We start from the raw sequence: 478,735 nt of genomic DNA, 5'->3' as shown, positions 1-478,735 counted from the left end.
AATGCAATGATCACAGTAAAACACGTTATAATTTATTGTCTGTTGCCAAGTTCATTTCTCAGTTTCCTGTTTTCTTGAACCCATTTCAGGGGAAAAAGGTTGCCGGATCTCAGATGCGTGTGTAAATGTAAAAATATACCTGATAACGTCAGTCTAGCAGACAATGGTAACAAGCTATGCATTTTCAGATTGGCAGAAAGACAAACATTTTTAGGAGAAGCAATTGTCACACTTACTGGAACAGATGGTGTGCTTGACCCATTCAAACAAAATTGGGTTTAATACAGTGAAGCCCTTAAATCTGGAAGCAAATCTGCAAACAAAGAGTCTGCATGTGAAACATTTTGCTAACAGATTGAGGGCGGTGAACAATAACCGAAAGTGTGAAAGTAAGAAATGCTAACGGCATTTCTGAATGTATAAGAAGTGGAGCAAACAGAAGTTAAAAGGAAATTTGCCTCCAGTAATTATTAGAAACCATCTAGTGGGAAACTGCACATAAAGCTACTATAAATTTTGATAGAGAAGTTGAAAATGGGATAGGTTGCATGGAGATGATCAATGGTTTGAAAACGGGAGATGCCTTAAAAGGTGACTAGTTTATGAAAAACAGTTTATTATTTAGATTACAGTTTATAGGTTCCTTATAATGAGAAAACATTAAGTATTGAGTGGTGTTTTAATTTAATGGAAGAAGACATAACAAAAAGCAACGGGGAGAAATTAGAGCCGCAGTAATTTAAATCAGAAATGGAGGACAAATGTCTGATGCTGAAAGTGGTCTGCATTTATTGATTACTTCAGATCAAAACCTGATCAAGTTACTTCTGCCTTTCTTTATATGCTAGTTGTTCTACACCTGTCTCAATTTCTTCCTTTCATTTGGGCCATTTCCAGTTTGGTTTTCTTCTTTGCAAAGTGTAGTGCTAGATTTAGAACTCAACGGTGCTGAATGGAAGGAGGCACATCCCTGTTTCATCTTACAGACACTCTTTTTATATGTACCAGGACTGTATTTTGTATTTACCAAATAGCAAAGTATTGTCCGCTGCAATTTAAGCTTTGCATATCTGTCTTTCTTAATGTGTTTTTGTACTGGGTCTGGCTGGAATGTTAACTTTCCCGGCAGCAGCCCATTCAGTGCCGTACTCTGTACTTGTAGCTGGAACAGCAGTGTTATCACACCAGTGTTGTGTCTACTGCTGAGCAGCACTGGCACAGCATCGGGCCTTTCTCTAACCCTCCTAGGGGGTGGGCAAAAAAGTGAGGAGAGAAACATCACTAGGGCAGCTGACCTAAACCAATCAAAGGGATATTCCATACCATGTGGTGTCACACTCAGCAATAAAAGGTGGAAACAGGAAGAAGAGGGGAGGGGTGGGCTCTCGTTGAGAAGACGTCGGTCCTCCTCTCAAACACCGGCTGCGTGCGTTGAGGCCTTGCTTCAAGGACGTGGTCAATCATCGCTCATTTGTGGGAAGTAGAAAAAAAAAAAAAAAAAAAAAAATGGCAGCGGCGTGCTCGGCCACGGGGCCCTCGGGGGGCACGGTCAGCACCGCGCTGCCGCCGGCGGCGGCCACGTGCGTCACGTTCTGGATGGCGGTGCCGAGCCCCGGCAGCGTGAGCAGCTGGAAAGGGCTGACCACCTTAGCTGCCCAGCACGGTAAAACCACCACAGTTTTCCAGCTGAATTTCTGCATTTCCATTTGGTCTTTGGAATAATACTTCTTGGAAGATGACCTGGTTTTCTTTTCTGATTAACTGGCATTTATTCTACTTTTAATTTGACGGTATTATTTTGTACAGTGTAAAAGTATAATTAGACATCAAATGAGAATGTAGCAGAGATTGTAAACACCTGTAAGTCAGTGAGCAGGCTTACTGGTCCCAGCACCAACATACTCCAAACCCACAGGACTTCAGTTACTTTTCTTCAGTACTATGTTTTCTGCCTGAAGTTGTTTATTTTTTCAATATTTAAGCACCAGTTCGGTACACCAGTTGATTTTCAGGATGCAAGTTCATTTCTCCATTACTGGGCAGGAGTGGCAGTAGTAGAGACTTGTTTTGCTAAACAGTCACCAAATAAAATAGTTCAGTAAAACTTTTGTTGTATTTCTTCTTCGACAGCCTGTCAGCAGGAAGTGAGAAAGCTAGGAGTCTTTTCAGGTCAAAACAAAACCCGCTTCCCACCTCAATGACAGGGTTCCCATTACCTGCATTGTGGTTTTGGGGATGACTTTTCAGTTGTGTACATTGGGGAAGCTACTGGTGTCCTCAGTTATTTCCACAAGAAGCCTGCGTCAGCCTTTGTGGAAGCAAAATAAAGTGAGTACAAGGCAACCATAGGCCAGTAAGTTCTGTAAGCAGATGCCAGATTAGAGGATGTTTAAGATTTTTATGACTGCTTTCATATAAACTTGTTAGACCTGAAGACACAGCAAGTTAAAAAAGAGGTAAGTGTCCCAAAAGCATCCTGTTTTGTCTGGACTTCTGCAAAGGAGTAGCTGCTATCTTGATAAAGACATTGCATCATCCTGTCTGTCATTCAGATCATCTTACCTGAAGAGTTTAGGGATGGTGGTAGCAACAGCCAAACTTAGTGTCCCTCAAGAGTCACAAGAAGTTGGCATCATGGTCTCCCATAAGCAAGGAGAAGGCATCGTTGTGGTAGGATAAGAGATAAGAGATCTGGGAGCTAGCTGTCGTAGGGACCATAGGTCCGGGGGCTCCATGTAGGGATGGGAGATCCCCAAGTTGCCTCACAGAGGGCCCATTGGTCTGAGCCAACCACCAGCAAGAACAGACCTAAATACCAGCAGACCATGAACCTTGGGGACGTGTATGCCCAGGTGCCAGCAACCAAGGAGAGCAGGAGATCTGGAACCATCTACGGATGGGCTGAATGTCCATGGACACCTGTGTGTATACGTCTGCACAGTCTTCAACCTTGATCTGAGAGAGGAGAGGAAGAGGATGGAGCAGTTTGTACCATTCATGTTCGTGTGAGTGCTGGAGCTGGTAAGGCGCTGCTCTATGTTGATCTGTGTGGTCAGCCCTGTGTGTGTGTTGTGTGTGTTTTGGTGTGCCTTGGAAGCACGTACTCAGCCTTGCTACTGCCTGAACTTGCAGTACCCTCACATCTGCTGAGCCACTGGATTCAGCTATCTCTGACAGACATCTCCTAAACGACTCCGTTTTTATCATTGTAGAAAGAAATCTTGGCATCGGTGGAGTCAGTAGCAAAATGCTGTGTTAATTTTCCTCCAAATTTCACTCATTTTCAAATAAACATATAAAAAAAGATATTAACCCTATATTCTTATGTTCATATTATCTAAAGGTATTAGGAATTTCACTTAATTACCAAGAAGTTAGGTCATCAAATCCATTTCAAATGTAATGCCAATTTCCCCTTAACTGTCTGTCTGGTAGTTAGGCTGGTTCTCACTGTCAGTTTTCTTGCTTCTGACAGCAGGTAGATGCAAAACAGATTTTTTTCATTCTGTTTTCTGGAGATAACTTTACAGTAACAGTAGAAAATCAATCAGTCTCCTGTCGTGATTTTTTATGGTCTTGCAAATACTTTAAGCCATTCCAGAACTCCTCCGACGGGATATAGACGTGTGGCCATTTGAGCAACTCAAACAGTTTATTTGAAGCAGAGATATTGATCGGATTTGGATTTCACATCTTGAAGAAGCCAATTTAGTTTCTGTTTCTGGATTAATAGATTTATCCTATGCCTAAATTTGTCCTATGCCTCAATAATACCTTTAATTGGAGAAGTTGACACCGATGACCAAAGACTACTTATAGTCACAGAAGATCAATACAGCAAGTTGTTTTGCTGTAACAAAATGGTTTACTGTGGTTAAGTAGCTTTATCTTGACTGTTTTGCTTTTTAATGTTTTTCTTCTCAAATTGACCAAGACCCTAGCAATCCTTAAAACTCTAATTGCATTATCTGAGTTCTGCCCTGCTTTGTTCACTGCTACTTGCCCTGTAGTTTATGTAAAACTCTACTGCCATAAACTGAAATAAAAATAGCAAAAATGTTAATAATAAAAAATAGTAGTGCTAGCCTTTTTTTGTGTATTTGCTTTTGTTGTTTGTTTTTGTCAGAAAAGAAACCTTGCCATATTCTTGGTATGGAGAAAGATTCAAAGTAAAATTATTATCAGCTCCCTGTTATGGGAGCTCAGGAAAGTTGTGGAACAGCTGCAGAAAGTTGTTTTTCAATAAATTTGTGAAACAACTAAACAGTTCAATGCAAGTTAAACTCAATGAACATTTAAAACAGGCTTGGGGAAGAACTGAATGAATAGGGCTTTTTAAACTGAAGAAGGAAGGACTGAGGGAAAATGAAGTAACAGTTTTAGGAATGAAATTTTATTGTAAAGAGGAAGGGGATTTATTTGTTTGTTCTGCATGATCAGGGGAAAATTTGAAATAAAGGAGATGATTTTGCTTTGGCAGTAGGGAAAAATACTCTGAGTAATAATAAGGAAGTTGGGTGTAGATTGCCTGGTGAAGTTGTACAGTTTCTATCATTAGAGATTGTACATCAGAATAAAATAACTGCTGTTGATCCTAGTTCAACTGATGATAATCAAACATATCAAACTGATAGTCAAACAGATGACCTTTTGAGTTTTGTTCCATTTCTAGGACTCCGTCATTAGTTCCATTTACTGGAAAACAACCTGTATTTAAAGTATGAACAAATAGCTGGTTTTAATTAAAGCGAAATCTCTTTCATATAGATAATAAAAAGATTACTTCACAGTAGCCCAATTATTCATAATACTTGAGTACTTTTGGTAGCTGAATTCCCTTTAAAAATCCATTGCCATTCTTTTTTTGGGTAGGGATCTTTTAAAAATGGAATGACAAACTATCAGTTAATCTTCCAACAGTTGATAGAGCAACAAGTCTAGAAAGAAGTTCCATGAAGTTCCATGTTCAGTAATGTCTTACTAGGTTTGTCCTGGCAAATCTTTGCTCATGTCGAAAAGCCAGTTGATTATTATGTTTTAAACAAATCAGGTTTTCCTTGTTTTTGAAAAAAAAAATCATGACTATGGAAATATAATTCTTCATTATTTTCATTTTGAATAAACATTTCAGTACATAATCCCTGGTTCCTCTTTACTTTGAGTATAGCTCTGTTGACGTCCTTATCAGTGCTGTTTTTCAGTCTACTTCATCTTTTCCAAATATACCAACATAAATAACACATGACCGTCAGCGTCAATGAGAGAAGGGACAGGGCTTTGCTACCTGCATGATTACCATGCTTAGATATTACATAGGTAAAATTGCTTTAAATGATTTTTTAATGTTTGAAGTTCGTGTTTATCAACTTGTTCATGTTTAATGAATGCCCGTGTTAATTCTGAACGTGAGTTTCTTTTTATGTTACATCATAGTTTATACAAAGAAGAAAACAGGACACAAAACAGAAGTGTGACTGCTATGATTTTCTATGGCACTGTTATTTAATTCCTTGCAAAAATTCTATTTCTAGCACCACAAACTTTCTTTTTCCCACAAAAAAAATGTGGCAGACAGGAAATGTTTTGGATAGTGTAGCAAAGTTTCCTGATAAACATTGTATCTCAGCTGGATAACCATTTCCTCTTGGTAGGATTTGCTGTAACTATTCTCATTTTGTTGTCTTCCTTACTATAATTAACACACATATATGATCTGGCTAAGTGTGCTCATCCTGTCAAACAAAGGTTTCTATAAAGCAGACGTGGTTATAATGCGATGCGAGAATTTATATTGTCCATTTCCCATCATTTAAACTTTGCCTGTAACAATAAATAAAATAGCAACACACGTGGGACCTTCTGGGAACTGGGAATTCCCAGCAGGGTGGAGGTTTCTCAGTATTTCAAATAAAGCATTATTTGCTGTGGTTGCAGTAAGCTCCTAAAGCAGATTTTGATTAGAAGGTGGGACTTCATGGAGAGTCTCATAGTTCAGTGCTAACTTGGGCTTGAACTGTCCTGGAAGGGTATCAGAAGAATTTTGGCACATTCTAAGCAGCTTCAAAGCATCATCCTTGCAAACTAATATTAAAATGAGATGACATTTTAAAATGTACTCTATAAAAAAAATATTGTTTTCCATCACCAGAACCACCCTTGCCATCTTTGGAGTTACCTGGTTACTTTAGTGATAAGAGACAGGCGGTATCACTTCAATACAGCTGATTCTGATTCTCCTTCACACAAAGATCAGAAGCACATTTGGCTATGCCTGCACTAACTGGTAGGTGGCCAGGACACACACTTTGGCCCTGAAGCCTCCTGGCATAGCCTAGCTCATGTCCCCATTATTTAAGGCTGTATTTCCTTTCAGATCAGACTGACAAATTGATGTTGCGTAGCTCTTGGCTGTGGAGCTGCTCTGTGTTGTTAAACATCCTGTGGCCTTCAGATATAACACTTACTTATGTCTGGGTGTTTTTTTCTTTTTTCTTTTTTTCTTTTCAGTTCACTGTGTTTGAATGTGGCTGTTTATTAGCTTTTGTTTCAAAGTTTCGTCTACACATGATGAAAACACAACACGGGATTTCTTCTATGCAGCTTTTCAAGAAAAATAAAATTAAGGCAAGTTACTGAAAGCATGTAGTATTCGAAGGTGCAAAGCCTGCTGAGACGGTGCTGAGGTAGACTTTAGGGAGCAGAACTGGAGCAGTGCTCACCACAGAGCCCACTGGGAGCAGTGCGTGGTATGCGCTATCCCTGAACTGTGCTAGCTGGCACAGGTCAAATCTGCCAGGAAGTCAGCTAACAAAGAGTCGGGATGTTCTAAGGTCAAGTGTTCAGCTTGTGTGTCCGTGTATGATGAGTTCATGGGGTTTAACTAAGGCTTTGCCCTAGTTTTAGTTCTGTCAAAGAGGCCTGAGGAAAGAACATGGAGAAGGAGTTTTTAGACAAAGGCACATGCATAAAATTGATTTTAAAAATACATGATTATTGATCTGTTGGGGGTAGATACGTTTTGCATACACATCCTGGAGGTAACCTCCGTAAGTTATCCAAGGAAACAAAATATGAAGCAGAGAGAAAGGTGTTTCCTTATTTCTTTCTCTCTTTCTCTCTTTCTTTCTTTCTGTCTCTCTTTCTCTCTTTCTCTCTTTCTCTTTTTTTCTCTCTTTCTCTCTTTTTTTCTCTTTCTCTCTTTCTCTCTTTTTTTCTCTCTTTCTCTTTCTTTCTTTCTTTCTTTCTTTCTTTCTTTCTTTCTTTCTTTCTTTCTTTCTTTTTCTTTCTTTCTTTTTTTCTTTTCTTTCTTTCTTTCTTTCTTTCTTTCTTTCTTTCTTTCTTTCTTTTTCTTTCTTTCTCTCTCTCTCTCTTTCTTTCTTTCTCTTTCTCTCTTTCTCTCGTTCTCTCTTTTTTTCTCTTTCTCTCTTTCTCTTTCTCTCTCTCTTTCTCTCTCTCCTTCTCTCTCTCTCCTTCTCTCTCTCTTTTTCTCTCTCTTTCCCTCCCTCCCTCCCTTCCTTCCTCCCTCCCTCCCTCCCTCCCTCCCTCCCTCCCTCCCTCCCTCCCTCCCTCCCTCCCTCCCTTCCTTCCTTCCTTCCTTCCTTCCTTCCTTCCTTCCTTCCTTCCTTCCTTCCTTCCTTCCTTCCTCCTTCACTGTTTTCCTGCTTTCCTTCTTTCCTTCCTTTTTCATGTTACTCTATAAGAGATTGAATGAAGGTGTTCTTGCAAAATGTTGATCCAAGACACACAACTCAGTGCTGAATTCATAAGCATCTGGAAGAAGATGACATTGATGTAATCATGTGTCTGAGGCTGTGTGTAAAAATTTATTTATTTTTAAATTCACAGCATTAGACCTAACAATTCAAACAAAAAGATGTTTTCCTCACAAACTGCAATTCAACCCACAAAACTTCCTGTTACAAGATTCTGCAAGTGCTAAAAGTTTGCATGAAGAAGTCATGGGAGAGCAATCAACTGAGATTGCTCAACAGAGACTCAGGAAGTCTCTGAGATACAAACGTTTGAAGGCTACGACATTATTTAAGGGAAGTTTTATGTTTATTTACCCCATTCTTTTCTTATACTCTCTGCCAGGGAACAGATTTTGTCAGTGCTGGGGAGAAAACACTGGGTTTGGTAAAACTTCGGCCTGACCCCCAATGGCCCGTTTTTCATTCTCTGTCCTTATGTAGAGGATGTTTTAATTATGCTTCTAGCTTTCGAGATAACACAGATAGGCGCTTTTTTCTTCCTGTGAGGAAATGCTCAATGCTTTCTGGGATGGGGGCTTTTTGGTGTTTTGTTTTGAACGGAAGCACTGTTGCTGTTTGTTGATGTGAGGACTATTCTCAATTAAGGTCAGAGGGACTGAAGATTTTGTACGGGTCTAGGAAATGTGATGCAAGACTGGTTGGGCAGCCGGGCATGCCCAAACCGAGTCATTGAATGCGTTTCATATACACTGTGCTAAAATACACAGAAACGAATAGCTTAAAGAAGGAAGCATAACATGTATGCTGTGTAAATGCAAATTATTGTATTGCCACCAGAAATGTTACAGCATTGCACTACAGACACATTATATGGTATGTACACCATACACAGGTATTAAGACACTTCAAATGCTACACAAATCAGTGATATATCAGCTCTAAAGATGATCTATAGAGTGTCATACATAAGAGATATACATGGGCATTATTATTAATCAACAGTGTCAAAAAATAAAGTGAGAATTCAAAATGAAGGTGAATCAACAAGCCTGGGCCTACTCAGTATCCCTAAAGTATCTGTCTTTATTATCAACCTAAAAGTTGCTATTTTTCAAGTTCTTCATGGTCTTACTAACCTGCACATTGAAAACAAATGAACAGGCAAATAAAAATCTAGTAAATCTAGTAAAATACTGGATTAATTCACACAGTCCAATATCAGATGTGGCTGTTGAGTCAATGTGTCTACACAGTATTCAGCATTCTTTGTAGGAAATGTGACATAGAGATAAAATCTATTATTTACTTTTAAAGATGTGTTATATTTTCCCCAGAGTGATGTACAACCATTACTTTTTCACAGTACATGGGGAAGGGAAAGGGAAATTGGGGAAGGGAAAGGAAAATAAGGAAGTTGTTCAGGGTAAAGAGCTGGAATTACAAAACTGGAGTTCCTCAGACAAGTCGAGTTGTCAGCATCAGGTGAAGTTTTCCTGAAACCTTCAATCTTTTCCAGTGACAAGGGTCTCTGGACCACCATAAGATTTTTGATGTTCTCTTTTGTGCACCGGGGAATGGCTCATACTGCATTTCACAGCTTTTTCATATGTTTCTATAGCTACAAGTCACACTGTGTGACAGTTCATCAATCACCCTGTCAGCTTCTCTTCATGGAAAAAATGAAGATGGTTCTAAAAAGCAAGATGGAATCTGTGCCATTCAGAGGAGCATTTGCTACTGGGAGGAATTTGGAAGAATAAAGAAGCCTTGCACAAATCCTAATTTTGCCCTAATTCTAATGTCAAAATTCTCTGATTTATATATATATATATATTTAAATATATTACATTATTGATATAATTTAATATATTTAAATATAATATAATAATATATTATATAATATATTAATATTATATTATAATATAATAATATTATATATAATATTTAATATAATAATATTAAATATATATATATATATTGGAGGCAGGAAACAAATTGTGCTTTAAATTTTAGCCATGGAACAGAATAGTTCACCTGAAATTATTTGTTTACATGTAATGTGAGTTCCATCTTTTTATAATTCCACCTTTAAATAATTTTTTTTTCAGGGATGCTTTTTACTCTTTTACTACTAAATATTTTGCACATGACATGCACTTCTTTCCTTCTCTTTTCCCCAGTCCCCTTCCTCTTTCAAGTGTTGATTATTGTCCTTGAATGTCTTACAAATAGAGTGAAATTGCTTCTTGCCTGTTGTTTAGTCAGTAAGCCCCCAAAGCAGGAGCCCTGTTCTTTGTGAAGCGCTCTGACAACTCTACTTCAGTACAAAATCCACTTCTTAAAAGCATGAACTTTCCATTCTTGTCCAAAGGGACAATAGACACAGAAGTCCGGGAAGCACTTTTGGAATGTAAATCACATTCTTCAATAGAGTGCCTAACACAGACCTGTAATTAAACACCAAGGTACAGTTACTATTTCAAATATTACTCCTTTCTTGTACTTTTTCTTGGCTTGAACATCGAGTGTAAGTGTGCTGTGCAGTACAAACCTCAAGTTTGGGGCATGTTAAGTATAAATCTCAAGTTGTGGTATACATCTGAAGTTTGATCTCCTAAATGAATATCCAGGGAATATAATTAACTTCAAATTCATGCCAAAAATTCTTTGTACATCACAGCTTTCCTGGGTGTTCATGGTGTTCTCCCTTCAGTGATTTTGAGACAAGTGCAAAAAGAGACCCACCTGGTCCTGACTGTTCAAAGACCCTGGGACCACACATGTCCGAGTAGGTAGCTTATTTTCCGTCAGTGTATTAGTAGTTCTTTTTCATCTAAGGCATTTAGATAATAAAATGATGGACATCTTCACTGCAAAATATTTCCTCTCCCTTCTTTTTTAAAGCTGGTACAGACAGTATATTGCAAAATGCATTGGACAGAATAATGACAGATTTCAGATATAGCCAAGAATGTAGCGAAGTCCTCCTGAGGAAGAGTTCAATACCTGTAACACAGACTGTTCAGTCTTCCCTCTGCTTTCTGTCTTCAGAAAAGAGTTAATATCTGGTGCACTACTTAACTATGTGGGTGTTGGTTATCACAGAATCATAGAATGGTTTGGGTTGGAAGGGACCTTAAACATCACCTTGTTCCACCCCCCTGCCATGGGCAGGGACACCTCCCACCAGACCAGGTTGCCCAAAGTCCCATCCAGCCTGGCCTTAAACATTTCCAGAGATGGGGCAGCCAAATATTCTCTGTGAGCATGGTTCAATATGATTCTATATATTAATTTGTAAATGAGGCTAACAAAGTAGTACAAAATAGTTTTGGGTAATTAATCCAGTCAAATTAGCACAGAATTTCTTGAGAACTCTTACATATATGAGGTCCAAAATTTCACCTCTAGATATGCATTCCACTGACTCCATTTTCAAAGGGCAAACTTGTGTCACTGCTCCATGCCTAAACCCTTCCCATTTGTTAATCTAGTATACCACCACTGAAGGTATTCAGTTCACACGAAGGAAGACTTCTGTGACAGCACAACCGTTTAGCCCAGGCATCATTAATGGATGCACTATGGTTTTGTATTTCTTCCTGTGATAGTTCAGCTAGCCAAAAGACTAAAACAAGATGATATCAGTATTAGATGGTGAACAAAAAAATTGCTAAGATGCCACCTATTTTCTAGACAGGCTTAATGGAGTACACCAGTAAAGAGAGACTGCAACCACAGTTAGCACATTTTCAAAAATGCTTTTTTATGGTTTGGAATAGTGGTTTGTGGGGTGTTTATGTTGTGCTTTTTATCCATAAAAACCCAACAACTGCCTCTCACACCCCTTTCCAAAAAAGGCCCCCAACTGAAACAGAAAAAAAATAAAAAATAATAAAAAAGAACATGCTCTTAATGGCGAAACACAGTAGCATTGCAAGCTGAGGGTGGTATTCCTATTGTATTATAAGCTTGCAGTGGTATATTATGCAACAAGTATTGTGCACATTACAGACCCATACAAATGCTAAGTAAAAAGTATCTCTGAGTAATGAATCCAATCTATGAGGTGCTGAGTATCATCAGTCGCGGTTGTGGCACCACTGACATTTTAGGGGACCGAAGTAGAATATAGTTGAAGAAATTAGATTGGATTTAGAAGGTTAGACAAAGGACATAAATGGTGCCTAAGTGTCAAGGTTCAGGGGTACAAACCAAACCAAGGACTCTCAAAGTCTTAAAAAAACACACCCTAAAGATCTCTAAGTTTTTGCTGCAAACCTGAAGCTTAAAGCATTTCTGGGATCTCCCTCTGAACATCCACATTTCTCCCATGCCAATATAAGGTTGCTTGTGCTTCCCTTCTTCCCTGGCTGACAGCATGGTCAGCATTCTTCAAAGAAAGAACATGAATTCATGTGTCTCTTGGCCATATGATCTTGCTGAGATAGTTTAGGCACAGTAGGACTGTTTCATACAGCTGATAAAAACCTTGAGAATCATCCCAGGAAAGCAGTAGTTATGGTTTTCCCTGAACATACAAGTTAGACTGCCTCCAAAGACTCTCACAGGTTGTCACAAACAGGCAGCAAATCCAGCCCCAACTTGGGTGTAAATTCTCTCTTACAGAGTTGACTGGTGTGGTAGGATGCAGCTCCCCTCCACTCTTTTGATAATGCTCATATTGGACTCCAAAAATACCCTGCTACTTTTGTCACTCTGCATCCAACGTGTTTTATATAGTTTTAAACTACCTCAATACTTACCAGATTACAGTGTAAATGCAATTGCATAAATGTCACTGGAGTTAAATGGGAATAGGAGCAACATAACTGTGAAGAATGAGTGTACTTAGGTTGAATACTGCAGCTTCTTTTTGATGCTTTGGCTTTCAGACCATGAACAGGATTGTATAGCCTAATTGCCTGCATTTGCAAGATGATTCAGTGACTGAAGACATCCTTTAAATCTTTGTTCTGTGGACACAGGATCACCTTCAGGCATACGCATGACATGTAGGGTGGCAGTTGCTGTCATCTCTCCAGCGTAACTTACACACTGAACGCCAACACCATGGAAAGGTTGCAGCTAGCTGTAGAGAAACTGAGCGTAGCTGTCTGAAGCTCTTTCCTTTCTACCCAGATCAGTGTCTGGGGAATTTTATTTCTTCCATATGGAGCCAGCCAGGATGCTTCAGCCATGAAAAAGTAAGAGAAACCCAACAAGCAAACTGCACTGGATAAACAAAGAAAACTTTAGCTTTACTTGGAACATGTAACCTGTGTGGTAAGACATTCCTTTCCTCAGCTATGGCAAGGGTCAACAGGACAACAGGATGCTCATGTAACATGCTTTCATGGCCAAATTACACAACTAAATCTGTGATTTATCGCATAGGAGTCCTTAAACATATCGATGGACTACTCACAGATGACACAGTTGTGCTGGCCTACTCAGTTGCTCACGAATGGTCTAGACAACGTTCTCCTCAGGGACATGGATAGACTATTCACTAGATAATAGCAAACTATTCATGGACCACCAACCTTCTAGACACGCACTGGTGCTTTTGCATCAGCCGGTAGATCAGGCAGCTGACAGCAACCACCCCGTAAGAGCAGCTCCCCAGATCGAGCTCTGGGTAGCTCTTGTTGGTGGCCCAGGGGTGCTGCCTAGCGAAGGAGACATCTGATGTGTCAGAGAGTATGAGAGGTTCACAACTTCCCCCCGAGTGGCTCATCAGTGGGTGAGATTAATCATTAAAGGCATCATCCCTTGTCAATCTGATAACTGTGCTTTTCCCCTGCTCTAGTTTAACTTGTTGACATCGCATTTGGTATTCTCATTTTGAGTTGTCTGCATTTTGCTTAGTACAGTTATGTTTAAATTGGTTATATTTCACTTAAAAAATAGATGTCTGTGTAGTAAAGGTTCGCTGCTACAATACAATGACTGTAAGCTGGCATTCTGTTGGGGTTTGTTGTCCACTAGTCAAACAGCTCTTGTCCTGTGACAATCTAATACCTCCTAGCTTGCCTTTTCTCTTGTCTATGTTACAGCCTTTTTGCCAGGCCTTTTTCTAAGCACCTCTGATAAGGAAATTGTCCAAAAACCTTCAGACTAGTGCAGTTTTCTATAAACACGGAAAAGGATGAGGCATGGAGCCCAGCAGTCTTCTCTCTATAAAGTCAGCAAGCCAACCCAAGAGGATAGTCCTGATATCCCAATCCCTGGTAATCCTTATTGGTAACCATCATTTTGTGTCTGTGCTAAAGTCCCTTGTGTCCTTTCCCTTACAGAAAACACTCAGGGAGAAGAAAGTTTGCTCTCTGGTTCAGTGCCTTGGTGTTGCCAGGACAAAAGCCTGTGCAAACACATGTTAAGCTCTTTAAGGCTAAGCAGTAATTATCCAGCTTTGCCTGCTGACCGGTTGACTTGCTGCCAGGGGACTGAGGCAAGGCTTGCGACTTCTAAAAGCATTGCTTGACAAGTGACAGAGCATGCAGCGGGGCTACGGGGTCAGATTAGCACGGTTCAGTGAACAGAAAGACAAGCAAAATGTGGCGAAGGTTTTCGGGGTGTGGACAAAATGATATTTATTCATCTGGAAGCCATCTGGACTTCTGGGTGCAAGCTTCATGTTGCAAATGCTGGGATGGAGCTATTCAAAATTTAAAGAGGAGTTCCAGCTCCAATTTACCAAAGATATTTCTTTTGGGCATTTTTGTCGTCTTCAGGGGCTTCATATATAAAGAACCATTCTTCAGAAGCTCTTTCTTAGCAATAATTTTGGTTTTATTCCCTCTTAGTGGAATTTCTTTCTTTCTGAGGAGCTATGGTTGCAATTCTACCTAACCCTGTTCTTTTCTGTTCTCTGCCCAAGCCTCTGTAAAGAAAATTTTAACCTCTTTTCATTCTCCCTCCTGCTACTTTGAATCCAAATGGCTAATCAAACCCATACATTAACTGGAAAAACAAAACAAAACAAAACAAAAATCATGCATTTTTTGCTGTCTGCTCTACAGAAAGAAAACATCGCAGAGACAGCCAAAGATCACATAAGCAAATAAATATGGATAGAATTAAACCTAGATGAAGAATGCCAGCCTAGATTCAAGTCTTTTCATAATATGTGATATCAGGAGGAATCTGGTTCCATCCCCCAGAAGCAAAAGGCTTCACAGAAGTACAGGTTTCTTCCTTCTTTAATAAACCTAAAATATTCCTTCCTTCATGCTGTGAAAAGCCATGGCCTCTTAAGTGGAAACTAGAGTTTGTAGTGATGTGAACTGTGAGAAATTTCTGTGTTCCTCAGTGAGGCTGGATCCAGTCCCCACACAAGCAGACATAACGGGTGGGAGCATCTTTACTTCAGGTAGATAGGGTAGACCTGTACGATCCCTCATGCATGCCTTATGGTCAGGAGAAGATAATCATCATTTTGAGGGGTAATTTATTTTATTTTAGCTGTCTGCTTTAGGATGAGATGAATTAAATCCTGGCAATGTCCCCTCTTCTCTGCTGACTATGGAGGGGAATTAGGATTGTGACTGGCTCATGAAGCAAATTCGCCACTGGCTACTGCTCAGTCTTCACGGGCATGTGGCAGCCTACAAAGCAACAGCGTGATGTACTGAGCCCGTGGATGATTTTTTAATAATTATAATGATGTTGTCTATTCAGAGATGTGTGCAGATATACTGTAATATTGTCATGAATTAAATAGACATCAGGAAAAAAAAACACTTGTGTTTTCCATTTGATATTCATCAGAGTAAATTGCTTACATTCACACAATTCTTTTTTACTCTGATTTGTACAAAGAGTTAGAAATGTCTGTTCTCTGGCTCCATCAGGAGAAGCTGAGCACAATCTTTGAGCACTTAGGTTTAAATTTAAATCAATAGTCTTTCCAGACATTTAAATTGCAATTAAGATATTAATCAACATGAGTAAGTCAAAAAAAAGTCTTGATCTCTCTTTAGAACAGTGACATAAAAAAATAAAAAAGAAAAGACGATGGATATTATTAGTTTCAATATGTATTGGGTTACTTAAAATGCAAATTGCCTTCTGAATCTCCAAACCTGAAAGACTAATTATTGCTATCTATTCTTGTTACTGTCTAGCTCTCTCTTTTCTGGCCACGCTAAAAATAATTCCAGTGCTATTTCTCTCTGTTCCTATTTCATGGGAGTTCCTCACTGCTGACATTTTGCTGGGTTCTTACACCAGCTTTTTTAAAGAAGAAAAGATGTCCGTACAATCATGTTCTTCGCCCCTCTCTCTTCTTTTCTTCCTCTCAGCAATCAACTTTTAAACTCATTGTCCCATTTCAACCCAATTAAATGGAGGGATGAAGGTTCCCCAAATAATCGTGCTTCTACCAGATATGTTGAGACTGACAGCTAGGTGGAGGAGACTTCTGAACAAATGGGTCTACTGACGGACAAACAAGCAGACCCAGGTCATGATGCATCCACTTTGGCAGCCACTAGCTCCCCAGCATGTGATATTTTTGTGTCTTTGGGGAAACTCAGGAGAACTTGGGGGACATTTGGGTTACCGTAGGATGAGCACATGCATGCAGCTCAAAGGTTTAAGGGACCCCCCCCCCCCAAAAAAAAAAAAAAAAGTCTGATTGTCTGATTGACCTATTAGTTTAACATTCATGAAGTAATTTTTTTTTCTTTCTTCATGGTTCATTTTTCTTTGCTTTACCCTCTTTGAATGAACTGATAAGAGTTTTCTAAACTTGTCCAAATATGCAACCAGAATGAAAACAGAATCCATTTGACCTGGGTTCACTGTCTCAGGAAAAGGTTTTCATGGTCATTTTAAGAAAAGTATGGAAAATTCCAGGAAAAGTGATCTACAGTCCCGGATTTTTAATATGAACTCCTTGAACTCAGGAGCAGGGCTACTATATCTGTGGCAGATAATAACACACACTCTGTATGCACCACAATTAGTGTTATATTTATTTACATGTGGAAGTCTCAAACAGGATTGTGGCTTCTTTGGGCTTGATGTTGTACAAAAGTATATGTGTAAGAGAGAAACTAAAACACAAACTAAAAGTAAAAAAACACTAAATATAGTTTTCTATGAAAATTAGAGACAGTCAAGAACTTTTCATGTCATCAAAAACATCAATTATTTGGAATGAAAACTTCTTTTGCACAAATCCATTAGTTTAAACCAATATATATATATATATATATATATATATATATATATATATTTGTATGAGATAGGAAAAAGTTCCGGGCTTGGTCTGCCCTGTGCAGAAGCCTGTTGCTGTGTGAAGTATCAGGCACAGACACGTACACACCCAGTGTAAAAAATCTTTTTGGAGATTCAAATATTGGGTGCTGAAAATCTCCTGGTGACTCCTGAGAGCCTTATCACAACCCCTTGCTTTGGGGGATGATCTGTGTGAGCCTGGTTGGAGGAGCTGCTCAGTGAACAAAGCATGGGGTGAGCTACCCCACACCTCCTCGAACCCTCACACCCGGGGCCTTGGGATCTAACCCAAAAGGCTAGGATGGATGATGTGTTGATACATTTAAAGTCAGAGCAGAAATGGGTTTTCCCATTGGCCTGATAGGCTCTGTCTTGCACTATCTCACTTTCCATTTTCAGCACTGAGCTTTGTTCCCGGCTCCTTTCCGTAAAACCCTTCATTTTCTCAAGTGACTATCACAGTGCCTCCCTACAGGCAATGATCCAAACCCTTTGTTACTTCAGTCTTTTGAGCAAAGCCGACAAATTGTCAGGAAAATCAGGTGCAGAGCTCAGTCTCCTTGTTGGGTAAGCAATTCCCCTCTCAAAAGTAGGTAGTTTTTCTGGAAGGGGGCTGGCTGCAGCTGGACCCTCTGTGAAAGCATCAGTAATTCAGTCTTGGGTTGTGCATGAAAAGAATTTGGTCTTCTGAAAAAAATATAGCTGTGCTTTCCTGCTAGTCTGATTGGGTTCATATCAGATTCTTGTCTGTCTTTGCACTGCCTGTAATCTCATCATACCAGTGGTGAACACCACTACCAATGTTTTGGCCTCTTTCCCTGGAGAAAAATTATTAATGCTCTGCAACAGAACTGTTTTTACCCCATCTTGGCTGTGTTTTTGCTATAACACATGCAACCATGGCACTTATTTCTTACAAATTCGCAATCTGGTATTGGGGTAGACTGAGTTATTTGCTGAGTAGCATCAACATAATGTTTCAATAAATGCTGCTAAACTTTGAAGGCTAACTACATTTTTTCCTTACTGTTCTTTGTTATGAGCATGTACAGGATTTCTAAACACTTTTTTTTTCTGAATAGAAATGATTTTTATTTTTTTCCCTTTTTCCATATATTATAATTACTTCAACCATCACAGTCTTTTGTGTTTCGAGCCACAAATTGTAAGGCAGATAGTTGTGCTTGGACTGACAGAGACCCAAATCTGCAGTGAACCGAAGAAGACAGCGCATTGCATCCCTCTTGCTGGATAGGCCTCAGACCTCAAAGCTTATGTCTTCTGAAATAGAAGAGAGAGCCTAAGGCAAAATTAGAAGAAAGAGTTAGTGTGGGTTGGTGTGGTTAAATAAATCTGTTTACAATACTGAAAAGTTTTTGGAGAAAACTTCCTAATTCAACACCTTCTGTTTGTGCGGGGAGTTGGCAAAACCGTGTCCCACCCCTACAACATACAGCTGACGTGGGATTGTTACTGCAAATTAAAGCAGTCTGCAGACCACTAACTTAAAATGTGTTGAGAGTGAACATGGAAGTGCTCATGAAAGTTGAGAGTGAATTATGAAGCTGTTGTTTTCAGTTTTGTTGTGTACCTGTTCTGTCCTAGGGACATCGAGTTTGGTAGACAAGAGGATCACACTGTGTTTATTCATTTATTTGCTCACAGCATAGTACATCAGGTACATGGCATTTCACGAGGCAATCTAAAGTCACACAGCCCTTCAACCCCTCTTTTTTTTTGTGACGCTTTATAAGCACAAGTGCCCATGGCAGTGAAAAAGAGTTATAGAGACTGTTTGTAATGGGATGTATACCTAATATACTAGGCCCAGTCACTTAAAATATAATGGATATATGCTGAAAACACCCAGGACTTCTTATGCTTTATTTCCTCCCAAGGACAAAAAGTAGTCATTAACCCAGTTTAACAGTGTAATTGGGATTGGTTTCTGATGGCTATGGTTGAATGAAGGCAGCAAAGCAGACAGGGCGTATTGGTAATCTGCCCTGTGGCAGTCTACTTTCTGCCTCTGTCACCTTCCTTTATGAATATACATCAGCTCCAAATGCCCACCTACAAATCAAAGAGAAGCAGATATATGGACCTTGCAGTGCATACTATTACTGTGAGCAATTGCACTGCTGGACCCATTGCCTGCCAGAGATGCATCCATTGCACTATACCTGCCATAATGCAGGGAAAATACAGGTTGTTGGAAAGTTTTACTAGCTGCTGTTTCCATATGTTTCTCCAAAGGAAGAGACACTGTAATGTGTGAAAATATAATTAGGAACAAATGCTGACTAGTTGCAGGTTGGAGTGGGAAGGGGGAAGATTTATTTTGGCTGCCGCTGAGAACTTTCCTTTTAAAATTTTTAATTGGTCCTAAAAGTCAGAGCAGATGCATTTGCTTTGTGAAGAAAAGTGTTTGAATTGATGATGATTCTCAGAAGCTCTGAAATCAGTACTGATTCAAATTTAGCAAGGTAGGATGTAAGAACATGGAAATTATTTCTTACTGTTAAACTCTTCCAGATAATCTGAGAGGTAGTGACTTATTCCTGCAAGACAGTGACCCAACATAAAGGAAAATAAGATTGTAGGTGATGATGTGTGTATGATAAAGCTATGCTGCTAAAAAGCAGGAATGTTATTTCAGTAATAGTGCAACCTTACTACCAAATTGTAAAGTTTAAAGATTACAATCATACTGTCTTCCAGTTGTCTTGGAATTCACAGCTAATTAGTGTTTAGATAGGTGTTACCACTTAGGATTAAAAAGCACATAAAACATTTTCTGTGACCTTAACCAATGCTATATAAAATGGAATCAGATTACGGATGCTATTAATTCTGAAATGACTGAAAACAAGAGAGCAGTGCCCACACTTAGAGATACTGCGGAGGATGAAATTACTAAATTGGAGCGAAATGGATTAAAGGTTTGACTTCTGACCACAAACTACTCAATAATTAGATAGTGGAGACAAATTTTGACAGATCATGAATGGAGGTAGATTTGGAAAATATGTGAAGGAAGAAGAAAACCTTAATTTTACTAAAGCTTCAAGTGTATAATTGATTCTGTATTATATTCCATATTGTGTCTAGTTTATTACCTGTAGTTTGCAAAAGAGGCACAGTATTGATGGTGGAGAATGTCATGTGACAATTCCCATTGTGTTCCCAAAAGAGCACAAGTGAGAGCATAAGAGAGGTAGCATGAGATCACGCATGTTTGTATTTGCTTTGTGAAATGGCACTGTTTGCTATATCCATCTCTGGGTACTGCCAAGTGTCAACAGCAGTAATGTACAACTCTGTTCACTTCTGTATGACTGAGATGTAGGAAATGGGAGCAAAATTGTCTTTCCTAAAGTATCTTTTATTCCAGTGAAACTTTACCAAAATAGCTTAGTATGACATGGCTGTTGTCCTAAAATAACATTAGTAACTCAAAGATTTAACTCAAATATTCTTACTCAAGTGTGTAAATCATTACAGCAGCTAATTCCCTCAGTAGAGAGGGCTATAGGGAGAATGATGCTGTGTGCAATTCATGCCAAAGACAGGGTGATACTTACAAAATTATACTCTATAAATAACATTTCCGTATATAATTATGCATGTTCTGGATATGCTGTTATGTGTTTTTTCCACTCAGAACTGCAGGGAAAGGGAAAGATGAGGAGTGGTACTTCATCAGCAGCTCTGGCTGAAGGCATTTTGCTGAGGGGTGCTGCTGCAGGCACGACTTTTCTATGGGTCCTGGGAAAGCTCCCTCTGAAGCTGCTCTGACACCACCTTTTAGAGATGTACTCTGCATCTTCTACAGAAATAGTATGCTAAAAAAGCCTATGAATTAGGGGAGCTGTCTGTAACCTATTTTAAGCCACACACAGGAAGTATCTGGATTGCCTTTAGCACAGGTGCAGAACTGGAGGTATAGTGCTTGTTCAACCCATGTCCTTTCCTTTCATACAACCTAAAGGAAAACCAGAATCTAAACATGGTAGAGGTATTTTTATATCCACTAAAAATTCCTGTTTCCTCCAGGTATGTTTTGATAACTTGATGCTCCTTCTAAATATACTCTGAGTATTATAATGTACTGATGTATACACAAATATATATATATATATAGATAAGCATACCATGTATTAAATAAGCATTTGCATCATCTAAAACCTAACTCACAGTTTCATTGGGCATTTCTGAAGGTGAAAGAAATTCTGTATCTAACCAAAACTGAAAATGGAAACTAGAAAGGTAACCAAAAAAAAAAAAAAAAAAAAAAAAAAAAAAAAAAAGTACTATTACCATTCCTCAGTTATCATTTTGGCCAAGAAAAACTGAAGTAGTTAGATCTAGCAACAAAGTTATCCTGAATAAATGCATGCTATCTGCACATCTTGCACAGCAAGCTATGATAAAAGAGCATGAAGGCTTCGGACCCAAGTTCTCTAAAGTTAGGAAGTGCCAGAAAAAATTACACAGGCAATTTTCTTTTTCCCTTTTGCATAGGCATGTTGTGATAGCAGGCAATTTTCTTTTTCCCCTCCTAGTTTTGCTCTAAATAATTTCTACCTTAATCTCTGCAATGAGGAAAAGAGATGATTGCTCAAGAGCTGCTCCTCAGCAGCTTTGTCCTGTTTCTTTAACCTTCAGCCTTTGGCCTGGTTTAGTGTCACTGCAACGAGGGGACAGTTGTCCAAGGCTTCCTCTGGAGTCAGTGGGGAGATATTAGCACTTCCTCAGGGGCTTTCAGTTCAGTGTAAACTCTGAATTACTTCTTGGAAGTGTTTCTCTCCTTTCTGCAGGAGGGAGCCAGTGGTGAATAATTGCCTATATAATGCACTTCGAGTATTTAAAAGTAGGTGAAATAAAGCTGGCCCATAAGCCTTGTTCTGCTCCTCTTCTCAAAGCAATGATTAATTTCCATGTCAGGTTTGTCATGATACACACAGCTTCGGAGTCGGAAAGCACAACTCCAATTTGTCTCCTGAGAGCTAAGGCCCTGAGTCTGCTACTTCTGCTAAAATCTGCTGGTTTAGATTTCAAATCTAAATTTCAAATGCATTATATGTGGATTAAAAGGGAGTTGTTGTTGCCTTTGGTTGTAGCTCTGTGTAGATGTACCAGCACGCAGAGCTCAGGACAGGCCCAGGGAAACGCACCTTGTAAGTCTTGTGCAGTGCCCGGTGTAGGTGACCAGGCTGGGACCTTGCAGGATGCTCTCAGCTGGAAAGGGCAGAGTGTCCTTCTCCACAGCAGCATTCAGTCATCTTATCTGCACAGATATCTTTGCCTTCCCTAGCCTTATTCATCAGTCCAGCCTGCAATTTCCATTAGTCCAGGTGCTCCTGTCCCAGGTCTCCTTTCCTCTAGGCCCTCTTCACTTCCCTCAGTCACATCAGTCTGGATTTTCATTCCCCTGAGCCACATCAGGGACCTTCCCTTCACTTGGCTACCTCATCCCAGTGCAAGGGGCTCTTGAGAATAGCTCTTAACGAGAATCTCCATTAGGAAGACATCCTGGCAGTGAGGAACCATCTTGGCTCCTCTTTGAAGCTACATCTGCAGGGTAGCACTGCGACCACTGTGGTGGGACTCTGGTTCAGATAAATTACCTTCCACTTGCAGCAGTTTTTCTTGCAGCCTTTTGGCTTTGCTTGTAGGTTTCTCATCCAAAGAAAATCCTGACTTCATTAAAACATTGGTCCTGTGGGCTTTGTGTCATGCTGTGAGTGCTATTACTTACGCTTACCTTAGGGAAAAAAACATGCCAGCCTCCAAAGTTCAGAGGTAGAATCAAGCATGACTGCCAACTTTCCTACGCTTCAGGTTTTCCATACTGAAATCTCCACTTGAGTCTGAATGTTTTGAGAATTTAGATGCCAGAATGTCTGGTGGCCACTTTTGGATTTTAATTTAATCTCACTGCATTTAGAGTCATAGGCACAGACTTTGGTCTGATTAGACTGAGTTTATATATAGCCCCAGTAAACAGTGGTCACTTTATTTTAGCTAGGAATGGTTTGGATCATTCACCCTAAGAATGTAACACTGAAGTCATAAGCTTAGTTAAGTAGAAATCAAGAGGTAATGTTTATAATTGATAAAATGTAAAAAAATAAAAATCACAAAGAACAACTTTGGATTAACTTCCTATGTTTTTCCTGCTCACAACCTGCTTTTCTGGACAAAAGAGAAACAGCAGAAGAGGTGATGAGCTCTCCAAAAACATTGCCTTTTAGAGCCCAAATCATCTAATTTGCAGTAGATTCTGTTTTTGTGTCCCACTGGTCAAAAATCAGTTAATTCATATCTATGTCATTACAGCATTACTAGACCAAGACCTTGTAAGGTCCCAGTGATCTTACACATATCTCAACAGAGCAGCCATGCTGACTCTCAAATGCTTTATAGCAGCCTCCTAGCATCATCCAAAGCTGTGATTTCTCTCAAAACCCTTTGTGAAGTCAGCACATCACAAAGCTTACTTGCCTTTTGTCTGATAGATGACTTCCTTTGTTTCGAAGATAAATCCTTAGTATATCCCTTACAACAACTGAAATTTGTTGAAAGAGTCCAGCAGAGGGCCACAAAGATGAGACAGGGCCTGGAGCACCTTTCCTATGAGGAAAGGCTGAGAGACCTGGGTCTCAGATCTGGGAGACAGAGGGATTTGGCCAACCTATTTTCAGTGGTTTGTGGGGACAGGAGAAGGGGCAATGGCCACAAGATGGAGCCCAGGAAGTTCCGCACCAACATGAGAAAGAACTTCACGGTGAGGGTGACGGAGCACTGGGACAGGCTGCCCAGGGAGGTTGTGGAGTCTCCTTTGGAAATATTCAAAGTCCATCTGGACATCTACCTGGGCAGCCTGCTCTAGGGAACCTGCTTTGGCAGGGGGGTTAGACACGATGATCTCTTGAGATCCCTTCCAACCCCTACAATTCTGTGATTCTGTGATTCTGTGAAATAAGTTCTCAGCCACTTTGGCCTCTCGAGCTGCACGGTTTGCACCACAACAGTGACCAACTCGTGGTCACCAATATGCAGCTCAAAATGACAGCCTTATCAAGTCAGTAACTTGACCACAACAGGAGGAAGATATTTTTTTTTCATACTTTTACTCAGTTTTTCCCATATTACTGATAAAACTGACCCTGGTGGTTTTGCCACTTAACTTTGTGATCCTATACAGTGTGGCCTTATTTGAGCATCATACTTCTGCCACGAGGTTTGCTGGCTTCCCCCCATGAATCAGGCACACAGATCACAAATAAGCCCTCTATTAAATAGTCCTGTGAAAGATCTCCCTGATTAGGATCACCTTGTCTGGCTACTCAATACCGGAACCATAGATTATAAATCTTGTATTTTCTCTTCCCATTTTGGAGTTAATTTTGGTGGAATAAATCCTGTCAGAGCAATATAGACATACAGGCAGGTTTTGAGCTCAGAAATCTTGGCCTGTCTAGTCCTGTTGAAACACGCTGGAGAATTCCTACCAAAGGTATGAAATTAGTTGATTCAAGCACACAAAAGAAAAATAGTCAAAACAAGAGTCGTTTGAACCCAAGTGGATATCAGAGGTACTTGAAACCTTAGTGAAGATCTTTTCCTGAGAGAGGGCATCTGTAGACATCTCATGCCCTTGAGTAGCCCTTTTTATTGGGAGGACAGGGTAGTTCATTTACAGTGGAGCTGTGGAGGGCAGTCAGTTCTCCTGTCTAATAAAATGACACATAAAGGAGAAGAGATGATGGCAAAATTGGGGATGTGTTTGTAGAAACACAGCTCAGGTAGATATTTTCAAGACATGGCAGCCTCAGATAGGTGTTCTTGGCTAACAGTGTACCCCTTAGAGCTGATCCTCTGGTTCCTGGTGGTCAAGTTAGTCTGAGCTGTTGCTCACCAGGTCCGGTCTTTCTCCTGCATTGCTCTGTGAGCAGCCAGCACAAGTTACTTTTCAAAACACCAGCAAGACCAGTGCAGCTCTTTCACCTTTGCTTTCCCATCTGGAAATGGTTTCTCATCCTACTCAAATGGCCTATTGCATGCGGCAGAGAAATAAAAGAAATAAAATAAACAAAACCAAACGCATTGTTTTTTCGCTTCCAAAGCCTTCCCAGCAGGAAGCCACCGTCACACCCCCTGTAGTAGCTTTGGGCACTTCTGTCGTGCTGCAGTGGGACAGAGCCAGCCACCCGCAATGCCTCCTGGAGCCCTCACAGAGACAAAGGCTGAGCAACAGCTGCCCACCTCAGCCCCAAGTCCCCACTTCTTGGCAGTGCCTCATTCAGGGACAAAAAAAAAAAAAAAAAAGTTAGCTGAAAGGGATGGAAAACTGGGTCTTGATAAGTGCCTGTTTCACTGGTTTATATACAAAGCCATTAAAATAAGATTGTGAAAGCAGTATCCATGGAGAGAAAGATGTCTCAGTAACGAAATGGTGATACGAAAAAATATGAATAAAAACAGGATAAAAACACCTGTAAGTACTTTATTTTAGTATCACCGAGGCTTGGAAATGTAGAGAATCCTCCTCATTGAAATGTGGCCTTGCAATTCATAAAAATCCGGCGCATGAGTAGCAGAAGAGTCTCTTGCACTCCGCAAACCAGGCTGGGCTGCACTGTGTGCTGCCAGTTAACTCTTGCTCGGTGCATGTTCTGTTCCTCTTCTAGATGGCGCCAGTGTCTCGCTCCTGAGTTTTGCATCCCTTTCTGCTAACTTTTGACAACTGCTGTTGTTTATCGCAGACTTGGCTTCATGGCTTAGGATGTTTTCTGCAGATTTTTTTTTTTTTAATACTATTTTAAAAAAATACTTAGTTTATGCTTTATTATTGTTGGATGGAACATGCTAGCTTACATAAAATATGAAAGATTAATGATATTATTCCAACTTTTCTATAGCCTAGAGTCTTTTCTCCTCTCTGGAGCATGGCCCGATGGTAACAGACACTGTACGAGCAGAATGGAGCCTGTCTGAACCAAGGCATCCCAACTCACATCCTGGGATGAGATCAGGATGCTGCTTGGTTCACCTTCCCACAAAACAGGTTTTGGGGTGCCCTTTCACATGTAACTGATGCAGTGCAATTTATTCTTATATGCCACTGCAGTTGTTTCAAACCTCTTTACTGCCTAATGTCAGTTGCTTCTCCCTGAAGGACAGATGCCTCTGGTTAGGAACTGAAATCAGTTTTCCCATGATCCAGCTGTTTCAAGAAGAACTGATAGCTTTTAATTTCAGATGCATCATGCAAAGACCTAGCAAAAGGTGTTGTTAGCTCTAAAGGTCTATTATTTTTAATAACATTTTTAATACAAGGGTTATGTTGCTTTGTAAATTGTGGACCAACTTTTCTGTTGGACTACCTACCCTGGCTAACAGAATTATGATTATATTGCTTTGCTAGTCAAAATCTTTCCCTGTCACAAGGTTTTCTATATCATGTGTCATCCAAAAACCACTCAGTACCCTGAGTGCCCTCAGTAGAACTGGGATTTTCTGGCCTTTCAAGTGGGACTGCTGAAATAAGAAATAGGATTTTGCAGCACACCTGAAGGTTAATTATGGTTTGCATCATTCTGATTTCCTTCGGGAGCTCATTCCACATTGGCAACCCTGCGCTGAAAACATCTGTCTGTGACTCAGCGTCTTGATGCTGAGATTTGTTTCAGCAGACAGCAGCAGCCTGGGTGGCTCAGGGGAGAGGTGACATTGCTGCAGTGGGTCCCCATGCTGTAGACCTGAGGCTTTTCTGCCCCATCTCTGGGTTGGGCATTGCACCTCAATGCCTCAGCCTTGGTAATGCTGTGGGCCTGCTATTTGTATCCCTGCTGCTTGCATTTTACTCACAGCTCTGCAACCTCTTTCTGAAGCAGCCGAGGAAACACTTTCCAGAGCTTCTAAAGTAGTGTTTTTCCCTTGTTGTTCTCATGCTCTTGTCATTTTTCATGCTCTTTTCATGGCTTTGCACCTGCAAACCCAGATATTGTTGTTATGATGGGTTTTCACAGGAATCAGCCACCACTGGCGTGAGATTCACACCTTATTTCCCTCCTTTCTTACCTTTCATTCCGGAGCTTTTTAGTTTAGAGAAAACCAGGAGGATGCTCATCTGGGTCTGCTCTTCCCAGGTGGTCACTCAGAGAGGTTTCACTTTTCCCTGTGGGCTTTTTATATTATTTTAATTTTTCCTCCTAAAGTAGCTTTTATCATTAGCTGGAGACCCTGTAAATAAAACAGCAAATGTGTCTGCCTGAATATTCTTCATTCAACATGGGGAAAACAGTCTTCTGCCATTCTGCAGTCACACCTCTTATAATAAAAATGCTTGAATCAGGTGATGTATCAGGAGTCCGTGATCTCTCTTTTTACATATATTATATACAGAAAGAATATTTGTATATATAAAAGGAATTTCTGAGTTCAAACTGGACACAGCTTCATTGAAGCACATTTTCTTCCTGAAGCCACCCCAGTAAACAGAAGAGACTGGTTTAATCCAGACGACTGCAAAGTGTCATAGGAACCACTCTACAGGTAGCAACTTGCTTTCTTCCTTTATCAGGAACCAGCAGGGATTTTAGCAAAGTGTGTGCATACAAATAGAGATCAAAGAGTACTCACACCCACAGCTCACACAGAACTCTATAAATTACTGGAATGGTTAAAAAAAAATCCTTAATCAAATAGGAAATGGTAAAATTATATGACAAGTAGGCATCCAAAGAACTCATTAAGAGGTAGAGCAAGAACCAGCATGTCTGAAATTCAGCTCACCCTATTCACACAAGACCAACTCACTTTGAAAGTGGCATTGACACATCTTAGAGAAATGATTCCAAGTCATTTTTCAGGTATTTTTAGTATTTTCATAACATGATTGCTCATTTTTCCAAACACACAAGGGAAAAGGCTGACCTTTTCAAAGATGAACCGATGCTTCACTAGGAACAGGTCTCTCTAATAGAGGCTTTGCCACCCTGTGGCTCACATTACATGAAATCTGTTGAGAAAAGCTATTAAAGCCAGCGACAAGAAGGGAATGAGACATGTGGGTAACAAATTATCCAGTTTTACAGGAGGTATTTAAGCTCGTGGGTACTGTGGCTGGATGTGGAGGCATTCTGGCTGCACTTACATAAGATGCTGGTGTGGCTTCTGTAGGACAGCAATATGTGACTTTCTCAGGAGACCACCTATGAAACCCCTAGCTTTGCCCATAATCTCCACGAGCAAGGTGAGCAGAGATGTTAAGCCTGGCAGAAGAATTAGGTTTTGCTTTTAGAGGAGATAAAATTCAGGTTGCTTGATTATGTGTGTCTTGCATCTTGAATACTGATTCCCACTCCTTCCTCACACCCATGTGTAAATATCCAGGAAAAGTCCTTCTCTCTCTCCTGTAGTCTAGGAGAGTGGTCTGAAGTGTTTCTGGGTGCTCCTAAGTTGTGCTGCTTTTATCTGATGTTCATACACTCCTTCCACAGAAGAAGGCATTCAGGGCTTTACTCCATGCCAGAGGAAGTCCTCAGTATGCACTGCTGATTTGGATCTGAATTTTGTGTTATCTGCTCTTGTCCTCTCTTCTTTCAGCAAGTCACCTTGGTGAAAACAATGATCTTGTGTGCTGAGACACAATATGGACTAAGCCCTTCTCGGTACTTCCAAAATACATTAGAGACTGGAATATTACTCAGAAGCTGTACCTACCCTTTGTCAATGGTGTTAGTAGATGTTAGGCAAAAGGCATGCTTGAATTTTGGATATAGCATGGACTGCTTGGACTAAATTTACTTTCAGACATTGATATTATAAAGTTCTTCAGAGACTGCATGGTAGTAACAATCTACCCTTAGAACCAAGAAAGAAGAAATACACAATCGGTGAAAAGATGAGGGAAGTCTGTATTCTTCAAGTCAACATCTGTTTTGAGAAAAACAAAACAAAACAAAACATGTAAGAGCTGCTAGGATATAATATACATATTGATGAGGTCAGGAGAAAAAGAGTTCGCAGAACTACCTGAGTAATCCATACAAAATTGAGACTATCAGTTCAATCCACCAGAACTAAATGCAGGTAGAAATCATTTTATTTTTGGTTTCTGGATCCTGCAGAGGGTGTTAAAGTACTTCTTAATGCAGTCTGTCTGTATGTTTATTTTGCTGGTTCATAAAACTGCAGAAGACAGTAAAACACATCCCCTGAAACCATAAACCTGCCTTCAGTTCTGTGCTCAAATCAGCATGGAGACTTGGTTTTCAGAATTTAGTCCTCCATTGACATGGAGATATTCTCGAACCTGAAATGCAAGGAGCACCATATAAGCCCACTGTCCAAATTTTTGGTCCTTAAAAGTTGAACTGCTGCTACTCCAAAATCCAACTTCTTCTGAGCACTCTGGCTCTGCTGGCCTATTTTGTTCAGTGGGCTGCAGCACTCAGGCTTTTTTGACATTAGAAGTCAAAGTCTCAAAGTCTCAAAGTCTTGGTCTCAAAGACTCTGTCCCTTCTGACAGACAAGAATCTCTCACCTCTCAGATCATCCTTGACGTATAACCTCTCACCCATGATAAAATCAACAAAGCCCATTGCTCTTCATTAGCACTGGCAAGGAGAGAGTACAAACACATAACGAACCTTTGCAACATTGTCCTGAAGTCTTGTGATGGTTTGGGAGCTGACATGCTGGACGTAGAATAACAATTACTTGCAATAGAATACTGGAAGGACTATTTTAGGTGCCGTGTAATTTACCCATCAAGTTAATGACCAGAAACAAATAAATTTAAAAAGAAAATACTGCATTTAAGTATCTGTGTCTCTTTGCCTTAATTAACACTCACGTATTCTGCAGTCCTTGTCTTCCTGGACAATTCAGGTAGGAAATGCTGCTACCAGTATGAGACTGTGGGAAGGAAGCACTGTAAGTCAAAGCACTTCTAGATACTTCCCTAAATAGATGTATTTTACATTTAAAAAAAATGTTTTCCAGCCCTGATTTCTTTACCCTTATGAAGATGACCTCTTAGGAGAAGTTTTTTCCACCAGAAGACTGTAGAGGCAAAGTCTACAAAGTCTCAAATATTACTTTCTTTTGGCATATGATCATCATGAGACAAAAGCCCAAACTTATTTCAAAATTAATATCCTTACATTTTATTCACTTTCATGATTTTCTCACTAGAGAAGCCGCAGTATTCATATGTATCAGGAATGAATGCATATCAATTCACTTCAAACAGCCTCTGTTACTGCATAGGTAAGTAATTTTGCCTTGAAAAGAGACCCTTTCCTATTTGGCAATGCATGCACTAGACATCTGTAGAGTTTTTGCTTTCTGATTGCTTAGATCAAAGTCATTAAGCCATTTCCTGAAGGCTTTTTTTTTGCTTTTGCTAAGAAGTTGCTAAGGACAACCAGCCTTCAAACAAAAAAACATCCAGGTGGATTTCAGCAGATAAAGATTTGGTTTAGCATAGGTATCCCAGCTCCTCACAGTCAGATGCACTCTAAAATAAACCAGGCAGGTCCTTCAGCTCCTTTTGAGAGTTTTCCAATATTTTACGTACTTAAGAAGGTTGTACTGTAACCAGGGGGTTGTGCACATATCTTGATTAGTGAAATCTCACTTCATCCCCCGACAGAGGTGCGGTCATAAGCGAAGGACACAGAAGCGTCAGTTCAAGCCTTGCTCTGGGGTCAAAATGAAGGTTACATAAATAAAGTAGTTGGTTTTTCAGACTGGAGAGCCAAAGACAGGTGGTCTCTGAGATTGGCAATCACTTTCCTTTGTGTTTTCCTTGCTAGTGTCACTGGGATACTCTGCTCATCTCACCTCCGTAGGTTACCTTGGCTCAGGCAAATAATTCTTTAGCCTCCAAGCACCATCCTATGCCACCAGGCAAGCATTTGTGGGTCACCATGAACAAAATGTAAGCAGGCACCCTGTATATTAAGTGAAATGCTTATTATCGGTATTCTGATATGGTTTTCTCTGCTGTGATGGGATCAAATCATGGTCATAGTCCTGATGGTGTTCTCCACATGCTCATTGCACAAAGGGCAATAGGGAATATGGACTCACTGACTAATTCATTCAGTCCCATCCATTTGAAGTACAAATCAGTAATGCCTCATACAGAAGTAGCTCCTTTGGCAGTCTCTCTTTTCCCAGAAATCTCCACCTAGCTGTCCTCTCTTTTGCCTTTAGTGGGAAACACTTCAACCCCTGTCCCTGTTGAATCACGCATGCATTGCTTAAGGGAGGGTGGTTTGGTAAATTCTTGGTAATGGGCTCCTTGAGATAGATACTAAGAATTTATTCTTTATACCAAGAATAGGAATGCCTGGTTGCTTATGATTAGCACTTTGGTTTGGTAGGCAATCATTAGTATATTTTTCTGTGTCTTCCTGCCAATGACCCTTTCTCTTAATTTGGACGCCTATTTTCTCATGATGTCATTTTTTTATTTACTTGAGAAATCTGCTGTTTATCAGCAGTTCAAACCATTTAACATTGTAGACAATCTGGGAACATTTATGGTGTGTGAGAACGTCTCTCAGCATGCATTATTTCACTATTATTATGGACCATATTTCTCAGAATAACTATTTTATAGACTCTTGCTCTTCCCAGGGGTCTCTATTTTTAAATTTACCAATGGGAAGTTTTTTTCCAGTAACTATAATCTAAGGTTTAGATTCCTTTTCTATTGTAAATGCTGCTACCGTTTACTGCCTGTCTCAAATCTTAGATGTTCAGAGCCACTGGTAAATGTTGTTAGAACCTCCTTGTCCCCGTACTTGAGAAGATCCCAGGGATGGGTTTCAGGGGCACAGTACTCAGATGACCTTGCTGTCATTCTCCTGCAGTCTCAGCTGCTGAGGATATTTCTTTTTTCACTGGATTCTCCCAGTGTACCCAGCCCTGGTCAGCATTCAGCACAAGCCTTGCAGTAAACACAAAGGGACCATTTCCTCAATCCCTGATGACTCTTCCTTTGTTTTTCTCCATACTGTGCACCCTGTTTTGTTGGGGTCTTCTTTCTCTCTCTGCACAGCAGCCATCCTTCCCTTCTAGACTTTCTGCTTAGCTGCTATTTTCTTACTTCTATCTACCCGCTGTAGGCCTTCTTTGATTACCTTCCCACAGCTGAACAAAATGTAGTGACAGAACTATTCGTTACTTTGCATCTTGATTTAAGAGCTCACCAGCGATGATTTACATGCCTTGGGTCTTGTCCTACTAGCGACAGAATTTTACCGATGCTGCAATCAGATGCTCATACACAAGACAACCTTCAAAGGAACCTAATGCTTCCTCCTTCTGAATTACCCTGGGTACCAGAAGCCTCATCCTCTCTCAGGTACTATTCTGAATGCTAGCATCCAGGGTTTCACTCATAGCTGTGTTAGCAGCAGTCCATCTCTTTCTATTGCAGTCCTCAATTTATTAATCCTTTTCCAAATGTTTTCAGATATAAGTGGACATCATTGCTGTGAATAAACCATAATTCCTACAAGAGAATTCCTCAGCTCTGTCTTAGCATTGATCTATGTGCTTTGCTGTTCATCCTGTATTTACCTATTGATTACTAAGTCCACTGGAAGAGATCTCTGCCTGCCTTCTGAGCCCTTCCAGCTACAGTAAATGTACCTGAATTAATCATCCTATACTGTTTGAAAAATATCTGCCTTCTTTTCCTCTTGCATCTTCCTGAGCTTCTTGAAGACTCCTTGTAACCTTTCAGAAATCACCTCTCTTAAAATTTCCTAGTGGCTATCTGCCTTTTTCCATGGATTTTTAACCTCTCTTAGAAAAGTATTTAATTTCCAGCACAGGCCAAGTAGTCTCCTACTGCTTCAATAGGAATAGATTCTCCTGCATCAAAATCTACCTTTCAGGTTTAAATTAAACTCCATGTCTTTGAGTTAAGGAATTAAATCCTTAATTAAGTCCTTAATCAAATCCTTCAGGACTAACTTAATACTGAAATATTTCTACCTTAAGGTGGAAACCACAAGACTTTTAATCTTTTTCCAGGAGTGCCCTGGTACTGCTCTATTTCCTTTCCTAACCAGAAGGAAGTAGCTGCTCCCCTACCCTTCTCCAAACATCTCAGAATTAGGCTGCTTGCATAGAAGCCAGCCCTCCAGAGGCAGAGATACCTGTCATAGGGAGGAACAGCTGTACCAGTGGGCAGTTTGATCATCACTTATGTAAACAGGTGAGCTCATAGCAGTGACTTGCTTGCCAGGTGAACCTCAAAAGGTATCTGAATCAGCTTCTATGAAATACTGGAGGTACTTGTGACCCATGTTGAGTAGGAAGCTGGAAGCTCTCTGCCCAAAATGCTCCTGGCACCTGGTGAAAGACTAGAAAGAGGCAGGGATGTAATTCCAATAGTTGCTGGATAAAATGATAGAAAAGGGAGGCATAAAAATTCATTGACTATGAAGGATACTTCTGTAGTAAAGGGAGTGTACACCAGCCAGATGGACCTCTTATGAACCATAAAGTAATCGTGCTGTTGACACTTTGACTTAAGAAGGTCACAGATTATTATTTAAAAGGAATTGTACATGATTTGAGATGTAGTATCCACTAGTGGAAAACTCTGTAATACTGAGTAAAGGATAGGCTAGACTATTGCAATATTCAAACAGAAAATGTGGAAAAACAGTTAAAGTCTGGAAAATGGGCCAGAGAAATCGAAGTGGAAAATTAGAATGAGGGTATCAGTGTAATAGGTATATCAGAAACCTGATGATACATGATAATACTGGGCACTAAGTATCCATGAACGATGCAGACACCTGTGCTGATGGAGCTCTGCTCTGCGCTAGAGAAAACTCTACTTGTGTTAATTACATGTTCATCTATGTGGGTTGCAATTCCAGGTTTCTGACAGAAAAACACAATATTAGTGTATTGTATTATATTACCATATTGCAAATATGACTGTATTCATGTTACATTATTTTCTAGAATGTTTACTATTATATAATAGCATGTTATTATTGTAGTATTACATTATAGAATCACGGAATAGATGTAGCTGGCAGGCACCTCTGGATATTGCCTAGTGCAACCCCCCTGCTCAAAACAGGGCCAGCTGGAGCAGGTTGCACAGGACTTCGTGAAGGAACAACATTAATGTACAGTCACTGTTACCATGGAAGAGCCATTTTGTAGTAGTGACCACAAGCTGCTTGGATTTAAAACATTTGCAGGATTGACTGAAGCAAAAAAAAAGCCCAAGGAAATGAGTAAAGTTCACTTAGAGCTGTTAAATTTTACAAAGGGGGAGTACACAAAAGTAAGGATGTTTATTAAGACAGTGTTTAAAAGGGCAGAATTGAATCACTGTACACAGCGTTGGGACCACTCTAGGGTACCATACTGGAGCGACAAAGAAAATGTCTTCTGCTAATCAGAAAAGATTTGGGAAGGCGCAAAAGGAAGACAGCATAGATAAACATCATTGAAAGGAATGCAATTAAGACCAAGAAAGCTTCCTTTGAAACTCTGAAGTTGTGACCAAATAGGGTGAATGGACAGATCTGTAAGTTGTGCCTACGTGCAAAAATGCAGTAAGGCAGGCCAAAAAAACCCTTTCCTAAATCCCTCAAAAATCCAAAGAACACTGGAAATTATTTTTATATATATACAAAAAAAAAAAAAAGGCATAAAAGCTTTCAGTAAACCCTAAAATCACAGAATGCAAAGCCTCTCAGAGGATTGTTTAGAATATTGTAGAATAGAATAAAACAGAACAGAACCAAACAGGACAGTCGGAAGGGACCTCTCCTCGCAAGACGTGCCCTCCAGCCCTCTGACCAGCTTTGTTGCCCTCCTCTGGATGCTTTTGAGGACCTTAACATCCGTTTTGGATTGTGGAGCCCAGAACTGCACACAATACTGTATCCACATCACTGATAAGATGATGAACAGGACTGTCCCGAGAGCTTCAGGGCCCAGAAACCCCCTCAGACATCCCCTGGGGCCTTGTGACCCTCACACTCTCCTCAGCACGAAGCCTGCTGCCACCACTGCCATTAGGAGTGAGTTGGTGTAACTCAGTGATCGATGTGTGAAAGACGTGGGAATAAAATAGGCACAGGCAGGAAAAAACCAAAACCATATTTATTTGTACTTTTTGGATCTCTCTGCTGAGGAAAAGCCTGAATAGCTCTTCTTGCAGAGGGTTTATCAGAGGACATGCCTCAATTTGAACTAAAAATGTCATGGAACAAGCAGACAAAATTAATAAGTCTCCATTTCTTGATCATTTTTATCTGAAGAGCATCAAAGGAGCTCCAGGTAGAAATCACTAAATTTCTCACTGTTAAGTGTAGCTTTGCACTTACAGCTGTCTTAGTACCAAAGAAGTGGAAGAGGATTAATGAGAAAAATGGAACCACTAATTAGGAAACTTGATGTGTATAGTGGGCAAATTACTAGTAACTCTGTTAAAAAAACATTGAGAATTAGTGGAGCTATGCATAAACCTGTCATAGAGAGGAAGAACTTTTACAATGGGAAATTGTATCACACAATTACATTGGAGTCCTCTGAACAAAAAAATCACATGAATAAAGGAGACATGGATGCAGCATACATACCTGAATACTCAAAGAAAACAAAGAAGGTCTCCTGCCAAGGGGACCTTTTAAAGAAATTTAGCAGCTGTAGGGTAGACGAGAAGATCCTTGTGTGAATAACCAGGAGAGAAATGGTAGGAGCGAATGAACAATTATTATATTAATAACAAATATTATACAGTAGCATAACACATATTATGCTGCTGTGTAAAATCTTCCAAACATTATTATGCCACTGTGTAAATCTATAATGCACAAATGTTTTTAATATTCTGTGGTGTATTAAGTTCTTCTGCTCAGTGGGTGTTAAATTGAATGAGTTTTATGCTTAAAAATGACCAAAGTGTGCAACCCTGCTTCCATGCAAGGAATGAATGGGTAGCCTCAGGCTCTTCAGCCTGGGAAAGGGGTGATATGGGGATGTGGCAAATGTCTGCAAAACCATGGATGGCCTGGGAAGGGCAAACATTCACATCCAGTCTGGAAATAAAAGGAAAACTGTCACCTATGGTAATGTCAGAAAGCTGCATCTTCCAAATGCACCACTTTTTTCCATACAGAATTGAAGGGTCATCAGTAGAGATTAAAGGGTCATCAGTGGGAGCCAGATTCAGAATACACAAAAGGAATTGTCTTTGCTAAAATAGATGCAAGTTGGGACAACACTAAGGGGAAGTGCCAAGTTTGCCTTGTTCCTAGTCTCCTGTGTTAGCCACAGGTGGAGATAGGATGCTGGCCTAGACAGATCCTCATTCCACACCAGCCAGTCTTTTCTTCCTACATAGGAAGAAACATTTTTTCTGCTCTTTTTCGGTACAAAAAGTAGGGAGTAAAGAAAAACTCAAAAGTTCAAAAGAGATGAAATGATATGCTTTTCACTCATGTAACTCTGCTATACTTTTGTACATCTTTAGTGCACACAATCTGATTCAGCAGCGTGTGTTTTCTACGATAAGCAGTTCTGCAGAGGAACTCTTCTGTGCAAGATGTTGTGGCTGTCACAGGCTGGCATGGGCAAATTCACTGGAGAAAAAAAAACATCAAGGGTTACTGAATCTCCCACAGCAAATCCTTAAGCAAGAGGTATTGACAGCTGGAAGATTATTCTGGGGAAGCATCACTACATACTTGACTTTTTTTTTTTATTGAACTCCTCCACAGGTGCCCCTGGCTGGTTCCTGTCACAGACAGGGTACCAGGGAAAGGGAGCATTTTGTCTGATTCTCTATGACCTTTATCAGCATCATATTTTCTCTCGTCCACATCCATCATGCAAGGATGTGAAAAACGTGTGTGTACATCTGTAGGTTTTATCTTCCAAAACCCATCCTTCAGGGTAAGGCTTTTTGTCTGTTTTTTGTTTGTTTGTTTTGTTTTGTTTCTTTTGTTTGTTTTGAACAGTCAACCAACAGCAAGATAATGCCTATACTTATTTATAATGCCTATAATTTATTTATATTTTAATCTCTGACACCAGAGGACTTTTTCCCAAGCATGCAGCAATAACTAAGATTCAAGCCATTCTTATCATTCTTCCTAATTTAAATAAGGCTGATAATGCACAATGACCAAGGCAGACCCTATTGTCTAGCTATGGTCCCTCATGTTGCTGGTGAACACAAGCAGAACCTGACTGTCTCACCAAGCAGTGTGCTGATACTTACTGGCCAGCTATTCATCTTGGGATCCACTTTTTTTCTTCCATTGAATAGCTGCATGAAGGGAAGCAGAAAATTTATATTTCCACTGCTATGGCCTGCAAACCTTGTGTACTGTATCTCAAGAAAGAGTCAAAGATAAATTGGATGGTACCCTGACAGATGTGAATCTTGGCTGTGGCTAAGATTTGTTATGAAGAAGCAAGGGAAGCTTGTGTTATTGTGTTAGCTTTACTACAATTTGTCATATCAAACAGAAAAGAGACCCTTTCACCCATTTTTTTGAACCCTTGACATCATAAAATTGTCCTCTCAGCTTTTTGCTATTTTTAGCACTTGGTCTTAAAATTCTAATTCTAATATGTTTCAACAGCACCAATGATGAATCTGTGCACTAAATAGATAAAAAAATGAAAAATAGAAAAAATCTTTAAAGTGGAAGAATTTAGTTCCCACAGCCAATTTGCTTACACTTGCGTATATTTTCAGGATTGCCTGTGGAGTTTTCTAAAGGTGTATGCAGAGGATGCTGTACATAAAGCTGCTGACCCTGCTGAAGCATTTAAGCTTTGCAGAGATGCAAGCAGTGAATTCTAAGACCGAGTAAGTCTGCTTGACATAAGAAAATGGCATTGCTTTACCGATATGTGGAAACTTTTCTATTACCTTCAGAGGTTATAGTGACCATCCTTGCTTATTAAAAAAAAAAAAAGAAAGACATGATACTATTGTTAAATTAGAACATTTGGGTTATTTGCTAGAATTGCCTTTGATTAGTAGCGAAATGAAAGGTTTAAATTATCACGTAATGATGCTAAAATGATGTGAGTGCTGATACAAATTGGAGAAAAGTAATTTAGGTAGCTCCTAGGAATTATACTTACTATCTGACTGAATTCGCTTAGAAGATGCCTAGGAAATTAATGTGTAGAGTAGAGCAAATGAAGTGCAAAAGGCATATTAAAGGCAATGTTCTTTGGAGCTTTCCACAGAGTGATATTTTTTTGGAGACTGCATCATGCAGTTCTGTCAAGTCATGTTAAGATCCTAAAGGTAAATAGCTGCCGTGATTTTAAAGCATATTAACTTTGTCTTGTTTCCTCTTTACATAAGCCTATGACTTTCTGTAATAACTTCAGTGTCACAAAATAACCTGGCAAAGTTTATGGCCATCTCAATCAGAGTTGACAGGCTGTAGTCCCACTCCTGCCCTGTTCATGAATACCAGTGTTTGCAGCAACTAAGAAACGTTACATTTCTCAGCACTGAGAAATGTAAAGGATCAATCTGCTTGTCAGAGACATGCTCCAACCGACTGGAGATCAGTTACCCTGGTAGGAGCCTTCCTCTCCCCAGCACGGTGCCACATGTGCCACCTGTATGGGACAGGGGTTCCCAGCAGACCAGGACCCCTCTGGGCTTGCTGGATCTCTACCCACCACCTGCTTGGCAAGTGATGTTCTCCTCATGGGGAAACTGGTCTAACTCATGCTAGATTCTTGCAGCAGCAATGCTTGCTTCATTCATAGCAAGGTCTCATGGGAAAGTGAGGGATTTGTGTGAAAAAAAAAAAAAAAAAGCTGTGAGATTTCATCTGAATTGAAAATCTGCTGACGGCCTGCTGTGTGTTTTGCTTCTTGTCTGTCAGCCAGGAGAAGTGTTGTTAAAACCAGTCTAGCATGCGTAAAGCAAGAGCAGGGAGATCTGTGCTATTGCTCCAGGAAATCACAGCCTTTGCATGGGAATTCAGTATCAGTCTTCCTGTACAGCACAATTCCTTGGAAAACAGTTACTGGAGATGCCACCAACAGAGCAGAATGCACAGCCCCTTCCCATGGAAAACAATTCACCTGCCTGGGGATATATAGTTTTTGTACTGATGCAACGCAGATTAAAAATGTGACAGAGACAGAAGTTTTGGCCTGTGTCCCCACTTCAGAGTGGCTTCTGATTTCAAAGGCATTCAGATTCAAACCCTTGCCTCCACAGCTGGACATCCATGCCAGCCCTGTACGTCCAGTGAAGTGTGTTATCAGAGCCTGGGGAGAGAAGAGAATTCCCCTCTATCCACAAAATTCACTACTTGTGAACTTTACTAACCCTTAGTACACTCCTGGCCTGGGAATTGAACAAATTCCTTGTCTTAAAATTAGCTACACCAAAGCTTCATTTGCCTGGTTGTGAGAAGAGTCAAGCAGAGCTAATTGTGGCATAGATAGTGAATCTTACTGCAGATAACTACAGCTACAAAAAAAGTACATTTTCATTGTGTCATTCATTTTAATGAGAAGTAAAATAAGCTGATGCAGGAGATCCTGGGCAAGAGAAAGCTTTGTTATGTATAAAAACTTCTCTACTTCTTCCCCAGTCTATTATGTGAAGAATGAGTCACATTTTTGACAGTCGTGGATGAGAAAAGTTGTGGCTGCAGGACTGCGAGTACAAAGGGAAGCAGATGGATGGGTGCTGGAACATGCTGAACAAACAGCTTACTTCATTTTGTTTATTCTCTTCTAAAGCACTCGGTCGCTGGGTATTAGGAATGTTACATAAAGCTAAAACCATTGTGCTAATTTTTCTCTGGTGTCATGCTCCAGATTTAAAGAGAATTACAGCTTTGGTCTTGTAGCAACAATAACAAACCGGCAGAAACATCTCTGCCAAACAAAACTGAATTAAATCATGTATTTGCGTTTATTTTCTTTCTGCAGAAAAAGAGCAGTTAGCCTTTGCCCAGCCTGTCTTCATTGCACTGAAGACTCTAAAAGCAAAACAGCAGGCAGTTTATAAAAGACATAGTGAGCTATCTCCTGGTTTTGCTGTAAAACCCCATGCATGCTTGAGTGATGATCAACCATTCCTGTAGCCAGCCCACCTCAGGCTGCTCAAACCTTTCCAGGCTAGTCCCAAACATTAGTGGTACTGGTGAACAAGGTTAACTGGTGACAAACCACCCCAAAGATGGGTGCTGAGGTGCCCCCCAGGCTCAGTACCCAGGCACGTGGGGCAGCATCATGCCCCGGCCTTTGCTTGTCTTCTGCAAAGAAACCCAGAGTTGAGACTAAAACATTGAAGATAAAAACCAAAGATGGCATTAATCAGCTCAGTCTGGGCCGCTTTCCAGAGCACGGTGGTGTGGGATGTGTGGGTGACAGACTGCCCGTAGTGCTGAATGATTCCTGTCCTACGAGGGTGGAGGAACACGCTGCTGCAGAAACTCCCCCTGCCCTCTCCCACCCTTGCCACCATCGCCTCCAGCCTGACTCAGCCAGTCTTGTTCAGTATGTGCCAGTAAAGAGGATTTTGCTACATCATTTCACAAAAGCATGTAGTCTGTAACAGAGATGAGCTTAAATTAATTCTCATTTTTATCTGGGGAGACACTAGTTGCAAACTAATTACCAAAGAAATATATAATACAAGGCTGAAAATTTCATTTGTAAATGGACATTTTTCACAACTGATGACCAATCATATATAAACAATTAGGTATTTCCCTAAAATTCTGATTAAAAAAACTGAGACTAAAGGTAACATTATTATCTCCTTCAAAATCATATATATAGTCAATTTTCATATGGTATTTTAAAATACGGTTTAGTAAGCATCCAAAGCCCTAAACTATTTCACTGTGGGATAGAAAATGTTGCCACTGAGATCTAAAGCCTAAGTTTTACCTGAAGAAACATCATTAAAATCCAGACCCAGGACAAAAAATTAAACTTACATTTTATGTCAGGTGCAGGTGGTGTCTGAAGGAAGAACATCCTACGTGCTCCAGGGAGAAACACCTCTGGCAGAGGCATGCGGTCGATGTTGGATGGAAAGAGCAAGGGATTTGGGTCTCCCAGGAGGAGCCCCCACAGCCTCTCTGGGCAGCCTGGGCCAGTGCTCAGCCGCCCGCCCAGCACAGAAGTGCTGCCTGGTGCTCAGAGGGAGCCTCCTGCCTGCCCCTTGGTGCCCACTGCCCCTGGCCTGGCGCTGGGCACCCCTGAACAGAGCCCGGCTGCGGCCTCTTTGCCCCCTCCCTGCGGGGATTCCCAGCCCTGGGGGAGATCCCCCTGAGCCTCCTCTTCTCCAGGCTGAGCAGTCCCAGCTCTCCCGACCTCTGCTCACAGGCCAGGTGCTCCAAGTCCTTCCTCATCTTTGTGGCCCTCTGCTGGGCTCTCTCCAGTATTTCCACATCTCTCTTGTCCTGGGGGCCCAGAAATGGACCCAGCACTCCAGGTGTGGCCTCACCTTCCTTGACCTGCTGGCAGTACTTTGCGTACCGTAGTCCAGGACACCATTAACCTCCCTAGCATCATGAGCACATTGCTGGCTCACACTGAGCTTGGTGCCCACCAGGACCCCCAGGTCCTTTTCTACCCAGCTGCTTTCCAGCTGAGTTGTTCCTCTCCAGGAGCAGCACTTTGCAGTTCCTCTTGTTGAACTTCATGAGGTTAAGTATTAGCAGTGACTACACTGATATGAAAGTGGATTTCATTTTAGTTGGAGTTTATGTGGAAACAATTGCAGGCTATATTTAACAGTGGCATTTAACCAGTGGATATAAGATGCAGAGCACTAAAACCTGATCATTCTGACTTTGGAACATCACTGGTGTTTTTTATCCAGTTGTTGTGTCATGGTTATTATAAAACAGTCAGCAAAAATACATTAAAGGAAGCTTGTTTTGCGTGTGGTTTCTATATTTGTATGAAGGGAGATTTCAGCAGAATAGCACAGGATTAAAAGAACACTTAATATGAGATAAACACAGACCAAAACAAAGAGCTTTCTGAGTAGGGAACTTACTGTAACATTGTGTACATGTGCCAAGATATATAAACAACCAGTCTTTGGGAGACCATATTTTAAGATAGAGATAACTAGTCGCTGGCAAGTCCTTCAGATTCTGCACTTTCCTTATGCCATCAGTGCGTAATTCTGTAATATCTAATACACATCCACACCCACACAAAAACCAACCAGAAGTAATAGAGGTTGCAGTTGCTGACTGTACAATTATTCAAAACACACAATGCAAGCAGAAAGTCACTGCAGCATCAAGGTGACTGGTGGAGATGGCTAGCTCTTTTTTCCTTTCAAAGTTTCTGAGGCTGTCTTATGTAGGTTTTAATCAAAATCAAAACAAAACAAAATAAAACCTTCCTTTTCTTCCTGAAGACTTCAATGGGCTTTAGATGAAGGCCTTAGAAAGTGTTTGGTGTTTTGTCCTGCTCTAGTTCAGCCTTTTCAGAGTCAGAGATTAGATCGATAATTGTCCAGGAAATGTGCTAATGCTCCTGGCCACCATCAATCCACAGCTTTTGAAGACCAACAATTATTTCCAAGGCCCACAGTCACCCTTGGAGGTGTGGGCAAAGAAACATACTCAGTTTTGGTAGTTCATACCACATTTCAGAAGGACATAAAACTATTAAAGGGTGTACAAAGGAGGGCAACAAAGATGGTGAAGGGTCTAGAGGGCAAGAAATATGAGGAGGGGCTGAGGTCCCTGGGTTTGCTCAGCCCCGAGCAGAGCAGGCTGAGGGGAGGCCTCATGGCGGCCTGCAGCTCCCTCACGAGGGGAGCGGAGGGGCAGGCGCTGAGCTCTGCTCTCTGGGGACAGCGACAGGACCCGAGGGAACGGCATGGAGCTGGGACAGGGGAGGGTCAGGCTGGGAGTTAGGGAAAGGGTCTGCACCCAGAGGGTGGTCAGGCACTGGGACAGGCACCAAGCTGCCGGACTTCAAGAAGTGTTTGGACAATGCTCTCAGACCCATGCTCTGATTTTTGGGTGGTCCTGTGTGGAGCCAGGAGATGGACTTGATGACCCTTTTGGGTCCCTTCCAACTCAGTATATTCCATGATTCTGTGAAAGGACAGCTTATTTTATATAAAAACAGTATTAGGTGTCTTTTGCTATTCCAGATAAATATTAACATTCCTGTGCCCTCAATAGTATTTTAAAGAGGAACAGCAAACAGTTACAAGAAAACTACAGGCAATTAAAAAAGATGTAATTACTACTGTTGCAAAAGAAACAGCTTGGAAACCTCCTGTGTTTTTCCTTTCTGAATTATTTCTGTTAAAATTGCCCCTACTTCCCCTTTCTTCATGCAGCAGTCACTTTCATCTTCCCATCTATCAAGCCTTATGGCTGACAGCAGATGAGCTACCAGCATTTGATACTGTTTTATTCCTGGATTGCAGAGAAAATGAATGCAGGCTTTGCGATTTTAGTCTCTGGAAAGAGATATGTGTTAGTAGGCTAAACTGCTGTGCTGAAGACATGCAGTGCTAAAATCTTCGATGGAGGTAATTCCTCCTGCTTGCTTGACAGATCAATTTTTATCAAAAATCCCTTGTCATGAAGAAGTGAAACTCTGCCACTGGAAGTTTGTGCCTGCAGAAAGCAAAACATGGACTGAAGAGGAGGAATAATATACAGACTTCTTCATTTGGCTTGCTTAGGTCACTTGATAGCTGCCCCAATGCTGGAGATTGCCACACTTCACATGCATGGTTCCTGTGGCAGTGGGGCTGATGTGCAAATGCCTTTGTGCCCCTTGAGCACTGGCTGATGAACTTGCGCATCAGCTTGATAGCTGTCAGGCTATGCACACGTCAGACACACAGATTTGCCCAGGTGGGTGTCAGGCAGCTCTCAGCCCCCTTTTCTGCAGTGTGAAGCAGACAACTCCCTGCCCAGTGAGACTTGCGGGGATGAAGAGATGCACCAGGTGATGGACCATCCGCAACAGCAGCTCATGTGACTTTAGGAGACAAAACGTAGCATTCCTCTATGGGACATATTCCTCTAGGGACACTCCAACTAGCCTACAGAAAATGCTGAACAGGGGAAGGAGAATCTAAATATTTGTTTTAAACTGATCTGGAATGCTTATCTCAAGTCTGAAAGGTGAGCTTCTCTATGCAATGGCAATGCAGAGCCTGCAGCAGTGGCTTTGCTCACCACTGTGGGATGGAGGGAGCAGGGCCTTCCTCCATGGGCAATGCGCCTGTGCAAGGCTGGAGGAGAGGCAGGTCTGTATAGAAGGGGAATTAAAAAGAATGTGTCACCCAGTCCTGAAACTGGGCTTCTGTGGAGCCAGAAATGTAAAAAGAGAAGAGAAACAAAGGTAGGACAGTGTGTAACTGCAAGCCAGATGGGTGGCTTGCACTCTACTGTGTCCTGAATCCTCTGTGACTTTTGTGGAACTCGAGATGCAGAAGTAATCTGGGTTGTGAACTGTTGAGTGTGATGTGCGCACAGAGTCTTGTAATGAGTCTTTTCATGATATTCTGAGATGGCTTCTCCAGAATTGCTGAAGTTTTTATCAGTAAGAAATGTAATAAACTCTCCTCGGAAGCTGAGTCATCCACTGACTGTATATAAAAAATCCAGAGCAGTCACTCCGGATCTAGCTCGTCAGGTGCAGGGTGAGCTGGCAGCGAAACCCATCTATTCAAACTGGGGCTAAAAGCAAAAATGCAGAATTACTTTATAAAAGGAAGGGAAAAGGTCTGTCCAGAAAGCAGGATGTACTAGAACGTGAATATAGGAAGTCTTGCAGGCAATGAAGATAACCATATCATACGGTGAAAGAGTAAGTTGCAAAACACACTCGGGAAATTAACATGTGATCAATGTCTAACTTTTCTGCATGTTTCAGTCTCTGACCCTGGGTATCTACGAACAGCCCACCTATCAGTCCCAGCATGATTGTTACCATGAACCATGTGATAGAGATGCTATCAGACCGCTTCTGCACTGCCTCTGCCGCTTGCAGATAAGATACAGTTAAGATGCAGTCTCAGTGGATGGTGCATCTCGTGAGATAACTCCGAGCCCATAACTCTCCTCCAGACACGGTATTGCTGTCTTAAGCTGTTGTTCCCCATGCTCCTCTTGCTGCACATCAAAGCTTCCTCCTAAAGGGCTCTACCTCTGAAAGCTGCCCACAAGGTCATTTCCTACCCTGCTTTGGTCAGAAGAGGCTGGGTGAGCTAAAACCTCCTGTTTCAGGTATCTACAGAACCTGTCTTTATGGCCAAAGTGGGTTTGGGAGCACACAAGTGAGCCACTGCTGGCAGACCTTGGGCTGAAACAATAAGCACAGCAGCATGACCACAGCTAGAAGAAGATGCCTTCCACAATCCTTGGTGCCACAAGAGTTGGCAAGGTCTAAGATAGGCCCTAACTTAGAGTGGATCACTCTAAGTGGAGGTCCTAATTCAACCACCACACCCTGAAAGTTCACTTGCCGTTGACTTCTACCAGGGGCCTTTTAAAACTTACTTTGCAGTGTCAATGCAAATACAGGCAAATGTTCAAAGCCACCACTCATGGATGTTGAGCTCACCCCAGAGACTGAAGATGTTAGCCTAGTTCCTTGGTATGCTGTTTTTTCATGTCCTCCTTCAGGTCCATGCTAAAAGAAGCCCACAGAGCCACTTGAAAGCTATATGTACCTCCTCCCCGGGATTTGTGAGTTTTAGTGGCACTGATCCTCACAGCCACTGCACTCTGCCCACTATGACCCCACATAGGGAGCACACCCAGAAGCCTATTTCACCTGTTCCAAAATCCATGTGTACAGCCAGAGTGAAGAATCCTTGTGATAAATGAGAATCAGATGCAAGTGGCCAATGGAGGAAAGATTACAAATGGGAGTACCTAAAGCAATTTGGGATGTAAATGACTATAGATGTAGGTAGTGAGACGGTTTGTTGGGAAACTCCACACCTGCTGAGCTGTGGTAAGCAGCTCTGTGTGAATTCCTGATTGCATTTCCTGATGTTTATGAAATAAAACACAGCACCCAGAGGTGTGTCTGGCCTACCTGTGTGTGTTGATGGCACAGAAGAGGAATAAACAAGCAGCTACAAAGAATTAACAAGCTTGGTTTTAAAGTACCCCATTTCAGCATTGCAGTTGTCCAGGAGCATCCAACTGTGCAGTTACTGTAGCTCCACCGAGAAGCGGTGAAATGTTAAGGGACAGCAAGTCATTCACTCCAGTCTCTTGTTCATGGCCTAAAATAGTGATGTATTCAGTTCTTATCTACATTCAGGGAAAATTAGTCCCTCTTCTCCATAAACTTGTCTTTAGACTGTGAGCTGAATTGATTTCTCATGAACTCTTAGATGCCTGCTTATGGTTTTGCTCATTGTGACCTTTCTGCATAAGAAGCCTGAGAGATAAAGTGGGTATATGGCCTCTCCATAATTCCAAGAACTACTCTTATAATCATCCATGTGAAACATATACAGGAACATCTTCCAATACTTCAAGCAATCCTGATTTCCCAAAAGCGCATATATTTAAGAGTGGGACAAATACAGAAATCCAGAGAGCTTCCAGATACCACGTAAGCTGCAGGGCCTCTTCCATTGGGTGAAAGATATGAAACATTGCCATGTGATTGCTAGCACCACTCCTTGAGCTGAGAACATTTCTCTCTTAAGAAACCATAAGGTCCGTTCATCAGGATTTACTTCCCTTTCCTACTACCCATTGCCCTTCTGTGGCTTCTACATAAATAGCATTTCAATTTTGCTTTAAGTTTTTTTTTTTTCCTTTCCACTAACAAAACTGAAAGTTGTTAACAACAGCAAGCAGAAGAAGGAAATTCTGAGCACACCAGAAGGCACACGAGCTGAGGTAAGACAAGATTTGTCTGCTTTTTCTGATGTAGATAAAAAGGGTTGCAATAACTAAAATACAAACTACTAAAACACGACCTTTGTCTCACTTGCAGTAAACTTTGAATTTGTTAGTAGCTGTGCTTGTTAACTAAATTTCTCTATGATAACACAGGGCTTCTGGATTTTCTTTGGCAGAAACAAGGAAAAGTATAATTGTGTAACTAGGACTGTTTCCAGATGGAAGATAGCAGTCAAGTAGTGGATCTGATTAATTAAGTCTTGTCTTTTTGTTTTGTTTTGTTTTGTTTTTTTTTAACTAAATGACACATATATATTTAATTTATGGCCAGCTTTTAAAATAAAAAGAGCTAGAGGTCAGAATCTTGCATGTAGAAAGGTTAATAAAACGCCGCATGTTTTGGCAAATTGAATTCAGTGTTAATTCCAAATATTACATTCTGTTATGTTTATTCTTGGTAATGCTGCTCCTGAAACACAACGTGAATACTAGAAAGAAAGCCAACATGACTTTAAGAAATATTAGAACTTCTGTTGCTTCTATATATAGCGGCAATACCACAACTGCCTTCCTACATGTATTCAGATAATGAATATGATGAGACTACGGTGTCTGGGGTCTTCTGCAGACAAAGGGATACTGTGATAGATTCACAGAGCACTTTTTTTGCCTGTAATACAACCAGGTCTATATACCTCTTAGCATTGCAAAAATATATTTTTTGAATGAATAGTCTGAAATCCTTATTCATCATTGCATATGCAGAACATCTGACTGAAAATATGTTCTTTGGTAGTTCTCTGCATTATGGAGATCTCAGTAGTAGATCTCAAAGCAGCAGATTTTGAGCTTTTACTTGGTCTTTTTCAGTTCAGTTCCACATTTATACGTTTAGCAGTGGTCCCCTCAATCACATCTCCCCAAAGGAGCGTGTCCTTCTGTCCGGGCAACCACAGAAACTGTTTCCACTGTCAGCTGAGATGCTGGCTGACTTGTCTGTCTGCTCATGGTGCAGCCTCCCACTAGAACTGGGGAGAGCCCAGGCTGCCAGTGCTGCCTGCTCCTTGCTGCATGGAGGAACACCCTCTTCTCTCTGCTTGAAAGCAGGCTCCTAACAGCCCTGCTGAGCACCCCAAGTCCCAGTAATTCTGTGGGACCCTGTGAATAATGTTGCATTCATCCATACTATCCTCCACCTCCTCAAGTCTGCAGACCTTGGCTGTGTCCTCCTGTATGTGCTGAAGAGACCCAGATTTTTTAGTCCTCACTCTTAAAATCCTCCACAAGTCTGGTCTGACTACTGAACTCTATAGGACCGCATTGCAGATTTGTTAAGCCCTACACTTTGCTTCTTACCCTTTAGCCAGCTTCCAGTCCATCGGAGAACATACTGGCAACTTAGAAAAATTTGGTGCAGAGCTTTGTCAAAAGCTTTGACAAATCCAACTCTGTAAACGCATAAATATGCATATACAAGTATAAAATGCCCCCCTTCATCTGTCGAATTCTTGGTTCTGGACTGCTCCCCTGTCCCAGTACACTGCTGAACCAGGCTCTACTGTGATTGCTAGTACAGGGCTCCCTCCATCCAAAACTGCTTTAACTAGGACCCATGCAGCACTAAAGATCAAATGCAGAATAACATCTTGTATTGTGGATTGTGGGACTAATTATCCTAGGAACTGGGCATTTGTTGCATACAGATACCCTCTCTGTATCTTATTCTGATGCAGCATCACATCTGTACAAAGGCATCTGAAATCCCCTGCTAATACTTCCTGCTTTCAGCTTTTCTAATCTCGCTTAACATTTTCTGATGACTGTCATCATTGTGATGAGGAGCTTGGCAGTGTGGTCCTAGTACTATATTTTTATTATCATAGGATGGGATGTCTGCCCACAAGGACTTTGTAGTGCTTCTCTGTAGCAATAATATTTTTATGCTATTGCTAGTTACACAGTCCTTCCTGCACAGTGCCACTCCTCCACCTGTACATCCTACACTATCATTACCATAAAGCTGGTAGCATGGCAACATAGGCTCCCGTTGATTATCCTCTCCCCAGCAGGTCTCTGAGGTGCCTGTTGCACCAGGGCTGCTGTTTCATGCCAAACCTTCCAGCTCCCAGGCTTTGAGCTTTGGGGCAGAATTACATGTAAGGTTTGCTTTTTCTTATTCCCTCAATATAGCACGCACCAGCCTTTATGGGCAGTTGGATTTGCCTTCCCTGGTTATTGCTGTTATTGCAGCTGTGCTTTACAGATTATTTTATTTTATTTTATTTTATTTGCTTTTTCCCTCCTGGCCTTTTCAGCAGCATGCTGGATGTCAGCAGCACTGCTCTTGCAGCTCTTGTCAGTCCAGCCCACTTGCTCTCTCCCATGCCCGTCAGCTCTCCTGTTGCTTCTAATCAATTACTCCTCTGCAAACCTTTCAGTCTGCAGTGCCAGCACACTGGCTCCACTCAGGGTACGGAGCAGCCTGTCCTTTCTGTACAGCTTGCCTTTATCCGCAAAGATCCCTCATTTCCTTACATCCCAGATCTTTCCTCTCCACTGTGTCACCCATGAGCTGAAACACTCCAAGTCTGTGCAGACTGCTACCTGCATCCCCAGCTTAAAATCTGATAGTTTTGGGACTCTTTTATTAGTTTAGTATCTCCTTCAGTCAAGATTAGTCTCCTCCTTCTTTTGCTCTATCAATTCCCCACCTGGTTTGTGTATCCATATTTTTCTTGAGTCTGTTAGATTCACTTTCTTATTGCCACATAATCTTAAATCACACTCAAGCCAGGCTAAAATAAAAGGCAGCATTTTAATTAATAATGAATATATAATTTATTATGTATATAATTTATAATAAAAGGTCAATATTCCTTTATGATATCCATAATAATCAAGCTGTAAATGTTTCTAGAAGACTCCTTGGAGGAGAAGAAATTAAAAAAATAAGACTTTCCAAACTCAACATCTAATCTACATATACAGCAGTTACTTCAGAAAAGAGTTCCTTTTCCTTGATCCGTGGATGTGCTCCCTTTCCTGCCAAGGTAGAGCTTTGGGATGTGCATCAGCTCCTTCTTCTTGGTAGAAAATCGCATATAGAAAAAAATTCCCCCCAGGGAGTTTCAATCATATAATTCTTCCAGCACCACTGAAGAAAGACTCCCATTGCAGACTGTCCTTTTCTCTCCCTCTTTTTTTCATTCAGAAGGATGTTAGATTGTACCATCAATCTCCCTTTGGAAGTCTTTTTGGGGACCCTATAGTCTCTTACCTGAAACCCCTGCTGTTTGTTCCTGACCCAGGAGACAGTCTGGATGCTCTCAGTGAAAAAGTTTGTTGCCTTTTCTTAGACATGTCATTCTTTCTGTGTACCAAGGAGGCATCTCCTGGCCTTAGCTGACTGGTGAATGGCTCTTGGCTTCAAGGAGGGAATTAAAATTTTCTCCTTCTCCTCTGTGGTTGCTTGAGATAGTCCTGCGTGGAATACATCTTTCACCGCACATCTTCTGTTTGACACTGATCTGTGTGTTAAAACACAATTAATAGGATCATCTGCATATGAAAATTGCAAGGGTCATTCCTGGCCCTTTGCAGAGGGCAGGCACCATGGTGGTTAACACATTTCAGGTTACCGGTCCCCAGTCTTTTGCTCATAGGCAGCCTGTAACACCTTAAGGTTTTACTTGTGTAATTTAGAGAGGGGTCTGAGTACTGGCTCTCTTGCCAGGTGCAAGGATGCTGAGTTTCCTCAATTACACATACAGATCTGGTTTCTTGAAAGTCTTCAGATGGCAGGAGAGGTAAGGAGCACAAAATAGCTGTAATGGTAGTTGTTAGATGGATAACCTCACCTGAAGAGCTTGACCAGTGATGACTCAGGCTCTGTGCCTGTGGTGCCCATAGTGATTTCCCCAGAGCAGAGGTACCCAAGGGCTTTTCATCAACAGGACTTTCATTACTCGTGGTGCTGAGCAGGGCTTTGAATTTGACCGTACTCCAAGTTCTTCCTCATTCTACTCTTTTATCTCACAGAAGGGCCTGGTGGCCCACACAACAGGGATGCTTCTACGAGTGGCAGGTTTCTTCACTGACAGATATTCTGTTGTGTTTTGAGGTTTCTAAAGGCACAGATGCTTGAGTCATAGTAAAGTACAATCAAAAGGTCTCTTCCCTTTGCAGTACCTAGGGATGCAATGTTTCCCTGCAAGATGGGACCAGCTTCCATTAGGATAAAAGCTGGTTCCTGATCCCACACAGAAAACTTTGGTGTCAGTAAGTAACTTGTACAGAGAACCAAAATCATTCAAAACTCCTCAGACTGCGAAAGATTTGATAGGGACTGTACCTTGTCTATCCCTTCCGCTGTGGAAGAGGCTCTCAGATGAGATTTCCTCTAGGAGCACTTGTTTCCAGAAGCTTTGCTGGGCACTAATATTCAGTTTGCCCAGTTCCAGTCTTCAGTGCTCCTGACCTTCCTAGGTATTGCCTTTGTTTTCTGAAGGGACGATTGCAGGCACTCCAGGGATGGACACAAATTCACTGTGAGTCAATGTCCTCATTCCCTGAGCTGCCACCGTCCCATCTCGCCACGGCGTGGGTAAGCCCTGCTCCACAGGAGCCCAGGCTGGAGAGGTCCCATTTCCCATGCTCCATCTCACAGTGGAGCCAATAAAAGGTGACTGCTAGGGCATATCTGGTTGCTATATTAAGGGATCCAGACACAGCCCTGGAGATGTCGTGGGCTGCCCTCAATATAGCACAGGCTCCCACACCATGGGAAAAGGCTAAGGGTTCCCAAATCACCTCCCATTCACAGCAGCATTGCCAGTACTCTAGTGGGCAAGTGGCAGACAAGGGCTCCCAAGTCTAGAGCCCACTCTTCCCCCTAGGGACATTCCAAGAGTGCAAGTAATTTCATTTAAAAGCATGAAGCCTGTGAAGTCCGAATTAAAATGCAACCCACAATCATGTGCCATCAGCCCATTATCACTCCCTCTGGAGCAAATTAAAACGTCCTTCTTCATGCAGTTGGAAATCTCATGTAATTCTCTTTTTTAGGATACAAAATTCCAGAGCTTCATTTCTGGGATGTGCTGGTAGATGCCGAGAGGAGATTGCTGTCCCACTGTTAAACAAGAAACAAGGCTAGAGACTTCATTTTCAAATACTCCTAGCTGCAGGTTTGCTGAGAGAAATGAGGAGTTTAGCAAGGAAATAGCCTCTAATGAGAAATATATATTATTTAGAGTGGTTTAGTGATCAGAGATTTTGATTTGATTGAAATACAGCCTCATGGAGGGGGAAAATGTCACTCTCTATGAACACAGCCTGCTTTTTTGCAGGCCATTTTCATTAGGACTGCTAATGCAGGCAGTCCTGGAAGTGTGCATAGATGAGTGTCTGATTTAGAGGAAATGAGCACAAAAAAAGGTTGAAAAAGCAGTAAATGAAGCAAAGGCCCCACAAAAAAAGAGACCTTGGAAACCAATTAGAGGAAAGAAGAAATAAGGAGGAGGGAGTTAAAAAAGGAACCGTGCATGACTAGTACAACATTTACTCAGTGTTTCAGGTCGAAACATCCGTAATTGACACATATCGAAGTATGTCAACATGCCCTTGGTATTGCTATTCATTGGAAAGCCCAGTGACACACTTTCAACAGCAGATAACATAACAGAAAAATATGACAAATTATTGTCAAATTGGAACTAGACAAATTTTGACTTTTTGTCCTAATTTGAAGCACAAACTTACCAGCGGACAGTGATTTCTCTTTTGATGTTTCCTTGGGAGGTAACTGGAGACCCAAAACCTCCGTGCTACAAAATGGCTGGTGGTAAATTGGGTTATTTTGCATAGAGATAGAGAAGATCAGGGATTTGCCATCAGATGTGGGCATAACATTCACCTTTAAGAGCCAGCATTTTCATAGTTTGAGATAACAAACAGATGCTGTAATACTGAAACCATTTAGAGCTTACTTGGTGCTTTATATCTTGAGATCATTTACAGGAGCATCACAAGTGATTACTCATTAAGGAACCTTTATTTTCCACTGAATTTTGTAACTTCTGCCCTGTGAAACCACCCCAGCACTGAACTCCCTGCAGAGCTGCAACCCTGCACTCACTCCACTTCTTTCTACTTTGGCAGGAAGATAGAGACTACTCCGGACTATGAATATTTCCGAGATGGTGCTATACAACAACTCAGATAACAGCTCATTCAACAGTACCATTGATGCCTTCAAGCAAGCCTTTTATCCGGTCATGTACCTCTTTATCTTCTTCCTGGGTACTGTCGGAAATAGCCTCTCCATATACGTTTTCTTCCAGCCTTCCCAGAGGAAGACCTCGGTAAACATTTACATGCAGAACCTGGCTGTTTCAGATCTCATGTTTGTGAGCACTTTGCCCTTTCGGGCCTCCTATTACCTGCTGGGATCGCATTGGATATTTGGCGATATTGCCTGCAGGATTATGACTTACGCCTTGTACGTGAACATGTATTGCAGCATTTACTTTCTCACCGTGCTCAGCGTGGTTCGTTTCACTGCCATTGTCTACCCGTTCAAGCGCTGGAAAGTAACCAACATGAAGTATGCCAAGATAACCTGCGCAATGATATGGGTCTTTGTTCTGGCAGCCTCCAGCCCTCTGTTTTGCAAAAAAATCGCTGGGTACGATAAACAAGAGAAATGCTTGGACCTCCACCCTGAAAGCAGAGATATTCTCCTCATGCTGAACAGCGTTGTCCTCGTTGTGGGCTTCACCCTGCCCTTTTGCACGATTATCATCTGCTATGTCTTTGCTATCAGGGCACTGCTCAAGTCCAGGACTCCTCAGCGCAGGAGGACGGTCTCTCACAAGAAGGCACTGTCAACCATCATCATCACTCTCATCCTCTTCCTCCTGTGTTTCCTGCCCTACCACGTACTGCGGACAGTCCACCTGATGCTTGGCAGCTGGAACCAGAACAACCTGTCCGTGCACAAAGCACTGGTGGTCACGCTCTGCCTTGCTGCCATGAACAGCTGCCTCGACCCTGTGCTCTACTACTTTGCTGCTGAAAATTTCAAAGCGAGAATCAGAAGTTTATACCGCAGGTAGCTGGGGCAGAACTGCAAAATCACACACGCACATTCCTGCTGGAGCATCTAGACTGAGTCCATGCTATTAAATGAAAGAGGCTGCATGACGCTGGCCACCCTGTAGCCACGCTGCTCCATGCCAGGCCTCTCTGGACCACATGTGTCTGGGAAAGACCTCACGGGGTTGGCCAAAACCAAGGCAGGAGCTCTGCGGTGTGTCTGGTCAGAGGTTAGGTGCCTGGGCATGATCCCTCGTCCACGTCTGTTGAGCGCTGTAGATGCAGATCTAGTGTCCACTTTCCCCATGACAAGGGAAGGAAAGGAATGTGCCTTGCTACTAGAGTCCATTTATTTAATTTCATTATATCCAACCAGTGATTTAAAGGGAACACACTCACCTGAGTATCTTAGTGTCTCTTTGCTCTCCATTTCCCTGCGTGTGTAGAGGTGCCTGTCTCAGGTGCTGTGTCACCCAACAGCTTTACACTCCCCTGCAAGGTCTCTTTACAAACACTGGCCAAAGGTTTACACATACTAGAAATGTAAAGTATCACTAATACTTTCTGCTGAAGCTGACTTTGTAAATAAGGCAAAGAACCAAATGGGACCCAGTGCTGGCACAGCCTGTTTAGCAGGCATTACCACTTCCAAATTTTCCTCTCTGAGCTGGCCACTGAGGTATTTTGTTTAACATTTCACTGATTATCAAGTGAGATTACGGTTTCCAGCAAACAGTGTGGGTACTGGGATGCTATGAATTATGACTATTGGCAGTGAGGGCAAGACATGGGCTGGCATGGAGCTGGAGGGCTGCAGGTTTGGCAGCTCATCCCCATGTAGGGATCCAGAAGCAAACTAAAATTATTTAGGCAATGACGAGTTACTCCTATGCGCACTTTGGGAAATCTCATGAAATGGCTGTCTGCATTTTTAAGTCCGTGAACAATTTCTAGCACATTTCCTTTTAATCAGACCAGTTGCAATTAAGTGAAAACAGGGTCCAAACTCTGACTGCATTGAGATTTATTTTTAATTGTACCTCATTTTTAAAATAATAATTAAAACAACAACAACAACAAAAAGGTTTGTAATGGCTTGTCATGTTTCCCAGGAAAGCAACTGTCTCATGAAAACTTGCAGACAAGGCTGAAAGCCTTCTCTTCCTGTGAAATCCTCCCAAAGGAAGGTTTCTGCCAGTGAAAGTGCTTTCTCAATGCTCTAAACCTTGTTGGAGAAAGTTCTTGGTAAACTGAACATTATTACTCCCAAGCAAAAATAACTGCAACTAGCTATTTTCAGCTCTGTCTAAAATTTGCAGAAAACATGTCATTGCTGGTCAGGTGGAAAAGTACTTGACATAGCTTTAAGAAAATCTTGTTTTTCTTGGCTATCTAAGGGTTATGTTCAATTAAAGAGTCAATCTGTTTTAGTCATTTTATGCTGCCTTTGACGTAAGCACAAAGTTTTATCATGAAGTTTTCACCAATGTTCGTTTTCCAAATCCTTATTTTAATAGCTCAGATTGGCTTATGGGTCCAGTGGCACATCTTGGAGCTGACCTAATGAAGCCATATGAACTCCTGCAGTGCTGGGTCCCATGCTGTTGAAGGAATAAAGAGTAATACACAAGGTCTGCAATGCCAGTGGGATCAAGATGGTAGCCTGTGCAAAAAGATAGTGGGCAAATAATTAGAAGGAAAGAGGGCAGCCTCTTTTTTTGTGTTTTTCCCCTGTCAGGAGTAACCCTGAGCAGGGACAAGTGACAATCTTGGACTCTCTGGCAAGATACTGTACGCCTTAAATGCTACAAGGGAATGGAAAATAACTAGAGATGGTTATCTTCAGCCTAATCTCACCAATGTGTTTGTGTCTGTGTCTATCCAAATGCACCTTATTAGTGAATAGTTTTGCATCTAAAAGATAGATATATCTCACTTGTGTCAAAACCATGTTTCAATAAACTAGATTTACTGGGTGCTGAAGTTATGTTTTGTATTGATTGCACAGCTAACAAGGAGTCTCTTTGGAGTGCAGGGGGAGAAAGATGAAGACACGGAGATCGAGTTCGTGTAAGTGGGCTAACATTTCACAAGACAGAAATGTCTTCAGAGGTGTAAGAGCATCCTGTTGTCATCTTCACCAAAGAAATAGTTGGCAACATGAGTCAAAACCTGGGGTGTGGATATATTAACAAATTCTATACTATACTTAATACTATTTACTTGCAAAAGGATTGAAGATCATCCTTGTTAGAGATCCTGAAGCACAACTTTAGAAATACTTGCATAACATGCCACACTCACATCACTTTACAGCCATTCCTCTATTCGGTACCCTTGTATGTTTCTGCTCACTGAACAGACCATGTAGTAAAAGAAAAAAAGAAAAAAAAGAAAAAAAAACACACACACACACACACACAAAAAAAAAAAAAAAAAAGAAAAGAAAAAAAAAAAAAAAAAACAGCAAAAACACACACCATGTTTATTATGAAAAATAAAGCTCCTGACAGTTAAATTCCTAGTAATGCCTCTGGGTTCCTCAAGGGACCACCTACCCTTACAAAGTATTTTGGCACAGTTCCTTAATTTTCCAGGAGACAAAAATCTATAAATAGCTATGTGCCTGAAAAGTTAAACCAATGGTAAATTTTTGAGCTTGAAAGAGACATAAGTATATAAATAGAAGTCTTTAAGTGACTGGTACCCCTAAACAATTATAAATGTGTTAGCTTCATATACATGTTTTCCTGTCATTCATGGAAGCCCTGGTATTTCTAGACAAAGGCAATTTTTCAGTCCAAAGCTACACCAGGGATAAAGAGATTTTCTAATGTAAATCCTCCTACATCCTGAACCACTTGACCCTGAGCACAAGGAAATACTTGGAGCAGTGTCACAGTGCATAGGGGAGCATCATGTTGTCGTGGACTACAGACATACCTCTGCATCCTGCCTCTTCTGTTTTCCAAATGTGACCCTATGACCTCCCAAAGGATAATTCTGCTCCTTGCCATTTTATAAAAGATCTTTCTGCATGCATAAAAAAAAATAATGGAAGTGTCACAAATCAGAAGAAAAAAAAACAATGTTTGGGATAAATATTACTCTTCAACTAGCCAATGGTGAACAAAAGTCTTTCAGGGAAGATTGGTGTGAATTGGAAGAAAATTGTTGAGCAACCTGTTTTTTTTTGTTGTTGTTGTTTGGTTTGGTTTGGTTTGTTTCTAGTATGGGCTGGAGAACTTTATTATAACCAATGTACTATATATAGTAGTCTAAATTATATCATAAACATTACAAATTATGGATAGTATAATAATATATAAAAATAAATGGAATATGTATTTATTGTGTCATATTCAGTATATTTAACATACATAATGCTGCTTTTTATATAAATATATGTAATGTATTATTACAAGCAATGCATTATCTCACATAGTTTTCATTTTCATGATATATCCTCTGCCCTCCGCAACATATATACTGTTACCCAGGCTCATATTTTGCTTGAGCTAAGAGTGTCTGCAGAAAGAGGTACACACTTTGCTTCTCAGCATCCCCTTCCAAGCTTCATATTCCTCTGTGCTGTAACAGCACATTGTCTGTTGGCAGCAGACCAGATGTCAGACTTTTTCCCCTGTCTTTGAGGTGCTGCTACTTCTCTTGGTCCTTTGGGATGGTCAAGAGAGAAATGACCTGCCACCCCTCCAGCTGACAGGAGCAGAAATAAGTTCCATCCAAAACAGCCAAGTTTAGTCACAGTCAGGAAGAGTCAGATGTTACTTCATATTAGTCCAGTTGTGTACTGATATTTTTATTTCCTGCATGGTATCTGAGCCAGCTCAAATGACAGCCTCTTTCAAAGGCTGTGTTAGAATTGCAAACTCAAATTCCCTGAGAGAGCCCAGTATCTTTCAAGGTGCTGCAGCTTTCTGGACGGCACTGACCATGACCTGACACACAACATGACTGTCCCCATGTAGCTCTGTAATCCCCTATCTCTCACAACACTTAGCCGTGTATATACAGGAATCTTTCTAGACATCTGCAAATATAAGCAATAAATTTAATTGCATGCAGCTGATGTTATGTAGTTACATTTGTTTATCCACTGGTCAAAAGCTTAAGGAAGCCAAAGGAATTAAACAGCTTCCTTTGTCCCAGATTCCCTTTTGGCCTTTCAGAAAATCTGGCCTGATTTCCACCACCACTTCCCCTCCCTTTGATTTTACAGCTGAAAGCACAAAGCTGCCTAAGGCTGGGGCCAAAGCCTGGTCGTTCAAGTCACATTCCTGCTCACATGAGCAAAATTAGAGCCTTCATTTCTGAAGCTGAGAAATAAAGCTCTGCACTTTAGTGTCTACCACCTGTATCACCTTATGTAGGCCTCGAATGCTGGGGCTGGTAGTGGGCAGATTGACTCGTCGGGTTGGGTGTCCCAATTTCCAGACATGGAGCAAATATGTTTGCTGGTGTTATGCCTTCCTCTGAGCAGCCATGGCATGTGAACTGGGGAAAGTTCACTCACAGTGGAGCTATGTTTCATGGTGTACACAGTGTTTGTAAAGGAAATCCCCCGGGGTGGGGATCTGCACTTGGTGCAGATGTTTTTTTTTTTTACCTTATTGCCAGCTTTCTGCGCTGGAAGTAATTTCTGTTGACCTCCCACCGCAAGTCTCCATATCTGTTTTTGAGGGCTTTGTTTCAAATGTTGGCATATAGAAGTTGATAAACAAAGCCCACGAAGGTGGGGCTGAGCCCTGCCCATGAAAACCACTGCCGTCTCATTCATCAGCCTTCTGATGTGGTTATGGCCTGGTCATGAAATGCTTCTGGTACAAAGCATGTGGAAGCAGGGAGCCTGGCCATCCCTGGCAGGCTGGCTCCAGGCCCTGCTGAGGCTTAGCTCAACAAGCCCTCCACAGCAGAGAAAGCCTTGCTTGTGCTCAGTTTCTCTTTGCAACTAGTCCCTTGCCAGAGTTTTGGGAAAAAAATATATATTTTAAGGGTGCTTTGCTCATTGCTGAGATACTGCTTACATGCTGTGTATTAGCTTTTTTTTTTTTTTTTTTTTTTTTCTTGGCAGCTACAAGGACAAACCCAGAGAGAATGGGAAAAATGATCCAGCCCAAGAGTCATCATACATCTTCTGAAGGCCTTTATTACTCCAGTTGGAGTTGTCTCTTCTGGTGGTCCCTCACCACTAGAAGACAAGATTTAAACCCAAGTCAGAAATATGAACATGCTCTAAAAACAGTACTATCTCATTGATTTTTTTTTCTTTCTTCTTTTTCTTTTTTCCTCCTTTTTTCTTTTTTCTTTTTTTTTTTTTTTTTTCTTTTTCTCTTCTTCATTTTGAATCTCACTGAACTTTGCTGTTGAAGACGTTGAACCTAGCCAGTCTGCATGGCACTGGGTTTGGACTGATGGGAAACATGGAGAATTCCCTATATAAAATTGATAGCAGCAGAACAGGCAAACGCAGCTCCTCCAGAAGGTGGAGGTGTTGGGTGGAGAACACAGCTCAGTGCTGCTACACCAGCCTGTCACAGGTGCACACTCACTTGGGCAGCCTGTGGTCCCGGGTTTGGAGCACACACTCTGGCTGGCCATATTTGTGGACCTTTCTGTTCCAGCTGCAAATTCCTGATTACACTTAAGTAGTGATTTATGTTTGAGCTAGCTGGGCTATGGAGCTAGTTGGGCTATGCAGTATGGGAAAGCATGAGAGCAGATGGGCAGGTCCACTTGGGACTGGCATAGGAGAGCACATTGCAACATCCTCAGAGGAATGGGGCCTTCAAGCCAACACTCAAAGACAATGAAAATTAAGCACACCTGCAGACCTTCTCCAGTCTCAGGATCTCTCATTTTACCCTTTACTTTTCAGGGCCATTGCAGCTCAAATAGCAGGCTGTAGTCTCACAGGGAGAACCAATCTACAGGCTTGCAAGGAGCAGGATGAACTCAAGGTCTATGAGCATGGCCTGCGGTGCCTTTTGCTATTTTCTGACTATCTGATCTAAAGCTCTGTCTTTCAGGGGGGGTCCTGCAGACCTGACTCACAGTCAGCAAAACTCAGCACCACACAAGCACATGACATGGGCAGCCAGCCTGTCAATAGGGACAAGAAGTTCTTCTTGGGGTTGTGCTATGGGAGATGATAAATGTAAAAATGACAGGCTTTCCTCAGATACCAGTTCCACTGATGCACTTTACGCTGGTGAGAACAAAAAAGTGTTACTGTTGTCTCCCCCTAAATTATCTTGGGTGTCCCAAAGCCATGAACAAAGGGCAGCATGCTGAGGCAAAGACAGGCAGCATTTAAATGAGCCTTTCCAAACACCACTCCCCAAGTAACACCTTTTCCCCAGAACCAGCCAGCAGTAAACACCTTTAAAAAACATTGAATCTCCTCATGAAAGCCTTTACATGATCATGTTCTCTTAATACAGCTTCTGAACCAAAAGAGCACACACAGCTACTCATCTAACCAGGCAAGTGACATCAATGTAGAGACACACACCTATAAAAGGGTACTCCCAAACCAAGATACCCCCTCTCCCATGTCCTCTCTTTGGCCAGTACACCTTGCTGTTTCCACCCATACAGTTTGTATGCCATATAACCACCGAGTTGATGAGATGGCATAGCTTTGGAGATGAACCAGGACATTGGCAGAGGGTCTATACCCGGTCAGAAGAGGATGGCCATCATTCCTGTATCCCTGGGCAGCTTGTAGGGCCAAGGATACCCTGACATCTGTCTGTCTCTCCTGCCCCACCCCAAAAAATGTGCATGACACTGGCAGCCCAATGGATGGGGAACCAGAGGGAACTCTTTTAGCTAAACATAGCTAAAACTGACTTTAGGGTGCATCCAGCTTCAAGTTTCATAGGAAACCAGAGTCATGGGGCAAAGAGAAACCAACAGTAAGGGGAATGGTGCCAAAGACTTTATCAGAAAACATCAAGTAAATGCAAGGAACTTATGAAACCTCTGCCAGGAATAGCTTGTCATGGCATGGTGATATCTCCATTTCAGAAATTCATTTACTTTGAACTGATCTTCCAGGAATGAGCCTTTAAAGTCACACAGGTGACTATCCCAAGTTGCTTGGACTGTGCCTCATAGCTGAGAACTTTCTTAAATTTTCAGTACATTTAAAGATGCTTATTTTTGGTTTGTAATGGGCATTTGGTTTGTAATGGGCATTTTCGTAGCCATCACATGGTCCCATAATACACTCACCTTTGGAGCGCGTTCATATTCCTAATTTTTCAGTACACATTTATTTGGTTACTCATGCACACTCACACTCTCACATTTATTTTTTGTATATTTATATATTTAGATACTTACATACATGTCCATAGATATTAATTTGTGAAGTCAATTAATAAGTATTTGATAATCAGTGCCAAGCTTTTCAAGGTGAATGTCTTTTATAACCATATTCCATTAATATTCCAGTAACAGATTTTACCAAAATAAAAGATTCAGAACTATCCATCCCTCCCTCCTCTACCACCAAATTACAATGCAGATCTGATGTACACAAGAGTGAAACTTTGTTCATTAAATGGTGTATTGGCATTCATGGTGCACTGGTGAAACCCTTTCCTCTCTGGGGATAAAAAAAACAACAGAACCACCCTAAACTCTTTGTCCAACATTTTCCTAAATTTTGCTCAACATCCTTATTATGAGAGAATTTCTACTTCCAACTTGACTGTAAGCCCCACTTTGGCCTGAGGTGATATGTAAAACCCTCAACATGCTGTCTTCTTTTTTAAGAAGTTGACAAGCCGTCTATTTTTCACACGCATGAAAACCATGTAGAAAAGATTTCAAAAATCTCTACTGACAGCTGTGAAATAAAGAGCAGATTTGTGGCCTGACACTGGTGTAGTATTTCTTGCCCTATGGTGTGCAAACTGCTGGGATCCATGGATCCTTCCAGGAGACTACAGTATGTAAGGAAAACAAGCAAATCTGCTGTCACTCAGATTAAATGTGCTATTGGGGGGGGGATTACACATCCAGAAGGAATCAGAAAGTTGTCATGAAACATCATTACAAATGTGGACATCACAACCCAAAATGCAGATGTCTGTGTTCCCTGCATGCACCACCAGCATGAGTAAGCAAGAGCATAAAAGCAGCAAGGCTGGACATTAGATTTTGAGAAGTTTTGTGCAAGCTCCATTGGATAGTGCTGCACTCTGGCTGGGTTCCCAAGTGCTTCAACATATGCAAAGAAGAAAGGGAGATCTAGCAAAAAAAAATAAAAAAATCAAACCCTTCAAAACAGCACTGAAGAAAGTAAAGGGATTCTTTTAAAACATTTAGGACTTTTTACCTAAAACCTCCCTCTCTCTCTCCCATCAAGAGCAATGTTCCCAATTACAAATAATTTATCAATGTGGAAGGCATCAAGAGAATTCCAATTTTTAAAGTAGAATGAAGAGATGAAAATGTAATAGCCAAAAATAAAGATGAAATAAAATTATATTGAAGACTCATGAGGAATTGAAATTGATTTGAAGGCCAATATAATCTCCCTCTAGTAGAAGACAGTATTATATCTTCTTCCCATACACAAATGTGTAAGAAGCAATCAAATTTTATTGTTTCAGAAAAGATGTGCCATAAGCGGAGGTGGTAACAGAACACAGTCAGATTGTTCTGCGGCTCTGGGGACTTTTGCTCATACACTGTGGGATTGCCCAGCTGCCTCTGGCAAATGTAGAAAAATATAAAATCTGATGCAAACTGCACCGATGCTGTATTTTCAAAATCCAAGCAGGGTATTTAGGAAGTGCCTAAAAACACACAACACAGGAAAGGATGTTAATAAATATGCTGATTTCTATGGGAGGAGACAGATAAAAAAGTAAGTCTGAATAGGGGAATAAGTGAATATGAAGACCATAACTATATCAAGGTTGAATTCACGTGCATGGAGCTATGTCCCGGTGCAGCCAGGTGCTTTCCAGGCCAGGCCAGACAAAAACAAAACAAAACAAAACAAAACAAACAAAAAAAAACGAATCAGATTATTTAGACCTCAATATTTCAATATTATGCTGTGGTGTAGAATGAACTTGTGGTGGATATGGAGACAAAGCCCAAAGTTTGAACCAGAACTGTGTGGCAATAAGCAAGACGCTGACTTAACGAACAGGGATTTCCACCCCGTAAACCACAGAGTGATAGAAATCATAATGCTGCACAGTTCAAAGAAATATAAAGAGGTCACAGTGTGATGACGTGCATTTGAAGCATCCCAGGCACATCTGTCTCTGGTGAGGTACAAAACCCCGGGGTGAGATGTTCACCTCAGATAGACTCAGCTGGAGACGTGTCCCAAGCCGGGGGGCTGTGAAGAAATCCCCCCTATATTTTCTGAAAACACTGCAGTACATTAGACACGGCTTCATTTCTTCCTGTAAAATACAATAAGGCAGAAATATTTCCCCCCGCACTTGTGGTGCACTTTTGTGAGAAACCACCTCCACTTCTTTGATATTTCCCCAAATTCTTCTGTTGCAAGAACTTCCTCAAGCAAACTCTCTGCCTCCAGGTGCATTTAGCTCAGTTTTTGCAGAGGACACCTTCCCCTCCTTCCAGGTTTGCTGCCTGAAGCATGGAGGCTGCTCCGCCACCCCAGCATCCCCAGCACTATTGGGGTTTCCTGCGTGGATGTCAGCTGTGAGGGACAGATATTAGGTCAGAACTTCGTGGCTGTAGCGTCAGCCAGGACGTCTCCACCTCCTCTGTGAGTCATCCTGCGTGATGGAGGCCCAAGGGTTGTCTGTGTTTCTGGTGCTTACAAATGCTGGTGGTTTTCTAATGAGACGAGTGGTGGAAAAACAGAGGCGCTATCTCTGTTTCGCTGTAGTTCAGAGAACGTCTTCCATAAGCACCATAATGCTACCTGAAGTAGTTTCTGGGTTTCAGATGCCTGTGAGATAAATGCACAAGTCCCTCTTGGTTCCCCATATAATCAGCAGAAGGAGGTGGGCATTTTCCAGTGCTGGTTTATTCCACCCTAACACAGAGGATGTACAAGTTGACCACGTTGACTTTAATAGCAGCTCAGGGTGATTCTCTCAGCCTTTTTTTTTTTTTTTCTTCTATTTTATAGATTGGTATTCTTGAGCAAGACAAATCCCATCTTAAATCTCTCAGTTCTTGCTCATGAAAACCACAGGGACGCAGCACTGGAAGAGATCTCCTGGGAAATGGTGCTGCTCTGCTGCCAGCAACAACAACACCATATGTCCAGGTACACAAAGCAATCAGAGGCACCTGAAAAGCACTTAAACGACCAAAATAAAATGTTTTTTTGAAAGCCTTTTTCCAGATGATGGCATGAAACAGTTTTCCAGTTTCCTTTCTAAATGCAATCATAGAGGCTTTGTTCAAGCATTGACACTCTCCTGTATCTTCCACAGTTTTTTTTTTTTTTTTTAATTATTTTTTCCCACCTGGGATTTATTTGCAAGGCATATTATTGAGGGGAAACATTTTTGTTTTGGTTTATTGCTAAGATAAGCATGTCACATACTCTATGCCACATATTCATGCCATTCTTCTGTTCACCCACTTGAGGCTGAATGCCTCTTCCTGCACATACCTGTTCAGGACTGCACACAGTGTTTCAGCCCAAGCAAAATAATTTGTTGTTTCCAACAGAGGAGGGCCACATATCTGCTGTTGTTATGAACGTTTACAGCAGTGCCTATGCTGATGGATAAAAGAGGCCAAGCAGTCTGGATGAGCTCACACCCATGTTAACATTCAGAACAAGCTGGAGAGAGCCAGATGGAGCCCTCCAACATGGAGCTGGGACTGATATAACAGACTCTCTGAGAAGCAGATAATCAACTTTTTGGCTTGGCCTGGCTCCCTTTTATCTAGCACTACTCAAAGATTCAATGGTCTCACATTTTGCACTTCTGATGTTGCTCCTGTTATAGACTTCCCACAGGCTTTTCAACATGATTCCAGAGTCCTTTGCTTTTAATTTGTTACCACATGCTCACTTTTTGTGGCAGCATTGTCAATAATAAGGTAAAAGGGGATGGGTTTCAGGTCTGATTATGGAGGACCCACAATATAAAGTTCCCTAAAGCTTCCAGCTCCTTCTTCCTGAACTACCTGCTGTGATCTTTTTTTAGAGAAGGATAACTGACGTATTATCCTCATGTATGTGCATCTCTTTTTCTTCCTCTTCAATAGCAGTACTAACCAAGAGCTGGTCAGTCCGCGACCCCCAGCTTGAAGGACTTACTAAAAATGTTTGCTCTTCAGTCTGCAACACCATTTACTCTAGATTTCTCTCAGTTTGGAGAAAGAGGCTGAGTATTGTGATGCAAGGACTGGACCAGAGCAAATCACGGTTCCTATAAATGAGTCATCTCTGAATCTACTGACTATCCAAAGACTGCTGTTTTATATTAACTTGGTGAATTGCTGAAACTGTAAGAAACAATGTCATGAGAGAGAAGCAGGGAAAGGAAGCAAGACTGGGAAAACCAGTAGTAAGAAAAAGGGGAAATAGGGAAGAAATTAGAAACAGAAACTTTATTATGGGATAACTCATCGCAGCATGAGCCAGCTTTTGACGCCAATCTGAGACTTCTCCTGTGGGACAACTTTCTTTTCACATTTCTGACTGATGAGAAAGTGGAGGTCACTGATCCCACTGCTGAACACCACAGCTTGCAAATGGCCTTACCTACCATGGAAAGGGACATGGAGTTGGCCAGGCAGACCCTGGTTCTTCACGGCTACCATTGGGAGCAAAGATCCAGCCTGGGTGAGGAGGACCAGGGCAGGGTGACGTTGATAAAATTATGACCTTGGTGAGTAACATCTTTGTACGGGAATGGATGCTGAAAGCTGGATGCTCTTTCTAGGGATATGGTTATAATCGTGTTTTGGTGCTGATTGCTGGCTTCATGTATACTTCTCACTTCTCCAGTCACAGAAAACTGGGGAGAGAGCATAGATCCAAGGAATGAAGGAGGGGAACACAGTTAAGGGAAAAACAAAACAAAACAAAACAAAACAAAACAAAACACACACACACACACATACTGGAGTGGAAAAAAAAAAAGAGAGAAAGAGAAAGAGAGAGAGAAACGGGAGTTGGCAAAGTCTTGAGCACAAGGAAAGAAAGGGGACGAGAGAGAGAGAGAAAGGGAGACAGAGAAAAGAACTTATTGCTGAAATCCAGGAATCAGAGCCATGCAGTGGCAGAGAGGAAGATGCATGCTACATTTAGAGAAGCTGTATAGAAAGTTTAATTTATGTCAGTCTCACTATGACTGGCTTACACTCAAGGGGAAGTGTTGCATGTTAAAGAGGTAGAGAGGGAAGCAGAGTCCAAGAGACACTAGTCTAAAAGTTTTGCCCAAATATTAGTTCTTGTCATGATGCTTTGTTTAGAGCTGTGGGATGTTAACAATTTAAAGAGTCATCAGCACCGAGCCCGTCTGAATATTTTACCAAGGCATATTGTGCATATGACACAGTAAGACAAATGAGTAATAGCTGACAAGAAGACTGAAATGAGTGATATGAAGCAGCTCCTTCTACGGTTGATATTCTGCAGATATTAGTGGGGGTCCTGCACTGAGGTCTCAACAACCCCCTGATTTAACCCAAATGTCCAGAAGCCTCCTGTTTCTGCTTTCAGTAGGGTAAAACCTACGTGCAGCCTAGTAAAGGGAAATGCAGGTTCCAGAACGACAGAAACTGTTGTTTTTCTCCCTTGTTCTCCATCACTCAGAAATGAGTCAACAGTAGCATGTGTGATTCATGAGGAAAACTCTGAGGAAAACGCCGAGACAAAGGATCACTTTTGTCCTTTTTACAGACAGATTGCTTTTATGTTCCTAACTCTCTAGCATGGGAACCCTGCTCCTTCTCTGCTTGAGGTACAAGGAGTCATCCACTTTGCGGGTGGGGACTCCCTTATCCCAAGTATTTTCTGCTTCTCTCCCTTAAGCTAAAAAGATTTGGGGAAATCTAAGAAAAGAGGAAAATAGGCTTTGAACTTCCTGGCTTTGTCTGTTCTGACAGCTAAGGGTGGTGAGGCTGAGGACACCAGCACATTCATACTGCCAGACTGCTGCTTCCTGGCAGGTTTTCGTCCATGTTGACAATTTCAGGCAACACCCAAGTTCAGGGCACTGCATGGGCTGGCCAGGAGGGAGTTTGGCTGCAACCACATGGACTTGTAGCAGGAATCATAGAATAGATTGGGTTGGAAGGGACCTTATAGATCATCTTCTTCCAAGCCCCTGCCGTGGGCAAGGAAACCTTCCACCAGATGAGGTTGCTCAAAGCCCCATCCATCCTGGCCTTGAACATCTTCAGGGATGGGGCATCCACAGCTTCTCTGGGCAGCCTGTGCCAGGGCCTCACCACCCTCTGAATTTCTTCCTAACCTCTAACCTAAATCTCCCCTCTTTTAGTGCTTAATCACTCCTTGTGGAAGAGTGATTAAACATGAACCATGTTGCACCACTTGGTCTCAGCGTGAAGTAAGAGGTCCTGAATAGTTGTAGCCAGTGACATCTAGGGAAGGTTTGGGTTAAAGTACTGATTACAATGTAGATGTCTAAAGGAGAGGTGAGGATGCCCTGGTGTACTCTCAGCCTACTTTGGACAATCCTCGTTGCTATTCTGCGCTGTGAAAACTCTCCACCACCTCTCTTGTGCAACTCTGAGCCACAATGAATAGCTGTATTACTTACAGCAGCAGCAGTAACAGTAATAGCCACATTCTTAATCTGCTGGTGTCTTTTATTAGTCTTTGGAGGCTTCCAGCTCAAAGAAAGGTCCTGCAAGTATGAATAATTTTGCCTCGGTGCACCTATATAAACTCAGCGTAGCTCCACAGAGGTCAATGACTGCTTCAGATATTTACAGGTGGAACTGAACATGAAATATGAGAAGCTTTGCAGAATTGCAAAGAAAAATGAAGCAAATCCTGCTTCATCACTTAGGCATTTAAATAGCCTTTATACAGTTAACCACAGTATGCAGTTTGGTGTTTCTAAATATGATATTTCAATAAAGCAATGCAAGTTTTAAAATGCAGTTGTCACACAGCAGCAGACAGAGTGAGCTCATAAAAGTAAATCCCTCAGTACAGATGACATCACCGAGCTCTTTAAATGATAAACTTTCACCTCCCTGAGCCAATACAAAAGAAGCCTATCTTCTTGCTAAAAATACAGCGTACCAGCAAATCGCATACACTCAAACTGCACATTAAAATGCAGAGAGAGCCCTCTGGGATTTGTGAACAAATATGGTCCTGTGCCAGCTCTGTCTGATTTAAGGCTGTTAAAGCGATGCTCTCAAACAATTAAAACTATCTGCCAGTCTTGTCAGAAGGCTGCCGGGCTCTTGCAGCTCCTGCAGTGTTAGAGTAATTCCATGGTGATGGGATGATGTTGATGCATAGTGACATCTGAGAGTGGAGGTCTGAGCTCTTACATTTCTACTCCCTGGCACTCCAGTGAAAGGATAAGTGGAGAGGTGTTTGCTGTCAATCAGAGACAATGCAAGGCTTGGAAATGTCAATGCACCCAGAAAGATAAAGAGAAATGAAATTCACAGCAAGGACTCAAAACTCACACCACTTTTCAAGAAGGTTGGTCCGTCAGGATGACCATCAGTGTCGAGTATCACACTCTCCCGGGACAGCATTAGCAGATATTGGCCTAGCTTTATAATCGCCTTCTTTCAGAAAATTATCCCAGATAAGTTCTCAGTGAATGGGACTCTGTCCAGAGATGCCCTGAAAAAAGCTTTTGTGCAACAACAGATAGGTGGGAAGGTATGATATCAGCCAGCCAAGGTATGATATCAGTCAGAGCTTACCCTGCTGTGTCTGCCACGTGCTACAGGTTTTGGACCCAAGGTCTAAATTTCCAGCAGTGATGATTCAAGGCTCAATTTAGCCACCCCCACATGGCTCCCTAATGCCATTTAGAGGCCCTTCAACATTGGCATGAGGCCGATAGACATGGCCATGGGATACACAAGGGCATCCCAGATGTCACTAGGTATGATGGATACAAGGAGAGGCCTCCATCTGTATCGACATGGAGCTGGTTTTGGTTGTCCCTACATCCCTATCGAGTCATTCGTGGTGTCAAACTGGTGTAATTTTAAATGGTGGGGGATATTATGCCCAGTTTACCAGGATATGTGTCTATGTAATTTCTGTGTCATAGCTGCATAGGTGTCATAGTCTGCATAGGTGTTGTGGGACCAAATGGCACGAGGTAACTCCTGCACAGGGCTGTCTATGTAGAGGAGTCCTAAGCTAAATCTGGACCCCAACATAAATGTTTAAATCACAAAGAAATTTGTAAACTATGACTTCTGCCTCTCAGTTTCCAGTAGAGTTTAACAGATATCAGCAGAACCTCAAATCAACCCAGAAGACACTTGATCATGTGCTTTTTTACTTGCTTTCTTCTTAAATTGAAATCTACCAGATTGGTAAATTAAGCTATTACCCCATAAAATGAAGACCAAATGGAGTTTTGGCACCCTACTATCCATGATCTTTCCCTAGTCATTTTATAAGATGAGCATGTAACAGCAATATAGTCATAGTTTAGATACCAGTCACTGAAACAAATCACTGATATTATGTCTTTATAGGTAATTGCTTACTTTAATATTGATGAGTACAACTTATACCGCTCTGCCTGTACAAAGCTCTTTTGATGTTTACCCATATTTTGTTCCAGGTAATCAAATAAATAAATCTTAAAAATCCAAATTAATTTTTGCAATGCTAGCCCTGTCATCCTGGAGGTTGCTGCTAACTCTGCAGTATTTGTTATTAAGCCTAATATTGGCTGCACGGTAATATGTTGTTAAGGTTTTATGCCGTTAAGAGCCTTAAGCTTTGTGCTGACATTTAGTCCCAGCTCTTTGTGCTAGTTACCTTGCTCCACAATTACCGCCCAACATCTGGGATTAGTTCAGTATTTCAGCTTCTGACACATGCCCGTCGGGCATCTTTGCTCCTCTCTGTGTTCAGCACCGTCAAAATCTGGTGGGAGATCTTTATGCATACCTCAGTTCCTGGCAAAATAGCTTTTCTACAGTGACTTTCCATATGGCTGAGATACGACTGACAAGCTTACATGGCAAATCCATTCCTGTCCTGTCAGGAAGCCTGTAAGTCCTTAGGAGCCCCCAAGCACTGGAGAGACCACTTGGAACAGGCCTCAGTGGCCAAGCAAAGCTCCCTATATGTGTCTTTTATATGAGATATGACTGAAGTCTGGGGGGGGCAAGAAGTACCACAGGCTGGTTTGTGTAAGGGCAAACAAAAGCTTGCATATAGCTGCCTTTGTGACCATTCCTCAGAGCCCTTCAAAGTCCTTTGGGTGGGCTAAAGAATTAACATAGGAATTTGAAGCAGTGGGATAATTAAAATGTGTGTTTTTTTTTTTTTTTTTTTTTTTTTTTCCCTTTGGATAAATAAAGAATAAATTAAAACAATATAAAGGTTGTTTTTTATTATTTTTTTTTAATATGAACTTATATAAAATATAAGTTTAGATGTGAAAACTGGAGTTTACACTATCCTGCCACATGGACATAGAGCCATGTCACCAACCATGAGGTGACAGTGAGAATCATAGTCTCATAGAATGGCTTGGATTGGAAGGGACCTTAGAGATCACCTAACTCAAAGCCCCCTGTCATAGACAGGGATGCCACCCACTAGATCAGGTTGCCCAAGGCCCCATCCAGCCTGGCCTCGAACACCTCCAGGGATGGGGCAGCCACAGCTTCTCTGGGCAGCCTGTGCCAGGGCCTCACCACCCTCTGAATTTCTTCTTAACCTCTAACCTAAATCTCCCCTCTTATAGTTTAAGACCATTCCCCCTTGTCCTATTATTATTTAACTACCTAGAGAGTCCTTCTCCATCTTTTCTATAAGACACCTTTAAGTACTGAAAGGCCAAAATGAGGTGTCCCCAGAGCCTTCTCTTCTCCGGGCTGAACATCCCCAGCTCTCTCAGCCTTTCTTCTTAGGAAAGGTGCTCCAGCCCTCTGATCATCCTCATGACCTTCCTCTGGACCCACTCTAACAGGCCCACATCTTCCTTGTGCTGGGGGCCCTTGCAGTGATGGCTGCCCATTGCAGGCTCCAAGACGATGGCTTCCCATTGCATCTTCCTTGTCAAAAGCTGAGCTGCTTTAAAAAAGCAAACAACCATGCAGCCCACAGGAAGCAGAAATAACCAACTACCTTTTCTCACTACACAGCACAGAGGAGGATGTGGTTTTCGTTTTTCACATGGGACTTGCCACAGTTATCTTTTCCATTGCCTCCCAGTGTGTGGGTGCGATCTCATGACAATTTCTGTTAGCCCAGGATTTATCTCCATGGCTGAGTAGTACTGTTTCCCAACTGATGCCTTCACACTTGTTGCCTAAAAAGGGGCCTAATTCCTGCTGGATTGAGAGGTACATTTTAACTAGCTGTATTGTTGTTCTTGTTTGTTTGTTTGTTTATTTATTTATTGTTTTTAACTCTGGCCCTTTATTATTGTTCTTTGTTTCTCATAGCTTCCCTAGTTGAGTTACATCTCCACAGCTAAGAAACATTCAAAGTGAAGACATTGTCAAATCTTCCAAATTTCTAGTGTAGAAAAGAAAATACCACATTCTTTCTTCTCCTCCTTTAATGGCTGTACCATCCTGTCTCCACCCATGTTTACACATTTTTCTTACCTCCCGATTTCCCTCTCGTATTTTCTCCTCTCATATATTATCTAATTCTCTAGTGGCAACTATACATCATCCCAGAGTTTGAACCATAGAATCACAGAATGGTTTTGACTGGAAGGGACCTTAAAGATTACCTAGTTCCAATCCCCTGCCATGGGCAGGGACACCTCCCACTAGATCAGGTTGCTTGAACACCTCCAGGGATGAGACATCCACAGCTTCTCTGGGCAACCTGTTCCACTGCCTCACCACCCTCATGGTAAATAATTTCTTCTTTATAACTAACATAAATCTCCCCTCTTTTAGTTTAAAGCCATTCCCCCTTGTCCTATCCCTACACCCCCTGACAAAGAGTCCCTCCCCAGCTTTCCTGTAGGCCCCTTTAGGCACTGGAAGGCCACTGCAAGGTCTCCCCAGAGCCTTCTCTTCTCCAGACTGAACAACCCCAACTCCCTCAGCCTGTTTTGTAGGAGAAGTGCTCCAGCCCTCTGATCATCCTCATGGCCTTCCCCTGGACTTGCTCGAATATGTCCATGTCCTCCTTGTGCTGGGACCACCAGAGCTGATAGCAGCACTCCAGGTGGGGTCTCACAAGAGCAGAGCAGAGGGGGACAATCACCTCCCTCACCCTGCTGGCCACACTTCTTTTGATGCAGCCCAGGATATGGTTGGTTTCTGGGCTGCAGGCACACACTGTCTGCTCATGTTGAGTTTCTCATCAACCCACACCCCCAGATCCTTCTCCTCAGGGCTGCTCTCAATCATTCTCTGCCCAGCCTGTGTTTGTGTTTGGGATTGCCCCAACCAAGATGCAGGACCTTGCACTTGGCCTTGTTGAATCTCATAGGGTTCACACAGGCCCAGGTCCCTCTGGATGGCATCCCTTCCCTCCAGTGTGCCAACCGCACCACTCAGCTTGGTGTCATCAGCAACTCGGTGAGGGTACACACATGTCACCAACAAAGATGTCAACTAGTGCCAGCCCCAATACTGACCCCTGGGGAACACCACTCATCACGGCTGGACAGATGCCCAGGTGGAGATCAGAAAAAATCTGCAAGAAAAGAAAAAACAGTGATGGAGACCTCGATACCCTGAGAATCATTCCTCTGCTCCTCAGAGGACATCACTGTGGAAATGGCAATGCTGATTGCAGTTCAGAGGAAAGTAATAATTATATCCTGTGCTTTCATGCTAGCAGGTATCACAACGATGAAATGTAAGCTCATTGATTCCTGCTACACTGATGGTGTGAGATACCATCTTATCTTTTATATGCGTTAGTAAACATGGTTAAAAAACATTGTATCTTCAAAACATCCTTTCTGTCAGGTTATTATTCAGTTCCAGCAAAGCCAAGAGCAAATCATGCTAACATGACCAGATTACTAGGAGTCTTAAATCTTTCCTTTAGTGTAGCAGCTCATCCTTAGGGTATATGAGCCAGCAGCAGATCTACTGACCTGCCAGGAGTGGATTTGATCTTTTTATTTGATTAAGGATCTTCTAGCTACACTGAAATATATACATATAAAATAAAATAAATAAATATTGTACATTCTTGTATCTACCCTGTGTGTTCTTTGCAATATATTAATTGTGAGCATTTATTATTATTCAGAAGTGTCTTAACTGGGCCATATAAGATCTAGAAAGTGACCATTTCTATAACTTTTTGAGAGATTCTGACAAATGTGTGTTAAGTACTGTCATGGGGAAATTTGAAACCCCCTTTTCTCATTGCTTGGAGAATGTGCATGCCTGGTCAAAGGGACATCCCCAGCTAGAGGTTTAAACAAGATATCAGCTCTTCAATGGTTCTCATAGGTCTTCTAGATACAGCATCCTTACCTGGGTGTGAGCAACTCACCTCATCCACCTGGACTTGGGCAAAGCATTTGGTACTGTCCCACACAACATCCCTGTCTCTAAAGGGAAGAGACATGGATTGTACAGACAGACCACACAGTGGGTAAGGAATTGGCAGGATGGTCTTATATAAAGCCCTGCAGTCAACAGCTCAGTGTCCAATATTCTGGGCTGCAAGTGCACATGCAACAGAGATGCTGTTTGTCTGGCTGAGACACAAACCGAGCTCATCTTCTCCTTCTCAGCTTTGCATTTCATTACTTTGACATTGGCTTATGCATGCCATCCGCTACCCCAATGCAAGCTCTTTAAGATGAAACCCAGATCTTTTCCCTTTGGCCTTTTCTGCATCATCTATCACTGTGGACAACCCCATTTTCTTTCCTCTGCCTTGTAGTCTGGACTCTTTTCTCTCCTTCAGCCACACTAAATCTTGTCTCATTAAATCTTGTCATTTCTTCTTTAATATAATCAAGATCGGTCTTTTCATTGCTATCTTCAGTCTTAAAACCTGATTCATCTTCTGTTCTCATGGCAATAAATTCCTGCAAGAGATGGATAGCTGGAATGCCACTAGAATATTTCAATAAGGGAATAAATCCTGTTTGTCTGCATTCTTTGTTCAATCTCAATGATTTGTTGCTCCACTATAAACTGACTTCACTTCACAGACAAAGCAAAGTCCAGGTGTAGGCCTGTTCTGCGTGCTGTTAATTGTCTGGCCAGTACCACTTTTGATCCGAGCTTTTACTGACCAGAATTTCACATGGCATCTTGAACTTCCCTTGCTACTCCACTGCAGGTTCATCTGATCTGTTTTCCACTCTACAGTAATTATTTAATGCCACTCATTATAAGTGAACAAATTAATTCAGTTTATAAGTTCTGACTCTTCCCCTCTAAATACTTTCTCCAATGGACTGCTTTCAGCTTGTCTTCTTCTCTGAGCCACCAATGGGACATGCCTACACTGGATGTCATGGAGAGAAAGGTCTTCTTTCTTTAGTTACACGAAGATTTGGTGCTGGCCTCACTCAAACAGGAAAGATGGAAAATCCTCTCTGTGAGTTTTTCTTTGAATTCTTTTGTTTGCACTGCTTTCTTTCCTCTCTCTTTTTCTCATGTATTTTGTGCATTGCTAGTTTAAACCTTTACTTATCTGAAACTGTACTGCTCATGCTTGGAGCATGTGCAACCTGTTCATTAAAAGCCACCTGGAAGATGCACCAGTCATCACAAGCATCCTTACTTCTCAGTCAAATCGGTCACAAGCCAGGTCTTTAGAACCCTTCAGCTCTTAGGAACCCAAAGATATCTGAATATCATACATTTACATGCATGTGATGTTATATTCTATAGGAAACTGGTAGGGATCTTTCTCTTTAGGTGGTTTAGGTCCTCCTCATTGCAAAGAAAATTCCTTTTTAGAAGTACTGGGATGGATTTACTCTTTCGTACAGCTTGGTCATGTGGGAAATTCCAGTGTCAACAAGGATGGAAGATGCATGCTCCTGCACATAGGCATGCATAAATTATTTATATGTACGAGTATATATACACACGTTTACCATTGCCAGAGGCATCTCCATCACATGTCAGCAACACAGGACCCGTGACACAAAGCTGAATGTACGTGATTCCTCCCAGCAGAGGTCAGTGGTAACTTAGTCACCAAAACTGCTCCGTGCCTAAGGCTCAGTGTGCACACACCATGGGGAAACGCACACTGCGGAGGGTTAACTCGGGCAAGTTTCTATACCCAGAGTAGGGAAATTTCATAGTGATTTCTCAGTTTAGGGTTATAGGTACGTTGCAGATCCAGTGCTGCATTGGCTTTTTCCTGAGAGGTGTATTGGACTTCTCATTTTGATAAACAACATTAGTGGCTCACAGCAGAACTACTTCTTCTTGTTCTTTCTCTCTTTTTCTTTTTCTTTTTCTTTTTCTTTTTCTTTTTCTTTTTCTTTTTCTTTTTCTTTTTCTTTTTCTTTTTCTTTTTCTTTTTCTTTTTCTTTTTCTTTTCTTTTTCTTTTTCTTTTTCTTTTTCTTTTTCTTTTTCTTTTTCTTTTTCTTTTTCTTTTCTTTTTCTTTTTCTTTTTCTTTTTCTTTTTCTTTATCTTTTTCTTTTTCTTTTTCTTTTTCTTTTTCTTTTTCTTTTTCTTTTTCTTTTTCTTTCTTTCAGTTTCTTTTTCATTTTTTCTGTTTCTCTTTCTTTCATTTTCTTTTTCCTTTTTTTCTGTTTGTTTCTGTTTCTTTGACTTTTTGTTTTTGTTTCCGTTTCTCTTTCTTTTTTGTTTTGTTTTGTTTTTCTTTTTGTTTCCCCTTCCCTTCCCTTCCCTTCCCTTCCCTTCCCTTCCCTTCCCTTCCCTTCCCTTCCCTTCCCTTCCCTTCCCTTCCCTTCCCTTCCCTTCCCTTCCCTTCCCTTCCCTTCCCTTCCCTTCCCTTCCCTTCCCTTCCCTTCCCTTCCCTTCCCTTCCCTTCCCTTTCCTTCCTTTTTTTCCTGTTTAGTTTTGTTTCATTTTTCACCTTTGAATCTTGCTGTAAATGATACTTTGGCTATTATTTTAAAATAAAGTTAAGAATTCTCAGAACAGTTTGCCTTGCCATTTACAGTGTATAATCTATTAAAACCTAATTCACTTCATGTTTTATTTTCTCTCTTGCTGAAAATGAGAACTATGTAAAAATACACTCCCTTTCACTGTTTTTCTCCTATTTTTATGCCTCACCCCCCTTCATGCTGCCAATATGAAGCATATCTCAGATATAAGAGGCTACAGACCATGTTTAATAAATTGCACTGCAGAAAATAATTGTGTATTGTATTTTCCAGCACCTCTTCCCTAACTATAAAAAGCAATGCAAACTTTCTTTCATGATTGCTTTCAAGTCAGCCCAGCCTCCAGCTTTGCAACAGAAACAGCAAAGTACAGGTGAAGGGGAACAAACTTGTAATTAGTGCTCCACTTGCCTCCATTAATTTATTTCAGATTTACCAACCTTATGCTGCTTGATATATAGCAATGCCACTCTTGTAATTCACAGTTGCTCATCATTTAAACAACAATAAAAGAGACACGGAGCATTTCATAGAGATGAATGACCTCCTAGAGACCTGCTGACCTAAGGCCAAGGCCCGATAACCCCGATTGACCATAAATTCCCAAACTACTTTGGCCACAGTTCATCATTGCTATTGCAAGCTGAAAGGCATGGAATGAAATGCAAAATGTCTGTTGTTTCCTGACTACCAGGTTTCGTGATGTGTATGCCCTAGGTTACCCTGGAAATGCTGGGAATTGCCAGGGAACTAACTTTCTTTGTCTTAGCTCCCTGTATTCCTTTTCTATATCCTATCTTCCCTTTTCTCCTAATTTAGAGAATAAATTGCAGTCCCCTGTAAGATTATTTCATCCACAGTGGCAACATAAGTCACATGTCTTGAAATGTGCTACGATCTTAATATTATAACCAAAGAGGCTGAAGTCTATTCACATATGGGTTTTTCTTCTTTCCTTCCTGTGTATATTCATGTGGTGTCAGAGCTTCGATATATGAGCTGTCCTCCCTAAACTAGTGAGAAGGCCCAAGCCAGAGCATCCCAAGAAATATAACGCTTCCTTGTAATGGAGATGTCAATAACTCAATGGCTTTGTTTTATCAGGAATAAATCATGGAAATTATCCCAGGTCACCATTAGGACAAGGGAGCAGCACAAGCCCAGGGTTTTATTGTGGCTTGTCCCCATGTTGATTTTGGTCCCCATCAGGTCTGATTGAAAAAGGTAGAAGATCCTACCTATTGGGGCTTACACCTGAAAATGTTTCTGTGCTTGGAAGGGCCAAGAGCCTTCCAGCAGAGGTTTCAGAGAAACTGATGAAAGCAAATTCCCAGCAGCAAGACCCCTCACCTGCTGTTTATTGCACACCTCCTCTCAGTTTCTGCTGGATCCCAGGCAGAAGCAGCAACAACCCAACAGAAAGAGGCTTCCAGCACTGCGTGAAGGAACTGGAGAGATGCTGGAACTGCAGGGAGGTGGCAAAAGGTGCAAAGTCCTGATGAGGGTATTTAATGCCATTACATTTTAGTCATAATTTTGGAGGAAGTCAGCTTAAGAAATGATGCATACAGGAAGGTAGGGAAGACAGTGAAAAATGCTGCAAGAACAGACTATTTATTTATTTACTGTGATAATCAATTATTAGATATCAAGCGTTCTTGGAGTATCCCTTATTTTATTGCAACCAGACAAGCAAAAGTAAATGTGTCTCAAGCAGCAAGAAGAGATGTATCTTTAATATCTTCACAGCAAGATCTACTGAACTGTGGTGTCAACACCACATGAAGTAGTCAGTGGACAGAGTCTTATTTAAAAGCTCCTCCTTGGATATATTCATTTGCCAGACTTAGATCACTGAAGCTGCAGCTGGAAGATTTAACCAGATAATCCACCTGAGCATTAATGCAGAGATCTTCCCTCCAGTATTTGCTCACACAATATTTATCCTGATGACACAAATCCTGAGGAAAATACATCCCAAGTGATAGATCTTACCTTCAGGTTACTCTTTTCTGTCACTCAGGCCACATTTTCATCTTCTTCACTGTTACAAGCTTGAATAAAATAAAAAATCAGTAAAAATATTTGAGAACCCAACAAATTTCAGTAACAATGGAAGAGCCTAGACTGCTGGACAGAGCCATCTCCTTTCCAAACTGTATGCTTCAAGGTGGTCCAGTGGCACCAAAGGGAAGATAAGGCCACCAGCAGAATAGAGAAGAGGAACACTTCTCCAAAAAAACAGATGGGCTGAGAGAGTTGTGTTTTTTTCAGCCAAGAGAAGAGAAGACTCTGGGGAGACCTTACAGTGGCCTTCTAGTGCCTAAAGGAGGCCTTCAAGAAAGCTGGGGAGGGACTCTTTGTCAGGGAGTGGGGTGGTAGGACAAGGGGTAGCAATTTTAAACTGAAAGAGGATAGATTGAGATTAGATATAAGGAAGAGATTCTTTACTCTGAGGGTGGTGAGGCACTGCAACAGATTGCCCAGAGAAGCTGCGGATGCCCCATCCCTGGAGGTGCTCAAGGCCAGGCTGGATGGGGCTTTGGGCAACCTGGGCTGGTGGGAGGTGTCCCTGTGTATGGCAGGGGGGAGGGAACTGGATGGTCTTTAAGGTCCCTTCCAACCCAAACCATTCTGTGATTCTGTGATTCTAAGGTTCAAAAGACAATCTATATATACATCTTCCCCATATACTGAATTAGTGTCCTACACATACAAGCCTAAAAGTGGAATAGTCTTCCTGGGGAAAGTTCAGGCTCTTTCAGCTGCAGTCACCAGGCTGTAAGAGCACTGAAAAGACTACTCGTTTATTCATGGACAATAACTTTATCTTAAAGCACTTAGGTTTCTTAGCTGCATGACTTATGTTAGAAAGCTGTTGCTGAACTCTCTTCCTGTCATTTAATACACCTGCTTGGAAAAGTACACCAGATGAAAGATTTCAGCAGAAGTCCTCTCCAAGTTATTCTTTTTGACTGTTTCTTAATATTTCAGAAGGTAAACAGCAGCACCAAGACAAACTGCATTCTGTAAACTACTCAGCCAACAACAGTTTTCTACATATAGTTCTCCTATCATAAACACACTGGCAGTACAGCATAAATCAGAGAGTGATATGTTGTCAAAAAATCTAAAAATAGTGTTCTCTATTACTTAGAGTTTATTACAGTTGAAACTGTGCCCCATTTTGTTTGGCTTTTTTTTTTTTTTTTTCCTTTTCAAATATTGTTATGGGGTTTTCTACTTGTGTGGATTGGTGAGTAGTTGGATGGATCAGTAGACAGATGTCTGGAGAGGAAATTTTATTCAGGCAAATGGGAATCAGCATGTGAACAAGTATATTCATGCCAGAATTGCTTTCTCATCTGTCATGGATAGAGATAGAAATAAATATAGGTATATATGCTGTTATTGGCAGAAATGAGAGAGAAAAGTGAAGGGAGTGTCTTTCAGAAAACTAAATGACTGATAGAATTTCTCCTCTGTTGGAGGGAAAACAGCTATTTAAAAACTGGGATCCACATGCCAGGGTAACATAATAGCCTTTATTGTAGGAAAAAAAAAAAAAAAAAAGTATAAAACCAAAACAACAAACAAACCCATGATGAAAACATTGTTAAATGCTTTGATTTTCCCTAGGTTTATTTTTCAGCACTTTTTGCTTTTTCCATGGTCTGTGTCCAAAGTGGTGGTTGTAAGTGCTTGCCCAGCAAACAAAATATACATGGGGATACAGATACATCTAAAGCCATGTATTTTGTGGTAAGGGAGTTTGGATTTGCCGTGCTTAGCCATCTCCTGACCTCAAATCTAGGGAAAGCAGGCCTGGGGCTGGTCCCTACTGAAGCCGGGTACAGCCAGAGCATGCCTTAGGGATGTGGGGTGGTGGGGGCTCTGCTGCTGCTGTGGGACAGCCTGTGGGGCTGGGTGTGCCTTGGGACTACAACTACAGCCACAGCAGCTTGGCCCCATCAGCTCTTTGCTGTGGGGTTCACACCTTGATGGGATGCCCACCAGAGATGGCACCAGGGTTGATCCTGATGGAAAGACCTTGCATGTGGAGGAGCTGGTGATGCGAATAAGGATGTGCCTATGTATATGGGCTGTCTTCAGGGCTGTGCCATGCTGTACATCTCCCACAGCTTCAGGACAGCTGGGTCATTGCATCACAGGAACCTGTGAGCAGCTCCCACATGGTACCAGTGTTTGCACTATCCCTGTCACCTTGCCTTTATCTAACAGGACAGCAACAAACTCTCATGTGAACACCCTAGAAATGATGAACAGAGATGTTTTCCTGTAAGAAAATCCTCAAATAGCTTGAAAAACAGATATGGGGTAAACCTTTCTGGAAGGGGCGTGCAGGCTGATGGGAGGCCAGTTTGATGCTGCACAACTTGGGGTTTCCTTCATCTAAAGGGATGTTAGATTACCTGACATCTCTTCATGACTCATCTTTCTAGTAATCTCTCTTTCTTTACAGTATTAGGCATAATAAATAGCACTTTAAAACCAGGGCTGTGATGATTGCTTTGCCAGTGCTGGTAAGGCCTTGTCTCACTTTTTTTTTTTCTTTTTTTTTTCTCATCTGTTCCATAGGACATCCTTTCTAAATTTATTCATGGTTCACATCTGCTTCATCTCCATGGGACACCTCCTCAAGGGTTGGAGCCAGAGAGCACGTGATGCTCACTCAGCAGGGAACATGGACTGTGTTGGGAATTTCAGTCTAAGGTGCTATTCCCTTTCCCCGTTGTAATAAGCATGGTAATGATAACCACAAAAACAGCCTGAGGATTTACAGAGGGAGGGGATGCAAGCAGATCAAGGAAAGCAGATCAAGGAGATCAGGGAATTTTAGAAAAATGTAAACCTTTCCTTCACTATGTCTAGCAGACCTTTACTGCATTTCATCAAAAAATTGTGGTTTTTTTTTTTTTTTTTTTTTTTTTTTTTTTTTTTTTTTATCTCTTCAATGAATTTCTCTTAGTTTGAACCACAGCTTTATCCAGCCCCATTCCCCTATGGTAAATATTTGGCTTCAGGCATGCATCAGAAGCAATAGTGAAACAGTCAGACCTCGTCTGGCTTTTGCTGCTATTTTTTATATTGTTCTGTCATACCTTGTTGGAAATATTCTGAGATCGCTGTCTTGGCTGCACCCAGCAAAGTCCGAGACCGTCAGCGCCGCTGGGGGTGATACCAGCACATCCACCTTAACTCCATCCCTTGAAATGTTCATGGATGCAGAGTAGATAAGGATCGAAAACACATTTTGACTGTAGAGGTATACAATTGCATTATTCCCTCAGCTTCCATACACAACCTGAGCACAGTGAGGAGCTCCTCAACATACAGATTTCATGAGCAGAGACCCAACAACAAAGAAACAACTACAAAGTACAAGCGCATTGGGCCCAACTCAAAGTGCAAATGTAGCAGCGACCGTGAAGCATTTTAAACAAGTTGTTCTGGCCTGGGGGGATTCACAGCTCAGCAAAACAGGCAAATGTACAAAATCTTCAGTAAATAAGGAGAAAAGGGAGGAATGAAAGGGCACACTGCAGCTTAGGACCAGCACTTTGCCTCCGTGCTCATATACTATGAAAACACCTATTCCTACCCTTTTCCTTCTACTGGGGAATGCATTTTCACAGCAGCAAAACTGCCTGCACACTCTCAAAGCCCAGAGTGATAGTGGGGTTCAATTTTTCTCAACCTGCCAAGAGTTTTTCCTCAAACTCAGGCAGAGGCCATCCTGGACAGATAAAAGAGCAGCTGCTGATGCAGTCTCTGTCCAAGCTCATGTCAAATCTGTTTCTTTTGATCGCAGGGTTTAAACACCGTGGGTACTAGAGCAAGCCAAGATCTGAGAATTGCTGCAATTATTCTTTTTTTCTTTAACATCACATGAAGACCAGCAAGGAGACATTTCGGGTTTTGGGATCATTTGGAAAGCATACTGAGGCTAAGTGGCACAGTGTAATTATTGGTAACAATGCTGCTGGCTTTGGAGGGGGCTCTGATGGGTTTTGGAGGATACATCCAACGCTGCACATTTATTAAAAACAAACAATAACAGCAAAAAAAATGAATCCCAGGACATCTTATTCTGCATACTGATCTTAAAATTGTTCCTAAACAATACTCAGATTTGCTCACTGAGGTCTTGCACTTGCCTTGCAAGTGCATATTTCAGGTCTTTTGGGACTGCCCCATTCACAGCCTTCATGCTGGACTTGCCAGGTAAAGACGTTTGGGGTCTCTGTTGTGTTACCCTGCTAAGCCTGGAGGTGCAGCCTGGTATGGCAGTCGTAATTCCTCTAGCTCTGCTGGAAAAAAAAAAACACAACAACAACAACAACAAAACAGCTTCATAAAGCCAGCTGATGCCCACAGGGCTGTGGTTCCCAAGGTATTTGGTGCTGGGGTGTTTTGCTACACAATGCAATGCAGCACAGGAGCAGAGAGTGGGTGCTTTGCTCCAGGGAAAATAATAACACTAATTAATTTCATACAATCTTTTTGTGTCCAAGTGCCCCTTCCATATATCTCATAGTGCTTTACACATACAGGGAGACAACATCTAATAATTTCTCTGCCAGGAAAGGCCTTTTTATTCTTGTTTTACAAGCTGGGGCTCAATATGTTTGAGATGCTCCAATGAACCAGATCTACCTCTAGTTGCTGCCTTATCTGCCATCCCAAGCAAACGTCTCAGGCACTTTGGGCATTGAAAATGGGACTGGGTGTCTGTGCTTAAATACTGAGGCACTGATCTTTGGGTATCCTAAAAAGCAGAGCTCCTCAGACTGCTGATCCCAAAGGAGGCAGGGGCTATGCTGGGGCACCAGGCGATCTCCAACAGAGACAAATCTTCTCCCAAGCCATGGCAGCAAGGATATCACACCTGCCTCCCCAGGCAAGCTCACTTCATCTGCCTCCTTTGGACAGCAAAATTCAATTTTGTGCAGACGGCCACAAAGCCTGGAGCCAGCTCTGGAAGACGACCCTAGATGTACCATGTGAAGGAACAAGAGCTCACAGCAACCAGCAGCTTTTGCCTTCCATCTGCTCTGATTAAACATGGTTGTGACAAACTGGCTGCACGTTCCTCCAGGAAAAAAAAAAAAAAAAAAAAAAAAAAAAAAAAAAAAAAGTCTAGAATTGAAATAAAACCAGAAATGACTTGTCAAAGCTGTTTGAGAAGTTTTGAAGCTGGGAGTTCAAAGACCCATCTTTCTGAGGACGAAGTCCTTTTCCTCCCCAGTTTCTCCCCTCTCCCCTCTGTTACATTTTATGCGAGGGCGAAATTATCATGGGAAATGAAACTGTCCTGTTCCTTTTCAAATAGACCCAGGGTATGGTGATATTCTAATCTTTAAAGGAGTGCATTTTGATGGCAAGGCAGGCAGATCCTGCCAGAAAGGTACAAAAAGGGACAGCCATGCTGTCGCTCTGCAAGAGCTCAGGCTTATGAAGAGGAACAGCGTTACCCACGGCAAACCCTCTGAGCCTTAGGGACACCGTATATGAGGCACCAGGTAGGAAATGAACATTATCGATTGTTTCTAAACCAGGCCTCCCCTGGGAGTGCTGCTCACCCGCTGCGATATCCCAGCCCCGATGTGGCACCAGCCCACGTCCACCCCAGGGGCTGCTGGATGCCACCGGGCTTCGTTATGAGCTCCGGGCCCCCCTTTGGTGATCGAAAGCTGCCTGGAAATTGCTAGTCAAGGTCTGTGCCACGGAGGAGAGGCTGCTCCTCCAGCTTTCCTCTGTGGTTTCCAGCAGCCTCTGGTTCTGAATGTCAAATCAGCGTGTTTCACATGAAAAGAGCTAACAAAGCCTTCACGAGGGCTGTTTGTTATTCAGCTGATTTTTACAAGATTTTCTGCTGCCCTTTTGAACAGATTAAGAAGCCCTCGGATGCTGGTACCTGAGGGACAGCCCGGAGGCTCAGCCTACATGCAAATCTGGGATGTTTGTAATTCAGGCTGTGTTGATTAGGTACAGTAAATAAGTATTGATTCTGACTAGATGGTTTATGTAACTAAGCAGCGCAGCAGGAATGAAACATTACAACTATTACAGCTGCATGTGCAAATTACAGAGCCCTCATTTATTGGAATAGTCGAAACGAACCGCTCCTGCTGTGCTGATTAGTTAAATAAGCCATCAAATCAGTGAACATAGCCATGTGCCACAGCACCGTATGATCTGGAATTATGTATTGGACTGTAACATTTGTGATTCATCCCAGCTAGTCATCTGTCTCACCAACTCAAGGCAAGGAGCGATTTTTCTTATCCAAAACACATAATGTGATATTTGCTCTCCCCAAATATTTAAATGCAGCGTTAGCCTATGGTGACTGGCAAGGGCTTCCATGTGTTTGTGAGCATGAGCTGTACGGACATTAAACTTTAGCAGAGAGCACACAGGAAAGATCTGTGAGCAGGAGCCACATCTAAATTCCATGCAGAATGGACTGTGACCCTCATCAGAGCTGAGCGCCGTCTACCAGCTCATTGGCAAAGCCGCTCACATTCACCAGGTGTGGCTTGTCCCCTCGCCCAGCTGCTCCCCCAGGGGAGAATTACATTAACAACACAATATTTATATATATTTTTTTCTCTTTTCTTTCTTTCTTTTTCTTCTTTTTTTTTCAAAGGGTTTACTTTCAGCATTTTTTTCAGCTTTAGTGTTTACACCTACATGGTGGCACGTTAGAAAAATTCAGGAGTGCAATTGGCACACAGGGGAATGATGACTTGTGATTATTCTTATTTTTTTTGTTGTTGTTCTTATTTGCCTATTAAATGCAATAGGCTAGCTGTGGCCTCCAGCCAAGCTGCTTCTGCTTTTTGGAATCTGCATGAGGGCCAGGGGTGCTTTCATCCCACTCGTGTTTTACACTTTTTCCTATGTGTCAGGAGATCATTGGAAGTCCTGCTTGGATGGACCTTTGCCCTGCTATGGCTGTCTTCATTTTCTTATCTCTTGGACTATCCCCTCTTAAATCAGTCCTCCACCTCTCACAAAATGTCCAAATAAGAAAATGTGGAGAAAAGATACAGGGTGCTGTAGAGCTTTGAGTGGTCTTTTTGGGTGGAGCTGTGCTGAGGACTGTGGGCTACTTGAGGAACCAGGAATGAATGTGAGTTGATATTCTAGTGAAAGTTGATGTAAAAGAAAAAAAAAGAAGAAGAAGAAAAGAGAGAGAGAGACCTCAAGGGCTGTGCAGCAGTCCTAAGAGATGCTATGGGGTTTGAGTGGAAGTCTGGTGCACCGAAGGCTTCCAGGTGTGCTGCAGTAGGGTCTCAGCACTGTAGGTTTTTCAGCACTGACTTAGCTGTTTACATTAAAGTCTATAGAAAAACTCCCATCAATGGGCTGCCCAGGGAAGTGGTTGAGTCACCATCCCTGGAGGTCTTTAAAAGAAGTTTAGATGTAGAGCTGAGTGATATGGTTTAATGGAGGACTTGTTAGTGTTAGGTCAGGGGTTGGACTCGGTGATCTTGGAGGTCTCTTCCAACCTAGAAATTCTGTGATTCTGTGATATACACAGAGGTGGCTCACCCTCAGGAGATTTCTCTTCCTCTTCATTTTCAGTCCTTGCAGGGTGTATGTGAAGAAGGGGTGGCGATGCAGAGCTGGGTAGCACCACACAGTCAGCCCCAACAGTGAAACCAGGAGGCACCCTTTAACAGGCTGGGTCTGATTTTGCAAAATCTGCCCAGACCTTTGGCTGAAGCCTTGCAGAGGTGTGATGCGGGCTGAATATCAAGTGGAGCCAAGTTTTGTAATGTTTTACAGTGACTGGTGAGATAGATGGCCTGGAAAATGGGATTTGGCACCACTGCCTGTGATGGATGAGCGTGCTGCCACGGTGTGCAGGTATCGGGACATCACTTGGCCGGGATGGGTCCTGGCTGGGGTTTGCTCCTTCCTTACACTGATGTACCTCCAAATGTCAAAATCACCTCCTGACCGTGCTTGGGTGTTTTCCCACTTACTTTCTGTAACCATCCTCCTTGGTATCTCCCAGTGGCCTGGGGAAGGGGATGGTCTGCACCCACACCGAGTCTGTGGGTGGCTCTGAACCTGGTAGGGGGATGCGCTTCCCAGCCCCAGTGCTTCTTCGTGTCAGTAATGTTGTGCTTGCTGTGCAAAATCAGAGTTCAGGTTTTGCAAGGCAAATCACTCCTGTCCTAATTGGAAGTCCAGATTACCACAGTGTAGGTGAAGCTTTGCTTCTGAGGGTCCCTGGGCAATTCTCGCTTTTGCCTCCTGATCCAAGGAAACAAATTAATGCAGCGCTACCATGGGCCTGCATCTTGGAGCTGATGAGGATGTTACCTCCTGATTTGCACTGCCAGAAGCAGAAGCAGCATCACACTCTTGGTCAAACTTCATGGACTATGTCTGAGTAATTGTATTTATTTAGCTTTCTCTCAGATAAAACACTCGTACAATGCTTTGAAACAACACTCCAGTGCAAATACCACCTCTTGGATTAAAAACCAGAAGAACAAATAAATGACAGAAGAAACCAAGATGGGCGGAAGGGCTTGTAAAGGGCTCAGCACTTTTCTCCTTGGTAGATGTTGAAATGACAGTGAATTTCTGTTGTTTGCCCGCAGTTCACCTGAGCAACTTGAAAACGCACACAAAAATCCTAAAATGACACATTTTGCAGTACCCTTCAGAGTGAGCTTTGACATGATCCCATCTGTACAAGGAAGCTGTTACAGGAGCACGGAAAGTTGGAAGCAGACAGGCCATCATAATTAACGTGTAATTATTGCAATAAGTAAATAAATGTTACAAAAAAAAAAAAAAAGTTAAAAGTTTTCAACCTAAAAACATCCTTCATTTCCTTTTGGCTGCCAAAGTGTATTACAATCAGGAAAATAAGGATGTAAAGGAGGAAAGCCAAATTGGACCCTACGGAGAGCTCCCTCTCCTTGGGATGCTCTGTCGAGGCAACCACAGAGCCTGTTTGAGCTGAACCAAAGCCAACATTTCCCAGAAAGCGTGCACAAGGGTCCAGTCATGTTTGCTTCTAGGAAAAGATAATAAAAAAAAAGAGTGGTTTTAGGAGTGAACTCTTCACTGCAGCTAAAAGTAGAGGCAGCAGCTTGCTGAGGGGGGTTACACAAGGGCAGAGGTGCTGAGCTGGGCCAGGAGAGGCGAGGAAGACCCTTACAGCTTTCTCTGTTTTGGGGAGATTTGCACTGAACCGCTTCTTGTGCCTAGGCTGCTTCCCACTTGGGGGAGCACAGAGGGAAGACGTGACTCAGCTGCCCTCCTGTCACACGTCAGGACATCCATGTTATTCCCCAAGGATGGCCCTAGGGGACAGTAGTTTCAGAAATACATCCGGAGCAAACCCCAGCAACCTGCTTACGACTCAATGCACACCCACCCAGTACCGTGGTTCCTGCTCAGCTCTGCCAAAACATGCCACGGAGTCTCTGGGTGATGTCTACAAAAAAAGGGAGCATGAGGCTGTGGAACAGCCAGGGATGTGATGCGAGAGGAACAGGGAAAGGAAAGGGGGCTCTAGAAGCATTAAACTCTGGTCCCTATGTCCTGTTGTAACAGCGTGTTACAAGACACTGCATTTAACCCCCACAAAAAGAAAATGAAATAGAAAACTGAGCTTAATGTAAGTGCATGAATTCCTCCAGAGGAGGGTGATGATCATTTTAGCTTTACTAGCATTGGAGTCACTTGCTGGCTCTATTCAGAAAGTGGTGGGGGGTTCCCTTCCCTCCTTCGCTATTCATATTACCTGAGCATTTCCCACAGAGCAGACGCAGCTTTGCAATTTCATTTTACTTTTCATTTTTCTCCCTGAGCCCACTGGGAAATCACTGCAGAGTGCACATGGCTGCCCATGTGCACACCCCAGAGCAGATCATGGCAGAGGGTTGGTGCCAGCCCTGCCCCGGGGCTGGGGACACGAGCATCACAGCACCCAGGGCACTGCATCCCCTAATGAACCTGGGCACAGGGGTTTGCACCAGAGGCTCTGTCTTCCCCCAGAACAAAAAGGCTCAGAAGCAAATTAAATTTTAAGCCAGGATGTGTTGCTTAAGACCTCAAGCTGTGTCCAGATCTCTGTGCCTTTTGGAGGAGATTTGTGGATCATCCTCCCCAAAGAGAAGGAGGAATGGTGTCTCTTGGCTTCACAGGCCAGCTGTGATCCCCAGAAAGAGCAGCTCATCCTGGATTGTGGTATCACTCGCAGGACCATCCATCCTGCAACACGTTTTCACCTGCCCTGAGCATGGCAGTGCAGCCCAGCTTGGCCACAGCACTGTAAATCCCTGGTTCTGATGGCCTGCCTACAGCATGGCTCTGGGGAGATGAGAAGAAGGATTTGTGGGTTGCTGTGGCATCCTCTGAACGTTGGAGAGGGTCTGGAGAGCCACCAGGTAGCAGGGCAGTGAGGGCACTATCAGCAGGTCCACATCCAGCCAGGTCCCTCAGGTATTTTTCCATGGTATTTTTGGACATTACCTCCAACATTTTTGGTGGAGCACACAGTGTCCGTGTTTTCCAGCCTGACACCGTGCACACAGTTGCAAGCGAGTCTGGTTTTGCACAGCTCCATATGGACACCAAAGCCCCAAAAGCCAGGGCTGGCAGCTCCTGACAGCACCTCACACTCCAGATCCATATCTGCTGGCTTTTATTGACTCTTCCAGCACTGTTTATGGGGCCCAAGGAACAATAACCAGAAGTTGTCTGTGAGCAGACATCAGCATGTGGACCTATGAATAAAAACATTAAAAACACAGGCCAAAAATAACAAGTCCAGGATATTTCTTCCAGCATGTAGGAAGGAGCCAGATCTGTGTGGAGGCTCATGGAAATTCGTGGTGGAAACACGCAGCTGGCAGAGGTGGCCTTGCTGCAGGCAGCATTGGGTGGAACAGGGTCCCAGAGCCACCAGCACGCCTGAGGTGACTCCTCTGGTGAGGAAGGTCTGTGTGACACATGGGCAGCAGGTAACTGGGCTCAAACACTGGGGTTGCAGCCTGCAAAGGGACTTAAAGTGATGAGGGCAGGCATGGAGGAGGCAGGAGATATCCTTACTGGGGGATGACTGGATCCCCATCCCCTGGGCTGTCACCCACCAAGGCTGAGAAGCCTTAAGGAAGGAAATGAATGCAATTTTCATTCTTACCTTGGCTAGAGAGGCATTTCAGTCTTCCACCTTGCTATTTACAGCCCACTCCTTGGTTGGGAGCAGTGCGAGCAATGTCAACTTCAGTATATGTACTTTGGGGGACTTCAGGCAAAGTCTGACCCTGGTACTGTGAGGACCCAACCAGGTACATGGAGAGAAGCCAACGCTGCATGCTTGTTGTGGCTCCAGGGGTTTCTGCGGCTGTTGAACAGTCTGGGTGAAGGACATGTGGGTGGGTGGAGGAGGACAAAGCTGATGGTTTCTCCAGGGACAGCATTTTCTAACTGCTGGCAGCCATCGTGCTGGGCAAGAAGATGTGGGGGCACATTATCCCCAGCCTACACAAGTGCCCTGTGGAAGCAGGGGAGCACATCGGGCTTCCCTTGGTACCTCCAGGTGGCTCTTGAACCATGATGGACACGGCACCCATTCCAGCTGCTGGGTACTGAGGTGGCTCTTGAAAACAAAGTTAGCCCAAGTGAACCACTTTGTAGAGCCACAGTCCTTGCTCCAGTGTCATCTGTGCCCTTGCATGCAGGTACCACATTCAGGTACAAAACCACGCACCTTTGCTGCTCTGATTTTTCTTATTTATAATTAATTATAATTGCAAGTGGATGTCTAGTTAATTACTCTCATTACATGATTGCCTTTTTCCCACAGACTGCAGGACATCTACTGAGTTGCCCTCTCCCCATTCCTGCCTGCATGAAGTGATGAGATTTTCCCTCCATGCACTTTCCAGGATTTCACTGGCTTCTGGCACATGGTTTATTCTCAAGGCAAGTCTTCTTTAGGGCCATGCTGCCTTTAAGTGGGTAACTGTTACCAAAACTTTCCTTCTCCCCTTTGGTGGAAGCTGATTGCAATGCAGGGCACCCTGACTTTCAAATAATAAGGTAACTTGCATCATCACCTAATCAGTTGCCTTAGTAACAGATTTCCTAAATTTCCCTGTTGCATTTGCATGTTCATAAGTATGAAAATAAGAAATTGAAGAAGGGAAGAAAACAAAAGAAAACCCAAAGCTTTGTAGGATCTGCTCTGCGAGCATATGGCACCCGTAACAGCATTTGTTGATCAGCCTGGGCGTTGTTTGCTTACCTTTATTATTTCAGTGGCCCCCTCAGTGACACAGCAGCAGTCGTTGTGGGCTGAATGTGTGGGGGCAAGCCTGGAAAATTACTGGCATCCTCCCTGCAGGGGTTGGTAGCACAGAGAGAAATAGATCAGGGACAAATCTTTGTGTTGGTAACTGTCGGGAGAGAGCTAAGGCAGGGCTGGAAACCCAACAGATACCGAATGAAATACAAGTTTAGAGCTTTGGGAAAGTTTGGGGTAAGTTAATCATATGCAGGATGTGGGGATGCTGCTTAATCAATGATGCTGAGCAGAGGTAATTTCCCTGAAACTTGCAGCAAACTTTCCAGGTCACCTCCCTGGCCAGCCCAGATGCAGCTGGCCCCTCTTGTGCCATCAGAGGAGGCTCTGGGGGTGATGCTGTTTTTTTTTCAAGGGGTTTTCCCCTGGCAGATCCACTGCAACCTGGTAAATAGCAGCCTCAGATCTACCACCGAGCCTCAACAAGTAGCTTCAGCACTGGGTGCGCACAGCACCAGCATCCTGACCATCCATGTCCATCCTGTCACGGGGAGGGGGTGGCAGGCTTCGTCCTGACCTGGTCACCCACAGATCCTGCTGGGAAAACCCAGCAGACAGCTGGCCGGAGTGATTTGGCTGCTGTACCAGGAGTCGTGTTTTCAATTTCCATGTTCAGTCTCAGATTGAGTAATGTGCATGTGAAAATTAAAGCCCGTCTCACTAAAAGGTGAATGTTGAATACAATGAATTAAGAAAACACGGTATACAGAGAGCTCTGTAATTATACAATCAGGGAATATCATGTACACTGTGCAGCACCGTGATTCATGTTGTTGCAAGTAAATAACAGGAGATTAAAAAGTATTCTTGGGTTCTCATCTGTAACGTAGCCCAGTTTAAGGTTATACTTATCAAAATTATCAGTGGAAAAATACTGTCTTTCAGAGCTGAGTCACAGGCGGCTGTACTGAGTCAGAGAGGAGGGTCCTGCTGAGCACTGAGACCAAGAGCAAAGTTCTGGGTATTCCCAGGGACTTCCAGGGATGAAAATGTGGGGGAAAGCATTACCAGGCCTTTCAGATGCACAGGCTCGCTGTGCCCAGCTGGGAGGTACCAGTGCGTGACTGGTGTTCCTGCAAACATTAAAAGCATTCACCTCTTGCTCTCTACCATCACCAGGAGGCGAGATTATCCCCATTTTACAGATCACTTGCTTGAGAAGCAATTTGTCAAGGGAATGTTGCAAGAGAAAAGAGCCAGGCGGGGCAAATCCCCGGCCCCCTGCTCGGGGTGGCACCGTGCGATGCCTTTGGCATGGTCCCCTCTGCTTGAGAGTGCAGCCCCATCTCTCACAGCACTGCTAATCCAATGCGATTCTCTTTTTACAGCAGGCAGGAGAGAGTTTTCTGTGTGCTGTGGTGTTAAGAGAGGCTGCAGCAAACACTCAGTGTCAAGTAGCAGGAGCCGTCAGCCCCCGGAGTTGCTTTGGTAACTTGGGCTTGTGCGCGGGGAAGGCGCGTTGTGAAAGGGCAGGGGTGGGAGGCAGAGCCCTGAACCTGCTCACCTGCTTCAGCTGCCATCGCTGGAAATTGGAAGAGCTCATTTCGGTGATATAGCCACAGACTTGCCGTGTAAAAAAGGCAAAGTGCAGATGTAGGAAGCCTTGGTGGTATGGGACAGGATTTCCCTGTGTATGAAGCTGGAGGAGAAGGATGCTGTGTGTGCGGTGATTAATTTCTGAAATAAGGCCAGGAATAGATCCGAGTGTAAACAAAGGGAATATTAGTACTGGATGTTTAAAGAACTAAATGTTCATATGAATTTTCACAGCTAATTTGAGATGGAAAAAAGAAAAAAACAGATCCCTGTTGTCTTCCATTACAACAGGGCACGCTATTGAGCAGGGGAGGCAGGGAGCTGGCACACAGGTGGGCTGCTGATCTCTGGAGCACCTGCAAGGAGCCTGACGAGGAGCAGTACCAGCAGGAATACAAGTACAACTGAGCTCTTTGAAGAAATATTTACAAGGATTAGAGACCACCATGCGTGCTGTGGCACCATCCCTGTGGTCACTGCAGGGTGGCATTGCCCTACAGCAGCCATGCAGTAGGGCAGACATGGTGAAAGAGGACCTGTTTCCAGGGCTGCCAACATGCAGATTTAGACATCTGGTTAAGAGTTTTCTTACTGCCAGAGGTGCTGGCTGCCTACCAATACCCATCAGGCCATTTAATAGCACCTTTAATAAACCCAAACCCTTGTATGGATGCATGGTGCTTAGTGGCACTGCTGGGCCACTGAAGTGATCTCCCTCAGCTGCAAAGCTGGCCATGGATCGCTGGATCCCTGCCCACCTGGGCTGAGGTCTAGTGGAGGTGAACAAGAAATTCAGGAGGGTTTTGAGCAGGTCCCATCATTGCTCTTGCGAACATGAGGGGCAGATATTAAGCCAGCGAGGTGAGATGGGGAAGACGGTGCCCTTCCAGCCAGCAGGTCTGGGGCCAGGCAAGTGGGGAGGAGGGGACAAAAGCATTTTTGGTTCCTTCCAGATCTGTAGGAGGAAGTTCCCCAGTGCCACTGGCTTCGTGATCAAACAAGGATGGGGGATGCTGCTCCAGCAGCACTGGTACAGGTGCACGGCTGGGAGCACCTGGCCAGAGAGCAGAGCGGTGTGCTCTGAGGAAAACCTCCCTGCCTTCCCCCTTGCTCCCTGCTCCCACCCTCACCTACCTGTGGGATTGTGCAGGTATCAGGTATGAAGCCCAGTAAGGCCCCTGGTATTATACTGGAATCCAGGTGAGCTAATGGCATGGCACAGAGGTCAGTAGAGGTGGCTTTTAATTCAGGTTTAGCCTTCAGACACTTCTCAAAGTCTTGCTCCAGGTCTCTCTGTTGATAAGAAAGGACTCGGGGCCAGCCAGCGCTGCCAAGTGAGCTCTGAAAGACGTCGTTATTTGGCTGCTGCCAACCCGAGGCTCTGCTCCAGCTCTGTGTTATCTCACCACAACCCAGTCATGCATCTGAGGAAAATCCTACTCACCAGAAACCCACCAAATAATGCACTGAAAACATAAAAGTGTTTGTGCTTCATGCTATTGCACAGTTTGGGAAAAATCTTTTTCTTTTTTTTGGACTCAAAGCAATTCATAGTTGCTATATTAAATCTGAAAATGAAACAAGAGCTTGGTTACTGAAGTCATTTCCAAAGCCTTTTATTGTTTTATATGCAACAAAGAGATTACCATAAAACCAATGCTAATGTGGAAGCAAAACCAGAAAGGAATGTCTCCCTCTCAGTTGTTGAGGAATGGCAGGGGTGAATGGACTGTTTGGAGGTGTCCCACACCTTCACCATCACCCAGATGTGGTTTTGGGGAAGAGACACTGGGAAGTGTCATAAGTGACATATGCTCCTTGCTAGACCCCAGTAATCCAAAGTGATTTCTGGCCAATCATCCCCTGCCCCACTCCCCCCAGGCCCGTCACCAGAGCCATCAGCGGTGGCCGTCAGAGCCATCAAAGGGCCATCTCTACTCACAAAGGGAGCCCAGAGGCACCACAGCAGCTGGGGGAGCCCCAGGAACCCCTGGGAGACACCAACCCTAAAACAGCTCCCCAAGGTGAACCTCATCCCCATGGGCTAGGTGAAGGATGCCCATCATCAGCAGTCCATGGGAGAAGCTCTCTGTGTCACCCCAGGCCATGGGGCACACTGTGGGGTGCAGGGGAAGGGTGTTTGGGGACTGCATGACACTTATTTTGGGATGTTTATGGGAAGAATCAAAGGTGGGGATAGCAGGATCAAGGTCACCTGGGGAGGAACAAGCATGGGAAAATAGATGGATAAGGGGATAAAAGGGTCTGTGTGCACACAAACCAGGGCTGGTCACTATGTCTGGCCATTCCCTGCCCTGATCAGCATGAACTGTCCTATTTCTTCATTAAAAGCCATTTTTAATTATTCTCCCAGTTGATGGACCCTGTTCATGGTCCATGGATGTGTGTGCGGCGTCTGAGTGCAGCAGCTGGAGCAGGATTAGGGGCAGAGGGACGTGTCCCTGGGGTGCCACCACAGGAGGGACCCAAGCATGCAGGTCAGTGGGCAGGCTGGGACACAGGGAAACTGCAAAACAGCTTCTCAATTCCACGCCACACAGACACGAAGGGACTCTTGAGCAAAGGGTCCTTCCACTTTCCCCTGACTTTCCAGTGCTTTCTCCTCATTTTTATTACCTAAAATAAAACTCCTCTTGGGGAGGAAAACAGTGCATGTACTATGCCTCATAAACCAGGCCTCCTGTGCTGTTCTGAGCCGTGATTAAAGCTGGGCTGGGTATTTTATTCATAACAAGCACGTCAGGCTTGCTTTTTCTGCGGTGTTTGTGCTGCTCCCTCCTGAGGCCCTCCCCTCGCAGGGAACTGATGTCGGTAATGATTCCCTCCCTGCAGGAGCAGAGTTCACAGCTGGAATAAACACGCGATTTAGCCAAGGGTGAATTCATGGCTGCAATTCGTATTCTGACACGGGGGAAGCCTTTTGCTCATGGACGAACAGATCGTGTGGCTGCAATTGAAATTTAGGCAACAAAATGCTGTGCGTGGTATTTGCAGAGCAGGATCCTGATAGAAGTGGAGAAAACCTTGAAAATGAGGAGAGGGGCTCCTTCAGCAGCTGCCAGTCACTGAAGGGGTGTCTTGGGAGCACCTGGGTGGGATTACATCCTTTTGTACCTACAAAACAGTGTGTGTGATGCGGTGTGGAGAGACCTGGGAGGGAAGGAAATGCCCTGCAGGAAAGGAAATGTATCTGTGTCCTGATCATTCAGCTCATAGGTAAGGCAGCCTTGGAAGCGTTCAGAGCTGTGAGACCATGGCACGGAGCAGGTTCATGCCTGCAAAGCAGAATTTCTCATTCCTGTTACAGGCTGGGCAGCCCCAGCAGACGAACCTAAGCACACGTTTCTATTCCTGGCCAGGCTGCAGCGTTTGCCTGCGTGCTCCAGCACTGCCTCGGCAGTGTGGGAAGGTGGCCAAAGGATCAAACCATGAAATCTGAGGTTGGGACTGATCACTCAGTGCTCCTGGGCTGGTCCCCAAAGACCTTGCTGTCCTTTCATGCATGGGTAGGAGTGCGGTATACATACGGACACGCACAGCTCCGGTAGCCACATCAAACCCACGTCTGAAGCAGCTCACATCAGGAGGCAGCTAACTGGCAAAATGCCGACAAAATCCTTCACTGGGAGAGCTACCTAGGATTATGAATGCAGATGATGCTCGCTGAGCTGCAGAGCTGGAGTTTGCAGAGTTGGTTTTCCACAGAAACATCCCCTTACCATTGCATGGCAATACCCCAGCCACCCCATGTCTTTTGGGGCATTCTCTTGCAGGTGAGAGCACTTTCTGCTTCAGGTTTCACATTTCCCATGTCCCCAGGAACATCTCCATGGTGTGTGTAGGATCGCTCACCAGACTGGGCTGAAAGAGGCCAGAAAGTTTTGGGAGGAGGGACAACAAGCAGACAGGCAGCCTCATCACATCAGCCTTGTTTCTTCAGCAAAGCAAGCTAAAAATAATAACAGCAGAATTACAGACGTTTGAGAAGCTGAAAATAAGGAACAAATGTTATGTGAATCACAGGGCCTCAAAGGACGTCTGGGCTATCTCAGGCAACCACATTATTTTATTCCTTCCATGCACTGTCCTCGAGGGTGGTTTGCTCTTTCGCACCACCTCCTCAGTGGAAAGCCTGAGTTATTCTTTGTTCACCTGGTCACCAAACACCTCCTCCTAACTTCCAGCCTTGGCTTGTGTTATTTCTTAGATGACTACACTGAAACCAGAATTGAGACAGAGAGCAATGAACTTTAAGTTAAAAGCAAAAGTATGAAGTCAGGAAAAAATATGCCAGACAGAGAAGAGCTGAGACTGAAGTGGGGGAAATGCCTGATGGTCTACCTGTGTGTGAGTGATGCTCCTCGTGTTTGTGTAACACCTTTTGGGTCATGAGCTGAGAAAATCATGGCTGGACTCTCACCACCCTTTTGAACAACAGGGCTGATGTGTTAGTGCTGCATAATGGTCCCGATATCACTGTCCAGAGGAGGAATCCCCATAATAAGACCACATGCAGTGAGAAGATGCCTACTGCTGCATTTCAGATGTTCACACAGTAAGAGGAGCTCACAAGCTGCACCAGACAGTGTTTTGGTGTGCATCAAGTAAGGAACCTCTGGGCCACATGGACCTTGCTGTCCCCTTTCAGCTCAGCAGCAGCTTGCTTTGTAGCAGCCCCCAGGGTCAGCATCAGGCTGAAGTAGCTTCTGTAGAGGCTGCTTTGAAAACACAAATAAAAATAAAGTCTGTAGTGGGAAACACTCAGCAGTTAGCATGTCAGGATACTACAAATGGATGATGTATATACCAAGGAGATTGTATAGGAACAGGACCAGAGGGATAAATTTACTCTATTTAAAGCATCTGGAGGTTGGATGTCTGAGCTGGTCACCATAAATTCAACTTATAATCAATGAGGCGAAATACATCCCTCCGGAGTACAGCCTTAAGGTATGACATACAACATGTCACATTAAACACTCTCTAGACAGACCTGTTGATACCAGCCAGCTCTAAAAGGCAGACTCTCAGCTGCCTGAATTGGGTGTGATGAACTGCATCTGAGAAGCCAGACATATTAGTGGAGGGCACAGTGTGGTGGTTTTGGCCTTCTGGGATTTGGGGTGTATCACTTTTTAAACAAATGCACGAACAAAGGACCTCATGGTCCCATGACAAATTCCTGGTCTGGTGTTTAGGCCTGATGAGTAGGTGCTCTATTAGTCAAGGACTTTCCCAGGGTGGAGCAGATCCACCTGAGGAGATGAACAGAAGAGGATGTGCCATGAAGGAGAACATGGTGGGGGGAAGCATCTTGAACTCATGCCCGCATCAGCAATAAAGGACCTGCCACCTTTATATATGGCAGTGGACAAAAACCCAGATTTGTCCAAAGTCTGAAATTTTGACCTAAATTCTCTTCTAGTTAATATAGTATCCAGGACTGAAGAACAAATCCCTCCTAAACCCACAATGAGTATTTGCAGTCAGGAAGCTGCCAAGAATTTCCACACGTTTTCCAGAAATCAGTGGTCCCCATCAGAAACAAAGACACACTATTTTGTTTCAACATCTCCGAGGTGTGTGTGGGGAGCAGTGGTGGTGGCAGGAGGCTGGGCAGAGAGGGCAGCCAAGCACGGTTCCTGTGGAGAAACCCAAGAAACTTGTGACCTTTCCCAGACTGACTTTTGTTTGCATACTGGGATGGAGGCCACAGGGAGAGGCCACAGTGACGTGTGGGTTTATTGCCTCCTGGGTATGAAGGGCCCTTGGAGTGGTCAACAAGGTGCTTTGCCAGTAAAGGCAGGTTAATATCTGGGTTGAATGATGTTTTGTAGCCCATTGGCACTGTTGTCCTTCTTTTGCTAGGCAATATGCAAGGGAAAGGCTGCTTCACCCCAAATCAGCACATAACCCAATGGGCAGGACCTGGTTCTCTCCCTGAGCAAACAGGGCATAGGGTGGTCGCCTCCAGCTCTCCTGAGAGCCAGGCAGCACTTTTGGGAGGGAATGGTTCTGAAATTATTTAGCTGGTTACCTTAGGATGAGAGGACCCATGGCCTACAAGTGCATTTTTGCTGAATATGAAGGGAGCTGATGGGCAGATCCTACCCAGGGTGGGTGCAAGGATAGAGGAGGCCCCATCCGTGGGCATCAGCAGTGTCCCCTGCCACCACCCACCCTCACCACACCATCCCCAGCAGCTGTGCTGCCCCAGTGATGCCCCATGACCCCCACACTTCTTCTCCCAGATCTGCACAAACCACAAACACTTACACTCAAGGAGCCCAGAGAGCCTTCAGCTGGGATCTTTCATTTCAGCATCATCCAATTGAGGGATGGGAGCATGGAGTGACCTACGCTGCACAGTTCAGTAAGGGAAGGGGAAAAAATGTTCTCTGTGTTAGAGAGACGCCATTCTTCTGTGAACAGAAAAATGCAAACGTCTCCCAAAGGCCTTTCTTTGGTCAAAAGGCTGCCATTCCAATAAAAGTTGATACTGCAAGTTCCTGAGTTTCTCCTTTTTTTTCTATATTATTATTTTAAGACATATAGTCAGTTCACTTAGATGTAAATTGGATTTACAGAGGAGCAAGAGAAAGCTTTTTCTTTTTTTTTTTTTTTTTCTTTCTTGATGGTTCCTGCATATTTTTATGTCTCATTGTACGGATGCTTCTGCTCCAGCAGCAGCTATCAAAGGAGATGAAGCCAGAAGTACAGCAGCGTGGTGCTTTGTCAGTTCTGTAACTCTAGTTAACCTCAGACGAGAAGGACACTATTGCTGAAATATAATAACAAACCACTGGGCAACACAATCCTCTGCTTCTCAAGTGATCAAACAAATTATTCATCTTTCTAGCCTGAACGTAAACTGACAGCAACCTTTTCATTTAAAGTAAATTAAGGTCCTTAGACTATCTAACATGAATGATAATTTTTTGTTGTGTCCCCCCCTCCCTTAATTAAATGAAAGCAAGTTTTATAATTTAAACATTCCTACACTCTGTTGAAGGAATGCAAATTTTTCTCCATGATTATTCATGCGGCAGAGCAGCAGAGTGAAACCAGCAGTGTTAATTCCCTGCCGAGGTTGATTCCTTCTGAATGTATAAGGTGCAGAGGGTTACAGGAGCTCCTGGGGACCCACCAGGGAGGACCCCACTGTGGGACCTCATTGTCACACACAGAGTAATAGGAAGTGGCAGTGTTTGCTCCAGAGTTTCCACTCTAAACCTGAGGTTTAATGTGATGGAGGCTCTGGGAGTGACAAGTGTCCTTCCCCTGCAGTGTGTGCCTGGTAGCATTTGGTCACAGCCTCGGTGGACATGGCCACCTCCCAGGTAGCCCCAAGGTGTCTCCCACCTTGAGTTTACCACAATGCCACACCAGATTTTCAGATCCCAGCATTTCCGTCTCTGCCCATGCAGAAACAACCTGCTTTGTCTTTGCTTATGGCTCTGGAGCATCCCAGCCAGGGTTCCTCTGCCAGCAAGGACAGCCAGCATCTCCCTGCTCTGCCCACCAGCTCCTCTTCCCTGTGCGTTACAGGCAATGCCCAGCTCAGCCCCCAGTTGTCTTACTAATGCTGCCAGGAGCCCACTCTCCAAAGTCCATCACTGTGGGAAGCAGAGATCCCAAAACACAAGCAAAAATGCATAACTCTGCCTTCCTCAAAGGCAGGTGCCCCAAGAATGACAGTGGTAAGCAGGGAAGAGACAGGAAGAACAGCAGGTGCGGTGCATTTACAAGTGACCTTCTTGGTGCCTTCTGCTAAAAGAGGGGGACTTGGCAAGCAAGAGATTGTATCTCCAATACCTTGCTTAATGATCAGTCAGATCTAATTTGTTCAGTCTGGCTTCAATCTCCCTAGGGTTTCCACCTTCACAATTACCACAGCAACCAGTTCCAAAATTTTAAGTACTCTGTGAAAAAATAATGATAAAAATAATAATAATAATATTTTGTTTGTGCCAAACCTGCTGATTACTGGAGCTCCTCTAGCTCTTGTAATGTGAGAAATAGTGAATAACTTCTACTTTACTGACCTTCTTTATGGCACTCCAAACTCAGCAGACCCCAGTGGGATATACAGGTCTCTACAGACTTTCTACTGGCTATTTTCCTAAATGAAGACTCCTGGTCCACTTTGTTTCTCTTAGTCATTAAACCAGTTTACGCTCCTGGTTGTCCTTTCCACCCTTCTCTGTTTGTCTTCTTCCTCTGAGATGGGGGGACCATTACTCCATCCTGCATTCACAGTTACGCTACCCATTACTTAGTCACATAATGTCATTTTCTGTCCTCCTCTTGATTCATTTCCTAACATTTACCTTTAAAAATCTTAAAGACGTTTTGCAATAGCATTGCCTTATTTCTTCTCAACCAGTTTCCAACTGCATTGGCTAATATTAAACCTCTTAATCCACAAGAAACTGAGTAACCTGACTGTTCAGTGCTTCCCACAATTCCCATTGAAGTTGTTCCACTCAAATTACCCCTGAAGTGCAATCAGATAAAGATACATCCATTCCCTTATGGAATTAACCTACATATTTCTTGTGAGCAAACAAACATCTGTCTCTATTTGATTCATGCACACTCCAGAACATGCTTGACTAAACCCTGGGGATGCCCACATCTCCCCTGTGAAGGTCCTGAACACTGAGTATCACCACATTGAAGATGGAGCACTATGTTACCCCACAGACCCCTGTTGACTTCAATAAACATAATCCAGACTCTAGGAGTCCAATACATTCAAAAGCATTAATGTAATTAGATAAATGTATTGATTTATTAAGAAAAAGGTAGATGTTCAAGTAAATGCATCACAAGTTAGAAATGGGCTTAACTGTAGTTGTAACCCCAGGTGACTGACACATCTGACATCCCTGGACCCTTCAGGGCCAGAGCTTTCTGTGTCCATGTCCATCCTTGAGTGCTCTGATAAGCCTTCAGAAAAGATAAATCCTATGTTTCTCTGGACTTCAGTAGCTGAACACTTCTGATTCTTCCCTATCCAACTGCAGGAAACCTTGTTTCTGCCTTCCTGGGTAGAGAACAGAGTCACGGGGATGCACTGGAAGGCTCTTGGTGTTCTCTGGTGAAATATTTCTTTTTCAGCACTAGAAATCTTGGATCTTTCCAGTATGAGGTCAATGTCTTGTCTCTGGGAAGGGCTGTCATGGACTTCAGATGAAGGAACATGAAATTCCTTCAGGCAGTTGTGGAAATACTCCGTCTAACAGAAACGGCTCCTCCACTCCTGTTTATTTGGAGCACAAACATACCTCTTATTAAGGAACCTCAACCTTTCCAGAATGCACAAAGTCTTTATTTATCTTGTAGTCCTTGCTACTAAAACAAGATTTTCCCATTATTATGAAAAATATTGAGTCTTTTTCTGATTCATACTAAGCTTTTGACCAGGGTGATGTATTGTAATAGAAAGTTTCTAGAATAATGCAGCACAAATGTTGAAATTTGCTTTGGGGCAGAGTTTTGTACCAGGGACCTGCTTCACACAAACATTCACAGAAAGCTTATGTAAAACAACATCTAACTCTTATGCAGCACTTTCCCATAGATCTCAAAAGCATTTGCAAAGAGCATCCATCTCAATTCACTTTTCTTTAAAACTGAAGTGACTCGGTCTCCCCTCATAAATCAGGAACTTTTGGTCTTACTCCGGGGATCTATGATAACCTACGCAGTCTTCCACAAACTGGATGAAATTATGGACTGTGTGAACATATACAGAAGTCCTAATATGTCTCCAGGTCACCTTAGCACTATGCAGCCATGCTATGCATTTACAGTACCCATGTCACGTCATTGCTCATAGGTAGCATCTGTCTGTGTGGCAAAGCCCAAACGAACACTGGGCCGAGTTAGCAAGTGTCACCTGCACATCAAGGGAACTGATCACTGTCCTCTACTCAACACTTGTGGTACCACCTCTGGACCATATGCTGTGTCTGATTTTGGGTTCCCCTATACAGAAGGGCATGGGCATACTGGAGCAATCCCGGTGGAGGGCTTCCACTGTGCTCCAGGGGCTGAAGCACATCATGGACCAGGAGAAGCTGAGAAAGCTGGGCTCATTCAGCTTGGACAAGACTCATTTCTTTTCCTACAGCTCCACGATTTTGAGCACTGAAGACCCTAGGAACCGCACCAGTTCAGCAGTCGGTAAGAAACCCCTGGGGATGTGCTCTGTTTAACAGTCAGACAAACATCTGAGAAGCCTTTAAGATGAGAGTTGCAACATAAATTTAAGACAGTTATCAAGAGCTATTGAAGTCAGCTGCAATGAGAGTTTCACGATTTTCCCAGGTCCTCTCTGTTAAAGATAATAACTTCTATGCTGAACTGAGGGGCACGCAAAATACTTCATAATTTAGGCAAGGTGCCTGATGCCAGATATAGTTCATCACTTTAAAGGGAACTTGAGCCCAATCTATCTTTTATATAACCCAGCATACTAACTTGCAGCTCCCAAAAGGTGGAATAAGGCTACTAGAATCAGCTGATACTAAGTGAAAATGTGAGTAATGCTTGAATGTTTCAGAAAATATATATTTTTTTCTCCATAGTTGGCAGTGTATGAGTCATTCAGGCTCCCTAGCTACTGCACTGCATGAATGACTCAAAACTCCACAGAGAATGGAGGCACAAGCAGTTCTCTCTTTGTGCCAGATTTTCTCCTTTTAAATCACCCTTGCTGTATCTCACCCACTTCAAAAAGGAGAATCTCTTTCCCTATTACTTCCTTTTCCCCATCCCCATGCAAGCCCAGATAAGACATCGTGCGCAAGGATGGTCAGTGCTCATTGTGACTGAAAAAAGTAGAGGATATGATGCATTAAATTGAGATCAGGGAACCATTTTTTTAAAAGTGACAACGTATGTAAACTAGTTGCTTTTCTGAGTTCCTCTGAAATTCTCTGAAGAGCAAGGACACTGCACCTCTAAACAGATTGGACCACAATGCCCTCTATGGAATTTTCCTGTGCAGCAAAGGAAATTTCCTGGAAATTTTAGTCAATCATTTGTTCGGGGGAAAGTTTTGAATTGAGTTCATTGTGGATCCTGAAACATCTCAGTCCCTGGTCATCTGTATTGTACAAGCTAGTAATCCCTGCCTATCTCAAATATGATAAATCACTGCTGAGAGGATCCACGTTAATTTGTACCAGGTATCTGCATGTGAACAACTTGCACACAACCCTGTCTTGAGTGATTCCTGGCCATCTGCCTGTACCCAGGTTCCTCCTGCAGAGCTCTGAGCCACCCTTTGGAGTCCCAGGTAAATCTGTCTTTGGTGCCACATTCCCACCATCCTGTGTTATCACATATGTCACTTTCCAGGGACTGAAAGATCAAGAGGGAGAAACCATAGTCTGTATATTAGTTGTCCCTTTAAGAAAATACCCTGCATAGTCTGGCTATTGCCTAACCCCATTACCTCACCTCTAGGTGGATCACCATCCCCTTGTTCCTTGGATCTGCAGCAGCTCTGTTGCAATGACCATGGGGTATTTTGTTCATTGACCATTTCCTCATTTCAAAATCTTTCTACCATAAAAGCAATCTGGTCACATAACAGAAAAAAAGTGTACATAGTCATTAATTAGAACAGATCTCTGTAAGGCAAGCCACTGATTTCAGTTCTGCAGTTTGTTTTCTATTTATGAGAAAATTATCATGTTCAAAAGGAATTACTGTGATTTGTTTTCCTATTCCATTCTTCCCATTACATATTTTTATTCAGCTTTTTCAGAAGTTACTTGAGTTTAATTCTCTTTGATGCCACTAGTCGTCAATCATCACATACCTTGTGGTCCCTTCCTACCAAAAGCTGCTTAGTACCTCACCATAGTCCAAGGAACTTGTGTTGTCATTGGAAAAGAAAGGTCCTTAGGGTTGAAGGTGCAGCTTTCTGAGTACAACATCTGTAGATGGAAACAACAGCTGTCCAAGAGTCACGAACTTAGTGCTATTAGCACAAAGCCTCTTTCCTAGAATTTCTTTTTCAGGTTAACCACTGGCTATCTCGACTCTTTGGAACCAACCAAATGATCCAAGAGTGTGGAATTACACTAGAGACTAGGCAGAAGCCTTCCGTGCCAGACAAATCTAGTTTGAATGAATCCCTTCAGAGTGATCAAAGTTGTCTCTTCTGTTGCTACCATGAAGCATAGCATACTTCTGGGTCAGTTTTTGTTGTTGTTGTTGTTGTTGTTAATGTTTTATTTTTTACCATAGGACTTATGAAACTCTTTTTGATCAGAAGCCTCAAATTATGGACAAAGACCATCAACCTTCTCCTCTCTTTGGGTGACTTGGAATCAGAAGGATTCCCTCTCTCTTGGATGACTCAGATTCACTCCAGCTGAGTTTATACAGTGCAAGTTATGTTATAGTCAACTGAGAAAGCAAACATTCAAAAGAAGCACACAGACACAAGGGTAGTGGCAGGGAAAGCCAGATTTGTTCTGTCTGAAGAAAGGAAGACTTGGAGGATCTCACTGCTGACCACAGATACGTAATGGTAAGATGCAGAGAAGACAGCCAAACTCTTCTCAGAGGGGTATACCAATAGGACAAGAGGCTATGGACACAAATTGCAAAAATAGAAATTCCAGACAGCTTTAGGAAACATTCCTTTCACCATGAGGATGGTCAAATACTGGAACAGCTATTGGAGAGGTAGTGACATCAGGATTTCTGGAGATTCTCAAAACTCAGCTGGACAAGGCCCTGAACAACAAGCTATAATTGCATGTGCTTTGAGTGAAGAGTTGGACAAGAGGACTTCCAGAGACGCCCTTCCAACCCAAATTACCCTATGGCTCAATAGTTCTATGGTTTTTCAGGACATGTTAAATATTGACCAAGAGTCAAAACACCCTCTTATGCTGTCTTTCACTGTGTAGTTTAAGCAGATTTCACAGAATCACAGAATTGCAGAATCATCTAGGTTGGAAGAGACCTCCAAGATCATCAAGTCCAACCTCTGACCTAACACTAACAAGTCCTCCACTAAACTGCATCACTCAGCTCTACATCTAAACATCTTTTAAAGACCTCCAGGGATGGTGACTCCACCACTTCCATGGGCAGCCCATTCCAATGCCTGAAAATCCTTTCGATAAAGAAGTTTTTCCTAATATCCAACCTAAACCTCCCCTGGCACAACTTTAGCCCATTTCCCCCTTGTCCTCTCACCAGGCACATGGGAGAATAGACCAACCTCAACCTCGCTACAGCCTCCTTCAAGGTACCTTTAGAGTGTGATCAAGTCACCTTTGAGCCTCCTTTTCTTCAGGCTGAACAATCCCAGCTCCCTCATCCACTCCTCATAAGACTTGTTCTCCAGACCCCTCACAAATTTCATGATGGTAGTTTCCATAACACTAATAAGAAGTCCTTCTGTATTAATTAACTGAAGTTTAATTTTGCTTCAGGTGAGGACCTATTCAGAGTATAATAAAAGTACTTTAGTCATGACTTCAACAGAAGTCTTTTGGACATCATCTAAACCTACTAATTTCTTTATTTCTTTTTAGCTCCATTTAGTCGGTCTCATTTTTCCTTGCTCATCATTTTACCAGCTGAATTATTTCCATATATAATCTCTTCCATTCATTAACTTCTTCTTGCCTGTTGCCAGCAAAGATATTTGGCATTGAAAATTGACAGAATATATCAGCATGTGTGGCCTTTTAACGTGATTAATTAGTATATGGAAAGAACTTTGTAATCAGTCAAGGAAAAAAACTGCAAAGCTGTGAGGGTTAACAAAGAGGTCCTTTACTTTTTGCTTGATTTGTTTTATAAACAGTGATACAAGCAAATATATCAGGGCCCAAATTGGAAAGCCACTTCTCACTGTGTTGAATTAAAGGAACAGAAGACCAGTGGAATGATTTTCCTTGCTTTTTGTGAGAGACTACAGCTCTGGCTTGCTCTATACATTTGCAGGCAGCTTTGCTCTCCATCAGCCTGTATTTAGTCAGTTAAATGCTTATCTGGAAACCTTGCCCAGTAATCTTACCAAATGATGGCTTTCTCACTACTGTCGCTTTCAAAGCAAAAAACTCACACAACCTTGTTTGGCATGTTATCTCCTATCAGCTCTTATTCAATTGTGAAAAATGGCTTGAAAAACAACAGGAAACCCAAGAAAATGTGATAACAAACAGCAGTGTGTCAGGATTTAGGAAAGTGTGATTACAAGCACCATGGAGACCATTGTCAGGTCAGATCTGTCTTTTTTAATTAACTGAAATAGAGGGAAAATAGCATGCTAACAAGATTAACAAATGAAATTACAAAATTGTAGGTGTTAATACCAGTAGGTATCATACACCATGTTATCTCAGAAGATGTCAGCCCAGGAAATAATTCTCTTTTCATTTTTAATATCTATGTTTCTCACTTTGTTCCCCCCATTTCATCTCACTGAGGTTTGAAAACATTCTCTGAGAGCCTCCCGAGGACTAGACTGGAATTGGCCTTCTTGTACACTAACTCGGAGATCAAACTCTTTTGCAGGGAAGAAAAGCAGTGCTTTTGGCTATTCCCTTTTATTTCTAATGTACAAACTTAAGATGTCCATACTAATTTATTTAGGTCTCTGGAGGAAAATTCTAGGCCATGACATGAAGCTTCTCTTTTTCCTTTTGATGTTTTCAGAATCAGATCCTCAATAATTAAGTTAAGGCTAGGATTAATAAGTATGTTTGTATCCCATTGTAAAGCTCCTTAGGATCTTCCCCCAGAAAGACAGAAAAGAAACAATATTGGAGAGAGAGCACAGATGCACATTACTCTGAAAAGAGCGAGGATTCTTGCAGAATCTTTACCAGCAATTTGGAGATATCTAAAATCAATGTTGGCGAAAATCATGACTAAATCAAGCACTGACTAACAGGTAAGTAATGAGGAAGAGAAAGCTTGCCATAGAGACCAATCTGGATATGTCAGGACCATTAAAACACAGTTTGTAATACACCACAATGAAACCAAATGTAAGTGTTTATAATTCAGGAAGAAGACAGATAAATCTCTGTATACTGAAAAGTTCTTCAGTCACTACATATTAACTGGAAAATGTCATGCTTGTAATGAAAAGAAAATCTAAAAGATGCCACTTGTAACACTGTCAAAGACTTGTTCCCACTGCAGTCCTGCCAACATTTATATGAGACAGTGCTGAAACACCAAAAACCAAAGAGAAGGAAAGTCTCCTGCCCCTTTGATGTCTGTGCAGCCTCGGCCACTTCCTTCACCACATGTTTTCATGGGACTCTGTAGTCACAAGCAGCAATTCTTCTATAGTCACCCCCACCCGGCTGATTCCTTTATCCCAAATAGAAATGACTGGAAATTCATAACATCCTAGAAAACTTTGGCCATGTCCATGCAGATGTTAGTAACTGCTCCTTCCCACATACAGTCTTCTTCCAAATACTCTCCGATAAAAATTGCCTTTCCCTGCGCTTTTTATAGTGCACCTCAAGAGGGCTTATGCAAAGAAAAAGGAAACAACTACGACTATAAATCACACAATTCCCCTAAACCAAACCTCTTTTCTTCTATCTGGTTTCCTAGGACAAAGGTATGTAGCAGGCTGTTCTCAATAACAACAAGTTAAATGCCTCCCTCCATCATGCCACTCTCCCAGACCTCTGTGTAAGAGAGACCTGCCTTGTAGAGACACATGATGAATACAAATCCAGCACTCAGACCATTTCTCTTGAAGTCACTGTTAATATAGGGAGTGCATATTCCCTCCTAGTGTTCCGATATTTTTCAGAGTGCTTGCAAATGCTACAGCAACAGCAATGCCTGCCCGGTGCCAAAAGATTACAGAAGTGTTCTCGTAGCTGGAGGAGCAATAAAAGGCACCTCCTTCAGACAGATTCAGTGGCTAGCAAATGCAACTCCGAGCCTTTTCCAAGCACTAAACCTCAGCATAAACAATGTAAAACACATTTTCACACTATCTTCCGTGACACGAGTGGGCTTAGAGTAGGGTTCCCATGCCAGGAAGAAGATCCAGACGCATTCATCTTGCTGGACCAACAGAAATTAAGAAGCCTTCAGTACAATCTCAGCTTTACTCTCCATATCACATGACAACTTACGCAAACAGAGAACACCGCACACAAAGCTTCATCTCTTCCACTTCCACACATGGCTGAAATTTCTATTTACATTCCTGACAATTTACTTTTCATCCTACTTATTGTGTTTTCCTTTTTAATTCCAGCTCTGCAGCCACTTGGCATGGGAGTTCCCTCTTCATCCTTAGTTTCACAGTAAATATGAGTTGCAGATGTTCACCAGATTGCCTGGGGAGACCACATGCTCCGGGGGTAATTCAGGGCATTGGGTCCATGCCAGGGTCACTCTATACCATATGAAAGAGATATAACACAAGAAATACAAGAGCGTGGAGTGTATGGAAACTTCAGGAGCAGTGCGTACAAGTTATGTCAATAACTGTGAGTGCAGTCATCTCTTTCAGGGTACCAGCACTACAACCATGAACAAGCACACCCAGCTGGCTCCCAGGTGCTGCTGAAGGAGTTTTCCATACTGGAACTACCCAAGACATAAGAAGTTTAGGCGGGGATTCACAGAAAATCCAGGAGGGCAATGCACTCAGCTCCACACCGCCCTGCAAACCATTGGCTTGGTGCAAGGCACTTACATGTGGACACATGCAAAGCATTTGAACGAGCTGAGAAGACACTCCCAACAAAGTTTTCAAGCTCAAGCTCACAGCATCCAGGGGAATGGCAGAGGAAGAAGACGTCTCCCAGCACTCCAGCTACCCAAACAGCAAGTTGCTTTTCACATGTGCATGATTTTAAGATAGCAGATGAAGCTTGCCATTCAATTTTTTTCTAGATAAGTCTTGTCTGCTACTTAATCTGACTCTTCACAGACTCCCACAGCATCTCTGCTACAATTTGATCTATTTTGAGTTTGTCAGCAGTATGTTTTTTCTTAGTTTCAATCCATTGTCCTCATCTTCTCAGTTATTGTTGCCCTGGGACTGTCACTGGCTTAACTCTCATCCAGCGCTACAAAGGCACCAGCTCTTGTTGTGGTTCTGTGGAAAGGAAAATGACCTACAGCTGCTTCCTTTGAGGCATTTTTGCTTTATGCAGGCTGGGAAAAATATCTGAGACAAGTGCTCATTTCTTTAGTAATAAGTCAGCCTGTAAGTGAAATGCTCCCACCAGAAGTTGTCTCCTCATTTCATAAAAGAGGTTTTTAACTTTGAGAATAAAAACCCATGAACAAAGCACTATTTTGGAAGCCTCATCTAGACACAGTCATCTCACAGTAGAGCTTCATTAAAAAATAAAAATAAAAAAATTAAATAGGACCATGTTGTTCTCAGTTCCATGCTTTACCACTGCCATTAAAACTAATGAGAATTATGCATATATATACCTGAGGAAAAAATGTGACTGGTAGGTCTTAGAAATGAAAGAGGAATGAATTAAAAATGGATTTGGATTAAAAATATCAGAGGGATCAGCTGACTCTGTGCTATAGAAAGGAAAAGAGCTGACTTAGCCTTAGGAATCAGGGTTATCACAGGATTTCTGCCAAGACATTTATCTATAGTGGTAGATTCTGCTATTTTGACTTGCAAACTGTTAGAGAAATATAAACTGCTTTATTCCCTTGTCCCAGTTAGATTAGTCAAGTACTTAAGCACTTTATCTTTTAATTAATTGTATCAGCTAAGTGTGTACTTAAAAATTGAATTTCTGCGCAGAAATCCCCAACATGTTCATCATTTCTCGTATACCCCCCTTATCCACAGCCTGCCAAGCTCTGAGTCATATTTCCATTTTATTCTATTCTTTCTACTGCTGCACAGCAATTATACAATGTATGAGAGAATGATATTTGTTGTTTAATCATCAGGGGGATCGGCCATTCATGAGAGAAGACGACAGCAGCCCGTGCAGAAAGAGGATGACTTAAGTGGGGGAGCTGGAGGACGTGATCTCGTTAAAAGTCAACTGAAGTTAGTAAATGGAAGCTTTGGAAGAGGTGGTGGAAGGTCATCCCTTCTGGCAGTCCATTTTAAAACAAAAATCATAAAGAAATAAAACAGCTCCCGGTCTCATGCTCATCGTGCCAACCTGTAAATTTTTTATCTTTCAAAACTTTACTAATCTGGAAGAAACAGAAACTGCACGTGACCATTATTGTGGGCTTGGATTGTAAAACAAAGCTCAAAGTAAGGCTGTCCTAACTTCTTTTCAGCTTATGGGTCCATCGTGGATAGGGCCATACAACTTGTTAAACACGGGGACCATTCCAGTTGAGTGACTTCTCAGCCTCATCCATGCCAGTGTTGGTTTGTAGCAGCTGTGCTTTTCCATGTAACCCTGAATTTATCCCTAGTTAGTACTGCAAGGCAATCCCTCTTTCCTGAGGGCTTGCACAGAAACAAAAAGGGTCATGGGAAAAGGTTGGCTGTGCAAGTTTCTCCTAATGCTGGAAACAAAAAGCCTAATTTCAAAAGCTCCAAGCTTGGACAAATGATATCACAACGCTAGTCTACCTCAAAATTGTGGGTTGCCTTGATGAAAGCATAACGTTTCAGGTTAAATATCACAGATATAAACGTCAACTTGTCCTGAAATGGTTCGTGACTATAGAATTCAAATGTCCTCAGGTAATGACCCAAAGCAACAAAGTCATTCTGCCAGGCTGTGCGAACAAGTGTTGCATCTCTCAGGGCATGCGGGGTTGCACTAAGGGAATACCTGGTCCATCGTGAAGCATAGTAGGAGGACTGTAAATGAAAAATAGGTAAAATCTTAATCTGGAAATTTCAGTGAATGTAGTATTTGGGATGGGGCTGCTCTCCTCACACCGGCACTTGCAGTTGGCAGTGAGTTTGCCAGGCCTTTGCTTCTACAGTCTTGTCATCCAGGAATGCCCTGGGATCATGCTGGTCTATTATATTAGAGGTCACAGTGTTATGGTTGGTTTTTGAAAGCACCAGATCAGGACCGGGGTCAGTTCAAACCAAAAAGGAGGCATCAGGTCATAGAGTAAAGGTCTTGCATCCAGGATCTTGCAGTCACAGTGTTAAGCCAAGCTCCTGACTCATGCTGGATGTGTGAACATGAGCAATGCAGCTGGCTTCTTGCTACCTACATCAGCTAAGCTGGAAGATTGAGTCATGCCTGGACCTCCCAGAACCCAGATACGACGTCTGAAGTGACCTTTCTAGAATAAATAAGTACAAGGCACAGCATGTAAGTGTTAGACTGTGCTAGAGAGCCGACAGCAACGAGGCTGTGGATGGGGGAGAGGATGACATAAGCTCCCTCTTCTTCGGCACACTGAGGAGCTTCTTATGGAAATGAATGGGACCTATTCTCTCTTATGCTCTGGGAATGCTACTTTCCAAGGCCTTTGCACTCAGCTTGCCTGAATATACACTGATCCATAACACAGAGTACATGAGTGAGTCCAAAATATTTGAAAGAGGAAAAAAAATCATATACTCATAGAAGAACTTGGTCTGAAAGGGCCTCCTGAGGTCAGCTAGGCTAACCTCTTCTCTTCTCAACCCCAGAGCTCTCTTCAAAGTTGGATCAGCTTGCTCAGGACCTTACCTAGTCAAGTTTTGAGTGTCTCCAGACACAGAGATTTTGTGAGCTTTCTGAGTAACCTGGTTTAGTGTTTGACCATCCTCACTGATTATTTTTCCTTAAGCCTAATCAGAATTTCCTTTGCATCATCTCATCATTTTCCATCCATCTCCATGTACCCAGGGAACTGTCTGGCTCCATCTTCTGTGTAATTCCTTCCGGATTAGGAAAAAAGCAACTAGATCCTGCCTTATCCTCCTCTTGTCCTGTTTAATCCCATCCTGCTCCTATGCACTGTGCTCCAGCCTGCTGCCTCTCTTAATGGCACTCAGCAGGACTTGCTCCAGCTTTTCAATGTCTTTCTTGCCCTGGGGGCCCTTAAATTGGATACAGTAATCAATAAGCAATGTCACCAGTGCCAAGTAGAGGGGACTGGTCTCTGTGCAGGCTATGCTCTTCTGCTATGCAGTTCAACGAGCTGCCCTGCAAAGGGATCCCACTGACATATTCCACTTGAAGTCCCCTAGGACCCCAGCTCCTCTTCTGAAGAGCTGCTATCTAGCCAGTCAACCCTCATTTTGAACAGTCACATGAGTTATTCCGTCCAGGTGCAAACACATGTGGAGTAAATCCATGCGAATCAATACACCTATTGCATTGGTCAGGGGTGGGCCACAGAGCAAGCTTTTGAAGAGCCAAAAAAAACAACTGTCCAGGGCAGCAAACTGCAGGGAGTAGCAAACAGTCATAATCCTGCTGTCCTTTTTGCTTTTACTAGTAAAGCACTGGAAAAACAGACTTGCTGTTCCTGAAGTGTAAAGAGGTATGTGCAGGTGTGAGGTTATTGCTAGGTGATATGGGATGCCTACAGAGCTATCACTGCTACCTCTTCTCCCATATGGCTGGTGGTAGCAGAAAGAATAAATCCAGTTCTCCAGTTCCTCAGAGTCCATCCCAGCTCAGCCTCTCCCCCCTGACAAGGGGGACTCATTCTCCCCTAGGGTTAGACAACCCCAGGCAAGTTCCCTCTACTTTTTCCAGTTGCATTACTGAGGTTTTTCGCATGTAAAAGCTGTTCAGCAAACTATCGTGAATTAAATTATTATCATCAAGCATCACAATAACACACATGGATTCAGAGGAAATATATAATCCAGGTTTAAAGGCAGTTCTTCTATATGTGCATTAAACAGCCATCTCAGAAGTGCTGAACTTTGTAAGCCTGATAACCTTTAAACTGATAACCTTTAGAAGTGCTGCATATGCTCAGCTCTCTAGCTAAGCTGTGATATTTGCTGAACTGTATATAGAGCAAAGCACATCATGATGGGGCCTGGATCTGCACATGAAAGGTGGAGATGCTCAGGGATGCTCCTCTCTGCCATTAGTAGGCAGGACACAGGGACTGGCACACAAGGCTTTGTCTGGAAAGTGAAGGCATATTTGAGCCATAAGCTGTCACAGTCCTTCCAAGAAAAGGAACAACAGGTCAGCTGGATGAAAGATTTTCTGTTTTACTGGTCCTGATGACTCCTCACTCTGGGTGGTTTCCTGGGAACTGCTCTGTGACCAAGTGTGGCTGAAGCTGCTCCTGGACAGTGGGAGGGAAAGTCTGGGTACCAATGTCTACCTGCTCCCCCGCAAGCTGAGATCCATGGTGGTTGTTTTATCCATCCAAAAATGAAACAGCAAGTGTGTTGGAAGTGGAAGAAATTTCTAATTACTTCTGTGACATATTACAAACCTCTGACTATGTGTCCTATAATGATTCAGCTGTAGAGGCGGAACAGAGGTTTGACACCTCGCCTGTGGGCATCCTAAGTGGCTACAGATCTCAGGATATGGCTTCTGCTGAAGGATATGCAGGAAACAAGTGGGCATTCAAAGACCCAGGGCTACCACGCACTTCTCTCCGAATTATAGCTGGCTTTCAGCACCCTGGTGACCTTTAAAATAGAGAGGGAAGTTGTAGCTGGAGCAACACAGGAATTAATTTCTGCTGCAAAACCTGGTGAAAAAAAAAAAAAAAAAAAACCTCTGCGCTGCCCATGGAGTGTGAGGTAATGTGAAGAAGCTGCTTCTCCCTGCTGCACACTGTGAAGGAAGCAGTATGCTATATTCTACCACAGCAAATTCATCCCCAGATTTCTGCATTTGACTCCGTGTTACAAAATCAGTGACTTTATGTACGTGTGCCTCAATGTATAGTGGCTTGTGCATGGAGCCCTTTCCTTCTCTTCCTGCATGCTCAACTCAGTGCCAGTGGCCATGCTACCCAGATAGCTGGCACACTTTGTTTCCTACACTATAATGGCCTCCTGTCACCTCCTTGACATCTTCCCCTGAGTATCTAGTGGAAATCAATGTTATTCTCCTGCCACATCCTTTGAGGGTCACAGCAATTATACCCAAGTTAGATTATGAGAGCCTGGGGCAAATTCATGAGCCATGTTACTGATGTGAAGTCAATTAAAATCAAGTAACACAAGGAACACATCTGGTCCTAGGTGGTCATGATAATAAAGAAACCCCATTATGCTACTTATTACAATTTCTAAATTAGCCATACAATTACTAAATAGCGATTCTTGAGATCACAATGTCAGAAAGTAGCCTGAACCACAAAACTGAGACATTTGTTTAAAGGTGGATATCAAGCCTTTAGGGTGCGTAGACAAATAGTCTCCATTTTCTGTTCAGCTTATTAAAAAAACAAAACAGGATCTCAAACACAGCATTAAGCCTCACAGTCATTTCCACACTTTCGACATCTTCTGCCCACCAACTCTCCAACTCTACCAGAAACCATCACAAAAAAAAAAAAAAAAAGGCATCTATGGTTCTGGTTTGGAAGAAGGACATCATTAGGAGCATGCAGAAGGCTTAATAATGGGATACACCAATTCAGAAACATGGAGCAAAACATCAACATCTTAGTGATATGGAGTAGCTAGCTGGGTCTGGTTCTTGTGAATTTAACTTAATTTGCTCACTTTAGGCCTTTTTTTTTTTTCTCTCTCTTTTTCCTTTTTTTCCCCTGTAGCACTTATGAATCATTGTGCTGTCCAGAATGCTTCCTTGGCTCAGAGATAACAGAGCCCCATGCTTAGTCAGAAAAATGATTGAGGAAAATCAATACCTTTGTTTTGGTTACAAAATAAATTTAAAAATAACAATGGGAGGGCTAAACATTTAGGATGCCAGCAAAGGGGAGTTTCAGGTCTCTGCCCCTTCATACCAAGGGTCCGCCTGACAGCAGTTAGATAAACGTTCTTCTCAGCAACAACAAATCTCAAAATAAATCCTATAGTCACCATTTTATCACTAATGTCCAAACCCATTAAGAAGTTCCTGTGTCAAAAAAGTGGCCCACGTACCCTTGCCTTGAACACCCTAATTCAGGGCTGTAGCTGGGCTTGGCCTAGATCTCCAGACCAGAAGATCTCAATAGAAAAAAAGTCGTTAACTTCGAAAACTCAGACATCTAAAGAGTTGAATGTAAGCGGTGATAATGTTCTAGGCTGAGGCACAGCTCAGATATACTGAGAAATATTTCCCAGCGTCAAAGCATTGTGAGATCAAGGTGGTGAGCTAAGTCTCAATGAAGCTTTGGAAAATACTTGCTGTGGACAGAAGCTGCAGAAGCACCCATGACAGAGCAAATCATGAAGCATTCAACAAAGACATCAGTTTTCCCACAGGTTAAAGCAAAATCTATCATTTTAAAGTTGGTTATATTTCTAAGGAAAGACAAATTCCAAACTTACGCAACAAAATACGTCTCTCTGTGGTCTGAGTCATCTGGTACAGTGCTGGTACAGATGCTGGAAAGGCCTGTGTTTCCCAGTGCTTCACATCTCTGATGGAAGAGTCCAAATGGCCCACTCAATCCTGAATGGGGCAGAAGCAGGACACAAACTCATCCTTGTGCAGTCGCTGGTCCTTCCCTGCCCAATGTAAGCCATTCAGAAGTGGCTTTTTCTTCTCATTGCTTTGCCTGAGTGCAGCACGCACAGAGGGCACTGGATACCATCATCTCCTGGTCTGGTTTTAATATTGGCAGCAAATATTTCCATCAGGTTGCTCTGGCAGGCTACCTGCAGCTCTTACTTGGAGGACTCACTCCAGAAGATACATCCACCTCCACTGTAGCTCACTTTATCGAGGCCAACTGTGGCATTGCCTTTAGCCGCGAGGTCGCTAGCATTTCAACTGAATCACCTACGCTCTTTTAACACAAGTCACTGAGCAACCATGGCTTGGTAAAACGTTCAGTCACAACAGATGTAGGCAGGGTTTGGATTAGTCACGTAGGTTGAAAAGGCTTTGTCAGCCGCTCACCCTTAGAAATGGCACTTCAATACAAAGTAAATCCAATTTAAAAAGCAATTGATTTGCTATATATGAAGGAAAGCCTCCTTCTAACTCAACCTCTTTTCAATGTGTGTGTCAGTGAAGCCTTTATTGAAAAACAAAGTGCTTCACTACCAGAGCAGCAAACACCTATCTTTGAGAAGCCTTCTGACACCATGTAGACATCTTCTTCCACTGGGAAACACATGGGAGAGGTGAAGGAAGAAGAACAGCTTCATTTCTCTGACCATAACCCCCCAAAACCTGCCACCTCAGGGAAGCAACAGCTGGATTAGTGGAGGTATGTAATGTTATGTTATGCACTCATTGCTCTGGAGGAAGGTCAGTATAACATGCTGAGGCTTCCTGAGGACACAAGGTTTCTTTGGAGGAAAGGTAGGACCCAAGTAAAACAGAAACAAGCCCGAACAATCAACCAAACACCCTTACACCTTGATGTCCAGGTTCGTGCATGACTGGAAATGGACAACAGCACCATTGGGTTCAGAAATGGGTGAAATAACAAAATGAAGAAACAAAACAAACAAACAAAAACCCCACAAAGCAAAACAAAATAAATACAATTAACAAACAAAAATAGTAATAATTAAAAACAAACAAACAAACAAACAAACCCAAGAAGTTCCAGATGAAGTCTTTATTGAAGTAGTGGCCATCTGCTCACCAAATTCTGGAATAATTGCTCCTTGCGGGAGTTGGTCACCAAGCTCCATCTGCATGACTTTTCTAGGTGATGACCATGAGCTGGATAGTGCAAAGTATTTACTGGGCACAGGTGGACGTCTTTGAAGAAGAGTCCTGGCTGGGCCCTCGTTCTCAGTGACCCAAATATTCAGCTAAAATGTTTCAGCTGAAAAAAGTTAGCTGTCTTGTAGTCATCGGTCCGCTGTGGATTGAGCAGAATCTCCAGTGGGAAAAAGAAGCTTATTAAACAGATGTTATAGAATCCAGCAATATGGGGCAGAAAGGGAAAATGTTATTATGAAATTACTTCTGTCTCAGATACCCCGTACGTTTTTCATTAAAGTCAACAGAAATTGGGCACACAGCTCCCGGAGCAGGCACGGCTCATCAACAGAGCATTAAAGCACAAGCTATGGGGAAAATTGAAAGGCTTGAACTCTGTGATAGCTAAATAACCATGGGCCTCGCTGCTTTTTACGAACAGTAAGACTCACAGAAATTATGTGTGCAAAAACATGAGTTAGAAATCACATCAGAAGATGAATTTTGCACCATTTCCTATGTAGAGAGGGGCTGCAAACACATGCCAGGCAGCATCAGGCTGAGGAAGTAGTTTGGCACTTCCTCCCCTGATGGAGAAGCAGAAGTGACCATGTAGATGCAGGAAAGCAATAAATAAAGCTTGATGAGATTTTTGCACCCCAAACAGGGAGGATTTATGCTTCACGTAGTGGTATTAGATTGTTTTATGGGCTTTCTTGTGTGTGTGGTGTTTTTTTTCCCAGACCAGGTGAAGTATGAAGGGTGCTTTTGAATTTAAGCACCCATTGACCATGCCAGATGACTGGTTTGCAGTACGCAGCCATCACACATGGTAAAAAACTCCATAGTGCTTCGTAAGCTGGCAGATAAGCTGCACAAAGAGACCCTCTCACTCACCGCTGAAATGCAGAGCCCTCTTGAATTTCAGCTGGTGAAGAGTGCGAGCAACATTTCACTGCCACCTCGGGCAAGAAACGAAGCACGCTTCTGTAAATCTGACAGAGCCCAGCACGCAGCAGAGCTGCCTGCAGCTCCCCACGCCACAGCGCAGCGGGTGAGCCCTCAGACCGCTGCATGCCCCTCGCCCACCCCCATGGCAAGTAATGCCACCTAGCTGCCTTCTTCCCAAAGGCTGCCACATTAAGTCATAAAACATCATAGTTCAGGCTGACAGGCTAAAATCACACATATAGCCATGCATATAGAGGACATCAGTGAAGTCATCGTACATCAGCCAGGTGCCTGGTGGCTAGCCTACCTCCAGGTGCCTGCAGAGGAGCATGAGGAGGAGTAATACACGCTGCTCCATCCCTTTCCTCTGCCCCAGATAACTATTCAGGATCTGCTGGTGAGGAACAGCAGCCAAAGGTCCCATCCCAGTGAAAATGGTTGGGGGTGAGCAGTGCTGCATCTCAGCCAGAGGAGCTAAGGCGACCCATGGCAGAGGTGTAGGACTTCAGCAGGTGTCTTCCCTTTCTGCAGCAAGAAGTAGGGAGGGAGCCTAGATTCAGGGTCCTGGTTAGATAACTGTTTGAAGACCCACTAAAATGCTCTGCAGTGAAACACTGGCACAGTGAAAGGCCTGGGAAAGAGGCAGGTAGTGAGATGCCTCTCCTCCACACCAAAATCTGGAGCAGTCCTAAGCTTTCCACACTGCCAAGTGACTCCATGAGTCACTCAGTGCTCCCTTTCAGGGACTCTCACCTATTTATGCAATGAAAATCAAACAGAAGTTCTCGTTATTGGTTTAATGATGTCATTGCACAGCTAATTTGTTTGCTGCAAATCCTTGCAGGCTTTAAATTTGCAGTCTAGAGTTCATACAAGGTTTGTAATTTATGCTGTTGAAAGGCAGCACCAACTCACACTGGTCAGCTGAGTGTTTCCCAGATGGAGGACACCAGACATTTAACAAAGAAAAAAATGTCATTAAAACAAGAAGCCAATTGCTATGGGATTTCTTGACTTTGGCCTAAAAAGCTTCTGCATTGGAAGGGTGGTGCAGCACTGGAGTAAGGACTTAGAGATACTAGGGCATCTCCAGCATTGAAGATTTTCAAGACTGTGCTGTACAAAGCCATGGGTGATGTGACCCAGCATTGATGATATCCCTGTTTCAAGTGGGAGGTCAAACTAGAGCCCTTTGCAACCAACATTCCTATGATCCCGTGAGCTCTTCTTCAACCTCAGGATATTTCTGATACAAAGAATTTTCCACACCAAAAAAATAAATATGAGAGGGTAAGCAGATTTGCATGGGTTGAAAGTATACTTGATCTTTAAATGGTCTTTAAATGAAAACGAAGGACATTTGAGAGGCATGCGTTAATGGACTCGTGCAGCTGTGCACAATACCGAGGGCTGTTTAGGAGAAGACCCCGAGCAGACCCTGACTGCTCCCACATGCAGTGATGCCAACTCTCCTACTAAAGAAGGGAATGTCGGAGAGGGACAGTTGACCTTTAAGACGCCAGCACAGTTGTGTTAAATTTCCCTTCACAGTGAGGAGCCAGTCAAATGTCACCATTCATTGCAGAACTGGTCAAAGCACAGGGCAAAGCTGCTGCATTTTTCTCGCTACAGTTTTGAAACAAGACATTTTTATTTTTCATCTCTCATTCAGGGTAGCAATTTTAGCATTAAGCCTTCCTCTGCAAAGCAAATTGATCTGTAGAGTCTTTTATTCATCTTTCCAAAACTTCTTATGCTTTCAGATTTCTGTAAAGCAGAAAACGTCTGTATGAAGACTCTGTCCATGACCGAGGTGACTGCCAACACTGAGTCACAAGTTATTTCACATGATGACAGGCACTGTCATCTCAATTCATTTCCATGTACTGCAAAAGGATTTCTTTGCAGGAGAGGAACAGCTGTTAAGTGTTGTGGACTCTTTCATGTTAGAGCTTTCCCTTTTACTCTCCCATTGAAAAGTATCTTCTGTTCACCCAGATTATGAATCAAGTCTCATATTTATCTCACCGCACTGCTCTGCACCAATGTGACTAATGCTTGCCCTTTAAACATCCTGTGACACTTTTAACAAACTTGTCTAGTGCTGGATAAATTTTAGTTCAGGAAAGGCAAGCCTCATTCACCCTCACAACATAAAGCACTTGAGTATTTGCTTGTTTCCCTCCTCATTCAGTTCCAGGGGTATTTAGATCTGGCAGCTCCCCAGAAGACTGATGGAGGGGGGCTCTGTGTGGTGCCACCCAGAAGCCAAGGCAGCTGCCCCAAGGCCCTGAAAGGCACAGGAAGCTCTCCCCAGGTTGCACAGAGGCAGCTCCTGCTCAGCTGAAATGTTATTTTTGCTCTAGGGAAGCACAACAGGACATCTAGACAAACAGAAAAGGACCTGGTTGCTGATAAATCCTATAGCCATTCTCTAGCCCCTACGGTTTTACTTCGGAAAGACTTTAAGGTATGAAATGTGAGTGCCTATTGCAAACTGTTGGGATTTGCAAAGCACCTGAAACCCACAGTTCAGTGGGTTTCAAGTCCGACTTCTGTGATAATGATTTGATTGTTGGCTTTTCTCAATTGTCAACAATTTCACAGCTCAGAGAAAAGATAAGAATTATAACATTGAATATGTATGTGTATTGCACGTGTGAAGGGATAGAAGCAGAGAGGAAAAGGAAATAAAACATACAGGTCACTGCCATACTTACGGTAAGTTCAAAGGGTGATGGGTTTACTTTTCTACAAGGAATGTTGTACAAAGAAAAGGCTCAACATTAAAAAAACTAACTTTTAGGCAGCTTTGCCATTCACAAAATCTGGCTTGAAGGGAAGAGTCTCAGCAGACGTTCTGAGCCAACAGCTTCAGAGTGGGTGGTAAAATTAGACAAAATCAATCTTTCCATCCCTCAGAGCAGACACAGCAGCAGGTGTAGGTGGGGAGTGAAGGTGTACCACAAGGGAACACAAACAGCCTTAAAAAAATACCTTCCAAGGAATAATGATATGATCTCTTGTTGCCAACACTGACATAATGCTCATGCTGTCTGCAAAATCATTATATTCCAAGAAACCCATCCTGAAGCCTGGAAAAAAATAGGCATTGAGAAAATAGACAAACTTTTATCTGAAATTTCCTTCAGTGTGGAATCGACTTGGTTATGAATTAAACACTGTGGAAATAGCACAGCCCCACTGGATATTTCTAAAAAGGAAAAAAGTCACCTCCAGTTACTTTGCCACTTCCTGAAAATATCTTGATCTTAAAATGTTTTGAGGAAGACCCTGAGACTAAAAAAATAATACTTTTGCTATCTCCTTATGTTGGTGGTGCTTCTTGCCCCTTACTTCCTGAGCTCCAGATTCAAAGAATTATAGAATGGTTTGTGTTGGAAAGGACCTTAAAGACCATCTAATTCCACCCCCTTGCCATGGGCATGGACACCTATTGTTCTATGGTCTACAATTCCATATAATATCCTCCTAAAACTTAACTACTTTTTCCTTGGCCAGATAGAGCTTTTGCTCCTATTTTAAGAATAGTGAACCAAAGTACAGAGAAACTACAGCAAAAAGTCATGGGGGAAGTCAGAGGGAAGGGGAACTGATCACGACTAAATGAGCCCAGCATCTGTATCATGAGGCACAGCCCTAACGAGCCTGCAAAGCTCATAGCAAAACAAGCAAGGATGACAAATATTTATGTAATGGGTATTTGGAATGCAAATGGTATGCATTTGGTAATGCAGTGCAAAAGTTCCCGGTGATAATAGCAGGGATAACATGGCTGTTTCCTTAAGGGTACACAGATACGACTTCTATAATGCAACATGTACCACGATTTTATCTGATGTGCATTCCTCCCTCCCTGAGGTCCTCCCCACCAGTAAATCTGGCTGTCACTGTATAGCTAGTAGGCAAAATAAAAGCTCAGCCTCTCAATGCAGCTTGAAGGAAATTGTTTGGATTTGGTCGTTGGATTTGCTTGTTTTTCAAAATGATGATGTGAATGTTATCGGAAAGATGAGTCAGGGAAATGAGTTTTGTAGTTCTGGAAGCGAGGGTTATTGGCTGTTTTCTAAAAAAATGTAACCCCAAGGGGCCTCAGGGCAGCCTCTGAACCAAGTTTTGGCTCCTCACTCTAACATTATCCTAGAAAAAGACAAATATCCTGAGCCATCTGGTGTCTGTGTCTGTGTTTAATAGACCTTTCTTTTGCCTCAAGTAAGAGGGCTTCGTTTGATCGAAGGCGGGTGAACCATAAATATCTGACACTAAGCTGTATTATTTCATAGTAAAAGAGTAAATAAGTGGCAGCATATCTGAATGCAAAGCTATGCTAATTTTGGCTGGTGTACTTTGCTATTTCAATCTCCACAGTATCACCCATGTGATATAGCAAAACTTCCTTTTCTTCAGAACAGCTCTGTGGATTTCAGAAAAAAAAAAAAAAAAAAAAAAAAAAAAGGAAGCAGTTTAATATCAAATGAGAGAAATTACTTCGTATATGGGCATCATTTTTAAACTGCATGCTTTCAGACTATAAGAAAAGTGTTTTTCTTGGATATGAGCTACCACACTCAGTGCAATTATGCTGAAATGGAAATGCCAAATCTTGAAAGCTTAATAACTGTGTAGCTACTGAGTTTTTTGAATATTTGCACTGTGTAACCTTCAGATTTGTGTTGTTCTTACACACGTAAGTCCCCAATCCTGTGTCTTTGCTGCAAAACCACATATAGAATACTGTGTGTGATTGCAGGGTCCCCAGCACAAGAAACACTTGTATATTGGAGTGAGTCCTGTGGAGCATCACCAAGGTGCTTGAGGCTAGAGAAATGTTGGTATTATAGAAGTGTGTAGACATCCCTTTCAGTGTAAGTTATTCTGTTATTGTGCCCTTTCTCCCTTCTTTCTCCCTCTCTGTGGCCCATGCAGTACCACTCTGGTAAGCCTATATGCTTTATCCCTCTTTCATGAGCAAGAACATGTACCCATGAAATACCAGGCAGAATGACTTGACTTCACTGGGTTTCTAGAAATGCTTTGAGACTGTTTTTGCACCTGAAAACCAAAACCTGGGCCCTGTATTGCTAGATGGGGCTCATAAAAGGCCCTGCAAAAACTTGCCAATGTCACAGATACTCACTGGCTGGGACTGCCTATCCATAGCCAACATCTTCCCTTCCCATCGTGGAGCTTCATCCAGCACCACTGTCTTCCACTGTCTTCCACCACTGCAGACTGGTTTCCTCAGTCCTCAGTCCTCCCTGAGTTCCCCCACTACTGTCTGTCCAATACATAGTAAGGGTATTTTATACCAAAATAGGTCAGAACGAAGCTTTCTAAAGCATTAAAAATTATCTTCCTTGACTTTGTTCTCCTTTTCTCTTTTACCTTCCTTTGCTTATTAATTTTTCTTTCTGTAACTTCCTATTTTCCTCTCCCATTTTTCTGTTTAAAACTTCACTAAATTTACTAACTCTTTGACCTCCAAGAACATTCTTCTTTAACCCTACTTTTCTGATAAAATCCCTTTTCTTCTGCTAGCTCTGTTTCTGAATTTAGCCTCTTTCTTCACTGCTACCAATTTTGCTCTTATTCTTTCTACTCTTTTCCCTTTTTGAAAATAAATAACTGTCTCTTAAGTCCCTTTTTGTTCCCTCTTATATTCACCCCTCCTCTTATATTCTCTCACCTGTGTCTTCGTACCCCTTCTGTGCTCTAACCCTTTTTTCTTTCACGTGGCTTCCCCATCGCTCCATGCTCCAGGCTGTTTCTCCACAATCGTCTCCCAGTTGTCTTTCCCCTTTAGCTCACTATCCCTGGCATTCAACCTATCACTGAATAACTGGCCAAGAGTTTGAAGCTTTTTCCTCTTTCCTCCTTTATGGAAAAGGGCACAGGGCAAAACCTGTCCCTTGCCTCATCTCTTGGTGCTGGCTGCATGACATTATTCTTTTGTTCGCCAAGTATTTCCAAATTGTGAGTGAAGTTGCTAAGAAACCCCAGAGGTTCCTTCCCTTCAGGGGACTCTGCTGTGTCTCCACTCCAACTTTATTTCTCTCTTTCTACCTACACTGGTCTTGCCAGATGACCTAATAAGATCATGTCTCTGTCTGTCTCCTCCTTTTACAAGCTGCTGCCCACCGTGTTCCCAGTGGCTACCCTGCCTCTAATTTTGAGCAGTATATTCTGATGACCCTTTCAAAGACTTCTGAGCAAACCACATGGTCCCCACTCCCTAGAATACGGTAACAGCATCTTGAGGTAGGTTCTCCCCAGCCATTTTCATTAAAATATTTTCTTCTTTTCCCTTCAGGACAAGCCAAAAATGACAAACTTCTGTGCGCTGTGCTCTGAGGGAATGGCTCAAACCATCCTCTCTGAATAAATCACATCACAAATGTTTGTTGTTTTTTTTTTGTTTTTTTTTTTTGTTTTTTTTTTTTGTTTTTGTAGCCAGTCACTTAACTATATTTCCAGAAAAATGCCTCAGAAGATGAAAGAAAAGAGACCAGGAAACTGTAGTACCTTTAAGAGCAGTGCTTTGTTTCCTGTCCAAGGTTAATTTCTGGATTCTCTGAAACTACAGATGAATGACAAGAAACACAGAATATTGAGAGAGTGTAATAATCTTGTGTAAACCTCTCACACCCACACACTCTTCCTTTTCTGGGCCTGGCTGAGTCATACAAGTCACCTTCAGGGAAAAGGGACTTTAAAAAAGAACCCCTCAGCAGCCAGCCTCCTGGGGACAGAGGGAAGGTGCTGCTTTGATCTCGCCTCGCTAGCACAACCAAAACAGCCCTGACAGGTACAGATGTCAAGTGAGGGAAAGAAAGCCTCACTCAATAGCTGATCCCTCTTACTCGGATATATTTGCTTTAACACAGCAGGCAGGGCTTCGGTGGCTTCAGTAGGATTAAAGGGTGACTCAAGTGTAAAGGTTCAGGGGAGTGTGGAGACCATCTGCTGTGTACCCTTTCGTGCCAGCTGTCTTATTCTTTCTTTACTCATTTTGGCAAGATCTGCGAGCAAGTTCCCGTATGATAAATGCAAATGCATGTTACTGAATAACTCTGTTAAAGATTGTTTTCATCGAGAAGGAACAAGCCATCACTTTGATCTTGATGCACCATTTCCTCTTAGCTCCTACACAACAGTTTTACATTAAAATCCCAGGGAAAATAATTCTGGACAATGTGGGTACAAACACAGAAGATTCTGGTACTGGGATTACCAAACCAACACTAAAAATACCAGATCTGGGCCCAGAAACAGGGCAGCTGCACCAGCAATGTAGCTTCCAAGAATAAGGGCAAGATACCCTGGAGGTAGCACCACACAGCTGCAGGTGCTCTGCTGCTGGGACTCAAGCTTGTGTCTCCTCACGGCATTACACTGGTCCCTACACATGTATCCATCCAGGCAGGCCTAAGGCAGGGATTTTGAACATTATGCACAGCCCAGACATGTCCTCAGGTTTACTCAAACCACTTGGAAAGCTCTCTTCTTCTGAGTTGAAAATTCTGGTAAATCCCCGCGTGTGCCCTCTGGTCTTCATGAAAATATCAGGACATGTCCAGGTAACAGCTAGCAGTAATCAATTACACAGACCAGCATTTAATTATATTGTGAGAGATTCAGGGGAAGCTACCAGCAAGAATAGTATATTCACTGAAGTCTCTTCAAAGTGTGTTTTCTCTAGCAACCATAATGAACTTTGCTGGGTAGAAAAGACAGACTTTCTTTTTTCTTTTGCAGGAGAACACAGCTTTCAATTAAGAGAGTATCATTGTCATACAGATTTTGACATGAAAAAGACAAATTGCTTTCCATGTTCATTTCTTAGTAACATCTTTCATCCACGTCTGTGTTTCTCTGCAATAATGGAGGTAATTGAATTCCTTCTGTGTGAGCTGGGTAAACTAAAACCGTGGATCTGAGCATGTTTTCTGCATGTGGTCTGAAGTGCTGGCTGAGAGCACCCTGTCAGGAAGGATGGGATGGGATGGGATGGGATGGGATGGGATGGGATGGGATGGGATGGGATGGGATGGGATGGGATGGGATGGGATGGGTGTGTGTCTTGCTGCACTTCACCCTCTGGGCTGCTGAAATAACAATTCCAGTGAATTCAGTATCCAATAATTGGTGGCATCAAGACATCAGCTCTGATTTCCTGCTCTAAACTTGACAATTCCTTATCAACACTACTGTCAGTAGTTACTGGCCAGCACGTCTCACAGGCAAATTCACAAGAACAAATCCATTATTGTGTCACCACTCCTGTCTTAGCAATTTTCAGTACCTGACTTAGGTGGCTAAATTAGACAACCAGCCTTCTAGGTTCCCTCAGCAGTCAGTGGAAAGGAGAAAACCATACATGAGGGCAATTTAGAGTAAGAAACTAGTACTGGGGCCTGTTTTCCATTAATTGTGCAGGAAGCCTAAACTGTTGTCTACATGTCCACACTTCAAAGGATCAAAAAACTGCTGAGGCTGTCAGGGAGCTCTGGAGGCCCCATCCTCAAGCTCTGCTCCAGCAGGGCCCCCAGCGCAGGGTGCCCAGGGCCCCGTGCAGGCGCCTTGTGCCGCTCTGCAAGGAGGAGCCCCCACAGCCTCTCTGGGCAGCCTGGGCCAGTGCTCAGCCGCCCGCCCAGCACAGAAGTGCTGCCTGGTGCTCAGAGGGAGCCTCCTGCCTGCCCCTTGGTGCCCACGGCCCCTGGCCTGGCGCTGGGCACCCCTGAACAGAGCCTGGCTGCGGCCTCTTTGCCCCCTCCCTGCGGGGATTCCCAGCCCTGGGGGAGATCCCCCTGAGCCTCCTCTTCTGCAGGCTGAGCAGTCCCAGCTCTCCCGGCCTCTGCTCACAGGAGAGGTGCTGCAGGCCCTTCGTCATCTTTGTGGCCCTCTGCTGGGCTCTCTCCAGTGTGTCCATGTCTCTCTGGTAGTGGAGGGCCTAGAAGTGGACCCAGCACTCCAGGTGTGGCCTTACTGGTGCTGAGCAGAGTGGAAGGATCACCTCTCTTGACCTTCTGGTGATGATTTTCCTAATGCAGCCCAGTATATTATTATTTGCAGCAATGGCACGTAGCTGTCTCACGTTCAGCTTGGTGTCTACCAGCGTCCACCTGGGTTCTCTAACCCTATCCCCTCTGCTTCCAATTTCTTATCTGAAAGTCTCTGCAACAAGAATACAAACTGACTGCTCTAAACTACCAGGGATGAAAATAATTTTAAAGAGGTTAGACTATTTTATAGCTAAAGCCAAAGCTGCTGTCAATATTGATGCTGCTGTTCACTTCTTGAGCAGCTCTCCTGCAGACTAGCAAAGCACAAGGTCGGAAAAATCTCCAAACCTTTCTCTCTGCAGCAAGACGGGAGAATCACCGGGGAGTCTTGACCACGCTCTGTGCAATCCACGTGGTGCAGCTGAGCTTAGCTTGCACTCCTGCATTGCTCATAACTTGTCTTTATCTCCCGTTTATACTCAAACCAGACTGCTTTAATTAAATTTTAGATAGAACAAGGAAAAGACAAATTAGAAAATTCAGAGTTTATAGTAAAACGTATGAATTAGCTAGTGGACAATAATATTTAATTAACCAGTTGCTAAATCTTAGGAATACCATCTTGCCCGTTAATTACTATGCTTCAGCCAAATAGCCCTGTCAAGTGTATTTATCACTAAGAGAGCTTGGACTGTAAAATCAATATGTGGGGAGACTATGAGTGGAAGCAGTCCTTCAGAAAGTGTAGAAGGGGCATCAAATCTTGATTTTTTGTTTTCTGCTGGAACAAAATTTTCCTCTATAAGAGCTGTGAAAGAAAAAGAAAAATATCACTGTCCTATTTTAGAAATTCATGGGAACAAAAACTACTATTTTACCTATGATTGTTTCTGTCAGCAAAAAATTGCTGGGAGGACTATATTCACACTAGAACTATATTCACACTAGAGCAACTGGAGACTAGCTATTTTGTCTGTAAAAGAGAAAATAGTTCTCTGTTTAGGATATAGCTTTCTGTGGAGGTTAAATACTATTTTCCGGATACTCTCTTTAAAAGACAAATGGAGAAAACCGTAATGATTTACATCTAAAGTAAGATGAATAAAGTATGGTGGATTTAATTCAGGCTGGGAGTATATCAGAGATTAAAGGCAAATAAGAAAAAAAAACACTAATGGTTTTACAAAACACAAGTAGTAGAAATCAAAGCAACACAGTTAAAGTTAAAACAAGGACATGCATTTAAAATATTCTCTGCTGGCCTCCCAGCAAACATGATGAAGGAAACAAAATTTCAGTTGCAATTTAATTTGCCACAACCAACCATGTCAATACATCACTGACCACAAGAGAAGAGAACATTTTCCTTTCAATTACGTGGTCATCTCAAATGACTTTGGTCTTCATTAAATCTCTACGAGAAGATACACTTGACAAGTTTGCGCTAAATAGCACTCTACAAATCAGTATTCTTATTTCTCTTTACTCCATTACTTCTTATTCTTCATATACTTCTGCTGCTTACAGTTTTATAAGATTGACTACACCCAGGGGAAGAGTTTTTACAAATGCAAATCTCTGAAGACCAAAAGATCATGAAATAGTACTAACATGGAAAAGTACTGGCAGGTGGGCCAAACAACACTGTACCTCCAACCAGTTTAATGCATGCAAATGTTTGCAAATAGTCTAAGTACAAGGCCATCTGTATGTTTGAGCTGGTAGCAAAGCTGGTGGTGAAAGAGGAAACCACGAAACCAGTCAGTGCAGCCTTGTAACAATTCCTTGCAAGGTGAACAACACCTCCTCCTTGGTAGGACATCTGGATATTGCACTATGACTTCTTGGTACTGTACCAAAGTCTCAGAGCTGTGGGTAGGCACTGCAGCTCTGAGAAGTTTTGAGCTATGCCAAGAACCAGACAGAGACTAATGTCAGGACGAGGGAATTAAATAAATTCCCATGTGGAGGACTCTTGACTTTCCATTTACAGACAGAATTCAACCCATCAACTTTTTATAAACTTTTATCTCCCAGGTGGATGAAATGTGCCCAGGAAGTGCCCATTCCTCTCCACTGACCACAGAGGGAACCTAGACTAGCTGGCTGGTAGACAGAAGATACACAGCATTGCTAAAGGGAAACCTACCAAAATGTCCACAACGACATGACCTTCACAGGCTTGCAGACATTCCTATTCATTATTCAAAGGAACTACCCACTGTCTGCCAGACTGGGGAGCTACTTTAGTGTTTATAGTTTTTTGGTGTTTTTTTTTTTGTTTTGTTTTGTGGTTTTTTTTTTAAGGTGGAGAATCTACAAGAAACAGAACTTTTTCAGGAACAAGTGGGAGGATAAGTATACGTTTAAAATAGTAACAAATGAGGAAATGAGTCTCATATGTCATGCTAACTGTGAACTCACTCATTCAAGAATTCTAAAAAAAAAAAAGTCACTTCTCTTCCTAACAATAAAAATAGTCTCAAAAGCACTTTGAAATACCAAATCCAGGTATAACAAAGACAAAGAAGCATGGAGTTAGCTCACATACTCAAGTTAAATTGATCAGAACTTACTTATCCCTATTGCACTATAGGAAGTAATTAATCTAGAAACTTCAAAACTGAACATAGAGGATCGTTTCTATTAGTTTTATGTATCTTTTCACAGAATTCTAACAGAAGATAAAACAAGTAATGGCTTTTCTATTTTTGCAGACCAAACAAAGTACAAAAAACACTAGCAAAGTGTGGAGACATAGAAATGCTGTGAGCAGCTGCATTACATCATCTCAGAATATTGTCTGAGGGTGACAGGCTGGAGCCATAAATAATATGTTTCGAAACCTTCTGTGGCAAATGACTTCAATAAGTTGGCTGCCAAGTGAAGACAATATTACAGCTGAAAGACAATATAGCGGAGATGGAAATTATCACTATATAAACAGATATTAAGCTGAAAGCCAGATTAAATCATTTCTCCTCTGAAAAATCTTTTTTTTTTTTTTTTCTTTTTTTTTTTTCTTTTTCCTTATAGCAAGGAATACCTAATATATGAAATCAAAAGTCTTTTGGTCTCCTACAATATTCATGAGTGTTTATAGGCTCTGAAGAGGAGGCAGAAGAGCACCAGATGCAGGCAGGCTTTGTGGTCCCTGTGTGAAAGCCTTCACGGGGTCCAGTTATGTATCTGTTGCCATTTCAACTGTAATTCATCTGAGTGCCGACTGTCCGACTGCTCTTCTACAAATCAGCTACTTGGTCTAAGTCCCCTGTAAAGTCAGGGAGAAAAGAGGCATTTTTAGGTGTATTTCATCTTGATGAAACTGCATTCACATAGTAAATGCTGGGATAGAAGCAGGCAGCACCCCATGACAAATGTCATGTTAGCATGTGGGCAAGGGACCCAAAAAATGTTTAATTATGTCTATGCTCTTCTCAGAAATTACAGATCTCATGTAGCCCTAAGTATGCATCATTGAGGTAAAGTCTGGGCAGTCCTGCTCCAGGGGTCTGAAGATTAGTGGCACCTCTACTAATAAATTACAGCTGGAGCAGTGAGCACATCTACTGAGAAATGAAGGTTTTTTTATGGCTAATGAGCTGGTTCAGCACTTTTTGGAAAAATGGTACTCTGTTGAAGTGATAGTGCTTGGAACTGAGAGGGAACCCAATGCGTACAAACAGGGTAAGAAGCTTTTCTTTTGAGTGTAAAACAAAGCATCTTTATTCAGCAGACAGAGTACCAGGAATAAACAGATTGGACCCAATGAAGCAGCGTGAAGATGCGTCAGGGAAGGTTCAGCTTGGATATTAGGAAAAGGTTCTTCAGCAAGAGGGTGGTCGGGCACTGGGACAGGCTCCCCAGGGCAGTGGTCACGGCACTGAGCCTGCTGGAGTTTAAGAAGTGTTTGGACAGTGCTCTCAGACACATGGTCTGATTTTTGAGTGGTCCCGTGTGGAGCCAGGAGCTGGACTCGAAGATCCTTGTGGGTCCATTCCAATGAAGGATATTCTATGGTTCTGTGATTCCATGACTCTATGAACACAAATACATATATGCATGTGTGTAATTAAATATTTATGCATATGCAAATCGTGATATAGCCAGACACCTCAAGGAAACAGTCAACCAGATATAACAAGGAAATGAGATAAAGTTAAGAATTTAAAGCAATGGCACTACCAGGAAAATCTAGCTCAAGTATTTCATAAAAGACCCATAGACAATGGGGTGGTGCCATCCAACAGGGCTCTGCTGCGTCAGTGCCAGAAAAGGGTCATACGCTGTGGGAAGTCTGAGCAGGGCAATGCTGTTAAAGTCTCATGCCTCAGCACTGGAGACTAGGAGGTCTGTGCAATGTCTTTTGCAACCACTATAAGGCCTCTTGGCACAATCGTGCAAATAAGAACCAGATCCTTTGATTTCAAAATTGGTATTTTTCAAGCATAACAAAGACCCTCTGTGGGAATGACTAAGTTCACGATAGCTGTGCTGTGGTAGGCACAAGCTATTTTGAGTTATTGACTGCATAAAACCATAGGAATGTATCTATATTTTTTAATAGATGCTACTCTCCAAGTAGCATAATGGTTCAGGAGAGTTCATTTTAAAGTTGCACATGAAAAATAAATTCTCTCTAAGAGTGAGATTTAACTATGGAGAGTACTGAGAGAGTGAAAAATAAGTAAGACTCCTGTGGTTTAACTGCGGGACTATAGCTACAACCCTGTAATTAATATACCTAATAAACTAAAAGGTAACATCCCATATACTTTTACCAGCCAGAGAAACAGCTTTACTGGTGTACAAAAGACTTTTTCTATGCCACAGACCTCAACTTTCATGATTCAAGCTTTGTGATGCAGGCTAAAATACATGTGTGTTAACATAGTGATGGCAGCTACAGGTAGTCTGGTGCAGAGGATCAAGGAGAAGGGGATGCTTTCCTTTCTGAACAGGAATCTTCCAAGTATTTCAGTACGCAAAACATAGCTTTCATGTTTCTTCATCCTTTTAAGCAGATCAGAAATTGGTATCTGTGAAAGACTGATCACATTTAATATTTTACTGCTTAAAAAATGGCTGAAGCAACTTTGAGTTGATTGAGGTGATGTTGAGTAAAATGAGAGCAGACTTTCTCCTATTTTGGAGAATTAATTGCATTTTTTGGCTTTCTGCACTAACTGTTTGATGCTCTCTGCTAATGGCTTATCAGGGTGTGTTCACTTGCTGCTGTCCCTCCTGTCAGCGTCACATCCACTGTCCATCTTCCCAAGGCAGAGTGGACAGGAAGGTGAGTCAGTGAGCATCATTAACGAGCAGCTTGCTCACTCACGATAAGCACCATGGCAAAAATATAGGAGCATTTTATAGCCCTGAAATGTACAGAGATTCCGATACTAAATTAGGGACTGTTGTTTCAATTTGGCTTTTGTTACCCATGGTAAGCAGAATTTTTCTTGCCGTATTTCAGGGAAAAGAAAACCACCTCCTCCAAACATGAAATTCAAATTAAACAAGATCGTAGCTAGATCAGCAGGGAAATGATTTCCTCTTATTTCTGATGTTCCGTCATGAGAAAAAAAAAAAAAAGAAAAAAAAAATAGGGCAGCACAGTCTGAGACATATGAAAATGGGTGTTAAATTCAGAATAGAGTAGACCAGCAGTTACCAAACAGTGGTTCATCTAGTCTGACACTGCTGCTGATAGTACTTGGATTGACATCTAAAACTAAAAACCCTGTAATGGACAATCCTTAATAGCATACCTCCAGGGGAAGTGTCTTCCTGACCTGAAATAGGAAGTGGCTGACTTTCATCCTGGAACATGAAGTTTTATAACCTCCTGCATGTGATCGTCTATTTGTGGCAGTGGCAGATTTATTATTTTTTTATTATTATTATTATTTGACTTCTCCTAAACCTTCTGCCTGAATAATGAGTTCTGAAAGTCTGTGTGCTTTTTGGAGAGAAACATCTCATCAGTTTTAAATGTACTGCCATATTAACCTCTCTAGGAACTCCCTTGAGCTCATGGCTTTGGAGAACCTAAGGAAAATTTTGCATATACCTGCTGTATCATCCCTTGTGTGTTTCTTCACAACATCTAGTGACCTGGCCTTTCGTCTCATATAGCATATTTTTGTTGCTTCCTCTAAATGTTTTTCTGCTGTATTCTTACCTCAGACAGGATCACAATTCAATGCAGTGACTCTATCCATATCGCTTTCCAACAAGGTTTTCTAAAATGCTTCTGGAAATAGTCGTCCCATCAGCTAATGTAAGATTCTTTGGCAGACTGTCTGCAGGCAACAAAAAGATGCCTGGAAAAGTGAAAAAGGCACTTGTCGGCCTATATTGTGAGCACTCTGTTTAACAGCCCACAAGTCTAGTCTTGCCGGTATTTGGGGGCTACCCCTGTGGTATGTGTAAATCTGACCCAAGAAAGTCACTGATTGATTCTGCAACCACGCAGTATCACAATATCATCCACATTAGCCTTTAGCATTCCAGGTGTAGCCCCACATCTTTTTGACATGCACCATGCTTTAAAAGCCCCCGCAGCTTGAAATGTCAAAACACATGATACTGGAATGAAGGTAAATTCTTCAGCTATTGCACATTAAAATTCTCTAACAGGAATATGAGTTTTTTTCATCCACCTAAAGAAAACATCTTTAGTGAAGCTAGCACCTCTGAACACAAGACCTAAACTCCCAAGCAAACTATGATTTGTAGGAGGTTGTGAGGCTAGACAAGTCTGATTACTTCTCATAAAAAATCCTTGAAGGAATAGGATGTCATCACCAAAAATATAAACATGCACTAAACAATTAGAACAGAACTTCAGATAGGCAAAATAATCTCATCCTGTGTGCTGAGACAGATCTGTCTAGACTGCTTTCCTTATCTTGCAGCCAAACTGTTCTCCCTGTAGCAGTCAGTTATACCTTTCAGTGGGCTTTCTTTCCAGACACACAAAAATATCCCAGGAGGAGCTCTGGAAAAGCACACGTTCTGTTAGGCAAAAGCTGTTGGAACTGTGTCACCAGATAAAGACCATTTCTTTCGAGCACCTTGGGTCTGAGTGATTAATGAACATGCTGTTGTGCCAGCAGCAAAAAGAAATTAAAAAAAAATAATCTTAAGTTGAAGAGTGAATCAAGTAAAAGTTCCAGAGGAGCTGAATCCCTACAGATACACAGAAGGCATCAAGAAGAGATTTATATATCACATACTTCTGTGTCTTCAGTCAGCAAGTGCCAGCTGAAAGAAAGATGGTAAAAGACCTTTATCTCTGACTCCAGCCTACTTGGGTAGACTCAGTCTCTACCCATTTTCATTTAATGCCAGAAGGAAGAAAAAACATGGAACAGGAAAAAAAAATAAAAATAAAAAATGGGGAGAGCTGCACTGCATTGAAAGTAAAATAAAGGAATAGCATCTAAACCAAAGGTACAACAAGGATACAAAAAGGGAAAACTCTGTGGTAGATCTGAGACTGAAGAGCCAATTCTGCAATATCTTGGAGGAAAAGAGGAGCAAGACTCAACCATGTCTTTGATGACAGGCCACACTGTGACTAGAATCTGAAAAAAAAAAAAAAAAAAAAAGCATATTTCATGCCATGTACCAGAAAAAAAAAAAAATAAAATAAAAAATAAAAATATAACATTTCACCAGACAGATAAAATTCTGCAAATACACACAAGTACTGTTTGCACAATCCAGGGTGAGACAGTGGTGGATCTTCTCACCCTGACACTGAGCTGAGGACAGTGGGTCATGCTGACTGTGTCGATTCTGTCCCCAGACCCTTCTCAATTGCCAGGGCCTTTGGAGTGGTGCTCATCTACCCTGGAATAGACAAGAAGTGATTCCTACCAGACCAAACACCATGAAGAAGAAATATTATCCTCTTTTTTCATGCCGCCAGCAATGTTTCAAGCTGTGTGATCCTCCCTTCCAAAGAGAGGTCCTTCCCAAAGAAAAAAAAATTTAAAAAAAGACAAAACGCAAGACTAATAGTTTGGAAGGTCAGTGTACGAGAAATCTGCTTGAGTTATGATCTCTGAATGTACTCATTGCTTGGATTCAGAGAGCTCAAGCTGAAAAATATCAAATAGAAGCTCAGACTACTTATTTTTGTTTCTTTCCATTCTTATTGTTATTACTTTATAGGGAGCATTTGTCAGTTGTATATTTGCTTGTAGGAATGTGCTAACTTCTACAGTCAATAGTCTTCTGGGCTGAAAAGAGGTATCTGCAGTAGTATTCCGAATCAGCCACGCAACAAGGTTTAACTACTGTCTCTGCTTGAAGTGCCTGGAAAGATCACAGGTTACTTTGGAGAAAATTAAAGCAGAATTAAACAGTTTACAGCATTAAAGCAGAATCAGCCAGAACCACAGAGATGCTTCAAGGAGAACAAAAGGATTTGACTTCATTGAGCAATTTTTTCTTGCCAAGAATCTAAGACCTTAGCAGGTACTTATGTTTTCTACTCATGTCTCACATATACTAATGTTCATCACCAACTATATCAACACACAGAACTGTACAAAACCCCGTCTGGGGACTTTGATTTCAAGTGGGTAGTTTTTCCTTACAGACTAACACAAAATAATTTAATTTATTGCGTAGTCTTTGTTAAAAACATTGTGCACAGAGAAAATATTAAAGCAGACAGACGAAACCAGGCATAGTGGGGCAGACCAAAGCCCGGCATCCTGTCTCCAGCAATGGCCAGAAGCAATGCAATGGGCAACTGCACAGTGAGACTTCTCCCCAATATTTTCCCAGTCCCTAGCAATTTGTGGCTCTGAGACTCCCTCAGCCAGAGGTGGTGTCTTTGTTTTTAATAGTCCTTCATGGCGTAGGCTATTCCTCATCTTCGTCCCGCTATGTTCCAAGCTTTTCTGCAACAAATGCAGTTGCATAAACCAAGCGACCAGCGAAGTGTTTTAGTTTGCCCAAGAGCTGTGTGTGCGTTAGCCAGTACCATTCCTACCAGAGGAGCAGAGACCACGCAAAAGCAGAATACATATTCTCCGGGGGCTGAAGCAAACTCACTTACAACACAGACAATTAAAAAAAAAGGAGGAAACTACAATTCCAACAACAATAAGGCCAGCTTCTACTGCTCGTAGCGCTGAGCTGCCTTTGCTATTTCCTGCCACAGGAACCAATTGCCAGTTGCTTGACACTGTTAACATTTCTGAGACACCTCATCAGCCACGGCCTGAGCTTTTTCCTGCACATAACTTCAGAAAACAAGACTGTTCTTTGTGCTCATCCTGGTCTGAAGATTTTCAATGGCTCCATTATTCTGAAGCTGGTGAAGTACACTCGATTTCCACCGTTGCAGAGTTTGGAGGTGCAAACAGTGTTTGTCTAAACACACGGACGATGCTTTCACACCGTCTGGATACTTCATTTGGAAGAAACAGACTTGAAAAAAAAAATAATACGAGAGGAACCAGCTTTCTCCTAGCCACCATGAAGCAGTTAAATTCTTCCAGAAAACCACAGAGAATGTTGGCGACATGCTAAATATTCAGTCTTCTCGGAAAAAAAAAAAAAAAAAAATAAGGAAAAAAAGAAAGAAAGAAAGAAAGAAAGAAAAAAAAAAAAAAGAAAAGAAAACAGGAAAATCTGAATGAAGAGACTAATTAGTATTCCATGAGCACACTGAACTCAGGCTGTTATCTTGCCAGACAAGGACTTGCACTGCGAGGCCTTTTTACTGAACAAGTTTGAAATACACCCTTCTGTGAAAAGGTTGATGAAAACTTTCTTCAACTTCTTTGTCTGCAAGCACAACATGGGCCTGGTATTTCAAAAGGCTGGAAAAAAAGAGTCACAGCAAAAACTCCAAAGCCAGCATTTCAGAATGAGATAATGGAAATCTTGTGTGTCTCAAACCTCCTCGACTTAGACGCAGAGCTGCTTAAATCAGAAAGGTAACCTCCTTGCTACTGGACTAGATCAAAAAGTCCTAAACACAGTCAACCCATCCGAAATGCTGCCAGGTATAGGTGTTTCACTGAAAGAAAAACAATCTTCCAGACAGTCCATGCTTGGCTCTCAGTGGTCCATCTGGTCAGATGAAAGCTACAGTTTATCCTGAGAGCAAATCTGCTAGAAAAAATTAAACCCAGGTATGAAATTCCTGAATATTCAAGAAGGAAAAAGATCCTATATAAATAAAGACTAGTAACCTAGGCAGTACAAATTTAGCACATGAATTGTGTAAGTCTTTCTGTTTTCATCCAGTTGATTTTTTGATGCTTAACTTTTAATCATGATCTGAAAAGGAAGGCCAGAAAATAATTTCAAATCCACTCCAAGCAGAGTGGAAGCACAAATTCAAAGTATGCTTCTGGTGAACATTTTCATTACAACCAGGACTGGCTGATTATTCAGCTTTATCTATCGCCAACCATCTGTTAGTTTACTAAGAGATCACTAAAGGCAGCTCAGAAATATCTCAGTGCACAAAGCCAAAACAAACATCAGCGGTTTTTAAAAGTGATGAAGCCAATAAAAAGCACTTTGTTGGTGCCTACAACCACTGCTTTAAGTATAGTTTCAAGGATTTCTGTAATATGAAATGAAAGCTTCAATTCACGATGGGAAAATCACAGTTCAACTCATGGCCCATCTCAATATGTTTATGCAGAAACAACTGATGACTTACAAGAATCGACTTCAAGAATCCCAAGGTGAATATCGCTGTTTGGAGTATATCACCATTTGTATGTAGGGTTCTTGTCTAGAGTTTAAGAAGTAATATTATAACTAGTAGTTCTGTGCCGTATATATTCCTCTGTGTTAATAAAGTGAGATAAATGAACTTGAGGTCTAAACCATGTAGTTCCTCTTCCTGTGCTTGTAATCCCTGACTTCATTTTGCTTTTCCAGTTGGCAAATACACCCAATGAAATCCCACACAATTAAACTACTCTGTCAGCTGGGCTCCAACTAATGTTTTTGAACTCTTAATCTTGGCACAAAGTTTGAAAATTTTTTGACTAATTAATTCTTTCTCATAGAGTTGGGTTTGTTTTTGCACCTGAACATCTTAAGGAAGCAATCTGCCATGCTTGTTCTTGTTGAACAACAAACTATTTTGTAAGTAATCCTGTTAAAATCAGTGGCTCCTCTTCCAGAAAAGGAGATGAATCAGTAATGGGGAAATGGCATATTCCACCCACCCTCTGAATTAAACAAACTACAGTTTCCTGAAAATTCTCGATACTGTGTTAGAGCTACTCCTGCAATGCCAGAGTTGAATGGTTGAATTTTCTTGTCTATGACTGGATTAGCATTTTTATCCATTTAATCCTCCCATTCATTTTGGTACCATAATTCTAACATTTCAGCTGGTTTAATCCTGTCAGAGAATGATTGTTTTTATCATCTTTGTCATGAAAAGTAGGTAAAGAAGCCAAAGATGTGTGGATTTGTGTCTTTTTCCTATTTTGATAAAAGTCAGAAAAACAGTTACAGACATGATAAACATTTTATTATACGCTATTGCTCAATGTGTTTTCATTCTACTAGTTTGCCAAATTATGTAAAAACCCAGCTGATCATATCAATTAAATCTCAGGCTCTTTTTTTTCCTCTTTTTTCCCACAAACATGTATTTTACTATTGAAATGAATCATGCTTAGCATTAAACATCAATATTTTATTTCCATACATCATTGCAACATTAAAGAGGGATTTTTACAGTTCAACTCCTTTCAGACAAATCAGAGACCAACAAATAATTCATACATCATAATAATTCATCAGCCTCTTTGGAAGAGACCTGGTCGAATAGGATGACTATTATGCAGCTCAGGTGAAGATATAGGATACCTGAAAGGACACATAGTGGTAATGCAATGTTGTAATAATTACATTTCCTGTATTATTTTTTTTTTGTTTTACCAATATGTAAAAATTAAACTTCTCTCACCTCATAAAGCTGCTCAGAACTTACAGTTCATTTATTTTGGTGGAGTTATATTCATGTATTAGTTACCCATGTTTGAAAATAAACACTGGCAGTACTTCTTTAATAGTTTTGCATTATATACATGCTCCTTGTCTGGGAGAAGATAGCAGAGCTACTGACCTCATGCTTTTCACATTCTGTAGTCCAAACTGCCATCTTCGTGCTCCATGAGACAGTAGTAAATGTTCTTAGTAGTTTTCAACTGAACTTTGTATGATCTCCATTTTTCAGCTACCACCTTCACAGACTGGAGGATCTCCATTTGGCAACAGCAGAGCTGCTGTCACCAAAGCCGGTCCCAGCTATTATTCCTGACATAGGAACTACAGGTCACCTGAGGTGTAAAGACAGGCCTGCCACTAGGGACTGGGGTGCTGTGTTGAGGAGATGTGGCAACCCCTCCAGCCTCAGCCACAATATTTTAATTTCAGAATTTGAAGTCTTCCCCATTCCCTGCAAGAATGGAGAGAATTGGAAAACTGGTTCAAGTGACTTAGATTTTAAAATAAGCATGAGTTGCCCAATCCTGATCACAAACACTGAATTGTTACTTATTTTTCTGAGTCGACACAATTATGAAAACGAAATGATTACACCAATTCTTCAGAAGTCCCTAGAGATAGTACTGTTGTTTGACGGAAGAAATGACAGCCACAGAAGGGGGTCATTACTATACAAAGAATATATCTTAAGGGAGTACATTGCAAAATGTTCCTCTGATGGATTTGCCTTCTCCCCTCTCCTCTTCTGTTTTTCAATATCAATTTCAGAAAAGTTCACCATTAGCACTTGGATGTCTATCTGGTGCTACACTATAAAGAAATTAGGTCTCCATGGCTTTTTCTGGGAAGTTCTGCATTGAATGAAAGCAAGGGAGTTTGGTCAATCCTCTGGAAGTAGCTGAGATCTGTATATGCAATTTGGACTAGCAAATAATTCCAATCTAATTTAGTTCTGATTTAGAAAAATCCATTTATTCACATAAGTCCATAAAAAGAGATAGGGAAGGCCCTATATTAGTTCCCCCATTCCTTCCACCTACTTTTAATATTATTTGGAATGATTTTCGGGTGACTTTAATTGTTCTTCCAGCAGAAAATGGAATTTTACATACAGGTATTTAAATATCTATGACCTAAAAAGGAAGGAAGCAGACTGTGTTATGCAATGCAAACTTACACACCATCTGGACCAGTGTCTGGATAGGGAGAAGAGCCCAAAACACTCTCAGCTTTTCCCTTTCCCTACTGTAAATTCCCTATGCCCCATACACCTAAAACATTGCACGGATTACTTAATTTCACCTGTGAGGGAGGTGAGGGAGCAGCATCCTAGGGAAGCCAGGAGAAGTAGCAAGGGATGCTTTGTCTCAGGGTGCTCAGGCAGTGGTGCACATGCAGTTGGTGCTGCATTGCCCCTGTTCAAAACCGTGTGGCACAAAGCCAGGACCTGTGGCTGTGTACGGTAATGCTCAGGACCACAATGCTGCTGTTCCTGGCTCCCCCACCACTGATGAGCAATGCAAGGCGATCGGTGCCTGCCTACAAGTGGTCCACCGAAACCGCTGGCTAATTCGAGAAACCTGCATTGAAACCAGGGTAGGATAGGAAACCGAGCGATCTCCCAGCAGCTACAATTGGCAAAGATCTCCAGCTCTGTGCAGCTGGACAACACAACCCGCAAACGCTGTGCAGTGGCATTTGTTCAGCCCTGACTCATAGACAGACGGATGCCACCGGATGAATCACCAGCAGCGCTTTCTGCAGCACCTAACGAGGTAGCTCATCCAAACGCTGATCAGGCCCAAGTCTCTCTAGTTTCGGAGATTCGACGAGGCACTGCCTTGGCTGCTGTTTCACGGGTGAAATTATGAGTTTTGGAAGAGGGGCCTGCAGCAAGCAACCAGGATTTTGCTCACAGCAGCAAACTTCAGTTGGCGCACCCTTGGGCTATCTTCTGTGTGCCGTTAAGCTATAAAAGCCATTAAGCTATAAAATTTCAGCACTGATGAAATGCAAGAGAAATAACAACTTATTAACTTAATAACAGAGAACTTTAAGGCAAATTAACAAAACCACTTTATAAAGCATCTCATTCTGTTCAGTCCACTGCTGCAGAAGGTCATTAAGCCCAACACTGTAGGAAAATCATTTCAATCTATAATGGTTGAAAGGACAAACGTTAAGCGAAAGATAATCACAAATTAGCATTCAGGACATCGGCTGAGCATTGCAGGTATCGAGGGAAGGTGGGTCCTCCCTGCAAAGTGACTGGAAAAAATGTGTTTTTTCCTGGCAGAGGGGATGGTGGATATGGGGTGGGTATGGGCAGAGATACTTGTCCTTTCCCCTCGCTGAGAAGGAAAGGCTGAAAGTGAACTTGAATAACTAGTGATAGGATCAGAGGGAATGGCCTCAAGTTGTGCGGGGGGAGGTTCAGGTTGGCAATGAGGAGACATTTCTGCTCAGAAAGAGCAGTCAGGCACTGGGACGGGTTGCCCAGGGAGGTGGTGGAGTCACCGTCCCTGGTGGTGTTCGAGGAAAGGTTGGACGTGATGCTTGGGGACACGGTTCAGTGGGTGGTGGTGGTGGTAGGGGATGGTTGGACCAGGTGATCTTGAAGCTCTTCCCCAACCCTGAAGGTTTCCTGGCTCTGTGTGGAGCCCACCTCAGGGCCAGCCCCCAGCCCCACCCCATGACGAGGCCCCGCCTCCATCGCGATTCAAGCCCCGCCCCCCACGGCCCCGCCCCTCCCTCATCCCCACCCCAGCGGTCCCTCCCTCCCCCCCCCCCCCTCCCTGCGCAGGCGCAGTGCGCTCCGCAGCCAAGTGCCCCCTCGCGGCCCCTCCCCGCCCTCCACCAAGATGGCGGCCGCGCTCCGCCGGGCGAGGCGGCGGCGAGCGCGGAGCCCGCGGGGAAGCGGCGGCGGCGGCGGCACTGGCACCGGCACCACCCCCGGCGGCCACAACCGCAGCCACGGCCGCGGCGGGAGGCGCTGACAGGTGCGGGTGCCCCGGCGGGTGCTCGGGCTGAGCCGCAGGTACCCCGGAGTGGGCGGGCGGAGGGGTGGGGGAAGCTTCCACGGGCTGAGCGGCGCCGCCCCTGCCCGAGCTGCGCCATCGGGAGCTGCCCTCCGACAGCGAGCCGTTAGCCGGGGCAGCCGGCGGGGCCATGGCGGTGAGTGCCGACGACCCCTCGGGGGACAAACTTTCCGCTTGCCTCCCCTCCCACCACCCCCTTTTTCCATCGCCCGGAGGGAGGCGGCGGCTGCCGGCAGCGCGGTGCTGTGGGGAGAAGGGGGGGGGGTGCCGGGAGTTGCGGGTTTTTTTGCCCCAAAATGTGTGTGGTGCTCCCCGGGGTGGGTCCCCGCACACCCCCGAGCTCCTTCCTTCCCCCGAGGGTGGTGGTGAAACCCCACGGAAAGTTGGCGTTGTCTCGCCGGCAGCCGGGCGGCGAAAGCAAAATCGAAACTTTGCGGCGGGTTTCGGGCTGCGCGGAGAAATAGGGAAAAACAACACGGGGGGGGGGGCTCGGAAATTGCCTTAACCTCCTCAAATCATCTTCGTGAGGCGGTTTGTTCGCTGCCCGGCACGGCAGGTGTTGCTCCCGAGCATCTCGCGTCGCCGCCTCATTCCTGCAAAACCATCTTCGCTTTGACAATTTACCTCTAATTAACCAAACGCGCACCTGGCCAGATAGCTCATAAATCGCCACCCAGCCTCGCGGATTTCTCGCCGTCGAGGATTTGGTAGCGTTGCTCCCAGCCTCGAGCTTCTGAGCTCTCAGCCGGGAAGAAGCTGTTGTGTTGTTATGGCAATGGGCAACTTTGGCTTCGTGCAGCCTTGGCTATTACACAGAAACGTCGCCGTGGCCATGATGTGGATCCAGACACATCTATGTGCCCTGTTGTGAAGTAGCATGGACCACAGCCCTCAAAACTGACACGCTGTAAACAATTAAATGTGTTTTTCCACCTTTCTTCCTAAGGAGCTAGGCTTAAGCAGTCGTGAAGTTGGACCACGTGAGGAATGGAGAAGTAGTGAGCTTTCAGGTGGGCAGAAGGCTGGGAACGCTGGAGGTAGCTGAGTGTGTATGGTGCTCAAGGTTGCACACTGGGGAGGGTTCTTCATAGCTGGCATTCCTACTAAGTGTTGGAATTGAGTTTGGAAAGAATCGGTTACATGGGGACCATCAGGCACCGATTTTGGGTTATGAAGCCTCAGTTGAGAGAGTTCTGTCCTCAGAAAGGCCGGCGCTCATCAGTGAGTTGCTCAGGTCACTTGGTCAGGATGAGAGTGTCCTGCTTCGAGCAGGCTCCTGCACTGACTCCTCTAGGTGATAGTGTTAACCCAAATAGGCTGAGTGCCTCAGGATTTTCAAAGCAGGTGGAGAACTGAGGCTTTTTTGCTGTATGACAAACTCTAGGTGTAAGAGTTGCTTGAAGCTCTGGTCACTTTGTACAGTGCTGAAGTTACCAGATTTCAATCTTAGTGGTGTTTCTACCATTTTCAGACTTGGAGTTTCCACTGCTTTGTGGACTTAACTCAAAGGCTTTTTATTTTTATAGGTAATAATGTAATGGAGCTGCAGAAACTTGAGTTATGATTCAGACTAATAACTCATTTGCTTTGGGCTGTGAGTTCTGTAGATCTTGGTGCTTCTGTTTGTTATTCTTTGCCTTGTGGCCATTTAATTTAGCTTGAATTTGGACCTACATCAGCTAACTCAGTGTTATGATGATGATTGTTCTGGCTCAGGATACCTAATGGAGATCCTTCCTAATTGTTATTGCAACTTTAACTACTTCACCAAACGTGCTTCTGCAGTTTTCTGTGTTAGCACTTATTGGGAAGCAAAACCCTTCAGGCCTGACTTCAGGAGAGGTACAATTTTTCAGCTTGGTCGATACTTTTTCCTAAATGGTTATACCATCTAAATGCTCTTAGGCAACTAGCTCATTTAACTTGCTGGCAGGTCACTTCTGAAATAGTGCGTGTTATTGTAAATGTCTTGGTCTTGAGAAATATTGAGCGCTTGGAGGTACGAGGTGCTGGTGTTCTGCTTGTCCATTGATACCTCTGTCAAAGTGGCAGATCCTATAATCTAACCCCATTACCCATCCCAATGTGGGTGGGTGGAACTGGCAAAGATGCAGCCTGCTCATTCCCCAGCAGACAGGTGCTGGAGAGGACAGTTTTTGTGATGCTGCAGGCCTGCTTCCTAGGCAGCCAGTGATGTTTGGCGGTGGTGCCTTGTGGAACCCGAGGAATTCTCATCTTCCCTCCAGCATCTCTGTACCTTTTATTGACCTCCAGCCTCTAATCGTTCAGAGATTTCCAGTTCAATCTCTGCTGAAATGTCTACAGGTAACGTGTCATGTTTCATTGGTGTATTTCCATGATCTAAAATACAAATTGGATTTTCTCAGTTATATCTGTCAATAACACCTCTATATTTTATCATCCACTTCTTTAAGACTATTGACCTGGGGAAATTCCCAGGCAATTTGTAGCAAGATTCAACTCATGTGCAGTTTATGGTGCAGGAGTTGAACCGAGCCTTTGCTTTTCCTGTAAGACCATATCTAGCAAAAATAGATTTGACTTGGACTGTGTCAACTCTTTAGCTTAACTAAAAGATAGTGCTTGTATCTCAGGGAAGAGATAATAGTTTGGAATGCGTACACTGCTGCTTTTTCTGTACAGTAAACACAAACAATGTTTATTTTGCTTGTGGGGCCAATGTTTCCTGAGCTACAGAGACGAGCATTTTTGCTTGTATTTTGCCATCATACAGTAAACTTTGAGCTTCCTTAATGCCCGTGTTCACTGGATGTTAGTACAGAAACACTACTAACATTTTTCTGGTCTATCCTTAAAGTTTCATGGTTTTGTTTATGTTCGGTGGTATTTTGGATTGTCATCCTGGGGGGCCGCATTTTGTAAGGCTGACGGGGTAGAAGGATGCTTAGAAAGTGCCTGTAACACCTAATAGCACCGCATGTTTCTGGCAGGTTGTCATCTTTAATTGTTCCAGTCAATCTACGTTTAGTTTCAGGTTGGACAAATATTTTTCAAGTCTGACCCACGCCCCCAAGATCTGGTCCTGTTCCAGCTGTGCTTCCTTCGTGTACTCTTGAGCCTGTAACCAGCGAAAAGCTGAAGACTTTTTTGATAAGCTGTCATAGATGGCTTTAACAAAATGTAAATGGAAATAGAATTTGCTATGACGTTTTGTCAATAGTGAAATATTATTTGTAGCTAGTGTTTTCATGCTGGATGACTGAGTAAAGGATTGTGTTATTACTTCTCATGGATAAATTGGTATAGAATGTTTTTCTGTTTACTGTTACAGAACTTCAGGAATGGAATATCCATGTGCTTTCCAAACCCTCTACTAAAATTTTAATGGCACATTCCTTGGCAGTATCTTCACAGTGCCTCTCAAATGGAGTCAGACTGGACAAACTTCACCCTCTTTGTTTGTGGTCCCCAAGAAACGTTGGCTTTTTTGGGATGCTTGGGCCCTAAAATTGTTCTACTCCACAGTCAGAACATCACCAAAGTTAACACTGGTACTTTGGCTTTCAGTTTGGTATCTTGTGTGCCAAACACAGTCCCAGCAGGAGCTGGAGCAGTAGTTAACAGGAGTGCAGGGTATGTTGATATTTTTACCCTGCCCCTGCTCAACTTTCCTTCCAGAACTGTTTTGAAGCACTTAAGACAAAATTAAAGAGTTGAAAACCATCATTTATAGGTAATGGAAAAATTATTTAACTTGATTACTTTGGGCATAAAGAACTGTCAAAACATCTTCAAGTTTTCAACCCCAGTTTAACCAGTAAACATCATTCTTACAGGCCATTAGTAAGAGAGAAGACAGGCACTTTCTAAGATATGATAGATCTCTTCTGCTTTCCAAAAACACTAAAACAAGTCCTTCTACTTCCTGGCAGCATATGGGCTTCTGTAATGTAGTGTCAAAAAAAACAACAACTGTTTCACAGCTGTGAAAAATCACAAAACTGAACCGATACACTCCGTGATTGCAAATAACTACGTATCAAAGCCTGGGAAATGCTGTCTGCAGGGCAAGTGACAAGGTCCAGAAAGATTTATGCTGTGGATGGTAACTTGCTTCTGTTACAGGGGGGAAAAGGAGTGTGTGGCACAGCAATGCTAACTTTACCTTCTGCGTGACGGTTCTTTTTGAATGCGCTTTGATTTTTATCCATTGGTTGCATTTAGAACCATGAAGCTCAATTCTTAATGCTGTTTGATCCTGAATAACTCCAGATGAAAATGAACTTCACGGATCCAGAACTTATTTTTGTTTGCTTTACTTTACAGTAGATGTAAAAGGTATGATTTATGTATGTAAATACTTCTGTGTAAATGCTATCGAGTTTCCCCCAAAGTGCAAATCCAGTTTCTGTGGTAATTAAAGCCCAAGCTGTACTTAATATAAGATCCTACAAGCCTGAGCTACTGCCAAGCTCCTGTTTTCCTCTAGCTGATGTAGTATACTCAATACTGTATCTTCCTCTACTGATTACAAAATAAATCCCTGTTCTCCAACTTGCAGACTGTAAGGTTTTGTTGTTCAGTGTTTGTTGTTCCTTTAACTGGAGAAACTGCATCTACTAGGTGACCTGACTGAAGGAAACTGAGACACAAGCCACAGAAACATCAGGGAGATAAGCCTTGTTTTGGAGCTGCGGGCACCTTGTAGGTGGTGGCAGTGAATCAAGTTGTAATGCACGTGCAAAAAAGTTTGCCTGTAGCTGAAAACTAAACTGTAAGCAAAAATTGAACGTCTGTACCAGCATAAGGCAACCCAAAACAAAACCAGGTGACTTGCAAGGTCTTGGCAATGGGAGAGGGATGGGCTGGTAACGATTCATTGATATTTTAGTATATCTGTTTAGGGGACTTCCTGCACTAGGAGTAAATACAAGCTGCAAGAGTTACCCAATCCTATAGAATCTGTTGAAAAGTAAACAGAGAAGACCATGCTTTCAGAGCACTCTCTCTTCACCCACTTAGTCTGGTGCGAAGACATTGAAACAAAGTCCTGAGGAGTGAGGACTGAAAGAAGCTGCAGAAGTGAGTAGTGACAGCTGACAGCGCTTAGTCCTAGATGCGGCTGGAATAATGTCTAGTTTTGTGGGTTTGTTTTTGTTAATGGATTGTCAGCCATTCAGTGTTGCAACTCCACATGGACAGTAGGAAGCCAAGAACTGCTTTGTCCTCTGAATGGTTGGGCAATCAAACTGGTAGGTCCCATGGGGTTTTGGGGGGCTAAACTTTCCTCGGAGGGTGAGGTGGAGCTTGGGAGCAGGGAGTGCTGGCATCATCTGAGAAACAAGCTCTTCTTTTGGTGGTCTTCATCTTCAGTAGTTGCACACAGTTCTCTATTGGAGAACTTTTCATGAATTGCACATTTAATTGTCAAGAGTCGCATTCAGCTTGAGGTGTATTGAGCTTGGAGCACCCTGCTTTAGTTTTGTGGCATGCAAGTAGCTGTCTCAGCACTGTTGTGGCTGAGTTTAATCCTGGGGAAGTGAAGCACCTGCCAGGGTGGCTGCCCATGGACTTTCTCATATCGTTGCCAGTAGCTTCACAAGTGCTATATATTGATGCTGCAACAAGCAGTTCCTCTCTGCCTGCTTATTCCTGTGCTCGGCATGCATTTGCATCTATTTGTAGTGAAATGGATCAGGCAACTGACCTACCTTAAAACAGAGCCACTTCTTGAAGAGTAACAAACCGGAGGATAGCTTTGATTCACTGTACTCTTGGCCAGTTGCTTGTAGCGGTGCAAGTGGGAGCTGCTGGTGTTATTGAGCAGAACAGACTTAGAGCGGTCAGTCCTCATAAAAGAACATCTTTCAGATGCACTTGTTAAGGCTCAACACCCTTTTTTGATGTATTCTTACTTTTAAGAAGTAGTTTACACGTGCCTGACTTGGCTTGTCGTGCCCTGTGTTATTATCCTGTTCCTTACGGAAGCAGAGACCTGCAGGTTTTCCAAAAAAAAAAAATCAGTGCACGCTTATTTTAAATTATTAGAGCTGTGGCCTCTGATCCCATGTCATCTTGTGTTTGGATAGCATAGTTTTCATTTTTTTCAGAACAAGCAGGAAAAAGCTGTTTCGTAAGAGTTCTTTAAAAACTGCTGCTTGTTGTTCTTGAGTTGTGCCCTCGTTGCAGCTCCAAGACTGGCAGCTGTCTCTGCAATCAATTCATCTCACTGACCACTCACCTCGCCTTAGCGAAAGGAAACGTGTGATTTTAGTTTGCCTTAAAGGAACTATATGAAAACTTATTTGAAAACTTGGCCTCGCTGCTCATAGCTACCAGAAAAAGGGAGTCGATAACAAATGAGGAAGTAGCTTGGTTCTTGGCATGGAGCACGCTTGTTTTCTCAAAAAATAAGCATGTACTTAACCATTACTTGTGCCTTCGTTTCTGTTTAACTGGGAAAGGCCGAGATGTTTTTGAACCCATCTGATCTTCAGAAAATAAACCGAAGGAAATCCAGTCCTGGCAGAATCTTAGGAGAACCTAATTTAGCTGCTTTAGAAGTAAAACTAGGAGAGTTCAAAGAAGTTTTTGAGAAGAGTAGTGTAAAGCTAAAAAAAACAGCCACGTAGTTTAGACCGGCGTACCATAAGTAAAGTTGAACTGCATTCGATTTCTTTGAACTGTGTAGTATATTTTCTGCACAGCTTACAGCCTCGTTCCTTTTTGAGAATCCTTCCCAAGAATATCTGAGAGGCAGCTGATCCTGCAAGACAGAGGAGGCCATGCTCCAGCTCACAAGCGAGGTGCAACAGGGAATCCGGTAAAGCCAAGTCTGCACTCTGGTGCTGACAATTCACTCGTTGATTTAAAATGCGTGCTATCAAATTAGCTCTGAGTATAAGGAACAGATTAATTTCCTGATTTGTGATACAGCTGTGCTTATCCCTTCCCAGAAGTTACACAACCAGTTTCAGCTTCTTTTTCTTTTGAGAAAGGAGGGACAAATTGTTGGAAAGTACTGAATTCTCCTTCTGCAGTAACTTCGTGTCATGTGTAGTTCGTCCAGATACCGGCTGTGGATGGTTTAATAAGAATGTAATAATTGTAACATTTGAACCCAGAATGTGGTGCTTTTGGGTAGTCTCCGTTGCATTGCTTTTGATACATCCAATCAAGCATTTCATAATCCAAGTGCCAGACTAAGTGAGAAGTGGTAAGTGTTCACGAACATCTTGTCCCTTTCCAGGTGACTGATTTATCAGTGTCTAGCTCTTCCCTAGGTAGTCCTCACCTTCAAAAGTTTAGTTTTCTACATTAGCTGCTAATAAGAGCTGAGCCTGTTTGGCTCAGGTTCAAAAGCTGCTAGCTCATAAATAGAAATGCATTAAACTTGAACAGCTGGAGTGTTTCCAAGTATCTACCGTGCGTTCTCATATAGGTTATGGAACACATGACATGAATACATGAACTGCACCTGAAGCTGCTCCTAAATCATTGCAGTTCACAACCTGGAGCATGAAGGTAACCTGAAGTAGGTGTTGATTTATGATAATATGTTTAACTCCTGCAGCACTGAGGTTTATACCTGTTCTGCGTGGCTTTGCCCTTCCTGCTTTGATGAGAACAGGCAGTAACTGTTGGGAGGGAGCTGGAGCCAGTGGCTGTTTTGGCTATTCAAGTACAACTGGCATTTGCTTACAAATCAGTATTTTCCCCGTAATTGTATTGTGTTCATTGTACAGCTTTGTGTTTGCCTTCCAGCAACAACAGTATGAGCGGAGATATGTATTTGATTTCTGGGATTTCTTTGGGAATTGCCTTTAGTGATTGTATGTGACACCACTTGTAAGCTATGGGTGGAGTATTCCCATAGATTTCTTTTTCCTTTGGGGTATTCCATTGCTTATTAAAACACTTGGCAGTGTATTTTCATTTTCAGCTGTTCAGATTTGCAGTTTCCAGTGATTGTCAGTTTGACATTGTTGATTGACTTTACAAAACTACACCTTTTATAATTGTGATGTATCTGCCTGTTTGCAGCTGTGTTATTTTAAACACTGAAGGGAATAGCCATTCAAGTTTCACATCTCTTCAAAGAAGGTAGACGTGTTTCACAAAATGGTTTTCTTCTGACAATTTCACTATAATTTAACCAAAAAATGCAACTCTCTCTGTTCTGCTACAAAATGTTTTATCAAGTTTTTCAGAAATTGCTTTCCTAAAACAGGAAAAAATGAAAAGCAAAGCACATATTTTTAAATAAATTGAGTATTAATTAAATTATCAATTCAAAACTGGAAAAAAAAAAAAAAAGGTATACCCTGGTATACCACAATTGCCATGTCTGGAGACATGTGACTAGAAAATATTGCAAATCTACCCGACAGAAGAAATTAAAGCAATTCTGCTAGCTTCTGATTCTTAGAAACAAACTATTCAGTTTGTTTCATAACTTTAATAGCTCAGGTGCAACTTTATGGATCACTGGGTAATTTTATTCTAATACGTTTCTATACCAGCAACATCCCCGTATCTGAGCTTTTTCCAGCCGTGCATTCAGTGACATGACTAACATCTGTCACATACACTTTGTTCTTTCCTCTTCACCCCAGGGATGTATTGGTGTACTTTGTTTTCAGAATTTCCCCCATTTTAGCATGTTTGTACATCTTAGGCTCTTGTATTTGTTAACCCTGTCTGACGACTTCTGAAGTGGTTGGCTGGTTGGAAAGATGGGGAGGACAGCAATTCTTACAGGTTTCAAATTGGCAGGCAGGTGAAATCTTTTAATGACTGTAGGAAATTATAAAGAATGAACATATCTCCCAGTAGGCACTAAAGAATGGGTATGGTGAGTACTTAGAAATGCATAAAGCACTGGAAGAGTTTAAACAGTAGCTTGCATCTTGAGCAGTCACTCGGATGTGTGGCTCTAACCTAAATATCAGCTTTATTACTTCAGCTCTTTTCCAAGATATTTATTTTTAAAGTGCCCGGCTGTCTTCATGTTGGAGAAGGCAAGATCACCATGTTTCTTTCACTGGGGCTGGGGGATGTTTTTATGGCCTTTATGGTTCTGGAAGTTCAGTCTTTGGTCTCTGACAAAGCCTAGCAAGCGTTGTCTCTCCTGTGCAGAGCAGCTTTTCCTCCTTACTGGAAGTTCTCCGTGCCTGTGGCTGCTGGGGGAGCGTAGCTGCAGAAGAACCCAGGTGAGGAAGGAATGCACACCTGCTCTGCCGAAGCCCACTGGGAAAACACACCTCATGGCAACCTCGAATTGGCAGCTGTAACGTGAAGCAGGCCGAAGCACGTATGAAGCTGTTCCGACAACAAAGTCTTGGAATTGGCCCTGGTTTTGTCGCTTCTCATTTAAAATCAACATCTGATTTGGAAACATTTAGTGTTGATTTCGTTGAGCCTGTTCCTTCTGCTCTGCCTTTTTGTGTTAGGCACTTCAGTCTTTTCCCTGCTTACCTTCTGTCCTCATGCTCTATAGGATCGTGGCCCTCGTGTGCAGTCCTCTGCAATAATAACTGTATCCACTGGTCGCTAAATTTGACAGAATTAGGATGTCAAAGGGCATAAAGTTGCTGTGATTGTTGTGGTAGCAAGCAGGTAGGTAGGGAAGAAGCACTCTAATCACAAAAACTGAGGAAAATTGCAGGAATGCAAATTTCCCTATCAGTAGGCAGCAGAGAAACCACTGGAGAGTGGCTCTCTGGGTTCTGATCTACCGAAAACCATGTAACTTTTGCATTGCGTGCCATATTTTGATTGACTAATACGTTGATATTTGTAGAAAAATAGGACTCTAGAAAGGGCCTTCAGAGATTGTGTGCTTCAGCTCCTGATCAGGACCTTGTGTGGTCTGGTTTTGATTTGCTGCAGCAGTGGTTGCTTCTTGATTGTGCACCCATCAAGTTTTTTGGAGCATGCACCCTGAATGGATGTTACAGCTATTCATAAGTGATATACATGTACTGCTGTACTAATATGTATGTTATAGAACACCTAGAATGAAATAAAGATGAAAAAACTATTTAAACATCTTTTTATTAATGGTACAAATCTACTTTCTTCTTGTGCACCCCATTTCTGAGACAACTGGTCTACAGGATTAATATTTTGCCCCATCTAAGGGCAATCTGTGCCAGCACTGCACAGGTCTCCCCGTGACTGTGCCTTTTTACCTTACGGCCAGATACAATTTCCAAGTGCTGCAGTTCTTCATCACTTCTTTAACTTTTGTCATGCACCTTCAGGAAGAGTTTGATTTGGGCTTTGAGTAACCACCCCTCAGGTAGTGGAATCCAGCAAGTAGGTGACCCCTTGTCTTCTTCTCCAGTTCTTGTAGCTTCTCGTGGTCTGTCATTTGCTTTTTCTCTTGAGGAGTTAACTGGGAAAAGCACAACTGGACATGGTGTTCCAGCTGCCACCTTGTAAGTGCTGAGTGGTTGGGAACCACCACCTCACTCAGCCCACCAGCCGTGCTCCTGCTGTCGCAGCCCAGCGTGCCGTGAGGGTGCGTGCTGCTGACTCATGTTCTTTTACCTTGGTGATCCAGCTGATTGAATGCTGATGTGCTTTCAGAGGCTGTTGTTAAGATCAGCTGCTAGACTCTTGGAGATGGAAATGCTGATCTTTTTCAAGAGCAGAGGAAATGCGCTGCCTGGTGATCTCAGCCATGCAATATTCCTTAACCCTTAATGAATGAGTGAGAAATAAGCAGAGATGTGTTCATCTTCAGAACATAAAAGTAATGCCACAGAAACATTAATGGACCAAATCTGAAGGTATTTAAGGACTGAGTTAAATTGCGATTACAGTTCAGGAAGGCATACTTTGCCTACTGAACTATTGAGTGGAACTGAAGTCTTTGAGCCTTAATGTTATTTTGGCTTGTTAGTGCAATCAGTTCCATAATGGTTCCTCAGGTATCACCCCAGAGTCTCTACAAGAGTCAGTATAGATGCCTTCCGTTGTTTCAGCTCTGGTAGCCTTCAGAAAAATCTCCTTCACAGTTGTCAAATTTGTGAGATAGGGAAAATAAACGTACCCAACGTGGTTGAGAACTCAGGCCTTGCACCTTCCTTGAATCCTACAACAGCCTCAGCACGGATTCTGCAAGAACAGTGTCAGCTGAATTAGCAATCCTGTGTTACCCTTTGAATGCCTACCACTAATTCAGTATATTCAGTACCAAGACAAAAAGGGAGATAGCTATTCATGCAGCAGTTGTTGCTGTGCATGAGTCAGTATGGATTTCTAAATAGCCGTGCCTTTAATGCACTACTGACAGAAAATTGCCTCAGCTTTTTCTGTGCATAGCATCAGTATTACCTGTTCATCTAAGGTGTCACCTTCCTGGTCGGGTCCCTTTTTAATATTTCCTCAAGTATGATGCAGTCAGTTGGCTTTAAGTCCTTAGACTTACCTTATTTCATGGTTTTACCCCTTCCCTACTGTCCATTAGTGGTGCAGGAAAGCTTGACAAGACCAGTGAGCTGTTTGTAGTGGCTCTGCAGACTGTAGGATGCAGCCTTACCTTGTCTGAATGCAGGCTGCTTTTCGTGTGTCTTCCTCAAGACCTCATTGCTAAATGAGGTTAACCTGTTGATATAACTCATGTTAATAGCCTTTTGGGGAGCTTTTGTTTTTCTAGCTGCCTACTTTTAATTATCCTGTCCTTTTTAGAATCAACCCTTCACAGGATTGAGTTACTTTTTTTTTTTTTTTAGAAAGAATGGCTTTACCTTTATGTATTAAAACCTTTTGTTTTGTCTAGCTTTTTCGCGTATTCATGCCATTTTAGTGTAGTAAAATGACTTAGTCTCTTATCAGTGTTATGGTTTGTCATTTCCAGACTTCCTTCTGACTTTTTTTTTCCTGAGAGCTGAGTTGAAGACACATTCTACAATGACAAGCCAAGAACAAATACCTTCCCTTCCTATCTGAAACTCACCCACTCTATAATTCTGCATTTACCAATAATATTCGAGGGCTCTCATTCCAGTTTTAATCCATGTAGTGATTTTGTTCAAGAAAAACGCATAAATGCCAGAAAAGGTCTGATTGTTATAGCAGTGCTCTTACCAGTCCCTTTGTCAGCCACACTTCACCAGAAGATTCTCATCAAGTTAATTGGATAAGATTTATTTCATCAATCATACTTGTCTTTTAATTCTTTACAAATAACATCCAGTCTTGACTGTGAACTTGTTTGGTCTTGGATCACTATTGGCTAACGTGAATATGTTGTCCCATTTGCCCTCCCTCAGTAGAGTATTTAATGTAAGGCTCCTGGTTTTCTTCCAGACCTCTGAGACTTTCCCAAGACTAGCGTTATCTGGAAGTCCGTTTCAAAGATCTAGTTAGATATTTTTCCTCTTCCAGAGGTTGTGAATGCCAGCTAGTTGGTTCGGTTGATTTAAAAGCTCTGATTTGATACCCTTACATCAAAGGTGATACGATTGCCTTTATATCTGAGATATGTTTGTTGAGCATTTCTGCTTATTTCGATGCTAACCTGTGGTTTCTTTTATGACATCTCCTTCCTCTGCTACACAACACTTCTTTTTCAAATTTCTGTCTGTTCTCATTTGTCCTCATAGCGAAAGAAAAAACACCTGCAAGTGGTGTGCACACCACATCTGACTGACTGACAAGGTTGTGCACACTGACTTGTACAGATTGCTGCCTCTTGACCGCTGATGGAGAGAAGACTTTTAATGGTACATGTAGCATGGGCCCACATTGGCGTTGGGTTTGTCTGCAGTCTTCAAGGCTAGTTCAGAGGCATTGCAGAGAAAAACTAATATTGTATTGTCAAGAAAGCATTGATTTACTTCTTTTTCAAGATGGATTACACAGCCTGACAGGTAGTCCTTTTATTATAGTTGTAGAGGGTGTCAGGAATAACATTACCTGGTACCTTCTGTCAGGGCTTATCAATGAGCAGCTCCAGAATATTTATTCTTCATCTCCAGAATAAATCCAATGCTTGGATCCAGACATGGAACTTACCCATGTCCCAGGTAAAGCACTGAAGTCTGTGTGCTACCATCCCAAGCACTCCGTGCCTGTAGGAACTTGTTTTGTGTGAATCAAGTTGTTGAGCACCCGTGAGGACATGAATCAATGAATCTGAGACCAAATCTTAACATATGTCCAGAAGTGGTCATTAGCTGTCATATCTGAGTTGGTCTGGGTTAATTCTTATTGATGTCCAATTTGATAGATATGTTTTGATTTTTTGCTTAATAAATGGTGCTTGCACTGAGTGTATAAGTTGTGAAATCAGTCAAAAAATCATTGTGTGTGTGATGAAGGAGGCCAGTGCTCTCTTATCTAAGAGGCATCTGCAAGGTAGTTTGGGAAAAATGAACTTAATTCAATTTAGACTCAGGGAAATTCAAGCTTGGGTAAGTCTAGAAGCATGTTCTCTTAGTTTGGAGTGTTTTAATTACTTTTGTCTGTGACACTCTGGATAGGTATTTCCATGTATTTTGCACTCCTGTAAGATTAAGAGATGGCACAAGAGCAAGCCTGTTTATAGCTATAATCGTAGGAGAAGGGATGCCTTGATTCTAACCCTGCTTCCAGGCTGTGTTCACTTTACATTAAATGGTCATTGGATAATATCCTGGGAAGCGCACCGTCAAACTTGCCAGCTTGAAAGATGATCCAAATAACTTCCATCAGCCTTCTGCCACCTGCAGAAGTGGTGGGGACTGACTGTAGCCTGGAGGATTTTTTTGATGAGTGGGAAAGCCTTTAAAGCAAGGTAGGAATATAAAACTGTCCTCATTGCTTGGGAGACTAATTAGTCTGGCTGAGCAGCTATAAATGACTTGATATAAATGGTGATGAATTCTTAAGTAATCACAGTTTCGAAGTCTTTTAACCTATAGGTTTTTTTTTTTCTAACTTTAATCTTTGCAGAGTAGACCCGAAAAGTAAATAAAATATTAAAAAAAAAAATAAATCAGAATGCTTTCTTTCCAAGTTCATAACTTTATAGCAGGACAACCTTCAGCATGGGGACAGCTTATTCGCAGTGTGTGTGCATAGCTGCATGAGAAGTTTATTGTGCTTTGTTAATGCATTTTCCAGAAAACGCAAACTCTAATTTGCATCGGTATTCTTGTACTGACAGCGCAGTATCACAGATTTCAGCCCATGGCAAGTGTATAACATCATCTGCCTTAGAGGAGCAAACATGTAAAAGCAGTAAAAAGGCTGGGGTAGAGACAGTTTTAGAGATGCCTTCTGCGTAGTAAGCTGTAGCAGCAGCTCTTCAATCAAAGAACTTAGTGCTGAAGTCATTATGCTGGTATTATCCCTTGAATTTTATCGGGTATCTCTTCGTTTAAAGTAAGTTACATACTGTAACTAGCAAGCATCTGTGTTTATGAACAGATGGTATATTTGTGTTAGAGATTTAGAAGTGTTTGTGGAGAGTTTCATTAGGCAGATAATCTCAAGGCAGAACTCTGAAAGCCAGCAGCATTACTGACTCTCAGACTGTTTAACTTCAAGATTGTACCTACCTCTTTTCACCAGAGAACTGAAGGTACTTGCTAAGGGAGGCAGTTCTACTCCAGAAATAGTGCAAGCTTTTTGTCAGCTTAATCATTATGTATATATTTGATGTTAAACACTGTTTTCAGATGCAAAATGTAATTAACATGGGAATTCTGAATGTATCATTCACCTCTAGTGAATTCTTTCCATCTGTCTTTGTTTTGCTGAGAAATATCAGTTTCTTAATTCTTGTTGATCTAATTATTTTTTTTCCCTTTCAATAGCTAGGTGTACTGCATCTGGTTGGGGCAGAGTTAAGACCAGTACACTAAATCAGTGTAAATCTGTTTTTTTTTTTTAAATTAACTTTAAAATTAAATAGAATTTCAGAAGCAGTTTATTAGTTTCATCGTACATACTTCTGCATGAAAAAAAATATGTAACTTTTAGCTTTTCGGGTCTTAATTCTTCGTACTACACCGACACATAATATATATTATGGCTGGTTCATGTCACGGATACTAACAGAAAGCAAAATTCAGCTGTTTCTCTGTTACTTGACATTCATCAGAGTTGAAGTGGATCGCTGCTTTCATGGACCTCTTGTTTGTGTTTGTTTTTTCTTGCAAGTTTTAATTACCGGTAAAGCTATTAAAAGGTTGCCCAATGTTTATCAAAACAACATTGCTTTAATTCCAGGTGGTTTTTTTTTTGTTTTTTTTTTTTTAAGTACAGATGGTAAGATTGTGCAGGAAACTTTTTAATTAATTTTTCTCACTTGGACATACCAGTTGTCCCTTAAAGAAGCATCTTGTTTGATGTAATACTAGAAAAAGTAGGTTGGTGATTTAAAAAATAGTGCTGCTGTCCCTGTTCTTAGATCTGTTTATACCACTTTCACATAAACAAGAACACTATATATCTAATTTCCAAGGCAACTGCTTTGTTTTCATATCTTTCCAACAGTCATTTTGTAACCAGTGACGGTCAAACTTGGACAAAAATCTTCCTTTATAATCTTCAATTTAAAAAAGTTTCTTGACTGAAAAGGCTGTGATGGCTCTTCTAAGGTCCAGCCACTAGAGGGGGTCTAAACCTACCCTCTGTAAGCACGGTTTATTCTAGTTCATGAAACATCTTCCAGTTTGTGTAATTGCTGGAATATTGTGGAAACATATTTTTTAAAGGTGTGTGTACCTTAAATTAAAAAAAAAAAAAAAAAGACTATTTTTGAAGGATAACTATTCAGAAATATGTATATAGTATAACCATTTGAATAACTTTTTCTTTGCAGGTGATCTTGTGATTTTGTGTACCATCAATGATGGCAGAACACCCACCGTTACTGGATACCACTTCGATTATAAGTAGTGAAATCCCTCTTCTAACTTCCCCAATTGTTAGTGGGGATGGAGCACAACAGGTAAGGAAACTTCAGTATGTTTTTTTCCTTCTTCCAGCAGCGTCATTGACATATTGACACTGTAAAAGATAGCCTCCTATTTTTGTGCAACTCTGGTCGTACATGTATTTTAGAGGTTGAGGTGAAGATAGAGCTAGTGCAGGGAAGAGTTTTGGTAGGAGCATGAAGCAGAAAACCTGTCTTCTGAAAGAACATTTTCATAGAAAGATGGGACTAGACGGCTGCCAAGCTGTCCAGCAATACCTGAGTCTTAATTTAGAAGCTATATATTTACATTGTCATGTGACATTGTTGAGCTTAATAAGCCCCCCCTTATGACAGAGCTTATTAGCTCAGACACATATGCTAACAACTTTGGCCTCTAGACTGACTTTCGTCCTTACAACCGAGTGTTTTGAATGCTGGGACTTGCTTTTGTTTGTTTGTGTCTGCCTGGACACTTCTTATACTTTGATAGGCAGAAGCAGTCAAGCTGATGGCTAAGGAAAAAATTAACAAATGTGGTTTTGGAACACTTGAGAAGTGTCAGCTCCAGAGGGAGATAAAAAAAAAAAAAAAGTGTTGGAAAAAAACATATATTTGCTATATCTTTAACTTGAGAACATTTTAGGCCCAAGAGAAGCATAATTCTGGAACAGCTTCTAAGGGGAGAAAAGGCATAAAGCAAACAAACAAAACTTAAGTGTCTTGGAGTATCTGAACAGATTGAAATCACTGCCTGTTATAGCAGGAGACTGGATTTGATGATATAGGGAATGCTCTTGGTCTGCTGTTCCTGTGTTTTGATCCTTATGCAGAAGAAGAAATTACAAGGGGAATTGTTTTGTAGGGTAAATATACAGAACAGATCTAATATGAGACTGGAGCAGGGATTGCAGCAGTTCCCAAAACTGGGTTTGGTCTGTGGTGAGATCTTTGTATTGTAGAAGCTTAAATAGATAGAAAACTAATAAGTCCCTTTTAATAAATGCACAAACAAAAAACTCCAGAACAAAAGGAAGAGACAATACTCAGTCTTGCTTTCTCTCCCAATTCAGCTTTCAAATACTGGATTTTAGAAGCAGTAATGCAAGGAAAGAACTGTTAGTGTTTTCTTGCATGATCTGCCTTGAAAAGTTCAATTTTAAAGCCTTGCAAACAAGAGAGTAAAGCATGCCTAAATAAAGTTAAGCATTCAACTAACCATTTATTTTCTTTATCCGTATGTAAATAGTCTTTATACAGTTGTTTAAAACTTCTCATAAATGTATAGCAGATTACTTGAGACTGCAAGGAAACTCCCCTCTCAGGTACATATCATAGAATCATAGAATGGCTTGGGTTGGAAGGGACATTGAAGATCAACTAACTCCAACCCCCTTGCTATAGGCAGGGATGCCACCCACTAGATCAGGTTGGCCAAGACCCCATCCAGCCTGGTGTTGAACACCTCCAGGGATGGGGAATCCACAACTTCTCAGGGCAACTTGTGCCAGGGTCTCACCACCCTTACAGTGAAGAATTTCCTCCTAATGTCTAGTCTAAATCTATCTACTGAAACTAAAAGAGGATAGATTTAGAAGTTAGATTTCACTCTTGAGAAGAATGTTTTGTTTATTACTCCTCTCAGGTATTCATACATATTGATAACGGGATCCTCCCCTGAGCCTCCTCTTCTCCTGGCTGAACAGTCCTATCTCTCTCAGCCTGTTCTCACACGTCAGATGCTTCAGTCCTTTCATCATCTTTGTAGCCATTTGCTGGACTCTCCAGTACATTCGTCTCACTCGTACTGGGGAGCCTAGGACTGGGTCTAGTACTACAGATGTTTCACCACGTCTGACTGGGTAAGGATCACCTTCCTTGACCCGTTGGCGGTGTTCTACCTTGTGCAGCTCAGCAAACTGTTGGCATCATTTGCCATGAGGGTGCATTGCTGGCTCGCATTCAACCTGTCCATTGGGAACCTCAAGTCCTTTTCTGCAAAGCTACTTTCCAGTCAGTAAGCTGATGGTGTGTACTGTTGCATGGGATTGTTCTTCTCCAGGGGCAGGACTTTGCATTTCCCACTGTTGAACTTTAGGATGCCTGCTGGTCCATTTCTTCTGCTTGTCAAGGTCTCTCTGGATGTCAGTACAGCCATCTGGTGCACCAACCATTCCTCCTGACTTTGTACTGCTAGGAAACTTGCTATGGTGTACTTTAGTCTTCAGTGAAGATAGGAAGCAGTATCTGCCTTGGTACCAGCTGCTGAGGTAGACAACTAACAAAAGGCCTGCTGCTGGACTTTGCGCTGCTGTTCTACAACCCTTTGAGGCTGGCAGTGCAGCCTGTTCTCAATCCACCTCACTGCCTGTTTAATCTGTAATTCATCAGCTTCTGTATGAGGAAGTTACACGAGACAGTGTCAAAAACCATGCTGAAATCATGATAAACAGTATCTACTGCTTTCCATTCATCCACCAAGCTAGTAATTTCATTGTAGAAGACTATACAGATTTGTCAAGCTTGACTTCCCCTTTGTGAGTCAATGCTGACTACCCCCAATCACCTTTTTTAATCCATGATGTGTTTAGAAATGGCTCCTAGGAAGATTTGCTCCCTCATCTCTCCAGGGATTAAAGTGATGTTGACCAGCCCCTGTAGCTCCCCAGATCCTCCTCCTTGCCCTTTTTTTTTTTTTTTTTTTTTATTTAGGATTGCAGTGACATTTGTTTCTTCCAGTCCTTTGGAACCTCCCCTAATCACCATGACCTTTCAAAGATAATAGTGACTGAGGTGATTGTTCTGCCTTCTCCAAAAATAAGGCTAGCAAGCTGTGCTGTCAGACTTCCTCTGTAATGGGGTAGAATTTCGAGTCATATGTGCCTCAATGTTCTTTTGGGGATACTTTTTCATTAAAATGCTGCTTCTTTTTCTCCTACTAAGCAAGATTAAAAGTGGAAAACAAGCAAAAAATTTCTTCAAAGAATGAAGTTGGGGGGATTCTGTTAATCTTACAGGAAAAACATACATGCTGTAGGTGGTTTTTGTTTTAAAAAAAGTTGTTCATTAAGAATACTGTTTGTGGAACTGATAGTGCTAGTGCTTTGGGTTTTCTTGTTTTTTAAAAGATTTTCAGAAAGTATTGGGCAGAATTCCTATGATCAATAAAGTCATTTTTTTCTTTTCATAACCAACAGTTATACCACAATGTTGCCTACTGTCTTTGTTCCACAATGACTAGTGAAAGTTATGACTCGTTTTCTGTCCTTCCTTTGCATCTGATACATGACTCATGAAGAATTTGCAGATGCATTTATTCAGTGGCAGGAAACTTTACTGGAAACCCTTTTTACATCTGGTGATGTAAAAGTCATCACTAAGTAGAAAATGGTTTCTGTATCTAAAACGCAGGCAGTCCAGAATTAAAGGTACTGCTTCCTCTGTCCAGGTTGCCCAATTAAGACTTATTTCAGAGGAGTGGCAGCCAGACCATTATGTAATTACAAACATCTTATAATACATGCATAACAAATAACTTTATTATACTCTAGTGAAAACAGTATGCATACAGTTTCATATGAAGTATGTATTGAAGTACAAAACAGTACAATTCTGAGTTTTGAAAAGTATTTCAACCTAGATATTTTTCTTTTTTTGTTGTTCTTTCTACATGGAGGTTACAAGAAGTTTGAAGGCTTTAGTCTTCACAATGGAGTTGCTCATCTTTTTGAAAATGTCTTTTTTAGTTCCTTAGCTATAATACAAATACTCAGTAGGTGTTACTTGCTTAAACTACAAAAACTGCATCTCCAGTTCCTTTTGTAACAACATTGTGATGCCGGATTGCGTAACCTACAACATGACTACACTGCTGGTGGAACTTAATTGTGCTCCCACAATTAAAATTCAGAGCTTTACTTTCTGTATATAAATGTATGTTTTTCAGTTTCCATGGGATGTAGTTGCCTGCAGTGTTCCTAATTAGTAGTAGTCACTTCTGGCTGAAAAAGTACTGAAAGTCTAGTAGAGAAATCTTAATTGAAATAATTTTGTTTATATGTCGGTATTTTCTATATTAAATATTGGCTGTATCTTAGAACTTCTTGTTCAGCTGTGAAACAGTGAACCCCCCACTGTCCTTGCATCATACGTAAAGTTAAATCTTACAGTAATTAATTATGCAGTATATGCAACTTAAAACACAGTTGAACTGTAGAATCTTGAAGTTGGAAAAGACCTTCAAGACAACCAAGTCCAACCATCAGCCTGATCTACTGAGTGCTGTCATGAAAGAGCATCCTTTAGTACCATGTCCTCACATCTCCTAAACAACTCCAGGGATGGAGACTCTACTGCTTCGCAAGGCAGCCTTTTCCAATGCTTGACCTCTCCCTTCATGAAGAAATTCTTCCTAATATCCAATCTAAACCTCCCCATGCACAAGCTGAGGCCGATTCCTCACATCCTATCATGTGTCACCTAAGAAAAGAGACCAACAATCTTCCCTCAGGTAGTTGCAGGGAGCAATGGGTTCTCCCCTCAGCCTTCTCTTCTCCAGACTAAACTGCCACACTTCCCTCAGCCACTTCTTGTAACTCTTGTTTTCTAGTCCCTTCACCAGCTATTCTGTGAACGCATTCCAGCAGCTCAATACTGTTCTTGTGAGGGACCCAAAACTGACCAGAGTACTCGAAGTGCTGTCCCACCAGTGCTCTGTACAAGGGGACAGTCGCTTCCCTGGTCCTGCAGGCCACACTGCTGATGCAGGCCAGGGTGCCATTGGCCCTCTTGGCCACCTGAGCACACTGCTGGCTCATGTTCAGCCAGCTGTTAACCAACACCCCCAAGTCCTTTTTTGCTGGATGGCTTTCCAGCCACCCTTCCCCAGGCCTGTACCACCGTGTGGGGTTGTTATGACCCAAGTGCAGGACCCAGCACTGAATGGTGTTGAATGTCATGCGACTGGATGCAGCAGTAACTGACTGAGTTACCAAAAAGGCACAGGCTGTTAGGTACTTTTCTAGAACAGTTCATATCTTCAAGATCTATTTCAAATACTTAAGTTTAAACTGCTAGCAGAACTTTGAAATAGCAGCACAAATATTTGAACATGTTAAGCTGAAAGGTCATATGCTTCAAATAGTAGAAAGTGTTTGATCAGGTTGAAGCTGTAACTTTCCACCACATTTTAAAACGAAACAATTCACAAGGTTGGAGTAATGTGCATGTATAGGCAGAAAACGTGGGGAGTTTAAGTTGGGTATTACAGCTTCTGTTTTGGCATTCACATGCTACGCTGTGCTGCGGTGGGAGACCACCTCTTTTTGTGTCCCACAGAAGCTGCTACTAGTTTCACAGGACAAAACTGGGAAAAGGGAAGAGTGGAGACTGAGCCCATTAGCTCCTTCCTCTCTATTACACGCTGATTTTTGCACCTTCTCACTGCTGTGTTTAACATGTAATGCACTCCTTAAATCTTGATGATGAGTAAGGATGGGGATGAAGTATGGGGAAGACCCATAAGGAGTTGAGAAAATCCAAGTGATGCTGAGAAAGCACAGTATGAGGACAGAAGTGCTTAGGGATTTTTCATGTTAAGGTAACTACTGCATTGAGGTTTACTGTGTATTGAGGTTGGACAGGAAAGATACAGGCAGTCCTGGTTCGTTGGGGGAGGTAAATTAATTACAGATGATAACAGGGAGAAAAGAGTTCAAACTTTCTTTAACAGCTGTTGTTTTCTTAATATGAGATTGAAGTAAAATTGTTCTGGAAAGTTTCTACTGCACCCAGTGCACTTCCAAGGCAAAGCAGTAAATTGCTGACACAAGTTTGCAGCAACCCTGGAGTTCTGGGCCCTCTTTGCATCTTCCCACTAAAGCTAATAGTTGCAGTGAGACATCCCTATATAGATTTGATGTCCTTTATTACCAAAACCACAGATAGTTAACAGGTAATGGGCTACGCAGGGTGCTGTTGCCTTTTCTTTGGGGAATGGGACACAAAGTGCTTCACCTTCAGTCAGCTTTATTTCTCAGCAAGACATAGTCATAAAGTAGTACTTCCAGCCTGTGAAGCTGGTCACTTACCTTCCAAACTTTATTCAGGTGTTTAGATGCTTAGTAGGATTTCGAAAAATCCCACTGTGTTTATGTGTGATATATATGTTGTGTGCGTATATACACAGCATGCGAGTTGAAGTGCAAATTCTTTGAACTGAAATAGGTATTTAGCATTAAATCTACAAGTTACTTCTAAAATGAATTTCTTCAAGTGTTAAGACTTTTGATCTTGAAGTTATATTAACCTTTTAACACGGTCTTCAGCAGAGTAATAGGTATAAGAACAAGTAATTCAAAAAAGAATCCTCTTTTTTGGCTTATTAATTACTTGTTTGCATATGTGGAGTTACAGAAGAAATATAACGAAGATCTGAACTAGGTTACTAAATGCTTTTCTTCAGTTTTAGGTCTGACGCTTCTGTTTCTGAAAAGCATATGGTACATTATCAAGTTCCAGCTTGCTTTGTTTTTGCCTTGCTGCTGAAAATCAAGCCTAGAACTGCATATGTTTCATGATCTTTTTCCTCTATAAGAAAAAATCTGTGTTAAAAGTTGTTTAACAACATACAATGTTATAACTGTTTTCGCAGCTTTCCATATTGTTCTGTTTTCCTTTCCTTTATCTTTGTTTTGATTTCACAGAGAACATGCATGGCTGCTTCTGTCATCTTTTTTTTTTTTTTTTTACATCCTCTTTGTCTCCATTGAGTTGGCAGATAAGTCTAACTTAGAGGGGGAGTTCATTAAAGCTTGTTTTAGTTAACAATTATTCTTCCATCCTTCAGTGACTTCACAGCATTGAAATGCAACAGAATTATGTTCACTGGAATCATTGGAACTCTTCTGCATATAATGCTGCAGCTCCAGCATATGGAAGCTGATTATCAGACTTCATTTTTCTTCCACTGTTGATTAGTACTTTTGTGTAGCAAATATCACTGGAAAAATACATAATCAAACTTGTATGGGGCATTCCATACACAAAATAGAATTTTCTGTAAAAGTTGTTGGTTATTATTTAAAAAAAAAAAAAAGGCTGTGAGGTTGTAAGTTTTGGTGCCTCAAGGTTACTATATCCTTGCTGTGTCTGAGTTGTTCATATTCTTCTGGTCAGGAAGAGTGAAGTTTTGTCTCAGTTAAGCGTAGACTTCTTGTTGCCTTTTAGAGCAGATTTTTCTCTTACATATTTAAGCTTCATCTTTGATTGCAAATGCACTAAAAGTTTGCTTTACATTTCCAAGAAGAGGCTGTCATTCTCAGGAGCAAGTGAAAGGATTCAAAACTCTTCTGGGTTTAGTTATGTATGAATACTGTGCTGCTCTTGGGTAGCAAGCAAAAAGTAGCATTTGATTTAGTACACAATTTAAATTTGCATCCAAATATATTTATTTTAGTATTTACTGCAAAAAAAAAAAACTAGGAACAAGGGTGGAGGCTATGTAGTCCAAGTCTTCTTACTTGTGTTCAGCATGAAAATTCATGGAATGAAATAACCTCATAAAACTTATTTGAATAGTCCTTCTCTTACTCTCTAAATGTTTGATTTAATTGGCATGCTGTGAGTCCTGAATCAGTTTTGGTCTCTGATATGGTTAGATTCCTCCCAAGGTACTTGGGGCAGGGGTTCCCCTTGTGGAATGAATCTCTTCCAGAAGCTGACATTTGGGAGATTTGGATGACACGGGAAAATCAGACTCAAAGTCAGCGTTAGTCATTCTTTTTTGCTAATACAGCCAACAGGGAGTAATAAGCGTGTCTGGAAGATGATCTCTTCCTTATTTTAGGAAGGTGACTAAAGATCTGTGTGCTTCTCTTAATGAGATGAGAAGGTGCATGTTGCCCAGAGCTGCAAGCGTTGAGGTAGGCCAGTTCCTCTCTGAGGTCTGTTGCAAGTGGGTTCCTGAGTCTGTGCTCCTCTGTGAGTAAGACTTGTATTCCTCTCCTGGACTCGGGCATGTTGATGGCTCCTCTTTGTGCAACAGGACACTTGGTGTCAGGTAAACCAGAGTCAAACCTGCATCCTACAGAGTTGCCCTTACTGTTTACATTGGGTTCCATTGGGTTCTTCAGGTTCCCTCTCAGAAGATGGATATTGTAATCTCTTCATAAATTGTAGAAAAAAATGCAACTGCTTTGCAAAGTTATTTTTAACTACAGAAACTCAACTCTTCAAATATGTCAGAATTAGACTCTTTGCAAACAAGTCATCTGAAGTAGATCCATTGCTAGCTAAAGCCTGTTTTTCCTGGTGATTAAGACATTTCTCAATTTTTAACTGGGCAAAGTCCATCTACCCTTCTTCATATTCCAGAATTATACATTTTATAGAGCAGACAGAATTACATCCTTCGGGAAGAAGTGGAAGGAAGTAGATCGGGGTTTATGCACCACAATAAAAATGGCCTTTGGCTCTAATTTCTCTTCCTTCCTTTTTGAAAGTAGAGGAGAAAAGACACAGGAAAGGACTATGGGCTGTGGTGATTCCTCCCACTGACCCCTTGGTCCAGGACTGACCAAGCCTTCCCAACCTGAGAATTGAAGGCCAGAGCCTTCAATTTATTTTCTAACTCTGGTTGCTGTTGTCACACAGTGTTGTGATACACAGATCTACACAAAACTATATGTATGGGGAGCACTTTTAGAAGAGGGAAATTTTAAAAAGCTATTTCAGAAGCTAGATATAGAAACTCATACTTGTTTTTTAGATGAAATCCTATTTTGAATAACTTTAGAACGTAGCTCTTCTTTTGACACTTCATTTTGTGGTCTGGATTTAACATTTCTACCTTAAATAGCAGTCCTTAATCCTGTTGTCTTTCACCTTATTGCTGTACCACCAAATAGGAATCTGAGCTGTCATCAGTAGTGTTGGGAAATAGAGAATTCTCTTCTAGTCCATATACTTGATTAACCAATGACTTACGTAATTTTCAAATGTTGCAAACTTCTTAGAAAACAAATGTCCGTACTCTGTTTCATCTTGTTTATGTATTTTTTTCCCTTAATTTTACAGTTGCATTGCGGGAGAGGAATCGTTTTTTAAAGGATACTTATACTTTAATTCAAATTCTTAGTTGTTGTTGAGTTCTGTAACCTAAAATGTCTTTGTCAAGATATGGAGAAAAGAAGAAGGTTGTATCTTCTCTCCCATCATTTAATAATGATTGAAATAACTCTGATATAAATTAGAGAAAATAGGTTTCACAGCCAGAATCAGTGCTGCTTCTGTGTAATTGGTGAGGATCTCCACCAGAGTAACCCAATGGTGATTTAACTTCTTGGTTGCAAGGGGGAGAAATAGCCTGAAAGGGGTCAGGATACGTGCTGAAAGGGCTCTGCCTCAGCCTACGTAGGGAGAATCAATCGTAGCTTTATGACCTTTCTGAAATAATGTGTTCAGCTGTTAGGCCAAAGGTTGATTATGACTGCTTTATAATCTTGTATATTGTTTCTCATAAATGCCAAACCGGTTGCACGTCTTCAGCCATGTCAGTAATATCTGGACAAAGAAATTCTTGCAGGTGAAGAATGCCGTTGACTTGCATCATCACTTGAAGAGTTTTTAACTGTTTACCTCCATTTCTTAATCTCTGCTAGCTTTTATAATGTTTGCAAGATTTTTTTTTTTATTGTTAGGTATTGTATGGAGGCAAAATACTAGCAGCTCTATAAAGATGTCACAATAGTTCAGCTTTTTTCAAATGTGTGCTAACCAGCAAATAAGATCTTCCCAGCATTAAGATCTTAAGAACAAATTCAGAAAGACTGAGGGTTTTTAAAAAAATTAGGTTTTTGCCCGCCGAAGTAGGTTTTTGAACACCGAATAAATAATAAGTATTTTGCGGAGTACTTTACGTGGCAACTGCTGGTACAGCTTGCAGTCAAAGTACAGGAAATATAACACGATTTTTTGATTTATCTAAGCATTTAAACATCTTTCTATATATCTGTAGCTTCTTGAGCAACAGGAAGATGGTTATTTTTTTGTCACTTTCACTTAAGACAAAAATCTCTGTTAAATTAGTTTTCCAAAATGAAATTGGCAGTCTTCTACCATTTTAATCCATCTGGGTACAACTTAAATGGAAGTTTGTTCTCTGATTCTGCTTCAGCTTGTTGCAAATAAAGCAGATTTATGGAAAGTGCCTATTGAGGAGACTGTCTATCCCCAGTACATTAAGTATTAGCTGGAAGCTTAGCCCTTACCACTTTGTATAGTATGAGCTCTGTCCCTCATCCAGTTTTGCTTAGCATTGTGAAGATCTAGTCCAGTGGACTTCAACAAACCATGGTGAAATAAAAATAATCTGCTTCAAGTCTTCTAGTTTTTATTTACAGAGGTTGGTATTTCTAACCGCTGGCCATGACCAGATGCCTCAGAAATTTCCAGAGTTCAGAGACTGCCCATAACACAGTTTCTTTTTACTTCCCTGTAAGCAAGGATTAGCTTAAAACTTTGAAACACAAAATGTGTGTTGGTTTCATTATCCAGATTCTTTGAAACACTTCTGTTACCATTACATTTTTAGTTTTTCGTGATTTAAAGATATTACAGTTGGATTATTTTAAGTAGCAAATCTTCTGTGCGCTATCCACTAACCACAGCCTGTTTCTATGCTAATGAAACAGATTGGGTTTGCTGTAAATGAGACAAATAAAACTTTGCTTAGCCAAGCTTTGAGAATCGCGGAATGCAGAAGAGAAGAGACAAAACAGAGACAAAGTACATAAAAAATGTAAATATTTTTCATCAATAAAGCAAGAGACAAAGGCACTTGTAGAACATACACTGACACTGTTATACATAGGCACTAACAAGTCTTGGACATGTTTGTCAGTGACATAAGATGCAGATTTTAACATTTATCTTTTTACTGGTTCTTCTCAGAAGACTTTCTATTTTTACAAAAGAAGGCTTTAGCTCTCCAAACCATCTTTTTTTTTTTTTATCCTGTGATCAGTTTTCAGCTCATCTTTCACATGGAGAAGGCTCTGCTCTTCATGTGGAAGAGGTGAGGGGGAAAGGATGAGTTCAATAATAATTTTAAAAACTTTTCCATAAAAAAATTGCCATATTCTTAGAAAAAATTATCACCAATTCTCAGATCTTTCCAACCAGCTTTACTATATAAAGGAGCAAAAACTTACCAAAATCTGTAGTTTTCAAATGTCAGTGCTGTTGAACAGTGGTTCATCTTTTCAACCTCTTCTTCTTCCAGTTGCGTCTAGGGATATTTGATGGTCTTAGTGCATGTAGTTGTGCTGACAGCATTTTGTAGCAGTGATTAAAGATTAAATGTTTGCTAATTTTGTTGCATCAAATTCTTTTTAGAAATAGGAAACAGAGTCGCTTGCTGGCACCCCCGATGCCTTAGGAGTTGACAAGATGTCCTCAAGAAAGTGAGGAAGAAGCCATGAAGTAGTCTGGTTCTCCTTTTGTTTTAGTTTTAAATCCCAAACGTGTGAATCATTACTTCAACTTAATTATGTGGACATTTACATAATTCTTTATGGATTTCCTCCATAGTCCCCAAAATCAAGATTTGTTAACAACCTTTACGTTCCTGTTTTAATTTGGGAAGTGTTAATCTCAGTAGAGCAGCTAGATTTCTCTTGGTTATCAGTCAGTGCTAGCAGATGCTAGGGTAGAAAAATGTTCAGTTGTGTGAAATCCATAAATTGAAATTTGTTCAAATAAGCTTGGTGGAATACAGTAAGATTTTAGAACTTTATTATTAAGAGCATTGAATAATGTCATTTGGGTAGTGAAAAGTATCTGTAGGACATCTGTAAATAAGCTTGAGAAGCTTGTTTTCTTCTATCAATCATAACAAAAACAGAAGAGGACTGAAGACAAAATTCTAGTGTTACTTTTCCTTATAAATACCACAGAAATGTTGTGTCTTTAGCCATGAATAGAAATGATATAGCACAGAACTCAACCTAAAGTTTTCAGAACTCCTTACTGGTTATTAGCCAACATAAATGGGAAAGGAGAAAGTCTAAAAGAGGATAGAGCTAGAGAAATTTATGAAAGATGACTTTTAGAGAGAATTAGATATTCCTGACAAACATGAAATTCTTGGAATTGTTTTGAATTGCCGAAGGCTTAAGACGCTGTTTTAATCCAGCTTTTTATCAGTTGTTGGTGTTTTTTCTTAATTTATATTCTTATGCTGTCTGTAGTACCTATTAAATAGCTCTTTTGCATTTTTCCATTTAATCAGTTTTCTAAACGTTAGTGGGTTTCATTCTGGAAAAGTGTTGTCCTTAGCCTCATTAGCATCGTAATAGGGACAGCATATTTTGAACATAATCAATGGAAAAGTGACTTGTGCAATGTTTGTAGCTGACATCACCTTGGCTGGACCACAGATGTGGTTCCATCTGTCAATTCCTGTGCTGCTAATGAGTAACAACCCTGAAGTATCGCAGTGTTCTTTGATCAGTAGCTTTTAGGGACATGCAGACATGGCACAGAGGAGGCCACAAACCCACAGATCACAAGAAGTCAACATCAGAACTGTCGTAGAGTTACCCTGACCTGATGTTCAGTTTTCCCTTTTTTTTTGGACCATGCTCTGAGGAACCAAAGGAGACTTAATTTTCCTTGTAATAAAATTTTCCTTGTACTTCGAACGAAAACAGCCCCTTTTGAAACAAAAAAATAAATGTTTTCAGTAATGAAATGATGTTGGATGTGAAACTTCTCTTGAGCCTGGAAAACTTTTACTTGTTAAAGAATATTTTGTTGATGAAACGTTGGGAATGTGACTTGAACTTGGAGTACTGGAAAGTTACTTCTTTGTTTTAACTGGGCTGTAGGCTTGAGCCCCTTTATATAAAGTTTGGACATTACTGTCCAAATATTTTTTTAATTTTCTACACCTCAGGCAACATCCAGTTGGTAATCTAACCTTCTCACGTTCCATGTACCAGGCTGCTTACGTCTTTCACATCTGCTTATGGACTAGGACTTTGGTATGAGGTTATGCTTAAAGTTTTGTCTAGTATTTGAAGTAATTTCTCACATTACAGGGAGGGAGGGTTGAGCGTTTCCCCCTACCTAGCTGTCTTCCTACAGGTGAGAGCACGCCAGTGGACCCCTGCTATGGTTGGGATTACAGACAGCAGATGCTAAATGGTCAGAAATGTGATGAAAATGTCAGATATGGATGTTTTCAGTTCAGTTCCACTCTTTAGGGGAGACTAATGGGGGGGAACATCTCTGTCAGCACCTGCAACGCCTTAAATATTAATACCTAATAAAAGGTATTTCTGGTGACAGTATTACTTGAGGCAGATATATGTAAATAGGAGATTTTAAAGCCAAATTGGGAAACGTGTTTTTTTTCTCTTTTCATGCCTCCTAATGTAGCAAATAAATGCACAGCATGAAGTAACAGAGTGTTACAGACCAAGCACGATAAAATCCGGTTGATTACTTCTTTGCTGTATTTTTCACTCTTCTGAAGTGCTCCTCACCCGCCTCCTTTCAGGCTTCTTCCCTCATGAGCTGCAGCACGTATCCAAGTATAAAGTCAGAAGCGGGCTCCTTCCTAGCTGGGAATCGAGAGGATAGCCCGAAAAGGCGCTTCTGAGAGGGAATATATTTGGGAGCTTTGTTCTCTTAAGCCCGAGCCTTCTGTTGACTGACGTGAGATGATCCCGAAGCAGATGCTGCAGCAGCTATTTGTTGATTTAGTTGCTATAGTGACATGATACATTCGTGTCGAGCAGGAAGCTCACTGTACGTTGGCTAATTTGATAGGAAGGAAGGCTTGAGGTAGGTATCGCTGACTACACCGTTAATTGATCCTACCTTTCGCATCCTGCCTCCGCATGCTCCGTGGATGCCGGAGAGCAAGGTAAAGGGAGATCCTCGGTGGCGCTCAGGGTAAGGTGCCCTGCTAAGGGGGGGCAGCGCCCAGCACATCACCGAAGATCGCCTCCGCGTGTAGTGAATGGACCGGGCTGGAGCATCCGGAGTGGTGACTTGAACCTTCCTTCGTCCTTTGGCACTGGGGTAGCACCAGTTGAATGAGAGAAATAAAAAGGATGCGAGCAACAGTAAGTCCAAGTGCTAAGGCTTTTGAAACGGGATGCTGGATTGAAGCGTGGCGCTAATTAACGTCTTGATTGGAGCAGTTAGCGGAGAAAATTGTGATCGTGCGTTAATGACAGAGCATAAATGTGGCTCTGCCTGGAAGTTGGGGATTGTGTTATGTTTTCCTTTTCCAGAAATACACCCTTTTATAATCTGGTTGCAGGCAGGCTGTTAAAGGTACAGCATACATCTCACAAAAGGCGAGACTGTACCACCCTTTAAACAGCTTTAGTTAGGGATTTAAAAAAAAATTGAAGTCAGAATTAGCTACAGTTTTTTCCTAATCTGCGAAATGTTCAGAAATGAATAAACCTTTGTCCTTGTGGCTGAAAATACTGCTCATCAGTACTGCTGAGCTAATTTCAGTTGCAGTATTTTTTTTTTTTTAGACAAACCACTGCTGTCATTTTTAACATTGCTGTATTCTACTACTGTGTTTAAAGATACAATTTTAGTACGTTATTTGTGATTTTTGCTGACAAACATTTGCTACTGACTCAGCACCTCTAACCATAATAATGCTAAATACAGATGTTTTCAGATTAAAAAGAAACCAAGCCAAAAAATCATCCCTGAGGCTCTTGCAGCTTTCCTAATAAACCCCCTTCAGAAAAGAACATTATTTCTGCTCATATAGAAGCAGATCGTGATTGCTTTTAGGTTACGTTATCAGGGGTCCAGTGAAATGCTTTGAGACACTTTACCTTCTTGGTTTCCAGGATGGTTTTTTGTTTGTTGTGGGGGGACATCCAAAAAGACGCAAACAAGCCTCAAAAACAGAGAAAACCAGAGCTCTGCTTTTCAGTAGTACCACTTTGCTCCAATTTGTAACCCTTCTCATTGTACAGGAGCACTCTCACTACATATTCCATTGAAATATGCCTTAACCGCAGCTGTAATCTGGCATACTCTTGGCTCTTCGTATTGATTTTAGGTTTTTAGATTTTAGATTTTTGTGGATAAAATTAACATATTATATCCTGGCTTTTTCCCTGCTTTCTCCTTGCATTTGTAACTTCCCCATGTTTTTCATTGTTTTAGTTTGTGTGCCAGAGTATGAATTGGTTTTGCTGCTGAAGGATTGCATTTTCGGTTGGTGTATTTAGCTGTTAGACCTATTAGCATTTTTCTTAAATGTATTCAGAGGCTTTTAACTTGGTTGGAGAACTTGTCCCAGATCTCTCTCATTCTGTAAAAATATGTAAATTCATGAAGCACAACTAACTCCTTTGGACAGAGACACCAGGGAACTCATTCAGTTCCCCTCCCCTTTAGTGAGAGGTGTGAGTGGCTGGGGAAAGGGAAGGACTCCAAATATTTCTTTACACTGATAGTCAGCCTGATTCCTTTGGTTTTCTTGTCTTTGTGGCAGTGGTAGCCTGCAGAGAGAAAAGAGCTCTGGTTCTCATGTGTGCTTATCCCTCAACTTCATATTACATTAAGTATTTAGTGTATATTTAGTGTATATTGATTTCTTTAGCCTCAGTCAGTATTAAAAAACTTAGCAAACTTAACGTTTTTCTTTTTCCTTTCAAAAGACTGATACTCCTTGATACTGAAGGATGCATTTGAGAACAAATGTATCTTTGAGAGATGTAAAGAGCTTGACATCTATAGATTTTTCTTTAATGCAAATATGAAAGGACTTGTCTTGTATCCCAGTAACTCTAAAATGATAGTTTTGATCTTCCAGGTAAGACTTTGCTGGTTAGAGATAAATCAGCAGGTATTCAGAAAACTAAATATATATATTTAAATGGTGTTATATATTCAGTAGCTAATAACTTTTCATACAGACAGTGAAGCTTGTAAGTATAGAAGCACTCATTTGAGCAACATAATTTAATACAACAAATTTGAAGTGTGGCTGCGAGTATTGAACTTGTAACCAAAACTGGACTGTCTGTATTGAATCTCTTAATGTTTGTGTGGGTTCATAAGAGTTATGACTGTATTTCAGTCCTGTCCTTTTACAAATACAGGTATTTAAACTGTGGCCTTATAATTTGTAATAGTGAGAATTGTCCTCAAGTAGTAAGGATAAACTAGATGCTCTTTCATAAATCTTGTTCAAATCTGATCTGCAAGCATCTCCACAAATTAGGTAGGTCTTTGTATATTTATGCAGCAGGGTTGAGGAGAAGATTAGCAAATGTCTTAATTTTGGATTTTCTTTACTTTTATACCTGCGTGAAAGACTATCAGTATACTTCTAGACACAGACAGGTGTGTTTTTTAACTTCCACCAAAGTTTAGACTTAGAGAATCTAAACAGTAAATTAAAAATATTACCTCTGGATATATATTAGCAATAACGTTTTGTACATATAGTTGTTTAAAATAAATTCTATCTCCTTCCACAAATGAACTACATATATGTATTTGGTAGAAGCAGCAAAATATTTGTTAGGACTGTTTTGCATGTGACTGTTGATTTCATTTGAGCAACATCCTTCTGGCTGGCTGTATCATGCATGTGTGTGTATTTGTGGAGGGAGCCATGCCTTTTTAGACAGTTCTATAGAGAGCTGCCTTTAAATGTCTATAATGGTGAGCAAAAGAAGAAAAATGTGTAAAACTTGCAATTAGGCATCTTTTACTAAGTAGTTTTTAGGTAAGTTTTTACCTAATAAGCCAATTTACCATTGACTTATTTCACATTTTACCTATTGGAATGTGTGATTGACTTCTTTTCTCCTCCATAGGGACAGAAACAATTTGGACTTCTAATTGTGTTTATGGTTTCTGCTATGGAAAGGTGTTACCTTAAAACAGTGGAGTAACACACCTGTAAATTAAGTTTTTTTTGTCTTCCTGCTCTGCAAGTATTTCACATCATGTAGGTCCTTCATCAAGGTTTAATCCTAGTTTGCTACTGATGCTTCACAATGACTTCTATAGGATTTATTTCAGTCTTGCTTGCTAACCCTCTGGTGGAAGACAGGCATGTCCTCTCCTCAGTGACCAGCCACTAACTGGGCCTATGGTTTGTCACGTTTTCTTTGTGGCTGAAAGCATGGGGAAAACTTTTCCCTGCATGCTGTAATGTAAATATATGTTTGTGATGCCACAAGTCTTGGGCTGCCTTTCCTTCCTGTCAGCTCGCTGAACCTACCTGGAAATTTGGCAAACTGCTAACACAGCACTGCTTCAGTTAGCAGGATGGAAGGAAAAGTAGAGAGGCATGAAGAAGTGTCCATCTTATTGATGGAAGGAAGGGTCATTTTAAATTGCTGTTTCAGTGGATTAATGGGCTTTTGGGCCATATTTAATTAGTCTGCAAACCAACATATTCCAAACAGCTCTGTATTAAAAATTCACGTCTGCCCCCCACTCTGCTCCAATAAAGAAATAACGTTAACCTGCATATTTGTCTGCCCTGAGCAAAACATGAGGTTTTTAAGAAGGTATTTGGCATCCATAAATACAAAGTCTAGTAAGGTATGAACTGGTTACATTTTGTATGATTACCATTCTGCTTTTAGAAGCCATTGCTGTGATCATGTTGGTGGTGAGAATACCTCCAAGAAGCTTATTTTGACTTCTTCAGCCTCCAGGTTGTGCTGACAAAAGTTACTTGTAGATCTTTCTGGAGATGAGCATTAATGTTTGGCCTTAAATTGGAGCAGCTCAGAGCCCAGGTAGCTGCAGCTCTGCCTGCACTAGTCTCCCACCCATCTTTTGTTGTTTGTATCCTTAGTCTTATTTTTTTTTCTGACTTCAGCCATTTTTATCAGAAGTATTTCTTCGGTGTTAAAAATAAGCTAACGACTTGAAAAAGCATTCAGCTGCCTTTCTAGTGCAGTCTGCAAAAGCATCCGAAGTTTCTCCCGCAGATAGTTAAAAGCTAACTGAATAAAAAATAGGGAACTTTGAGCATGCTGCTCTTTGAGCATTCACACTGCCTTTGATTCTTCAGATAGAAGATCTGAATACTTTCTCATCCCATCTCACACTGGTGTAGTAAAGCTAAATCATATATGAGATCTTCAGATGAAATTATTGTTAAATTATTGGTACATCTGTTGGTAGTATGTCAAACTCAATGTTGCATGTCTCTGTAGGGTTGGATCGTACTAGTTGTGCTACAATAAAATTATATTTTAATTTGGGTTTCTTTGGGGAGATAAAAATTACTAAAAAATATATAGAATTATTGTATTATAAGAGTGGATTTGTCAAATAAGGCAGCTCAAATTGATTTAGATGAGGAATAGATTGATCAGAGCTGATAAAGAGGATGTCCCTTAACTAGTCCTCCAAATAAGCAAGCATTGTAGTGCTTCTCCAGGCTCCTGTCAGGCAGTGTTTGCGTATTAGTAATTCAAGTGTGCTCAGGAATGTTCCCAGAAACTGAGGCTAAATGTCATGGAATGAGTCTGTTCCAGTAAACTGTTTTTTTTCCTCCAGAAGGAGTATCTGTCTGCAAACTGCCTGGTGAAAGTGGTCCCTGGAACAGTTTATAGCATCATCTAGGAGAGTGCTTGCTGGCGTCAACCCAAATGGTGATCAGGACTTACTATAACGTAGTTCATCTTTGCAGGTGCCTGTTCCAGCACCTGGGAATGTTCCTGAGCACAGCTCACTTTGCTAATACAGATGTGGTTTTTAGGTACCATTGGTGTGGTCAAGAGGGTGAAGCAGCTGTCTTAGAGATGACAAATACTGGGATCCCTCAGTTTACAGAGACGGGGTAAAAGGAGGGGAAATTGCTAAATCTAAAAATAATGAAGGAGGTAGGTGAAATGAACTGTTCAGCAAATCCCATAGTACGAGAACTAAAGACGCTTAAGTAGTTGAAGACTGGTTTAAAACGGTTAAAAGGTGAATTTCAGGAATTCAGTGCTGTAGGAGGTTATGGAGGCAGACAGTATAAGCAGATTCCAAAAGTTGGACTCATGGACTCACTGTCCATGAGTAGGCAAACTCATGGACAGTGAGTAAGATGGACTGCAGAAACTGCCCAGGCTACTTCGCCCTTCTATTAATTGATATAATTGATATGTTGGAGATAAAGTGCTAGAATGGACTGCTGACCTGGCCCACCAACCCAGACCATGAGGGCATTTCTTCTGCTCTTATTTGGCTTGGGCAGCAGCCTGAGCTTAAGCAGTGATTTCAGGAAAACCATATTGAGCTCTCTAATATGTGGCACAATTGAGTTCTGTTGGGAAGCTGGTCTATGCCAGTCCAGGCTATGTATCTTGAACTGACAGAGGATGGATGGGAAGTGAAGTGAATTTTTAAACTCCAGGGGGAAAAAAGTCCAATATTCCATGCTAAAAGAGGGGGTTTTAATAGATACTCTTTCTTTTTGCAATACCTTTCTGTGTTTTCAGGATGGATTTTGCTTTTAATATCGCATTAAGAAGAAACCTCTGTAATCCATACCAATTTAATTAAACCACTAAAAAGCTTAGTATGTTGTTCATTTGATTTGAGTTTATCTTCTAAAATGTCCTTTGTAGAAGGAATTAAGTACCATTGAAAAGTATGAAATTTCACTGCTTAAACTCTGTGATAGACTTTGGCCACTGATGCTACAGATATTTCAAGATTTAGCCATGTGAGCTGACCATTTTGTTTTATGTATGCAATAACAGTTTTGAGAATAAATGTGTAGCTCCACTTGAGTATTTTCAACCTGTATGCTAATCTTCCCAGAAAAGGTATTCTGTACTGTTTTTTTTTTGTCAGGAACTGTACTGAGGTCATGTAGATCATTATTAAATAGCTGCTTAATGGAAACAATTTAGAGTCCTAGTGAAAATGACACAAAATTAGTTGACCTAATACTCCATTTCTTAGTAGCAATACCTTAACATATTCTCAACTTGAGTCAAAAATATGTTGAGTCAAAGTTGTGTTAGCTTTGAGAAATTACATTTCTAAATTTCATCTTTTTTTTATAGTTGGTGGTGCTTTAAATGTGTTTGTAGGATTATAGAGCCTGTATCAGGGACTCAGTGTCTTAAGCTCCCATTATTCTTTTAAGCTTGTGAAGTCCTTAATTAGTGTTTTGTTGATTTAGTAAGAGAAATGGCATTTGAAGGCTGTGTAGAACGTGCCTCCCACTGAGACTGGCACATGACAAGTTTTTTCAGATTATCGTAGTTACTTGAGAAGAGCAGGCAGCAGAAATGTGGATAGAATAATGCATGTTGGCTTGGGGATAGCGGGGTTTTAGATTTTGATAGAAAGTTTAGCCTTTCAGATAGCAGAGTTTTCAAGAAAAGCAACAGGATTTGTCACGAAAAGAACGAGGCATGGGAAAAGATACTCAACCATTAAAGTTTTCCAAAGCATTTCATTAAGTCCCAGCCAATAACGATATTGAAGAAGAAGGAGATTGAGATCGAGAACATTCACTGTGAAAGACGAGAGCCTCAATTTTCTTAACACCACTGGGTTGATGAGGTAGCACATTGGGCAATGAGATGTGCAAGCCTCTGCAAAGTCTCCTAGAATGAGGTGGAAGACCTATAAATACTAGAAACCTTTAAGTTTTATTTGCCGACCGTGATGCTATGAAAGAGCCATGTTACCTTTTCCATTAGAGAGATTTTCTTGCATCTCTGATTATGTGCAGTAGACTTTTATTACCTAAGAGTGAATCCCTAGGAGTGATTGTCTCTCTTTGGTGGTATCTCCTCTGACAAGAAGCATACCGCTCTCTCTGTAAATAGGAATAGCTTTAATTTTTCTTCTTACAAGTTGTATCTACTCAGGAGGTGTGAGAGTGTCAAAAATACCCTTCTTAAAGCAGTGATGACCCCTGGGCTTCAGCAGCAATGAGGCATAGAAGTAGGACTGGTCACATTGACACGCTTTACTCCAGAACAAAGGCTTTTGAAACCAATGGGTTTTGAAACTTCTGAAATTACTACAGCCCTGATTCAGACTCTTATGGCATACTTAGCAACAAATACAGCCTATAGTGGAACAGTTGTAAAATATAAATGGGAACGTACAACATAAAAGCAAGGCTGGAAGTGGGAGCCAGTCAAATAAGTACAGGCAGATTAATAGTCCATTGGAAAAAATAAAAATAAAAATAATAATAAAAAAGCTTTATTTCCTCTTCCTGAGATCTGAGCATCTATTTAATGTGCATTAAATCAGCCAATCTCCCCACCCAGTTGTTTGGGATTCAGATGCCCTCAGAGGCATGGAAAACCCACAGACAACCTGAAAACGATGCTGGACTTCATCACTAGACCCACTGCAACATGGCACAGCCCGTGCTGACCAGTGCTCCCTCTCCCTGCGTTATGCCACAGCTGGAGTGTTGAGACTTTATCTTCTGAGGTGCTGTGAAGCCAACAACAAAGGTTTTCACACAGGAGAAAAGGCTCTAAAAGAATATTGGGAGGCGCGTGGCCTACTTGCTGCAGTTGGGGCAGGTGTCTGGAGGAGGAGGAATAGCAGGTTCCCAAAGCAACATCATTACGTAGGCCACTGACCTCAGGAGCCAGGCATCGGCACTGAAGAAGTGGAAACAGTGGAGTCATTTTATTCATCCCCTCTTCCATCTTACTTCAAAGTATATTTAGTAATTCCAGCTGTTGCCCTAAAACTTGAAACCTTTACAACTTTCCCACTTCTCAAAGTTCACGCTGTGGACACCAAGCACAATGAGGTGAAACTTGTAGATTGCCACATCGCTTGCCAACTGCAGCCAGGATGGCTCCTTCCAGAAGTCAGGGCATATTAAATCAGCCAAAACACTTGTGGAAATCTGGCTGTTTTTCTGTACATGTGGATGGACAGGGATTTGTATATGCCCCCGCAAAGCTTTAAGTACTTCCAGGCTAAATTTCAAGCTAAAACTTTAAATTGCAGCAAAGAGAGGGGAAAGTAAGTCAATGAAGTATGTGTCTTTCAAAAGTTACATCTGTTTGGGAGGTCTGAAAAAGAAATTAGAGCTCATCACTCACATTTCCCTCCATCCTGGTCTGAAGGTGGTATCCACTTGCTAAAATGCTAACTACAAACCCTTTCAATAAACTCTGCAGTAGAATATTTTTGGAAGAGATACAAGCTTCACTTGAAGCTCACTTCTAAAATCTTGTTGGTAAATTAAGTGTGAACTCTTACTGCGTGTTATATGCTGACACAGTTTAGATGATCAGGAAAATTTATCAACATGATAAAATGTAAGTAGTGATACAGTTCATTGTTGTCTTCCCTCACAGAGCCTAAAGCTTCTGAAAAGATATATTTTTGTAGTAACAGAACTGCACCACATAAAACAATTCAAGGTATGATTTCCAAAGTGCATGGCCAAAACTGAGCTAAACTGGTCTTGAACCCCATAGACCGAAATTTGCAACTATGTTTGGGTAAAAAGCGTCATCTTTCAATGAATTTATAAAGTTCTAACAGAGGAGAAGGAATTTGTGTGATTCCTGCCTTTTCCTCGCTATTTTGGGCACAAAAAAAAAAGGAGCCTGAACATGTAAAGACATAGCAAAAGACAAAATTAAACAAAAGAGGAAGATCTGGTATTCCTAAAATGAGTAACAATTAAGTTTCCTGTTTTCTTTGTGAAGAAGAAGCAACAAGCCCAATATACTTGAGCAGACTAACAGAGTAAATTTTTTGGCCAAAATTTTGAAGAGTTGTTTATAGAGATATCTGTCTCTGATTCACATCAGGAGGGAGACACCTACTGTATTTAGGCACATGCAAGTGAGACTGAAGATGTACCCAGAAAGGAAATCATGAAATGCACCTGCTCTTCTTTATTTTCCCTTGTTTATAATTTTAGCTGGGTTCTTCATAGTTACAGACTTTTCATTTCAGGAAGGTAGGTTTCAAAGGAGAATGCAGAAGTCTAAAATGGTAATGGGCTTGTGCTTTGGTTTAGGTCAACTTCTTTTTGCAGTTTTTCAGCTGAATGTGCTTTTCTATCAATTCTACTTTGCTTGGTCCAAAAACAAAACAACAACAAAACTACAAGAAAAAACACTGAACACAAAAAGACAACTAGGATAAACAGTTTTCTGCAGATTAAACTATACATATTCTTTCATGCTGTGCATCTGGTGCACTTCCTTATTACTACTAATAATGTTTTATAATTAGTGAATGTGCAAACATGCTTGGATCATGAAAAGAAGGAAATTGCACAATATTTCCCTTGTGTTGAGAACTGTTTGCCAAGCAGTTATGTTTAAAATACAAACACTGGGTTCTAGGCTTCCTCTGAAACTTTATGTAATGGTTTGATTTATGTTGCAGTTAATGTGTTTTGTTGAAATAATTTAAGCTGTAGAAACAGTATTTTAACTATACTAAGCAGTTCAGGAAATGAAATTTGTATAGGTACTGTTTTACCCATTTTTATTCTCTCCTAGGTTCTTTGGAAAAGTATGTTTAAAAATATCTGTACTTGTACTTTTCGGTGGGGATGAAGGCAGCAAACAATGTGAAGTGGAAAATGTATTTAACAACCAGAAAAAAAAAAAAAAGTGTTGTTTTTCCCAGTAAAACTTTTTTTTTGCACATACCACATTTCTGTAACATATTCCTGTGTAATGGTTGTGAACACTCTTTTATTTTTAAGGTTATTCTTGTGCAAGTTAATCCAGGGGAAGCATTTACAATAAGAAGAGAAGATGGACAGTTTCAGTGCATTACAGGTAAAATGGATAATTTATTTATTTTTTAATATTTCCTGATTCTGCATCAGGATAAATAAACGGTAATTTCTGGTGTTGAAGGTAAAAGACTGAGAGAAAATAATTTTAAATACAAAAGCTGTTTAAAGACCTAAAGGTTATGTGCCTAGGCATCATTCGATTTACATTTCGGTACCATAAGGAACATGCTTTTTTATCTGTATTAGTTAAAATTAAATTCCCTTGTTGGGGTGGGCAGAGAGAGCAGGAACCAGAACATTATACAGTCTGCAGACCAAACAGGCAAGTACTATTCTAGCAACTTTTGAGTAAGCTCATTTATTGCACAGACCTCAAATCAAAAGTCACAGTTGTTGATTTGGTTTCAGTTTGTATTTTCAATTGTTGCTATCATATGGACATTGTTTTGCCCATCCCAGCAGTAACTGTCTGTTATCCCATTACTAGTTTTCTAGGACACCTGGGGATCTCTAGGGACATCACCTGGTGTCCTTCCTGAGTTCTGCCAAGATCCAGCTGCAAAATACAAACACTTCATCTAAGCATAGTGTCCCCATACGCAATGGTCAGTTTGGATGCTATTTTCTGTTCTGAATGAAAATAGCTACAAGTTGAGCCCATCTGCAGCTGCAAGAAAAGAGGATTCAGATATTGCTTTTGTTTAGAATACCATTTTACTCTGTTATAAAAGAGTATCCACAGATTCAGATAGTGGATTTTTTTTTTTATTGGTTGTATTTTTTTTTGTTTTTATTTACTGTGCCAATGAATCCTACCTTTTTTTTTTTTTTTCCTGAACGTTGGCTCAGCTCCAACAGATACTGTCCTGGGAAGTTGAAGCAAGTGGCTTCCAGCTCCTTTTCCCCATCTTTTCAGTCTGAGACAGAAGATCTATTTCCAGTGTCATAGGCACATCCTTGGGCTACAAGAGAACTGATTAAAAGGAGGCCTTGAACCGTAATTAAGTTTACACTGACAGTTCTTAAAGTTTACGTGTTCATTAGTGCCATTTTTCTGAACTCTGTGCCAGTTGCACATTCTTGTTGCTTCATTTCAGCCACAAGTCAGTCAGTATTGCAGCTCACAGTTCTTTACTTCATTATTTGAAATGTATCTGTAATAGTTGCTTTGCAATATCTATGGGGAACATAGTAATTTTGTCCTGCAATTTAAGTTTTATTTTAAAAAAAAAAAAAAGAGAGATAAAAATTGTATTTAACTTCTATTGCACACAATATTGAGGAGTGGCATACCTTGCATTTTTGTGGGTTTAATTTTGATTTATCAGATGGGCTTATTGAGGAGAAAAATTGATTTGACATTTTCCTTGCATGGTAATTTTGAAAGTAGAAAGTGTGTGTGATGAACTGCAAAAATACTGATATCATATCTTTACAAATAGAGTTCTAACCTTTCATGATACTGCTTTTATCTTTGCCTGGTCCCTCTTGCTTTCTAAATAGGCAGCTCGCTATTGTGATTTTATTCAACTGTTGATTTATTCGTGCTTTAAATGTGAGAGTGAGTATTTATTAGATAGACAATTGTTCCTGGTACTCATTAAGAGTAAACTCAGATATGGTTTTTACAACTTTACTGGAAAATTCTGCAACTTTTGCAAACCATTTGTTTTATGGGCATTCTCCTTGTCCTTCTGCTTTCCAGGACATGAAAACATGGCTTATAGTTGGTAATAAAAGAGAGATCATAACATAGAGGTTTTTTGTGTTTGTATGTTCCCTAATCATAGAACAGCATCAGGTGGACATGTTCGCTTGAATGTAGCTTTTGTGGTCTGTTCTTGCCACTCTGAGATGTTCCTGTGTTATGAGGGCTATGTCAATAGATCTTTCTTACATTTATTACATGTTGGGTCTCCAGCTTAAAGAAGAAACTCCTTTAGAAAGTGATGCTGTACTTTTTCATGGTATGTATTGCACTAATGAGGAACGCCTACTTTCCCAACAGCTTCTGTGCACAGATAAAGTGAATGATTTCATGCAGTGCACACTGTAGAGAGTAATTTGGTGTTGCTGGTCCTTCTTGCTCTGACACAGCTTCTCAAACATAGTTTGCCCTTGACTTTGCTGCAAAATGGATGCCCAGTCTGCAAAATGGGTTACAGCTACAAGAGAATATTGTGCTGACTCTAAAGAAGGAAACCTCACATCAGTTCCCTGTTCTTATTTTCTTCGCTGTATGCACTAAGTTATTAGGTCAAATCAAAGTTAAAGTTGCAGAAATCCATAATGAGCACAATTTGGGGAAGCATTATAAACATGCAGCAATGCTTATTTAAGAAAAAGGCATGGAGAAGCAAAGATGTCTGAAATTCAGTGGAGAAGCTATTAGTAGCAAGTTGATTTGGTCATCAAAATGTGAAATAATACTGTTTTCCAGTTTGTTTCCCTGTCAGTCCTTGCCCATCTTTATTCTCTTGTCTGACTGTATTGACTTCAGTCTCAACAAACAGCACATTTTCTGCTTTCTGTAATGTGCCATGTAAAAAGACGTACTACATACGTTAAAAATGTGTATCTGCATATTACTTTGCAAAGACAGCACACTGCTCACGGAAATACTGTGATTACGTATAACAAGTGCATTGCATATTGATGTAATTAATGTTGTTGTCTTGTATCACGCTCAGAATCTGCCTGAAGAAAAACATTATTAGTGCAAGCATAGGGCTTTTTTCATGAAATTAACTTAATATTTTGTTAAAAGTATTCCCTTATCCCCTTCAAAATGATACTTGTAAAGCTACATGAGTAATTTCCAACACTTACTTCTTTGCAGTAGAATGGTAAGTGACCACCAAACAAATCTCTCTTAGTTTCTGATGTTTGCTTTCTAGAATGAACTGGTTTGGGAGCTTCATTTACTTAGTATTTTGTAGGATGTTCGATATCCTACAGATAACAAGGACTTCAGTTTAATGTTGAACATTAACTTCTTTTTTTAAGGAATGGAAAATTTTCAAGTACTACTTTTCAAAGTCTAAACTATATTTAGCAAAGTGCTGCTGTACAAATATGTGGTTAGGTTCTCTTCAGAGTAAAATCTTAAAAGTTCCAAAGGAAGAGGAGAAAAAATGTGAGATTACAAAGAATAATGACTTTAGCATGCTATGCATTGAGCAAAGATTGAAATGGTAACAGTTTCAGGTTCTGTCAAGGCAATTTGCATCATCATATGCTTAAATTGAGATTATGTAAGTATAGTACAAAAACATAAGAAAGGAGGTTGAGAAGTTGAGAGCTGCTTCTGGATTGGATCCCCAGTAGAACTACAGATCCACAGATGCAGTAGTGTGGGTGATTTGGTAAGTCACGATTCCTTCAGCGATTCTAGATCTCTGTCCCTTGTGCTATATTGCTGGTCAGTTCACGTTGAGGTTGCAAGATCTGCTGAAGCCAGTGTGGGTTGTTTATAAATCTAACCATTTTATATAATTCTTGCGCCATATCTCTGTCTGATGGAAAAAATGAGGTGCTCCATCCATCAGTCTTTGTGCTGTTCCTGTCATTATTCTTTTGTTTCTAAAGAGTACTAGCCTTACTTTGGATGCTCTGTACATAGAGTAAAAGTACTCAGCCTGAAAACAGCAAGTTTTCTCCTTTCCAGGAGAAAGGAGAGGTGTGAATAAGTGTGAATAAAGTGAGTATTCTGGAGCTGTCCTTGAATCAATGAAGTAATGAAAACTTAAAGTACCAGTTAATAGAGGAGCACACGGTGCTTTTTCTGAGAGCTAAGCTTCTGGAGAAAAAAGTGCATTTATACTCAGGTCTCTGTACTGACTTGCTGGCATAACTCACATAGATGATCTATAAAGCCTTGAATGTTTTGGAACTGTAGGTGAGAAGTGGCATCTTAGCGTGTGCCTCTTCCATGGCGGTTAAGATGGGATGGAAAGGACATTTTATTTCCTAGTTTAAAATCTGTAGGTTTGACAAAAGAGCAGTGGTTGCTGAGGGACCTTTCCTCCTTGGTTAATCTCTTTCCTTCACTCTGACAAAGTTTTGATGACTGTGTATCTTTTCTTGATGTATTGCATGCATATTTTTATAAAGTAACAAGCGTGCTTATTTTGTATTTCTGTAGTTGACAGCTTAGGTTTTAGTTGTTTTTCCATTGTGTATATTTTGACTTAATTATAACTTTAAATGAGCATTTATCTGTACAAAGGGCCAACTTGTGATTTTATAAAATATTGTTCGGCTGCCTAGTGGTTTGTCTGATAGCAATGACTTCTGCCCACTCTTTTAACACAACTTCAATTTAAACCATTTGTCAGGCTTGCTTTCTAAAGACAGTGCGATTTTCTTGCTAGACAGACAGGAAGATATCTGCCTGTATATCCATATGTTAGACCAAAGTGCTTATTTTCAGAAGAGCTCTTTTAGATCTGTGAAACTGTTCTCACGTACTGGAAACGTTCAGACTTCTGTGGAAACTTTCCTTAAGCAAAATTTTGTCTTGTGTTAAAGTGAAATAATCAGCTACATTGCAGTGATTCAGAAAGCCAGGTTTGAAATAAATGAATGGGCTGTCTTTGTAGAAGTGAATTACTGCAGATCATTCATTCATGAATTCTTCCTATTGCAGAATAAATGAATGAAGATGACTCATCTTGAGCACATTTTATAACAGTCCCAAGTTGCAGCTAAGGGCTATTAAATGTTACTTGACATAATGAGAGACCATGTTATATATGTCTCTGCAAAGGAAAATTGGCATTTTCATAATAGAATAAGAAAATGTATGTAAATTAGTGTGAGTCATAAATACTTCATGTTTTGAAATGAAGTATCAGTTTTAAGGTTGGTCTCTGGGATAGAAGTTAAGCAATCTTAACCTCTTTTCTTTTTCCCCCTTAAAGAATAAAATGCTTGTTAAAAGTGTTTTAAACTAAGTCAAGAGGGAAAGAGGAAAATCATACCAATTCTAAGATTACAGTATTAAAACACAAACTTTATTTCATTCTAAAATTTACTTTACATTTTAAAATTTACTTTGGAAGAGCATACCTGCCCATTATCCAGAATGCTACATGAGTAAAGTTGTTACCTGCTGCCAGGTCTCATATGTGGTTTTGGTTGTTTTCAGATAGCATTAAAGCAACCAAGGCAAACATTTTAAAATAAATGCAACTCCTGTCTAAGTACATTTGAACAATGACAACCAAAAAATAGACTTTTTTGTTCTCGGTAACACCTGGTGCTTTGGTGTTGAGTTTTATGTAAGAGTAATTTATTAGTTGAAGTGGTTAAACACCAGTGTTGGTCTGGTCATAAATTCTGTACAAGTTGTCACAAACCCCTCAGAAGGGACTTTCCTAGTTGCTAGTGGTTATTGGAAGTTGCTGCTGTCACAAGAAGACCAGAGCTTATTACGAAACCCTAAACCCACTGTGTGGGTTGGAGGAAGTATGTGCTGTCATTCTGTGGTGATGTGAGAATGCACGAGGTTACCTGGCACTGCAGTAGTGCCAGGTAACCCTACGTTGTCTTTAAGGGTGATATCACCTCTAGATATATTGTTTGATATCTAGATATCTTGTTTGTTAAATTACTCAATGTCAGCTTTAGTAGTGGACAAAGTTGAGGAATAGGATAACATTTATTTAAATCCATAGATCTGTATTAATGGAGCAAACTAGCAAAAACTATTAAGAAATCTCTTCTTGAGCATCTCAAATGTTCTGGATAACTTGTGAGCCTGGGTGACCCCGTACAAGTTAACCCATATGAGTATTTCTTGGTTTTTAGTGCTCAGTGTTTCTGCTCCCATTAAGAATGGTTACTGGAGCCACCCAAGGAATCTGCTCTGGGTGATACCTCCTTTCTGTAGCCCAAGAGGGAAGTAATTTTTCATCAGTTTCCATTTACCTAGCCCTCATTTCTTGATACTGGGGTATTACCTGATGACACAGGTAACTATATTTGCTGTGCTTTTCCTCTTCAAAGATGTGTTACTGCTTTCCTGCATTGTATCCTTCTGAAGGCTACAGATGCAAGGTTATATACATCAATTCATTTCAACAACAACAACAAAAAAAAAGGTGAATCATCTCAAGTTGATTCCTATCCATTGCTTCCTTGTGGGTGCCGTGCAGAAGACTGAACATGATATGCAAGGCTGAAACTGGGTATAGATACTTAGATCACATCCTCTTGTACATGTTAATCTCAGACACAAATATATAGAGGGCTTTATAAAAGCATTGAAAAAAAGCTAAAACAAGTCATCTGACAGTATGAGGTCACAGCAAGCTACAGTGACTTAGTCATCTAACTCTTGGCTGAAGATTGTCAAAGCTGAGTCTAGGAGTAGCTTAAATTTAAAGCATCTTTGTTTGGAAATGGCCTTAAATATGAAACAGTTTCTAAAATTTGTGTAGGTAATTGCATTTCCAGGTGCCTACAGTCAAACTAAAAATAATATTGGTACCAGTCAGTCATGCACGAGCATGACTGCAGAGGAGACTTCATGCTCTTCTGTGTTATAAGGAGACGCTAAGGAAAGAAAATGGCCATGAAGCATGGTTGTAGTTCCTTGACTTGGAGCTATCTCATGCCACAATAATTGTAAGTAAGGAGCTGCCCTTCTTACATTCCAAAATTATTGTAAGTAGGGAACTGGCTTTTTTATAGCTTAGAGTGATAATCTGAGTGCATGAATGCCCATGCAAATTTTGAGGAACAGATGCACTCTTCTGCCTTGTACAGGTAGATTAGCATGGAGGTTGGATGGAGATAGGGGAAATCCCCTTCTGATAAAATAGACACAAAAATGAATTCAAGTCCTTGCTCTAGTGCGTGTCAAATGCTCAGGTACTGGCTTTGGCACACAGGAGAAATCTGCTTCTTCATTTGACTATCACTGGCAAAGGGAAAATTTGCCCTGACACCGTGCTGTTGTAGCTTTTTTCTTACTAGTACTAGGATGAATTAAAACTAACTCAGGTGTCTACTTGATTCAGTAGTCCCTTTTTGCAATAGGGCAAAATTGAGAGAGAACCATCTCTCAAATTCAGTGTAACTCAACAAAACTGGCAAAGAAGCATATACCAAGGTCAGAATAAGCCATAGCAATTTGGAAGTCTGTTATTTCAATCGGCTCTAAGAGCAGCCCCAAGAACTAACCTCGAAACAGTTTGCACTCCCCCTTCTCTGGGAACTGCCTGACCTTCTCCTCCACTAAGGCTGATAAGGGAGCAGGACTTGGTGGCCCCAGCCTTCCCCAGCTCTTAAAGAGGCAGTCAGGGATACTCCAAGAAGCTGTTGCTGGAAAAACTTTCTTGAGCATACTGCTTTTCCACCTAGCATTACTGTTGCAGCTAGCATTACTGTTGTGCCCATTTCATTAGGTTTACACATATACAAAATTTCTAAAGGGTGCCATTCGCGGGATAAACTAAACTCGGCAAAAGTTTGATCAAAAGCAAATCAGACTTGCTTTTATCACCTTCTGCAGTAGGAAATGAAAAACCAGGTTAAAATGGGAAAGCATTAATGCGGATGTTTAATCATGTTTGTTGCACGGTGTTTCAGGGAAAACTTAATTTTTCTGTCATTGATTTCCATTTGAAATGTTCAAATAGATCTAATATCTTTATACAGATAAAACATGCTTATAATGCTTTCTAATGCTTTGGTTTTTTCAATGCTTTGTTACTTTCTCATTCTTCTGTTAGGCATTATTCTATATTGTCTTACTTCACACATTTTGAAATGCGAATGAGTTTGTGATTTGCTATATTCATCATAAGGTCTTCAGTCTGTTTGTCCTTCTCATGTCCCATTTTCCTATCTATTCCGATCAGTTAAACTTCCCTTGTATCTCTCCAATTTCTTCCTTTGTTCCCTCCTTTCAGTAAGCTAAACCCAGCCTGACTACAGGAAGGTTCTGGAGACATTTGTTGGAAATATCAGTGCTTCAGCTGCTTTCTTAAGACATCTAATTTTAGGTGTCTAAATGTGTTTCTATATGTGGCCTTGGATCTAAGCTCCCATTATAAGTAGTGAAGGTTTAGTCACTAGCTACAGTGCAGTCAGTGCTTTTCAGCTGACATCAGTTTGAACTGAATAGCTCTCCAGGCTCCGCTGTCTGTACTAAGTAGATCTCCACTTGCTATTATAGGAGAGTAAGGTCCTAACTTGCATGCAGACACAGTTCCAGATACTTAAATGACATGTCTCCATCCTGGGGCCTAAAGCCTGGCTGTTCGAAACTGAAAAAAGGCAGGCTACATCCTGAAAGCATCTCATTTGAGTGCATTGTTTCAAAGTTGTACCCACAATGAATGTCTTTGCCCTGAACTTTTTGCTTTTCAGTTGTTCAGACTCATCCATTTCCATGAGCATCTAACATCTCACATCTTACATGGAGGTACATGTTGGGATGGGGTTGAGGCCTTTGGTTGCAACTGGAGAATGCACCTAAAAGTCAGTTCCCATGACTGCAGTCAGCAATGTCTTGCCCACAGGCTTGTAAATCATTAACTCATGCTGCTGAGATTTAGCTGCTAGTGTGGGCAGTCTGAGTCTGGAACCACTTGGATGAGTCCTCTGTAGAGGATGTTAAGCTTGATGGGTCTGTGTCTGAGAAGATTAAGTCCCCTGGCATTGTAAGCAGGTCATCAGCTTTCTTCCCTGACTGTTCTACTGATGGGAAAGAAGTGGCCTTGTGCTTCATGAAGCAAAAGGAGGGGTAAATCAATACAGGAACTCTTGTTAGTTTCTAACATAAGAAGAAAGTTGATTAGCTGTTGGAACTGAATCAGAGATACAGGCAAAGAAGTTTGAAAAAAAAAACCAACAACAAAAAACATTTTACTTATTAGGATCTTAATTGAAGATGCTATTTAGAGTAACTTATGCTCATAACATTGAATCTTAGTTGGATGAAATCTTGTTGAATAAAATCATAATAATTCATGAAAATAGCTTTTTTTTTTTTTTTTTTTTTTTTTTTTTTTCCTTTATTACAGCATGTCAGAATAGTTTTGGCTAGAGAGGGACTTGTGTAAGTCACCTCTCCCAAGCCCTGCTCCAGCAGGGCCCCCAGCGCAGGGTGCCCAGGGCCCCATGCAGGAGCCTTGTGCCGCTCTGCCAGGAGGAGCCCCCACAGCCTCTCTGGGCAGCCTGGGCCAGTGCTCAGCCGCCCGCCCAGCACAGAAGTGCTGCCTGGTGCTCAGAGGGAGCCTCCTGCCTGCCCCTTGGTGCCCACTGCCCCTGGCCTGGCGCTGGGCACCCCTGAACAGAGCCTGGCTGCGGCCTCTTTGCCCCCTCCCTGCGGGGATTCCCAGCCCTGGGGGAGATCCCCCTGAGCCTCCTCTTCTCCAGGCTGAGCAGTCCCAGCTCTCCCAGCCTCTGCTCACAGGAGAGGTGCTCCAGGCCCTCCACTGAACTCCTTCCATCACATCCACATCTCTCTTGTACGGGAGGCCCAGAATTGGACCCAGCACTCCAGGTGTGGCCTCACTGGTGCTGAGCAGAGGGGAAGGATCGCCTCTCTTGACGGGCTTGATGTCCCTCGCGATGGCAGTCCAGCCCTCTGGTGAATCAGCCACTGTCCCCAGATAGAAAAGCATTACTCAATTTCCTTATCTGATTAATTCTTTAAAAATGGTCTGTGCTTTATAGAAACTAAGAAACAATGTATTTAAACTGTCTTTTTACTGGGCTCCATAAAAATGAAAAGGCTACAACTTTGTGTCGAAGCACTGTGTTTGTTAGATCTTCTTTAACCATATGTACAGTAGGAATACAGCCTGGTGTCTCATCTGTTTGAAATGCTACAAATTGTTAGATGAGCCCCCAGGGTGTTCCTTTATAGTTCCACCCTTTGAGATCCAAGCTGTTTTGCTACATCCTTGAAATATAGCTGCAGCTGTGAAAGTGCTCAGGCTTCTATCAGAGGCCTCAAGTTAACGAAGAAATAACTTCCAATTAAGTTTGATTTACTGTTGTTCTATTTGTACTCCAAAGAGCAGCCTCGGCCGCCTTATCTCCTGGGCAGGCACACGGTAGCTGTGAAGGGTGGCAGGCTGCGAAGGAAAGCAACATCTCCAGGGCTGGGGAGCTGCTCTCCCAGCTGCTATTTTTCCAGACCTCCTCAAGGCCGAGCAGGCTCCCACTGATGCCTGCAAGATGCCAGCATTGTCCTGCCTCTATGCTTCCTCTTTCTCCTTTGATGCTAAAAGTTGTTCTGTACAGAGTTTACCTGTATAAGGAGACCTGGAGGTTGGTTTCCCTTTATTTCCCTTTTTTTTCACCTGTGCAACTGCTTTGTCTGCTTGGGTCCACACACTGTTTTGTTGCCAGAATGTAATACCCATCTGAATGTTGCAACTCTGAATCCAGGGATTTTTTTTTATTATTATTATTCTGTTCATAGTTTTGCTTTTTTTTTTTTTTTTTTTCCCCTAATGGATGAATCAGCAGCACATGGCCCGAAAGATACGGCAGTGCATGCGTTATTAATAGTTAGATGATGACAGTTGCAGTCTTTTTTGACTGTTGAGACGACCGAGGTTTTGTCAGCTCGCATGGCTTACATGATCGTGACACGTTTGAACTTCATTGAAATCCTGGTGATACAACTTCCCTTTGCTTTCTTCCTTTTGTAGACATTCGTGCAGCAATCTGTTTCACATCCGAAGCAGTTTGTTATCCAAATGAGGGGAAGGAAGAAAGGGAGGAAGGTAACAAGGCCATTACGAGCACATAGGCTAGCTGTGCACAAATATAAATAGCTACTGTGTACCCTGAATTAAAGACCAATTACAAGTGTGTCTATTCAGCCACTTAAAGCCATTAAGAAACAGTGTAATTACATGGGTCTTCAAATAAAGTTTGAAAGGCCAGATTCACTGGTAGTAAATACAGCTACCCAAAGTGCTGTTGTTCTTTTTTTTTTTTCTTTTTTTTTTTTCTTTTTTTCAAAGAAAAGGCCTTTGTCACACCACAACTTGAAAAAATGCAGTTTTCTGGAGCAGGTGCTCTAGGACACACCATCCAAACAGCCTGAGATTTTTTCAAGTGACTGTGCAGCGCCCGGTAACTTACAGAAGTTTCTCAAGTTAATGGTGTTTGAGCTACTGGAGTGACAGATTACAGCCTCCTTCCTTTTTGATTAATCAACTGTTCTGTGAGTGAATGGTTTACTTTCTGTGCCTGCTCTCAGTTTGTTTTTCCAGTAGCCTTTTCGCTGGCTGTTTTACCCTTGCTTCCCCTTTGGTGCTGGACATACGGCCCATCTTCATGCAGTGTATGTTGGATTTCCCTTGGGTAACCTTGACTGTGTTACTCACAGCTGGGATGGATGTACCTTCTGAAGTAGCTGAGGAAAGAACTTTCTTATAGCCCAATGTTTTGTTGAGAAAAGATGGCTTATTACATATATTACATTCTTCAGTGATTCAAAACCCCATTTTCAAATTTCCTATGGGCTTCGTAAAACTTAGTTATTACATTGTTATATCTCAGTTGCAATGACTTAGGAAAGTTGTATTCCGTCTGTTCCCCACCCTCTTTAAAAAAGAAAAAAGATAGATCCTACCCAAGCAGGACAGCCTGTACTTCTTAACAAGAATTTTATTGCTATGTTTCCTCCAGATCTTTCAGGTCAAGGAAGTATGGCTAGATGTAAATATTTCAGAAGTACCTAAATGGAGAGGATTCAGGTATAGCAGCTTTTCTGCCTGCAGGAGGATTCTGTCTGCTTGTGCCTCCAAAATAAGGAAATAGAGGCTGGGGGAAGAGAGCTGGAATAAGAAATATAAATGCCAAACCTATAGGTTGTATTACTACTTCATAGATGATTCATAGAAGGATTTAATATGGAGTTGTAGTTTCAATAAAATACAAATACGTTACTATAAATAAGATAGCGAAGGCTGTCGTCATGACCATTTCATAACAATGCATTGCAACAATTGGAGAAAAATCTTACGAAATACAGACAGGTCACTTGAAATGGAAAGAATGTGCTGAATAAAAACCACAACAGGACCATGGGCTAAGAGAAAGTCCCAAAATAGAGAAAGAACTGTTAGGTCAGGGAGCTGTACTTTATTGATACTGAATTCCTCCCTTCTCAGAATCAGAATTAAAGTTGGAGACAACAACAAAGGGAAGGAGAAAGATGTGTCTCCAAAGAATTGTCAGCCTTTTGCTTTTTCTCTGTTTTCTTAGAAGTTGTGCTGAATGCTGTCTTTCAAGAGACTGTCTTAAACTGAAGTGCTCTACTGTGTTACACCCTCAGGCATTTTGACAGAGCTGGGCTTTTTGGTTTCTGCAGTGAAGAGGCATCTCAGTAAAACTCCTAAGTAACAGGTGAATTTAGAAAATAACAGACGTACTTCAGTCGGCATTATTCTCACTTTTTCTTAAACCTGCCATTTATTGTTTCCTGTTTGGTGATCAAGCACAGAACCGTTGTGTTGGATAAAAGCAGTTTAAGCTTATCGATCATTTAAGGTCAGTTAAAACTGGAAAGTCATCTAACTCATCAGCTGCTAACAAAGGCTGAACAAAGATGCAGAAGACTGCCTAGTGTGAGCTTAACTTCCACTCCCATATTTGTACTGCAAATAGATACAGATACAGCAGTACTTGCAAGCAAAGAGGTTTTGAGATTGATTGATGGTTTGATTGCTTTTTACTATGGACTGCTAGCCCATGTGCGTTAGATCAGTGCTTTTCTACTCTGTAAATCTGACATATGTGACATATGACATATGTGTAGCCTTTTCAATAGCATAATTTGTTAAAGGTGTGTTTTTATGTTCACTGCACCTTTCCAATTCTTAATAAAAATATTGCATAAGAAAGGAAGAAAAGGTACCTTGGAAATACCCCATCTTTTTTCTTAGTTATAGCTAAATACACTCTCAAATTTTCTTGTGTTCCTTTCAAGCAGAATATATGACATATGCTAGACCAGGAATCTTACTCATATACCCACACAGTTTTATCTGTAGGTTTTTTCCGTTTCATCTTCTGACATTGAACATACCTTCCAGAGCACTGATTTGGCCATAATAGCCTTCCAAGTGTGCATTATGTTCATAAAGTTTCAATATGCTATCGTTGCTTTCCAGTTGCTGAGCCTCAACCTCTTATCTGAAAAGCAGGTCTGTTATTTATTTCTTATGGGAAAGAATCTAGTCTCATCTTGGTGACAGCATAAGTGGAAGGGTGCTGGGTTCTGGGTTTTCTCAGGAGCATATAAATGCAGGTTTCTGGATCTTCCCGTTGTATGGTGGTGTTGTGCTGCTGTGTCTGGACAAGTAGCAGATGGGCAGGTAAACATTTCTGTGCAGCTTCACAGAACTAGACGAAGCTCTGAAGTGCCTGGGAAGATGCCATATGGAAAAAGAGGCTGAATGCCAGGTACAGCTGTGTCTGTGTAAGACGTGGCTTTTGGAGATGTGAAGGTCAGTAGAAAGCAAATGAAAGGACTAGAAAACACAGGTGTGAAGAACGACAGACCTGAGACCAGATGCGTGTGTGTTTCCCATCTCCATACAGCAAAATTCAAAGCATCATACAGAATGGTTTTGACCTGTCGCTCTACAGAGCTTCAGCAGTTTCAATATAACCTTAGTCATGTAGTGTCTGTTTTTTTAAGGTTTTAAATTGTGGAGGAAATAGGAAAGGATCGAATGCTGAAGCACGATGTACAGCTAGAGTATAATGCAAATATATCCCTTCTTAGCCACTCAGTAACTAAGGCACTCAGGTATCTTTCAGCTAGAAAAAGGGAACCAGGGAACTCCAGTGGCCTAGGGAATCTGTATTTCAGAAGTGGTAAAAGATCAAGAATATGCATCAACTGTTTAAAGGAGCACTGTTTGAATGGTACCCCTGAACTGGATGAAATGCAGTTATATACAGTATAAGGTCTTGCATAAGATTAATAAATTATAAATGGGGATCTCATCATTTGCAACTTTATAAGGAGGAGGAGGAAGCAGGCAAGCTATTTGGTTCACAAGATAAGTATTATCTCCAGTGTAATGTATCTGTAAAGGTTACTGTGATCATAAAATGCATCAGAGCAGACATTGCAAGTACAGCTTGGGATGTTCTGTTGGATTTTACAGGATTCTGCTGAGACCTTAACTGTATTTTGATCATTCGTGTTTACTAAAGATGAAATGAAACTGATTCCAGCTGTTGTGGAAAAGAGAGATTAAGATATTCAGAAGAATGAGGAGTCTGTTTTATGAAAGGACACTGGAAGAGCTTGGCTTGTTGGGCTAAAAATGAGTTTTGTTAGGAACAGATAGGTAAACGCAAGGGGTTTAAAAAGTAATAATAAAATTAATGCTAGAGCTTATTGAGAGCCAAGTGGATGTCAAATGGCTATGAATACATTTTATCTAATTACAAGAAACCTCCTGGCTACATAGGGGAGTGATGCTCTAGAATAGTGTCCCAGTGGGAGACATATGGGGTGAAAGAACTGACTTTTTATAAGATTGGTGTTAATGCTTTTATGTACAGTCCGTCTGTGATGGATCCTGATGCATGAGAATAGGGAAGAGGAATGAAGCTGTGATTGCAGGTGAATGGACTTGATTCATGAAGTCTTTTTCAGTCCTTTAGCCCTGATGGTCCAGCAACAGAAAAAGTAGATCTACACTCAGATGGTAGGGAAGCAATAAAAAGGTTTTGGCACAAAGGACACGTTTACTTTCCAGCTATCAAGCAATTTTCTTGTCTCCTCTCCTTAGAAGAGGGATATATTGATCCATACATAACGTTTGGTCAGGAGCTCCACTGTACGAGCGTGTCCTTTTTCCCTTTCATCTGGCTTGGCATCACAATTTTTGATATGTCTGAGCCAACTTAGTTGCTCCATCCCTTACCTCTTGTTTGGCACAGGTAAGTAGATTCCTTACATAGTTCCTTCTGGCTCTGAGTTCAGTTTGGCTGCCAAAGCAGTAGGTATTTTACTTTCTAAAAAGTATTTGGTTACAGAGCAAATTGAGTTTGAAGAGAACACTGCAATAGCACAAGCTTATCTTTGTCTGGTCCCTGCTTACTGCTTTAGCAGATGTTTTCTTTCTGATAATACATATTTATTAACCTTGATGAAAGCTTTCTATCAACAACAACCTTTGTCATGGACACTTTTAATGTTTGTGCTTACATGCTTTCCCTGTCTGGTAACTTGTTTGAGATACGGAGAAAATAATTCCTTGTTGAAGGGATCTGTGGAGAGTTCATTGTGCAGAATGAAGGGGCCTTTGTCACATTGTAGATTTCAAATGCTAAAACAAGTTTAAAGGATAAAAATGACTTCATTAGTTAGCCTGTGATAATTTTTTATTAACTAAACCAGACCCTATATACACTTCATTGTCACTATCAACAGTAAAATGTAAGGTTTGCAGTGGCAACTAGTTGAGGTATGCTGTGATCTTAAGAGATAATAGAAACATTTCACTGCAGTAGAGGCCACAGGTGCTGGTAGTAAGCATAGTGCCATTCTGTGTTACCAAGTCTAACTTGAGAACATCAGTGGTTTTTTAATACGTACCCTGAATTGGGGTTATTTAATTTGGGACCGAATTTCTGCAAAGCCTTTTGAACATGGAAGTTCTTGCCTGTTGACCTTAAGTCATCGGCAAAATCAGAAGTCTTAATCTGAATGTTTAAATACTATGCCACCTACTGTGTTATAAAGAATTTTCAAGATCTGTAGTTTTTGAGTTATTTCCACTCTTTTCAGAGCATCCCCCATTGTATCTGTATTCATAGCTTTGTCTTTTTATTGTTGAATAGATGGACAAAAGTATGAGTGACTATTATCATAAGAGAGTATGTTCAGGGTCTTTGTGTTCTATATTAGTATTAATTTAAGAAGTTTTTCACTGCAGAGGTCCCACTGCAACACAGGTCACCCACTGAATCACAGCCTAATCCCAGCAAGCACGTGGAGTCCGTTGCTTGTGTTTTGACCACGGAATTCCCTATGGCCTTGTAATTGTACAAAACGTGAGGCCGCAGGGGGACAGGCAGAAACCAGCTATCAAAGACCTACTGGAGCAGAGACAATATACAGACAGTATGTAAAGGTTGCCTCTCTCCAAAAGGCAAGATAGGTTAGTTGTTTACTCAAGCTGTATCTCGAAGTATCCACTGTATTTTGGTTTATCCTAAAATTCAAACAGTACAAGCATTAAATTGGTTAAAGCACGCACGCAGAATAGAGATCTGAGGTTTTTATTGTTCTGAGTTTAGGCTTCTCTCCGTGTCTTTTGGAAATGGGCATCTTCACCCCCCCCCCCCCCCCCCCCCCAAAAAAAAAGGGTTCTAGAGGGAAACCACTTATGAAGGCAGTCTGCCTTTCTAGATCGGTGTATGGGGATTCCATAGGGATTTCCTGTACATTCGGGTGAAGTTCTGGGTTCTTGTTCCCCTTCCAAAGGCTGGCTTTGTATTTTCCATCTAGCAACTTGATCAGAGGAATTCACTATGCCTGTAGCATGGACGGGAGCTTTGTGTGCTGCACTTTGGTTTCCTAGTGGCCCATCTTCTACAGAGGTGACAGTGTTTGCAAGGCAGGTTATTCTGTGGTCTGGTGTCCTTGGCACTCTCCCAGACTGGGACAAGCTGGGGGTTAGCACACAGCACAGAAATCAGTTCACTAACTGAGCAGGAAGACCTTTTTTTTTTTTTTTTTTTTTCCTGGCAGTAGGAATCTCCTCTCAGAAAACTTGATAGACTCTGCTGAACCAAGTATCTGCTCCGTGCTTAATGATTTGTGTCGTTTGCTATGAGGTGGCTCCCTGAGAAATGTGCAAAACACAGAGTTGTCCTCCAAGGCAGCCAGTGAATCACCCTGCTGAAGCCAAATGTTTGCTGTAAATGTTGCAAAGTGTAAGGTGTGTAACATCAGATGTTTTCAGCTCGGTCTTATGTCTCTTTTTTTTTTGTCATATGTCATTATTGTGCAATTTGTCTGCTTGAGGCTTGTTCCCTACAGTTTGTACCATGACAGAAGGACTTTGCATTACCAAATGTCTCCTTTCAAATTGTCAGCTTCAGGGAGTGTTTTCTTCCCTCATGGTTTGAGACAGAACTATGTAATAAAATGTTATTTCAGAATTTATTTCAGAGTTCAGAAGCCTGTATCTGAATGTTTTCTTCTGGAACTGGATTATTGGTAGAATCTTTATGTTGGTGGAGTCACATAAGCACCTCTGATTTATGCATAAAAATAATTTTATGTGGTGAGTGTGAGGAGAAAAGAAGCCTTTGTAGGACTGAACCCAATTTACATTTTTTTGCATTGTTTTACAGAAGACCTTTTCATCTGACCAGAGCAGCAAACTCACTTAGCTAATGCAAGATTTATATTCGAGAACAAAATTTCAGTGGGAGCTGTTGTTTCATTCTGTTTTTCAAATCAGCATAGTTACCATCAACTTCTTACCTTTAGTAAGAACTGTAGCTGTGAAGCCAATGTCATTCTGGATTTCCCTGGTTTGCCCTCTTTCTGCTAAATCCTGCAGAATAATGGATCACTGGATTGTCTCTTCTTTGCCCTGATGGGAAGCTGAGATATCTCATGTCCTGCTAACTTAGTTTTAGTCTGTTTCAGTTAGGAATGAACACTCCCAGACTGGTCCCTTTACAGAAAGGCGTGTGTGGGATTTGGTTTTGATACTAGAAGAATTTCAGATGTTAGAATTGTGTTATTGTCACAGTTTTTGTTCTGCTGGGTTTTGTTTTAAATAGAACACCTGAACATCCACTGTGTTCGTCTAGTAATTTCCTTGAAGCCTAAACAATTCAGAGGTTCTCAAATGAAAGTGCACAGTGTTAGTAGATTCCAGAGACTCCAAAAGTATGTCTTTAGAGTTGTCTGTCTTGGATAGAAATCAAAGTTTGAGCTGGGCACTGAATATTCTTTTGGCAGCCTTTTCTGGTGTTGATTTCTTGCTTAAGTTTCTGTCAGCGTATGTATTCTAGTAAGCACAGGTTGCACAAACAATTTGATCATATCTGCAGATTCTTTCGTATATTTGCATCCATTGTTTTGAAATACTCTACTCTGGAATTTGGTAAAAATGGTTCACCATTTGTACGTATGCTGTTGATTTTCTTAGGCGCTATCTATATGCAGAGACATCTTGTAAATATATATACACGCTCATTATATGCACACATAAACACACATGTAACTTGGTGGTGGGAATATTAAGAACTTCATGCAAAGGAGAAGGGGCTTCTCCAAGTGCCCCTTCTGAAACAGCAGAACATGCCAGATAATTTTGCCCTCTAGTTTGAAATCAGCGTAGCCAGGTACGTGTGTAGAGAAAAAATAACCCATTAGTGTAATAACTTGAATATAATGGTGCCAAAAAGGCCTTTACAAGTAATTACACTACATAATTTAATTTTTGGCACAACCAGCCTTAGAGGAAAAGAAGTTGAAGTCAATGTCTGTGCCTTCCACAATCTCTCTTCTGCAAACCAAAGTGCTCTTTTCTAGAAGCTGCTGTCTGCAAGCCAGCAACTGCTGGCTGTTGAGACTCGCTTGTGCTGTTCACCTCTTAGCTACAACCAGTTATCAATAGTAGAGCTTAACTTTGTTGTTACTTACTGGTCAGCAGTGCAAACAGCTTAAAAATGATCAAAAATGCACAAACTCTAGCGGTAACTACTGTTAGATGATTAAATTGTAGTTTATCCTGAGTCATGTGAATCAAATGGAAAATGACTAAGCATTATGTACAGATATTAAATATTAGTCTGCAGAAGTTGCAGATCAATATTGCTCAGCAGCATAAATGCTAGGAAATTACTCTCTTTGAGAAAAAGCTGAGCAAATACGCCGTGCAGTTCGTGCAAATTATTCTTACTGCTAAGAATAAAAACATTTTCATCAAAGCTTCTGTGTGTTAAGGATGGTGTATCACATTTGACTCCCTTTGAAATGCAATGACTTACGGTTCACCTGATATTTAAATTGGAAGACTACAAGGGAGAGAGAACATAATTTTTTGACATAACTCTTCCACAGTTATTAAGTAATTGCCCTTAGTCTAAACCTAAAACAGCAAAGCAAGCTGAACAATTTAATAATCTAGGCTGCACAGTAAAAATCTGTATTGTATTTCCACTTTAGCATCTTTGATTCATTGCTACTTATTTCTTGAACAGAAGTAGGATGGAGTTGATTGCTGTGCTCCTCCATAGCTTCACAAAGCATGTATAAAAACTTTCTATTATTGGAGTATCTAGAAAGACTAAAATCATCCTTCTGCAAGCTCCCACGTGTCAGTTCCTGATGAGAAGTTTGCACCATTCAAAGGCATGAGTTTGCAATCTTTTTCTTTTTTTTTAATCACAAAATTGCACAGCGGTCATTGTTTAGATACAGCTGGAATGAAGGCACGTTTAATATGTGAACACAGAAACCATTGTTACCTTTGTCCTTTGAATATATGTGAGGCCATTATAGAAGAAAACTGATAGCTGTATTAATGATGAAGTGCTATGGGAATCTGTCATCTCTGCACGTTTGCCTGTGAGAAGGGATTTTGTGTCCTTTTTTTCTGAATACATATGTATGGTTTCATGGGAAAGCTCAGGATCTCATTAGGATGGAATCTGTCGAAATACTGTAGTTAGGCTTTATGGCTTTCAGCTCTTATCCATTATTCCAAAGTCTGCATGCATGAAACTGATGTTTTTTCCCCTGCTTTTGAACAAAATGACATGAACGTTTCACCTTGTTTTTCCACGCGTTTTCCAGCCCACTGATAGAGTTTAGTAGCCGATTAATATATTTAAATCGCTGTTCCTGCTTTGTCAGTGGCTGTTCCCCAGCCTTGATGACAAAAGTAGACAGATGGGTGGGGGAAGGGACTGTTTGGTCAGGATGAATTTAGAGCATAAGGAAGGTGTTAAATTGAAAACTTAAGTCTTCTGGCCGCCCCTATCCTTGTGGTGCTCCCAGTTCCTTCTTGCACCTCTTCCCCAGCCCAGGCCTAGCAGTAAGCTTTGGGTTTGCTTTTCTCTTTTGTTATTACTTCCTTTGATTGCACTGCACCTACTAAAAGCAAAGCACCCAATTCCTTGTGACACTTGAAGTAACCTGAAGTACCAATCCGGACCTACTTTCCCTGCACAGCTCCCAAGCCAGAGACCACTCGTTTGTTGTCGATAACCGGCTTTATTCTTGTCATTATCTAGCTGCTGGGAGCCCAAAATAAAACTCTGAAGCCTTGGCCGTTAAGTCAGAGCGAGAGCGGCGCAACTCTTGGTGGCATCTGGGACTATTGATTGAGCGCAGCGTGGCCGGCCGTGCCGCGACGTCAGCTTGCTGCAGCTGCCCTGGCCTTTGTATTCCAGCCTGGCAGCGCTTGCGTCAGCGATGCCTATCGTCGGCGGCGTGATGTCAAAGTGTGGGTGTTGGGTTGTGGAGACACCGTTAACCTAATGTGCCGCAGTCAATCCTCAACGCCGCTCGCCTCCCCGGGGCCGGCGGTGATTCATCGCCGCTCGCGCTAAGTATAGCCGCCTTGGCGAGCTGCGCTATCCGCACGGATCGGTCTCGAAGCACAAATCGGTACCAGAAAGCTGCGGCTTTCTGAGGAAAAAGCATTTATTTGGAATATTTGTTCGGGGCGCCCTTTTTGCGCCCCATTTCCTGAGGTGACAGGTAAACCCCACAGAAGGCTTTAGCCCGAGCAGTGACCCGGACTGCTTGTTAAGGTGACAGGGGACGGCCCGGTGGCTGCTACAACCCTGAAGTAAAACCGGGAAGGGACAAAAATCCCTTCCCCGGGCTGCCGCAGGCCGCGGCGCACCTGAGCCGAGCCGAGCCGTGCCGAGCCGCCCCGCCCGCCGCCCCGCCCGCCCGCCGCGGCGCGCCGGGGAGCAGCCGCCAGCCCGGCCCGGCTCGGCTCGGCTCGGCTCGGCTTGGCCCGAAATGAGCGGTAAGGGGTGACCCGAGGGAAGGGGGAGGCGGTGCGGGGCCGTGCTGGTCTCCCCTCGCCGCTCAGGGCGGCCGGCTGGTGGGGGGGGCTCCAGGCGGCGGCGGCCATTCCGAGCGCCGTGCCCCGGAAGGGCACCGCCGGCTGCGGCCCTGCAAATGTCGCCGGGCTCCCGGGCCGGGCGCTGAGGGGAGCCCCGAGCCATGGGGCCGGCCCCGAGCGGCTCCACGCAGCCCGGGGCGGGGGGAGCCCTCGGTGTCCCTCTGCTTTCCACCCCTCCCCGAGGGTTTGCGGGGTCTGTGTGAGGGGTCTCGGTTCTTATCGTGGGGTTTTTAAAAAAATCGTAACGCAAAAAGGTCGTTAAAACACACGTATTGACGGCTTTTGCCTATCCCACCCCTGTTCGCTTTTACCTTTCGTAGCAGTGAGATGGCAGATTTCAGGCAGGTGAGGTGGAAGTACGCCGAAACGTCTCGGGTTAAATAAAGCTTTGTGGTATTTGATAAGTCGTTTCTCAGGAATAAAGCATAAAACAGCTGTGTGGCGCGTTGTTGGTGTTTTTCTTTTCCTCCCACTATTGGTATTTTTCCTTTCTGTACCGAGAGGATTTGTTTACCTGAAGTAAGTTAGAAGATGTGAGACCTCCCCTTAAAAGCATCAACGTTTCCAACGTAGGGGCTTGGAGGAAGAAAATTCCCTTTAGGTGCAGTGGAGAAAAGGAGATATTTGTCTAGCAGGACTTCAAGAGGCTGCTCCCCACTGGTGCTTTTTAACCAGCCACCTCATGGTAAAACACTGGCCTTGTCTTGTTTCGGTCCAATCAATACCTGAGAGCTTGAGAATCCTGCTTTAAAGCCAAGATCTTCACATTTTTTTGTTTTCAAATAGAGGAACGGGGAAAAATGTATTTCTACTCATATATAGTGTTAACATTTTATCCTTAAAGACATGGAAGTTTGCTTCATGGTTTCACAGCTGCCAATGTGCTTTCTGCAAAGAAACCAATAACTTTGCTGCAAACACCCCGTATCCATTAAAATTTTTCATAAACTTTGTCAACTTCTGTTCCTGTGCTTTCTGTTCTCTTAAATATTCCTGTTCAGTCTAACCTCATTCTGCAGTCACTCGTAAATCTTATCAAAAATGTATCAGACGTAATCTTGAATATTAAAAATATTTTCATTTTTTTCTGGAACCATGAAAGGCTAAAGCTAGGATGCAAGTTTTCAAACTGCTCACTTGACTCCATTCGAAGTTGATACATTCATTTAGGTTCGTATATTGCCTTCATGTGACTGCTAGATTAGGAATCTATCCTGAGAATGACTTTGAGGATCAACCTTTGCACTGGATTGGAGATAGCTGCTTTTTCGTTAGTTCAGACAGAAAGTTAAAGCACTCAATGAGTGCTCTTTGGAAAGAAGCATGGTTCACTCACCTGGACCCGATTTTTTGTTTTAAGCACCCAAATAATGTTGTCTAAATTTAACAGTCTAAAACACCACCAGCAACAAAGCACAGAAATGCCCACCAGCTCACAAAGATACAGGCTATTCATGTCAGAGTTCCTTCATCCTCCCAGCATCATGAGCTTGATATGAAATTTGAAGGAATTGTGGGCTTGATTCTCAATTTACCTGAAACTTACATAACTGAAAACACTGAGTTTAATGAAAGCTTCGGTTTCTTGTATTCATTATGAAAACCACAAGTACGCTATATGAGATACAAGCTGTGTAAAAACCATCCTCTTATTTAAGAATTAATTTAAACCATTATTTGGTTGAAGGACATCTTGTAATAAATACGCTTCCGTTGCCGTTGACCTTTTGGAATTTATTTTAAGATAACGCTGTAAAGCACTTCTTAGCTTGTTTGACCACTTTTCATTTGATTCAGCACTGTGTACTTGGGGAAACTTTAACTGAAACATTTTTGAGTTTCACCTGAGCAAAAAGCCGAGGAAGGTTCAGTTCTCAATGTAAAGCTTACTGTAGACCTCTTATTATTTGCTTTTTACATGGCTCAGTTAATCTTTCGATTAAGACCTCCTTCTTAAAAATTCTCCTTTCTCCCCACTGTTGAGGGTTAACACTTCATCAAGAACAAGGCTGTGATTCTTTTTAGGTAACACGTTCCAAAACTTTTTTATCCTATTGTGAAGGAGTCCCCATAGCACGTGGAGTCAAGCTTGATTACATGCCTCACTTTTTATAGAATGCTTTTTGTTCCTTTTTTTCCCACTCTTGGCGTTTGGGAATAGTTACCTTTATTTTGCTGTCAAGTTCACACTTACCAGAACGAGATGTGCTAGTACGATAAAATGCACCTTGCATTTGCTTTGTACTTTTCTTTTGCAGACCTTAGCACAGTGTATCAAATGTTAAAGTGGAACTATGGACACCCTTTCAGAAGAAGTATTGTTGAAAGTTCACTAAGAGCTGGGCTGATGCTTTTGGTAGAGTCTAAACTGAGTTGGAAATTTAGAGAATGCAGCCAAGGGTGTTTGTATTCCAATCTCATCATCATGCCACAGAACCTAGTTAGATTACATCCTGTTTCATTTTCTCATTAACAATTAAACTCCAGGAATTGTTCCTGTTTTGGATAAATGTGGGGATATAAGGACATCTGTATGCAGTCCCTCTTGTAGCCTATGCAAATGCTCTGGCTCTGATAGAGACCAGTACCAAATACTAAAGGGGAGAGCGTAAGGACCAGTCAAATGCACAGAAATAACTTTTCTTTCAAGCCTCCTGAACCAAAAGTAATTTTTTATTATTTTTTTACAGCTCCTAGTGAATTACTTACTTCAATTTGTTGAATAGCTTGGGAACCTAACCTTTCATTTCTGCAGTGTTCTTAAAGCAGTGAGTTACAAAACTTAGCTGTGCGTTTCCTCAGAAATTCCTTTTTCCGCTTTAAACCTTTTCTTCGATGATCTAATTTAGTACCTCTGGTTCTTGTACATGAGAAAGTGTAAATGATCCATCCTCCTATTTTGGGGCAGGTTGTGATTTTTGTAGGTCTCTTACTATTTCTCTCCTCCTTGCCCTTTTACCTTTCCTCCATCTTCAGGTGGAAGAATCCTGGCCTCCTGATTCTTCCCTGATAAACACTGTTACGAGGGCCAGCATAAAGTTAGACCCTAGGGTAACGCGTTCTGCCTGTACTCAGTTCTGTGAGTGATGATCTTGTGTTCTCTTTCCCTCTGCAAATCCCACCGAACAGCTCAGTTGGCTTTTCCTTAGAAATACACACAGTAAATCCATAATCTGTTTCCAGCTAATGTGTGGCTTAACTCTGTAAATAAATAGTTCTGTTGGTTTTGTCCAGGTGCGTTGCTTTGCACATAGCAGCACAATTTCTTCTTCATTTTTATCATCCAGTCATTAAGTGCTCTGAGATCCTTTGCAGCTCTCTGAGTGCATACCAAGAATTTGTCACCTCGGCGTTCATTTCCTTTTCCAGCAATGTTAATGCATCAAACAGATTTATTTTTGCGTGCCCGTGGTACTCCTTTGGTCACTCCAGCCACTTTGAAAGCTGATCAGTTACTTTTCATCTTTGTTTCCTGTCCTTGGTCCAGTTAGTTGTTACTCATGAGAAGCCTTCTTCTCTTTTAAACTCAAGGCAGCATTACTTCTTAAAGAGTCTTTGAGAAAGATTGTCAAAAGTTTTTTGAAAACCCAAGCATGTAACACTGTCCCTGCGCTCTTTGAAGGTACCAGATTTTCCAGGCAGTGCTTTATCTACAAATGCCACCTTAACACATCTCCACTGTGTCGTATTTATCCAAGAATCTGTGAATTCTGTTCTTTCTGGCTTGCTTGGTACAAAGATCACTGTGATATCACAACTTCTTACCATTTGTAGGAGTAGACTCACTGGCTTGTAAAACACTGGCTTTCTTTCCCCTGAGATTTGAAGTTGGTGCCCTGTTTGCCACCTCCCATTCCCGTGGTACTGAGGCCATTTTAGGTGTTGAGCCCATGGTAACAGAGCAGCAATTTAGTAAATAACTTTATTTACAACTTTTAACTGCATACTATGTTATTTTAGCATTTTGTTTCTAATTTTTTGTTTGCTTGGTTGTTTCTGTAGTAAAGTTGCCTCTTCATTTGGGGACACTTCTTTTGATTTGTCACATGCCAAGAAGTTTTGCCAAAAGTTCTTCAGTGAGCTGACAGAGAAGGAAGGAGAAATAGCTACTGGAGAATTACTTTTTACTTTGTTCCTGTTTTTATTAAATGTCTCATGTTTCTAAGAGTGCCCTTTGCTATAATTTTATCTGTACAGTTCATTGCCTTTGTTTATCCATGTTATCTTGTATATTTTTCACAGAGACTTTGCAGTTCAGTATGTTCTTTGAACTTCCAGTACCGCACCATTTAATAATTTGAGACTATTTTTTTTAACCCATTTAGGTCCTGCTCAGGTTCCAATGATGTCCCCAAATGGTTCAGTGCCTACTATTTATGTGCCTCCTGGATATGCCCCACAGGTATGGCCCTTTGATTCTTTCTTCAGTTGTGTGCATGCAGATTGTGGGAGTAAAACCAAAATAGCTAATTCAGTAAATGAATCTGTCAAACCAGTCACTGCGATCAAGCAGGTAAATAATGGGACATGTCCAATAACATCTCCGTGATGGGAGCCAGTGTGTGTGCCCATTTAGTTATACATTAACTACTTGCATGACAATAACAGGTACACTTCCTTATTTAGTTCAGGATCCTAATGTACTAGATGCCCTCTGAACAGAAAAAAGCCCATGACCCAGATAGTTCATTGTGCTGAATTCTCGGTTAGCGAGTATTTTCTCCTGGCACCAATGTAATTTTATGTACGTACATAGCTCGTGTCTAGGAAGCTCCCTGCAGATAAGGAGTAAAACAGATCAGTTGGAAAAAGTGTAGCAAACAACATGAAAAAACATCAGCTGTCCACCGGGGATAAGTTACCATACAACACACATTTCCATGCCTTATCTTGAAGTAGGGCTGTGCTTTTGTTGCTGCTCAGGGATTCCTAATTTAGATGCCTGAAAATTAAATGTGAGCTAGATAACCTGGACATCCTTTAGAGTACATTAAAAGGACAATTCCTCTCACCTCTACTTGTTATTATGCTGGGATATATGGCCTCCTAGATGATGTCTCTCCCTCTTCCCCAGCTATAGAATGAGCACAGGGGTTAGTAGCTCAGACCTGGAAACCAGAGCAGATGAATGCCACTTCCATAATGTAAATCTTCCTCATGATATTGTGTTATTGAGACCAGCCTACATCTGATTCACTGTGTATACATCAGAAGAGAATACAATGCACAAAATGCAACCAAAAAATCCTCAGTGTCCAGGAGATGTAGCACAAATTATCTGAACTGCATGGAAAAATTGCCCTCTAGTAGCAGAAAAGGCTGTGAGGGCAGGCAGGCTGATCCATGGCGTCTCCGTGGTTTTACCTTTGATCTGCTGAAGGTTGGCTCATGTATCTCTCATAGCTGAATTCTGGAACAGGAAAATAAATTAAAAATCGTGAGAGTCCATTTATCTTTAAATCATAGCAAAACGCCTTGATTCCTGTTAGAATTCATTTTTAAGGATCTGAAAGTATTTTTTAATTGAAGTTGGAAATTTTACTCTATTTCCTCAGTAGTTCGTTTCAGCTGATGAAGCACTTAGCATTCAAAAAGTCGTGTGACCTGTGACAATCTGAATCGTTTTTCTGAAATTACTTTACCCTCCCTCTGAGGAGAGCCTGCAGCAGGCAGGCTGAAGGACCGAGTTTTGCTGGGGCAGGCTTGTTAGCCTCTCATTGGAGCTTGTTAGTCCAGGCAAGTGTTGTGCTGGCACAGCTCTCTGACTTTTGAACCGAAGGTGCCTCACCTCTCTCTAGCTGAGAGTACAGGTGGAGTGAGCTCATGTCTGCTGTTTTCATCTGAGTGGGAATGTCATAGTCTAGGAAAACCTGTAGTTTATAAGGCTTCTGCAGTATTTACTGCTGACAAAACATACCAGCTGTTGTGGTTTATGTTGGAAGTTCCTGTTACAAGCTCGAGGATATGATAGCGGTCATGCAAACGGGAAAAAAATGCCGATGTTGCTAAGAGTTATCACTGCAGTCCCACCGATGTAACCTCCGTGATTTCTTCATATCTTTAAGACAGTAACTCGGATATATTTTCAGGGAAATTGGAAGCCACTTAAACACCTAAAGCCATCAGTCTGGAAGAACAGCTTCAGCATCTTCATTTTGCCTGTCCATTTTCATTTAGTGCTGTTACACCTCTGCTTGCTTCAACTTCTGTTTGGCGTTGACACAGCATACTGTCCCCTGTTGGACATCGGGGAGAGCTACAGAACAAAGCATGTAGATTCTTCTTATATCACATACATAAAAAGCAATTCACACGTTGATTTACTTCTCCCTTCCTTTTCTTTTGGCACTGTAATTCTAGAGCTGTGAAAGCAAGCACAGACATCTTCATTCATCCTTTCCAAGCTGACTGTATTCAGTGCCTGTAGTGAATTTTCCAGTGATGTGTGGTTGATTCACACAACCAAAGAGGCCTGTGCCAGAACTACACGTTTTGCTAGTACAATTAGCATAATAGCTTGGTTTTGTTTTGTTTGTAACTTAAGGTGGCATGCTTGACATGATGCACATAGTGCTTTTTCCTAGCCCCCCCCCTGCTATGGTCATAAAGTTGAGCTGGTGTTTGATTTAGGGGCACAGTCACAGACTTAGCTTAAGGTCCCTGCTGCTTGAATGGGGTATCTATTTCTGAGTTACTTAGTTTATGATTTATTTGTTTTCTTGGGTTTGCTGATAATCTAAGGAACGTTTTTAAGGAATTTGCTTCCTATATAAACTTATCTGCAAATAAATTTGTAATAAATTGCAATTTCCTTGTCTAAACAAAAGGGATTTTGGTGATGAAAACTACATTTGGAGAATTTCCTTGAATAAGAGAAGTTCTCCTCGGCTTTACTGCTGTTAATATATGCCACCTTTAGGTACCACACAGCTATAGCTGCACAGATATGCAACTTTGCAAAATCACTCTTCCCCAGTAAGAGACAATTTCTGTATACTGAAAATAGTGATTTTTTTTTTAAGTCACATGGTAAGTGTGTGTGTATATATATATAATTTTTTTTGAAGCTGTGTTCACTTAAGTAATTTACATTGAATTCTAGCTTTCTATTCACGTAAGTAGGGTGGGATCAGCTCCTTTTTGTACATACTTTTGTCTTCTGAAAGTTATTGCTTATCTGTAAAGATCTTTGTTCTACATAACACCAGAAGCATGCAACCGTGCCTACATAGTTTTCCTTTTTACTACAGTAGGGAAGTTTTGAAACGATTTCCTAGACCATCCTCGCTTACCCTGCAGTGGTTCAGCGAGCAGGATGATTTGGGGACTAAACTAGAAATTCCATTCCAGATTCACACCAACCCCAGTGGTAACGCGGTAAAGCCACCGTTTGATCCTTCAGGCAGCTTTCTGTCAGACACGGTGGAAGTGTTCACACCAGGACGTGGACTAAATCTAGCCAAGCATTACACCGTTAATCTCTAACAGCGGAGGTCAGAGCAGCTTGGCACCCAGTGCTTTGATCTCCCGATCTGTTCCTGTTGCCCCAGTTTACCCACTGGTTTACGTGAGCATGTCCCACCTGATTCCAAATGCCAGTGAAAACATGTCATAGAGTTGCCTTCTTCCCTGTTTTCAAATATGGTCCTGATATTCCAGATTCCTGTCTTGCTCTTTTCCTTTTCTGGGTAAAAAATCCAGAAACTTGCATTACGGCCCTCGTTGTGGCATCATTTGGGGGCATTTTATTAAGATGTGGAGAACAATGTATTCATTGGCATCCCAGGTGCTATGGTTATTAATCCTACAGTAAATCTGACTCAAATCATGCCAAGATCACCTTTAGGTACACAGCAAGCCTCTTTGCATACCTGTCTGGCAGAGGCTGTCACAAACTCCCTTGTTTTCTCAGTAGTAAGTGGCTTCTTTCAGGCTGCAGAATATCTTAACAGAGGAAAAACAAACAAAAAAGGTTATTTTAAAGTATGCTGAGTTGTAAAGGAGTATTGAGAGGGCTGACTACCATCCTGGTAGGGTTTTTTTGCTTCAACAGCTTGATGCAGACAGTGGCTGCTGGTGCTGACAGGGGCCTCCTGGGTTATCACTGGAGGACTGACTTGATCGTGTTGGGAGCACCAGGCACTGTTACGCCTTTTTTCTCTCCATTTATGTGATGTGAGGTCCACCTGCTCATCAAATCACTTCCAGGGAGCCATCTAGTTGTTATACTGCAGAAGAAATCTGAGGAGCAGTAGAGCATGCAAGTGGTATGAATGAGGATGGAAAGAGAGCCCTGCTGACAAGCTCAGGTTAATGGCATAAATAGACCTAGTTGTTTAGAAGACGTTGTTGCACTCAGATTTTGCAACAATATTTTTTCCCATCACATTGAGAAATTAAGCACATTATTGCAATTAATACACTTAACAGCAAGGTAGATAGCCCTTATATTGTCCTTTTTTTGTCCTTTTTTTTTTCTTACCCTTTTGTGTTTTCCTTTTCTCAAACTCAAGGGTTTTGCCATTGCTGGTTTTGTTTAAGTACATACAGAAGCATACCTTCCAGACTGTCGCTCCCAACATTTTTGTTCTCTTGCTTGTTACTAAGCCTTTATTTTTTGGTGCGTGGTCTCTCACAATACAGGTTATTGAGGACAACGGTGTTCGAAGGGTTGTGGTGGTTCCCCAGGCTCCAGAATTTCATCCTGGCGGTCACGCAGTGATACACAGGCCACCTCATCCCCCACTGCCTGGCTTCCTTCCTCTTCCAGCCATGATACCCCCTCCACCACGTCATATGTACTCACCAGTGACCGGAGCCGGTGACATAGCGACGCAGTACATTCCACAGTATCACACCTCCCAAATGTATGGTGATCTGGGTAAGTAGTTCAGTAAGTATTGCGGGTGCCACCAAAGGAATGCTGAACTGGTTTCCAGAATCCGTGATGCTGATACACTTCCTTTATCACGCACAGCTATGGTTTGAATGGGAGCTGTACAAAAACGTTTTGAGGATGCCAGTCTTTTTGCTGAAGCTTGGTATTTCAGAAGTTATTTTCATTAATTGGGCTTCTCTATTTGGTTATCCTTTAAATATACAGGTTATTTTTTATGTCTATCAGTTAAGGATTTGCCCACGAAAGCAGTGCAGAAAGTGTTTGTGGTAGTTCAACTGATGGTTTTCACTCTGATTCAGTGTTTAGATCCGTACTTGAGCACTGTTCTGAGATAACTATCTGCAAGTATCCTGTTTGAGGCCTGAAACAGGAGTTCTCTATATTGCATATGGAAAAATGGTGCTATTTTCCTAAAACTGCAAGTTTGGGCTAATGTCTGTATTGAATTCATAGAATCATAAATTCCAACAGGTGCTACCCACTTAAACTGTAGTTGAAGCTGTCTTTGGAAGTAGCATTGCTGTCTGCCTTTAATGCTGTTTAGTGACACAGTGTATGCATGTACTAACAGGGGTGGGGTTATTTGATAAATATTTACTTTTCTGGTAGACCTGCTTTTCTTTACATAAACTCCTGCTTTAAAGCAGGTGCTGACCTCAAAAGACTTTTAGAGAACAATACCAGGTTGCAGTTCTCACAGAAAGAAGGCGGAAGCCGTGGAAGGGAAACTAGAGCACTGTCATGTCACTGTAGATGGGTAGATTCTCAGTGTTCTATACTACTAAAATCTTCTAAAATGACCTCCATGTAGTCACTGTGCTTAAATAGTCATGATGTACAACGTGGTCAGATAAAAAATATGTCAGTGTCTTGATCTTGCTGGATTTCTTAGTATTTCTGTATCAAGTTATACCTTTTTTCTTGCTTGCACTACTTGGATAATAGTATGTTATTATATGCTTTTTGGGTACTTATTATAATCTCATTAATTTCTTAGTTGACAGTAAGTGGGAGGCTTTTGCTTTTAGTTTCCTAAATGAAGAGATTGGAACATGATAATTAAACACATAAGGTAAAAAGGATACTTCTAAATGGAATAAAGTTTTAGACTTCAGTAGGTTTCTGCTGCTAGATTATATCCCTTTACATATGAGTTCAGTGATAATCTGCTAAACTACTAGACTAATAATAATAATAATAACAACAGTAAAAGAATGGGTGATAATGTGGGATTCTTTCATTTTCTTTTATTTTAAGTACATATTTAATATGCTCTTAAGTTTAGGGAAATAGAGGACTAGGAACACATTAGTTTGTTTGATACTTGCTTCAGGTTTCATATTTAATTGTGGACACACCTTAGCTATGTCTGTCAGATGTTGAACCCTACAGCTCCCATACGAAAAATCTGAATTTAAGGGGAAAAAATGAAAAAAGTACTTACAGTGTGGTAGTTCTCTAACAAAAGCTCCTAACTTTCTAATAGTAGTGAAAATCAAAATTTTAAATACAGCTTTTCTAATAATAATCTGTCAAAGTTTCCAGACTTAAACTGATTTAAAAAGTCAGAGACTGAAAAGCTCTGCAGTTTTTTGATTGTGTCCTTCTTGCAAGGAAGTTTTTATTTCATCTTGCTTTCTGTAAATTCCTAGCGCAGAAGGAATAACAAATAATTTTGTTCTTCAGACTGAGTGATACAATTTCAAATTCTCAAACTCCAGTCAAATTCTATGTTGGTTTTGAAAGATGTGTTTTGGGGGAAGTTTTCATTAGGTATGCAGGTAGGAATACACTGAGGAAAGAGTTGGTGCCATGTGGTATAAAATGTTTAAATCTTGAGTCTTTAAACGGTGCTTAAACATAAAGATGAAATGGATAAAAATGTTTTAATTAGACAGAAGAACTCTGCAGTTTAATTTTTTTCATTAGTCTTGTACTGACATTTTTTTCTAAAACCATGTTCTGACGTAGAGGTGGGCCCTCGGTGATGCTGCAGCAATGCTTTGGCTTGCCATGTACAGGTCTAGCGCACTTAGAAGACCTCGCCATATACTATCTCCTGTCTTCTAGTGTCTTTCAGTTGCCCTTTGCTTTTGTTTTTCGTTTGTCTGTTTGTTTTTTTCCTGTTGATTTCTGCAGAAATCCCATTAAAGTAATAGTGTTCCAAAAACTTAAAACTTCTCTATTTTCTGTATTCAGCATCAGAGCAGAACTCCTCCTATGTAATGAAGTAGTGTGATAACTTTATTCTGCACCTCGCAGCTTAGGGAAGAATATAGAAACCTTTTAAAAATAATTTTGTAAGCGGAAAAAGGATGTGGGAAGGAAAGATTACACTTTCTCCTCTAACAGGTTGTTAATGTCCAATTACTGTATGTAAGTTCACTTTCTGGATGGTTCAGTTTTATAATAGGAATGTAGATGTAGTTTTGCACAGAAGCACACACTTAACTCACATGACATTTTTAAATAGATCTTTAATTACGTTCTGTTCTTTGTGATTTATTTATTTTTCTTTTTTACTTTCATTTAGATACTCTGCCTGCTCATGGAAGAGCCAACTTTAGAGATGAAAGGTCTAGTAAAACATATGAAAGGTTACAAAAAAAATTAAAAGATCGACATGGAACTCAGAAGGATAAATTAAACAGTCCTCCATCATCTCCTCAGAAATGTCCTTCTCCTACAAGTGAACCTAATGGACTTTCAAAAGGACAGGACACAGCTGGCATAAGCACAGGTTCTACCAAAAGCAAGTCTGTGTGTAAAGGAAAAAGTAATTCTCAGACAGACACGGAAGTAGAAGGTAAGTGTTAACAAAAATTGTGTGTGTATATAAAATATGCAAGTCCAGTATCTGGCTGAGCACAGCCTTTGTAGGTAGAACACCATCCTTTGGCAGTCTTGAAGTTGGGTGATAGACGTGGAAGGGAGTTGAGGCAAGCAGCCTGCTGCTCATGTTGGAACAATGGCTCTAAGAGAACAAAACTAGGAAAACCCCCTGAAAGTTTAGTAGCAAGGGACACCTTTATAATACAACCTGAATTCAGCAACTGGGAACATTCGTTGACCTGTTGCTCCAAATTTGGATGAATACATGTCACTAGTTCCACTCTGACATCTGTCTTGCATTCAGTTTACTTTCTGACATCTGGTATTTATCTATAAGCAGACTTCACCAAGGCACAGGTGACAAAATGTGCTGTTTACATACATTGCAAAAATTATGTTAGCAGTTCTTTATAACTATTTATACAAAAAATGGAGAAATCCACCTTTTTTTTTTAATTATTATTTTATTTTAGAAAATGATGTACTGATGTACATTTTGGAAAATGATGTACTGTGACTTGTGCTAACAAGCAGAAATTAGAAACACATTTTAGTTAGTTTCAATGGCATGGACACTCTTAGAAATATAAAACTGTAAATAGATTTTACCTTAGAAATCTTTTTTTAATTTTTTTTAGGGAGGTTGTTTCCATCTTATACATTTTAGTTTAAGGAAGGTTTTTAAGTGAATTAAAAATGCCCGTCTGCAACTACAAAACTGAGTAGCCTGTGCACTTAATACTACTGAGATGATCAAATTCATGTATTGTGTGAGAGAAACCACATAAAAACATTTTCTGTAAAATTACTCTGTAAAATTTGGGCGTACCTTCAGCTGAAGCAGAGCACATGAAATCCTTTCCCTGAGATAAAACTGAAGGTTAAGCTCAGGTTTGCCACCCTGTAAATGATGGAGGCCACCAGTGTCACCAGTAGTCAGTCCTTCCTCCAGCTGATGTGCAGTAAGGTCTTTTGAACTATTGTAACTTGGCTGTGACTCCATCCAAAGAGAAATCTATAGGAAATATCTCGGCCAAGAGGTTAACTTCTCCAGAGCAGTAGTTTGTTTAAAATTACACATTAATAGAAGATAACCACACTTTTTGTATTCTATTAAATCACAGAACAGATTTACAACTAGTTTAAAGTGAACAACAACTCTGGGAGGTTTTGGGTTTTATGTTGCCCTAGCTGAACACAAGCTGGCCTGGTGTTGTGTTTTATACATGCTGTAATCTATATGCAATTGTTGAATTTGAAGAACTATTTCAATGTAAAGTCACTGAACAGTGATTCATGGGCACTTTGTTTGCTTTGATTTTGTTTTTTAAGAAAAGGATGAAGAAACAAAAGCACTTGAAGCACTTCTTTCTAATATAGCCAAGCCAGTGGTAAGTGATTGTAGCTTTCCATAAAAGCAGTGTATCTGTTGCTGTTTTATACGTTTATACCTCCTTTTCTCTAAGTTCAATTCTTCAATTTCCAGCAGTAATGAAAACTCACTTAACTTTCATTCACTGAAATGCAAATGACCAAAGTCATTTTTAATTTATTAACATTTATGAAGCTAAAATTGTCCTAATACTGTGCAGAATTCTTTTCATTGCATTCATTCCTCAGGTATTTATATTCATGGATTAGATCTGCCACGAGCCTTGTCTTCTCCAGGCTGAACAATCCCAGCTCTTGCAGTCAGGCTCTTTTCAGTGGTGCCCAGTGACAGAATAAAAGGCAGTGGTCACAAACTGAGGCACAGAAAGCTCCCTGTGAACATCAGCAAGCACTTAGGATCATAGAAACCTTTATGTTGGAAAAGACCTCTAAGATCATCAAGTCCAACCCTTAACCTAGCCAAATCTGCCACTAAACTACTTCTGTTCTGTGAGACTGATAAAGCACCAGCCCAGGCTGCCCAGAGAGGATGTGGAGTCTCCCTCCTTGGAGATCTTCTCAAGCTGCCTGGACGCAGTCTTGTGCACCCTGCTCTGGGGGGCCCTGCTGGAGCAGGAGGGTCGGCCCAGGTGGCCTCCAGAGGTCCCTTCCCACCTCTGCCGTTCTGTGATTCTGTGGTGCTGAGCTGGCAGACCTAAATGCTTGGGATCCCGCTGTGTCCAAGCATCAGAACGTGATAACGTATCGTCAGTGCCCCTGTCGTGGAGGTAGAAATTGTCTGAATCAAATCTCGTAAGAAAGGGTTGAGAGAAATGAAATGAAGACATAGAGAGGAGTATCCTAGCTGCTTCTGGGGTGCAGGTGGTAGCTGTGACATTAAAGATCAGTAGCTCTGAACGGGATGTTCCTGGAGACCAGAGCTGGTGAACAGGCCATAAAAAGATTTTTAGGTGAAGAAAGTGGGACTGGAAAGAAAGCTTATGAAGATTAAGGTGTGGTGGAGAAAAGAAGTGAAGAGCAGAGACAGTTCACAGCAAGGAGCACAGGTCCAAAGGATAACCAAGACTGAGGGATCCTGAAATAGATGAGGAGTCTGAGATGGGAAAATGAGACCAGGAGCAAATAGAGCAGTGTATGAACTACTGGGAGAACAACTGTCTGTTCTGTTTGTTATTTTTGCTCCTAGTAAGACTGAGAGTGGTGGGAATAATGGGCAGTAGTAGCAAGAGGCTGAAACTGCCTGAGAAAGATGATTTGTGAGGTAAGGGCACCGGAACTTCAGTGGGAGATAAAGGGGAGAAATTGGGTACAGAGTAAATGAGTACAGACTGGAATGAAGAACCAGTGGTTAGGGCCATACTTCAAGAAGCAGGAGAAAAAAGGGTCAGGAAGGATTACAGCTGTGAGAAGTGAACCTAAGGCTGTATCTGACACCATCAAGCCTTACCCAGGAGCTTGGGTGTAATCCAGCTTTCCTAAATCTCATCAGCCTTTTGACAGCAAGTACTCGTGAGACTTGCCAGCAGAGGTTTTGTTTTGCAGCCTGTTATTTCACTGCCCAGCTGTGCATTTCATCTCCACGGATGGTACTAAACTCTTACAGCTATCGCGGTGTTAGATCGAGCATCAGGGATTGTGCAGGGTTCCCGGGTTGCTGTTGGACATCGCACTGTAGGAAGACAGGCATCAAAATAGCATTAGAAGAATTAGATTCCCTTTTCAAAGTGAAGCAGTGAAGATTTAGTGCTAATGCTGGCCCATTGTGTGCGAGATGAAAATAGCCTTTTTTTTTTTCTTTTTTTTAAACACAAGGACATGGTGTTTTTTCTGTATGGTGCGTTTTCTCTACGGTGAAGATTACTTCCCTACACGAAGTAATCTGCTCTGCGAATGGATCAGTCCTTTGCCCCTGGTCAGGGCATCCAAGTCTGGGATGTCAGCAGTGACTACATTGGCACGGGGATTGGCAACTGAGCATCCTAGGTGGTCAGGGAGACTGTGAGAAGTATAATCAACAGATGGTGACTTCTACTGTGTTGTAGAGGACATACAAAAAAGCAATAGGGTTCCAGTACATCCCTGTCTTGTTTCCCTTTGCTTCCTTCTGCTTGCAGCACTCAACCAACCATCCATGGCTTATAGGCAAGTCTAAGTTTCACCATTTCCCCTCCCCACCATGACCTGTCTTGAATTTCACTGCTTGTAGCTGAGTGCCTGCAAGTGCTGTCTTTGCAGCCCTCAGAAAACATCACAGGCCTAGGCAGTGGTAGTTTGCCACAGAGCAAACAGTGCAGAAGGCAAAAAGCCAGGCTTCCAGCACTTGGAGAGGCTTACAGGGAGTATCAGAGCTGCAGGTGGGTGGAAGACTAGCTGATGTTGCAGCTTTGGGGAGTGGGATCTGATGAGAGCAACTGGATAGTTTGCTGAGGCTTTGCATGATCAGAAGCAAGCCTCACACCGTTTCTCCAAGGAAATATTATCCTCACCCGCCCACAAGTGAACCAGGAGATCATTTTTTCACACCTTTTTGTAGGTCTCATCAGAAATATTTCTACAGGGTTTTGGTTAATACTTTGCTTGAAGCACTGTATTTAGGGATTCTTGGTGGATCATCAGCTCCTGTTTTCTGGATGAACTTCAGTGCCAGCACAGGGAGTACTGGCTGTTGGATCAGCCAGTACAAGAAGTATAGTTTGCTGCACCAGCCATCACATCTGCCTCCTTTGCTGTTTGGTTAATAGACGAGGAGACAAGGGGACCTGAAAAGGCAAAAAGCAAAGTGAAGAATGGAGCTGAAGGCTGGGGATTTAAGGACAAGAAGGGACAGGGACTCAGAGTTCTCAGAGTTTGAGGACTGGTTGTATGGCATTGTAAAGCCCTGGGGAGTACATCATGTTTTGTAGCTCATGCATGTTGTGTATGCTTCAGGGCTTTTAGAACATGATGCAGCTTACTCACCAGTTAAGTACCTTATGTCACTGAATGCAATCCAGCTTGCACATATTAAAACTGCCTTTTTTTTTTTTTTTTTTTTTTGACCCAAATGGCACGTGGTTAATAAGGAGATTATTTTTGTAAGGTGCACTGCTAGTGGAGACATGCCACCTCTTAATTTCCTCAGCACCTAGGGCCCTAGTCAAGTGGTGTAATCTGCTTTGAAGAAGCGCAGTGCTCAGAGCTGCAACCACAATCAACTGCAGCTGCTGAATAAGTGCACGAAGTAATAAGTAATGCCAAGTTTTCTGAAAAAATCCCTCCTCAGTGTCTCAGATTGGTCACAGTGGATTCTTCTGATCTTAATCTTTGTTCTTCAAAAATATTTTTTTCCTCCTCATATCACTGTGATATTTGAAAATACACTGGTGTTTTGTACTGGAGAACTGATGGGGATTTCTGAAACTTGAGTGATTCCTCAGTAAAGCTCTGGCTACTGTTCAGAAAGTCAAGTATTGGGATATTACTGATATTGATCATCGAGGATAAACAATACCAAATAATTACTTGTTCAGTAATGACTGTCATATGCATACTTAACTTGAAGGTGGAGTAATCATCTGTGCTGATGTAATCTAAGACTACCATAGTGGATATACACAATAGGGAATTCTTTTTCATAGGATATCTTCATTTTAGCCATTACTAATCTTTTGATACTTTGCTTTTGTCCCTTATTGATATTCTTGAGCAAAATGTATATGACATAATCTGGACCTAGTCTTGTCTTTGTCTTTAGAAATCATTCTCCCAGCTACAAGTTGAACCTGAAAAGAATCTGATGTTTTGTAAACCAGTTGTAAAGGACTTAAGTTATATTCTGTTGTATGTGCTTGCAACTGTGATTTATCTATTTTTTAGCAACTGAGTGGTTGAAAATACTCACACACCTATATGAGTTGACTGAAAAGCTCCAGAACTTATGAAATATTTAGCATCAAAAAGCGTATGGTCCAGAAGAAAAACCTCATTGTTGCTCGGCCCTACTCTTACTGCTTCTCTCTTTGTCTGATCAGTGACCCCTCACGCACAAGCTATAGTTCAGGGGACTTTACACTCCACCACCCTGATTCTTTGGGGTTGCAGGAAAGAAAAGAGCAGCTTCCGTGGGATTCAGGCATTGGATAGGGTTGGAAATTACTTCCAGTATTTGTCCCTGGCAAAGTGTTGCTCCTTGTGTTTCATTTCTCTGCCTTAGAGGTGCTCAGGTACGTGCTTCTTACACTTGTTCCATGAGAAGTTCACTCCCCGGTGCTCCCCAGTGCTTATTAGTTTAGGCTTGGCTTCTTGCCACTGCTTGGTTTGACACAAGCGTGTATCACTGAAGGGGAACCACTGGTTTAACGTGACCACCTGGTTTGTTGTAGGCCATTTGGTTTCACTGGGCACCATCTGCTGGACCCAGAGCTTTTGCTGCGGGGTGTTAATTTTCTAGTCCAGCTACAGTGGTACATAGGGTGGAAAGGGATTTTTGCTGCATTGCAAGTACAGGGCAGAAATAACTGCTAAATGCTTCTTGCTTTCCTGCATTGTGCTTTATAGTTTGAACTTCTACATCCAGCAGTAGTAGAGCAGTGCCTGACTTGGAGTTTTCCTCATATTTTTTCTAATATCTTTTGTCTTTAATCGTGTTAGCTCTTTTTTTGCTTCATTTGGAATTTTTTTATAGCTTTTTTTATTACACTGCAGCTTTCCATGCGTCTTTAGGATGTCCTTAATTCCCAGCTTCTGCAAATACCTTTCACTTTGCATTTCTGCATGTTGAATCACACTAACTCTTGCTTTTTAAGCTTTGGCAAATTGGCCACAGCAAAGCTTCAGATCTTTGTAATATTGTTTAGTCACATATGCTGTTTACACAGAGTAAAACAACCAGAACAACCTACGTAGTCACTGATTTTTAGCTGGGTACATAACACAGTAACTCTAACACAATGAAACAATATTAACAGTTGTCATCTATTATATTAGAAGTCTTATGGAAGTTCTTGCTTACATGAGTTCACCAGCAAACATTGTCCTGGGGGAATAACTAAAGATAATTCTTCCAGCCAGACACTTAAAGAACATTTCATCCTGTTCTCTGTTGACTTTTGTTGCTATATAACAGATTTCCACTCTGCTCTGGGTTTAATTTTACTATTCAAAGTTCTGTCAGTTGTCTATTACGCTGCAGTGTTGTTTTTGATGTCCCACCCTTCCTGTTCTCTCTGTAGTGAACAGCTGAAACCTCTAATGCTTAAATGTTCCAATAAGATGTAACACCAGCCCTCATTTATACCAACCATTTTGACTTGTCCTGTGTAAAAGAAGACAGATACACTGAGATGTTTGAAGAGAAATGTAATCTGAAGTGTGTAAGGCACTGCTAAAGCAACAGATGAAGTGTTACGTACTGTTCTGGGCAATGCACTGAAGATAAGGGAGCAGGAGGAGGTAATCAACAAGGAGAGTGAAAATGATCAGATTTAGGCAAGTGAGGGGAGACACATCGTAAGTCTTCAAATACGTAAGAAACAATTGCTGAAAAGGGGAGATGATCTCCTGTTCAAATCCATGGTGGCTAGAGCAAGTAGGCTTAATTGGTAAAAGGAAAGACAATGCCTGGACATCAGGAAAAAAAATTGTTACCAGTAAACCATTTCCTCTGCTTCGTTCTTGAAGTTGACCCAGTCAGGTTAAGAGCACCAGTGGTGAAAATAGCATTTTGATTCTCATACTCTAGTAATGGATTTCCAAAAGCAATTATTCAAAAAAAAAAAAATCTATATATCACAGTGATACTGTGAAACTAGTCATTTCACATAATGTGTTGTCAATTCTTTTGAAATGATTGGAAACAGTAGGCAGACACAACATACAAACCACAACAGTAGATGTGCAATATTAATACATACAGATTTCTAAGCATCTTTCAGTAAAAAAATCTTAAGAAACTGTAATCACGTGCACATACCCGTGCATTCATGTATAGATTTATGAGCATTCCCCAGCCCCTTGCAGCATATGTGGGTTTCAAGCAGACCCTGTTCTTTGAGGAATATGGGGTGACCCTAATTGCATGTCTGTGTAACTGTGGTGTTCCCTACAACCTCTGTACTCCTTTCTATCACACCATAGAACATCATAGCTGTTCTGATGCAGGCCTTTCTGCAAAGAGTGGGCTGTGCAGGCCCTGCCACAGGAATTTGAAATACATATATGCATTTAGTGAGCCTGCCTTCTGTGTGAAACCCAATGCACATTATGAGATGCATTCTAGTATTCCCTTTACTAACAGAGTACACAATATTATCCCTGTTCATATCATGATCAATAAATATTTGCTGGGGTAGTCGACCAAAGAGATTGTAATCTAAGGATAAGGTTGTTGAGAGTTTACCTGTTACACTAATGCCCATCATTTTGGAGAAATTCTTGAGCTTTTGTATATGTCATATGAAAACTGAGTCAGCGTGGAAGTTTTAAAATCACAGTGCTGGTCATGTCAAAATATTTAAACAACAACAACAAAAAACCACACCTGAAATCTTATCATTAAGTGAAATAGCTGGTATCACGATATATGCTTTGCCATCATCTCATGTTTCATAGATTATAAAATCATTTAGGTTGGAAAAGACCCATAAGATCATCAAGTCCAACCACCACCTAACAATACCACGTCCACCACTAAACCATGTTCCTCAGCACCTCTCTTACGTACCTCCAGGGATGGTGACTCCTCCACTTCCCTTGGCAGCCTGTCCCAGTGCCTAACCTCTGGAGCCCACTAGATGGCATTCGTTGCTTAGAAGTTTTTAGCAGTCAGCCCTGGGCCCTAGGATAGCAGCTTTCTCCTGATGTTCATTCCCAGCTTGATTTCATCTGTGAAAAGTAATGAGTAGATCATGTACCAGTATAAATACTCCGATCTGTTAATGGTGTGTGATTTTATTCTCTTTTATTTGGCCCTGTGTGGTAAAGCAGTGTTTATCTGCAATGGCATTTAAATGGCACAAGTCTCAAAAGTTATGTTTCTACAGGTATCAGACATTCAGGCAAGAACAGCACTGCTTATGTGGTCACCGCCATCCAGTGATGTCGGAGAAGACACCGACAAGAATAACACACCAGAGGTTTATACTTACGAAGTGATGATTTCAAATACTGGAAAAGATGGAAAATACAAAACTGTATATATGTAGGTGTTCGTTTTCTTGTATTTATTCGGTGCTGCATTTAATTGTGTGGCTAAAAACCTCATAAAAATCTGCCCAGTGTTTGGAGATTTAAATAATTAGCAATTTTGTGCAACTTCTCTTCCTGAAACAAGTTACTTTTTCAGTAGAAGCGGTTCTGTTTTATTGTTGAGGTCTATACCAACAGTTAGAATATGTTTAGAGGTTTGTGGAAGAATGCTTTAATACCACTTAGCTGTACTTCAGTCAGCTGCACTAGAAATTACGGGTTCTCAAGAAGTAAGATGTGCACAAGTAGCAACAAACACAAATTGTGCATGTGTTTATTTACTTCAGGACACGCTGCTCCTCCCAGTAAGGGTATTCTTCCCTTCTCTGGAAATGCTCTTGGCAAGAGACAGTGGTACACTATGAAACAGATTCCCACAACTCAAGCAGCAGCAAAACAAGCTAAACTCTCAAACTGTGTAATTCCTAACACAATGTTTTTTTTAATGTTCTTTTTTTTTTTCAACTTTAGCAGTATTTTACATTTAACAGTAAAATTTACCGTAAAAAGCACAGAGCTCCCTAATAACTATAAATCCTTTAGTATTTAGCTTGCAGTTGTTACTCTCCTTCCATGGATTTCTTTTGAGCAGTTCATGAATCATAAGTTGGATATCCCTGACCTAGAGCTAGAGGAAAAGAGCTTTGCTAATATAAGCTGATTCACTAACACCAGAGTAATAGGTGTCACTTAGGTGTCTTTTCTGCTTACTAGGCTAGAAGTTTGAAGAAAAGAGTTTTTCTAACATAAGCTGATTTACTAAAAACAGAGTAATAGATGTCACTTTGGTGTTTTTTCTGCTTTACTAAGCTCTAAAAAGTAGGTATATGCAGTCGTTTACAGTTTTATATAATCATTTTTATAAGGCTGAAGAATTATAAATGTCAGTGCTTCTACAGGATCTGGTAATTGAGTACTTTTTTTTTGTAATAATGTACATGCACGTTCTCCAGTATATGGAGCTGATATTACTGAGTAAAGAAGATAATTTTTCTTAAAAAAACAAAAGAGACAAAACAACAGAAACCAAATGAGGGAAGCCCATAAAATCCAAAGATAAAAGCATCTGCATTTTAGCATACTTAGCAACAGAAGCAAACTATTAACAGATGTTTCTTACAAGGAGTGTTAGGTGGATAGGTTAGATGTGTGCCTTTTTATAAAGTACGTGATTCTGGAACAATAACAAAATCCTATCTCTTTCCAGTGGAGAAGAAAACAAAGTTACTGTAAATGATCTCAGGCCAGCAACTGACTACCATGCAAAGTGAGTATCTTCCTTTTCTGTTCACTAAATTCAGTGAGAATGTTTTCAAAGTTTCATTCTGGCTGTATATTTGATTGAAGAATTCTTCAGAAACTGTCTTTACCCTGTGACATCCTTCTTTAAGTCACAATGATAGTTGAAATATTGCCATTCTCAAGTCAGTGTTGTTGGCTTAGTTGACCACACAATCCATTTTGGAAAGCATAAGAGATTGTTGCTGCCTCACCCAGCTCCTGTGGTCTTTACTTGTTTACTTGGTCTTCACTTTACATGCCAACACGGTGACCATTTTTTTTTTGTTTAAGCCAGGCACAGATAATGCTTCCCTTATGCCATTTTCCCACAAATACAAGAAGGAGGTACCTTGCACAATAACTTTTTTTTACTGTTCACTTCATCACACTGCTTTCGCTTTGCTTCAGCAGACCAGTAAATCCGATACAATACAGCAGTTTATAAATATGTAATTTATATAAGCATAAAGTTGTGAAGGCAGAAATTAGGGTTTCCTTAAAAGTATTGCTTTTTCAAGAAATAATTGCAAGCAGAGAGAAACTTCTTAGAATCGGTTATCCATCATTTGAGGGATTTGCTTCTCTTTGTGTGGAAAACCCCAAGACTTCTGTGTACTGATCAGGAGCCACTTCTTGACAGCTCACCAGAAGGCAAGGGAACAGAAGTAAGGATCTGAGTCAAAAATGTTGTGCCTCTTACCACATGAAGCAAGGCAGGAGAAGATTTCTGTAGTGCAATAGTCTCATGATTTCCATTTGCTCAAGTGGAAGTGCTAAGTTCTAGGTCCTCAGTGTGAGGGAGCCTACGATTCCTAGTGCTGTTTTCCACGATATTGTTGCAGTTGCCAAAGTGAAAGCCCAGCAGGGTTCTTCATTACACATTTGCATTTATGCTATGGGCTGCAGCACAGGTTCAGGAGAAGGATGAGTAGTAAATTGACTTGAAGCTCTTTCATATGCAAGTGTTTCCCTCTGATTTTGTTCTTACTTTCAGTAGTGTTTGTGAACTTTATCCAATGATGTAAAAAATGTGTGGAGCATAGAGGTCAGCGCCTAGGTCTTTTTGCCATGTATAATTTGTTTTCTACCAGGCTACATTCAGATTCTTTTTTACTTACATGTATTTCTGGTCTTTATAGAGGAAGCATGTGAGTAGGTGATTGAGCTATATAAGCTTTTCCTGAACTAGGAATTAAACAGAATTTTGCCAGTCTAATCATTGCCCAAAAGGAAGACGAGAAAGGCTAAACCCTGAAGATAAACCTGACAAATTATATATCTGCAACTATATGCAAGGACAAACAATTGTATGCAGCACCAGTGACTATTCAAATGTTCTGCTCTCCCTGTTGATGGAATCTGCAAAGCCAGTTTTCCTATGAGTGTTCATGCAACCAGTGTACAAGGCCTTCTGCAACCAGTGATCAGAGAAAAGGGTGTTCTGTGGTTTGTTTTCTTTTCTTCTTTCAAAGGAACAGGCAAATCAGAAGAAACTAAGTAAGAAGAAAGTAATAGACGGTTTCACCCAAGAGGGAGATGAGGTTACACAGCTCGGGGGGAGGGAGGAGGGCAGAGGAGGCCAGAAAATAATCTTTTACTTTGTTTTGGAGAAAAGCTATGAGAAAAGCAAACCATTTCTCTTTGAGACAGAAGAAACAAATCATTCTTCTGAAGTACACAGAGAGCTAGTGCACAGCCTTTCTAAAAGGTGAACAGGGTGAACAGACTCAGTGAGCTGGATGCAAAAAATTCTCTGAAAATACATCAACAGCTTCATTGTGCTTATCTGAAGAAAGCACTTGGAGAAGAATTATTTGTATTATCAACTTACACATCTACAACAAATAATGAGCCTGCAAGATGTTATCATTATTTCCCAAAAGTACAGCAAACAGTGGTCATATTTCAAATGTAATTGTGAGAATAAAGCTGATTGCTGGTGATGATGTATATCCAAAGTAAAGGACTCTACTTTTGCATTGCTTCCGTTGACCAAGAAGCTTTCACCAGCTATGGATTTGTAACAGTAACATATTAATAATGAGATAGCAAGGCAGTAACTTAATTCTGAATACTCGGTTTTCTTTGGAAATTGCATATAGAGATTTTGAGGTAAATGTTACTGACGGTTTTCCGTTCTAGAGTCCAAGTGGAATGCAATTGTGTACGGGGAAATCCTTCAGAAGCAGAGAGTTTTACCACAATGAGTTGTGAGCCTGATACTCCAAATCTGCCCAGGATAACTAATCGGACCAAAAATTCTCTTACTTTGCAGTGGAAGGTAAGAATTACTTAAAAATCTGTAAAGCTCTTTAGCAGTTTCAGATTTGTGAATAAATGCCAGTTCATTGAAGTTTTGTCAAACAGTAATGTCAACCACACTTCCGTGACTGAAGTATGTGTATTGGATTAAATGGGGACTTCAGCGAAGAGAAAAAGATTCCCAGAAAAGCCAGGAGCCTTTGTAAATAAAGCTAATGAACTTGAACAGAGACACTGTTTTGAGTTCTGGTCCCCTCCTGTACTGTAGAACCAATTTCTTTTTCCCTTTTTGAACATAGGCTTATTTGTGCAAAGCAAACTAAGTGGTCTGGAAAGACAGATTTGAACAGATCTGCAATCTTAGTGCTGAGAAAAAATCTGTCATATTTTACATTGCTGCCAGAATACTTTCTCAAGGTCTAAATGAAAACAAAAATAGATACAAGCATTCACTGGATAGAAACAGAATTAGGACTGTCCTGGCAAGTGCAACAGTTATGTAAGGGCAGCACCATTTGCCCTCCACTGGTCTTGTCGTGACTTGATCCATGCATGCATCTTTCCTTAACTGATCTTGTATCTGGTTAGAGCTCTAATATCCCTTTTTTCTTGTTGCAGGCATCGTGCGATAATGGTTCTAAAATCCACAGTTACCTATTAGAATGGGATGAAGTAAGCAAGTTATTCTCTTCTATTTTTCATTTTGTGGTTTTCAAAAGTAGTTGTGTGTGACTATACACATCGAGTTGTATCAAAATTATGACTTGTGTAGAGAGAGGCAAGTGACAACTACATAATTTCTGAAAGCGAGTGTGAAAACATGATTATCGCCCTAATTTTTCCTTAGGGTGTATAACGTATCAAATATTTCTTAGTTATGTGATTCTGCCACCCATAATAGTGGCTTTTTCACCAATACTTCTCTCAAGAGCATTGAGGTAGATCATTTTCCTATAACAGTGTTTCTTTTGTATAAAAGGGGTGCGCCAGCAATGTTCCCATAAACGTGTTCCAATCCTAGCCAGACAGCTATTCCAAGAGGGAGATGGCAGAGCTGTAGAAACTGTACTGCTTTCTCCTTCTAGCCCTTTGGAGATGGGAAATAGAAAGGAATTTTAAAAGCCTCTAATTCAATACAAGTATGTTTATGTAAAACCTCACTACGGGAGGGTTTCTTGAGTTATGTTACACTTCAAAAATGAATTTACTTCACATTTGTGTGTTACTTTAATTGATGGACACATATTTAATAGGGTGAATAATGTGATTAATTTATTCCTTTTTAGGGAAAAGGAAATGGAGAGTTTTGCCAGTGTTATTATGGCCAACAGAAGCAGTATAGAATTACTAAACTATCACCAGCAATGGGGTACACCTTTAGGCTAGCAGCCAAAAATGACATGGGGATGAGGTAAATATTACTGTTGTATCCATAACTATGGTATGCATTTGCATGCATATGTGTGCTTGCTTAGGGAAAGCATATGATGGCATTTAAAGAAACAAGACTTCTGACCATTTACATAGTTAATGTACCATATGTGATTGGATTATTCATGTTGCAGATCACATTTGCACTGCGAATCACTTGACCCTGCTTGAGCAAGGGAGGCTGGACAAGGAGACCTCCAGAGATCCTTTCTAACCTTGTTCAATGAGTCCTGGCACAATCAGTTTTGTTCAGGGATTATTATGGCTACAGCCACTACACGTGTAAATACTTGGCAGATAAATGCTACACATCTCAGCCCCTCTTATGAGCAGCTGTCACCTGCAGATAGCACAGCTGCTTCCGCCAAATTTAGCCTAATTTCCCAAACAGCCTGCTCTAACCTGTGTACACGATGCCCCTTTGTACCTAAAGGGGGAGTGCGAGCGTGGCACAGGCAGCCCAGCTGCTCTCACATGAAATCAGCTCAGGCTGTGCTGATTTTTAGCTTCAGCCTTCGTAGCCTCACGCTGAGTTCCACTGAAGGTTGCTACCTTGGGCTGGCTTCCTACTGCTCTGAGCTGTAATGGAAGTTCTGGCGAAGCGTTGTGGCTTTTGTGTCTGATGTAATAAGCACTTCTGCTAACACGCAGAATGGGGGTCATGCTGAAAGACAAGCAACCCTGCCAGTGGGCCAGAATTGAATGGTTTGGTAAATGCTGCGGGGGTGCTGCTGTTGTTTGGCCAGAGGGTAACTTGGACCACGCTGGCTGCTGCTCTGGCTGCCAGTGAGGTCTAACATTGTGCCAGACCTAAGGCAGTTCTTGCAGCCAGTGTAGCAGTTTACCAGAGCTTGATCCTTAAATTTAGAGTTGTAGTAACGACAGCATAAAGAGAATGCAGTAACTCTGCTGGAGCAGGAGGTAGGTGCAGCAGAACCCACTCTGCATCCTGTAGTTATATCTATGTTGTGCTCTTTGCCATGTCCATTTTCTGCATATGTCCTTTTACCTGAAAGATATGTTAGTCTCATGTTACCATGGGTAATGGACAGAATATGACACAATACCATTGATATTTTTTTTCTGAGCACGTAGAACTTATTATGAATGCTTAGGACATGTGGTCATAATTTTTAGAAGTTTAGAAGTGCTGCTTTTCAGGAGTTACAAAGCACCAAACTTTGGTTTTAATTTGTGAATGAATGGCATCTGTTGTCAGTAGAGGATATAATTAAAACTCAAAAAAAATTAAAAATAAAAATAAAAATGAACAGTTTCTCAGGTTGGGCTTACACTACTGGATGTGTTAGCTCTTGGGAGTGCTTCTTGGTCTTCAGGTGAAGCAATAAAGCTGGCTAATATTCTTACTGCTAGGGCTCAGTACTTCTAGAATAGACTGCCTGTGTCCACGCTGTTGGACATTTACGTCCTATGTGGCATAAAAGCAAGGCTTCTTTAGCCATGAGCATAAAATTGCTATTTTTTGTTTGTGTTTGAGATATTTTGAGCGTTGTGCTGCAGCTCAGTGGAGTGGTGTTTTTATAGCATGAAATGTGTGTTGTCTGTCCTTCAGCTGGCACAAAGGAGTGTTTGAGGGAACAATGCCTGCCTCGACAGTGTTGAAGGACAGTTTAAAAATAGGGAGCCAGACCTGAGGATGTAATTCATGCTGGATAGAAGAAGTCGTCTGCAGGCTAAGTACATGAAAACTACAGCTGGCTCAGGAGGTCTCTGAGACATGTTGGGAGGCTTTGGAGAGCACCCAGGGCATGTAGTACCTGTTCTTTGTGTCTTCCCTTAGGCTCCTGCTTTGGGTCACTGGCTGAGGACACTGTAGTGAGCTAGGCTGACTTTCAGAGTGCTCCAACACAGTCTTTCTTATGTTGCTGCCTTCTGGAAGATGTTTCTGGAATGAACCGTTCTCTGAGTTTCTCCTGGACTTGTCTTGATGAGATGTAATTGGACAAAAGCAGACAGGGAGTGAGCTGAGAGCTAAGCAGGGGCCAGAGTTCAAGTTCCCTTCCTGTTCCCTGGTTACTTCTGAGTGTCAATGTACCCCCTAGGAGTATCCACACGTATTACACACCTCTGTGGTGTAAGCTGGTGGAAGACAGTCATCAGTTAAGTACCCTTTTTAAAATAATTGCGCTGAATAGATTTTAAAATCTGTATTTCATAGCTGTATCACAACGCATTATGTTGTCTCTATGGTATTACTTAAGTCTCCTGAAATAATATTTACTAGGATAGGGTGACAATTTATTCCTTCTGAAATATGTTGAGAACCTTATGTATCTGCAGACTGAATTTTGTCTAAAAGATTTTGTCAGCAAGAATGGATATTCTCTCTTAGAGTTACTCCCATTTTTAAATTTGGTTCTAACCAAACATGAAACCGTGGCTAAACAAATCTGGAAAAATAAAATCTATTGAAAAGATAGAGGATTGTTGTACTCCAAAGTGAAATGTTAAGAGAGGTTCAAAGGTGGGAATTACTGGAGCTCTTTTAGTTGGTTTCAGTGTGTTTTGGAGTGATTCAATCAAGTAAAGAGATTAAGGCTTTTCAAGGTGTTTTTCTCCACCCCTTCCCTTGCACCTGCATGTGAGTTGGCTGCTTCAATAGTTGGTTGTGAGTAGACAGCTTTAGTATGTCTAGCTTCTCTTCATGCTTTCTTAGCCTAACTGTAACGCTGGATTTTTTTATTTTTTTTAAGTAGATACAGCATATGTATCATACTGTCTTAATTTCAGAGATTTTCTCGCTTGTGACTTTTGGCAAAAAAGGTGTTATTCCTGCTTCTCAGGAGAAATGAGTTAGAGAGAAAGGGACGGCAAGGTATCTTCATACTGCGATTTTTCAGGGAAGCCAGATTTGGACACACAAGATATTTGACTGGTTCTGTTGTTCGAGACACATGAGGAATTTTGTTTTCAAGACTTCCTGGTGCTCGCTTAGATAATGTCTTGCTTTTAAAGTTGCATCTTTGACATTAGTTTCATACAGTTAAAAAAAAAAAAACTAGCTCAAGCCTGCATTTCTTCAGATCTGATGTAGAAACAGCAAATTTCTAAATAAATGCCAGCTGAGAACAGTTTTTTAGAGTCTAGATGGATACATGTCACACCATCTGTGCGTTGTACCCATTTACTGGCTTTGGCATCCCTCTGTTTCTCGGTAGATCTTTTGCTGTAACTTGTTACAGAAGGTTTATCGCTTGGAGGTTTATCTGAGAGTCATCAGATCAGGTTGAAAGTTCAGGGACTGACTGGTGTACAGTCTGCTGCATTTGTTCTGTGATAAGACTTTGGTATTGCCGACTCTTAAAGTAACTTAATAACTTCATATTGAATTAAACTAATATTGAATAAGACTATTATTCTGTTATTTTCTGAATCACTATAGGAACTGGTACTTCAGAGCATACCTGAAGCACATAACAATTTGCATAGATTGCTGCCAGGGAAGTGAAGTGTATTTTGGGATCTTCCCACATACACTTTCACGTCTTCGTGGTTTGATGTTGAATAGGTATTAGTATATCGCTGCTGCACATAGAGCTCTACTAATTTAGAATAATGACTTATTATGATAAACCAAAACAAATTTAATTAGCGAAACACTGTAATTATGTCCTGCACGGGAATCTTTCAATTATGAATGCTAACCTTGTTCAAATGGCTTATAACTGACAGATTCATGGGCAAGTTAAGTCATCTGCACCTCCAAGCTTGGAATTTCCAGTTGTGCACATATTCAAGAAATTATCATAGCGTTGTTTAGTAAGAATGATGTTTTTCTAGTTATCAATTGCTGTGTCTGGTTAGTTTACATACTCTCTGTTTTTACATACAGTGGTTTTAGTGAAGAAGTCCTGTATCATACCTCAGGCACTGCCCCAACCACACCAGCAAGTCCTTTGCTGATTAATGCTGGAGTTACTTGGTTATCCCTACAGTGGACAAAACCCTCAGGAACACCATCAGATGAAGGAATCTCGTATATACTAGAGATGGAGGATGAGAACTCAGTAAGTTCAGAATACATACTCTTAATAAGAAAAGAGACTACGATGTGTTTGATATGTTGTTGTACTTAAGTGTAACAGTGATTATTTTTGCTAGAATATTCTACCAGGAACTGTATTTTCTGAAGCAAAACTAAAGACCTGTCCTTGCAGTAACCAAGCCACGTAACTTTCTTTTTATTGCAACAATAATAGTTATTAGTATGATTAAGCTCTAATCCTGCAAAGACGTCTAGGCTACTTTTAACTTTGTAACTCTGGATGTGAATTTAAGCCTTACAAGAGTGGATCAAAGTAATTGCATCATGAAATGTGGCCTCCCCTAGATGTTACTTCAGCACAAGCACCTGTGTTTTACCCCTTCAAAGTGTTAGGTATAGTATCTCATGGCACTATATGTTTTTCTTTGCTGGTTTTTCTCCTCTTCAGAACTGGAGAATGGTTAATTCATTTCCTCACTCGCCCTCACCACCGCCACCTTATTTTTATCTTTGGCTTCCATGTGGACTCGCATGGTAGAAATAAAATATCCTGTGTTTACACAATGAAGTTACATTTAATTACTTTGTCAGAGAGCCATAACAATTATAGTCTGAAACACAGTAATTTGTTTATATTGAATGATGTTACAGAATCTGGTTGACAAATACATGTTTCAAGTAATCCTGTTTAATTCTGCAGGGATATGGTTTCAAGCCAAAATATGATGGTGAAGATCTTACCTACACGGTGAAAAATTTGAGGCGCAGTACAAAATACAAATTTAGGGTAAGATTTTTCACATAGTTGTTTTGGGGGGTTGGTTGGTTGTTGTTTGTACCAGAGTACTTTGAAATTTGATTTACTGACTTATTTAAAGGAAAACCAGATTTGATGCCAGTCTCTCTTAAAATTTCAATCTCTTAAAGCTAAGAGTTCAAAGCCTGCTTCATAAGTCATCTCTGTAGATGGAGTAGGGACCTCTGAAAGGGCATAACACAGTTGCAGCTATCTTGAAATTTGTAATTAATAACAAGTCAATGTTAGTTGGGTTTTTTAATTTGGCTTTTGTGTTGCATATAGACACTAAACACAACTCAAAGTTTTGGGATAAAGAGCAACTTTGATCAAAAAAAATTATCAGTGCTAGCATAGCACTGAACCCAATCTAGTTTAAAAAAAAAATCATATTACAATGGTGCTGAACCCATTCTTATACATTGTGAGGGTCTGAACATATTAGCTCAGGATCCAGTCACTCTTGAATAGTAGCATGGCTTTTGCAATAAGGCTTATGTGTGTCCCAACGTGTGAAGCAGAGTCAGAATGATCTCATTTCTAGTCTATAAGGAAAAAAAAATGTCTATAGTTGTTGTCTTGCATACACCTAAAATATTATTTCATAAGAAGAACTGGGAGCTGCTTAAGAACAGCATCTCTTTGCAATATGAAAGGTAGCAGATCAGGGGTTGGTTTGTTGTGAGCTAACACTAAAATATACACATACTCTTTCTGAAAGGATAGCAAACATTTTGCACTTCTGAATAAGAGTTTTTCTTTTCAGAAGCAGAAAAGGTTCTGATAGGCGTTAATCTTAGAGTACTTGGATTTTATTCATAACTTATATAATAATTCAAATCATGCAGTGTATTCTCAGGACTGCACCAAGCTAGGACTGTTACGGCTACATATGTATTTCAAATAAAAATCAGCTAAATAATTTGGAACTTGCTTTTGCAGGACTTGATGATAGTTTTCCTTTGGAAGTAATCCTACGTGTTAATAATATACATCACTGGTAAATGCTCAGTTAACTTTAGCATCCTAAGTTTGTCATTAAAATAAAATATGAATGTTTATACTATATTTTTCTTAACAAAACCGTAAACAGAAGTCTCTGTTCACTCGTTCATAGGGCATAAAGGAGAAACAAATTCTGTGTTAATCAGGTCTTTAATTTTTATTATACAGGAGAAAGACTTAATTAGTAGTAATATTCCTTAAGGCTTTTGAAAGAAACTTTGTAACCATTGGAAACCTTATTATAATACGTAAATGCCAACTGCCTTTTTAACTTCATTTGTAAGGGCACAAAAACAACCAGATGATTGTTAATCTTGTAAACCGTATCAGGAGAATGTCTGAGGAGCATGTTAGCTCACATTTCCTCTTCTCAAACTACTGACATTACTCCTACCATTTGGATTCTATTCAATTTTTACATAAATATAAAAGCAAAAATACCTTTTAGGTTGCTTAGGTTTTTTCTCTTAACAAATGGAGATACACAATAAATTAACTGCACAACTACGGTGTAAAGAATAGTAGAGTTTTGTTTTCCTAGAAACACAGTTTCTAGACTTTTTTGTCTAGGTTGGAAGGGACTTTAAGAGATGGTCTGGACCAAATTTGTCTAGGGAGCAGAGCCTTAGATCTGGCTATTCAACCCTGTACTAGCCCTGTTGAGCTGAGACTTCGGTGTTTCCAGCAAGGGAAATTCCATTGCTTTGCTGGACAGCCTGTTCTCATGGTGATTAATTTACATGTATTTTCTTATATCTAGATGGAATTTTCTCTGACACACTTGTGCCCATGGTCTTTTGTTTTGTTATCACATATCCTTGCAAAACGAGTATTTCCATATTTTCTTTAACTACCTTTTAAATATTGGAAGGCTGTGATTAGATCCCCCTCACTGAAACTTCTATTTTCTAGGCAAAGTAAACCCACATTCTTCAGCCTTTTCCTCCTACATCAGGTTCAACATCTTATGTGCTCTTTCCAATTTCTCAGCATCTCAAGCTGGGAGGACCAAAACTAGGCAGAATGTTCCAGGTTTAGCCTGAAAAGTGCTGAATAAAGTGGCAAAATCACACCCTTCCTTCTACTGGCTCAATTCTTGCTGATGCAGCCCATGAAACAATTTACCTTTGCTGCTGCCAACGTGCATTGCTAGTTTGCTCTCACCAGGATCCCCAGGTCCTGCACAACTCCAATAAAAAGGAATAGTTCTTAAACATAGCTAGTTTCTGAGTATCTTGAGCTGTTTTAAAAAAAATAAAGTCCTCAAGTCCTTCACTTTGGAATGAAGTGTTTTGTGCTATATTGAGCACCCACAGATTCCATTAGTGTCACAGAGGGCTGCATGTCCTGATTACCTTATACAGTCAGGCTGGTCTTAAGTGCCCTAAGTAGAAGCCTAACTTTATGTACCAACATTCGAAATGTGGAAGATGTTTGGGGGGTATTTGATTTTATTTTATTTATTTTATTTTATTATTTTTTTTTTATTATTTTTAAGGGTATTTGATTTGATGGGTATTTGTTTTTTTTTTCTTCCAGCTTCACAATTATTATTTTTGTTTGTTTCTTTTTAATATTTTTTTCTGGTAATTTATGGGTGTTTTTAATTTCAGCATTGACTGATTATAAGACTACCAAAAACTATAAAATAAAGGTGCATAATAGATCTGTTTCTTCTAATGGTTCTCCTAATGGTTTATTGTCTAGCTATTTGTCTACACATACATATAAATTAATTTGCTCTTACTGTTACACTGAACAGCATACCACTAGCCATTACATTTGTTCTGTGTTTATAATAATTTTTATGTGTTTACAGGTCATTGCCTATAATTCAGAAGGGAAAAGCAGTCCAAGTGAAACAGTAGACTATGCTACTTGCCCAGACAAGCCCGGGGTACCTTCAAAACCATCAGTGAAAGGAAAAATTCATGCACAGAGTTTTAAAATAGTCTGGGGTAAGAATGTTGTCCAGCTCTTTAGAGTTTGTCCTCTGTTTTGTTTTTTGTTTTTTTGTTTTTGTTTTTTTTGTTTGTTTGTTTTTTGTTTTATGTTCGTATGTAAAAGGCCAGATTTTACTTCGATATACTTCAGTCAGCTGAGCCATCATGGAAAAATACTGATCCAAAATACCTAGGGTGGCAGTGTAATAGTGTAATTTTGTGGGAAGAATAATACATGAATTGTAATAGGGACTGTTACAGCAAAGGACTACAGTAGTTAAAAAATTGTAGTGTTAATTTGTGTACTAAGAAGTTAATGTTACTCTGGCACAAAAAGCAAATGCCATGAATTTTATTTTATTTTTTCATCAAAAGAAAAAGTCCAAGTTTAACTTCTCTCTTCAAAGTGTTTACTTTTGATAGATAAATACTTTTATTCATTAGAGATCTTGAGAAACTTCCTTAAGCTTGGGGGTTTTTCTTACCCTGATGTTGTGAAATAGGAGAAGGAGAAGCAGTGCTGTGATGTACTTTAGCTGAAAACCACATGGGTGAGGGTTTTACTTACTGTCACAAATAATTAAACTTCTTACTTAGTTCTGTATAATAGTGTGTTTTAATCTCATGTTCTTTCACAGTAATAATATGAAAGCTCCTTGTAGAATAGTACACAGCGAATTCAGTCTTGCATCTTTCCAGAGTGCTTTGCTATATCAGGCTGAAAATTTCGGGTGTGAAATTTGTTCCATTATGGATAACATACAATGTATGAAGTATTACAAATAATCTCATCTGTAAATAGAAAACTACCTAAAATATCTATTTATATAAAGAACTTGTAATAGTCATTATTTTGAACTATAATATTCCTTTTTTTTTTCATGAGTGATAATTATGTGAGAAAAAAGCCTTTTATTTGGGGTAAGTTGACTGCTGCCTTCCATCCAAAAAAGTGCTGCGTGCTATACAAGAAGTCTCATTTTATTTGGCAGCTGTGATGTGATACGTAACACTTGCCTAAGAGCCAACACCATTTCATCGAGCACATGCGTAATATGATGTTATAGCAGCAGTGCCCTTCTGTTTTAAAGTATTAAGCTGCCTTTATATTTGTCAAAAATGTTGTTTTTCCACAGTATTTTAATTTTTCTGTTCCCTGAATCAGCTCTGAGAAAGAGTAGTAGAACTATGTGTCAAAGATAGTTCTATAGTTTCCTGTCTTGTCCTTCAATATTGTACCAAGGAGGACAGGTAACTCAATTTCTACTGCTAGACTAAAAATTTACAAGATTAAGTGTTCAGTATAGAACTCCTCACTTCTGTTCTCTCCCAAAATACTTTGCTTTTTCAAATGCTGTCCTTAAAAGATGAAATATTCTTACTTCAAAATCAATATGCCAGTCTTTTTCCTATCTGCAGTCCAGATTGCAGGGCCATTAGGATCTGTGTCTCTGAAACCATAATTGGGCTCCCTTCAGACTAACTGAAATGTTTGCTGTGGCATCTCCCAGGTGCCCGATTCACTCGTCACACGTCGTCTGTAGACTGTAGTAGGGTTGTGATCTGGCAGCTTTGGATAGTGGAGGATTTGAATGATTTGCAGCTGTCTGAACTAGGATGCAGGATGCTATGGCTGCCTGTCTAAAAGAGCACTCATTTCCAGTTGGCTGTCAATTTTACCTTTTTTTAATCCCCCCCCCCAAAAGCTACAAAACAGTTTGATTTACCATGTGTTGTTGGAATATTGTTATTTTTTGACAGATCCACCAAAAGACAACGGAGGAGCAGCAATAAATACATACGTTGTGGAGATGTCTGAAGGCTTAAACGGTAAGTATTAGGAGTATATGTTGGCATTCAACTGTGCTCTTTTTTGTGTGGACACCTCCAGTTATAAATTGTGGGAAGAGTAAAATAGGTATTATGATAGGGAATGTTATTTCAAGAAACTGTATTTTTAAAAAATAGGGATGTTGAATCCTGCACACAGGAAATTCTGTTTCTCTGGATTAGAAAGATGTCATAAAGCTGTGGCAAAAGAGATGCTCTGAGCTTCACCTATCACATAGGTGTGTTCTGTTTTGGAAGTCAAGTGATTCATGCCAGTTATTTAAGGGTAAGAAAGGGCTACTTAGCTTTGTTGGATGTGTGAGATGAATGAAACATTCATGTTCCATTTACTGCTACTAAATGAGAATAGTGATGGAGCTGGCATAAGCGTTTCTGCTGCTTGCTTTTCTGTCCTTTCATACAGAAGGGAAATAAAATAAATCTAAATTTGGCATAGAAATATCCAGCTAAATTATTTGAAAATCTAGACCTATTAAGTAACCTTACCTGTACTCAGCAGCACAGTCTGAGAATGAAAGTTCATACCTCTTTTGCTGTGTCAGGCTAAGAGTGCACCGTCCCCAAATTGTAACGGTAGTCCTGCCAAAGGTATCGCTTGTGGTTCTTTCAATACTTCATTTGTCACTTTCCTTAGCCTACAGCATGTCCACATTAAGTCACTCTTGGAAAGAGTTTACCTGAGCCTTCATGCAGATGAAGTGAGCTGTGCACTAAGTTTCATTTGTAGCCCTCTAAATTCTGTGTTGTATGAAACTGTTGGAGATTTGGTTTAAAGTCCCCAGGTTCCCAGCTTCATCTCTTGAGAGAAAGAGGATGCTGAAGAATTTCTCATTTAAGAATCTGACTGAAAAGCAAAGAATGAAATCAGTGTTCCAGATGGTGCTGGGCCATTCCAAAATACAGGAACACACTTTATCAATTGTAAGCAGTAGCAACAATGTGCAAAATGAATAGACATGGTGTAACTGAAAGGTTTTTTCTGTGGGAATTTTTGCTTTTCTGTCCTTACAATTTTATTTGGCTATGCTGTTTACATGTGCTTGCTGGCCCAGTAACAATATCCTTATTAAGAGTAAATTCTCTCATATTTAACGTGAATACCAAATAAGGAAGAGATTCTACTTAGCAGATCTACACAAATTTGTATAAGAAACCATCTGCAAAATAATTTGATCTTTTTCAAGGAAACCCAAAGCAAGCCTTTATTTTTTTCTGACAAGCACACACTTGGTGAAGCAAGGATACCTGCTGTGGCTGCTACTGAAGTGTGGTAAATGACACGTTGGCTCATTGCACGCTTACCTTTCAGGAAACAAGTGGGACACGATATACAGCGGAGCTGCTAGGGAACATCTGTGTGACCGATTAAACCCTGGTTGTTCCTATCGCTTACGAGTATATTGCATTGGGGAAGGAGGACAGAGCACGGTAATTTTAGCTAACGTTTTTCTTAAATGCAATTCTTTACGAAAATCGGATCCAACAGTTAATAAATATTGTTACAGCAGTAATTGTACAGAACTGCCTAGCAATGTAGCCATTTAGAACCTCAAAGAAGTCCCAGTATTGATGTGCAGCAGTTCAAATTTCTGCCTACTTCTTACAGAAATAAATAAGAAAATTCTCTTCTGTTGATATATTTTGCTTCAAGTGATTTTTCTTATTTACTGAAACAGATTCTCTGTCTTTTCCTGTGCAACATGTTGATAAAAATGTCTTTTCTCAAGGCCTAACCCAAGACAGCAGTGTAAATTTAATGTTTTCAGTGTTGTCATTGTAGTCACCTAAGCAGCTTAGTCAGACCATAGGAAATTTCATGTGTTCTTAATCCATATAGAAGTCTCCTGTAAAGATATCCTTGTCCATAGCCACCTTGTCTTAAGGAAAAATCCACATTCCTTCAGAGCTGGCACAGCTTTGATGCTTTCCCTCTTGCCATAGCTCAGCATGCTTTTTTTGTACAGGGGAAGGAGGAAGGCAGTACACTTCTCAGTTACCTAGCCACAAGTGCACATTCGTCCTTGGAGACTTTCAGTATGCCAACCTCTTTCCCCACATGAGTTTAGAATAAGTATTATTTGAATACCAAGGAGATGGTAACTTTCAGGAAGTCCTAATGCTTTTTGAAGGTGTCAGAATTCAGCAGAAGAATAGTAAATAATGCTGTAATGAAGCCTTTTCTGCAGCTTGCCATGGTTATATGCCTCCTGAGAAACATTCTGCTTTTTATCTAGCATCTGTTGCTCAGTGCAATAATACATATCAAAGGAACTGAAAAGCATCAGATTTTCCAGTCTACTCTTACTGGAACATATGTACACAGCAATTGTGAGATGAGACTCTGAGATACATCCCTGTTGTAAACTAAAAGGCTTATCAGCTCCAGTCCAGAAACAGGAATATTTGTTCTGTATCACACTGAAGCTAATAACCTGTGATCAGGTCTGACTCATTTCTGTCTGTATCCAAAACAGACAGTGCTATCTGTTGCATGTTGCTATGTATTTTTGTGCACACTTCAAATACTTGCACAGTACATATTACTAAGTAATTGAAAAAGTTGAAATCTTAATTATATTTTATGGCATCTGATCATCATTTGTGCCTACTTTGCTTTCTGACAGGTTCTTGCACAGAAAGAAGTGTACAACCCTTAGGGTGAGGTTTCAGAAACCATTAAACTACAGTTTAATGAAAAAGAAAATGAGTTAACCCTAAAGAATTCATGTTACAGGCTTCTGTAGTAGGTTTGAGGTGATACGTAACTTTTTTTTCTTTTAATTTAACCTTTTTCGTGCGTAGAAATACAAGAAGGCAAAGGTTAATTTTGCCTGTTGTGTGATCACTGCAGAATGTTCTATGTAAGTATTACAATAAACACATACCAGGTCAGTTAAGCATCTTCATGCATTTGAGGATACAGTTCAAGAAATTGAAGGTCCTGTTTCTGATTTGAGGACGTGCTTTTTATTTGTTACAATAATTGCTAGTGCTTGTTTTGGCCTAGGTGGCTTCATTAATCTCCCTTTTCCTTTGTAGGCATCTGACTCTTTGCTGGTACAGACACCAGCCGTCGTTCCAGGTCCATGCCAGCCTCCAAGGCTACAGGGCAGACCAAGAGCAAGAGAAATTCAGCTGCGCTGGGGTAATTCAATTACAACTGTTCCTGAGTGTAAGGGATCAAGACGTGTTGTGTGTTAAAATTAAACAAGTTTTTCTTTCTTATTTTTAGGACCACCTCAGGTAGATGGTGGTTCACCCATCACCTGTTATGGTCTGGAAATGTTTCAGACAGAAACTGATGAACACAGAGAGGTTTACCAAGGCTCTGATGTTGAATGCACAGTAGGCAGCCTTCTTCCAGGGAGGATATACAACTTCAGACTGCGAGCAGCTAACAAGGCTGGGGTAAGGAGGTAGTGTGAAATGAAATCAGTTGCGGAGAGTGCAATTGCTGTTGAACATCTTTGTTAAAAGAAGCATTTTAGAAGTGATTTTGAAATGAGGATTTCCTAATGTAGATTAATTCGGTTCACAGAGCTTATTGCTGGGTGGAAACAGTTAAACATCAGTTTATAACAAAGGGATTTGTAGATGCTGGGAAGAGAAAACAGCTAATTATGTCTTATACCTGAATTATAGTGTTGTGAAAACGTTAGGAAATGCTAAATACTTTATCAAAGGATCGTTGCCACTTGAATATTCTCATGTGAAGCGAGGCAGAAAGCTGTTTTCTGTATGCATCTCTGTAAATGGATTGTTCTTTATATCTGTTCATGTTCTAGAACATAATTGGCATTTTCTGTTTTGTTTTGTTTTTTAATATTTAGTTTAACTTTTGAGTATGTTCTGTCAGATAGACCAATATTTTCTCTTGTTGAGGTATTGAATGTGTTGAAATCAATTGTTGCTGTAGCACAGGCTTTGTTTCATGATGTGTCCAAAATCCTGATTTAAAAACATTGCAAGGCAGCTTGCATTTGTTTGATAACATTTGCTTCATAGAAACTGTCATCACCAGTTGACATTGTGGAGAGGCCTGCAGCTTAAGGCTTTAAAGCACTGACCTAATTTTTAAATCCCCCAAAGAGCAGTTTATAGATAGAGCATTTTTGGAGTCCTTTTTTTTTTTTTTCTTTTAGACAAATACAAATAGGCAGTTACAAATAGTGTTCTGCTGTGGTGTAGCAAACACAGAACTTCAAAAGAAGAGGAAGATGCTTCCGAATCCTTTCGCCTGAGAGTTTGAAGTGCTAAATTTATTCTGATTGCATTTGCTGTAGAAACAAGCATTACAGCTATTCTGGAGCCTAGTCAGATACTGAAATGAATCCACAGTCCACAAAGATTTATTTTATAAGCAAGTAATACAGAGTTTCAGACTGCTATTACGTGCTTGTGTTATGGAAAACTGTTATTTTAAAAGCAATAATATTATTATTACCAGTTAGTTATATCAACTCTCTTTTTAATAGTTTGGACCTTACTCGGAAAAATGTGAAATTATTACAGCGCCTGGACCACCAGATCAGTGCAAGCCCCCACAAGTGGCATGCAGATCTGCTGCATGTGCCCAGGTGTCTTGGGAGGTAAGAAGTAAATGTTTTACATACTGTGTTAACACGATTGTCCTCTACATTTTTAAGTCCAACTTCAAAAGCTTAAGACTATTTCAGTCGCATTTTTAAACGTGCTTACCCAATTATGCAATACTTGGTGGGTAAAACTTCAAAGTAATTCATCATATCATTATACAACAGTTGTGAAACAGCGGTCTGTGGATTCTTGAGATCTTACTTTATTCTTTTGTTTAAGAGTTTTGCCACAACTGCTGCACTACATTTCTGAGTGATGCAGGCTCTTCTTAAATTTTTTTCTTTAATGTAGTTATGTTTCCTCAGAGCGAATACATCCATGGATTATTGTACATATGTTGTTTTTATAAGCTGATCTAATTTTATATAATTGCATCAGTAGTAATGTAGCAAAAGCCTCACAGACTTCCTATAAACCCATAGTATTTAGATGGCTGATTAAAAAAAATGCTATAGATAAAAAATTAAGCTTGTAAAAAGGAGGATTCTATCTGGGAATACTGCTTAAATGCAGCTTTTCAATAGCTTGAGACAGAATCAATCATCTGAGTTACAGAACTGTACAGAAAAAAAAAGATTAAACTATTGAACTATTGTTCGTGCTTCCTACTGGGCATCTCAAAGCCCTGCTGGGCTTTCCTTAATTGTCTACAAGGCAAACCCTTTTGAAGAAATGTTCAGGTAAGATTAATTGGACCAATTTTTGATGTTGACTTTATAGAATCACAGAGTAATTAATGTAGGACTGGACCTCTGGATGTTATTTGATTCAACCCTCTTTTCAAAACAGAGATAACTTCAAATTTAGCTCGGGTTTCTCAGAGCCTTGTCCAGTCACATTTTGCATATCTCCAAGGAAGAAGATTCTGCAGCCTCACAAAAAATGCCTCTGGGCAGACTATTATGCTGTAGATTTTTTTCCCTTTATGTCCAGTCAAAATATGCTTTAGTGCAAGATGTGACTGTTGTCCTGTTACTGTACATCTTTAAGAAGTATTTGGCAGCATCTTCTTCGTATCCTCCCAGTAAGTAATTTAAGTAAGATCTTAACAGTAAGATCTTCCCTTAGCTTAATCATCTTAAGATAAATAAACCTTATCTTTTTTGCACTGCCCTTATGGTGGCCCTCCACTGGGCTTTTTCAAGTATTTCAAAGTCTGTCTTATGTTGGGGAGCATAAGATAAGACACAGTACTGGAGATGCAGCCTCACAGGTGCTGAGCAAAGGGGAATGATTGCTCCTTTTAGCTTTCTTGCTGCTCTTCTGCTAATACAGACAGTATGTATCTGTCCCAGGTCCAGGACTATAAATTTGCCTTTGCTTTAGTTGAACTTTGTGAGGTTTGTATCAGATCCTGCTTGCTGAAATTGCCCTGATAGCTGTACCCTTCAGCATATCAAACACTTCCCACACAGTTTATTGTCATCCCTGAGCTTGTTGGCTTCGATTCCTTGATTTCTGTTAGGGTGAACTCCTCTACAGCTACAACAGATAGTGGTAACATTGAGAAATGTCTCCATCTTCACTGTCATATTGCACAACCATCTACAGCTGCATCAGTTCTCTGACCAAACACTTCTCATTGTGAATTAGAGAACGGAAGGGCAGTCTCTGTCAATCACATCAAATGTTATCCTTTGAAATGCCCTTTATACTGAGTCAATTATTTTCAACTAGCCCAATGCTGAAAGTAGGGAATATTCCGCTTTCAAAGGAAGGGGAAAGCAAAAGACATGCTTTGGAGTAATTATTCCTTATCTTGCACCTCAGTGGGATGGCTGTCTTGGAATAGTTAGCCCAAAACAGCAACAGTATTTTCTTTCAGTTTTCTTCATGATCTAGGTTTTTTTTGTTGTTGTTAATATGGGGGTGGTTTTTGGCTTTTTTTTTCTTTATCACTTCATTGACTACTGATATCTTCCTGTAATCTCATGTCTTATTCTGACATGTCTGGTATACGTGATTTGAACTCTACCCTCTCAAGACCACCATCTTGTGCCACCGGCTGTTTAGGTCTCTAAGCTAAATGCTGCATGCTAGATGATGTCTGCATTAACACAACTAAAATCACAATTACTTTGTGTACATCGGTCAGCAATAATAAGTAGTGTTTTTAACGTATAGATGACTCAAGGCTGGTAATGTGGTCTGATTTATTTGTATTGTATTAAATTAAAAATGAGGAAGGAAATCAGAGGGTAGCATTCCTGTGAAGTTCAGACCTTTCTGCCTCACTGTTGTTTAAAAAGCAAAACCAAAACTTTACCTGCAATCCTGTTGATTTATAGAAAAAAATAATACAGATGTGGTGAATTTAACTTCTTTTTGTCCATTTTAAAGGTTCCAGTGAGTAACGGAGCTGATGTAACAGAATACCGACTGGAATGGGGCGGTGTGGAAGGATGCATGCAGATCTCTTACTGCGGGCCTGGGCTCAACTGTGAAATGAAAGGACTTTCGCCTGCCACTATATACTATTGCAGGGTTCAGGTAAAAATGTAAAGCTAACGTAAAACTCTCGTTAGTGAAATGTGGAAGCGGAGATCACCCCTGCTGTAAAAACATGGCCTACTTTGCATTTGCAGGCAGTGAATGTTGCGGGTGCAGGCCCTTTCAGTGAAGTAGTGGCATGTATGACTCCAGCATCTGTACCTGCAGTTGTGACTTGTCTTCGGGGACTAAGCGAAGACGAAGTGGAAAGTCCACACTATTATCCTTCCACATGCCTTGCTATAAGCTGGGAGAAACCTTGCGACCATGGATCTGAGATCACTGGCTACAGCATAGACTTTGGAGATAAGCAACCAATAACTGTCGGGAAGGTTCTCAGCTATTTTATAGATGGCTTACAGCCAGATACAACCTACAGGTATGTTGTGCAAAGCTACTTGAAAGCCTGCTGTTTCTCCCACAAGAGCAGATTGTTTGTTTGTTTCTGTGTAGTTTTTCATTCTCCACATTACTCCTGGAGTAGCATTAGTAGCTAACCATGGAGCAAAAGGAAGCTTTGTAATGATGACTTTCATAAAAAGATGAGCTATGTTGTTTTTATTTTCTTTCAAGAATGTTTTTATTTTAATCTGGTTATTGTGGTAGATTCGTTGCATCTGTTAATGCATCAGCTTAATTGAATTCAGGTTACAGGTTCAGATTCATAACCATTTTTGGACAGGTTCCTTTACAGATAGATGGTTTCTAATCTGTTTGTGAAGGTAAAACCCATCCAAGGAAGGACCATGTGCAGTCTTTGTTGACTGGATTGTCTGATCTAATAACAGCTCATCAAATCTTGCAATGTCATTTCTGCAGAAATACCATGTATTTGAGTTGCAGTCAGCATAAAGAACATTGGTTTGAAAATCTAACAATCAATTTTAAATCTAATTGAAGAATTTCAGTTACCAAAATCATCCCTTACGTTTGACGTAAGAGATACTGAAAGATATGAATGTAGAAATCCGTAATTCTGCCTGAAGGGATGCTCCATTCCTGTTAGAAACATGCATCCTCTGTGTTAAAACTTAAAGTCAGGCTTACTGAAGTCAGACTTTAAGCTCACACTGATTTCAGGGTGATGAGGGTATCATCTGGGTACGTAATTTTATGAATCCTTAATGTTAAATATTTTTTGCTTCTTTTTAATGCTGAATGAAAGACTAAAATCTTCTTGTGTGCCTCATAATTACTTAGCAATAATGCTGGCAAATTGAAGAGCTGTTGCTCTCAGTGTCAACAAACTGAGAAATGAGAAGCTTCCACTGCAGAGGTACTTTTGTGCTTCTCCCCATAAAAGTGCTTCTACAGAATACATCTTGGACTGTGATCTCTTTGTCCAAATAAAAAACTGCAGATATTAACCTTGGTTCTCTGCTATAATAAATTAATATGATGTTAAATATTACTATAGTGAAGGAGAAATATTTATCCACAACCTACACACACATTTCTGTCCCAGTGTTTTGACATTGTGTGGTTGATTGTTTCAGAATAGAATTACCGTGATTACTTTTTCTCAGTTACCTAGATACTACCTGATACTAGACATGCAAACCTTAGCCTTCAAAAACTGAGATGAGACACACTTTCCTATCTATGGCTACCTGTGAGATCTGTAGAGAAGCATTGTTTCCCATTGAGTACCCCAAAAAAGTAAAATTTATCCTCGAATCTCAAGGTCTACAAACCCCTCAGTCATGTGTCCTTCGACTTCTCATTACCCCTCTCCATTTCCAAGCAGACCCAAGGTGGCGTGTGTTTGCAGACACCTGGAGGAATGTTACCAGTGAAAACAGCATTTTGTAAGAGAGGTGGCTGTACAGCATCCCTTTATTTTCACATAAGTCTGCTCTGTTCTAAAAAGCCCTTAAATTTTCCAGTAGCCATCGTCAAACTCCCCTGATAGAATAGCCAAAGCTGTGGATTTGGAGGTGGGCTTTCTTTTCTTCCCCTCATCTCTCCAGGGTGAGAAGTACCAATCCTGTAGCTCTTAGCAATCAAAAATTTTGGTACAAGGCTTTGCAGGGTCAGGAAGATGGACCGTTACTGAAGTAGCTGATAGAGCTTTTGTATCTTTGCCCTAACATGGATGATGCAAATATGCTAATACATTTTATTTTGAATCAATCCAGCTCCTTAAGATGCGGCAAGTAAAACGACACTCCTGCATATTCATGAGAGTTTTTCAGAGCATAATATTGAGAAAATTCTTCTTCATAGAAAGTAACGTCTGTACAGTACCATTATGCTCTCCTGAATGTGAATGGTGGAAATAACCAGTTACTTTCTAAGATCTAATTTCTAGCTGATTTATTCTCTTTCTCTTTGAATACTAGAATACGAATTCAAGCCCTAAACAGTCTTGGAGCAGGTCCTTTCAGCCACACCATTAAGCTGAAAACAAAGCCTCTTCCCCCGGATCCACCTCGCCTGGAGTGTGCTGCATACAGTTCTCAGACTCTCAAGCTGAAGTGGGGAGAGGGAACTGCAAAAGCATTAACTGACTCCATTCAGTACCACCTTCAAATGGAGGATAAGAATGGAAGGTTGGTTTTGGCATCACCTTAATCTGCTCAGTATTATTGGCACCTGGTGCTTGGAAATTGTATTACAGGGCAAAATTCCATATGCTTTGCTTAATTTGGAAGAGAGGTAAGAGCTGTTCTCATCTGGCAAGGCAGAAGGGCTCTACTGTTCGGTGCTGCGAAGTACAAGATTAAAAACTTCATAGCTTTTTATTTACAGTTCAGTATGGAGAGTATAATTAAATGTTTCATAGCAGCATACTCTTCTCTTACATTTCGTTAAGTATTTTGTCATAGTATTTAGTCTGTCTTGTGAATTTGATATATTTGATATTGGAAGGAGTGGATTCTTTTTCTGCTGTCTTTACATGCAGTTATTTCTAGTAGAAAATAAAGCCATGATATAGTACAAATTATCATTTTAAGGGATCTTTTCTTTCATGTTAAATCAGGATGTAAGCTGAGATGGTTGGACCCATGACCGTTTAAGTGTAGTAAGGGAAAGTTGCTTAAGTGTAGATAGCTAAAATCTAGTCTGCCTAATTTTGAAAAGCTAAGGACATTGGGAGAGTAGATGGCAGAAGGAAAGTAGTACACACAGTTCATTGGGAGGGAGAGAACTACTATCTCCTTTCTCATTTCAAGCAGAAAAGGGTGCCTGAAAGTGCTTAGGATCATTTTGCCAAGAGGCAGCCTGTAGTACTTGGTGGTAAAAAGAGATTTTATTTCTGAGTCATGAGAAACAAAAGCCTAATGCTGGAAAATAAGCTCATTGTTTTATAGTGTCAGAATCACAGAATACTGTTGAAGCCTGAAATATTTCGGGGGTTCTCATTAGGTTCTGGGAAATGATGGGCATAAATTACAAGACAATCTGACTACTTCATAAGTCATTTTCTATATTTACTATAAGCCACCCTTTCCATTTTCAGGTTTGTATCCTTATACAGAGGACCATGTCATACATACAAAGTACAAAGACTCAGTGAGTCAACGTCATACAAATTTTGTATTCAGGCATGCAATGAAGCTGGTGAAGGTCCCCTTTCTCAAGAATATATTTTCACTACTCCCAAATCTGTTCCAGCTGCCTTGAAAGGTAAAGATGTTTTGTTTTGGTTTGGTTTTGATTTTGTTGTTGTTTTGGTTTGGTTTGTTTTTTTGAAGGTGGGTGGAATGGGGTGCGGATTAGAAAGATGGACATTTGGTGGTGGTATTATGTTACCTGTAGAATGCTAAGCTGTTTTTACAATGTGGGTAGAGACTGTGAGGTGACGCACCTTTAATGTAATTGCCTAAAGCCTAAAATATTAGCTCCAGAAATGAGGGACTTGGGATTTATAAGTACTTTGACATAACAAGGTTTATACTTAGAATCCTTGTTTACCAAGAGAGAGTGACCAAGCTGTTGGTGTAATTCAAGGTCACAATTCTCTTTGACATGTTTAGAATAATTTTAAGCATAGCAGCTCATTTTCTTGCATGAGATACACATTTGTGGTGACCAAATTTTACTTGCTTTCTGTCAGAGGTTACTTAAACTAGCAAGAGATCAATTATCACTTGTCTGTTCCAGAAAACATTGGAAAAATACATTTGAATATGAATCTCTTGCTTCTCTAAGACAAAAAAAAACAGCACTTTTTTTTTGTAGTAATCATGATAATGTGATGTTAAGTGACAAAAAACAGAGCTTAGCTGTTCCTTTTGTGATCTTCCTTCAGCACCAAGGATAGAGAGAATAAACGATCATATGTGTGAAATCACATGGGAGGTTCTGCAGCCCATGAAGGGTGATCCAGTTATTTACTGCCTTCAGGTCATGGTGGGAAAAGACTCAGAATTCAAACAGGTAGGCTATGTTTAAGTTATGATATGTTTCTTCAATTACTGTTTTCAATAAATAGTTTAGATTTAAGGTTATTGTGTTAGTCACCATGTGTGGTGTTTTTACCCTGCTGGGCAGCTGCACTCTACCATAGCTGAACTTTTACACCCCTTCCTCACAGGAAAAAGGGAGAAAATACAACAGAAGGGGTGGAGATAAGGACAGGGAGATCACTCAACAATTATCATCACAGGCAAAACAGGTTCAACATTGGGAGATTAATATAATTTATTGCCTATCTCTATGAGACTAGAGCAGTGAGAGACTAAAACCAAGCTAAAAACACCTTACCCCATCCACCCTCTTCCACCTCCTCCCACCAAGCAGCGCAGGGGGACAGTGGGCAATGGGGGCTGTGGTCAGTCCCTGACGCTTCGTCTCCGCCTCTCCTTCACGGTCCCTCCCTGCCTCTGCTCCCCGTGGGGTCCCTCCCATGGGATTCTGGCACCCCCAGCCCCCTGCTCCTGCGTGGGCTCCTCTCCACAGGCTGCAGCGTGGAGATCTGCTCCATGTGGGACCCATGGGCTGCAGGGGGACAGCCTGCTCCACCAGGGGCCTCTCCCTGCACAGGCCGCAGGGGAACTGCTGCTGCCTGCCTGGAGCACCTCCTGCCCTCCTGCTGCACTGCCCTGGGGTCTGTCTGCAGGGCTGGGTCTCACTCCTCTCTCCAAGCTGATGTCACGTTGTTTTTTTCTTTTCTTCCTTCACTCTGCTCTCCCAGAGGCCCACCCAGTGTTGCTCCCTGGCTCAGCTCTGGCCAGCAGCAGGTCCCTTTGGAGCCATCTGGAGCTGGCTCTGATCTGACATGGGGCAGCTGCTGGGTTCTGCTCACAGAGGCTACCCCTGCAGCCCCCTGCTACCAACCTCTTGCCACATCGCTTTTTTTTTTTAGTAAATAATATAAGGTAGTGTCTCCTAAAACTGTTCTCATACACTAAAGGGATATGAGTAATATAAATATGGCAGTAAGTTGCAGCCTCTCTGGGTAATACTGATGTTTGCTAAATACAGCTTGACACCTCAAGTGGTGAGGAAGTTGTCTGCTAATGGGAAGAACAGGCAAAAAGAAAAAACAGCAAACCATACAGAATTGAGAGAAAAAAAAAAAAAAAAGTTATAATTGCACTAAGAAATCTTTGAAAATGCTAAGCAGTATTTTGAAAGGTCTGATTTTGTAAATCCCACTTCTCTGTAGAGAACTGCAGATGGGAAAGACCCCTAGTTATGCAGAGTAAACATTCAGGTGTAGAAATGCTTGTTTTTTTGTATAACTCAGTTATTAATTTCTTACCAGCAGATTTCAGTAGTAGGGCATGCTGTAACTTCCAGGGTCAAGCAGTTGAGAGTGTGTGTTGATTTCAGTTTTCAGACTATCCAAAGATGCAGTCTGAAATACCAAATTACAAATTAGTCTGCATTTAAAAGGGGTTGTGCGGTGCTTATTTAGCTTCCTTATAAACTGCCTGATAATTGACATGGAATTAGGCTTCTAAATTCTGTTTCACACTATTAAGCGAGCAGGTTTCCTTCCAGAAAGGAAGCACAATTAGTTCTGATATGTTATAATTTTATTATAGGCCAATATTAAATAAGTGTTGCCTGTGCTTTGGTAGATTATAGGCCTTAATATTTTCATATATCATAACTTCTGGGGAAGAGGACACTGAGGGGAGACCTTATCTCTGTCTACAACTACTTGAAAGGAGGTTGCAGTGAGGAGAGTGTCAGTCTCTTTTCTCAGGTGACAAGTGATAGGATGTGAGGAGACAGTTTCAAAGTTGTGCCAGGAGAGATTTAGATGGGATATTAGGAAAATTTTCTTCACAGAGAGGGTGGTCAAGCATTGGAATGGGCTGCCCAGGGAAGTGGTGGAGTCCCCAGCCCTGGAGGTTTGTGAGAGATGTGTGATGAGACATGGTAGGTCAGGCTGATGTTTGGACTTGATCTTGAAGGTCTTTTCCAACCTAGATGATTGTGTGATTGTAGTGTAGTGCTGTGTTTGTTGTGTCCATTTGTTAAGTTTTTCAGTCTAAGCTGAACTGTAATCCAAGGTGTTTGTTATCTTGCCATGTAAATATTCTTTACTGGAACTTGAAAATTGCAACTGCAACATTACATATATAAGCAGGGTGCAGTCGGCATGCTTGCTTCTAGAAATGGATTCAAATCATGCTTTGATGAGCTCCTTGCATTGGCAAATGAGATGGACAAAAAGCTAAAGGTTACAGTTGAAGTCTGGAAATAAAATAGAATGAGGTGTGTGATTCCTTTTGGCTCTCCAGAAGAGGTTAGCACAATAAATTGCAGTAAAATGAGAAGAGCAGCTTGCAGAAATTTATATTGAAGTAGTCAAGAAGTAAACACCACACAAACAGCCCTTAAGGTACTTAAACATCGTGGTGAGAGTTTTCTCTGACATGGACAAAAACTAACCTGCCTCTTGGAGGGACATCAATTTTATGGTGCTTACTACCATTTCCCTGCAAAAATGTAACTCTCTTCTCCCCCCTGATCAGGCAGCTGAGTTCCTTGTGTCATTGCTCCAAACACGTTTCAGACAAAAAGCATTAACAATCCACTATTTGAGCTGTATACATCATTCAGGCCCTTAAAGGGGTTATGAAACAATCCTGTAAATACCCCAGCAAGCTAATTTGAGGTAGAATTAGAATAGAATGCTATACGTTCATGGAATTATAGAATGGTTTGAGTTGGAGGGGATCCTAAAGGTCATCTAGTTCCAGCACCCCTGCCAAGGGGGGGTAACTTGAGGCAAAACACGGGAGACACTGTGCTGAGGGTAGTACCCCATGCCAGCTGGCGTAGCTGTAGCTAGGGTAAAACAGAGATTCATTAGAAAGTCTTGAATTGGAAGGGACCCATGTGGATCAGAGTCCAACTCCACACAGGACAACTTAAATTAAACCATCACCAGGCACCAGAGAGAGATCAGTACCTCCCTCTCTGCTCCCCCTCATGAAGAGCCCTCTCTCTGTAGGGGCTCCCTACCCTCAGGGGAATCAGCAACTCCTCCCAATTTCATATCAGCCACAAACTTGCCTAGCGTGTATTCAAATCCTGTGTCCAGGTCATTCCTGAAAACACTGAGGAGAACTGGCCCCAAAATAGGGCCCTGGGAACCCCAGCAGTGGCTGGCCGCCAGCCTGACGTTACCCCCATTTACTACAACTTTTTGAGACAAATAGAAAAAAAAACAACTCTGCTGCTTTCCATCCATCCATCCATCCATCCAGTAGGTGGGTAACTCCCAGAATAATCTCCATAATTTTACCAGGTGCCAAAGTGAGACCGAGAGGCCTGTGATCAGCAGGGTCCTCTTTCTTCCAGTCAGCCAGGGCCTCTCCAGATTCCCACAGCCCTCGATAAATACCTGAGAGAGGTCTCACAGTAACACCAGGCAACTCTTTCAGTACCTGGCATGAATCCCATCAGGCCCATAGGCTGTGGGCGTTCAGCTGGAGCAGCAAATCCCAAACAGGTTCAACATCAGCCGGGAGCTTCCCACTCCCCAGGTCGCAGTCCTCCAACCCAGAGGCTCCAGAGGTCTCGGGGCCCATCATTGGTGTTACAGAGGCAAAGAAGGCATTAAATGACTTTACTGTACACTCATCCCTATTTGGGAGTTGACCAACCTCATCAAGCAATGAACCAATATGTCCTTTAGCCCTCCTGTTGCAGTTAGCATTGTCAAAGCCCTTTTTGTTATCCACCACAATGCTGGCCAGCTTCAGCTCAGAGTAGGATGTGTACATGTGGTCTCATTGCTCACTGCCAAATACACTACATAAATTAGCAAAATCTTGAAGCCACATTTCCAGTGACCTGTCCTGTCTCCGTGCCAGCGATTTCTTGAGATAAGGAAAGCTTTTTTCCAAGAATCCCCAGTTGTAGAGTCCAGTAATGCTCAGCTGCCAGCCTGTCGGAGGGCTGAGTCCACGAGTAGCCACAGGCACAGCAATAAGTCCTCACGCAACAAAATCAGAACAGATTTCCTGCTCCTTTCATTGAATTGTTGGCAGTTTGCACTTGTGAAATGCTGTCTAACAATAAAATAACTGTGGGCAAAACAACTGATGTGATATTTCCGTATCCTGCTACCAATTAAATAAATCCAGATAATGGAAAGAAAAAAAGATGAAGGGTTTTGAAGAGGGAAATCAAACTCTACCAGGCTACCCACATAATAGCTTAGTTCCTGTTGATACATCTACTAACAGAAATTGCGCCTGCATGGGATTTTATTAGCTTTTACGGGGCCTTTGCATAGCTGCAAATTAATTAAAATCAGAAACCAGCATTTAGATTTAACTGCATTAGGCACTCCGTGCTGAAGAGTTGTGAACTGAACCTGAACTGAACCCATGGAGAACACCCCAACAAAAGTCATCTGTGTCTTGGGGTCTGACGAAATCAAGAATCACAGGAAGGGCTCCTTGCAGCTTTCCCAATGTAGGGCTTACTGGGCTAAATTACAGTAAATTACACGCGGTAACTCAACTACAGCGAAGTATGTTGGATTTGTTAGACTTAATAAATGAAGCAGCTTGATGTAGTTAATTACCTGAAATCCTGTGATATGATAGCAGATATTAGAGCCACTGGTGTGGTATTTACATTGTAAGTGGTCACTAAAACACCTTACAACGTGGCAGCTTCTGTAAGAGTTTAGCTAGTGTGACCTTATCATGCGGTAAGAGAACGTGTGGTTCTCTTCCTGTGCATCAGAAAAAAGACTGCAGACTTTCTGGTATTTAAGCTGTGAGCTTTTCTGTACGATTTTATTTGCATGGGTGAAAACACAGTTACCTTTACCATGGAATCACAGAATGGCTTGAATTGGAAAGGGCCTTACAGATCACCTGGTTCCAGCCCACCTCCCACCAGCCCAGGTTGCTCAAAGCCCCATCCAGCCTGGCCTTGAAAACCTCCAGGGATGGGGCAGCCACAGCTTCTCTGGGCAGCCTGTGCCAGGGCCTCACCACTCTCTGAGTGAAGAATTTATTCTTTATAACTGATCTAAATCTCCTCTCTCTTAGTTTAAAGCCATTCCTCCTCATCCTATCACTCCTCTCCCTGACAAAGAGTCCATCCCCAGCTTCCCTGTAGCGCCCTGTAGGTACTGGAAGGCCACTATGAGGTCTCCCTGGAGCCTTTTCTTCTCCAGGCTGAACAAACCCAGCTCTCTCAGCCTGTCTCCCTAAAGAAGAGCATACTGAGGTATGTATGTGTACATGTGGCATTTTTACTTGATGTATCCCTTTTTCTCTATCGACAGATCTACAAGGGTCCGGACTGGTCGTTCCGATACACAGGCCTCCAGCTGAACTGTGAATATCGTTTTCGTGCATGTGCCATTCGCCAGTGCCAGGAGGCAGCAGGTCATCAGGACCTGGTAGGCCCCTACAGCGCACCAGTGCTATTCATCTCTCAGAGGACTGAACCACCGGCCAGCACCAACAAGGACACTGTGCAAACCACAAGGACACAATGGTCACAGAGCGACCAAGTGTGTGCTGCTGTCATTCTTGCACTTTTTGCTATCTTTTCCATTCTGATCGCTGTTATCATCCAGTACTTTGTAATAAAGTGAAGAAAACAGATTTATTTTAGAATGCTGCCCATTACATTTTACTTTCTCATAATCTAAAAAATAATTCTGTTCTCTTGCTTTTACAAAAAAAAAACAGGCATTTAGCACCGGCATTGGGACTGATGCAAACCTTTTCAGCCACTTTAAAAAGCTTACTGGTAGGTATAGGCTGACACGTGTTAGTAGAATGCAAGCCACAGAAATACAATCTTTTTTTAATATGCCTTCTTGCAGTACAAACTTCATATGGGGCGAGCAGTGTTTAAATGAAAAGGGTTTGATCAGTAAACTCAAGTGTAAAAACCTGGCCCACACTTTTAAGGGTTACTACCATAACAGGGAAGAATGTGTAGAACGCATTTAAAACTTACACTTAACAAACTTGTGCTGTATACAATATTAATCTGATGCTGTGAAAGCAATTTAGCGCTGTATTTCTACCTCCTCATTTGTCTTAATTATTTGGGAAGCAGGATTCATGATGAAAAACAGAAGGGGCTTTTCTCAGGCAGCAAATAATAAACTGGATGGAAGAGTGTGCACGAAGGAAGCTTCTTACCTGATAAATGTGGAGTTCTTCACTGCAAGTAGATGTTTTTGGAAGACTACGAGGGGATGGCACAAGTGGTTTATCTTGCCCCCAGGATTTGATGTTTACTCATAAAAAAATGCCTCTTTTACTTCTTACGAATACAGAAGGGAGAGCGAGAGAGAACTTTTTAGATTTGTTACGTAAATTTAAAAATGCATTTCTGAAGTTGACCTTTGATCGGATGCAGTTTATACAGGTGTCTGTGCCCTCTGATTTTGGCTAGTTAATAGATCTTTGAGATAAAATTCATTACTGAATTTTTGCTGTTACCCCTGACATTCACTTGCCATATCCACCAGAATCGAGCACTGCCTTCTTTTTTTTTTCTTCTTTTTTCTTTTTTTTCTATCTATCTTTCTTTCTTTGGGGCACCAAATCAGAGACGAAGTGTAGTAATTTGCACCAGAAAACTTAAAGCTGCTTTTTCTTGAGATCCTAATGTTTAATGTAATGTCTCTTTGGATACTGTACCAAATTGTTGATTGCATGTAGTTAATGTTGCATTAGAGCACTTTGCAATTGCATAACTCATCAATGTTTTGTGAGCTTGCATTTGTGAGTTCTTGAATGACCAGACTGAATTTTATCAAGTATTCCATTGAACATCTTGCTAGATGTCAATGATTGCCAGTGACACAAAGCTTGTAGTGAACCTATCTTTAAACAAATTCTTGTCTCATCACACTTACGTTATTTGTTATACACTTTGTAATTAGCTATTTTTAATTTATTTGAGTTACGAGATAGTGGATCATTAATGACTTCTAGTTGTGTTCAGTTTAGCATTTTTAATGGTATTAAACACTTCTGTCGGTCTTAATAATAATAAAAAAGGAACCTCTGTCTTGTGCTTTGAAGATCTCTGAAGAATTTCTCCTATAACGGGCATGTATTGTAATTGTTTATACGTCCAATGATCTGTGCTGTAGAAAAAAAAAATGTTGCTGAGTTTTGTTTTTTAAAAAAAAAAAAAAGAAATGGCGAAGAACTTGGCCTCCGAGTGGCGAGGATGATCTGTCTTTGTACTGTATGTTTACATTTCCTTTCCGATTTGTCATTTTTCTGTATGGGCCGATTCCTTCCCACAGGCTACAGTGCTAACAGGTGTTTTCTAGAAAACCTTGGTAAAAGTGCCATGTTTGGCAGTACAAATGAGGTTTGAGTGTAATAAGCCCAGAGATTTCTTAACGGTTGAATGTCTCAAAAGCGGTAAGATTTGTCGCCGCAGGTCGCCTGCGGTGGCTTTGTGTTTTTCATAGTAAAATTCAAATGAGCTCCTATTTTTGATAGTCATTTACTAGCGTATTTGCCATTTTGAGCCTCAGTGCGCATTACTGCACTGAAGACAGGTTTTTAATGTAATCTTAATTTTACCTCATATACTGTACATTCCAAAAAAAAAAAAATGAAAAAAGAAAAAAAAATGAACTTTTTAAGACGTTATAGATACACTACCAAACATATCACTTTGCAACTGTAAAGCGTCGGGCTCCACGAGGCCGAAAACTGTCTAGCCTCCTAGGAAATGCATTAAAAATAAAAAATAAAACGATGTAGCAGAGTTATCTTTCAAATCTGTGGAAAAAAAAAAATTAATAATAATAAAAGAAAAGCCTCATTCTTTGTCGTTGTCCCCGAGTCCCCTTCCAACCACGCCGCGGCGGCTGCCGCCCGCCCTCAGCCGCCTCCCTGCGGGGCGGGGGCCGGGGCGGGCCCGGCTCCGAGAGGCGGCGGAGGAGAAGAAGGAGAAGGAGAAGGAGGAGAAGGAGAAGGAGGAGAAGGAGGAGGGGGAGGAGGAGGAGAGGGGCTGAGATGGCGGCAGCCCCCGTGTGGGGTGGCGAGGGGAATGGCAGCCATGGCGAGGCGCCGTGGCCAGGGCAGCCGTGCGACGAGCGGCTGTGCTCAGCGCTGCCGGTGAGGGCACTGATCCCGGTGACGGCCGTGTGTGCCGGGCTCTTCGCCCTCGGCGTGGTGGGCAACGTGCTGACGGTGCTGGTGGTGTGCGGGCAGCGCGCCATGAAGACCACCACCAACCTGTACCTGAGCAGCATGGCCGTGTCCGACCTGCTCATCCTGCTGGGGCTGCCCTTGGACCTGTACCGCCTGTGGCGCTCGCGGCCCTGGATCTTCGGGCAGCTGCTGTGCCGCCTCTCGCACTACCTGAGCGAGGGCTGCACCTACTGCACCATCCTGCACATCACCGCCCTGACGGTGGAGCGCTACCTCGCCGTCTGCTTCCCCCTCAAGGCCAAGGTGGTGGTGACCAAGCGCCGCGTCAAGGCCGTCATCGGCGCCCTCTGGGCCTTCGCCCTGCTCTCGGCCGGGCCCTTCTTCTTCCTGGTGGGCGTCGAGCAGCCCGACAACCGCACCGACTTCGGCCGCGAGTGCAAGCCCACCCCGCAGGCCCTCGAGTCCGGCCTGCTGGCCACCATGTTCTGGGTCACCACCTCCTACTTCGTCCTGCCCGTCCTCTGCCTCAACGTCCTCTACGGCTTCATCGGCCGGGAGCTGTGGCGCAGCAAGGGGCGCCTGCAGGGCCCCAGCGCGGCCCTGAGGGAGCGGGGACACCGCCAGACCGTCAAGATCCTGGGTGAGTCCCGCAGACCCTCTATGGCACGCAGGAGCTGTCTCTGGCAGCCCCTTCCCCGTTTTTTTTCCCATAAATTGCCCATCTGGGGGCTGCTCGGCTTCAGAGGGCCCCCACACGCCTCACCAGCAGCATCTGGGCACCGCAGCAGGTGGGGAGGCAGGGGGAAGAATTTGGGGCCGTGCTCATCTTTTAGGGACAGGATGTTTTAGGGACAGGGCTAAAACATCCACAGGACCCCATGCAGGGCAGAGGGAATGCAGGAGAACAGCCCAGGTGCCCAGCCGTGCACTCCAGGGGTGCCACTCTCTGACACCACACAGCCAGCAGCTACGCTGGCTCCACAGAAATACCCCTTTTTTTTAAAGATATTACCTTTTGGGGGGGGGGGGATTTTACTGCATACGAGGCTCTTGGTGGTCTGCCACTTCAGAAAACCCAGCATCCCAGCAGTCCCAGCCACCTCCTGCTGGCAAATTTCTGCCTCTGAAAATAAAATAAAATAAAAAGTCAGTGGGATTTTCTACTCAGTGGGATTTTCAGGCAGGCTGCAGACCGGCATTAAACCCTTCGGGGCTGTTTCCAAACAGGTGGCACTGCACCGAAGCTCTTCCTGCTGATGCACAGCACTCAGCTCTTCATTCATTTTCTTGCTCGTGTTCGTTGAATGAGTGTTAGATGCTGGGAAGCTGGGGGTCCCGATCCAGTCAGGGACTGCAAAGTTTGTAGATAGTGACTGATCTCACACACACACACAAAATTAACCTAATTGTTGATTAACGAGCTTGAAATAAAATGCCCTGCTTGCTCGCTCACCGGTGGGAAGGGTTTTGTGATCTCCTTGGGAGCTTTCTCATACCAAGGATGCTGGGCAGAAATAGAGTAGCAGAAAGTACAGAAACACACACGTCCAAATACAAAGACTCATAATTGGACTTGATGCCATTCCCATTTTCAGCAAAAGAAAGGCATTTATTTCTGTATGTCTATATATCCTACATATACATATTGATATGAAGATAGTTACTTTTCTCAAAGGAGCAGGTACCATTGATGTATTATTCCAGGCATAAACTCGCTTTGCCTATATTGCTTTTTCTAAGCTCTGAGAAAGATGAAGGATCCTCCACAAATGCTTATCTGTTTTATTTATGTGCATTTATAAGCAAAAATAATTGAAAATGTGGACGCACTACTTTATTTTGTAAGAATCAGTGCTGAGAAACACGTTACCTCACAGGTGACCCTTTAAACCTTAGGCTTACTTGGTTCTTCCCCACCTGCTCCAGCTACGTGGCCATGGCAAGAAGGTTTGTAGGTGCTGAAGCACCTTTTAAAGGTGTTGTGTTAGGAAGACCACGGGAATAGCTGGAGTGCCTCAAGCTAGAGACACACCTGGGCAGTATCTGCAGCTGTAACTGTCCAGGGCTACACGTAGGAGTTTTAGGGGGAAAAATGAGTCAGATTAACACAGTAGGGTCTTCACACAGTGGGAGCTGGGATGTCTGAGCTTCCCCTGTAACAGCTCTGAGCCTGCAGCATTTTACACCAACATGGGTGCAAAAGGAGCAGCCTCTGTACGGGGCAGTCTGCTCGGTGCTTCCTCAAAGGCACCTCTCCTTGCTCAGGCTTTCATTTTCCCTTTCCTACCACACACATGGCAGTGCAGTCGGTGCCGAGGGGAATCTTTGCTGTGCTGGCCGTGCTGCCCAGATGTTACAGTGCTCTTACAGCTGTTTACATTCCTCTCGGCAAACTCAGCTGTCGGAGTTCAGCTGTCGGATCTTGCCAGTTGCCTTTTAATCCAAAGGCTCACTGCTGGACCCGATGCTGTTCCCGTTCTCAGCTCGGGGTTATTTATTTCTCTATTTCATTCGTACCCGCTTGAAAAACCTCCAAAAGCAGCCGCGTGACGTAGAGCTTGATAAGTTAACTCGCTCCTTAACTCTTGCACGTGTTGTTTTGTCTTGTAGCTGTGGTGATTCTGGCCTTTATAATTTGCTGGTTGCCTTTCCACATTGGCAGGATCATTTTCATAAACACCCAGGACACCAGGATGATGCTCTTCTCCCAGTACTTCAACGTCTTCGCCCTGCAGCTCTTCTACCTGAGCGCCTCCATCAACCCCATCCTCTACAACCTCATTTCCAAGAAGTACCGGGCGGCGGTCTACAAGCTGCTGCTGCCGCACCGCTCCGCCGAAAGGGCCTTCACCATCACCAAGGAGGCCGGAGGCTACACCGAATCCAGCACGAGCACGAGAAACAAGTGAAGGGCCGGCCCCTGGGGCTGCACCCCAGACGCCCGGCTTTTGGAGACATTCCCTGCGAAGGAAAGGCGCTTCCTTTTCACAGCGGGGCCAGGAAGGGTGGACGGCTGGCAGGGCTTGCGGTGTTTTATAGCGCTTTGTGTTTTGAAATGCGTGCGTTTCTTGCTAACGCAGCGAGCGTGGACCGTGAGGTGGTGAGAGCGACGTGCGGCACGTGGAAGGGAGCACGGGAGGGGACGCTGGAGTGTGTTACCCCTAAAGCTGAGCTTTATGTTTGCTCCGTGTTGTTCAACCCGTGTGTTCTCTACGATTTGTGTTATGCCCTAAATATCCTGACATGGAGGACTGCAAGGCAAGGAGCAACTCCCGGAGAGCCTTTCCTATTTTAAAGTGTTTTTTTTTTTCATAAGGAGAGGGACACAAAAGGAGCTGCGCACCACCTGCTGGACTGCACCCAGGCTGTGCTGCAGGTCGTAAAACAGCTCGCTAGCTTTGCCCCAAAGGGTTGAAAATACCCCAGAGGGCTGAAATACGAAGTTAAACTGCACACCATAAGGGCCAGCGCTCGCTAGGAGGGGTTCTAAAGGAGTTACGGTGCCGTTTGCTCTGGGGTTTGCCCCGTGACCAGTTGTCTTCCAGGCTGTCGTGAGATAAGTCTGGAATAAAAATCGGTGAAGTCAGACTGTGCTCACATGAGCATCGCTGGTGGTACGGCCACACTCGCCTCTGCTAACTCGTTAACCTGTGTTAATTAGCGTGGCTGTGGTGCAAACACGCGACGTGTTCAGTGTATGCTGGAGTTCACCAAAACGCTGAGGGAACTCAACATCCAGCTCGGGGATCTCAAAACAGCAGAGCTGGATCCAAGCCGTCTCCAGTCTCAAAAATACGGCCAAACTGTTTCGTTAGCAGTTCACAGCTCTGAGGCACTGAATAAAACATCGGAAGGCAGAGAAGCGCCCAGCTCGCTGCACACACGCGCGGCATTCCCCTCCTGTCAGCCTGCAGGGGTTGGGTTGGGTTGGTTTGCTCTTGCCGGGCGGTGCTCCTCATTAAAACCTTACGTTAAAATAAACCAACAGCTGGCATTTTGTGCGTGCAGATGGAGAGGGAAAACAAAAAAAAAATAGAAAAACAAACCTTTGTCACGCCGATACGTGGCCACGCAGCCTCTCTGCGTGCCCGTGGCCTGCTGGCAGTGCCTTTTCCGTTTTATTTTTCTGTCTAACGAGGATGGAAATGTTCCCCTGACACCAGTTTCAGCACAAGCCATTGTGCAAGATGGCCAGCACGAGGGGTGAGCGGAGAGAGGGAAGCTGAACCCGATGGAAGTGGGGCTGGTCCCTCTGCCCCCTTGTTTTGGGGTGCGCTGGCACCTCCCCACCTTCATCGGGGACCCCCCAGCTGCCCCTGCTGCCCCGTGGAGCTCCAGCCCGAGCTGCTGAAGGTCCTGCTCAGTCTCAGAGGCGCAGCAGAAGCCTCCTGCTTCCTGCAGCAGGCTCCGTGGAGATGGTCTGGTTTGCTGGGGAAATCATTTGTGTCCTCGTTATAAATACCCTGGTAAGATTAGTGGAAGAACACACGCAGCAGGCCGCGTTTGTGAGCTTATAATGCCTTTTAATTAATGCTCTGTCCCCACCAGGACAAATTCTGCAGAAATCAATGCAGTTTGGTGAGTTTCCCCAGAATTACCAGGCCTGGCAGTGCCGTCTGCGACGGTCAGCACTGGCTCGAGTAAGAGGGGATGCTCTGAGTAAACCAGAAGCGCTGCATTATTTCAACTCCGTGCTCAGGTGCAGCTGTGCTGTCCTGAAATATTTCACTGATAGTTTCCCCTACAGGCTATAAAATAAAAAAGGAAGGTGGGACAGAGGTGCAGAACCACCTTCCCACGCAGATGATGATGATGAACAGCTTTTAAAAGAGAGAAGAAGGGGAATGTGAAAACAAAGCATGAAGATGGATGAGAAGAGAAAGCACGTCAAGGTGCTCCGCTTCTCAGGAACCTTCAAGGAGCTGAGATGTGTGCGTGGGGGGGGAATGAGTGATCCTACACAGCCCTCAGGCACCCCTGGGGACTTGTTACAGAGCACGGTTGTACTTACAAAGACCTTCAGCCAAAACTAACTACCTGGACGGCAATTCTTAATTTTTAAACACACAAAAAGCTTTTCTCACAGCAGACCAAAACGCAACTCCTCCTGTCAATGGCCAGCCCGGAATTGCTGCAGCCTAAAGCAAAGTCTCAGCCCCGCTCATAAAGGTGTTATGTCACCTTTTCTTGACTCTAAAATAAAATACACTTCTCCTTGGGAATCCCTACAAGGGAGTCCCCTTTCACTTCTAGGACGTTGACACTTGAAGGTTTATTGCTCATTTATTTCCCACTCAGCAAAGCAAAGTTACGAGGCACTCGGGTTTAACTCAAGCTCTTCTGGTCCACGAGGAAATTCTGCATTTCTTTCTGGTTTATGACCAAAAGATAAACACTCCAGAATTTCCTTTCTCACGCCTCTTTGGAAGTCGTGTGAAGATTTGTTCCAAGCACATCTTCTGCAAGGAATCACAACCTTTCGACGTCGGTTTCCAAATGGCACCACTCCAAAAAAGCCAGAACCAGAGCAGACAGCACTGGGTTCCCCAGATCCTTCCAGGAAAAAAGCACGGTGCTGTGAAGGGCCCGGGGAGCAGCACGGACCTACCTGGAGAAGCTCAGCAGGGCCAGGAGCTGCCTGGTTATTTTTTTTTCCTTTTTTCTCTTTAATGTATCAAAACAACCAAAAAAAGAGAACTAGCCAGAGGGGCACCAGAGCCTAAGCACTATCACTCTTTTACATAGATGTTTGGTGTGCTCAGAGCAATCGATCCCAACAAAACCCTCCAAAGTTGCTCTGATATTCCCAAAACGCTGCTGTCTCCAAAGGCAATTTGCAGCTGGCCCAGCGAATCACAGAGATGCAGGGACGTGTGTTTTGTCCCTCCAGCTGTCCCCTTCAAATCGGATTTGGTGCTGTTGCGGCCTTGCTCCCACAGGAAACATAAAGCCTAAGGACATGTCTGCAATTCAAAAAAAAAAAAAAAAAAAAAGATTATGCAGAGTAAGTGGAAAAAGAGCTGGCTATACAGAGGTGCAGGCGTGACCCAAACTGCTCTGAATTAGCTAAATTGATCGAGCATCACCCTGGCAAGCCCCTGAAGACCCTGCTGCAGCACCTTGGGTTTGCTTTAGGAACAGCAAATTCACCAAAAGAAGCCGGTTTTGTGTTAAAACGAGTTATCTGCAGATCACTCCCAGTGTTTTAGAGAGCAATTTGCAATCTGATTTGCTGCTACAGTGTGCTGCTGGGCACCTGTGCCGCTGTGCTCAGGCTTGGGGGAGGATTTCCTGCAGCACAGGAGAGAAGCAGCAGAGAGCACGGCGGCTGGGCGAGGTTTGCCTTTGAGCAGCTGGCAGGCAGAGATGAAGTTAAGCCTCGTGGGCACTTGGTACCAGCAGATCCCAAAGCATTTGGGGATCTCCCAGGCCCGCTCCCAGATGTTGTGCGTGATTTCTGAGTGGCCTCCCTGCCAGGTTCAGCCCAGAGCGGCACATCTTGACTCCTTAACCCTCTTTGCTTTTCCTTTCTGTGAAAAGAAGAAGATGGAAAGAAAACAGACGTCGCTCTAGGAGCTCCCCGGCAGACAACCAGCTGTGGGTCACCTCCTGCAGCTGTCGGTGAGAAACAGCCCTGCAGCCCCAGCACAAAGATGGATTAAAACACAGAAATCTAGGGATTTAGGCAGATGTGGAGGCAGGTGAAAGCCGTGTTCAATCCCCAGGGGAATTTGAAGCTGAGGACTTCAAATGCAAAGCCTGAGTGACAAAACTGAAAGATAAACAACAGCACCTGACGTTGGTAGGTTTCAACCAAGGTGTTTCATTTACAGGGATGCCTGAGGAGAGAAGTGTAACCCATAAGCTTCATTAAATTAATTATGATTAAATCGGTTCAGAAATCAATGTCTTCTGACCGTCACTTTAAGTGCTTTACAGCCCCTGGAGGTTTGCATCCCTCTTACCACCTCCAACATCTCCTAAGCAGCTGCACAGCTCCAGACCTTACAAGGCTCTTTCAGGCTACGGCTTGCTTCCAGGTGTGTTCTTTTCTTCTGGGTGAATGCAACCCATCCAGAAAGTTTCTGTAAAGACCATTTTACCAGCCTGTACCTGAGATTATTTTACCCTTCTCTTTGCATTCTTCCTCCAAGGAGCAAACCTTTTCTCTGCAACTTTCAGGTACTTCATGGCTTTGCTCCCTCCTTGACGATCAGCTCCCTTTGCTACCCAGAGAGCTGGTGCTGCTTCCAGGCAGCCCGTGATGCCCATCCCCGTGTCCATATTTACTGGGGGCTGAGGGAGTTTCCAGATGAGAGTACCTCAGCCCACTTGTATGGTTGGGAAGAGGTCATGGATGTGTGTCCACCCCACAGTAAATGCCTTCATAGAACCATAGGACAGCTTGGGTTGGAAGGGACCTTAAAGCCCACCCAGTCCCAGCCCCCTGCCATGGGCAGGGACACCTCCCACCAGCCCAGGTTGCCCAAAGCCCCATCCAGCCTGGCCTTGAGCACCTCCAGGGATGGGGCAGCCACAGCTTCTCTGGGCAGCCTGTGCCAGGGCCTCACCACCCTCTGAGGGAAGAATTTCCTCCTAATATCTAAAATCTCCTTTCTTTTACTTTAAAACCATTCCCCCTTGTCCTGTCATTATCTGATTGAGCAAAGAGTCACTCTCCATCTTTTTGTAAGCCTCCTTCAAGTATTGAAAGACCGCAGTGAGGTCTCCCAGGGCCTTCTGTTCCCCAGGCTGCACACCCCCAGCCCCCTCAGCCCTCCCAGGAGAGCTGCTCCAGCCCCTGCCCACCCTCATGGCCCTCCTCTGGCCCCGCTCTCCCAGCCCCACACCCTCCCTGGACGCAGCACTCCAGGTGGGGCCTCACGAGGGCAGAGCAGAGGAGCACAATCCCCTCCCTGCCCTGCTGCCCACACTGCTGGCTGCTGCCCGGCTTTTTGGCCACCAGAGCCCCAGATCCCTCTCCTCAGGGCTGCTCTCAGTGAGCTCTTCTCCCAGTCTGTGCTCATGGCTAGGATTGCCCCGGCCCAGGTGCAGCACCTGCACTTGGCCTTGTTGAGCCTCACTGGGTTCACGTGGGGCCACTTCTCCAGCCTGCCCAGGTCCCTCTTTGCTGTAGTGCCAGGTAACTTGTGCTGGGCTTACTTGGCAAAGGTTTGGTAGCAGGGGGCTGCAGGGGTGGCCTCTGTGAGCAGAGCCCAGCAGCTGCCCCATGTCAGATCAGAGCCAGCTCCAGACGGCTCCAAAGGGACCTGCTGTTGGCCAGAGCTGAGCCAGGGAGCAACACTGGGTGGGCCTCTGGGAGAGCAGAGTGAAGGAAGGGAGAAAAAAAAAAACACGGGCAGTGCAGCAGGAGGGCAGGAGGTGCTCCAGGCAGGCAGCAGCAGTTCCCCTGCGGCCTGTGGAGAGGCCCCTGGTGGAGCAGGCTGTCCCCCTGCAGCCCATGGGTCCCACATGGAGCAGATCTCCACGCTGCAGCCCCCCCATGTGTGGAGGAGCCCCCCGTGGAGCAGGTGGATGTGGCCTGGAGGAGGCTGCAGCCCATGGAGAGCCCCCGCAGGAGCAGGGGGCTGGGGGTGCCAGGAGGTGGTTTTAGTCTCTCACTGCTCTAGCCTGTTAGTGAGAGGCAATAAATCTTATTAATGTCCCTATGCTGAGTTTCTGTTTTGCCCATGACAGTAATTGGTGAGCAATCTCCCTGCCCTTATCTCCAGCCACGAGCTTTTTCCATCATATTTTCTCCCCGTTCTGTCGAGAAGCAGGAGTGAGAGAGCGGTGAGGCGGTGCCACGCTGCCCATCGGTGTGAAAGCACCACGACTGCAAATGCTTACGTTGCTGCTAAGTGGGTTTGGGGAAGCTCCACAAGCAGCACCTGCCTGCTCTGCGACGTTTCCGTGCTCTGAAGCTCTGCAGAGGCTGCAGGCAATCCCAGGATGTCCCTGAAAGCAACAGAAAATGCCCTAGCTTCTGCCTCTGCCATAAAACCAAGGACGCTGAGGACCCTCCCAAGCCCTTTCTTCCCCTAATGCTCTGTTCCCTCTATGTATTTTCTCTTCACTGAGTTGGTCTGAATCCCTTTTGCAGCTGTTGGTGAGAAACAAGAGCTCTTCTCAGGAGCTCATGACAGCCAGACTCCATTTTCTTTTCATTTCCTTCTTTTCAGATGCTTCCTGCCCCACGAAATATGTATGCGTGCGAGGAGCCGGCTGTCTCCAGCTGGAAATGTCAAACGCAGTTCACCTGAGTTGGGGCTCTGGGAATGCTGCATTTGTTTCTAAAGAGGAGAACAAAACCAAATTCTTTCCTCCTTGTCACTGAAGCACGGGGCCAAACAGCCAAAGGAATCACATAAGAAGGAAAAATGATGTTATGCATTGGGGAAAAATTCAAGCCACCACACGCTCCAGATACCTCCCTCTCCCGTGCCCACACTCCAGCATCTGCTCTATCAAAGTAGCAGGCACTTGTCTTTTCCAAGCTATTTCTACAGGTTCTGTTTGTGCAGTAGCCAGGCCGTTATCTGCACCGGAGTTAGACAAATATCACCTTAAAATAAAACACCTGGCCAATGTTTGCCATTATGCCAGCCGTTTCTCTTGCCATGCCACTGTGGGAGACGTATTCATACCCTTTCCTGAGCCGTAGTTTGTAAGGTGAAATCCCATCCTGACGTTTTAATAGGATATCACTGAGTGTTTGCGATTTAAAAGTGGGTTTGTGTTCGTCAGCATCACAGCTTCAAGGCACCGTAGCAATGCCCCAGTGGATTCTTGTTCTCTTTTCACTGCACATGTGCACATGTCTGTATGCACACGCAAAAATTTGAAGGAACCTTAGGCCTTCAAATGCTTAAATGTGTGCTTAAACGAGATGCAGAAGGTTAGTATGGCTTGGTGAAACAAGTGTTCATTCCTCAGCTCCTGAATAAATAAGTTCTGGGCAACTAAATCTGTGGCTACTGCAGACAGCCAGTGCATGGGCATGTGGGATTAGCTCACATAAGCCTGGGACTCAGCTCCATACGTCTGGAGAGCCAGAGCTCCCAGGTTCACATCCCATCGGGGTGCCAAGCCGTGGCTGAGCTGGTTTGCAGTGGGTGTCTCTGCCCATAAGCAAGACCCTATCCCCTAAGAGATGCGTGCAGCTCCTTCTTAAAGCAAAGCTTTGGCATGAAGAGACTGCCATCTTGCTAGATGGCATCAGCTTCCTCTTGTTTTAATTAATGGCATTAATTCCTGGTCGTTTGCTTACTTGATGTAATTTTAATGATTAGATTAACAGATATTTCTTCATCCCCAGCAGACTGATGAGGCTGCAGGGTGCGTCTGGTTTTGCCCGACAGCAGCGCAAAAGCTTTCTCCTAATGAGCTGTCAAAATCTGTATCACCAGCAGAAACTCCTTCCCCACGGCTTGCGGAGATGAAAGAGAAGCTTGTTCTATTTGCACGATGCAAACAAACAGCAGGCATCTCCTATAGGAACTGAAGGGCCTGTCTGTGTTCCTGTGATGTTCAACAGCTCACTTTGATAAAACTTTCCAAGAAGAGGGCTTGGTGGTGGTGGTGGTTTGATTGCTTTTTGTTTTTAAATCCAGAAGGCCAATCAAGGGTCCTGAAGGAGCTACCGGAGATAAACAGACCCCAAATGGCACAAATTGAACACAGGATGCTCTTCCGAGGGACTCCCTTCTTACTAATCCTGAAACAGATGATCATCTTCCCTGTAGATAATTACACCACAGCTAAGACTCTGGGGTTGGTGCAACGTCACCTGCATTAAGAGAGTTAATAGCAGTGCAAGAAACCACGCTTAAGGATCTAAAACCTGTAATGCAGAGATGCAGAGATGCTGCAAAGCAGGTGACTGGGAGGCAGGAATAACTTTTCTCTCCAAATCAACCCCAAAATGTATGTAAGCGGGTGGCAACGAGGAGCCTGGAAACTTTCACAATGAGGGTGTCAAAATATTTTGGTGGTGATACAAGAAGCAACAGAAAAGGCCAGGAAAAGAGCTCAGGAAATGCCAAGGAAACACAGAAAACATTGTTACATTGCGTGGCTATTACACAGAAGGACAGAAGAATAAAATCCTTAAGCTCATGAAACAAGACAATTGCATGCTTTTGTAGCACTGAAGACACGGTGTGATTCATTCACAGGCAGAAACATGTCAGAGGTCCAAGAACCCAAGTGACATGACAATCAGAAGTGACAGCTTCCAAAGGATGTTTTGAAAGACAAAGCTTCAGGAGCAGGCTTTCTGTCACCCACCAGATCTAAACACAAAGTAGTGGCATTTTCTTCGAGTCCAGTGATGGGAGAGCATCACCAGATGCCCGCAGAGCAGGCTGCGTGGTGCCTCTCACGCACTGCATCTGGAGAAGGGCGACTGCTGGCGCCTCACTGCGACTCGGGGCCAGGCCATGCAGCACACACGGCCGGGGAGCTCCCGGGAGCTCCTTCCAGCCTGGCTGACCCACCCGAGCACGCAGCGAGCAGCAGCCTCCTGCGAAGTTAAACAAACACCACTGAACTCTGAAACTCTACTTTTGGCCGCTGGATGAGGCAGCCAGGATTGTTATTTTTGCAGAGGCATGAAGCATTATGGCAGGCTTTGGCTTCTTCTCGCTTCCCCTCTCCTGCTTCCATAGCAGCATACAAACACTTAAGAGGGTGAAGTACCACATACAACTAAGCCACATTTGAGCTAAGTACAAAGGAACTAAACATGGCCCTTGCTCAAGGACCCACAAACATAACTTTGAGGGGGAGAAGACTTCCGCAACCATTTTTTAGCTGTAGTTTTCCTGGTAGAGTCCAAAAATTGAGGCAAGAACTTCTGAGACAGGGTGATACTGTTTCTCCGCTGAGGCCCAGCATCTTCAGTGTGGGGAAGGACCTCCATGAAATGTTTCCATATTTAACTTTCCTGGAAAGGTCAAAATTAGCTGCATTTTCAGATTTTCCAGAGGAAAAAAAAAAAAAATATATATATATATATATATTTTAAACAGAGTGCTTTGCCATGTGCTTTGCCAGAGAAAAAGAATGGAAAACCCAAGTAGTAAACTAATTAAGGGGCATTAACATCACCTCAGCCATGCCTTAGATTTGCTTTCCAGTACCTTATCTGCTCTTCGCCTCTCCACATCATTGTCAAAAAAAATTTAACTCAAAGAAACGAGACAAAAAGTCTGGGTGGGCATCTTTTGTGGATACTGAAAGCCCGCATAGAAAGTCCTTCTGAACAACCTCTCTTTGAGAGTTGTTTCCTGGAAAATGGTTTTATTATTTAATTTTTAATGACTGCAATGTATAAATGATTCTCTGCATTTTCTTCCCTCCAGACTCTGTCCACATCCCTTCTGGGACCATAAGACTTTATGTACTTTTAACTGATATCTCAACCACTTTCAGGGATGCACTCACGTTTCCTTCACAAACCAATGACCGTTTCTTTATAACTGTATATTTTTGGAATGAAGTAACTCCCTTGTATTAAGTTGCAAAATTTCAAAGCTACTACATACCGTTGCCCCTTTTGGAATCAATAAGGATTATGCAGCTAATCACAAGTCATTTTCCCTATAATAGAAAAGATGCTAAATATGAAGTCTGGGTTGATTCTAATTTAATTTCCACTAATGTGTTAGCCCATGAACAAAGGCAGGCAGCTCCTGTAAAAGCAGCTCATCCTCCAGGAGCCCAATACCACCAGTACCTGATATCCAAGAAGGATATATTCTCTCAAATCAATGTTGCAACCCTCTTGGGTTTCTCTTTGCACCCTTCTCTCTCTGGGGCCTTGGTTAGTCCAAGTAACAACCCCAGATTGTTCCCCTGTGCTCAGCTCTGGTGAGGCTGCACCTGGAGTGCTGTGTTCAGCTTTGGGCCCCTCACTACAAGAAGGACATCGAGGCCCTGGAGCGTGTCCAGAGCAGGGCTACGAAGCTGGTGAAGGGCCTGGAGCACAAGTCCTGTTAGGAGCAGCTGAGGGAGCTGGGGGTGTTTGGGCTGGGGAAGAGGAGGCTCAGGGGAGACCTCATTGCTCTCTGCAGCTGCCTGAAGGGAAGGGGTGGGGAGCTGGGGGTCGGCCTCTGCTCACAGGTAACCAGTGACAGGACCAGAGGGAATGGCCTCAAGCTGTGCCAGGGGAGGTTCAGGTTGGCAATGAGGAGACATTTCTGCTCAGAAAGAGCAGTCAGGCACTGGGACGAGTTGCCCAAGGAGGTGGTGGAGTCACTGTCCCTGGGGGTGTTCAAGGCTGGACGTGGTGCTTGGGGACGCGGCACTACTGAGGAACGAGCGACAAAAACAGACGCGATTTTCCACCAACACCTTTATTAAGGTGCAAGAGGTTCCCCATTCGCACCCCAAGCCCCTTTCGGACGTCAAAACCCCTTTGGGTGCCATCACCGCCCTTTCCACCACACTCCTCCCCTCCGCCTCCACCCCGCCCCCGGCTCGCCATTAGCCGCGGTGCCCGCCCGTCAGCCGCGGTTGCCATGGCGGCCCCGAGGGAGGGGCCATGGCGGCCGGCCGGGGGGGCACGGAGCGGGCGGCACCGGCACCGATGCACGGAGCGGAGGAGGCGGCGGGGGCGGCCGGGGGGCCGCGGGCGAGGGCGGCGAGCACACAGACCGACAGCATGGCCGGTGAGCGGGGCTGCACGGCAGCACGGCCGGTGTGGAGGCTCAGCCCGGGGTGTGTGTGTGTGTGTGGAGGGGGCGTGCGCTGCGGGCGGCGAGGGGGGGCTCGCAAAATGGCTGCCCGCGCTGTGGGGCTGCGGGGTGAGCCCTACAGCCGGCACCAAGCCTTACAGCCCGGCCACATCCCGCGGGAGAGGCCTTTCTGCCTCCCCTGTAGGAGCTGTGGGGTTCCTGGTGCTGCCCTTCCCGGTTTGCTAACCCCTCTTGGGGGTGCTGTGTGTGGCTCCAGGGAGCGGGACCCCAAATCTGTGGGGGTAAAGTCGCACCCCTGAGGGGTGAGAGGGGCTTGGTGGGGGGCTGAGGGCTTGGTGCACCTTCAGGGAGCACACCCTGCCTGCCTGGCTTTGTGCTCAGCAGCAAAGAGCCTCACTGTAGTTGCTTTAAATTCTTCTATCTTCAAAAGTCCCCTGCTACCTCCTTCAAAAGGTCCCCAAGGTACCTGCCACCTCCCTCAGAAGTCCCCCATGACACCTGCTCCCTTCATCAAAAGTCCCCTAAGGTCCCTGCTACCTTCTTCAGCAGTCCCAAAAGTTTCCAGGCCGCTTTAATCAACCTTCTCTTCACTCTGTTGAACTTCAGGGAACCTTTAGCCTTGTAGATGAATAAAGATGTGGAGACATTTCCGTCATACCTCGGACCACAGTTCTTTGCTTTTCCATCCCGATATCTTCCTGCTTCTCATTATACGTTTATGTCATTTCACAACAGGGAGGTGAACCAGCACATTCCTCGGTTTGTTTCCCTTGTGTACAACATGTCACACTCAGACTAGGTCCAAAAAACACCAAACAATAGTTCGGACTTGTTTCCATTGTATTTTATTTAAAATCTACTCTGTCTGGAAAATTGCAGTCCAATTTAGTAGACATGGTGGTAGACGTGAGTTGACGCGAATTGTGCTGCTTGCTGTAGCTTGCAACAAGAATGAACCCAAATACCCATTTAAGAAAACAAAACCTGCTTGTTTAAATGCAAGTTGGCAGACCTACCTTTAACGTTTGTTTGTAGTATGAGTGAGGAGAAATCTTCACATGCACCTTGCTAGCAAGCATGCCTGATGGGGCTGGCTGGGTGCCCCTTGCAGTGTTTGTGGGGTAGCAGAGCCAGGCAGCCTAAGGAGGCAGCGTGGCATCGGATGGTGCTGCTGACAGGACTAGATCTGCTTTCCAAAATCCCTAGTCATTTTGTTCTTCCTCCTGAGTGAGAAAATGCTGCAGAAATACAGTCTGAAAGTGGTGTGCCTTTTCATGGGTTGCGTATGTTTGTCTGCCATCCTAAATGTTTGGGTTCACAGCCATATCATTAAACTAACCCTCTCCACCAAAACAGTCTTAGTATCTGATTATATCTCTTCCATGCTAAAAGTACTTCAATAAATGCTTTTCCTTCATTCTGTTCTTGCATCTGCCTTCTCCTCTTCTGCAAAAACGCCATCAGCATTTGTGGGAAAGGGTAAAAATGAAAATGATACCGTTATCAAGCAGCACTCATGAGACCTGCGGAGGAATGTGTGATCATTACAGCTCTGCACGCGCCCCTGGCATAGGCACTGGAGCTTTTTCCATGACTTAATGAACTTCTTGCCAAGCGTGAGGCACGGCAGCTTTCTGGTGTAAGTGTTAGTGAGCCCCGCAGCGCTTCCTCCTCTGTTTGTGGGACGCTCAGTGGTGCTGAGTGCTGGGCCTCGCAGGGCACTGTCCCCGTTTTGAGTAGGTGCGACCCCAAATAGCACAACGTGGTCAGTTAGGAAGGGTTCTCTGCTGCCTCTCTGGTTATTCAGTTGGAACTGACAGCCTGAGTAAGAGGCTTTTTTTTCTTTTTTGGTGAAAATCTAACCCAAATTTAAGCAGACCATAAGAATTGAGAAGCGGGTTTCTCCCTAGCTGGTATAGCTGAACGATTACACAATGCCTCGCCCGCCCTGGCAGAGGGTGTCAGTGTAAGCCCATGATGGTGCTCGGATGGTTTTGCTCTCTGTGTGCCGAGCCCGAAGTTGAATCACAAGATCAGTCTCAGATTTCTGTCAGCATGTGTGATTCACTTGGGCACACGCAGTTCTGTGGGATCTGATCTTTGGTTTTTGCCCTTTGCTTGCAAGTAGGATTAACTCACTGAATTACTGTGAAAGTTTCTTTACGTCCTCATCGTACAAATCCAATCTCTGCATCCAGGTGCAAGCACCCTGAGTTGACATCAACCCTCCCGAAGAGGACAGCGTGGATTCAGATGTTGTAACAGCAGAAGTGGTTGATAAAATAGCTTCTGTAGTAGCTGAGGTGGAAAATACTGTTCAAAACTTTTATTTGTGTCCGTGGAAAGGTTTTGGTTCACCTTCCAGCTCAGTTAGAACATGCTGGTGGTTGTGAGATGTGTATATTAAGCCCCTGAAGATGATGAGAGCCCTCATTGTAAACAAAGTCTTGCTGCATGTCGGCTTTCAACACTTCCATATCATTACACAGAAAGGAAACTTGAAAGCTTAGGTTATGAAAAGTGAGGGGATTTTTAAAACACAGAACTTGTGCCGGTTTTGTTTTTCCTTTCTAGAAGCTTGGATGTTTCTGAAAGAACTAGGATCTCAGAACTTAAAGGTAAAGAGAGACAAGATACTGCTCAGCTTCCTGGTCACATCTTGCCTCTTCTAGCTCTGGCTGTATTCTTCCAGGCATATCCTAATTTAGGAAGGAAACGTGGAGTCCGGTGTGCCACCTTGGAAGGGTTGCTGACATCTCTTCAGCATCCCTTGTGTATCTTAGTCATTAAAACATTAAATTTTCTTTATGCTCTTTAATAAATATTATTTTTTTTCTTCTAATGACAGGTCAAATACCAAGGCTTTCCAAGGTCAATCTTTTTACTTTGTTCAGTCTCTGGATGGAGCTCTTTCCTTCAGCCGAACAACAGAAGAAGTCGCAGGTAAAAATGTCAAGGCTTACTGTTAATTGGTCTTTCTGAACAGATGCTAATAGCTCCTGCAGTGAGTTAACTAAATTGTTCTTTATATTATCGATGAAAGGAGGAAAAAAAAAAGAGCTGATAGTTTTCTTCAAATATTTCTCAGAATTGGAAGAAAACCCAGTGTAAGGAGAAGAATAGCAAAACAGTTAAATAACGTTTTGTTTTTGAAAAATAAATTGAAAGGCAAGATATATCCCCAACAGGTGAAACAATCAGTAAAAGCTGCTGGAGAACTTTGAAAAGCATTACACCAGAAGTATGGCATACACTGTGCATTTCCTACTTTATACTAATTATAACTTTAAGATCAGTGTGGCTGCTGATGTAGAGAGAATCTTTAAAATGACCATGGTGATGATTGTAGAAGAGTTTTCTTATGCAGTGGAGGTGCACAGAACTATTTAAAACAGTTGCTGATAAGAACTTTTAGGTGACTACATTAGTGACAAAAGAAATCATCCTTGAGAATGTGTCTCATACGTAGCTGCCAGTTGCGTGTCAAAGTACAGGGGTATTTTCAGGGTGTCCTGGAACAGGGGGTCTCCATTTGTAACCAGAGTTCTTATGATGTTCCTTAAAATGATTACTGCTTCGTGCAGAGCAGACCCATGTGCTAAGATCATGTATCAACCAGGACAAGAAAAGACAGGAAAATAATCTGAGTGACAATTAGACCTAATTTTCAGAGTTTAGTGTTGTATGTCCCAGACTAGATTGCTGTCTTTGTGAAAGAGGGAGAGACGAACACTATACAGACTTCAAATGCAGTTTCAGATTTAGTAATGCAGTTAGGAATGGCACATGGGTTATACGTAGGGCTTTGGTACAGCCTCATCTCTGTAACTGCAAAGAAATTGAATAATTTACAGACAAGTGTTCTGGTAGCAGCTGGACTGCATAATGAGATCTGTTTCACCAGCTTCATCAAACTAGCCAGCGTTCAGTTTCCTCACAGCACATGGGAATCCAGATGTAAGAGCTCTTGTCTGTGATATGCAGACGTTTTCCATGGAAACTTCTTTAGAACCATGATTTATTTCTATAAATGGAGACTGAAATAAAACTAGAGAAGCAACTGGATCCCAGGATGATCAAGGTTAAGAACGAATTTAAACTCATCAACCCTTTTAGATGCTGAATGATTCAGAGGGGATTTCAGTTATAGTTGACTGAATTCTCTGTGCATCTCCTGGGTTTTGCAGTGAGCAAAACAATGACCAACAAATTCAGAAATTTACAACAGGCCTTGATATGAAGTTTGGCAGGGGCACAGCACTCAGATATTAAAAGACTCATGTAGAAACCACCACTGTGTAGTGAAAATATAACAGATTTATTTAATGGTTGATATCAAATTTGTACTGAGGAGGAGTATGCTTTGTTCCTGGTTGATTAGAGTTACCCAAGGAAGAGCTGTAATATCCCAGTGGGCTTGATGCTAAAAATAATTATTATAATAATGATAATAATAATAATGCATTTTTTTTCTGTAGGTAAAGAAGAGTGGGCTAGTTGTGGTGAAAAACATGACGATTATTGGTCTTCATTGTTCCAGTACTGACTTGCACGCTGGCCAGATTGCACTCATTAAACACGGCTCAAGACTTAAAAACTGTGATCTCTATTTTTCCAGAAAACCGTGTGCGACTTGTTTAAAAATGATTGTAAACGGTAAGCAACGACTGCATGATAGCAGGGGGAAGAGTTACCCTTGCGATTGGTGGTATCAGAAAGCCTGTTTTCTCTTTGGATTGTCACAGATGTGAGTGCTGGTTGCTAACTTGTGTAAGCCTGCGCTGAAATTTGCCACAATCTGCAAACGGTATTGAATGTGCATTCCCTGAAGGTCAAGGTACTAAGTGTTTGCTAATGAGACCCCGTTTGTTTGTGCGACTAACACTGGTGATGGTTCTCTCTCCTGTGGGATGCAGCATGGAGATTCTCACATACCTGGTGTACTTCCCAAGAACGACCCAAAGTCTGATTACTAGGGATTCCTGCATTTTTTCCTTGCCCTCTTGTTGCATGTTAGTGGCAACACTGTATTTTTGAGCAGAAATCACAGGGAGTACTTTAAGGCTTCCTTTTTTCCAAGTGAGATAAAAGCAGGTCAGATAATTCTCTTCCTGAAATGGGATCTGCTGGTACAGCCCATCTGTAAGTTTTGGGTTTGGATCTCAGGAGCAGCTTCTCTTAGTGCTAACTTTTTGTGTGTGGTGGTAACGTATCTCTTGCAGGCAAGATGTAAACTTAGGCTGCCACGAAGAGCTTAGGAAATTCCAGTTTTTGTCTGTGTCCTGATTATCAAGTTGGATAAGCTCTTGATGCTGACATCTGATAGCATTCTTACTGCCCAGACACCTTAAGCACCACTCGGGGTCTTGAAGGAGTAAAAACAGGGTTAGGCAATAGTGTGTTGACTATAAGGTTTGTGTTGCACTCTACCTAAGTGGCTCCTTTTGCTGCATTATCTTCTCTTGCAGCTGGGGTGAACAGGATTTCCTACTGGCCTGCCGATCCTGAAATCAGCTTGCAGAACGAGGCTTCCAATCCCATGACGACTGACGATGCAAAGCTAGATGCCAAAGCGGTGGAACGCCTCAAGTCCAATAGTCGTGCTCGGGTGTGCGTGCTGCTTCAGCCCTTAGTATGCTACATGGTGCAGTTCATTGAAGAAACTTCCACCAAGTTGGATTTTATTCAGAAAATAGCAAAATTGCAGCCTGACTTTAATACTGACTTTTACACCGCGTGTAGGCAAGAGAAAATAAAGGAGTACGAAAGCTTATTCCTGATTTCAAATGAGGAAACGCACAAGCAAATACTGATGACAATAGGGCTGGAGAACCTCTGTGAAAATCCCTACTTCAGCAACCTCAGGCAAAACATGAAGGATCTCGTCTTGGTCTTGGCCACAGTGGCTGCCAGCGTCCCTGTCTTTGGTTGCTTTGGGTTTTACAGCACGGACTCGCAGCCGGCAAATGAAACTCACCATCAGGGTTTGCCCCAAGAAATTGCGAGGCACTGCATGATACAAGCCCGGCTACTCGCGTACCGCACAGGTGAGTTCTCGCAGTAGTGGCAGAGGACCGGGTCTTGTGAGCAGAGTGAGTTCCTGATTTCAGTCTAGTTTCCTCCAAATACTTCCTTGAGCAAGCTGCTGAATTGGCGCGTGCTTCCGTTCCTACACCCATGAGGCAGGAGCAGCAGCAGCTGTAGAAACTCCACGGGGGAACATAGTACTAGGTGTGAAAGCACTGAGCTTTTCCAAGAGAAAAATCAATGCAGGGATCTCACATGCCCACTAGCAAAGCCTGCCAACACCTATCTGAAAATGCAGCACAGTAACTTTTAAATTCTTCTTAAGTAGCTCTTTTTACAGACATTTCAGAAGACTGTCCCCAAAGTTTAAGCATATTGCATACACTTCTTCAGAAAAGAGCAATGGAATAATACATCCTTGAGTAGGGCATTAAATACTAAATGTTAAATTTCCTAGTTTAGTTTTATTAATGAATTTGGTTATATATCTGACAGGGTTTTTCTCTGCAAAGCTTCTGGGGTTTTGTTACACAGGCTTTTGGGGTGAGGCATAGTTTGGGACTGCCTTGTGATGCATATTAATTTTGTTGGGTACTTTATTCTGTCTGTGTAGCAAGGCAGCAAACTGGAAAGTTCTTCCAGAGACTTCTTAATATGAAGACTTAAATTTTGATGATACTCTTTAGTGATTTTTTTAATCCAGAAAGAGTAGTTACCTTTTTAAATCCTTGTAAAAAATAAATAGTACATACTTAAAGCAAAACTAATTCCCCATCAGGTTAGATGCTGAATAATGTGCCTCTTGACTTTTTCAAATCTTTTATTTTCAAATCTTGTTATTTTTATCAAGGGTGAGTTTTCACATTTTGGAACCTTACTAGGGTGTTTTTTTGGTTTGTTTGGTGGTTTTTGTTTGTGTTTTTTTTTGGTTACTGCTCACAGCTGTAGTTACCAGAAGTTGTAGAGGAGATTGGGTTTTTAGAAGTAATTCAGAGGTTGCATGGAACCAGCTGTGAGGTTTTTGTACAGTTGCTTAGAGACCAAGATAGACTGACCAAGCTTGACTACCTGTTGAGTACCTTGGTGCAGCAAACTTCAGTTTTATCTCTGCTTTTCATCCTGAACTCATGTTTGTTTTTAGAGCAAACACTTATTCCATATTAATCCCATAATGAAACACTAATTCTCTATGAAATTAAAATCAGTAGCAACCCTCCTGCTTGACATTACCATGCAGATGCATGTAACAAAAGCAAGATCAAAAGATATTTTCTATGCTGGGTTACTATGTATCAATAACTAATAAATGTGTAGAATATAAATAAAGTCAGCCCTCATAAAACCTATATTTGGCAGGAGAAAACCCTTTTTGAGTGATTGTGTGTGGTAGTGATACCAAGGATGATGGAAAATTGTTAATTGAAACAGTGTAATCTACAGTATTCATCACGAGAAGCCTGAAATATATATTTTTTTGACCTTGATACGTTGTTTTAAATGGTCAAGACTCTCCTTAATACCGACTGGGGAAGGTTTAAAAGATCCATAAAAGTCTTCCAAGTCACGTAATGGAAAGTTCTGTTCCAGTTTTCCCATGGTAATGATAGGAAACATCCCCCAAAAATCTGAGTGTTAACATTTTGCCTCTCAATTGGGTATAAAATAAAGCTCATTTTGATAGGAGTTCAGACTACAGAACCGTAAATGTAGGGAGTGGCAGCAGTTAAGTAATAAATATGAGAAGTGGTTTTATTGGGTTTCTATCTCGGATCATCGTGCCTGTCTGCATGGATTCTTGGCACATTTTCTTACTGATACACATATATTGGTTGCTACTCAGCATTTGTGGACAGATGTACTTGGCAAAGCCTTAGAAAGGCTGGCCTTGCACTTCGAGCACACCCAGCATTGCCAGTAGACTCGTGTGACTTTGCAGCTCTCACTCTTTCCGCATTCTTTTCTCCTGTCCACAAAACAATGAAGGTAATTCCTTACTCTAGGACATCATATATTAATGTGTACATAACGTAGAAGTACCTTATTTGTTACTCACTGCTAAAATGTTGTGTTTTAGAGGATCATAAGACAGGAGTTGGAGCTATTATTTGGGCAGAAGAAAAATCAGTAAGTACTGCACAAGCTGCCTCTTCTTGCACTCATCATTCATACGCTTGTATCTGCCTTGAGCTTGTTATTTTACTTTGAAAAATGCACCTGTGTATAAACACACGTACATGTAGGGTGCTATAGAAAGCTTGCCCTTCTCGTTGTTTGGTAACTAAGCTAAAGATTTTTCACTGCTATCCTGTCAAGATGAAGGAAAGTGATAAAGCACCACAGAAAGAAAACCCTGCCACGATGTTTCTGCCTGACTTTTTAGTGTGCTTGCTTCCCTAGTTGTTGTCAAATACTCCAGGTGTTCCAGCTATGAAGTTTCTTCCCAGCTGTCTGCTCTCCTCTGTTGGAGAGGTCTCACAGCAATCATAGCCTGGGGATGTTTGATGCAGTTGAACTGCTGTACTGACTTCAGCAGGTTCCCTTTTGAATCAAAGTGATATTTTTCTGCAAATACCATTAGAGTGCTTTTTCCCATCTAAATATATCGATTTTATTTCTTTTTGTGTCTCATTACACATGTTACCAGTCCAGAAAACCTCATTCTTCATGGAACTGCAATGTATTCTTCTAACATCTTGGTGGTTGTTTTGTTTTGTTTTGTTTTTTTTACCAATTCTGTCATCAAGTGCTTATTGCAGTTTTGTTTCTTGTTCTTATTTCAATCACTGATTGCTACCTTGCTACTTTGTCCACCCACTGGTCACTGCATCAGTTCACAGGCAGGTGAAACAGTCCCTGGCACATCAGGGACTGGCTCCACCTTTCTTTAATTTTGCACATTGCAGAATCTTTATGGCTAAATCCTTCAGACTCCTTGTTCCTTGATAAAAGGAACGCCTGGTGCAGTGTGTTGTCCGTGGCGTTGCAGTTTGCCTGTGTGGCTCCCGTGGAGCTTAATGGAAAAGCTCCATGGAGCTAGCAGGAGCTGAGTTTTCTTTTATCAGCTGTAACTTGGCATGAGCTGATAATATTTGCATACTAAACAAAATGGGAAAGCATATATTGCACAACTATTTGACTGAGTACTGGGTCGAAACGTCACCAAATGTGATGATTTGCTTGCTGTTGCAGAGAAGCTGTGACGGAACAGGAGCAATGTATTTTGTAGGCTGTGGTTACAACGCCTTTCCTGTTGGGTCCGAATATGCCGATTTTCCACACATGGACGACAAACAAAAGGATCGGGAGATCAGAAAGTTCAGATACATTATCCATGCTGAGCAGAACGCCTTGACGTTCAGGTAACGGGTTTGATTTTACAACAGGAAAGAAAGGAAGAGTTCAGAAACAATTCCATGACAAAAGCAGGATGTCATTGTGATAAAGTGTGGGTTGTGGTCACAGTCTGGTCGTATGCCTATGATGCAGAACTTGGGTGTGCACAGGCACAGCTCTGGGGTTGCTGCAGACAGAATCCAAGTGGACTTTGTTTCAAAAGGATATTCACTGCGATGATTCACAGAAGGATATTCACATGTTCAATATGTGGCAGATACACGTCACTGTCTATGGTTCCTGCCAGGACCATGCTATAAACTGAAATACAGAAGCGTGGCAATTGTTGAGGCTTCCAACATGATATGAAATACGCATGGAAATGCAGGAGGGGTGTTTCATTCACTGGTAGTAAAAACGAACCAGATGTCACTGTGTACCCATGCACACGACCACAAATTAGCTGCTTCTGTGTGTAGATATTAACACAACCCTTCTTTACTTGTTCCTGTTGTCACCATCCAAAACTCTCAAGATGTAACTTCTGAAATTCTGTTCTCTGCCTCTTTGTAGGTGCCGAGAAATAAAGCCAGATGAGAGAAGCATGATATTTGTGACCAAATGTCCTTGCGATGAATGTGTCCCGTTAATCAAAGGGGCTGGTATCAAGCAAATCTACGCAGGAGATGTTGATGCTGGCAAAAAGAAAGCAGACATATCGTATATGAAGTTTGGTGAGCTTGAGGGTGTAACCAAATTTACCGTAAGTGTCTGGACGTACTGCATGCTACAAATACAGGGAGGGAGGGCAGCGGGAGCGGTCAGCTGCAGCCAGGGTGGAGGAGTGTTTCCTTGTGCTGCTGAATCACGTGCGAGTGCAATCGAGAGGTTGCTGTGGCAGGCCTCCTGGGAGGAGCGCTGTGCCATCTGCCAGATGGCGAGGCCGAGGGCGCCTGTTTTCTGGGAGGTAATTTCCTTCCAGATCGCCCTCTGACTTGTTGCTGCTGATCGATGTGGTGTCTTAACGCTCTGAAGTCCTCCTCGAGCCCTGTCACAGGCGGGCAGCTGGTGTGGGAGATGGTTGTGTGCCTTGATAGGCCCTGCCAGCAGCTCCTGGAAGAGCTGTGCTGGGTTTTGGAGGTGGGTAATGCACCTGTGCTCAGGGTGCTCACTGTGCCAAGCTGCAGCACTGGTGGCTTGCTTCCACTTCTCAAGGGAATAAATGGCCACACACCTCTTAACACCTTTTTATCCTCAAAGGAGGCGTGTGTTTGAGGGGGAACCCTTCTTTCCTCACCTCACAGTGGAGGGCTGGAGGGTACTTCTTCCTCCCCTTGCTCTTTCGTCTGTCTTCTGGAATAAGTAAACTTTTTCTTCTTCTTTTACCAGTGGCAACTAAATCCATTTCACGCTAATGCCCTTGAATTCCACGATCCCATGACCAGGGAAAGTAAGTGGGTTTTTATTTTCATTAATGTGTTTTATGACTGAAATAGTAAGCGAGATCAAGTTTTAAACAAACCTGAATTCCTCTGGGGATTGATTTCAGTTAGTTAAATTTTGCTGCGAACACTGCTCTGAACTTCTTGAGTAGATGAACTAATGGTAAGTTAAAAATATGAGCTGGTTTTAGCAAATGCTTGGCACTCGCATGCAGTACAAAATCTCGTAATGCTATTATTAGGAACAGCAATATGCTCTTCTGCACTGAGATCATTTCAGACTACTTTATCATGTTTTATATTGTTTTCTATGAAGACTTTAAGGGACCTGGTGTGCCTTTTTTTTTTTTTTTTTAAGAGTTGGACTATTCCAAGTCATTTAAATATGCTGTGCAAGACATTCCAGTGCTTATCTTACTATGAAGCAGAATCTACATCAGTGTTTTCCAATGAATATTTATTTATATGCTTTTTTTCTTCAGTTTTTGTTAGTTTTGATGATAGCTGGGGCACAGGTCACAAAATCCTCGTCTACCTGCACCCCTTTAGAACTGGAGCTGTTACCTTCTGAAAACAGGGTTTAGATGAGAGGTGCACTGAGGCCTTGTTGTGCTACAGAAGGGGCCTACCTCTTGCACCTACTGCCAGCCACCAGTCCTTAAAATGTTTCTCAGTCAGAGGGGACAATAATGTGGAAAAATAAGCTAAATAATTTGTGTGCCTCAAGCAGAAAGATGTGGAGCATAAAGATAGGGAGCTGGTAGTTGCTCAAAGCATTGAGTACCATGCTGGGAGCATAAACAAGACTGCAGGTGGTTTTTGTAGCACATGAATAGCCACCACCTAGAAGCTAATTCCTAACATAGTGAGCTAGGTTAGTGAAGTCTTTCTGTTAGCTATTTCCTTATGGGTCACGGCAAGGAATGGGGAGGGAAGGTTCAGGGTGGTGTTTATGGCATTAGTAATAACTGCCTAATGTCAGGGCGTGTTTGTCCCTCTCTCTGCTAATGGTTTTCAGCTGGAGATTCATCCTGTGGTACTTCTGTTTGACAACCTTTAGCAGGCTTCATTTTTCTAACAATGTTTTCTTTAGGATGGTATGCTCGCGGTTTCAACACTAAACTGTTTGAATTTGCTCTCTTTCCGTAATAGGTTTCTCTTGCTATGATTATTGCATGATCCCTATATGGGACCCAGTGTCATTCCAGTGTGCCTGTACCTGTTGAGTATTTAGACTATGCTTACTATTGTATTAACATATTTACCTTTTCTTTTTCCTTTAGATGGAGTCCAGAAAACAAAATCAGTAGATGACCAGCAGCACCAAAACAAGAAACTGTGTCTTGGTCACTATTGAATAATTCAGCACTTCTGCAGTCTTGCTCTTTATTTTTTATAATGCAGCCTGTTTGCACTTTCAAATAACAAAGAGTTTTATTTATTGTTCGGAAGGTGATTTTTAGAATAAGTTTATTTATGATGTCTTAAATGTTTTACAGAATTACCTGAAGGTCTTTTTAATTTACAAGTTCCTGGGGAAAAAAAATGCTGCTTGTATTTTCTATGAAAGTAATTGGGTGGCAAATCATTGTTAATGCATAAAAAAATACTGAAGGTTCATTGGTGGTAGGTTGGAGGAGTAATAAAAGAGTTATCTCCTTGCTTGGTGTATGGATTGAGGGGATGAATTCCTACATTCTGGGTTATCAGAATGCAGACATAAGTAGAATACTCAAGGGAATCTCCTAGAAAATGGTAGATAAATCATCGCTAGTAATTATTTCTAATCCCTGAAAGTGGCTTTTGCCTCTCAGTCAGCTTGTATGGTGGAGACACTGCCACTGGGATGGAAATGGTTGCTAGACGAGTGATTTGGAGATGAAGCTTGTCTCTCAAACATAACTTCTTCCAGCTACCATAGCAGCACGGCTGGTTTGTTCTGTGGTACTTGTGCTGCTGCTGTGTTCTGCGTGCTTCCTCAAGTGCATCCCATCTGAATTAATCTAGACCTAGACTAGGTTTTCTTTTTCCCAGCTTCTGGATACAGGCCTGAAAAATTTTGGCTGTACGTGTATCGCTGGCCCAGGCGTACTATGTGAAGATTGCTGGTGTTTAGTTTCTGTTAAGTTTCTCTAACGGGCATCTAGGACTCGAGGCACGGATAAAGAGCCAGAGGTCCTGTTGTTCCTTAGACAGGGTGATCTGTACCAGTGGAACAGGCCAAATCTTTTCAGGTGCCAGTCTCTTCACTGTCTACATGAGGAGGTGATGTTAAAATAGCTGGTTTCATGCAGCCTTGTGTTGTTGCTACCTTTGAGGGGTGCTGCGTAGGGAACAGATAACTGGAATAGGGAGTTTTTACCCCTAGAACCTTTTGAGAGGTCGCTCTCCCTACTCTCAGCTGTTTGCTGCTATGAATGTGACCTCTAGCTGCTGTAGCAGATGTCCCAGGACTTTCTGTTCACTCCTCTGCTGAGCTCTCAAGTACAAATGCCTTAAACCTTTTTCATGCTGCTACTGGTAAGACGTGCAAACAGCCTCATCCCAGTTCTTCCACGCATCTTGTCTGTCTTTGTTGCCCTCCTCAAAACCCTGAAAGGGGAATCGCGTTCTAAGATGCTGCTGCAGTTTCTGGTTTTACTTGTAGGCTTTGGATAGCAAAGCTGTGATTAGACAGTGCGCATAGTGGCATTAACGTGGCATTAATAAGAGGTAGTTTGCTCACACCCAGTCTGGCTACTGCTCCCATATTTTAAGGTTCAGTTCTTGGTGCTCGGAACTGCACCGAGGAGCTGTGATTCCTCACAGCCCACATTGTAACTCCATACCAGAACAGGGCAGTGCTTACTGTGTATCCTCTTACTGCTATGACAATTTGCTCTCACTGAAGCTGGAGAAGCTGCTGTTTCCTTCAGTCTAGTTAAACTGAAGACCACTCTGCGGCTGCTGGAGGAGTGAGGTGCGTGCTGTTAGCAGCAGAAATCTCACCAGGCAAGTGTTTGACCTGCACCACCGCTGCCCTGCTGAGCAGGGTGCGTACAGCTTCATTTCCCAGGAGCAGATAGCGCTACTGAAGGAGGAAAACACAACCCTGTTTGTCAACTGAAGGAAGGAAGGAAGGTGCAATCCTTTTTTTTTTTTTTTTTTTTTTTTTTTTTTTTTTTTTTTTTTTGCATCATACTGAAAAAAGTGTGTTTGCACAGTAGCTCATGAGGAAGTAACGGAACTGCTGCTTCACTAGAACTGAATTACCACCAGGTCTTCTGGTCTAAAATGCAGAACTGGGATCCTGACCTTAGTTTAGGGCCAGCAGATCTCACTGCAAGAGGTCTGTGCCTCACCTATCAGATGCAGAGTGCAGTGTAGATCCAGTTTTCAGACTGGGGATTAAGTTACTGTTCTGGGTGTTGTACAAACCTCAGAAATAGTTCTAGTTTGGTTTTTTTTCCTCTCATCAAGGAATACAGTTCCATTGCTTGCAACTTCCATATGAGGTTAAAATTGGGTAATGTTGGTGTTTCATAAGCAAGATTGTCTTTATAGTCAGTTTTAAATCATGAATATTTTTACTTTGGCATATTTTTTCTTTCCACTTCTTGTAAGCATCTTGTGTTAGAGTAATTACTCTTGGCTTTTCCTACAGATTGAAAGAACACTGTCCAGATTAAAGTAAAAAAAAATCCACCCTATTCCCTGAAACTTTGTTTCTATAATCCATTGGCAGTGCTTTTCTACTTGAGGTAGAGGCAGGGAAAAAAACAGGTGCAGATTTAAAGCCCTTCATGTTTATACTGATCAGTCAACTGGTATCAAAGTACATAAAGAAGTCTGTATCTGTGCAGGAAAAGCTGAAATTGAAAAGTCCCCAAAAGGTTGTAGGTGGCCTGGGTGCAAGGAGAGGTAAATCAAGATACCCATCAAATATCCTACATTGCATTAAATAACTACACTGCGGTGAATGCTGCTGGTAGCCTGTACTTCATGAGGAGTTAAGATTTTACCTTTACTTTTTATTGATTTTTTTTTTAAAAAGTTATTTTTGTACAAAGCTTTCTGTGAAACTTGGAGCTGCTTTTAAGGCTGAAGGCTTGGAAGTCGGACTGTCTGTCATGCCATCTTTCTACAAATCCCTCCAGAGGTTCACAGATTTCTCTGATTATCGGTGAAAAACTACTTTACTTCTTGCTGGGATTGCAAAGTAGTGTCTTTATCCTGACCACTAGGAAGAATGTGAGTGGGGTTTCTCTCAGCCCCCAGGCCCCGTAGGCGCTGCCGTGCACTTCATCTGCTTACCTGAGAGAGGCATGGGAGGACTGGGCATCTCCTGCAGTGCTTGTCTTGCAAATGAACTCTAGGGTGTTTGTTTCTTACTTAAAAAGAAAACTGTATTTAAAATTACCAAATCTAGAAGTTATATATTTTATATATGTATGAAATTTCCATTATGCATTTTGGGTCTATTCCGTCCATGCCGGAGCGGTCGTTTCAATTGCAGGTATTAACTACCAGTAGCAATTTGGCTTCTTGACTGAGAGTTACAGAGCTCCTCTGTTAATTATTTGCCTTACAGCAAAACGTGTTTTCGGCTAATAAATTCAGTAAGTACTGAAGTGTATTTTTAAGTGCTTTGGTTTATTAGAAGCACTACAGAGTGCTTTGAAACGCGCACGCCCTTTACTGGCCGGGTGCTGTGCTTGCTCCTGCAGTCACAGCTCTTTGTGGAGCTGCATCGCCACCCTCTGCTCTGCCTGCAGACCTCGTCCCAGCCTCAGCCTTAAAGGACATTAATCCCATCCTTGGGAGAGTAAGAGCTGCCTCAGGGAGTTGCTTGGCTGGAAGGGATGGAAGAGGGCATAGCTCTGAGCATCTAGAAGCACAGTGGGAGCGTGACAAAACGCTCCCTAGAAACTCAGAGCACCGCTGTCTGCCTCTGGGGCGTCTTGGAGACAAAACCCTGTGGCAGCAAGGAGCTGCTCCACCAAATTTCTGGTGGGGCCCGGCGCAGCCAGCAGAGGGCAGCGCCCGCGGGGCCTCGCAGCGCGGTGAGGCCGGGCCCGGAGCCCGCCCAGGGCCGCGGCTCTGCGGGCACCGCCAGCGGCCCGGCCCGGTAGGGGGGCGGGCGGGGCTTTGCCGTGCACGGTGTTGCAGACACCCCAAATAAATCCCCCACGGCTCCCCATTCAGACAGCGAAAGGCGAAGGTGTGCTGGGACTCGTCACAAAAGCCGTAGATGTGATGAGGGAAGAAGTGAGGCTGGCACGGCTGCCACACAGGCTGAGCCGTGTTTGGGCTAGGGAGAGACACGCAGAGGGAAGGGCTGAGCACGGCTCTTCCCTGCGGTGTTTTGTGGCGCGGCATTTATCTCCTGCGTGCTGACAAGGATGGGTTTGTACCTGAAATTTTCTGCTTCGTTTTGCCGAGGAGCCAGACTCCTCCTCATCGCGGGATGGTGTCCTGCAGGTCTCAGGACCACTGAACTCCCACCACCATTGAAGGGATCATTTCTGTCTGTTCCAGCCATAACACAGCCGGTTACTTCTGCACCATGCCGCTCACTGCAGCTAGAGAGGCTCATTGACACAAACAAAGCCTTCATGGTCTGCCTGTGTTTTTCCTTTACCTTCATTGCTCAATTATCCTTCATTTAGCTCTGGTGAGGTCACCTCACTCCTTTGCCAGTAAGCTTTCCCCCAGGGCAGCTAAATTTCTAACTTGGCGAAAAAAAAAAAAAAAGGTTAAAGAAGCCTGGAGGAACCATGAAGTATTTCAAAAGCTTTAGCAAAAGCCAGGCCTTGGGGATGTGTCTCATGAAGGCCAGCATTGATACATTTTCCTCCTTCCCAGTGGCCTTTCAGAAAGGCCTGAAAGATGTCTTTAAAACAGCACGCGTGCCAGGACATTCACCTGCCCACAGCCAAGCGTGGGGCAAGGCAGATTTATCAGGAGGAAGCAAAAACCAGCAGAAGCTCCTGGCTGCGTGGCCAGAAGGGGCACTACCCAGAGAGCTGGGCTTGTTGAACAGACTGATGTCTCCCTCCCTTGCCTGACATCCCCTGGGAAGCGTGGCTTTCAGTCCTGTCCCTGTTGTCTCCTTCCTTTCCCCTTTTGACAGGCAGCACGAGCCACTGCGGCCAGCCCACAACACGAACCTGCTCCATCCCATGAGCTAATTGCGGCTCTGCCCTTGACACTCCTTGGGGCGCAAGGCGAGGCCCTCTGCGAATATCATTTTTCCCCACACCCAGCTTTAAAGCAGGGAGGCTCCCGCTTGCCCTACACGCAGAGCCAGCGGGCATCTGACCGCCTCCCTGACGTTTTGTTTGCTCCCTGCCCGGGCAGGGCCATGCTGCCTGCTGAAACGCTCACCTCGGCTGCGTGTTTGCGCAGGGCTCCGAGCAGATGCAACGGGCTCGGCTTTGACGAGGGCATTTATTTTTTTTAATCCCTTCCAAGCCCTTGTCAAGCCAGCTGTGCCACGGAGCACAGTGCTGTGCGTTAGTGGAGGTACCCGGCAATTTGGAAATAAAGGGCCTCTGTTGGGAAGAGTTGAGCAAGGCGCTTTCGTGGCCCGCAGGACGTGTTCCTGTCATCTGTGTGCCCTCAGAAGAAACGCTCCATTCATCGGCAGCCTGCTAGCTCTCCCCAGGAGAGCTGCACTGGCCAGTTGGTGTTTTTTTGTTTCTTTAACTACAAGGAGCTGGGCGATGGTGCTGTGATTAAACTGGCTCCTGTCATACTGCCTGCAGCCAAAGGGCTTTGCTCCTACCTGTAAGCTTGGTGGTGAGGTGCTGGTTCTGCTTCTAAAACCTCAACGTGCTGGGGGTGCCTGGCCCCAGCACACGGCTCAGGGGGTGTTAGTGCCAGGGCAACCCCCTCTGGGTGATCTTGAAGATGGAAGAGGTGATTTTTGTCGTGGCTTTGCAAAGTCACTCACAGCGTGTGCCCCAGGGAAGGGTTTTGGTGGTTTCCTTGGTTTTCTTCCTGTCACATTCCTGGAAAGAGGAGCCAGCGGGAGGCAGGCCTGAGGCGCAGGACCACGAGTCAGGAGGGCTGGCTGACACAGATACCAACTGGCCAGTTCAGATCTGTCACAGCTACGAAACAGGCCTCATCCCATCCCTATCAGATTTTTCTTTGCAGCACAAGCTGCCCGAATCCTGGGACAGAAAATGACGCTTCAGAGATTCCTGGCACCCTGCTGTGTCAAGGACGGCTTCGCGTGCAGGAGCGGACGCGGCCTGTTGGCAGGGATTCACTCGTAAAACCCAACCCCCCCGATGCTGGGTGGGGACTGGGTTTGTTTGAGAGGCTGCAGCCCACGCTTCCTCCAGCATCCTTCCCTCCCTGGACAGCCATCGTCTTCCCCATCCTCACACTGCTGAACGTTGTCCTGCAGCCACGCAGCTCCCCCAGCTGCTAATTTCAGAGAAATCGTCGAGTTCCTGGTGGGAGCAGCTGCCAAGGCAGAAGAGAAGCCTTGGCTGAATGAGCTGAAGGAAATGGGAATTTCTGTCTTTACTTCGGAGTTGTATTAGAAAAGACCTCATTTGCATTTAATTAGGGATGCGTTCCCACCAGCTGTGAAATATTATTGTGGTGCCTCGTTTCATCTTCACCAATTCTTTTTCTTCTTTGAAGGAGCTACGCAAGCTGAGCTTGGGGAAGACTCAATTAACTAGGGCGCGTTGGCAACATTTGCTTCGGGAGCAGCTTTTTTTTTTTTATGATAAGCCACACGGAGCCTGACACATCACTTCACTGCAAGCCCACCCCTTTTCCTCTCTCATTCAGCTGCATGTACAAACACACACACCTTTTCCACAAGCCCTCCTTGCCCCTTACTCCTGGGTAAGGCTGACACTTTGGGCACCTCTGCACAGGTCCCACTCACGCTGTCACACGGAGGCATTCCCCACAAACACACCGTTAGGCACTTTTTCCAAGCGCAGGCTGGAAGCCTGATGCTTTGCAACTCCAGAGGCTGAGGCAATGGCCACGTGCCTCTGCATTAATCCAGCCCTGGAGATGGGTCCCACCCTTCGGCTTCGGGCTCCAGATCTCAGAGGATCAGAGCAGCTAGCTCCGAGGACTGCTGCTCTGGAGATACTCCCTTATCGAGCAGCGAGCATTCCTCTGATAGCACCAGGGGTGAAGGCCACAGGCAGGCGAAGCTGGACGGCAGCCTGGGCTGCCAGGCCCCCTGCCAGCAAGGGCTGCAGTTGCGATGCTCGCAGTGGGGATGGATGAGCTCTGAAGAAAGTGCTCATCTGTCTCTCTCCGTCTGCTGAAACCGCTTGGCAAAGGAGAGAGGGAATTTAGCACCACGCAGTGCCGCTATCCCGAAAGGCAAGAGGGAAAAAAATAACAAATAGAAATAACGGGTAATCAGTAATCATGCCTTTAATAGCTTGTAAATATTTTCTTTTTAAATTCCAGGCAACTAAGATGTACATTTTTTGTGTATATCTGACATCTGAAAAAAATAAAATAAACCAAAAAAGTGACTCTACAATCTGTTCAGTTTCATTTCTTTTCTAAAGCGCATAAATTAAAGCATCAGTCACCCCAATATACAACCGCTTTACGAAGGAAAAAGTCTTGTTCTGTTTTTACAGTTCAGTTTCACCTTTTTACCTGAAGCGTTAGCTATAGCTTTAGCTAGATAACTGCCTCATAACAAACAGGAAAACTCAGAACTTAGGCTGTCAAGAAAAACTCAAGAAATTTCCACTCCCTGCTCTCAAACTCCACTTCCCAATAAAGCATCAGAGTAACATTTTCATTTCCCCCACTAGAATACAAAAGACACACAAAAAACTGTTCAAACACCCCTGGGAAACACTGTTTGGACCGCAGAGCTTATTAAACTTAAAACGTGAGCAGTGCAATGATTTCCCTTCTGAAACCTACCACGGAACCCGAATTCACACCTGAATGAACAAGGACAGAAAACACCAGCCACGAAGCAGCCTGAGGTGCCTAGGGATGCTAAACCTGATTTAGGTACCCAATAAATGCTCTCAGCTTTGAGAGCACGTGCAGCCCCCGAATGGCTCCAGGGGCCACTTAGGTGGCTCAGGCTGAGGCCATTTATAATCGGGAGCCTTCTTTTCAACACCCAGATGTAAAAATGTTGGCCAAAGCACTCCCAGCACCAGGAAGCACAAAGGACGAGCCCGTGACCCACGGCAGTGCCAGGGCTCAACGCTTGGTGGGGTTCAACCACACAGCTCTGGCCACCACGCACCGAGACTGGGGACAGGCTTCTTGCTGGGTTTAGTAGGAGCAGGAGCGTTTTATTAGCAATGCCACACGGGCCCTGACAGAGGGAGGGGATGCTCTTGCCTTCCTCCCACTGGTGACTACGTGGTCCATCAGCCTGGCCATGAACCAGAGGGAACAGCCTGTGCCCTAGCACCAGGTAGATCATGTGCAGGAAAACAGGAGGCTGGCAGAAACAGCTCAGCTGGCTGATGTCTTCGTCCACTTCCCTAGCGCAGACTGAATAGAAAACCTCTGATCTAGGGTAAAGAAAAACTTAAAGATGAAAGAACAAAAAAATAAAGCGAAAATGTGATCTTCACTGCGTTTAATCTCCTGCTGTTTTGACTAAAGAACAGAATCTCTAACTGCAGCTAACTCCAGAGACAAATGTACTCTTTCACAGTCTTGTGTGTGTGCAGCACTAAACCAAAGTCACAACTACAGGTGCAAAGGAAGAGCATTAGTCCTCAGAAGACCTACTTTGTGCACTCACCAACAGCTCAGGTTTGCCGATAAAGTTAAGCAAAATAGGTTCGTCCTCCTTGAGCACAAACAGAGAAATCTGTCAAACCAGCTTCTATTACAAACAGGTTCTAAACTGACATAAATAATTATAGTCTTGATTAAAAATAATATATTATTCTAGGTTTTGTATTTATTTTTTTTTTTAGTTTCCATGTAAAACCCCTATACTCCTGACATCTAGGAACAAAGACAAAATTAAAAAAAAAAAAAACAACACAACAAAAACAGGCACTTGTGCCTTCTCAAGCACTATCGTGGTGTTTAAGGGACACGTAGGAACTTAACAGATGAGATTAATGCCTACAGTGGAAAACGAGTGGAGTTCTTCAAGCTGTTGGCTTTTTCAAGTCTCGGATTTGCTTAATCAGGTAGTTCTTCTCATCAGTGAACTGTTCGTCATCCGTCCTTTCTTTCTGGAAATTGCTCAGAAACTCAATTAGCTTGGGTTGGTTTTTCAACAGGATCTCCACGATGGGCTGTGTTTTGTTTGGACTGGCCACAAAAACCTAACATGCAAACAAAACCAGGCACGGCAGAGAGAGAAAAGAGAAAGAGAGAGAGGAACAATCAGTCACACACAATATTGCCACAAGTTATTCTCTTGTCCCAGGGCACGGGGAGAGGAGTTACAAACACGTTGGTTCAACAGCAACCTGAGCAAAGCCGTGCCTGCGTGTGGCATCGTTTCCCCTTATTTTTGCTTCTTTGTTGATCAAGTATTTGATTGCAAACGCAGCTGTTGAGAGCGGGCTATCAATTCCCAGCCTCTCCCACACGCAGCACTTACTACGCATAAATTAATTATCAGGAGAACGGAAAGGCTTTGTGTCAGGTCTGATATCATTTCCATACTAAACCAGGCCTAAAATTAGACCTGCCAGCTTTGTTTTGGTTTGGGAGATACGTCAGAGGCTTCGCTTCCCCCGGCCTAATCCATCCACGGGAGCGTGGAAATTTACAGCAGCAGGCACAGCAGCGCCGGGGCGCATCCAGCTCCGGAGCAGGGAGGTGATGTGAGGCTCAGATGCTCGCCAGTCCCTGTGGGCTTACTGGTCTTGTCACACAGCGACTTTAAAGGCTAAGCCTAGCTGTGCCTTGGTTTTTCCTCTTGTAAAACCTAAAACCTCCAGCCCCGGCCTTCCAGCTGGGAACACAACCCCACGTGCTGTTTCTTTAACATTTTCTCTGCCTTACGCAGGAAACTCCAAGCCAGCGGTGATGGGCTCTGCCCAGGGAGCTCAGGACACCACAGAGAGTGGGGCTGTGAGGACACCAGGCAGAGGGAACACATACATTGCACCCCCTGGCCACCACAGGAGGAGTTCCCACATCTGGCCTGGGCTGAGGTTGCCATGGCTGGTCAAACAAAACAGCGCCTGAGCGCTTGTGCAACGACATAAATAACTCGAGTTATTCTCTACCCGACGAGAAGAAATTAAGGATGGACAGGACTGGAAAGCGGCCAGTTTCCCTCCAAGCCTGTTCAAACCAGAGTAAAAACAAACATCTGCTGACAGCGCTGAATGGCATTTTGTCCGGCCGAGCGCTCGGCCCAGCCCCGGGGCTGCTTGCTCCAGACCTGGGGCTCCTCTGCAGGTTTCTCCTCCCTGCGATTTTGGCCACGTGAAAAGCTGGGATACATCATGTAATCACAGTGTTACGTGAGGGGGAACACGCACACACTGTGCTCTGTGTGGCCAGGCCACGGTCCCTATGGTGGTGGAACATCCCCAGTTATTCACGCCCCCTGCACAGGCCTCTACATCACCTTTCTTTGATTACCTTGAGCTATCATCTTAAATATATATATATTTACATATATATGTGTATTTATGCCTACATGTCACCCTAAAAATTCACAACAGTAGCACCCATAGCCCGAACTCTTCAAGAGTCCCTTCAGAGCAGCCACCCTACGATAACAGCTTTCCTGCACGATGCTCCAAGCCTTCAAAACGTAACACCTTGCCAGGGACACATATTTGCGAGCCCATGGGGTGTCCAATTCCCAGCTCTCACTATGCTTGATGGACTGTCAGTAGCTAATTATTCTATCACTGCCTGCTACATTTGAAAGCAATACCCCTTCCCTTGCAAATAACTTCGATATTCTGCTACCGCTCCATTGTTTCCCCTCAGTCTGAGAAACAAAGGGTTTGGGAATGTAAATCTGAATGTACTTGACAGCTTTCGACTCTGTGCCTTATCTAGGGAATATGGATCTTGAAGTCTCATGGGTATGAGTGCTTGGCTCTGGCTGAGACTGCGGCAGCTCACGCTCTCAGCTCCAGCAGCCCCACACGCTGACCCACAGGAGGCCATCGTGCTGATCCTTCTAGGGCTTGGGGACGTGGCAAGCCCCAAGTCCTGTGGACCAGCTTCCTTTGAGAAAAGCAGAACATGAGCCTGAAGGCCGGGATGAGGAAAACATCCATTACAAAGCTTTGCTGCAAGGTTTTCATTCTGGAGTTCGGTTCCTCCTCTGTGACCTTTTGGGATGTATTACAGAAGGCCTGATCCTGAAGGGCATCTCCATGAAGGAAGGTGAAGGACATCTTCCTTCAGCAAGCATTAGGCCTCGTTACAAAGATAATGAAAGGCTGACTCTCAAAAATCAACAAATCTGCATAATTCTTCTTGTAAAAACCCATCTGGTCAGCAAACATAACAAAGGTTTTGGCGATAAACCTAGTAAATGCCAGCATTTCGTGCTGGTTCTGCAACTGGTATTACCGTAGTAAATAATTAAAGGATCTAGTTTAATAGAAGACATCACATCCTGTTTATCTTCCGGCTCGATTATTTATAGATTACTATCATCCCCTTGCAAAACTGTCAGACTGAACATCCAAACAAAGATCATCTTGACTGCCAGTCTTGCTCATTGTCAAAAGGGACTTGTAAAGAGAGAACGTTAAAGGCCCAGAAAATTCCTGAAATGTTATTCAATGCTTCAGCTAAGCAAACAAAATAAGTTCTGCAAGTATCAACTGATCAGATCCACAAAAGGCCAGGATTAGGACCACCAGAACATTTTGTGGTTAAAAAAGAGCGCCCCGTATTCACAAGTCTCTTTTGCAGCTCTCTGTAAATAGAAATCATTGCTAATGCTAGCTGGAACATTTTTACTGAAATGAATTTTAACTTCAGCTAAAACACTTCACAGAAAGTCCGTTTCACCCATGGTTTTGCTATAAAAGATTGTGTGTCCTAGAGTACACTTAATTCTGATATATGAGAGAGAGAGACACAAAATAAAGAGAGCGCTTGTATTAAAATTCCTACTCTAAAAATAGCCGTTTCAGCACAGTTCCGTTTTGTGAATATTTTTAAAAGGCCTGGAATGAAAATCAACTCAGAAAAAGTTGCCCAAAGTTGCCTCTTGCTCTCTTCTGCATTAAAAGTCATACGCTGTGTTGTTTTTTTTTTTTTTTCCTCCCCAAACAAATACCAAAATTGCTTGATTAGAGAATCTGACCTTGTTTCCTTACAATTAATGACCAGCAACCACCATCTTCTGGGACTCCAGCAGAACAGGTCTTGGATACCCTGAATATTTTAAGACTTCATTTGGGGTCAAGCACAATCTTACTGTGGCAGGAAACTGCAGACAGAAGTGCCTCACGGTTCACGTTGCTTGTACTGTCATGCTTTGCATTTCTTGCCCTACAAACTCTCCAGCTTAATAGGCGGAGAGGACAGACACATCCACACACACTTGGGTTCAGCTTCCTATCAAGAGGAAGCTGTCAGTACGGTCAAATTATCTGAGACCATTTGCAGAGCGAGAGGTTGCTCTGCAATGTGCAGGGAAGAGAACGGAAAAATTAAGCTAAGGTCACAAAACACAGTGTACCCGGTCTATTTTTAGTTTTAAACAGTAAAATATATCTTGCTAAATGTCTGCTTAAGAACAAGAAAGTTACATAATCCTGATTCACCACTCCGGGGTGTTTTCCTCAAAATAAGCTAATTTGTTTATGTGAAAGCCAAGAGGGCTCGTTATTAGCTTTTATTTGTAAATGCATTAGGTCAAAGGATGACCTGCTCTGCGTTCGTGTAAAGCTGTGCTTTCCCCTTCAGGCAAGCTCACAGCAGGCTCCACTAAAAACTGTCACAAATCCACCATGGGAGGATTACATCCCTAACATGTGGTCCTCAAAGTGTGGATGCTCAAGGCTGAGAAATCAGGGCAGAGGAGACTGGTGACTGTCAAAGCCCACAGCTCTGGGTCCCCACTGGAACATCTCTGGGGGAGAAGGGAAGAGGTGGGGTGTGTTAGCTTTTCCTAATGATTAAATATTGGCTAATCTTCATGCATACACTGTGTGGGACACCCAGCTTTACAAAGTGCCCTTAGGATGATGCGGCAAGGCAGAAACTCCACCTTGTTCAGGCAAATGGAACAGGAGGAGGAAGCCAGGAGGAAGATCAAGCATCTCCTGGGAGGAAAATGGAAGCAGGTACTACAAGAAGGCACTCTGGTTGGCCTCGATTTCCCATGGAAAGCATTCTGGATGAGCAAATGTTCCCAGAGCTCAAAGGGTGTTGTCAGCCATCAAACACTCCTGCAAAATATTTGTGTACATGAGGTGCTCATCATTTTAGTCTCTGCCTTATAGTTTTGGATCCTGAATAATAAGAAATTGCCTCCAGACCCGAGAGTTATATGCCTTTCTGGGGGTTGGCTGGGGCATGGGGAAAGTTGAAACCTGAGCGCTTACAAAACAAGCACTTTTTCATTTCAGATGTGTCTAACTGGTGAAACATCTCACTCAGGTAATTTAAACCCCAATCTTTTGGCAGCTGAGACAGAGCAGCGAGTATCTGCTTCTCAGCAGGCCTTTGATTTCAAGTAACTGTGGTTAGTCTGCTGTAATTTCAACCAGGGTTTTTTCAACCAGAGGTGTTTTGCAAGCTCATTTTAAAAATGCAGACACAGTTTAATATTTATGAGATTAAAAGCTGAGGACCAGATTCCTCTCCCAGTTACATTAGCACAGCATTATTACAGCTGACAAGAGAATTGGGTTCGGGGACAGTAACCCAGAAAGAGCAGGCAGGGACACACTGCAGAGCAGGGCACAAGAAAGGAGAAATGTTTTTCCCTCTTCTCTTGAATACCTAAGGATTTCCTTTATTAATTCTCCAGAAGTTAGAGTAAAAAGTGAAATCAGAGGAAAACACCCTTCTCTGGCCTTCTCTACCAAGCTGGTTCACAACAGGATTTCCTATAATATATCCTATACCTCCCCTGCCCACCTGGGAGAAGCTGAATGCTTCCAGATCCAGATAACCCATGCCCTCAGTGAGGACCTAGCAGAGGAGCTTTGCTGAGCTTCTAGAGTTGTTCTGGTGTGCTGCTGCTAGGGATAAAGAAGCAATTTCCAGCTGATCAGCTGCTGCTCCAAGCCTGCAGTTCCCACACAACGAAATTTATGGATATGAGCTAGAGTAAGGCACCACTTAAATGCTGCTGATAGGTACTACTGAAAAAAAACATCAACATCCCATGGAGGATAGCATCTGAGGACAGAGTTTGGTGCTTTGAACTGAAGAGACACAGCTTTATCATCATGCACTGTGTATTTTGCCGGGCACCTGAAGGCCTCAGCATTACATCCACGTGGCAGCAATTGTGGTTGAGCAAGGCTGAGCCTACAAAACCTGCACTCTAACGGGAAATGGGACACGGCCTGGTGGTAAAGGAAAAGAAGGAAGGAATGGGAAGGAGCAACATCAACACAGTTGCACAATGGAATCCTTACAAATTACTCAAAATCCTTTCAAATGCTTCTTACAGTAAGTAAAATCAGCTGTTCCCAAGGCCCAGGCCATGCCTATCATTAGTACAGGACCAGCAATTCATCTGTTTCATACACAGAAAGCTGGCATTTGTTCACAGAGTGGCAAGCAGACCCCAATCCTCTGATCCCTTCCCTCCACAGGCATCTCGAAGGCTGCAAGTGTTCTGAGCCTGACTGCTCTCTTATCTTGGAGCTACAGACCTCCTGATAAGGAGGAAGAGGAGGAGAAGTTGCTCACAGTGGTTCAGCTGATGGCGGAGGAAATGAGCAAGTGAACAGCTTACCAAGCTGCTTATTTCAGAGAGGGATTTTTTTTTTTTTTATCTTAATCCTCCTTGAGACTCTTTTTTTTCTTTTGGTAAATGAAAAGCATTTTGGAGAAGCTGTACATCCTCTAAACCTCCATGCCAAAGACCTGAAAGCTTCTTGCTAAATGAGAGATGGCAGAACTACAGAACTCAACCTGAATTTGTGGAGGGTGATCTGTGATCTGGTATCTTCCCTAACCATCTTGGGGAAGACTGTCCTCACACAGTCCCCTCTTCTGAAAATTATTAGCAGCTCTATTTGCACAGTTTGAAATGAATACAGTAACTCCAAACTAAAGGTAGCCTTCCACAGTAACAATTCAATTCACCTCTGATTGAGAGCAGAGCTCTGTTTTTTGAGAGGAAAACAGTAAACTGTTCACCTGTTAACATTAATCAGTGAAAAAGAGGATGCTAGATGGGTCTTGTAATTGTTTAAGACTGTGCTAACGATCAGTGCAAAAGGAAGGAAGGATTAAACTTATTTCAAGCTCAGATCTATCAAATCTTTTCAATACCTTTAAAAGCAAATTGTGTTCACATTGATGCACAGTGCTAGCACTGCCTACTTTTGGTCTTAATGTAGAGTTGTAAGACACTGTTGTTGTTTTGTGTTGGTTTTTTTTTGGTTGGTTGGTTGTTTTTGTTTGTTTGTTTTAATATACTTACCCAGAATCACACAGTAAAATACCTAAGAGCTGAGGAAAGGACCCTAGATAATATCTAGGAACTGTGTATTTTGGTATTTTACCATCCACCTCACCCCTGTGTGAGGGACTACCCTCAGCCCAAACTGAAATGATTGATTAGATCATTAGATCATTAGATCTCACCTGAAAGTGAGACAAAACAGACAGAGGCTGTGTGATAGAGAGGTTTTCAATAAGGATGTTCTCAAACAACTGAGACAACTGTAAACCCTACCCTTTAGCCTTATTTTTGAGGCATTTCTCTTGCCCTCTTTGAAAGATACTTTTCTGAGCAGAAAAGAAAGTCTGCCATCTGTACGGCTCCCACTAGCTCACCTTGAACACGTGGAATGCTTCAAATTGAATGTTGGGGCTTTTATCTCGCAGCAAGTTCATCATCAGCTTCAGATTCTCTGGTTTGCTGATGTATTTTGTCATGATGGCAAAGTTGTGTCGGTCCAGAATCAGCTCACCCAGAAGCTATAGAGAAAATTACAAAAAACAAACAAACAAAAAAAAGGTTATCACTTGATTATTGAAGGCAAAGAAAGCAGCAGCATATGTTAATATTTGTCTTAAGTTTTATATGTCAATACATTAAAAAAAAAAAAATAACTAGACTTGTGCTCACGTAGTAAGTTACTTAATGCCCATTTTCCAAACATTACAGAAAAGGTTACCACATACGGACTGAATGTAATAGGAGCTGGTGTGAGCCAGCTGGGACAGAAGCAAATGTAGTGCAACTGTCCCACAAAGACACCTTTGATTTCTCTCAGACTTTATGTTAACACATCTATTTGGTCCCATCTGCATTCCATATCAGACGTGGTGCTGCGGTGGCCAGAAGCAATGAACAAACAGGGGCCATGATGTTACTCTCAAGTCCATTTTAACTTATGTTCTGAATTGAAGTACAAATTTGAGGTCAGAGGAAAAATGATGGTGCTTGTTGCATAGGAACAGTCCAATGCTTCCATAGAGATCCAGGAAATAAAATTCACAGCAAGCTCTTGTGCATTGTATGAAAAGCTTCCCCAGACATTCATTTCTTTTTTGTTAGAAATTATGTGATTACATATATGCATTTAGATATTTTTCATAACACGAATTACAAATTTTGAAGGGAAGTGCTGAAAAGTGTTGCTTTACCTTCAAAGATTGTCTCTTTGTTACGTAATTCTCAGAATTGATGAGTTTTTCATAATCCTCAAAGATCTAGAGTAAAAAGAAAACAAATGCATTCAATTCATGCCCATCCTTCTCCCCATTTCCTTCTTGTCCTTCCACCCTGGAGGAGCAGCAGAGGCAGCAGCAGTGCCACCCTCTCACACCTCACCGCAATGGCAGGCCAAGCTCTTGTGGCCTTTTTTCTCTGCTTGCTAGCACGTAGTGAATTAATGCCCAGTAATACTCATCTGCCAAATGCTACACGGAGCGATACCACATATGGACTGGATGTAACAGAAGGTAGCATGAGCCAGCTCGCACAGAAGTCAGCCAGTGCCTGTACAGCCTTCTTTTACGAGAGAGTAAATCTGCTGCTGGGACGCGTGGCTGTGTTTTACTTTTACTTGCAATTTAATGCAGCAGCCCAAACTGGTGACAGTGCATCCCATACTGGCATGTGCCAAAAGCTCTTTGTGAGCTGCCCCCTGCCTTCAACACCCTCACTCATTAAAGTGCTTTGCAGAATGAGGATCACCAGGAGCATGTTGGCTTTTTGCAGGTGGTAAAAGAAATTTAGAGGTCAAGAAGATGTTCATCGACCAGACAAGCAAAATAAACCCACCACTGTCCAAGAATCATTAAAAAAATAAATAAATAAATCCTAAAGCCCACTGTTTATTCTTCAAATTTTAAACCTTCAGTAAGCGTAGAAGGGAGCCTGTTCCACTGTAGTCCTGCAGTACTAACAGAGGAAAGATGAGCAGAAACACTAAATTTGCTCCAGCTAAGCTGCATGTGTGACTCAGCAATAATCAGCCTGATCTTTATTTAACCTTCTTGGTAACTCTAGAATGAAAGAAATAGTCATCGGCCCTTTTACTTTGGCAATGAAATAAAGAATACCTGAGGTAACACAAGAACATAACCTCTAGCCTCGTTCCATTATCCGTATCAGACCAATTTCAGTTGATTCCAGTGGAATTTTTTTGACCAACATTTGATTCAAAACGGAGTCAAAAAGTCAAAGTGAAAAATGGCAACAAACCAAGGGACTAATTGACTTAGGATGGTAAGGAGAATAGTGGCATCTCTGTCTCCCACTTAGGTGCATGTAATTTTCAGCAACACTAAAACTTCTTCTCCTCTGTCCCACAGTATTGCAAGTTGCACTGCTATGGCCCTACCAATGCTGGAATACCACAAAACTGTTTAGAAATGTAAACACTTTTCCCCACGGTCTACCTAAATACTGTTTGCGGCTCCATTCACCTATGAGGAGATACAGTATGGACATGAATAAAACTTGTTTTTAAACTTTGAGTTCTCCTGAAAACTTGGCACCTGTCCCCTGTGGATGTGAGCAGTGTGGATACCTGTATTTCAAACACCACATTTAGTAAAAGCAATGCTTAGTTTTGCAGTCCTGCGTGACTGTTTTATGTGGAGCATGAAATCCTCCACTACTGAAAGCACGCTTCTTCTAGCTAAGCATGACGAGATTTTATAAAGTTCTTCTGTCATTTGTACTTACTGTATCGTAGTTTTGTTCCAGAAATTCTGCTACCAGCAACTTGTGTCTTGTTAACAGGTCCTGGAAAAGAGCAGAGAAAGGTTCCCTTAGAGAGTTTGCCCATTCAATTGTCCCTTTATTCTCTAATATGTTTTAGTATTTTTTTTTAGCACTTCATCTTTCAGGAGATATTTCCAACATGATTTCCATAAACAAAAAGCATTTAAAAATTATGCTGCATGGAATTCAGTTGTGTGTTTATTAGCATTTTACGGAGAATTCATTTGATGCAAACAGAATCAACATAAAGCCATTCCAAAGCTCTTTATATTCCTTCTTCCTCCCACCCTTTACCCTTATGTTTTATGGTCATTGTGCACAGTACTTACAATAAACTGGGGTGAGGGAAAGGAGGAAAGCAAAACAACCCTTTATGAAGGGATCAGCTTAGATCCCACAACCAAAAAGGATCTCCATTCTGACCCATAACTGGAAAATTATGAAGTTTTATCGATTGTTATTGCTCATCTCCACTGAATGTAAAAAGGCAATCTCAAATTCAACCACTCCAGGTTCCCTCCACGTCCATTCCATCCCCAAAATGGGGGGTCTCAGGTAGATGGGATGCATTCCTTCTGTTTTTCTGCCTAAGGTGGGCTTCCCAACACAAGCAGCAGCAGAGACCTTTTAGACAGCCGAAGCTGCACAGCAGGCATCCCGTCCCAAAAGGTGGCTAACCAATTCAAATCAAAGCTCCCCCTCTCTCAGAATGGGAATGCTGCTGGTGCTCAGCAGCAGAGATGCAAATGTTCAGCTCCAGATGAAATCAAGTCTCTTTACTGCATGAATAGCTGTAACTGAAGTGGCCAGTTTGAGGCATTTAAGTTTAATTTGTATCTTTTTTTCCTCTTTTAAAACATAACACTGATGACAATAGATGCCTGATGAGGTCCATTCAAGTTGCTATTTTTTCAGTGAATCACTTTCTGGTATCTTTTTCATCATCTTTTCCTTGGTTTCCTTAACCACCGTCAGAAACCTAAACAGCCTTGTTGAAGTAGATGCACCGCCACATCCTCTACAGCATCACAAATAAAATGAATTCTTTACATACTAATCCTTTAATTTATTTTTACCATCAATTATAAGAGGAAAGCAGGGTACATTATGCTTTAATACATCCCTTTATTTAGCAGGATTGCAATGATACCGGTTTGAAAGGCTGAGCACAACAAATGTGGCTCACAAGCTTTGATGCAGGGCACTTACGAGGCAAGTACAACATTTTTCAATAGGGGGCACAAACGGAATGTAATCCAAAGTGAGTTTTGCATAGAAAATCACAAGACAGTGTGGAGCAGCAGTATTCAATCAGCACTCTTTCCACCCTCTCCTGGTACCCTCCGCAGCTGACTCTCTAAATACAAGCTGTTTTCCCCTGCATTTTTAGCAGCTCTGTTTCCCCTCTGCTGCGCACCTGGCTGAATTTAATTAAGAAGCACATCTCAAGTTCATCAAAAATTCCAATACTTTCCTACTATAAATATCCTCAGACTTTAATGCACATTTAATTAAACCCTCCTCTGGTGCGTAGACTATCCAAGGCTTCCAGCTCTCAACCAGACACCCTGGTGGCAACACTGCAAACCCAAAACAGGGGAAGCAGAACTGAAAACACTGAGTTCAGTAATCCAGCCAGTAAGCAATCATAGACAGCACTTATTTATATGGCATTAGAAATGAGTTAGCTCCACATTTCATGATTCAATTGCTTCCATATCACTTCTTGCTGTTCCAGATATTTTAGAGTAATAGTCAGAGGATGAGATGAACAGCTGGTTTATTTCCAGAACTGGCCATGTCTCAGGTGCTAAAAGGTAATTTTAGAAAAATGCAGTTTTATAGATTGCTCCAAGCACTTTATGAGGTGATTTCTCACCTGTGAACTGCCCTCTCACTCCTCTCTTTCCAATGCACGTGAGGATGTAGAATCCTATTTTTAAATCCTGCTAAAAATATGCTTGGATCACAGGGGGCAGAAATAAGCTCCAGAGCTGTAGATCCATGAAGGTCAATCAATTCCTCTTGCCTTGGGAGGGTCACAGCAGTCTGTAGCCCCTGTTGCAGCTGAAGTGACGCATGTCCACATCCTGCCTCCTGGTTGGGGTAAAAACCATCCCCAACACTCAACCACATGTTCTGCTGTCATGCTCAGAGCAGGACGTGGGTAAATGATGCAAATCTCTCCTGTCAGGCTGGGAACAGAGTCCAAGAACACTTTTTCTGACCAGAGACAAAAACTCCTCCAAAGATAGGGTAAAACTCCAGAGATGGAGGATTTAAATAGTGCAGTTGTGGCTCAGTATTTTTCTACAGTCCTATACACATATTTTTATTTGTCTCAATTTCTGTGCTACTTCCACTTTCATAACATTTACCAAATGAACACAAAGGCAGTACAACTTAAAACAACTGAAAGATACTGCTATCAGTTAGTGGGTGCTTTGAATTTTTAATCCTGCTCCACTCATTACTTGAGAATGCAACACTTTCCATCCTGCAAATCTCTACCCCATTCAATAGGTAAATGAAAACTGAGGCCGGGTCTCAGCATGTGTTAACCTGCTGAGCTAACATTTCTTACAGTTGTTCCCAAGATCTATCTAATCATATTTCTAATTAGCTCTGAGAATGAAGAATGAACAAAATGAACTACTCGTTTCTATGACAGCAAAGAACCCAATAATAAAGGGGGAAAAACAAACAAACAAACAAACAAAAAGAGTTTTATCTATATTTAGATGATTCTTTACCTGAAAATAATTTTCTCATTTAATTATTTTTCAGAAATTAACCAGTTTTCCCTGTATATTTTGGCTCAACAAGTATACTAGCATGTTCCACAAAAGATGATAGTCACATACAAATTCAAAGAAATTTGGCAAGCTTCACCCAACTTCATATTTAGTACAAAACACAGACTCTGTGAAGAGCGTAGGCCACCTGGATCCCAGCACTCAATCCTGCAGCAACAGGCAAATCCCACCTACTGCTTTTGGACCACTTCTGCTGCACTGAAGGGACCAACAGAGCATCACCGACAGCCACAGACTTACCAGGAGGCCAAAGCAGGAAATGGCAGCTGGCCCTTTCTAGCCTTCCCTCATGTTCTCCATAACAATTAAACTTACTTGTCACGTGCAAGTAGGAAGGTGGTAAAGTTTTAATTGTGACTAGAAGTGTCTCATGACTTTTTTCCTTTAATTTACCTTTCAAATAGTTCAATGTTACCCGTCTCGAATCAAAAGACAGAAGTCCCTGTACCACCACACAAAACTAGGACCACTGTAATGTCAAGGCCTTCTTCAAACATGCACCTTTGCAGTGCTTGTACCTAACACTTCTTAGCACAATGGTCCTTACACTGAACCATGGGCCACAAGTGTAAGCACACAGACGTGTAAAAATAACCAAGGGCACAGCATTAGTCTAAAGAAACTGCCAAACTCAGAAGGCTCAGCAAAAATTACAGGATTTCAAAAGTGAACTAAATGATTCCTTCTATTCACTGCTTGTGGTTGTGATGGGTAGTGGTTTTACTCAAGGGGAAGGTTAGAAAGAGATGAAAGGTTATGTGGTCTACGATAACTGTACATAATGCATGATTAATTTGAGCTTTAAATGGTTGTATTAAAGGCCTCAGGGTATCAAGATGAAGAACATCAGTGAAATGTAAATCTGCATTGAACTAAAGTCTTTGCAGACTCGATCGCTGCTGTGACTTCTTTTACAAACTGACCAAGGACTAATTATATCTTTTACTAATTATATCTTTTATCTTTAAAAATCCAAACAGTTTAAAGGCAATATAATACTCAATGATCACTACTGATGCAATGCCATTTTTTGACTCAACACCAATGTGCAGGTATCAAATAACTTACCTTGAATGTAGCAAAGGCATCAGAAGCTATATCAAACGTTGACATTTCCACATATTTGAAGAAGTCTCTGAATTGTTCCGAAAAAAGTATGATTTTGGCTAACGGTTCGTGCCGGATACACTCTCTCAGCATAATTCCACAGCGTAAGGCAATATTTGGGGATTCGTATCTGGAGAATGGAAGGAAACAAAAAAGATCAAACCATAGAAGACCAAAAACAAGCAGGCGATTTTATAGCAATAGGGAAATTTGTAGCACAGGAAATATGTGCCAGAGAGGGTCCAGCACATGCACAGCGTGTCCCTGAACCAGAGCAGCTTCAGGACTGCAGCTCATAATGCCAGAGCTGCCAGTATTTCCCATTCCTCACCTCTGTCTTTACAAGCCAATGCACATTTCAGTGTAAATGTGCATTACACCTCCTCTCTGTGAAGACTGTGGGGAGTGCCTAAGGTTTCAACAGAACTCCTTCACCCTTCTTTCATTTATGAGAAAGCAAAGCCCATAAAATACAATAATCTCCCTTTTCAGATGTAATTCTGAGCTTCGTGGTTTATCCAAGAAAAATACAGCACCTCATGGCCACCCAGCAACTCCCACTCTTCTAGAGAATGTCACTCTCAAATATTAATGCCTAATGAGGAAGGTAGGAAGAGTTTAATCTTTCCTGCAGTTTAGGAGGAATTTTGCTCAATCCCCCCTCTGCAGAGGCAAAGGGTTTGCTCAGGAGTTGAATATTTGTTCCTCAAGTTACAATCCCATTACGGCACAGGCATAGTCACAGAGAGGAGCCAGCACACCTCGCAGTCTTGGGAAGGGAGGCAGAGGGGAGGGAATTCAGATCATCTTCTATTTCTATAAAGTCTTGATGTCTTTAAAGTTGGAGTTAATCCAAAACAAAGCTGTTAGAAACACAATTTGGAGAAAAAAAGAAAAAAAAAAAAAAAAAAAAAAGCAATCTAACAGTCAGGAAGGAATTGAAGTGAACCTCTTCCAACAATATTTAGTCATGTGAAAGTGATGAAATCCAAGGGGACAGAAAGCACACACTGTTTCAATAAGCTGGTTATACTATATCAGAACTGTGTATTATCACCCAGAGCTTATCAGCATCATTTTTCCTTTTCACAATTAATTCCCAGCACTAGGCCAAAAAAAAAAAAAAAAAAAAAAAAAAAAAAAAGAAAAGAAAAGACAAAATGCCATCTGTGCTGTGAGTGAGTGGGCCCTCAAATTTACCACCAGCATGCAATTTAAAAGAATTGTAGTGTTTTGAGAGCATACCAGAGCTGCATACTTCAACCTGATGTCAACAATAGTTGGCTTAATGAAAAATGAACCACTATGCCAAAAAGGCAAATGAAACTTCCCACCCTCACAAGTAAATGCACGTGGTCAAGCCCCTGTTTGTTTCCTTCTGGGGAGCATTTGCAACCATGAACTTGAAAGCCTTTAGACAACAGGCGTACCACTTTCAGTTAAGGCACACCTCTCCTCTACTCCATTAACAAGAACACTAATTTTCAAGCAGAAAGAGGCGGAGCTGCTCCTAGGAGAGCAGCCAGGAAAGTATTTAACACTTGGCTAAGGAATATTTTGTTTGGAATAAAAGCAAATTACATTGTTTCCAGCACAATAACTTCTTAAAACACCAGCATCAACAGAATCATTCTTAGTCAAATGCTCCATTATCTGGAGCTGGGTTATGGACCTTTGACTGTTCACATAAGCGAGGGAAGTTGGGTTTGGCTCCTGGAGTATGCCTGGAAGAAGCTTATAGGCTGCCCAGTCATAACCAACACGTTATCTGCACCCACATTTACATGCAAGCCATCAGGCAGGAATGATGGAGATGTATTTCAAAAAAAAAATAGAGTTCTGCTATGATTAGCTTACAACCTAAAGAAACGCCCACATACTGACCACTGGGGACAATCAGAAAGGGAAATCATAGACTTGAGATATTTCAAAACACTTATTGTGGAGGCTAAAAGAGGCATGACTGAGAGCAGAGATGCACTGAGGAGCAAAGAGAATTCTTCTTCTGTGGCTAGTGCAGAAGATGGTACAAGATATGGATGCATGGGGAGGAGATTACGAGGACATCAAGCCTGGAAGACAGCCAGGTACACTCTGATCTTCTTTTACACTACCTTCTGTAGCTTGAGTTCATCTTAACTCAAGGAATTGTGCAACTTTAGACAACAAACTATTAAAGCTTTACCTGCACTATCATATGAAGGGATCAACACAGATCTGGGCAGTGACTGAGCACTTTAGAGATCACATGCATCGTGATATGTATATTCACAAAAGGTCCTATAAATGTGTAATTTATGAGAAACGATGAAAACAGTGCCACAAACATAAAGTCTGCTATCATCACTGTACTAGAAAGGAGAAATATTTAAAATTATAAAGGACCAAAGGAAAAATATTTTAAATTATAAAGGAACAAAGGAAAAATATTTTAAATTATAAAGGACCAAAGGACTCTATATACCAAACATTGTATTCATCTAAAATCCTATTCATACACAGAGCCTGCTCATAGAGAAGATACCATAAAGGCAAGTATTCATGCAGAAGCAAAGTCAATTCACTTACAAAAACAAAAACAAAAAACAGTAGTAAGTAGTGAATTATGTGCTACATGTTTTTTCTGAAACCGAGAATCCAGGAGGGAGTAGCCAACAAGTAAAATGAAGCCTAAAAGGTAGGAACAATTATCTCAAACTGGCAGTGCCACTGGAGTATTAGGCAGGAAATACTGGGAGGGAGCCCTGATTCAGGATCCTTCCCACTCAACAGAGCTCACATTATGCAATGAAAAAGCAACCTTTTGTTGATACTGTTGGGAACTGACTGTCAGGGGGCAGAGGAAATTTTGCATCCAATACAAGTAAAACAATGACAAGCCTTCACAATAGTCCCGGGCTGTTTCTTTTACGGTCATGGTTGGAATATTTTTTTTCTCTCTGAGTAATGTCATATAACAAACACTAAAAGGCACAAGCGTGCCAAATCCACTTTCCTTTAAGCAGATTTCAGTTTCATATATATTCACCTAGTATTAAATAAATATGAAAACATGTCCTCAAGTCACATTTTCAAGTGGGGGTGTTTACCACTAAGTACTCACAATTCACTGGGCACAAGCACCACGCACTGCCTGCACCCAGCAAGCTGCTTGTAAGGGAACCTACCCTTACTTTAGGTATGTATTTGAAGTACTGTTTTTCTAGGCAGCCCTGGCAGTGGACCTGTGTGGGTTAGGTAAGGCAGAAGGGTATCAGACATTATTACACAGCAACTTCTCAGATACCATTAGTGCTCAGTGACCGTCTTCTGGAGTACTGCTGAAGAATTTGATAGCACTTTCATAGGAAAAACTTGTAAAATGGCAATTCTGATACAGTGCAGTGCTGTAGAGAGATGGCCAAGACATTAAGAAGGAGCCAGAGACACAAACTAACACGGACACACTGCTGCACCCACCTCAGAAAAGGACGTCACTGATGCCACTTAAATACATCCACTGGCTCAGGTCACCCTCAGTGACATGTCCATCAGCAGCACATATGCATAACATGAAATTTTTACTATCATTTTAATATTCCTGGTTGCTACAGATGCCAAGGAATATCTGGGACGTGGTCCAAAAATATTTTCTAACTTTAAATAAAGCCGAGACATATGGCAGAGATGCACACACAATGTGCAAAAACAAAATGAGCGAAAAGGAGAGAAGGAAATCTAAAAGTCAGGAAAGGGAAGAAACTGATTGCATCTATGTATGAAATTGAAAACAGTTGTACAACTTAACAATGACTGAGAGAATTATCAACACTGTTCTGAAACAAATAGTTTGAGGTTTATATAAATGTTGAACTTTAATGAACAAATGAAAACAAAATCCATTTAACTAGCTTACTGGCTTCCTTTCCAAAGATGCTGGTGCTTAGTAACACAAAACAAGCCAGAGTTTCAAAATTAAAGCAAAACCACAATGAATCACAATACTTGTAAGAGAAAGACCTAGGTCAGAAGAGCGACCTGCCCTGGTTCCCCACCACCCTGCTGGTGGGAAGAGCAGTGGATCCAGACCAGGACCTCGTGTTACCAGAGCAAACAAGAGTTTTGACACCACATTCAATGACAGGCTCCGACTCCTTTAAATCCCTGGTAGAAATTAGTTCACTCGATTACTTCTCTTTTCCTGCTCAGATGCGCTGGAACATCGCCAGTTTTGAGGCAAATAGCTGGTTTAGAGGAATCAGGCTCCAGACGTGCCTATTTCCCCCGACTCCAAGGGAGGCCGGGATCACTCACTCAGGTCTGTCCTTGGCAGAGGGGAAGGCTGGCTGGAAGGGATTTTACCCCTGGGGCTGCATTCCTGTTATGCACAAATCTTAGGGCTTAAGTATTTTCCTAACACCGATTGCAGAGCGAATGGCTAAAACGCCAATCTAAAGCCTCAAGAGCAAGAAACACATTAAAAAAATATACATATTTTTGTAAGTACCATTAGTTTAAAAGGCCTATACCATATTTTTCAAATGGTTGTTACTAGTATAACCAGGTAACTGCTGTGAGAGTCCTCGTTGTTTCATACTGGTCAGCTAATGAATGCACTTATTTCAACATTAGCTCTTTAATCCCAATGACATATATTCTTCTTTCCTTAGAGAAAAAATAAACAAAATCCTAAGGCCAAAAGAAAACCACAGAAAACAGTAGACTAAGTGTTGGAAAAGCAGATATTCTTGCTAAATGGGAGGCACTTTTGGCCAAGCAAAGGGGACAGAAACCTCAAGACTTTAAGGCCAACATTTGTGCGTTCTTGAATGCAACTACTGCTGATGTCTTCTCCATGCTTCTCCCCCTCCCTGGCCAGCTTACCTTGGGAAACACCAGCTGAGCACTTATTCCCTCACAGGTTAAAAAAAAAAGAAAAAAAAAAAAAAAAGATTTACTACTGAAAGACATGGAGTTCATTAGTGACTTAATTTAAAGTTGAAATTCACATGTGGCTACAAGCATTCGAGAAGTCTGTCCCACAGACACAACTATGCATTTTTGCTTCTCTGTGTTCTGCCACATGGTGGTCCAGCATTTGACTGCAGTTATTTATAGGGAGCAGTGTAACTCCCCTCCTGCAACGCGAAAGGGTCTAAATGAAATTCAGCAGTTGTCAACAATAATACATAAGAGTTCAGGGCAAGAACTGAAGTCACATGTCACATGGTGAGCAGTCAAAAACAAGCAGCACATAATTAGTCCAACATGACGTTTGGTGAAGAAATAATGGCTCAATAAAATAATCCAGCTATTAAAAAGTGTACATTCATGTAGAAAGAAAGTCAATATAAAAGAAACAAAAGAAGTCTGGAATAAAGTGTGAAAATCCTTTTTAAAAATAAAAATAAATAAATAAAAGTGAGACAGTAGATCAATTGCAATGCCAGTATGTTCCAGGCAATGCTCTTTAATGAAAATCAAAGTCAAATGAAAGCACCCACCCTTTTAGAAGCATGAATAGGATATGTGGATGGGCGCTAATGTATTCCACAGTAGGGCTGCGTGTGCCAATTTGTCTTCTCAAGATGTTGTTAAATATCTGGGAAACGTCCTTTTTGCCCTGTTAAAGAAGCAAAACATATCTTCAACTGTAAAAGCATGAGTAAATGACCATTCACTATAATATCCATTTAAAGCAGAAATGAAATTTAAAACAAAAACAAGTCTGTCTCCTTTTGGGGCCCCCCATAGTCCCACCACATCACACTTGCACTTTTCTCTATGCCACAAGAAGGTTTCCTCCCTTGGGTGGCTCTGAAGAATACTTAATCCCACACACACCCATTTATACCTTTTTTTTTTTTTTTCTTCTCTAGATGAAGATGTGTACCCTCTTTATTCTGTTGAGCAACTCCCTGGCTATTTCATGTAACAACATTAAAAATAATGAAGCAAACAAGTACCCTGAGCCAAATGTGCTTTTGCAGTGTGTATTATTGCTCCCATAGCCTCCAAATATAAGTTGTCAAGCTAGAAGCTGGTACAATGAAACACAGCCTGGCTTTCTAAAGCTGAAGATTTTCATTATTTGGATGTCATCAATGCAAATGCAACTGCAGTCTTGAAAAAATCAGGGTTAAATTTAAAACTGTACCCCTTATTTAACCATGCAGAATGAAATAATTGCTATTGATCAGAAGGCTGTGTCACATACATGTCCCAGCTTCATTCACAGCTAAGATGGGAAGGATCTTTAACTTTGTCCTAAATTTCTCCTCTCTCTAGGCCTACACACATCTGTACAATCATCTTTTGTCTTTGCATACTTCCCCGTGCAGATAACTTTGCGGAAGGCCCTTCCAGATTGTGCTCTATCCAGCTACAGAGCTTGCCAACGCATCTTGCTTTCTAAGTCCTCTTCCTCCCCACCGCTTTCTCTCCCCTGGCCGCAGGAGACAAATTGATGGGTGCAATTAATAGAGGGGAGAGACCGCTGTGCTAATGGCCAGTAACCAAGGCACTGAGCAAACAGCAGGTCACTATGCACAGGGCGAGCTCAAGCAAAAGGTTGCTTATAATCTCGACACGCTCATTGATCTGTCTTGAGAGGACAAACATTCCTTGGCGAAGGAATTATTGAATGTTTTAAGCCAAGGCACAGACAGTTTCACACAGAGAGAAATTCCCTGGTTTCACCTCTGCAAATAAATCACTGCTGAGAAACACAAAATATTCTGCTTCCCTACTCGTTCCAGCCCAGCTGGCCTGGGGACTCAGGGACTCGGGGAATTAAATATGAGGATCAAATCAGACCAGGCCAATCCACCTGCCTTTGTCTGCAGCACTTCTGACCTCTGGACATTCTCTTAATGAAGCTAATTCTTTATAAAGATGCCCCATTCTCCCTATCTTCACAACACCCATAACAGATGTCTGGAATCCTGCGATCCCCAGCGGCTTCAGCAGTTACTCCAACATGAAAGCAATCCAGAAAGAGAAGAGCTGTCGAAAGGGGAGAGAGAAAAAATGGCCCCAAATTAAGTGATTCTTTCTGCTATGCCAAATTTTATACTAGTTACTTAATGCTAGGTGTACTACAGCATTATGTCCAACAGCAGCATATTTTCCAGAGACCAGTGATCAGGAAAGAAGCTGGTCTCTCCGAATTCTTCTCAGGAAAACAGAGGCAGATAGAAGGAAACCAAGGCAGACTTCCCTCACCATCAGACATCCATAAAAATTGTAGGAATGCTTTTGCAATGCTTCTCACTTGGATCTGCAATTCCAGTTTGCCTTATAATGAAATACATATGACAACTGAAGCAAAAGATAAGACAGCATGGACAGCACTACGGCTAGACAAGAACAAATTAACAAAGAAAATCCTCAGAAGATTCCATCATATGAATAACAAATTGCATAATACTACATCTACTGCAGTTTACCTCCTATCTCAAGATAAAGTGAGAGAAACCATCCAATGTTGCCAGTCCTGGGCTTGTGGCTATTTACTGTCCTTTTTATGGGCTTTACAGCTTGTAAACCATTAGGCTTATATGCAGTTAGTAACATCTTAGTTTTTGTTTTTAAATAGACTTCTTTGGAACGCACCTTTGCCTCAACTCTTCAAAGTTCAACAATAAATTTCGTGTTCTAAATTTGCAAAAATCTATCCAGTCTGATCTTGATTCTGGGCTCCTGCTCAAACCCAACTTTAGTGCTTCTTAACAGTATTATCAACAAAATTATATAGAACCAAAGAATCATCAAGGTGGGAAAAGCCCTCCAAGGTCATCTGGTCCAACCATTCCCCTACCACCAGTGTCACCCACTAAACCACGTCCCCACGCACCACGTCCAGCCTTTCCTTGAACACCCCCAGGGACGGTGACTCCACCACCTCCCTGGGCAACCCGTTCAAATGCCTAACTAACATCATATTGTTTCTTGAGTGGCAGAAGCAATAAACCTCTGTTTTTTATAGATGTGTGATGGAGATACGGAAGGACATGACAATGCCCTCTATACACACACATATACCCCTGCCACGTGCTGCAAAGCATACTGGCAGATGAAACACAAATGAGACAGGCAGGACTTCAGTCTGTGCTTCTGCCTTTTGCTAGGTGAGGGCATTAGCTCCCATTTCTCTCTTCTAAACAGCCAGCAAGTTTCACAAAGTCTTTGAAATCACATCTTCAAAGGCTAGTTCAACTACGCAAAAATTAAGTTCAAAGTGGCCAGCAGGTTCAACAATTTTTGGGATGGCAAGGGGTAGTTAGGAGAAGAAAGGGAGTCAGGACAAAATAAAGTAATTTACATAAATATTATCTCCTTCAGAAATCAGATTTTCAGGTATTGGTTATTTTAATTTCTACCATGACATACAGATCAAAAACCTAACTTGCATGTTAAAAAGTGATTACATTGCTTGTTTAATGAAGAAACCTAAATATCAGCTGTGGACAATATAACAAAATAAGCAGAAAAGTTGAAACTAAAAATGTCTATGGGAATTTAAAGACAAGGCAGCATATTCTCTTACTACCCTCTTATTCAATGATATTTCATTTCTACTGGTTTACTAAAGAGTATGTTGAATAGTTTTGCTAAATGACTGAACAGGTTTTATCATAGAAAAATCTGTTTTTCAATAAAAGCTATTTAGGATTTTTTTTTACTAACAGATTTCTTTCTTTTTTTTTTTGTCTGACAAAAAAATCATAGAATCATAGAATCATAGAATATCCTGAGTTGGAAGGGACCCTTAAGGATCATCAAGTCCAACTCTTGACACCGCACAGGTCTACCCAAAAGTTCAGACCATGTGCCTAAGTTCACAGTCCAATCTCTTCTTAAATTCAGACAGGCTCGGTGCAGTGACCACTTCCCTGGGGAGCCTGTTCCAGTGTGCAACCACCCTCTCTGTGAAGAACCCCCTCCTGACGTCCAGCCTATGCAGATGATCAGGCAACTGAAAAAAATCCAGTAGTTTCCCTTCTCTGTTGTATTTGCTAACAGTATCTTCTCTTCCCTCCCTCTCATTTTCTTCAAAAATATATAAATATAAAATACATGTATTTTTTGGGGTTATGGTTTTGCGTGGATTTTTTTTTGTACTTAAGGCATCTAACAGTTACTGGGGAAAGATGACAGCTGAAAAGATCTGAAGAAATTCTAGCATAAAAAATCTCCTGAACTCAAGACCTTAAGAAGAGTGAGAGAACTTCACTAGCAACAACATTTCAACACCTACTGGAAAATCAATCAGTCCCTTGAACGCTGGCTTTACTGGGGACAGGAGGAAGAGGAGGCAAAAGCAACCATAAAACTCCCATCGTTCCTCCTTTTCTTTCATTTTCAAAATGGAAAGCGAAATGAAGTAACAACAAATTACTTCAATAATGGGATAACTCTTACAGAAGAAAGTAAATGTCACAAAAGGTGACTCTGAAAGCATCAGGTGATCTCTCCAAGGAGCTGCTTTTTAAAATTCAAAAGCAACCCTGCCCTACACACTGGGTACTGTCCTGGCTTCAGACCTCAGTGAAAGAGGTTTGATTTCTGGGAACCAGGGATTTCGATCTGCTGGGAGATCCTCAGACACTTCTGACAATTCATCAGTGCCAGCAAACCATAGAAAACGCACAGAAGCCCTCAGAGGCCAGTATCCCAGCTGACCTTGGACCACAGAAATACTGTAATGTCCTGGCAGTGATGAAGTTTCTTCCCTGACCATATTAGCTAAAGTTCAATTAAAAGGGTTTATATTTATTCTGAATTGCTGTAATCTGTTTTTACTAAAACTCTTCTTCTCCTTAATTATACGGAACTTCAGTTATCTTAATTCTATTAAATTCTTAGCTTTAACAACAGAACTGGCCATAAATTCCATGGACTATATAATTATATAATATTTATTTATTTTCTGTTGAAAAATAATATATATATTCTTTTCTTCTTTAATCAAAAAAAAAAAAATGTAAGTGGGGGCAATCCAATTTACCTTGCCACCTGCTGGCAGTTTTCAACACCTTTTTCTACTCTTTTCCTTTCAACTAAACCACCTTAATTTTTTCAGTCTTTTTCATAAGAGGCTTTCCCATGTTTACAATTATTTTCACTCCATGTCACTGAAACCCTTCTCAAATCAGACACACTTCAGAGATAGTGATTGACTCCTGCTGCAGTCTCCCAAAGTAAGAGGTTAATAATCACTGCAGCTTGCAAGGTCATAAACAGTATTCTCATCATCATTTCCTATCTTGTTCGGATTCACGTAGTAATATTTCTTTCTTGTTTATAAGAAAACCAAAAAGGTAAAATCAGATGCACTGCATATACTCCTAGTATATGAACACATCTGTCAGTATACTGAACAACCTACAACTACCTTCCTCAGCGTGGGAGAAATGGTGCAACCATGTGTCAAGTGCAATAAAATTATTTAGGCTTCAGAAAAACACAGCTATCATCACAGCCAACACTGAGACCAGGGAGATAAGGTTTATGTACTTTGACCCACCTCAAAATCTATCAGCTGCAGGTTGGCAATGAGCGTCACCAGAAGGCCACTGTTGTACAATTCTTGTGCCAGCTGAGCCACTACTTCTGTAGGCGGCTCCTTGTCCGTGGTCCCACACAGAATTTCCTTCATTGCTTGCAGGGATTTTGACACTTCCTCTGACGCCTGTTGACCAACAGACAAGGGTTTGGTTTGGTTTTGTAAAGAAAGTAAGAAAATCAGATTGTTTTAAATTTAAAAAGACGAACAGTTCAAAACAAAAGCTTCTAACTTCACCTGTGATGATCACAGCTCTTTAATACTCTATTGTAATTCCCTAGGCTGCAATGCCCACACCAGATCCTGCAGGCCTTACACTACACATAGATATATTCAACTTAAACCTGGCATACTGTCACTTCCAGGCCATGGGCATGAAATAGAGTCAGAAATACAGTTACCAACCCATGACATCAAGATCCTTTGTGAGTGCTCCCCCAAAGAAGCGGGGAGCAGCTCCGCTACCACTCCTGCAGTGGGCTCCCTCAAGACTTGTGGGGCGAGAGGCACAAAATTGGGGCAGCCAGCAGCTGCATTGCCCCCATCCAGAACTGCTTGCTGATGGCCTGTCCTGGCTCCTAACAGCCAACCTAAATAACCCTTGTAACCCTGCCAGCCTTGTGTTGCCACCACCTATTTCTCCTCGTCGCGTACGCTCCAAGCCAGCGTCTTCAGCAAGGGATTTATCTGAAGAGTGCACAGGCACTTCAGGTTCAGGTTGGGAAATTATTTAACAGCTTAACTTGCTTTCAGTAAAGCTCCACAGCTGGCTCCCAACAAACCAAGTCTTTCATTTTTACCTCCACCTAGTGTATACTAATTCGAATAATTTCAAAGTTTCAAATACTGAATGTATAAAAAAAAATAACCAAGAACTGCCTTATGAAATATTTGGAAGATAAAGCTTACAACAGAGAAAAATGAAGGAGAAAAGCACAAAACCAGGTAACAGCTTAGTGTTGGTGGCAGTCAGCAGGTTTCAATGAGATGTGAATTACAACGTCCCAGTTTCAAAGGGGAAGCAACCATGGGTTGCAGCGAGGTAGCTCTGTCCTCACAGCCTCGTCCTTTCTTTCCATCCTGTATAAGTAAAGGCTCCTTGGAGCAAAGGCTTGATTTGTGAGCATGTGTTTGCTTTAAATCCTACCTGCTGTAACCATTGGGCAGTGCAGGCAACAGCTCTTTCTGGGTCAGGGTATATTTAATACACGCACGACCAGCAGCTAGCGCATATATAAGGCTGGTTGGATTTATTTATTTTTTTGGCAGGGTGTGGTAAGCAAGTAAAGGAGAGGTTTGAAAACAAAGATGGTGAAAGTTTCCGAAGCTAGGACAGCATTTTATGTCTAAATTGCAAAACACTTATTTGAAACGAGTGTTTCAGTAGCTAAGCAGGAAAAAAATACAAAACAATACACAGAGAAAAAAACAAAAACAAAAACAAAAAAACAGTCATTTGTAAAAGCTAATTGGACATTAATGGATGTTCAAAGCCAGATCGATAATTTCAATACGTCTCTCACATAAACTGAAAGGGAAAATGTCATGCTTCCAAATGTCACCACATCAATCTCCATAAAACAACCCTGCAGTGCTCAGGAGAAACATCTCCCAAGTGCTGCTGATCTCCAAACACTTCAATATTGACTTACATCACAGAATTTATTCACGTTAGTATAAACTGAAAAAAAAAGCCACCTTCACATCACATCTACCTGGATGATTCAAGGTAGATGATCCATTTTGGACAGCAGAAAGCATCTCCCCCAGTCTGTCTGTACCTATTCACAGTTTTCTAGTTTAGACAGGCCAGCATGAGTGGCATGTAAATGAGTATGACTATGTGGTAACTTTAACCACAGCAGAAGTCTTTTTTGTTCCTTAATGCAGTTCGGTAGAAGAGCCTATTTTTATCACAAACGCTAGTAGTATGTCACTAGAGATATCCCACAGAGTACAGATGGGATTAACAACGGGGGTGCTATCTTGTAAAATAAAGCTCTAAATCTTTATAAGAACTGTGCAAATATTTTCATACCAAAGGAAAACCCATACGTTTTTGGCTTTTCACCCATTCTTCTTGGTAGGGTGTGAATATCTCTGGCATCCTGTGGGTAAAAAAATTAATACCTCTCCTTTAAAGTATAAGTAGTCCTTTCTGATGTGTAGGAAAAGCCTGCAATACTCTGCTTTTTGTTTTGTTCTCAAAATGAGGCCAAAAAGTAAAGTGCTGAAGGAGAAAGAAACGACAGAACATCGTAGTGTTGATGGGCACAACGGGGCCCAAATGGAGCTGTGTTTCTCTGATCAATCTGCCATCCCATCCGCTCACCTTTTTTGCTTTTGTACATGCAATTTACATTTCATATTTAACTTCCTCCTTCTTTATATCCTCTGGATATTCTGTGGTTTGACATTCAAGCCTCTACCAAAAGCTATGGTCAAATCTAAGGACTGCTCTTCTACCTCTATCCCTTATAATCTACCTGTAGCAAATCATAGTCCCAAGCACAGATTTGTGAATTAACAGCCACTTCCACTCTCCACTTTGACATTTCCACTTAATCTTACTATTTTTTTTAGAATAATACCCTAAGTAGATAAGCACTGTGTCTGGGATGGAAACTTGCGCAAGACTCTGAAGAAAAAGTCATTCCAAGATCCAAAGATCCCAGATTTGTCCAAAAGAAACAATAAAGCCAAATATATTCACTTGAATACGTTGAACATAAATGACAACAGAAACATAGCTACAGAACTTCTCATACAAAGCCAGACTGGTCCTGACCTTTTTAAAGAAAACATGAAAAAAACACTAACCAGCAAAACCCTCAGCAAGACGTTCTTCCCCCCAGCAATGCCACAAACATAAATTTTGTGACAAAAGGAGAGATTTGATAGAAAAACTGAAGTCTACTATGCCTTATGTACTGCAATTTACCTTATATCAGTGGCAACAACAACAAAAATCAAGTACTGCAGCTGTCACTTCAGAAGTCCCAGAGCAAAAGAAAAGGTTTCATGAAACTTGTAAGGATGTTACCCATTTTCCTCATTCTTGTAACTAAGCACAATCAGTTTTTCAGAACTATTAGATCATTCTCCTCTAGGCATGAGTCCTGTACATCATGATTGAACTTATTTCTTTATATTTTAGAGATGTTGGTGTGGGAGTATAGGAAAGAGAGAGAGACAACTGAACACAAGTCCTAAGCTTATATACTTATCGCATGCAAGTGTCAAAAGTGGCATGTGCTGAACTTTGGACAAATAAGTTGCAGACAGGAACAACAAAGAAAAAATTAAATGCAAGCTGATTCCCAGCATGTGCATCAATTTAATGGTTGTGTTGCTGTCACTGCACAGGCATCAGGATCTCAACCTACTAAGCAAATTGAAGGCTTCTAGTCTTAATTTCTGCCATGCAAGCACCACTGTCATCTCAGTTCACAACATCCAAACTTGGGAGGATCCAGTGCCACTCCAGAACATTGTAAACTTCAGTGTGGGTACATGGACAAGCCATGAGTGAGTTACAGGACTGATTTGCAATAACTATGTAAAGGAGATGAAGGAGAGCACAACCTGTACTGACCTGTGCAGTGAAGGCAAGTTTTCCAGCAATGGCCATTTCTTCTCTACTTTGGCCCAACATAGGACTAACAAGTTGTTTTTTTTTCCAGCAAAAAATAACTTATTACTCATACAGCATAATTTTCTGTGACCAGCAACTCACAGGAAGTTTGAGAGTCCATTTAGAAATAAAATGTTTTGTGTAAATATTGAAACATAACAGCTCTTGCTTTGATCAGCCTACTAACCTTACTGGGCTGTCTAATGGGCAATAGCCTTAGAGATGGAGAACTGACAGAAGAGATAAGCATACATTAATTCTCTAAGTTAAATTATAAACATGCTCAACCTCTCCTGTTGATAAAGCTGGGGTTTTGTCAGCATTAATGTGTCTTTCCAAACCTATCAACAGCTTCAGCAGTGAGAGCTGGAAACTTATGTGTTGAAGATGCTTGGTCTTAAGCTTGCTTCCCTTGCAAAACGAAGCCTTGTTGCTGTTGACTTAACAGGATCATAACATAAAGAAGTTCCTGAAGAAATGATACCCTGAAATTCTATTTGGGAAAAAAAAAAAAATCTTCCTCTCCTTTCTTCAAGATCTCAAAGACTTTCTCTCCTATCTGCAGCTTAACAGAAGTCTGAAGACCAGGTGACTTTGTTGCAGAGGTTCACTCATTATTTCAGGATGGGTAATGCTATGCCTATAATTAAATATTTCAGCACTCCAGTGTTATGAAACATCTTAATTTTCCTTTGCCACAGAACTAATACTGGGTTCTGCAGTCTAACTTGCTTTGCCAGATCTAGAAGACTATTTCTTAGTTTTACCTATTTTGGACTGATCTCTGTGTGAAGGCCAAAGTGTGTAACAATGTTCAACATTAGGACAACAGTTTATCAGGCTTGGAAAAGCTGGGAATGCTGCCTGAAAAGTTACATTTTTCTCTATATTTTACAGTTATACAAGACACTGCAATAAGGAGCGCCTTGTGTTTTTCATTAAGGGATTATGAAGAAATCCTACAGGTCTTAAAATTTTTCTGTTCTTGTAAAATCTTCCAGGGAGATTTTAAAGGGTAGCATGAAAGGTTAAAACAAAAGTCTTATCCGTTGTTCATGCAGAAAGCTGAATTTTTATTCCTGTAATCACGTAATTATGTATTTTCCATACTCAAAGGGTAAGCTGTCTTATCTGTAACTGCTTGTGAATAACATAGCGGGAAAAAAAAAAAAAAAAAAAAAGCAAGCATTCTACTTCAGAAACAAAAACTTCACAAAGGCAGTTTTTGAAAAAACCCAAAGCACATCACAGCAATGCTTTATCAGGAATCCCTAACTTTAACAACTTTAATTTCTAGCCCTTCCAATATGGCTAATAGAAGTTACCTCTGCTTATAAACCTTGCCCTTTGCTTTTTCTTTGCTATTTACACCAATTTCACCTTTATCCTAAACATGTCCTATTACGCATTTGTGATCCAGATCTGTTATGTTTGTCAAAGAGGCAGATGGATCTCCCATTGTGCAATGTGTGCTTGTAGCCCAGAAACCAACCATATCCTGGGCTGCATCAAAAGAAGTATGGCCAGCAGGGCGAGGGAAATGATTCTCCCCCTCTGCTCTGCTCTCATGAGACCACTCCTGGAGTGCTGCATCCAGGTCTGGGCCAAACAGCACAAAAAGAACACAGAAGTATTAGAGAGAGTCCACAGGAGTGCCACGAAGATCATCAGAGGGCTGGAGCACCTCTCCTATGAAGAAAGGCTGAGGGAGTTAGGGTTGTTCAAGCCTGGAGAAGAAAAGGCTCCAGGGAGACCTTACAGTGGCCTTCCAGAACCTAAGGGGCCTCTGTGAGAAAGCTGGGGAGGGACTCTTTGCCAGTTGAGTGACAGGACACGGAGTTATGGCTTTAAACTAAACGAGGGTAGGGTCTAGATTAGATATTTAGAAGAAATCCTTTACTATGAGGGTGGTGAGGCCCTGGCACAGGCTGCCCAGAGAAGCTGTGGGTGCCCCATCCCTGGAGGTGCTCAAGGCCAGGCTGGATGGGGCTTTGGGCAACCTGGTCTGGTGGGAGGTGTCCCTGCCCATGGCAGGGGGTTGGAATAGGTGATCATTATGGTCCCTTCCAACCTAAACCTTTCTGTGAATGTAGATTCACTGCATCTTTTTACTCCTCTTCAAGGAAGAATACAAAAACCACAAGGGGAAAAAGCATCAGGCCTTGAATTAATCATCAGTCTGAGCTGCTCCTCTACTGCAATGCAACTTTCAATGCTATCAGTGGATTGTCTCTGTGTTACCTGCTTTACAGGCAGGTCAGAGGTTTCACACATATGTACCTATGTTACAGGTCAGAATGGCCTATTCTTACAGGGACTCAACATAACATTCATGACCAACTGTAACAGCATAATGGAGAATTCAGAAACATCTGAACTGACTTACTCTTGATGCGATTTCAAGCTAAAAGGATATACAGGAAGAAACTGTAGACTTCAGCAGAACATTTTGGATCAGGAAGCTGAATTCTGACATTTAGCAAAACATTATGGCCTATTACTCAAGGAGGCTGGCAAGGACAACCTAGTAAAGCAGGCACAATAATTAAAGTTCTAAGAGGCAATATGATTACATGAAAGAGATAGGGTCGCCCCACCTGGACATAAATTCCTTTCCCATTGTTAATCCTGCACTTAAGGCAGAACTAAAGGTTGTAAGGTGCTTAGAAATGGAAAAGAAAACGGAAGAGACAAGCTTTAAGCTCTCAGCACTAGTGCCTGATAGTATCTAGAGTTTCTCCCACCTCTAAGAGCAACAACAGGCCTTGGCAGAATGGGGAAGCTGAAACAAAACATGCCACAAAGTCCCAGGGCATGTGAATTTTGTGCAGAGTTAGAAGGAAGGGGCGCCAAGCCCTTCTTATCTTATTCGCTTTGTTTCAGTGTACAGCAATGAAGTCAAAGGCAATTTTGCAACTGGCTTTGGCAGCTGCAGAATCGAGTCCACTGGTATTAGCATTTGTGATAGTCATCCAATCGCTTGTCCATGCAAATGCACATCCTGTCCTCTGCATGCACCTCATCTTACACACAGCTTCGCCATTGCCCTATCAGTGCAGGAGGAAGATGAAAATGCTCTGGTAATGGCTTCATTGGTCATACATAAGACAGCAGGATTTATTGATTTAAAAAGAATGTTATGGAAATCTTTTAAGACTCTTAACTGTAGCTGTATTAAAATGCTGCTCTCCTGACCCTTCTGAAGAGCAGTGAATGTGTTACAGTACATGGAGATGAAATGGAGGTCAGATTACACTGACCTGAACAGGCAGTCTTGTTAGAAAAAAATGTAAGTGAAAGGGGAAGAAACTAGATGCTTTGAGTTATTTTACATCTAGCTTTACTACGTTTCCGAATACCAATTAAAAATGCTGCAGCCTGTGGCTCTGCCTGTCAGAAACCACTCAACGCAGAGCCCTGGATGAGCTCTAACTCATCGGGTTTTTAGGGTCCATGACAAACCCAAGGCTTGAACCAGCTACCAAAAACTGCAAATCTTTCAGGACAACTAGGCCAAGCCCAGACAGCTTAGGGCCAAGCACACAGAAGTCTAGGCCAAGTTTCAACCAACCCCAGATCCGCTTCCCATCCTGAATTAAAAGCATGTGACACTTGGAACGCTTTTGTTGAAGCGTGGGTTCAGAAAATGTTACCAAACCTGTAGGCACTGCAGATGGCACTGAGTCAGGGCTGCCACACCCCAGCGTGTTTGGTTAGCAGCAAGAGCGGGATGTTTTCAGGGACATGCCTCGGGGACATCTTGTGTGCAACCTGAAGGGCTTTACGGTGACCAGACTTGTGGCTGAACACAAGACTTCAAGGAGATGAGATGTCACCCTCTTTTTTTGTGAGATGGATCAAGCATCTGCTCCATTAATGTCATTTTACAACATCCATCGACAAAACACACAATAGCATTCACAGTAATATATTAACTAGTATGTCACCGGTTGTCTTTCCTTAGGTTCAACAATTGTGCTGACCTCTGTGCTGCTATCAGGGTTTCTCTTCTGTGCTCCCTGTTTACGCACGTCCTCTGATACAGCAGTCTGTGCCAGAAAGTGGGACGAGGTACAGGGTCTAAACCCCAAAGGCTTCCTTTCCTAGGTTGTTCAATATTTCCTTGCTTTTCTAGTTAATTCCAGAATGGATATTTCTCATTAAATACAAGCAAGTTTGGTTCAACATGACTGAGAATAACTTTTCATGAGATTTATAGAATTCTGTAATAACATATAATTAATTGTTCTTCACTGCATCGAAGTCTGAACGTGATGTCAGCAACTGTACGTGTCATAGGAATACCTCATTTATTGCAGATGTTGGAAAAGGAGGATGCTTCACAAGGAAGGCTTTAGTATGCTTTTCAGCTGTCTTAGCCTACTTAATCCTGTAATTGTTACATTTGCTTTTCCATTGCTGCAATAGCTTCTATAAAGTAGATGCTATTAAAAAAATCAAAGAAAAAATAAGGTGTTAGAAAGAGCACTTCACAGAAAGAGGAACCATGCGTGGTAGCACTTCTCGACCTGTGCTGTCAGCTTTCAGAATGCAGCTTAGAAAATGGCAAAAGATTTAAACACACATGCAAGCAAACAAAAATAAAACACCCATAAAATAAAAACTAAGGAAGGAACATTCCAACTTGGCCTACTTTTCAGTTGGGAATGTTTAAAGAGCATTATGGCAACACTGCACACATTAATGGATTAAAAAAATACGTGGAAGAACTGGGTCAAACTCAATCCTTATCTAAGGAGACAGATGCTAGTCCAGTCAATAGCTCAGTCAAAGTCTGAATGGGCCCTATTCTACGACTAACAATAAGCATCATTAAGAAAGAGGGCAAACTTCTGTATATTATGTGTGTATGTGGAAATGTATCTCGGAAAAGACATATAATTGCCTTTACACTTCCAAGTAGCCCTATCTGTCAAGTTGTGTCTTTGCCCCTCTTCCCATTACTCAAAAAGTCTTCCCCAGTTTGCTGACAGGCTCCTTCTACCTGAGCACTGCATAGCTTGGGAGGAATGATCATTTCTGCATTATTTAAAAATAGCCCCTCCGGAGCACAGATGGCTCCTGCTGAAAGTTGCACGAGGCTTTATTTGAACTGTCAGCCTCGTACAGCCCCAGCCCATGGCATTTTCACCTCATACTTAAGATTCTCAGCTCAGGAAAGGGAATGGGGAAGTTCTCCTCCAGGCTTGCAGTTACTTAGGCCTTGCCACTCTTCTCTGTCAATTTGAAGTTTATTAGCAGCTTTTAGCTGTCTCAGCCCACATGCTACATTTGCTGTACTACAATAACAACTGAACTGTCACAGGATACATCTTGTTTAAGTATCTGAGGCAAGTTCTAGTTGGAAGCAGTTTTGCAAGCAAGCAACGCCAGGGATGCTGTGGAGTGGCATTCCTGCTAGTCCTGGAAACCTCAATTTTATGATGAGGTACAGTGGCACCTCTCCAGTTTTCTCAGAAATCTGAAAAAAATGGGAGAGCCCCGACCCCCCAAAACTTCTTTGTTCATAGGCCCACTGGGTCTAAAAATCCTTGGGCAGCTTTTGGATATCAAGGGTCTGTGGGTCTTGCAGGAAGGAGACAGAACTCTGGGTCCTTTTATCAAAGTTTAAGACTCTTCCTTTGGAACATAAATCGGAGAGAAATTTCAACATCTTACAAGCCTCTGCAGAGCACAGAGTGCAGTATTATACTTTTTCTTTGCTCTTGTTTTCATTAAATTTTCTATAACCATATTTAAGACAAAACAACGTTATCCATTAGTATAGTTTGAGTGAGTAAATTTTGAAAACTTGTGCACCATTAAAAGTGCCACCACCTTTTCTTTCCCAATTCAAAATCCAACCAGTATTCAAACACAGGTCTACTGAGCCCACAAACCCTGTATGTCTAGTAAGAGACATTATAGTGACTGTTTTAGCAAGAATTACTTTCCCTAACATTTTTTAAACTTATCATTGTCACAGCACTGAAAATATTTCCTTATGGTTTACCTTCCTGAACTCAGAACCATTAATCAGGCTACCTTCATTAGCAAGTAGGATACATTTCAGAGCAGCTCATTGCAATGCTTCAGATGCATGGTAGCATTACTGATGAACCTCTGATCTTCTCCTCCAAAGGGAGAAAGGCCCTTTGTGCTTCCTCTGCATCGGAGCACAAGGTCCTGATCCAACAAGCCATGTAGGCATATGTGTAAATGCCATCCAAAGCAGGGCTGCTTTCTTGACTTAATGTCTTGAAGCTGAAGTAACACCTTGTCCCCCCCCTCCTCTCTCAACCTAGAGAAAAATGATGTATGCGTGGCAGGGGGGACATGGACAGAGTCACCAGGCTGAACATTTCCCTGATCCTCACCCCTCTCATGGCCACACAAATGCCAGCCAGGCACAACCACTAGGTGAGACAAGTGGGCTGTGCAAGGAGAGCAGAATGCTCCCCTCAAAGACAGCATGGACTCGTCAGTTAAGCTGGCTGCCAAAGTGTTAATAACACAGGATCATTCAGATGAACACAATTCACAGAATTCACAGTTCAGGAGAGTCTGCCAGATTAGGACTTTTAGATATTTTAAATGGCCTGTTTGCATCCCATTCAATCACATGTAGAATAAGAATCATTAGTAAATTCACAAGCTGTCTCCACCCTAAACAGCTAGGGGAAATCTCCCACATCTTCCACTTTGTGAGGAAAACACACACCAGCTGTTATGAGTTTAATGAAAAAATTACATTCAGTTCTCCATTTTCTAAGAAGTCTGAATTTCTCCTACTTTGTCACTAACATCCAAAATAAAATAAAAATAAAAAAAAAAAACACCACCAAAACCCAGCTCAAAACCACAATTCAGAAGAGTCATACTGCAAAGCAAATCAAAAAGAAACCTGAGTCTAGAGCTTCTGCTTTGAATGTCATCTTTAATCAGGTTCTGAAGAATGAATTCAGAAGGGGAGGACAGACACTGCCGATTTATTTATTTATTTAAGTTTTAGTTCAGAGTCAAATTCTCCCAGTGCTTTTTCAGTTAACTGAAGGTATTTCAGCATGAGACATCAAATACCAGAGGCCTCACTGAAATCCACGTGACTGATGTTACATAATTAACATGCTCCGAGCTACTTGCTTTGAACCTAGAAGTTTCCAGAGAATTTCACTTTGGATGCAGAGGCAACTGTGCTTACCTTGTACTTTTGGCTCATTCTAACACAAACTCCTGTGCAAGGTGGGAGGAGGACAACATGCAGACACAAACATCAGCTGCAGAAGAACTGTGCTAATGGAAAATTGTCAGCTACTTCTGCTCCACTGTCACTCAGATCTAATCCAAAAGTAGTTTGTTATTAATTAAAATCATGTTCTATAGTGGGGTGTGCCTTCTTAACTGGTCATTGAGTAGTAGAGTAGTAAAAATAACTCAGGTCTGTATCACAGAGATAAAGGACTGCAGTAATATTAGCAAAAACCCAGCACTATAATTAGAATACAAAGAAGCAGAGCACATTTAGGAAGTACTGATACAGTGAGACCTCATACATACAGGTTTGATGCTTTATGTGAACAATGTTCATCAGAAGTAAGTTTTGCTCTGGGGGTACCTACACATTAATTGGCAGTCTCATTCGTTATCCTGCTAGAATAATTAATAGGTTAATAACTTTCAAATAGTCCTCCATGCTGCTTTGCTAGATGCATTGCTATTCAAAGTAGTAGATCTTTTTGAATAAGGCTTCTGGATCTCAATGTTTTCTTTTTGACCCCCAGATCTGTTGTCCTCTACTTATGCAAGCTCACTGGTTTCAGTAGAACTGTTCAAACATAAAGCTACTTACATGTGGAAGTGCTTGCAGAATCAGGGCAGTGAGCGAACACAATTTCATTCCCTTCATTCTGCAGTTTCCCCAGCATAAAACCCTTATCAGTTGTCTACAACATTACCTCATACCTTGTCTGTTTTTTTTTCTTGTTTTTCCAATATGGCCATGTTTTCTTTCAGAATTTTCACAATCTCAGCAGGATTTTTGTGCGATTTACTAAACAAAGGCATGTTTTTTCTTCACCTGGATTTCTTCTTTCAGTATAGAAGAGGACTGCCTTAAACCAAATGAGAAACAAAAATAGCTTTTAAGGTTTATACAAAAAAAAATGCAATAAAAACACACAAACATTATGAACAAGAAAAGGTTATGCCTCAGTCACAATATTTTGCTTCAGCTAAGCAGGTAAAAGTCCTCAGATACAGTCATTGCAGGTTCATTGGGAATTCAACAACCAACATTAGCATGTGGAAAACTAACCAGCACCTGTGCAGGAGCTGGATGCTTCCTAAAGCCTCAGACCTACAGTTCAGTGCTCCACTGAGTCTGTATGCATACATCCAACATATTTTGGACAATGAATATCTGGCAGACTCCTAGATTTCTGATACTGGTTTCTTTCAAGCTTTACCAGTTCCACTGCGATGCACAGTAACTAACTTTAGACCCCAGCACACTAAAAACATCCTTTGTTTAAAACATTGCAAAAAGCTTATCAGCCATCACTCATTCTGCTTCAGCTGCTTTTCTTTTTTGGTCTAAAGGTTCTTGATATGAAGCAGTTTAGGCTACTCCCTAAGTCTGACAGACTTCAAGAATCCATCAGTACCCGTGGGTCAGATCTCACTTATGTAAAGCATTGCCTGAATTAAGTAAGTAATAGAGGATCAGGCCCAAACACGGACACATGTTTTCCTGACATTTAAATGAAAGACTGAGCATTTCAATGAAAATCATAGAATCATAGAATATCCTGAGTTGGAAGGGACCCTTAAGGATCATCAAGTCCAACTCTTGACACCGCACAGGTCTACCCAAAAGTTCAGACCATGTGCCTAAGTTCACAGTCCAATCTCTTCTTAAATTCAGACAGGCTCGGTGCAATGTTTGCTTGTTTAATTTAAAGCATTCCTCCTCTGGATGCCTGGAAAGGCAAACACTAAACCACTGTATTTATACATGGAAGAAACCAAGTAGCTTAGTTTATGATCCTACAAAGCATTCAGTGGTAAACTCCCATAGCTCTGGCTTAGAGTCTGATACAAAGATCTACTGAAGTCAGCAGACAGACTATGGATGTGCTCTGGTTAGGCCAGTAACACTTTACAGGGAGAGCACAGCCCTATTCTCCATTTCAGCTTGTACAACATGAAGAGGAGGAAAAAAAAAGGCCAAAATAAGCTCATATTTTCATCTCTTCCCACAACAAAAGACAGCCATTGTCATCAACCCTTCTCTCACACATTTGTAAGATTAGCTGTGAAAGCACAAATACATACACAAATCACTTCCATTTCCTTGTTCTTTTTCAACTCTTACGATAAAAAAGCTTTATCCAAGCAGTTTTAAAGGAGAGAATTAAATTAGTACAATACACGACATATATTTTTAAAAAAACAGAACTGTGCAATGACTTCCCAGTAGTCCCAAATGAACGCGATCCTCTTGTGTTCTGTTGTTACTACCAAAAAACTTCAGAGTCTAACATGAAGTATGATCCCACTCGTGCCATATATCCATATTTTATTAATCCCAAAATTCCTATGGAACTAATACTTCGATTACATATACATTCTTTTACAAATATAAATAGCAATCACATAAAACAGTCAAGTATAAAATTCAAACCACAGAGGAGTATTAAAAAAAAAAGCTATACAGATTCTGTCCTAACATCTTATTAAAAACATTTCAAAATATTTGCAGATTATCTTTACAAGAACAGTTTCTATGACACAAAGGAAATATTTTTAAATATCATCTTTGAACCAAAAGTTCCTTAATAATGTCAAGAGTACATGAATTTGTATATAGCTTCTCAGTTGTTGCTAGGTTAGTTTCACAGAAATATTTTCATGTTCAAGTTCTGAAAGCTCTCCTCCTTCAGATTTCCATTTTCAAACTCATGGTTTGGTTCAAACTAATTTTTATTTTTGCAGTTTTGGCTACATAACCTTCAATACTTGGCTGAGCTCTCAGCTAAGGAGTCAAAACGAGCGCTTAGCGCTGCTCCCATCGAGCTCAAAACTGTGATTTTTGGCAGCAGCATCCGATTAGCAACAGAGCAGAGTCACACCTCAACTTGCCAACGTGCAAGACTGAAGGCTGGGTATACTCGTGACTAACTCATTTGGGCATGTTCAGCTACACACAAGCACCGGAAAAGACTGGGCCTCTCACCAGTTAGCTTACTTCATACTTGTAGGCAAAGGCAGTATTATACAATAAATTTGTTTGTAAGCTGCTAGCAAGTGCCAAGCACCCTATAACCACCTCACATGTTCTGCAGTCAGATCAGTTCTTCATGACACAGCTACAAAAGGGCCTAAATCTGCGTGTTTTTATTACCCATGAAGACAAGGCACGAGGATATGAAGATGTAAGAGATATTTGGAGAGCAGGAGCTAAGCTGGCATGCTGCATTTTAGAGAAAGAAAAAAAAAATAATCACCAAGGTGTGGTAGGTTTATTCAGATTGCTTAAGACATCCTTTCATCTTCCCCTCTGGCAGGTCTCCACATAAGGAAAAGCAAAGGGGAAGATATTTTGAGTTTTTCTTTTTTTTTTTTTTTTTTTTTTTTTTTTAAATTGAGGCAGTCGTAACCTAAATGTTCTGAGATTTAAGAAAACGAAGTCCACATTTCTAACTGATGTTTCTAACTGATGTTGGCTATGAATTACAAGCATGTCCCCCCAAAAAAGTAACTTACATAGCTGTCTAAAGTCCAGTGTATTTAAATAATCACTGATGCTGCCAAAACACCCCAGTAGCCAGGCTAGCACTTTTCCTCTGTATGGTTCATCTAACTATTGAGTAACCACAGCACTGCTCAGTGACAAATGATCATTCCTATTCATCTCATAGCCTACCACTGTCCTAATCACAACAGCAAAATTTCTGATAATATGGCAGGAAGGGACTCAAGAGACTGTTTAGTTCATCCCTCCGCTAAGCAGAGCCAAGTCTCTGCTTCACTTCATTTATCAGTCTTACATACAAAGCAAAACATCCACTGCTTGCAAGTGGAGGAAGATATGGAGAAAAAGGGGAAATTATGGCTGTTTGGATTTACCCCTTTTCAGGACATGGGTTTTAATCCATATCAGCATCTGGCAAGAGATGCTCCATCACTCCAGAGAACACTGGCAGCTGCAGGTTACAGTCAGATTCAAGTCCCTTTGGCTTTTCCACATAGGAATGTCTTAGGGGCACATGCTGTTCACAGTTACAGACAGAAGCAAGTGCTGGTAAAAGTGCTTTGCTGACATTTGGAAGCTGTACAACTTCGTCTTAGTCTAGCTATTCCACAGGGCACATGGCAAAACGAGGACTCCTTACTTCCAGATTTGTTTCTCATGACTGGATTCTCCAGCATCTAAGAAAGCATTACATTAGCTCCTGCAGCTGCAGCACTTCTGCCCTGTCCTCTTCTTTATACCAACTCTCTGTTCTCCAAACTTTACTTGTAAGCTTTTCTCTTCAGTAGATGTACTAATCTGGTTTAAATTCCCTATTCCCTTTATTGCTTATTGTCATTTTGGGATTTTTTTCTGGAACTCAGTAGTTTCAAGACATCTATCCCTTGGTCAAAGTTACTTGAAATTGGTTCCAAAGTTGCAATGGGAAGAGAAGTAGAAAGAGACAGACGCTGTGACCATGCAAAGCTTTGTTTTTTCAAGAAACCAGTCTAAAAATAATTGAAATATGAAGATGAATGAGAACTGAAAAGAAGGTAATACAAGCTTACTAGAAGTAGCTCATACTACAAACCATTATTAATAAAGGATATTTTTAGACAAAGAAAATACAGTAGACCCCATACATCTGACATAGAAATATGCTAAATTGAACATAATAGAAAAACTAGAAAGAAAATTACCATGTAAGTAGAGATTGATCCTCTGAGAAGGCAACAGTAATTTGGGGACTGAACTTTATTTAGAGAGGCATTGCAACTGAGATCCTACCAACAAACTGTGATGACTCAAAATGTGAAGACATCATCAATACTGAAGAAGACTGGAATATCACTGCTTGCAAAACTGGAGAGCCTGACATAATAAATGTCATAAATAATAAATTGATAGACTAACATAATAAAATGGGATAAAAAACAAGAGTAGAAAGTATCAGATAATGCAGAACGGGAGAACAGACAGAAGAATATCTGCTTCAAGATGAGGACTACCATAAGAAATGACAGACACCTGGGGACAACACTGGTATTTTACAGACAGAAGAAAGACAAACACAAATCTGCAATGAATTAAGGAAGTAATTTCCAGTAGAAAGACAAAAGACATTCATGTCTCTACAAAGTCTTGATGAAACTTCATATGGAACTTCAACGTACACAAAACCAAACACCCAAAGTCAAATAAAATCAACGGGGTAAGCCTAGAAGAAAAATACAGGGAGGCTCAAGAAGTTATTTCAGTTAAAATAATAATAACATGTTATTTGTGCACAAGCAAGTGGCTGTAATCTGCCAATGAATAAACGTAAGCTAAAAATGTAAAGCTTTCTAACCATTGGAGCTCTGAGATTTGGAAATAACTTGCTCCAACAGGCACACCACAGAGCATCTGTTCATAAATTTTTGACACTGTTGTCTGGCAGCAAGGGACAGAGCTGAATGAGCCCCTTTCTTTCCTACTTTCTAGGAATAACCATTCGATGGAAAACGTTTTCAACAGCATATGTTTTTATAACATCAGAAAAGCATTGTAGTCACTTCTGAATTCCTAGCAGGGAACAGCCAACTTCTGAAGCATTACTTGGGATGATGTTATTTCACCGGTACTCTTGCAAGAGGCTTATGAGGCAAAGGAAAGAAACAGCTGTATCTCACCGGCCTGACTCTCACAGCCTCCAAAGTTGTCTCTCCCATTCACAGGGGAAATGCCCTGGCAGCACTGAACAAGGATTTGTGGTTTCCAAAGTCTGCTGTTGCCATCAGTATAAGCAGAGCAATTCAGCCTCCAGTGCTGTGGAATCCAACACTTTTTACGAGGTTTACCTTTATAAAAATACTTTCAGAGTATGCTTGTTAGTGGGAGAAAAAAAAGGCATCGATTTTATTTCAGATAAGTGGCAGAAACACCAAAGGACGATTTTAAAGCAACACTTCCTAAATGTTTAGCTGTGCCTGTTCAATTCTGATAAAAGAAAAAATGTATTTCACACAGACCAAAGCTGTAAGTTGAATCCAGAGGTATATAAGGCTTACAAGAAGAGAGCTCTAAGATATTCAGCAGCCTGTCACAGATAACATAACATCCCTTTATACTCAGAGCATGCTTGCCCTCAGAGGCCTCCAACTCTGCAAACATTTAATTAAGACTGAAAACACAATTCCAAAACTGCTTTATACATGCTGTTACTCCCTCCCCTCTGCAAAGGGAGAAGCTGAAGCACAGAAAGATCAGAAGATTTACAAAAGGCCACATTTAAAACATAAAAATTAAAAATCAGTGGCTTTGCCAGGAATGAAACCTAGATCATCTGACACCAAAGCCTACCAGTCTTCAAAATCTCTCTTCTGCTAATTTATCTGCCCATAAAGGGAATGCACTGAAAAATAAAATCACTGCAATTTGAGCTCTCTGATACAGCTATAAAGCACACTAATAGATCTAGTTCTGTTTATAGGCCCACTCCCTGAATTCTTTGCTCTTTATCATATGCTTTCTTGAAAGATTACAGCACAGCTGAGCTTGTAAGAGCAATGAGGGGAAAATGCAGCCAGCAACATCACTCTACTCATCAGCCAATCCCACTATAAAGTGACTCAGTTAAGTAGCTCAACAACAAACACTTCCTCCTGCCCACAAAGGCAAGAATGAGAGCATGTGATCCTGTTAGTGCATTCTTCTCAGATGTTACTCTGGACAAGCAATTTGCTACTCAAAAATGAATGAGAGAATAATTTCCCTTCCCTTAAGTATCAGACATCTGTCTTCTCTTAGTTCCTAACCTTCATCTGCTTATTTATCAGAATAAAAATATTTCAGTAACTCGTACTGAGTGAGACTTTCTTCTGTGGAAAAAGAGGCTTCATTTTCCATTTACTTCAGTGTGCCTAAGCCCCCATGTATTTTGGGCATGAATCAGCAGACTTTCTTCATAATTTTGCCCAATCAGTTTCTATATAGTGAAAGAGATGCTTTATTCCCTCTTCATTTCTCCCTCCCACAATATTTGGGAAGGCTGTGGCAATTACAGAGTCAAGAACTCAACGCAGGAAATAGAAGACTTTTGATCACCTGGACAAATCTGAGCTGTCCTCCCCGTGCAGTCCCCTCACACAATCCACGTTTCATTTGGCAGGCAGAAGGAATCGGGGCTACACGAGTAACTTCTCTTGAAAACCCTCAACAAGTTGCAGATTTTGAAAGGTGCATTGCAAAGCAGACAAAAGATAAACAGATGAAAGGAGAGGGCAGTTTTGTGTCAGGCTGAATGAGTGCTGTCTCTGCTTGGCAACAAAATGATTCCAAAACCTCAGGAATTTACTCATAATAAGCCTCGCTGTTGGCTACTTGTTGAATTTCCAGTCTTGAAAGCACCTGGCACAAAGATGGATATTGGCTGAAACTTTACCTGGAACCTACAAAACCTTGCGGTAATGCTTTCTGCTTTCCCCACAAACACCTCTTCTAACAGGTGGTAAGCATCCTGAAGATCAGACCGAAAATCACTAGGCAGTTCTGCCCTTAACCTGCCTACCTCTATAGAATACAAATGAGAATAATAACAACACTATTGAGCAACTACATGATATTATTATGAAACTGAAGGCACCCATGGCGATGCTCAACTCAAGTGGTGTGTTAAAGCTCTATAGAAGCACTTGAAGAAATTAATAATTGTATTTTCAATTGCATGTCCATTCAATAAAGAACAGAACAAAACAAAAAGATATAGTCTTTCAAATGCTGAATAGCTATCAGGTCACTGAGGCCACAGTTTCATGAGCTCTCTGCTCCCTGACAGTGCCATCCTGCTCCAGATCTATTCACACACCTACAGCACAACCTCTGCCAGACTGGTACAGTTGTTGGCTGGGCCATGTGGTAAGCCAGATCAGGGAACAGATGCAGGTGAACAAAAAATAGCCTGGTGGGGAAAAAAAAGAAAAGGTCAGAACTGGTTTCCAATCCAGTTCTCCACATGGTCTTACAAACAGCCCTACTAGCACAAGATGGGAAAGAGGGGATGGAAAGAGGCCAGAGAGGCAGGGCTTCTGCTGAAGTGCTGAAGCAGACACCACAGCTCAGATGCTCATCAACCAAACCCAGAAAGATATGATGGAAAAGGAGGTGTAAATGAGTGATTATATAAATCAAGACTGAAACTTTATGAAAGTATCCTGAGTAGGATAGAGAGAACAGACTACATCGGTACAGAAAAATGCCAGAATTAAAGTTAGGGACTTTTTGAGCGTTTGACTTTGCTATCTAGCATCCTTCTAGTGCAGCAAATCCTGTGCTAATACATCTATCATTAGAAAATATTTATTATAAAACAGTGTTTGCACACAGCAATCTTGGGTAACATTCAGATTCTAAAGCCATGCAAAAATTGCATCCTGTAGTACCATACTCATACTTGCATCAATCATTTTTGTATCACACCGACTCTCCCACTGATGCTAACAAACTAGCCAGAAGTAGCATTTATATTAAATAAAACTAGAAAGATAAGAAAGCAGCAGATCTTACAGCCACTAAGTTTGACAGGATTGATGAAAAGAATATTTGCGATCCCTATTGCCATTTATCAACGTGGGAGTCTTTCAAAGCTAAAAAATTAAGAATTCAAGTCTATGCCTAACTGTAGTCCATAGAAAAAAACTCCCACAAGCTCAGATGTGCAGAAAGACATCTCTTAACTAACGTCTATGAAGTACATACAATCCTAAGATAACAGCTCTTAACAGCTTTACAATTACTTAAGTGAAAGGGAAACCAAGTTACATTTCCATTTCTAGTATTAATAACTGTAGAAATAATGGAAAATGATAATATAATTTAAAGAACATAGGCAGCAGCCAAGAGGGAATATACTTCCTGTAAATCCATTAGTGAGGAACATTAATACCAGTTTTCTTTTTGCTCCATAACTGTGTTACCCCTCTAAACAGCATTAACTTGACCATGACTTGAGCAAGCCCGATCATTAAAATAGTTCTTTGTAGTGGTAATTTCGCCTTACTGCTAAAATTAGTCCAAGAAAGAGTCGTCGTTCAGGAAAACTTCCCTAAAGCTCAGTGAAAGTTCTGCCTGAATAAAGACCTGAGGAACAGCCCCTTTCACGGAGTTAGAGTTTCAGGTTGAGAAGACCCACCGCCGATGAATAGCGAGATGGTTAATTTACATACGCAGTTTCTTGTGACACTTCACACACACGCTCATCTTACATGCATCCCTAGCAGCTCTGGGGTTTCTTATGCAAGTGGCTGTGCTCTCATTCCTCTGCACCTCCAGAGCAAGCCCGCAGCTGCAGGCAGTCAGCAGAGAGGAGCAAGAGAAATGATATATTGCAGATATTTTATTTTTGGAAACCGCACTGTAAATAAACCCATTTCCAGAGATATTCCATGGACACGGAGTGTTTGGCCACGGAGCCAGCGCCTTATGTAACAGAAGGCGTATTGTTTAGGATTGCCTTCTTTAAAAAGCCACTCCTGGTAACACAGTTTACAAAGCTATAAAAAGCTAACAGCGTAACTATAGAGAATAAATAAATGAGCCGTTTTATTAGGGAAATGCTATTGCTAACTAGAAAAAAAAAAAAAAAAAAGAAAGTTCTGTCGAATTACTTAACTTTATGTAATTCCAGCGAGACCATCTCGGCCGATACTTACTGCGTGCAGGCGGCCAGGCGTGCCTAAGCGGCGAAGCGCAGCTCCATGGCGAGGTGCTGAAGACAGCTCTCTGCCAGCGCGGCCAGCCAGAGGTGCTTCTCAGTTATCTCCCATTTAATGGCAGCTTCTCCTTCTTGCTGACACGTGGCGGAGAAAGCAGCTTCCAGAAGACAGCCTCTCCTGCCGAGCCACCGTTACCCTCTGCAAAAGCGTTAGCAGCAGTGAACAGCCAAGCATGCACACACACACACACGCGCACTCAAAGCAGCTGTAAATTTCCACTCCCCTTTCCCTTTTCAGCCGGGCTCCTTCATGTGCCAGGGGCAGTTCTGCTTCTGGTCCGACTAGCTCCGTGTCCGGGTGTGCATTTTTCCCACCGCCCTCCCCTGCTTCCCACTCCCTGGCTCGCCTTTCTCACGGGCTCACTCCCCTCCTCCGTCCCTTCCCTCTCTCCACGTCAGAGGAATGCGTGTAAAGCAGAAGAACACGTATCTAGCCCCGCCGAGAGATGTCTCTGGGGTTAAAGGAAGAGATGCAACAATTTCACATCGCTCCTGTAAGTTTCCATTCCCCTTCGAAGTCTTTCCGTGGATGGGAGGCATCTTGGACGGGTCCATTCACGTGGCAGGGGCTGCTGGAATTCAATTATTCACCTTGCCTTCCTGCTGAGAATGCAAATAAGGGAGCCCAACAATGGTTTGTTGTTACAAGATAATAACAAAACCAACATGCTAGCGCACGGGATCTTGCAGCAGGAGGAGTCCTGCCCAGAGGAGCCGAAGTTGCTGCTGTTTCCTGCCTGGCTGCGTATTGTAATGCCAGGATCAGAACACTTTTTCACATAACACTGGGCTGGGGGGGTGGAAATCTCCAGTATACTCTAAGCAAAACTTCAGAAAATGCATTAGCCTAAAGCATTTTTTCCAAGGGCTAACTTCATCCAATTAAAATATCCCCAAAGAAGCACTACCAGCTATTACCAAGCACACAAACGCAGCAAAATGCAATTAAAGGAATTGTTAATGCTTTGCTTTTCGCTCTCAGCAGCTACTCCTCGGTGAGTGCCACATCTATCCAGAGGGAACTGCAAGTGGCTTTCCCCCCCAGCTGTCTAACACGCATCAAGAAACGAAAGGCAAAAGGCTTTACCAGGCACCATTAGCACTGCAGGATGTTGAAATCCATCCTCACGCAGACCTCAGCCAAGCCCCAGCACGGGTGAGAAGCGAGCGTGTATTTATGCTGAGGTCACCAGCTCAGGGTGGGATTTCACCTCCTGTCCCCTCTTCCTTAGAGTTAAGTCCAGCCAAAGTTATTAAAAATAATTCTGTATATTACAACATTTGCTTGAGGAAGCTAAACTCAGCCCCCACTGTGGGCCAGCGTCACAGAGCTTAATTTAGGGCTCACCTGTGGCAGCTATTCACAGCTCTACATTACAGACAACAACAGAAAAGCATGAGAAACAACTCAGAGAGGTGTTTTGGAGGAGCACAGATGAAAACACTAACCTTTTAAAAGGCTAACATCTTTTCCTAGCAATCCTAGTTCCTAACCAAGGCAAACAAGTACCAAAAAGCATCCCTTTGAAGAGGAAAGCATCAGCAACATGCCTGGCTTCAATCCTTCTTCTATTTTAGGCAGAAGCAGTCCCTGCTCCCTGAACCTTGCTGAGCCACCTTCAGATTCATGCCTTCAAGTCTCTGTAAAGCATGTTGTGATTTGTGCTTGTGCCTTATAAAACACATCATCGGGACACGTCACCCCCCTGGTTTTGGGCAGCCCTGAGCAGCACTGGAAATGTATTAGCGCTGCTTTCCCTGCACCCAAAAAAGCTGCTGCAAGTGACACCAAGTGGCAATTTTTGCTCTAAACCAGGACTGAAATATTCCTCCAACGTGGGATTAAAGGCTTTGTGTTAGGGGGTGTGGCGTGGTCAGGCTTCCTCTCGAGGCCACGAGCAGAGAGCTGAGCAAGTGATGCTGCCGACACCAAACTCGAGATGAGATGGAGAGGCCTCTGAAGCACAGAGGGCACGTGAGCAACCAGCACAGGCTGTGGTTTGTTGCACTCCTGAACAAAATTGGCCTTAGGCACTACCTGATAGGAGCCTGCCCTCCAGCCAAGCCACCCCACAGCACCAGGCTCTGCTGCCAGCTTGGCGGGGAAGGGAACGGGGCGACGCACCGTACGGCACCCCGGCACCTTACATCAACCATGGTGTTGACCCTGTGTGTTTGCTATTTATTTTCAATTGGGGTACCACAGCCTTTGAGTAAACAGCACAGCTAAAGTCAAACGATAAGAGCTCTGCCCTTGGGCTACAACAGAAGGTACCGGCTCTTCCTAAGGAAACACACAAACCTAAGCATGTTATGTCATTAGTTTCCACTGTTTACTTTTCTTTTAAAGGGAATAACCTTTTTTTTTTTTTTTTTCTTTTTTTCTCCCCTTTATCTGAACTCTCCCATGGGAAATTATACCATTTATATACTGCATCCATCAACATTTTAACAGGTAAAGATACCTCTGCATCTACCTGAAACTGCTTGAATAATCACCAAAAGGCCATTTTAGTTGCACGCTACAAGGCCCCACTGGATAACCATGCATCACTAAGTTAACAAAAGTATTCACAGCACATTCTGAGTAAGCAGTGATCTATAAGCATAAAAACATTATCTAGAAAATAAACTATTACCTGTTTTTAACTATATATGTCTGTTTTCATGTTTCCAAGGAGTAAATTGAATATGTACTCATATTTACAGATCAGCTTTGTCTGTCTCCTACCTGAGGAAATACTTTTTGACTTGAATAGGAGCTTTCTACAAGTGGGGGAGTAAGACACATGCCTGCCACCACCTTTGCATTGCAGCTGAGGGAGACAATTCAAAGAAAGCTGTCTAAAGGGGCAGGGAAAAAATTCTCTCTGCTTTTCCAATTCTGTTTCATCATCAGTGCACTTAACTCTCGGATGACAGGAAAAGGCCTTGCACCATCCTACGTGAATTAAGCTATAATTACTTAATGCTCTTACCTGATCTTTTTTTTTTCCCTCTCCAAGATGTTATTAAATATTTCAAAAGAAATAATGTTTTCTTCAGCTCGTGCTTTGTAGCCATCTACATCATCTAGAATGATGTAATTAGTCAACTACTCCTTATAATCTCAAGATACACTAAAAAACAATCTCTGTGCACTGCTAAGGGACTCCAGCCTCCACATATTTAAATTCCATTATATTTGTTTCCTTTAAAGTGAAAAGAGATCTTAGGCAAATTTATGGCTAGAGTACTTTTGAGAAATGCTTGCCCTTGTTTTCTTAAGTTTAAATTATGCCGTCTAATGAAGACCAAAGGGGGAAGAAAAAAAAAAAACACATTTCATTATTCCTACCCTTTCCATTTATTTTCTAAAATGGAAAAGAGAAGTTATGCAGCTTGAACAATGAGTGTGGTAGCAATAAATTACAGAGGCAGATGATAAACATGTAGTACATGTATATTAATTCTGCTCATTTAATCACCCACTTACAGTCTGTCTACCTCCTCCAAGATTACTTCCAGCATTCCAAAGCCCTAAGCAGCCTCAGATAACGACCACAAAATCCCTTCCTTCCCCCAAAATTGCTCAGTGCCAAGGCACTGGGTAAACCCAAATGGAATTCTACACAGCAACTGGTTTAGTTGTATAATACCACGTATCAAGAAGGGAAACTTTTAAATACTAAAAAAAGATTCCTCCTCCCCCAAACCTAAAAACTAAAGAAACCCACCCATGGGATTTCTTCCTACTCTTACAGATCCCAAGATACTGAAATTGTGGCAGTTTTTTCAGGTGGGTAGGGAGGGAGAGGACTAAAAACAAATCACTTATATTGTTATCTGCCCTATAAAGATGCTACCCTTTAACTCAAGGCATTTAACTTTACAATAAAGCAATATAAAAAGTGTGTCCAATAACACTTTTAAGACCCAATAAGGGAGATTTTACAGTAACTTCATGCTTGTATATTGTTCTAAAAGCCTGCAGATGATCATTTTTCTCAGATCCCCTATAATGTGGCCATTCCAAATTAATGTCATTAAAACTCTTCTTCATCTAATCCATCTCAAATACACATACACACAAACACCTACACTTTGTCTCTCTCCTATAATACTGGGGGGAGAGCAGCTCTGGACTGATCCCCCAAAAACAGACACCTGCACAGAAAGACAAGTTAACATCTGGCTGCTCATCCAGATACAAAACAAGGTAAAAACGGACACGATATGTGGAGACAGATGGTTTTTCTTAAGCCAGTCTATGCCATAGCTGTGTTTTAGCTGAAATAAACAGCAAGGGCTACCTGGGTGCTTTTGTACCAGCTATTTCTGAAAGTGAAAACGTCTTCAACGTTTTGCCCCCTCTTCTTCTTCCTGGCTCCCTCTAGCGACCTTTAGCACATACTGCCTTTTCTTCCTGCTTCGTTTAATGCAAATAAAAACAAATGCTAGAGTGATTTTTGTTTTGTTTCGATTTTGAAATACCTGCACTAAATCTTATAAAGTGCTCATAAGTTTTTACTGAACATATAATTCCCATGTACTTCACTCCAGCATCACACAACCAACACTGGCCTTTCTACCAGGAATGACACCTTTATGTAGGAAACCCTTCATGTGTGTGCCAGCATATTTAAAATTTTACTCCTTCTAAAGCCATCCATCAGCTCCATCCTTTCATCTAACTAGAGAAAAAGAGCTAACATGAATCCCTTTCCTTGTGCATCTTCCCCCCAAACAAGAATTACGACTCTAAACACTTATAAAATGTCACATCCCTTATCTGTTGTGTCCCAATATAAAACATATTTAAGGATCATAATTACACTCCCACTTTTATGAATGGACAACATTACCTTGAGGGACAGTGAGCACACAACAACATCAGGATTTTTACTTGTGGACTTGAACAAAAAGTAGCCCTCCAAATATCAGTAGCTTCCTGAAGAGCTAAGCAGGTTACTTTTAATGTAATTGCTGCCTTCACCCCTACAAACTGCTTCTATCCCATCATTGTATATTCAGTCACTTCAGCAGTCATTTTTGTTAGTTTTTTAAAGAAGTCAGTGGTTATTCTATTTATAGAACTAAAAATGGGAGGAGGGTAGCCTGAAATGGTGCTTTGCAATGAAAATATTAGACAGATGAACTGATCTTTGATGACAATAATTATACGTAATGTGTGGCTCTGTTTCTAAGAGGAGAGGACAGATTGAGAAAAAAAAAAAATGGATGAAGATTTTTCCTCTATTGACCACTTCTACAGAAGCCTAAGGCATTTGTCATTAGATGCTCTCAAGATGATTTGCAAACAAACAAAATTAAGGTTAATTTAACCCAAAAGTTAAATGCTCCCATGAGTAATATCCACTTTTGTATGAGGAAACTGAGCTGGCTCTGAGCAAACACAGACAGATGTGCACTCTGAAATATATTTTTAAAGAATGTCAGTAGATAGGAACCGGAGCCATCATTCTGAATCAGACAAAGCTCCATCAACTCCCATGTCGAAGAGCAGCTGAGGCCAAGCACAAAATACAAAAAGAAACATGTACCAAAAGAAAGACCATCCTACTCTTCCAGCTTCTGGCAATTAGCACCTTAGAGATTTCCTGAAGCATCATCCAAAATCACCAGGCTAAATAGCTACAAATGGCTCCATAGCCATTCACTTTAGAGTTCAAACCAGCAAGTATTATTCTCGGGAGATTGTGAAATCGTATCTGTAATACTTATATTCCTCAGACTGAGCAGCCAAGAGAGCTGAGACAGCTATTCTCCCTGGATGAGAGATCAAACAAGAAATCAGCAAGATCGGTGATTTACTGCATTCCACTCAATTATTTCTTTAGGGCAGCAAAGCCAGAATTTACCCACAGAACCACTGTATTTTTCAAGTGATTGCCTCAAATAAGAGAATAAATACTACCAGAAAGCCCAATACAGAGGCAGGGTGTTGTACCGATGAAGAAATGAGTTCAGACTACAGAAACCAAGAGTCAGTTCCTATTTGTGTCACACATTTCTGTGTGAACTTGGGAAGGCCATTTAGTCTCCCTATGGGAAAACAAATGCATTAAAGAACGTAAGATGCTTTGACACTATAGTGATAGAAACCAAATAAACATACTAGGGAGTACGCGGCTTGCTGTGCCCTTTTCTGGCAGATAGGTATGATAGCCCTACATCACTAGAAACTATATCCACAGATGGAACAAACTTCTGAGACTCTTCTCAAACTAAGAATCCTACAAGAGCAGACGGGCTAAACCCAAAATGGAATAATTCTAGGCTGAAAGTCTAAATCCGTTGCTTTCAGATGAAGAATTACTTTTTTCCCCCCCAGTGTCAGACAATAAAATCTAAGCATCACAATAATTCATGAAAAATAAGGCTGCTATTTTTAAGCAAGAATTGATCTGAATTGGCTTGCCCAAAGTCACGCAAGAATATTTCTGGCAGCCAACAGTTTTTCCCCCGGAAAAAAGTGAACCTAGGTCTTCTCACATCTTTGCTCATTGCCAGATCCTGTCCTACAATAACGGCAATTTAAAATATTGGATCAGAATAGGAAACCGCAAGAACAATTCACCAAGCTCAAGTTACACACAGAGTCATTGTCCCCACAAGTACCCCAAAGTCCTTCCTCTTGAGAAACAATTAAAGTGTACTCATCACTTAGCAGACCAAATATATTTGCCCCCGTATAACAGATAGACAGTCAGTCATGCAACACTGGATGCTTGCCCTTTCTGGCCCACAGGAAGGATCGCAACACAACTATAACGGGATCATCCCCCGTTACGTGATGAATGGTCCCTGTTGTCACAAATCCCCTGACACTGATTTTAGTCACGTATTCTTCTGGTCCCAGGATGGAGCACTCCGATACCTCTCCAGAAAGCTATGTAGACCATTCTGGCAAAAAGTTTACTCTACTGAGCCAATTAACCTTTCGAGTATTCTATGTAATTCAATAACGTTAAGCCCCACTGGGGAAAACTTAACCATATACATTCCCACCCTCCAAAAAAGCCATCCGCTGTTCTCCCCGTCTGTGTTGCCCAACAACAGACACTACAAATGAATTATTATGCCAAGCACATACAACCACAAAGCGCCCAATTAAGGCTTGAGTTCCTTTATTTTTAATTAACAAAACAGGGTCATTCCTAGAATTCCTTAAGTGGAAGCAGGCCCAATGAATGTTGGCATTTTTAGTGCAAGAAGCCTGGCCTGAACAAGAGTTGACATGCAGCAGAGTGCTTGTCTTCAGAATAATCCCTGTTTTGGAGGGAGAGCAGCTGAGGCACCTGGGCGTGCTTTGATTCAACTCTGCTCCTGGGCAGCCTTCACAGTGAGGACCCCTGACAGGCTCTGGACACTTGGAAGAAAATAACTCACCGCATGGCATTAATGGCAATCTCTAGATACATAAGTTGCATCAGGTCAAATGCAGTGATGGACATCTTCTTGGCAAACATCAGTCGTCTGCATCTCTTTCAATGAAATCTGACAGCTCCTTCTTCCTCAGCATACAAATCTACACTTCCAAGTATTGTTATGCCCTCTGGAAACACTTCAAGCAATGGCAGTTTTCTCATGATAATGGTACTGTACATACCTGCTTTCATCCTACAGAAACAACTTAAACATTTTATACTCTGAATGGTTATTTTCTTTTCAGAATCCAATCACAAAATAATTACCTGCCATGAAAATCTACACTTTGGAAGGGTAAAAGGCTGCTACTGTTCGATACAAATAATAATAATTATGATTAGCACTGAAACGAATGAGGTGTACCCACTCACAAATAAAAAAGGAGTCTCAAGCAATATCAGCCCAGAAATGAGAAGTTATCCAGCATCTTAGGGAAAAAAAAAAAAAAAAAAAAAAAAAAAAAAGACAAAACAAAATAAAACCACCACCAAAAAAAAATGCATTATATAACTTATCTGAGCCTGAATATCCACAGAACACATTTTCTAATATCAAACGTGCCTTCAGGAACTCAGTTCTCTCTCACATGACATTCCTCAGTGTCATTTCCAAGCCTAATGTCACAAGGAGACAAAATATCGTCTACCAAATTGAGCAGAGATTCCCAAACCCAAGGAGTTGGAACTGAAAGCTCCAACTGTAGTGAGAGTATGACAGCTAAGTCCTGAAACCACTTCTTCAAAGGCAGCAGTGCTTGTAAGGACATCAAATTATGTCCTGCATTATGGTCGGGTTTGAAGTTTCCATCTAAGCACAAGTAAAAAGAAAAGGGTTATTTTCTGGGAGTACAGAATCCCATGAGAAGGTCATGTAGTGAGAGCCACACCACTTTAACTTTCCATGACCACAGCAAGGCAGTCTCTACAAGCTGTCATCGTGGGATGAAATTACTTTCACAAGCACAAGAACTTCCATTGAAAGATTTCAGCACACAAAAGACCTGTATCCAAACAGCTGCATATTAGCCAAGTAACTAAAGACATAGACATAAGCTACTTAATACCTCATTGTTCAACACAGCAACACCACCGTCTATTTCTAAATTCTTCTATTTAAAAAGTAGTAAAGATGACATGGTCAGGAACTTTAAAATTAACACATAATGATAACCCGGGACAATTTACAGAGAACTGGCTGTCCTTCCAAAATTGCAGAGTTCCAATGCTTCCTGGAGACTTACAAAATAAGACACTATTTGGAGAAAAAAGGAGTTTGAAACAGCGTTTTGGTTCCCCTCTTGTCAAAACAAGAAACAAATAATACTACTAGCAAAAAACAAACAAACAAAAAAAACACAAACAAAAACAAACAAACAAACAAAAACACCCAACAACTGAATATCACAAAATTGTATCTGAATTCCACCATTCTTCATCAAAGTGTAACATTTTCAGGAGTCAATTTCCTAGACAGCAGATCAAACCCTTAACCTTATATACTAGACTTTTTATAATGCCTGTTTTCTATTAATCATATTGAACAGCAGTTGCTACATCTCAATACTTAAGTTCTTGGACAGCTTTACATTTGCCATTTAAAAAAAAATATTTTCTTCAGTCTCCATAGATTTGTAATAAAAATTTTCAAGTGTTCTTTCAGACTTTATTACTGTAAGATGAAGGATTTGCTCATTGTTATATGATTATCTCTAATATTCAGTTTCATTTTTCCTACAGATGTACGTAACAGTTCTGCCTTTTCAGCATCACTGTCGACAACTTCAGCACATCCATCAGCCATATGTCACTGCTCTTTTTCTTCCTGGTATTTTTAGAACAGCTCCTTAATTAGCCCCAAGAAGCTCCAAAGAAAATCTAGAGAGTTGTCTTTAATCATTTAAACATGAAAAATAAGTAATTTATACTCTTTCCTACAAACTGGCTGCTGCCCTTGAACCACTTCTAAATCAAGATGGGACTCCTCCATTTCTTCCACCACCTTTTAGCATTCAGTTTTGCACATTCCAGCTAGCCACGTGTTCTCACACTTTTTCCCCTCCACTTTGAGAAAGCTCTCGCAAGCTCTCTTAGAAATGTATTAGGGATGTAACAGCAGAGCACGCAGAACTGAAGATTTGTTTAGTCCCTCATGTTTTGCAGCTTCAAAGACAGGAATGGCACGTAGCTTAGCAGCCATCTTCTCCCATGACCTTATGAACTGTGACGAGAGAAGACAGTCAGTTCACAGGATGGAGAGTTCAATGACAGGGAGGAAAAACAATGGGCAGAATCTCTGCGCGTGTTTTCTTAGCATTTAACTCCTTCTCAAGAAACTAGAATAGCATGAGGGTATCTTGGGAAATCCTCTGGTAATATTTTCCTTTCCCTGACAAAAGAGGGGTGAACACAGATGAATCGTCGGGGCATGTATCTTCTTATATTAATACTGGTTTTTTGAAGGGAAAGCCTTTTCTAAAAAGAGAATGAACTAGCAAGCCAGTTTGATCTCAGAGTTCATTCAAACCTCAGCACCTTTGACCAGAAGCATTTTGCCTTTTACTTTCGTATTTTGCCCAAGGCTGTGTGCAATGCTTGCAGTAGAGGAGTACAAATGTCTCAGGCAGTTACAGACCTAAATACATATTGTGATGTAAAAGACACAAGACCTATTAATGGCTTGCAGATGAAGAGGATTAGGAGCAAAGGTCAACACAATTTCTATGTAATGGGCTTCTATTCAGAAGGTTCAGCCTTACTTAGCTAATTTGCTAAGTTACATGAAACGTTTTGTCAAAAAAAGAAAAGAACAGTTTTCCCAGAGACTGACTATAGGATACACACAACATATTTGCTTTAACAGATATTTACAAGCACCCCACAGCCCTGCCCTTAGCCTATGAAGTTCAATTTGGTGCATTATTTGTAACAATAAATAAACCAGATATTGCAGAGATCTCCTGTATCCAAAAGCAGCAAGTAGTCAATGGCCACTTGGAATTGGTAGCCTTTAGCTTATTTGCAGAAATTAAAGAGCTGTTTGACTGATACTGATCTGTAGAAAATGAGAGTACACAATTAAAAAGGTACACCTGATGAGGGAAAGCTGATACAGCCACGCCTCCCAGATGATAAAAGACAAAGGCATAACAAAGAGCTGAATGTTACATGTTGCTACGAACACTACAGCTGCTGGAAGTGAATTCTCATTCCACATTATCTCATTCTCTCCATATTCAGTAATCTCCAGTGCTCTTACTTAAAAAGTCACACAAAATGTCTTTCCAACACTTCAGAGCAAGCAAACTGTATTCTCTGATGCAATAAAAAGTTGCATAAAAATTCGCACATCCTTTTTTTTCTCACGTGCTTTTGTGCTGGATTGACAAGGGGGCTTTAACAAAGATCAGCCAACCCAAAAGCTATCATATAACTGGCCCCACATTTCAAAGTCCGGTTTTGCAGCATTGCTTCTTGATTATCTATCAGTGTGTGTGTGTGTGGGGGGGAGTGTTAAAAACACAAAACAAAACATACCTGCTTGTTTAACACCTTCTTTCATCTAAATTAGGGCCTCTTGTAACAGGAAAGACAAGGCACAAACATCACTATCAGAGGTTAGTTTGTTAGTTTGTTTTATACTGTAAAATAAACTGAAGATGTAATTTCACAATTATGTTGTTCTAACACCATATGGCTGCCAATCTATTGTCTAGCACCACTCAATTTTTTATTGTTTATTTAAAAAAAATGATGTCATCTTCATGCAGTCCAAGTTTGTTTTGGTACTGTTTCATAACAAATACTATATTTATTCTCTTCTGTGAAAGGAGTGCCAAATTCATACATTACAATTACTTAAGTTCAGCCAGCTGGCACACTGCTGGAAATGTGAAGGACATTTCTTAGGCGAAAGGGTTGAAAGGTTTGGATCCATAGTTTACTTTGTCTACCCAGGGCTGCTGAAAGAATGCCCTTACACATTTTCACTCCCAAAAGAAGCCCACCCACCTCTGCTGTTCATAAACCGGAGGGATTGGGGCCTGGCACAACCTCGAATGCAGTGAGTTTGAAGATTATGACAGTTCTGCTGTGAAATGAAGACCAACCACAGTAACTTGGATGCAGTAAGTGTTCTGCACATACCACCACGCTGCTCATACTAAAGTAGTTGCACAAACACTTTAAGCAGGGATAAGTGACAGTGACAATAAAATCAGAAGGCAATCGGTCTATCTCCAGATGCTAATTTTTGCCCCTTGACCATCCGCAATTCCCTAACAGAAGCCAAAATATCAAGTGGCTGCACAGTGAATTAGATGAGGGAAATTTATTCAGATAGAAAGTAGCTGAGACAAGCATGTAACTTCTTCTAAACCCCAACCAGTTCCCTGAGCCTGCTTCACTAAGCAGCCACACAAATTAATAGGGGAAGACTGAGTGGCACAGTGAGAACTGATTATTTATTTTTTAATAATGCCGAATTTAAGTGTCCGGTGGACTGTGGATTCCCTGACCCTTCTCTATAATGCTTTCTACCACAGAGAAGCACAATATTAATAGGACAATACTGCTTCCCAAGCTTGCTCCTGCTGTTCTCCACACCTTACTGCCACTTTTCACACCTCTACCAGTACAAAATCAGGCCGAAACAGCTGTTGATGCAGCAAAGTTAACTGTATCAGGAAAAAGAAAAACAATAATCAAAGGTTTTCTTCAGCTAAATCAGTTTTCCCACAGGAGGTTGGGACTGAGGACTATTTAGTCCAGAATGTTTTTTTAAGAGCCCCAATGCTGAACCTCTATAGTAGTCTGCACCTTGACGTGTATTTACATCGTTTTCTATGGTTGCAGTTAAATTTCTTTTAGCATACTTGAAAATTTGCACATTTCAGTTTTATCTGAAACTGGTTATTCCATCTACACACAATAATTACTTATCTTTTGCTATGTGACTCATTTTGATAAGTTTTGTTATGTCAGGTACAACTCTATGTCAGGCACTCACTGCTGTGTGTTTGCATAGCTGTTACCAGGATCAGAGCTAACCTATCAATCACTTGGCATCACAAAGACAGCTTACAACTTACTCTTCACTTTGCTTTAAAAAAGCAAAGGCAAAACAAATGTTGTGGTGCACCCTCTAATACATCTTTGAATAGTGTGAACACTGCAAATTCACTATATCTGGAAGATTGCTTAGAAAATTTTGTCTGCTACATCCTAAGGAAAATATTTTGTGCACATACTTTAATTTGCATGCAAACCCACAAAGGCAATCGGTAGGGTCAGAATATTTTACAACCACTAGCTTTACTTTAGAAAATAGCAGTGAAAACTTATTTCAGATAAATATATAGTTATCTTCTCATAAAGAAATGAAGATAAAAAGATTTTGGGGCATCCACTTATTTTAGAATCCTTTCATGTATATCTACAGCCTGGTTTCCAATGACTGCAGGCCCTTTCAATTCAAGCACAACCATAATCACAGGCTCTCAGGGCTCTTCAGTCATCCCAGTCACTGAAAATTGGAGAACACAGTTTTAGACCTCATGTCTTGATTAAGGAATTGTAAGGGAGCTGTGGCACAGCAAAGACAACGCAAGCTGCTTGATTTCATCCAGCATTATCTAATATTTAAACCAGTCCCTTATTACTGCGTTCACACAACTATCTGGAATCAATGCTGGCAGTCGATACTGAGACTGTAAGACAGAAATGTATCTAAAAAAGAACACATTCCTACTACATAAACAGTCCATAAAGATGAAATCCATTACATTACCAGTGTCCAAACGCAGACCTTGAAGGATATGCCAGCTCGTGGATGGTTAAGAGTTTCAGCAGATTGGGCCAGGCTCCAAAATCCTCAAACTAGTTGGTAATTAACAGACATCTAGGTCCTCCACATGAAAGAAGGCTATTGTTTAAATGGTGACACAATTTTTTCCTTTCCGTTTCATAGCCAGTCTCTGTGTTTTAAGATTCCCTTAGGACAGTAACAATCTATGATTTTAGAAGTTCCACTTTTCAAATAGACAGTTTTTCTGACTTTTAATCGTCAAGAATGAGAATATCCTTAGAACACAGGTAGAACAAAATCATTTTACAGGCTTGGTGGCTTCTCTGAGACTCTAATCTGCCTTTTCTTTGGTTAAATAGTTGGAAAAATTAATATCCAGATAACCTAATAATACATAAAACCTAAGGTATCTACAAAAGCAACAGGTACAAAACGTAGCCCTATGGGCCTGTAAACAGTCTGCAATAAGTCCAATTAGTAAGCAAAGTACTTGCAAAGAATATTAGTATGCATCTCCATAAATAATGATGTGTTGCAGCCAGACTTCTAGGATAAGCTGAAGGATGCTCCACTGAACATGTTTTGTGAAGAAGCAATGATCTGCATAAAATTATGATCTGCTCTGTGATCCATTATCTTTGCCAAAATGGATTAGATGGGTGAAAAATAAAGGACTATATATAATCCGGATTTAAACTAATCAATGTAATAGAAGAGAATGCTATGTTAAAGTTACATTTTGAAAGAATGAGGTGTGGTTATCTATGCTTGCTTACTAGGGAGCAAGTTAAATCACAAAGGATAACAGGAGGATGTAGCAGAGGAGCAGGTAATAGCACTCAACTGATATGAAAATACTTTAAGAAGAAAAGCATCATGAAAACAGAGACAATCCAGATGGAAAAGGACAAAAAAAGTAAATGAGAATTATGAAACATAAAACCATCCCCGAAGAACTGGAAGAAATGGTTCATTATGGGCCAACTTCATCTCCTCCCATTCAAAGGAGCCCTTTATGGTCTGCCTGCCTATGCAATCACTCATCTTACTTCCCTAAATATGTCAAGAACTACATAACACAGAAGTGAAATTAAGCAGCTCAACAAATTATACCATTCACTTGCAGAGTCAACCCTTTCATTATCATCTTAACAAAAGCATTAAGAAGTGCACAAGCACATGGAACAGGCTGTCCTCACCTTTATATGCAGTTAGTCCATCCAGGTGTAGGCTGTAAAAGCTGGTGGCAGAGTCCCCAGAAGCTTATGCTGCTGCTAGAGGAGTGCTGTGGGCAGGTCTCCAGGATGTCAGATCAGCATCACTTGTGAGCTTCTGCCACCTAAAAAGTTTGGGAAGAACTGAGCTTACCTGCTCAGCAGTAGGATTTGCTGCTGTGTTGTAGAGTAACTTACAGCACTAGATGAAAGAGAAAATGAGGGAATTCAGATTACTTCACAAAATTGCCTCCTTATAGTCTTAAAGCCAGGCATATTTCTATTGCCTTTTGCATCAACTAAGATGCATATTGTATGACTAATTTCTCATTTGTCTGAGAAGTATGCAGTCGTGCTTCTGACTTCTGTCACTCCCAATTCCTAGCTAAAAGCTTTTGAGTGCTGCTAGTGCTTTACAGGGAGTAACACCGATAACAGCATTGTATCTTCACACATAACTGACAGGTATTGGGCAAAAGAGCCCATTGTGGCAGATGGAATAACCTCTAGCAGATTGCTCAGAGCAAAGGGAATGCTTTTCTTAGCATTGTGTTATAACTCCATTTTACTTGCTTCCAACTAAAATTATTCCCAGATTTCTAATACTTGCATTTCAATGAGTGATATCTGAATAAACCCTTGAGCTTATCTGCTGCTGGTGACTGTGAAGCATATGGCAACTATGTCATCATAAAAAAAACATTAACTTCCTAAGCACATCAGGCAAGCAGACATATATAGTCCCGCTAGCCAAGCATAAATATGATTATTTAATAACACTCATTGTTTATGAGATTGCTGTACCATCCCCATTTTGCTGATTAATGCTTACCACAGTTTCAAAACATGTATACAAGCATTAGAGGCCATTTCGGAGACACTTATGTAAGGAAGGAAAACTTTATGAGGAAATCATCTTTTAAAATAACTTGTCATTAACACAACTGCTATGATGCTTGGCTTCATATTCTCTGCATTTGTTGTATTCCTCATATACAATTTGTAATGCCGCAAGCGTTTCGTAACATTCAGTAGTCACTCGGACATGTATGTGCATCAATAATTCAGTAAAATAAAATTAATCTGCAATCATCAGCTTGTAAAGCAGTATACCCCAGAGGCAAGGAAAGCTTGTGCTAAATTTTAGAACAAACTATTACAGGGCAGAAATCTCTCTTTTTAAAATGTCAACGACTATTTTTATTTGGAGATCCATCAGCACACTAGCAATGCTGAGCCACCCTGTTCCCAACGATGTTTTTGTTAGTTGTCTCATTTCTCTCTGCAGAGCTACACAGCGCTCATGGGCTCATCGGGGAACTTCAAACACAGCCACAGATGCAGGCATGCCTGTGTAAACATTTAAAAGGTTTTACAGAAGTACAAAGCAGATGCTGAACATCAAAATCTTCTGGAAGATCCCAAATCTAACTGGAGCGCCAAGTCACATAAACAGAGCATTCCGCACAGACAGCTTACGTTTCTATTCTCTACCCCAATTGGAGAAATACTTTTAATAACATCCACGGGACTGGATGCACTTTGACAGGGATTTGAACATGTTAAGTTCGGTTCTGTAATTTAAAGTGGTGACCAGGAAAAAAAAAGGTAAGAAAAAGTGGCGGTGACAAAGAGCACAGCACTATGGTACCTTTCACTAGCACATGTTCAGCACTTAAACAACAAAAATAAATAAACGAACCGCATCCACAGCTCTTAAAAAATAAAAAAATATGGAATAAAAAGAAAGAAATGGGTAACTATAGCCTCTGTAAAAAAACAAACAAACAAACAAACTTGCATTGCCACAATGCAAATACATTCAGGGCAATGCAAGCTTCTGAATTTGGTTGCTCTGCATCAAAACGGTATCGATGAGGAAGCAGCAGCAACCAGCAACGGCAAACAACAGGGGCCAGCCGTAAAGTAACGCAGTCATTAACCAAATCTCTTAATTTATTATCTGGGCTGGAAGTAAAAGCTCAACACCCCCCGCCCCCCCCAGGCACCCTGCCCACCCCGGGCAAGCCACGCCCACACCCAAGATGGCGGCCGCACCTCCCGCCTCTACCCCCTCCTTCCGCCCTCTCCTCTAGCGCGGTCCCCATTGGCCGAGGCCGGCTCTGCGCACGCGCAGTAGCGAGGAGGCGTCACCTCGGCGCCCTCCTTCCGCCATTACGGGGGGGGGGGGCGCCCCCTGGCGGGCGCGGGCGGGACGGCTGAGGGGAAGGAGGAGGAGGAGGAGGATGAGGAGGGGGAGGAGGAAGGCGCCGGCATCGCTTCGGCGGGGCCCCCGGCGGGCTCTGAGGGGGGTTTGTGCCAGCGGAGCAGCGCCGTGAGCTCCTCCAGCCCTAACGATTCTATGGTCTGCTCCTGTGCCAGCCCTCGGCTGCCCCCCGCAGGAGGAAGAGGAGGAGGAGGAGGAGGGGAGGAAGGCTCGAGCAGCCCCGGCGGGCGCGAGGCGGCAGAAGTAAGCCTTAAATCAACACACGCGGGCTCCCACAGCCCCTGGGCACGGCCCGTGAGGAGGAACACGGCACCTTCTGCGGCGTCCTGCCTGGCCTGACTGATCCCTGCTCTGGGTGGCGTCTGTTGGGAAGCAGATTCGGTTCATTTTTTGCCCAAAACAGCCGGCTTTCTTCCCAAATAAACTGGCGTAGCTGTGGTACAGCTGCAGTGACAACATTAATTAAAAAAAATATATATATATATATATATGAGCTAAGGGGAAGCAGATGGGTTTTAGGTTCAGCTGAAGGTGTTGGATCGTGTGGGCCGCCTCATGGCAGCTTGGTGTTTTAGGGGTGATGAGTTAAAAAAAAAAATGAAAAAAAAAGAAAAAAAAAAAGGGCCTGGCCGCTTATTTCCTGTGAATGTGCTTCTGCTGGGTTGTGGTGCGTGGCTTTGGAAGCGGGGTGGCTGTGCCACCACAGGCTGGGTGCCCAGGGAGGTGGGGGAGGCACCGTCCCTGGGGGTGTTCAGGGAGAGGCTGGACGTGGTGCTTGGGGATGTGGTTCAGTGGTGACACTGGTGGTAGGGGATGGTTGGACCAGATGGTCATGGAGGGCTTTTTCCACCCTTTATGCTTCTCTAATCCTTTCTCCCACAGTGTTCTCGCTGTTTCCCGCTGTAGGTATCCACTTAGATAACTTTTGAAAAAGTACCGAAAAACGTTTTAATTTCTTATCTGAGCTCTCATGTGTCCCTTCTGCACCTCTTGCAGTGCTGTTCAGCTGCCTTGAAGAGGAGAATCGTACCGGTGCCAGGGAAGAGACAAATGAAGGTAGTGTAATTGTGACTTATGGAGGGAGAGGGGGAGGTGGAATATATTTAGCACCGCTTCTAGTATGAAAATGGTATGTGGGTGACAATACTTTTACCTTTCGTGGTGTATAAATAAGATGTGTGTGAGTCCTACAGGTAATTCATAGGGAATGTTCACCCAAGTATTTTTCTGGTAGCTGCCATAAGGAGCCCTGGCTTTGGTTCCCGTTTTCCTGCTCTAACATCTGGCTGCTCCCACACGATGCTGGGGGAAAAAAAAATTAAAAAAAGAGATGGCCACAAAGATCCTATAGAAGGGAAAAGAAAATCCCTCTAGGAACACCCTAAGTCAGCTTTGGAAGTATTGCCACCAGATGTCAGTGCACACCCTGAGTCACCAGCTGGTGAGACCAGTTTGAAGGCTGACAAAGCAAACCCATCCTGCGTATGGTTGTTCCCTGTCCTTCTAAATGGCGTGGACATCTTTTTTTATTATTTTTTTTTTATGTTTTTGTGAAAACTATACCATGAGCTTCACATGCGGTGTCTCCATGCACAACCAAGTTTTTGCTGCTGGAGTTTCAGAGCACTTTGAAGAGAAAGCAGAGCACTTTTGAGAGCCCTTTTCCAGAGCATTTCCAAGGTGAATGACCTGAGCATGACGTGTAGTAGTGGTACAGGCTGTTTGCTGTTGGCCTACACAAGATGAGAACTGGTCCAGAAACGAAGGACTCCGTTCTGTCACCCATCCTCTGAAGTGCTCTGCCCACCAGTGCTATCCAGATACGATAACCACATTGCTGTGTCTGAAAACAGATAAGACATAATGGCAGCGGTTTAAATTTGCAACGGTGGAACTTTTTACTGGTATTTTACTGGCATTTCTGAGTGTGAGGTTTGTTTGTTTGTTTTTTTAACAGGGGTATTACATACACTTGTTTCTCAGGACTTTAAATTTGTGATACTGTTGTGCACGGCAAAAGGGTGGGAATGGCCCAGGGCGCGCTTTGGTTCTTGGAGCAGTAAAGTGGGATTCCAAGAGGCACTGTGGCCTTTTTCGTAGTGAGACTTTGCTCTTTCCACCTTTTTTTAGTGAATATAAAAACTTGCTAAATAGTGTTGAGAGTTAGTGCCAGATCAATCATTTTGCAAATAAAGTACTTTGTAAGTTCCTGATTATATTTAACGTTAAGCTTTTAATTGCTGTTGACATCAGCAGCTGGTGGCTGCTGACAGAAGATTGTTACTTTCTTGGCTTTGTCCTGATGCTTCTGAGGGTAACCACTGGCTCTCTACTGACATAGTATTGCTCAGTTTCTGTTATACTTTGCAGTGGAAGTCGTTCTCTGATAAGAAAAAATGAAAAAATACTTTGCAAGCTTTACAAGAAAGGCAGATCTCATTACAGTTGGGGTGGTATCACAGGTCTGCTAGCCAAAACTTGCCATCTTGAAAGCAGACGATAAACCTAGGATGGTGGCAGTGGGCTCTTGAAATGGAATGGGAAAACAGTTTTATTTACTCTTTTGTGCTTGCTATTCAAAGAAGAGAAATGTTAACCACAACGGAGAGCACATGCCATTTTCTAGCATGGTCTGGTGACACACTGAATCATATTCTCTTTTTAGTGTCCTTGCCAAAGACGTACTAATACTTTAATAACAGGTTTCATGAATAGGCTGAGTACCATAAATACGTATGCTTGGAAAAGAAGAGGTGTGATGAATCAGGTTTTAATCAGTGGTTTAATTTTTTAAAAAATTCTTTTAAATATTTCTAATGGAGGTATGATACAAGTGGAATATTAATTATTGCAACTAATGCAACTTGGTAAGCAAAATTTATCAAAACTGCTTTTATCTGAGAATATGTTCAGCATTTTTTCCCCTAGAAAGCTTCCTGAAGAGACGATCAGGATAATCATCTTATATAGCTAAGGAAGATTATTGCTTTAAAGAAAAATTTGGATTTTTTTTTTTAGTAATATGTTCATTCAGTTGAAAATATTTTCCTTTGACACTTCTATGAATTTAATTGATGACTAATTTACAGTGGAACTAATTTGTTAGTATTTGGAGAAAGGCTTCCAGAGTACCCTGTGTAGACATGCTTGAAAAATTATTTGAAGGAGCTTCATGGACCATCAGAATTTACTCCAGTTCATCACTAGGTGATTTCTGTTTTGTTTTCGTGATTAGGGTTAGGAATGGACTTTCAAATTAAAAAAATAACAAATAATATTAAAAAAAAATCCCACTGAAATGCTTTTGAGCCTTTGAAAAAATCATTGAGCTTCTCGTATTTTTAGACTTTCTGGGAGCTGTACAAACTTGTAAATGGAAATTTGTATTTCAGGTGATGTGAAGGCATTTTGGACCCAGCTGGGAAATAGAAGAGTAGACGTCATATTTGAGCAGGTGCAAGAAGTCCTGCTGCTGCTAAAGGAAAAGATCAAGAACGGAACTGCCACAAACCAAGGTTTGAAACCCTTGTAATGGTTCAGCAGGACTGCAACTGAGCTGTAGTTTCATTTCAGTAGTAGTAGTTTCATTGTAGTTTCATTTCAGATGCATTTTGCCATATAATTGTTTTGCCCATGTGCTTTTTTGAATTATTTTTTTGTGTGTGTGCATGCAGAACCGGAATGTTTGTTCTTGAGAAGTAATGAAATATCTCCAGTGCCTTGTGCTTTGTTCATCTTCAAAAGTTTTAGCCTTTAAGGCTGATTCAGTGAATTGAATGGGTTTGTAGTGAGTTGATAATCTTTTAAGTACTACTTCATGTTGGAGAAACTGGTAACAGTAATGCATTATAAGATTGTTCTTGATTTTCGTGGAAATAAGTTTTCTTTATCTGTATCAAAATCAGGAGTTTGGTAAGTCTGGAGCAGTACACAGGCGTTTTTGTTTGTTTTCTTTTGTTTTTAACTGGTCTATTTAACTTAGAAATTATTTAATTTTTATTTATATCGGTGATTTAATAATCTGTGCAGTTTACTGTTGCTTCTACGCAAGAAAATGCACAGCAGTGTGAGACACTTTTAAACTCTGCATTTTGGTGCTTGCTCTAAATTGGTGCTGTGTTTTTTGTGTGTGTGTGAACTCGCGTTCCTGTCTTGATTTTTGGGAGGAAATATTCCAGAATTGCAGAGCTAAAAGTTGAACTTTAATCCCCAGATGATGCAATGAGTCTGTAATGTACTTAAATTTGTACATTCTATGCTTTGTTCTGTAAAGATTCCAAACTAAATTGTTAATATGGATTTTCCTGTCGTTTCTGTCAGCCTGTGATATTTATTGCACGGAGCAACAGGTTGAGACAGAACAAGTCACTGCTATTGTGTTTTTATAATCGCCCAGCAATTTATGAGTTGCATTAATTTGTCCTGACAAGATCCAGCCCTTTTTTGGTGGGAGATAACTAACCCAGTAACAATGTAAAGAGAGAAACTTTTAGTAATCTATATTTATATCTATTTTTGCCTCTGGAGGCTCCAGGACTTTGTGTGTTTAAAAGCATTCCAACAGCTTTCCACAAGGCAGAGGATGTCCAGTTCTGGTTCACAATTACTGATAGGAGCTGTGACTTCATTCCAGCTTCTCGATGTGTGAATTAGGATGCATCATGCTAGGGCTGCAGTGCAAAAAGTTTCCAATAGTCTGAGTGTTGCAATGCTCCAGATTAACACAGGAAATGACGTTTCTGGAGGACTTAAGCCTTCTTTCCCCTTTTAGCTGTCTCTATTATCGTTGTCCTTACACTTCACATCTGATTTTTTTTTTTTTGTTTTACATAGAATGCTGGCAGGCTTGGGCACTGGTGAACGAAGCTAATCTAGGGGATCTTTTAACTTCGACAAGTGGTATGTGCATCTTGATTGCATTTATTTGTTGTGTGGCTTTAATTTCTTTTGTTTCACTTACCAGGAGTTCATTTCCTGGTTTCAAAATGAATAAAATAGATCTCATAAGCCCCTTGGCATTGCAAACAGAGAAGAAACTAAACCGTGGCATCCTTTTACCTCAAATAGTGAAGAAAAATCTGTATGTTTTGTATGTGTGTTATCTCCATGTACTTTGAAAGCTACGTGGGAGATTTTAATGCAAAAGTCATGTGGTGGCTGGGGAAAAGGGGGAAAATCTTTGCAATGCATTTCTGTCTCAAATCTGTCAATGCACACCAATTTAGATTACCGATGTTTGTTTGTATTCCATGTTTTTTCAGCAAGCGAAGCAGTTGATGGAGATGGTGCGCAGGAAATCGAACCTAAATCGAATCAACTTCTTACAGATGCCAGAACTGCAAACTCTGCAGGAGGTTCTCAAAGGTCAGTGTGTTTATTTAATACTTCCAATTTAGCAAAGCTCATTATTCTATGTGTCTTTATTGCACTTGACAGAGTATTTAGTCTCACTCTGGTATCTATACATTCATTGTTTTAAAATCAACTTTGAATCCTGACAGTTTTCAAAGTAAAAATATGTTTAACTTGGCCTACGTGGCCAAGATGGCTTTCATGCTCAAAACCTGAGCTTTTGAGTAGACTTGGTTAATGTACCACACGAGAACCTTGCAGAATCAGAGATTTAGTTCTGAATGAAATCATGAATATTTTTCCAGGGCTACCAGGGCTGGGACTTAAAAGTTTTGAGTTCAGTTCCCAAGGTTTCAGACTCTGGATCGTTAGGCAAAGGAGTCTTTGTAGTTATGCTTAGGTAGTAGCTGGAAGATGGAGACAAAGGTACTCTTCTTTTGGTTTCTTAATTCTTTTTTTTATAAATGTTGTTTCTGTCTTCTAGTATGTAAGCTGTTTCGGGGCAGGAGCTGCGGCTGTCCTTTATTTGGGATGGCACTGTGTGTCTCCATATGGTGTCAGGCCACGTTGCATGATGCAAACAGTCACTCAGTGAAACCCTGGGCCTTCCAGCAGTGGGCTATTACTTTCCTACAGTAATAATGCTAAACCACAAGAAGATGAATTGTTTTACTGGTTGTCTGAGATGCCATTTTGTCTTTTTTTCCTTTGAAATAGCAAAAAGGAGAAGATGGAAAAATCGGATTCAGGGGGCGAAGAAGCATCTGGTGAAATTGGACGTGTCCCTTCAAGCCCCCAGTATCAGAACCACAAGTGCTCTAGCGCGTGTCTCACCAACAGAGCAGCAAGCGCCTACAAGGGTGAAAATCCTCTGCAGATCCCCATCCTGCTGCACTTCCAAAGACGCCACGCAAAAGCAGACTGCCTTTCGAAGTCGCTGGACGTGAATTACAAAGCTCCCTGTGGCAGGAGTCTGAGAAGCTTTCAGGACGTGCAGAATTACCTGTTTGAAACAGAATGCAATTTCTTATTTATTGACCACTTCTCTTTCAACACCTACGTACTGCTGGGCAGGAACACTGTAAATCCCAAACCCCTCGTGTATGACTTCGATATCAGCAACGGAGCCGAATCTGTGCCCGTCTCCTTCTGTAACGATATCGACTGCGCGCGGTTACCTTATTTTAAATACCGGAGGGCGTCGTGGCCCCGTGGGTATTACCTCAACAATTTATCCACCATGTTCCTTGATTCGTGTGACTGCACAGACGGCTGCATTGATAGGTGAGTGCAACAATTGAATCCCAGGCAAACAGTGGGGAAAACATTTGGGATCTTATCAATGTTTATAAATACCCGAGGTGTGGGAGACAGAGGGATTTGGCCAACCTCTTTTCAGTGGTTTGCGGGGACAGGACAAGGAGTAGTGATCACAAAATGGAGCCCAGGAAGTTCCACACCAACATGAGAAAGAACTTCTGCACGGTGAGGGTGACGGAGCACTGGGACAGGCTGCCCAGGGAGGTTGTGGAGTCTCCTTCTCTGGGGATATTCAAGGCCCATCTGGACGCCTACCTGGGCAGCCTGCTCTAGGGAACCTGCTTTGGCAGGGGGGGTTGGACCCGATGATCTCTCAAGCTCCCTTCTAACCCCTTCAATTCTGTGCTGGGATATCTGCAGTATTTGTCTTGTGCTCTGCATGAACTGAAACAACTGGGGCTCTGTTTCATCCAGAACTGGGGTGCTCCTGCCTGCCCAGCATCTGTTGTAGGAAAAGAAGCGATCGAGAGAAGGATTATGTTCCTTTACGTTTCCTCCCAGATGGGCAGTGCTTCTTCAAGTGGAGCTGGAAGGCAGATCTCTCAGCTTTGGGAAAGGAGTAGGGACAGGAAAGTTGGAATTTTCTATCAGAAACTGTCACAGTTTTAGCAGTAACACTGCCCACTTTCCTGTGGGGTATATGCCCACTTCCCTGAAGGGTGTTTGTCTTTAACCTGATCTCTGCCTGGAGGTGTTACCTTCTCCTTGAATCCATTTTGTGTTTTTGATAGCTGGGGCAGTTGCTGGTACTGGGCGTGCAGTAGATTAATGAAGCTGCAGAAATTCAAATTACGTAGAGCAGTGGGGACCAGCTAGCACACAGCATGCTCCTGCTGTGTGCTGAACTTCCCCAGGAGCTGAGGCACAGAGTAAGAGTCTTTGGATTTGTCATAAGATGTGAGAGTCAGCATTACTGCTGGAGTTCTGCAATGGGCACTAAGGAATTCTTCACTTTGGGGGGGCTGGAGTGGGAGGAAGGTGATGAAGTAGTGGTGAACAGACCAGGATGCTGTGCCAGAGCAGGTCGTTCTCATTCCTTCATTCAATCAATTTAACCAAGTCCTGTTTGTAATTAAAAATAATAAAACAAGATGTTTGTGCATATAGTCAAGTGCATTTTAAATGATGTAAACTTGATTTACAGTGCTTCAAATGGATTCTGTTTTACTTCTATCTTCTAGGTCAAAATGCGCGTGCCTACAGCTAACTGCAAGAGGCTGTCATAAAGCTTCTCTGTCTCCAAGTACTAAAACGTCTCGTGGATACAGTTATAAAAGACTGGAAGGGCCTGTTCCTAGTGGGTAAGAAAGAACTATCAATTACTATTTTATTTGTATACCCTTGCTTTACTCCTGTAGTGTTTCTGGATTACTGAAACCTTCACTTTTTGTACCAATATTATGGGCAAGTCACGATGGTTTGGGCAGAAATAATGAATGAGTAACGATGGGGAAAAACACTTTGGTACTGCACATGACTACAGCTTTTTTTACAGTGCTCTGTGTGTGTGCACAGGTGATGGAGGAAACAAGTTATTGTTCCCAATAATATTGTTCCTTTTTCAGTTGTTGTTGCTGTGCAGCGTTGACTTATGGTTGGGGTACAGGATTAAATCTGCCAGTGAACCTAGAAACAGATGGAAAAAAGCACAGTTGTGATTTATTCTAGTGGCATTTATTTAAATCCAAAAACTCCTGACACAGTGAGGTCTCAGAAGATAGGTTGTCTTTGCTAAAATCTGCTCAGGCACAGAATGAGATACTTCATAAAGATTTCTTCATCTGTGTGACTTGCTACTTTTGTAAAATAAGAAAGTATTTATTTTTCTCGTGTCCTTATAAAAAAAAAATCTGTCTGACTCTTAAAATCGATGAGTTGGTAGTCATGAGCTTCAGAGCACTGCCCAATCAGTTCTCGCCAGGGTCTTTCTTTTCGTTCAACTGCCTCATTATTTAGTGCTCAGGAGGGAAATTTATAATGCCAGCTGTGCTTTGGTAACGCATTCTTTTACGTTGTGCTTTCTTTTGTTTTCTCTGGACAGAATTTATGAGTGTAGCGTGTCGTGCAGGTGTGACAAGATGATGTGTCAGAACAGAGTGGTGCAGCATGGCATTCAAGTTCGCCTGCAGGTGTTCAACACGGAGAAGAAGGGTTGGGGCGTCCGCTGCCTCGATGATATTGACAAGGGGACGTTTGTTTGTACTTACTCAGGTAACAGAAGGTGACCTAGGGAAGATTTATAGCATAATTCTCCCTCCCCTGTGGCCTGTGCTCTGGAATTTCTTTGAGAACCCAACAGGGAAATAGAGTGTTGGAAAAGAAGTGAGCCAGTATGATCTTAACTTGCAGGTGATCAAATGGACAGAAGAACTTTGAAGAACTCTGCAAAGTAATGGTGCCAGACAGATTCAAAAGGTTCTGGAGCAAAGCCCATCTCAGACTTGATTTTTTTTCTCTTCATGGGTCTGTGCATCCTATGCCAGGGCTAGTTTTCTTTCAGTATAAATGCATTCATATTTTGCTTTTCAAAATAATGCCTTTGGTATAAGTTAGAACTGATATAGTGTGACCCATCTAAGCAAAGAAACACTTTTAAAAAATGTCATTTTTCTTCCAGGCAGATTAATGAGCAGAGCCGAAGCTCAAGTATTGGGAGGTGCCAGTCAAGACAAAAAAGAGGAGAGTGCCGTGAATGACAGCAGGCACGGCTTTTTTTCCAAAAAAAGGAAACTTGACAGTAGTTGCTCAGATTCTGAGATTGAACTAGTGCAGACTGGCAAGGATCATGTTCTTGAGAAGCAGGAGTCTTCGTCTCAGACTGTGGATAATGAAGATGAATCATCTGAGTAAGTTTACCAAAGGAAATGTAAGAATAACAAAATCATTATCATTATGCTAATGTGTAAAGAGTGAAGTGATTACAAAATATTTGATCACACCAAAGGATTTGATAACAAATTAGCCACTAACTGTCCTGTGCTTTGCTCTCAATTTCTAAACCTCTTGTTCTTTGTAACATAACCTGGCCTGCTGGTTTTAACCTTTTCTGTAGGGAGTCTAACAGCACACTTCTTGCATAATTTACTGCAAAAGGAATTCTAATCCTGTTTTCAATTCATGGTCTCAGCCTGTCAAGACTCCTAAAATAAAATTACAGCAAAATAACATGTGGCTTTGTCAATAGCATGCTGTAGTCTTTTCAGAAAGAAGCGGGGAGCTCGTCTTCTTAAATTTTGTTCCTCGCTTTGCCACACTCCTTTGTAAACTGTTTCTTTTTTACTGCCCAGAAATGATTGCAAACACTTGTTCATTTCATGAAAAAAGATAAAAGCCTTAAAAAATACCTGCCACTTTATTCTCAGTTGCATTTCATTATCTTGTAAACCTAATGAATTAATAGTTTTGTAAGCTACATAATTATCAGTGATCTGTTTTTTACTTCTACTGTGTGCTTCCCCTCTAAATTGTAGGGCAGCATGATATTAAGTTTGTTTTTACTCCACTGTTACCTTAAAATCTCATTTTTACTCCTAGGAAAGGAAATAATGTTTCACATGGGGGCTATATAAAAATGTGATACACAAAGAATTTGCTATTCTGGCTCCTGAAAGAAAACAAAACCCGATTTGCTGACCTGAAAAAACTTTTGAGAGGATATCAGTGGGCTAAGCCCTACATGTCATTCACCCAAGCAAGTTGCCTTTAAAAGGGTGAACAGTGTAATCATAATATTAAAATATCACAACTTATGGCTATTGCAGCTTCTGAATTTACAAAGGGGTTTAAATCTTAAGAAAGACTTCCAGAATAGCATTTTGTGGCCATTATTGGTAGACCAAAGAAGTATGATGTTTTTTCATGGCAAGAAAATGCATGTAAATATTTGAGTTTGAAAAACTTACTGAGTAGGAGCTGTTACCTATTGCTACATGCTGTGTGGATACTCAGATTAGGTTGAAGCTGATATTTTCTACTGCACTCTAAATATAATCAAAGTAAACATGACTTCTGATGTTTTAAGTACATATGGTAAAGACTGCTTCCCATCCTTCCTCAACCTTCTCCTGATGTGAAAGAGCAAAGTCCTGTTGTGCGAGAGTATTTTCTCTATCTGCCATATATTGATTCCCTCTCTCTATCTTTTGTCCCCACGTCTTTTTTGTTTCCCTGTTTGGAAGCTACAGTGTCAAAACTGTTGAAAGCGATGGCAGGAAAAAGGCAAAACTCTCCCTGTAGGTGCTGTGTTCTGAGATGATTTGGTATAATAGTTAACAGAAAACTTGGTTCTTAGGAGTACTGAAGGAGGGTGTAAAAGCAGCTGCTTCTCTCTCAAAACAGAAGTGTGCTGAGCTGTATTTTATAAACACTGTTGAGAACTTAACCCAGATCATCAAAAAGCAGCTGGGGTGAAAGTAAGACTGCAAGTCCTGGTGTGGTCTGCTCTTAATGTGCTAGAGACTGTTGGAGAAATGTGTGTTGTGAACGTTACTTATTCTCCTGTTGTCTTTTTGCGATTTCCTTTTGAACTTTCTGCACAGAGTTCACCCAAGGAATTCGAGTGTGGCAGCGGTGAGAAGGCCTGGGACTAGAATAGCTGTTGTTCATAATCACCAGCTACAAATGGTAATAATAAGAAGTGGCTTTAAAAGAGGGATTTTTTTTCACTGTGCTGAATATATGCATCAACTTTGACCTTTTCATCTTACACACTTAAATTCTACCAAACTTCCTGTGCGAGATTGCCACGCTGTGAGCTAAGCTGGAAGCTATACCCCCATCCTTTCTCCAATATCATCCCTTCAACATCTTCACTGAGACGGGCGCTAATTACATCCCTCCTTGCTCCATTCTCACCCTTCACTCTGGTGCTCCAGCCACGAGTCTCAATAAATGATTCTCCATCTCCCATTGCAGCTAATTGCAGGGTTAGGGGAGGCAAAGTGCTAATATTTTTGTGATGTCTCCCTCAAAAGTGATGTAGCAGGAAAAGAAGGGAATAAAATCTCATGAGTTGGATGGAGTTTGTTCAGTGGCATAGCTGGGAGGATCTCATCTGCCCCGGGGTGTCAAGTGTTGCCTGTAAATACTTGCAAAGGAAGGAAGCTGGTGTGAACTTATTCTGCAGGTTCCATTGCACATGATGTTTGCATGCAAAAATGTGGCAGTTCTGTGCATTTTGGTGCTCCCATAACTGATTGCCTTTTTGTGCTGGGAGGCGAGAAATCTTGCCACTTCTGTTTCATTAAAACCACGTAAAAAGCATATTTGGGCTTTGGTTCGGCAGCTTATACCAAGACATTTAAACCCTGGAGAGATTGTTTGCACTTATTTAAATAATGAAAACATGATACTGAATGAGGAGTTTCTTCCAGGTTATTCTGAAGGGTGACTTGAAATTAAGATACGTGTTGCATTTCAGGAAATGTTTGGACCTTTGGAACTCAGTCGTAGCCATGGAGGTTTGAAACTTAAGTCCTAAAATCCTTTTGTTATCCTGTGTTGACCCAGAGTTGCATACAGCAACGGTTCGTCACAGCCTTTTCACTTATTTTTTATTTTGTTTAAAGGAAGTTGATACACTGGTGCACAGTGCCAGCTCAGACGAAGACAATAGTTCTCAGCCTCATCAGTCAAGCAAAGCAAAACTAACCAGTGGAGCAAAGAAAGGAAAAAGTAGGTTTGCGGAGCTGTAAATACTGCACTCTTAGCGTGCTTGTAAGCTGTGGGCTTGGCATGTGTGCAGGCCTGTTCGCACAGTGGGGTGGCGATGTCCACGTAGTGCTTGGGCTGTCTTAACGGAGCTCGGCAGTACAGAAATTATTGTCGTACCCACTGCGTGTACCAGGCAACAGAACTGGAGAAGGATGTAAGGGGGAGGGTGGGGGCGCTCAGCCTTGGAGACGATGTGAAACTGATGCTGTTTGCATACGCATCTTGTTTCTGTCCTAATTCCAGTTTGTGATTCTCCCAGGAATGAAATTAAGGAGAATGATCTCTTCCACATGGCATTTTATCATAGGTTTGGAGCGGGATTTGAGAAGAAGGGAGAGACCCAAGTCGCTTGCAGGTGCCTTGGGAAAGTGCTTCAGGCACTGCAACGAGAAACAGTAATTGCAGAAGTGATGAAAGGTGTGGAAAAAGGCAGTTATGTTAAGGCTTTGTAGCAAATAGGAAGGAAGCTGAATGTATTTTGGACAACAAAGAAAGCTGGGTGGATAAGAGGCCAGGGCCAAACAAGGGAAAGGCTTTTGCTTCAAAGCAATACTGAAAAATAACTTAAATTTAACTTCCACGTCCATTGACAGGATCCAGCCAGCAGCAGAAGGAAGACCACGCGATGAAAGCTGGACGGACGGAGCCTGCTGACACGGACAGTGCTGAATGCAAAAAGAAGAGCCTGTCTCTGCAGGGTGTTGCTTGCGGCAAGTCGGATGTGCTGAATGACACGCGTGTTAGGAGGCCATCCAAAAGTGTTGCCCAAAAAGCTAAGCACAGCGAGGAGAATCGCAGGCAGTCAAAACAAGGCACGTCTTGCGAGGAGGCTGACGGTGATGGGTCGCTTCTGAACGCTAACGAGGGAAATATTTATATTCTGGATGCCACAAAAGAAGGGAACGTGGGTCGTTTTCTTAACGTAAGTAAGAACTTGCACGTGTTGTCTTACTTGCCTCAGCATAAATAAATAAATGATGGATTTGCATGAGTTGGAAGGCTTTTGCAACAAAATCTGTCCTGACGTAACCCAAATGCATGGTGGGTGCGTGTGAGGGCAGCTTATGGTGCTCCCTGCACTCTGAAGTGACAGAACAGCAGGTAGGCTCCTGCCAGCTGTGCGTGCTTCCGTGAGATAATGCATGGCACACGTGAGCTGTAGGTTTTGGCACCACCAGGTTCCACAGCGAAATATTTCCAAGTAATGAGTGATAGCTGTTTTCCTGAATATTAGTATAGCACCTCTTTTTTTTGGGGGAAAGGGGTTGTCCAGGGATCAAATGGCACTTTTTAGTGAACTACCAGCCTTCTCCCAGCCCCATTTCTTGTTCCCAAAGCATTGTAAATTCTGGCTTATGCTGATTTAAGGTAAGTGTTGGGATTTTGTAGGAAACTTCTCTATAGCTCAGTCACAGGTGAAGGAAGTGGTCGGTCGTGCTTGGTTAGTAAGTCTCTGAACTTTGACTTTTCAAGAAATAGCAATGAATTCCAACCAAGGTGAATGTTTTTATACGCACATCTGCATGTGCTCAGCAAGTGATTTATTCCTCCGTTGCCATGGGTGTGTATCTCCTTGGAAAATCTTGCATATACTTGAGCATTTCCTCGTTGCAGAGGCAGTATGGTGGTAAGATTGGCATAGCGCATCTCGCTGACACCTTCCTTCTTCACCCATCACCATACCTGTGTTCCTACGTGCACCTGAATGACTTTTAGCATCTCATTTCATCTATTAATTGCTCCCCGACTGCCATCGAGATACATCTGTCATGTACTGGTTATTTGTGGTACATCCCAAATCAAAGATGGTTTCTCACCACAAATTGCTGGAGGACAGCTTGGTAAATGACCTCGAATTTTCTGGGCAAAGGTCCTTGCATGATATGATGGAGATTAAAAATAAATAAATAAAATAAAATTAAAGAGGTATAGTTAAAGCAAAAAAGCAGTGGTAGTGGCATAGAATAATAGAGATTGTGTTGACTGGAAAAGGGGAGGAAGGAACTACCCGTAGCAGTGACATACTTGACATAAACCAGGTCTTCTGGCCAAGGACCGGGTGACTTACTCTTTCTAATTCCTATATTCTGTTTCACAGCACAGCTGCTGCCCAAATCTGTTTGCACAGAGCGTGTTTGTAGAGACTCACAACAGAAGTTTTCCATGGGTGGCTTTCTTCACAAACAGGTGATTTCTATTATTTTTTGAAATGTAATTTTTTTTTCAAGGCATTAGGGAAGAAAACAGTGCTTAATTATTAAGAAACAGTTGCATGCTAAGGGTGCAGACATTTAGATCATGAAACTGTAGAACTACTTTCTTACTATTCACTAAAGACTGAAGGAATACAGTTGTTTCAGTGCAAACTGAATAAAAATAACTCATTAGCAATAATCAACATGAAGCATGGAAATGACTTTTGATGCATCCATTTTGGTTATTGTCATCTTCAGTGGAAAAATAGGTTAAACCTATTTTTCATGGTTCTTTAGAAAGCCAAAATTCGTTGGTCTCAGTGTTGTGCCTCAAAGAATGCCCAGTAGAGCTGTGTCGCAGAGGGCAGGGTTGGAGTCTATGGGTTTTTAAGGCTGATGCACCTCCTCTGTGGGCCCAACAAGCTGACTCCAGACCGTCTCTTCACGGCTATCAAGAGAAGCCGGGTTCTGTGTACTCCAGTGTGTCTTGGGGAGGTGGCAGTAAAGTCCTCAGGTGGAAACTTCCTCTGAAAGACAAAAAAATGAAAAATATGGCCATCTCCTCCTGGATGGCAGAGAGCTGGCACCAGTGAGATGAAAGAAGGAGGAGGGCTTCCAAGAGCTCTGAAGGCAATGTTGCTGAAATATATCAGGAAAAAGAAAAAGATTCTGGTTTAGCTAGAATCTTTCTTCACAGAATCACAGAATCACAGAATTTCTAGGTTGGAAGAGACCTCAAGATCATCGAGTCCAACCTCCAACCTAACGCTAACAGTCCCCACTAAACCATATCCCTAAGCTCTACATCTAAACGTCTTTTGAAGACTTCCAGGGATGGTGACTCCACCACTTCCCTGGGCAGCCTGTTCCAATGAACTTCTTGCTTGGGTACTCAATAAAAAACGTGTAGTGGGGATTGAGGCCAGTGGATAGAGGTGGTAGCGGTCAGCAGAAGACGCTTAGGGAAGGTAACTGTTGAAGGAATGCTCCCTTGGCTTGTCCTCTGGCTTTCTGGCAATCACCCCTTTGCAACTTCTCTACGTTAAGGGCTCCATCTGGACCACTGAGCTTAATTTTATATCTTCTGTGAACTTTCCCAGTCACCTTTTTATTTCTTTTACATCTCTGGCTTCCAGAACATCTTGAGGTTAACAAGTCCCAGATTGCAGTTACGCTTCGCTTGGAAAGTCCTCACTTTGTTCTCAGCCTGCTGCCTGGTAGTTCACTGGGCTTCACTTATATCTTACCCTCTGAGAAACATCAGAGAATTACTCTCTTGTTTGTAATACTCACATTTTATTGTATTTTCCACTTGGTTGTGCCTCAGCATCTTAATATTTAACTTGGCATTTGTTTGGGACAGTGAATTTCCAATATTTGCAATCGCCTCTCTCATACACTTGTCATAGGGGCTGGTTCTTGAGGATCATGGGTTTGACTTTGAGTCTTAGGGTTTGGGCACATAAATGATGCAGCTGCATTAAAATGTAGTTTATCAGACCAAAGATGATCCCCTTCATCCTCAGTACACCTAGAGATCTATTTGAACCACAGTGATGGGCAGTATATAGTAAAAGGAACAAAGCTGCCTGTGCCAGGGACTCCTTATAGCTCTTGGTTCTCTCCAAGCTGCATGCGTGGTGCTTTTGCCCCACGCACTTTTTGGGGTTTGTGTGTGGTGACAACTGGTGAACGCAGCCCTGTTTCACTTAATTCAAATGAACTGACCAAATATTTTACTTCGTAGGCACGTGAAAGCTGGAACCGAACTCACGTGGGATTATGGTTATGAAGCTGGAAGCCTGCCAGAGACGGAGATTTCCTGCCAGTGTGGAGTTCAGATGTGCAGGAAAAAAACCTTATAGGTCAAGCTTTTCTACTGTCAGCGCTTCGTGTACCTGGACATTTATGTGCTGAGAGGGACTACACAGTGAACAGTGCACTTAAACAAACCTGTGGTGCTAACTAGTGAACAAAAATGTCTTTTATCTGATTGTTTTTTAAACGTAGTTATTTTTCATTTTTATGGTTTACAGGAATAGAAATATCTGTCTTAAAACCAGGCATCAGACCTTTCTTAGATTATTTCTGTGCTCCTCATCTTTCCCCTCCTCTCTTTTCATTCGCAAGCTGGAGGAACTCATGCTTCCTTATAGGCTGAAAGAGAAACATGATCGGTGCAGAGCAAGGGTTAGTTGATGTTTTCCTGGGCCTTTCTGCAGTGATGAGTCCCAAAAGTCCCAAATTCCAGCGAAGGTCCCAAAACTGCACACAATATTCAAGGTGCTGCCTCAACAGAGCTGTATCCAAGGGGACAGTCACTTCCCTGTGAGTGTTTTTCTGCTGGGCAGCTTTCCAGCCACCCTTCCCCAAGCTGCTGTGTGGGGTTGTTGTGACCCAAGCACAGGACCAGGCACTTAACATTCTGAAATGCCACGCATATAATGATGTTCCTGAAAAAGAGCAAGGCAGGTGTGTGCCTTCTGAGTATTATTGGAGCCTTGCGCAAAGGAAGGGGAGTTTAAGCTGGTGCTGGAATTCATCTTAAATTCCTGAATTTCAGAAGCTTGAATTTTCTCATTGTTAGAATACTCTGGAGGCCATGCATGGCTGATCACATATAATTTCTGTTGCTATTTGCTCAGCCATTAGCAGTTTTGTTTTTTATTTTGCCAGTGGGTTTCCTTGTTTACTGGCTCCAGAGCAGGGCTGAAACTGGCTCCCTGGCCTGTGGGGCAGCGTACCAAACAGCAGCATGGCCTGTATCTCAAGGTAGAGGGGCTGGATAGGTGTAATATCCTGGCCTTATAGTGAGGAGGAAGGAGGGAAGGGAAATTTGTAGTGGATTATCTTCAACTTGAGAGGTGCCCGACAGGGAGAGAGGCTCCGTCCCTTCCCTCACCTCACGGTGAGGGAGCGCTGGGACAGGCTGCCCAGGGAGGTTGTGGGGTCTCCTTGTCTGGAGCCACCTTTGGGACTCCCTGCCAGCCCTGTGCCCTCAGGAGGAGGATTTGGGGTGGAGGCAGGGAAGGGGCCTCACCCCCCTCACAGGGACTGGCGGGGGCGGGACTCGAACCCGCGGCCCCAGCGCGTCCCCGCCCACGTGACCCGCCTCACCCCGTTCTACCCCCTCCCACCGCGCCGCCGAGCGCGGGCACGGCACCGCGCATGCGCGGCGCTCCGGCTGGGCCCGCCCGCTTCCCCTCCCTTCCCCCTCCCCCGCGCGGAAGCGGCCGCTGGTGCGGGCCGGCCCTGAACCCCCGCGGTAAGTACCACCGGGCAGCCGCGGGGGGGGGGGGAGGGAAGGGGGCACGGGGGCGCCTCCACGCCCTGCGGGGGGGGGATGCCCGGCAGCGCTACCCCCCCCCCCCCCACGCGCAGGGCGGCGGTGGGCGAGCCCGGCTGCCTGAGGGGAGCGCGGGGCCGAGAGGGGCTGGGGGGGAGGGGGGGGGGGCTGTCCCCCTCGGCAGCCCTGAGGGGGAATGGAGCCCCAAATAACGGATCACCTGCTCCAACCGTCCCCCTGCCACCAGTGTCACCACTAACCCATGTCCCCAAGCACCACGTCCAGCCTTTCCTTGAGCACCCCCAGGGGCCGTGACCCCACCACCTCCCTGGGCAACCCGTCCCAGTGCCTGACTGCTCTTTCTGAGCAGAAATGTCTCCTCATTGCCAACCTGAACCTCCCCTGGCACAACTTGAGGCCATTCCCTCTGGTCCTATCACTAGTTACTGTGAGCAGAGGCCGACCCCCAGCTCCCCACCCCTTCCCTTCAGGCAGCTGCAGAGAGCAATGAGGTCTCCCCTGAGCCTCCTCTTCCCCAGACCAAACACCCCCAGCTCCCTCAGCCGCTCCTCACAGGCCTTGTGCTCCAGGCCCCTCACCAGCTCCATAGCCATTCTGCCCCAGCAGACCATGCTTTATTTAAATACTGCACAACCTCCATCCTTCTGGGAGCTCCCAGTTCCCCTTCAGGCAGTCCCCCTCCAGTGCTGGGAGCCCCCAGCCTCTTGGAAGGGGTGAGAGCTGAGGGCTGGTGAGGAGCCCTCCTGTCATCCGTACCACGTGTCTACCTTTCAAAGAAAATACCATTTTCACGCCTTATACCCATTAAAATATTCCCCCTGTATCAAATAAAAGGTGAAGGGGAAGATGGATTTCTGTGGTTTTACTCTGAAATCCTTGTGCTCTCCTCACCCTGCTACAGAGGTGTTGGGTGATCTGTGCCCCTGGCTCCTGTATAATGTGAGCTTGTGAGCCTGCAAGGATGCTTTCAGAGTCAATTCTGGAGAGGAAATGCTAAACAAATTAGTAAAGTTTCAGTAAGGTGTGCTTGGAAGTTGCACAGTCACTCTTTTTCATCCCCCTTTTACTTTCTGTTTCATTTACTGCTTTCTCTCAGGTTGCCATTGTGGCAAGGCTGACAGGGCGTGTTGGTAGGAAATGGCACAGGGTTAGAGAAGCATCCTGAGACACGTGGCTGCTTAATTGCCGTGACTGCTTCCCCTCCACCTTCTGTTTTACAGCTTTAACCCCTCCTCCATTAGCGGAGGGCAGTGGAAGAGCCCGTGGCTCTCACAGATGAATTAGTTGCCTTACTTTGTGTGAAAGTTGCAGCAGGACTCTGAGTCATTCGCCTGTAAAATAAAGGCTGAGAAAATCCAGCACTGATAAGTGGAAGACGATGAGTGTGTCAGATCGACAGACGTAACGCTGCCCTCCGTACTGACTGTCAGATACCATGCAGGAAAGAGGTCTGAGGTCTACAATACCTTGTCCTACGGCGGGGACAGCTCCATGCCCAGAAGCAGTCCGATATGTGAATTATTAAGAATTTTTCAGAAAAAAAAAAATGAATACAGAGAGCTGCTCTTGAGCTATTGCAGGAGTAGAAAAGAGACTGCAAAGTGATGAAGGTGATCAAAGATGTGGAGCAGCTCCTGCACAAGGAATAACTAAATAGTTTCAGAGTCTTGAACATGAAAAAGAGGCAGCAGGAGACAGAATAACAGGTTTGTGATACAATGGGTGTTACCGGAGGAGCTGATTGAGGAACAATGATTTCTTGTCCCTTCTCACACATACCTGGGGTGTCAACAAGTGAGTGGTTATTCAGGCGAAACGGAATTAAACTGAAACTGGAACCATGCCCTTAGCCTTTCCCTCCTTACTTAGGAGCAGCCAGCTGGATCCACAGCCCCATTTAGCTCTTTATCCTATTCCTGATGGTAATCAGTAGCAGAAACCTAGGGAAGAGCACGGGGACAAAGCAGAAGTGCAGTTGGGGGCAGGATACTGAGCTGAATGGGGCACTGGATTCAGGCTGGCTGCTTGTGCAGTGAGGAGCAGCCGAGAGCTGTCCTGTTGCTTCAGGGGCCTGGCAAAGGCCCTGGAGTAACCCAAGGGTTGACCTTGACCTGGTCCTTGGTTATCTTTCAGCAGCAAGATTCCTCCGCAGAGCCTGGAAGAGCACCAGGGACTGCAGGCTCCAGCTTCAGCACCTTCCTCACCGGCTTCCCAGGGACAGATCCTCTGACTGGGCCTGAGCAGGGCCTATGTATGCATCAATTCCAGGTACTGACCTGCTGTGGGGAGCTCTGCCCGACCTGGGGGGCCAACCATTCAAACCCTGGCTTATCCCACTCTAGTTCTAATATTTCTGTACACTTCCATTTGTTTCTGTTGCATTTATTTAATGCCTAACCTTTGAGGCTGATGTTATGATGCTCGTTGTTCAGATTGGACTGTGGAAATCGATCCCTACCCCACCTTGCTTACAAGATAGAGAAGGATGTGGGGAAAAACAGATGTGTGTGGAGGCAAAGTGGCTTGCCTGAGATGAAGTCAAGTTTCTGTGGCAGAGCCAGGGGAAAAAAATCCCCTTACACTCTGATGTTCTCACTTGAGACCATCCCCTCCATTTTATGGAAGGGAGGTGGAACCAGGGAAGACAGAAATTGGCTGTTGAAAGCCACAGAAATATGTGCAAGATTTGCTGGGCTGTGAGATTTCCTCCCTGTCTTGTACTTGGGCCTTACTCTAGTGACAGAGAAGCAGCAATTTAACTCCAAATCTTCTTATTTCTTAAAAGTAAACACAGACTTTTCTTACTCTTATCCCACAGGCTTCTGGGCTGTCAGAGGTGACGTCTCCGGCGTTTGGAGTATCACGCCTAGAGGGAGAGGGAAACTGAAGATTTCTGCAGTGGGCTTGCACAGAAACCACAGACAAAGTAAAGCTTCTGCTATTAATGCGTGGAGGGATGCCCTAAATTCCTGGTGGGGGGTGGGGTTAAAGGCTTTTTCAGTCCATTTAGGCTGTTTTGGGAACGAAGTAGGAGTTTTGTGTTGAGGGCATGACTTGATGGCCTGCTCATGGGGCTGTCCTTGGAGCATGGAGGTGAACAAGCTCGACAGTTCTTCTGTTAGCTCTGTGCCTTCTGCCATGACTTGTTAGTGACTGTTATAAATCGCTTGGTCCCGAAATAGGATTATAATCAAAGTTTACAATTTATTAAAAGAATAGAGGTAAGCAAACAGCGCTGGGTGCGTCGGGAGTCTCCGCTCCACCAGGACGCACACCAGTTACATCAAGTAGCTGATTTTTATGCTCCTAGGCTAATACATATTCATTACTACTTCTGAAAAAAAAACTGTGTTATTATAATTAGCTTCTGGGATCCAGTCCCTCCTACTGGAGCATGCGCATCAGTCTCCGGTGGTCCCCCTGGGGGTCTCTGGGGGTCTTTCATGCTGAAGGCTCGTAGTCTTCCTCTCAGTTTTTTTTTCTTCTCCTTCCCCTTTGTACTCCTTGGCAGCACGTCAGAAGCTTACACAGCGTCCCCTGCAAGTTTTGTCTCCCAGCCGTCCTTCGGCTTCTTTCTTTCTTCTCCTTAATCTCCTGGCCACCTGGCCAGATATCAGGGGCTTGCACAGTGTCCGGTTCAGAAGCTGTAACAGTCACTAGTTGTTAGCAGTTGTTCTGAAACCCCCAGACATCAGAGACTTCAAAGAAAGAGCACACAAACACAAATAGCTCTCTACTGACACTCCACGTGTTGTTAAAACATTCCCCATGGGCCATTCATAGGGACACTCCAGTCACATCTACGGCAGTGCTAAATCAACCACAAAGAAGGCAAAAAGGCCGTAACTGTTAGGAATAAGAGTTCGGAATAACAAAAGGCTCATGGATTTGAGGAATATTTCTGAAGATTTGATAAATTGACTATAACGAGGGGGAGACACATCTGTGGAAGAATTAAATTGCCAGTGCAGGACCCAGAGACAGACAGAACTGCTCTCTAGTGACACGAATTGTTAAAATATTCCTTTGCAAGGTACAAGAACTCTATACATTAACCATTCTGGTTTTCTTAGACTTGTGATTATACACGGGTATGTAAGACAGAAGGTCACATTCATCATACCATGCAGCCCTAGCACTGTTCCATACTGACACGAATCAGATGAACGTATCTCACAGTGACTTTTCAAGGGCAAACAAACCCTTTTTCCCCTTGCTCTAACTGCTGGGAGCCTGTTTCCCACCACCTCTTGTCCCAAGAGCAGGCTTTGCACATCCTGGCTGCAAAGAACCGGGCTTCAGGGGCTGCAGGTGAAGGAGCAGCTCGAGCTCAAGAGCTCACGAGCTCTGCTTTCCTCTGCTCACCCTGCCTGGCAAAAGACAACGGTGTCAGTCGCTTTGTGTTTCCTCCCAGCCTTCCTGCTCTAGGTGCTTTCCAGATAATGGCGAAGATGGTGAGAAGGACGTGTGCGTTCTGCTCGGAGGGGGAGTCTGGCTCCATCATGTACATTGCCGAAGAGCAAAACATTGCAGCTCATCGGGATTGTTTGGTGAGTGGTTTTTTTTTCGGTTGGTCACTGTGCAAAGGAAACGGAGAAGCACGAAAGTGGAAGTCTCCGCTGCCTGTTGATTTTTTTGTAACTTGACAATGGCTTTTTGGGTCTCTCCTTTTTTGTTTCGGTTGAGACATAAAATAGTCTTCATGATATTCTGCAGCTTGACTGCAGAAAGTTTGGCTTCAAACATAACAACAAAAATAGGTACGTAGCTAGGCAAGAGGGGGCAAGGGCAATAACACTGGATTTGTGGTAAAGTGCACAAAATTTGTGAAAGTGAAATGCTTTTCATTGCTGCCTCATAGTTGTACAAACAGCCCAAAGTGGCTATTGTGTGTTACCTGGTAAGAATCCAGACCTACAGGTCTGGTTCGCGCTGGAATGAGGCCCAGTCGCTTTCCTGAAACAGGCACAAACTTGCTTCTCCTCACAAATTTCTCTTTGTCAGTGTCACTGGGTACCCAGCAAACCGAAGTACTGGGGGAGAGTGGAATTGTCACGATGGGCAAAAGGGCGCGTTGCACGTGCTTGATGTCTGTAGGAAACTCAGCTAAATAATGACCTGGCAGAAAAATGGCTTCTAAATTCAAAGGCTGGTTACCCAAACCAACCTGGAAAGCCGTGGAAGCTTGAAGTGTTGACCTCTGGTGTTTCCTTCTGCCTGTTCCTGGTCAACATCTAGACAAATGCAGTCGGTAGGAATCGGTGAGACACTGAATTGAGTGAACCATATAAAAAAGTCAGTTAAGCTCTGAGTGATTTTAGAACATATTTGCTTATTTGGCTGTCAAAATGCCTCTCCTTTGTTCTGGCATTTTACTGAAGCTGGCTCTTGGTGTGCAGAACCAGTTACAGATCTCATATTCTCCCTTCAGGGAGAGTTGCTTAGTGCAGGAGGGGCGTCTGCTCCTTTCTGGCTTTCACTGTTCCAGCCTTATCCTCACGGGTTTTATGTTTACATCCTTATTTTTCTTCAGATTATTCAACAATCCTTCAAAAACATGACTATTTTACTGCGTTACTTGGCTGTTTTGTTGGAAAATATTTTATATTAGGGCTCTAAACTTGGTTAAATGTTGGAACTCTTGGTTTGGTTTGTTGTTTTTTTTTAACCCAACAACTTTATGAATGTGCCTGCTTTAGGACGAGCACCCTGTTTGGCTTCTCCCAGCTATCACCTTCTGAGCAGGCAGACTGTGGTTGCCAGTTGATAGAAGTTGTTCAAGGTGTGGAGGTTTGTCAGCCAAGCAGCTGCTGTGCCTTACTCTGGGCAGCCTGGAGCTTTCTTTGTTCACACTTTTTACTAATTCACCTTCTCACCTCGTCACCTTTCCTTGGTTCAGCTTCAGGTTACGTGAAAATGTGCAAGACCAAATGTGCCCTCCCCTTCTTTTCTCTGTGATATATTGATGACCACGTCTCTCTGTTAATCCTTAACGTCGTCTTTTTGTCTCCAGCTATTTTCCTCAGGATTTGTGGAATCTGAAGAGTATAACCCAGAGAATCTGGACATCAGGTTTGACGTGGAATCGGTATTGAACGAACTCAAGAGAGGAAAGCGCCTGGTAAGGCAGTTTCTTTGAGAATCTGCACTTAGTCCTGCCCCGTAGCACGCACCCTGCCACCCTTCAGTACCGAGCTGTTTGGTCAGTTTTATGTTTGAAAAAAAAAAAGAAAAGCAGAAAAATACTTGGAAGTTACAAATCTGGAAGTTACAGATTTAGAGTTACAAACATTGATGGGACGTTACACTTATTGAAGTTTAGTTCTTTTGTTGTTGTTGCTAATTGGATTATTTTTTTCCTGGCCCTTTTTTCCTAAGATAAAAGAGTAAGAAGAGACTTTCCAAAGAGACTAAGCTAGTGCCAGAAACAAAATGATGCATTTTGTAAGTGTGAAGGGAAACACCTTCTTTTTTTAGCAGAAGGGAGGTTATTTATATGAGGTTTTCTGGTTGGTTTTGTACTCGGCTCCCCTTCTTCCTGGATGGAAGTCTTTTCTTTATGAAGTTCATCTAGGGGACGTTTTACAGTCATGGAAACAAGCAGTTGTGGAAAACCACGCCCTGGTTGTTACGGGGGTCTTGAACCACCCCGATATTTGCTGGGGAGACAGCACAGCTCAGAACAAACGGCCCAGGAGGTCACTGCCGAACACTGCAGATAATTTTGTGATTCTGGAGGTAGGTGAGCCAGCAAGGAGAGGGGCGCTGCTGCTCCTGGCGCTCACAGAGATGGTCTAGTTGGAAACGGGAAGGTTGCGGGCAATCCCCTGGGATGGGGCTCAGCACAACGTCCTCCAAGCTCAGGATCAGCACGTCCCTACGAGAAAGAAGCTGAGCAAGGAGGGCTGTGTGGATGGGCAAGGAGCTCTTGGGGAAAACTGAAGAAGAAAGTGGACGTGATGGGGAAGAAGGGACAGACCGCTTGGGTGGCATAGGGGAACGCTGTCAGAGAATGCAGGGATGCAATGAGGAAGGCCAAGGCCTGGTTAGAATTAAATTTAGCAGGAGACAGCAAGGACAACAAGAAGGGCTTCTTCAAGTACAGCAGCAGCAAAAGGGAGACTAAGAAAAACGTGAGTGTGCTGCTACATGAGGCGGGTGACAGCAGATACAGAGAAGCTGGGGTTACCGAATGCCTTCTTTGCTTCGGTCTTTGCTGCTAAGGCTGCCCCCATGCACTGCTGAGCCCAGAAACGAGAAACAATCTGGAGAGAAGACTTTCCCCTGGTTGAAGAGGATTGGGCTAGAGGTTATTTGGGCGAGCTACACACCCACAGATCTATTGGCCTGGGTGAGATGTACCCGAGGGTGCTGAGGGAACAGGCAGGCGTTATCACTAAGCCTGTCATCTTGGAAAGGTCTTGGGGAACAGGAGAGGTGCCTGATGATCTCTGGAGGTCCCTTCCAACCTCAGCCATTCTGTGGTTCCGTGAACATAAAGACGAGCACCCACTCCAACGGGCATTGGAATAACTTGATCAAACTTGGGATAAGAGATGAAAGTCGCCCAGTTCCCTCTCGTGGCTCTTTGCCCTGCTTCATTTGGGAAATTGAGGTAAAATAGCAGAAAGGTGACTGAAACGCTGGACGAGGTGGGAGTTTGCTGCTGTGAACCCGCCCGATGCCTTCCGCAGAGGAGGCTCACGGTGAAATATTTGATCTTCCTACGCTTGTTTTGTAAGCCTCCTTTTGTTTTTTCAGTAGCTATTTGAGATGCTTGCCTGCTAACCATCGTTTTATCGTAGGTGTGCAACTTCTGCCGCAAGAAAGGAGCCACGGTGGGGTGCGAGGAGAGGGCCTGTCGCAGGAGCTACCACTACTTCTGCGCGCTCTGCGACGACGCAGCGATAGAAACCGACGAAGTGAACGGAGTCTACCGGTACTTAGCCAAGTCTTTTCTAACCCATTATCCTCCCGGTTTTGGTTTTATTGCTAGGAAGAGAGACTTAAACTGTCAATTTTTTAACTCCTTATTTTTAGAAAAGAAATAGGTTCTCTTCCAAGCGTTGAAGAGACTGAGCTGAAAGACCACTAGACCAAAACTGAGGAAGCCTGGCTTTACTGGCCACCTAGCTAGTCTTCAAGGAGAAAGATTTTTATTAAACTTCAAATGAATGATTCAAATTCTCAATTTCTTTTGCCTCAGAAGCTTCAGTAAAGGTGCTCTCAGCACAGATCAGGCCGTCGTGCTTCTGGATCTGTTCATGTTAGACCAATGCTAGCAACTTCCCATCCACGTGCTAGCAGAGAAGTCTGTATTCCCATCCAAGATCTTACATTTCAAGTACGTTGCTAGCATTAACACCATTAAACAGATTTTAAGTAAATTTCCTGCCCTCGGACTGCTTACATTGCTGATAGCAGACGGAAAAAGTTGTTCAGAGGAAGGAATGATAATCTGCAGGGGAAAGGGGTTGAGAAAGTAGGACTCCAAAAGGAACGAGGAAGTTAGAGGAAAGGTCTGAGGCCCATAGACACAACCCAGAGCATTCACTGCTGGGTAAGGCCAGAGAGGTCACGAGCTACGTTAGTCTTAGATTAATCTGGTAGACTGTCAAATCTTTAGCCCAAGATGGGCTCTTTTGTACCCAAAGCTCTTAAAAGTCTTGGCTGCTTTGGTAGGGCTCTCACTCTGAAATGAACAGATCTTTCTGTAGGGATGTAGGGCCAGCTCTGTAGGAGGATGTGTTCAGTGAGTGTTTGTAGAGTTCCCTGGAGCCTGCAAAGCTGAAAGAGAGTAGATGGAAAGGCAGGAACTTGAGTGATCGCAGAATAAAGGACTCATCGTAGTGCTTTAGGAACACCTTGGGCTTAAGCGTATCTAAAAGAAAGAGAATTCCTTCTGTGGGGGAGAGTGGGTGTTTTTAAATGAATTGCCATCACTGAGATCAGCAGCAGTGGTTATCAGAGCAAACAGCGGAATAAAAAGGAGAAGGCGTGCAGTGCTTTGCAAAAGGCAGGTCATAGCACAGGTGGGGAAACGAGCACCATTTCCAGTGCCACCTCTCAAAAATTATGGTAGGGAAACCAGAAATTCAGGTATGTAAGTAATGTGCCTCCAGTATGGAGTTTTCTGACTAAATTCTTAAGCATTTATATATCTTTTTCATGCATCAAAATGAATTTAATGCAGAAACCACTGGTTTGTCAAGGAAATAGACTACTTTTGTAAGGCCAGCACTTCTATTTTTTTAACAAAAATGCCGTTCCCTTTATAAACTGCTTCTAAACACTTGAGCTTTAGTCTTGGCAAATAGAGATTGGTAATGAAGAGATCAACTAAACCACACTCTTGACAAGGCAATTCTGTTTAAAAAGTGATTTGGGATCCTTCTGTAAGAAAGGCATCTTAGAGAAGCTGGTTTATGTTCTCTACACATTACAGTATCCAAAGACAGGGAGGATTTCCAGCTCTGTTTGTTGCATTTTACCTCTTCCAAGAAATTCAAATCGCTCTCCTAAAAAAAGGAGGAAATATTCCCATATCGTGTATAGAGTACTCGGAGATTTTATCTTGACAGCATTAATTGAAACAAGTTACTGAATGAGATCAGAGTACCACAGATCAAACGCTGTCCTGGTGTTTGGCAGCCAAAATGCACCTGATGTGATTTACACCATCCAAACACAGCAGAACACCAAACAAAATTGAACACCAAAGCTTTGAATTACCAGTTCCGAGCCCACTGAGGCTCCCAAAGTAAAACCAGGAGCTCGTGCATGTGTGAGGCTTCGCAGCGGGTGCTCTCCCAAGTGGGTAATGCTGAACAACCGCCCTGAGAGTTTTTTAGACCATCTTCCGATTTACATTTACTGAATGGAGGGGAAAATATTTGTTGAAATCAGTCAGCGTTACTCTGTTTACGTATTTATTAATCCTGTCTCTCTTTTTCTTAAAACCGAACTTAAATTGTAGAGTGTTCTGCCCAAAACATGACCCAGGCAATAGGACCAATCACTATGGTGAGTTTCTTTGATGGCTTCCTTGATTTTTAACTGTTTTAAAAGTTTGTATCCTACCGTTGGTAACTTATTTGAACAAAACAAATGTTATTCCACCCTTCTATCGAGCGGTGGACTTCGAATCTTGCAGGAGGGGTTTGGCTGAAATCCAGGGGTACGGGCAGAAAGCAAGAAGGGTTTTTGAACTAGGAAATGCTGGTGTTTGAGCATCCCCAAATCCCCTCCAAACCTGACACGGAGCTGATCCTTTGTGGAGTTATTCTGTAGGTAGGCCCAAGCAGCTCTTAAAAACGAGTGTGAAACGGGAGGCTCAAGCTAACGAGGGGTGCAATTAGCAAAGCGAGGGCTGTTACAGGAGTGCTCACCCTGGGATTTGTGCCTGCAGTTGTGTTGAAATGTTGACACTTGCATCTTCCGTACCCGCTGCGGTACGTGGCAAACCCAGCCTTTCATTCTGAAGGATCCCAAAGAGCTTTTTAAGTGCAACCGAAGGGTTATGCGCTCCCTGCTTAAGGCTTGCTTCCTCTGCTGGAGAAATGCAGTTTGCTTTGGCAGTCCTGGTGCTTGCTGACTGAGGCAGCTGGGAATCACCGAATTGACCACGGGGGTTCGGGTCTGAGTTAGCCAAATGGGGCTGCTCGAAATGGGGTGGGTCCTAGAGGAGCCTTTGCTTCCAGATTGCATTTAGCTCAGTCAGCTGAGCAGTAACACCAACTCTGGCTGACCGTTTTGGGGGTCTGGCTCCACCCTAACACCCCCTAAGGGCCAGCTGGGGTGGTTGTTGGTTTCCAACGTGACATGAGCTGAAGGGAATTGGCCCAGCCCTGCAGACCACCTGGGGCAGGCTAAGCCAAGACTGGGCTGTGTGGGAACAGGAGCTGGTGTAAGAGGGCTGCCTCTCCGGGCACGTTTTCCCTGGTAGCCTGGAGAAAGCTACGAGACAACATCCCCTTGTTCTCCATACCTGCACCAGCAGTTCCTAGCTCGCTCCAAAAGAGGCCACCCGGCTTTATTTTGGGTGCTCTGGGAGCCTACCATTTCCTTTCAGGCCATGAAAATAGCAAATGTAAAGCACTGGCTCCCTCACCCTCACAGAAAGGGGAAAAAAAGAACTTGTTGTGACAGCCTTTTCTGTACCCGCAGTAACATCCCATTCCTAAGGTGATTTCTAAACAGGAATTAACTTTCTGTGCATTACCCAAGGCATGGAGGGGGGCGTGCAAACCCCCTGCATTTAAAACCCTCTGGCTTTTGGTGGCTGTGCTCTTCTCCAGCTTTCTCTGCCCCCTGGCTCGTGCTCCTTGCCAGTTTTCCTTCTCTGCTTGGGGTGCTGCAGCTATTGTCAGCAGCCGCCAGTTACGGAGTTGGAAGGAGCCGGCTGCGTGTGGATAGAGGGCAGACTGAAAGCAGAGATCTCCATGCAACGCCAATGAAAGGGCTTTGTAGCTGAAATAATAAAAGCTCACGAGTAGAATCGCGTCCTATGAGGAGCTCCTGAGGTTATCCACGAGGTAGATGTAGCAAAGAAACATTAATGCCGCTTGTATGCCTGTGGGACACCTGAAATAACTCCTTGTGGAGCCTTAGTTCTGAGAGTGTATTGACAGAAACAAGGATTGACGGGGAGAAAAGTCATCTTTCATGAATTTATCACGTTTTGCCTTAAGTTCTTACCATGCAGAGGTGCTGCTGCTGCCAGGGAGGGTCAGTGCCCTCTGCCACAGCCAAAAATCTTACGTTATAATCTGGGGTTTGCTTTGTAATGGGTTCAAAAGGCAGTGATATCCTAATGCTGTGGTGATTTGCGCTTCCTAGTGATTCAGGCTTGTCCGTTTTCTTAGATGGACATGAGGTGGATTCCACTGAAAAATCAGGGATTTGGGAAAGCCGAAATGTATTCTTGTGTGGCTGCCCAAAGTGCCTGAGCTCTGTAGCCTGCTGGGGAAGGGGAGAGCTTGAGCTGTGTGAAATTGTCGGCCTAAGGCTGACGTGTAGTGACCTCGCTGTCTCTTGGTTTGCAGATGCAGCTAGTAAGAGGAAAAGGCACGCACTGAAGTCTTCCACCATCACGGAACAAATGGTAACTCCGGATTTCGGTAGCTCTAAAACAAATCCACATCTGCCACAGCAAAGGGCTTCAGTGAAGTATTTTTGGCAGTGTATTAAGGAGGAGACTTTCTCACAGAGGCGGCGACTTTTCCTTCGCAGCTGCCTGGTTTTGATCTTGTCGTTTGGTCAGAACAAAGCCATTCCGAGCTGCTTCTGGCAGAGCCAGCGCTGCCCTCAGGCTGCCTGGCACAAGTGTGATGGGAGCTTCTGAAGCAGTGGCTGTGCTCTTGACATGCCAGAAGGAGCTTTTTTTGAGGAAATCAGGCCAAACACTGCAAATAAAGAAGCTGGGGGGTTCCGTGTGTGTTTAGGCACTGCAGGATAAACTGCTTGTCCTTGTCCGAGTGGTGCAGCTCTTACACTGGCGGGGATTTGTAGTAGAGATAAGAATCATTTGTGTTACCGAGGTATGATTTGGAGCAGCAGAGAATGACTGCATCCCATCCAAAGGAAGAGAGAAATATTCCTCCTCTCCTCTCAGATCATTTTTAGTATTATATCTGGCCTGGAGAATTAGGTGTCACTTAGGCTGGGAGTTAGCAGCAGCCATCAGGTAACATCTGTGCTGTTTGCATACACGGTGTGAGGGCAGTCATAGTAATTGGGCAGGGCGATACCCTTCAGGATGGGCTTTTCTGAGGAGATTTTGCTTTGAAATGATTTTTGCTTCCCTTTTTAAAATCCTGAATGTCTGGAGAGGAGTGTTGTTAAGCGTGTGGGGAAGCTGACTTTACTCACAGAAATACGGGCTGCTTTTTCTCTCTGCTGATGTGGAGTTAAGACACTGCAAATGGAGCAGGAAATGTCCCTAGGATGCAAAAATGCGTTGTTTTGATTTTCTTCCAGAGCACAGACAAAACAGCAGAAGAGAACAGACTACGAATATTAAAAAGAAAAAACAGCAGGCACAAAGGTGGGACCGGCTTCCCGGATGAGCTGCGTGATACCGCGACCTGTTGTGGCAATGCTCGGAGCTTGGGGGTGTTAGGGAGCACTGCTGTTGAAAACGGCCCTTTTTAGCATTTCCCTGAGACAAATGGCCTGGTGTTCTGGCAAGGGAGCAAGAGCCTGGTTTGCAGAACGGCGGTGCGGGTTTTAATTGCCCAGCAGGGTGTTCTGAGCGCCTTGAGCAAGAGCCTTCTGGCTCCCTGGGCAGGAACCAGGCTTTGTAAACGCTGCTGCAGCTGCTGCTGCCCCTGCCTGCTGTTTTGTGTTCCCTTTCAGTCCCAGGCGTGCGCAGGTTGGTTAACACAACGTGTAACAGTGAGATCGACTGCTCGAGCCATCCTTCAGCTCCGCAGTGTGTGTTACCCCGAAGTCCTGCTGTAATTGCTGCTCAGAGTTACGCTGCTGCTCAGAAGTTTAGAAAACTTGAAAAATGTTGTTTTTAATGGAGGCTGGTGGATTCCTCTGAGCAGTCTGGCAGCTTTTTGCTTTTGGATAGCCCGCTGAACTCCCACAGTGGTCCACAGGGGCTCCCTACTGAAACCTGTCGCTGAGCTGCTGTTCTGAGATGAAATAAAAATACCCATTTCCTTAGCAATAAAAATCTGACAAAGCAGCACCATAAAATGGACTGTAACAAGGTTACAGAAATAAACGAGGTTAATGCCTGGATCGCTCACAGTAAACGTAACCTCAGTTCTCTTACCAAGTCCAGTATTGGCTCACTTCTTGCTCTGTTTTCTGTCCTTTAGCCTGCTCAGTCCATGGTGTGGTCCAGAGGATCTGAAGAAGAAAAATAATAATAAAAAAAAAAGCAAAGCAAATCACCTGCTTTTTCACGCCAGGGGTTATTAGGTGCCTTAGGAGTGATGCATTTGGAGTTGGGGAGGCAAAGTTTTAATTTCTGAAGTGAGTGGGTGAAGCCCACGCAGCTGTGCTCGGGCCCCCTCGTGCCTAAGAGTGCGTGTGCTCTGTTTTCCCAGTCCGAATAGACTTCCTCAGGAAATGCAAGCAAGCCGGGCTGCTGGATGACATCTTTGAAGAAATGCTGGACACGCTGCACTTGGCACAGGAGAAGCTGATGGATGACAACACTTCGGAAACAGGTACGGGGCTTTCTGAAGCCACCTTTTAGCCACTGGCGTAAACACAGACCTCTGCTCTCAGGCTCTGAAGGAGGGAGGGGTTACAAAGAGAACAGGAAGGGTTTTTTTTATCTGGATTGTAAGGAAGGACCATCTGCCTGTTTAAATCTGCGCTCTTTTGAGGGAAAAATCCTTGAGTATGAATGTTTCAGCACTTTGGGTGATTGCTTAAAACTTCAATGTCAAATGTTAGCTTGTATTTGTTTTTTTTGGGAACTGTTTGTATGAAACACTTTGTTCTTGGAGGATTGTATAATAATCCTACTTTGTTCTCAGAACAAAGTAATTAAAGAAAAAAGAAACAAACCTTCCTCTCCTGTTGTCCCCCCAGCTTTACACAGTTACGAACACTGCTTTTGGTTAAGCAATGCTAATTTTGGCAAATAACTGAAGCACGTGCATGGAAAGTGAAACCTCACACCTGGCCAAATCTCTGTCGTGAGCAGCTCAGGTGTCGCGGTGCTAGGGGCAGTAGTGAAGTCCAGGACACGTTGGGGTTTCGGAGCACCTCACCGTTAGGCAAACCTCTTAGGGTCATGCAAACTCTGTGGGCTTCCAGTGAGATGAAACACAAAATGCCTCACTTAGGAAACGGAGGCATAAATCTGGGGTGGCAGTGAACGTAAAACACTGAGAGCCGTGTCTCATGAAAACAGTTGTACAGAACTAGAAGTGATACGGACGTGAGTGTCTTTGGTATCTTAAAACCTTGAGCAATTGCTGTAATTAATTACTGTTTTGTGCTGCACTTAGCGTTGGGCAGTGCGTGAACTCGAGTGTTCTGTAAACCTTTACTCTGTGGTATCCTCTCCTCTTCCAGAGTATGAAGAGACAGTGATGTCACTCTTCGACTGCGGACTGTTTGAAAACATCCTGACCAATATTCATTCAGGTACGTGAGGTGAGCTGTCAGAACAGCAGCGCTCGGTATGGTTTGGGGCATTGATGTTGTTCTGAGGATGTGGATAAAATCACAGAACCATAGAATGTCCCAAAGTGGAAGGGGCCTGATGCACCTCAGGGTACGTTTGGCCCTCCTGGCTGCCAGGGCACGCTGCTGGCTCCTGTTCAGCTTGCTGGGACCACAACCCCCAGAGCCCTTTCTGTGGGGCTGCGTTAACAGGATTTTCCCCTCATGAATGCTTGTCACCAGTGACCGTGTTGTCATTCAGATCGTTTTAAATCAACTCCCAGAACGATCTTCACAATTTTAAATGATCACAAAGTGACCGTTTTACAATCGAGCACTACAAACAGAGCTTGCCTGGAACTGAAGGCAATTTTGATAGGTTTTGGAAAGGGAGGTGGGAACGCTCAAAGGCAGCAATGGAAACGTGCAGGAGCAGTCACTGGGGAGCACCAGAGCGGAAGGAAACTGTAGGGCATGAACTCAAGCCTCAGCTGCTTAAGCAGCATTACAACTTTTTAGTTGTCATGTCCCAACTACAGCCAGGTGGATCTCTTCTTACACCTTTCTGACTTTCAGCAGAAGTTAGAACAAGGTTGATAGCTGTTCAGAGAGGGAAGTGGGAGCAAGTCAGCTAACACTGAAGTTCGGTGCTCGAAGCTGGTGTTTGCTGTGTTCCCTCGTTTCCTCTTTGCTTGCCTGCAGGAAGCCAGGCTCCTCCCTCGTCTCCTGTTCTTCCTTTTGAATTCCTCTTCTGGAGTGGGAGTGCTGCTGTTTGCAGTTCCCTCAGTGCAAGGTTCTGGCAGTGCCTCATCGGAGGGGAACTGATGCGTGGCTGCTCGTAATCCCTGGTGTGACACGACCTTAGGTCACACTTGCTTCTTGCACAGCTGCATCGATTATTTCATCCTTCTCTCAGCTTACAGGAGAAATTCTGGTGCTGGCATCTGGGTACAGCCCTGTGGTTCTGCTGTGTGGAAGCTGTCCCCCTTCCAGCTCCCTGCTGCTTCACCAGCTCAGTTCTTCCTGAACCACGCACTTTTTCTCTGATACAATTGAGGCTACTTTTAATTTCAAGGTCAATATTGAAAACACATTGAAGCTGGTTCCAGACCTTACCCAGGAGGAGCCAACCTCTCCCATCCTTCTCCCCAGTCTGTATTCTAAGCGTATGTCACAGCAGATAAAAGTCTGGGACTAAATCCTGCAGGACTCCTACAGATACTAGAAACAGGCATTCTCTCCCTTTAGGTTCTCTCTTCAGCGATGTGAAAGGTCTCCAGTCTGTTACCTGCCTTCTTGGGGAAGCACTCCCGTATGCCACTCGTTCTCATCACTGAGCGCTTTCTCTGGGCTATTTCTGTTTTTGCCATATCCCTTTGGAATGAGAGAACTGGAGCTGAGGGCTTCCACCTGTGCTTCACCCCTAAGTTGAACACAGTAACGCAGTGCTCACAGTTGTTTGTTTTTCTCCAAGATATTTTCTCCATCTCTCACTTCTAGCACCTAGCCAGAAACAGGTGCCTTAAATGCTCCTAAATCGTGTTTTTGAGAAACTAGCTGGTGACTTCTGTTGTCCAAACCGTCCCTTTTTAAGCTTAACATTTGGTTGACTAAAATCCATTGGGCTTCTAAATTTGCTTTATGTACTTCAGGGACGTTAATTTAAAACATGTAAAATGCATGTTTATGGAAAGTGTTCTGTGCTGTGTGCTCTGAAAAGTTGTTAGGAACGCAATGAACTGGCTTGTAGCTTTTTATTTGGTGGCTAACATTGTAACGCAGCTGGTTTTGAGATACAGTAGGATGGAAAACAAATGCTGTGCCTCTGTGACTTCCAGCCTGTGTTTTCTTTTGCCACTTCAATTCTTTGTCTCCCCACGTGTTAGTGAAGAGACAAGGGCGCAGAATGTGAAGCTGAGGATTTGGCTTCTGAATATTTGCATATAAAAATAAATAAAAGCTTTTATCCCTTTTTTTTCCTGTAATAGGGACAGAGGAAAAAATCCAGGAACTTCTGGAAAGCAGGAAACGACTGGATCACCAGATTGAGCTACTGCAGGATTTAAAAGAAGCCGTCCTTCCCCCCCAGGAGAGCGCTGCCAGTACCTCCAGTACAGCGTCTGAATAACCCGTGGCTCTCTGTAATGGTGTCAATACTGAGAATTTTCTAAGGATAGAAAACATAGAGCACGTCAGGTCAGTGTGTAAGTGATTTCCTTTCCTCCCCAAAGTTAGGGACACAAGCAAAGACTGGGTGTTTTACTCATTTTTTATACCTCACTGTTGCAATAACTTTAAGTTGTCCCTTTCTTTAAATTTTATTGTGGATATACACCAAATTTAGCTCTTTTGAAGCTGAAGAGAACCCCTTCCCCCAGGACTTTCTTTCCTCAAAGACAAGGGAGCATCAGCTGCCAGAGAACACACTTTGAAGTCACTTTACTTGCAGCAGCCCTCTTCTGCCTGTGGGAGGTGGCTGCATCACTGTCTGCATACAGACGGTGCTGTTTTAAGAACCACAGTGCTGCTTTGGCTTGCCAAAGAAGATAAATTAGCAGAAGTTGCACTCAAAGACACCTTCTGAATTAGAAAGAGGAGTTTTTTTTAAATTGAGCATACATGAAGCAGTCAATGAGGACTTAGAGCTGCTGTAATGACAAGGGTAAAATGGTGTTTGCAAGCAGGCCGGCAAGGGCTGGCTGCCATGCTCCAACCAAAATGGAAACGGATTTCAATCAGAGGGACTGTCTCTTCCTTTCTCCATTAAGGAAGGCTGTAACTTCTGTGTTTTAGCTGAAAAGCTACTATATTAAAAGTATTTGAATACAGAAAAGCATTGTTTAGCTACAAAAGGGTAACTTAATAAAACTTTTTTAAGAAAGCTGTGTCTTTAGGACTGTCTGTTATTAGGAAACCAAGATGTAAATTCACCAATATGGGAATGAAGTAAAAGCTCACATGACTTAGACCAATTCTTTTTCCCTTCATGCTGCAGCAATCTGGATTACTGACAAGGACATTTGCATACTTTGCTCTTCCCCTTGCCCCCCTCACTATCCAGACCTTTAGTCTAGAGCTTGCAGTCCAGAACAAGTTGTTTATTAAAAACAATTTCTGACACATGTGGAAGCATTTCTTCACATGCTCCTTGGCTGAGCTCTTACTGTCATGCAGTAGGAGATCCCTGGCCTCTATCAGCGCTGCAGAACTCCAGGCTCTGCAAGAAGAAGCAGCAGATCTGTGGTTAATCCCATCCTAAACTTTACACTTTAAGTTCTAGTTCTCTGTTCTACCCTGCATTTGGGGGAATATGTGACACCTTTAAAGAACAAAAAGAGTAGCAGGTACATTTATGTAGTCACTGTGAGGTTACGGGCTCAGCATTTCACATATGGACTCAGCATAAAGCAACCAGATACAGACTGTAAAACCCTCGGGACTACATTAGTGCCTACAAATAAGGTTGCTGCATTTGGAAATTGGGATTACAGGTATTGGTCAAGCACAGTCAGATCAGTAAAAAAAAAAACAGTAATAGGTTGTGGTGGGAGGACAGAGTAAAAGCAGAGTACTGGCAAGGAGGAAGGGATCAGAAACAACACTTAGAGTTGGCAAGGTAATGCAAAGAGTAAACAGTAAGTTTACTATTTTTTTAAGCTGGGGTCGTTCCTGGTACTTGCCTGTGCTGACTCACATGCATGGCCTTGGAGGATCGTGGTGTTTTTGTTCAAATCAACATATATGCTGCACGTAACACAAAAACTTGACATTTTCTTCAAAGAAGTTGGCTATTGAACATGTATAAAAAAGTGAATTTTATTACATTTGGTTTAAATTTATACAATACTTAAACAAAAAACAAGCTTTCAGAACAGTGTGCCCCTTTCCCTCCAAGGGAACCAACGCAGTCCGACATCAAAGAGGGAAACCTTCCATTAATCATTATAAACATTGCTTGAACAGATTACGAAGTATACATTACAACTCGTAGTAAGACAAGATAGAGCTTTACTTCGGATTCAGTCTGCTAGGTACCCCTTTCTTCAGGGTTCCTGCTGCAGGCTTTGAGGATCCGTCATTTTTGCACGCTTTTCTCAGCACCGAATGCGCGTGGTTAATGACACACAGCAAATGGCGATGTCATTCACGATCATGCAGCTGCAATAAAAGATATCCATGCCATTTGCTTCTTCATAATCCCGGGGAGTTAAATGATTTCAGTGACATCGTTCAGTGGCTCATAATCCCAAAAGGCCAGTGCCTCAAGTGGTAAATTGAAAATATTAACAGGTAGCTCTACACGTGTGATTACCTCACCTAAAAGTCCCTATGAACACCTGGTGTCCTCTGCACACGGCAGTCTTTCTGTCTGAAACCTTGCACTGGTTCCACCATCCAGATTTTCTAAATGCAAGTGAGTATTTTGCTTAACATTTTAACAGCTCACTCTTGAGCACAGACAATTTTTTATTTTTATTTTTTGCTGTGGCCTTCCACAGCTCCTGGTACAAGAGGCCCCTAACACTTGCTTCTTCCACCTGTGCAGTTACACCAACCCGTGGTAACCACAGAAAACCCTACAAACACCCGTAACTTACAGCCTCGATTCAGTTCCTAAAGGCTCCGCATTTACTGGCTTTAGCAATGAATTCCTTTAGCAGGGGACCATCCATTTGCCAAAATGCTGTAGTTTGTGTCACGTCTGTCAAATGATTGACACAAAATTTAAAGCAGAATTCCTCTAAGTCCTAAACAGAAAAAAAAAAAAAAGAAAGAAGTCTCATTATCTTTCTTCCATGACAGAAAGTTACATTCAGTCAGGCACTGCTGCCTTTCTAAGCTTTATTTTTTTACAGAGAACCAGACAAATAGATCAACCCAGTGGCTTTCAACCTCCCCTCTCCCAGTGTCACTACGTAAATGCAACAAGAGAAGAATAATTCTACTCACATAACATGGCTACAAAGACAGTTTGGTTCTCCCTATATAGCTGCAGTCCCGAGAGGCAGCTATTCTGAGCAATACATGTATGAATTTTTCAAGTTTCCCAGCCTGAAAAGTTCCATCTATATTCACTGACAAGTATTAAAACCCAGTACAAATAGATTTTAGGGTAATGCAATACATAACCAGGACAGTGGATTAAGAGAACTCGGCTCTTCCATTCCACATTATGAACTCCAGTCTCCATACAAGCCTGCTTGACTTCCTATTTAATTTATGACTTGTATAAAGCCTTGAAGTCCATTCGCCCGGCTCAATGGAAGTGGCCACTAGGTAGTCCTAAAGCAAAGGGTAGGCTGAAGGCCTTTCCGTGCGTTAGAAACAGACCCAGGTTACAAATGTGTTTCACACACATCCCAGAAATGATTCAAAAGAAACACACTGCGGTACAACGCAGCAGAGCAAATTATTGCAGAAAGAGGGCTCTGGGTATGAGCCCACTGGGCAGTGCCTTCCCTTTAAGGCTTAGAAAGGCCTCACAGGCACCATCATTGCACCCGCATGACGTCAGAGACAAAGGATGTCCAAAAACCAAGAAACAGCAGTTGCCAATAATATAACATTGCCCAAAGAACGCTTCCGCTCAGATTATTTGTTTCCAGCTCCGCTGTTGAGGAGGAAACCTATTTTTGTGGTGCAGAGCTGAGTGAGCTGCAGTACGGAAGATGCCACGGCCTTTCCAGAACGGCAACTCCCCAGCCTGCTCTACTTCCTTGAGCACTTCATAAATTCATGGAACCAGTGCTTCACACACCAGAACACAGCTTTCCTTAGCTTTGGCTGCTCAGCAGACTGGGCGCTGCCATAGGGCATAAAAATTTGCAGAGCTTTTAAGCCATGTGAGGTATGAAAGACTGATTAGTGTTCATATTGTCACTTAAAAGTAATTATTGAAAGCTAGAGCCACTGCGTGCCAGTGAGTTCTTGACACAACAGTGATGTAAAAATATGTCCTGGCCTAAAACCAGGCTTTCTGAAGCTGCAGATCTTGACTTGTATGGCATCTGTGCAATGAAAAGAAGACAAGCTTATTAGAACTGAACACTGAGGGTTTTCTTTGTTTCTTTTTAAGAACAGAAGGAACTGGCATTTCAAACAAAACTACATCATACGCATTCCAATATTTTGCACTGCTTTATTAAAAACTCCAATACCAAGTCAACGCAACAGAAGCATACAGTAAACAGTAATATTGTATTATTGATATGAAACTTTGGAAAGTTTAAAACTCAATATTAAGAGCTATGAATTTTATTTGCAGATGGATGCACTCCCAGCAAGCTGTACTTAATATAGACTTAAGTGAAAAAAGGTACAATGTACATCCAATGATTATTTTTAAACTTACAGTAAGAAGCCAAACCTGAACTAGTTTTAGCCACTTCAATCCAGTCAATCACCAAAGGAAAGTACAGGAGAGTTTCATGGCATGGGGGTGTTTTAAATCAGTGAAGTGGGTTCTTCTAACTGTTGTCTTCCAGACACACAGTCCCGTGAATGAACTACATCAGCCAAGCAATTTCAAACCCTGACCTACCATTACTACATTCTTTTTAACTTTTTTTTTTTTTTAACTAAAAAGTTAAAAATCAAAATATAAAAAAAAAATATAAAAACATCTCAGCACCACCCATTCTCTCCACATTTGGGCCATCCATTCTCATTTCACTTCCAGCTTCATTTAGCTAGTAAGGTACAGCCACAGCTCAGTAATTGGATTTCTTCTACCCTTTACAGGCACAATCAGTGATATACTGAAGACCCATTGCACAAACAATCTTCTGTAAGGCTAAAATATAGAAAGCTTCCTATTTTCCAGGAACTCCCACCAATGAAATCTTTATTCACAGTGGTGCCTGAATTATGACTTCAGCTCTAGGGCAGCCCTTCAGATAAGGAACATCAAACTAGCAACAAATTATTAGGCTCTGAAGTAAGTTAGAGCATGATAGATATTAAGTGCAAGAAAAAGCACTGTATTCATTTACCGATTATCAAAACTGCTTTAAAGTAGCAAGTTGAAAACAACCAGGCTGAAAATATGATGCGCAGATACTATTTCAAACACAAAAGGCTGAAGAAATCCCTGGAATATCTATTTGATCACAAAACTGCACACGTTAGTGATCTAGTTTTGAAGTCAGACATCCGGCAGGAAAGTTTTGCTACCCTTTCTCCCATTTCACACACTTTCTCCATCTTCAAAGTGTACTAGGTCCATAAAAGAATTCTTATCCTGCCATTTCATCAACATTCTTTAAGGACTGAAAGTGTATTTGACTGTAGTTAAACAAGTAAAAAAATAAACCAAAACACCAAACCTACCATCATGACATCACATACAACCCACAACCTTACAAAACTCCTTTCCATAACATTGTGATTTTTGCTTTGTTTTTAAACCTTTCCCTTGTTTAAGATTTAGCGTTTTAACCTTCCCTTTTTTTCCTCCGTCACCCTCCCCCCCCAAAATAATAACTCACGAAACTTGGCACAGCATGATGACCTCTTACCGTGAATTAAGCAACACAAACATTCATAGATAGTGAGTCTCTGTGTGTGACTTAAATCATTTTTTGATATCTGTGTACTAGTTCACTTTCCCAGTAACAGTTTATGGGGGGGGAGGAAAAAAGATATAAAACCTGTATTTGCAATGAAACTCTTAATTCCAATGTCAACATTATCAAACTCTGAAAATGGCAGACAGCATTATCTGCTAGCAGGTTAGAGAGTTTATATAAAAACATGACTGACTGCTTTCCTCCAGATTAGGGTCAGAAAGCAGCCAACTATTTAAGAAACTGAACTTTGGAAGTTTACCTCTGCATCGTATCTGACAGCAGCAGAGAGCAATGAAAAAGCATTTTCCACAGTAATTCCTCTCTTGATAATATGTTGACACAGTTTTTTCAGTCTATTTTCACAGTACGAAGTAGCCAAATCCAGAAGTCCTGCAATTACAATGCCATCATATTAGTCACATTAGTCTTTTCAACAATTCATATCTCTGGGTACAGGTTTTGTCTCTATTCCGCGTGCAGTAACATGTTTTTTGCAAATAGGTCACTATTCAGAAGTGTATTTTATCACCACATGGGAAGAAAGGCCTTCTAGTACTGCACGCCACAATCCTGTTAACCTCTGTAAACACACAAGCTGTTCCGCTGCTTTGCATACCTAAATGTTTGAGTGGAACTGTTGCAAAACAGGCACAGCACGAGCAAAAAGTTACCACTATAAAAATCTGTGCGTGAATTACAGCTCGTTCTTCGCTCTGCTCCCCAAGTTTTCTTCATTACATCCACACAGATTCTTTCATATTATCCAATAACTGGTTCAAATCAGTAATAACCACAAGTATTCTAACCCAGCGTTTCTCTCCCAGCTAATAAAACTGCTCACGGTTTATTTCTTAATACGTATCACTTCTTTAAAGACAGCTTATTTAATCACCAGTAAAAAGCATTACAGGCAGGACTAGAAGCCCCCATTAACACATTTATTCTTCATTCCCCTCCTCAGTTTGCCTGGAGGCTGCTGTCTAACACGATCAGACCACGAGCAATACCTATCGCGTCTTCAGGCGGAAGGTCAACACAGTCTGTGTACAAGTACTCCAGGAAGGCACGATACACAGGGTAGGAAAACTGGTCGATTTCTATCACTTCCTTCATATCCTCATTCCAGTACGACTGGAACATGGTTCTGAAGTGTTCGCACCTAGGAGACAGAGACACCATCTGGAGCAGCTGTATGTGCACATGAATGTTACAGTCCCCCTGAACTATGTATTTGGGGCACTCTACAACAGCCCCAAATATTTTACCATACCCCATCACAGCAAACGGTCCACATTTTGGTTTTGGTGCTTTGTTATGCATCAAGATAAAACTCTAATTTGACCTATGCTACAAAACCATGGGTGTATGCATTGCAGACTAGTTTAACATGACTTATTCTCGGAATAACATATAGGCTCAGTGAAGACTAAATAGGGACCATTTTAAGGCAGAATTTTGATTTAACTCCTTCCATAATCATTGGAAGTGGTTACAGACACACAGATAATGCATTGCAGGTTTAGGGTCCCTCCCCACCACTTCCTTCCTTCCCTCCCCTCACACGGAACACAGTTTTTGTGTTTAAACAGGAGCTGTGGAACATGACCTCTACCTGATTTTCAGAACAGCTTTGTGAACGTGGATGTACTTCCCATCGACACGGAACTTCAGGTCTGAGGTTTCTGGGCTGTCAAATTCTCTCCTCAGAGACTCTGCTACTGTTAAGTAGTCTTCCTGCTCTGGAGAAACAATTTTTAAACAAACAAATCATGTCAAGCATCTTAAACAGAACACACGCGTCACTGTAATTAAAGCTTGCTGCTCAAGTAACAGCACATGAAGGAAAATAGGGTCAGGACCAGGGTTCCACTGGGTGAATCTGGAAGAATGACTGCCTCCATTACCCTTTTCTGTTGGCAAGGACAACTTCCCAACAGCTCCACGCAGCAGCGGTCAGCAGTCCTTGTTCCAGCTCATTACCCAGGACCCAAAGTACCTGGAGAACTTGCTTTCTCACTCTCCACATGGAGATCACCAACGAAATCACCAGCCTTCCAGCAGCTCAGGGCTATTGCCAGGTCAGCACCACTGCCTGGATTACCCTGAGAGAGACCAGTCTGCAAACTGGTGGGAAACAGAGTCTAGAGCATAACCCACAGCTCACTTGAGACATGGTGCACAACTGACGTAGCATGACCCAAGCCTAAAGAGTAAGAAAACGTCACCAGTTGGCCACTTCTGTGCTGTCAGAGTAGACTCCGTGTTAGTGAGCCCTGGTAAAGACCTTAACAAAAAACCTGCAGGCTACCTCAGTTTGTCAGCCAATTATGACAGCACAAAATCCAACAGCAGTGCTACAAGAAGAGAGACTGTAGCAAAAACGCAGATCTGTGTCTACTATCAAAGACACAGGACTTCTGCAATTTTGGAAGTGCATTAAAACTGTGATTACAGCTCTTTGACAGTTCTTAACGTTAAGGCCAGAGAGGTCCTGTTCTGTCTCTCTAGAAATCCTAGATTTGCAGCACAAGCTGGCTAAGACTTGTAGTAAAGCAAGAACTCCAAAGTTTTAGGAAACTTAACTTTAACCCACTATTTAATGGTTTTGTTGATGCATCTCACAAGTGAGTTTCAACATACAGCCTCTAAGCAGCATAACATGAGAAAGAGGGAAAAAAAGGCAGTTCCAAAAGGCAGTTCCACTCTGATGGGATGTGGCCTGTCTCCTGCATCCTTCAGGACTGCAGATTGTTCATCCATATACAACACCACTACTCTTCACCATTAGGAGCAGTTAAATTAGCTGGCACTTTATATACACACACACAGTTAAAACAAATTGCTTTAACAGACAAGTTATGTTTCTGCCAAAAAAATCCTTTGTGAATGATCCATGCAGAATGAACCAAACTGGCATCTCATCAGAGGTGAACAAACCATGCTCCAATCCCCCTTCACCTGCTCATGTGACTTTCTTCTAGGTCATCAGCTTATTTTAAGCTATGCTGATGATCAACTTTCACCCCAAATACCTTAAATTCATTCCTCAAAGAAGGCTGCAGATTTGAACTTCACCACAAACAATTCTGAGTGGCAGGTTTTTTGTTGTTGTTTGGTTTTGGCAGAGCCAACATCACTGAAGTAGAACAATAACCTTTATGCAGAGTTATCTCCCTCTCACTAAGAAAAAACTGTCAGAAGAAAAATATTGTTGTTTTTTTTTTTTGAACCTATAAAAGAGATGGAAAAGATATATAGGATGGAGATTGAAACTGTCCCTAGAATTAATGCTTTTGATGTAAATATTCAATAATTAGGATTATCAGGTTAAGGGATGAATAATCCCTGAAGGCCAATAAGAATTAAAATACAGAAACAAGACTCAATTACCTTGTTATGATCAATCTGGGAATACCTCATAAAAATTAAGGAATTGAAAGTGAGTAAGTCTGGGAAGATGCCATTTAAAGAGCCTTCACTACTATCTAAAGACAATAGACCAAAACAATCATCACACCTCTAAGGGCACGAGTGACACACATTCCCTAGAATTAGAGAATTGAAGAAGTAGAGGAAAACAAAAACAAACAAGACTTGGATTTACCCTGAGGCAGATCATTTCAAGCTAATCTCTCTCTGGTAAAATTTTCCAGTTTTCCCCTACAGATGAGATGCTGTTATCTGGACCCTTATACTTGTGAAAACAAGCTAAATGAGAAGTTACAATGGAAGAGACCAATTAGGAGAGGAATTCTGAGCTGCAGACAGAAAAGCCACACGCAAAGATAAAAAGTCTGAGTTTGGAAGAAAGTTACTTAAGATCTAATCCCTCCCCAGCACTGGCTCTCTACAGGAACTACCTAAGTTTGGATTTGTCGTCATCATGGAGACAGATTAGACGGCCCAGATGATCTTCAGGACTGAAGTGGAAGATCTAAGACAAAAACCAATAAGCACGATGTGCAAGCTAAGCACTTGATGGCATATTTTGGGTCAAGTAAGAATTAGCAGCATGTGGATCAAAGATAACCAAGAAAAATGGCTTGGGCATATGAGCTGGCCATAGACACTGCCTCACGCAGGGTAATTCAAGGCTGCATAACAACAGAATTCGAAAAGAGAAAATGGTATTAGGATCTTGTTATACGCAATTACTTACAGGTCTGATTGGCTTTGAGGAATATCAAGCTAAATCAGCTTAAGAAATCATCTCACAGAAAGGACACCTTGAATCCTGTCATTTTACTTCCTTAACAAGAAACACAAAGAGATTTGGTCTTCCATGTTCATATTGGAAGAGTAATTACTAAGAAGGAAAAACTAAAGACAACACCTAGAACTCAAAGTTACTAGAAACCAAAGAAACAAAAGTCAGGAGCAGCATTCCAAGTAGAAATAATTTTAAGAATAAGAAGTTAAATTTGATGATCTAGGAGTCCTTCCCTGTCCTGAGGCCAAACAATATAAACAAAGGAAATGCACAATATTCATAGTACAGTGGTACAACAGGGCTCTCTAGTTGTCTGCAAAAAAAATTAACACTGTTCCAAATCCTTGGTTGAAGTTGACTTTTTCTTCAGAATAAAAAAAAAAATAACCAAAACAAAGAAAATCATGAAGACCCTAGCTAGAAGAGCTAGTTTGAATTGCCAGTTCTCCTAAAAGCAAGAACCATCCTGCCATAGAAGTGGTATGCTGTACTTAGCACTATACACATGCACAGAGACTATAATATGAAAGCACATTTTATAAGAATAATTAAACCAAAGTTATTTGGCTTCTAGAGCACTGGCTTCATCTCAAAACTTGTTCTCACCTACTGACAGAAGACGCCACATAACAGCAGGGGTAGCAAAGCAAGCAAACACATCGTCAGTGCAGGAAAAGTGAGTGAGGTGGGGAAGGACCACAGACTGGCCGCGGCACTGGCCCCACATGTACACCTGGCCACTCTGGGTTCTGGCAGCCGAAATGTGAGCAGAGTGGCAGGCTGCGATCTCCACAACCCTGTGAACAGAAGAAACCTTGTAAGACACTTACAGGTATGGAACCAAGTGACCTCCCAGATGCCACACCAAAATAACAGCAAGTAAGCTATGTATCTACACTCTGGTACTTCTTTATTATGTGTCAGTGTGATTCTGTTTGAACAGATCAATATTTAAGAATTGCAATGACATTTTCATAGTACTTGTAGGTTTTACTATAATCAGGTATTGCTTTGATAATGTCATTTTTTGTTGTCATTTCTCCTTTTCTCCCATAACCGTAAGGAAAAAGTCTACCCCACCTTTACAACCTATCAGACACTTATTCTCCTTGATAAATGCTTATGGAACTTACAAAGCTTCCAGCTAGGGAACAGTCTGCACAGTTAAGACTACTGTGATTATAATGGAGCATTTTACAAAACTTCTTTTAAACGGATGTAAAAATCTCTCTCATTTTGAGATTAAAATCCCATGTATTTTTCAATAAACCCAATGCTTCTGCCCCTCCTTTAATATGTTTTTTCTACATAGGCAGAAATTAATCAACCAAGTTTCTGACTTTGTATTTTGCTGTTAATTTCATCTCATCAATGCTGAAGCTGTTTGGAACATAATTTTTACTTGGACAAAGTTTCACATGAGTAGAGGTGAATACACACACTTAACTCCTCATTCCTGAAGATCTATCATTACTTTTTATGTAAAATCCTCCCTCCCTCTCTCCCCACCCCAAAGATCCTTAAAATACTAGAGCTATTGATGCAGACTTACCTATTTTGTTCTCCCATTGTCCACGCAATCCCTACCTCACTATCTGAAGCATTACAAGAACCAAGAAGAGCCACATTCTGTTAAAAAGACTGCCAAGATGCTTCCAGTGTCCCTGTACAGATACTAAGCAAAATTCTGGAGAAGTTCCAGAGTTAACTCTAAAGTAAAAGCTATGCTTTCCTGGTTTTCCCCACGTGTTTAAAAAGAGAGGATTCCAGGCTTCTGTGTGCTTTGTGTTTATATTTAGTAAATGAACAAACAACACAGATCAAGCACGACAAATGTCTTTCCAACCAGTCTAAGTGCATACATATAAAAATGCTTATTCCCTCACAGAACAGTTATCTCTAAGCATCACTGAGATCTTCTACCATCGCTGCATGAAACATCATAAAGTCATGATTTTACAGGCAACTTACATTTCATTATAGCTATCCAGCAATACGAAAGCATTCCTCTCCGAATTTTCTTCCCTCAGCAGAACAGATTTTTTTTTTAAGAATAACTATACTATACTTGATATGTAGAGCTAAGTGTACAGCACATTAAGTACATACTCATCAAAATTCAGAAGTCTACCTTCATAACTATGCCTCCAAGCTAACGCAAAGCTAAGTTTAGAAGTTCCTTTTAAACTATATGTGCAAAATTCTTTAAAATAACATGGAATGCCATCTCCCAAGGAACTGTCAGATACATTATGCATAAATGTCAGAATAGTTATAGAAATGAAAGGACCAAGAGAAGCATTAATATGCTTCATGGGAAATGTCAGCTCACCCACTTAATAGCACTGTTTCCAAGGGAGTCAAGTCAAGCAAGATGAGTAAAAGTTCAAGTGCCTTATCTCTCCCTTGGACTCCAAGCAGAAGTTCAGTGATATTCTCTCCCTCCTTCAGTCACTGAACAACTGCCACTTTTATTAGAATTGTACGTGAAGTCAAATGTGGGATTATAAATGCAACAATTCCCCTTATTTCACTCAAGAAATAAGTCATTAAGAAAGTTGAGCCATTGCAAGTATACACATTTCCCTTCTAGTACTTGAAAAAACATAACTTCATTTCACTTTGCTATTGTCACTTCTTCCACAGACAAGGCAGCCTTGCCTTGGTGGTTTCTACTGTGACAGTTCCTTCTGTTATTCTAACTCCACTCCTCCCTTCCCCCCAGCCATTTATAAACCCTTAAATGATCTCAGCGTTGTGCAGCTTTTCATTTTATGCTAAACATGAAGAACAGGAAAAAATAGGAATGACTTCCCAGAAAGACACTTCAGATCTATAAAGTAACATCTTTCATGAATTTTCTATTCATATAAAACTGGAAACGGAGTAGAAAAAACAGCCACAAGTGTTTCCTAGTTAAAAGGAGATTATAACGGGTAGACAAGGGTGAATCTTCTACAAGTCTGGAAAACTAAGAGGATATATACATGTTATCTAAGAAACTGCTAACTGCTACCACTGATGAGTGGTACTGTCTACCCATAGCTCTAGCAATCTTGCAAATTGAGTTCTGTTTCTATGGTTTGCCGTTACCCAGAAAGCCTTTCAGAAAATTTTTTGTCATGTGTCACTCCTCCTCCCACCACCCCTTTAATGTGGGCCTCAATACAGCTTACAAGCTTGGCTTATTGATTTTATAGATCAAAAGTTTTGATTGCAGGAATCATATTTAGAATAGCCTAATGGTCATTCATTATTTTCAGTGTCAGGTAAGTATAAAATGTTTACATTCAATCATCATTACAGATAGCAAAAAGCACTCAGTCTATAGTAAACAGTAAGTTACCATCCTTTCCTGGAATTTTACCATTATCAATAAAAATACAGCCCACCAAACCCCAAATTCACATGCTTCCAACACTAGAGACTGAGTAACACACGCCCAGACATATCAACCCGGAAACAGCTTCAGGAAGATTACCTTTCTTTTTCCATCATGATCTGCAGTGGACTTAGCTGGTTACTTTTATTGCCAGTTCCCAGCTGCCCATAAGTGTTAGCTCCCCAGGCATAGAGCAAACCCTCATCTGATAATGCTAGAGTGTGTGCATAGCCACAGACAATCTGTAAGTAAATGTATATATAAGCATTACTACTGAACAAAAGAGAAGAAACAATTATTGCACACATACCTTAGTCTAGCTGATGTTAGATACCCCAGCCATTCTTTATCTAGCACTAGATGGTGTTATTTCTCAGTACTTAAAGCTAGCACAAGATACATTAACAGTAAGAACTGGAAAACTCCCAGTTTCAACTTCATTAATTTAGCATTGGTTGGTTACTCCTCCTAAAGGATTTACAATATGGTCTAAACATATATAAAATGTAGTAAGCCTTTTCCTACAGGAATTGCCAATTCCTTATTTTTTGAATCTTAATTTCATAATATTCTATAGAAATCCTGCTAAGCTTCCCCAGACTTTACTTGCTTTCAGCTGCAGACTCCTCACACAAAGAACAGTGAACTTCATTATCAACTCTGAAATAATTTGGGAATTTGATATTCACTATATAAGCTTTGAGAGCTGCAGTTCTAAAGCTAACAGAGCCCTTAACCTGTTCAACCTTGCAAAAAAAGTTGGTTTTTTAAATGAAATGAAAACCACTGACTGTCATCAGCCCTGCCTAAAGAGCTGATTAGAATACTGATGTAGAATCTAATTTGAACATCTTAGTTTTCTTGCTCTCCTTTTTATTTTTATTTTTTTTTTTAATTTGCCTAGGATATTTCACTCACTTTGTAACAAAAATGCAATTTTTATCCATAGCATAATTTTCTTAGTCACACTAGCCAAATTAAATTCATTCAGATTTACAAAAGCAAGTGCTTCACAGCTTACTTGTAGTTTTGTAAGCCTAACATAGTCTGAAGGAGCCACATACATTCAGTATTGAAACTGTGAAATCTAGAAGCTGGTATAGATTCCAAAGACACAGTTTTAACAGATGCTAGAAACGTAAATGCATTCTCTGTTTCTGCATTAGACATACCTGGAGTATACACACACCATGTAATGCTGCCACTCTGCACGGTGTTAGCTGGTTGCCATTGTTTCCAAGACCTAGCTGACCATTACCATTGTAACCCCAGCCATAAACCTGATTGCAAAAAAAGAAAACAAAATTAAGCCACCACTCTAGAAGTCCAGAATATTTAAGACTTAGTATTAAGCACAAGTCCAAATCATACATCTTTTTAAAAAAAATATACACTATTTCAAGAGATACAAAGACTGAAAGATATTAAGTACACTGCAACGATCAACTCTATTCAACTTCACTCCTGTGCTTTTAAAATAAGCTTTCTAAAATATATTCATCTTTGAATTACTAAAACTTTCGCAATAAAATTTACAATGCACCAAGAATGTGTCAACATTTTCAGTTGACCTTTTTTTTTTTTTTTTAATAAAAGCTATTCTAACCAGCTGATCATCTATTGGATTAATTTAAGTTGAAGCCCCCAGTTTAGCTCCAATTCTTCCTTTAGCTCTGCTATGGTAGACAAATCAAGACAGAAATAGATACAATGAAAGGTCATCTCAACCTCAGGGACCTTTACAGTCCCTCCTGTCACAAGAAAATACTATATGCTCCAAGTGTGGTGTGATACAGTAAATTTGAGGTTACAGTTCATACCTAGAGGCAAGTTCAAATCATAAATTTCTTATGTGGAATGGAACAGTTGCACAATACTAGGGCAATGTTCGAAAGCTTGCTTTGTTTTTGTAGCTGGCAGTTCAGCAATGTGCTCGAGAACCAGGATCATTCATTGTATTCTTGCAGAAAGATTAACTACTTATTTGTGCAGCTTTCAAAAATCTAATCAAGACGTATGTTCAAAAACCTACTGAAATATATTGAAATAATGCTTAATGACTCATGCTTAATACAACTGTTAAAATTCTTGCAGATACAGACCCAGTAAAGATCTTTTTAATAGTCTTTGCCATAAGAAGCAAGGTTTACTGCAAAGACAGGACCTCCAGTTAATAGCATAGTTTCCCTAAAGCGGTCTCACAGTAGTTACCAATACATACTAACTTGAGTAATCCGTATCAGCACTTACTCTGTACTCAGACATTAACCTCTTTAATTTAAGAGGAAAGAGAATGTGAGCACACAGCAATGCTTACCTCGCCATTGTTTACTATAGCCATGGAGGAGGTCTGACCACAAGCGATGGAAACTACCATTTTACCCTGTAAACAGTTTGAAACTCTACGAGGAGTTGGCTGGTTTGCTGTAGATCCAGATCCAACTTGACCACAGTTGTTATAGCCCCAAGCATATAGCTGTCCATAAAAACAAAGAAAAGAAAAAAAGTAGTTTAAGCCTTAAGAATAGTAATGACAGCAACAAGTTATAATCTTATTATAGTCAGGATGAGATTACATAAACTGTCCTATTTAACTAACTAAAATGCTTAAAATAATTTTCAATAGTTGAAAATTAATGAAGAACAATAGGACTGACCTGGGAAACATGACCATAGCACTTTCTCAGCTTCCAACTACAGAACTGGAGCCTCTGACTACAGCAACACAAGGAATGTACTTCCATATAAAACATAAGTTGAACTAGAAGACAGTACAGTGAGTGGACTTCCTTCATGCTTGTGTGAAGGTGGGAAAACAAATGCAAGCACAAGTGTTATTTGATATGGAAGTACCTGCTTTTAAGGTATTTCATTCTCTTTAGAAAACTCTAATCTAGGTTATTGTGGTGTAATGACCACACCAACACAAGGGTCTGTTTAGGGATCAATAACTTCAACTACCATTTTATCGAGGACAGGCTCCCTTATAGTTCTGCATCAACTCTACAAGTGGTACTTTCCCATCCCACTAACTGTTCACTGGTTAACAACTTTGCCCATCAACAGCTAACATTTAGCACCTTCCGTATCTTAATGGTTGGAGAACAAGCAGTTTGAGACAGCAAGGTGTCTCCTGGATCACACTTTTTTGTTCCTTCTAACTTTATGTTCCTCATCTAACTTTATGTTCCATCATCACGAGTCCAACATTATCACCAACCACGGGGCCCCCTGGCGATACTCCCACAGGTTACAGCCTGTTAGCCACAGGTTATATGCCTCCTATCTTTCTATCTTTCAAGAGTTGTTAGTGGCTAGTTTTTATCAGCCCATGTTTCACAGTAACAAAAAACTTTGTCACACAATGGCATTAAAAAAAAAAAAAAAAGTAGCATCTCCAACACTTCAACACTTGCCAGTGGCAAACAACTAATAAATAATATATATATAGTTTGTTATTAGTTGTTGTATATTGTTGTATGTTGTAGTATATCTATATATCTATATATATATATACACACACACACACATATATATGTTTTTCATCTGAAAGTCCAAAAGACAAGAAAGTAGTTTGCTGTAAAAAAGTTTATAGCTTTGCATTTTCAGTTCCTTCAGTACTTGCTATATATATACATCCATACATACTGCCATGACATTAAACTGTTTCAGATAGTTTAACTCCTGACAATTAAAGTTTGTGCTCCTGGAAATACCTGCCACAGATGTGCCAGTCAAGTGAAAGCTCGCTGACAGAGATACCCTTAAAGTCTGCATATCCTAGGGTGCCAGTTTACCACAACACCAAGCCAAAATTTAGACATCAGAAACAAACAAAAACCAACCTTCCCTCCCACCCTCATCTCCCAAAAAAACATCCCACAATTCATTTGCCATGTCTAACATGAAAAGAAAAAACACCATTCCTTTGTTTTTTGTTACTTGTATTTGCCAGGTCATCATCCCTACTGAATACCCAACAAGGGTTATAACTACTTTGATCTATAAAACATATTTTAATAACAGGAAAACAAAATAAGGCGAAGTTAACTCAGAAGGTAGGTCAAAATGCCAAACAGTTTACGAGTTTCCTCTTTCAGAGGAGCATGAATGTCTTAATGATTTTTTTTGTTTGCATTGCATTAAACTTGGATTGACCCAACCATACAAATCAATTATGCCAAGTATTTCCATGACTACTTCCAAATTCACTGCCTCTCTAAAGGTCCAGATCAAGTCACACGGCTTTCTGCAGCCCAATGTTTCCGTAAATAAAACTCCACTTAAAAACATTTCACCGCTTTCAATGTAATTAATTTTGAAACAGATAAAACCTCCCAGCACAAACATGCTAAGATACTGCAAAGTACACAAGGGATGGATTTATAGTACATTAACTAGCCACCACAGCTAGCCAGCTGCAAATATCAGCTCCATGGTAAATACAAAGAAGCTTCCCCTCTTCCACTGAGATTTCAAGCATGTTATATTTATTAACAAAGACAGCACGGCCGTTGCAGGCAGCTACCACACAGCAGCTGACAACACTAGTTAAACTAATACATGAATATTCTTGCCTTCCCACACAAAATAGAATTTGATCATTTCACCATTTGTCATCAAACATGACAGCATGAAGATCTTTCCAAAGCACAGGCTCCCCTGCAGAGATGCAACGCAGACTAATAAGACTAACCCAGTGTCTCTTTTCTAACCTCAAAACACCGGTTACTGACTGCACTGACCAACGCAGTATGACTCCATACCGCACCATAGCACTGATGTGCTCCTATTACCAGCACAGAAAGAATTGTTTCCATTTTCCTGCTTAGGAAGGTTCCAAAATTAGCTTTTTCTTTTTCCATAAGAAAGGAGCTGAACCAGGCTTTCTCCCGTGCAGTAACATACTTGCAGTCAGACACAAGCACTGGTCAAATCTGACTGTCTGGAAACCAGCCAAACGTGTTTCCCATGACACATAGCCTTAAACCACATGAACAAATAGCACCAAGCAGATTTGGGATATAAAACAAATGCTCTTTCAGTAGCTATACACAAAAGTATTCAGAGATGTGCAAGGCAACATTCTTCCCTCCATACCAGTGTGGAAATCACAAAGACTGCAGGAAACAGACTAAAGGCTAATCAGAATACAAACAACTCAATATACCCCTTATATATTAGAATTGCAAAGCAAGCAGTAATCCCAGGTTTGGCACCTTACACTTGGAAGTGGCACAGCTTTCTGGACTCACAGAGACATACAACAAATGAAAGATAAACATTTATTAGCCTATCATTCCTCCAATTTGTTCAGGGTTATTTTCAAGTCTGCTCTGAAGAAAACGACACCCTAGCTTGAGGCAGCAGTAGAAAAGGTTATCTTGTAAGTACGCTGTAGAGAGAGCTTCAGACTGCTGTTACCTGCACTATTCGTTCAAGAAGGAAATGAAGAGATTTGAACAGGTTACAACTTACATCCCCATCAGCGGATAACGCCATGGAATGATGCGAGCCACAGGCTACTTCCACCACTCTCTTTATTAACAGATTTGTGCAGACTTGAACAGGAGTAATGCCCTGGTTGGTTGCGCCATTCCCAAGCTGGCTGTAACCATTATGTCCCCACGCATATACTTCACCATCTGCAAAAAAACATTCAAGTTTGGGATAAAAATCACAGATTCCAAGGAAATTATGATAAACAGAATTCTAAGAATGTAGAGAAGGACAACTTGAAAGTAAAAGGGCAAAAAAAAAAAAAAGTGAAAGAATCCTCTTATTACAGGAATCCTTCACATGCTGAAAGATTACGTACCTTGCGTGCAACTATTATGTATCACAGTATGACCAGATTACTGAAGAAATACAGGAAAGTGCACAGGTAAAACCAAGTATAAGACCAAGACCATAAATGGTATTGTAAAACTCTACAGAGTTGCAACATAACAGAGGTATAAAGGAAACTTACTGTAGTTATTGCAAAATACACGTGGCTCTACCTAAGATCAATGAGGACCCCTTAGTGTGCATTACCCAACTAAAAAAATCATGCAATTGCCTCTTAATGCATTCTTGTTAAGTTACAGATTAAAGTTCTGCTTAGCTTATGATTCCCTATTAAACACTGATTTTCTACCTTCAGTACAGAGTAGAACATGTGGTCCACTTCCGTAACTGAGACTGGAAATCTTCTTTCCGCATAAGGCTTCTAATTTCTTTGGTACTATCGTGCTCTGATTATCTCCAGTTCCCAAGCAATTACTGCAGTTCAGTCCAAAAACAAACACCTGAAGAACAGAGGAAGACTGATTTCAAGTGAAGCGACATATATGCAGCTATGCACAGATGGGGCGATATCCAGGCCTTCATAAAAACACAGCAAAGTTTTGCCATGGACTCTTCAGAATCAAAGACTTCACTCATGGAAGTTAACAAGCTCCGGTGTGAGCACCAGGACACTTAGGAATTAACTAACGAGTCTGAATGATTCAGATCTGCGCTGGCCTGAAAGTAACTACACTATAAAAAGTACACAACTATGAAACTGGAACACTACTGTCTTTTAAACATGGATTGTAAAGAGCAGCTATAGTTATACCACAGGGGACTCAATCCTAAATACTCCATCTATATTATCCCCATAAAAGACTAAAAAAAGTTATAAATTAAATCCAATGTGTTTTGAAATACATGAAGTTTATGAGGTGCTTCTACAAAGTGATTAACTTAAATACTCTGCAGACTGTGAAACCAACCAATTGGGAGTATCTGTTCCATTTTCTTACGGCCTTACCTCGTCGTTGTGCGTTATGTATATAGCCTCGTTGGCTGATGTACCAAATACACATGCTTTCCGAATAGATGCTATTTCTTGAGGTGACAGTAAGGTAAATATCGGCCACTTTCCCACATCCACCATGATGTTACTGTGTCTCATGAAGTTTCTACAAGTAAGATGACAACGCTGTAAGAAAAAAATCTTATCAAGAGATGTATTTTATACTTTCATCAACAGGAAGATAATCTCCTTTAAATGAAGAGATGTTCATCAGTGTCTCAGAGCGTAATATTCTCTTCCGTATGAAGTATGTAATTATATTTGTTCACCTTCGTACATGTAAATAGCAAGTCACTGGGACAGGACATCAGAAGACATCAGAAGCAGGACAATCAGAACATTCTTTCCTTAACTGGGTATGTAAGGAAACTGCATTCAGTACTACTGAACAACCACCATTATGCAAGCAAAAATAAAGTTTGTGATACAACAAATACCCCCCCGGTGGCAGAGTGGATATCAGAATTTCAGCTGGCGTTCTTGCATGTACTACATACAGAAGTTGTTGAAGTATATGCAAATAAACAAAGGTAGGACTGTTGGGCATATGAACCAAAGATGTTTCATCTTGTGTAATCAAAAATTGCTATTACAGTCAAAAAAACTGTTTGAGAGGCCACGAAAGCAGAAAGTTAACTTACTACTTTGTACTGTTAAGCAGTGAAAAAATTGAAAAAAGTGATTAAATGGAATTGTCATCATTCGTTACCTAAAAACAAGCTGGACCACATTAAATGCTAGAAGGAGATGACTGTAGATAGACATCATGGCTCAGTGAACACACATGTGTATAATCCATCCTTACACAATGCTCCCTCTTCCCAGTTTCCTCAGGAAAATTGCACCAGCTCAAGAACAAAGCTGCCAATCACCATGACCTACAGAGCTTATTGAGGCCTTCAATCCTGCACATAAAAATTGCAACCACTTAGAGCCTCAAGGGATTCTGCCACTGATGATCTAAAATCCTTTTTCAGGGTCATCAGCAAGTTTCCTGAAATCCAGAAAGCTCTCAGTGGAGAATCCCACAGAATGTCAGCAAACCACAATAAATCACCATAAAACGGAGGCTAAGAGATTGATCAACAATAAAAAACACAGCTCTATCCAGGTGCAATCCTCTCCTCAACATTCAGGTCTTTCCTTTTCATTTATTTGCTCCAGCTGCTTTTGCTTCTGATGCTTGGTTCTCAGAACTGGGCTGACAACCAAGGCAAAGTTTCAGAAACAGTTTCAGTTCAGTTTCTTTATTCAAGACCAGCAGTCAATCCTGCAATGCAAGATGTTCAGCGCAGTGTTCTTTCACATTGTCTTTGTTCATTTTGTTTGGTTGGTTTGGAAGGAGAGGGGTAATTATTATTAGAAACAAAAGAAGTTTGTGAAATGCCGAGATCAGTGGAGGTATGAGTAGGAAAAAGTAAACAAAAACCTGACTTTGTGTCCTTATCGAGTTTAACTTTGCTCCAACAAATCCAGCTCTGCTCTCTAGGTACCCACCTCTCACTAAGAGCATAACTTCACTTTACATTTCACAGCTGAAGCAAGTCTTGAAAACACCTGGAGCCTCCAGAAGGTACATTCATAATAAATGTGTCTGTAGAGCAGCATTTGAAAATCTACTTGATCACATCACCTTCTACACAGATTTGAATGCATTTAAGCCTTTTTAATTTCTAGTCCAGTTACAAACTCAGATGAGCTAGCTGTTAAGCTTTGTTGTCTCACTTTGGCAAAGCTTTAAATTAATTTTTAGCATAATGTGTTTAAATACAGCAATGTCTTGTTCTTCTGAGCTTACCAAGTTCTGACTTGGTCCATTCTGACCGTACCTACATAATTTGCCCCACGTAACACTCAACAAGGCCAAATGCATCATGGAAAAAAATATTTTCTTCATTGAAGTTCTTTTTAACACATGCTGTCCATTTCAGGCAGGAATACAAAGCATTATTTTGGTGGATAACATCCTAGTAAATAACATCAAAGTTTTACGGCACAGTTAGAACCTATGCTGCTGTAGAGGTAGCCAGATTAAAATGTGCTCCTTTATCTCTCCCTTTCTGACCTTTGCACTAGGTGTTTAATCCACTTGACTTATTTTCCATGACTACATGATTCAATTAACCACTCCTCTTCAAGATTTTTCCACTCGCTTCTGAAATCTACGGTGAGTTATACTGTACTGCCCACATCTCAAAGCTCAGCTGGGTACCTCGTCAGACAAACTCATACCATTATATAAAAAAGAAGCTTTCAAGTACACAAGACTTCCCAGACTGAAGACATGAGCAGTGAACTCTACCCACAGATGACGAACCTCAGGATTTCTGAAGGTATAACACTCCTTTCATACATTCATAGAATCATTAAGGTTGGAAAAGACCTCCTTTATCTATAAAAACTTTGTATATCTGCAATTTAAATATACGTTACATGCAGCTTAAAAATACGGGTCTATAATGGGAAAAAAGTATTTGGGGAATATACATGTGTATATAGTACAACACAACAATAAAATAACTGTGTTATCAGAACAGAAGCCCAGTTAATTCTACCATCCTTTAAGACCTACTACACGCTTTTCAAAAGGATACACCTCACAACGAGCTTCTCACTGCTCACAATCAAGCCTTCGTTCCTGTCCAACAGTTGTGAGGGGGAAAAAGTGTCCGTGGAGCTTCTTCTGGGCAGCTCCTTGCTGTGAAAGACTGATCTATAGGAGACTTCAGCTGTGCTGTGACACAAAGGCACGCAGCGCCCGTCCTTCACTCACCTTCCTGTACTACATCAGTACGAGAGCTATGTTTATTATTTACTGCTGCTGATAGTCACGTAGAGGCCTGGAGCCCCCTATACCACATACCCTGCAGAAACTGCACCTTAATGGAAAGTTTAAGTGCAATGGAGTAGCAAAGCACCACCTGGAATCCAAAGTACTCAAGCTATTTTAGTCTCTACACAAATAGCTCTCTCAATATATTAACTCACAAGCTATCATTTAGATTCCGTATACAACACAGCAGCAGCAGCATTTCCAAGGAATATCTGTACACATCAACACCTTGATTAAAATTCATATGCCTGAGAACTTGGCAATTAAAAGCCTTGTAAGTATAGACATCAAACTTAAACTTGGTGCTCCGGGGCAGGTAACTGCTCTGTGAAACACTCTGTACCACTGCTCTTAAACGTCTTTTCACTTCTACTGCATGAGCCAGTGCTCACCAATACACCCCACGGCTTTACCTAAGGTTTGTAGCTCACTACTGCAGAAGCAACCAGCAGAGGGAGCTTGGGTCAACACCAGCTCCTCTAACTACTTTGACATCTTTGAAATTACCCAACAATATCGGTATACAAACAGGAACAGAAACAAAGATGTTTGTTTGAATTTCAGTGATGCTAAAAATAAGCAAGAAAGGATGACTTGCAGAGAAGGAAACTGAACTGGCCACGCAGTGTGGAAAAGAAATTTAACTCCAAGGCATCAGCAGCACTGGGGGAGGGGAGGGTGGGAATCTAGGTCCGCTGACAACAAAAAAGCCCCATGCTTTCAGAAACAGAAGCCCTTCAAATATTCTACGCTAAACTGCTGCCTATGCATTCAGCATCTCACTGGGCTGCTTTCTAAAGAAACAATGTGCAGGCTGATTCTGAGCAGTACATGCATGCACGCACAAATCCCTGCCTGAAAAAGAAAACAAAAAACAACCAAACAAAAAACAGAAGACAATGTTTACAAAGTGTTTTGTTTTGTGTTTTTTTTTTTTTTTTTTTTTTAAATGGTGTTAGACAAAGTTTTACAAAGTTCAGCTAAACAAACCCATGCTAGAAAGAACAGTAACCTAGCAAAAACGTCCTACCGGGAAAACAGAACCAGTTGTCATTGCAACATAAAACTCAAGTTAGCTACTCATCCCCTTATGGTAAAGATTATTTGAAGACATTGTACGTTTGTTTCACTCTTTCCTCTAGCTCCAATTTTGCAGCTGATTTTAGCTGGGCAGACTTAATTCCTGCGCAGAAAGAAATCGCAGGCTCAGGCCTTCATTTCCCCTCCTGGTCTACAGGAATCAAACTGCAGCGCGAACACAAAAGCTGGAATGTCTAGTTCAAGAAAAACAAAAAAGAGGGATTAAGTTCACTGATCTTTTCAAGTACACCCCAATTAAGAAACCATCAAATCACAGACATACAGGCAGTCTTCCCTATGCTTTCTCCTTTTTTTTTTTTTTTTTTTTTTTTTTTTTTTTTAAGAAAAAAGCTCAGAAAGAGAAAGAGAAAGAACAGGGAAACAATACATAACTACTGATGTTAATCAGATGCAGAAACGAAGTGACTTTCTCCCTGCCAACAAAAAGACATTACATTCCCTGAAATCATGTGCCTCAACTTACTTTCCTAAGACCTTACATAAGGCAAGATTCTTATGACAATATGCCCAAACCTCCGCATGCTGGTGATTTATTTTTAGATGCCTTTTATGCGCAATACAGGGAAAGACAAACATCCTAATGCAAGCTCTGCGAAGCACTCCTCCTGTTCGCTTTGAGCGGCTGGCTGGAAGGAGATAACATGCAAAAAATCAGCACATAGGTGAGCTCTATTGAATATCGGATTGCTTTAACCACACCAAAACAAACAAGCCACTGTACAAGGATGACAGCCATCCAACCACCTTAACAAAAGTACAATTATAGCCACAACATGCTTTTTTTTTTTTTAAGTTAGGAGCTGAGCCATTACTGCAACTTACTGAAGCCATTCACCCTGTACATTTAGGAAAACCACCTGCATTTCAATACGATGCATACAGAAATAAACGTTCAGAGGAAAACACACATCCCACGGCTCCAAAGGCTTCCTGCCTCTCCCCAAATATTAATTTTCCTAACCAACTTCGAGCTCCAAACCCGCTTCCATTGGCAGTGCCTCTCTCCTAGCCCTGTCCCCAGGCGCTGCGAGGCAGGGCCGTTTTACCTCCTGTCAGCAGGCTGCAGCATGCTTCCCAAAAGAGGTCATTTAGGCTAAATCGGAGCACCGACAATCTTTAGGATGAGAAAGCGAGGGCTCCTTTTGCCTTTAGAAGCGCAGCAACGCCTGAAGAGATTAATTATTATATAAACCCGGGGGGGGGGGGGGGGGGGAGGAGGGGGTTGAGCCCCGGTTATTCCTCCACGCCAGCTCTCCTCAGGAAGCGGATGAGAAGGATGGAGACACAAACAGCGCTCCGGAAACCCAACCGAGATGGATGCCCCTGAGGGAGCCGAGCCGAGCCGAGCCGGGCTGCGGCAGCCCGCCCTGCCCGCCCCCTCGCCCCGCGGTTCCACACCGCCTCCCAGCCCCTCAGGGCGCCGCTCACCGGGCTGCCGCATCCCTCGCCAGCCCCCCCGCGGCCCCTCCGCCTCCTCCGCTCGCCACAGCCGCGGCCGTTGGAGCCGTTGGAGCCGTTAGGGCCGTTGGAGCCGTTACCGGAGCCGTTACCGGCGCCGCCGCCCGGCAGCGCGCAGCGGAGCGCGGCCGCCGCCGAGCGCTGCCCCAGCCCCGCTGCATCACGTGACGCGCCCTCCCCTCCCCTCCCCGCTCCCCCTCCATCTTGTCCGCTCAGCCCGGGGGGCGGCGCCCCCGCGGCTCCTCCTCGCCCTCCTCCGCTCCCCCGGAGGGGGCTCCCCGGCTCTAACGTGTGATTAAAGCTGATGTTTTATATCCGTGTGCGGCTCCCTGTGTGTTTGTGCCTGCGGGGCGGGAGGGAGGTTGGGGAGGATGCGGGAAAAGGAAGGTTGGCGAACGCCCCCCCTCCCGAGGAGGACCTTTTGTTGCTCGGAGCTGCTGCCAGGAAATGGCTTCCGCTTCTCCTAAATGTTACTTGCTTTCCTGGCCGTGCGCAGGGTCATGACGCAGCTGGGGCTTCGTGCCATGAGCGAGGAGCTGGCTGACCTGCAGCATGGAGCAGTAGGGTAGAGCCCGCTAGAAGCGTCAGCCTATCTTTGGGGGTAGCCAGTGTCATAAAGCCACAGAACCATTGGGGTTGGAAAGGGCTTCCAAGATCACCTGGTCCAACCATCCCCTACCACCAGTGTCACCACTACACCTTGTCCCCAAGCACCACGTCTAGCCTTTCCCTGAACACCCCCAGGGACGGTGACTCCACCACCTCCCTGGGCAACCCGTCCCAGTGCCTGACTGCTCTTTCTGAGCAGAAATGTCTCCTCATTGCCAACCTGAGCCTCCCCTGGCACAACTTGAGGCCATTCCCTCTGGTCCTGTCACTGGTTACCTGTGAGCAGAGGCCGACCCCCAGCTCCCCACCCCTTCCTTTCAGGCAGCTGCAGAGAGCAATGAGGTCTCCCCTGAGCCTCCTCTTCCCCAGCCCAAGCCCCCCCAGCTCCCTCAGCCGCTCCTCACAGGACTTGTGCTCCAGGCCCTTCACCAGCTTCGTAGCCCTGCTCTGGACATGCTCCAGGGCCTCAATGTCCTTCTTGTAGCAAGGGGCCCAAAGCTGAACACAGCACTCGAGGTGCGGCCTCACCAGGGCAGAGTACAGGGGGACGATCTCCTCCCTGGTCCTGCTGACTACACTATTGCTGACACAAGCCAGGATGCTGTTGGCCTTCTTGGCCACCTGGGCACACTGCCAGCTCATGTTCAGGCGAGCTTCAATCAGCACCCCCATGTCCTTTTCCTCTGCAGGAATTTAGGACAAAGCTGTTTGAAGAAAAAATAGAAAACTCAGTGTCACTACCCACGGAGTTCAATCCGGATGGGTTGCTATGAGAGGGAATCAGTGATGTTGAAGAAATTCTGCCCTGGAATATGAGGCAAAGAAGGCCCAGCAGTAGGTCCAGGGCATAAAGAGATTTTCCCTGCCAAGTTTCTGCTTACTGCACTGCTGAGTGGCCACTTAAGCTGGCCTCAGGAAGACTGCTGAATAGCTTGTGCAACAGCTCGAGCTACAAAAATGGAAAGCACAAATAAGAAGTTTTGTGGAAAAGTGTAGTGAGAGCCTCCAAGGGAAGAGGCAGAAGGGGAACTGCAACTGAAAACCCAAACATACACCAATGGTTTCCCTTTTGCCAGAGAAATAGCAGTGCATATCGGCTCATGCAGTGCAGAAATGCAGTGCATTGCATTTCTGCTCCTGTTGGTGGCTCTGGAAACAAATCATCTGTTTAGAATAGCTGCCTTCCCTGACACTGCTAGGAAGTGGTGAGAAGGTGGAGCTGTGTAAACAGAGCTTTGATCCTATTTAGTACTGTATCAAAGACCCGCTTATTTATACTATATGGAAACCCAGTTGTTTAAACATGTTCTGATACACATCCCCCAGTCAAAGTTTTTATTCACATGGGTTTAGGTTTCTTGTCATTAGTTATTGCTTATGTCAGCAGTTAGATTAAGTCCATAAACACCTCACAGTAGTTGCAGTTAGTTTATACCACGTCTGAGTTTTACAGCTAAAAAAAGTGCTCTGAGTGGAGCAGAAGTCACTGTATAACCTAGTGAATGCTACTTACTAGTCTTTGTTCTTTTTCTTTCTTCTAGGCTTTTTATAGAAGCCAACAATAGGAAAAAAAAGTCTTCTCTCTTTTTTTTTTTTTTTTTTTTTTTTTTTTTCTAGAAGGAAAAGGGATATGAAATCTTATATCTTTCTTGGAAAAGTTGTGACAGACTGGAAATGTTATGAAAGCACTAAATAGCTCAACCAGGCAAAGTGCTTTCCAGAGACTTTTTATTATTATTTTGTAGCAATTACTGCTTATCACGATGTACTGCCGATATAACTCATTGCTGACTTGGATGAGTTCGCTCAGATGCCGGTATCTCTCTTGCACTGACCATCTCAACCTCCATCTCACGAAGTTGACAGCAGATGACTAGGCAGATGTCATCGCAGATGACTATGAAGTCCTTTTCTCAAGTGACAAAACTCAAAGCATTGGAGATACAAAACAATAGCATGGCATTGAATTACACCCTGAACCCTAACGTAACTTGAATCAGCAGATTCATTCTGAGGTGCACATTGTTGAAACGGGATCTCAAAGTGCCATAGTCATAGATAAATTCAGGTTTAGTAGAATTTATAACCTTTTGTCAGTTTTAGATGAAAATGCCTGCCTGTATCTGCAGCTCTGTAAGCGACCACAGTGAGGAGAGTGATGCTGGCAGCTGTCAATGACCTGTTAAAGGATGCTGAAAGAAAAAATTTCAGAATGCTTTTCTCCCCTTTGTTCAGCGTTATGCTTTCCATCACTGGTTTAGCTGCTTTCATTCAGACTGCAGAGTCCTAGCACATGGTGCCAGCTGATAGGAAAACAATCTGGAGCTGGATATCCCCTACGCACAGCTGGCGCCTTATTCCACTCTGTTCTGCAGACCTCACCATCAGCTTTCTCTAGATGTGAAAGCATAGGCTCACTAAATACACCTACAGCTGTTCAGCAAAATCCGCTTTGAAGCGATCCTGCCACGGCAGGGTGCCAAAGGAGGTCCTCTCCTGATCCAAGCAGGGATCTCCAGCCCTGGAGGTTTGGCAGCAGCTGTTTGATGCCTCTGGGGATGGGCTGTCCACTGCGAGATGTGCGAGCTAACAGTGACACTCCGTGGAGAGCCAGATGCAATGCAAGAGAGCTGTAATTTTGGCTTCCTGTAGTATTAACAGATTCAGGAGAGATATTACCTATAGTATACCTACTGCAAGTAAGTAGGCGGTGTGGTTATGCAGCATTAGATATCCTGTGTAGGGTTGCCTCAACAGCAACTGAGGAAATACTAAAAAATAAAATACGGACGGAGGAGCAAACACTGTAATATGTGAAAGGATGGAGTAAGAGCTTCGTATTTTTGTAAGCGTACCTATTTTTGCTATTTTTTTGATTGTTTGTTTACACATAGAAACACTAAGAATAATGGAAGAGTTGAGATTCAGGCACTTCAAGATAGAGTTATAGATAGAGTTTTAACTATTTTTTAAGGTGAAGACTGCAAGTATGCAGCACACAGCATGAAATGCACGACCTGATCTGAGATAGAGGAAGGGCTAATAGATGGTGTCAGAAAGGGGAGTGAGAGCATTAGGATAGGCGAGAAAGCTGAAGAAACTCAGTCTTGAATCACCCTGAGGAGACAGATCTGAGGTGTTAAGGGTCAAGGAGGAAGAGATTGGTGAGTTTAAGAGGTAAGAAGAAGGACCTGGAATGAGAGTCACAGTGGTACAGACAGAAAAGTGCAGCCCTGTGCCAATTTATGGAGGAAGAAGGCAGCTGGGGATGGTCTGTGAAGGGGGCAGCCCCATCGCAGCAGCACTCATGGGCTGGAGAAACACCAGCCAGTGCTGAGCAAGGAAACCCAAATTTTTGGGGATGTGCTGGGTTTTGGGGCCAGGAGAGATTTCAGCTGAGGTAGGAGCAACTCTCCCAAATGCTTGATGGGCATGTGAAGGGCAGGTGCTCAATGCCTGCTGTGAACTTTATCGCGTGAATCTTGTCACCAAACTTTTGGAAGTAGGTCAACGACTTTGGGAAGCCACATGTCATGAAGAAACATCACCACAGGCTTTCCTCCAGCCTGTCAAAGCCTGAGGCTGCGTTGCAGTGCTCTCGGTGTGCTCTCAGCCAGCTTTTGAGCCTCCAGGACTCTGGCTCAGGAAGAGGCACCTTGGCTTCAGCTGCTGGTTCGTGCAGCTACCTATCAACACTGATTTTCAACACCTCAGGTTTGGAGATGGAGGCACAGTCTGCTTTTGCTGGGCTGAGATCCTCTTGTCTATGCATGTCTACATCATGGCACGAAGGTTACCTGGACAGCCATGCTGAGGGCATCTTCGTCTAGCCCTGAAGCGAGGTGGTCTCCAGAGGGAACCACCAGCAAGGCAAGACCATTTGTTCTGCCCACACAAGAAGTAGCTGCAGTGAGGGCTGCCCTCTCCTCGGAGCAGAGTTTGTGAATTATTTAGTGTCTCACCTTTCTGCTCCAGCAACAGGACCTCTCGGCGCTCATCTCGTCTGCTTTGACTTTCTTTTCTCCCAGCCTTTCTTGCACAAAACTGCACTTGCCCCCATGTATTATTTACTGGAAGATTATGCTCTCATAACGTAGCTGTGGGTGGAACGGACTCTGCAAGGATCTTCTGCACCCCGTCTCTGGAACGATTGGCAGGGGGAAAGAAAACAGACTACAGTTCAATACCAGGGGTATGAAAACGTAAAAAAAAAATAAAAAAATAGAGTTCCCTCTATCTCTCTATTTGCCCACGAATTAATCTGCTCTCTGTCACACAAAACCTAAAAGCAATCCTCAATAAAACTGCACCCGGGTTGCGTTAGTCGCATTCTTTATTCTGCTTTATTTCTTCTTCTTCCTTTTTTTTTTTTTTAATATACAGAAGAAGCCTATTTCTGTGGTGTGTTCGAGGGTGATGCAATCAAAGCCCATTGCAACATCTTCCAAATCGCTGTTTGTCGGATGGCAGGATCTCCGCCCTTGATTCCCGTATCTACATCCCAGTTTACTTTAAATAAATCAGTTTTATGAATGAACAACTCAAGCCTCGGAGAAGATCAGCAGCGAAGGCAGGAGGAGCGGGGCAGGTTCAAGGGGCAGCCCGCTGGCCCCACTGGGGTTTCGTGATGGGTTTCACACAATACCCATCACGAGGACCTTACAGCCCCGTGCAATGCGGGGAGGAAGGCAGCGAAAGCTGATGCTGGATCGGATTTGTGCAAGCCCAGGACTGAAAACCCGTCGGTGCTGCCCACACCCTTGAGCTGTGATTCAGCAAATTCCCGGAGCAACCCCGTGCTTGAAACCCGGTTTCCTCCTGCCCGGCCGGGGGTGGATTTCCCCTCCAGAAGCCAATGAACAAAAGCCCGTGTCTTTCTGGCGGCGATGCAGAGGAAACAACGTGTCCCGCTGCCTCCCCACCTCTTCCTGCACCGCGCCGAGGCCCTTGCTGAGGGCTGCGGGTGGCGATGGAGCCTGGGAGGCAGCAGGCGCCTGGCTCTGCTCCACGCCTCCAAAATAAGAGCTCTGCCTCATCCTAGCTGCCAAGAGGAGAGGAGCAACAAGCTGCCCGAGCCTTTGCTCAGCAAACGTAAGCAAAGCACAACCGAGTGCTCTGTTATTGACTGATATTACCCAGGAAGTACCCTTTTTATTTCCTATTTCATTTTATTTTTTTATTTTTTTCCTTGTTGTTTGCAGCAGGATCTCGATGGGGAAGCTGATCTCCAAAGGCCGGCGCAGGAGAGAAGCACGGGTGGTCATGCTGGGGCTCGACCTCGCCGGCAAATCCACCCTTCTCTACAGGCTGAAGAGCAGCCGGGCGATGGAGACGTGCCCCACCGTGGGCTTCAACGTGGAGTCCCTGCGGACGCCCTGTGGCCTGCCCTTCACCCTCTGGGACGTCGGGGGACAAAGCAGCCTCCGGGCCAGCTGGCCCCACTACCTGGAGGACACCAACATCCTCCTCTTCGTGCTGGACAGCACGGACACGGCCCGGCTTCCTGAAGCTTTGGAGGCTCTGGAGGAAGCCCTGGACCACCCCAGCCTGGCCGGTGTCCCCGTCCTCCTCCTGGCCAACAAGCAGGAGGTGCCCGGGGCGATGGCTCCTGCCGAGCTGGGGCAGCGGCTGCAGCGGGGGCGGCTGATGGGGCACCCGTGGGTGCTGCGGGGCTGCAGTGCCCTCACCGGGCAGGGCTTGCAGGAGGCTCTGGGGGTCCTGGGTGAGCTGCTGAGGGGCGCGGGGCAGCGCTGCCCATCCCTTGTTGGTGCAGCAGAGAGGAGGCAAGCCCTCGGGTGAGCCCGAGGTGGAGCCAGCAGGATGCCAGGCTCTGGGCACCCCCCAAAAGGAGCAGACCTGCAGCTGGCACACGTCGCACTGAGAAACACCCAGCAGGAGCATTTTGGGATCCGTCTCTCGGATGCTCGCCACCTGCATGTTTGGCAGAGAAGCCCACAAGGGGTTTTTATCTTTCCTCCCAGCCCTGATGCAGCTATCCTGATGGAGCAGGACTTCCAACAGCGGCCTCAGTGCAGCACCCACGGGTGTAACCTTCAAACCGTGGAAACGAGACAGGATGAGACGTTGTGATGCTGTTCCAGGATGTGTACTTACTAATTCCTTGTCTTTCTTTCCCATTCCTTATTTTTATTGAGTACCGTTTGCAGGAAAATGGTGCCTAACTTCCCTCATGTTCTCTTTAAATATAAGGAAGTCAAACCCAAGTTCTGGGTGCGTGGAAACACAACCTCTGAACATCCTCGCGGTGGTCGAGGGGAAGCCCCCCTCTCAGATGGTTTGAGATCAGGTGAAACCACTCTGCAGGCGGTGGCCCAGCATGGGCAGGCTGATAGCCAAAGGGCTCTCCATGCTCACCCTGCTCCAGGCAGCCAAAATTCCCAGCCCTGGAAGCTCACAGCAGGGTCAAGGTCCCAGTGGGGTCTGTGTCTGATCCCACTGAGCCTGCTGGAGGAAGGACCTATGAAATGTGTGCCTGGAGGGTGCCCCACACCCAAAATTCTCTTAATTAGGGTTAAAGTTAAGAAGCTTAGTGGTAGACCCTACTCCACTATGCAATGAATGAAAGCGGTGGGGCAAGGAGATTGAGAGAGGATACCACATTTTTAGTCAGCAGCAGTCAGCTGCTTTCGGGAAGGAACTTATTCAGCCCAGAATCACCAAAGAAAAATGCACAAAGAAGCCTTCTGCTCTTCATACCAGTGCATTTCATGGCTCTTAAGGCATTAACCATCCAGCTGCCTCTGGTGCTGTGATTAGCCTCACTTCGTAGCAGGCAGCAGCCGGGACACAGGGCCTGTCTAAACTCCTGAAGGAGCAGGGCACAACAAACCACTCTGGGGAAGGTCTCAATAAAAGATGTCCTTCCAAGTGAGTCACAATTTGTAGCTGTGTTAATATATAGAATATAATAACTGTTATATGTGATAAAAGAGTGCTCCAGTGTTGGTCTGGCCTGAGTGATCATGAGTAGCCGTAAGTAGCACTGAAATGTAAAAACCTCTATCACAAACCTGTGTGTATGACAAGGAGGATAAAATCATGTCTTTAAACACTTTTGTATTTAAATATTTATGTATTTGTGGCTAATATAAGCAGACTGATCTGCCTTTGGCTTGGAGGTGGCTGCCATTGACTTCTAACACGCGTTTCCCAAGCACTTGTTGTGTTCTTGACTGTCGGAACCAGATGAAGAGGTTTTTGTAAGGCAAAAACATGCACTTATATTGAGATGGAGATGAACGATCCCAGGTTATCCGTGCAGCCCCATCTCCAGTGCACGGAGAGGACGAATCTTCTCAGGGGCCCCTCCGGCCACATGGAGCAGCGGGCCTGGAGGTGCAACACAACAATCCGATTGCTGTGTCAAAAGTGACTCCTCATTCAGTTTGCTGGTGTTTTGGTCACGCATCTCACATGGTACCAAACAGAGTATCGATCATTAGGGGCTGGGATCTGCAATATTAAACTCAGCATGTGTTGAAGAGTTGTCGTGCTGCTGCTTTACTCTTAGCTGGCTCTTGGTGCATGCATTTGACTCTCCAAAATTGTCTGCTTGTGGTTAAAAAAAGGCTCTGAAGCCTTCCTATTCCCCCAGGAGTGTTTTTTTTGTCCCTTTCAAGACACAAAGGGGGCAGCAAATAGAGGTGACCACGAGCCTTTGGTAGAGCTCAGCAATTACACATCAAACTAGCAAAGTGGGAAGTGCTGAAGGAGGGGTTCTCGTGGCAGGGCCCGAAGCAGATTTAGGCAACATCCCCGTTCCCGACAGCGTCCTCACGTCCCTTGAAGGAGGGGTTTGGCACAAGGCTCCATCCCGTGGGGCAGCATGTGACTGCCTGCCCTTGCTTTCTGCAAGCAGGCGTTGCTCGGCTCTCGGTCACGTTGCCCCGCTCGCTCACGCCCTTGTTGGAGCCTGACGAAATGATGCTGGGCCACGCTGTTCCAAACAGCAGCACAGAGTTCACTTCTAATTATCCTCTCTTTCCTCCTGTGTTGCAAAGCAACTGAAAACAAGCAAATCTACCCACTCCTGCCCTGTCCTAATCCAATGCTCACACAACAGCAAGCACCAAATACTTCAAATCTGGTGGCTAAGAACTTCTGGTCAGAAGTGGCCAAGTCATAGGATAGCAAGGTCTGGGAGACCTTCAGAGACCTTCTGGTACATACTGAAGTTTACAAGCGACTTCAGTTAACCAAAATTCATAATTGTGCATCCATCTGCTCCACTGAGACAAACCGTACTGGTGAGTGTGGTGGTCAATGGCTGGTGGCCGATGGCTCCGTGTCTGGGTGGGGGCCGGTGACAAGTGGTGTCCCTGTATCGCAGACATTGCTGCTCACTGACAGCAGCCCTGAGGAGAGGGATTTGGGGTCGTGGTGGCCAAAAAGCCGGGCAGCAGCCAGCAGTGCGGGCAGCAGGGCAGGGAGGGGATTGTGCCCCTCTGCTCTGCCCTCGTGAGGCCCCACCTGGAGTGCTGCGTCCAGGGAGGGTGTGGGGCTGGGAGAGCGGGGCCAGAGGAGGGCCATGAGGGTGGGCAGGGGCTGGAGCAGCTCTCCTGGGAAGGCTGAGGGGGCTGGGGGTGCGCAGCCTGGGGAACAGAAGGCTCTGGGAGACCTCACTGTGGCCTTTCAGTACTCAAAGGAGGCTTATAAAAAGATGGAGAGTGACTCTTTGGTCAATCAGATAATGACAAGACAAGGGGGAATGGTTTTAAACTAAAAGAAGGGAGATTTTAGATGTTAGGAGGAAATTCTTCCCTCAGAGGGTGGTGAGGCCCTGGCACAGGCTGCCCAGAGAAGCTGTGGCTGCCCCATCCCTGGAGGTGCTCAAGGCCAGGCTGGATGGGGCTTTGGGCAACCTGGGCTGGTGGGAGGTGTCCTTTCCTTTATTTTTTCATTTTTAAATATATATTTTTCCAGATACAACACAGAAGGATAGATTGGGAAAAAAAAGAAGTTAGAAAATGGGTTGCATAATACAGTGAAATGGCATTGCTATCACTTCAATATGCCTAGCAGCTGTATATTAGTTTCCTCCTCTTAAATAAACCCTGAAATATCACCTATAAAGATTCACCATGTGTAACTCACTGAGACGAACAGGGGGTGAAACCACATGTGCCACCACCTCTTGAAAATGCTAACACCGCTGCCAAGTGGCATTGAAAACAGCCATGCAACTGCGATCACTGCAAATGACAACTATGGTTAAAAACACTCTGGCATTTACAAGGATTAATTAATTGGCTCTCCTCTAATCTTCTTCCTGATGCCTGATCATGGCATTTAAACCATGATCGACCTCTTGTCTGATAATTGCTATGAGAAATAACTTCCCTGAAGTTCACACGGCTGATGAACTATTCTTAAATTCACTTTTTTTTTTTTATAACCAAAGCACCGTCATGCCAGGGTCACGAAGCCACCAGTTTCTGCAGTGAGAGGACAAAGCCGTGCAGTCCCAAGCCAAGTTTCATAATGGGGGAAAATCTCTTTGGAAAGACCAAACGGGAAGTTTCCTCGGGAAGAAAAACACCACCCCAGGGCAGGCCGGGACCCTCACGTCCCAAGCAGGAGCAGGTCTAACAGCCACGGCATTGCTTTGAGAGCATTTTTCTGTCATGTACCACTTCTTCTCAGCCAACAGACTGACTCAAGGGCTTGTTCTGCTCATGGAGAAAGATACACGCTTCACAACTAATCATTTTCATTGCCTTCAGGAGCAAATGTTGCCTATATCACAAGCTTTGTCCTTGTTTTGCAGACATTGTTGCTCTTCACGAGCTCTCTGCTTGAGCAGCACTAGGGATGGATTTGCAGAGAAAGCCAGGCTTGGGAAAGCAAAACAGACCTGAGGCAGAGAGCAGAAATTATGAGACCAAAGACCTTGAAAATGGAGGAGAAACCAAGCAAAAGCCGCTTGGAGGATGGACTTGGTCGTGATGCTTCCCATCAGGCAATCTGCAGAAGGGGTCCCAGCATCCAGTGACTGGGAAACCCATCAGATCTCCCAAAAAAAGCCATTCGAGGGTGGAGGAGGAGCGCAGCACTGAGACTAGTTGGAAGGGTTGAGCATCCACAAAAGTGGAGAAAGCATCGCTCCCTGGTTTGGGTGGGAGGTTAACGGGGAGGCAGAATGTGTCAGATGTTCCTGTTTCTGCAAGACAAGGTGGGACCCATCCCAGAACCAGAGAATGGTTGAGGTCCAAAGGGACCTCTGGAGGACATCTGGTCCAACCCCTGCTCGAGCAGGGTGCCCAGGTCCATGCCACGACCCCAGGACCATCACCAGCAAAAAGCAGATTTGGGGCTGCAAGCATGGGTCCTGAGCCTCCAGAGCTGCCCTGGAAGAGATGGGGACAACGTCTACGGTGCCACCAAGCTCTTCAAGACACCTCTGGGGGCTGTGGATGTGTCACACCAGAGCCTGGAACGGTTGCCGTCGTCTTCTTCGTAGCAGATTTATCCTAATTAAATGATTGCTATTCCATTTTGGTGGTGGAAGTTCACAGAGCTCATTGCTGTCTCCTTGAAGGTGATGGGCCCCAGGAAAGAAAACACCCTCAAGGGAAAGGCCTCCAAGAACATACTTGGTGTGGGGTTCGGGACTGCATATAGTGCAAGTACTGCTATAAAAGCAACATCAACCTTTTAAGAATGAAAAAGTGGTAAAGGAATAAAATAAATAATACATCCAGAAGAAAAAACACACCCCAAAACCCTAAAACCCAAGGGCAGTGCAGGAAAGCTCAGCTGTGAAACAACAGCAATGAAAACAGGCTGCCTCGTTGAAGGTATCAATGATGGAGTCAAGGAAATGAAGAAGTCCACGTGTTTTGGTTTTGTCCCATCCTGCCTGGATTCCAGTTTATTTATACAGAGTCTATGATTTTGATTTTTAAACCGGATCAGGTTGCCCAAAACCCCATCCAACCCTTCCTTTCAACACCAGGTCTGAGAAAGTAAAGAGCTTTAGGGGAGGACGTGGCTCCTGTGGGAGTTTGTTCTTTACCCAGCTGGTGGGAAAGATGTTTTCCAGCAGAGCTGGCGGTGCTGGAAAGCCGGAGATGTCCCCCAGGAGCTGTGCTGATAACCACCACGATCCCTGCAGGGCCGTCGTGAGGCTGATGAACCTTCAGGCAAGCTCCGGGCTCTTTATAAGGTGGTGTCTTGGTGCTGGGGCCCTGCGCTGCACCACAGGGAGCTCCAGAGCAAGGACATCAGCAGCAAGTGTCAGGTTTGGGAAGCAACCCACAGGTTTATGCCAAGAATAAACCCAGAATTTAACAACCTTCGGTTTTGAAGCCTGTAGGATTTGCATTTTCAGATTTTTCTCTCCCATCGTTAAGTGCCAAATAGCTTTTTTTTTTTTTTTTTCCTTTACATTATCATCAAAAATGCAACTGGTTAAGCGAGAGGAACTCCTGCAGTATTTCAAGAGCTCAGAAGTTGGCTAAAATACCAAATACAGCTAAAGGTGTGAAAACTGCAAGGAGAGATTTCTCCCCTTTCCATCAGGTTTTATAATATGAGCGCAGAGCTGGGGCTGAGTTCTCCCCAAAAGTCCTCCCTGGGTACCGATAGCCCTGCAAAACAGCGCACGTGGACGTTTGGGCTCATGCTGCTGTCAGCAAGGTCCAACCTGAAACCACGTTGGCTCATTTCATCGGGGCCATGGCATGTGGAGATTACTGGGGCTGAGGGATAAAGGAACTGGAAGACCACTTTTTTTTTCCTCTTTTTTTTTTTTTTAATATATATATTGACAAAAACTGGGGAATATTTGGAGGTGCTTGATGTAAACTTGAGAATTTGACAAGCCCTCCAAGGACTCCCCCAACACAAATTCATGCCCTGAGATGCCCCAAACAACAAACCCAAGGGCACAGGGGCTGTTCCTAGAGAACTAATTCTGAATACTTGTTTCACGGTGACAGGGACGGGGCCAGACCTCACTGTGGTTTATAACACTGTAACATATGTAATATATAAATACACAGCACTTCACTTCTCCTTCACATACAGGTAATTTATATGGGGATCATCGGGACTGACGGATGAAGGCAGAGAGCTGTAAAGACGAACTTTTCTTTAGCCTTCAGTTTAAAACACAAAACCGATGATGTTCTGAAGTATGATGCACAATGCTGCAATGTCCCTAACGCTTTTTAAAACTCAGGTAGGAAAAAAAACCCACCCTACGTTCCTCTGTCAACATGTAGGCTGCTCAGGATGGATTTAGGACAGGACAGCATCAATGTTAAGCCAAAATTGTGAAAATGGAAGCGTTTGGTCCCAGCTGCTCTAGCTCCTGAATTCTCATTTGTTTTCTATTTTCCCCCCTTTTCTTCTTGAAAAGTGCTTTCTAATGGTTTGATTTGTTGTCCTACATGTCTGAACAGAAGCGAAACTGGGTAATTCATCTACATTCACCCACTGGGCAATGCAGATCCAATCTCCAACCCACTCCAATGGAACCCCAAAGAGGTCAGGGACGCTGCCAGCCATCCGTCCTGCCCACGGAGAGCCACGGGGACGTCAGCCTCCTGCCTAGGGCTGGTCTTGGTGCAGACCAAGGAGCAGTGCCCACCTGATTATAAAACTAGTGTGGTATCAGCAGCCAGACCAGCACCGGGACCTGGAAAACACGTTTCTGGAGCTCCCTGATGCCATGGTGCACTCCACGCCTCTACCAGAAGTCACTCCTTCACGTATAGCTGTGCAGAATGGCTGCAGCCCACTTACCACGGCCTCCCGTACACGTTTGGGAAACATTTCCCTAAAAGAAACATATAAAACTCCGTAGTAGAACAGTACCCAACGTTTCAGAGATGACTGCGTTAGCTTACTTTATTCATTCTTGTAACATAGGTCAAACTTTGAGGCGGAGTTCTGCTAACTAAAATCTAGTCAAAGACAAAAACCCCTAAGTCGAGATCGGTGAAGACTAAGCAGTTTCATAATTTTCAAAATAAGTTCTTGAATTTTTTTTAATAGTATTTGATAGCAGCTTTTTATTGGTTACAAAACCTAAGCCCATATACAAAATTAGGAACACATTTAGATGCCTCTTTGAAAGAACGTTTTAGTCTATTTTAACTGATAGTTTAAAAAAATAATAAAAACAATGCAATTTTAAACACTGTTCTGAAAACGTAAAAGTGCAGCAATATACTTTGTTTCCTTTATTAACTATGAAATGGTGCAATCCCAATCAAAAGCTGATAAGGTCACAACAGAAAGAACTGAGTGAACGCTTTGTCTTGCTTTACCTCAGTTCTCCGATGTTCACTTTTAATGTAATGCATTGAGTGCAAGAAAAAGATCCGATCTTCACAGTAGTGGAAAACTGTTGTTTTAATATCAATTTGTACGTAATCTGCAGGATAGTAATGAGTGCAGGCTGAACGGGGTAACCGTCGTTCTATATGGCATATAGGGAAACTAAATCGAGTCAGGAGGGGAAATATTTGTTCACAATAACACCTGCTGGAACTCTAATTTCACAAGAACTTTGTGACCTTACCTAACTTTGACTTTTTATTGTTTAGTTTTTTTAGCGAACACCACACAGTTTCAAGATTTTAGACTATAGTGTGTGAATAGGATGCAGTTACCATATGAAGCTTCAACTCAACTTTTGGGAAAAGAAAAAAGGCACAATGAACTTCAACTCAATTTTATGTGCACAAGAGTTGAAAAATCTGAGCCACCTTAAAGAGAAATTGATTCTAAAATTTATAAAACCTATAAATAATCAGAGGCCAAACCACTATATTAAAACAGATTATCTAGCAAGTAAAAATCTTGCAGTTTAAACATACGCTTGTATCAAGTTAAGATACAAGACAACTCGCTCTTTAAAGTGGCTCCACCTTGGCAGATATATATTTAATGAATGCACACCTGCTATGCGTTGTTCATCAGTGGAAAAACAGCTGATCCACAAAGCTCTGATGGCATCTGTCCTTATCTTCATCACAGTAAATACAACCCACATCCAATAACTAAATTAGTTTAGATTTTTCTATCCCTTCACATCAATGCATTGGGAAATTACACCCAGTAAACAACAGCAACAAAACCAGTTTGTGTGATAGCTTACAGAATTTCACAAGGATCGATCTCCGCTCCAGCAATACCAAAATCCCTTTGAAAATGACTGGGTCAGGCGATTTTCCGAAAGCAATGACCTCACATACCTCACGTAAAGTTATTTAATGTGCGCTGCACATCGGGTTTATGCTGAATCATGGCAGCTTCCATCCAGCCTCACACATCAACCAGTTTGCATCTTTTGTAATCGTGTGAATAAGATTTGAGACTAATTTCTGAGTTACTCTTCCAATACTCCAAGAATGAAGCTTTTATGACGCTTCTAAGTAGTTGCTGGTTTGTTGCCAACCACATCATCATAAGCACTGGTTACTAAGTAAAAAATAGTTTAAGACTAAATTACAGTAAACATGAAAGCTCCACAGTTTAAACCCAATATAAATCAACCATATCCAATTATCAATTTAAAACAAAATATATTGACTACTGAAAGTTGAAAGCAAGATTCTTTTTTAACTAATACATTTTTGGACAGATTTTTTTTTTTTCTACAGTCTGGGATTCTTGCTTTCAGCTTAAACAGAAGTTCAAGTCCATAACAGGTTTGTAGCTCAGGTAAAATACCATGCACAGCATTTGATTACTTCAAAACAGCAGGAACACACAGGCTGAAGTGAGTGGTCAAATAGGGCTCGCTGTTCTCAAAAATTAGGTATAATGGCAAAGCTTTACCAGTCCAAATCTACAGTTCTTTCTCCAACCCTGGTTTCTGAGGCAGTTAATGAACACACATCAATTACTGATAGATGAAGTAGTTTTTTTGTTTGCTTTAAACTTAAGTGTTTAATCAATTGCCAAGTGTTTGTTTTTGTTTTTGTTTTTTTTTTTTTTAAGTTACTTTTATTTCAGTTTCACCAATGAAATTCATTTGGCTTGCATTTTTTAATCTATTCTTCCACATAAAGTATATGAAAATATGTTTGTGGAGGACGATGATGGAGGCTCAGAGCAAACTGGGCCCCTGTAAAGTCTTCCAAAATGTACGCATCATACCAAAGTGTCTTGATCCACAGCGCACCATTTTCCAAAGAAGCTACTTTTCCGTGGAAAGCCAATGTGCCACCACTATGGAATATTCTTAACAAAACTGCAGATTGCGGTTGTCAGCATGTGGCACCAGGAAAAAGGCAAAAAAAGGTAGTTGGGACTGTTAAAAAGAATTCTGAAACAGTTTAAGAGATCATGCATATGCATTTACAGTCCATGTGATAGTGATGTTTGGCAACTGCAAAGTGACCGATACATGGCTTGCTTTAGAAGCATCAAAACGAAGAGGCATGTGTGTCTTGGAGCCTTTTGTTTCTTCACTTGGTAGCCATCTGGTGGTGCTTCATACTGGTGTGGGACAGAGAAGCTGCACTTTTTTCAACTTAAAAATTAAATTCTTTTGTTTGAAGGTTGGCCGTTGGGTCGAAATTGTAAGTACCTCCTTGAGTGGCTTCAGGAATGAGGCTGGGATCTTCATCGATCTGCGAAATAAAGCAACACAAATGCATCAGAGGCCGATTCCCTGCACAATCCAGTACACGTAAGCGAGATTCTCAAACGTTCGCCTATTTATTAAGGTATTATTGCAATAAAATTAGATTATTTTTTTCAATTCAATTCCTCAGCTTTGTTTAAAAAGATCAACACATCAACTCTGTTCTAATACCACTGGGGAAACAGAAAATCAACAGGGCTAGAGACTGGGTTGCTGCTCAGTCAAAGCTGTTGCTATTTTAGCCGTGCAATTTAATTTTCAACGCCAATTTCCAGCACTTCTTCAGTTGGCTGATCACTAGATGTAAATTCCAAAATTAGTTTTGTGCTTTCTCCCATTTATTGCAACACGAAAATTTTTATTAGCAGCTGATAGGAAGACTTGTATAAAGCTTAACAGAATAATTGGCATCTCCTATTAGGATCTGAAGGATTTAGAATAACTCATTTCACAGCAGTTTTACGTAATTCCCGTAAGTGCAATCTGAAATATTTTTAAACCAAAAATACTTTGTGAATACAGAACGAAAGGCATCTGCATCCAACTTTATCCAACTTCCTCAGAGCTGTGAGGATTTAAGCATTCACTGCCTCTAGAAACCAGAAGTACCACTGGCAGTACCCTCAACATGCACAGCTTCAACCCCTACCTGGTTCAAAGTGTGCGTCATTTTGGAAGCACGTAAGAGCCCTTGTGGGGTCTGAAGAGGTTTCTGAGGTCTGTCACTGGAGTAGTGCAGCCTTCAGGACTGACTCACCTCAAATCTTTATGTTTCTTTTTACTTTGGGAGACTTAACACCTAAATTGCAAGGAGGGATGAAGGCATCTGGGGACAGCAACAATTCGCAGGAGGAAGGCTAGGGCATGTCACTACTAAATGAAGATTGAATCCGGTTTCAGAATGCTTTGCAAATGTCTGTGAGTTGCTAAATTAGCACTTCTGTCTTCTGGAGGGGTACTGCAAAGTAATGTTACCGAAGTTTTCATATCTTTAATGCAACAAATAAAAGTCAGGAAGCTATCAGTGCTGGTCCTAAAGTACCTGCCAACTGCCTGTGCACTTCACAGGGCTCACTCAGCGAAGGAGCAGATGGGATTAACAACGAAGGGGTGAATATCTAGTGACCAGCAGCATCTTAGGAGAACACAGAAACTTGAAAGCTCCTGAAGTGACAGAAGGCAGGAATACTCCTGGGCAGTCAAGCTTAACACTACCAAGCAGGCAAACATAACCACTCCTGTCTCCTTAGGGCAATTTGGACTTCATTTCATTATTATTTTTTCTTGTTTGTTTGCCTTGGTACTAAACTTACAAGGGTTAATTTTGCCACTTACAGTTACTGCCTCAAAATTTCTTTGTTGTTGTGTTTTACTTCCAATTTGCCAATTACGGAATGTGTACGATTCCTAGTTAAGTTTCAGAAACTCCAGGACACGTACTACCAGTATAGGCAAGAATCTGAAGTAAAGTCTCGCTCCCAAGTAAAGGAGGTAAATTCAGCCAATTAGGCACAGACTAAATCCCATCAGTTTATGTAAAAAGTAAATGTACAAAAGGGAGTACTAACCTCAACAAGGGGTATTTTTCCACCCACACCAACCAGACTGTGCTCTTCAGTTAACTACGGAAGTCTCAGAACCGTTATGGAGATTATTAGACACTGCCCACAGAATCATTAAAAGCATAGGGAACTTTGCACAGATCTTAACTTTTGGTGACTAACCTCACAGCTGCCACGATGGGACCATAAATGGAAAATTAGGAAGTCATAAAATGAGAGCTGATATCTGAAGAGTTCAATTTATGAGGCTTGTTAGCCAAAAGAACTGAAGACATCAGTACTGGCAGGCTGCAGAAGTGCAAACACCCTAGAAGGCCTAGAAAAGGCAACCATTAGTCCTCCTCAAATTATTTGCTGAAGTGTTTCTGAGGCACTCAACTCACAAGCAGCCAGCAGCAGGAAGAGCTGGAAACCAAACTGTCAAAATGTCTACTCGGGATGCAAGAAAATATCTGATGGTCTAGATCAATCAGCTGCAGAGAGTTTTCTGGTTTTAATGACTCTTTTCAATGCAGAATCCAGACTGAGCAATTACAGAGCTAAAATACAGTAACCTATCTGAAATTAAGGATCTGCTCCCCCATCTTTAAGATTGATGTATGAGAAAGTAAAGCAGAAGAGCCAGAGAACTGTTTTGACTCTAATCACAAGTAATTACATGTCAATGTACATGTCAATATAACATTAGGTCAGCATCAATCAACGTGTTCAAGTAAAATGAGATCAGTCATCTTAATGTTGCTACAGAAAGTTCTTGGTATCGAGAAACTCTTCAAAGACTTTCAATTAAGGGAAGGTGAACTGAAAAAGGAACAGGAAAATTGACCTCATGGCCAACCTATTATCACAAGAACTGGAACTGAGCAACAGTGGCAACGTACTTACAGTAACAGATAACAACACATACGCTTTTCAATCCTTAGCATACTTACATCATCACCAGAGAAATACTGATCTATGATTTCAAATGCTAGTTTATAAATGTCTTCGTTCTCATGCTGTTGCAAGGCTTCAATTTTCTCTAGCCCTGGATAAAAGGAAAGGGAGAATTTAAAGTTTAAACTAAAGTGAGTAACTAACTACTTTTTGAAAAAAAAAAAAAAGAGAACAAGAAAAACCATGAGAGATTACTACAGAAACATAATAAAAAAGATGGAGCTCAGTTTCCAAGTATTATCTCCACAATAGCTATCTTTGTCTCCAAGATTAAAAAAAAAAAAAAAAAAGGTTGTGAACCTTTGCATGCCATGGAACATCCCATTTTATGAACACAGGACAAGGGAATCTTCTCTCTTTTTAAATAAAATTCTCTGTACTTCTGTGTTTGTCTTTTCAATTTTTTATTATTTTTGTAAGACTTCTGCTGTCTAATATGTAGCTTTTGTCCCAGTCATTGTGCTTTCTGCATATATGAATAAGGAAGTGGTATTATTTGTGTGTTGCATACAATTTTTAAACAATAAGGCAACAAAGTCTCATGCTAAGAGCAGCTTAAAACTATAGTCCCTTTTTCAGACTGGATGTGGTATACACAAGGGAAAAGTTTCCAATACACTAAGTTCTCAAACCTCCATTTAGTGCTACTCTATCAATTAAAATTGTAGGCTGAAACTGGGAAAAAAAACAAGGAAAACTTGGAGAAAACAGGGAGGCTTGTAGCTTGTTAATACTAAGTTTGCAACACTTAGTTAATACTGAGTAAATACTAAGACTGCAATATCCAAAAGCCTGACTCCTCATCCTATTTTGGTCTTACTGGAACTGTGATCCTCACATCTGCTTCCAAAGCAGTAAAATAAAGCATGAAGTGTGTTTTACGACACAACCAACTAATAACCAAATGAAAAGAAGTACAATTCTCATTTACGTCTAGGAACACCTAAGCCAGAGAAGGCTCCTCCACTGACTGCCTCCAACATGACCATCCCCAAAACAAGCTAAACAGGAAAGGCTGTCATTTTTCTCATTGCAAAAGTCTCGCTTGCTTATTTAAATAGCCCATGGTCACAAAAATGCTGTACTAAACATCAACAACAGCCAGGAGACAGAATAAAATTCAGTAAATTAATTTTTTAAAAAGCCTAAAAAGCACTTACCTCCACACTCTTCTATAATTTCAGCTATTGTGCTGGCCTCATCACCAGCCATTATCAGGATGTTTTTCAGACCATCCAGCACCACCTGTACCACTTGAGAATCCTTTACTGAGAGTAGATTGCAGAATGGCGGGATTACGTTTTGCTGTACAAGGTATTCAACCTAAATAATAGGGGAAAAAAATCCTTTGAACAAAGCATCCAAAATGCTTTGAGCATTTTGCTTCTTACAAATGGCTGCACGTACAATGTTTTCGGGACAATCTGAAATCCTACTACACGTACCTGATCTTTTCTCCCACTTATTGTCAAATTGCTAATTGCCCAAGCAGCTTCCTTTTGTGTTCCAAAGTCCCCCTGAAGAATAAAATTAATCGCTCATTAAAATCCACATGGAAACATCTGTCAAGCTTATTATTAAAAATCACCGACTCCGCATGTCAGGTTTATAAAAAGAGGATGACAACTCACATAGCTGGTAGTTTGACTGACCTTAGCCAGCTGGTGTATGATCATAGGGATTAGACCAGCATCTATTACAGCCTGAACTTGCTGTTGGTTTCCTGCTGTGATATTGGAAAGGAACCAAACTGCTTCCTAAAAATGGAAAAAATAAAAAAGCAAAACACTTTTCAAAAACAGTCAACAGATGAAAAAAAAAAACAACAAGCTGAACAAAACAACCTCAAAACCTCAACTCGTACAATGACCAATCTCTAAACACAGCCTCCAGGCTTCCTCCCCACTAGCACTTCCAGCGCACAACCTTTACTGCACTGTGAAAGCCAAACATGCAGGGGATCAATACAAAACTGATATGATTAACTCACTGGGCCAGATTATTACTTACACAAGGAGTGTTTCCATACAATGGGAGCAATGCTGACTTAAACCTTACATTCACTTTGTGCTGCTGGAATCACAGTCGTGTTTTAAAATTTTAATCAGTTTTGCAAAGAAAATATAAAAAGGGACTCCTCTAATATTTGACCTGACAGCTCAGTAGTAGCTTTCTGTGCTTCCAGCTCCCATTTTGTTCCTGAAACACGAAGTAGAACTTACAAAGCTCATTCGAGTTTTCCCATTAATTATCAGACAGGACAGGACTCTCAGTCCCCAGACCTTACTCAGCAGTTATTGCTTTCTGGCGGTTCCTCAGCATAGATAACATCTAATGGCAGCAACAAATTCATGGTTACAATGGGGAATACTTGTTAAGACAATTCAGAACATTGTAAAAAATCTATACTAAAACCAGATTTTAATAAGCCATCAAAGAGATGATTACAAAGTACTGCAGAAAACAATGGGTTCCATTTTTTCAGGGACATGTACCTGACTTTTATTTGCTCCTCATAACATTTATTAAAACAAAAAACTCAAAGGTGTTTATACACTCCCCTTATACAATAATAGCTCATTTCTTGGCATTCAAAAGCACTGAATCTTAGCATTTCTCGTTCTTTCCTGAGTGCTAGAAGCGCAGGCAGAAACAAATCACAGCAGTTTGAACTGTCAAAGATTAACTTCTTCAGTGCTCTTGGCAGTTGCCAGGCCCTGAAGACACAGATTCCTCTCTAACAGATTTCCCCTCAGTGGTAAGCTAAAATAGGGAAGTCGTGTAAGATAAACAAAAGGCGAGAGAAACAAAAAAACCTTCCTCCTTAACCAGCCCCATCTCTGCAGGGAAAGATGGCATGATGATTAACAAAAAATATTAACAAAAAACACCATCAACTACAGTTCTGGAAAAGAGGTCATTAATCACATTCTTTCCTCTAACTCTCCCTACACCACCCAGTCCTTTGCAGAAGCAAGGTTCCCTCTGTTAAAAGGAAGGAGAGGAAACCCAGGGATAGTTTTCAAAAAAGGGCAGTGATATTCCCTACTCCCTTGAAAGTGAGGACTGGCAATACAAGAGAAAAAACTCTGCTACGAAAAAGGTGTTACTTCATCAAGCTTCTTTAATTTTGTTGAGTGGAAAAACTGGATCAATCTTACCCATCTCACTGGACTCAACCCAAAGTAACAATCCTTACATATGAAAAACCCTAATGCAAGTTCAGCAATTACTCACTTTGCAAGCAAACTAAAAAAAAAAGTATCACACTTCCAAGCAAAAACCATCAGGCCTCCCAAAAAGCGCTGGGCATCAACACCAATGCGCAGATCCCCCGTATGCCTGGTTGGCTTCAGCCCTAATTAAGCACCAGCCTCAAAGGCTGCATCTCAATACAGAATTGCTGACATCCCAGAGATAACAGCCATAAGAAGTTCTTCTGTAACACGCTGCAGACTACTGTTCTACTTTTTAAGCAACAAGATTAAGTTAGGGAGAAGCAGATCATAATATACCTTGTTTATCTTCTCTTTTGGATGCGTCAGGAGGTTTGGGAAGTAAGACAAAACATCACAATTGAGAACAACTTGTGTCTGTTCATCAGTACCAGTTACTATGTTGCCTACTGCTCTCAGTGCTGCTGTCTGAATATCCAAAGTGGGAAGGAAAAAAAAAAAAAAAGCATGTTAAAGACGTTGCTGTTACTTATGCTAAAACAAAGATCATTTTAAAATGTCTCGACAAAAACACTTTGCAAAACACAATTTAGCACTTCAGCCTCCAAGCTACACTCTAAAAAGGGTGCTGTTCCACCAGAACAGAAACACACAGTACAGAATTTTACTCAATAGATGTAGTGCAGCTCAAATCCAAAAGTGTAAACACCAGAAAGTAAAAGGGTATTAAAACAATAAAATAATTCATTGTGTATCTGCTCTGATTTACAACAAATGTATCTAGCTCTTGACTACGTCTGCCAATATTGCTTACTTTTCCATTCAGGTCTCCACTGCAATATTTAATAAAAAAAAAAAAAAGGACTACTTTTATTCTTATCGACTCTTACTTGACTTTCAGAAATGTACTTTATACTCTTCTGTATTAGTTATTAAGTGCTTCATAAGTGACAGAATACTGGAGGGACTTGTTTTCATCAAATGAACTGGCCTGACAAATTTCAAGACAGCCAAGTCTCATCCAAAGTCCAAACTAAACAAACATGACAAATGCACAGACATAGGAAAAAAAACAAACCTTCCACATTCCAATGGTTAGTTTATAAAAATCAAGGACATATTAACTAACTTCAAGTTTCCCTTTGTTTTTGAAATTAATCAAACAAGGTCAGTTACCCTACCTTTTGTAGATAACCAGAAATTTACTCTACTAAAAGGACTGAGAATCTGCAAATATTTTAACATTCAGCAAGTCTCAAAAATCATGGCTGATTTCCATGAGCTATTCAGAAGCTGCAATCATACATGCAGCAACAGAAAAAAAGAGTATATAGAATTTGGAAAATGTAAAACCCATTGTCATTAAATATTTTAGGAGAACAAAAGGAATGTACCCCTGGTAATCATCCAGTGGAAGTTAATGTTTAACCTGTTACTAACAAAATCAAAGGAATCTCAAAACAACTTGAATATAATTTTAAGTGATCTTTTTTCCTTAGCGTAGGTAACATTTTTGTTCAGTTAACCGACAACAAATGTAGCTATAAATGCTCATCTCAGAACACCACTAACAAATAAATACTCGGAAGCACATTTTTTAAAGCAAATAGGTTACAAAGGACTTTGCAAAGACACTGAAGCAGACTTACTTGAACTTTAACCTCCTGATGACTCAGAAGGGGAACTAGGAAAGGTACAACTCCTGAATCAATCACCATTTGTATCTGCTCGTTACCACCGTCTGTTAAGTAGGACAGAGCCCAAACGGTGTCCACAAGAATCTACAAGTTGGAAAGAACATGGATTATAGATTGAACAGCAAGATCCGAGTCTTAATTTAGCAAACAACATTGCACACATCTGGGTAAAAAAGGAGCATGCAATTCAGTTACAGGAAAAACGAAAATACAATAATGTAACCTAATTTGCAGAATTTTAAATTGTTAGGTACACCTATGATAACTGGGGCCATCTGTACCATGAAAATCATTTCTATGTCCTCTTTTTTTTTTTTTTTTTTTTTAATTAAACACCACGTTTTGGTGCATAAAATTACAGCACGTATCACCTGACAGAGGTAAATTTTTTGGCTTGATTTGCATTTCACAGATAGATGACCTGCTCAGGTAAGTAACTGCTAGTAACTTTCTGAAGACAACACTGAGCCAGCCCTGCCCTAATCTGTTAGATGTTCTGTTTAGAATACCTAAATTCCCACAGTATGCAATCCATCTATCCACACTTTAACATTTCTGACCCACAGTGCAGTTTTGAAGTTAAACTGCAAACTGTCCTCGACGTATCCTCTTTGGCCTTCATATCCAGATTAAAATCCGCAGCAAAGGAAAGAATTTCTTACACCAGCTAAAGGAGTAACAGCTATTGTAAGGTGGCAACTGTTCAAGCAAAGGGAAAAAACACAAAGGAATGGCCATCATGCAGGGCACTCTCAGTATCTTAAAAGTAATGACTACGTCATGGATGACTTGATAAGGCTCGCTTGAGAGCCCTCAAAAAAAAAAAAAAAGGAAAGGAAAGGTACAAAAGTTACAAGTTATTTTAAGGGTTGTATTTGAAGCAGGAACAAAGCTAGCAGAAAGAGTGGTAATATCCCATCACTTAGAGATGATGTTAGGAAGAGAAATCTGGACCCCACTGAGGACATCATCTGTTAAGGTATCTGGACCTCTGCATTTCTAAGTAAATGTCCACTGCTAACTAAAGCAAGGCAGTTTAGTATTAATGGAGACTAAGGCCTGAATTCATTGCACCTAAGTCAAGTGCCTAAATTAAGAGCAGAATTAGCCTACTCTCCCCCTATTTTCTGCGTGCTAAGGCACCTTTTACATTCTGTGAACGGAAACACCTTTTTGACGTGGCTCCCATCTGATTTACTAAGAAGACCTTAGAGCAACAGGCTCCAAATCTAAGCATCTTATTTATATTCTGAGATCAGATGGTCTGAACTTGTGTTTGAAAGGCTTTGCAGGCAGAGCTTGTGCCCAGGCTGAGTGCTCCATGGTAAGCAAAAAGGAGCCAGCGACCCAGCTCACTGAGATTTAAGGGAGCTTCAAATGGGAATGGCTCAACTTGCACCCAAATAGCAACCTGGGAGTTGGCTTCTCCTCCCTGACAACTTAATTGAAGAAACCTCACCTGCTATTTCCATAAAGGCACCTGCTACTATTAAAACAGATACCCATACAAACTTTCCAGCTGTTAAGACACCTAAATAGTACTGGAGATACGGAAGAACTGTAAAGTCCTGTCCCACAGGCTGTTTCCACCAATTTCCAGGGACCAGACAGCACAGACCTAACTCTCCTGACACAGCCTGCTGCTGCCCTCACCCACTAACGCCACGGGGACAGCAGAACGTGCTGCAGTGGAGCCGGTATCGCAGCAGAAGCAGTGAGAGATGGTGCCTCACCAGTTTGCTGCCCCACAGCCCTGTTGGTGACGAGAGCAGCAGCCGCCAGAAGTGCTCACGGTACTGTTGGCTGACCTACCTGCATCACTGCCTCATCGCCAAAGATAGGTTTGCTGCTCCAGTACTGGGAGGCTGGGACCACAGTGGTACCTCCAAACTAGCACCTGACCCTCGAGGTCAAAAAGATGGGCACCCTAATTGAGATCAGTCAAAACCTGGCATCACATAGTCTCATATCTAAGTTAAGAAGCTCTCACACAACCATTGCTTGCAAAAAGCTTTCAAATTTGGCAGGAAAAAAAAAAAAAAGCCTATAGGTTAGATGTATTTTGGTTTTACTACGAGTTTCCATTCAGGTTTGTCCAAATCACGAATTGCAAAGTCACCATGTGCTGTCTCCCACTCATATTACACTGGGAAAACTCTGGCAAAATCCCAAATTAAACTGTTGGCAAATAGTTGTGGAGCCATGCCCACTACACCATTAGAAAAGCAGCAGAAACACCACTACCTCAGATCATCAGACATCTCCACCAACCTTCTGTCCTACCCCCAGACCCAACGCAAGGGTTCAATTTCTGCTTCCCTAATTTGGAGGTCACTACAGGGAGCAACAGTCCAAGACATTACAAAGTCCTGACAGGAGGAGGAGTAGAAAAGCAGCTCAGTAACCCTTAGTTACACAGATCCTGGTTCCTGAAGTCATAATGTAAGACCTCAGGAGGTAAGCTCAGCTCTCTAGGACTTTACTTTGAAAATGTATGTAAAACCATGGCTCAGGAATGTGGGAAGTACTGAAGGTTTAGCATTAAAAATCTGAAGTGAAGTTGTCAAAGGTGCCACAAAACAATAGCTGATTGATGCTTATTTAAATGTATTTTTACATGTGATTTCTTTAGCTAAACAGGTTGCAAATTCAGGCACCCAACAGGCTGTAAAAATCAGAATTACCCATATAATTACAGTGTTTGATTCAACTAATACATAGAATTACACATATCTTTGCACACATGTATTATATATCAGCTATGCAAAATTACAAATCGGGGCAGAATTACGTAAAGTCAACAGTAAAGATCACAACTCTAAATTTTCAGTGCTCAATTCTGCAAAATAGAATTTTTTTAAATGTAATTTCTAACGTAAATGTAAACCTTTTAGAAAAAAATATTTTAAGAATGGTGCTTGCACTTCATTTTTCATGCTCTGAATGGCTAGTGATATTAATCTTAGTATTTAATTGTCCGTTTACTGCTTAAGTATATGTAAATTAACACAAAAACAAGTTACGACCAACGAAATCTTAGAGCATTTTCTCTTAAGAGAAAAGAAAGAATCTAAATATCTAGAGCTTTAGAAATTACTTACGTTTATATCTGTATGGTAAATGAGAACACACAATGCTGGCAAAATCTGAAAAGAAGTTCATCAGTCATTAGAGTAGAATAAAATTTGCTGTGTAAACACGAATCCAAGTAGTGCAGTCACAAAACTTGAGACTCAAGACTAATGCTTGAGACCGCATTAGTACATTACACTCATGTACTTCCCAGCGACTGCTCATTCCCTCCCCCAAAGTATGTATAAAAGTATATTTTATTTTAAATTTGTGAAAATACAAGAAAGTAATTTATTTCAAAGACACACGGAGAGCAGACTACACTTTGAGAGAAAACACGCAAACGCTATAGATAAGACATCTCCCTGCTATTTATGAAAGCTTAAAGTTACTGAAAAACATAGTAAAAATTATTAGCCTAAATTATTTCATAAAACCCTCTTTGGATTGACATAAGATTATATATTTTTATATAAATGTACAGAGAAAGTATATAACTGAGTAATGGCAAGACTGCTTAAAACAGTTTTTTTTGTTTTGTTTTGTTTTGTTTTTCCCAGTAAATTCTTACTTCTAAGAGTTTCCTTGTTCTCTGCTTCATTTTTGAGATTTCACTGAAGTTTACTCACTACCAACCTTGCACTTCCAATCTTCACACAGCTTCAAAACCTGTATCTGTGCTTTGGGATTTAGCTTAAAATGAAGTACTTTACTTACATTACAACTGTAGTTCTAGTCAAATAACTTTACGAGATGTGCCTACTCCAAACACTGTATTTGTTCCCCAGTTTAAAAAGATTTGCAGATGCTTCTCAAGTGAGGACTTGACAATGACTGCATGTTCACAACTAATCAAACTACACTACATTCAATATATGTATTTCCTCTTACTGAAAATAATTGTTTGAATAATCCTCTATACAGAATATATACAGAACCCTGTTTGTAGTCTTTTTTGATAAAAATATTAAATGCTGAGTACATTAACACTTTCTAGGGTGTTAATTTTTGTTGCGCCCATTCTAATATATGGGTAATCAGACAACGTTCAGTTTCAGATGTTATGAGTAGCTTTGTTATAATCTCAGTAAGAAGCACCAAATTGGTCAAATTACTTCATTTAACAACTGGTAAGTGACAGAAGACAGTGGCAAAAGACATACATAAATTCATAGTATGACAATGTGAAATATCTAGCTTCTAGCCCGGAGTATAAAAAATTATCTCTCTTGTAATTCTTTATTTACCTCCTGAACTGTCTCCATAGGCGGTGGGGGGTCCTTATTCCTGCAGAGATTTACAATGACCCATGTGACGTTCCGAAGGAAGGTGATGGGAATGGAGGGATTGATGAAGGACAGAAGAGGTTTGACAACTCCCAGTGATATGACATAATCTCTACACTGAGGACCATCACCTACAGAAATGAAAATTGTTGTAAAAGAAATTACATTAAAAATGGAAAATCTTGAAATGTATGCAATGACATGTCGGGATACTGAAATTCTATGTTTCCTCACCGATAGTTTACTACTAAAAGTTGGTGTTCAATTAAATATACATACGTACAGATATGTATGTATATTTTAGAGACACGGAATTTATCCTGTTAACATTTTGTGTAGCAAGTGGCACTACTCTTTAGAAAAAAACAGCATGTACAGATGTAATTCTGGCCACATGAAAAATTGTATTCGTCACAGAATTCAGAGGAAACATAGTCTCACATGATAATGCCAATGTTCAAAAGTCAAATTCGAAAATGAAACGCTCCCTGAATTCCAACCATTATAAGAAGAACAGTTACCTATAATATTTCCGAGAGCCCAGACAGCCTGCTCACAGACATTCTGGTGTGGCGAATGAAGTAGTCTCAAAAAGAGGGGTACTGCATCTATAGAATGTAAAAGATCGGATTTGTTTTTATTGGAACATAATATGCATCATAAGTTCATTGATCCGTATTAAGCTTTCTCTACCATGCCTTATACTAAGATACAGATTTCTCTTATGAACAGCACATAAAATTTCAGTTAAATATTTCTATAAAAATCTAGAGAGGGAAAAAATAGACTCACGAACAAGCAACTATTAAACAACACTGCTCCCCACATTTAAACATTGCCCCATCGTTCTCCAAGTGCTATAGAAGAGCCACGGATCTGTAGGTGCTAGGTTTAATGTCCTGGTGATTCAGATTTCCCAGTTATCCAAGACAGCAATACATACCTAGCAGAAAGACATGCCTACTCATGCAAATGTGCTTCAAATCTTGACTTTAAGAAAATAGCTTCCTCCCAAGAGGTGGCTATAGTTAGTTTCCACATGCAGTGAAGACTTGCATCCATCTGCCATACAGTACTAAGATGAGTTTTTATTTGTTCTTATATAACACAGATTAAGGAAGTGGCACTGATTTTAGATTTCAGTCTCTGATGAAGTAAATACATTTAAGAGACTACTCCCATGTGCTATTTCTCTCAGACAATCTGTATTCTTTGAAAGATGGGAATTTTTACAGCACTTTAAAAAATCTATATATTATCATACTTGTCCTATAGCCTTTCTAAGCAAAGTAAAATACATCAATTTATATACTCTGGAAGGGAAGGAAGGAGTATTTTATCTTTAGATACCATAAGAACCACAATAGCTGCAGAAATTTTAAAGAATTGCAACACAATTTGTGAGCAGCTATGGATCAATATTCTGTTGGCAATTTAGGATGCAATAAGAAGCCAAAACATGCTGTTATTTTCCTGGAAAAAAAAATAGAGAGCGATGAAGAATAAAGAGAACCTAAATTTCTTTCCCCAACCTGGATGAGTAACTCAGCAGTAGCCTACAACTGACAAGGAAAGCAATATAGCATTGCTTAAGAACACTCTCTCTTTTCTTGTCACAATCATCCCACTTCCGTTAGCTCACGAGGAATATTCAAGCTCCCTTTTCCCAGTGATTCCTGAGATCACATTTCAGCCATACATGCATTCAACATATTTCAGAGAGAGGAGGGTCAAGTATGCAGTTTATATTAGACTGCACTCCTGGTATGCTTTCAAAAGCAGAAATGAAACTATTTTTCATATCAGCACTCAAGCAGGACAGTCTGAGAAAGCGTGAGCCGCACGTTATCTCATCTACTGCTCTCAAAAAATTAATTGCTTCTGCTCCAAATTGGCTGGTGCCAGATCTGTGCTGTGAGTACAGGACTTTCCCTCTCTTGCTAGGCCCTCCAGCTGCCATCTGTCCCTCTGGATTGCAGGAAACCTTCTTCTTTTGGATTTAGGCTGGAGCAGCCTCCTCTGAAGCTGGGACTATCAAGGGTCTATCGCTTTGCTTCCTCAAAGCCTTCCTTATCAAAAATAGAGCAGAGTTCAGAGTCCCTGAGTCACCTCCCAGCACAAGGCAGCCAGACTAAACTTCTGCCCTTTTTCTCTTCAGAAGCAAAACTTAGGAAATGTTTTTTTTTGCTTTTGCAGATCATTTTATCACGCTTCTTTTCAAGCATTAGCTGAACAGATTTGGGGCGGGCCAAATCCCAGCCTGAACTTGGAGTAATTCTGCATCTAACAGCAAGGCTTTTAACTTTCCACTGCTGTACACATGCATTTCTTCATTCTCATTTTAATTTTAATTTTCACATTAAGATCTTATTTCCACACTTTTTTTTCCAGCAAAGCAAATACTGTAAATAGCCTTTTCAATTGGATTCCTTCACCCAAAGATGGTAACATTGCAGCTTGAAAAAGGACCGAAGAAACGCTTAACCGATTAACAAGCTGCTGGGAAGGATGAAAACTTGTAAATACGTTTCCAAAGATATTTAGATACTTGTAAAGCAATCCAAAAACGGAGGTGCCCAAATCATTTAAAGTGTTATTTTTTTTCTAAACAATTTCAAGATTTTTACAATTTTTAAAGGCTCTGGATTTATACCCAAAGCTCATTTTGATAAGCATTCTTATTCTATTGCTCCAATACATTAACAGTACAGAATCTATTAGTGGGATATTTTATTAGCCAAAAAAAAACATACTTGCATTTAGATTTGAAAGACAGGTTCAAATATTTACACAAAAAAAAAAAAAAAATTAAATAACTAAGTCACCGTTTTCCCACATAAAAACAGACTTTGAATAAACTAAGACAATTTATCATAATTACTTAGCTATAGCCTCCCATTTAATGACAACACATTGCATTTAGCATAAAGGTGATTGTTTGCAGGAAGCATGTTGATACACAAAAGCTACATATAAAACCCAGAAAAATAAGAACAGATTGATTGAAATCAGCACACATAAATTATCTTCAATTAGCTTTAATTTTCTGTCTTCATAATGGAAGTGTCAGTGGCTGGTTAAATAAGAACCGAAGCCAGCACAACAAACACAGTGTGTACAGGAGAGATGAATCATATGGTCAAAGGAAAAGATGGTAATTTTCTTAACTGTGTATTTAAATGGGCAATCTTACATAACTGTGTATTTAACAACTTCAGTAAGATTTACGAACATACCTTCGAGGTAGGAAGAATTACTTTCTAATGAAAGGTTTAGCTGAAGGGGAATTAACAGTATATGAATTCAATAATCAACCCCAGAATTAGAAAGGACTAACGTTCTTGTCAAACTCGTATCACCTGTCATTCATTCTCTATCTTCTTTACAGGCAGATTCAGTTCTGTGATCCTTAGTATTAATTGTTACTGACAAACAGACCAACCTTCAAGAACAAAACTAGAAACTTTCGAGAAAGACCGATATATACAATTTTATAATTTTAATAGTTTTGATAACAAGTGGTATGTTATCCAAAAATCCCCTTTTTGTCCTTTACCCAAAATATCCACAACCCCCCAGTAAACAAATTTTCATACTTACTAGACTGTACAACAGCTTGAGTTTGTGCAGAAGTGCCTGATGCTATGTTAGTCAATGCCCATGCAGCTTCAAATTGTAATGAAGGGCTGTAAGGAAATAATTTTACAGTAATAACTTGAAACAATCTTCAGATCATTTTATGGATGACTTCAGCATGAATAGCTGCAAGCGCTCGCAAATGCTACATTTAAGCAGCGCCACCAAGCTACAAGTTTTTCCAAAATACTCTGAGGCTGGACATTTCAGAACAGAGATGAGAGAAAAATATTAACTTTACACTCTATGTCTTTTTTTAAACTGCCAATCATTCCAACTTCAGATTAGTAAAAACTAAAAGAAAGAAAAGAAAACCAAACTGCAATACTTGTTGAAGCACACACCAGCTAGTGAAGCTGACCGCTACTCTAATTAACTAATTATCTCCAGTATGAAAGATTTCAAGTACGCATCATCATCAAATTTAATTATGCCTCTCTAATGAGTAACAGACACCTCTTCACATCCAGCTGACCCAAAGGCGTACTTAGTGAAGAAGTGTAACTTTCCTACTGTCGTTAGCAGTTCTCAATAAATTAACCATGGCTGCCCATAACTAATAACACGCTTGTGGCCCTTCTGACATCACATCCGAGAGGCAGTGCAAGCAGGTACACTGGGACAAAGGCATTTTTCTGCTCCATCACAGACAGGGTAAAGATCTAGAATCAGTATTGAAAGACTGCATCAAAACCGTGCTAAAACCAACCTACTAAATGCAGATAAAATTAGTTACAAATACTATAAAAGCTGGGGGAATGTCTAACCCAAGATGGTGTCTATCAGCTGCTGTTGTCTGTGCCACCAGAAGTACAGTAAAACAGCTTGCAGGAAAACTTGTTCAAGCAAATGTTAAAGGTTAAAAGTTGTAAAAGCTATAAAAGGCTTTATAGCTTACAGTGGTTGCAATAACAGCAAGGTGTCTAGCTTCAGGAAGAACAGAGAGTGTTTACTATTAGGTGACTCTTTCATTTCTGTGCTTTTTGCTGTCTTCACCGTTATGTTTTCTATACAGCCACGCCACTCGCTTCCCTTAAGCTTTTCCTGTGCATTAGTTCCAAGGCATTTTAAAAGTATTATTGGGGATGGGATTGCGAAAGAAATGGAGATGAAGGCCCAAGAGGTGTAAATAAGGATTTGTAAAAACAAATAGTACCTGTAGGCAGCTATCTATAAGCCTTGTGTTCTAGGATCAAACGCATTAACATGCTAGTTCTGTGTTGGTCCTCAAGCACACAAGGAATTTTTCTTCCCCTTGGGACCTGAGCGGCCTTGGGGTAAGTTTTCAGTTACAACATGAACATCAGCTTTAATGATCTGTTAAACAAAGCCTTTGCAGAATTCACCTCTACTGAATATTATATAGCAATCACTATTAAAAGGACTGCTTAGGAAAATGCTATGTTCAGTTTCAAAAGGCTTAATAAACGTTTACAAAGATAAACCATACACTATACATAAAATTCAAATTAAATGAATTTTCATGGCACTGAACCATCTACTTCTACAGCAGACAGACATTTGTGACCCATTTTAAAATGCTATCCTGATATGAACGTTATTGCCAGCTGCCTTCTTAGTAATTGTTTTGCTAAACAAACAAGAAAGCTCCTCACGCTTCATGTTTTGCAACCGTCAAATTATACCCAAAATGTCAGTTTGCATTTTCTGAAGTTTCTAGCCCTTGCGGTTGCAGAAATAACCTTGAAAATGGAAATACTGTAAATATATTTTTGGCTGCCCCAGACCAAAGAGAGCCTAAAACATTTACTTCAGATGTATTAATCTCCATCTATCTTAAGGGGCTTGTGGATCGTGGAACATGGCAGTTTTCTGACATGACCTGAAATCCGTGCAACTACAGACTCAGCATTCTCATTTACTGAAGCTCGTTTTCCAGTGACTAATCAGAACCCAAAGCGTGCTTACTGTTTTGTAACATCACATGAGGGAGCGGTACAGAGCCAGAAAGAAGCCCACCTTGCAGTATGAATGAAAGGAGCTAGAAACTTAAGCTAATTACCTTAATGAAAGAGATAATAACTATGATCTGGTGCAGAGAACAGCCCTGTTCACAACCAAGCATATGCTCTGCCTTCACAAATACACACTGAGACACATTTTTTAAAGAACAGTGAACAGAAAAGTCTGAAATATTCAAAACCAATGAGAAATGTAGCATAGTATCCTCCTTTACCTAGATAGTCTCAAGCAAGCACTAACAAAGAAAGTGACATTTCAGTGGCAGCATAAATACTCCTGGAGAATTTAGGGTCTATTGTCATGGAATCTGCTCCACCGTGTAAGATTTTGTGATGCTGTGGATCCCTCAGTTCCATTTGCAATAAGTACCCAGAGCGTTTTGGTTTTAGTTTTTCAGTAAAGGTAAACATTTTTAAAAGTATACTTACTTATCATCTCTTTCTAGGCATTTTACCAGAATTGGTAAAATTCCTGATTTTATTAAGTCATCAATAGGTGGATTTCTGTCACTGGATAGGAGTTTTCTGTGAAATTAAATGCAAAAGTAAAATAAGTAACTTTCATCATGAAAAAATGCGTAGGAAGTGTATTTCTGTGCCTTTACTTTTTTTTACCTTGCAGCTTGGACAGCACTCAGCTGGATCACTGGGTTGTCACTTGTGGCATTCTGGGAAAAAAAAGGACAGTAAAAATTATAAAAAAAAAATCCACAGAACAATCAATTCTAACTAAAAATAAATAAGTAAATATAACATACCTGCAGTATAGCTTCTAGTGTTACATTTTGCTTGAAAAGAAAAAAAAAAGTGTTTTAGTAATCTTGTTGTTGAATTACACTGTCATTTTCAACTTTTAGTACGATCAAACTGATTTTAATAGTGTATCAGTTCATAATTTTCCTTTCAAATAACTTCAAGACTTCCAGTGTTAAAGTAAAAACAGAATACAGTGTTTTGAGACACCAAAGTTTCAAAAGTAATTTCCAGAATCAAGGTACTTACTGCTTTGAAGTCAGCATCAACATCAGAATCTTCTAAACTTTCTTCCTGGGGAACATTCCGTTTTTTCAAAAGATGTTCGTCTCTTTTGTTCTATAAAGGAATAGCAAAAAATAATGACATTCAATGCTAATTAGTACAGGGTGACAATATAATGGCCCCTTTCAAAATAAAACTTTAGGTAAGACCACTTTCATAAAGCCATTTATAGCTGCAAACAAAATTAACAGTATTTCAGGTGTTAACCTAGCAGCTTGCAAATCACAGACAGAACTGATGATCCATGACATTTGAATGAACTAAAACTTGCAGTTTGGGTAGCAATTTTCTAACAATTTTACAAAACACATAGATCTGGGTGACATTAACATTTAGACTCAGAGAAGACAAATTATTTTCCAGTGAAATATTAATTTTCAGGTAAACTTACCTTCAAGTTCCCTTGTTACATGAATTTACACCTTGTGTGTGAAGTAGCATGCGTCCTACACACTGACACCTGCAGTATTTCCCGCTCACTCACATTGTTAGCCTAGTTTCTGAAGTAAAAAGCACCATCCAGCCATAGCTCCTTTAAGGAATTGGTAGAGAAAACACTGGTTTTTTGGTGATAAAGTTCCCATTTAACATTTCTACCTTGTTTAATTAGACTATCTGAACACCTAAAACCCTAATTAAAAAAAGGAGGCAGTAAAATCAGGAGTTGTGACTGCATCCACACACACAACTTTACAAATTTAGAGTGTCTTAAAAGTATCATTATTATATTTCAAAGGTATAAAGTGGCATTTTCCCAATTTCAGCCTGGATTTCTTGTTTGCTATATGTCTACGTGTACAATCACAGATAGAAAGTGCAGTGGATGAGGGTGATGCAGCGTATCTGAACACTGCTGTTTATACATGTAAGCACGTTAAGATTTCAATCTCCAATGAAGTAAAACCTTGAAAAGGTGTATTAAACTGCAATAATATCTAAAACAAACCTATTACCCTAGCAATGAGCAGCAGGCCTTTCAGTCTCCAAACAATTATCTGCTAAACAAACGGTAGTGACTATGGAGATTGTATCACATCACGCCTTGCTCGTAAAGGATAAGAAACCCTCTAAACCGAATCACGTTTGTTAAGAGTCTCCCCTCAGTGTTTCATTTTATCGTATGTTAGATAGACAAATAATTTCAGACCCCAAATTTCTGACTGTCACCGTTCAGACATTTGAAAATGAATTTAAAGTGACTTTACCGGCCTCGGTGTGAAAGGCTCCAAGCAATGTATTAAGATTTTTTCAGATACAGAATGCTAAAACAATAACCCAGCACCAAAATGAAATAGCTCTTTAATGCAGAAGAACGTATTTCACAGACTCAGCTTAGCTTTTTTTTTTTTTTTTCAAGACCAAGAACAGAAACCAAACCCTCGGAGAGCACACAAGATCACCAAGATGAGCTACAGCAGCCCCTCCAGAGCTGTACAGCGATGCCAGGATACTCGAGCACACCCATCCAGCCAAGCGTTAGATGTTTGTTGCCGTCAAGTGCTTTTGGAGCGAGGGAAGATAGAAATGAGCAGGCATCAAATGCTGAGAAGAAAGTGTCACGCAGACGAGCTGCACCAGGCAGACACTGGAGGACGGATTCGCTGTGAAGACCGATGTTATATTCCTGGTGTTCTTCCCCACCAACTGCTTGGCACTGCCATTTTAAGCAAACACCATTCAACCCCAGTCAATCTGGCTTTGCTCAAGCACAATTCCTTTTCCTCCTGTTTGTCTAAACCACGGCCCGTGCTTTGGCAACTGCAGGGAGCAGATCCCATTTCCCCACGTGCAGCTCTGCACTCCTACGCTCACATCCCCCTCTGAGGAAGCAATTCGTCCTGCCTCTGACGGACACGAGCAGCTCTGCCTCTAGGGGAGAACAAACCAAAACCGGGAGCAGGATTGATGCCTGATGTCTGACGTCCTGATTTCTTCAGTCCTTCTCTTTCCACCCAGAGATACCACTGCAGATCACATCGGTCCACACCGGAGTTTGCATACGCAGAAATAAATGTATAGGGAGAAAAATGTCATTATTAGGGTGCACGCACGGGTCCAGCAGTCGTGCCCTCTTTGCAGAAAAGGTGCAGCCTGAATAAATTGGGGTCCTGGTGCAGAACTGTTGCTAACTGTCTGCTGGAGCAAGTTAACTGATTGACAGTAAATCATTTACCGGGGAGGATTGAGTTTCTTTGTCGCTAGCAGCAAACCACTGCAGTGCAAGGCAGGGTTTGCAGACCGAGTTCTCCTGAAGTATTTGGCTGGACTGTCATGCTCATAAAACTCAGGGAAAGAGCTTTATGGTTTTTTTGGTAAAGCATGTTTGTTTCAAGAGCTGTTATCCATACCAATTCAACCAGTGAGATTTACTGATTTTTCAGTGATTTATTATCAGCGGCACTCAACGACGTATTGCAACACCCTGCAGGAAGACAGGTGGTCTTCTAAATTTCTGTAAAAATCCTTTTAGATGCAGGACTCTTGCAGATTCCTTGATTCAAATGACGATGAAATACCCAGAACAGCCAAGAATTTAGCAAATGTGAAATATTTTTATTGAACTTACTGAAAATTTCTAGTCATATTGCCTCTTTTGTTATTTTCAAGTTTCTTATTCCCAGAACTCTCCCATCTGCTGAAAGAATAAAAGTTCAAGTCATAAATTCTTACATACAGTGGTGTTTTTTTTTTTTCACCTCTGTATTAGCAGATTCCCCCACTGCTGAATCCTCTGACCTTCAGGAACCGTCCCCACATTTGGGGAGAGGAAAATGGCACACCACTGTTCCCCAGCGCTCCACACAACGCATCTGTGCTGGCGCAGCGTGGAGGCAGCTCAGACAGCTTCAGCTGAAATCCCTCCAGGACGTGGAAGCTATGCAAGAGACATTTAAAGTCAGGTTGCTTCGCTCTTATCCTAAGCCCAAATTGAGAAGTAAGGGCAACGTCTTGCCAGTTGCGTTGATTTTAAATAGATGCCATCCGTTTGCAATAAATATCACCTTCTTAAAATTGGTAAGAATATTATGATGATATCCACACACATGTGGGCTGTATCTGTATCTCCTGAGCATTACTTCCACCCTCTATTTTTTCCTCCCAAAGCTACAGGAGCTAGAAACAGTTGAAAAGTGCATCACGCGTTTTCTGGCTTTGAAGATCTACAAGTTTTTGGATGCAAGAAGCAAAGCCATGCTGCAGCAACTGTGGTACTGCTATTAATGTGTATCCCACGATATATACAGTTGCAGTGCTCTGAGAGAGCAGTGCTCTCCAGGGCTGTGCCCCTGCAAGAGGTAGCACAGAGGCTGTGGTAAGCAGTAACTCCACAAAACAAGACTGCAGATGCATCTTGGTATCTCCTCTCTAACATCCTGAAAGATGATCCTGGAAAATCACCCTCCCCAAACACCAGGCAGTAAGTCCAGAGAGTGCCAGTGGACGAAGCACTGGATTATTCCCTCTCTCTTCACTTAAGGACTTCGGAAAGACTACCTGCCTGTAAGCATTACTCTTTAAGATCCACACTTCATGTTTATTCACAGGGAGTGAGCAGCTATGCAAATGCTGTAAGCTGACGTAGTTTGCTTGCAGCATCTAGGGAGACATGCACAAGTTTTCTCTGCTTGTGGCCATAAAATGGGTGGTGAACACATTTAACTTCTTCCAGTTCCCTAGAAATCCTTCAGGGACTTGGACAAAGAGGGAAGAAGGAAGGGTCTGAATGAACACATCGCTCCAGAAGAACAGGAATTGAGAAGAAACTTCTCTCCTTCAAGCACCTGTCCATGCAGAGGTTAATGCAGTGGCTATCTCCAAGCAGTACTCCCCAAAACTTCCTTTACCTTGAAGGGGACTCCCATGAATCCCTGAACAGCCCCCACAGGACTGCTCTCCTACCAGCAGCAGCGTGCCCAGCTGTGAAAGACAACGCAGCTCCCCATGAACAGCTCCACAGAGAGCAGGAACGAAGGCACATCACTGTGAGGTCACCAATGATGCTGTTCCAAGCTCTGAGCCATCACACACACATGATGGCAGGTTTAAATCTTCCCTCAGAGGGTGGTGAGGCCCTGGCACAGGCTGCCCAGAGAAGCTGTGGCTGCCCCATCCCTGGAGGTGCTCAAGGCCAGGCTGGATGGGGCTTTGGGCAACCTGGGCTGGTGGGAGGTGTCCCTGCCCATGGCAGGGGGGTGGGACGGGGTGGGCTTTGAGGTCCCTTCCAACAGAACTGAACTTCCCAGGACAGAACTGACCAAGTTTGATACCAGAGTTCCTGTGACTGCAGGCAGCATCTTCAGGCTGTCAGTCATATGGTGTAAGAGGCTCCAGAAGCTTTGACCTTAGCCAGGAAAAGTGAGAAAGAACAAGAATGTTCCTGTAGCTCCTCACTGTTTGCAGATGGTTGGGCTGAAAAACAACTGGCAGGAACATATATGCACACTGAGAAGCACTACAGATTTCTTAGGAAGGAAAGCTATCCTTACTAGCACTTCTTATAAATTCAAAATGTCCGTGGAACCTCCTGGTCCTAAAAAACAGCTCTAAGGCTCTTTGAAACAGCTGTGTCCATTTTGAAAAGTATCAAGTTTTGGGTCAGCTAAATCACCAAGCTCTGTATACAGGAATTTCATAGAGTGAAATTCCCCTGCATAAGGTGAAAGAATATGATTTGCAACTCAAAGAGACTGTAAAATGTTTGTATTTTGTCATATTGTGACAAATCTCATTTTCTTATGGCCTGTATCACATCATCAGCCTCTTCTGGAGGCTCCTCTGGTGAAGCCGAAGGCAAACGAGCATACTGGGACACAGCCATTCTCTTCAAGGACCGGTGAGAGATCTTTCAAAGGGAGAGGCGTCAGGCTGGGATCCCTGATGAAGGGAGTTCTCGTCACCAAGGAAACCAAGCAGGTCTTCTCCTTCCAAGTGGATGATTCTCAAGGGAGGGAACACACCACGGCAGCCTACAGATGTTTCCATACAAACAACAGGTTTGTGGACACGCCTGCCTGGCAAAATCACCAAATAGGAACAACAGGAACTGCACCACGAGTGCTCTTTCTTGCCCACCATGATGATTCGTGTACAGTCTTCGATGACAGACACCCAAAATGTCTGTTTCCCTGGCAGGGGGAGGGCTAAGCATCCTGACCAGTAAGCATGCAAATCCTGCAGATCCCGGTACTTCTTGTTTACTTTCTTGGATGATGGCTACGGGATTCAAAAAATGCCCATCAGTGCAAGTAAGTTTCTAAAGCGACAGAAGAAGAACCCCTGTCATATGAAGAGCAACTCCCGTTTGTTATATGGGAAAGTTCTACAAAGGGCCTCACCTCTGTTGAGAAGCTCCAAGGTCTGAAGTGAGAAATAACAATAAAATACTCGCCTTCAGGTAAAAAAAACATCTTTATCAACTATTTATTAATGTCATGGAAAGGTCCAGGAACTCAGCCTCTAGTAGGAAGAAACTGAAGTTAAGACTGAAGGGCCAGGCCAGTGGTGGAGGTGGATCCAGCTTGCCTGGCCGTCCCTTTTAAGTTGCCCCTGTTGTGACAGAACGAGCTGGGTTTTAGGTTTCACTTAAACGTAATTCCTATTTTATTTTATTTTTCAAATTTGGGGGGAGTGCCTGACGGCACCTGACGCAGTCCGTTGTAAAGGAAATTCAGTGCCTAATGCTCCAACCTCAGGGTGGTAAAGGGATCATCTAAAAACCTTTACCTGTGGCTCTACCCACTGCCACAGCGCTCCTCAACACCTACAGGGATTTAAGAACGTGACAAAGGAAATAAAACAATCCAAAAGCCTTGAGATGATGACACAGGAACATGTTCTCCAGCCATTTGGTCAGCATATAAGGAGGCTCTCCAGGCGAATACAATAAGCAGTGATCTGCAGAAGGGAAGAAAAGTAGATCTACATCTTTCCTAGGAGCTCAAATAGGACTTTTCCTACAGTAAACAGGCCTTTATTAATAAGCACCCTACACATCTGGACATGCTATCTCGTCTACAGAAGTCCCTCTGCAACATTTCTCTACTTAGCATCACGTACAAGGCTTTGCATCTTAAGGACAATTATTACAATGCTTCAAGATCAGACATCTCTTCCTGGGCCTTGCTTGCCTGGAGTGGCGAATAAATATTCCAAAAATTCAGTCTGACCTCCCCACCCCACTCCTTTCCTGCAATAATCTCCTCTCCATCCAGGCTGTGGCATAAACTACAACAAAGCTGTGCAACAAACATTTATAACCAATTACACGTTGCCTATCTGAGAAGTCAGTGTGGGTTTTCTGGTCCCCAAAACAACACCCAGATCTTAAGCTATAACCGTAACAACAGCAGCCATGCACCCAAAACTTGACAGCTTCCTAGCAGAGATGATAAAGCATCCACCAGCACAGCACCACAGCAAAACTGTCTACTGCTAACAGCACTGTAAAGCTTTGAAAGCCATAAAAATGCTTAAAAAGGTCAATCTGATTGTCCTACAACTCAAGGGTATCAACATGAGAGCCTACATCCTTAAGGATGTACAGTCCAACAACAAACAATTTGGGACTGTGAAGGTGAACGGCAGCTTTGGACCTCAGGAGAGCAGATATTTGTCTCTTTGAGGATCTGCTTGGAAGAATATTGTGGGATTAGGGCCCGAGAAAGCTGGTTAACATTCAAGGATCACCTCCTCCAAGCTCAAGGGTTGTCCATCCCAACAAAGAGGCTTGTAGGAATGAACGAAGAGCTCCCAGCAAAACTCAAATGCAAAAAGGGAGCATGCAGAGGGTGGAAGCAAGGATGGGAGGAATACAGAGACATGGCCCAAGCATCCAGGGATGGAGTTCGGAAAGCTGAAGCCCTAGTGGAACCGAATCTGGTCAGTGATGCCAAGGGCAACATGAAGGGCTTCTGTACGTGTATCCTTATCAAGAAAGAAGGAAAATGTGGGCCCACCACTGAATGAAACGTGAGAACAGGGAAAAGGCCAAGGTACTGAACATCATCTCCGCCTGTCTTCACTACCAAGAGTGGTCTTCAGGAAGCCCAGGTCCCAGAGACCAGGGAAGGCTGGAGCAAAGATGACGTAGGAGGAACGTTGCCAGAGAGGCGATCTGTCCCCTCTGTCCAGCACTGGTGAGGCCACACCTGGAGTGCTGGGTCCAGTTCTGGGCTCCCCAGTGCAGGGGAGACCTGGACGTGATGGAGAGAGCCCTGCAAAGGGCCATGGAGATGATGATGGGACTGGAGCACAGGGAACTGGGGCTGCTCAGCCTGCTGAGGAAACAGCTCACGGGGAATTTCATCAAGGTCTATAAATATCTGAATGAAGGGAACAAAGAGGATGGGGCCAGGTTCTTTTCAGTGATGCCCAGCTCCTAAATGATCTTACAGAAGAGAGATCAGGCTGGGGACAAGTACAGCATGCCAGAGAACAGGCTAAAGAAGAAAAAGGACATGGCCATGGCTCCCATAGTCCACCCCTCATTTAGAAAATAATTGCTTTGTCATGCATCAATCTTAACTGGCAATTAGGGCTTTCATGAGCTCATGTCTATGAGCTCAGAGACAGCTGAATTTGCCAAGAAAGTAAAAATAACCCAAACACCTTGTGAGGGACCTGGATGTTTATAGGATTCTAGTTAGCTGGCCTTAAAAGATGACAGCATCCTCGGTTTCTGCTGAGGTTAGGAGCATAACCCTTCAAACGAAGGGCAGCATGAAACCCAGTGACCCTACTGACTACACTTCCCAAAGCACACAAATGACCCAAGTTGAGGCTGAGTTTCCTCCTCACAGAAAGCCAAACGAACCAGAGAATCCCTAATAGCAGACTCACTGTCTTCATTCAGGCATGCAGCCTTAAACTGAGTCCTAACCCTTATTTCTCCCCCCTCCGTGTTTTAGATTGACACTAGCCAGCTATTTTTGCCAGTTAATTCCAGGGTCCCTGTTGCTAACAGAGCACTTTTGGGGTGCTGCTGTAATGCTGACATTAAGCACTGAGCCTTCTAACTCCGACCAGGCCATGACACGCTACATTGAGCAGTTTAAATTCTGAAGACAGCCTCCAGAACCAAAACTGACATCGTTATCTCGTCTGTCTGGAAAGAAGGGGCTACTTTTTAAGCTCTTTGGACCATCACTGCACTAACAGCACGGCCAGAAATCAAACCCATCCTTTCCAAAACGTAGTAGCCCACTGCCACAACGCACTGAGCGTGCAGCAGGGCTGATATGGAACCGGAGGACACCTGACAAGGAGGAGTGTCATTTGACTGCCTCACCGTGCCAACCCAGGCCCGGGCCAAGCTTCTGCCAGACGCTGCTATGTCAGAGATGGCTTCGTTTGCTCAGCTCCTAAATGAGTAACAAGCGCTTGGAAAAAAATCTTGAAAAGGTAAAGATGCTTTCTGAGTGAGAGCTGCCATGTGGTATGGGAGCAGTGAACCTCACAGGAACACACACAGTAATTGTTTAGTACTGATCAACGCAGCGATTTATTTATTCCATCTTCCAAAACAGACATGTAAGCAGCTTCATCAGATCCAGGCATTTAATATTTATACACAAGTTGATTCAAAAGACAAACTTGTTCTTATGTGGTCCTTCAGCTGCACGGATGAAGAAGATGCTCAATTTGCCTGTTTCCTTCAGAAGCCAGGTGCACGCTCAGCATCTGGAGCGCTGGGACGAAGAGAAGCTCCCTCTTTGTCTTGAAGAGGCACAGACGGATTGTTCAGGTCATGCCAACACAGACGTTACCCTCGTGCTGTGGTAGCGGTGTTCGCTGTACGGATGAAAACCGAAGCAAGCCAGGTGCCACCCACCAGCAATGTTCCCTTGCTGCAAATGAACAGCTCGAATGCACACTGAACCTCTCTTATTAACACAACTTCTGGTGCATGCAGTGGAAGACGCTGGGCACACACTCCAGAAGAACACAACTTCCCGTGTGGAAGAGCTCTGCAGCTGCTGGTCACTCTTGATTTACAGCCTGTCCTAAATCCAGTGCTTAGGCTTCTCTCAGTGTGTAACTGATCTGTGTAGGCACAGTTTTTAGTGAAAAGAAACCAGCAGCTCACTCACAGGTCTCATCGTCACTCACGTATTACCGGTCCATCACAGATCCCATCCCCACAGAACAACCCACTGCCTTGCCTTCAGCACATCCCCTGGATTTCATTTCAGTAGCAAGTGCCTCATTTAATTTTTCACTTGCTCCCCGCCACTGCATGCAAAACCAGCTTTCTCCACACCTTGGGCTCTATCAGGCCTAATGAAGCCACGTTAGGCTACGCAAGATTTCCAGGCATGTTCAGCTGGTTTCTTTGATTAGGAAAATAGGAAAGCATTAAAAAAAAAATCTTTAGATTATACATGATGCTCATGGAAGTATTTAAATAAGATATTTTCTCCAGTCATGTGGGTTTAATCACATTTCTTTAACTAATTCTTGTAGTCTCAGGATGAATCTCCCAAGCATTTATTTTTGATATTCTAATGAGAGACAGAAGTGGTTCTGGGAGAACTCAAAAAAGCAACTCTCTTCTTAAAAACGAGCAGAAGGAGCCCAGAAAATACTAGCGAGAGATTCTGGGTAGCTCCTACACAATCAAGTGATAAGTAGGGACAAGATTTCTCAAAAAAAAAAAAAAAAAAAAAGTCAGAGCTTCTATCTATAAGCTTCTATCTTCACCTTGCTTTTAGCAAGGCTTCTGGTTTCTCTTGGTTTGCAAATAATTCAGGTGGGTGTGCACTCTTAAGAAAGCCCCCGGTGATTCAACTGGCCAAATGGGAGATGCATCAAATGGAGACCCAAAGCAGCTTGGCCTGTAGCTGGAATATTCAAAGCACACGCTTCCATCAAGTCACTAAGGGGAATATTAGGAAAGATAGAGCATAGAGGGAAAAAAATGAGGTTGCCCTGAAGCACACTGGGGAAGAGAACAGGAATTCAAGTCAAGAAACCATCTGGAAGAAGCAGATGCAATTCACACGACGAGAAGGAATCAGGTTTAAAACTTCTGCATTCACTCAACTATGCAAATGGAGCCCAAACCACTGCCCTTGTTTTGAAGTGTCTGAAGGATGCACTGGATCACAGACTGAGTTTGAGTCAACAACATGCCCAATATAAATAGGAATACTGCGTTAGGAACTGCCCTTCACGGTCCTCAGTGTCACGTGAGCCTCAGCTGAGGCCTGTTTTGGGCACCACACTTCCAGGGAGATCACAGTTTGAACCTGATGAGCAGCAACAAGTCAGATCTAGGACGCAAAACATCCCAGGAAAGAGTGAACAACTGAATTTGTCTCATCATGACAGAACTTCAGGGGACAGCGTCAGTCCTCAAATATACTGAAGGTACCCAAAGGTGAAGAAAGCTTCCTTCTTCTCTTTACACGTATAGTTCAAAAGTTGTTTAGCTTGTGGACACTTTGCCCAGCCTTTAAGGTGCCCTGAAAAGCTGTTGGAAATGTCTTATAAATGACAAGGGTGCAACAAGTCCTGTATTAAGACAGCACTGAACTGGATGACTTATTGCCACAACCTTCCCAGCTATATTAGAATTTACCCAATATAACCAAAGTCTGACCCTAAAATTAACTGCCTCTACAGTACAGCAGCAGTAACTTCCAGAAAGCAAAACATGGTAACTGTGGTGGTTTTACAGCGAGAGGAGGCAGCTGAACTACCACAACACTCTCTCACTCCCCCTCCTCAAAGGAACGGGGAGAAAATACGATGCAAAGGGCTCAAGGGTTGAGACAAGAACAGGGAGATCACTCACCAATTACTGTCATGGGCAGAAGAGACTCAATGTAGGGACATTAATAAAATGTATTGGCTATTACTAACAGACTACAACAGTGAGAAACTAAAAGCAAACTAAAAACACCTTCCCCCCATCCACCCTATTCTACCTCGCTCTCCACAAGCAGCGCAGGGGAACAATGGGCAATGGGGGCTGTGGTCAGTCCCTGATGCTTCGTCTCTGCTGCTCCTTCACGGTCCCTCCCTGCCCCTGCTCCCCATGGGGTCCCTCCCACGGGATTCTGGCACCCCCAGCCCCCTGCTCCTGCAGGGGCTCTCCATGGGCCGCAGCGTCCTCCAGGCCACATCCACCTGCTCCACCGGGGGCTCCTCCACCCATGGGGGGGCTGCAGCGTGGAGATCTGCTCCATGTGGGACCCATGGGCTGCAGGGGGACAGCCTGCTCCACCAGGGGCCTCTCCACAGGCCGCAGGGGAACTGCTGCTGCCTGCCTGGAGCACCTCCTGCCCTCCTGCTGCACTGGCCTGAGGGTCTGTCTGCAGGACTGCTTCTCACTCCTCTCTCCCAGCTGCTGTTGCACATTAGGTTTTGTGTTTTGTTTTTTTTTTTTTTTTCCCCTTTCTTAAATCTGCTCTCCCAGAAGCACAATCAGCATCACTCCCTGGCTCAGCTCTGGCCAGCAGCAGGTCCCTTTGGAGCCAGCTGGAGCTGGCTCTGATCTGACACGGGGCAGCTGCTGGGCTCTGCTCACAGAGGCCACCCCTGCAGCCCCTCCACTACCAACACCTTAGCACATAAGCCCAATATAACAACTTCCACACCTCCTAAGTGCCATGATTCTCCCCTTGCCCATTCATAGACCCCAAGCATTCAAACAGGTAACAGCTTCACAGTAAGATGAGAACTGGTACAGAAACCGAATATGGTTTATTCCCAAGCCATACCCTGGAGTAAAGCAGTGCTCTTGTTTTGCTGTAGTGAGCCTAATGAGTGACAATAAAACTAACATTAGAAACCACAATTTGTAATCTACAAATACACAAATTCTCTATTTAAGTTTGGGGCTAGACAACAAACCTTATGGCAAAATATCTAGCAAAGACACCAGAGCATTTTAAGCACAGAGAAGTACCAAAGCTGATGAAGAAAAGCAGACTCACCTTCCGCAACTCAATCGTAACTTCATTTCTGTGTCTTCTCATAGTCTGTAAATAAAAAAAAAATACGAGATTTACATATCAAGAGTTTTGTTTTGGGATCAGCTGTTTCTAGGTCAAAAGTGCAGTAATTCACCAAAAGAGAAGTAAAACAGTTTGCATAATTCACAACCCCAGCTTTGCGAGCAAGATGCATGAGTTGTTTTAGGTTGTTTGTTTGTTTGTTTGTTTTAAAAAAAAGATTCCATGCCTCACAGAAGGCTTTGTTACAAACCACAATCAGTATCCCAGAGGCAGAAAACATCTACTTCCCCCCGGTTTCACTGGGATGACTCTCCTGAGGTTTGTGTGCACACCAGAAGACGCGGTAAGTGCAGGTTTAGGCAGCCCCACATTCGCATATGCCCACACGCCCAGCCCAGACACAGAACCCACGCCGACTATCTGGCCACCATCGACCATGAGGAATGGCTGAGCTGACTGAGCTCAATCCCAGCAAGACAGATTAGGCTCGTAGCAAAAGGAAACAAAGCGGTACAACAGCACAATGTCTCCTCTGAATCTATAGCTTGAACACTGTAAAGGAAAACCAACCCATAAATGTCTCAGCTCCTTAAAGATACTGGGCGCTCAGATGTACTCCCTTCAATAGTTATCACCCCTCTTAGCTAAAAGAGATCAGAAGATTCAGAAAGAACAATTTTTGCCTGCTGAAATTGATTCCCTAGCTCCATTTTCAGTGGACATAGCATCGGAACGCAATTCAGAAGAAAATCAGGACTGGATGGCTGCTGGCAGCCTAGGAAGATCACCCACACTAACTAAAATTAGCCTTTTAAAAGGCTTTTTATGTTCTGTCCTTGCTACTGACCTTCACTGCCACTATCGTGTGCTTCTGAGTTGGGGCAAATCACTTCCCTATGTCAACAGGTATCAGTGAAAAGCAGGAGCACACAGAGAAGCCACCAGGACTCCCCCATCAGCCAGCAAAGAAAACACCAAACATCCTAAAGCTCCGAGATGGGTAAACGAAAGGGGCAGGCTTCATTCACATCATGAATCTGTACGGGACGAGGATTCAGCGTGTAGGATATAAGCTTGGCTTCACTGTTCTCAGCCAGTTTGCATAGCAGGACCCATTTAATCATTTAATTAGCCTCGTCTGACTTACCCAGCAGGCAGGCTTCTCTTCCCGTTCGGTGCTTGCTTAACCAACCCACTCAGGTACACGCAGCCACTTTGCATTTTACATCCACAAAGAGCTGTGCGACTGCAAACAAGGCAGGTCCTCGTTGCAGGAACGGGACACCAGCACTGCAACACCTACCAGAAGCACACCTTCCCCCACGCTCATCGTTTTGCTAAATCTTTGGATCCTTGCGACCACCCGAGCCTGCTGCAGAAGCTCGCTACGACAGGACCAGGCTGCTGAGGTACGGGAAGGAACTGGGCAGGGAAGAAATGGACAGGAGGTGAAGAACCTGTAACGTCACTGCAGGCAACTAGCTCGGCCAGTCATTCCAGTTGTAAGTCCTATTAGAATTTTATATTTGAATTATCTTAATAACTAAGGCAAATCTAAGGGCACTGAATAGCCTAAAACGATTCTCAATACTTCTTCCCCGTGATAACTCTGCACTTCAATGACAAACGCAGTTAGACAGGTTTGTCTCAGATTTCTGCTAGAAAAGCTCCTTTTCTGCATCCGTCTGAATGTGCTGGACACCAAAAATCTCCAGGAGACCTCCCGCTAGCAAGTCTTTTATTCCTACTTACCTTAAATTTTAAGGCATATCCCATCACAAGACAAATCCGTTAACCTCAGTGTCCTTTAGGATTCCCCCCCAGCCAGATCCTGTGCTCTCAGTGCCAGATTATGAAATCTCAAAGGTCTAACAGATGCAAAGCAAAACTTAGTTTCAAATTTGCTCTCTGCAGCTACCTGAAAGGAAGGGGTGGGGAGCTGGGGGTCAGCCTCTGCTCACAGGTAACCAGTGACAGGACCAGAGGGAATGGCCTCAAGTTGTGCCAGGGGAGGTTCAGGTTGGCAATGAGGAGACATTTCTGCTCAGAAAGAGCAGTCAGGCACTGGGACGGGTTGCCCAGGGAGGTGGTGGAGTCACCGTCCCTGGGGGTGTTCAAGGAGAGGTTGGACGTGGTGCTTGGGGACATGGGTTAGTGGTGACACTGGTGGTAGGGGGATGGTTGGACCAGGTGATCTTGGAAGGCTTTACCAACCCTAATGGTTCTGTGTTTCTGTGAATTCACTCCTCCATTAAATCTACGTGATAGCACTCCAGAGTATTTTCTGTTGAGGAGAGAAAAAAAAACAGACCGAATTTCAAACTCTTTGGGGGACAACGACGACACTTGCCACCTACCATTCTAAAAGCAAGGGAAATGGAAGAAAACCTATGTGCTGCGTTCCACAGTTCAGCAGCTTAACATTTGCTTTAGAAAAGACAAACAGAGTGCAGTCCCAGGCAAGTATTACTATTCATTTCATCAATTTACTGTAAAACCTCCTCGAACAATACTTTGACTGAAGATGGTTACTCGGAGTCAACCCTCCACAAAAGCTCTACTGGGAATACTCTGAGCTTCTTTCTGAAGGCAAATAATTCACTCAGCTTTTCAGTCAGTGTTTTGCTTCATGCTCCCATTATTTCAGCCCCACTGATCCTATCCTATTACAATTCTGTCTCTATTTTTCTTTACCAGTTGTTTCTTTTATCCAACTGCTCTTCGAAACATTTGACTACTCCATTATGGTTTTACATTTGATGTGCAGGAAGCCTCCCATCTTCTCCTCGTTTAGAGCACCACCACTCTTTAGAAAGATGCTTCAAAGAGCCTCTCAGCTTTGGGGACTTTTTCTTAGTAGCCGCATACATTTTCTGAGCTTTCATGTGCGTCTTAAATCAATGCCTGCGCTACCTGAGTTTTATCCTTTTACCTGTTCTTTTGTATTTCCCTTTAAACTTCTTGTACGCAGTTTCTCTTTCAAAGCAGCTCTGCTACATTTTCTTTCTTTCTTTCCTTCCTTCCTCCTTTAAAAGGCACCGCTGGCTCCAGAGCTGCTTCTCCATTCGCAGAGCAGGTGGGCTGATAACCGGGGATATCGCCCAGCCTCAGCTTCACGAATGGGTTCCCACTCTTGGAGGTTCCTGTCGGCACTGCATCTTTAAAAATTCAGCATGTTGGGGCAAATTTTTCTTCTTATTTGGCATTTCTTAAAAAGCAGGTATTTAAAGCTTGTGCTTCAGATGAATCGATTTAGAAATACAGCAGGTTATCAGCATCTTCCTACAGCCCCAGAAGAAAATACAGCATAACCCAACAGCACAAAAAGGCTGTCCTGGGGACTGGTGTGAGCCCTCCTTTAAGGAAGCACCAGCACCACGAGCAGAATGTCCTGGTTTCATAGCACCTGCAAGGCCCAGCACGTATGGAGATCGTATGTGTTATCTGAAAGAGATTTATACCATAACACACAGCTTAAATGTTTTCCCCAGCTAAAACAGTGAGTAGAGACAATTATCCTGCATCCCAGCCCCGTGGATTCATTACCAGCTTTCAGGCTGGGAGGACAGCCATCTGCTAACATCTCTCTAGGCACTATTAGCTGAAGCCTAGCGAGATGTTGGATGTAATACCGTGTTCAACATCTCCAATATCCAGCAAGTCGTTTCTGAGCTCAACGTGCTCAAACATGTAACTTCACGTCACGCTGAAGCGGCGTATCCCAAAACTACCCCAAGACAAACCCGAACTGTCTCACCGATTGAAAAGCCAGGCTCCGAATCTCAAAAAGGGAAAACTCTCCATAAGCACAACCCTACAAAACACAAGCTGATGCAAGCTGATTCCTACAGAATCTGAACTAACCCTACCCAGCTCCTAAGCACAAGGGTATTAATGCACCATTCTCAAGGTACAAAAGGGTTAAAAAAAAAAAAAAAAAATCAAGTCAAACACAGATGTTTAGCTGTATTTTTAGCGTCAAATTCCTTGATATTTTATCTTATAAAATTATCCAAAAAAAAAAAAAAAAGGTCTACTAGATGTTGTTAGGTAAGTTACTGTTCTCGCTTCCACCCTGCACTTCTGAATGCTCCTCCAAAGGCAGATGCAAAGTGTGCCATGCCAACAGTCTCCCCCTGACATCTCCCACTTCGAAGAGAAATAACCTCCAGACCCAAAGGAGCAAAACCAAAATTGACTTCAGATGGGAGCAAACAAAGTCACTGTGCACATCAGGGCTGCTGCGTTAAGGACTGCCACTGCACCGCCCCCTAAGAGAATTTAAATGATTCCATAGCTGCTTTTTAGGCTCTCCCATCCTTGTGATAATGGCCAGAAAGAGCTGAGAAGTCAAACCTAACAAACTGAGGAACCTTGTTTCAGGCTGATACAGAACACAACAATGCTAAGCTGACAGAAGATCAAAATTTGTTAAGAGATCACGCCTTGAAAATGAAGCAGTTTACACAAATCAGTGCCCAAAAATGTGGCTTCAGAGAATGCCACCGTTCCTGAAAATGTCTTTGATACACTTAATGGGCAGAAGCTACAGAAAACACACCGGTTCTCATTAAATCAGTGTTTCAAAGTTGGTTTCTCTCCTCCAACAAGATGTCAAGCAACCTCAAAGCTTGATATCAGAGACACCTATGGAAAAGGAAAATTTCTCCCAATTTTTCAGCTGATCGATAGCCCATGATGACAAACCAAACGTGGAACTTTTGATACCAGGATGCAATGGCTGAAGATAATCCTACAAATTCCTGAGTTATCATCGTAATAGAAACCCTTGCCAACAACACATTTAAGGAAGCATTTTTAAGTGACTGAACGCTTGGGACCCTCTGGCTCAACCACGTGTACTTCACTAGCTCTGTTTGTGAAACCCTGTACAAAGGTGCACAGGATGCTCGCTACAGGTTAAAAGGCGAGCAGCACTGCTGCAACACCACCTCTGGATGCCTTTATGACGGCCCATCCACACTCACGTGGCAAAGAAACAAAAAAAGTACTTTGAAGTTTTGGATAGCATTTAGATTAAGCTTTTAAGGGAAATTAAGTCTCTTAAGCAAGCTTCTTTGGCCTCTTAACTTCTGCTGAGTTAAAGCAAAGGCTCAACTGCACAATAAATTAAACTACTTGAATAGGCAAGGAAAAAATCAAGAAATCCAGCAACTAATCAGTTTAGTCTAATGTATATCAAAAATTAATACATTTTCCAAATTCCCTCTAGCAAATTTGTAACGTGGTGTGTTTCTCCTGAAAATAATATACAAATGTGACACTCCTACCAAAGTTGTACAAGCAGAAAATTCAGGCTGATTCAAAAGGCCAAAACCATCTGAGACATGGCAGTCGTGGCTATTCTGGGGAGCAGTATTGGTCTTAAAATTTTGGGACTGTTTTACTCAAGTTAGATTTTAGCACACAAAGAAATACTGGAAATAGTCTTAGGGTTTCCGTTAATCTCAAGTTCCTAGTTTGTACCTAAAATTGATTATAAGCACTTTTAAAATCCTTAAAACATATCAGTCTCAAATAGAAGAAGTTCTGGATACTTGGTAAGATTACCTCATCTCCAGTTAAGGTACAGATTACAAAACCAAAGCAATTTAAATGTGTGAATGACACAACTAGCGAGGAGATGAGTTCACCACTTTCCCCTTGCTATTCAAGGATAAAGATTTTTTAATGCAAATTAGAAATGAAGTTTCAAGAACAAAGTGTTTAACAACATACATCCTCTTCACATTAAAAAAAATCGAAATGCCATGGTAAACGGTGTAAGTTTTAAACTTTTTAACCATTTTTAGCTATAACTATCACGTCAGAGGGGAGATTAAAGCGCAGCCAGCATTTAGTGACTCAAAATCTCCCTGCCACTGTGACCACGAGATCTGGAGCTGTGTGGTGCTCCCCCAGACCAGCCACCTCGTTAAGTGGGATACCTGAGGAGTGACAGCTTTTAATCAGCGCATTTACACACCACGTGCATTGCTTGCAACAGGAGCAAGGGCAGAAAAACTCAGAGATGGAGAGCGGGACGCAGATGTTTTTAGGCAAGCCAGAGCAGCAACACTGCCAGCTGCCCCACAAGCAGCCAGCTGCCTGCTCCTGTGCTCCTGCACGCTTCAGCATCCCTGCAAGTCCTGGAACAGGGCAGCCAGCTTCATCTGGACAAGACAAACACCACTCACCAATATCAATTTTGGCAATTCTGGGGACACAAAACGTATTTTCAGGAACTTTGATAAGACGCGCATTTAGTTGCTTTTGAACTTTCAGCTATTAAGTGGAGACGAGGGAAGAAATTCATTGATGCTAATTTCTCTGGGTCTACAAACTTCATTAAAAGATAACTGTTCATTTAAATTCTTCCCTTCTGCTCTTGCCTCTCGCCGTGAAAGGAGCCAGCCTCGGAAAACCAGAATATAAATGCTGACGGGCAAGAGCTCCCCTGAATGCGTAGCTGGGAGAGTAAGGTAGCTTGATTAAGCATACAGGGCAGCAGAAAAGCTGAGCATTTGCAAGTCAATTCCAATCTGCTTCCACCTGCCTAACTGAAGAAAAACTGGCCCAGCTCCAACAGCTGGACTGGATTTAACTAATACCTCCCCCCCTTGCATAGGAGCAGACCCTAGAGCAGAGTTTTAAATAGTTTACAAGGTAGCTGTGGGTGCAACACAGTGAGAAAAGGTGTTTGCACCGATGAAGTTAAACGCTGTGCTTCCCCAGAATTTTTGCTAGCCTTTTTTCCCCCCTTAATCCTTCTCGGACAGCTTTTAGCAAGCATGAATACTGCGATGCAGATGAAAATGCACAAGCCCCACGGGCTGGGCTGGTTCTGGTCAGAATACAAAAAAATTCAAATATTTGTTTGTATACAGCCTTTGAGATGACTAAGGTTGGCAGCTGCCTATCTTTGGTTAACATTAGAAGTTAAATGTTCTGTATTTGCATAGGAATATCGTTAGTTGGTGCGTTCAAAGTTGAGGCTTAGCCTGATGATGTTGTTTTTACTCATTCTGGCAGAGCTGGCTTCAGCCAAACCAAGTGTCAGGCAGAGAGACGCTGATGGAAGGTGATGCTGCTGTTCTCCTTGTTCACATTTTAAAGGACACAGAGCCTACTCCAAGAGCTGCAAGCAAAATTAATACCCTAAATCGAAGTTTGGGGGATTATTAAGGCAAAACTTTGGGGTAGCATCACAATGGTGTGAACACAAGTAGTTCAAAGTGGAAGAACTGAAACCAGCGATGATGTGGACGCTGATCCCCCGTATTTCTTTCAGACACGCAAAAAGATTGGCTATCGATGCCAAACTAAACAAATGTTTGGTCAAAATTAAGCCCTCCTGCTAGTTTTATTCCTTTAGGTAGGAGTAGCGTGGATAATTGGCTAACCTCACGCTCCCACACCCAGTGCATAATGAAAGCAGACTTCTTCCTCACACCCAATCTGGAGATTTAACTAATTACCGAGTACTCCTATAAATCTCCAAATTATTCTTTGAAGAAAAAGTGATTTTTTTTTTTTTCCCCAGTCATATAGACTGCAACATCAGCACATCACCACCTCTGGCTTTATCACAGCTCCTGTTAAATTAAGGCCACCCAGCTGGTTAGAAATGCAGGCAGGGTGCACGGATTCCATAATACAAGCGCCAGCTCCACCAAAGCAACCAAATAAGACAACGGACCCACACACTGACCTGAGACTCCAGGAGTTTTAGTTCATTTGATGACTGTTGTGCCCTAAAGGTATTTGTTCCTCTTTTAAGAAAAAGATTGTATTACTTTGCAGAAAGTATTAGAACTTGGTTCGGATTCTCTGTGCACTGCAGAATCTTACAAGAATGAAGTCTCCTTTTGGCTCGGAGCCTTTCACGCAGCACTAGGGACATCAGGGGCAGAGTGCAGTGTTCGTGCCACTCTATTTGATGCCACAGCCCGTTTTGTTTGGGACTCACAAAGGCCACTGAAGAAAAATCGCTTCTTTTTCAGTTGGAGCTACCACGCTGTTTTATTTTATACTTTTACTCCCCAGTTTGGGGCCTCTAAAATGAATACCAGCTGCTTTTTGTTAGCCAGTCTGGGGCAAGATAATCCACGGAGCTGAACCTGGACAGTCTCAGTGAACTGGATGCATCAGATACCCACTGACTCTTTCACTTACCGATGGGCAATGACTCACTGAAGTCAGACACACGCATGCCAATATGAAAAGCCACAAGCCTCCAATTATTGTTGCTCACGGTGTTGAGTCACCTGAAAGCCCTACGGAAGCAGACAAAGCTGCCCATCCACATTATCTCCTTCTACTGCTCCAAGTGATCTTGGCAGAAAAGCGGTTGCCAGGTTTATTTGTTAACCGCCTGTGTTGTGAGGAAACTCTTCAAGGTCCTGATATCCCCTCTCTGCGTTTAAGCTAGGTACTGAGCTCCGACCAAAGCAGTGAGTTGTGAGCACTCCTGTTTTCATTTCCATACACCAATTACCTGGTTTCCAAGTACAGATGTATCAGCGTTCTCAGGAGACCGGACCCAAAGCAATTTAGCTGGCTGCACGCAGCACAAATTGCACTGATATTGAAGGACACGAAGCGGCCCGGAATACAATCAACGTTATCTGGTGTTTTAATACAGCATCAAAGAAGAGCTGGAATTCTCCATTCAACATCACCACGCACCTATAGTAGTTCCAGGCTCTGCTGCGGGGTGAATCAGGCTCATTATGCCCAGTAAAAAAAGTTTCGCAGCATTTCTATTCAGATGGAAATCGTAACGCCGCTAATCACACCTCTTCTGACATCAGAGGAAGATTGAATGCAGCCACACGGGCTCCACCTAAGTCCACCTGAGGTTTCCAGGTAACCCCAAGCTAACTCATCGCTGCACAATGCCTGTTTGCTCAGGCCAACGGGATCACCAGCTAATTCACAGCACTAGTTCTGTCCTGTGGTCCTACCAGCAAAAGTGATCTGCCCACGCAGCGCTCCAAGGGACTGGGGCAACGTCTCGCTGCGACGAGTCTGATTTCGTGAAGGGCCAGCCTTGAAGAACGTAACTGGAGTTTCGTCAGCCCAAAAGAAGCTGCTGATCTGCAGGATACCTGTAGCAAGCGTTTTGTCTTTTCCTGTATTTTTTGGAAACAGAAGGGCATGCTGAATGAAGTTTAACTCCGATGAGTTGTCCCTTCTCTTCTTGATTTTTACAGTGGTGCCAGGTCTGCCTTATCCAGACACCAAATAGACACCCAGAACACTGGGTGATCAAGATAGGCTAATTACAAGTGATTCCTATTCAAATTTTTAAAAAATTTAGAAGATCAAGGCTTCTGGACACACTAAATACATCCAAGGACTCAAAACATCAGTACAGGTTTAGGTTATGGGAATCTGCTCTTGCCAGCATACAAATTCCCGTTCAGTTGTGCAAACACCGAGAAGATATTTATGATTTCCCTGTGTTGCAAGAACCGTGTATCAGATGCTTTAGGGCCTCCTGAAACCAGAAGCACACCCTCTCCTCGAAGCGAAGCATCCCTGCTGCCCCGGTCTCTCTCCACATATAACCCCAGCTCTGCCCTCCCCTGGAATTTCTAAGAAGTCATCATTGTAGATGACTACTTTCAATAACCAGTGACAAAATGAAGTGTTTGGTCAGAAAGGCCTCACAGACTTCTGTGGCAACTGTCCTAGAAGATAAGACATCCTTAAGCTTGTCCAATATTTATACCAGTTTCCCCTTTCCCCTCCTTTAAATGAAAAAAAAAACAACAAAACAAGCACACAGAATAACTCTCCCCAGCTGTCTTCCCCTTTAAGCCAGAAAGTGGCAGACCCCTTTCTGGGGCTGGTCTGTAACCTGGACACTGAATTTACAATTTATTTTCTTACATCCCCTCCAGAAGCAGCAAGTCAGGCTAAAGACAACAACCTAGCTGTCTTGTAACAGAAAGAACAGCCACCAGGCCAAATACCAGCCAGGTACCTTCTTGTACAACCCGTGTTTGAACAGTGACACTCCCTCTCCAGACACCAGAACAGCCTTCAGCTGTAATCTCAAAGTCCCTCACGCGATACATTTATAAACATCCTCCCTGTGAAATGAGGGAAAAAAGCCCAATTATTCCCATCTATAAAATGGGAAACAATAATTGCAATTTGCATACATTTACAAGGTGCAACAACAAAAAAAATCAGGTCCCTGGAGAGCTAGACTGTATTCAACCACACTAAGTTTTTTTGGTCTGTTACATGACTCAAATGAAATGTTTGGTTTTTTCCCCCCCTATTTTTGAAAGGCATAATCAAAAGGCACAAAAAAAATTAAATGTGCAAGCTGCCTAATTAAATGTACGAAGAGATCATTCTGCTCAAGATGCAAGAGAAAACAGCCCCAGCTGACAAGCCTGGAAGAAAATGGAGCACTGGGAGCTGGAAACCACACTCCAGCAACATCCCACGATCCTTTAGGAACCCTATTGGCAGCCCCTCTGAATGTAATCATTGCAGGGTCACAAACTCTAGGTGCTTCTACCTCACTTTTTCCATGTGACATGAACCCTGAATTCGTGTTTCTACTGCCTGAAGTTTACCCTTTCATAAAAAGCTAGCCCTAAAAAGTTGCTTAGACCAGCAGAAGTGGCCTGGTTCTGAGGGACTTGTGTCAGAGCCCCTTAAACACCTCTGCTTGCCTGGAAGGTTGTTCTCAACAGCTGCTCGTTCCATGTTATGGCAGTCTGTGCTCTCCTTGCACATCTGAAGAACGGTGGTCATCAGGATCCTGCTGATTCCTGGCTGGGATCTCCTTTCAGGGTCTGCTCTTGGCATGGAAAGCAGTCTTTACATGGCCACAAGTCAGGTTTTCAGTGCAGAGAAGTCACCACCTCTGCCTTTGCATCCATTTGGTTGTGAACATGCAAAGAAGCAGGAGACCCTGATGCCAAAAACCCACACACAACGATGGTGTTTGCTGGTTGAGGTGCCCTAACACCTTGTCTGACCACCTTATCCTCGTGCAAACAAGCTCTGACTGGGTTCTGCACCAGCAAGTTTGCAGCGGGGCTTGATCGCTCATTAAAATACACCTCCATCAAGGCTAACAAGTCCAGCGATGAGGAAGCCACTTCTCCGAGCTGATTTTGCAAATCACCTCTTCCATCACTGCCTCCAAAGTCCATTTGTTACTGAACTTGACAATGACCAAGGTTAAAAACGCGGAGGAGACCCTGAGCCGATCACAGGCGTTACAGAATGCGAGGGAAATGAGTAATGTGGCAGGAGGTGGCTGAGTGGGGAAGGATACTCATTTTGCCTCTGGTTCTGCAGCCATCCATGCAGCACGCAGTCCTATTTTGTGCTTGCTCTACTTTATTAGACACACACCCCCCAAATCAAGCTCAAAACCGACGGTAACATTTGCTTAACCTGAGAGAGGAGCTGAGAGCCAGCTGACCCAGGAGAAAGGGCACAGAATTTCCTCAGCAGATTCAACGGCACCAGCCTGCCTGCGAAGGGATAAGCACCCCACATCAAGCACCACCCCAAACATGCTTTCTCCCTCCACGCCAACAACACCTTGAGCCACCGCTTGTCTTCTCCTGGACGTGAGAGGCCAGCAGAGGAAGCTAACGGAGTAAATCAAAAGAAACATGAAAAGCATTGCACCTAGCCCACCCCACTGTACCACCAGTTCTGGGGCAGGAGCAGCTTTTTGGAAGAAACCAGCTCTGACTATCAACAGAAACAGACTGCAAGGCCCACAGCTCCTGCTCTTACAGAAGTACCTAGGAATAAATACCAACTCAGCATCAGTATTTCATATTGCTAGGTATTTTAGAAACAATTAATAGCCTGTATTCTTGGAAAATATATAGGGCTTACAGCTCTTTTGCATCTCAAGTCAGTTTACTTGGCAATTTCTTCACACGTCCCATCAGCTTCAGCCACCCTGTTGCCTCTTCAGGCCGTAATCTTGTACACTAGGTGCCTAATGCCACTTCCAACCCCACAATAAATACAAATCTGATCACTCGGTTGTAGCTGGCACATCCTCCTAAGCGCTGCCTCTTCAAATAGTGCAGTTTTAGATGAAAAAAGTCAAGCCTGGATTTGTGCTAGAACTGAACGTTATGAAAATCTCAAACAACTTATGTAAGAATAGTTAGAGAGCTCTCAGAACTAGTATGGCAGTTGTATTGCTCCTGACACTTTACAAGTTAAAAACCTACTCTTTAATAGAAGAGCTTTTAGGGATACCAGAGCAACAGCTATAGTTGCTGGACATACTAAAGAATGAAAAAAAAAAAAAACCACCCCACCACACCTAAATCTTGGTATATCTCTACAACAACTAACTGCAATGTCACAGAACCACAGCACATCCCAGGTTAGGAGGGACCCACAAGGATCACCAAGTCCAACTCCCGGGTCCCCACAGGACCACCCCAAAATCAGGCAATCCAGCAAGCACAGATCACAATCAGCTTACAAAGATGACGTTCATCATGAGCTGCCATCTCCAAACTGCTTTCTCCACAGGTATTTCTGAAACCAACAACGTCCTCCCAAGGTATCTGTGTCTTTAAACATTTCTAGGCAATGCATAAAGTAGATTTGGAGTTTCACAAGGAAAATATAAGACAATATATCTAAGCGAGCTTGTTAAGTGTTTGTTTTCTGCCTCAAGTGACAAACTTTTGACAGCACTGTACTTTTTACTTGCAGACTAACTACAGTTTACAAAATTCCGCAGCAACAGCAAGCAAGGAGGCTTCCCACACATACCTCCTATTTCCTTCCTACCCAAGTAATTCTTTCCAAGGTGCAGACACGTACACCTGCATTCTCCCAAGGGCACGCTGGCCTGAAAGGTTAATAAAGAAGCTGCAGGACAGCTCAGAAGCTCTGCACGGGAGTACTAGATCTTACCTTAAATGCGGTGCCCAGCAGGAAGCTACCTGATTCCTGTGTTTTCACTTTGACTGCTGAGCCTCCCCGAGCCAGTGAGGCTATTAAGACAGCAGGCCCACGGTCACCTAAACCAACCTAAATCAGCTGGTCCAGCCCTATTCCCTCCCAACCCTTCTTTTGCCAGCATCAGGTCCTGTGCCAGCAGAGAGAGAAGCAGAAAGCTGACCAACCTGTAAAAGCGAGCTCTGGAAAGAACCTGGGTTGTTGCAAAATAGCTGGGAGTAAATATACCGAAGATGCCCGAGCTGATGATGAAGATCCAGGCTAAGCCCAGTATCCTCCTCTGCCTCATACAGGATCAGGAGGCTGAAGGTAAAGAGTAAGAACGGATCCTGCAAAGTCCCCGGGCCAAGGGTGATACAGACCAAAAGGTGATAGAGCTGGCCCCAAAGCACTGTAACTGGGGAGAAGACATCAGTGGCCATGACCTCTGTAGTTTCAAATCAAATACAGCACCGGAAGGTGGAAGATGACAGGGCAGCTCTGCCTCCTTTTGGTAAACAGCCTCTCCCAAATCTCAGCAGGTTCATCCTACAGATCAAGCAACAGAAGTTCAAGATACCAAAGGTTTGTGTTATTTTGCCTTGCAATGAGAGACATGACAAGGATACAAAAAGGAAATTTTAACCCCAGTCATTAAGAAGTTTTTACAGGTAGTTATTTAGGCTGTAATGTACTTGTTCCTCAGTTGCTGCCTCTTTTTTTATGGGAGTACAGGGAACTTGACTTTTGATCCTGTATGCATTTTGCTAATTACATGATCACAGTCTCACTGCACCACACAAAACCTAACAGTAAGTCACACAGACAGTCCTACAAATTAGAGCATCTCAGTTTATCTAGAATTTTTCTTCAGTTTTAGCCAAAGATGCTGACTGATCCCGATAAAAAGAAATTGTCTGAATTGTTTGATCTATCAACTTAAACATCACGACGGGGAGCCAACAGATTGGTGCCTGCTATTTGTAATACAGAACAGGTAACAAGTTTCTGGTCCAGGAAGTCACAAGAGTAAAAAGCTGCAGGAAGAACATTACCAGGGAAATATGAAGCTGAAGAACAGCAAACAGAAAGATCAGAAGGCTGAAGTTCGGTTTTATAAAAGCTAGGTTATCCTGGATGTAATTATAAACAAATAAAGCCAGCAGTTACAAGGGGGTATTACAAATTAAGCGATTGCAACTGTTCAATCTTTTCCTGCAAAGCCCCAATTGTATTGGAATAATCAGCGCTGTACATTTAGAAAAACACCCGCTGAGACTTGAGGCTACATGCCTGTGATCAACACAGGAAGGCTTTCTCACCATCCATGGGACAATTTAAAAAGCCCTTTCATATCCCTGGAGAATATAAAAATTGTGCAGGCTGTGAGGAGAAACTGTTGTGGCAGTCGTTGGTCCAAATGAAGCCGCTTGGCTGCTCATCGCCCAGCTCTGCTGGTTCAGGTTCGCTCTGAGTGCTGCTAATCACATCTCAGGGCCTATAAAAACAGAAGAGCCTCGCTAATAAAAGCGAGAACACAAGCTAATATTAAGTGACTAATGCTTTGTTTCTGGCATTTGATTTTGCTTGGAGATAAACGCCTTTAGTATGAATGCTTCAGAATCACAATTCCAGCTCTACGTGCACAGCTCTACCTCATTTACACAAGAAGGCAACTAAATGGTGGGAAACTTCCACCCAAACCTCAGAAGGGCAGAGTGGGACTGGGCAGGTCAAGGAGTCCCAGCAGATCCTTCTCTTTGGTCCTAAAAAGGGAGCCCAGCGAGAAGTAGCACGGGGTATAAAGGTCTGTCTTAACGTGAAACCAGTGCTTACTAATCCCTTGTTTCCCTTACGGTTGCATTAACGAAAAGCAAAGATGATCATGGCCTAGCAAACCCGGTAATAAAATATGAGTTAACTACAAATTAAAGGAGTGTTTTGGTCTGCCATAATAGTCTGTACCCAGAGGGGATCAATAACAACTCATCAGCATTTATTAGAAGCCAAAGGAAGACTACTAAGGTACTCTTAAAACGCATTCAAGGCTGATGAGTTCAAAGGCAGGGACTGTCTCCAGGCACAAGGTGACTCAAACAACAGTTTTCAAACCGAAGCGGAGAGCACACGGCCTTGAATATTTGAGATTTTCCAAAGGATATCATCTAGATACCAGGCCATGATTTATTACTCCGTCGTTCTAACCACTTTTTTCCTCATTGGTGGAATCTGACAAAAAGCAGAGATGCAGATCAGCGATAGCACTCCTCAGCTTGGCTTTCAAAGTACAAGAACATTGGAGGCAGCAGGATCTTTACGTAACACTCCTCACTGAGGCACAGGCACCAAAACTAGCGTATTTTATTGCTGACAGTTGAGAATTATGTATAAATACTTGATTTAGGAGTGAACTGTTTGGGGGAGAACTGATAATTTTCACTAAATACAGACACAATTGTCAGACTGTGCAGTAGTACCTCCAGAGAAGCACAGCAAGTAACGGCAACTATATAGTCCTGCTGGGCTCCTTCACTCTCTGCTATGAACTTTATTTACCTGGTTTTACTTCTAGATACCCAAGTTACCTCAAGTTTACTTTGTAGAATACTCTGAGCTTTTCAATAAGTACCATGATTAGAAAAAAAAAGAGTCAAAAAGGAGGTATGGTCAAAAATTTCACACATGACCTGTGTTGGAAAACATGAAAGGCACCGATTCATTTCAAGGCCTGTAAATGAAGAGAAATGCATCTAAATTCACTTAGCATACAACTTCTACTCACTCCTGAGTTTCACCTGTTTGGCGCCCCCAGAAGAAAGGTGCTTCTTGGATTTTAATGCTTTTCAAAAGCACGGCTGAAAGTGTGGGCTCTAGCACCATTAACGTGGTTATCTGGCGAAATCTTAGGCTCAGCTACAAAAGGAAGTCAGTCAGCACACTGGAAGATAACCCTAGAGGATGCACTCCTCCGTAACAGCAAATACCCTACTCCAAAATAATTACTCCTCTTCAGGAGGAACCGCTCTCCTGAGAGCTAAGGTACCTTCGCTGGTCTGGTCTAACTGATTCCAGAGGAGCTTAGGCAGCCGATTCTCCTCCTCCCCCCCGCAGAGGCGGATATTTAATTCCCCTAGTCTTGGGCATGCTATAACATAAGCAAGTACGGGTGACAGATCAGTTCGCACCAGGCATGAGCATACCTAACCTTTCCCTGTTTAGAGCTCCGATGGACTCGGGCCAGTGGCTGGGGAAGCGGCAACAAAGCCAGCAAGCAACACGGGGAGATGAGACAAGGACAAAATGAATGAGGAGCAGCAGGAAGAGCCTGGCTGGATGAGAAGGGGAAAAAGAAACCCACCACGCCTCCTCCTACCCTGGAAAGCGACGGCTTGAAGGCGAGATGGGTAATTTTTAGCGGCTTGCTAGCCTTTACCAATGTCAGCCAGGAGTGTTGAAGTTAACACGCTCCCCGCAGACGACGTTACCCGTAAGAAGGACCCGCTGTCACTAAGTTAGGCGAAAATTAAGAAACAGTTCACGCGGTGAATGTCATCTTAAAGGCACTGCCGCTGCCGAGGCTGACCCGCATAGGACCGTCTCCACCCAAACAATAGCAGCAGAGGTGTGAAATCTGCTCAGCCCCCAGATGGGCTTTGGGGGGGGCTCTGGGCGATGCCAGGGGGGTGTCGGGGTGGCGGTACCACGGTGGGTCACCAGCAGCTGGGCGAGCCCCCTGAGGGGAACCCAGCAGGCAGCTGACACACATTTCTTCTCCACCTCCCCACGACCCCTCCTCACCAGGCTGGGAGGGGGATTCCAGCACCACCCCTACACACCCCTTTTATTATTTTTCCCCTAAAAAACAACCATAACGCGAGGGGTTTCCCTGATTTTGCGCGAGGCCAGCACCGGGGCCGCCCCTATGGAGGCCGTTGGGGCCGAGGGGGGGCTGTGGGGACCCCTGTGGGCGAAGGGGACCCCCGGATGCCCCCCCAGCCCGGCGTTTTGGGGCCGGGCAGCCTCCAGCGCCGGCTGCGAGGCGGCGCAGCGGCCCTCAGCGGGGCCCGGGGGCGGCCCCCCCCCGGCGGCGGCCCCATTGTGCTCCTCGCCAGCCCCCGGGGGCCGCCGCCCTCACGACGGAGGGAGCACAAACCTCAGGCCTTCCTCCGCCCCCCCCACGGCCTTCCTCCTCCTCCTCCTCCTCCTCCTGAGGCGCGGCGGGAAGAGGGCGATGAGGAGGAGGAGGAGGAGGAGGAGGCCAGGCCGCGTCCCCCCGCGGCTGCCGCCCACCTCCACGTCGCGGCCCTTGTTCTTGAAGCTCTTGATGCGGTGGTTCTCCAGCCCGGCGGCGGCGTTGTCGGTCATGGCGGCTCCCTCTGAGGCGCGGCTCCGGCTCTGAGGCGGCTCCGGCTCTGAGGCGGCGGCGGCGGCGGCGGCTCCGGCTCGCGCGAGGGGCGGGGGACGCGCCGTGACGAGAGCGCGCGCGCGCGCGCGGCGCCGGGAAAGGAGGGGAGGGAGGGGAGGGAGGGGAGGGAGGGGGGGGGGGGAACCGGCGCGGGCGCGCGCGCCGTCGCCTAGCAACCGCGAGAGCGGCGGGCGCCGCTCGGCCAATGGCGGCGCGGCTCGGCCCCGCGGCGTGGCGCGGGGGGTGATGGGAGGTGTAGTTCTGTGCCGCCTTTCCCTCTTCCCCCCCTCCCCCTCCCCACCACCATCCCCGCCACAGTCACGCTGAGGGTGGTGGCCTCGCACGAGGAGCCGTTGGTCCCGGCATGGCCGTGGAGGTTGTTGGCTCCTCTGGTGCCAAAAAATCCCCCCCACACACAGCCGTCTAAATCACTTCATCCCCCAGGCCGCCTTGAAACACTGTTTCCCAAGCATAAAACCCAAGAAAAAACGCCCCCCACACACAAAATACCCCAAAATGTGTCACGTTCGCACCTAGCCCGCCTGATAATGCCCCACAACCTGCCTGATAACACCTCACAACCTGCCTCATAACGCCTCACAACCTGCAGTGTGTCCCTACAAACCCCGTTTTCAGAGCGTCCCCCTCTCGTCGCTCAGTTCCTTAATGCCCCCAGCCCTTCTTCACGTCCCCGAAATGGCGGTGACCCCGCCGCTGCCCACCTGGCCATAGCGAGGCTTGCAGCCTGCTGCAGGGGAATAAAAATAAAAAAACTTGTGCTTCGTCACTGCCTTTCTGCTGTGTGCCAAATGTGTGTATCTAAGGGGCCGGTGCAGCATTTCCATCATTTCCATCCCTCCTGTCTCCATGCAGTTTTGACACATTTCCCTCTCAGCGTGTTCCTGGTGTTTTTTACCTGGGTAAATTCACCACCACTGCGAGCAATGGAAGAGAGCAAGGAGCCCAGAGCAGGCAAAGCCCACGTGGCATGAGCAGCGTGACGGTGTTTGTCGATGCTGCTCATGTCAGAGGTGGCTTTGGGGCCCGACGCTTGGAGTTTTGTAGGGGAACTGGACCCAGCTGCCCAGCTGTCCTTGGCAGAGCTGCCAAAGCAGATTCAGGAGCTGAGAGCTTTGCTTCACCCGCCAAGAAAGGTGGCTGCAGCTGCCAGCTGTGGCTTACTCAGACCCACTCGGACATCAGAGCGACGCTGGCTCGGTCGCTGCCAGCCGGGGTGTTGCAGCCATCCTCCACAGGAGCTGCTGGCCATTGGCACGAACAGAGGAGCTTTGTTCAATATAACCTATGAAGTAACATGGAAAACTTACAAATAAGAAATGGAAAGCGCCCAGACTGCGACAACTCAATTTACTGATCCATAAATCTATACCCGTCCCACCAGATAGATAAAATTTATAGACACAATCGTAGCGATGTCTTTCCTATCCCATTTCTTCCTCCTCATGATGGAAGCCTATCGGAGTGTCTGCGGTGCGCTTGATTCCTCTTAGTAGACCCT

The 478,735-nt window shown here is 42.3% G+C and overlaps 10 protein-coding genes and 1 long non-coding RNA gene across 35 annotated transcripts; 7 read left to right on the top strand and 4 right to left on the bottom strand.

Annotated features, from left to right (window-relative positions):
- Window positions 1-46,584: 46,584 nt before the first annotated feature.
- Window positions 46,585-55,978, top strand: CYSLTR2 (cysteinyl leukotriene receptor 2). The gene is made up of 2 exons (XM_084512323.1): window positions 46,585-46,897; window positions 53,060-55,978. Exon 2 carries the CDS (start codon window positions 53,083-53,085, stop codon window positions 54,013-54,015), a length of 933 nt encoding a protein of 310 aa, XP_084368449.1. The 5' UTR covers window positions 46,585-46,897; window positions 53,060-53,082; the 3' UTR covers window positions 54,016-55,978.
- Window positions 55,979-141,724: 85,746 nt separating this feature from the next.
- FNDC3A (fibronectin type III domain containing 3A) lies at window positions 141,725-256,873 on the top strand. Of its 5 annotated transcripts, none has more exons than XM_084504988.1 (26): window positions 141,725-141,873; window positions 157,715-157,843; window positions 181,545-181,620; window positions 207,016-207,092; window positions 211,334-211,571; window positions 214,123-214,395; window positions 215,754-215,812; window positions 222,833-222,990; window positions 224,245-224,304; window positions 226,461-226,599; window positions 227,199-227,252; window positions 227,867-227,991; window positions 231,865-232,039; window positions 232,718-232,804; window positions 235,638-235,776; window positions 237,523-237,591; window positions 238,922-239,040; window positions 240,652-240,757; window positions 240,845-241,020; window positions 242,088-242,201; window positions 244,549-244,698; window positions 244,794-245,077; window positions 247,041-247,250; window positions 248,162-248,328; window positions 248,954-249,081; window positions 254,414-256,873. In XM_084504988.1, the coding sequence occupies exons 2-26, from the start codon at window positions 157,742-157,744 to the stop codon at window positions 254,726-254,728; spliced, it is 3,600 nt and encodes a 1,199-aa protein (XP_084361114.1). In that variant the 5' UTR covers window positions 141,725-141,873; window positions 157,715-157,741; the 3' UTR covers window positions 254,729-256,873. The 5 variants fall into 5 exon arrangements, with proteins under 5 accessions (XP_084361114.1, XP_084361113.1, XP_084361112.1 ...); XM_084504987.1 differs by having other exon boundaries at window positions 141,747-141,911; XM_084504986.1 differs by lacking the exon at window positions 141,725-141,873 and adding an exon at window positions 141,913-142,048.
- Window positions 201,806-203,686, bottom strand: LOC311427712. Its single transcript, XR_014687511.1, has 2 exons — window positions 203,002-203,686; window positions 201,806-202,242 (listed from the first exon to the last, which is right to left on the bottom strand). It is a non-coding gene; the product is annotated as an uncharacterized lncRNA (long non-coding RNA).
- Window positions 256,874-257,132: 259 nt separating the features above from the next.
- Window positions 257,133-260,309, top strand: MLNR (motilin receptor; the record flags this gene model as incomplete). Its single annotated transcript, XM_084491399.1, has 2 exons — window positions 257,133-257,910; window positions 259,881-260,309. The coding sequence occupies 2 exons, from the start codon at window positions 257,133-257,135 to the stop codon at window positions 260,177-260,179; spliced, it is 1,077 nt and encodes a 358-aa protein (XP_084347525.1). The 3' UTR covers window positions 260,180-260,309.
- Window positions 260,310-270,803: 10,494 nt separating this feature from the next.
- On the top strand, window positions 270,804-285,785 carry CDADC1 (cytidine and dCMP deaminase domain containing 1; the record flags this gene model as incomplete). 2 transcript variants are annotated; one of them, XM_084494812.1, is made up of 9 exons in its annotated part: window positions 270,804-270,943; window positions 273,819-273,913; window positions 275,449-275,626; window positions 276,439-277,017; window positions 279,072-279,121; window positions 280,187-280,356; window positions 280,904-281,093; window positions 281,720-281,780; window positions 283,056-285,785. In XM_084494812.1, the coding sequence occupies 9 exons, from the start codon at window positions 270,817-270,819 to the stop codon at window positions 283,127-283,129; spliced, it is 1,524 nt and encodes a 507-aa protein (XP_084350938.1). In that variant the 3' UTR covers window positions 283,130-285,785. The 2 variants fall into 2 exon arrangements, with proteins under 2 accessions (XP_084350938.1, XP_084350939.1); XM_084494813.1 differs by lacking the exon at window positions 270,804-270,943 and having other exon boundaries at window positions 273,812-273,913.
- Window positions 285,786-290,154: 4,369 nt separating this feature from the next.
- Window positions 290,155-352,650, bottom strand: CAB39L (calcium binding protein 39 like). 9 transcript variants are annotated; one of them, XM_084505124.1, is made up of 11 exons: window positions 352,120-352,650; window positions 350,626-350,765; window positions 336,132-336,332; window positions 327,171-327,319; window positions 315,536-315,700; window positions 310,512-310,630; window positions 304,990-305,158; window positions 301,067-301,126; window positions 299,518-299,583; window positions 298,702-298,845; window positions 290,155-292,067 (listed from the first exon to the last, which is right to left on the bottom strand). In XM_084505124.1, exons 4-11 carry the CDS (start codon window positions 327,270-327,272, stop codon window positions 291,888-291,890), a joined length of 1,005 nt encoding a protein of 334 aa, XP_084361250.1. In that variant the 5' UTR covers window positions 327,273-327,319; window positions 336,132-336,332; window positions 350,626-350,765; window positions 352,120-352,650; the 3' UTR covers window positions 290,155-291,887. The 9 variants fall into 9 exon arrangements, with proteins under 9 accessions (XP_084361250.1, XP_084361252.1, XP_084361249.1 ...); XM_084505126.1 differs by having other exon boundaries at window positions 352,292-352,650; XM_084505123.1 differs by lacking the exon at window positions 352,120-352,650 and adding an exon at window positions 351,473-351,490.
- Window positions 352,651-352,877: 227 nt separating this feature from the next.
- On the top strand, window positions 352,878-369,512 carry SETDB2 (SET domain bifurcated histone lysine methyltransferase 2). 3 transcript variants are annotated; one of them, XM_084505028.1, is made up of 14 exons: window positions 352,878-353,110; window positions 353,864-353,923; window positions 356,260-356,382; window positions 357,701-357,766; window positions 358,129-358,231; window positions 358,937-359,503; window positions 360,721-360,840; window positions 361,581-361,750; window positions 362,157-362,385; window positions 364,078-364,162; window positions 365,107-365,212; window positions 365,845-366,173; window positions 367,350-367,438; window positions 369,194-369,512. In XM_084505028.1, coding segments are annotated over exons 1-14 (2,166 nt in total). In that variant the 5' UTR covers window positions 352,878-353,109; the 3' UTR covers window positions 369,312-369,512. The 3 variants fall into 3 exon arrangements, with proteins under 3 accessions (XP_084361154.1, XP_084361153.1, XP_084361155.1); XM_084505027.1 differs by lacking the exon at window positions 352,878-353,110 and adding an exon at window positions 353,679-353,769; XM_084505029.1 differs by lacking the exons at window positions 352,878-353,110; window positions 353,864-353,923 and adding an exon at window positions 354,497-354,771.
- Window positions 369,513-370,610: 1,098 nt separating this feature from the next.
- On the top strand, window positions 370,611-388,766 carry PHF11 (PHD finger protein 11). 3 transcript variants are annotated; one of them, XM_084505205.1, is made up of 12 exons: window positions 370,611-370,711; window positions 372,887-373,021; window positions 373,572-373,679; window positions 375,168-375,303; window positions 376,767-376,874; window positions 378,559-378,692; window positions 380,730-380,776; window positions 382,798-382,856; window positions 383,732-383,798; window positions 384,814-384,936; window positions 385,796-385,867; window positions 387,874-388,766. In XM_084505205.1, the coding sequence occupies exons 4-12, from the start codon at window positions 375,196-375,198 to the stop codon at window positions 388,011-388,013; spliced, it is 858 nt and encodes a 285-aa protein (XP_084361331.1). In that variant the 5' UTR covers window positions 370,611-370,711; window positions 372,887-373,021; window positions 373,572-373,679; window positions 375,168-375,195; the 3' UTR covers window positions 388,014-388,766. The 3 variants fall into 3 exon arrangements, with proteins under 3 accessions (XP_084361331.1, XP_084361332.1, XP_084361333.1); XM_084505206.1 differs by having other exon boundaries at window positions 370,649-370,711; window positions 372,890-373,021; XM_084505207.1 differs by lacking the exon at window positions 370,611-370,711 and adding an exon at window positions 371,285-372,459.
- Window positions 388,767-389,572: 806 nt separating this feature from the next.
- RCBTB1 (RCC1 and BTB domain containing protein 1) lies at window positions 389,573-414,519 on the bottom strand (the record flags this gene model as incomplete). 7 transcript variants are annotated; one of them, XM_084505049.1, is made up of 13 exons in its annotated part: window positions 389,573-389,673; window positions 390,484-390,633; window positions 393,713-393,843; window positions 394,461-394,612; window positions 395,066-395,192; window positions 398,270-398,460; window positions 401,145-401,287; window positions 402,218-402,325; window positions 403,363-403,521; window positions 406,524-406,690; window positions 407,185-407,335; window positions 407,842-407,992; window positions 413,249-413,439. In XM_084505049.1, 12 exons carry the CDS (start codon window positions 413,437-413,439, stop codon window positions 390,493-390,495), a joined length of 1,812 nt encoding a protein of 603 aa, XP_084361175.1. In that variant the 3' UTR covers window positions 389,573-389,673; window positions 390,484-390,492. The 7 variants fall into 7 exon arrangements, with proteins under 7 accessions (XP_084361175.1, XP_084361174.1, XP_084361180.1 ...); XM_084505048.1 differs by lacking the exon at window positions 389,573-389,673 and adding an exon at window positions 389,677-390,043 and having other exon boundaries at window positions 413,249-413,441; XM_084505054.1 differs by lacking the exons at window positions 389,573-389,673; window positions 413,249-413,439 and adding an exon at window positions 414,416-414,519 and having other exon boundaries at window positions 389,677-390,633.
- Window positions 414,520-418,321: 3,802 nt separating this feature from the next.
- On the top strand, window positions 418,322-421,389 carry ARL11 (ARF like GTPase 11). Of its 2 annotated transcripts, none has more exons than XM_084526279.1 (2): window positions 418,322-418,978; window positions 419,092-421,389. In XM_084526279.1, the coding sequence occupies exon 2, from the start codon at window positions 419,099-419,101 to the stop codon at window positions 419,684-419,686; it is 588 nt and encodes a 195-aa protein (XP_084382405.1). In that variant the 5' UTR covers window positions 418,322-418,978; window positions 419,092-419,098; the 3' UTR covers window positions 419,687-421,389. The 2 variants fall into 2 exon arrangements, with proteins under 2 accessions (XP_084382405.1, XP_084382404.1); XM_084526278.1 differs by having other exon boundaries at window positions 419,089-421,389.
- A 5,344-nt stretch (window positions 421,390-426,733) lies between these two features.
- Window positions 426,734-477,272, bottom strand: KPNA3 (karyopherin subunit alpha 3). The gene is made up of 17 exons (XM_084505117.1): window positions 477,102-477,272; window positions 459,834-459,878; window positions 447,859-447,948; window positions 447,615-447,644; window positions 447,472-447,524; window positions 447,286-447,381; window positions 444,839-444,924; window positions 441,760-441,846; window positions 441,200-441,369; window positions 439,982-440,026; window positions 436,833-436,964; window positions 435,523-435,651; window positions 433,660-433,764; window positions 433,453-433,524; window positions 433,168-433,330; window positions 432,004-432,098; window positions 426,734-429,495 (listed from the first exon to the last, which is right to left on the bottom strand). The coding sequence occupies exons 1-17, from the start codon at window positions 477,174-477,176 to the stop codon at window positions 429,397-429,399; spliced, it is 1,572 nt and encodes a 523-aa protein (XP_084361243.1). The 5' UTR covers window positions 477,177-477,272; the 3' UTR covers window positions 426,734-429,396.
- Window positions 477,273-478,735: the final 1,463 nt, after the last annotated feature.

Source organism: Aythya ferina (genome assembly GCF_964211825.1).
Source record: "Aythya ferina genome assembly, chromosome: 1".
Classification (NCBI taxonomy): domain Eukaryota; kingdom Metazoa; phylum Chordata; class Aves; order Anseriformes; family Anatidae; genus Aythya; species Aythya ferina.
This window is presented reverse-complemented; position numbering and strand designations above follow the sequence as displayed.

Excerpts from the sequence above, each read along its gene's own strand:
- CYSLTR2 (XM_084512323.1), top strand. The coding sequence starts at position 53,083 with ATGAATATTTCCGAGATGGTGCTATACAACAACTCAGATAACAGCTCA.
- FNDC3A (XM_084504988.1), top strand. The coding sequence starts at position 157,742 with ATGATGGCAGAACACCCACCGTTACTGGATACCACTTCGATTATAAGT. Across the intron at positions 240,758-240,844 it reads AGAAATTCAGCTGCGCTGGG|GACCACCTCAGGTAGATGGT; the intron begins GTAATTCAATTA and ends TCTTATTTTTAG. Across the intron at positions 247,251-248,161 it reads ATGGAGGATAAGAATGGAAG|GTTTGTATCCTTATACAGAG; the intron begins GTTGGTTTTGGC and ends TTCCATTTTCAG.
- CAB39L (XM_084505124.1), bottom strand. The coding sequence starts at position 327,272 with ATGCCTTTGTTTAGTAAATCGCACAAAAATCCTGCTGAGATTGTGAAA. Across the intron at positions 315,701-327,170 it reads AAGAAAAAAAAACAGACAAG|GCGTCAGAGGAAGTGTCAAA; the intron begins GTATGAGGTAAT and ends GTTGGTCAACAG. Across the intron at positions 305,159-310,511 it reads CTATTCATGCTTCTAAAAGG|ATACGAATCCCCAAATATTG; the intron begins GTGGGTGCTTTC and ends TCCATTCTCCAG.
- SETDB2 (XM_084505027.1), top strand. The coding sequence starts at position 353,694 with ATGGTCATGGAGGGCTTTTTCCACCCTTTATGCTTCTCTAATCCTTTC. Across the intron at positions 356,383-357,700 it reads CGGAACTGCCACAAACCAAG|AATGCTGGCAGGCTTGGGCA; the intron begins GTTTGAAACCCT and ends TGTTTTACATAG. Across the intron at positions 357,767-358,128 it reads TCTTTTAACTTCGACAAGTG|CAAGCGAAGCAGTTGATGGA; the intron begins GTATGTGCATCT and ends ATGTTTTTTCAG.
- PHF11 (XM_084505205.1), top strand. The coding sequence starts at position 375,196 with ATGGCGAAGATGGTGAGAAGGACGTGTGCGTTCTGCTCGGAGGGGGAG. Across the intron at positions 378,693-380,729 it reads GAAGTGAACGGAGTCTACCG|AGTGTTCTGCCCAAAACATG; the intron begins GTACTTAGCCAA and ends CTTAAATTGTAG. Across the intron at positions 384,937-385,795 it reads TGACAACACTTCGGAAACAG|AGTATGAAGAGACAGTGATG; the intron begins GTACGGGGCTTT and ends CTCCTCTTCCAG.
- ARL11 (XM_084526279.1), top strand. The coding sequence starts at position 419,099 with ATGGGGAAGCTGATCTCCAAAGGCCGGCGCAGGAGAGAAGCACGGGTG.
- KPNA3 (XM_084505117.1), bottom strand. The coding sequence starts at position 477,176 with ATGACCGACAACGCCGCCGCCGGGCTGGAGAACCACCGCATCAAGAGC. Across the intron at positions 444,925-447,285 it reads TGCCTAGAAAGAGATGATAA|CCCTTCATTACAATTTGAAG; the intron begins GTAAGTATACTT and ends ATTTCCTTACAG. Across the intron at positions 429,496-432,003 it reads AGTATTTCTCTGGTGATGAT|ATCGATGAAGATCCCAGCCT; the intron begins GTAAGTATGCTA and ends TTTATTTCGCAG.